At 41.9% G+C, this 576,716-nt stretch overlaps 3 protein-coding genes across 10 annotated transcripts; 1 reads left to right on the top strand and 2 right to left on the bottom strand.

Moving 5' to 3' along the window:
* Positions 1-2,133: 2,133 nt before the first annotated feature.
* LOC128841235 (pulmonary surfactant-associated protein D-like) lies at positions 2,134-20,782 on the bottom strand. Of its 2 annotated transcripts, none has more exons than XM_054036095.1 (8): positions 20,699-20,782; positions 19,305-19,521; positions 17,340-17,456; positions 16,147-16,254; positions 15,605-15,721; positions 14,081-14,197; positions 12,254-12,337; positions 2,134-5,749 (listed from the first exon to the last, which is right to left on the bottom strand). In XM_054036095.1, exons 2-8 carry the CDS (start codon positions 19,504-19,506, stop codon positions 5,373-5,375), a joined length of 1,122 nt encoding a protein of 373 aa, XP_053892070.1. In that variant the 5' UTR covers positions 19,507-19,521; positions 20,699-20,782; the 3' UTR covers positions 2,134-5,372. The 2 variants fall into 2 exon arrangements, with proteins under 2 accessions (XP_053892070.1, XP_053892071.1); XM_054036096.1 differs by having other exon boundaries at positions 19,305-19,517; positions 20,699-20,747.
* An 18,663-nt stretch (positions 20,783-39,445) lies between these two features.
* On the bottom strand, positions 39,446-136,508 carry LOC128841236 (pulmonary surfactant-associated protein D-like). 4 transcript variants are annotated; one of them, XM_054036097.1, is made up of 5 exons: positions 136,479-136,508; positions 43,443-43,650; positions 42,008-42,106; positions 41,066-41,149; positions 39,446-40,029 (listed from the first exon to the last, which is right to left on the bottom strand). In XM_054036097.1, the coding sequence occupies exons 1-5, from the start codon at positions 136,491-136,493 to the stop codon at positions 39,653-39,655; spliced, it is 783 nt and encodes a 260-aa protein (XP_053892072.1). In that variant the 5' UTR covers positions 136,494-136,508; the 3' UTR covers positions 39,446-39,652. The 4 variants fall into 4 exon arrangements, with proteins under 4 accessions (XP_053892072.1, XP_053892074.1, XP_053892075.1 ...); XM_054036099.1 differs by lacking the exon at positions 136,479-136,508 and adding an exon at positions 61,628-61,688; XM_054036100.1 differs by lacking the exon at positions 136,479-136,508 and adding an exon at positions 45,173-45,202.
* A 142,746-nt stretch (positions 136,509-279,254) lies between these two features.
* RASGEF1A (RasGEF domain family member 1A) lies at positions 279,255-558,688 on the top strand. Of its 4 annotated transcripts, XM_054036090.1 has the most exons (14): positions 279,255-279,371; positions 482,206-482,320; positions 524,402-524,581; positions 533,030-533,158; positions 541,626-541,763; positions 545,264-545,485; positions 546,144-546,218; positions 547,591-547,683; positions 549,672-549,774; positions 550,072-550,151; positions 550,889-551,080; positions 554,958-555,081; positions 555,413-555,485; positions 556,477-558,688. In XM_054036090.1, the coding sequence occupies exons 2-14, from the start codon at positions 482,279-482,281 to the stop codon at positions 556,499-556,501; spliced, it is 1,476 nt and encodes a 491-aa protein (XP_053892065.1). In that variant the 5' UTR covers positions 279,255-279,371; positions 482,206-482,278; the 3' UTR covers positions 556,502-558,688. The 4 variants fall into 4 exon arrangements, with proteins under 4 accessions (XP_053892065.1, XP_053892069.1, XP_053892068.1 ...); XM_054036094.1 differs by lacking the exon at positions 482,206-482,320; XM_054036093.1 differs by lacking the exons at positions 279,255-279,371; positions 482,206-482,320 and adding an exon at positions 483,897-483,986.
* The last annotated feature ends 18,028 nt before the right edge of the window (positions 558,689-576,716 follow it).

Genomic DNA, 576,716 nt, shown 5'->3' with positions numbered 1-576,716 from the left:
TTTAGCTTTTAATTGTGAAAACTTACAACTAGAACAAACCCCTCACTTCATCAGTTTTAATAATACATCAGTGTTCACCATCACGACAGCAGTGATGGGTGACCCAGCCCCATCTAGCAAAGACCCATTACTGTAGTGTCCATCCCATCTCATTGGATGCTCCCTCTCGGAAGTTCAAGTTAATCAAACGGAACCCCCAGGAGATCCCCGTACTTCATGCCAAGCCTTGCAAACCAAAATTTTGAGACTGCCCCATTCCCACACTTCTAAGTGTTTCCATTCTTTCATTCAGAAATGACAAAGCTCATCTAGCACATTTGTAAAGTGTGTGCACAAACCATTCATAATTTTCAGGCAGTAATTTAAATGTAATTTAATTTAATACTGGCGGATCTATCCTTCTTCCAATGCTCTCCCTTTCCTCCACACAAGACTGTACTGCTTACCCTCCACCACTAAATCCCTTTGGCCCACTTATGCCTCGTGAACTTTTATCCCATTTTGGCCCAGTGGGTTCCACTTTTTCCAGCGGGACCTTGTGTCCCCATCAACCCTTTCAATCTAAGGGGCTGAATGAAAAGAAAGACAAAAATAGAGCAAGTGAGTAACTTAATTTTCCAGTCGTGTCAGCGTTAGCAGTTGCTGTCATAACTGCAGATGGGCACAGACTATAACACTATATACTCAACTCTGGGGGAAGTTCAGACCCTGGTGCTAATCCAAAATTCATGGCTTGATCCAATTACCCTAATGGACTCAAATTGGAATACCAGCTCTGAATGCCTGCAAATGGCTTAGAAGTTTGATGTGGACTTGGCATGTTTCTTAATCAAACTATTAACAAATGCATTTCACTAAAATTCCAGAATTGCTTCCAAATGTGTATACGTGTGGGTCAACTACCTAGCAGCATACCTCCATTGATTTTTTAGTTCATCAGTCATTGAGTTCAATGCCATTATCCTTATTTATAGCAGCTGGGGATCTGACACAAAACATTTTTGTAAAGTCCATTCATGGGCAATATATACATGCATGTGTGACTAATTTGGCAAATCCATATTCATGCACATCACTCTAATTGTGTAAGTAATCCCAATTGACTTCAAACTCCTTCCTTTTGACCTCAGTGGGACTACGCACATGACAAAGGAGCACTCCCTTAAGTAAGTGTTTGCAAGATCAAGCTCTGCCTTTCTGGAGCCTGATAATTCCACATGGCTGTCAGGAAAGAAGTGCCTTATTGAAAGGACTTTGGAGTTATTCAGTGGAATTCACCTCACAGAGCAGATGGAATTATAAGGTTCTTTTAACTTCTATATGTGCAACACAACAGTTGTGCTTGCACGAATAGGTTGGAAACACAGGGAAAGGTTTATAGGGGAAAGTAACAATTGCTGCCCGTGTGCGGAAAATCATGTAACCTTTGAACCCTATTGCTAAGGGTAAAAGAGATTGGTTTCTCACTAAACAATGAGTCCTAGGTATTGCGATCCTTTACTATCACAATTTTAACTATTTTATGTGATTTCAGTGTGCCCTGGTCTAACTGATAGTCATATTTGGGGATGGAAAGGAATTTCCCGCCGGGTCAGATTGGCACAGACCCTGGGGTTTTTCTCCCTTCCTCTGCAGCCTAGGGCATGGGTCACTTACAGGCTTAAACTAGAGTAAGTGGCGGATTCACTGTAACTTGAAGTCTTTAAATCATGATTTGACGACTTCAGTAACTCAGCCAGATGTTAGGGGTCTATTTCAGAAATGGGTGAGTTTCCGTGGCCTGCAATGTGCCTTCAGCCATAATCTACAGCCTTACTGCATACAGTACAGGACAGCACATTACCATCAGTGTGAAATTTGTCCTTGCCAAACTCAGTGACATGGTTTCTAGGGGCGATTTTTAAAGTTTTCAGCATCTGTTTATAACTTTAATTACTCATGTCAGGAGGCTGAAGTGAAATTTGAGATGCATTAATACATGAACCCCTATATGCCACTGAATAACCTCTATATGCTGGAAGCAGTTTATTGGAGTATATTTAGCTATGTAAATTTAAAGTGCATTCAAAAATCAACCACAAGAAGGGGAGGTTCCACACATTGAATAAGCGACACCGGTACTTTCAGTAAAAATATAGTTAATGTATGTTTTTATTTTTTCACAAAATATAAAAACTAAAGATTCTCTGTAAAAACATAAATTCCATGTTTTTCCTCAGCAAACAGCTTTCTAGGAACCCTGAATATTACTGCTTTCTCAAGGGCAGCAGCCCTGTATGTCTGACATGGTGAAGCGTCACTGACAGTGGAGGCAGAAGGTGCCAACAAAAAAAATCCAGAACCTGACCTGCATGATGAGATGGGAGAAGTTGCTACAAATATTAGTGATACCAAGCCCCAGGGAGAGAAAAGGGAGTAGGTTTAAGCCACACCTCGGAGAGTGGTTATGGATGGAGGCAATCAAACACAATCAGTTCACAACTTCTTACTCAGCCTGTTAGCAATGAGTTCAGTGCCACCTAGGGGGCGAAGCTGAAATGCAAGATGAGAAGCACTTGGCTTTCTGACTGGAGCAAAGGAAGCTGCTTACAGCCAGTCCTTTATAGTAACAAGAATCCCCAGTAACCCTACAGGTGGACAGCCTAAGTGTTCTCATGCTGAGAAGGCTTGCGGGAGACTCATAGATAACGGATTATTCACCAGAGCTGAAAGCAAGGAGCAGCATTGCCCTGATACAGCACTCAAAGTGCTGGATGCCACCAGAATACCCAGGGAGGTAATAGCACCAGAAGGATCACCATCCCGGAGACAGCGATTTAGGAGGTGGTGAGTGTTGCGCCTATGAGCATTGCACCTACAGATTTTAGTGCCAAAGCTACAGTCTTTCCCAGCACAGAAAGATTTGAAGCCAGGGAGTGTTCCTCTTTCACCCATGACTGACAGCTGGGGCCAGCTCGTGGGATATCTTGTGGAGAAGCGTGGCTCACCCTCCTGGATGGCAGCCACTGTAAGAGACTGAAGATATTTTCAGAGAAGTTGCTCATACTTTTGGACGAAGAGGATTTTGAAAGTTGGATTGACCAGGCCACCGAAGTGGTCCCAGAGTGGCAATGCAGAAAAGATGGGGAGAGAGGATAGCAGAAAGCCATAGGGTCCTCAGAACCAGCAACTCTGGTGCCATGTACATTCCTAGTTGCCTTAGAGAGCACATATGGAACCACAGAGTAGTGAAGACCTGTACTTCTGGTTCAGGGATCTTAAATGACATCAGGAAGAAAAAATGCCTGAGTTCCTGATGAGATTCCAGCAGTTACTCGCGAGAGTAACTCTGAAGAAGGGTATCCAGCTGAAGAGGGTGAACCAAGCCCAAATTACCCAGGTGTCCAGGGGCACTCTCTTTGCTGACATCATATTCCTCAACCTACACGTGAAGAGGTTGTAGGACCCACCCACCTTCATGGCCCTATTTAAGGAAGTCAGAGAAGAAGAGAATAGGGAGGCAGTGAAGAAGGACCCTGTATTGCAGGCCAAAGCAGTAGCTCCCAAAACTCCAGGAGAAGGAGTTAATCCTAGAGAAAAGGAAGGTAGCCATCCCTCATAGCTACTCCAACACTTGCAAATCATGTAGCTATGCCCCCAGAAAAGCAGAGATCACCACCTCCTACTGGGGGCAACAATCCTGTGATGTATTTGAAATGTGGGGAAATTGGGCATAAAGTTAGAAGACATCCTCAACTCAGGAACACAAGAGACTTCATTTGAAAGCTCCTACAACGTTGAGTGAATCAAGGAAACACCAGAGGGGACCAGTGAAGGAGTGTACTGCATACCGACTGAAGAACAACTCCTGCAAGGTTAATCTATCTGAGGCAATGACTACCCCAGAAAAGTAGCTGCCTAAAGACCTGGTAGGACCTGCCTCAGAAATTACAGTGAAGGTGGAAGGATACATCTTGGACAGGGTACTCTAAGTAATCAGTATTTTCAGCTCCCTATCCGACAAGCTACTGATGTGGCACAGGTACATGCTTAGCCTAAGAGCTCAAGATAGAGTATATGCTCTATACAACTTTTCATCTCTTTCTTTTAATTAGACATTTTTAGATTTTTTAAAAAGATTCTATTAAGTATAATTGTGACAAATGCAGCTTCATCTGTCAAGAATTTCTATTTTATATAGAGGGAACTATCGGGAAACAGATATTATCTCTAAGTTTGGGACTCAGTGAGATACTGACTGACTTCAGACTAACCACATTATCCAGAAAAGACAGTCATGGAGTCTTAGTTTGGCCTGAGACGTCATGAGCTATTTATACCTATTAAGTCAGCTGAATACAGCATCTTTTTGTATTGCAACATAAATTTGAGAAACACAGTCCTCTTCAAATGTGCAAAAGCAGAATTTGATGCACAGTTGGATGTTGGGACAGCAGAAGGCAATCCAGTCTGTCTGTACTGGGAAAAGGAAGAGTCTTATGAAGATATCAAAGGGAGTTTCTCAGACAGGACAGAGGTTATTAGGGCTCAAATATTACAGTAATGGGTCATTTAAGCACCTTCCTCCTTTCATATCATTCATTTTGTTTTGAGAAGATTTTCTTTGTTTCTAATTAATCTGATTTTACTGAAGTTCCTTGTCATCTGAGACTGTTTGGGGAAATCCATGCAGTCTGTCATCTAATTCCATGTAAACCCTTCACACCTGAAAATACAATGCGTACAATAGTTCACCGGCAAAAAATCAAGCAACGAACAGTACAAAAATGTGGTGGCCTATATTCCTCCAGGTCATTATACATTTCAAAAAACAGATCCAAGTTTTAACACAAATATATATCCTGAAATAATTCCAAGTAGAAGAAGCACAGAATACTTCTTAAAGTCAAATATAAGCTCTTTGGGGCTAGGTTTTCCTAGTGTTTGTACAGCTCCTTGCACAATTGAACTCTGACCTAGAATGGAGTGGCTCTGGAGTACACCCACAGAAAAAATAAATAATAAATGTTAACCAAGCAAGAGAATGCACTGCCAAGCATATTCATTAGGCATACAGGTGACCTCTTAGGGGCCAATCAGAACAATGTCAAGTCTGTCTTGTATTTCCTAGGAGACTAATCCATTAATGTATGTTTCTGCATAGGGTTGCATCTACTTATTTGGATTTTATCAGACTCAGTACATGAAGAAAAACTGCTTTCTACTTGAACTAACATTGTTTAGCACAGAAAGCAGAATCTGATGATTTTGTTTTAAACTTTGATATCCTATATCCCTGCAAAGCCCTTTTAAAAATGACAGATATTTGATTCCAACATACTACAGCACATGTCACTTCCATCAAGTGAAGCAAAGGCAATATGACAGGTGGTTTAAAATTCACACACAATTAGCCGTTTCTCTCCACAGGATTTGTCATTCCACTTTCCGCTTGAATAGACTTCTACACAGTCCTCAATGCCTTTGTCATTATTTGGTTCTCCTGTTTGCCAGTTGGAATACACAATGTTTTCTCCATTTAGATACTTGAAACGACCCTCTGTCTGAATATCATTTATCCCAAGAAACACTGGTTTGTTGTACAAAACAACTATCTGCTGGATGGCAGCATTTTCGGCGGCATTCCGAGGAGAAGCAAGCTGGCCTCCAGCTTGGGAACACCTTTGTTTCAGACTGTCAAAGTTGCCTTCATAGCCACTGGTCATGAATATCTTTTCACCAACAATCCTGCCATTCGGGAACATTATAACTAGAAAACAAAGAGATATCTCCACATTAGGCCTCTAGTGAAGTATGATTTGGTGAAGTCAACAGATTTATGGGGCCAGGTGGCAGAAATCAGTTAAAGTCCATTGATTTCAATGGAGTTATATCACTTTCACCAGCTGATGATCTGAACCATGGAGTCCATCACTGAAGGATAGTGATCCTTATTGCTACATGCTAAATTACAGACTAAACCCCCTTTCATCCAAAGCCCACAGATTCTATCCCTAAGGCCCCAATCCTAGAACCACTGAAATATTCAAAGAGAGGCATTTTCTGTGAGAGTGCCAAGATTTTGGAATTCACTCCTCACCTCTTGGCCTGAATTAGCTTCTATCTGTTCTGATCTTTAGGGCTTGCTGCAAATCCCAATCTCTTTTTCCAGCACAGCTCACTGTGTGTTATAACCAGAAGACCTCCACCCACCCATCTCCCCCTGACATTCTCCCCCTTAGTATCCCATTAACATCTGGATATTTCAGCATCTCACCCTGATGTCCTTATGTTTCCTTTTAGATCTTCATGTTTCTATCAGAACTGGAACTTTGCCACAATATGGTGACAAAGGCTATTCCTTCTGGATTTCTGGCAGAACCAACATTGGAAATACTAAAATGTGACAATGAAAAATTATTCTCACAGTATTTCCAGACAGGACCAAAATTTGACCCGGTTTGCCAGCACCAGGATTTCTCGAAGCCTGCTCTGGTGATATTTCCAATCCAGCTTTTGCAGACTTGAGATGTTTGGCTACACATTCAGGTTTTAGGTGTTTATCCAAACTGAACTCTGAACCTTTGGAGGTTTCCCTATCACTATCCTGGGATGTGTTCATTACAAGATATATTAAGAGCACCTGTTAAATACGCTGGCTATATTTTTAACTAGTTACATCTAGCTAGGAGAGCAACCTACATTAAAAGACTATACAAAAATGTAAGTCAGCATGATAAGGGCAGTACTTAGCAGCGAATGCATACAAATCTTGGAGCATATTGCTGTCTCAGGAGCTCTTCAGAAGATAGGAAGAAAGCATTGAAAAGTTTTACAGCCTGTAATTTAGCATCTTCTTTGCAGAGCTGAAAGTACATAGACATTCATCTGGGCCAGTGGTGCTCTGTGAGGGTTTGTATGCATTTGATGATACACAGTCTTAGGCATCAGTCTAAATCAAGCCTACGACACATATTAGAACATCAGACTGTTATAATTTGTCTTAGACGGTGTTCCGACATTCAGCTTTTATTTACTAAATGTAACATCTTGATTGCTCTTGCTGGTAGAATGGCATTATCACAAATTAATATCACTTCAGGACAGTACCACATGATGCCAAACTCCTGCTTCCACCATGACAACCTTTGCATTCATTGGTGAAAGGACTGAAAATGCACAGGTAATGAAGAAGTCCTAATGCCACAATGCATCAATTTAATTTCCCAGATAAATGTTATCTTACAGCTCTTTTAATAATCTCCTCACATCCTTGTCAGCCCAGAGGACAGTTTTTCTCTTTATTTTTGCTAAGTTTCTCAAATATTTTTTGCTGGGTTGGCCAGATGTTAGTACAGAAGTTATCTTGTGGACACCGATTCTCCCATTTGTAATGGCTCACACTGCCTCCCTGCCATTATTAGTCACATGGGCCTCCTCCAATCCTATGTGACAGCATAAAATCTCTGCACCAGCTACAGCAATTGCTAACATTAGGCAAGTGTTTTATGCCTATTTTGCTGTTCTGAATGTGATTTAGCAGCTGGAAATAAAAGAGAGGAGCCAGCACGATGTGACGACTCAACTATCTACAAACCAGCAGCAGCAGCTGCATGGACTTCTGTTTCAGAAATGGAGATTACCTACCTGTAACTGGAGATTATTCAAGAGGTGTGGTCCCTATCTGTATTCCATATGAGGGTATGCATGTGCACAATGAATCTGAGACCGGAAAAATCTTGCAAGTGTCCTTTGGTACCATTGTGCCCTGGAGTTCCTTGTACACAGTAGCAAGGGTTTAAGGGGAGGTGTGGACTGATTGCTTCTCTGCTTTCTCCTCTACTGAGAATCCAGTCATGATCCAAAGGAGAGGGGAAAGAGGGCAGGTAGTGGAACACACTGATCATTTGGTCAGTCATTCAAGGGTGGCCTGGTAAGTACTGAGATTGAAGTCCCATAGTGGTGTCAGATTCACTACCTCGGAGGGTCCTAGTAAGACTCTTCAGGAATCTAATTGTTATTGGGTGGGTAAAAACAGAGTAACTCTCTCCCCAAGGTGGAAGATATTGACTGCTGCTAGGTGGGCTCCCAGATAGCTAATGGAAAAGACCCGATGTCTTGAGAGTGAGGAGGTAGTTAAAAAAGCAGGAAAAACTACTGTCTCTGGCCACAACTAGTTTTGTTCTGCCAAGGTAGAGAAATCCCTCTATTTAACTAGAGAACATTTCTGATAGAGTCTTTTCAATTGTGATTAAGAACAGTTTGAAAAGCCTCCGAAGAACAATGCTCTAGGTCCGGCACCCATACAAATACCAGGCCATGAGGTGAAGAGAGACCAAGCTGGGATGTCCGAGCCCATCACTCTCCTGAGTTATCAGATCTGGGAAGGGATAAATGCTAATGAAAGGATGGACTGACATTTGCTGAAGGTCCAGACCCCAGAATTGCCTAGGTCAGCTGGGTGCCAGCAGGTGCCGACCTTGCAGCTTGTTAGTCAGAGCTCAATTTGGATTCCTTCCTGTGGGACAAGATCTGGAAGGGGATCTGGTCCAGTGTTAGTGAGAGTGCCCCTTATTCTCATGAAAGGCCCTAGATAATGGGTCCTTGGACTTAACAGTTTTGGCCTCTGTTCTGGAGCTCATGATTAGAGAGGAACTGCTCGTGGACTGAGGCCAACCTACTCGGAGTAAGGGTGGGGGCGTGTCTCTGCCTGGTTCTGACTAGGGCCTCATGGCTTTCTCCATGAGGTACTTCCTCAGTCAAAACTCTCATCTATCTCAGGATCAGGGAGGAAAGGAGCTGCGGATACGGTGCTTGGTGGAGATGAGTCTCCCTAAGGCAGTATGAGCCGCCAATGTGATGCAGCCTTGAAAAAGGCTAATGCAGTTCCAGGATGCATCAGGCAAGGTATTTCCAGTAAGGACAGGCAAGTGTTAGTACCGTTATACAAGGCATTGGTTAGACCTCATCTGGAATACTGTGTGCAATTCTGGTCTCCCATGGTTAAGAAAGATGAATTCATACTGGAAAAGGTGCAAAGACGGGTTAGCTGGATGATCAGATGAATGGAAAACCTTCCTTAGGGGAGGAGAATCAAAGAGTTTGGCTTGTTTAGCCAAACCAAACAATGGCTGAGGGGAGATATGATAGCGCTCTATAAATACATCAGAGGGATAAATACCAGGGAATGAGAGGAGTTATTTAAGATAAGCACCAATGTGGACACAAGAACAAATGGATATAAACTAGCCATCAACAAGGTAAGGCTTGAAATTAGATGAAGGTTTCTAAGCATCAGAGAAGTGAAGTTCTGGAACAGCCTTCCAAGGGGAGCAGTGGAGCCGAAAAAACTAACTGATTCAAAACTGAGCTTGATAAGTTTATGGAGGGGATGGTATGCTGAGACTGCCTATAATGGCATATAGACGATCTGCAACTGCTAGCAGAAAATATCTCCAATGGCTGGTGATGGGACACTAGAAGGAGAGGGTTCTGAGTAACTACAGAGAATTCTTTCCAAGGTGTCTGGCTCAGTGGGTCTAACTGATCGTCATATTTGGGGTTGGAAAGGAATTTCTCCCCGGGTCAGATTGGCACAGACCCTGGGGTTTTTCTCCCTTCCTCTGCAGCCTAGGGGGGTCACTTACAGGTTTAAACTAGAGTAAGCGGCGGATTCTTTGTAACTTGAAATCTTTAAATCATGATTTGACGACTTCAGTAACTCAGCCAGATGTTAGGGGTCTATTTCAGAAATGGGTGAGTTTCCGTGGCCTGCAATGAGCAGGAGGTCAGACTAGATGATCCTGTTGATCCCTTCTGGCCTTAAAGGCTATGAATAGGGTCCTACCAAATTCACAGTCATGAAAAATGCAGCACACTGTGAAATCCTCCCCGTGAAATCTGGTGTTTTGTGTGCTTTTACTGTATTCTATACTTTTACCGTATACTATACAGATTTCACAGGGGAGACTAGCATTTCTCAAATTGGGGGTCCTAACCCAAAACGGAGTTGCAGGGGGGAGGTGACAAGGTTAATTTAGGAGGGGTTGTAGCATTGCCACCCTTACTTCTGCACTGTCTTCAGAGCTGGGTGGCTAGAGAGTGGCGGCTGGTGGCCAGGCGCTCTGCTGTGAAGGCAGCACCCTGCCAGCAGCAGCATAGAAGCAAGGATGGCAATACCATACCATGTCATCCTTACTTCTGCGCTGCTGCCTTCAGAGCTGGGTGGTCGGAGAGTGACAGCTGCTGACTGGGTGCCCAGCTCTGCAGGCAGCGCCGCCGCCTGCAGAAGCGCAGAAGTAAGGGTAGCAGTACCGCAACCCTGCCCCCCCCATGGCTGCCCAGAGGATTCAGTGGGCCTGGGACAAAGCGATTTTGGGAGCCCCTTCCTTAAAAAAAAGCTGCAATACTATAGAATACTATATTCTCGGGGCCCCTGCAGGGCCCGGGGCAAATTGGGCCACTTGCCCCCACCTCTGGCCCTGCCCTTCCCCACAATAACCTTGTGACCCCTCCAACAACTCCTTTTTGGGTCAGGACCCCTACAACACCTTGAACTTTCAGATTTAAATACCTGAAATCATGAAATTTATGATTTTTTAAATGCTATGACCGTGAAATTGACCAAAATGGACTGTGAATTTGGTAGAGCCCTATCTATGAGTCAAGGCAGCACCGGTGCTCATCACTGACCAAGAAGGAGAACACGCAGGATAGACACTTGTTAAACTCCAGAACTCTAGGCATGGCCCTTCTCCCAAGGGGGAGAAACAGGAAGGGTCCCAAAGGCAGGGAAAACTAATCTACACGAACTATAAATAAAACGCCAGACTAACAACTATCTACAATTATATTTACAGACTGTGCAAAGATATCATCATCAGACACAGAGGACTCCAACTCTGGCCATGCAGTGGTAAGAAGGAACTGGAGAGGCAGGTCAGTCTGAATTGCCCCTTATAATCTTGGTATGGAGCACAAGGAGCTCCAGAGCACAGACACAGCTCAACAGGCATTACTGACAAGATTTTCAGGTCTCAGGCGCATGATGCACATCTGAGGTGTGGACTACACATAGGGCTCAGCACTCAAAGAAAAACTCCTAGTATAAATGGTCTCAGGCTAGCCAAACACACACTGGTGGATACAATTAGCAAACACATGATTTGCAGAGGATTCTAGTTTTTGGAGTTAATTACTAGAGCTGGACAGAGAAAGGTTTCCCCAGAGGATTTCATTAATTTAAATGTTGGCTTCACTCTGATTTAGAACAAAACCTCAAAATTTCCAAATTCTCCCCAAAGGGGAATGGAGGCCAGGCTCAGGAGGTAGTCAGCCTGGCGGGCTGCCCCTGAGCTGTGGATGCAAGAAGCCCTACGCAGCACAGCTCCAGGGCAGCCCACCATGGGAATCCAGGCGGCCGAGGAGCCAGGAGCTTGGCACTCAGGACCCCAAGTGCTTCCAAGCTCCCGACTCCCTGTGACTCCACCACGGGGCTTGCTGAGGAGCTAGGTAGGTGAGCTGGCAGGAAACTAGGCAGGTTTGGTTCTATCAGAACTTCATTGAAAAGTAACAAGTTTTTGATTTCAATGAATGAACAAAGTCCAATGAAAGAAGGTTTCAATGGAATATTTCAGACCAACTCTATTGATTACCTTGGCAGTAGCCCTGGCCTATATACAAAGATCCACCAGTTTAACCAAATGTGTATTTTTAAACCAGTTTAGTTAAATGAGCACAAAGTCCCGTGTAGACACTCTTCATTTGATTTAAAGCTGGCTTAGTCAGCTCTATTTGATTCCTTGATGATTTAAACTTAAATTGATATAATCCAGTGTATAATCAATTTGAGAGTGTTCACACAGGAGTTTTCACCAGTTTAACTAAGTCGAATCCAGTTTAATTAAAGTGGCACAACTTTTATGCGAAGAACAGCCCTTTTCCACATAGGGCCTGATCTTGTGAGGAGACCAGTGCTTACGGAGAGATGCTCAGTGTCTGTAACTGGATTCAGTGAGATCTGAGGGTACTTGGGATCACCCCAGAGAATTCATCTCTCATTGGATTGGGCCTTCGTACTGTCTTTGGGGCAGAGAATGTGCTCTGCTCTATATTTTATAAAGCATCACATAAGTCTGAGGCATTGTATAATTCATTAATAATGAAAATGAACAAAACCACTGTTTAATGCATCAGACTACAAATCAGAAGGCTTAAAAGAGATCAGAGGTAAAATTGTGTTGAAAGGCAGCATTCTACTACAGCATCATCTTACCTTGTTTGTACTTGGAGAAGCTGCTTTGCAGAGCTCTCAGCTGCCCTTCCAAAGTACTTACTTGTCTTTTAAGGAGATTGATCTCTGAATGAAGAAAGTTGCATTAATCTTAATGTTAAAAGAAATAAGTAATACAGACAAATAACAGCAGACCTGTAGTTTCTACTCTACAGATGTCTTGGTTATGATCTAAATCGCTATATGTCCAGGTTATAGATCTAAACCTGGATTGCCTAGCTTTTTTATGGGATAAGAATTACACAGGATGTGTGGATGTGTCTATCCATTACCTGAAGGAAAGATTGCATCATTTCTACCTACTCCTTCTCTTTAAGGACAGGCCTGGACTAAACATCGTTACACTATCCACCCGTATAGTGCTTGGGGACCAAAGTCTGTAGGTATATCACTTTCTGAGATCTGGTCTACAATACCAGAGTAAATGGATCTAACTCGTGCAACTTCAGTTATGTGAATAACGTAACTGAAGTCGACATAGTTAGATTCACTTACCGCGGTGGCTACACAGCATTGTGTCGATGGGAGAGCATCTCCTGTCAACTTTCCTCACGCTTCTCAGGGAGGTGGAGTACACAAATTGATGGGAGAGTACTCTCCCATTGATTTAGCATGAGACCCGCTGAATTGACACTCACTGCATCGATTCTTGCAGCATTACCGATCTACCGGTAAGTGTAGACATGGCCTGAGTGCCCAGACTGGTCATCCTGGGCTACATAATGCTAAAAATGCTTTCTCCCACTGCTATTATATCACTGAGATGTGTCATTTTACACTCAGTAAACAATTAGGTGGAGTTGGAGGAGGTTGTTTTGAAGTTGTAGATGGGCAGGGTGGGAGGGCACTTCTAAATGGTACCATAGGGACGGTTCACAACATTGTTATGTGCTTGGACATGCTGGTTTTACTTTATCTACATATGAGGTATTATCTAGATCTCAATCTATTTATCTAGATAATATACATACACACATACAAACACTCTGTAACAGACAATCTGCATCCTGGGATAGTACAATATTTTGATTCTCTCATTACTCTCAGCATGCTCTCTTTTTAGCAGGCTACCAAAAGTGATATCCAACATCCACCCTTGGGTTAATGTCTGTGTTAGAGGGGTAGAAAATAATGGATAGTTAAGCTCTAGTGAAGCGTTTTATCATTTGGTCTAAAGTAAGAAGCTCCTTGCCCCTCCCCCTTCAATCTAGGGATTAAAATAATCTACAGTGAGCTATATCCACAAATATACTGGAGTCCTCATGAAAATTTCAAGGTATTTTTGCTCGATCAGAAAAGAGCCAGAAAAGAAGCAGTACAATTTTTAAAATTATTTTTGAAAATATAAATTCATCATACATAGGAAGATTTTGTGATTACTAGAATGGGTTTACTATTCTGTGATTTTTATGATTTGAAATCTTCGCTCCATTATGTAAACAGGAGTTTTGTCATGGACTTCAGTGGGACCAGGATTCTATCCATGAAACAGATGGCTGCTAAAAAATTTATAAAATACCACTGATTAATCTTATATTTCATAGCGATATTTTGATCTTTATATTTAGATAATGTCTTGCATTTTGCAGGTGAACCAGTTTTACATAATGTAAATTATGCACATGTAAATTGAATATACATTGGTAGAGAGAGAATCTCTCCTCATACATTTTTCCCCAGATGGGGCTTACTTGAGCCCACTTGTGGATGAGGGGCAGAAAGTGGTCCAAAATTCATTAGCACACACCAACAGAGAAAACCCTTAAGTCCCTTCCCCAGCAAACAAACAAACCCCATTGCTTTACGTACCTGATAGTCCACTGTCTCCCTTTGTTCCTTTTTCACCTACTGAACCTTTATTGCCTTTTAGCCCAGGAGAACCAATTTGCCCTTTGGGGCCCTGTAAACCTGAGCTTCCTTGTAACCCTATTGTTAGAGCAAGTCAAACAGATACAAAAAGAACAAGTTAATCTGCAGATAGTTTTCTAATTTCATATATAAAATAATGGGCATTTACATAACATCTTTCCTCTAAAAATCTCATAATATTTTACCAACAATCAATCAATTTAGCCTTGATGCTGTCTTTGAACTAAGCAAATAAAGTAATTGAGATCCAGAGAGGCAACCCTATTGGCTGAGGTCACATAGTGAAACAGTCGCAGGGCAAGGTATAGAACCCAGGTGTCCTGACACGCAATACACTGCTCAAATAAATGGATAACCGTGCTCTCACATATTTTTATTTATTTGAACACGGACTGAGATCCAGGGATCCCTGAGTTCTAATAAAAGCTCTAATGCTAATCTTGGACAAATTACAACTTCCACAGGTTGTGCCCCAGTTTCTTCATTTGTAAAATATGGATAATCACACACCTTCAGAAGTGATTAATATTTGTAAAGCACTTTGAAAACGCAAAGCACTATATCACTATTAAGAATTATAATTACAGTAGTGACATATATGCTCTTTGCCGTTTGCTTGATGACACACTGCCTGAGCAACAATTGCACAGAGAAATGTGAAGAGTGCATCTAATAATGGTAGACGTAACTCCACCATCTAATACCCATTAAATCTAAATGATGAATATCAGATTACTTAGGAATACTAAAGCAATTTTATTAAGACTTACATAATTCTGACATCATGTAGCGATTGCAGGTAAATACAAATAGAAGTTCTGTTAAGATTTAGCAATTCATGTACTGTGGGGTGATGAAACTAGTTTAGATAAGATATGTCCTTATTTGAACTTAAATTAAGGATTGGCTTACTGTCAGGAAAAATAGTTTAACTTTCTGAGGATGCTTATTTTTGTACTCCTAACTACACTAAGGGCTTGTCTACACGGGGAAATTGACCAATAAAGCTACAGTGCAATATATCTATTCCACTATTATTATGCTGGCCAATTTCCCTGTGTAGTTAAGCCCTAATTGGCATGGGTTAAACATGGAAACATTGAAATACTGAAATTCTGGAAAAAAAGCAAGCTATTTACTCTGTAGTTTTCAATCGGTTAGAACTAAGAATTCCATGAATTTCATTAGAGAGGCTGTATTTCCAAGAGCTGAGTCCTGATTTCTAGGGCAAAGGAGATTTGGTTATGCTTCAGATAAGTGTACAGCCTTTGGCTTTGTATTTAACTAAATGGAATCTTGAACCCTTTCAACTTGTGTCCGTCACTATCTCCTAAGTCTACAGGACAAGTTCTCGGCCAGTGTAAACGGAGGCAATGGAGCTGTGGAAATTTGCAGCAGAAGAGAAATTGTTAAATTGGAAGCAATCTTTGCAATGCAGAATTCAAGCCTGTCTACATCACTTACCTCTGTCTCCTTTGTCTCCTTTTGCTCCCTTTTCACCTACTGAACCTTTGTCCCCTTTTGGCCCAGGGGAGCCTGCGATTCCTTTCTGGCCCTGCGAACCTGTAGTTCCTGGCAGGCCTAGGGAGTGATGAAGGGAATGAGATGTACAAACCCAGCAATTTTATTCTCAGTGAGTCTCCTGATGGGAATAATTCTGGGCTTTGCCGGTTACTTGATAATAGACTCTGAGTGAATGCACAGGGAGACTTGAGGAGTGTGTGGATTTTGAAATCTAGCACCATCATGTAACAGATTATAAATATCAGAGGGAAAATTCCTACTGCTTTTTGGTGCACAGCCATCAAACTATCCCATCCCAGCTAGATGATTCAATTGCGACTTGTATAATTCCCACATCATATAGAAATCAGAGAAAGTTAAAGAAAATTGCACATGTCCAAGTGCACAATAACCCACAACTATCTATTTTTGAATACTGTACAGCACCGTTAGATTGGAAAGAATCACTGAAGTGCACAGTACAGTCTAATGACACCACTTACCTCTCTCCCCTTTTACTCCTTTTTCACCTGGTGAACCTTTATCCCCTTTTGGCCCAGAAGGGCCTGCACTGCCTGGGTTACCCTTCAGACCTGGGACACCTTGTAATCCTGATGAAACAGGGTGAAAGGGAAATGCATGAAATGTTCATTTATATCATAACCCTATTAAAACTACTGTCCCTGCTTGGAAAGATCCATTCTTTTTTTTAATAATGCATGACTGGTTGCAACTTTGTGTATGGGCAACAAATTGAGATGAACAAGTTGAGAGTGATGACCGGAATGTGATAACATACAATCAGTAGCCAATTCAATAATCAAAATTAGATTGCTCTTTTTGGTGCAAAATCCTTGACCCACTCATTTTTTCCAAGGAAAGGGAGTTCTGTTTGAAACTGGAGAATTATGACAAAGTTAAAATCTGTTTTAAAGAGTTCTGTTCATCTGAATTCTGAGTATGCAAAGTCATTTTTATTCATTTTTTAAAATGCTATAAACTAAAAATATGAAAGCCCTGTTTGGTAGGACCCATATGAAATGTTTGCAGTGAAACAATACAAAACTCATTTGATATCCTCTCTGAAGATGAACACAAAACTAAGACCACTGAAAAGTTCAATAAATTTCACATGTACCTAGATTAATACAGAATGAACATGCCATAGCCTCATTTATAATTTTGTATGAAAATCATGTGAAATTTGCAATTTTGTTACAAAACTGGTTGAAATTGAAAGTAAAATATTTTTGAATGAGAAGGTACAAGGATCAAGGCTAGATAAATGCTTTGTTCAAATTCCTGTAAAGCTAAGCCACTGGTCTTTACACAGTTTTACTATAAGGCCCAAACTAAGCCCTACATTCAAACTTTATGGCATAGGCTCATCTCTACTATCAGGAGATTTTCTCTATCTCCTGGGGCAGTATAGGATTGTTCCAATACTGTATACATACATATATTTGGATATTTAACCTAAATTTACTTTTGTTCAGTTTTTATCCCAATAGTAGTAATTATAAACCCATAGATCATGTATTTTAGTACTCGAAGGTCCAGCATTAAGATTAATTTAGTTGGAGTAAACATGTTTACTTTCAGTTCTGCTTAATTTCAGTTCTTTTAAGCTTTTTTCAGATGGTTAATGGCTAGTGATCACATTAACCTTCCCAATCAAAATCATCATAGCTCTTACCTCTAGCTCCAATATCTCCTTTTGTTCCTTTTTCTCCTGGTGAGCCCTTTCCTCCTACTTGTCCAGCAGGACCCATCTTTCCTGGGGGACCTTGTGACCCTTTTAATCCCTGTAATCCTAGTGTTGGGTCAAAAGAAAAATAATAGATTTAAAAAAAGAAAAAACTGAGTGAGCTGCAAGAGATTTGCAGATAAATAGAATAAGGTCAAGATGGTTTAATGATTTATTTAAGATTAAAATAACTGTGGTAGCAAATGGAAGACATGTTGAAAAGGGTGCTCACCCCGGGGCAAGAGTGAACATATGTAACGGAAATCAATATTGTGTGAATCAAAGAAGAGAATATTCTCCTGTGGGTTTAATTAATCACTGCTCTAGACCTGAGGAAATATCGCTAGGAAGTATTGGTTTAGTATTCTTGCACATAACACTCACCAATCCGTGCCCACTTTTATTTATGAATTAATGAAATTTGTGTTTTTATTCACAAAAAGTGGTGGTAGAGGAGAGCAAAACCATTCCAAATACCACCATGAATATAGATTTGCAAGAGCATTCACAATGCAAAGGCTCCTGTGACTATTCTGAACAGCTCTTTTAATTATTCACACAATAGATTCGATAAACAATTCAGAATGTTCAAGGATAATTTGTGGACAAAAAGAGGGGAGGAAGGGTAATTTTTGTTTACAAAACTGAAGCCATTCATGCAGGGATGGAAAAGAAAACCAGGGGACTTACAGGAATAAACAAGCCATGCAAAATAATACCAAATACTCAGAGATGAGTCTGCAAATAAAACTTCACAAAACTGGTCAGCGAGCAATTGCAAAAAAATGAGCCAATGTACGAAAACGATTAACAGCTTGTAGACAATGTACAAAAAGGAATGCGGACTAAATTGTTCAGATACATTATTCACAATGAATAATATGACAGGTTCTTTTAGGTACCTATTGTAAATTAATTAATTCCCTTTTTATAATTTGTAACCAAATGCAATATTATTGAATGAGAAAGTAATCCTTCAATGTAAACCTCGATATGGGAAACCTTTGTTAGTCCTGTAAGCCAGTTTTTTCTTCAAACGTCTATTCTGGGATTTATATTAGGAATTAAGTAATCGTGCAAACCTCAGAGTAATACCCTACAACATATCTTGATGGAGCTCTTGCTAAACAAAATTGATCTGAGGTAAGAGGCAGGTAAAAAGGAAAGTGTTTTTATTGTAGCGAAGTTATTTTAAATATTCAGTGTAAATAAGACTTCTCTGAAAAGAAATACCAAAGTCAAATTCCCTGCTTTATTTTACTGTGGGAACACTCACTCACCCAAAAGAGTATTTACCCATGTGAGTGGTCCCACTGAAGTCCAAGGGTTCACTGAAGTGAATCTAGCCCCAATTGAGTGTTTACATTCAGCATACATATTTTGCCTTGTTTGACCCTCTGTCCTCCTCAAACTTCTGGATATTTTTGGGAAAGAAAATTTAGACAATTGTCACAGGTTTTTTTTTTTTTAAACCAACATAGAGCTAGTCTACATAGTTTGGTTTTTTAAAAATCTGGGGAAAATTGCATTTTAAAAATCTGTTTCTGAGCCATGTCTAGCAGTAACAACTTTCAATCACTACCAACCCAAGCCAGATATCAAATTGGTGATCCAGAGATTAAAGGTTCTACAGCACTTCATCTACCCCAGAGGCATCCAGTCCTATATAGTAAGAGGTTTCATTCTGAATATGAACAATACTGTCAGCTCTATCCCAGCCTTCAGTAATTACCAGTAGGAACATAAGGACCTTCAGGTTTTACATACCGTATGATTAGCTGCATCTTTTTGTACAAGTTTTGCAGAGCTAAATGGTTTCTAGGAAGCATCTTTTAAATGAGTAATGGTTGAAAAATAATACCAGACAGACGTGTGAATAGTAAGCATAACATTAGGAAGTAAATACTTCTATACCTTGACTTCCCTTTTCTCCTTTAGGGCCTTCTTTCCCATCTCTTCCATCTCTGCCTGGTAATCCGTTCTGAGCAGGTCCACATACAACTACTGCACATGCATTTGGATCCCATTTTTGAACACTCTGGCTTGGATTTGCAGTGGATGTTTTCAACAGGGATATTCCCAGAGCAAAAGTGATCAGTGTTGGAAGCAGCAGCATTGTTCAGGTGTCTGACTTATTGAAAAAAATCACAGAGTTACCCTAAGAGCATTTTCACTCCATGTAATCAGTTTATATTTCGTAGTGAAAACTGATTAAACAAAGAAATGCTCAATGCCTACATTCTAGTTCATTTATCCTGGTTCTTTATCCTGATCCTGTTCCTTATCCCATGTGGACGGGCACCTATGTGGTTCCCCACTGCAGCCAATGGGGCTGCAGGTAGGTGCAGAGGTCCTCCTGTGCAGAATACATCTGCTAGAGCAGGCCATAATTCTTAAGATTTAAGTGAGCTGAGCAACTGTTTTTCTAGAGAGTGAACTGGGTAGAGCCCTGCTCAGGTGCACTGTGCATGCTGGGGAAGTGGGCACACGGGCTGGACAGGATTGCTGTCCTTGTAATTCAGGACACAACTGCAGTCCTGGTCACACAAACGTTGATGTGGGCAGAGGCTGCTTTGGAGGATTTAGGAAAGGGTCAGAGTCATGACTCTTTCCCCCACGTCAGCCAGCAGAAAGGGTTCTAAGGAGCACAAGCTGCACCCTGTTCAAAGGTAGCTCAGTGACTATAGTTCTCCTGTGGTCCTGCATCAGTTGTGCCTGCTGGAACATAATGGCCCCAAGAATCTTCTGCTGAGCCACTACCCTTTAAACAGGCTGGGCCAAAAAGTGACAATTGGGCCCTTAAGATCCGGGGATTGATGGTTAACGTAGTGGATTTCTCCCTTTTTGCTAAATACACAGTTACAGAAAAATATCAGAAGAGATCAAAGGTTTGATTTGTTCAGAAAGGCACTGCACTAAAAGCCAGCTGATAAACTCGGTGTATTTTAGTAATTGGCAGCCAAGACATTAACATACCAGAATTTGCTTCTACTGTACATACATTTCACCCAAGCATGAAAAGGGTTAACTAAGCACTGACAAGTTTCTCTGAAACGATTAAAATCAAACCTAGAAGTACACCATCTGTTAATAAGCAAGAGATGCATTACTCAAATTCATTTAATACAATGCCACCTGCTATATTAAATTTCAATCTCATATATTGTAGAAGTATTCAGTCACATAATATTCCATAAATAATATTTTAAAATAAACTCAAAATATAAAGTTTGCTACATGCTGAATGCAACTTAATCATTAAAGGACAGAATTAAAAGTAACAGCATTGATGATATCCAGTCACTTACTCTGTAATTTCTGGTGCTCTACCGAAGCATTACAGGAATGCTTTAATAAGAGTTCAACCCTCCATTTATATGGTATGCATTGAGTAACATGACATCCGGTTTCTCAGCCATATCACATTCCAGTAAACAGGAGTTTTAGTTTTGCTAAAGAACATTTCAACATTCTAGTTTATCTTGAAACGATAGTGAAGGCCAGGTACAAGAAAGGGATTTCCCACAAATGCAAACCAAAGGGAAGTTGGAACAGATCTGGCCTAAGAGACTGCAGGACATGATCCAAGCCCATACACTAATCTGACCTCTCTTATATTTGGCAATCTTGGAAAAAGTGTGTGCAGTTTATAGCTCACAGTTTAAGCCTGTGCAAACTGCACATGCTGGGCATGATCAAAAGGCCAAGGAAATTGACAGGCTGTGGATCAGGGTCATACAGGGGATAACCTGGATCTCACTAAATTTAGCAGTGTGACGGGGGCCTCTACTCACTGTGGGATGGCACCACCTCCTGACTGTTCTGAGGATTAGCTCTGTGCAGCCAATGCCCCTTCCATCTCTTTCTGCTCTGTGGCCCCCCTCTTGCTCCAGGAACTGCAGCATCCTCTTCATGACTTGGCCCTCTGTCCAGGTCACTCTGTGCTTTCCCCTTCTGGGGCAGATGTGCATCAAATTTCCTGTTCATTAGCAGTCTCAGGAACTCCCCCCATTCACTGACCCAGGTGCCACTCCTTCAGTGGCTGGCAGGGGAGCCTGGGCAGTAGCACAGCTGAGGGGGAGCGGCCACTCCCACTGAGTGGAAAAGTGGAGTCTTTTTAATTTTTACTGACCCGGGTCTTCAGTAGCACTTTTACTCACCTGGCGGCGCTCCGGGTCTTTGGCAGCACTTCGGTGGCGGGTCCTTCAGCCGCTCCGGGACAATCAGGGTTTTTCATTTTTTTCTTTTCGGAAGGTGGCACCTTTTTTTATGTGTTCACTCCCCCTGCTGCTAAAACCTGGCTTCGCCACTGAACCTGGGCCCACCCTCTACTCTGGGTTCTGGCTCAGGGACCTGCTACACAGCAGCCAAGGCCTATTCCTTCCTGTGCCTTGCTGCCTTTCCCTAAGCCCCTTTTTGCTCTGAGTTCTGGGGTTTTATACAGGCCCCTCCTCTTCCTTCACAGGTCAGCTTTCTCCCAGTTAGCTCCTTCATTGGCTGCTTAACTGGCTGATTGGGCCCACCTGACCTAATTCACCCTTGTCAGGGTCAGTGCAGGGAGTACACCTGTCACAAGCAGTAAAGGCAACATCTAAAATTTACACAGAAAGGAAAGGATCTTAATATTCTCTGCAATATACTGAGCTCAAATAGCCTTCTTTTCAATAAATGGTATATATCAGAGCTCTTCTCGAACCATGCATTTTTGTCTCTAGCAAATGGACACTATGCAAGCAAATTTCCACTGCATATTTTCAAGAAGTAATGCCCTCCTTATTTCTGGTGAGTTGCGGCGGTGGGGGAGGGGGGAGGTGCGGGGAGAGCCGCAGGAAGTAACCCTAGGGGGGCGGGTGCAGAGGGCCCGCCGCAGCTCATCTCAGCTCTGCCTGCTCCCCTGAGCACAACGCCGCCGCTCCACTTCTCCCCGCTCCCTCCCAGGCTTACCGGGCGAATCAGCTGTTTTGCAGGCCGCAGGAAGTAACCCTGGGGGGGGGCAGAGGAACTGCTCCCCCCCAGCTCACCTCCGCCTCCTCCCCCGAGCTCGCCACCACTCCGCTTCTCCCCCCTCCCTCCCAGGCAAACCAGGGAGGGAGAGGTAGGAGGGGAAATGCGGTATGCCCGGGGGAGGAGGCAGGGCCGGGGATTTGGGGAAGGGGTTGGAATGGGGTGGGGAAGGGGCGGAGTTGGGGCAGGGCCGGGGGGGAGCACGGGAAATTTTTTTTGCTTGGGGCGGCAAAAAACTTGGAGCTGTCCCTGCCGGCAATGTGCGCATCATGGTGTTAATGGGGCAGGTTCATGCCATGGAACGCCGATTCTGGGCTTGGGAAACAAGCACAGACTGGTGGGACCACATAGGGTTGCAGGTCTGGGATGATCCCCAGTGGCTGCGAAACTTTCACATGCATAAGGACACTTTCATGGAACTTTGTGACTTGCTTTCCACTGCCCTGAAGCGCCAGAATACCAAGATGAGAGCAGCCCTCACAGTTGAGAAGCGAGTGGCGATAGCCCTGTGGAAGCTTGCAACGCCATACAGCTACCGGTCAGTCGGGCATCAATTTGGAGTGGGCAAATCTACTGTGGGGGCTGCTGTGATTCAAGTAGCCAACACAATCAAAGAGCTGCTGATATCAAGGGTAGTGACTCTGGGAAATTTGCAGGTCGTAGTGGATGGCTTTGCTGCAATGGGATTCTCTAAGTGTGGTGGGGCGATAGATGGAACCCATATCCCTATCTTGGCACCAGAGCACCAAGCCAGCAAGTACATAAACAGAAAGGGGTACTTTTCAATGCTGCTGCAAGCCCTGGTGGATCACAAGGGACGTTTCACCAGCATCAATGTGGGATGGCCGGGAAAGATACATGATGCTCACGTCTTCAGGAACTCTGGTCTGTTTCAAAAGCTGCAGGAAGGGACTTTCTTCCCAGACCAGAAAATAACCGTTGGGGATGTTGAAATACCTATAGTTATCCTTGGGGACCCAGCCTAACCCTTAATGCCATGGCTCATGAAGCCATATACAGGCAGCCTGGACAGTAGTCAGGACCTGTTCAACTACAGGCTGAGCAAGGGCTGAATGGTGGTAGAATGTGCATTTGGACGTTTAAAAGCGCGCTAGTGCAGTTTACTGACTTGGATAGACCTCAGCAAAACCAATATTACCATTGTTATTACGGCTTGCTGTGCACTCCAAAATATCTGTGAGAGTAAGGGGGAGACATTTATGGCAGGGTGGGAGGTTGAGGCAAATCGCCTGGCCGCTGATTACGCACAGCCAGACACCAGGGCAGTTAGAAGAGCACAGCAGGGTGCAGTGCGCATCAGAGAAGCTTTGAAAACCAGTTTCATGACTGGCCAGGCTACGGTGTGAAAGTTCTGTTTCTCCTTGATGAACCCCCCATTCCGCCCCAGTTCACTCTACTTCCCTGTAAGCTATCCACCCTCCCCTCCCACCTTCGATCACCACTTGCAGAGGCAATAAAGTCATTGTCACTTCACATTCATGCATTCTTTATTAATTCATCACACAAATAGGGGGATAACTGCCAAGGTAGCCCAGGATGGGTAGAGGAGGAGGGCAGCACCGGGTGGGATGGCGGGGGAGGGAAGGACAAGGCCACACTGCACTTTAAAACTTTAAAACTTATTGAAGGCCAGCCTTCTGTTGCTTGGGCAATCCTCTGGGGTGGAGTGGCTGGGTGGCCGGAGGCCCCTCCACCGCATTCTTGGGAGTCTGGGTGAGGAGGCTATGGAACTTGGGGAGGAGGGCTGTTGGTTACACAGGGGCTGTAGTGGCGGTCTGTGCTCCTGCTGCCTTTCCTGCAGCTCAACCATACGCTGTAGCATATCAGTTTGATGCTCCAGCACTCGGAGCACCGACTCTTGCCTTCTGTCAGCAAGCTGACGCCACATATCCTCTTCAGCCCGCCACTTACTCTCTTCAGCCCGCCACCTCTCCTTGTGTTCATATTGTGCTTTCCTGCACTCTGACATTGTCTGCCTCCACGCATTCTGCTGTGCTCTGTCAGCGTGGGAGGACAGTTGGAGCTCTGAGAACATCTCATCCCTAGTGCGTTTTTTTCACCTTCTAATCTTCATTAGCCTCTGCGAAGGAGAAACATTTGCAGCTGGTGGGGGAAAAGGGAGATGGTAGTTAAAAAGACACATTTTAGAGACCAATAGGATCACTCTTTCCCGTTAAACCTTGCTGTTCACATTACACAGCACATGTGCTTTTGTTACAAGGTCGCATTTTGCCTCTAATATTGAGAGCCTGCCGGTTTGGTGTGAGCGAGCACTCACGCAGTGCCAGGCAACAGAATTTGGCTTGCAGGCAGCCATGGTAAGCCACAGTCTTTTGGCTTCTTTAACCTTCAAAACATGTGGGAATGGTTTCAAACAGCAATGCCCTCATTTCCCATAGCAAGCGACCATTGGGTTGGCCATGTAAAATGGGTTGGCAATTTAAAAGGAGGGGCTGCGGTTTGCGGGTTAGCGTGCAGAACAAACCAAAATAACCCTCCCCTCCCCGCCACACACACACACAATTCTCTGGTATGATCACTTCACCCTCCCCCCAACGCGTGGCTAACAGTGGGGAACATATCTGTTCAACCACACAGTCCAACAGTTGAGCAGGAACGGGCACCTCTGAATGTCCCCTTAATAAAAGCACCCTATTTCAACAGGTGACCATGAATGATATCACTCTCCCGAGGATAACACAGAGAGATAAGGAACAGATCTTGTCTGAATGCCAGCAAACACTGGGACCATACACTGCTATGCTTTGTTATGCAATGATTCCAGACTATGTGCTACTGGCCTGGTGTGGTAAAGTGTCCTACCATGGCAAACGGAATAAGACTGCCCTCCCCAGAAACCTTTTGCAAAGGCTTTGGGAGTACATCCAGGAGAGCTTTATGGAGATGTCCCTGGAGGATTTCTGCTCCATCCCCATACACGTTAACAGACTTTTCCAGTAGCTGTACTGGCCGCGAATGCCAGGGCAAATTAATCATTAAACACGTTTGCTTTTAAACCATGTGTAATATTTACAAAGGTACACTCACTGGAGGTCCCTTGTCCACCCTCAGGGTCTGGGAGCACGCCTTGGGTGGGTTTGGGGGTTAATGGCTCCAGGGCCAAGGTGAAAAACGTATCCTGGCTGTTGAGGAAACCGGTTTCTCCGCTTTCTTGCCGTGAGCTATCTTCAATCTCTTCATCATCATCTTCCTCGTCCCCAAAACTCGCTTCTGTGTTGCGTGATTCTCCATTGACAGAGTCAAAGCACAGGGTTGGGGTAGTGGTGGCTGCACCTCCTAGCATGGCATACAGCTCAGCGCAGAAGTGGCATGTCTGCGGCTCTGCCCGGACCTTCCATTTGCCTCTCTGGCTTTGTGGTAGGCTTGCCTTAACTCCTTAATTTTCACGCAGCACTGCTGTGCGTCTAGGGTGACCAGACGTCCCAATATTATCGGGACAGTCCCGATTTTAGGGGACTTGTCCCGCGTCCCGACCTTACATTGGTCGGGATGTCTGGTCACCCTATATGAGGGGGACCGCGGCAAGCCGGCGCCACTCACCTTTCCTCCCCCTGGGCCCTGGGGCAGCGCACAGCTGAGCTCTTGGCGCGGCGGCGCCAGCCCACGGGACCCGCTGCCCGGCCGGCAGGAGCCTGCAGAGCGCAGCCCCGCCCCTGCCCCGGCACACAGAGAGGCAGCGAGGAGGTCTAGCTCTGCTGTGTGCTGCAGCGGGGTGGGGCTTGTAGACTCCAGCAGAGAGCCCCCGCCGCCCCTGCTCCCTTCCCCCCTCCCCTCGACCCGACCCTAGGAAGGAGCCAGAGGGACTGGGAGGGACCTGCCTGCTGGATGCTTCCTGGGAGCCGCTCCAGGTATGCACTGCTGGGCTCACCCGGACCCCTGGCAGGTCCCTCTGGGGGGGCTCACCTGAGCCCCACTGCCCTCAGCCCCCACCCTGACCCTGTTCCCTCAGTCTCCCCCGCAGTCCCCCCTGTACCCCCACCCTCAATCCACTGCCCTCAGCCCCTCTGACCCTGTTCCCTCTGCCTCCCTCACAGTCCCTCCCCTCCCCCCAATCATCTCACCCGACCCACTGCCCTAGCCCCCACCCTGACCCTGTTCCCTCAGCCTCCCCCACAGTGTCCCCCCCATACCCCCCACCCTCAATCCACTGCCCTCAGCCCCTCTGACCCTGTTCCCTCTGCCTCCTCCCCAGCCCCCTTTCTTAACCTGAGAACTGAAAAAGAGCCAGATACCCTGCATGGGTTTGAAAGTGACAAGAGCCTAGCAACTGACCAGAGTAGGGCCAGGTTTGAAGTGAGGAGGAGGGTCTGTGTCATGAAATCTGCATTTCCACTGAGGACTCTTCCATTGCCAGGGTAGCGCTGGCACAGATCTGCCACCTGGCACAGCAATGCTGAGAGGTGCCAGTGTAACCCGACCCACTGCCGTCAGCCCCCACCCTGACCCTGTTCCCTCAGCCTCCCCCGCAGTCCCCCCTGAACCTCCCACCCCGAACCCACTGCCCTCAGTCCCGGCCCCCGTTCCAACAGCCTCCCCCACAGTCCCCCTTCTCCCCCCAACCCACTGCCCCCAGCCTTGCCCTACCCCAAATCTCTTCTTCAGCCTCTCCCGTCATCCAACCCCCATCGATTTCCCTGCTGTCCCACCCCCTCAACTTCCCCCCATTCCAGTCCTGCTCCCCTCTGTCTCATCCCCTCCAGACCCTGTCCCTCTCCCCAACCCCCCGATCCTCCCCCACCCAGCCCCATTGTCTCCCCTGCCCCGTCCCACTCTACACAGCTCTCTCTACCCTGTCCCATTCATGCTCCCCTCAGCCCCTACCCTACTCCCCCCATCCCAGTCCTGTCCCATCCCCCTCAGCCCCCCCCCGACTTCCCCACTCCCAGTCCTGTCCCCCTCAGTTCCTCCACCCTGCTTCCCCTGGTCCATCCCCCCACACCCACTGACTTCCTCAAACTTCCTTCCCCCCAATCCCACTGCCTGGACCCACCCCCGTCCCACTCAGGACATGCAGGAAAAAGAAGCAATGGGCTTAAATTGTAGCAAGGGAGATTTAGGTTAGACATTAGGGAAAACTTCCTAACTGTAAAGGTAGTTAAGCACTGGACAAATTACCTAGAGAGGTTATGGAATAGCAGTCATTGGAGTTTTTTAAGAGGATGGACAAACACCTGTAAAGGATGGTCTAGTGTTGTCATTACTCAGTCCTGCCTCAGTGCAGGGGTTTGACTAGATGACCTGTGGATGTCCTTTCCAGTCCTACATTTCTGTGATTCACACTGAGTTGCCTTGTGCCACTGTCTAGTAGTAGTGGCACACAGTTCTTGGACATGCAGGTTTATAAAATTGTAGTTAATATACAGTTTAGAGCATAGCAGTTTTAAAGCTCTGCATGTTCAGACCAACTGAGCTGAAAATTGTGATCTATAGTATTCAAAACTATTAAGATGTGGGCTGAAATAAAATCAGCATGAATTGCTCAACAATATCAATGGAATCAGCATTGCACTGCTATATATTGTAAAACATTACAGTGAAATCTTGCAAGTATTACATAGCACGCTGCCTTGCCCAAGTGGTAACTAAGCATAACATCTTCGTGTTTCAACATTCTTAACTTGTATCCCATAGCTCCTAGAAGTTTTTTTTTTTTTCAAACACTGAATACTGCTAAGTTATGAGTTTTAACAGGTTTTTTTTCTTTTAAACCACAGCACTGAATGTTATTCTAAAATTGTTTTCCAAATATTCTTAAACTCCCAGTTTATCCCCCGCTGATGTTCATTGTGAAAAGTGTTGCAGGTCTAATAATAATATTTGGCACTTTTGTAATTCATTGTCCCACATGTGTTTTGTGCCCTCCTCTGGTGGATTTTTAGAGGATAACTGTGTAGCTACCAGCTAAGGGAGTTATATCTTGAACTCAGGTAGTAGAACCTCATGCTTTTAAATCTGGATGGCTTGGGTTCAATCTTTGGTGACTAGCTATGATGGAGGTTGCTACACTTATAATCCCTTTAATCAGAGGTTCTGAATATGCTTTGTTGTAGGCAGAGCTAGCCTATAGTTAAGCAACTGAACATTTAGACTGGGAAGTGTTGAAATATTGGGAAGCCTTATAATTTTGCCAGTCTGGAATGAACATCCCATCTGAGGGATGGGGGTGGGGAGAGAAGAGAGTGAGACAGGACCAGGAAACTGGGACAAGGAATCCAGAGCGGTAGTGGGGGGCAGTTGAAATCAAATGAGGAGCTGGGGCTGGTTAGACAGCAATAGGATAGACATAGATTGGAGGGGATGGGGAAGAAGGGTTTTTGACTACTAGAGACCACTCCATTCAGGAGCCTGGAATAGACCCAGGATTCCTGAGTTTCTCAGTTCCTCTTCTGTCAGCAGATATCTCTGAAACCCAGTGACAAAAAAAGTGGCTCATCCCCCTATAGAGCTGATCTATCACATATAGGATGACAACCTACTGTCTCTGCCATCACTTACTCCATTAACTCAAGTGGCAGAAGTCTGTGCAGTGGATCTAAAGGTTCATCAGTAGGGTTGGAGCCATGCGAGTTTCATGATGATTCCACATGACAGAATTTCTGGGGCAGTTCAGTTTTGATTTTTACAAAAAAACCTGGGGAAATGCATATAGAAATAGGGTGACCAGATGCCTAAATAGGGGAATCTCAAGCAGGAGTAGACAGGTTATTTTATCTCTGTATTTGGTACTGGTGCAACCACTGCTGGAATACTGTGTCCAGTTCTGGTGTGCACAATTTAAGAAGGATATTGATAAATTGGAGAGTGTTCAGAGAAGAGTCACAAGACTGATTAAAGGATTATAAAACATGCCTTATAGTGATCGACTCAAGGCCCACAATCTATTTAGCTTAACAAAAAGAAGGTTAAGAAGTGACTTGGTTATAGACTGTAAGTATCTACATGGGGAACAAATAATTAATAATGGGCTCTTCAGTCTAGCAGAGAAAGGTAGAGCATGAGTCAACGGTTGCAGCTAGACAAATTCAGACTGGATATAAGGCATACCTTTTCAATGGTGAGAGTAATTAACGATTAACAATATACTAGGGTCATGGTGTTTTTCTAAAAGCTTTTTCTAAAAGCTATCCTGTAGGAATTATTTTGGGAAAGTTCTATGTCTGTGCGGTGAGACCAGGTGATCACCGGATGCCTTCTGGCTTTATAATCTCAGAACTCGGTACATCAATTCACATGCAAAATTCTCATTGAATTCAATAGGTGTCCTTGCCCTGTGGCTTGTGGTGCGGGCTGCAGCAGGGGCTGTACAACAAGCTTCCTAGGGCCCCCTCTCATGGCTCTGTGCACCTGTGTCTGTCATTGTCGTCCTCTCCCCTCCCCCCGCCCTGCTCGCCCAATGTGTCCTGATATTTCACTCCTGCGATCTGGTCACCCTATGTGCGTCCCTGTTATGGCCTCTGTCTTTCATACCCTTTGAGACTTTTTCTAATGTTTTGGCATTTTGTTTACTGCAACGGAGTTCAGCTAGTATGGATTCGTCTCCCCATATGGTGAGCAGATCCGGTACCTCCTGATCGGTCCATGCTGGAGCTCTTTTGCGATCCTGGGACTCCATCATGGTTACCTGTGCTCTCCACGCTGGGCAAACAGGAAATGAAATACAAAAGTTCGCGGGCCTTTTCCTGTCTACCTGGCCAGTGCATCTGAGTTGAGAGCGCTGTCCAGAGCGGTCATAATGGAGCACTCTGGGATAGCTCCCGGAGTCCAATACTGTCAAATTGGGTCCATACTACCCCAAATTTGACCTGGGAAGGCCGATTTCAGTGCTAAGCCCCTCGTTGGAGGTGGAGTAAGGAAATTGATTTAAAGAGCCCTTTAAGTAGAAAAAAGGGCTTCGTTGTGTGGACGGGTCCAGGCTTAAATTGAGATAACGCTGCTAAATTCGACCTAAAATTGTAGTGTAGACCAGGTCCAAGATACTTCCCCCGGAAGTCTCTTGTAGAAGTCACTCTGTACTGTCTAGCAGAACAAGGAGAGCACTGGTGAGGCTTGGCTTTTTGTAAATTTCACACACAATTTCCTCAGGTCCCTCACAGAAACCAAAATTAACATTTTTTAATTGTCTGATTTATAGCCCTGCTTGTCAAAATTTGTCAGAGAGGAACCATTTAGTTATTGTAAATACATCGTGTTATCACCCGATAGTCATAGACTGTATATACTTCTACAATGCCTTCCAACCAAGCATCTTCTAGGTGCTTTACAAACAATAAAGAATTAATCCTCAAAACACCTCTGAGTATTTTCTCTGTTTCATCAAAGGCTCAAGTCAAGATTTTCAACCAAAGTAACCTGCTAAATCAGTAGGCTGCTAAATGAGTGACATGATTTTCAGAAGTGCTGGGTATCCAAGATTTTCAAAACTGATGTGTGATTTTGGGTACCCAACTTGACACACCTTAAAGTGGCCTGCTTTTCAGGCACTGGGATGCTCAGCAGTAGCTGAAAAACAAGGCCCTTTAAGGTGTCTCACGTTGGGTACCTAAAACTCAAAGCATACAAAAATCACTCATGACTTTGAGAAGTTTGGCCACAGTTGTTCTCATTGAGAGCGCTGTCGAATGTTCAGCACTTTTGAAAAATCAGGATGCCTAAATGTGGATTTAGAAGCATCACTTTAGATTCCTGCTTTTAAAAATGGTGGTTTTAAAACATCATACCCACATTAACACATAACATCTATGGCGGCTCTAGGAATACATCCCTAGGTCTCAAATCCCCCATGGTTATTTAAACACAAAACCTTTCCTCACTAATCTTTTCAACTGAATTGCTTTGACTTTCTAATCCTATATCCAATAATCACAGAATACTTCAAAGCTTTGTGATAATCTTGAGTAAACTAAAGCACCCATAGAAAATAAGGTGCATGCATGAATTTGTTAACAATGCTATCCAGAGGACAAATAAGAGAATTTGCCCCAATAACAAAACAAATGGAAAGAGGAACTGACCTGGCCTAAAAATAATTACGGTACAGAACCCAAGCACATGTGCTAGTCTGACCCCTTGAATATTTGGCAAGCTTTGAAAAAGAGGGTTGTGTAATTTGTAGCTAATGGTACAAAGTGCACATATATTGAGTCTGTTTTTTTGTTTGCTTGTTTATTTGTTTCCTCTAAATAATTCCATTCTCTTTTCTTCAGAGAGTCTGAGGTTGAGATGCCAGTTGAAAACAGATCCTAGTTTTGCCAATTATAAGAAAACAAGCTGCAAAAAAATTATACCATTAGCTAAGACCATATGGGCAGAAGTAAACAGGATAAATACAAACTCACTATATGTTAGATTCAAATAATGCTACTCTCACACGACTAATTTCTACAATATTTACATTTAGTCTAGCAGCAGGCTGGCATTAAATTGATGCAGTGCAAGGTTGAATGAGACTTTGCCCCATTTTGAAATGTCTATTAAATATAAATCTGCTAAAGCTCTTCCAGACACAGAAAACCAGTTCTTTTGAGGTGGCAAAAATGGAATTGGGATATTATAGGTTGAGAAGATTAAATTCATTCCCAGAAGTCAGGAATGGGGCTGCTGCCAAGACTACCTGCTGCTCTAGCTTGTGGGTGCTGGGGCCACTGGATCCATGGGGACATGGCTCTGCAGCCCCTCCCTTGGCCTGGCCCCAAACTTGTCTTGTGCGCTGGCTCTGCATAGGCTACTATGAAGATCTATTCCACAACACAGGGGGGGGTGTTTGTTCCACTGGCTGATCCACTGCACAGCGACTATACAGGGCTCATGTGGAGGGACTTACTCATGTGGAGGGATCTCTGCAAGAGGGATGAGTTTCACCCTAAGACAAAAGACAGTTTCTGCCAGTAAAAATACCCTCAATATAATAATAGTAATAACAACAATAAAAGCTACAAGCTATAGTAACACATGAAAACAGCCAGAACCATTTTTTTCTGCCAACAATGGTTTGTTTTTCTTCTCACCGCATTTACTGCCAGGTTCTTGCCAGTTATTATCAGCATCAAGTTAATTATTAATAGAGTGTTAGGGGCTTTACAGAAATAGTAAAAGGTAGTCACTGACTCAAGAAATATGCAAATCTAAGGGCCAGTTCCTGCAGCTAGACTTGTAGAAGGGCTTCAGGCCAGTGCAAAGGTTTGCCAGTGCAGATGAAATTGCAGGATTGGACTCTAATTTTAGATATGATACAATGGGTAAGAGCTACAAACAACGGGGGGCAAAAACAAGGGAAGGTGAGAGTTACAATGACATGATTACACGGTTCCTGCATTTCATTTTGCATATATCTATGTGATCCCTTTTACAAAATAAATTCAATGGTTAAATGGGTTTATTTGCCATCGAACAACTGTTATGCAGCCTTTGCCAGAAGCTGGGAATGAGCGACCAGGGATGGATCACTTGATGATTACCTGTTGATTCCCTCTGGGGCACTTTGAGTTGGCCACCGTCAGAAGACATAATACTGGGGAAGATGGACCTTTGGTCTGACCAATGTATGGCTGTTCTTATGTTCTAAATTTCCCCTGTTATTTAACTATGAATTTTGGACTCTTTCCTTCTCCCGTTGATTGCCAATTGTTAAAAATTTTGGCCCCTTGATTTTAACTTGAAATTAACAAAATATCTGCCAGATCATTAGGTCCCTGAGACCCTATTTGCAGCTTCACAGGGGGCTCCTTTGTTATTCATATTACATCAGCTCCTGGGATTGGACAGTCATCGTATTTTTATTCTTTGGCCTGGATGCAGAGCAAGCTTGAAAACCCACAATTCTCATTCTCCTGCAATCAGATGTCCTGGAGCTACTATGGCAGCAGCCCTGCACACTTTATCACAGCATGGACCACATTCCAATGGAGAGATTGCATGCAGGACACTTCCCCTCTGATTGGTGTTTAAACCCACTATCTCCTCCTACTGAGCTTGACATAACATTCCTGTGGCAAACAAAGCAATTGCTCACACAGAAAATTAATATTAAGAAAGTTCTTTTAGCTCCCTTTAACATGATTGAGGTGAAGGAGGAGAGTCAACACTATATAACAAGCCATCTTTCCTCAGATCATCAGCAAGCACCCACAGCCCAGCTTCAAGGGATGGGCTTGCAAAGCACTGACCAGCTCTATATTCCTGTCTTTTGCTGCATCCAAAGCTACAGTGTTTCTTCCCTGCAGAATTTGCCTCTAAACTCTGACAACTGTTGAATTCATCGGGAATTATTAGCAAAGATTTTGCTCTTAAAAGCTGTATGGTACATTCTGTACATCGTAACCTTCAACATGACATTTCAAACTATGTAGCAATGATGGCGTGAGTCAAGGACTAAGTAGCAGCTTAACTCTAATTAATATGGCTTTTTGAAGGGGAAGAGCTTTGCCAGGTTCTTCATATTAATTTACTAATAATATTTTGTACTTTCATTCAAAGCTAGTTACATTATTTACAAAGGAGGTAAAGTATTGTCTCAATTGTACAGATGGAGAAATTTAGACAAAGTGAGGTTAAGTTATTTGTTCACGAGTCACTGGCAGAGTCAAGATTAGAATCTAGGTCCCCCAACTCCCAGTCCCATGGGCTAAATGATATACAACACTAACTTTTTTCTTATATTAAATTACCCATTTATGCTCATAAAAAAACCTACACAAATTCTTGGTTGACTTGCAATCCAATCACAATGTTTCATATTTTATACTATTACTTGTTCATATTTATTTTTTATAATAAAAACAAAACTCCTGCCTTCTTTCCACTAGATTTGAAACTTTTAAGACAGCGAAGCTGTCAAGTAAGTGGCCTTCTAGCAATCCCAGGCAACATAAAGATAGCTCTAATTAGACAGTACACTATATGAAACCCAATATGTACAAATTCCCTAAAGACAATTTTTAGAGTAATCTGTCTCTGTCTCTTATTGAAAGTTCTCTACTAGACATAGAGGGGCCTTTCTGGGATCTCCTCCTCAGATAAATTTTGATGAAATTGGCCTACGGCACAGTATTTTATGACTAGGAGAGACTATGTGAATACAATAATTGGATATGCTAAAATGGGCTATTACAGAAAAAAAGAGGATTTATTGGAATAGTTATTGGAAAATTGCCATCTATTTTATCAGGAATCCAATAGTAAAGTATAACATAGTTAATAAACTGGTGATTTCCTCCCCTATCCTCCATCAACAGGGGAAGTAACAAGAATGTCACAGGCTTTGACAACCGCCTATCATACCTCCCCAGTTAGCACCCAGATTTGCAGCTTAGGGTTTGCAAGTCATCATGGGATGCCTTACTTTCCTCTCCATTGCATATTGTTGCACTATTTCTTAATACTTTGGTTGTTAAGATTAAAAGCTGCAGCTAACTGAAACTAAATAAGTCTAAATTGCTTTGGTTTGCAAGTGAACACCCCATTATTCCTTCTGCTAGACAGGGCCAGTAAGGCAGTGAGAGACAAACAAAGGGGAAAATACCCTCAGGCTTGAAGAGGTAGGGTTATGGTTAGAAAGGAGGAGGTGGGTCTAGCGGGGGAAAGGGAGGAGATGGCATGACAAAGTCTCCCTATAAAGGAAACTGGAAAGGGCTGAGAAATAACATTAAAAAGATCAATTTACTAAAAGGTGGGAAGGGGTTTGCAAAACTTAATATGAACAAGATAGTTTTGAAGAATTCTATTTTTAATTTAATTGGAAACAGGATTTTAAATTTAATTGAACATGGTTATTTGGGGTTGGAATCCCAAACACAACCAACACAAACTCCCTTGATTTTTGGTTGTCACCTTGATAACTGGAATGACTGAAATTAACCCAAAACACTGCAAAACCTTTCATCACAAGGGTTTAAAATCCATTTTAGAGAGAGTCCTAGACCAGGAAGTCTTTCTCCAAATGAATGAGACTTGGCAAGTTTGGATGACAAAGTGCCAATGGTAGTTTTGAAGAAAAGAAGAGTAAACAAAATCTCTCTGTTTGAACTCCTTCTGCCTACAAGGAAAATGCTGGTGGCATTGCATATCTAAATTAAATAGGTTAGGTCAACAAAAATCTTATGGTTGAAAAAAGTTATCATCTCTATAAATAACCAAATTAAAAACTAAAATCTAATTTCTTTTTTTTCTGTTTTGCACTTCACTCAGTTTAGACAATGAAAATAGGTTGGTCATTTTCACTTTATTTAGTGCTAAAGTCTTCCATGCCCACTCGCTCTGAATATATCAAGTAAGTAAGGGTTGCAGTATCTGTCTTTTGCTTGTCAGTTTCCTTTTGGCTGTGTTTGGGAAACTGACTTACTTAGGGTTACCATATCTCATAAATTAAAAAAAGAGGACCCTCCACGGGCCATGGCCCCGCCAATTTCCCCACCCCTAGCCCCGCCCCAACCCTGCCCCTTCCCCACCCTAACTCCGCCCCCTCCTCCCTTCCACTCCCAGCCAGGGGGAAAGGGCTGCCCCAGTGCTACCGGCTTCAGGGTTTGCCAGGCAGCCCCCAGACCCTGCGCCCCCAGCCGGCGCTTCCCCAGCGCAGCTGGAGCCCGGGAGGGGAAGCGCCCAGCTGGGGGCGCAGGGTCTGGAGGCTGCCCGGCAAACCGTGAAGCCGGTAGCGCTCGGCTTTGGGCAGCCCCTATGCCTCCAGACCCTGCGCCCCCAGCCGGGCACTTCCCCTCCCGTGCTCCGGCGGCGCAGGGTCTGGAGGCACGGGGCTGCCCGAAGCCGGTAGCGCTCAGGCAGCCCGGCTCTTAAACAGAGCCGAAGAGTCGGGAAGGAGCAGAGCCGCCATTTTCCCGGACATGTTCGGCTTTTTGGCAATTCCCCCCGGACGGGGGTTTGACTGCCGAAAAGCCAGACATGTCCAGGAAAAAGAGGATGTATGGTAACCCTAGTACTACTGACAACTATTTTTAGCAATGGGTGCCCTGAACTGGTGCTAAAAACAGTTGTAATGAGAGTGTGGATAGGAGAAAGCTATTTTGGCAGTGTTAAAATCAGGGCCGGCTCCAGGCACCAGCAGAGCAAGCTCATGCTTGGGGCGGCAGATTCTACGGGGCAGCATTCCACCCAATCCTAGGGCAGCATGGCTGCTTTTCTTTTTTTTTTTTGTTCGCCGATCCGGCCGCCCTGTAGGGGGCGGCGGTGTGGAGGAAGGGAGCACCCTGCTGGGAGTGGGCTGCGCACTCCATCTGCCCCAGCCGGTGTCAGGTCTGTAGCAAGCCCGGCAGGGCAGCCTGCATCCTTCACTCCCTACCGACCAGGGCGGCGCGGAGTCCTCCTGACAGGCAGCGCGGCGAGCAGCCTGCTGAAGCCCTAGCCACCCCCTTTCTCTCTCCCCCTCCCCCTGCTCCCTCACCCCCACCCCCCACTAGCCAGGGTATGTCTGCAGCGCAGGGAGTACCCCTGCACTCTGGCTCCGGCCGCGCTGCAGGTTTTTTTCTTTGTTTCCCCCACTCCAGCCGCCCCGATTTTTTTTGTTTTGTTTGCTTGGGGCGGCAAAAAAGCCAGAGCGGGCCCTGGTTAAAATGATCTTGAATGGGACTTCAGAATTCGTTTCTAGTGGGAAGCCATCATACAATGTTATCTAAATTTGCAAAGATTAAATTCTCGCTTAGATTTCTGAGTAATGTGGGAATATTAGAGGCACAAGGTGGGTGAGGAAATATCTTTTATTGGACCAACTTCTGTTGGTGAGAGAGCTAAGCTGTCTCTCTAATATCCCAGGACTGACACAGCTACAACTATGCTGCAAACAGGGCCGGCTCCAGGCACCAGCTTGGCAAGCAGGTGCTTGGGGTGGCCACTCCGGAGAGGGGTGGCAGGTCCAGCTATTCAGCGGCAATTTGGCGGACGGTCCCTCACTCCGGCTTGGAGCGAAGGACCTCCCGCCGAATTGCCACCGCAGATCGCGATCGCAGCTTTTTTTTTTTTTGGCTGCTTGAGGCAGCCAAAACCCTGGAGCCGGCCCTGGCTGCATACAATAATGTGGGGATAACAGTCATATGTCTCCAAGTAGATATTAGAGTCTCTCTCTATAATCCAGTCCTAAAGTCAAGTTAAATTTCTTGGCTCCAGATCTTTGCAGAAAAAAATGCACTCTCTGATATTATCAACAAGGAAAACAACTTTTGATTTCTCTTTCTCATATTATGGCTGATAGTGTGTTTCTGGAAGGTACAGCTTATTTTGCATTCATTTATTAATATTTCTATATGGTATTAATTCTGAAAAACACAGCAAACAGACCAGTGATGGTCATTCAGATCAATGAGCTTAGTCTCTGTGATTTTCTGGCTCATCCCATTGCCGTCTGTTACCTCTTTGAGTCTGCTAACAACAGTGGGATAGGACACATGCTGCTGGTTCGATTTAAGGCTGGCTAAATTAATTGACTTAGCTGTGTGCGAGCATGACTGTATTGCTAGGGTAAGTAATTTTTAGGGTGTGTAGCGCTTATGTAGGTGTGCTTGGTTTTTAAATGGAAAATGCCTAGTATTTTTTATTACTAGTGTACATGACTTGGTTTCCCTGTTCAATTTTGTATTGATTCTTGACGGAATGCATAGGTAAATCAAAGGGACTGTAAAGGGATTGTTAAAGAACCAAGCAGGAAAGGCAAGATACACACCTTCAAAGGAATTAAGATAACAATGCCTGGGCCATCAACTGGGGGCAGAAGCGATCTATCTGGCATGAGCCAGGCTATGATGTTTTACCCTTTTTAAGGCTCTGTCTAATGTCTTAATCCTTATAAAGGCTAGCCGGCAGAAAAAGGAAGGAGTTCAGTGAGTGGCCAGCGATGCTATTCAGTGTGGCAATGAAAAGAGCCATGCAGGCTGTTTCTCCCAACTCAGAGACGGGGAATCAGATGGACCTGCCTGAGCTATGGATAGATAGGTTAAGCTAGGTAAGGGAATGTGCATCTAGGACTGTTTTTTGTTTAATAAAGTTGCTACTGAATAAATGAGATGATATAACTTAAACGAGGATGCAAAGATCCTCACTTCATGGGCCCATAGTAGTGACATATCCACAGTTACATAGTTGAGTCCATGAAGATCTTGAAACAAGTTCATCACATCTCAGAGCAGGACAAACACAGAGATAAGGTGCTTTACCAAACACCAGAAAGTAAGTCTTCAAGGAATCTTTGAAAGCTGCTTTAGATAAAATAGATTTCGTTCTGGAAATTCTGAGTAAATGGCCTGGAGTCTCTTTATTTCAAGTACTATTCATGTTAAGGCAACTAAGCATATTTCTAGAAATTCTTTCTGACCTCTCTATTATCAATGATATTTTCATACCAGGGTCCCTATGAACAGTGCAACTTTCCCTTGACACTAAGCAAAAGTGAATTAATACATGAAACAAAAAGCATTAATCCACCAAAAGTGTGTCAAACCACCAAGCAGTGTGTTATCTGGTATTATTGGCCTTTCTCCCCTCTCCCATTTCCCTTATCTCCTCCTCCAATTTTGTCTTTTGTCTTGTCTCTATTTAGATTGTAGAATCTTTGGGGCAGGGATTTTGTTTGTCTGTAAAGTGCCTTGGCATTTGTGAGTGCTGAATTATGGGACTTAAATCCACAATGTGCCCAAACTCCAGTGGGCTATCAAGGGACACATGACCCACAAGCTTCTAGAATTCACCCCATTTTAATAACCTGAGAACACAGCTGTAAATAAGCAGACTGTAGACCTGTAAATGGCTTTAAACAGAAATCAATGGAAATCCAGCATTTCCATTCTTACACTTCACTTTAAGACAAGTATATATTCATAAAGCTAATGCATTCTCTGCTGGAACTATGTGGAGCAGAATGGTCATCTTTTGGCCTTTTACATAAGAGACAACCCTGATCTGTATTCTCTGTCAGTTCCTCATGATAGTCGCCTTTGTTCAAGTCTGAAACTGTGTAGGTATCAATTTCTCCTAGCACTTGTAGTATCTCCTGTTTTAACCAGCTCCGAACACAGTTGAAAGTTGAATGATGACTTTAATGCAATTCAATTTATCATAATAGAAATCTCAACAAGAGTCAGTATATCTATACGTTTACATCACTGATGCCGCATGGTATGCAAAATGTGAGGCTATTGTAAATCAATAAGGTTATATAATTATTAAAGCTGCAAGCCAACTTGCACTAACTGATTTTAATGAAAATCACAAGGTCAGGGAAATTAAAATTCACAGATTATTAACCGTTTTTCATTACAGGATTTGTCATTCCATCTGCCATCTGGATATACTTCTACACAGTCTTCAATTCCGCCAACATTATTTGGCTCTCCTGGAGCCCAGTTTGAGTATCCTATTGCTTCACCATTGAGATACTTAAATGAACCTTCTGTTTGTATATCATTTATTCCAATATATGCTGCTTTGTTATGACGAACTACTATTTGTTGTATGGCACTGTTCTCTGCAGAATTCCTTGGAGAAGCAATCAGGCCACCAGCTTGGGAACATGTGGCTTTTGAGGTCTCAAAGTCACCTTCAGAGCCATTGGCTTGAAATGTTTTTTCACTGCCACTATTGCCATTTATGAAAATCCAAGCTAGAAAAAACACAGAAGTACAGTACATCTAAATTACATTTTTTCCCACACACTATTCTTTAGATTAGAGTAACAAGTTCTTGGACGCTGGAGCAAGAGGCAGTTGTTTTTTTTTTGATTCATTCTGTCAGACCAACTGAGACTTATGCACACCAACCCAGAAGTTTAAAAGGGGAAGAATATTTTACTGGTGTAGAGAAAACAGAGGAGAAAGGTCTCAGGAAGACCCTATAACAACCAGGAAAAATCTTAGGTTGAGGTTTATACTTTATTATTGTTATTTTAGTTAGCAATGAAGTCATAGCTGAGGAAGTTTTTATTGGCCTAGAGAGCAGAGTTGGAATTGTACACAATACCAGAGTTTAATACTATTTTGTTAGCCTAAAATATTGCCATGTCACTATTGTACGGCATAGCGTTTGGGAACATTACTGCAATACTTTTTATGAGGCCAGGCCCATTGTCCTTGATATGACACAGTGAGAAGTCCTGTCATCATTCCATTAGCACAGATAAGAATCAAGGTCCTGTTCCTGTTCCAGAGGAAGTAAATGGGAAATCAAGGGGTAGAATGAGGCCACATGTGCTGTTGATGTCAGAGAGTGGTTGTCTCCCACTATTCTTTTTGGTCACAGGACAAATCAAATAACATTTCAGACACAAAGTAGACCCTACCCAAGCCACACTATTTCATCTTAAGTATACTTCGGATAGGATTTTTTTTAGCACTTGATCCCACAGCTATTCTCAGATGGACTTTCCTATTTACATCAAAGTGGAGATCTGCCAAGGCTACCAATACATGTGAGAGATTTAGACCTATACTTCCCATATTGTAGAACTGAGTTACTTTACTAAAACATCCAACAAGTACATAGAAGTTTGGAGTATGAACAAATAGCAAGAAGCCCAGATCAGACACCACATATGAATCATTTTTAACTCTGAAGAAGTGGGGATCTAGATCTGCATCCAAATTACTCCGTTTGGGCCCATCTCTCAGTGACTGGAATGAACAGCACTTCATTTGTCTTACCTTTTTGGATTTTGCTGACAGTAGCTTTCAGGGTCTTCAGTTGTTCTTGCAAATCCCTTATTTCAGTTTTTAAAAGCTCACATTCTGAAGAATAAAATAATAGTATTGTTCTTATTGTGTCACATTAAAATATGGAAGGTTTTCTAAAAGCTTAAAGCTAGAAAAATCGCCTCCAGAACTAGTAATGAATCACAAGTGTAACACCAAAGATACTGTTTTTGATTTCTTGGTTCCTCAAGAAGATACAACAAGTTTAAAACTGAGGTGTTGAGGCCACAACTCCACTGAAAGTAAAAGGAAACTACCCACTGAGTGCAATTCTTAATAGCATCTGCAGCAATGCTAGCTTTTCAATTCAATTGTAAATGCTAAATATTAGAAGCAGAAGACAACATAATTATGAAAATAAAACATGGAAATTAGAATAAAGTCAATTAGCAATGTTCTGAGGAGAATTGTGAAGAATATGTGCATTCACTAGAAGTCCACTTGACCTTTGCAGTAGGTACAACTACCATGATGTTTGCCAATCTCAGCCTATGCGTGAAAATTTCATGAACAAGAACCGAGATCATTTTTACAGCTGCTCCTGGTGAACCCTTGTAGGACCTTCTTCCTTGTCTTCCAGCAGCACATCCTTCATCCCACGAACCCAGGATCAGGTACCCATCACTGTGGTGTCTGTCTCCTGTAGGATGCTACTCATAGACGTTTGAGTTCATCAGCCTAACCCTTCAAGCCTCGCTCACTTCTTTCCATTGCAAACAAGACTGTCTGGTTTCCTCAGTGCCCACCTCTGTGTATTTCTTCCCTACTTTGACAGAAGCAGCAAAGCCCAACTGGAACATTTATGAAATGAAAACCATTAAAAAGTCCATAATAGTTTCTGTGTATGTGCTGTTAGGCTTCTTCTTTGCCCTCCCTCAAAAGTGCACTGCTTACCTCTGCCTCCACAGTCTCCCTTTGGTCCTTCTGCACCTATGTCTCCTTTTGGTCCAGGGGATCCATCCTTTCCTGGAAGACCTGGTATCCCTCTTAATCCTTGCAATCCAATGTGTTTATTCAGGGAAAAGGAAGAGTCAAAAAATAAAGCAAGTAAACAATTGAATCTGTAGGTGTTATAAGAGTTTGTGATTATTGTCATAATTACAGATGGATGACGATGAGATCAACAAAAAGACCATAATGAATTTTGGGAAAAGTTCAGATCCTGATCCAGGTCCAAACTTTATAGCTTGACTCCACTGCTATTATTAGAATATCAAATTCAAACATCTGAAATGTGTTCAGAAGTTTGGTTTGGATTCACTTCTTAATGGAAATATTAGTATGTGAGTGGAGCTGGAATTCTTAAAATGTTTCTGAGCATGTACAGATAAAGCCATATTTTCAACAGATTTTGCACCCAGATTTTCAGGTGCTCAGAATCCACAGTTGGGATCAGATTTTCAAAAGAATATAAACGCTCTCATTGAGACACTTGCAACTGGATAGTCAAAATAACTCAGCACTCAGTGCCCTGTTTTGAAAATATAGTGCTTAATAGGAGCTATGCTCTTTTGACAACCTAGCCCATAATCCCTTATGCCTCTATTGCCCATCTGCAAAATGGACATACTACTCCCATCTTTCTTTCTGTCTCGTCTATTGAGTTTGCAAGATCTTCAGAGCAGAGATTTTCTCTTACCATGTTTTATGTAGATTGCCCAACAAGATTGTTTTCAGATCTCTGTTAGGGACTCTAAGTGATATTGTAATACAAATAAATAACTTCTTATAGTAACTTCTAGAGAGTAGGCTGAATGCCCCTTCATCCTTTGCAGCAGTGAGACCTAAACAGCTCTTCCAGGGTCTGTCTCTTCAGTGCCAATTCAACTTATTTTGAGGTTTGACAATACCAGAATGTATATTACCCCGGTGTTGGCCATCTGCTGACACTGCCAAAAGTGCTATTAGTCCTATTTATGACGTGTGTGTGTGTGTGTGTGTGTCTTAATCATCAAGAAATGTACTGAAACATCCAAGTCATTTCACATAGACCCACAGGACAGTCATTGGCTGGTAACAAGTTTCAGACACTGCCAATCTGGATCAGATTCAAAACTGGTGGCCTGGAGGTAAAAGACTCTAGAGAATATTACCTATCTCAGAAGCATCCCGTTTTAATTTCTAACCTAGCTTTTATTTGACTGTTAGTTTCATCCTAGTATTTTAGTAATTAGCAATATATTAAGGATCTCCAGATTTTTCATGCTTGACAAATGTTTTTGCTCAAGTTCCATCTAGCTACATGATTTGAATTATGCTTCCTTTTTTATCTTTTTTTTTTAAATACCAATCTGACCAACAGGTGAACAGTAAGTCAATATTTCTATACCTTGATCTCCCTTTTCCCCTTTAGGGCCATCTTTCCCATCGCTTCCTGGTAGTCCGTTCTGAGCAGGTCCGCACACAACAAGTGTACATGCATTCTGATCCCATTTTTGGACAACCTGAGCAGGATTTGAGTTGGAAGTTGTCACCAGAGTTAACACCAAGACAAAAGTGTTGAATATTGGAAGCAGCAGCATTGTTTGATTCCTAGCCTGTGAAAAATCATTAAAAGAATTAACCTAAAGCAGTGGTGGGCAACCTGCAACCTGTGCCACTTCCCACAGCTCCCATTGACTGGGAACGGTGAACCACAGCCACTGGGAACTGTGGGTAGCCATGCAAATGTAAACAAACGGTCTGGAGGCTCGCCAGCGGATTACCCTGATGGGCTGCATGTGGCCTGTGGGCCGCAGGTTGCCCACCACTGCCCTAAAGGTATTTTGAGTGCAAATAAGCTCTTAATGTTGCAATATTACACATTGGCTATATAAAGGAATGCTAAATGTCTACTTCCTAAAACATTTGTAGTAGTTATTTTTTTTTAAAATCAGAGCTTCAGTGCTCATGAAAACACTTCTTAACTATTCTTTTCTCAGATCTTAATGAAGTATCCCTAATTATTGGAATTTGTCCTGCTCTAAAAACCCTACAACTCTGATAAAAAAAGGAGAGAATTTCAGATAAGTCCCATCAGGTTGGCTGCAAACATAATCCTTAATGTTTTAGTAAACAACTGCTTTTAAGAAAGTGAACTTTTTTCAGCCCTGCACAAGTGCACTGGGGATGGTGTAGAAGTGAATACCAGGACTTGCACTTGGTAATACGGCTGCATGCTTTCAATTCGAAGATAATGTAGGGACTAAACTCCCAAACTTACCTGTAAAATTGCATATACTTCCTAAATAAATAGCATAAAAAAGTTAAACAAAACATATTTTGTTGTACTCTGAACAAAGTAGGAACATTAAATCATGACTGAATTTTTTTCAAATTAAAATACATAAACTATAACACAATGTAACATTAAACCTTGTCTGATGAAGAAATAAACAGAGTTCTACCTTTTAATACACATAAATCAAAGATTTTAAGGAAATTTCTATTGTAAGTTTACCAACTATGCACAACTTTATAATTAAAAAACAGAATTAAAAGAGAGAGCAATCACTTACTCTGCAGTTCCTGCTTTGCTAGAAAAAGCATTCACCGGAATAATTTACTGAATTTTACTGTCTATTTATATACTACAGAGTAAGTAACATGAACTCTGGTTTCTCAGCCTTGCTCATTTACAGTAAATAGGAGTTATAGTTTATGTAAGCATAATTTCACTGGAGAGTAAATGGTCTTATTGGTCTTGAAACCATGATCATAAGGATAGATACAAAGAATAAATATTTTCCCATTGGCAAAATACAAAGGAGGAACTGAACCAGAACATTTGTGAAACTTGAAAAAAAATGTATGTATTGGTTGAAATGATGCCAGGTGACCCCACTAGGGCTTACCTGTACCAGCTAACACATATTAACTGCCTTGTTTACAGTAGGATTTTAACAAGCATTAAATTACACATTTTTTCCTGGGTGAAGATAAGGAAAGGTTTGCCTATACTATCTAATACATTAATAACAGACAGTAAAAGAGAGGGGGGAAAAGAGTCATGCAAACTACATCATCAGTTTTTCTATGAGTCCTAACTCCATTGCAAGAGACCAAAAGAGTCTTACTCACTCAAAAGGCCCATCCACCATGAGAAATGATTGACGCGCTAGTGTGCTGAAGTGGGATTTGTCCAGTTCCCTTTATGAGAAGTGTTCTTGAAACTTGATAGAATGCTTTCTGCAATAATGCTGAAGAAAACATGTTTATGCTTTCAGCCTGGTTCACGTGGACTCATTGCTGACAACAATTGTCAGCATGTGGTCAATTTCCTAGTGTAGACAGGCCTAAAGATTAGGCCAGAGTTCTAAGAAATAAGAGCTCCATGCCATTCTTTCTGTTATTTTTGTCCATGTGCTGTTCCAGCTGAAGATTAAGGATAATTACAGAACTCCAGATTATTTTAAAACATAAATAAAAGTAATATGCAAGAGGATGATTTATAAGGCTGAATAAGAATAGAAAAGTTTTCAAGAACTTAATTTCCATATAAAGTAAATACAGTGTTGTATCACAAAGACCATCACTGTACCTGGGATGTGACAATCAGAAAGTGAAGCTCCTGAGAAAATAATTAAATGAAAATACAACTAATAAATCCATTGTCATTGTCTAAATGGAGAGAGTTATAAATTAGAAAAAGGTAAATTAGATGTTAATTAGTAATTCAGTTTATTTAATCTAAAATATTATTAACAGAGGGAATGGGCCAGATCCTCACCTGTGGGAAATGAATGGAGTTATGCCGATGTATGGCAGGCGAAGATCTGGCCCATGACATTAATCAACTATATACTTCTAAAGAAATAAAATCATGCCAACTTCCTGCCCACAAGCACTTTTCTCTGTGGGAAGATGCCAGTTCAAGCAAGTTTTCTGTTTACTTTACTTTTTGTTTAAACTACCATTAGCTCTCTGCTCAATTAGTCAAAACTGCCAAGTCTCTCAGATCTGAGGGAGACTTCTCATCTGGGATTAATTGTATGAAAGCTCTCCTCTTCTGAAGAAGGACTTTACAGTATGTTTCAATGAGCCAGTCATGATCTGAATTCTTTTAAAATGTCCATTATTTCAGTTGTCAAGATGACAGCCCAGTGTAACTGAGCGGATCACCACCCAAGTACCCCCTCCTGGCCAGAGGTCACTCTACAGGAGTCTGCCTCACTTTCCCCTTCAAGGGACTTCTTAAATAGGCCCTGCACACATAGTCCAAAGGCAATTAAAACATTCCCTTTCTGGGGTCCAATTTATTTAGTCCTGACATAATGCGCCCTTCAGGCCCCAACCCCAGTTCAGTGTCTTTCTCCTCTGAGGTGGGGAGTCCCCAGCCCTCCTTCCTGGAGTTTTGTCCCAATTCAATGGCTCTTTCTCTTTCTTCAACTAGGAGCAGGGCCGGCTCCAGGCACCAGCCGACCAAGCAGGTGCTTGGGGCGGCACCAGGATCGGGAGGGCACTCTGGCCGGTCGGGGAGAGCGGGGCCCTGGCCGGGCTCACCGCTGGCGCTCCGGCTAGCCGGGGAGAGCGGGGCCCCGGCCGGGCTCGCCGCCCTCTCCCCGGCGCTCTGGCCGGTTGGGAGAGCAGGTCCGCCCTCCCCCCAGCACTCCAGCCGGCTGGGGAGAATGGAGCCATGGCCGGGCTCGGCACCCTCCCCTGCTGCGCTCCCCGCGGGGGGCCGGGGGCGGTGGGAGGCTTTTTTGCCTGGGGCGGCAAAAAAGCCAGAGCTGGCCCTGACTAGGAGTTTGGCCCGCCGGGCCTCAACTCTTGTTCAATGTCCCTCTTCTATTAGGTAGGAAGTCCCCAACCGTCCTTCCTAAAGCTGGGTCACAGTTCAATATTTCCCTGCAAGAGACAGTCTTGCTCCCTACAGCAGCTTCCTCACACCAGCTACAGTTTCTCAGGCTTCTGCTTTCTGAGCCTTCTTCCCCCCATCTCTGCAGCTTCCTGCTCTCTTCTCGGGGAGTAGTTTGATCTTTGTTCAGGTGTGTCTGTTTAGTAACTAGCTGGCCCTGGACCACAATGGGCTACATCATCCTATTACACCCAGTCTCAAAATACTTTAAGGCCCTCTGTACACTGGGAAATCAATCCTTTGCTGATGACTTTTGTCAGCAATGGTTATCCCTGAACTGGTGCTGAAAACATCATTTCCAGCAGTGTTACAAAACCATTCTTGAACGGGACTTCAGGTCAGTTTCTACTGGGAACCCACTTACAATTTTATCTAAATTTGCAGAGATTAAATTATTTCTTTGATTTCTTGATTAATATAGGGACAGTCTAGGTGATATGGGCCCCCCATCCGTAATGCAGACATCCATCTCCTGGCACTTATTAGATGCTTTTCTCTACAATCCAGCCCTAAAGTCAAGTTAAAAATCTTGACTGCAGATCTTTAGAAAACATTTCACACAGTAATATCATTGTGACAGACTGGTGATAATCTGTGATAAGATGAACAAACCTTATGGAATTAAGATAAACTTTACTGAATTAAGTTGAATCTTATTTAATTAGGGTTGACACCTGTGGGATTCATTGTATTAAACATGTAACTGTGTATATGTTATTGTGGCATTTTATGTATCTCCTCAACTGGGGGTGGGGGGAGGCTAATACACTTCATCCATTATCAACCCTTTAATGACAATCTTCTGGGAAGAAATGGATATACTAGTTCAAACTCAATTTTCCAGGGGCCAACAGACAAATAAAGGATTTTTGGATGAATTCCCTGGGGTTTAGTTCCTCCTTCATGATCCTGCAAATGAACAGGACCCTAGTCCACAGAGAGCCCCAGTCCTTAGGGGAGGATTGGAAGACTCATAACAGTAGGTGCGTGTTCTAAGATGAAGCTCTGATGAACTTATAACCACAAGGAAGCCCCTAAGGTGGGGTGTTGAAAGACTGCCCTTGCCTGAGCCCATGTGAGAGTTGGAATGAATTCTGGAAAGCTTATCAGCATGTGTGTACATTCTTTCATTGTATTTAATATGTTTCAGCTGTAAACCTTTCCTGGCATTAGGTGCCTATGCCGTTTTAGCAAGAAACTGGTGGCGGCAGACTTCCCAGCTTTCAGCCCAGCGTTTAGGGTACTCATTGGGGATGTGGGAAAAGGGATTAGAACTAGGAACTGCCACCTTTCAGGACAGCGCTCTAACCAGTGAGTTATGGGATATTCCAATGTGGCCCTCTCACAGTCTCTCCTGTTGAAGCTGTTCCACTGTGGATAAAGAATTTTAAAAAGTCACTGGAGCAGGAGGACTGGACGCTGGATCTCCCACTCCAAAGTGAGAGCTCTGTCCACCAGGCTATAGTGTCATTCATACTTTCTCTTTCTGGCCCAGTGATTCTTTATCCACAGTGGAACAGCCTTAACAGGAGAAAGCCCCTGCCCCATCAGAATATCCTCTGGCTCAGTGGCAAAGACACTCACTGGAAGGTGGCAGATGTCATTTCATATCCCTTTTCCTTTTCCAGTGGAGGGAAGACATGAACTGGTGATCTCTGACAGCACAGGTGAATACACTAACCACTGGGCTAAAAGTTATGAGCATGGCCCTACTAAATTCACAGACCATTTTAGTAAATTTCATGATCGTAGCATTTAAAAAATCTTGAATTTCATGGTTTCAAATATTTAAATCTTACATTTCACAGCGTTGTAACAAAGCATGAATATGCATTTAAAATGGAAAAATATAAACATGTAAAGCCCTTAAGTTAACAAAAGTGGTGAAAAAAAAGTTCTGGTTTTAAATGTCACTAATTGAATGGGAGTATGGAACATCCTGAAACTGTGTCTTTCTTCATTCCCTGTCTCTGAGCTGAGAACACCTATCCGTGTTTAGACGCAGCTCTTTCTGCAACCATGGAGTTCACTGGAATTGTCAGACAGTGCCGAACTAGCCTTGCAAGGTGAGGGATTCTGGCTTCCACTGAAGATCAAGTTCACCATCAGCATGTGCATTTGTGCAGGGTCAAAAATATGCACAGCCTTTAGGAACCCCACTCCAGGTTGTTGAAACTTTCGAGCCATTTTTTCTGTATTGCTTGACTCTTCCCTGTAGCAGTAATATTGTTTAAGCTTCTTTGCAATGCAAGAAAATACCCACTGAGCACTGGCATTTAACTCAGCATTGTTAGAGGGATTTTCGTTTGCCTGTCAGTCCAGAACAGTACACCCATTACTTTGTTGTATGCTTGGTGGATTGTGACATGTCGAGATTCAAACCAAGTGATTAAGTCCATCAGACCTGTGGCATTCTTGGCAACGAACTGAACTTCCTCATTCAGCTGAGCATCATTGAAGGGTTGAAAGGTCTGTTAAAATCTGCATGTTCAGTGTCAGTGTGAGCTCTTCTGAGATGAACTCAGAGTAGTACTTCCAGTGAGTTGCACGGTATTGTACAGCCCCAAACCAGGAATTCCAAAGAGTAGTGACTCTGGGAGAAGTGCAATTTTTTGTTCCCCTATTTCAGACATTTCAGTCACATTTGCAATATTCTGCCTGTATTGAAGTTTGAGGCTAGGGCAGTGTTTAAAGATCATTTTAATGTAACCGACCAGTTTATCAACTTTATCAAGCTCGCATCTCCACAGCTCACTGACAAGAGAAATTATATATACATTACATCTAATATGGACAGCATTTGGCATTAGACCTTAGAGAACAGATTTGAAAGATTTTTGTCATGTAAGGCCTGGTCTACACTAGGCGTTTATGTCGAAGTTAGCGCCGTTACATCGAATTAACCCTGCACCCGTCCACACCGCGAAGGTATTTAGTTCGACATAGAGGTCTCTTTAATTCGACTTCTGTACTCCTCCCCGATGAGGGGAGTAGCGCTAAATTCGACATGGCCATGTCGAATTAGGCTAGGTGTGGATGGAAATCGACGCTAATAGCTCCGGGAGCTATCCCACAGTGCACCACTCTGTTGACGCTCTGGACAGCAGTACGAGCTCGGATGCTCTGAACTGCCACACAGGAAAAGCCCCGGGAAAATTTGAATTTGAATTCCTTTTCCTGTCTGGCCAGTTTGAATCTCATTTCCTGTCTGGACATCGTGGCGAGCTCAGCAGCACTGGCAACGATGCAGAGCTCTCCAGCAGTGATGGCCGTGCAATCTCAGAATAGAAAGAGGGCCCCAGCATGGACTGATCGGGAAGTCTTGGATCTCATCGCTGTGTGGGGCGATGAGTCCGTGCTTTCCGAGCTGCGATCCAAAAGACGGAATGCAAAGATCTACGAGAAGATCTCTAAAGACATGGCAGAGAGAGGATACAGCCGGGATGTAACGCAGTGCCGCGTGAAAATCAAGGAGCTGAGACAAGGCTACCAGAAGACCAAAGAGGCAAACGGACGCTCCGGATCCCATCCCCAGACATCCCGTTTCTACGAGGCACTGCATTCCATCCTCGGTGCGGCCGCCACCACTACCCCACCAGTGACCGTGGACTCTGAGGATGGGATAGTGTCCACGGCTGGATCCTCGGACATGTTAGCGGACGGGGAAGATGAGGAAGGAGATGAGGAGGACGAGGCAGTCGACAGCGCTCACAACGCTGATTTCCCCGACAGCCAGGATCTCTTCATCACCCTTACAGAGATCCCCTACCAACCCTCCCCAGCCGTTACCCCGGACACAGAATCTGGGGAAGGATCAGCCAGTAAGTGTTGTAAAAATCTAAACATTTATTTGTAACAGAACAGGAATATTAACAATTTAAAAAATGGGTTTCTCATGATTAGTTTGATTAGCTTAACGGTTCAGTCATGGGCAGTGCAACTATTGAAAAAAAATCTAGCAATGTCCGGTTTTGCATGATTGTCCTGCCCAAGCCGCTCTACTGGTTAGTCATTGCTACAGCAGCTACAGTAAAATGCGGTCTATATGTCCGGGGATGGAGCAGAAATCCTCCTGTGACATCTCGAGGAAGCTCTCCTGGAGGTGTTTGGAAATCCGCTGCATTAGGTTCTTGGGGAGAGTGGCCTTATTGGGTCCTCCGTAGTAGGACACGTTGCCACGCCACGAGACTATCAAGTACTCTGGAATCATTGCTCTGCACAGCATGGCGGCATACGGCCCTGGTCTTTGGAGGCTTTCCCGGAGCATTCTCTCTTTCTCGCTGTCAGAGATCCTCATGAGGGTGATGTCGCTCATGATGACCTGCTTTGAATGAGGTAGGGGAATGTTAGTGTTGGGACTGCTTTGCCGTTCCTTTACAGAACTGTAACCGCTGGTTTGCAGCCACGCGGTGGAGGCGGGAGAGGGGCAGCCGAAAGGGATCGTTCCCGGGGACAGCCACGAGGGTGTGGGACAGGAGCAGACTTCCTGCTTGCCGAATTGCTGGCAGCAGGGACCGACATTGATTTCAATGTGAAATGAGGCCATTGCTAATATTAAAGTTTTAAGCTGCCACAAGTCTACGGCTTACCATGTCTGCCTGCAACAGAAATTCTGTTCTCCTGAGAGGCTTCTCAAATGTGCTGTAGAAGACCCCAGGCACTGAATGCGAAGGCCGAGAATTCGACCTTGTGCTGAGTGCGCATGTGATAGGTGCTGTGCATGGTCTTGTTCACAGAGAAAGACTATGTTCTTTGTTCACAACTACATTTATCTTTCTGAGGAATTCACTCCCTTTTTCCCATTCCCACAGCCCCATCTGCGACTGTCTCACAACCTAGCCTGTCATCACACTCCCAGAGGCTAGCGCGGATTAGGCATAAGAAGAAGAGGACACGGGAGGACATGTTCTCGGAGCTTATAGCCTGCTCCAGAGCCCAGGCAGCACAGCAGACCCAGTGGCGGGAGAACTTGACCCGAATGCACCAAGCCAACATGGATCGGGAGGAGAGGTGGCGTCAGGAAGACCAGCAGGCGACTCAAACCCTGCTTGGACTAATGAGGGAGCAAACGGACACGCTCCGGCGCCTTGTGGATGTTCTGCAGGAACGGAGGCAGGAGGACAGAGCCCCGCTGCAGTCCATCTCTAACCGCCCTCCCCCGCCACCAAGTCCCATACTCCCCTCACCCAAAGTGCACAGAAGGAGAGGCGGCAGAGTCCCTGCTAACTCTCACTCCACCCCTGCAGAGAGCTCGAGCAGCAGAAGGCTCTCATTCCCCAAAATTTGACAAGTTCTTTCCTTCCCGCCTGACACAAGCCCCCGTCCAAGTTTCACTTTCCCAGTTCCATGTTTGGTTGATAATAAAAAATACGTTTCTGTTAACTACTGTTTCCATCATGTTCTTTTGGAGGAGGGGGGGATAGGGGGTTGGTAATTCGACAGGACAGTCACCTTTGGCAGGGTATATAGTCGGGGGCAGGCACAGCAGCAGGGCACATACATAGTGCAGTGATGCAGTGACTAGTTACCCTGGTTAGTCTGGGAGGTTGTTTTCATGTTATGTGGTGGGGGGTGGGTTGCTCTGTGACTTTGTGGCAGGGGAGGGCAGTTACAGATCTTAAGCGGCGGTCCTTAGGCAGGATCACAGAGCCACACAGCAGGGGATCTGTAACCGTCCTCCCCCTGCCACAAAGTCACAGACCCCCCCATACACACAGTCCCTATCAGGAGGGGTGACAGGCTCCGTTGAAACAACCATCCCACCGCAGCAGAGCCTGTCAATCCTTGAGTTTAGAAGCTGCATTCGCGCCACTACAGTACACCCGCTCCGCACCACAGTCTGCATCCCAGTTTTAAAAAATTCCCGCGAATACAGTATTAAAGAAAACGGTGTGCTTTAACAAAGTAGAACTATTTTTATTTTGAAACGTGTGTTGGAAGTGGGGTGAAGGGGGTATGTAACTGGATAGGATAGTCAACATTAACTGGGCAAAGAAACGGGGGCAGGTTTAGCTTCTCAATACACAAACTTTAAAGTCACAGGTTACCCTGCTCACTCAGGAACTTTGCTTTCAAAGCCTTCCGGATGCACAGCGCTTCCCGCTGGTCTCTTCTAATCGCCCGGCTGTCTGGCTGTGAGTAATCAGCAGCCAGGCTATTTTCCTCAACCTCCCACCCCGCCATAAAGGTCTCCCCCTTGCTCTCACAGAGATTGTGGAGCACACAGCAAGCTGCAATAACAATGGGGATATTGGTTTCGCTGAGATCACAGCGAGTCAGTAAGCTTCTCCATCTCCCCTTGAGACGGCCAAAAGCACACTCCACCACCATTCTGCACTTGCTCAGCCGGTAGTTGAAGAGTTCTTTTTCAGTGTCCAGGGCGCCAGTATAGGGCTTCATGAGCCAGGGCATTAGCGGGTAGGCTGGGTCCCCGAGGATGACTATAGGCATCTCCACATCCCCAAGAGTTATTTTGTGGTCCGGGAAGTAAATACCTTGCTGCAGCCGTCTAAACAGACCAGAGTTCCTGAAAACACGAGCGTCATGAACCTTGCCCGGCCATCCCACGTAGATGTTGGTAAAACGTCCCCTGTGGTCCACCAGTGCTTGCAGCACCATGGAAAAGTAGCCCTTTCTGTTAATGTACTGGCTGGCCTGGTGTTCCGGTGCCAGGATAGGGATGTGAGTTCCATCTATGGCCCCACCGCAGTTTGGGAATCCCATCGCTGCGAAGCCATCTATGATCGCCTCCACGTTTCCCAGGGTGACTACCTTTGGCAGCAGTACATCAACGATTGCCTTGGCTACTTGCATCACAACAACCCCCACGGTAGATTTGCCCACCCCAAACTGGTTCGCGACTGACCGGTAGCTGTCTGGCGTTGCAAGCTTCCACAGGGCTATGGCCACTCGCTTCTGGACAGTCAGGGCTGCTCGCATCCGGGTGTCATTGCGCTTCAGGGCAGGGGACAGCAACTCACAAAGTTCCAGGAAAGTTCCCTTCCGCATGCGAAAGTTTCGCAGCCACTGGGATTCATCCCAGACCTGCAGCACTATGCGGTCCCACCACCGCTTGTTTCCCGTGCCCAGAATCTCCTTTCGACGGTATCAACATGACCCATTGCCACCGTGATGTTCTCGGCGCTGGGTCCCCTGCTTTCTGAGAGGTCTGTGCTACTCTCAGACTTCAGGCCATCACCGCGTTGACGTAGCCTCCTCGCCTGACTTTTCTGCATCTGCCTCAGGGAAAGGTGTATGATAAGTTGCGAGGCGTTGAGAGCGGCCACAACTGCAGTGATGGTTGCAGCAGGCTCCATGCTCGCAGTGCTGTGGCGTCCGCGCTGTCACTGACTAGAAAAGTGCGCGAACTGATTTCCCGCCGGCGCTTTCAGGGAGGGAGGGCGGGAGTGATGGACGGATGACGACAGTTACCCAAAAGCACCCTGGACACCTTTTTTTTACCCAGAAGGCATTTGCGGCTCCACCCAGAATTCCAATGGGCAGCGGGGACTCCGGGAACTGTGGGATAGCTGACCACAGTGCACCACTTCCAATGTCGACGCTTTCCCCGTTAGTGTGGACTCACAAAGTCGAATTACTGTCCTTAGTGTGGACACACACGTTCGACTTTGCAATATCGATTCCAAAAATTCGATTTAAGTAAAATCGAACTACTCTCGTAGTGTAGACAAGGCCTAAGTTTCATTGTTGCTTACGAAAATAGATACTTTATCAAAGTCTGCACCATATTTTGAAACGGTCTCAATTATCACTCAAGAAATTATAGTGTAGTTAACAGCATCCAAGTAAATGCAGTCTGCAAACACTGTTGTTAGCTTTCCTGTCTATACATCTCCAGCCTTGTCAGAAATAAAATCAAACAGAACATGCAGTATATAGTTGTCTTGCTCATCAGTGAACTCATCAGAAATAATTGCAAGAGACTCAATTGAAGGCTTCATCACCTCAAAATGTGCAGCAAAAACTTTTGGAAGGTACCCTTGTCATAGCTTATTTTTACTTGGGAAACAATTGACATTTTGTACATTCCATTGAATGAATTCAGGCAGCTTTGGGTGATCAAGTGGTATATTAGCCCTTGCAAATGTATCCACAAGTTCTATTGTAGCTAAATGATGGGTCTTAGAGCTCTCTGTCATCTTCTTAAAAAGAGATGAAATCATTTCCCAGCAATGCTCTATCCTCTGCCCTTTTTCTTGTTCTATGGCTTTCCAAGTCTAAGTGGCACTGAACTGTTCCCCACTGTGGGTGATCCAACAAGACATTGCAGCTTGTACAAAGCAGTTTGCCACCATTGGCATGTAGAACTTGGCTTTCAAATTCTTTCACATGACCCGCTGCAGTTATGATTGTAGAGGTTTTTGATTTACTTTGGACATTCATTTTAAAATAATTCCACTTGTTTTATGGTAGGCTACCAATTGAGATCGCTACAATACAAAACTGCCCTGGATGCCCATTTCTACCAACCAGGGAGTTGAGCCCTGAGTGTTATTTGCTGCTGTAAAGTGTTAATCAGTAAATCCTGTCAAGTTCCTGACCTTTCTTTGTTATATTGAAACAAGCTAATAATCACATCTGGGACCTGTAACGGCACATATAACTGCATTGGATTTTACTATACGGTTAAAGTACACAAAACATCAGATTTCATGGTCCATGACGCATTTTTCATGGCTGTGAATTGGGTAGTGCCCTAGTTATGAGGGACATCCTCCTCTCCCCAACTCCTTTCTACGTAAGCTTGCCTACAGTGGGCTGATCCTGTTGGAGAGGTCAGAGCACACCTACTGGATTGGGTTCCACAGGGGAGTGGGCAGAGGGATGCCTATGTTTCCCTGGTTCATATAGAGGTGTCCAGATGCCTGGCATGGGCTGCACTGTGCGTGCTCAGAGGCAGAAACATAGATGGTAGGGAACTTCTATTGCAAAAATTTAGGTGCCAAGTGAGTTTAGATGCCTATAGGGTTTGGAGGCAGCTGAGAAGGGGTTTTGTGAATCCCACTACATCCTGATTCTGAGATTTAAGTGCCTAAAGCCTTTTGGGAATCTAACCCTTAGTATTTAAATTTATTTAGAGATTTTAAAATGGTGTACATGGCACGTGATAAACTGACACAAATGTACTAAATATAGGCCTTCATATGTACAAGACAATAGTACACGCCTACAATTGTTCAAATGGACAACTAAAGACCTCAGCAAAGAGGTAAGTTTTGCACCTGAATCCCTGGTGGGATTCAAGAAGTAGCAAGTAGCATTTACAATAAGTACTTAGGTAATGCTATCACTTTCTTACTTCTTTTAATTTAGGCATACTTAATGCATCACAAAATTCAGATCTAGATCTGGATTTCAAACAACAAATAATTTGAAAGTGTTGGGTTCTGATTCAGCCCTTTATACAGATAGGAGCCATATGCAACATTCAGTTATGGATTCCAGTTCAGATTTCAAAGTTCAGGGTAAACAAAATTTGGGATTGAATTCTAAAGAACCCCAAAGTTCAGGTGTATTTGGATCAAGGACACTGGCTCAAGTCCATCACTGCACAATAATTTCATACAAAAATTCAACTCCTGGCACATGGTACTCTTAGGCAGTCAGCAAAACACAAGCATATATTGTGCAAACACAATTAGATAAATACCAGAGCTCTGCATATCATTTAAGTTCATTTCCTGTTATGTGCAATAACAGATATGCATTTGTTGGACTATGTCAGGGTATGCTGAAATGGTATTAGGGAGTAATGAGTTTGGTCTCTATTAACTTCTGGCTTAGCGCATTGCCTTTCAGAGTCTCTTGTAGCAACAAAGGATGGGGTTCATTGTGTTCCTTTTAAATATATCTGGTTAATATACAACACTGTATGCAAACATTACTAAACAACTAAGTGGTTAGTCAGTCTGCACTGTAAGTCTAACTATTTGTCAGGACTTAAGTATAGGTTTGGGGGGGGTTATTTTATTGTGTTTGTTTTTATTTTAAGAGATACACAGTTTTATCACGTATGCAATAGGTCCAAAAGGAATTCAGTTGTCTTGTTAAACTGTTTTGGCTGACCAGTGCTTACAGACCTTGTTCTGTACAAAGTATCCTAAAGCACTTCACAAAATACCAGAAGTGCAGTGACTGTGCAGGAAACTGTGACAGCTTTTGCGTACTGAACAAGAATGTTCTTGTGTAACCTATCTGAGCATGAGTGATTGACGAGGAAATGTCAGCCAGGACACTAGGACAGAGTTCTATAGCACACAGGAAGGGCACACCAATTGCTTCTGCCCTTCAGAAAGTGCAGCATTCTACTGCCTGTCAGTCCCATCTCACCCCCGTCTAGTCTAGTCTCTCACTGCTGCTTAGACACAGGGCCAATCCTGTCCCCACAAGTCACTGGAGATTTGCCTTTGGACCAGTATCTGGCTACAATTATGGTATAATTAGATATGTTATGAATCTGAATTTCTGTTCCATGGGAAATTCCAAAATTCTACAAAAAAAGTGTTCTGTTTCAGAATGAAATGCAGAATATTCTAAATTTCCCACCGCAGGGAAAAAATAATTTGTCAAATTTGTTTTGGAAATTATCGAAACCCTTCATTAGAAAAAAATCTGAAATGAAATTGAGTCTGGGAGCCCAAGCTCCAGAGCAGAGAAACTCTGGGGGTCACAGCTGAGCTGGGAGCCTTGGGGCCTGGAAGCCTGATAGCCTCCATATTTCCAGCTTGTCAGAAGGGAGCCTGGAAGCCTTGAGAGCTCCTTCTCAAGCATTTTCTGATGGAAACCTGTTGCGTCACAACGTTCCCACCAGCTCTACTCAACTCCTGTATTCTTTTGCCTTCTAATGATGTTAATTAAGCTGGACTTGGAAGTTGCTGGGATCCTCATTACATTTGTTTTTTCCTAAGTGTTTTTCCATAAGCAAAACAATACACTTTTTAAAATCTCTTGCAGAGGTACAACCAGCAGTCCAGTTCATAAGGCACAGTATATGCAGGGTATAATTTCTGCCTCATTGTAAGAAAATGCCTCCAATGTATTTTGAAGTAGAAACCATAAGCTACAGCCAACAGTTACACAACTATTTCATGTAAAACGAAGGAGTAGTTTCCATTCCAAGCATATTGATTAAATCTTTCAAGTAAGCTTGCCAAGAACATGAAAACTTTCCCAGAACTGTCAGTAACCAAAGGCTAAATCTATGCAAAAAGCAAAGCAAACTGTATAAAGGAAGGAATTCTGCCCCTGAGAGAGTTGAAAATCTCATTTTAAATGCTTAAAGATAACGTTCTTTTGGTATGAAAATGGAATTGGAAAATACCCCCTTTGCTGGGAATAACACTATTACTGCATGTCAGAGGAAAGTACAATATAAAGCAATCAAATTTCCCTGGCAAGGTTTGTCTGTCAGGAGTTGTTTTTTCCAGATACAGAGTCGTCCAAAACAATGTTTTCACACTACGGACCTATCAGTCAGAAGAGAAAGTGAGTTCATGAAGGTTTAAAAAAATAAAACTCAAGGCATATAAATCGATCTTTAATTGAGTCATCATAAGACTAGGTTTTGACAGAGATTCATTATCTAGGCATATGATAAGATGTTCCCCTTATAAACAAATGTTCACACTCAAAATCTAGGGACCAGTTCTCCTCTCATCAAAACAATGAAGTTTTGTCATTGATTTAAATGAGAGGTGATAACTTAGCCACATTATAAAGTGTGAACACTTGTGATAAATTTTATTTGTCATACACCTGTGACTACCTCACCTGTAGTCTACCAAACTCTAATAGTTGTCTATCTCTAATAGGGCAATTAGTGAGGTAAGAAAGAGATCTTGGAGTCATCGTGGATAATTCTCTGAAAACATCTGCTCAATGCACTGAAAAATCAAGAATGGTGTGGAGAAAGTGAATAGGGAATTGTTATTTACCTCTTCACATAACACAAGAACCAGGGGCCACCCAATGAAATTAATAGGCAGCAGGTTTAAAACAAATATAACAAATTAAAACAAATGTATTTCTTCACATGACACACAGCCAACCTGTAGAACTTATTCCCAGGGGATATTGTGAAGGCCAGAAGCATAACTGGGTTCAAAAAAGAATTAGGTAAGTTCATGGAGGATAGGTCCATCAGTGGCTATTAGCTTAACTGGGCAGGGATGCAACCCCATGCTCTGGGTGTACCTAAACCTCTGACTGCCAGAGGCTGGGACTGTATGACAAGGGATGGCTCACTAGATAATTGCCCTGTTCGGTTTATTCCCTCTGAAGCATCTGGCACCAGCCATTGTTGGAAGACAGGATACTGGGCTGCATAGACCACTTGTTCTGACCGAGTATGGCCATTCTTATGACTATTTCTATAGATTCCAATCCCCTGTCTTTAAACAGCTTAATTGCATCTGTCTCCCAAAAAATAAGCCACAAAAAAACCCTTGCCAGATAAAAATCCCCCACCCACCACAAAGCAAACAACAAAACATAGAAAAGAGCCAATCCCTGCCATGGCAGATGAACAATCTAAAGAAATGTAGAGTTAAATTGAGAACTCAGCCTTAACTCTGACCATTTTTGCTTATCTCTTAGAAAAGTGGTTTCCCTTAATATTGTTAGAGTGCCAGTCACCTAAGCCCTGGTCTACACTACGAGTTTAGGTCAAATTTAGCAGCATTAGATCAATTTAACCTTGCACCCGTCCACACGACAAAGCCATTTTTGTCGACTTAAAGGGCTCTTAAAATCGATTTCTGTACTCCTCCCCGATGAGGGGATTAGTGCTGAAATCGACCCTGCTGGGTCGAATTTGGGGCTGCGTGGACGCAATTCGATGGTATTGGCCTCCGGGAGCTATCCCAGAGTGCTCCATTGTGACTGCTCTGGACAGCACTCTCAGCTCAGATGCACTGGCCAGGTAGACAGGAAAAGCCCCATGAACTTTTGAATTTCATTTCCTGTTTGGCCAGCATAGCGAGCTGATCAGCACAGGTGACCATGGAGTCCCAGAATCTCAAAAGAGCTCCAGCATGGACCGAACGGGAGGTACTGCATCTGATCGCTGTATGGGGAGACGAATCTGTGCTATCCGAACTCCGTTCCAAAAGATGAAATGCCTGAATATTTGAAAATATCTCCAAGGGCATGAAGGACAGAGGTTATAACAGGGACCCACAGCAGTGCCGCGTGAAGCCTACCAAAGAACCAGAGAGGCAAACAGCCACTCCGGGTCAGAGCCCCAGACATGCTGCTTCTATGATGAGCTGCATGCCATTCTAGGGGGTGCCCCGACAACTACCCCACCCCTGAGCTTCCCTCCTCCCCCACCCCTCCCGGGCTACCTTGGCAGTTATCCCCCCTTTTGTGTGATGAATTAATAATAGTGCATGAATATGAAACAACAATGACTTTATTGCCTCTGCAATAAAGAGGGGAGGGCAGTTGGCTTACAGGGAAGTAGAGTGAACCAAGGGGGCAGGTTTTCATCAAGGAGAAACAAACAGAACTTACACACTGTAGCCTGGCCAGTCATGAAACTGGTTTTCAAAGCTTCTCTGATGCACAGCGCACCCTGCTGTGCTCTTCTAACCACCCTCGTGTCTGGCTGCGCGTAATCAGCGGCCAGGCGATTTGCCTCAACCTCCCACTCCGCCATAAACCCATAAACATCTCCCCCCTTACTCTCACAGATATTGTGGAGCACACAGAAAGCAGCTGGGAATACTGATTTCGCTGAGGTCTAACCGCGTCAGTAAACTGCGCCAGTGAGCTTTTAAACATCCAAAGGCATATTCTACTACCATTATGCACTCGCTCAGCCTATAGTTGAACTGCTCCTTACTACTGTCCAGGCTTCATGAACCATGGGAGCAAGGGGTAGGCTGGGGTAGGTGTAACCCGCGGTGCTGCCAACGGGGAGAGCAGCCTGAGGTAGAAGCCTCCAGCTGGGATGATATTCCAGGCAGGACTGAATCTCCATTAGACGAAACTTAAAGAAGAGAATGAGCTGGAGTCATTCCCATTTTTGTCCAGGCACCCCCGACTGATCTCACCGAGGCCGGCCAGGAGCACGCATGTCTGCCCATGTGCCCCCGACCAACCTAACTGAGGTCGGCCAGGAGCACCCACGGGACGACAATGATGGCTAGCAGTCGTATTGTACCGTCTGCCGTCCGCAAGGCCAGGGCCGGCTCTAGGCACCAGCCCACCAAGCATGTGCTTGGGGCGGCGCCTGGAGGGGGAGCGGTGGGTGGCTTTTTTGCCTAGGGCAGCAAAAAAGCTAGAGCCGGCCCTGCGCAAGGCAAGGCAAGGCAAGGCAATGCTGCTGTGTAGTTGGTGATTTATTCTATAATTAGATTTAGCAAACCACACTGGTTAACCAGAAGTCAAACACAGTCCACCTTAGGCAATCCAGTCTTTGGCTCCCACCCAGACAGCCAAGTCTACTATAGTGAGGGGTTATTGAAAACCTTATTCACCACACTTGAAGTTCTACCAATACGAGAAGACTAGACATATTGCCCACCAGGTCAATGAATATTTCAGTTCTCACCCAAATACACGTTTGCAGCCAATCCTTAGTTACTAAATCTAAGATTTATTAATAAAAGAAAAAAAAAGAGTAGCATATATAGTTAAGAGTTCAATATACATACAAATCTGTGTAAAGTCCTTAGGTCAGTTTCATAGCAGAGACGGTGAGGCTACTGATTTGTAAAAGTCTTTCTGGAATCAATTTAAAAGGTTATAGTCCAATAGAATTTGTTCAAATTCTTCCATGAGAACTTCTAGGTAAATCCAGAGTAAACCTGGAGACCTCAGTCTTGTGACTTAGACATTCCCTGTCAAAGTTTAAGCAGACCTGAGAGAAAAAGGATCAGGCCTGAAGTTTCTTTTATAGTTGAAGCAAATGGGGCGCTGACAGATAATTCCACCATATGGGCTTTGATGAAAGTGAGCTGACAGTTTGATCTCTATTTAATGGATCCTTTCTCAGACAAAACATTAAGCAATAGCCATTCTGACTAGTAAAACAGTTCATTATATCAAATAATTAAGCTGAAGACAATGTAAGTAATATTATTTCTTGTAGTATCTTACATCTTTGATCTTTAAGTCAATAAAATACAGTAATGAAGAATTAAAAGACAGGAACAGCATTTTAGAATATATATGCTAATTAGATCACATTATTAAACTTCTAACAAGATATAAGTAAACACAGACAAAATACACTTTGCATCTACTCTTAATTCTCTAACACTACAGGCAAACATATTAATGATTCAAGTCTAGTTAAGATGGCTTTGATAACTATGTACAAGGAATGGCCCTGTTTATCATTTCAGTGCCTCCTGTTAAGTTGTTATGGGTCACTCACCAGTTTCTCAGTCTGTCAGTGTCCCAACTGGGGTCACCTGCAAACAATAACCAAGATTGGTGGGAAAGGGTTGCCAGGCATCCCGGCTTTTGACCAGAATGTCCAGTCGAAAAGGGACCCTGGCGGTTCCAGTCGGCACCACTGACCGGGCTGCTAAAAGTCCAGTCGGCAGCGCAGCAGGAGGCCCAGGGCTAAAGCAGCCTCCATGCCTGCCCTAACTCCGTGAAGCTCCCGGAAGTGGGCGCCAGGTCCTTGCAGCCGTAGGTGCATGGGTGTCCAGGGAAGCTCTGCACGCTGTCCCCACCCTGAGTGCCGGCTCCGCAACTCCCATTGGCCAGGAACCACGACCAATGGTGGCTGCGGAGGTGGTGCCTGCGGGCACGAAGGCTGTGTGCATAGCCTCCCTGGCTGCCCATTTGCCTAGGGGCTGCAGGGACCTGGTAGCCGCTTCCAGGGAGCTGTGGTAAGTGCCACTGGGACCCTGCACCCCAACCCACACCCCAACCCATTCTGCCCCAGTCTGGAGTCCCCTCCCATACCCAAATTGCCTCCTGGAGCTCACCCCCCCCACCCCAACCCCTCTGCCCTAGCCCTCCTGCACGCCAAACCCCTCATCCCTGGCCCACCCCAGAGGCTGCACCCCCAGATGAAGTCCTCACCCCCTCCCCTCCGCTGCAACCCGGAGCCCTCTCCCGCACCCTGAACCCCTCATTTCTGGCCCCACCTGGACCCTGCATCCCCAGCCCAGAGCCCATACCCACCTCCAGTACTCCAACCCTCTGCCCCAGCCCCCTCCTGTACCCAAAACCCCTCAACCCTGACCCCACCCCAGAGCACACATCCCCAGCCACAGCCCTCACCCCCTCCCGCACCCCAACTTCCTGCCCCAGCCCGGTGAAAGTGAGTGAGGATGGGAGGGGGGGATGGAGTGAGCAGGGGCAGGGCCTCAGAGACTGGGCAAGGCAGAGGTGTTTGGTTTTCTGCCATTAGAAAGTTGGTAACCCTATGGTGGAAGCCAGGGTGGGACTGTTGTTCTGTAGGCAGGCTGCTGGAGTCAGAGATGCTGATCCAGCGCTGCACAGCGCAGACACTTGGTGTGACGTGCATGCTTATCTACTGCTGTCGAGGTTGTGAGCCACAGCAGCAGGACATTTGAGGCACCAAGGGTATAGGGTGGTGACAAAACCCTCATTGGTCTGGATTGCACCCCCGAACATGAGCTAATCATATGGATTTCTCTTCTAAGCACTCACTACCCAGTCAGAGTCAAAACACACACACCATCAATCACTCCTCCCTCCCCCACATGCTTTGTTCAAAACGAGGAAGTGGAATCTCCTTTAAACTACACAGCAGCTGCTGCTGATGAATTCCAGTACAATATAATACTTGGGTCATCCTCAGACATATATATTTAAAGTATAGTGCCTAACTTTATTGCCTGATTTTTAAAGCCCTGGCTTTATTGGATAAATAATGTGTGAGGTTATCTACACAGGTGGTGATGCCTACAGATATTTTGGTGGTTACTTGACTATCTGCTATATTTCAGTGCAGGTCTAGCCTCAGGTTCCACACCCGGGACAGAATGTACCTTGCTTAGTATTTCCATGCCTTTTTATTTTATGTGGCCTTTTATTATACAGAAGAGAGTTAAAGCAGAGTAAAACTCATCCTTTGATCTAAATAGGTCATGCTTTTCCACTGTTGCAAGTTAAGGGAAGTCCTAGTGATACCTAGCAGACCATTAGCTATAAAAAGTAGGCATCAGGATTCCATTTCAAGCCAAAACAGAAGAGATTAAATGAGATGCTTATCCCCCAGGTGAAATATTTTAGTACAAACTACTAGAAGCAGTGTAAGCTGCTGTTCACACATCTGATGAATACAACTTCCATCTGTGCCTCATTGAATTCTGGCAACATGCAGTATTGTTTAGCCTATTATTGCTCACTCTGCAGGGAAACTTTGTTATACCAGGAGATGGAGACAGCTCTCCCATACATACATTATATATATATATAATGTAACAAATCTGTGCCTCTGATGAAGTAAGTCAGAACTCCACATTTCAGGGGTCTGCTGATGTACTGAGCTGGTAGTAAGCAGGATCTTGTGACACCTCCAGTTTGGGATATTGAGAACTAGATTCAACACAGTGGTATTCTAGTTTCAGGCCAGTGCATTGCCACTGATTTCAGAGATGCACTGGTGTAATACAGTGATGAATCAGCTCCTTTCTGCATAAGTGCAGCTTAAACTTTCCTCTTGTGCTGACAGCATTAGAGAGGAGTTTAGTTTGGGATCCTAAGTTAAATATGTTCCAAGAGCTATGTAGTATGAAACAGATTATAGATATGATAAGGAGATAATGAATAATCAATCAGTAGTTGTAAGTCTGCCTTTTGAAAATATTAGCTTTACACTGTTTGCTTTCTTAATTCAAGGGGAATATGCTATTAAATTTGATTTAATTATTGTATGTACCACTCAAACTTTCCAGAAGAAAGCCAAGATTTCCCATTATTTAGTCAGACCCTTTTATTATGAGAGTAATCTTCAAAGCAGTATGCGGTGCATTCGCTTAGTTACACAAGGAGTAATAGGCATATAGTACATAGAGTTCAACCACGTACTAGTGGCACAACTAAAGGTTGCTTCCTTGCTCATTCATTCTCTTTAATGAGCTCTCCCAGCTGCTTGAATACATAGGTATATGTGTTTCAACTTTAAAGTAGCTAAACGTGATTAAGATTCAATTTTCATTCCTCCTCATCATGGCCTTTGAGAAATGCCAGATATACTCAAGAATCATTTATTTAAATGTATGGAATACATAAGGAATCACTAAACTTGTGAATTTATTTGATGAATGCATTTTATTAACAAATGAAAGATGTAAAACAAATTGAGCTTTTCTAGGTTCTCATTTCCTCTGTCATTTTTAGCCACCTTTTAAAGCTACTAGGGCTGAGCTAATAACTGAATATTTGGTTTGGCTACAAATCTGAAAAAGAAAATGTTTCAGGTCAACCAAATATTAAAATGTTTCTAAATTTTCAGCAAAGTGAAATGTCAAAAAACCTTTCATTTCAATTTTAAGGTTTGTAAAAAAAATATTTTCAATAAAATTGAATGAAGTTCAGAAACAAAACATCTTTCTGAAATGAAAGATCAAAATGTTTCATTTAGAAAATGCCAGAATGAACTGATTTGACATTTGAGGGTTTTTTCCCTAGCTGAAACAATCAGCAAAAATGTAACTGAATCTATATTTTTTCACAAAAGAGGAGGGCAAGATAACTCAAAAAATTTGCACAACTCTACCAGAAAGTATTTCTCTTCCCAAATGCTTAAGATTAAAAATAGTACATTAGATTTGTCATGCATCTGCATATTGTCTGTTGTATCCTGTGAGAAAAATAATACACAATGAACATAAAAAAACCCAACAAAAGTATAATTTGGATAAAGAAATGATTGTGTATAAAATCAACTGGATGCATGATATTTTCTCCTTTGATTATTTTGGGGCTGATTCCCTATGTATCTAGAGGTTATGAGGGAAACATTTTAAATCAATTTGGTCTCTCTTTATAGCTACTTGTCTGAATTAGGTCAATGCCCAATTGTTGATGATGATTTTACTGTATTATTTGTACTTGCCCACCTCTCTTTTCAGAAACAAATAAAATGGTGGAGAGATCATGTCTAAAATCTATCTACGTAGATTTCTGCATTACATATATGCAAGTTTGTAGATATACTGCCTTAGGGATCATTTGTGGCTTTGTCACAACCCTTGCAGACGCAGCTGTATTGACCCAGGAATAGACCCAGAGGGGACTAGACTGTGACTTTCAATCTGGTTCCCAGTTCTCTTCTGGGACCAGGGGAAGTAATCTGCAGCCACCCTCTGCCTGACAGATACTGAGACCCTCCTGGTGCCTTATCAAGTGCACCAACTGGCACATTGAGGCCATGGGGGAGGCCAAGTTTCCACCCAGTCCCTATCCACCTATGCAGGAGGGGAAATAGTTGCTTCACCAAGGCTACTCTCCCCCATTTCCCAGCACCGCTATGCACCAGCAAAGGGCAGTAAGAGGGCACCTTAAACCTCCTTACATCCCTGCGTGAGCGTAGAGGACAAGTTAGCATCTCACCTTTAAAAACTGGTGTAAAAGGAGGTTCTTGACCATCATACAGTAAGGCAAAGCATTTTAATATTCTTTGCATTATCTGCAGTGATATTTTAATTAATATGATCCTTTGTCATTTTTTATTATCAGATATTTTCTTAAAATATCTGAAGTCAAATGGGTAGTTGGTAGGCAGGGAGGGAAACTTGATCTCTACCATGCTCCATTAACTATGTATCCACAATATAAACAAATATCCATCTGCTTATGGATAGGCAGGGTAGGTAACATCAACTGTTTTATTATCAGCACCTTTCTCTTGTTTTGTCATATTGCTTTGAGGTGTTTTGACTCAACTGCCAGAGCTCTGGTTTATGTCAGGTCTTTTTGTATGGTATCTTTCAGCATGAAAAATCACAGTAATTGACATAGCAACTTACCCTTTGGATATGAACAATCCATGCAACAGCATGAGAAACACTGAAAATGTGTTTGAAGTGATTCGAAGTGATGGGATAATACATTTAGGGTGAAATTCACCTCTATGGAGAGGCCTAACACCAGACCTACATACAGGAGCGGCATCAGGGTTTTTGGCGCCCTCGGCGGGGGTCCTTCCGCGCTCCCGGTCTTCGGGGCACTTCGGTGGTGGGTCCCAGAGCAAGTGAAGGACCTGCCGCAGAATTGCCACTGAAGACCCAGAGTGCGGAAGGACCCCCCGCCGCTGAATTGCCGCCAAGGGCCGCAAAATGCCACACCCCCAAATCCTGGCACCCTAGGCGACTGCCTATGTCGCCTAAATGGAAGCGCCGGCCCTACCTACATACCACTTGTATCTCACATTCGTCTGTCCAGGAATGTCACCACAAGATACTTTGCAAATACAAACCACTCCACAGTTTTACCAACCTCAAACATTCAAAAAACATGAGTCAGCCCCCCCCCCCCCCCAACATTATGAGGTTGGCTCAAAAATCATTAGAATTGTTTTAAATAAAAAGGTTGGGTTCTTTGTATTTGTCTCCTGGTTTTTGCAACTCTATGGTACACTCATGTAATCGCCTGTCTCCAGGAGCTGGGACTTTAAGTCAAACAGCAAATATAATGAAAAACTTGATAAAACTGTGAGTGTTGGTAATACTACATTCACTGGCCCAGGGTTTACACTGTCTCTCTAAAACAGAGAAGATAAATAAAATAAAATAAAAACAGCCCCCTTCCCACAAATACTTTTTCTTTCTTTCTCTTTCTTTCTATGCCTATTTGGTGCAGCAAAGAAGAGATAAGATCATGAGGTCTCAAACATGCAACAGCTGTTTATCATACCCTTAAGGGTATGAAAGCCAAAACGATTAAGGCCAGAATCTGACAATTAAACTATTGTAAATCTGGAGTAACACTGATGTAACAGAGCCAAAGATATACTTTAAAACATTGGTTTTGATGTACTTCTTAATTTAAACCATTATATTTAGAGGTAAAAAGACATTAAAGTTCAGGCTTCAAACGGTCCTCAGAATTTTTGGGCTACAGCAGAGTAAACATACTAACTTTAATGGAATTAATGAAGATTTAAACTGCTGTGACAAAGCAGAATCTGGCTCAAATTTGAGGAGGTTGATGGGGGAGGGGAGGAGGTAAAGTAACATTAACAGCATTGTAGACAGTAGAGTGACATTATACCTCTTAGCACACATTCCATTACATCCTTCCCAAGCCAGAGGTGGAACATGGGTTGAAAACTAATTTTCCATTCCTCTCTGTCATTTGTTGCTGTTTCCATCTGCTCTCTCAGATCAACTGTTCTGCCCATCCTGCTAAGGGCTCTTATTAAGCTTTCTCTTGGACACCCTCTTTTCCTCAAACCAGTTGGTTTCCACTTGAGAGCTTCATGTGACAGTGTGTGTGTTGGCAGCTGGAGTACATGCCCCAAATATGTCCAGTGCTTCTGTACGATTCTGGTGGAGACTAGCTGCTAGTTGGTGATTTCTCGGATCTCTTTGTGAGTGAAGAAATCTTTCCATCGAATGCCCAGAATCTTTCATAGGCATTTATTTTCAAAGGCATCTAGTTTTCTCTCTAAGGGTACGTCTTCACTTACCGGAGGGTCCGGCGGCAGGCAATCGATGTTCTGGGATCGATTTATCGCGTCTGGTTAAGACGCGATAAATCGATCCCGGAAGTGCTCGCCGTCGACGCCGGTACTCCAGCTCGCCGAGAGGAGTACGCGGCATCGACGGGGGAGCCTTCCTGCCGCGTCTGGACCCGCGGTAAGTTCGGACTAAGGTACTTCGAATTCAGCTACGTTATTAACTTAGCTGAATTTGCGTACCTTAGTCTGAAGTGGGGGTGTCATAACTATAAAGGGAAGGGTAACAGCTGTCCTGTGTACAGTACTATAAAATCCCTCCTGGCCAGAGACTCCAAAATCCTTTTCCCTGTAAAGGGTTAAGAAGCTCAGGTAACCTGGCTGGCATCTGACCTAAAGGATCAATAAGGGGACAAGATACTTTCAAATCTTGGGGGGGGAAAGGTTTTTGTTTGTGTTCTTTGTTTGGGAGTGGGTTCGCTCTCGGGACTGAGAGGGACCAGACATCAATCCAGGTTCTCCACATCTTTCTAAACCAGTCTCTCCTATTTCAAACTTGTAAGTAAATAGCCAGGCAAGGCGTGTTAGTTTTCCTTTGTTTTCTCAACTTATAAATGTACCTTTTACTAGAGTGTTTATCTTTGTTTGCTGTACTTTGAACCTAAGACTAGAGGGGAGTCCTCTAAGCTCTTTAAGTTTGATTACCCTGTAAGGTTAATTTCCATACTGATTTTACAGAGATGATTTTTACCTTCTTCTTTAATTAAAAGCCTTCTTTTTAAGAACCTGATTGATTTTTCCTTGTTTTAAGATCCAAGGGGTTTGGATCTTGATTCACCAGGAGTTGGTGGGAGGAAGGAGGGGAATGGTTAATTTCTCCTTGTTTTAGATCCAAGGGGTTTGGATCTGTATTCACCAGGGAATTGGTGAAGGTTTTTCAAGGCTTCCCAGGGAGGGAATCCATTAAAATGGTGGCAGCGAAACCAGAGCTAAGCTGGTAGTTAAACTTAGAAGTTTTCATGCAGGCCCCTACATTTGTACCCTAAAGTTCAAAGTGGGGATACAGCCTTGACATGGTGGCAGTGGTGGGATCATTTTAAACCCAAAAGCCAGTAAGATTTTTTTTCCTTCTAGCTGCTTGGAAAGCCGAGCTGGAAGTAGATGCATATCTTATCTCTCCTTGCCTGAAGGCAGAGGTGTTAAGTTTTTTTAACAAGGTCCTTTGTTAAGAGAAGTGTTCAAATGAGCAAACAAAAGACAAGGTAAAGGGAATTTACAAGCTGAATTGTTTTTTTGGTTTTTTTTTTCTTTTTACATCCTCGGGAGTAGCTAGTTAGAAAGTCTCTGTTAACTCAGCAGCAGCCAGAGCTGAGAGCTTCCCAGTTTCAGTCAACTGCAGAGGGGGTGACCCAGCACAAGAAAACAGGAAAATAACTACAAAAGAAGAAAAAGCCAAAGAGGAGGCCCACAAGAAAGCTATGGAGCTGAAAAAAAAAAGAGATAGAGCTAAAAAACAGAAAAAAGAAAGCCAAAGAGGGGGCCCACAAAAGAGAAATGGAGCTAAAAAAAAAAAAAATGGAGATTTAAAAAAAAAAGAGATGGAGGAGAGAGAAAAAGAAAGGAAGCATGAACTGAAAGTAGCAAAGGCTAAGCAGGATGCACCAGCCAATCCTAACAACCCCCCTGCAGGTACCACTTCCCATCCCAGAAAATTCCCCACCTACAAGGCAGGCGATGATACTGAGGCCTTCTTAGAAAATTTTAAAAGGGCCTGCCTTGGATACAGCATCGCTGCAGACCAGTACATGGTAGAGCTAAGGCCGCAGCTCAGTGAACCCTTAGCAGAGGTGGCGGCTAAAATGCCTAAGAAACACATAAACAGTTATAAACTTTTTAAAAACAAGGCCAGACTCAGAATGGGGCTAATACCTGAGCATGCCCGTCGGTGGTTCAAAGCCCTAAAGTGGAAACCCGATGTGTCATTTACCCGGCATGCCTACCACATTGACAAAAATTGTGATGCCTGGGTATCAGGAGCAAATGTTAAATCTCTGGAAGATCTGGTTTCCCTAGTAAAAATGAAGCAGTTTTTAGAGGGTGTTCCTGAGGAAATAGAAAGGTACATCCTAGATAGGAAGCCCAAAACTGTAACTAAGGCGGGGGAGATTGGAGCCAAATGGGTGGAGGTGGCAGGAAAAAAAAAAAACCTAGTAGCAGTTGGAGCGAATATCAGAAGGGGCAAGCCGAAACAAAACCTTACCACCGGGGACAACCTAAAGGCCCCACCCACATCTGAAGGGAAACCCCAAACGCCTCCTCACCCCACCACACCAGTCTCCACCAACCAACATCGCCTCGGTGATACCTTATCAGGGCGATGTTTTAAATGTATTGAACTGGGACATATAAAGGCTCACTGCCCCAAGAATCCCAACCGATTACAGTTCATTACACCCCAATCACACCAAAGATCCCCAAACCCAGATGCCTCTGTCATACCCTCGGAGCGAAGGAAAACCTTGAGAGTGGGCGGAAAAAAGGTTATCGCTTGGAGGGACACTGGGGCACAAGTGTCAACTATCCACCAATCCCTAGTGGACCACAAACTCATCAACCCGGAGGCTACAGTAACAATTCAACCCTTCATGTCACAGTCTGTAACCTTGCCTACAGCCACGTTGCATGTCCAGTACAAGGGCTGGTCAAAAATGTGGACTTTTGCAGTCTATGACAATTATCCCATTCCCATGCTGCTGGGGGAAGATTTGGCCAACCATGTGAAGCTAGCCAAAAGGGTGGGAATAGTCACCCGCAGCCAGGCTAAGCAAGCTTTCACCCCCAACCCTGTTCCTAAGCCGTCCACCAGGGCCCCGTCTGTGTTACCAGAGACCCAGACAAAGGTGGTGGAACAGGATCCCCTGCCAACGACTGCAACAGCCGTAGTGGATCCAATCCCAAAAACCCAGCCAAAGCCAGTCCCAAAACCGGAACTGGCAACGCAACCAGCACCAGAACCATTGCCAGCACTGAGTCCAGCGCTTGCAAACCCGTCTACAACTCCAATGCCAGAGGGCACCAGCGAGCCTGACCTGGCAGAAGCCGCAAATAACCCTACCAAGAGGCTCAGCCAGAGCCTGAGATACCACATAGTGCACCAGCGAACAGCGGTTCACAGTCAATGGAAACAGCCCCAGCACCTGCATCGCTTCCAGAGGGACCAAGCCCCAGTCCACAGTCCAAGGAGGAACTGGTGTCTCCAGCATCAAGGGAACAGTTCCAGGCCGAGCAGGAAGCAGATGACAGCCTTCAGAAAGCTTGGGCGGCGGCGCGGAGCACCCCACCGCCTCTCAGCTCTTCTAACCGATCCCGGTTTGTTATAGAACAAGGACTTTTATACAAGAAAACTCTTTTTGGTGGGCACCAGGAAGACTGGCATCCTCAAAGACAGTTGGTAGTTCCCACTAAGTATCGGGTAAAGCTCTTGAGCTTAGCCCATGATCATCCCAGTGGCCATTCTGGGGTGAACAAAACCAAAGACCAGTTGGGGAAGTACTTCCACTGGGAGGGAATGGGCAAGAACGTGGCTAAATATGTCCGGTCTTGTGAGGTGTGCCAACAAGTGGGAAAGCCCCAAGACCAGGTTAAAGCCCCTCTCCAGCCACTACCCATAATTGAGGTCCCATTTCAGCGTGTAGCTGTGGATATTCTGGGTCCTTTCCCAAAAAAAGACACCCAGAGGAAAGCAGTACATACTGACTTTCATGGATTTTGCTACCCGATGGCCGGAAGCAGTACCCTTAAGCAACACCAGGGCTAAAAGTGTGTGCCAGGCATTAACAGACATTTTTGCCAGGGTAGGTTGGCCCTCCGACATCCTTACAGATTCAGGAACTAATTTCCTGGCAGAAACCATGAAAAACCTGTGGGAAGCTCATGGGGTGAATCACTTGGTTGCCACCCCTTACCACCATGAAACCAATGGCCTGGTGGAGAGGTTTAATGGAACTTTGGGGGCCATAATACATAAATTCGTAAATAAACACTCCAATGATTGGGACCTAGTGTTGCAGCAGTTGCTTTTCGCCTACAGGGCTGTACCACATCCCAGTTTAGGGTTTTCACCATTTGAACTTGTGTATGGCCGCGAGGTTAAGGGGCCATTACAGTTGGTGAAGCAGCAATGGGAGGGGTTTACGCCTTCTCCAGGAACTAACATTCTAGACTTTGTAAGCAACCTACAAAACACCCTCCGACACTCTTTAGCCCTTGCTAAAAAAAAACCTAAAGGATGCTCAGAAAGAGCAAAAGGCCTGGTATGATAAACATTCCAGAGAACGGTCCTTCAAAGTAGGAGACCAAGTCATGGTCTTAAAGGCGCTCCAGGCCCATAAAATGGAAGCGTCGTGAAAAGGACCATTCACGGTCCAGGAGTGCCTAGGAGCTGTTAACTATCTCATAGCCTCCCCCACCTCCAACATAAAGCCTAAGGTATACCATGTTAATTCTCTTAAGCCCTTTTATTCCAGAGAATTAAATGTTTGCCAGTTTACAGCCCAGGAAACAGATGACGCGGAGTGGCCTAAAGGTGTATACTACAAAGAAAAAAAGAATGGTGGCGTAGAAGAGGTAAACCTCTCCACAACCCTTGGACGTCTGCAGCGACAGCAAATCAAAAAGCTGTGCACAAGCTTTGCGCCAATTTTCTCAGCCACTCCAGGATGAACCGAACGGGCATACCACTCCATTGACACAGGTAATGCTCACCCAATTAGAACCCCACCCTACCGGGAGTCACCGCATGCCAAAACTGCTATACAAAGGGAGATCCAGGACATGCTACAGATGGGTATAATCTGCCCCTCTAATAGTGCATGGGCATCTCCAGTGGTTCTAGTTCCCAAACCAAATGGGGAAAAACGCTTTTGCGTGGACTACCGTAAGCTAAATGCTGTAACTCGTCCTAACAACTATCCAATGCCACGCACAGATGAGCTATTGGAGAAATTGGGACATGCCCAATTCATCTCTACTTTAAACTTAACCAAGGGGTACTGGCAAGTACCACTAGATGAACCCGCTAAGGAAAGGTCAGCCTTCGTCACCCAGGCAGGGGTGTATGAATTCAATGTACTCCCTTTCGGGTTGCAAAATGCACCCGCCACCTTCCAAAAACTTGTAGATGGTCTCCTAGCAGGATTGGGAGAATCTGCAGTTGCCTACCTCGATAATGTGGCCATTTTTTCTGATTCATGGGCAGAGCACCTGAAGCACCTGGAAAAAGTTTTCGAGCGCATCCAGCAGGCAGGACTAACCGTTAAGGCTAAAAAGTGTCAAATAGGCCAAAACAAAGTAACTTACCTGGGGCACCAGGTGGGTCAAGGAACTATAAATCCCCTACAGGCCAAAGTGGATGCTATCCAAAAGTGGCCGGTTCCAAAATCTAAAAAACAGGTCCAATCCTTCTTAGGCTTGGCTGAATATTATAGGTGATTTGTACCCCACTACAGCCAAATCGCCGCCCCGCTAACAGACCTAACCAGAAAAAAACAGCCAAATGCAGTTCAGTGAACTGATAAGTGTCAAAAGGCCTTTAACCAGCTTAAGGCAATACTCATGTCTGACCCTGTGCTAAGGGCCCCAGACTTTGACAAACCGTTCCAAGTAACCACAAATGCGTCCAAGCAAGGCGTGGGAGCAGTTTTAATGCAGGAAGAACCGGATCAAGAATTCCACCCTGTCGTGTTTCTCAGCAAGAAACTGTCTGAAAGGGAAAGCCACTGGTCAATCAGCGAAAAGAAATGCTACGCCATTGTGTACGCGGTGAAAAAGCTACGCCCATATGTTTGGGGACGGCGTTTCCAACTACAAACAAACCATGCTGCGCTACATGGCTTCATACCACCAAGGGAAATAACAAAAAACTTCTTTGGTGAAGTTTAGCTCTCCAAAATTTTGATTTTAAAATACAACACATTTCAGGAGCTTCTAACAAAGTGGCTGATGCACTCTCCCGGAAAAGTTTCCCAGAGTTAACTGGTTAAAAATTGTTCTTGAAATGAAACATATTGTTAGTTTTTACATAATCAGTAGTATGTCTAAAGGTACATGTGTCTTATTAACTCTGTTTTCTCCTAAAACTCAAGGAAGAAATCACAGCCAGTGTGGAACCAAACGTCCAACACTATCTGTGATTTGGGGGGCCGTGTCATAACTATAAAGGGAAGGGTAACAGCTGTCCTGTGTACAGTACTATAAAATCCCTCCTGGCCAGAGACTCCAAAATCCTTTTCCCTGTAAAGGGTTAAGAAGCTCAGGTAACCTGGCTGGCATCTGACCTAAAGGATCAATAAGGGGACAAGATGCTTTCAAATCTTGGGGGGGGGGGAAAGGTTTTTGTTTGTGTTCTTTGTTTGGGAGTGGGTTCGCTCTCGGGACTGAGAGGGACCAGACATCAATCCAGGTTCTCCACATCTTTCTAAACAAGTCTCTCCTATTTCAAACTTGTAAGTAAATAGCCAGGCAAGGCGTGTTAGTTTTCCTTTGTTTTCTCAACTTGTAAATGTACCTTTTACTAGAGTGTTTATCTTTGTTTGCTGTACTTTGAACCTAAGACTAGAGGGGAGTCCTCTAAGCTCTTTAAGTTTGATTACCCTGTAAGGTTAATTTCCATACTGATTTTACAGAGATGATTTTTACCTTTTTCTTTAATTAAAAGCCTTCTTTTTAAGAACCTGATTGATTTTTCCTTGTTTTAAGATCCAAGGGGTTTGGATCTTGATTCACCAGGAGTTGGTGGGAGGAAGGAGGGGAATGGTTAATTTCTCCTTGTTTTAGATCCAAGGGGGTTGGATCTGTATTCACCAGGGAATTGGTGAAGGTTTTTCAAGGCTTCCCAGGGAGGGAATCCATTAAAATGGTGGCAGCGAAACCAGAGCTAAGCTGGTAGTTAAGCTTAGAAGTTTTCATGCAGGCCCCTACATTTGTACCCTAAAGTTCAAAGTGGGGATACAGCCTTGACAGGGGGCTTAGTGGGGACCAGGCCTAAGGTTTTGGTAGATCTCCAACTCTCACACCCGTATGTTAATGAAGATTTCATTTCAGCTGAAATTCTGAAAATTCTCAGTTTTGTTCTGGGGCTGTATAACTGATTTCCAGATGCTGTTGAGTTTAATTAATGCTGTGGATGCCTTTCCTATCCTTGATGTCACTTCCTTCTCAAGGTCTCTATTGTATAGAATGGTGCTGCCCAAGCAGATGAACTGTTGTACTTTCTTGATGTTTTCGCCTTCTAATGTGATGTTACTGCTTAATGGCTGGGTTTCAAGAATGGTTGTTTTGGCATAACAGATCTTGACCCCTGCTTGGCCTGCTCTTTTTGCCAGGTTGTCCATCTGTCTTTGTAGCTTTTTGGGGGTGTTGCTCCGTAGTGCAACATCAGCAACAAAATGTAGATCTTCTAGGCATTTGCCATCTACCCATGCTATACCAGTGTTTTTGTTGCTAATAGACTTCTTCACTATCCAGTTTATGGCAATGTGAAACAGAAGCAGAGATAGAATGCAGCCCTGTTTCACGCCAGTGTCCACTTTGAACCACTCTGTTGTCTGGTTTTGAAGTGCTCTATAAAGGTTACTCCTGGGGCAATACTGCACCACTGTGCATGTGCAGAATTCATGTCCCCTGCAGATTTCTTTGCTTCCCTGCAGAAAATGATGGGGAAGCAAAGGGAAGCCACAAGAGCAGTCCCACAATCTTTCCCAGCAGTGCGGGCATGTTGTTTTGGGCAACCAGAGGAGCCAGTGGAGAGATAAATCACTACGGGGGTCAGGGACTTCCCAGCCGGTGGCTCCCACCCTGCGCCAGGTTCAGCTGCTAGTCCTGTCTGGCACTCTTCCCCTTCAAAGAGAGGCCGGGGTTGGGTTAGACCCATCCCCAGAAATCTCCCCCAGCTGCAGGAAGCTCTGCCCCCAACTTGCTGCCCCCATCACTCCTCAGCCACAGGGGGAGAGGTCACTGTACCAGGAGCTGCTCCTGCATGCATCTTGACCCTCCCCATACCCTGCCCCCCACACCCTGAACCCCCTGCCAAGCCCCACCCCCACAGACTCAGACCCCTGCGCACCCTGACCCCTCCGCTGACCCCCTTCCTGCATCCAGACCTCCACCCCTGCACCTAGACCCCCCCAATACATTCAAACCCCACCCCGACGAGCCCCACCCCCTGCACCTGGACCCACCCACTGAGCCCAAACCACCTTCACGTGGACCCCCTGCAGAGTCTTATTCCTCCTGCACCCAACAAGCCACTGTGCATCCAGATCCGCCATGCACCCAGACCACCCACTGAGCACCCGCATCCAGATTGCCTCATACAGAACCCTCTCACGCCACACCCTCCACACTAAGCCCCTCTGCACTTAGATCCTACAAGGCTGAGCCTGCCTGCTCTCACCTGGATCGGGGGCCAGGGCTGGGCATGCATGTGAGACTCTGTCCCTCTCACTTTTGGTGTACCTGACATGGAGGGGCAGAGCCCTGCGGTGTTTCTGGATCAGGCCCCTCCCTTGGGGAGCGTGGGCTACTGGGTGATCTCCAACCTCCGTGCAGCGGGTGGCCTGTGCTCCCCACTGCCATGTTGGAGTCTCCACATTTATTTATTGACAAATAAAATCTGCAGAATTTTGCTAAATGTTTAACTTTTTGGTGCAGAATACTCTCTGGAGTAAAACGTGAACATCTCTGTATGTGATCTTAATAATGGTGACAGCTTAAGCTTGGATTCCATAAGACAGAAGAATATTCCACAATATATGTCTGTGCAGGTTGACAAATGACTTTTTCTTAGCACGCAGCACTTACTCAGTTAAACAAAAAGAGTGTTAAGAAGTCTGTTATGTTAAGTAGCTTTGATGGAAAACATATGGAAGTATCTTCACTTACTGAATTATATATATCTCAAATCCTATCAAAGAACTATGGGAAACTTCATTCTGGAGAGAAGACACTTTCCCTGATGTATCCTTTTAAATGTCCTTGATTTTTCATCAAGAATTCTCTTTGTACTTTCTCAAAGGACAACTAAGGAATAAAAATACTTTCAAAATAATGGTTGAGTTTTCCTTTAAAATATTTTCCCTGTTCTAAACCATTTCACTTTCTTGCTTCTAGAGACTGTCACTTCTTCCACAGACTATATTTTTATGCATAATTCCTAGTTTCTGTTGCAGTTTGTATAAGCTATGTGTAAATATGTGGGCACTGACAAACACACAAAAGCATGCACACAGGGCAGACACCTTGAAAAATACCACAATATGGTAATTGTTTATTTTTAACAGCAAATACTGTCCACATTCTATGTATATACATGATAACCTATAGTGCCAGGTTCTGATACCCTTACTCACCTTGAATACTACCTTAGGGCTTGTCTACATTACCCACTGGATCAACGGGGAGTGATTGATTCAGCAGGGGTTGATTTATTGTGTCTAGTCTAGACATGATAAATCGACTGCCGAGCGCTCTCCCAACAACTCCGGTACTCCCCCGGAGCGAGAAGTGGAAGCGGAGTCAACAGGGGAGCATCAGCCATCGACTTACCAGAGTGAAGACACCGCGCTAAGTGGATCTAAGTAGGTTGACTTCAGCTACGTTATTCATGTAGCTGAAGTTGCGTAACTTAGATCGATTCCCACTCCCAGTGTAGACCAGGCCTTACTGTATTAAGTCAACTTTGTGGAGTAAGGTTCTACTAAACCAAAGTAAGTGTATTAAGACCTGGCTGTATTTTTGTGGTATTCTCTTTAGATGAAACTTCATTTTCTAAAATTTGCCTTCTTATTGCTGCCACCTCCCCCCCCACAACACACATTCATATCCTATCATTGAGAATGGACATCAGAAAGGGATCAGGAAATTGGCACTAACTGAAAGGGGCATAGGCCTATATTCCATATCCAAGAATTTGCCTGACTTAGCAGCCAAATTTATTGCCTTGTATTTTGGAGCTAAGGACATTTAAAGGACCAGCTTGGTCCAGGCTATTGAGGAAAGAGAAAATTTAAGCTGGAAAGCAAAAGATCAGCAATTATATTCAAAAAAATTTTGTCTACCAATGAACTAGTGGTGCCTAGGTAAAGTAGGTTGGAACATACAGTGCCTGTGTGATTTGTTAAGGGTAAGAGAATAGCCAACCTCTACGCATATTTTAAAATTACTACTACTACTAATTTCAGGCTGGAAGGAGGTGGTTATGGGAGGATGTGAGCGGGGTGGGGGTGGGGGGGTTGGATAACAAATAGAAGACCCAGATTATGTCCCGTCTTCAGGACTCTCAGTTCTCACAGGGCTAAGTGAGAGCAGAGTGTTACTGTACAGAGAGAGGCCATGTCCTGTTTCTCCAATTTACATATGTTGACTCAATACCGAAGACAAATATTCTGACACTTGATTCAAACTAGGACATGCATATTCTTTTGATTTGGTTTCAGTCAATACTGGAGAAATTTAAACCTGTGCCAATGTAATCTGAAAAAAAACAGAAGAAAATTAAACCTCTTTCTCTGCAAAGGCTAAAGGAGAAACCAAATCCCTCCTTTGGCTTGGTATATATCTCCTTCATGCTCTCTCCACATTTTTTCTGGTCCTGAAATTCTTCTTTTTTGTCTTTCTTTCTCTAGGCCTTCCTCATGCTGCCTGCTCCTTAGACTTAGGCCTTGTCTACACTACGAGAGTAGTTCGATTTTACTTAAATCGAATTTTTGGAATCGATATTGCAAAGTCGAACGTGTGTGTCCACACTAAGGACAGTAATTCGACTTTGTGAGTCCACACTAACGGGGAAAGCGTCGACATTGGAAGTGGTGCACTGTGGTCAGCTATCCCACAGTTCCCGGAGTCCCCGCTGCCCATTGGAATTCTGGGTGGAGCCGCAAATGCCTTCTGGGTAAAAAAAAGGTGTCCAGGGTGCTTTTGGGTAACTGTCGTCATCCGTCCATCACTCCCGCCCTCCCTCCCTGAAAGCGCCGGCGGGAAATCAGTTCGCGCACTTTTCTAGTCAGTGACAGCGCGGACGCCACAGCACTGCGAGCATGGAGCCTGCTGCAACCATCACTGCAGTTGTGGCCGCTCTCAACGCCTCGCAACTTATCATACACCTTTCCCTGAGGCAGATGCAGAAAAGTCAGGCGAGGAGGCTACGTCAACGCGGTGATGGCCTGAAGTCTGAGAGTAGCACAGACCTCTCAGAAAGCAGGGGACCCAGCGCCGAGAACATCACGGTGGCAATGGGTCATGTTGATGCCGTGGAAAGGAGATTCTGGGCACGGGAAACAAGCACTGAGTGGTGGGACCGCATAGTGCTGCAGGTCTGGGATGAATCCCAGTGGCTGCGAAACTTTCGCATGCGGAAGGGAACTTTCCTGGAACTTTGTGAGTTGCTGTCCCCTACCCTGAAGCGCAATGACACCCGGATGCGAGCAGCCCTGACTGTCCAGAAGCGAGTGGCCATAGCCCTGTGGAAGCTTGCAACGCCAGACAGCTACCGGTCAGTCGCGAACCAGTTTGGGGTGGGCAAATCTACCGTGGGGGTTGTTGTGATGCAAGTAGCCAAGGCAATCGTTGATGTACTGCTGCCAAAGGTAGTGACCCTGGGAAACGTGGAGGCCATCATAGATGGCTTCGCAGCGATGGGATTCCCAAACTGCGGTGGGGCCATAGATGGAACTCACATCCCTATCCTGGCACCGGAACACCAGGCCAGCCAGTACATTAACAGAAAGGGATACTTTTCCATGGTGCTGCAAGCACTGGTGGACCACAGGGGACGTTTTACCAACATCTACGTGGGATGGCCGGGCAAGGTTCATGACGCTCGTGTTTTCAGGAACTCTGGTCTGTTTAGACGGCTGCAGCAAGGTATTTACTTCCCGGACCACAAAATAACTCTTGGGGATGTGGAGATGCCTATAGTCATCCTCGGGGACCCAGCCTACCCGCTAATGCCCTGGCTCATGAAGCCCTATACTGGCGCCCTGGACACTGAAAAAGAACTCTTCAACTACCGGCTGAGCAAGTGCAGAATGGTGGTGGAGTGTGCTTTTGGCCGTCTCAAGGGGAGATGGAGAAGCTTGCTGACTCGCTGTGATCTCAGCGAAACCAATATCCCCATTGTTATTGCAGCTTGCTGTGTGCTCCACAATCTCTGTGAGAGCAAGGGGGAGACCTTTATGGCGGGGTGGGAGGTTGAGGAAAATAGCCTGGCTGCTGATTACTCACAGCCAGACAGCCGGGCGATTAGAAGAGACCAGCGGGAAGCGCTGTGCATCCGGAAGGCTTTGAAAGCAAAGTTCCTGAGTGAGCAGGGTAACCTGTGACTTTAAAGTTTGTGTATTGAGAAGCTAAACCTGCCCCCGTTTCTTTACCCAGTTAATGTTGACTATCCTATCCAGTTACATACCCCCTTCACCCCACTTCCAACACACGTTTCAAAATAAAAATAGTTCTACTTTGTTAAAGCACACCGTTTTCTTTAATACTGTATTCACGGGAATTTTTTAAAACTGGGACGCAGACTGTGGTGCGGAGCGGGTGTACTGTAGTGGCGCGAATGCAGCTTCTAAACTCAAGGATTGACAGGCTCCGCTGCGGTGGGATGGTTGTTTCAACGGAGTCTGTCACCCCTCCTGATAGGGACTGTGTGTATGGGGGGGTCTGTGACTTTGTGGCAGGGGGAGGACGGTTACAGATCCCCTGCTGTGTGGCTCTGTGATCCTGCCTAAGGACCGCCGCTTAAGATCTGTAACTGCCCTCCCCTGCCACAAAGTCACAGAGCAACCCACCCCCCACCACATAACATGAAAACAACCTCCCAGACTAACCAGGGTAACTAGTCACTGCATCACTGCACTATGTATGTGCCCTGCTGCTGTGCCTGCCCCCGACTATATACCCTGCCAAAGGTGACTGTCCTGTCGAATTACCAACCCCCTATCCCCCCCTCCTGCAAAAGAACATGATGGAAACAGTAGTTAACAGAAACGTATTTTTTATTATCAACCAAACATGGAACTGGGAAAGTGAAACTTGGACGGGGGCTTGTGTCAGGCGGGAAGGAAAGAACTTGTCAAATTTTGGGGAATGAGAGCCTTCTGCTGCTCGAGCTCTCTGCAGGGGTGGAGTGAGAGTTAGCAGGGACTCTGCCGCCTCTCCTTCTGTGCACTTTGGGTGAGGGGAGTATGGGACTTGGTGGCGGGGGAGGGCGGTTAGAGATGGACTGCAGCGGGGCTCTGTCCTCCTGCCTCCGTTCCTGCAGAACATCCACAAGGCGCCGGAGCGTGTCCGTTTGCTCCCTCATTAGTCCAAGCAGGGTTTGAGTCGCCTGCTGGTCTTCCTGACGCCACCTCTCCTCCCGATCCATGTTGGCTTGGTGCATTCGGGTCAAGTTCTCCCGCCACTGGGTCTGCTGTGCTGCCTGGGCTCTGGAGCAGGCTATAAGCTCCGAGAACATGTCCTCCCGTGTCCTCTTCTTCTTATGCCTAATCCGCGCTAGCCTCTGGGAGTGTGATGACAGGCTAGGTTGTGAGACAGTCGCAGATGGGGCTGTGGGAATGGGAAAAAGGGAGTGAATTCCTCAGAAAGATAAATGTAGTTGTGAACAAAGAACATAGTCTTTCTCTGTGAACAAGACCATGCACAGCACCTATCACATGCGCACTCAGCACAAGGTCGAATTCTCGGCCTTCGCATTCAGTGCCTGGGGTCTTCTACAGCACATTTGAGAAGCCTCTCAGGAGAACGGAATTTCTGTTGCAGGCAGACATGGTAAGCCGTAGACTTGTGGCAGCTTAAAACTTTAATATTAGCAATGGCCTCATTTCACATTGAAATCAATGTCGGTCCCTGCTGCCAGCAATTCGGCAAGCAGGAAGTCTGCTCCTGTCCCACACCCTCGTGGCTGTCCCCGGGAACGATCCCTTTCGGCTGCCCCTCTCCCGCCTCCACCGCGTGGCTGCAAACCAGCGGTTACAGTTCTGTAAAGGAACGGCAAAGCAGTCCCAACACTAACATTCCCCTACCTCATTCAAAGCAGGTCATCATGAGCGACATCACCCTCATGAGGATCTCTGACAGCGAGAAAGAGCGAATGCTCCGGGAAAGCCTCCAAAGACCAGGGCCGTATGCCGCCATGCTGTGCAGAGCAAGGATTCCAGAGTACTTGCTTGTCTCGTGGCGTGGCAATGTGTCCTACTACGGAGGACCCAATAAGGCCGCTCTCCCCAAGAACCTAATGCAGCGGATTTCCAAACACCTCCAGGAGAGCTTCCTCGAGATGTCACAGGAGGATTTCTGCTCCATCCCCGGACATATAGACCGCATTTTACTGTAGCTGCTGTAGCAGTGACTAACCAGTAGAGCGGCTTGGGCAGGACAATCATGCAAAACCGGACATTGCTAGATTTTTTTTCAATAGTTGCACTGCCCATGACTGAACCGTTAAGCTAATCAAACTAATCATGAGAAACCCATTTTTTAAATTGTTAATATTCCTGTTCTGTTACAAATAAATGTTTAGATTTTTACAACACTTACTGGCTGATCCTTCCCCAGATTCTGTGTCCGGGGTAACGGCTGGGGAGGGTTGGTAGGGGATCTCTGTAAGGGTGATGAAGAGATCCTGGCTGTCGGGGAAATCAGCGTTGTGAGCGCTGTCGACTGCCTCATCCTCCTCATCTCCTTCCTCATCTTCCCCGTCCGCTAACATGTCCGAGGATCCAGCCGTGGACACTATCCCATCCTCAGAGTCCACGGTCACTGGTGGGGTAGTGGTGGCGGCCGCACCGAGGATGGAATGCAGTGCCTCGTAGAAACGGGATGTCTGGGGATGGGATCCGGAGCGTCCGTTTGCCTCTTTGGTCTTCTGGTAGCCTTGTCTCAGCTCCTTGATTTTCACGCGGCACTGCGTTACATCCCGGCTGTATCCTCTCTCTGCCATGTCTTTAGAGATCTTCTCGTAGATCTTTGCATTCCGTCTTTTGGATCGCAGCTCGGAAAGCACGGACTCATCGCCCCACACAGCGATGAGATCCAAGACTTCCCGATCAGTCCATGCTGGGGCCCTCTTTCTATTCTGAGATTGCACGGCCATCACTGCTGGAGAGCTCTGCATCGTTGCCAGTGCTGCTGAGCTCGCCACGATGTCCAGACAGGAAATGAGATTCAAACTGGCCAGACAGGAAAAGGAATTCAAATTCAAATTTTCCCGGGGCTTTTCCTGTGTGGCAGTTCAGAGCATCCGAGCTCGTACTGCTGTCCAGAGCGTCAACAGAGTGGTGCACTGTGGGATAGCTCCCGGAGCTATTAGCATCGATTTCCATCCACACCTAGCCTAATTCGACATGGCCATGTCGAATTTAGCGCTACTCCCCTCGTCGGGGAGGAGTACAGAAGTCGAATTAAAGAGACCTCTATGTCGAACTAAATACCTTCGCGGTGTGGACGGGTGCAGGGTTAATTCGATGTAACGGCGCTAACTTCGACATAAACGCCTAGTGTAGACCAGGCCTTAGACTCTTTCATGCACTCTTCTTCATGCTGGTCATGCTTTTTATGTTTTATATTTGTAACTTTTTTGCTCCTTCCCTGAATCCCCCCCCCCCCTTTCTCCACGGACCACCACTTTGAGTAGCACTGGTCTAGGGTCTATTCCTGCTGCTAGTTCCAGCCTCAGTATTTGTGCTCCAGGAAATGCAAGGACCAGCAGGGGGAGAAGAGGTTTCATATAATTTAGGTATTTTAAAATCAATTTGTCTCTCGTTTTCTCTTTATGATAAAACAAACATACCACATGATGCATATTCAATTATGAATGAATATTTAGAAAATTCATAAATAAGTGTACTGGGCAAAAGTTTCAAAAGTGCCTAACTAGCATAGGAGCCTAAATCCAATTAAAAAAAAAGTAAATTAGGAGCCTAAATGCCATTGGAAATTTATGGGACTTAGGTGCATTTTACATTTTTAACCCTGTATCATTTTTACTCACTTGCCTTCCTTCTTGCCACATATATAGCATCTTACTGTAGTTAGTGATAAAAGAACCAAGACAGGGCCAAATTCCTATCCCTGGGGTAACGCCACAGAGGTTGGGACTGGATTACCAAACACAAATACATAAGAGGTATTGGAGGTTCCACAGGCATTCATAATTTTAAGTCCAGGCACCACCCCCAGAATCCAAAAAACACCAAGTCAAGATTTACTGGCCTCCAAAGCCTTCCAGGAGGGAAAATAGGCAGCTTTTTCCTAGGCTTCCTTTCTCTGGTTCTATAGTTTATATCTCCTTTTTCCGTGTCTTCTTCCTTCTGCAGTCCTGGCCTCTGCCCACGTCAGAGTTAGGATCAGGCTGCTAGACTTGGGAGTGGGTAGGGAAGGGCGTGCTTCCCACGAAAACCTAATTTAGCACAACTTATGTCCACTAATGATAATGTGCAAGCTTAACTTTCCCCACAACACTCCGTGCTCATTTCCCCCCACAGTAACCACCTCTTTCCTCTCTCATGTTGCCCTTATTTTTCCTATTTCTGCTCTTCATTTACTCTATTCACTTGTTCTCTTTGTGTCTTTGGAGTTGTGCAGTTTTAATGTGGTTGCTAAGAACCTGCTCAGTTCCACCCAGAAGTAGCTCTCTTTCAATGATCCGTATGTATGTCAGAATTTAATACTATGAGATCCTTTGTTATCATTATTTATATTGCAGTAGTGTCCATAGAACCTAATCAGGATGGGCTCCCTGTAGTGCTAGGGGTTGTACAGAGAGACATGGCTTACCGTCTAATGGATGAAAGACACTAGAGCAATCGAACTCTGCTTTTCTTTTTTTGCACCTCCCTTCTGTTGTTGCTTTCTCCTTACTTTATTTTCCTTTGCCACTGGAAACATTAAGTGAATGAGCTTTTCTTGTGATATTTCATTTAGAGTACAGTAAGAACAACTGAAAGTTTTGCCAACAGATGTCTCTATAGCTTTGTGCCAGTATATTTGGAGCTTATTCATTATCAGCTGACCTGAAGGGTTTTCTGCAAGGACCCTAATTTTAAAGTGGACAGCTTCCCTGCCTCTAAAGATATTATCTCTGGTAAGACACAGAAGGGGGTGGAGGAACCAAGCAGTGGCTAAAACTAAGGCTTAGCATTGTCATGAACATAGGAGTGATGCAAATAGATCAATGCTACCAAAACACCTTGCAAACAACATTCATAGTATTAGGAATGTTCAGTGGTAAAACATCATGTGGACGAGGACAGCATGCTGCACAAACTAATGATCTGCAAAGCTGTAACTGCGGCATCCCCTTGTGGACGTGACTGGGCATTAATTAAGCTATTCATGGTGTTTCTCAGTACTGTCAATGGCATTTAAGGAAACCCACTGTTTTCATTTTCTTTATACTTTCTGCTGTTAATGTTGATCACAACCAATGAAGAGTTGGCCAGGAAGGGGTGGAAATAAACATGCTCATAATTAATGCAACCCTTGCATTAGGAATATTGAAAACAAATGTTAAGAAACCTCTTTTACATTTTGAATATGGGCACAAATATTCCTATTCTTACTATTAGATTTAGGGGGAGATGTGTGTACATCTGCCACTGGGGGGAGCTTTAGACTAAATAGTTTCTTATACTTGAAGAGTGAATTGTTTATCCATTTCTGTCAACTGGCTGAATCAGAATCTAGCCTTTATTGATAAGTTTATTGTAATTTCTTTGTTGTTCGTGCAGAGTTTTCTAGGGCTGGCTGCAGACTTACTCCCTATCTCTCTCAGTTAGGCACATAGCCAAGAGTAATCATTTATTGGAGTTGAAACAGCCACCTCATTTGTTTTTTGAAGGACATAAGTGAGAGGGCGGCGGGGGGGGAAGAAGTGGATGTTATTTCTGTATTCAAGCAGAGATGCTGCTTTAAGAATCAAATTCTGAGGAGCTGGTTAGCTCAGGTGTAAGTAATGGAATAAGCTGACATGTTCACTCCAGCCTAAGCTCGTAGTGATTGAAAGCCATTACCATATGACAGCTGTTTTATAGCTTACGTGCAGTGAGTTGGTGGTCTCTGTCTGCTTCCCAGTGAGCAGGTGTACACTCATGCTACAAGAAAGCACCACCCACATAAGCAGTCTTGGTAAACGGGCCAGTTAGTGAGAGACAGACTGAATTCACCGTGGCTGTACTTAACACTGATTTTTCATACCCGTAACCCTCTGAGTCCAGTTTCACTGGTATGGACTCCAAAAACACCTGACCACTGGCTATGCTTCCATTAATGGGGTTATCCCCACCAATATCACATGTCTGGAAAAACCTGGTGAACCGCCTTTGGCCCTTCTGAATCCATGTTAAGGCTTATGACAGGGGACAGAGCCAAGGATGCTCTCTCTTCCCATTGTATATCTGTTCTGTGGATAAAGAACATGTCAGTCTCCAGTACTGCTATTCTGACACCTTTCCCCAGCTCTAGTACATTTCAATTAGGTCCTCTCTCAGAACGTCAGGGTCTCTCCAAAGGACTATCCTGCACTCTGACTCATTAATCCAAACATAGCACACAAGCAGCTGTCACCTTTGTCTGCCCCATTCCACACAAGCCTGTTGCTCTTACATATTGTAAATTGACATCAGAAATACAGAGTCATGAAACTATGGTTACAGAAAACGTTACCTATGGCAACAAACTAAATCCCAGACATTTCAAGGTTTGTGCACTAGTTTTTTCCTCTTGCATCTTATTTTGATTGTCACATTTAGGCTACGATAAATTGGTAGATATTAATCTAAATCACCCTCTTCTTTAAAGACTACCCCCCAAGACATCCAACAGTACTGCAGTAGACTCCCTTGAATGTCACCTGACTGACAGGTATGCAAAGCAATATTATGCCTTGTCATATAGGATTTGAAACTATGTCAGAACTGTCCAATAAGGACTGAGCTGAGAACAGCCAACTCCTCTCATTTTACCCCCAACTCTTCCTCCCTTGTGTATTGGTACTAATAATACCACCACCTTATCTATCACCTACACTTGCAGCCTTGGGGTCAGTGAATGTTCTCCCCTGCTCAATACACATATCGGCTACTCCAAAAGCCTGCCATTTCACTATAAGATATCAACCATTACTCTGCCTTCAGCTAAAACAATTGTCCATGCCTTGTTCATCTCCCTTCCCAACAATTACAACCACTTTCTTTGCTTTCAATTTTCTTTCCATCCAGTCTATCCAGAGCACAGACACCAACACCATCTCCAGCTGCTATGAGCAGGTCACTCCCTGAGATACCTCTAACTGCTTACTCACCCTGACCCACCAAATCAAGTGGAAGACTCTTGTCCTCACCTTCAGGGCAGACAGTTATCAGGAATAGCTGTGGTGAGGTCATCAAAAGGGAAAGGTTGCAGCTTTCTGACAAATCATCATAACACTCTCAGCCCCTGTGCACACTATAAATACCAATATGTTTATATAACCAGTCTGACACTCTCAACTGACCATGTTGCAACAAAGTTTGAGTCACGTCCATGCTGCAGTTCGCTTCCTGAAACTTGGTTGTGCGTCCATAGCATAGTGATTAGCCATGTTTGCATCAGTGATTTCTGGGAAAATCAGTGCTGCTATTCCACTGTTCCTCATCTGGGAACAGAGCACATATGCAGACACTGGTACAATCAGCATATGAGGCAATGCACTCCCAAGATGTCCTATTGCACAAAAAGCTGGGAAAGAGAAGGATCAGCTTAAATAGTTACATATGGACGAAAAGGGTCCTGTCCACATTGTAAAAACAGTGTGTGAAGAGGTACAGGAAGCAGTAACATGCTAGCCTATGCCTCTGACCATGAAAAACTCTGCTAACTTCCACAGTTACTAACCAAATATTAACCTTGTTGTGTGTGGACACAAACCATGTTTGAAGCCAATAATGATACTAGCAGATGAAGAGCTGTAATGTGACTAGAGTCTTAGCCACTTCCTGCTGCTACCTGTATATCCAAAAGGAGATGAGGATCCAACAAAATCCTAGGTTGCAAACTGAGAAACAATGAACAGGCTAACTCCTTCATTTGCCACCTATTAGGGTCGTTTCTACCAGTCTACCCCCATCACCTCCATCTTATCTGGCTTGAATCACTCCAGCCTGCCTGCATCCGAGACCTAGTCCTAGCAAGGCACTAGATAAGCTGATCAAATTCCACAAGCTGAATCTCATGAAGAAGTGACAGAGTCCTATGCCATCTGGATTCTAGGACCCCCACAACACATGCTACATTCATCTCCCCAAAGAGACTTGCATACATATTGAACAGAAGATGTGATGTGACAGAAAAAAAAACTCTGCAATAGCTCCCGAGAGATCCCTAGAACCAGATGAGCAATCACCTAATACTAGCCTCGGATCCTAGTCAGAAAAGAGTGATCACACTTTGCTTCTGAAACTGCATCCAGACAAAGCATCCACTCTGACATTGCTCAAGAATGGACCTTATAAAACTACTGGTTGTCAATAATATTAATTGCAAATATAGCCCTTTTTGCAAATTGCTCACTATTACCCAGTGGGCTAGTTTGCCTTTGTTATATTCACTGCTTTGCATTAGATTGAGGAGTAATGCAAGAAACCTACAGGCCTGTATCATGTGAGACATTAGCTTCAGCAAGTTAACCTAAGGCTTGAGGCTTATGAACTTTGAACAGGTAAACTTTGCACAGATAAACGGCCCAACGGAAAACTCCAAGTATTTGGGGAGCTGAAAGTTTAAGAGGAAGTTCTGACCACAGGTATATAATTCAACCACAGACGTGTTCTGGCAATGAACTGACATACATAACAGTTACATGAGATGCATTTAAGGCTAGCCTGCTTGCTTGCCTATATATATATATATATATATATATATATAAAATCTTTTCTTACAAGTTTTTTATAGGTTTGATTACACTGCTCTACAGCCAAAATGCTTCTGAAATAAATGTAGTCAAACTTTACTAATTCTGGGTCACTGAGAACGAAAGTGATGCTTAAAATTGTTGATTGGCTCTAGTTTTCAAGATATACTATTGGGTCAGTATATATGACCCTTGACTTGGGAATGGTGGAGGATAAGTGAGTTATAAAGGGAAGGGATTTCAATTTAAACCAGAAATGACTAAAATACATCTTTGACTGGATCTATGAATAAATCTATGACTGGGTTTGGACAGTACTTGCTTTTTAGGCAAAAACAATGAATGATGCAATCTGAAGCTGGTATTGCGTCATACATGATATGAATTGCATCGTGTTATTCCTAGAAGTCATGGATGATGCAATCATAACGAAGCTTACATCACTCTGCTGAACAAATTGCCCTATATCAGCTCTAGAAATCATCCAGTGTCGTGCTCTCTTATTTGTCAGTGTTTGATTTTGCAAAGGGACACATTTCTGTTTAGCCAAAGTGAGCAGAGATGCCTCGTACTTGTGTGAACAGTGCAGATAACTTCTGCTATGTTTGTGGTGAAGTGACTTTTGCATCACAAAAGCACAGTATAACCACTATGGTTAAGAAAGCCTATCACCTTTATTTTGGCTGCAAAATTGGAGATCAGGACAAGAGGTGGGTCCCACACATGCTGCAACACTTGTGCAAAAAATCTTCGCCAGTGGTTGAAGAGGAAAAGGAAATCTATGCCTTTTGCAGTGCCAATGATTTGGAGAAAGCCAACAGATCATACCAGCGATTGTTACTTCTGCATGGTGCCTCCAGTTGGGAAAGGTGTGTCAAAGAAGAAAAAGTGGACTGTGCATTATTCAGACATTCCATCAGCTATACACCTAGTACGCCACGGAGAAGGACTGCCGGTTCCTGATGCACCAGATTCATTCTCACTTGAGGCAGACGAGGAAGAGGATGAAACTTCTGGTCCTGAACCATCAATGTCACAGGACCCACATTTTCTCCCATCCTCCTCCTCTGAACTACACCTCATAACACAAGGTGAACTGAATGACCTTGTCAGGGATTTGGAACTACCCAAGAGTAAGGCAGAGCTGTTGTGCTCCAGACTACAGCAGTGGAATCTCCTGGCAGGTGATGTTAGGGTTTCCATGTTCCGTGACCATCAAAAGGATCTTGTCCCATTCTTCTTCACGTAAGGTGATCTTGTAGCCTGCAACAACATCGATGATGTGATGGCAGCCCTCAACATCGTTCACGATCCAGATTAGTGGAGACTGTTCATTGATTCATCGAAGATGAGTCTTAAAGCTGTTTTACTGCATAATGGCAATGTTTTGCCATCAATTCCAGTTGGTCATTCAGTCCATATGAAGGAAACCTATGACAACATGAAACAACTTTTGAGGTGCATAAACTATGACCAACGTCAATGGCAGCTTTGTGGTGATTTGAAGGTTGTTGCTCTCTTTCTTGGTCTGCAGACTGGAAACACAAAGTACTGCTGTTTTCTCTGCAAATGGGATAGTCGTGCAAGAGATTCCCACTACATCAAGCAAGATTGGCCACTCCGACAGTCATTGGAGCCTGGGAGGAAAAGTGTTCAGCATCCACCACTTGTTGAATCAAGGAAGATTTTGTTACCACCCTTACACATCAAGCTGGGTTTGATGCAGAACTTTGTCAAAGCCATTGACAAAACATAAGCAGCTTTCAAGTACCTCCGTGGAAAATTTCCAAGGTTAAGTGAAGCTAAGATAAAGGAAGGTGTCTTTGTTGGTCCTCAGATTGGTGAACTTCTTCGAGATGATGCATTTGACCATGCACTGCGTGGCAAGGAAAAGACGGCATGGAAAGCCTTCCAGTTAGTGGCAATAAATTTTCTCGGAAACAAGAAGGCAGACAACTACAGGTTGTTAGTGGAAAACCTCCTCAAGGCATACAAAAGCCTTGGTTGCAACATGTCACTAAAGATACATTTTTTGCACTCTTATCTAGATTTTTTTTTCCACCGAACTGCGGAGCAGTGAGCGACGAGCACGGTGAGCGATTTCACCAGGACATTGCAACAATGGAGAAACGCTATCAGGGCAAATGGAGCCCATCCATGCTTGCAGGCTATTGCTGGACAGTGACAAGAGATGCTCCATTTAATGAATACAAGAGACAAGCCAAGAAGCACCGAGTAGACACTGAATAGGACTAAACTATGTACATAATAGTTTTTTGCCTTTTGTTTCATAATAAATTTTATTTATATAACCCTTTTGCTGATTTTTAAAGTGTTACATAACAGGACAGGTGAAATATTATCATGTAAAGCAACCATAAACACATGAAAAGACCTAGGTTTACAATTTATGATTAAAATTCTACTATCTACACAATATACAGAGACATAAAATGTAAAAACTTAAATATCTTAGAAACAGTAGCCAGTTGTTTTAATTGTCATATTTGAATTCAGCACATCAAAATACATAATAAATAGCACATTTTATCTCTGAAGCAGACGACTTCTCAAAAATTTTAGACCAGTGTTATTTGTTTTATTATAATAGGTTTATAGTTAGAGTATATTTTGGCTGTAACACAAGGGACCTGCAGGCCACATCTTGTATGGTGAGCTAAGGCAAAGTTAGCATACATATGTTTGGGACCTTTCACCTAGATAGATGGTGATGCGCTAAAGCATAAGGTCCATGTTTGGCTGTGACCTTTAACATAGAGGATGCGAACCACAGCCATTGGGAGCTGTGGGTGGCCATACCTGCCGACGGTGAATGTAAACACTGTCTCGCGGCCCGCCAGAGGATTACCATGACAGGCTGCATGTGGCCTGAGGGCCGCAGGTTGCCCACCTCTGGCATAGGGGTTTCCCTAAGTTCATACCCTTTTAAACTTAACAGGTACACAACAACTTGGAAAGAACTGAAATAATCAGTGAAGACAGAAATAACAAATGTGATACCTAACAACAAAAGGGCCTTGGTAACAAATGGACATTTACGATAATAAGATGAGATAATTGATATACTAACATACAGGAAACAGACACTCCAATGTTAGTAAGATGAGGAAATACAAATAAAGAAAAGGGGAAAAATCCCCTACTGAATATGCATCAAACATAGTGGCATCAGGGTAACATATAAAAGTGGCATCCCAGTCTAAGATCAGTAGGAAAGAGACAGATGTAGTCCTTGAGAGGTGCCAGAATGATGGCCACTGGTGATGATGGGGAAGATGACGGTGATGAGGAAGATGGTGGCTAACACTTCAGGTTGTACAAGAGATGGTGTGAGTATATGGGGGTGCAGATGTACATTCTGTAGTATCTATCTATAGTGTACCTAGATTTCCAGAAAGCCTTTGACAAGGTCCCTCACCAAAGGCTCTTACATAAATTAAGCTGTCATGGGATAAAAGGGAAGGTCCTTTCATGGATTGAGAACTGGTTAAAAGACCGGGAACAAAGGGTAGGAATTAATGGTAAATTCTCAGAATGGAGAGGGGTAACTAGTGGTGTTCCCCAAGGGTCAGTCCTCGGACCAATCCTATTCAACTTATTTATAAATGATCTGGAGAAAGGGGGTAAACAGTGAGGTAGCAAAGTTTGCAGATGATACTAAACTGCTCAAGGTAGTTAAGACCAAAGCAGCCTGTGACGAACACAAAACTAAGTGATTGGGCAACAAAATGGCAAATGAAATTGAATGTGGATAAATGTAAAGTAATGCACATTGGAAAAAATAACCCCAACTGTACATACAATATGATGGGGGCTAATTTGGCTACAACAAGTCAGGAAAGATCTTGGAGTCATCGTGGATAGTTCTCTGAAGATGTCTATGCAGTGTGCAGAGGCGGTCAAAAAAGCAAACAGGATGTTAGGGATCATTAAAAAGGGGATAGAGAATAAGACTGAGAATATATTATTGCCCTTATATAAATCGATGGTACGCCCACATCTCGAATACTACGTACAGATGTGGTCTCCTCATCTCAAAAAAGATATACTGGCACTAGAAAAGGTTCAGAAAAGGGCAACTAAAATGATTAGGGGTTTGGAACGGGTCCCATATGAGGAGAGATTAAAGAGGCTAGGACTCTTCAGCTTGGAAAAGAGGAGACTAAGGGGGGATATGATAAAGGTATATAAAATCATGAGTGATGTGGAGAAAGTGAATAAGGAAAAGTTATTTGTATTATGGTAATAAATAAATAACAAGAACTAGGGATCACCAAATGAAATTAATAGGCAGCAGGTTTAAAACAAATACAAGGAAGTTCTTCTTCATGCAGCGCACAGTCAACTTGTGGGACTCCTTATCTGAGGAGATTGTGAAGGCTAGGACTATAACAGCATTTAAAAGAGAACTGGATAAATTCATGGTGGTTAAGTCCATTAATGGCTATTAGCCAGGATGGGTAAAGAATGGTGTCCCTAGCCTCTGTTTGTCAGAGGATGGAGATGGATGGCAGGAGAGAGATCACTTGATCATTGCCTGTTAGGTCCACTCCCTCTGAGGCACCTGGCATTGGCCACTGTTGGTAGACAGGATACTGTGCTAGATGGACCTTTAGTCTGACCCGGTATGGCCATTCTTATATCTATCTTACTAAATTGGGGTGTTGTGACTGTGCTAAATGTATTAATAAACTGTATTTGCAAATATTAAAGAATTCCTATAGTGTGAGTGTTGTAACTGTGCACATCAGGGTTCCCAACTATATAATAATTTAAATAATACTGGGCCTGATCTTGGGACAAGAACATGTCAACCCTCAAAGTGATAATTATATTGATTACTTAAGAATCCCCAGTTAATACATACTCTAAAGATCAGGCAACATCACAAAATGATCTTGATTACTACCAACGAATTAACTATTTGTAATTATTCACCTAATAATTTCTTCTACAAATTTCAGTCTATGGCCTGTTCAATAACAGTTCACTTTGGATATATGAAGCACGTGAATAGACGCATGAGTCACATGGTATTGTTTCTGCTCCTTGATTAGGTGGCAAACATTTGAGAGAATAATGAATGAAATGTCAAAACATCAGACAATGAACACCACACGTCAAGTGTGAAGTTTTGGATGATTACTCATTTGTGCTATAATTTGTGAAGCTTTTGGGATTCGGATATATTCACAAATACCTGGTGGATGTCCAAATTCGCTCATGCTTGTTGGGTCACAATATTGTAAACGTGACCTCAACTCACTACTCTTTTTGCAAAAATATTCATGCATCGCTTTCTGTATTACTCAGGCAGCTCTGTCTCATGAAAATGTTCCTGCAGGGAGAAATCTAGGAGTTCATACAAGTTACTGAGAAAGACAGACAGGTTACTACAGAGTACTTAGGATAAGTTCAGGCCTTCAAAATAACTAAAATACGTAGCTACCAGCTGCACAGTCACATCCCAAAACCCATATTCCTCTCCCCATTTGCCAGAAATCGGTCACATACAAATAAATAAATAAATAGAGAAGCCACCATTTCCCAGTTCTTTGGCTGTTGCACTTTTGTGCTGGTTTCAATAAGTCAATACGCTGCCTTGGCTCCCAAGCAGCCAAATGATAGTTCCCAGGTTGAGCAGCTGCAGTATAATCATTCTGCTGGATATAAGCCTGACAGACCAATGGTAGTGAAAGCTTTTCTCGGGAGTTCCAACTCTGCCGTTTTTTATCTACCCTGCTATAGATTAAAAAAAAAGTTCCATGTAAACCATAAACCCATGCAAATTTCCCCTGGTGCTGATTTGGTTATAAGCTGAAAGTTTCATAAGGTGAAGCTGGGCCTAGTGTTGAGCTAACTTTGGCTGAGGCAAGACTGTGCGGAAGCCACATGAAATTTGCAGTTTTGGACAGCCAGTGTGAAATTGGGTTAAAATCAGCTCTATGATTGAACTTTACTATTACTCAACATGTAGAGGAAAGTTGTTGGGAAAAAAAAAATCAAACAAACCTCAGAAAGAGGTTGGAGAGGAAACAAACAACAGCAAAAGGAAAGAAAGGGGGAGGGAAAAGGGAACAGACAGAGGAAATGCACAAGAGTCATGCCCCATTGAGGACTATGGCAAAGAGGAGTCAGAGTCTTCTAGTCCATTAGCTATGGCCAGGGCTGGCTCCAAGTTTTCTGCCGTCCCAAGTGGCGAAAAAAAAAAAAAAAGCGCCGATTGGCGGCACTTTGGCGACAGCTCAATTGTGCCGCTCTATTCTTCGGTGGCAGTTCAGCAGCGGGTCCTTCACTCCCTCTCTGAGGGACCCGCCACCGAAGACCCAGACGTGCCGCCCCGATACCAGATGGAGTGCCACCCCTTTGTATTGGCCGCCCCAAGCACCTGCTTCCTTAGCCGCTGCCTGTAGCCGGCCTCGGCTATGGCACTTGCTGTAAAAAGGTCCCTCTGCCTTGCCCAGAGGGAGAGGGTGGACTCCAAGACTGACTGGAGCAGAGGCGGTTTTGAGGGACAGTGAGGGTAGATCACCACTGTGGCACAATGAGCACATGAAGGTATTTGGGCACTTTCATGGTAACACCTGTGGCACTTTTTTGCCCCATCCCTGTAGTTGTGCTGTTCCAGAGAGAACTGACGCCATCTGCCTAAAGTGGTGACAAAAGAAGCTGAAGAAAGCATGCAAGCCAGCAAAAGAAGTGCAGCTTGGAAGCAGGCTAGTGATCAATCTACCTAGCAAGAGATAAACAGCAGAGGGAAATTCCATTGGTCCAGACCAATTGGGCAGGAACAGATACCTGCTATTGTGTGCAGTATCTTCATACAATACAAAGGCTTTATTTTCTTCCCCAAGCTCAGCCCTGCAAATTAATTAATGTACAGGGTCCCTGAAAGATATTACACTCACTGTTTCCATTTGCTTATCAGCAGTTCATTTTCAGATCAGCCATTGGCCTCCCCCCACTAATAAGCATTTTATTTTTCCTTATGTCACCTATACAAGTGTGTGAAGTCTTACTCACTCTCAGCTGCTGTCATCTTTTCTTGGCTTCTGGAATTCTTGCATCCTGTCAAAGCTAAGTTAAACATCTCTGTTGAGCGCCACACAAATTTTGTAGTGATGGACAGACTGATAAGACTTTAGGGCTGACCCAAGGCAGCAGTTTCTGTTTGAGAGAGGAATCAAAACCAGACTGAGGCTGGAGCTGCCCCCTTGCAAGTTAATTGTTCACAGTCGCAACTGATGACGAGCCAATCTTTTTTGGATGAGTTACACTGGACTAACTGTCTGGGTCAGTTGTTCTCTAATATCTTTCAGTAATTGCAACTTTTCACCTAATCATTTTTCAACCAGCTTCAGCTCGACTAGCTGTCTGTGTCACTCATGGTTTCGTCTCCTTGAAGTAATTATGACCATTAGGCCTTTAATATCATACCTGCCAACACGGGAAAATGACAAACTACAGAGAGAGGGAGTGGAATATGGAATTATCCATACATCAGCTTTGCAGGATCTCCCCTATTGTTCATGCTTGTCTCACTTGGAAGAATTATACAGCTACAGAGCATTCCAAACAACCTAATTAATCACATTGTACAAGTATTTATTTGCATTTAAGATATGTATAAAATACATCTGTTCATTTTTGTACAGTTCTGGCCATTATTCTTGCTGTTACTGACTTTAGCATTTTCTTCCATCCCTTTCAGCTTTTCCTGTTTGTGGCATTTTGTTTTCAAAAGGAAACTCCCAGCACATTTTTATAATTTAAAAATGGTTGTGAGAGAAATTGTAAGTTTCAAATAAAGTCGGTTTTCTTTCCATGATATGTGTACACTTATTAGTATAGGGCTTCAGGATTGATCAGTAAATAGTACTTCCCTTTCACACATGCTTGCTGGGCACAAATCTGATCTCACTTGATGGATGTCAGTCTGAAGTAATGCCACTGACTTCAGTGGTGTTATTCCACATTTAAAGTAACTGAGTTCAGAATCTGGTCCATAGGTTTGCTTGACAAATTCATAAAATAGTTTCATGTATAGCACTTTGTTTTAACTTGCTCTGAACTTTCCAAGAAATTATCTTTTGGAGCTGAAATTGCTTATATGTAAGCACTGCTAAAGGATGTTTGTTTTTTTGAGGAGCGAAAAATCTGTAAAGACATTTGAGTTATATACAAGTAAAAAAAAAAATACTGCTAAGCTTTATTTCCATACATATTAACTCAAAAATGGCTTTGACACTTGAAAGTCAGCATATAAATAGTATTAATTTAGGTTAATAATTGTGATCAAGTTTGAAAAAAAACCCAGAAATGAGGGGAAAATAAAGTTCTAAGCACAGTTGATAATGTTTCCAATTCTGACAAAAAAAATTAAATTGAATTTTTAAAATGTCAACAGAAAAAAGTTGATAAAATGTTCACATTTAATATTTCCTCATTTCTGATAAAGACATATGGAAACCATGAGTACTGTTGTATTCTTATTTTCAGATGTCCGAAAAACACAAATAGAGGGGCTCAATCCTGCAAATATTTCACTTGTGAGATTTCTCATTGACTTCATTGGGATCAAGCCTAAGTTATATTATGCCTCTCTAATGAACGAGATGTATGAATATTAACATGCCAATATTGGCGTTGGCTATTTTCTAAAACCCATGCAATTGTTATTTCAGTAGTAGCCACAGACTGTAGAAGGCATTAGCAATTCATGAGCACTGATACAAACTTTAAATATACATGAAGTAATATTAGAATCTATTGAACTAAAGGAAACCCATATGTTATTTACAACCTGGTAAAATCTTCACACCATGTCAGAGAGACAGCATGATTAGGGCAATACATAGGTGGAGATGAAGGTGGAGGATGGGTGTTGGTTAACATTTTAATATTTTTCTTTTGGTCATAGGCTATATAATCTCGATTGTTCAAGAATGCCCTCTTCCCACAACTTTTTAATGCGTCTTTGTATTCTTATGCTAACTTTAAATTAAGCCCTCTGAAAGTACGGTAGACTCTCTTACTGTTCAGAATTTTTCTTAAAAGAGGAGACCCCTTTATTTTCCTTAGCAATATTCTCTTAGATGTAGCTTTGCTCTTACGTGATATTTCTGAACGTGGCTGCTCCTCTCCCCCTCTTCTATTCACTGTTAGCAGGAATTTATTAGAAAAGCTAAGTCTCAGTGAGTTCAGCTTTGTGCTGATGTGGGTGGAAAGACTGACACAGTTACAGCACTGAAAAGATATAACAAGGTATGATGGAAGAGTATGTGTTGATTCATTCTCCCATAACTCTCAGAAATGGCCAAAGGAATTTTCCTTAACCTTTCCAATAAGTGTTACCTATGGGTGAGAATTAAAAAAAAACAAAAACAAAAACCCAAAAAACAAAAATGTTTCAGCTCTCAAGGGGATTTTATCAGAGAGTTGTGAGCATGTGAAACAAAGGTTTATAATGAGAGTCCCAACAGAACCAGAACCAGGTAACCAATATGATATCCACTTTTAAAATATATTTCTCAAAATACCCCTTGAAATTAGCTTTGCGGTGGTTGGCAAGTAAAGTCTAAGTGGGCAAAATTCCATTGACTTCAGTGGTGCCAGGATTTCACCCTATAGGCCTGGAATGATGGGTCTGGTTATGGTCACTAATAACAGATGCACACACTCATTGCAGTATACAGAAAAAGGTACAGCTACCCTCAAAAGAATCCTGTATGGGGTCAGGGAAAATACTTGGAACAGGGAGGAGACTACATGTCTAATTTACCAAGAAAAACAACAGGTTTTTCTAAACATCTTGTAAAAACTGAATAGCAACTAAAGAAATGAAGCATGGCACCTTGGCTGTCCACGTGGTGAGGCAAGTCCCAAATGGGAAGCATTGGACCTTAATATTTTTGAACACAAATGGACGGATATTAAAAATGTTAGGAAAAAGCCTACTCCCTTGTCTTCGTGGTTCACCCTGTATCTGAGGTGAGAGTTTGACTCGGGACATTTTTCTACTGGGGATCCAACAAGTGCCTTTACATATCTGTAGTTTCAAAACAGAATCAGTGATCACATTCCTTCCCCCCACAACCCCACAAAGGGCAAGTGAACCATGAGGAGAGCACTCAATCGAATGACCCACACCACTACTTTCCTCTGCCCACCAGCATTGCCATGCAATGAGAGCTCAAACAAACTCAGGACAGATCTGGACTCTTGTGTGCTAATAAAGATTTTTGGATCAGTTACAATTCTCTTGGTCATCATTCTTAAACAGGTTCAGTCATTTCAGCTTTAAGTCAAGTATTTCTGGAACATCTGCTGGAACAGGACTAGCTGTCTGGAACATGGATAATTTGGGCTAGCTGTAATAATTCTGACCTTGCTGAGCTTGTAACATTGAAGGTTCACATAGGGGAAGCACTGGTATAATGCATATATGTATTTAAGATAATGGTTAGTTGTACTATCTTAGTGTTTCCTGCTTTGAACAGGGAGAAAACACATGCTTTGAGTTACTTCACATGTGAGATATTTATGGCTGCCAGAGTTCTAACCAGAGCTTTTCTGAGGTTTGAAAATTTTGGGTTATTTTTTTCTCTCATTATTTTTGCACTTGTACTTACCTCCAGGCTGTAGGTGAAAATAGAGGTACTTCGAATATGACAAAAATAGTTGCTTGCTGATTATTTTCACAAGGAATGGAAGCAAAAAGTATTTGAAATCCTGTGAGAAAGATTGTTTTGCAGGAATTCCTGCTCAACTTTGCACAATCAAGAGCTTAAGAGAGTTCATAAAAGCATCCAAACTTTTGGGAGGTTATCAAACCCAAACTTGTGAACATTTTGAGCTACATCTTTCACTATCACCAACTGGATATAAATTAAGAACAAAAAACTACCTAACAAGGAATGGTTAGCATGCAAAAGTAGATCGAAAGGGCAACACTACAGCAATGGTACAGAATCCCATCATTTCTACAAATCAAGATCTAGGGTAACGTTTTCAGAAGTGACTAAGCAACTTAGACTTTGATTTACAATGTGACTTAGGACTCCAAGTGCCTATTTCACTTTTGAAAATAGGACTTAGGCTCCTTAGTCACTCAGACCCTTTTGAAAAATTTGATTCCTAGGCAAAGAGATGTTTCTACAGAACAAGTCTTCCAATTTCACTCTCAAGTACTGTTCAAGTTCTACATTAGAAGGCCCAGTTGTTGGTGTAATGTGAAAAGTCATTGTACAACTTTGAAAGATTCTATACAGACTTTCAGTAGTGATTATGCAGACTTCACAAAAGCAGGGGTTTTTTTTGTTTCACTAATGATAAGAACGGCCGTACTGGGTCAGACCAAAGGTCCATCTAGCCCAGTATCCTGTCTACCGCCAGTGGCCAATGCCAGGTGCCCCAGAGGGAGTGGACCTAACAGACAATGATCAAGTGATCTCTCTCCTGCCATCCATCTCCATCCTCTGACAAACAGAGGCTAGGGACACCATTCCTTACCCATCCTGGCTAATAGCCATTAATGTGACAAATCATTATAGCTCCATGACTTCTTTGATTGTATATATATTCTTAGTTAAAATTACTCCAATGAGGTCTAAATAGCTTTCAGGCAAACAGAAGGTGGCTACACAGAAAGCCATTAGCCAAATGAACCCTTGGGTCTTATCATATAACTTCAGCAGTGAGCATACCTGCAAGATTTAAATTCTGGCTTGAATTTATGACAGTTTTGTCCAATGAACATTGGACTGAATGGCACCAAGGGACCAACCTAAATAGTTCACAGAGCAAACCAGCATATAAAGAGAAAATTCCACAAACTCAAAATCCCTCTTAAAGCTCCTGCCAGCTACCCCAGAAAGAAAGTGCTCTTTTTGTATAGCAAATGGACCTTGACTAAATATATGTGGGTTCACTCATGAGCACATGTTCTCTTGAGTTTTACCAGAACATGAAAACATACAGTGCTGAAATCTGACCATCACCTCAGACATTCTCCCTGTCTCTCAAAGTAATCGGGGGGAAATGTGGATGGAGGAGGAGGAAGAGGGGAAGATGCTCAAGTTAAAGAGGAAAACAGATGGGGAAAGCAGTAATATGATAAAGAGGTGCATGGAGAGGTTGAGATTAAGAAATGAAAATAGAAACAGAGAAAAATAACTTTGGAGTAGACTGGCAGGAGGAGATTGGTGAGGTGGAAACAAGTTATTGTCTAGAAAATAAAGGAATTTTGCTCTTTAAAGTACAGTTTAAAAGTTGAATCTTCCTTTTCTCCAATATGTATCAGATCCTTTACAGGAGACATTTATAAAGCGTCAATATGAGCACCTTGTGAGTGCCTCCACCATGTACAGTAATTACACAACTTCTGTCTCAGTAGGACTGAAAATCTGTGTGATTAAACAGAGGATTCCCCCTGACAGGTCTGTAGTTTAATGCACCAGTGGTTCCCCACACACAGACTTCTACAACTGTCTGTCACTCCTGCGGCTGAAAGGAATGCTCTGCAGGAGCTGGTAAGAGGAGGAAGCCGCTCTGTTAGGGGTTATTCCAGCTTATATTACTAGCACAAACAAGCAGTTCCAGACCAGTTTATAGAATCTTAAAGTATTTTTAAAATGACACAATAGACAGTGTATACGGATAGAAATGATGTTGACTGTGATACTGTAGGGAAAAACACAGCCATCATGTGCTTACCCATAGCTCAAACACACATTGCTGCGGGGAACAGAACCTGCATTATTGAGAAAGGGAGTATTGGTTGGACACGGATTATCCCCTGCTTGGTAGGAAGAGTTCCTTAAAGTTTCATTTCCTCAGATGGGCACAATGGAGCTTAGTTGATCATAACATCCTCAGGATACACCTCTGACAATGCAGCTTTCCTCTATCACTGAAATACAGTGCCAGCATTGGGGATAAGCCCAATGCCTGATACAGACATGAAAACCATAACCTTCTGGACAAGAGAGGGCACTGCCAACAACTGAGTCATCCTTACTGAGACCTTATACAGTGTGTCTTACATTAGAAAAAATAAACAGAAATGATTGCTGTTGGGATCAGTTCATTTCAGTGGCAGGAAGGGAGATGACAGAGATGAGATAGGTGGCTAAGACAGAGTTTATACCTGCATGGACTGCTCTTTGCAAGTTCTGGTGAGCTTAGATGACTGTAGCTAACCTCAATCAAATCTGAAGACACAACTGTGACGGGTTGGATCACAGAAACCCCCTTGGGAGCTGCCACCCGATGTGCAAAGACTACCCCTGCTCCTGTTTTCCCTGCCAGCTCAGGACTCCAGCACCCTGTCTTGCTGAGCCAGACACTCCTGTTTGGCTCCAGACACAGATCCAGGGTCTGAATCACTTGTCCCAAAGCTTGTCTTTGGCACTCAGATGCCCAACTCCCAGTGGGGTCTAAACCCAGATAAATCCGTTTTACCCTGCATAAAGCTTATGCAGGGCAAATTCATAAATTGTTCGCCCTCTATAACACGGATAGAGAGATATGCACAGCTGTTTGCTCCCCCAGGTATCAATACATACTCTGAGTAAATTACTAAATAGAAAGTGATTTTATTAAATACAGACAGTAGGATTTAAGTGGTTCCAAGTAGTAACAGACAGAACAAAGTAAGTCACCAAGCAAAATAAAATAAAATGCGCAAATCTATGCCTAATCAAACTGAATACAGATAATCTCACCCTCAGAGATGCTTCAGTAAGTTTTTTCTCAGACTGGACTTCTTCCAGGCCTGGGCACAATTCTTTCCCCTGGTACAGCTCTTGTTGCAGCTCAGGTGGTAGCTAGGGGATTCTTCATGATGGCTCCTCCCTCTCTCTGTTCTCTTCCCCCCTTTATATATCTTTTGCATAAGGCGGGAACTCTTTGTCTCTCTGGGTTTCCACCCCCACTTCACTGGAAAAGCACCAGGTTAAAGATGGATTCCAGTTCAGGTGACTGCAAGACTTCATTACTCACTTGCCAGCACACACATATACAGGAAGACTCACAGGTAAATACAGCCATCTGCAGACAATGGGAGTCATCAAGATTCCAAACCATCACTAATGGTCCACACTTTGCACAATTACAATAGGCCCTCAGAGTTACATTTTATATTTCTAGTTTTAGATACAAGAGTGGTACATTTATACAAATCAGATGATCATACTCAGTAGATTATAAGCTTTGTAATGCTACCTTACAAGAGACCTTTTGCATGAAGCATATCCCAGTTACGTTACATTCACTTATTACCGTATTTTCTCTAAAACCATCTCAGTTACATTATATTGACTTATTATCAAGTTTTTATAAAACCATATAGACTGCACAACGTCACAACTTAATCCAAGATGAAAACAAACAACACTATCTGAAAGATGATCGCGAGCATTAGCAAACAGGAATAATGCCAGCACCAGCTGGGAAAGAGAAAGGGCTAATCAGCTAAGAACTGTACACACACAGCTAGTCATGATTTGTTAAAACATTTATTTTTGTTTATTTTATTTAATAAAACATATTATATTTTGTTTAACCCTGGCTTCCTCAACCCCAACAAGACCACAGGTCTGTTTCATGCTCCTGTTACATCTTGGTCTTTCAAACTGAACTCTATGGGGCAGTGACTGTCATTTACTATAAACCTAGCACAACAGGCTCCCAAACTGGTTTAGTCGTTTAAATGCTAATAACAATGTTAAGCAATAAATAACAACAAAAATAAAAAGAAGGCTGAAGCACCCAGGCAAATAATTTGATAGAAAATCTGTCACAGAACCATTGGTTGTATATAACATTTTCAACCATGTGTTCTCAGAGTGCTCGAGATGAAAAAAAAAAAAAAAAAAAAAAAAGAGTACCGCATTCTGAAAACCAGAAAAAAAATGTAACCTGTTGCAATTCACCAGTGAAAAATAGTCACGATTCACTCTTCGCTGCTTTAATCCACTGTGGTTCTAAATGCTCCATCAGGACTTTAGTAGCAACCTGACAACAAAAGTGGAGTAATTTCACCATGGTCTTTTAGAACATCATATAAAATCCCCTTAATTCAAAGTATTAGAAGAGCCTCAATTTGATACCTGTATATCCTTCTTCAGGACAGGGAGTGTGTCTGGGATATTTTATGCCTTTCTGACTCACCAGAAGCTATATTATGGCTAGAGGTAATCAAAGAGAAACTCTCATTGGAACAAACTTTGAAGAGAAGAGAGGACATTTATACAAAAAGAAATTAACTTGGACAATCAACTCTCTCTCTCTCCCTACCCCCCCCTTTTAGATATTTGTGCTTGGGTGAAAACACACAGTCCCCCAGTGTCTAGTTCTTCTACTGCTTAATCCAGGCATGAAATCATAATTCCATGTTTGCAATATCACTAGACTGGAAATGAATGTGATGTCATATAATCAACTGTGTATAATTCTTCTGCAGCATGAATTAAGAAGTTAAAGGGCTCATCCTGCATGGTGCTGTGTGTTTGGGAGAATGCTGAGTGCCCTCTACAATCATTGAGAAATACGTGTAAAGCCAATTGGTTTCAGCTAGTTTGGGATACGGCAGGAGAATTCCAAGATATACAAAACCATTAATGTATGGAACTTAAAAAAGTTTATTTTGAGTCTTGTGAAGTGGGAAAATCATTCTACCTAAACATATCCCTGAACAAAACAGGAGTTTGCAATAGTTTAAAGTACTTGTAAAGTACAGCACCGCTTCAATTTACATATCATCTTTCATAGAAACGGTATTTCAAATCACACTGCAGAGATACTCTAAGTTCAACTGCAGAGTTCAATAAAGATTAAACCATGGGTGAAGTGAGGGTGACAGGGAAAGGAAATAAGAGATATTGGCAAAGAACAGATTTGAGTAGAGCTTAGACACAAGTTGTTCCAGCAGCTGCAGAGGATAAGGCTCTTGCACCACAAATAATAAGAACAGAAGAAGTGGGCTGTAGTCCACGAAAGCTTATGCTCTAATAAATTTGTTAGTCTTTAAGGTGCCACAAGTACTCCTGTTCTTTTTGTGGATACAGACTAACACGGCTGCTACTTTGAAACCTGTCACAAATAATAAGTGTATGTGGGCAGACAAGGAGGAAACAAATGCAGAAATGAAGCAGTTTTCATGAGATTAAGAGAAAGCAAAGGGAAAGGTGTTAAAATGAGATTGACATTGATGGACTTTATCTAGAAATGAATGAGCAGTTGGTGGGTGGTCACACTTTGTGCACAGGGGTGGATGTGCCTTTTACTTTGGCTATATTCTGAAATCTGCATGGGATGACTACACCAAGTCCTGAATTAAATAAATAATATTAATAAAGGAAAGCAAATAAAATGGGCTTCTTAACCACATCTGAGAATTTCTTTGTTCATCCTTCTACAGGACCCACCTTTCAGCCTGTCTTAGGGCATGATTCACAGATACATTAGCATTAGATCCCAAACCAAGATGTGCATCTGATAGATAGGTATTGGAATTTAACTGTACTTGCTAACTACCTAGAAAAGGGCACAATTACAGCAGAGTCTTGCTGTCTGTGCTCCAACGGCCAGCAGTGCCAAACACTAGCTACCTGTTTGGAGGAATCTAGGCTGACCAGGCTTCCTCATGACGGAGGAAGATGAAGGATTTCAGAATGGAAGAAATAAAAGAATCCATCTGGAGGCTGGGTGTCGGAAAGGAGAGTCTGTCTGGGCAGGACTAATATGAGTAGCCAGAAGTGACTTGGTTGGGTTGCAAGCCACATTGGACAGACACCAGAATGGGGAAGTACGGTGTATGCTCTGGTTAACTGTCAACACCGGGCTTGTGTTTAATAATACCACCACCTAGCTCTTAGAGCTTTTTTTAAATCAGTAGGTCTGTCTTTAATGTATTTATCCTCACAATACCCCTGTGACATAGGAAAGTGCTATTATCTCCATTTTACAGATGAGGAACAGAGAGACTAGTTACTGGCCCAAAGTCACATAGGAAGTCTGTGGTAGAGCAGGGAATTGAACTTGCACCTCCCAAGTCCTAGGCTTACGCCCTATGGCCGTCCATCATCTTATTTTCTTTATGGTTTTCCAAAAGCCCACAAAGGAGTGTGTTAAAGTAATCACTGATGTCCAGTCACTAACTAGATGATCAAGCATATAAAAAGGAGCGCCAATGATTTGTCTAAGCTCAGGAGCTGTTTTATTCTTTGCAGCTGAGTCTGGAGTTATTGACACTATCAGAAAATAGGCATGTGCCCATGTATCTGGTTAAGATACACTACCCTAAAATCAATCTCTCTCTCCTTCCAAGACACTTAAGGTGCCTACAGCCATAGCATCTAAGCACTATATTACGAGACCACGGACTCTCAGCATTCTGATACTACCATGACGCATACACTGAATATGCCTAAAATATATGTAATATTTCTTGAAAGTGTTCCTGTTATAAATCACTTTTATGATTGTTATGTATAATTATGGTCTGTGTTATGCAGGAGCTCATAGTAGATCATAATGGTCCCTCCTTTGTCTTAAAAATGTATGAAAAATTACAAAATAACCCTTTCACATCAACATCCAATTTCACACATCAAACATAGAATAAATTAACAAGGAAGTCTCATTTAAGAGGATTTCCTCTTAGGAAGAACTTTCAGAATGTAGGAGGGGGAACTCCTGGTGCTTTATGACAAGCCGGTGGATTGTATTGTTTTAATAAGACACCTTTTCTCACCATAGCAGGTTGTTGAACCACTCGGCAGATTCCCTATCTTTTTTCAGGAAGGTCAATGGCACGCCTGTCCTAAAGTTACTTAGGGCTTTAAGACACCTTCAGATTAGGTTTTGCTGAATTCACAGCTCAGGCAGTATATGTATGTATGTATGTATGTATGTATGTATAAGGTTTCTAATTGGGCAATTCTAGTTTATAGCCAGGGATGAAAATTTTGGAGATGGAGCTAGTGCAAATGCCTGTTGTGTTAGAACAGCAAACACCTCTTTCAAAAATGATAAGATTGGATAATAAAATTAAGCACAGCAGGAAGAGAAGAAAATAACACAAATTTCAAAATAATATTGTGCGTCTGGGGGTTGAAGCATATTGTTAACCCTGCTTAAACTTGTAAATGTCTGACATAGAAGCCTGACATAAGGAAATGACAAGAGGATCTGATATGTATCTTGGGTCCATCTTAAAAATTCACTACAGCACAAAGCAATGAGGGACTATAACAAACGTCTTATCCACACAAAAGAAATCAATGAATCAAAAAGTATCCAACTCATTTGAAATCATAAACAGAATGTACTGCCCGTTGGGCCCTGAATTGTGTATTGGGGATTGTTACTGTTGTAACCACAAACAGAGCTATGTAGTAACAGGAGAAATATGGGGTCTTGAGCCATGGAGAGGTGAAGATTGAGCTTGTCAGAGAGGTGATGTGTTGAGCCCTTAGAGAAAAGGAGAATGAAAACTGCCACTCAAAAAAGAGCTCTGGTAACCTGCACCGCATCTGCTACCTTGACTTTCAGGAGACGTGCAGATGCAATTCTGGACAGCAACTTCAAGGGAAGAAAGGAAAGAAGTAGGGAAACAATAAAAAAAAGAAGAAGAAAGACTGCAGAAGATGAATATGGGTAAAGACCTGCCTCTACTGAAGTAAAGGTAAACCTCCCATTGATTTCTATGAGAGTGAGGCACCTAAGTACCTTTAAATATCTTGCCTCCAATGACTTTATAAAATATGCATAAAAATTAGGAGACGTTTTCTCTATTTAATTATTCTTAGTGCTAACCCAATATAATTTATTTGCCAAAAAGTAGCATTAATTCTGGCCCCTGAAGTTTTGGCATCTTCACTGAATTCATTGGGTCAATCTGAAGATTTATTTCCAACGATGAGGATCCAATTTAATTTTTTTTAATTAAAAAGCTGGTTACAAATTACTCATAGAATTGAATAGATGTGTCCCAGGCACTTACAGCCAGATGAAGAAAGAATGAAGAGTAGTGTCACTGTACTCAGAGCTCAATGCAAAACCCATCTCTCCACCTAGGCTTTACTGCAATAGCACCCCATGCTCACTGATTCATTAGTGCATCCCCTCCCCACTACTGAAATCACAAGCCCTGCCTGTTGGTGGCAGGGAAGGCAGAGATTTAATCTGTTGAAGGCACACGGATGATGATGAAAGCCATAAAAGGATGTAGATAAAGGCACCCTGTTTTCATGTATCTTCCAGTACATACATCTTCTAATAGTACAACTTTTTCTAACTATTTTCATACCCACTCTTCTAATTGCCCCTCATAAACACTGTGTTGGGGGCATCAGTTACAACGGAGTCAAAACAAAATCACCAGCAACACGTTCTGTAGCACCAAGGGAGGGAGAACCCCCAAGGAAAGTCCAAGTTCTGACTCAGCTAGGCTTGCAAAAGCTAACTGGATCACTATATAAGGTACCATGCAGTCCATTGCAAAAGGAACGATCACAGTACACTACAGCTGCAGGCATTGTATGGTTTAAAGTATGAAATTGCTTCAATTTCAATAACTAAACAATGTCTGAGTGGCTTTAATCCTTTTCCACTAAACAATATTAAAGTTACAATAGAGTATGTTGTCTTTTAAAAGAAATTAGCATGTTAAATTCAAGATGAGTGCACTTATTTTGCCTAATTCAATCCCCAATCAAAGATTCCGCATTCAAAAAAAAGTCAGCTTGAACTTTATTGGATTCACATTCCACGTAAGACTGAAAAAAAAGTGGGGCAGAATGGAGCTGACAATGTGCAGAGTGAAAAACAAATACAGAGAGACTGTGGACAAAGAAGCAGAGAGGGTGAGAAGCATTCTAATAAAAAGTACAATCCATAGACCTGATCCAAATTTCACAGAAGTCAATGGAAAGACTCCATGAAGCATGAAGGGACATATGAATCTTTAGCACATCTGGCATGTAAATATCTTGTGACGCCAGCTACAACAATACCATGCGTGCGCCTGATCTCACTTTCATGTGACATTGTAAATAAGAAGGGGGCAGCATTATCTCTTGCAAATGCAAACAAACTTATTTGTCTGAGCTATTGGCTGAACAAGAAATAGGACCGAGTGGACTTGTAGACTCTAGAGTTTTACATTGTTTTATTTTTAATGCAGTTTTTTGTACATAATTCTACATTTGTAAATTCAACTTTCACCATAAAGAGATTGCATGAAAGTACTTGTATTAGGTGAATTGAAAAATACTATTTCTTTTGTTGTTTTTTTTTACAGTGCAAATATTTGCAATAAAAAAATATAAAGTGAGCTACTTGCTACTGTACACTTTGTAGTCTGTGTTGTAACTGAAGTCAATATATTTGAAAATGTAGAAAATATCCAAAAATATTTAAATAAATGGTATACTATTATTAACAGTGTGATTAATCACAATTAATTTCTTTAATTGTGTGATTAATCTTGATTAATTTTTTTAATCGATTGACAGCTCTAATTTATAAGTCTCAGTACAACTATTTTTGACAGAAGAAAGTGAAACAGCAGCAGGAAAAAAGTGAGAGGGAACAGAAGAGACTAATTTGTTGTTCATTTAGTTTTATTTCTCATGTAATTTTTTGCCTCTTGTACAACTTGGTCTTTTGTCAATGTCTGAATCTTTGGACATGAACTCTTCCTATCCTATGGTATTATTTGTTGAAGTTGTGCTATATCTCATTGGAAAGTATAGTCACCTCTCTTGGGGCACCGTTCTCCCTCCTGAATGGGGTATTTCCAGGCTGCAGTTCCCTGCCTACACTATGAGTTTCCCAGAAAGGCAGATTGTCTAAGCAGGCCTGCTTTGCCTTCCCTTCTTCCTCAGAGGCGATCAACAGAGCAATTGCCCATAGTTAAGTTACCACACAGGTTTTTAGAGCAAGCACATTTCTTTAAAGGTAAAATCACTATGGAGGAAACATATTAAAAACAATAAAAGAATGTACACGCATGCGGATAATCTTACCAGCGCTCAGCTTTCCCCCCCCCCCCCATCTCCACAAGGGCTCTGGTTGGTATCAGTCCTGCCAACCCTAGCCTAAGGATTGGACCCTCCTCTTGGACAGAAGGTCCTGTCCATATGCTGGATCAGAAAACAGTCCCTGAGTCAGTTTAAACTCAGGCTATTCATCCAAAAGCCCTTTTTTCTGTTGGCCTCTATGGAGTCTAGTTTGAACTAATCTAGATGAGTCTTCCCAGCAGCTGGTACCTCTCTGGAGATGTTGCAACATGAGTGAATTTGCTTAATCACCCCTCACTGTTCTTAGTTCCTGTAGGGGCTGTGGTCACCCTTCCCCATGGAATTTCATATTGTCCCTGGCCCTACAATGATACATAAGTTAATACAGTAAGTTTTTCCAAAGATATTGTAGGAAATTGCCATAACTTCATAAAAATAGCTACCAAATACCATACTGTTTATTTATCATTGTAAAAGAAAAAGGTACACAAACAGATGTTATCCCTAGAGTATTAATAATAATAGTACCTAACTCGCATATAGGATGCAAAGCTGTTTACTAAGGATCTCTCATTACCTCCATTTTACAGATTGGGAAACTGAGGCATAGAGGGATGAAGTGACTTGCCCAGCAAACCAGTGCCGGAGGAATAAAACCCAGGTAAACCCAGTGCTCTATCCACTGGGCTGCACCACCTCCCTATACTATGTGCAAGACTATAGTTTTCGGGGGAGCCAGCATACAATAAAACATTGGTCAGAAAAGATTTTGTTCCTGTCTAATGATAAACATCAGTCTTGTGGTAGGCTGGCTGCAGCACAGAGTAGTTCTGGGAAGAAGGTTATTTTTCCAGATGAGGGGCATGCCATTGCATTGATCTAGGAATGGCACCTGATTTTCATTACATGCTAAGGCAATGCACAACAGCTCTTTATGAAAGGAGGGCCACGTTTTTGTCCTCCCAGCAAGAGGTTAGGGTCTTGCTGCTCTGCAGCTGATTGTGAAGGTGAAAGGAGAGATGGATGTGGGGAGAAAAAAGGTACAAAAGGAGTAAGAGACCCTTTCTTAGATCACATAATTAGTCAGCGTTGGAGAGACAGGGTCCTTGTTCAGTCTGTAGGTACAAAAGAGAAAGGAAAAGCAGCACTAGAGTAGATACTCTCACCCTTACTTGTAACATTTGGGGATATGAACCTCATGCTGTTTTTACAGTGCTGGGACAATCCTTGCCCCCACTGAAGTTAATGGGACTCTCTTCATTGACTTCTATTCAAGCAGGATCCAGGCCCCTGCTTTGTTCAGTTCATTCAGCTTCCAGCTTAGCCTAACATTAATCAAAAGGTCCAAGTTGCTGATTATCTCACACAGAATTGAGGAGGTTGCTGCAACTGAGATCATTATCAATATATTGCAGCACTATGAAGGCTTCCAAAGAGATTTATTTGCTGTATTATACTCTCTGAATACACTGTCCATGCATTTCACACTTGCTCACATCAATACCTTAATCTTTCTGTTGTTCAGATGATGGATATGACTTTAGGAAATGTGTTCATGGTTGAGGATGTTCCGTTTATTGCAACATCTGAAGCAATCCTCCCACACTCAGATTCCCCTGCTTTAACTCTGCTCGTCTGCTGGTTGCCCAGCAAATCAAAGTAATGCTTGGAAGAAAGGGAAGAATCCTCTTAATTCCAAGTGATGGACTTTGTGACATCAGACCAAATAGCCCATTTTTATTTTTGGAAGGGTGCTCTCTAGGGTTCTTGGAAAATAACTGGCTTGTGTCCACCCCCCCTGCCCTCCTCTCCTCCCCACAAAGTGGAGAAGTCAGATGCTTATAAAGCTCAGGATGCAGTGAGCTGTGAGAAAGGCCACGCCAGGGTCAGACGCAGTCATTGTCTCACTGTCAGGGCACTAATCACTCTCCCCACATCAATCTCCCAGTCCCTGATGGCAGCATAAATTACAGGCAGTGAATAGAAAGTTAATTTTTCACCTATCAGTAAATAAAGACACAACCTAACAGTCCCTGTGCAGTACTTAGAAGAGAGTGTGAAAATGAAAAATGGAACCATTTTCAGCAGATAAAATTCTATATATGCTTTTTATTATTTTTTTGCTGCAAAGTGAATTAGAGCAATAGGTATTTCAAAAGTGCATCCAATTGTAATATTTACTGTGCAAAGCACAGCTCTGGAGAGAGGGGATAAATTATAATAATACAAACAGTGGTTAAAAAGATGCACATTAGAGTTTTGTAGCTCTCTTGTGAGTTGAATGATTCCTGTCAGCTTTTGTTTAAAAGCAACTAGAGTGATTACAGTAAGCAAACTAAGCCATTGCTGGTTTAGCTACACTCTTGAAATATTTACGCCAACCCCAAACATTTTCTTTTCCCAGCCATCTTCAACCCACTGTGGAGTCACCTTTGAGAAAATCTGGATCTGGTAAGATTATTTGGTTAGCTGAGAATGTGATTCAAGTTATCAGCACGAAAAGTAGAAAAAATGCACAGGACAACATTATGACACAAAAGAAGTGCTGAGACTGCATTGCCCACTCAACCTAATGGCCTATTAGTGCCAAAACATTACCCACTTCTGACTGTAATCAGGATGTACCTGCTAATTACCCACACATATGGGTGTCATCTTGGCTTTTGCTACTTGAGTTAATTGGATACATATACTGCTTAGACTAGGAGTTGATAAACCTGAGACAGTTCATAAACATGTATATCTTCCCTATTATATTTAAATATGTCATTCAGCAAGAAAGTGGAAGGGAGAGAGATGGAAAAAGTGAAGGAGGGGTAAAAGACAGACAGAAGAGTGAGGGAAGATAAAAGAGAGAGGGGAAGTGGGGGATGGATGGTGGAGAGCAAAAGAATGAGAAGAGGAAAGAGGTGCAGAAAGAATTTTGACCGTGCTGTGCCAAGTATGTCAACAGCATCTGATTTGTCTGCAGACCTTTACATGGAACCCATGGGTGGTGGTAAAAGCATCTGTGAGTCACCACATCTTTTTGTTTAGACCACGGGGAATCAAAATGGCACAGCATCCCTGTCTGTTTCATACTCTCTCAGAAACATCACAAGATAGAATCCTTAAAAAGAAGTAGGTATAAAATCCTTTCATATCAAGCAAATAGCATCACTGGATATCTACACTGCCACGTGCGACAGTGGCAGCAACCACTGGCCACTTTAGTTTCCTGTAACAAAAGCTAAAGGTTTTATTTATGCTGTGTGTCTTAGAGGAATTTCCTACTTTAGATTCAGCCAAGTAGCCCTTGTCAGCATTATTTTACATGCTCAGAATGGTATACCCTAAATTTCAACATTTCTCTGTTTTATATAAATTAGCCTGATGCTATCTAGTTTTTCCAAATCTGCATGATCCCATGATGAAGGCAAGTAGCCCACAATGAAGCACAACCATTAAGTGAGACACCATGAAAGCATGGTAAATACCTCTGGGGAAAAAGGGAAAAAATACCCCCAAACACTTCTTCAATTTTAGTAGACTTGGGAGATGATTTTATGATTTATACCTTTGAGGGTTCATAATAGAAAATCTCTGCAAGGAAAAGACAAAACTGCTGATAGAACGTACCAAGCACCAGAGTAACGTTAGCTCTGAAATGTGTTTGGTAACCATGGGTACTAAACATTTTCATGAAGACTTTAGATAATCTAAAAACCATAAATGGATTTTGGAAACAAGGTGGAAGCTTAATTAAAGTATCCATGGATTACTGATATTAACAAAATACGTTTGTATATCTTCTGACAGGCATTTAAAGGTATTTTCAGGCAATCCAGTCATCTATTTATTATCTGTTTCTCTTTCCGTTCACCCCTGCCCCTCCACCTCTTGTGCCTGAAGCAAGCTGCAGTCAGGGAGATAATAAATACTCTCCTTATTATCAACTCTCACCTACCTACACTTTAATTTTAGAAAAGGGAACAATGGCAGAATTATGCATGCCACCCAAGCACCAAGGAAAATGAAAGGTAAGCAGTTGCTAAGCAATTCAGCATGTGAAGGATGGCAGGGGTATTAAGCTGGCTGTAGAAACACATCACTACAGAAGTTAAAGTGATTTGTAAGTCTTTTGCAATGTTATAACACGTTTATTCTCTCTTGTTCTTTATCACTCCCCTCTGTAAAAAGGACATTTTCCTTAGCAATGATTTAAGCAAGTCAATAGAGCTCCACATCTGTATAGGGAATGCTAATGTTAAGCTATATATAGCTAAAATTGACATGCAGCTACCTTAACAATCAAAGTATTTAAGCCAGGTTCTGAATGCTCCAACCCCAAAATGGCCATTTAAAATCAACACCAGTACTGCAGCTTCTGAGATGAAAACTCTGCTGGTCAGATTAATAGGCGGGGTTCTGTTATTTTACCTAGACAAGATCCTGATATGTTTATTCAACATCTTCAGTTCAGACTTTAACATATGACTCTCTGCCTTTTTAATCATCTACAACTGGCCTTCATATTTCTGTGCTTTAGAAGAAACATGAACTTGCGGCTCTCATTGGGAATTTCTCTATGAATACTACAAAAAGACACTATAATTCATGAAAACATGAGTATGTTAAGCCTTATGTCTCTTTACTGGTAACAAGGAGCAAATCATTGGTATTTAAGATTGGACATAAAAATCAGAAAGTCTCTAAATAGGGAGAGGGATAGAAACAAAAATATGATACCTTGAAAACTTTTAGAAGACTATAAAAATTCAAAATGTGGTCATCCTACATTGCAAACATTTCTGATATACTGTTTAAACTTGGGACCAAATCCTGAGATCTTTATTCAGTCCTTGCTGAGGTAGGGTTACCATATTTAAAAAATAAAACAAAGAGGACACTCCACGGGCCCTGTCCCCGCCCCTTTCCCACCCCAGCCCCGCCCCAACTCCACCCCTACTCCGCCCATTCCCCCAAAGTCCCCGCCCTAACTCCCCCTCCTCCCTCCCAGCCACGCGAAAAGGGTTGCCCAAGCGCTACCGGCTTCACGGTTTGCCGGGCAGCCGCCAGACCTTGCGCCCCCGGCCGGCGCTTCCCCAGCACAGCTGGAGCCCGGGAGGGGAAGAGCCCAGCCGGGGGCTCAGGGTCCGGAGGCATAGGGGCTGCCCAAAGCCCGAGCGCTACCGGCTTCACGGGTTTGCCGGGCAGCCGCCAGACCCTGCGCCCCCGGCTGGGCTCTTCCCCTCCCAGGCTCCAGCTGTGCTGGGGAAGCGCCAGCCGGGGGCGCAGGGTCTGGAGGCTGCCCGGCAAACCGTGAAGCCGGTAGCGCTCGGGCTTTGGGCAGCCCCTATGCCTCCGGACCCTGTGCCGCTGGAGCAGAGCAGCTGGAGCCTGGGAAGGGAAGTGGCCGGCGGCTTGGGGTCCGGAGGCACGGGGGCTGCCCGAAGCCGGTAGCGCTGGTTCGGGCAGCTTGGCTCTTAAACAGAGCCGAAGAGTCAGGGGAGGATCAGAGCAGCTGGAGCCCGGGAGGGGAAGTGCCCGGCGGGGGGCGCAGGGGCTGGAGGCTGCCCGGCAAACCATGAAGCCGATAGCGCTCAGGCTTCAGGCAGCCCCTATGCCTCCGGACCCTGCGCCCCCGGCCGGGCACTTCCCCTCCCAGGCTCCAGCTGCTGTGCTCCTCCCCTGACTCAGACTTAGACTCTGTTTAAGAGCCAAGCTGCCCGAGCGCTCTGGCTTTGGTAACTCCCTTGCCTCCGGACCCCAGCCGCCAGCTGGGCACTTCTCCTCCCCGGCTCCAGCTGCTCTGCTCCTCCCCTGACTCAGACTTTGACTCTGAGTAAGCGCCAAGCTGCCCGAGCCAGCGCTACCGGCTTCGGACAGCCTCTGTGCCTCCGGACCCCAGCCGCCGGAGCAGAGCAGCTGGAGCCCGGGAAGGGAAGTGCCCGGCTGGCGGCTTGGGGTCCGGAGGCACGGGGGGTGCCCGAAGCCGGTAGTGCTGGCTCAGGCAGCTTGGCTCTTAAACAGAGCCGAAGTCTGAGTCAGGGGAGGAGCAGAGCAGCCGCGGGAGAGGAAGTGCCCATCCGGTATTTTTCCCGGACATGTTCGGCTTTTTGGCAATTGCCCCCGGATGGGGGTTTGATTGCCGAAAAACCGGACGTATGGTAACCCTACGTGACTGGTGCCCGGGGGCGCAGCTCCAGCCCCTGGGGGACGCAAATCCGGACAGTGCCGGCTCCACGCAACGCGCTGGCGTCCACAACCCCCCCTGGTGCGCCCCCAAGCTCTGCGATGGCTGCCGAGCGGCGCCCAGAGACACCCCCCACCCAAAGGACAGGGGCCCGTGCCCTCCCTCCCCCGACGGCTTGCTGCCTCACAGGGGCAGGTTGGTCGTGTCGCAGGGGCCGCTGGGAGTTGTAGTTCTCGGCCGCTCCCCTCTCCTGGCTCTCCCTGGAGCATGAGGCCCGGCCGGACTACAGCCCCCAGCATGCCCTGGGCAGGAGCCGAGTGTCGTACCGAGGTGATGTCACAGCGGGCGACCCACACACACAAATTCAGAGATCTTAGCCTCCCTATTTCCCCGGACATGTCCAGCTTTTTGGCAATTCCCCCCGGACGGGGATTTGGGGACCAAAAAGCCGGACATGTCCGGGGAAATCCGGACGTATGGTAACCCTATGCTGAGGCAAACTACCACTGACTTAAGTAGGAGTTTGTCAGGCTTGTCTTCACTGCAGCTTTAGCTCACTGGAGTGTTGCCCCTAACCCAAATCCTGTCCACACACAAAAATCTTTAGCTTGAGGTCAGCTGTGTTTTAAACCCAAGCTAGCTGGCCTTTTGGGGGCATGGGGGGTTGACACTTGAGTTAGTAATACAGTAATGCAGCTATAAGATACAGTTTGAATTGCCCAAATCATCAACAAATCATCAGCTAATCCAGTCACTCTTTACTTCAGGGCTGTTGTACAGTCTGGCTACTTTGACTCACTCATTAGGCTAGCTTGGGTGGAGTTACTCAAACCCTGAGCAACCATCAAGCAAAAACTGAGTAAAAACCTCAGGGGTTGGTCCTTAGTGAATATAATTCATGGATGCTCAGTCCTTAAGGGAAGATCCTACAGAACATAAAAGAAAATGCCTCCTTTTCTATAAGTTAACTGGTATGTGGACTTTACACTTTAGCTGACACATAATGATCATTAAAGAATCTTCTCATTACTTTTTCACCACCTCTAGCTTTAAAATGAAAAAGTATGTAAAATATAAGATTCAGGCAGAGATGTATTTTGATTCATCCTTATGCCTAGCATGGGTTATTAGATTGTTCATTATGAAACAAAAGTTATTAATAATCTCTCTCAGAATGGACTGCATCTCCATCAACTGCTTACTATTATAATTTTAATTGCCCATTCATTAAGATTTTAATTGCTAAGCTATTAGCACTTAAAAGTTTGAAATGCTAAGAGGTTATCTGCATTCAAGAGATACCAGAAGTTGAGGAACAAAGTTGGGTCATTGGGAAGAGATGGGAACTGAACTCAAGGAGGCCTGGAAGAGACCAAAGAGTTGCTTTGAACGCCAAGACGCTGGCAGAGCTGCACAGCTCTCATGAAGGAAGTTTACATTTAACAGACCTAAAGAACAATGCTCCTTCCTGCAGACCTTAGCAGAGGGGACAATGGGAATCAAGGAAAGGGGTTAGAACCTGGAACTCTCTGAGGACAACACTCTCTGAGGTCTGATACCAGGGAGCAGAGCTGGTTTGAAAAGCCAGAATGACCACTGCCAATTTTTTCTGCAATCTAGTGATCTTACTACTCATCATTGTTATTTGACCCAAATTGTTTGGGCCACTATGGCATCATCACCTGGAAATGACTTTTTTCATCTATAGCGGCCCAAACAATTGGTTAATGTCGTATCCGCTGGTCACGAGTAAATGATGCTGAAATCAAGGGGTTAGGCATGGCTTGTCCCTATCTACAGTGACAGCAAAGTTGTTTAACATAATATTTATTAAAATGACTCCTCAAAGTCATGTGCTATCATAATTTAATCTAGTGAAGCCAAGCTCTAAGAGGGATGCTCACAGTATCTATTCTAGAGCATTCTCAGTGGAAACTCTAGAGTTTTTACCATGGGAAATACAGTTAAACATAAACTGGGCCACTTTAATGGATCAGGGCATAGGCAGTTTGGCCAGCAGTCACGACAAGGCTGAGGTCTGCCCAGCAAAAGATGGCACTCGTTGGCAGAAGCTGGTGATGCTGGCGGTTGTAGTCGCAGATCTGCATGTAGGGTGCTCACAACACCAATAATTACTTTGTGGAACGTTAGAACTTTATGTGACAATCCTACCACCATCCAGAGCTTGCTGCAAGAGAACTGGCCAGGTATAGGGTTGACATTGCCACACTCAGTGAAACCAAACTCACTAATGAAGGGGAACTCAGAGATGGGTGCAGGGTACACGTTTTTCTGCTGAGGTCATCCATTCTCAGACCTATGGAAATCGGGTGTTGGCTTTGCCATGCAACTCCGTTGCTTCCAAGATTGAAAGTCTACATAAAGGCATTAGTGATCATTTATGGTTTTACAGTTGCTATTGAAACAAGCATTTTGTTACCATCATTGGCGCTTATGCTCTTACCATGACAAATGCTGACAGTAAGAAAGGAAAGTTCTACAGTGACTTAGACAAACTCATTATGTGCACACCAGTGTCAGATAAAGTCCCCCATGATCATCAGTTTAACGCAAGAGTTGGAAGTAGTGTAGTACTCTGGCAGCATGCCATCAGACATCATGGAGGGGATGGCATGATGAGACTGCCTACAATGGCATGTCGCTGATCTGTGACTGCTAATAGCAAATATCCCCAATGGCAGATGATGGCACTCTAGATGGGGAGGGCTCTGAGTTACTATCGAGAATTCTTGACTGGCTGGTGGGTCTTGCCCACATGCTTAGGATCTAATGATAGCCATATTTGGAGTTAGGAAGGAATTTCCCCCTGGATCAGATTGGCTGAGACTTTTTTTTTTTTTTGGCCTTCCTCTGCAGCATGGACATGGTCACTTGCTGATTTAAACTAATTTAAAGGATGGATTCTCTGTAACTTGAAGTCTTTAAACATATGATCTGAAGACTTTAGTAACTCAGCCAGTGGTTGGGGTTGATTACAAGAGTGGGTGGGGTTCTGCAGCCTGCAATGTGCAGGAGGTCAGACTAGATGATCATGATGATTCCTTCTGACCTTTAAGTCTATGAGTCTATGCGGATGGGACTGGGAAAGAGAATAGTAATGGAACTTTTCTACTTAGTGAGTATGTTACATGGCAATTAGCAATCATGAATATCTTTTTCCACTTGCCAGAAAAGAGAACATCATGGGTGCACCAAAGATCCAAACAAAGGGATCTTATCGACTACACCATCGTCTTGCAGCAAGATGTACTGGATGTACAAATCACCCAGGCACAGGGCAGAATGCTGGGCAGACCACTGCATGATCCACTCCAAACTGTTGTGGTTAATTCAACCAGTGTGGTGCAAGTCCTTATGTAAATTTATCAGATGGCTCAAGGTAAAGTGATTACAAGATGAAGCTACAGAAGCACAGCTGTGTAATAACATTATGGCAGCTTTGTCAGACCCTGATGGCTTGACTACTAATGCTAATGTAAACAGTGAGTGAGCGAGTTTTTGCAACACTGTATATCAATTTGCTCTTGCCACCTTGAGTACAGCAAAATGTCATCAAGATTGGTTGGATGAGGGTGAAATTCACTCTCATCCAGAAATTCAACAGCTACTCACTAAAAAACATGAGATGCATCATCAAATTCTTGTATGCCATGTCCCTGTAGGCACAGTTATAATATTCAGGAATCTGTGTGATGACATCTAAACTAAGTCTAGAGATGCAGGATCAATGGTGCAATACCAAGGCAAATGAAACCAGGACTGTGATGACTATCATAGGGCCAAAGACTTCTTTGGAAGGCTACTTTGAAAGATACATATGGTCCTAAACATGCCACAACAGTGCTTTTGAAAAATGAGGATGACCTAATGCTGATCACTGACAAAGGAGAAATCCTTCACAGATGGCAACAGCCTTTCAATAATCTTTTGAATCCATCATCACAGATGAGGTACTAATAAGAGTAGTGCATTAGTCAACACATAATGACAACATGGATGCAGCCTGTCCCTTGACAAAGTCAACACTGCAGTCAGTGCCATGAGGAACTGCAGGGCTTCCAGATTGGATGGCATTCCTTCAGAAATTTTCAAGTAGGGAGATGGATTCCTGCTAAGATGACTGCACGGACTATTTCTCAAAGACACCACCATAGTCATCATACGCAAGAGGCAAGGTGAGAAGTCCGACTGTGGTAACTACCACAGTATCTTGTTACTCTCCATTGCTGGAAAGGTTCTGACTAGAGTTCTCTTTGATCATATGCTATGCAACATCACTAATCACATTCTACTGGAGTCACAATGAGGTTTTAGGCCAACACGAGGAATGGCAGACATGATATTTGTAGCCTGTCAGATACAGGAGAAATGTAGAGAACTGGACCGAGACCTTTACACTGTGTCTTTATTGACCTGACTAAAGCATTTGACATCATCAGTAGACCTGTGCTTTGGCAATTATTGCCTAAGTTTGGACATCCAGAAATATTCACCAACACTCAGAGGCTGTTTCACGATGGAATGATCAGACAAATCTGTATAGATGATGTTCTGTCTGATCCATTTCCTATCACTAATGGCTGCTTAAATGGTCCAGTCTTATTTACTCTCTCCTATGCAGCAATGCTTGATGATGCTACAAGAGACCTAAATGCTGGCATCAGGATACATTTCTGATCCGCTGGAAAATTATGTAATTTGAACAGGCTACCATCTTCCACAAAGATGTTGGAGGCAATTCTGCTGTATGCTGATGACTGTGCTCTAGAGGCCCATGCTCTAGAAGAGCTACCATTATGGACAGATTTGCAGACTCTGCAGAAAGGTACAGGCTGACAATCAATCTGAAAAAAGAGATCACATGTCAACCTGCACCAGAGAAACCCTGCATAAAACCAAATGTCACCATCAGCAACACACAGCTGAATGCTCTTACAGATTTCTGCTGTCTTGGTAGTATATTGTCAAATGATGTTACTACACCTCTACCTTGGTATAACACTGTCCTCGGGAGCCAAAAAATCTTACCGTGTTATAGGTGAAACCACGTTATATTGAACTTGCTTTGATCTGCCGGAGTGCGCAGCCCTGCCCCCCCCCCCCCCCGGATCACTGCTTTACTGCGTTATATCAGAACTTGTGTTATATCGGGTCGTGTTATATCGGGTAGAGGTGTATAGACAAGGAGCTGACAAGTTGTATCAACAAAGCCAATTCATCATTTGGCAGACTCTGGCAGCAACATGGTATTAATCTTCAAACTAAGTTAAAAGTCTAAAAAGTGGTTGTGCTGTCCAACTTGTTGTAAGGGAGTGAGACCTGCTACAGGCATCATATTAAGCTTCTAGATAAGTTCCATTTAAGATATCAGGGTGCCATACACTCCACCAAATGACAGGACAAAGTTACCAACAATGAGGTTCTGGAACATAGTCACTCCACAGTGATTGAAGCCATGTTTATCACATCACAGTTACGTTGGTCTGGTCATTTGCTGAAGATGGATGACACCTGAACACCAAACAGTTGCTGTACGACAAACTGAAAGTGAGCAACTGCATATGAGGCAGCCAGAAGAAACATTTCAAGGACACGCTGAAGCATAACTCAAAAGAGTTCAACATTGATGTTGACAACTGGGAGTCGTCAGCAACAGATAGATCACGCTGGCAAACAGTAGTCAGCGATGGGGTTCCCACTTCAAGATTTACTGCTGTATGCATCTTGAGGCACAGAGGCAGAGTTGTAAGCAATAGCAGGACTCAGCAGTCACAGATTGTAATCCCTTCCTTGGCATCGGGTTACCTATGCACTTCATACGGAAAGAACTGCCACTGGAGCATTGGCCTTTTTGGCCACAACCATACTCACAAGACGTAAAACTGTCATCAGCGTCATCGTTGGTCATGAAGGGCAACACCACAAAGTTCTGGAACAGCCTCCCAATAAGAGTTGTGGGGGCAAACAATTTAATTAGTTTTAAGAGCGAACTAGGCAAATTTATGTATGGCATTGTATGATAGGGTTGCTTATGCTAGTGGGAGTAAAGGCTTGGCAGCCCTTCTGGTTTATGTTGGACATTCCTAAAATCTCAGGCTTCAACTGGTCACCTGTAGGGTTCAGGAAGGGATTCCCTCCTCCAACCCCCAGTGTTTTCTGTGGTTCTTGTTGTTGTGTGGTGGGTTTTTCCTCCTTCCTTTGAAGACTCATAGATGGCCAGAGCTGGAGATGAGATTGTGACCCAAAGGCCTCTTAATGCCAACTTGCAAGGAGTTACAGAAATTTCATGAGTCTTGTATGTACATTCGAGTTCACTGCAGAATGTCATGGGAGGTTTGAAATAAAAGCTAGAGCTGTCACAGTGGTCCTTAATATCCTTGTGAAATATATGGTATCGTGTGTGTATCTATATAGAAAATATGTTTTCAAGTCTGTTTCAAGGTAGTAGTCACCAGCAAAAGATGACAAATGGGTTTCCTCCAGGCAGGAGGTAAGACATGTATCTCTCAACATGTAAATTAAAAATTGCAATGAACACAATGAACACAATGGATGCACACTTACACCCCCTATCATCCTGCACCTAGGAAGTAAACAGACTGTTTACATTCATGCAAATAGGATCTCAATCAATTTTGATTGGATGAAAAATATGGGGTCTTTGTTACCACTTAAACTAATGGAGCTTTCATTATGGGAACCTTTACATCATCATAATGAGAGAAGGACACTTTTAAAAAGTTTATTTCAAATAAATATACATTTAATTTCATCTGAGGTGGAGCACAAGTTCTCAAGGAGAAGAATCTTGTAAATTACATAAAAAGAAGAACAGGAGTACTTGTGGCACCTTAGAGACTAACAAATTTATTAGAGCATAAGCTTTCGTGGACTACAGCCCACTTCTTCGGATGCATATAGAAGAAGTGGGCTGTAGTCCACGAAAGCTTATGCTCTAATAAATTTGTTAGTCTCTAAGGTGCCACAAGTACTCCTGTTCTTCTTTTTGCAGATACAGACTAACATGGCTGTTACTCTGAAACCTGTAAATTACATAAGTGTAACACGTTGTTTGTATAACTATGATGCTATATAAATAATGATATTCAAACCTACCAATTATTTTTCCAGTGAGGGCCTACTCAACTCCTACAACATAGTAAGGGTGAGAGATACTAAATGCTCTCAGCTTCCAATCAGATCAGCATCTCAGAAGATTGGGTCTTTAAGAGAGATTCTGATAACACAGGGAAAAACGCATCAGAGAGAAAAAATTTCAAAGTGGCCTCACCAGGCAAAGGTCACAAGAAAGCTACGGCAGCAGCAAGCATTCAGTTGCAGAGCAGTGTATAGCTTGGTGGCGGCCAGTGTTTAAAACCATATACAGTATAATTCAGAGGTAATCAGTGCTATAGTCAGAGAAAATCAATGGTTTAAATGGTGTCCAAACAAGATAAATCAATCTATTTCCTTTTTTAAGATTACTATGTGATGAAAAGGACAGTAAGTCCAAACAGCGAAGATGATTTAGGAGCAAATCTTTTTCTGGTGTGACAAAGTTCCTCCTCTATCTTGGTGGGTCCTGCGCTTATTGGCGGATTTTCTTGCCTCAGAGATTCACCATATGGGTTGGGGAACAGCCCAGAGACCTTCCCCTCTGGAAGAACCCACAGTCCAGGTCAATTGGGAGGAACCCAGTCCCACCCTCTACTCCGGTTTCCAGCCCAGGGCTCTGTGGACTACAGCTGTCTATAATGCCTCCTGTAACAGCTGCATGACAGCTACAACTCCCTGGGCTACTTCCCCATGGCCTCCTCCAAACACCTTCCTTATTCTTACCACAGGACCTTCCTCCTGGTGTCTGATAACGCTTGTGCTCCTCAGTCCTCCAGCAGCACACCCTCTCAGCTCCTTTTGCTCCCAGCTCCTCACAGTCTCACACTACAAACTGAAGTGAGCTCCTTTTAAAACCCAGGTGCCCTGATTAGCCTGCCTTAATTGATTCTAGCAACTTCTTCTTAATTGGCTCCAGGTGTCCTAATTAGCCAGCCTGTCTTAACTGGTTCTAGCAGGTTCCTGATTACTCTAGTGCAGCACCTTCTCTGGTCACTCAGGGAACAGAAAACTACTCATCCAGTGACCAGTATATATTTGCCCTCTACCAGACTCCTGTACCCCACTGGTCTGGGTCTGTCACACTGGGCAAAATGTCTCTCAGCTACAGCTAAGATGGCAACATGTCAAATTAGCAAAGGAACATAATTAATCTTCCTATCAATCCCTGGCTTGAGTTCCCATGCTTGGGGCTAGCCATACATGCCTCTCTTCCTAACACCTCCCAAGGCTCAGACAGTCTGCTGTACTAATATACTCTTCTGCTGACTTTCAGTGTTGGAACACAGCTCCTTATCCCTTCCAGCTTGTACACTCACCTCCTCCCATATGGCTGTAGATACACTGTATTTTAAAGGGCTTATATTATTCTTGGTGCGATTCCAAAAGAGCACATGGGATGTTTGCTCAACAGACTGTCAGAAATGCTGGATTTTCTGTTGTTCCCATCAAAAATTCCCAATTTCCCACTTTACATAATTATAAGAAAACACCATTGCTCTGCAATGTTAAATTCTCTGGAAAATAGTGTTTAATTGTAAAGAGAAATCTGCCAGGCAATATTTTAAATAAAGGTTTATCCAAGATTTCCATGTTTTGTATTCATTATTCTGCATGTTGTGTAAAATGAGAAAAACGGTAATGGCTTTATTAGTTTCTTACATGTGATATTTTACTAGTTGCTGGCAGGAACTCTCAGAGTGTGCTCTAGCACTTAGAGCAAGAGAATGAAAAAGCAAGACTCTGTGCTTCTGCTTGGATAGTCTCTCAGGGTTTGGGTAACCTCCTGTGCCTCAAATTTCCATAATAATAATAATAATAATAATACTTAATACTTGTCAGGTACTTTGAGGTCCTCAGCTGAAGATTGCTATAGCACTGAAAAATACTAATATTAGTGAAACTTCAGTAGAAGGGATTTGGGCCAAATCTTCAGAGCTCAACTGATAATATTTTGAGGTGGTTGAAATGCATGTTATCAGGGACGCTACACAGACCAAAGAGTGTTCCATTGTACAGTAACATACAAAGGCAATAGTTACGTTTTAAATTCTGCCTGCGGATATAGGTGGCCAATTCCTAATAGGAGTTTTGTGCTCAGAACTGAGAATAGAATGTGGTTCTTACTCCATACGTTATCTCCACATCCCCTCAAACAGTGTACAAACCAAGAAGATACAGGGGAGGAGACACCCAAAGCCCACAACCTATATTGTTCAGGCAACATTACCATCTATTTCAGAGGTGGGCAAACTACGGCCCACATGACTGTCCTGTTCGGCTCTTGAGCTCCCGGCCAGGATGGCTAGCCCCCGGCACCTTCCCTGCTGTCTCCCACTCCCCACAGCCTCAGCTTGCTGTGCCACCAGCGTTCTGGGCAGCGGGGCTGTGAGCTCCTGCCGGACAGCGCGGTGGTGTGGCTGGCTCCGGCCGGGCGGCACAGCTGTCAGTCCTGCTGCTCTGAGCGGCCTGGTAAGGGGGCAGAGGGGTTGGATAAGGGGCAGGGAGTCCTGGGAGGCAGTCAGGGTACAGAGAGCAGGGGGCGGTTGGATGGAGCAGAGGTTATGGGGCGGGCAGGTAGGAGACAGGGATGGGGTGTGGATAGGGGTTGGGGCAGTCAGGGGTTGGGGTCCTGGGGGGGAGGGATTAGGGGACAAGGAGCAGGGGGGATTGGATGGGTGAGGGGTTCTGAGGGGCAGGAAGTTGGAGGGGATGGATAGGGGGCTGGGGCTAGGCTGTATGGGTAGGCACAATCTTCCCTACCCAGCCCTCCATACATTTTTGGAACCCTGATGTGGCCCTCAGGCCAAAAAGTTTGCCCACCCCGATCTAATTACAGCAGATTTTAATTTATCAAAATACAAATGTCATTGTGAAATGTTAACATTACTTCAAAAAGAAAAAGAGCGCATTTATACAGATCACCAAGCTTCATAGATTCATAGGCCAGAAAGTGTCATTGTGTTCATCTTATCTTATATAACACAGGCCATAGAACTGCACCAAAATAATTCCTAGATCATATATTTTAGATAAACATCCAGTCTTGATTGAAAAATTGTGAGTTATGGAGAATCCACCATGACTGTGGGTAAATTGTTCCAACAGTTAATTACTCTCACCATTTAAAATGTACACCTTCTTTCCAATCTGAATTTGTCCAGCTTTCACATCCAGCCATTGGATTATGTTATACCTTTCTCTGCCAGATTGAAGAACCCATTATTAAATATTTGTTCCCCACATAGGTACTGACAGTCTGTAATCAAGTCATCCCTACCAGCCACTGGCATAGGCTTGAATTAGAGGATGGCCAGGAAGGGCAACCAGGCAGTCGATCTGCGGAGACTTTGATACCCGTGGAAAGGAAACATATATAGTGACCTGTCCAGAAGGCCAACTCATGAAGAGGGAATGTGCTGAGTCCCAGCGAGCAAGAGGGGCTGTGGTGAGAACAAATGACAGATGGTGTCAAACTTGGATGGAGATAATCCCCTGAGCAGCTAGAGAAAGAGCCCTAGCAGTGAATAGAGCATCTTGTTACAAGCTGATTCTCTCTCTCTTGGGTTTGTTTTAAAAGAGACAGCCCAATGGAGGTATATTTCTCTCTCTTCCACCCCACCCCCTACTGTTTCTGCAGCAACCCAATTATTTCTTAGCTCATATGCTTATTATGTGACAACTACACACATGGCATAATTAATGTGGTGTTCAGTTTAATTGGTGCTCATTATTTCATATTATTTCATTTTATTTTGGTTTTAATTCCCCCCCCCCCCCCCCAAGATGTCCTCCAATAGATGCCAGAAAAATAAAGGAGGAAATATTTATCCAACATAGTAGTCTAGGGACCAATTAAGTTGAAAAAATTGGCATAGGGATTCCTGGTTTTCCTTTCCCCTTTGTACTCCAGAGTAGATGCTGTTAAATCAGTTGAAACATTGTCTTCTGCTGGTCCTTTAAAACTAGCATCAATGAGTGAACTTGTTTTATAAAGCAAAACAGGCCATTGAATCTTGACTGGGTCTATTCAAATCTAACTTAGATCTAGTTAATTTTAAAACAACTCTCTTGGGGGGGAGGAAAGGCAAGATCTGTTGAAGATTTAATGAATAATTTAAGACATAAATAATCTGATTTAAAACTCATACTCAGAGTTTAAAGACTCTCTCTTGAGTTACTAAGCATACTGATTTGCAAGCTTGAAGTTATGAAAAATAGTCTTTAAAGCATGCAACATTCATAGTCTCATGCCACCAGAAAAAAACAGAAGTTAATTCACTAGGTAAATTAATTTAAATTACTGGTGGTTGTGTTAAAATGAAATAAAATCTCCATGCAAACTATCAAACTTTGTAAGGATACTTCTGAAAACTATGTCATTTGCTCCAACTTTTCAGTACACTGCTGAACTTTAGTTTTAAGGTCTGTGTCTAATTCAGATAAGGAGAAAGTCATGGGAACAGTCTAGAAACAAAAAAGTTACTTGAACAACTGTACCAAGGGAATAAGGGCCCAGTTCAGCAGAACACTTAGGTAAATACCTAACATTAAGAATGCACATTATCACATTGACTTCAAAGATCTACTCATGTGTTTAAAGACAGGCATGCACTTAAATACTTTGCTAAAATTATACCCTAGTGCCCATATTTTCCCACAGAGCAAGAGGAATATAGGCAAGGAAGGAGAAACTAAAGCTGTTTATGTAAGACCTATGGCCATGGCAGTGGGTGACAATCTCCATCTTGGTCTCTGCTACATAGTAGATTATTTCTGAAGGATAAAAAATACAGTTACTTTAAAAGTGATGTTAAATTGATATTGTCTGAACATTTAGGACCATTAAAGTTGACTATTGGCTTCCATTAATTTCAGAGGGCTTATGATGCATCCTTAGAAAAAGAAAGGGAGATTTGACAAAAGATTCTCTCTCTGGTTTTGGTGAGGATTTAGGCCCAGATCTTCAAAAGTATTTGGGTGCTAACTCTCAAAGGGACTTAGGTGCCTGATTACCTTGGAGGAGCTGGGCCTCAGTGTCTGATTCTATAACTCCCAAAGGTGATATCATGTATAGTTTTTTACTTAACTGCTTTATGTATAAGCCATTTATATTTCAACAAGCTCATCTTTAATTGCAGGATTCCTGGGCTATTAAAGCTGTCTAGCTGTTCCTTAGCCTGTTCTCTTAATTTCCCAGGATATTTAAAAGTCTTTGACAAGCTCCTAAATTGCTTTTATCCCCCTCTTTACTCATTCCCGTCAATTTGAACAATCTGTTATTGACTTTTCATCATGAAAATATAATGGTTTTAAAAAGAAACATCATAGATCTAAACATGGTCCTGCTGCACCTTGTCTGCAATCATAGAAGTTAAGTAATGGGTGCATTTGGCTCATTGTGTATGCCAATGGGGAGTTTTCCGAACTAAATATCTCTTTGAATTTATTTCCAAACTAACAAGACGAAGAAATGCACAATATAAAATAATTGCTGGATGTTTTCAGTTATACCAGGAGGAACAAATGTAGCTTAATGTAACTTTCCATTTGTTATACTTTCATAACCAAAAAAAAATTGCATATGGAGAACAATATATATTTCTCTTAGCTAATGTACATACATATGATAATGCAACTTTAAGGTAGAAAAATCAAGTGCTACAAGATTCAGACAATGCAAAAAAAATATATATGGCTCGTGTTTATGCCTGAAAAATATGGTCTCTTTATGCCAATATATGTTGTTTGTCAATATATAATTAACCTAAAATAACTCTGCAGCTTCAGAAAAAGCAAATTTTCACCACTGAATTATAAACTATTAAGAACAATTTGGATTTTGGAGTTGCTGGAAGAGCCTTAATTGCTGACAAAGTGCATGGAGTGCTGCTAACAGATGAATCTAGGAGGTAAACCTAATAGGAAGCTTCAGTATTATAGGTTGATGGTAGGGCCAGAACTACATGAATTTCAATGGCTTGATATTTTGACTGGAATTACATGGGGCCCTATGGGATGATATGATCTGAACTGAGCTCTTTTTGGCTTTGCATGAAAGATTGTGCACAGAGCGTATACCAAGTCATCATTGGGCAGTGATTGAAAGGGGAGTGGACAATGGTATTTAGAAATACATCAGAGAAAGTCCAGGAGCTGAGGGATCCCTGTCTGATACCCGGAGCACCAAAGCAGGCAATTTTCAAAGAGGCAGCTACTAGAAGAGACCTCTGTAGCAGTGCTCCCGACCAATTAAAATCAGGACCCTTTTGAAGTATCTCAAGATGGGCACCCAAAATCACTAGTTGCTCTGAAAATCTTGGCCTGGGAACTTTTTCACAGTGACCTCCCTTTCAGAGGATGTGGTGTTATACTTTGTTATTATGTAACATGAAGTAACATTGCTAGATCTTTTGAATAATTGATATTTTAATTTCCAAAACCAAGATGATGGGAAACCTGAGGCAAGTCTAGGTCCAGTTAAAAGTCTGTTTGGTGAAGGTCTTGAACTGAAATAGACAGTTCTACAGAAAACTGCAAGATAACTGTTCCTGTGTCTATTCAAAGGGAAGTTTTATGATTTTTAATGTGGAAAGGCAACTAAGCAAGACATGGTGAGGTGATTTGGGAAGCTACACAGCAGCTCGTGTGCTAAAAATGTGGATGCTGGGAAGCAGCCTTCTTTAGATGTTATAAAACCCCCTTAAATAAAAGTTACAAAGCGAAGCAGCAGAGTCAGCAAGTTTGAATTCTAAGACCAAAAGGTGTGGGCAGATCTTACCTACTATTCCCTCACTTTCCTAGTGAAATACCATATTAGCCGTTCAATGGATATAAAAAAAGGAGACTTATAATGAAAACTAACACTTCGCAATATGACATCTGCCACTATATTTTTTCATTGTTATTAAAGAAAGTGTTTAAGATGACATTAATAGCAGACTGATTTAATTTTTATTTAAAGGGAGAATATGCAATTTTAACTCCATTTACTTATGTAGAGTCTTTTTTTTAACCCTAATCTGCCAGGAAGGAAGTCTGACATTTGGACAAATGAGATTGTTGACTGCATATTGATAATCCAATTTTTGATGTATCAAAGGTTGTACGGAGGCACCATACTTATGCTACATACTAATGAGAAACTCCAAGTGTTGAGAGATGATGATGTGTGCAGTAAAATATTGCTTGGGGGGCCAGAGCTCTGGATGGGCTGGTATTATTAGAATCAGAACCTCAGAATGGGAATACAAAGTGACTTCCTTAGGGGAAATTAAAACCAGGCGAGGATCGTGTCAGAAGGGCTGAGCTGAACAGGTGAAATATTTGTGTCTAGTCTGCACATAAAATCCACTTCAAATCTGTATGAAAGCATGAAGCTCTTTATGCAAAGAAGAGTTAACAGCACAAAAAATGTTAATGTTTCACTTCACCAAGTTTTCACAGCAAACCAAGTAATTGGTACAGAAGTTTCAGCATGCAACCCAGATTGTCATAATCTGCAAAGGCCTACAAAATTTAACATCCAAACAGAGCAGAGAGGGAGAAGATTATTATCATCATCTTTAGTATATTCAGAAAAAACTCAAAGGGCTACAACAATCACAAAGCCAGAGGTGGGGGTAAGATTTCAGGAGAGGGAACATAATTTCCCCTCCCCCCCCGCAAACCATGGGTAGATTTTAAAGAATAAAATGGTATTTTATAGTAGAAATGACCCAGTATTTGAAGGCTGAAAAATGTTCATTTCAGTTTGGATATGCAATTAAATACTCAGAAGCTCAGATGTTTGTAGCCTATATGAACTACATATAACTCTTGGATGTGCACAAAATTGGACCAGGATTCTCAAAATAACGGGCTTTCTTTTGGGATTTACGGTTAGTCTTTTTTTTCTATTCAAGCTGGAAATACCCTAAGAACCAGGCTTTCTGGCCTTTTTGCTTCCACTGAGGATGAGAAAACATTAATGTGTGGAAAAAGGGGGGGGGGAGGAAGAGGAGAGGGAGAGAGATTAATGGAATGTTTTAGAACTTTGTGAAAAATTGGAGTCAAAACTTGAGGAAGTTTCACTGGCACAAGCCACTTTGCCCAGCCACAGTGCAGTTACAATACATTTAATTTCTTCTTTTATTACAACCCTGGATCTTCACTTTCTACCTGCCTTGCAGGGAAGGAGGGAGGATCATTTTTTTGCAGAAACCCAGTGACATTGAAGTAATTCATGTTGCAAGGCAGGAAGTCTCTTATATGCTAGCTGAGCCTTTGGTCCAGCATTTTAGGAATAAACAGGCATTACATGCCTGCTTACTCCATCTCTGGAAGAGATAGGTGGATCCTCAACTTCATTACCCCTATCTTCCCAATCACTAGCCAATGCAGCGAGGCTGACATAAGAGAGGGTGTTGTAAAATTTACTGCAGTAAATTACTACCTTGCCAAACCCATTGAAGAAAGGAGGAAACGAGAGTTGTCTCTGAATTATAATGTCTAGCAGCGCTACTCTTGGGGTGCAGCTTAGACATCACCCTTTGCTGAGCTCTGTGCCCAAAGTCACAATCTAACCATTAGGTTACATTTTTATAGGCTTAGCTGTCGAGTTATTGGTGTGTGTGCAAAACAGAAGCAATATTCCCCCAATACAACTCCAATTTCAGAAAACTCAGTTTTGGGCTTATCCCAAAAACAGTGAAGGTTAAACCCACAAGGTAAATATTTAAAAAAAAATTATGAGCATCTGAAAACACATGCTATAATGGCAACCATTTTGCATTCTTAATTATGATTGTTACTTGCAAGTGGCATAGCATTAAATGTTTGCTATTGCTTCAAGAAAATCATCATTTACATACAGTAGTATAGATAGACACCAGATTTTTAATTTTCACATGCAAGCTTGTCCATTCTAGGGAAAAAAATAATACAAGCTGTCATATATGCCTAATTTAAAACATGAATTCATGATCAGATTCTAAGAGCACAAAATTTCAGAATGAGCAGATATTCCATTAAGAAAAAGAATCTGGCCCTAAATTATGAATTTGGACTCTGGTATACTTACTACTCACTTTCAATAGTATGTTACACCATGAGTAGAACTACTGAAGTCAATTGGATGGTTGTGGAGTAAGTTACTACTAAGCTTGTATAAGGGTATCAGAATTTGGCCCCTTGTTTTAAATTATTCATTCAACTCCCAAATACTCACTCACTCTCTCTCTCTGTCTCTGTCTCTGTCTCTGTGCATATTTAAAATATGAAACAAAGCATAAAGGTTTCATTAACATGTATCTGGGGTGGTTACATTACTTTTACTTGAGCCTCTGAAGATCATCCCAATAAAATGCATGGATATACAATGGGGCTGAAATTCAGTGGAGATCAACTCACTGAAAGAATTTGGCCTCATTTGTACAATTCATAATACTGTCTCAATTCAAATTTCTCCACCCTTGGATCCTACTAATTGGGAACAGGAACTTGAAATATTAAATTGATAATGAACAACATTTTAGACATTGTCTTCTAATAAGAGTGCATCAATTTGCATAGTTCTGTGAACCTGTCTGTGGGAATTAATGATGCTTCTCTATATCAGTATGATAGAGAGAGAGGGATATGACAACGTTTACTTCTGATACTATTAGGGTCCCTTCAATGACAATCATTAAGAAGTCCATTAATGAGAAAATATTGCCCTGAGGCACTACTGCAGTTAGACATCTTACTTTAAATCTATGCTCTCCAGAAACTGTATTAATAAAGCACTGAAGTCTCTGAACTATACAAAGGTTATTAGTCAAATTATCTCACTGAGCATATGAAGAAAAAGATAGACTTCTTCATATACTGTATGCAGATGACACTGAAGATTAGGGTGGACAGTATTATAAATGTTTCACCAAGAACTGTATTAGAAATACAATGGTTAAAAATTTCACCTCTAATGACTCTAGATATGAGCAGCATACACCCCCACACACACCTTTAAAAGATCAAACTTAAGTGGAGTAAGATCAGAAATTGATCACACTAATTAATATTATTATCTGATAATAGAATCATTGATTTGTTAAATCAAAAATCCTGCACCATATGTTCATGAGTGAGGATTTGACTGGAATAAGAGCTATTGTAACATGTAATTTTCTTTCTCCTTAGTAGATGATACAATAGCTTCAAAAAGAGACATTAATTTTAACCTAAAATGATTTTACTATCAGGAAATATAATCAGTGTATTGGCCCCTGTGAAACTGGTTTCAAGCTAGTGCCTAACAAATGATGGCCATGTAACCCTCCCCACACCACAACTGCATTCATGTTGGTGCTCTCAGACTACACTTACTGGGGTGTGCGGAGTACAGACTCTACATGGGTCGCTACACACCACAATGAAAGGCTCCAGCAGTGAGGAGAGATTCTAGCAGGGGGAGGTTTCAGCATGGGGGAACTGCCAGAGCCTTTCCCCACAATGTCCCCCTGCCAGAGCCTTTCACTGCTATTTATGCCCATGCTAGCTGAGCGTGCAGTGTCTGTATGTTACACGCTGCCATAAATATAGACCTACCTTCAGAATGACAACTACTGATGAACAAGAAGGTGGTGACAAATTCAAAACAGATAAAGGGGATTTTTTCATACAACGTGCAAATAGAGGGCAGGCTCACTGCCACAGGACGTCATGAAGGCCAAGAATTTAGCAAAATACAAAAAAAATTGGCATTTATATGAATAACAAGAATATCAAGTGTTAGAATAGTTAACACTAACAAACATTTTGGAAGAGATATTCAACTTCATGCCTTAGGAGACCTAAAAGTGTGGGGCAGATTCTCCAAATTCTGCCAACTGTAGGATTCTCACACCTTCCTCTGACATATCTGGTGTGTCCACTGTCAGAGGCCAGGTACTGCAGTAGATGAACCTGTCATCTGATCCTGTCTGAGAATTCCTCTGTGGACTAATGACACAGGTATTTTGGTTTAAAAAGCAATTATTTCCATTTAACTTAATCCTGTAAAAACAATGAATTAAATTAAATTGAAATAAGCCTTTCAAACCAAAAGAAGAGCATCTATATGCAAACCCGCATAAGTTAAGATCAGTTTAAAAAAACACATTAGGTCCAATGGTGCAAATTTGTGTGTAAGCAAGGCCTCTGACATTGACTCTCACAGTGGCTTTGGACAAGTCACTTGCAATAATTGTCTCTTCCTCAGTTTCCCCATGTGTGAAAATCCTTGCTCTAATTTACAGGTTAATTAAGTACCTTCCATGCACAACACAACACAACACAACACAATTATTACTGGTAGTTGGAAAAGAAAATAAGTTTCTCAGTAAGTAAGAGTATTGAACTTTGAAGCTGTAGGAATCTATTCTGAGTTTAACATTTTTAAAAGGAATTCTGCACGTTTACAAAATAGATTTTATTTAATGGACATTAAAATCTCTTTTGAGTAACTGTTTACAAAACATCACTCTCTTTAAAATGCAAAACCGGGGTTGGGGTATACAGGTAGAATGAAGCATTTTAAAATCTGAAACCCTGCCCCTCCCCCCCCATTAAAAAGATACAAACTCTTTCATTCTTGGAAATCTATCGTGATAATGTGTGCTGAACTCAGACTATGTTTGCCAAATCTTAGTCCAGAACGAATACGTTACAGATCAGTTAGAGTCCCCTAATAAGAGGAGGCACATTGTAATGAACCCTGATTAGAACAGCAGTACTTACAGGGCCTTGTTATGGGAATAAATACTGTGCCAAAATTAATCACTGCCAAAAATGTACAGCTTCTTCATTTTATTCTGCTTACTTCTACCAAGAATGCTGATTTATTTTAAAAGGGAACAATATAATAAGAGATGAAAGCATGGTAGGGGAAGTCTCATCTACAGCTGAAATGATAAATGGGGGTGAAAGTTTTGTTTGATTTTTAAAGATAACACTCTATGGACCAAAAATGCTTTGCATTCTGCAAACCAATATGATTGACATTTCTGGTATATTGAGCACTCAGATAAGGAATGATCAGGTCTTCAAATTTGCTAGGGAATTGTGCCCAGACCTATACATTTAGCTACTTAAAATGTTTTAATGATATATTTCTCCTATGCATTGTTTCATTGTCTTAGCATGAGGTCACTCAATGTCCTGGAATCACATCTCATGTAGTTGAATTAAAGCTCTTAATAAAAACCCTTTTTAAATGTCTCTCTTTACACATCACACATTTTGTGTTACATAAGGGGGGCTGGCTCCAAGGTATCTACTTCCCTTAGCAAATCAGCAAATGTCTATTCCTACCAGCCCCAGCCTCCTTTACAAATAGTCACTGCATTTATTGCCTCAAGTAACCAACTACTACTATGTAATAGCCACTGTTGTGTATATTAGTGTTTGGGATCTTCAAAACTACTCCTCATAGGAAAGTCAATTCAATGAAGCTTTAGGTTTTCCCCATAAGATAATTCACAAAGTATCTTATGTAGACTTTATAGAATAATTGTGTCAAGTGTCTCTATCTTAAGAGGGCAGTGAGTATTGTATATTTTGTGATGCCTTATCCTGTGCCAAACAGTCTACTAATGCATACCTTGTTGTACTTCATTATTCTGTCTCCTTGAGACTTGGCATCTCGTTAACAAGATGGTCCCTGTGGAAATAAGAGAAACATATTTAATTCTCTTGGGGCAATGCCTCTGCTTTTGCTCCATAGCTCTGCTGCTGACTCAGTGCCTCTGCAAATCACACACAGGATGCGCTGCCTCCAAAAATGCTGACTTTGCAAGACAGGAAGGCAGCCTGGGCTAACAGCTTTAAGAAAATGGTTGGAAAAAATCATTTGAAATTTACCAAGGGGGAAAAACGTGTGTGGGGGGAGAATAAAGTAGTACAATGAAAGGAAAGGGAGAGCTGGGAAAGAGGAGGAGAGGGGAAGGAGAAAAAAGGAAGATGAAATAGGATGACAAAGATGGGCAAGAGAAGGGAAGGAAAGAGAGGGGAGAGCATAGAGTCAAATACATGGATAATTACACTTTCCTCCATCTCCATAAATATATAGTATACATAGTGTAATCGCTCTCTCTCTCTCTCTCACACACATACACACACACACACACACACACACGCAGAGGAACCACTTCACCTACCAATGAAATACAGCCACTTCTAAAGGGAAACTTGTCAGCTGTCAAAAAGGGTATAATATTAATCAACAGATTGTTGAAGATTGGGCATTCCTATTAATTCTCTCAAGAGCAAGGAATTAGATACTAAAAGTAAAAAAAAAAGAAAAAAGAAAAAGAAAATAGTTTTTGGCCCAATGCATAATTAATCTGTGGAACTCAGGACCACAAAACATGACTGCAGATCAATAATCCCTTCTAGCAGCCTGGCTGGCTCCCTTGGGTTGAAAGCTGAAGTTCTAAGTGAATGCTGCAGGAGATAACATTTAGCTTCCACAGGAAACTGCAGCAGATGTGTAGTCGAGGGTAAACATGCATTGTTTACCCACTTCTCATTTGATGAATATGGAGTTGAGGTTAGTTTACCCACTTTTTTTTTTTAAACCACTACATCTCTGAATTGCAGCCCAAATTGTGTGGATTTACAGATGGCGTAAGCTGCACGTCTCTCTGGATGGTCAAACATCTCTTCCCAAATCACATGGCATTTCAGTGGAGGGGCTGCTGTCAGTTTACAGGCTGGAAGAGGGAGGAAGTATGTTTCATAACTTTCACTAACCTCTACACATGGCTGGTTTTGGCACATGTTTGCCCTCCTCTAATGCACCACTTGTTCCAACTTGATGCAAGTTACAAAGCCACTTATAACCAGTTACACCACCATTTATTTCCCCACAACTTCTGAGAACCTCAGGATCAAAACCAGAAGTAAGGTCTGATTGATGTATTTTTGCCACTTAAACATCACTCAATTGCTATTCAACATACAATGGAACTATCATCAGTAGACAAACCTACCAACTACCAAATATACCTTTAGTGAAGACTGATGAAAAATACAGCTAAGCAATATCTGTAATAAAGAATAATCTTATGATCTGCAGGGCTCCATACTAGAACATAGTTCAAAATTTCCAGAAGGGGAGCTCAGGGCATGACACTTTCAACTCAGATTCTGATGCACTGGGAAGGGAGGAGAAGAGAGGAATTGGGAGTCTGGTGGCATCAAGATCCTCCATCAAGATCCCATTTGTCAGTCTCTGAGTTGGAAGGCTTACGTTGCATATAAGCAGATGAAGTGTATTCTTGCTTTGCCTAAGTTTAAGGCCGGCGTTCACCTATAAACTTCACTTTTGTGAAATTTAGCAAAAATAAAATATCCTGTGATGCACAGTCCATCCTACTAGTTCACCGGGGATTCTGAAAACAGTAGAACAATAAAGGTTGCACTTGGGATGGGCAAACTGCTTTGGATGAGGATCATTCAAAATGTTTGCTCAAACTTAACCCAGAACTTGAAGTTTCGAGAAAGGTGAGCTATTTTCCCCTTCTTGTTGTTATTGGCATTTGCTCACCTAAAGCACATCCTGGCGCCAACCAGGACTAAAACTGGAAGTGTCAAAATACAATAAAAGCCGTTGTGGTATTATTTTCAGTCCTGCTGGAAGGAGGAAATTCCAGAGGTCTCATGAATCCATAACTATAATTCCAACTGATTTTTCTTAAGCTTCTTGTGTGGCACTATTTATAAAGTGACTTGAAAATTTTAGTCTCATCCCAATAACCAATTGAAAAATCAAAGTAAGTTTTTTAGATAGACCTCATGTATGAAGGCTTTATTCTTTTCAAATAAAATGTAAAATATAACATAACTGTGAAGGGTAGTTTGGCAGGAAAGTACATTAACTCACAACATATTTCACATCTGTTTAAGTTGACCTGGCTAAATTGCAAGGAGTAAAAATTAGTTGATCATGAATTTAAAATATTCAGGATGATATATTTAAACTGTCACTCTTTGTGTATGGGTTCACCAATCAGTTCTTTTTAAATTGCATAACGTTTGGTATTACTGCTAACATCTAAGTTAATTACAGATGCCAACATGCAATCAAATATGATTACGTTGCATTTTTGGAAACTGATCAAATGGTTCATACTGAAGCTTAAAATAGACCTTAAAAGGTGGTGTTAATTAAGCAAGCTACAAAGTTCTACTATTTTGTCAGCTTTAGAATTACAATGACAAATTGTCAGTATCCCATGCACTCAAAAGTTTTGCACTGGGAAAACTGAAAAAGAACTGTGGGGAATTCTGTAATGACATCTTTTATACTCCAGGAAAATGAGCCAAAGGAATGTTCTCAGGACAAGACTCAAGCTGGAGGAAGGGCTTTCCACTTTTTTCTTACTAAATCCCATAGCACCTTAGGACAAATAGCACACGTGCACTTGATAGTTTGGTTCATTGAAAAGGCAATGAAGAGGGTAGAGAAGTTGAGTAAACTACAGTATTCCAAAGAAAAGAGACTGAAGACAGCAGCTGAGGGAGCAGCACTCTCCCTGCAAAGAGAAGAGATAAGAAGAGGGGAAAACAAAAGGGAGATGGGGATAGAAGACATCTATGGAGTAAGTTGGAAACTGGAGTTCCATAATGCAATACGATAAGTGTTTAATATCACCAAGAATATACAATTCTCTCTCTTACTTTGGCTTTCCTTTCATTCAGCCACCTATTATCTCCCATCTTGTTTGAAGTAACCTCTTCTTCAATGGCCTCCCTAACATCCACATTGCCCCTATGCAGTCCATTCACAATGTTGGTGATAAGTTTTCACTTCCTTCTGACCACATCACCCCTCCTCTCCTTGAATCCCTACATTGGCTGCCCATTTTTTTAGCACATCAAAGTCAAGAATCCTGTCCTTGCCGTCAAGTCCCTTCATCACCATGACCCTCCTGTCTCTTTACTTTATCACTCTTCCCGCATCAGTGCTGCCACTTACACCAGGTTTCCCTAGGGGCGCTGGAACAATTTGAATATTGGGGGTGCTGAGAGCCATGGAACCAAACTGTAAACTCTGTATATGAGGAAAACCACTTCAAGTCAGGGGGCACAGCAGTACCCCTAGTTCCAGCACCTATGGGTCTCCCACAAAGATGAAGGACAGCAGCTCTTCTGCAGTGATACCTAAACACCTACTGTCATCACTATTGATGGTTAAATTAAAAAGGCAGTTGGGACAATGAACATTTATTTTTAAAAGCTTCAAATAATTGGGAACCTTCAATTTATGCACAGCCATCTAGCCTATGTAACTGTACTTTCATAACCATTACTCCTGTACTTCTTCCCCACTGTTTGTTACACTCATTCATTGCATCTTGTTTCAAAATAAACTGAAAATTCTTTGGGGGCAGGGATGTGCCTGTGTGATTGTACAATGACTAGCAATAATAGGTGTCTGAATCTGATTGAGGTTTCTATGCAGAATTGCTATGCAAATAATACATCTATTTGACATAGTAAGAAAGATGGCATATGGTTCTGAGCCCTGTATGCATGGCCAAAACTGAATACTTAAAGACAAAAAGTCAAATTAGTTTTATACTTGGTCAAAATTCAGGCAAAAGTCTTCCTTTTCCGCCTTCTATGAAATAAAAAATGCTGTTACCTCACTGAATTCATAAATGAAATGAGAGCAGATGCAGTTTAAAAGTAAGTGCTGAGAGATCTTAAAATAATAATGAAAAGCTCTGTTTTTATGAGTCATCTGAGCTAGGAGCCAGGCACTTAGGAAGCTGCAGCAACCAACTCTTGTTTTGCTCGGTAATATATTTTTCCACTTGTAGCACATTATTTGTTAATCAGTTTGCTATTAATGAGTCCCACAGCGGAACACTTCAGATGAAGAAAGTAGGGTGTGGGTGGATAGACAGATACAGCCTGTAGGTGCCTGATCAGAAAATGGAATTATTCGTAAATGGGGCTTTCATGTGCAATATTAGGTGGCAGAGCCATATCTATTTTCTTAAAAATAACTACAACCACAGCCCCCCAGGTACAACCAGCACAAGCCCTAGTAGCAAATCGAAATAGTTTTATATTTCATATTACTAATCCAGGGCCTGATCCTGGGTGGTGCTAAGCACCTTCCACTACCATTTACTTCAACGGGACAACTTACATGAATAAGCACCATTTCTGTGAGAAATGGTTTGCAGGATCAGATGCCTCATGTAATTGATGTGCTGGAGGGATGTTTTCGAAAGCTCCCAGGGGCCCCTTATTAAAATTTATCCATCAAATTGAAGGGAAGATTGGGATGATTTCTCTGCTTCTGATGGAGTCAAGCCCCTTTGGAAGCTGCTAAATCATCCAAGCTAGAAAGGATTATATCTCTGACACTTACAAAACTATTCATGAAGAGCATATTGTTGCCTTTGGAATGGACTGATTGCATCAAATGGCTGAAATTTAAAAAGGATTTCCCAGGGAAGGATAGTCTTGAATCATACTACAAGATCTTCAAACCCACACCCACTCAAATGGCAAAAGGTACTATTAATAGACTGCTTAGCATATGTTTTAATAAAAAATGCAGCGTGAAGTAGTTACATCCTTCCTTGATTATTGTTCTAAAAGGGTCTTCATCCCCAATGCAATAATTTTCCTGATCTCTGATTCCACGCCTCTTCTGCAAACCTCTATCCCTCCAATCTCTCTTGTCCTCACAGAACCTCATTCCCATCACACCTATTCTGCACATTTCCCCATCTTTGAACAGTTAAAAAAAAATCCATCACAACTATCAAGACCTCTGCATAAACAAACTCTGAAACTGCTAAATTTACTTCTGTAACCCTTTCCACCATTTCTTCTCCCACCATCTGTGGCTCACTCTTTTAGCACATTTGGCTACATGGTGATTGTGAATGCTTCAGGGCAGGAAATGTGTTCTTTAATAAGTCTTGGAATCAAAATTAATACATACACAATAGAATGGTACAGAAATAGCCCTGGAAATGCAGATGCACGAAAAATAACACCGAAGAAGTTAACCACTGCATTTCAGACTTTGCGTTTGGTTTGATTTGGGGGAGAAAAGTGAAGGTGGTTTGTTTTCCCTTCTTTAATTTTTTTTTTAATTGAAACTGTGTTCTCTATCCTTTCTCAGACAATCTCTATCCTTTCAGAATAGCTGTGGCTGTACTTGTTCTTTTATCATTTAGTTCTGCAAAGTTTTTTTTTTTCCCCAGGAGATAGAGTGAAAGACATGAGGTTTGAGGCCAGAATTTACAGATTTTGTTTTTTATTTGGGTGCATTGAGGTAGCACATAACTTTACTACACATGTAGGTTCCTTTTCAGAAATGGGATTCACTGTGAATGTCAGACACCTGAAGCACTGTAAATGGTGGAAAGAGACCAAAGTGAGAATGTTGCAGCTGCCCAATAAAGTAATCTACTTTATATGTGTGCTTTCTCTCACAACAAACAACTCATCAAGTGGAATGATGCCATGGAGCAAGGCATAAATAATAGGAAACTAAGGTCATCTCCAAAGTAGCCTCCTACTCCTAATGAAATTGATGCTACAACTACAAGATGCTTCTTACTTGCACAGAAGAAGTAAGACACCAACCCAATGAATCATAATTCAAGGACACAATGGACCATACCTGTTCTTCACGTAGGTTAATTCATTTAAGTGGAGTTACACAAGGAATACACTTGACCCAATGGGTTGTTGCTTTAAAACTATGTTTTCCTAGGAACTGTAGTTACAGCAGCAGCATTGCTGTCATTGATGCACTGGATGCAGGTTTAACAAAGACATATACAAGTTCAGGTTTGTTTGTTTTTCTCAATCCCTGTAACCTAGGCCTTCTCTAGCATTTGCTGTGCTGTGACAGCTTCTTTAGAACAGGGGTTCCCAAACTGTGGCACATGTACCCTTAGGGATATTTGAGATATCTCTGGAGGGTACAAGAAAGATTGTATAATGGGGGATTTTATTTATTCCATTTTCATAATAGACTACTCCAGATGAAGCTTTAAAACTGTGGGAATTTGTTATTTAACATACAGTAGTTAATTTACTTCAAGTTGTACCTATGAGAACACAGACACACAGAGACGCTCACCTCCAATCCCCGTACAGCATGGGTTCAGTTGCCCAGCAACTGTCCACTCTAACTGAGCTCATAACGTAGACCTGTTTCAGCGCTGTAAAGTGGCAGTGTAGACAGTGCACCAGCGCTGATAGCCATGCTCCCAGCGCTGGTAGCTATTCCCCTCATGGAGGTGGTTTTTTGTATAGCGCTGGGAGAGCTCTCTCCCAGCACTGGTGCCGCGACTACACAGCCACACTAAAGCACTGCCATGGCAGCGCTTTAACGTTGCTAGTGAAGACATGCCCTCTCAGGGTTTTTTTTTTTTTCTGGTTGTATACATCACACTATAACTATACCTGTACATAACAATGAAATATGGACAGGTGATGCTAAGAACACCACACAAAATATCAGTGATGAGAAGGGCAGGGACATGTGGGCAGCTGGTAGATTGGGAATAGGGTCCACAATAAAAAAAAGTTTGGGAACCTCTGCTCTGGAACACATACAGGCTGTCTCTGGGTGAGGTATCTCTACAGAACACACTTTGGGGCTAGAAGTACCTGATTTTGTTAAGGAACTTGTCTCTGTTTCATTTGCAACTGAAGAAATACTAGTGTCAGTGATCAAATGGCCTAGTGGAAATAAAAATGGAGAGAACCTTTTACATCTAGGTCACCATAACAAATCTAGACAGGACAGTACTGACTGAAGGATATTATCTGAAAATGGTTTGGGGATGACGACCTTTGTGAAGGGATGTGATGTCACAATCTATTCCTCATGAACAGGTGTGCACATCACAATTGGCAGTCTTGTTGACAGTCACGAGAAAGGTCAAGGATTGAATGGGAATGAAAAATGACAGTTCTCAACTAAGTGGCTGTGCTTCTTTCCGGTTCTTGAGGGACATTGGCAAGGCAGTGAGGGAAAACTTAAGTAGTTTCCTGTGTGAACCAGTTTTGCTAATAAATAAGGGAGACATAAGTCTTCAGAGCTGTCATCCCAGGACTTTTCACGAGCTTTGAATTCATGTTTTGAAAACTAAAGTAACAATCCATGACTTTAAATTACTTTCATCTGTCAATTACAGTAAAATATTCTGGTTTTACAGCTTGTTTAGAGCAAATGATTAATTTGTATTACAAGAGTTATTTGCTCATACATTTTTAATCATTGCACAGGGATTCACACTTTTTTTGCTATCATCTTCGGATACATTTTTTCTTTAGGTTTTGATATTATTTTTGGTGGGTAAGTGCCAAGTTACAATGTGCTTAAGTTTTACTATTTAACTGTGAACATGGATTTATGTAGTGACTCTATCACATATCATTATTAACAAGTAGAAACATAAAGCAACCAGAATGCTCCTCTTGCTGTTATGTGAGAGAATGGCTGATTTAAATTTTATTAGAGAATATTTAAAAAATAAAAACGGTACAAACGATTTGAGGAGTCAGTTGTCAATCATTGGGGGGAACATACAGAGTATGGGGGGGATGTTGTTATGTTGGGGTTGGCAGCACACATAATACATACAGACTGTAGTGTCCCCAATGGGGGGGGGGGTGGGCGGTGGGCGAGATCAAGACACAGTTGATAATCGGTGAGGGTCAATCATCCACACATGGGGTACAAATAGCCACGGGCACAAGTAGGTGGGTTGGGCGATGGTGATGGGGCGATCCTCACGAGGTGGGATTCAGTTACGTTGGGTAGGTTTGGGATTCAGGGGAAAGAAGCCTTGCGGGGCGGGGGGGGGGGGGGTTAATAGGTCCCTTCCCCCTTGCGGGTGGGTGAGGTCTCCCTGGCTCACTCCTTGGCATTGGTGGTGGCCGGTGAGGTTGGGTGGGTTCAGGGCTCAAGAGATAAGGCCCATCGGGGGGACGGGGAGGTATATAGGCCTCTTCCCCCTTGCGGGTGGGCAGGGTCCCCTTGGCTTACTCTCGTTATCGGTGGTGGCCAATGGGGTTGGGCGGGTTCAGGGCTGGGGCAGGGGGAAGATATGGGTCCCTTCCCCCTTCTACTAGGGCCAGACCACAGCGCCAGCCCCCCATCGCCAGACGGTCCACTACGGCCCCAGGCGCATGATCTTAGCCAAAAGGCCAATTCTTTACTGCTATGGTGCTAATTAAGGCATATATGTTCTAATTTTGCTTGGAACAACGTAAGGATCGCTCTCTCTCTCTGCTAGCTATGTCTTTGATTAAACATACATCTAGTTTAGATTTCGGAATAGCAAGGATTGTAAGTTAATCAAATGGCCATTAATTATTTAAAATGTGCCATTTGATGTTCAACACTATACAAATGAATGATACAAATTAAGTTATTCTAGTTAAGACTAAAAAAAAGGATGTTTTAGCAATCAGTTAATAGTCAGTGTTTAACAAATACATTTGGCAGCAAATTGGTGTTTAATTATACATGAAGTGTCTTATTAAAATCAAACTGTTTTAAAAAAAAAAGGCATGATCTCACTTACATTGGTTTTACTCCTTTAATTTCAGTGGGGTTATTCCAGTCTCACACTAGCATCATATCAGGATCAGGGCTAATGAATGTAAAGTGTGACCAACAATTTTAAACTTAAAACAGTATCATTAAAAACATTTTAAGCATAATATGCAGCAAAACATGATCTCCATAATGCACATTGTTTGCCCAGAGTAACTTAATATTCAAAGCCAGGCCAAAAAATAATTTATATTGGTTTCCTGTATTCTCCCCTTCTCATTTATATGGATATTTCACCATTTTAAACAAAAAGGTGCATGAACTGGCTTCAGAGACAATGTGATTTTATTATGAATAGCTGGAGCTCAGATAGATTAGATAAACTGAAGCTCAGCCTTTATAAGCAGATCTCCCCCTCCCCGCCTGCACTGGAGCACTGTGTCCATGTTACCCTCATCCTCCCAAGGAACCCAGGAGTGCCTCTATGAGTGCACAGTGAGGTTTTGTGGGTAGGAGCAGGAGGGGAGAAAGCAAGGGACTGGTTGATCTCTGTCATGCTATGTTCTGTTTAATGGAAATGAGAGGAAGGATGTTCTTGTGATCAAGTAACTGGACCGGGACTCAGGAGATCAGAGTTCAATTCCCAACTCTGTTTCACATTGAGCAAATCATATAATCCTTATTGTCCCCATTTTACAGATGGAAAAGTAATACTTCCTTTCTCCAATCCTTTGTCTGTCTTGTCTATTTAGACTGGGGCAAGGACTGTCTCTTATGATGCAAAATGGGGTCCTGATCTCAACTGGGGTCTCTAGGTGCTACAAATTAAAAAAAAAACACTAATGTGGAAGCCTGGGGGGTGGGGAATTACTACATCATGGAGATGCAGTTACTTCCTTTGAGCAGCCTTTGCTAATGAGTAGCCTAAGGAAGACCTAGTCAGTGGAATTATGCCTCCTAGTGGAGTCAAGCTAGCCAGGCAAAGAAGGGGACAGATCCACAGAGCAGCATGGAGGCAGGAAGCATCCTGCTTCCACCAACCTAGGATCGATCCATCCCCTCAAAATTCTACAGCAGCCAAAACTCCGCAAGAGCTTTCCTGCCTTCTGGACCCTCCTGTAGATTACCTTGCAGTAGGGAGTGATCGGTTCCCACGGGTTTTAAAAAAGCCCAACATTCTATGATAAATAGGAAATTGTAACTGTGTCACACCATGTTCCTATAAACCAAACCGACAGGTCAACAACATTTTTGGATAGTGAGGGTTGTTTTATTATTTAGTAACATGATCATGATTGAAATATAAATTAATGCAACCAGGGCTTTGGAGCGGAGCCCAGAGCTAGAGTGCGGAGCAGCTCTGGAGCAGTGGAGCTGCATGTTTTTGCCTGGACCTGGAGCGGAGCTGGAGCACATCTCCAAAGCCCTGTATGCAACTGTCCACCTCTCCATGGATAGTTAGGGAAATGCATTGTGAATTACTCAGTTGTGACAGAATATACCCCTCTATTCACTCCCTACACATTTTTGTACAAGGCATGTCTTGTGAGTTATTTAAAAACTCATAATTTGCGGATCGATAGTATCATGGCAAAATGCACGTAGTTGTGTTATATGTGAAGTTATAAACATATAAGCAGAGGTAATGACTAAAAGTATGTTTTCATAGAAGTGGCCAAACCAGTTCCTCAGAGACAAAGGGTAAGCTGACACTTCAGCCAGGCATAAACAAGGCTGATGGGCCATTACCTGCTAAGTAGAGTGACCAGATGTCCCGATTTTATAGGGACAGTCCCGATATTCTGAGCTTTTTCTTATATAGGCTCCTATTACCCCCCTCCCCGTCCTGATTTTTCACATTTGCTATCTGCAAAAAGAAGAACAGGAGTACTTGTGGCACCTTAGAGACTAACAAATTTATTAGAGCATAAGCTTTCGTGGACTACAGCCCACTTCTTCGGATGCATATAGAATGGAACATATAATGAGGAGATATATATACACACATACAGAGAGCATAAACAGGTGGGAGTTGTCTTACCAACTCTGAGAGGCCAATTAATTAAGAGAAAAAAAACTTTTGAAGTGATAATCAAGCTAGCCGAGTACAGACAGTGTGATAAGAAGTGTGAGAGTACTTACAAGGGGAGATAGAGTCAACGTTTGTAATGGCTCAGCCATTCCCAGTCCTTATTCAAACCGGAGTTGATTGTGTCTAGTTTGCATATCAATTCTAGCTCTGCAGTCTCTCTTTGGAGTCTGTTTTTGCTATCTGGTCACCCTACTGCTAAGTGACCATTCTTTGACTAGAAAGGGGACAGGGGTAAAAGAACCCTACATCTTAGCAAAGAAACAGCATGGATTTCCCTTCCACACAGACTGCCTGTTGAGTTCCCTTCCACACAGACAGCCTGTTGTGTTGCTCCCAGTTAGAGATGCTTCTCAAAGGGGGGACAGGACTATTAAAGAAGGGGAAGACACCCCAAGACACACCTCTCTTTCACCCTCCCCACCACATTCACTGCACCTGAAGCAATAAAAGAAGCATTCATTGGACTTTGGGAGAAGGCATCCTTTGGTCAGTAAGACTGCTGAAAGCATGTGGTGAGAAATTTTGGTTGGATCTGATATGACATTTACTAATACCTAACTTAAACTATATCTTTATTTTTATTGTAATAATTTCTGACTTTTATGCCTCATTACTTGTACTCATTCACAATCTCTCTTTTTGTAGTTAATAAACATGTTTTATCTAATCCAGTGTGTTTAAATTGAAGTGTCTGGGAAACTCCATTTGGGGTGGCAAGTTGTGTGCATATTATTCCTTTTAAAGAAATAACAGACTTAATATAACTTGTATTGTCCCAGGCGAGGGCTGGGCAGTACAGGACATACATTTCTGGAGGTAAATCTAAGAGTGGGTGATGGGGGGTGTTCAGGTCCCCTGCAGTGTAACCAAGGTTGGTGAGAACCAGACTGTAACCCAGGTGTGACTGACCAGCTGCAATTCCACACAAACACTGCAGGCATGACTTGCATGCTGGAAGGCTGTTTGTGAGCAGCCCAGGCGGGAGCTGCTTTAACCAAAGCATTGTAAGACACCAAGGCAGGGCCGGCTTTAGGCCAATTCCCCTGATTCCCCCAGCCGGAGCGCGGCAAGCCCCGCGGCGCCACTATCCCGGCCAGAGTGCGGCAATCCGAAGTGCCGCTGAAGACTCGGAGCGCCGCCTGGTGAGTACAAGCCCCACGAATCGGGCCCTGCACTTGCTAAAGCCAGCCCTGCACCCGGGGCAGGGTTGACACAGCTGCTCATTAATCTGGATTGTACCTGGGTATGTCACATCCATCCATGTATCATCCAGGACAAAACTGGCTCTCTCAATCAGTGCCACAGTCAGCAGTTTACAGACAAGACCCTTCTTGTTTTCAGTTTTTATTTTGTTTAAAATTTCCCAGGAATTTATCAGTGTTTATTACAAAAATTTAAAAAAGGGATAAAAATCAGTGCAAAAAATAGCCTCTCTGTTTTTCTGACAAATACTGGGGTTAATATTGGGGGATGGGAGGAAATTAAAAAAAAAAAAAACTATTAGAGACAAGAAAGAATATTGAAAGTAAAGGCAGTTTAATGCTGCAGTTTATTTAATAAATTGTATACTAACTTACCTTCACAGGTGCTTGTGTGTATCATCTACATTGCGTTACTTTAACAGACAGCCTCACATTTACACTTCCACTAACATTATTAATATAAACATTTCTACCTAATGTAATATATTGGATTTTCTTAATGTAATCAGTATATTCATGTACTTGAGTGGTCCAAAATTCAGATGAAAAATCAGTGAAAACTGAGTAATAGCTTTTGTAAAACCTGGGAAATTTTCAGTTAAAAAACAAAACAAAACAAAACAAAAAACAGTACAAACTGAAGGGCCCTATTTACAGATTATGCCCATGATTTCCTTTTAAAGTACTGTATTTTCTGGCGTATAAGACTACTTTTTAACCCAGGAAAATCTTCTCAAAAGTCGGGGGTCGTCTTATACGCCAGGTGTCATCTTATAGGGCGGGTGCTGAAACTTCCGAGCCGGACTGGAGAATCTGCGGTCGCCGCATATGGTGGGGGGAGCTCAAAAACGGCCGCGGCCGCATCCCTGCCCGATGACAAGGTGAGGGGGCGCCTCACCGGGAAGGTGTAAGTGAAGGGCGGAGCAAGCTGCAGGCGTCCGGGATGCCCGGGGTAGGGAAAAAAGAGATAGAGCGGCGCTGTGCCCAGAAAAACACTCCTCTTTCACCCGTCTGGCCCGCCCTTGTATCCTATTACCGTACCTCCTTCTCTGCCTCTCAGATCTCGCTCCTGAGGACTGCAGTGAAGCGGCGCAGGCGCGCATGTGCGAGATCTGAGAGGCAGAGAAGGAGGTAATAGGATACAAGGGCGGGCCAGACGGGTGAAAGAGGCGTGTTTGCGCTACCGCTCTGATAGTCTTGGAGACAGGGAGGGCTGGGCAGGCAGGGAGAGCTGACCAATCCAAGCAGGCTTTGTATACAACAACCAGCCAATCGCTGGTAAGGTACATCGCTTGCTGTGATTGGTTGGTTGTTGTATACTGGGTACCACATACAGTACAGCACCAGTATCTGTACCCGTTCATACAATATAGCACCAGTACATACAGTACAGTATACAAATGTCCAATAGTCAAAATCCCATCATGGCTCCACCAGCAAGAAGAAAGAAATATGAAGCCAGTTTCAAACTTAAAGTTGTAAACTTTGCCATGGAACATAATAACTGCGCTGCTGCAAGACAATATGGAGTAACAGAAAAGATGGTTCGGGACTGGAAAGCAAATGAAAAAGCATTAAAGAGTATGCCAAGGGGTAAGTGTGCATTAAGAAGAGGCACTCCACATTGGCCAGAACTCGAAAAACATGTAGCAGACATGGTGAATGAGCATCGCCAAAACGGTTATGTAGTGACACGAAATAAAATACATTTGTTTGCACTTCAGTGGGCCAAATCTAACCCAGATCACAGCAACAGATTTAAGGCCACTGTATCCTGGTGTACTAGATTCATGGGAAGGCATAATATGGTACTGAGGCAAAAGATGAAAATTGCCCCAAAATTACCTGCAGATCTTGATAGCAAAATAAATAGTTTCCATCGATACGTAATACAACAGCGCACTAAACATGGCTATGCGTTAAGTAGTATTGGAAATATGGATGAAATTCCAATGAATTTTGATATAGTTGGAAATAAAACTGTCCATCAAAAAGGTGAAAAAACAATTTTAATTAAAACAACAGGACATGAGAAGTCCAGTTTTACAGTGGTACTAGGATGCACAGCTGATGGCGCCAAACTGAGACCAATGATTATTTTTAAAAGAAAAACAATGCCGAAATTCAAGTTCCCTGTTGGTTGTTTTGTACATGTGAATGAAAAAGGCTGGATGGATGAAGAAGGGGTAAAGCTATGGCTTGATAATGTATGGAGCAGGCGACCAGGTGGACTTATTCAAAAATGTAGTCTACTGGTGTGGGATATGTTCAGGGCTCATTTAACTCCCAGCACCAAGCAAATGCTTGCAAGACTAAACACAGATGCGGCAGTTATTCCTGCAGGATTGACATCATTGGTACAGCCACTGGATGTGTGCCTAAACAAGCCATTTAAAGATCGCATTCAAGAACAGTGGAATGAATGGATGGTTAGCGGCGAAAAGTCATTCACAAAAGGAGGAAACATGCGTGCTCCACAGTTGGATGTTTTGTGCAAGTTTGTCATAAAAGCCTGGAATGATATTGATGCAGAAACAGTAATCAAGTCTTTCAAGAAGTGTGGCATATCAAATTCATTAGATGGTATGGAGGACGACTACTTGTGGCAAGATGAAGAGGAAGCCGAAGCTGAGACCACACCATCTGAGACGGAATTCGATCCATACGATGACTGCCTTACAAATGTATCACAAGATGTCATTGATGTACTTATGATATCAGATGACGAACAGGAGGATTTTGAAGGCTTTTAAAGGGAAACTGTCACGCCAGCAAAACCTGTAAAAATACTATAGCTTGCAGTTATGATGGGCGTTGCTAACTCGCCAGGGACTTGCCCGGCACTTGCTCTCTCTCTCTTGTTTGTTATCTTCCTCCTATCATCATCAGTTCCAGTTTGGTTGACAGCTTAGAAAACAAACAGCATGGCAGCTCCCATGGGTTTATTGTCTTATCCTTCCTTTCAGCTTTAGAGTGAATTAGGAAAAGTTTAATCCACTTGCACTGTTTTATGTTTACATGTTTGATGACAAACAGCCTTATGTTTATAAGTGACAGTTTTCCTGCTAAGTACCTGCATGTCATAAGCATTTGAATTAAAATTACCATATTGAAATCAAATCTGATGTTTTTTTAATTTTTTTTGGTGTGCGTTGGAAGAGGGGTAGTCTTATACGGCGAGTATATCCCAAACTCTATATTTTAACTGGAAAAGTTGGGGGTCGTCTTATATGCCCAGTCGTCTTATACGCCAGAAAATACGGTACCTATGCAATCCTCCTGATATTCCATGTCACATAACTTTCTTCTATAGGTGACCAATTTGCCAAATAGGAACATAAGAAAGATTTAGAATATAAAATAAATCCTGGCAATTCTTGTTTTCTTAATATTATTGTTATTATTTATGTACTTCTCTAAAGGTATTCATTTTTGTGGAGCTTTTGTTTGTTTGTTTAGGAATTACAAATGAACCTAAAAATAATATTAATGAGGTTTAAATTTCACAGAATATCAGGGTTGGAAAGAACCTCAAGAGGTCATCTAGTCCAACCCCCTACTCAAAGCAGGACCAATCCTCACACAGATTTTTACCCCAGTTCCCTAAATGGCCCCCTCAAGGATTGAACTCACAACCCTGGCTTTAGCAGGCCAATGCTCAAACCACCGAACTATCCCTCCCCCAGGAATATAGGAATAAAGCACCCAATTCCCATAGGGCCTTGAAAAATCTCAGCCTGCACATATATACTGCTTTGCTCAGCATCCCTTGATTTCTTGATGAGCATCAAGGTCTAGGCAAAAGCATGAGTCTCAGTTTAGCAAAGCAAACCCAGTATTTGGACTAACTTCTCTGCTACACCAATTCACTATTGAAATCACTAAAATTGCACCAATGTAAAAGAGGGGGAGAATAAATTTGTTTGTGAGAGGTAGCTGGATGAAAATAGGGGGGCTGAAAATAAATTTATAGAAGATGGAAAGAAACTAATGAAGAAATGGTTTGAAACATCACCCTACAAATTCCTGGGCTTCACCAGTGAGTGGAAGCCCCAGTGGGGTCAAGGAGACATTCCCACATGGAAGTCTGTGTGATCCAGTTTCCTTTCTACTTTTTACTTACAGTGACAATGATCAGTCTATTTTGCATTTGATTTCTTCTATGTGGAGAGCTGAGAAGGTGGTACCAACTTATAAGGAGTTATACCATAATTTATGCTCAAACCTTCATTCCTTAGGCAGATGAAACTCCCGTTGAGTTCAATGGGACTTCAGTGGTACATGTCCAAGAACAAAGTTTGGTTCAGATTTTAATTTATTGTTGTCACTTACATTTTCTAATTTTGCATTTATTTGTGTAATGAGCTGGGAACTAACACTAAGCCACAGGGCTGACCAAAACTACTGGTAAGTGTTATAGGTGTGTGTACAGCTCTGGACTTTCAATTATTATAAGCCATGGATGGTGTTGCTGCCTGCCAGCACAACAACTAAAGGGTTTGCTTTAAAAGTATCAGTACACCTTCACCATTCACAAATTTGGGACTTAAAGGAATTATTTTGCCTTTTAATCTGTCCAAGTAACAGCATATTTGTCGCTGAAACAGCAAAATTACATAACCACACATTCCCGCCAAAACTGTGGGTGTTTACAAGTTTGAAAATGTATTATTTTCACATCCAAAATGATTTCTCATGGTGAAATGACAGTTTTTAGCATATAGAAACACTACTTTTTTGTTTCCAAGAACAAAATATGTTTCTTTTCACAAAACTGGGGCAGTGCTGGTGGTGGTGGGGAATGATTCTTTGCACCAGACCATCAGTGAGAATTTGCTTCCCTCATATGCTTATGCCAACAATCCTAACCTTAAAACAAGAAGTCAGACATAAATGGTGAGATCAGATTCAATGATGCACCTATTAAATATATATAAAAAGTGTATATTCTAAAGGCTTGACTGAAAGAGGGAATGGATCACTTTGACATAGAAAGGATCTGATGTCACCACAGAAAGTTCCATTCACAAATGAGAAGCCTGATCTTAACTATTCGCCATCTCTGGATTACATTAGGCATAGATGCCTAATGTGAATGGCATATATGCTGACACACCATAGTGGTTTGTGTTTTTATCTGCCTATCTAGCTAGTCTAAAGCAGTTCCTTTACACTTTCCATCTCTGGCTGGCTCAGCTGCTGCTGTCTATGAATATTTTAATTCTCATCAAAAATACATCACCACTACATTGCACTTATAGCTTTGCCAGGCTGCTGGAGGCATACATATAATCTTCCCATGCCTGTCCAAGACTGACAAATTTCAAAAAACTATTCTAAGGCCAAGCTGGACTCGTTTTCTGTGTGGAGATGGTCATTTATAGTTTAAGCCATATAGGATAATTATTCTTTTAAATTTTGTGTAATGACACTTGTCAAGGCTGCTTCCCCACTTTGAACTTTAGGGTACAAATGTGGGGGCCTGCATGAAAACTTCTAAGCTTAACTACCAGCTTAGATCTGGTCCGCTGCCACCATCCCAAAGCTAGTTCCCTTCCCTGGGTAGCCTTGAGAGACCTTCACCAATTCCCTGGTGAATACAGATCCAAACCCCTTGGATCTTAAAACAAGGAGAAATTAACCATCCCCTCTCCTCTCTCCCACCAACTCCTGGTGGATCAAGATCCAACCCCCTTGGATCTTAAAACAAGCAGAAATTAACCATCCCCCCTTCTTCCTCCCACCAACTCCTGGTGGATCAAGATCCAATCCCCTTGGATCTAAAAACAAGGAAAAATCAATCAGGTTCTTAAAAAGAAGGCTTTTAGTTAAAGAAAAAGGTAACAATCCTCTGTGTAAAATCAGGATGGGAAAATAACTTTACAGGGTAATCAAACTTAAAGAGCTCAGAGGACCCCCCTCTAGCCTTAGGTTCAAAGTACAGCAAACAGAGATAAACACTCTAGTAAAAGGTACATTTACAAGTTGAGAAAACAAAGATAAACTAACACGCCTTGCCTGGCTGTTTACTTACACGTTTGAAATATGAGAGACTTGTTCAGAAAGATTTGGAGAACCGGGATTGATGTCTGGTCCCTCTCAGTCCCAAGAGCGAACAACTTCCCAAACAAAGAGCACAAACAAAAGCCTTTCCCCCACCAAGATTTGAAAGTATCTTGTCCCCTTATTGGTCCTTTGGGTCAGATGCCAGCCAGGTTACCTGAGCTTCTTAACCCTTTACAGGGAAAAGGATTTTGGAGTCTCTGGCCAGGAGGGATTTTATAGTACTGTACACAGGACAGCTGTTACCCTTCCCTTTATAGTTATGACAACACTACTTTGGTGAATTCATAACACCTTTTCACCCCTCAACAACTCACAGCTCGATAGTAATGTGTCCATTTTTGACTAAGATAAAATTGAGATGTTAAGATTATAAACTCTTCAAGCAGGGACCAGATGTTCCCACATCTTTATACGGTATGTAACACAATGGGCTGTACCCTAATTCAGGCTTCTGGATGGTACTGAAATATTGCTACATTGTCAGTGGTAATAATGCACACTAAAAGTCAAATAACTACTATAGATATAGATACATACATACATATTGCACATAAAAACATTGACGTTATCAAGGTTGCAAAGTCAAGCCCCCCAAAATTAGGAAATGCCACAATTAAGAATGCCTGTGCAACCTTAATTTGTCCCCCTTGCATGTATGGATTGAGATTGAGACAGTTTTTAATTACATCATCACATACTATTTTTTTTCCCCTACAGGACCCTTACATCATTCAGCACACAGGACAGACCTGCTCTGGGGATGAATCTGGGTTGTGTAGTGAAGGAGAAACTTCTGCCCACTCCTCCCCCAAGCGTGACATCCTCTGCAACCTGGCCTTGTCCCAGTCCCTTTCCCCCTCCCCAGCTCCTCATCCCAGTCTCAATTTTCTCATTGAGACAGTTTCAAGTTACTCCTCAAGCTTCTCATTGTAGTCCCAACCTCCTTCCCCAACAAGTCCTTCACCACTGCAGCCTTCCTGTCCCATCCCACTCATTCCCACCACTCCCAGCCCCAATCCCCTTGCCCAGCCATTCCTAATTCCCCATCTCCAGGGCTCCTTGCCCAGCCTGTCACAGCCCTTTCCTGGCTACTCATCTGATCCCTCCCCCACTCACCCATGTTCTCCATCTCGACTGGTTCCCAGTCCCAGTCTCCCTTCGCAGGCTCCTTCTCCAATCTCAGTCTCATCGTGCTCCCCAGCTCCTTGACCACCCAGCCATTCCCAGCTCTTTCCCTACATCCAGACTCCTCCCCAGAGCTGTTCCTCCCACCCCGTTTTTCCTCATATACCACCTCATATTCCCAGTCCCATGCTCCTTGCTCAGCCAGTTTTAGTCTCTGCCCTGAACTACTCACTCAATACCAGCCTTCCCCAACCACTCGCTCCCAATCCCAGCTTCACTCCCCTCAACATTACCATCAGTCTCCAGTCCCAGTCTCCCTATCACACAGGCTCCTTCCCTTGATCCACTTCAACTGACCATACAGAAGATACAGCTTTTGTCCCATGTGCATTCAAATAAGGCCATTTCCTTCTTCCTGTTGGTTGGGCCTAACAGGGGGTGGTGCTGAATGCTCAACAGAGAGAGGTTCTCTGCTCAGTTCTGGTGCCCAGCCTGGCCTGCAGCAGCCCTGAACTGCAATCAGAGGGAAAGTCAGACTCAGCTCCTGAGTAATCTTTGGGGAATGTAGCAGAGAAGCTCTACTAAATCTCTACTGAAGATGTGCAAACTGTGATTTTGAAAGGCTTGTAACTTAGCCAAGTTTGGGCATATTTTCCTGGGGATGGCAAAAGGCACATGCAAAGGCACTCCCCTGCCAAATTTCAAGTCCCTCGGGAAATTTCATCAGATGTTTTTAAACAGGGACAGAACATATTTCTCCCTAGCCTCATTTGTAGAAATATCTAAACTGTTTAGCCTGAGGCAGACACCCAGCATGGAAAATTTCAGCCCAAATGGCTAAGTTTGGCAATTTTACAAGCAACAAAACTGGGTCTTATGATGGGACGTGTCTGGTAACCTTAATAACAAGTGTCATTACACACACACGCAGACACACACACCCTCTTCATATCACTTCAATATCACTTCAACATTATTTTCTAAATAAACAATACCAAAAATATTATTTCTTTATCTGTAGTGTTATTGATCACTAAAGAATCATTACAAATGAACTCAAAGATATGAATGATATGAATGATAGCAAGGGCTCTACACTATGGGGTTAGGTCAAATTTAGCCATGTTAGGTCAATTTTATAATGAATGTGTCTACACAACCAACCCAGTTCTGTCGACCTAAAGGGCTCTTAAAATCAACTTCTGTACTCCTCCCTGGTGAGGGGAGTAGTGCTAAAATCAACCTTGCTGGATCAAATTTGAGGTAGTGCAGATGCAATTCAACATTATTAGCCTCTGGGAGCCAATGTGACTGCTCTGGACAATGTTTTCAACTTCGATGCACTAGCCAGGTACACAGGAAAAGCCCCAGGAACTTTTGAATTTCATTTCCTGTTTGGTCAGTGTGGCGAGCTCAGCAGCACAGGTGACCAGGTGACAGTCCCCCAGAATCACAAACGAGCTCCAGCATGGACTGAACGGGAGACACTGGATCTGATTGCTGTATGGGGAGAAGAATCTGTGCAGGCAGAACTCCGATCAAAAAGAAGAAATGCTAATATATATGCCAAAATCGCACAGGGCTTGATGGACAGAGGCTACAACAGGGACACACTGCAGTGCCGTGTGAAAGTTAAGGAGCTCAGGCAAGCCTACCAAAAGACAAAGGAGGCAAATGGTCACTCCGGGTCAGAACCCCATACTTGCCGCTTCTATGATCAGCTGCATGACATTCTAGGTGGGACCCTACCACTACCCCACCACTGTCTGTAGACACCTGCAAGGGGGGAGTCTCACACAACAGGGAGGAGGCTTTTGTTGATGAAGAAGAGGAGGGGGAGGAGAATGTGCAGCAGACAAGTGGTTAATCTGTTCTTCCCAGCAGCCAGGACCTTTTCATCACTCTGGAGCCAATACCCTTCCAAGGTGGGATCCCCAACCCTGAAGGTGGAGAAGGCACCTCTGGTGAGTGCACATTTGTCACAACAGTACAGGGTTTAAAAGTAATAGTGTTTAATGTTTGATTTGCCCTGAAGACTTGGGATGCATTTGTGGCTAGTACAGCTACAGGAAAAGTCTGTTAATGTGTCTGGGGAGGAGCGGGAATCCTCCAGGGACATCTCCATGAAGTTCTCCTGGGGGTACTCTGAAAGCCTTTGCAGAAGGTTTCTGGGGAGGACTGCCTTATTTCATCCTCTACAGTAGAACACTTTACCATGCCAAGCCAGTAGCAAGTAGTCTGGAATCACCGCAGCATGAAGCATGGCAGCAAATGTTGCTTGAATGCGACCAAAATCCAGGACCATTAGGTCTATATCTTTCTGTGTTAGCCTCAGGAGAGTGATATCATTCATGGTCACCTGGTTGAAGTAGGGGAATTTTTGTAAGGGAACAGTAAAAGGACCCCGATCATGCTGAGCTGTTTGCGCTTGGCTAAAAGGGATCATCCCTGAGAATAGACACACAATGGGATAGGGGGAGATGTGTGCTGCACATCCACCTGAAAACCGCAGTCTCTCCTTTAAAATGGCAAGCCCAACCGGCATTGCTTGCTATGGGAAAGGTGGGTGCTACCGTTTGAAACCATTCCCACATGTTATGAAGGCGTTAAAAGCCAATCCCGTGTACCCTTTGGCTTATCATGGCTGCCTGGAAACCGAATTATGTTGCCCAGCTGTGTGTGATGTGTCACCATACCGGCAGGCGCTCAATATAAAAGGCAAAATGCAACTTTGTACCTAAAGCACATGTGTTGTCTGCTGTGAATTGCTTGATTCACTGTATCAGGGGATAGCCGTGTTAGTCTGTATCTACAAAAACAACAAGGAGTCTGGTGGCACCTTAAAGACTAACAGATTTATTTGGGCATAAGCTTTCGTGAGTAAAAACCTCACTTCTTCGGAGGCATAGAGTGAAAGTTACAGATGCAGGCATTATATACTGACACATGGAGAGCAGGGAGTTACTTCACAAGTGGAAAACCAGTGTTGACAGGGCCAATTCAATCAGGGTGGATGTAGTCCACTCCCAATAATAGATGAGGAGGTGTCAATTCCAGGAGAGGAAAAGCTGCTTCTGTAGTGAGCCAGCCACTCCCAGTCCCCTATCAATAGGGACTGGGAGTGGCTGGCTCACTACAGAAGCAGCTTTTCCTCTCCTGGAATTGACACCTCCTCATAGATTCATAGATTCATAGATTATAGGACTGGAAGGGACCTCGAGAGGTCATCGAGTCCAAGTCCCCTGCCCGCATGGCAGGACCAAATACTGTCTAGACCATCCCTGATAGACATTTATCTAAACTACTCTTAAATGTCTCCAGAGACGGAGATTCCACAACCTCCCTAGGCAATTTGTTCCAGTGTTTAACCACCCTGACAGTTAGGAACTTTTTCCTAATGTCCAACCTAGACCTCCCTTGCTGCAGTTTAAACTCATCTATTATTGGGAGTGGACTACATCCACCCTGATTGAATTGGCCCTGTCAACACTGGTTCTCCACTTGTGAAGTAACTCCCTGCTCTCCATGTGTCAGTATATAATGCCTGCATCTGTAACTTTCACTCTATACATCCGAAGAAGTGAGGTTTTTACTCACGAAAGCTTATGCCCAAATAAATCTGTTAGTCTTTAAGGTGCCACCAGACTCCTTGTTGTTTTTGATTCACTGTGAAAGAGTCTCCCTTTTGTTCTCAGAAATGGATCATCTTAAATTGTATTCTCCCTTTTTATCCCCACACAGGTGTAAATGTTTCTATGCTCCCCCACCATCTCCATCCCTGAGATTATCGCAGATTAGAAGGCGAAAAAAACGCACTCACGATGACATGTTTTCCGAGCTCATGTTTTCCCACACTGATAGGGCACAGCTGAATGCGTGGAGGCATTCAGTGGCAGAGTCTAGGAAAGCATTAAGTGAGCGTGATGAGAAGAGGCAGGATGTGATCTGAGGCTAATGGGGGGAGCAAATGGATATGCTCAGGTGTCTGGTGGAGCTGCAGGAAAGCCAACAAGAGAACAGACCACTGCTGCATCCACTGTACAAGAGCCTGCCTTCCTCCCCAAGTTCCATATCCTCCTCACCCAACAACGCGGGGTGAGGCTCTGGGCACCCAGCCACTCCACTCCAGAGGATGGCCCAAGCAACATAAGGCTGTCATTCAAACAGTTTTGATTTGTAGTGTGGCTACAATAAGCAATGTAGCCTTGTCCTTCCCTCCTACCCTTCTCCACCACCCCACCCAGGCTACCTTGTCAGTTATCTCACTTTTTTTTTAATTAATAAAGAAAGAATTCATGGTTTCAAAACAATAGTGACTTTATTTCCTTTGCCAGCTGTGGTCAAAGGGGGGAGGAGGTTGGCTTACGGGGAATTAAAATCAACAAGGGGGGGGTGGATTTGCATCAAGGAGAAACACACTCTCACACAGTAGCCTGGCCAGTCATGAAACTGGTTTTCAAAGCATTTCTTATGTACACTGTGCCTAGCTGTGCTCTTCTAATCGCTCTGGTGTCTGGCTGCTCAAAATCAGGTGCCAGGCGATTTGCCTCAACCTCCCACCCCGTCATAAACGTCTCCCCCTTACTCTCACAGATATTATGGAGCACACAGCAAGCAGCAATAACAATGGGAATATTGGTTGCACTGAGGTCTAACCTAGTCAGCAAACAGCACCAGCGAGCTTTTAAACGTCCAAAGGCACATTCTACCATCCTTCTGCACTTGCTCAGCCTACAGTTGAACTGCTCCTTACTACTGTCCAGGCTGCCTATGTATGGCTTCATGAGCCATGGGAGCAAGGCTGGATCTCCAAGGATAACTATTGGCATTTCAACATCCCCTACAGTTATTTTATGGTCTGGGAAGTAATCCCTTCTTGCAGCTGTTCAAACAGCCTACAGTTCCTAAAGATTCGAGCATCATGCACCTTTCTTGGCCATCCCATGTTGATGTCAGTGAAACGTCCCTTGTGATCCACCAGTGCTTGCAGCACCATTGAGAAGTACCCTTTGCAGTTTACATACTGGTTGGCAAGGTGGTCTGGTGCCAAGATAGGGATATGCATTCCATCTATCGCCCCAACTCAGTTAGGGAAACCCATTGCAGCAAAGCCATCCACTATGACCTGCACATTTCCCAGAGTCATTACCCTTGATAGCAGAAGGTCAGTGATTGCATTGGCTACTTGGATCACAGCAGTCCGCACAGTAGATTGATTCCCGACTGACCGGTAGCAATCAGGCGTTGCAAGGTTCCATAGGGCTATCGCCACTTGCTTCTCAACTGTCAGGGCAGTTCACATCTTGGTATTTCTGCACTTCAGGGTGGGGGAAAGCAACTCACAGAGTTCCAGGAAAGTGGCCTTATGCATGTGAAAGTTTCGCAGCCACTGTGAATCATCCCATACCTGCAACACTATGCGGTCCCACCAGTCTGTGCTTGTTTGCTGGGCCTAGAATCGGTGTTCCACTGTGTCAACCAGCCCCACTGTCACCAAGATGTCCCAATTGCCACATCCTGTGGCAATTCTTCAGGAATGTCTGTGTCCATGTCCTCCTCACAATCGTCCTTGTGCTGCTGTATCTTAGCCAGGTTCTTCACATACTGCAGTATAATGCACAAGGTGTTTACAATGCTCACATCAACAGCGGTGAGCTGAGTGGGCTCCATGCTTGCCATGCTATGGCGTCTGCACAGGTAAGCTAAGAAAAAAGGCACGAAATGATTGTCTGCAGTTGCTTTTACGGAGGGAGGGGAGACTGATGACATGTACCCAAAACCACCCACGACAATGTTTTTGCCCCATCAGGCATTGGGAGCTTAATCCAGAATTCCAATGGGCTGCAGAGACTACGGGAACTGTGGGATAGTTGCCCAAAGTGCACCACTTCGTGAGTCGATGCTAGCCATGGTACTGAGGACGCACTCCGCAGACTTAATGTGCTTAGTGGGGACATACACAGTCGACTGTATAAAATCAACCTAATTTTGTAGTGTAGACATACCCTTAGAAGCTGTGCTATAGGCTGTCTAGAGGTGCATTTATAATGGGGTTCAATAGAGCTGGAAGCTAGTCTAACAGCTTGATGAAAAAAACAAAGTTTGCTAGCTAATGATATTAAAATGAACATCATGTGTTATCCTAAAAGGATCATTGGCATCCTCTGTGTTTAATAAAAATAATTTTCAAGTGCTGGAATCCAGTTACCAGTGACATCATGAAATTAATGCACAACCTTGACTTCAATAGCTGAAGCAGGTTATTAACTGTCACATTCTGGGGTGCAATCCACACCAGTGAGGGGTTGTGTCATCACCTGCCCAGTAACCCTGGGTGCCTTAAAATGCTCTGCTGCTGTAGCTCCCTTGTCTGGATGGTCCCAGCCAGCATAACAGCATGCACTGAGTCTCTGTGTGATAAGCAACCCTGGGGATCAGCAGCTCTGTCCCTAGCAGCCAGTTTGCTACACCACAGCCACACTCTTGCCTCTACCAGCATTTTGGTTACACCTGACAAAATGACCCCAGCATCTCTCCCCCACTCCCAAATTTTCCCCAAACCATGTGTTCTGCAATGTCCAGCCCTTTGCTGGACCAGTCAGAGGAATGATAAGGTTTATTTACTCCTCTAAAGCGATTTCTTTAATCATTAATGCACAGCTTATCACTTTAACAGGATAACTGGATTTATCTGTCCCTTCAGTTCAAACACAGCACTGGGCTGGTTTAAATTACAAATAAAAACAATTTTAATAACAATTTTAAGTGAATCCAAGTATGAAGGATAGAGTTAGAAATAGTTACAAGCAAATAAAAGTGAAAAATGCTTTCCAGTTGCTAGGATTTAACAAAACTACAGTCATGGTTCAAGGTAAGATATTTACCACACTACTTTCCAGCAAGATGGCTAACCAACCGCTCTGTTCAGAATCTCCCACGAAGTGCAAAGTGCTCAGTTCCTGTCATGAGGTTCACTCACTGCTGGTGGTGCCTCCTTCTGGCTGTCCTGGGGATTAGCTCTGGCCAGAAGTCACGCCCTCCCCTGGTGGTTTCTCTCCCATTGTCCTCTCACACTAAAGACACCTCTTACTCCAGGAACCGCAGCCTCCTCTTCATGACTCAGCCCTCTGGCCAGGTAACCATACAAGTTCCCTGCTTTTGAGGTATCAAAGCCCCACTTGACAAATGGGCTCAGGCAGTCTTCCTGCTCACTGCCCGGGGCCACCCTCTACTCTGGTCCCAGCTTACAAGCCCTCATTAGCAGCCAAGGTTTGACCTATCCCATACTTGGCTGCTTTTCTCCTGAACCTGGCCCACCTCTCTGGGCTTGCCTAGCCACCCTCCCCCTCCTCCCAGGGAGCAACTGTAGACTACTTGCTCCTAGCCCCAGACACACCTCCCTTCTCCTGGGGAGTGACTGCAGACTTTCCCTGCAGCCACTTCTGTTACCAGCTTCCTGGCTTACATAAGCCCGTCCAGTTAAGCCTGTTTCCAATCAATTCCCTGATCCCTGGCTCCTCCTCCAGGTGCAGCCTGCAGAGTTAATTGGCCCATCTTAACCCCTTCCAATCCTGTGCGCAGTGGACACTCAATCACAGTTCCGTTGTATCATTAGGTGAAAAATAAATTGGGGTTTTTTGGTCCTCTCTTATACTCCAGTGAATTTTTCACATGGATTCTTTTGAAGTTTATCCCTCAAAGTAAAGTTTATTCAAGCTGTGAGAAAGTAGACAAAGGATCTCATGGTGAAGGAGATTTCAGGCTAATTTCTTTCCCCACTTGGTGTTTGATAAAATGCATGTTGATCTGGTCCTTCAATCTTCTCCCCCTGCTGTGATGCTGAGTGGTCATCTCCTCCCCTTGTTGGCTTGATGGTTTTGTTTACCTTTTATGTCAATTGCATTCCCATTGTCTCTTAAAGTACCACAGGATATCTTCAAGGTGGTAGAACCACCTTCCTTAGTCTGGGGTGGGGTAACTTCAGCACTGCCTGGCAGACACACTTTAAGAACACAGTTCCCAATATGTCTGTAATTTGAATTTATCCTCCATACATACACCACACAATTATATTAACGATCAGTATGTTATTAGCTTTCTCTTGTATCTAAAAGGCATCATGTAACAGGTAAGTCAGGCCAGCTGAAACTCTCTACCAGATTCCAATGAGCCCCTCTTGCATTGGGAAGCTATTAGGGTCACATTAGAAAATTCTGACTAGGAAGTGATTCACAATCTTTGTATATTTGAAAGATGTGTGCATGATGTTGATCTGTTGTATTTCCCTACCTTTGTATTAGCATGTCACCCAATTGCTTGTGCATATTACAGTCAGAATAGACTAGAGACCCTAGAGGTGAGAGCAATCACATTCAGAAATATCTAATCCCCTTACTTTTCAATTTTTTATTATTACTATTGTTCTAATGAGCAGAAAGAATTAAAACTGCCTCATTAAAAAAAGCTTGTACAGCCAAAACAAACTACCATGAATCTGAATCACCAACCTGCATCATGGCATATTGTAAAGCCAGGACATGTATGGAAATGTACAATAATGATGAAATAGAAGCAAATGGGTGACTCAGGTCTATCCCTCTGTTTAGTTAACAATTTCTTTCCTTCAAATATTTACTTAAATCCATGAAATCTCTTACATTAGTTATTCCTATTACTTTCTTCACTGAATCAATTCATTTTCTTAATACTGTCAGGCTGAAAGAGTTCCATCTGAATTCCATAGGACTTGATCTTTCATTACTTCTTTAGTATATCTTTAGTTCAGGACCCCTCATTCTTGGATTTGACATAGTTCAACTTGTCTTGTAGCATCTAGCTTGACCTTCAGAACAATTTTTGCCTCACTGAGGTCACCTTTCATCGCTTCATCCTTTTTTTCTTTTAATATTATACTTATTCAATGTCACGTTGAAACAAAGAGCACAAAGAAAATAAAAAACATAACCAGAAGTGATCTAGTACAGGACTGTGTTCCAATTACACAGCTTTTCAATAACTTGTTCCTACTGTATGTCAAAAAAGGGAAAACCCAACAATTATACTAGATCATAACAAATATATATATATATATAAAATTTTTCAATTGCTGAGGAGGGAGGAAGGAACTGGCAGAGACATTTTGTTACCCCTCATTTGATGGTGAGGGGGACTTGAGGTGGAATGGAGAAGGGGCCTCTCTCTTCAAAATAGTACCCATGGACTTCCACTGGTGGGAAGGAGGAGCTGATAGATCTTCATTTAGAAAGGAGCAGGTGGAGAAGCCCCTCTTTTTCTTCTACTTGGTGCTATTGTCAATGTAGCCCTGAAACTCCACAGCTAGACGCTACTTTCACTTCATATTTCCCTGAATGGTGAGGCCTCATTTCAACAGCCAACAATACAGTGGGAGGACCAGTCTTGTGGGAGTGTGGCCACCCAAGCCAAGGAAAAGGAGAGAAAAGGGAACACAATGTACTCAAAATTTAGCTAAGTATGGAGCACAATATTCCAAAGCTGGCCTCAGGTTACCAATCCCTTACTTACAATAGAGCCAGGTGAAATATTTTCTGCAAATAATTCCATTGTCTTCATCATGAATGACTATGAATTTCCACACTGGGCTAGGGAAAGAGAGTGGACAAATGACTCTATAGCCTGATGGTTAAGGCACTCACCTAGGATGTGGGAGACCCAAGCTTCAAGTCACTGCTGCAATAACTAATTATTTATACAAAGTGGAACAGCGTCAACATGAAAGACTGAGAAAACCCCACACTAGAATATCCCACAGCCACGTGCCTAGGACACTGTTCTGCAGTGAAAGACCCCCAAATTCATATCCTTTCTTCACAACAGTCAGAGGGGAAAACTGACCCCAGGGTCTCCCACATCCCCTGAGAGTGCCCTAAGCAGTAGGCTAAATTTCATAAGGGAATTGCTGCCATCATAACCATCTCTTCCGCCTCCTCCTCCAGCCGTTTTGAGAACCTACTTCTCCTTTCCTTTGATTTTGTCAAAAAAGCCTAAAATCAAAATAAAAGTGTTCAAGTCCAACAAAACGTTTTGTTTCAACCCAACTCAAATTTTTTTTTGGCTTTTCAATTTGCCAAAATGTTTCAACAACATCATTACTTTCAGTTTGACTCCACAATTATTTTTCACACTTGACAGTGAATGGGGAAGGAGGGGGGAATCCATTTTTTTGCCCAGCTCTCACACTACGATGTTTTCAAGCTGACTTGTCCTCATTCTGATTCATGAAAGATTCTCACCTATTGATGCCAGCTGCCTGGGACTAGCTTACTTTTCAACACAATGTAATACTAGTGAAAAAACAACCACTGACAATAATTGGAATGGAAGGATGGGAGGCATTATTTCTCTGTGCTGTTTAATAAACCTGAATCCTTGCAGCTGACCTCCTGCAAGGTCCCAGAGTACCCTAATGGTTAGACTAGGGCATGTAATGTGTGCGTACACCTGCTGCCAGTTTAAAGCTAATAGCAGTCTCCAACCATTTTAACAGCGGAATTGATTTCTTCCTCAGTAACAGCTGAAAACATCCAACACTTTGATCTCTGGAATATTTTCAGCAAAACAATTAAGAGTCTCATAACAAGTTGTAATTATGAGGCTAATAATGCTGCCACTTTCCTGACTCTGGTGGCAGCTTAGAGCTGACCATGCATTAACCAGTATGGCATGATACTACATGGCATTATAGGCCTACCTAAAAGAGAGCCGTGTCTGTTTGAGAAGAACTGCAATGATGTTTTTCTGTGACATCCGTTATCCACAAACTCATGTCACCCATCAGACACATGAGAAATGCCATATGTATGATGAATTAACTTGTCCGGATTAACACTGGTCTGATTGATCTCTCACCCTATCCCCGCTGTATCCTGAACTCTTTTTAAAATAATATATATATAAATTTTTTAGTGTCACTGACAGAGTGGAATCAATAGATAAATGGTGGTGGTGAACTTAATGGCATTTGAGTCCAGGCATTCCAGAGTGAATTCACTGGACTTATTTGGTGGCCATGTGAAATGAGTTTAGTTATCTCATTCCAGTTCCCACTGGGCAGGTGTTCGCAACACAGAAACCACTACCATAATTTCCTCCAATTGGTGCCCTTGTCGGCAGTGTCTGAAATAAGGTCAAGTACTGAATGAGCAGAGGCAATGAGTTACCTTTTCACTGCTGAAGGTGATTCATGAACATGAGAGTTTGGGAATTTAGGCAGGGTACATGGAGAAGCAATGTAGTGGTACCTGTTCTGTGGATGAACAGAGGACTTCTTCCTTCAGGGATGTCAATCTGTACTTATAATAAAAACTCTATTCTCATATATACAAAAATAAGAACAGGAGTACTTGTGGCACCTTAGAGACTAACAAATTTATTAGAGCATAAGCTTTCGTGGACTACAGCCCACTTCTTCGGATGCATATAGAGTGAAACATATATTGAGAAGATATATATACACACATACAGAGAGCATGAACAGGTGGGAGTTGTCTTACCAACTCTGAGAGGCCAATTAAGTAAGAGAAAAAAACTTTTGAAGTGATAATCAAAATAGCCCAGTACAGACAGTTTGATAAGAAGTGTGAAAAATACTTACAAGGGGAGATAAATTCAATGTTTGTAATGGTTCAGCCATTTTGTAATGGGCTATCTTGATTATCACTTCAAAAGTTTTTTTCTCTTACTTAATTGGCCTCTCAGAGTTGGTAAGACAACTCCCACCTGTTCATGCTCTCTGTACGTGTGTATATATATCTCCTCAATATATGTTTCACTCTATATGCATCCGAAGAAGTGGGCTGTAGTCCACGAAAGCTTATGCTCTAATAAATTTGTTAGTCTCTAAGGTGCCACAAGTACTCCTGTTTTTTTTTTTGCGGATACAGACTAACACGGCTGCTACTCTGAAACCTGTCATTATGCAAGGCACTGTATTTAGCCATATGGAGTGGAAATCCATCAACCTCATGAAAAAACTCGTACAGATATAGACAGACATCTTCCTTTCCAAATGCAAGCAGATGGACATCATACCAAAAGGATTAAAGGTAAAAAATCCATTACAATCTACATATCACACAGACTATGCTGAGAGACTGTGTCACACACTCTCAAAGAAACTGCGAAACCACCTGATCAGCATCCTATACAGCAAACAGGGAAAGATTAAGAATGAGCTCTCAAAACTGGATACTCTCATAAAAAACCAACCTTCCACACAAACTTCCTCATGGATAGACTTTACAAAAACTAGACAAGCCATTTACAAGACAAACTTTGCCTCTCTACAAAGGAAAAAGAACACTAAACTATCTAAACTGCTACATGCCACAAGCAGCCACAACAGTAGTTCCCTTAACCCACCCAGCAATATTGTTAATCTTTCCAGCTATACTCTTAGCCCAGCAGAAGAGTCTGTCCTATCTCGGGGCCTCTCCTTTTGTCCCTCCAGACCCACGAACATGATACAGTTCTGCGGTGACCTAGAATCCTACTTTCGATGTCTCCGACTCAAAGAATATTTCCAACATACCTCTGAACAGCATACTAACCCACAGAATCCCCCCTACCAGCACTACAAAAAAAAGGATTCTGCGTGGACTCCTCCGGACGGTCAAAACAACAGACTGGATTTCTACATAGATTGCTGCCGTCAACGTGCAAAGGCTGAAATTGTGGAAAAGCAACATCACTTGCCCCATAACCTCAGCCATGCTGAACACAACGCCATCTAGAGCCTCAGAAACAACCCTGACATCATAATCAAAAAGGCTGACAAAGGAGGTGCTGTCATCATCATGAATAAATTGGAATATGACCAAGAGGCTGCTAGACAGCTCTCTAACACCACATTCTACAGGCCATTATCCTCTGATCCCACTGAGGATTACCTAAAGAAACTACACCATCTCCTAAAAAAACTCCCTGACAAAGCACAGGAACAAATCTGTACAGACACATGCCTAGAACCCCGACCAGGGGTATTCTATTTGCTACCCAAGATCCATAAACCTGGAAATCTTGGACGCCCCATCATCTCAGGCATTGGCACCCTAACATCAGGCTTGTCTGGTTATGTGTAGTCTCTCCTCAGACCCTACGCTACCAGCACTCCCAGCTATCTTTGAGACACCACTGACTTCCTGAGGAAACTACAATCCATCGGTGATCTTCCAGAAAACACCATCCTGGCCACTATGGACGTAGAAGCCCTCTACACCAATATTCCACATAAAAATGGACTACAAGCTATCAGGAACAGTATCCCCGATAATGTCACAGCTAACCTGGTGGCTGAACTTTGTGACTTTGTCCTCACCCACAACTATTTCACATTTGGGGACAATATATACCTTCAAGTCAGCGGCACTGCTATGGGTACCCGCATGGCCCCACAGTATGCCAACATTTTTATGGCTGACTTAGAACAACGCTTCCTTAGCTCTCATCCCCTAACGCCCCATCTCTACTTGTGCTACATTGATGACATCTTCATCATCTGGACCCATGGAAAAGAAGCCCTTGAGGAATTCCATCATGATTTCAATAATTTCCATCCCACCATCAACCTCAGCCTAGATCAATCCACACAAGCGGTCCATTTCCTGGACACTACTGTGCTAATAAGCGATGGTCACATAAATACCACCCTATACCAGAAACCTACTGACCGCTACACTTACCTACATGCCTCCAGCTTCCATCCAGGACACACCACACGATCCATTGTCTACAGCCAAGCTCTAAGATATAACCGCATTTGCTCCAATCCCTCAGATAGAGACAAGCACCTACAAGATCTCTATCAAGCATTCTTAAATACAATACCCACCTGCTGAAGTGAAAAAACAGATTGACAGAGCCAGATGAGTACCCAGAAGTCACCTCCTACAAGACAGGCCCAACAAAGAAAATAACAGAACACCACTAGCTGTCACCTTCAGCCCCCAACTAAAACCTCTCCAGAGCATCATCAGAGATCTACAACCTATCCTGAAAGATGATCCTTTACTCTCACAGATCTTGGGAGACAGACCTGTCCTCGCTTACAGACAACCCCCCAACCTAAAGCAAATACTCACCAGCAACCACACATCACTGAACAAAAACACTGACCCAGGAACCTATCCTTGTAACAAAGCCCGATGCCAACTCTGTCCACATATCTATTCAAGTGACATCATCATAGGGCCTAATCACATCAGCCATACCATCAGGGACTCGTTCACCTGCACATCTACCAATGTGATATATGCCATCATGTGCCAGCAATGCACTTCTGCCATGTACATTGGCCAAACCGGACAGTCTCTACGCAAAAGAATTAATGTACACAAATCTGACATCGGGAATCATAATACTCAAAAACCAGTGGGAGAACACTTTAACCTGTCTGGCCATTCAATGACAGACCTGCAGGTGGCTATCTTACAACAGAAAAACTTCAAAAACAGACTCCAACGAGAGACTGCTGAGCTGGAATTGATATGTAAACTAGATACAATCAACTCAGGATTGAATAAGGACTGGGAATGGCTGAGCCATTAGATTCAATGTTTGTATCTCCCCTTGTAAGTATTCTCACACTTCTTATCAAACTGTCTGTACTGGGCTATCTTGATTATCACTTCAAAAGTTTTTTTTTCTTACTTAATTGGCCTCTCAGAGTTGGTAAGACAACTTCCACCTGTTCATGCTCTCTGTATGTGTGTATATATATCTCCTCAATATATGTTTCATTCTATATGCATCCGAAGAAGTGGGCTGTAGTCCATGAAAGCTTATGCTCTAATAAATTTGTTAGTCTCTAAGGTGCCACAAGTACTCCTGTTCTTTTTGCGGATACAGACTAACACAGCTGCTACTCTGAAACAAAAATAAGAGACTCACTGAGACACAGAACCACTCCAACATGCTGTAGCACTTTAGATGGATAACAATTTCCATTAATGATCATTAAGATTGCCCTTGGCTCACAACCTTAGTGAATTTGGCAGCTCTGGTTTCTAAGCCTGCTTCCTTTATATGAAGGTTTACCCAACCTCCTCTTGAGGAATAACAGATGGAGAAACATGAACATAAATAATGCCAAAAGATGTTTGCTTAATGATGTGTGGGGGTTTTTGGGGTGGGGTGGGGAGTGGAGAGTGGGAAAAGCCCATAAAGTTCCAAAGACATTTTTCTATTATAATGTTATCTTTCAGTAATTGTAATTGAGTTTTAAATAACCCATTATCAACAGAAGTATTTGTGAATTAATACAGAGCACTAAGAAGAAATTTAAAATGTGTTCGAAAAGATAAAAGAGGACAGCGTCATTGGCTGTCACTTGTTTCATTGAAGTAAAAGCTTGACTCCCCACTATTTTTTGGCATTTGGAAATCTGATATATATATAAATGCCATTTGTTTTGGTTCTCTATAATATATTAATATAAAGAATAAAATGTCATAACACTATGCACTCTGAATGGGGAACAGATAACAGGACAGGAGAATGCGGTTACACCTTTTAAAAGACAGCTCAGAAAAGGTCTCTCAAGGAGACAACTAAATGCAAAATCTACCAGACAAAAAATTGCAAAAAAGAACAGCAGCTTTCAAGTCTTCCTAGAAAATGTGTCCAGCTATGGGCCAGATTCTTATCTCATTCATACTGGTGTAAATCCAGAGCAACTCCATTTAAATTCCCATTATGCCATTGCAATCAGATTTTGGTTCACAGAGAGACAAGGTTCCCAATAACTATTTCTTCCAAATGAAATCTAGTATGTTTTCCCTATTTGAAATCTGGTATTAGTGAATGAATTTGTACAGTCCCAGAGATTAAACACTAGCAGCACGTCTACATAGTAGCTAGGAGCTTGGCTAGATGCACATGCACTAGCTCTGCTCAAGCATAGCATCTAAAAACAGCTGTGTGCCCATGGCCACATGAGCGGCATCTGTGGCTAGCTGTATGACCATGTACCCAGGGGGTCAGGCGGGATTGTACTCAGGCAGTTAGCCTGAGCTGTTGCCCATGCTACTGTAGCCATGGTGCTATTTTTAGGCTCTAACTGGAGCAGAGCGAGCACGTGTACGTCCATCCTATATGAGTAGGCACAAGACCGGCTCCCATTCCTGCTTCTGCCTCTGACCTGCTGTATGCCTCAATTTTAACAATCTGCAAAATGAAGAAATGATCAGTCCCTTTCCTTCTGAAGTATTTTGCGATACATAGATGAACAGCACTATACAACAGCTAAGTGTTTATCAACAGTGCACAGCAACATTACACAACACTTTAGAACAAGAAGCGAGGAAGAATGCCACATCCATTTGAAACCAGAGTGTAATAAACTGATCTGGGGTTTTCCTCGGCACTGGGATCACCAACCCTCTCATCCAAGTGGGAGCCACTGGAAGGCTTAGATTCAAACATTTCAGAAAGATGATGGCAATGCAGTTTACCACTTTACTCTATCACTGACTCCAGGGGAACAGTCAGGAAAATAATGATGGCAAATAACAAACACCTCCCTCATTAATTAACATGTGCCATAATACTTTGCTTTCATTACAGGTATGGACAGTGCTTTCTTCTATGCCCAAACTGTTTGAGATTGTTAGGAGACGGTTCCCTTTTTTAACCGATACAGCCACAAGAGCAGTTATACCCCATGCAATCTTTCTTAGGTATTTATATGGCCCTCACCACCTCAGTACCTAAGCGCCTCGCAGCCTCTTAACATATTGATCCTCACAACACCCCGATGAAGTAGGGCAATACTATTGTCCCCATTGTGCAGTTGGGGCACAGAGAGGCTAAGTGACCTGCCCAAGGTCACACAGGAAGTTGGTGCCAGAATAGGGAATTGAACCCAAGACTCTTGAGTCTTAGATTACTTCCTTAACCACTGGACCCTCTTTTCTCTATCCTAGTGGTGGGCAACCTGCGGCCTGGACGCGGCCCTTCCCACAACTCCCATTGGCCAGGAACAGTGAACTGCGGGGGGCCGTGCCTGCGGATGGTCAACATCAGCAAAATGTCTCGCAGCCCGCAATTAGCTTACCCTGATGGGCCACTGCTCTAACCTCATCACATACGGGCCTGTGCCCTACATTCAAATTGAGATCCAAAGGATTCTGGTTCGGAACTACTTCTAAAGCTTAATAAACCTCATATTTATACCACTTTTAATATAGAATAGAACATGGCCCACAGTATTTAATTCACAAATCTTAGTTCAGACCAGTATTTACAATGCTGCTATTCTTTGGTTTCCTTCTTGTTCTCAGTAGATATGCTGAGATAGTGAACTTGACTGATATCTGCTGCCTGTCCAAATTAAATCCATGCCTGTTCTCTATTTACACTGTTCTGTGTTGGTGGTTTCTATTTCATAGTCACTAACTGGTAACACAGTAATGGGAACGTAAGACTTGCCACAAGGGATCAGAACACTGATCCTGGTATCCTGTCTCTATATAGGCACACATTTTTCAGTATTTGAGTTTCATATTTCAAACAAGCTTTGTGTATGCGATGGGAAGAGTTTAACACAACTTCCTCATTTGTTTTGGGTTTCATTTTGTTAGTACCTGATTTGGCTGAATTTAAAACCACAAAAATCAAGGTTGCAAAAAGTTACAAAATAGTTATCCAAGGCATCAAGTGCCCCAAAATCAACTATGTGGGTGAAACCAGATAATCACTATGCTCTTGAATGAGCTCACACAGAGAAGAAATAAAAGACAAAAACACCCTAGCTAGCCTGTGAGTGATCACATTTTTCACAAAATGATCACGCCATATCTGACCACTCAGTACTTGTCCTCAAAGGAAACCTGAACACCACCTTCAAAAGAGGAGCCTGTGAACTTAATTCATAATTCTGCTGGACACTAAAAACCATGGTCTTATTAGACCAATAGTTTTACGGCCCATGACAGCAACTTGTAACACAGCCTGCTGTCTACTACTCCCCTTGTCCCACCACAGCAGGGGTTTTAATTGACCATTTCATTTTTAAGTGGTCTCCTACACTATGTGTGAACCCCTTATGCTTAACTATCTGTCCCATCTTGTACTTAGCTTGAACGCTCTGGTGTCCTTCCTCAGACCCGAAGAGCAGCTCTGTGAAGCTCAAAAGCTTGTCCCTTCCACCAAAAGAAATTGGTCCAATAAAAATTATCTCACCCAACTTGTGTCTCTCATATCCAGGGCTACAACACTGCAAACAAAAAAGTTAGTCAATCTAAAACCAAGTTAAATAAAACAAGCAGATCGCACACAGCTCTCTCTCTCTCTTCTTCTCTCATATACATAATATAAATAGTATATTATTTACAAGAGATAGAAAGAAAGACAGATTTTTCAGTCACCTAAGGGATTTAGGCATCCAATTCCCATGAAATTAATGGGCATTGAAGAGTAAATGCCATGGGCAGCTATGAGATTATCAGCAATAATAATATTCCTCACTCACAAACTTTCTGCAGTTTAAAAAAAAAAAAACATAGAGAAATAAAATCAAGTTAAGACTGCACACTCTGTATGCTTGACACACCATTTTTCCTTACCAAGTGAAATGGGTAACAGGCCTAAATATCCACAGGCATAAGTAAGTATCTATCTGGATATCTGCAGATTGAACTAAGCGAATCATTGCATGCGAGCATGTGTTCATGGAGAATCATCTCACACTCAGTGTACTCTCATTACATTTATTTTATTTAAAAATCAAACACAATTTAATACAAAGTCAATACACAGTTTAATACAAATACAATAATGAATGCAAGATTGCAGTGGAGAAGTTTAAATGAATTAAAGTGAGGAAAACCAAAACTATCTATCCCAGTCACATTGTGGTAAACCTACCTACACACACACACACACACAGAGAGTATACTACACATGCACAAGAGGGTCTTCAGTGAACCATTGCTTTAAATCTCTTGACTTCTGTGCATTTAAGATTCTCAACCTTCACATGATATACACAGAATTGTTTGGCATTAACGTAGCAGTGAATCGGCACTGTCCACCCACAGACAGCGGAAGTGCCACCAATAAACCAACAAAGCAGTAGCATCCAGATAGCATGTGAGGTTGGTAACTTGGGGCTTGACACTCAGTGCTCCAGTGCTAAGAAAAGAAGAGCTGGAAAACACTTCTAAGTACTTCTGGAAGGGGATACTCCTGGAAGTACCAAAAGGCTGGTACAAAGTGCAGGTACAGCGTTCTGAAGTCTTCCAGCACAAGCTCTGTCAATGCTGCATGGTCAATGGGAGTTCCAAACACGCAGAAAAATAGGGTGACCCAGAAAGTAGGAGAAAAAGTAAATACTCCTTCTCTGTTGTTTGCCATTGGTGCTGGACCACAACATAACCAAGATCATTTTGTGGTTTAGATACTATACACTTCTGTGATCATTATATGGAGAGAGCCAGGCTTGATCTTGCACCATTGAAGTTAACAGGAGTTGTGCCATTGATTTCAATGAGTGCAGGGTCAGGCCATCTATTTACTTATTATGGGTATGTAATTGCAAGTGTCAGGCAGCCTTAACCATGGACAATGCTACCAGCTCCATCTATCCCACCTCCTCTTAGGAACCCAGTATCTCTAATTCCTTGACCCGGATCTGGTGAATTTTGGGGACTGGAACACAACAGCTTGCACATATCAAATAATGGACTTTGGTTTTTGTTTTGTCCCCCACCCTCCCTTAATTCTCCAATAGTAATTCCCTGTAGGATTTCCCCACAACTACCCTCATGGCATTGAATGTCCTAGCTTCCAAGAGTCAAGCCTCAAATATTCTTAACACTTTCTGAGGAATAAATACTATTCTCCTAATTGTTGAGCCACAGATCCCTAGAGCTAATCTGCATACAGGAAGGATTTCACAGAGCCTGTTGTGTTTTTCCTCTTTTCTTATTCTTCCAGATGCAACAGCAGAGCTTGGCTGAACTGTCAGCTCCCATTGCCTCGTCAGACAGCGAGGAATGGCTATAGTTATTGAGAAACCAATTGCTTTGAACCATGTTTATAAAAGTCAGCATTCCTTGCTGACATCAGGCAGAGGAAGGTGGTCTCTGAAGACTTAAACACTCACAATATGCTGCATATCCAAGCCTGGCGCCTGGTCAGAATATTTTCTACTAAATGAAATTTGGTTGAAGCTAAATTTTTCATGGAGACGTATCCATCCTCTACAGATCTGTGTGATGTTGTGACTGCATATATCCTAGACTCTGGTCACCTTAGAGTTCAGGATTGTGTGTGCAGAGACAGCAATTGTCCTTGTTAAAATGAAAGCAATAAGTTTAATAAATAGAGAGTGTTGAAAGGACAGGGAGCTGCTCTTGATACACTGGGCTTACAATGGTACAAGTTTATTTCACCCTTTGCAACCAGATACTTTATAAAGCTCTCGAATGAAGTACATTGCTTTCTGATGTTTCTTTGAGCAGTAATGTAGGAAACAAGCACTGCACACTAGCTGACTTTTACCTTTAAGGAGTTTGTGGAAATTAAATCTGATAAATTATTTGCCCTAGTTTATTGCAAAGGGGAAAAAAGTGAGCAGGTATCTAGGGGATTAAGAGGTTGGGAATGTTTAGGGTTTTGTGCATGAAATCTCTCTGCCTCTTCAAACCGAACTAAATATCAGTAGAAACTTATTTTGGACCTGAGACTCTAGTGGGGCTGGACTATAGACCGTGGGCTGAGAGCAATGAGACTCTTCCTGCTACATCTGTTTTTTCAAGACTTGTAATCCCACTGGATAAACAAAATTTTGTTTGTAGATCAGATATATCTTGTGCCTGACTGCATCAGTGGTTCATACTAACATGAGGACCTTGTTTTCAGTGATAAGCAGAGGTGTTGAAAATGGTATAATGTGCACCTGAGGTGAAAAGCCAATAGAATTTCAATTATTTTTCATCTCTTTGGCCCCTAAAGTCTGTACATTCATATTTATTTACTGGCAGAAATCCCCAAGTATTTCATCCTGTTTTCCATATTAATATAAACTAAGAGCCTTTCTTTTTACATTTCTGTGTATGGAGCATTTTGCATGCATATTGCTTCCCAGTGTGATTTTTGCAATGTGGAACTTTACTTGGGGAGGTAGTACAAGGCTGCCCTGGAAAATTTTCAGAGCTAGGCACCACTCCTTAGTGGACAGTTTCACTGACAGCAGAATCTGAGCCAAAGTGTTATAGTAGGGCTTCAGTGAGGCAAGCCCAAAGAAACTCCACCAGCCAGGAGCAGCCAAGGCAGGGAAAGTCGGATTGACTGTTTGCTCCAATCCTTCCCTTTCCCCTCCCCCATGATATCTTCATCTCAGCTTCACTCCACCCTTCTGTCCTGCCCCCTGAAGTAAACACCACCCCACACACGCATACACCCCACCCCACACACGCAAGTACTCCCCTTCCCCCCAAATAATTATGACATTCATATGACATTTGCCACCATCACATTGTTCACTTGGCTTGTGTGATCCACCCCTTCCCCCATCCTGTATCTAGTATATTTAGACAATATGACCTCATTGTTTCTTTGTACTCCCCCATCTGTCTACGTTCATCTGCTGTCTCTTACACTTACATTGTGAGATCTTTGGGGTAGGGACTGTCTTTCTGTTCTGTGTTTGTACAGAGCCTAGGAAAATGGGGTCCTGGGCCATGACTGGGACGCCTAGGCACTACCACAATACAAATCATGTAAGATACAATAATAAAACTATATATATTCTACCCATTTACTTTGGGATTATTAATATACTTGGACTGTACTTTAAACATTTACTAGTTATAATCTATACAGTAATGATTGACTACTTCAAAGTCTGGAAATCAAGTTTTGATAAATGCATTAGATTTGCTTCAATTTGGCAATATGGCTTGGAAGTCTAGACACTCTCATAATATTACAGTGCTACTGCCCTCTGTACCACTTAAAATCATCATCACTGAGTACCAAGAAGGCCTAAAATGAACTGTCACAGGAGGATAAGAATTGCTCAGACTCTGAGTATTTATAATCATGTTATCATTGTATATATCGTACAGATTGTAAAGGATATGGCTTAATTTAGCTTCCAGTGTTAGTAAGTAGGTAGTTTTTAATCAGAGAATTGATTGCCAACATTCTTTTTCATTGTTGTACATGATTCCAAATAGATTTAAAATATTTAAAACATGTTTGCCAGAAGCTGGGAGTGGACAATAGGGAATGGATCACTTGATGATTACCTGGTCTGTTCATTCCCTCTGGGGCACCTGGCATTGGCCACTGTCGACAGACAGGATACTGGGCTAGATGGACCTTTGGTTTGACCCAGTATGGCCGTCCTTATTTATCTTTCCGTCTCTTATGCCATTAGTCTAGTGACATGCTATATAGTTACAAGGTCATATTTGCCTTTTTCTATTTAAATACATAACTGTACTTGACTGCAGCTCCTGACATGTCTCATTCTACAGTAAGGATATAGTGAGAGCACCCTGTACATTATTGGATGAGAAATTAACTACAGCAGAACATCTGAATTACAAACACCAGAGGTATGAACTGACCAGTCAATCAGACACCTCATTTGGAAACAGAAGTACGCAATCAAGCAGTAGTAGAGATGGGAAAAAATTAGCAATTATAGTACAGTGCTGTGTTAAACTACTTAAAAAAATAAACGGAAAGCAGCATTTTTCTTTTGCATTGTCAAATTTCAAATCTGTATTAAGTCAATGTTCCGTTGTAAACTTTTGACAGAACAAGAATAAAGTTTTGTTCAGAGTTACGAACAAAATCTCTTCCCAAGGTGTTCGTAACTCTGAGGTTCTACTGTAATATTTTTGTTTCATTACAGTAGCATGTATAAAAAAACACTGAGGCTAGACTACTCTAGCTGCAGAAAGAGCACACCGAACATAGCTCTAAAGAAAATAGCTATTACTATTCATAATATCAGTGCTGGTGTCTTGTCAGAGTCCTGTATGCAGGTGATAAATTACACCAGTACAGAGTTGAAAAATTGCCTTCTTAAAATACAGTAGTAACTAAAATAAGGGAGCTGATCTCAATCAGATTAGATCTAAACACCCTCCTAATATATTGCTCTTTTTTTAAATTAACAGTTATGGCACTACATAATGTCATGCTTCTCAAGTGTACCTGACCTGAACTCCAAATTTTCCATCCCTGTGTTGTCTGTGAGTAAACAACTGCCAGAAATGAACTTCAGCATAATATTTTGACATTGCTCCTCTGTTTCTAATGTTTGCTTAGGTGACATCATCAGGGAGCCAACAGGTTGCATTGCACTAGGGTCACATTAATCCCCAACCTTCCACTGTAATTCAATATGAACGGGCAAGATAACTTTACTTTGCTTCTTCCTTTCCCCCATACAGAACAGAGCCTATTACAGAATTATCCAATAACATACCCCCTTTCCTTAAACTCATGGATTCTTTAAAGCAACATAAGACGCATCTTCAGACCTTGCTTTGATAATTGGGTTTTAAGAGGGATGGGGGATTTCTCCTTTAAGGACCACCAGCAGTCCTTCCCCCTCTTGCCTCAGAGAGACATTCAGCCTTTTATGTTCCTGAGTTAAACCTCAAGATGTGCCTGGGCTAGTTGCCAGCGTAAATCAGAAGAAAACCTCTGTTTCAGCCCACAGGGTTCTGAAGCCTGATCTCCAGTGACAACTTCCAATATACATCTCCATATGACATCTCTTTATAGATCGCTTCCAAGATTGGAAAATGGCAGTCATCCAAAGTTATATAGTGTATTACAAATATAGATGGGTTCAAGTCAGAATCCTAAATAACCCCAAACTCTGAGGCTATATGTTTAAAAGCCAAACCTACATCAGGATCTAAATATTACAGCTTAGGGCCAGTTCTAATTAAAGTTAGCCTTTCACCAATATGTGATTTTTCTGAGCAATGAAACCTTAAACTGCTTCCAGACTGGCTGTTCTTGATCTTTCAGCTGTATGTAGTAAGCATTTTAGTCAAAGGAGTGGGAGTGAGAACTTGGGCCTGGTCTACATTAGGAGGTTATGTTGAATTTAGCAGCGTTAACTTGAATTAACCCTGCACCCATCCACACAACAAAGCTATTTAGTTCGACATAGAGGTCTCTTAAATTCGATTTATGTACTCCCCCCCCAATGAGAGGAGTAGCGCTAAATTCGACATGGCCATGTCGAATTAGGGTAGGTGTGGATGGAAATCGACGCTAATAGCTCCGGGAGCTATCCCACAGTGCACCACTCTGTTGATGCTCCGGACAGCAGTCCGAGCTCGGATGCTCTGACCAGCCACACAGGAAAAGCCCCGGGAAAATTTGAATTCCTTTTCCTGTCTGGGCAGTTTGAATCTCATTTCCTGTTTGGACATCGTGACGAGCTCAGCAGCACTGGCAACGATGCAGAGTTCTCCAGCAGAGGTGACCATGCAATCTCAGAATAGAAAGAGGGCCCCAGCATGGACTGATTGGGAAGTCTTGGATCTGATCGCTGTGTGGGGCGATGAGTCCATGCTTTTGGAGCTGCGATCGAAAAGATGGAATGCAAAGATCTACGAGAAGATCTCAAAAGCCATGACAGAGAGAGGATACAGCCGGGATGCAATGCAGTGCCACGTGAAAATCAAGGAGCTGAGACAAGCGTATCAGAAGACCAAAGAATCAAACGGATGCTCCAGATCCCAGCCCCAGACATGCCGTTTCTACGAGGCACTGTATTCCATTCTAGGTGCGGCCGCCACCACTACCCCACCACTGACCGTGGACTCTGAGGATGGGATATTGTCGACGGCCGCTTCCTTGGAGATGTTAGCGGATGGGGAAGATGAGGAAGGTGATGAGGAGGACGAGGCAGTCGACAGTGCTTACAACGCTGATTTCCCAGACAGCCAGGATCTCTTCATCACCCTCACAGAGATCCCCTACCAACCATCCCCAGGCGTTAACCCGGACCCTGAATCAGGGGAAGGATCAGTCGATAAGTGTTTTAAACATGTAAACATTTATTTTGAACAGAACAGGAATATTAACAATGGGTTTTTCATGATTTGTTTGCCCTAGGCACTCTACTTTTTAGTCCTTGCCAGTGCAGCTACTCAAAAGAAGGTCTATATGTCCGGGGATAGAGCTGAAATCCTCATGGGACATCTCCACGAAGCTCTCCTGGAGGTAATTCGAAAGCCTTTGCATGAGGTTCCTGGGGAGAGCGGCCTTATTGTGTCCTCCGTGGTAGGAAAATTTTCCTCGCCAGGCTATCATCAAATACTCTGGGATCATTGCCTTGCAGAGCATGGCGGCATATGGCCCTGGGTTTTGCTGGCTTTCATGCAGCATGCGTTCTTTCTCAGTCTCAGAAATCCTCAGCAGAGTGATGTTGCTCATGGTGACCTGCTTAGAATTAGGGGAATGTTACTATTGGGACTGCTTGCCTGTTCCTTTACAGAACTGTCACTGGCGGTTTACAGCCACGCGGTGGAGGCAAGAGAGGGGCACAGCCGTGAGGGGGTGGGACAGGGGCAGAGTTCATGCTTGCCGGATTGCCGGCAGCAGGAACTGGACAACGCTAGGAGCATTGCTTTGAACATGAAAGGAGGGCACTGCTATAATTTAAGTTTTAAGCAGCCAAAAGTCTATGGCTTACCATGTCAGCCTGCTACCCGAATTCCGCTGTCCTGCCCCGCTTGTCTGATCTCCACCGCAAGACCCCAGACACTGAATGTGAAGGCCGAAAATTTGACCTTGTCCTGAGCGCGCATGTGATAGGTGCTGTGCATGGTCTTGTTCACAGAGAAAGACTATGTTCATTGTTCACAAAAAATTATCTTTGTGAGGAATTCACTCCCTTTTTCTCATCCCACAGCTGCGACTGTCTCCCGACCTACCCTGGCATCCCCCTCCCAAAGGCTGGTGCAGATTAGGCGAAGAAAGAAAAGGACAAGGGACGACATGTTCTCAGAACTTATGGGCTGCTCCCGAGCCAAGGCGGCCCAGTAGACCCAGTGGAGGGAGAACATGTCGCAATACCAGCGAGCACACAGTGAACGGGAGCAGAGGTGGCGGCAGGAAGACCAGCAGGCAACTCAAATGCTACTTGGACTAATGAGGGAGCAAACGGACACGCTCCAGTGCCTTGTGGATGTTCTGCAGGACCGGAGGCAGGAGGACAGAGCCTCGCTGCAGTCTATCTCTAACCACCCTCCCCCGCCACAAAGTCCCATACCTCCCTCACCCAAAGTCCCAAGAAGGAGGGGCGGCAGGGGCTGTGAAAACTGTCACTCTACCCCTGCAGACTGCTGAAGTACCAGAAGGCTCTCATTCCCAAAAATTTGGTAAGTCCTTTCCTTCCCGCCTCACCCAAGCCCCCGTCCCAGTTTCATCCCCTAACTGTGTAGTTGCTAATAAAAGATATGTTTCTGTTAATTACTGTTTCCATCATATTCTTTTAGAGGCGAGTGTGTTTGAAGGGGGGGAATTGGAGAGGACAGTCACCTTTACCAGGGTACAGACACGGGGGCAGGTTCAGCAGAAGGTCACACACACAGTGCAGTCACTAGGCACCCCGGTCAGTCTGGGAGGTGGTTTCCATGTTCTGTGGGGCGGGGGCATGTGACTTTGTGGCGGGGGAGGGCGGTTAGAGATCTTATGCAGCAGTCCTTATCCTGGATCACAGAGCCACGCAGAAGGGGATCTGTAATCATCCTCCCCCGCCACAAAGTCACATAGCCCCCACACACAGAGTCCTGAAAAGGAGGGGTGGCAGGCTCCGTTGAAACAACTAGTCCACCACTGCGGACCGCTCTAGGAGCAGGAGCCTGTCATTCCTCGAGTTTAGAAGCATTCTTTCCATCACTACGCCCGCTCCCCACCACAGTCTGCGTCCCAGTTTCAACACTTTACCGCAAAATCCGTAATAAAGAAAACGGTGTTCATTAACAAGGTTCCATTTATTTTATTTTTAAACGTGTTTTGGAAGGGGGGGACGGGGTGAACGGGGTATGTAACTGGAGAGGATAGTCAACATTAAATGGATAAAGAAACGGGGGCAGGTTCAGCTTCTCTTTAAACAAACTTAATAGTCACAGGTTACCCTGCTCACTGAGGAACATATTTCAAAGCCTCCCGGATGCACAGCGCATCCCGCTGGGCTCTTCTAATCGCACGGCTGTCTGGCTGGGCGTAATCAGCAGCCAGGCTTTTCGCCTCAACCTCCCACCCCGCCATAAAGGTCTCCCCCTTGCTCTCACAGAGATTGTGGAGCACACAGCAAGCTGCAATAACAATGGGAATATTGGTTTTGCTGAGATCAGAGCAAGTCAGTAAGCTTCTCCATCTCCCCTTGAGACGTCCAAAAGCACACTCCACCACCTTCTGCACTTGCTCAGCCGGTAGTTGAAGAGTTCTTTTTCAGTGTCCAGGGTGCCTGTATAGGGCTTCATGAGCCAGGGCATTAGCGGGTAGGCTGGGTCCCCGAGGATCACTATAGGCATCTCCACATCCCCAACAGTTACTTTCTGGTCCGGCAAGGAAATACCTTCCTGCAGCCATCTAAACAGACCAGAGCTCCTGAAAACACTAGCGTCATGAACCTTGCCCGGCCATCCGACGTTGATGTTTGTAAAACGTCCCCTATGGTCCACCAGTGCTTGCAGCACCATTGAAAAGTAGCCCTTTCGGTTAATGTACTGACTGGCCTGGTGGTCCGGTCCCAGGATAGGGATGTGAGTTCCATCTATAGCCCCACCGCAGTTTGGGAATCCCATCATGGCGAAGCCATCTATGATGACCTGCACGTTTCCAAGGGTCACTACCTTTGACCGCAGTAGCTCAATGATTGCGCTGGCTACTTGCATCACAGCAACCCCCACGGTAGATTTGCCGACGCCAAAGTGGTTAACGACTGACCGGTAGCTGTCTGGCATTGCAAGCTTCCAGAGGGCTATGGACACTCGCTTCTGGACAGTCAGGGCTGCTCGCATCCGGGTGTCCTTGCACTTCAGGGCAGGGGACAGCAACTCACAAAGTTCCAGGAAAGTTCCCTTCCGCATCCGAAAGTTTCGCAGGCACTGTGATTCATCCCAGACCTGCAGCACTATGCGGTCCCACCAGTCTGTGCTTGTTTCCCGGGCCCAGAATCGCCATTCCACAGCATCAACATGACCCATTGCCACCATGATGTTCACAGCGCAGGGTCCTGTGCTTTGTGAGAGGTCTGTGCCACTGTCAGACTTCATGTCCTCACCGCGCTGCCGTAGCCTCCTCATCCGATTTCTCAGCATCTGCCTCTGGAAAAGGTGGATGATAAGGTGTGAGGTGTTGACAATGGCCATAACTGCAGTGATGGTCGCAGCGGGCTCCATGCTCACAGTGCTGTGGTGTCCGCGCTGCCACTCACCAGAAAAGTGCACGAACTGATTGCCCGCCAGCGCTTTCAGGGAGGGAGGGCGGGAGTGATGGTTGGATGACGACAGTTACCCAAAACCACCCTCGACATTTTTTTCCCCAGCAGGCATTGGGGGCTTGACCCAGAATTTCAATGGGCAACGGGGAGTGCAGGAACTGTGGGCTAGCTGCCCATAGTGCACCGCTTCCAATGTCGACGCTTGCCCCGTTAGTGTGGGCTCACAAAGTCGAATTACTGTCCTTAGTGTGGATACACACGTTCGACTTTGTAATATCGATTCCACATATTCGATTTAAGAAAAATCTAACTACTCTCGTAGTGTAGACATACCCTTAAATTCTCTTCTAATTTTTACTACTGAGATTCGCTGTGTGACCTTGAGCAAGTCACCGAACCTTTCAGTTTATCCATCCATAAAGCATACCATTAGCTCTGTGAGAAAAATAAATAAATACATAAAAATTGTAAAATAACAGTGAAAAAATATATCAGTTGCATTTTATGTCTCCAAAATTGCACCTATGAAATTCCAGGGCATGGATATGAAATTTGTTGATAAGAAGTGGAAGTGGGAAGGCAGCCAATATTGACATTTTTTCTAGAAAAGCCACATGGAGGGGCAGAGGAAATAAGAAAAGCAGAAATTTTCCATGGTGCATCATGTACTTTCTTCAAGATCTTCTATCCCAGTCCAGGCTCTTGGATTATAGGCCTATCAAACCAGCTAAATGAGACAGAACATAAAGGGATGGATTCTTTAATGTGCTACGGCTACTTTGTGTCTTATACATGACTCAGAATGGCATAAAACCTGGAGCTGGTTGGGAATTTTCCAACTAAACCGTTTTATCCAACAGAAAATATCAAATTTGTTGAAACCAAAACTGTTTGTGAGAAAAGGCTGGTTTTCATTGAATCTTCCTGTGGTGAGGTTCCGGGGGTGCAACCTGAACTGTGGGACCACTGAGCCCTCTGTCCCACAAACCTGGGGTATCCCTCTCACTCTGATGCTGTTGCCAAGCTACAAACTTCTGACAGGTGCTGCACTTACCACAGACATCCACAGATAGGGACACACCCAGCTGAGTTACATGAATGCTTCTCCCAGCCACTCATGTACCAACAATAGAGGCGCTCCAGCCAATCTCTCCCCCCCACAAGCTCCCCAGCCTTGCACCCTAGAACTGGAGCGTCTTGCTCTGGTCAGAAGCCTGACCAGTGTAAGTTCATTACCCAGTCTGCCCCTCCCTCGATGTGAAGAGGACACACACTAGCCTTAGTAAACTGAGTGGAGATTTCCCAAACACGTCAATCAAAATGCACTTCTTTAGGTAAAATATAAAACAGATTTATTAACTACAGAAAGATAGATTTTAAGTGACTATAAGTAGCAAGTATAGAGATCAAACTTAGTTATCTCAGAAACAAATATAAATTTGCAGTCTGAGTTCTATAGACTAAACAGGATTTGAATCAAGCAGTGCTCACCCTGATAAATGATACAAACGGGTCACAGATCTTTAATACACAGGCTGGAACTTCCTTTTAGTCCGGGACCACCCTCCCCCCCAGTTCAAAGTCTTCATCCTCCGGATGTGTTTCCAGGTGTTGAATTGTGGCGAGAGTGAGGCCATGTCATCTTGTCACTTCCCCTCTTTTATGGTTTCTTCTAGCTTACTGGAAAGATCCTTTGCTATGACTTGGATCAAGCAGTTTCCATTGTATACGTGCTCTCTGAGAAGTCTCCGTTGTATACAGTTCATGAGATAGTGGATTCCCTTTAATGGGCCATCAGCACGTCTGGCTACTTCATTGTTGTACCTGAAAGGCTGGTTGTGGGCGTTCCCAACCTCAAAGCATGGGATGGGAGAAATTTTTGAAGCCTCAAAAACCATTTCCCTCCCAGCCAGTGGAGAATTTCCCCTGTCTACAGGAATTCTCTACTAATAGAATCACTTCCTGAGCCAGCTGCTGCCCCTATCACCATCACACAAATCCCTGGCATAAGAGGAGGGATGGGGCTCCACTGGCAGGAACTTTACAGCAATGGCCAAAGTCAGAATGGGCTTCCTGTTGCTCTAACTTCTGCTGGGGCTGGTCAGCCTAAGATCAGGGAGCCACAACCAGCTCCCTGCAGCCACCGCTAACCATGTAGCCACCGCTATATCTGGACTACACTAAGTCTTTTAATTACATTGTACCCTCACAAATTAACATGGAAAAGTTACACTGGCCATTCTCCATTCTGACAAACAGCTTTAAAAACAATGATTTGGAAATTTCAGTGACTCTGTCACGCATCTCAAACAAATCAGACAAATGCAAGTTTTTCCAGGATAGGGTCAGGAAAAGAAGATCTTGCAGAAACAAGCAGGGATTTTAAATGAGACTTAGGCTCCTAAGGGCCTAAATCACTTTTGAAAGTGGAACTTGGGCTTTGAAACACTGAGCAAAGAAAAGCCTAAATGCCTTTAAAAATCTGGGCCCAGGAGCCCATTCTTTAAGCACTAGGGCAGGATGAATAGTTTCTGTGACTGACCAAATTTAGCTGTCCTTACAATTGTAAATCCAGAGTGCCCTATGGATGTCCAGATAATATAACCTTCCCTGGATGCCATCAAACATCTGAAAACCATCCCAAATTTCCAAGAATATGGTAGCTTCCATCAGCATACAATCCCCTTTCCGGGAACAGTTCTTGTGATAAAACCTTCCTCAATCAAATTCCAACATCCCTCTGTTTTCTTTCTGGGCAAAGAACCATTGGCCTGCTACCCCTACCAATGTTTGTGGTGGTTGGCAGGCCTGCTTCCCCCTTCAACCATAATTTGGAGGCAGCTCCTCACTCCTACGTAGGCCAAAGCAAACTAGTCAAAATGGATTTTAATATCTCACTGAGAATATGGGGAAGAGCCAGGCCATCAGGGAATGTGAAGAAATACAATAAGGCTTCAATGTCAATCCACTTCAAAAATGGAAAATGTACTGCAAGAAGTGACATGGACACACTGTGGACTTTCAGGTCATGAATGTAAAAGTTATTTCCATCATCAATTATTTGAATTCTATGGGATCGCTGAGATCTCCAAGAGCCTTCAATTTTGTCATGAATATTTCACACAGCCCTAGGAACAACAACACTTAAATACGTCACAGGGGTGTTGTGAGGCTTAATTAATATTTGTAAATCACTGAGTTCCTGGGATGAAAGGTGCTACAGAAGAGCCAAGGTGTTATTGTTAAAGCTAATAAGGCCAGATTCTCATCTGGTGTTAATTGGCATTGCTCCACTGAAGTCAAAGGAGCTATCCAATTTATATGAACGAAGAATCTGCTCCATAAAATCAAATGGGTGTTTACAAAAGCACAAATACTATTATTTTTACAAGGAGTTTTGCAAGAGAAAAGGCCAGTATATCAGCATACTTCATTTGCTAGTCATCATAAGAGTTTTAAAATCATCTGAAAGGAATTACTTTATTTCTGATATATGAATATACAAAAGAAAGACTGTTTGTGTTTTGTAATTTAAGAAAGTACCCAACAGCCCAGAACAGCAAAATGTTCCATTTGTATTGATAGAGATAGAGATCTTTCTTGGTTTCTTATATGGCAGCAATCAGATAACACAGTGACAGTTGTCATATAAAATATATTACATTGGAAATGAGGGGTCAGACCCTTGGCTAATGTAAATTGGCAGAGCTTTTTGGCTGAGATGACTGCATTAGATAGATCTAGGTACTCTATTGATGTCCACCAGACAGCTGGAATTTTAAAATAAAGATATTTTCATATCTATGTGGTTTTGTTTATGAACAATTTTCAGTGCTCCATAAAGAGTACAAAATTGCATTGCAATTCCTCAGCTCTATGACTCACACTTGCAGGTGCAAATGGTTACCAAGGTGACACAGATTTACTGTGTACACGTCTCAGAATCACATGCGATTTCTTGCCATATCCTGCAACAAGCTTCTGTACCACAAACCAAAATTCCTTCTACAGGGATTCAATGCAATTAACCCACAAGACATTAACTGGGGGGAGCTTGCACTGGGAATGAAGCATCAGCATCCTTTCAACTGCCTGACTGTGCTTCTAATGAGGGATGAGAGAAGAAGTCAGAGACAGTCAATGTTTGGTATTAAGGTTGTGTTCTGAGGTCAAACTTGCATTCAAAAAGAGTAAAGATTTATAAAGAATAGAACAGAGTCATTTCATGAGGATTTTTGCCATAACGAGTATTTTAGCATCTAACAAATAATCTCAAAGTATTCATAAGTGTGCACACATGCAATAGTCTGAAAAGCTATTTCCTTTAACATAATTAGCTTGGGAGGAGTAAAAAAAACAAAGAACAATCAACATCAAAATACCAACCCTGGTGTAACAAACAAAAGGAAAAAGGAGCCAAAGCCTCTTGTGCCTACATAACCCTCTACTAAGTCCCTTGAAGACATTGTCTATCTCACCAGGGACAATAGGTGGGAACCAAACTTTAATCAACCTTCATTCAACACTATTTGCTGTCACTAATTCACAACTGCTGCACTGGGGTCTGTCACTGCAGCTTTTGGAATGCACACTCTTAACAACACAATCAGTAAGTGCAATATCATACTAATAAACCAACCTAGAATGACAGGGTCTAAAACATCCCTACAGTTCAAAAATAATTATAACTAAACATGAAATAAAAATTTCTGCTTACTTAGGACCTTCCAACCAAGGACCCCAAAGTGCTTCCTAGAAACATGAATGAATTAAACCTCACAGCACCCCAAGAGGTGGTTAAATATCAATATCTTCATTTTGTAGATGGGGAAACCTGCAGTGCCCCACATATTTTCTTCTCTGTGCTATTTGGGAAGACATATGTAAGTCTCATTACAGTATCATTATTGCAGTCAAAGCATTTTGAATATAATTAACAAATGTTAATCTTGTCTTATAATGAAGATGATTATAAGAAGTTGTGATGTAGCTGGGAGCCACAGGATAGAACTCATCATTTAGAGAGAGGAAGAGACATACAGCCAAAACATAATCATAACGAAAATTAATTGGAAAGAGGAATACACTTGTTTTGTCATACAAGACAGTTATGCTAGAGGGACTCTCCTTTTATCCAAAGTCCTGTGGAGGCACTGCAAATTTCAAGGCAATCTGAGTCACCACATGGATTTTAGAGCACTTAGAATAGTCAACCTTTAAACAGCAAAGAGTCCTGTGGCACCTTATAGACTAACAGACGTCTTGGAGCATGAGCTTTCGTGGGTGAATACCCACTTCGAAGTTGGTATTCACCCACGAAAGCTCATGCTCCAAGACGTCTGTTAGTCTATAAGGTGCCACAGGACTCTTTGCTGCTTTTACAGATCCAGACTAACATGGCTACCCCTGTGATACTTAACCTTTAAACAGAAAGTGACACTCAACCTTAACTATAGCAGAGATTATTATTGTTAGAAAAATCTAGCATGGCGGGGGGGAGGGAATCTATGCAGCAAATGAGTAGTGCAAAACTGAAAACCTTGTGAAGTGAAATCCAGACCAGTATAGTCACCTGGTTTTAACTTTCATCACAAACCTGAAACTCAAGACACGGACACAATCACTGCTGCATTTTTTAGGGAATCTGGGCCAAATTCCTAGAAAGCTTTTGCTGAGTTTGGAACAAACCTCAGCTGAGTTTTGAGTGAATCCGGGCCAGTTTGCAGGGTGGAGTTAGAAATGTGCAGAACTTACAAAATGATGTGAGCTTTTACCATGTAATGCTCCTAGGGTGACCAGATGTCCCGATAGAACCGGGACTGTCTGATATTTAACCCTTTGTCCTGCATCCCGATCAATGTACGATCGGGACGCCATGTGTCCCAATATTCAGGTAAGGAGGTGAGCAGGAGGGAGGTGCTGACTCCATGGGTACTCCAGAGTTGGAGCACCCAAGGGGAAAAATTGCAGCCAAGCTCCCCTCTCCTTGCCTCCTTCCCTCCTGCCCCCCAGCGCGCCGCGTCCCTGCTCCTCCCCCCTCCCAGTGCTTCCCGCCACCTATCAGCTGTTTGGCGGTGCTTGGCACTTTCCAGAAGAGAGGGGGGAGGAGCGGGGATGCGGCACGCTAAGGGGAGGAGGTGGAGAAGAGGCAGGGCAGGGCGGGGACTTGGGGGAAGGGGGTGGAATGGGGGTGGAGCGAGGGCGGATGCTTGGGCAGGAAAAGGCGGGGGGTGGACGAGCACCCTCCCGGCAGGGGGGAAGTCGGCGCCATAGGGGTGAGTAGCAGGCGGGGAGGGTGAAGAGGCAAGTGAGTGGCTAGCCAGCTGGCGGGCGGGGAGAGTGAGGAGGCGAACGGTGGGTGGGGGACTGAGAAGGGACGCAGCAAGCCGGTCGGGGGATGAGGAAGGGCACGGTGGGGGGGCGAGTGGGGAGGGGGTGGGACCTGGGGCAGAGTGGGGGTGGAGCCTGGGAGGAGCGGGGGTGGACTGTGGGCAGGACTGACAGCACCCCAATGTGTCCTGATATTTTAGTGTTGTGATCTGGTCACCCTAAATGCTCCTGAAAGCAAGATAAATGCTGACCTCTGCAAGAATTTTCCATATAGCTCAGACAGGAATTCACAGACACATGAGAATCTATTTTCATGCAAAAACAAGGAGTAATTTCTTCCCAAAGCAGAAGGCCAAAGAATGCTACAAACTGACCAGCAACCTCATGTTGCCGTGAGACTGTCCAGTAAGTAAAGATGAGATGCAAAATCTGAGAAATCTAAATTGGTCCTGGAATAGAAAGACTGAGCTACTGTGAGTGAAATCCTGAAATCTTTCCCATGCATGGAGCAGTATTGGTGCAAAAATGAGCTTCCAGGCAGGATATCATTTTACTTAAGACAAATGGGGAAAGTACTTTCCAGTTCTCTTGAATCTATTTAGAATGCTGTTGGCACTCTATTGTGTATCAATGCGTCACTGCATCTCTTAGGAAAATAAAATATGTTGGGAGGGAGGACTAAAGAAATATTAAGTTAAAATGTATGTTAATCAAACATTGCTATTCTAAGACAACATTTTCAAGATTATGGCCCAGATCCTCTCCTCCTATAGCTCCACTGAATTCAAAGGAGACAATGTACATCAGTTGAGGATCTGGCTGCGAGAGTCCCCGTGCAACAAATGCCTATTTCTAGAATTACTGATGTTAGCATTCGGAAAAAAAAGTTGATAAAGAACACTGGTCTATTGAAGTCTTAGAAAATTCCACTCATCTGCTCACCTGGGAACAAGAACTTAATATTATATATGCCACAAAACTGGAAATGCAGAATATGTCAGAGTCAGATAACTTGGGCCGTATTCCTGGTTCGTCTAGTGACATGCTTTGTGGCTTTGGGCAAGTTGTTTAATCTCTGCATGCTTTGGTTCATCCATCTAGAAAAGAAGTATAATAATACATACGTAACAGGGATGATGTGAAGTTTAAGCCATTAAACGTTTGTTTTCCTGCTCCACATAGGAGGGGTTTATAAAAGTGCTAAGGCTGATTATTTCATGCACTGTGTGAAATGATCAATGTTTTTCCATACTTTTTTGCAATTTGTTTTGGACTGCTTTGCACTTACAAAATTTAAACGGAGGAGGACAAGTTCCCTTGTCATTTCTGTTATCCTCGTTTGGATTCTTTCCATCATACTTCTTTAGTGGTATACACATTAGAGCTTGATGCTTTTAAAAATAAACTGCAGACACTCCTCCAAGTGTAGCCTAACCAATGTTGTAAACAGAGAAATATTTACCTCTATCCTACACTTACCACTTTAAAAAAAAAATCATCACAGTATAGGTTTTTCATAGCAGCGGCAAACTGCATGTTCAAGTTAATTTTTTTCATCACTCTCAGTTATAGATATTTTTCTCCAGCACCATTTCTTAACTAGCATTCTCCTAAATTACGTTTACGAATCAGATTATTTCTCCTCAAAGGAACCACCTTGACATTTTATTCTAATTAATCCTCATTCTATTGATTTCTTCCCATTGTTGTAACTCCCCTAGATTCTGACTTCTTTAGATTTTAACATCTCTCCTGAGCATTGAATCATCAGCAATTTTGAACAATCTACTCTCCACTTTGTACAAAGTTATTAGTCTCCAAAGTTAGTTCATTAAGAGTGGCAATAAGCTAATCAAAATGAACCAAACACAAATAGTTTAAAGATGGAGACTACAGAATACATCCTACAACACGGGGGCTTTTTCTTTTGTGGCAATTTCACAGCAAATCGAAAATTCCACAGGTTTTGTATTATGAAAAACAATTCCATTTTATGTATGCAGTGCAGTTGTAACTGTACTGGTTCTGGATACTAGAGAGGTGGGTGATGTAATACATGCTGGCTCTTTGAGCTGTGGTCAAGTGAAAAATTCTCTAAGTTGTATCTTTTATTGGATCAACTTCTGCTGGTGAGAGACAAGCTTTCAAGCCACTCAGAGATCTTCTTGACCTGAAGAAGAGTTCTGTGTTAGCTCGAAAGCTTGTCTCTCTCCCCAAAAGAAGTTGATCCAATAAAAGGTATTACCTCACACATCTTGTCTCTCCAATTCAATTTCAGATAATTCTTTAAAATGGTTATTTTTAAATTTTATGGGCATTGACATCAGCAACAGGAAATTTACCTACTTCTTGCTACTAAGTATGAGGGGGAGGGGTTGCACTCTCAAAATTATATGAGGTGAGGTGAGCATTCAAGATCCACATTAGCATAGGGCTAGTGCTGTCAGGTTTCCACTCCAAATGATAGAAATCTTGTGTAATCAGCGGTTCTCAGAAGTTTTTCACTAACTTGAGGTGTTGGCTGCATCCCAACTAGATGTGGAAAACAGACCATTTCTGGTTTTGGATTCAATGTGCAAACAAAGCCTGACAGTTGGATTTTGATTTGCAGGGGATTTGAAGAGGTTCTGATTCAAAGGTCTAATTCCAACCCATTTCCAATACAATAGGATTCCTTTCAACTTGCTGCGAAGCTGTCCAGAAGCCAAGTTTTATCAATTTAACTTTCATGCAAACTATTTAGCACAACCCTCTCTCTACCCCAGATATAGGAGGAGGGGTGATGGGACCAATTTCTCTGTGTTTTTCATCCTGTAACTACTACCCTTTGAGAAAGTGATGATTCCCCATGAATAATGCAGATGTATTGAACACACAAATACTTGAGAGGCCAATATTCTTCCCAGAACTATTACCTTTTATAGGTAAAAGGGTCTGAAGTGGACAAAAATGTCTTAATTCTTTGCTATTGAAGCCACATGGTTTTTGTGTGGATAGTCTACGTTTACAAGGATGTTGGAATCCACTGTGAAAAGTAAAGTGTCTTGTCCTGATCTGGCAGTCAATTATTTGAGAGGTATTTATCACAGCTTGGCATTGTCTTTTATGTCTTTCAACAGCAAAGTTACCAGAATTTTCAATGAAAATCGATTTGTCTCTCTCTCTCTCCCCTGCCCCCACATATGCTACTATCTGGATGTTTTCTGCTTACAGGCATAAAACGGATACAGTAGCAGTTAACTGTAGAATTTAACTTTGACAGATTATTGAACACAGTAGTTTACCCAGTTTTAGTACTATCTCCTGGGTTACCTGGTTTTATCAGCTATTTATAGGTGAATTTTTCATGGTGGTGGTTTGAAATTTCAGTTGTAAGCCATACAAGAACAGAGCTGTCTTTGACAGAGTGCAGGACAAAGGTGTTTTGATATTTAAAACATGTGTCTTGGAATTTTATTAGCAAAATGAGATAACAAAGGGAACACGTCAGCATCATAAAACTGCGTTGTCTGGCTTTTCCCCTGAGATGGAATGGGGAATTTTCAGGTGATGTGTTAGTTTGATATAGAAGTCCTATATATAGAAGTTTGAAATAGGGTAGCAACAACAATGATGGAAAGTGAAGTACACCAGCTTCTGGTCAGTGCTTCCCTGTTCTCACCGAGCATCCAAGAGAGGACATGAACTTCCTCGTCAAACCTTAATGGTGCAGAAATTTCCCTGACTACAGCAGTCTGAGACACATGCTCTAATTTATTGCATTTAGGGCTATAAAGCCATGTTTTACTACTGAGACTAATTGTACTTGACACTTTCATCACATTAACACACATTAGGCACCATGACCTTTGGATGATCAAGGAAGCCCTAATTTAATAATTTAGAGAGCGTGTGAGGTCTCTGCAGACCCAAAGGGGAAGGTGATGTGGTGTGAAAAATTATCCTATTTTAGTAGGGGACAGATTTGCTTACTAAATCTGCCAGATGAACTTTGGGGGATGCTTCGCTGTAATATTTATGTGTCACATACGGTACTCCATGCTTTCACAGTACTGTTAGAAAACTGTGTAATGAATTGTTTTAGTCATATATATATATATATATTCAAGAAATTCTTTTGTCTATATTATGTTATAAAAAAAATGAAATGATGCAGCATTTCATAAGTGAGCTGAAATAACTTCAAGGTTGCGTAAACCCTGCTGGAGTATCTTATTTGTAAAAATCTTGGTCGGGGTAAATAGTGGGGTGAAGTTGAATGTCCCGAGGGAATTGTTAACTAGGTGCCCCCCCAAGACAAGCTAACAAGCAAAAATCCAAGGCCCAAAGAACAGACTAATAAATAGAATAACAATTGTAAGATAAGAATGGCATAGAGCCAGTGAAGTGGACAGCAAAGAATAGATGAGAAAAGTAGATAGATAAAAGTTTTTGCAGGATCAGCAAAATTGCATTAATTTAGGTTAGTTAAAACATTCCCATGCATAAATCTCAATAAAGTAGGGGTTTAGAACTACGGGTATATAGATGAGGTAACGAAGTCTCCGCAAAGTTTTGGAGCAAGGGATTAAAAAATGGGAGTTGCACAACAAGAGAGTGGAAAAGACACAGGAAAAGAACATAGCAGAGACCAGAGATTTGAAGAGTCATCCTGTTCCCAGGAAGCCTAACAATCAATTGTCTTTCTTGCCTTGTCTGGTTTTGCATGTAGATGTAATTTGTAGGAGATAACAACAGTGTCTTAAAGCATACAGAATAAAGGCTAAAAGAAACTGTTTAAGCAGATCTCATTTTTCACTCAGTAGTACCATCTAGCCCCCAGTGCTGGTCATGTAGTGTTCTATCACACAGTCTTCAAACTACAAACTCTCATCCTCCCTCTGGGAGGACTCTAACAACACTACCAAAAAAGAAACATTCCAAAAATGGCAACCAAAGTAGCATCAGAGTAGCACATATAGTTAAAATAAATTGCATTAAGAAAACACATCTGCAATTCAAGAGACACTCATGTAGTTCAGGGTTCAGATTTGACATTTGTTAAAGAGATAGTTACGCAAGAAATTACAGGGCCAGATTTGGCTCTTGGATGACAGCACACAACATTCAATAATTTAACTGCATGTTCGTGTGAAGGCAGACTGCGGTTCAACCCAAACAGAAATGTTTTAATAAACTGTTCTTTTAACACAAGCCAATGGAAACAGATTCTTGTTAAAAATTCATTATTTCCCCAAGCGGTGGCACTCAGAATTAGCAACACTCTGTGAGCGCATGAGAACTAAAAGCTGAACAAACAGGAAGAGTCTGGCCAGCCTCGTTTTATTTTACAGCACAAGCTGAGGTCCCAACACAGGAAGCACTTAAGCATGTGCTTAACCTTAAAGTAAATGCTTATGTCCCAATCCCACTGGGATTTAAGTATAGTATGTCCTTAAGTGTTATTTTGAACAAGGATGTGTTACTGAATCGGGGCCACAGTGAATTGCCCAATGTGCCTTGGGAAGATAGAGTTCTACATTTTTCATCTTTAATTCATGGCTTTATTATTCCAGTAATTACTTTTATCTGAACATATGCTCTAAATTTCTTACTTCAGATATTAATTTTAATTTAATAAAACAGTTATGATATGTTAAAACAGTAAATAGGCTTTTAACAGGAAACAAATGTTTAATAAATCCATAATAGTTACTGCATGGTTTTTAATCAGGAGAAAACTGCTACATGCATTCACACAGCATGATTATTTTTAAGCAAATTTAACACTCACCAAAAGGTGACAGATGAACAGCATTGGAGAATGCAGTCTTATTTATCCACAGACAAGGCATTATATGAGCCACAGTAACAAAATTTCACCACACCACCTTTCCAGTAAGCCTCAGACCTGCTTGGTAATACTCGGATGTAAAAATTTCTAGTGTTTCAAGAATTATCAGACACATAGAAGAACATGCTTTGTTGGGGAAGAGACAATATGGTTTTTGTAAAGGGAAGTCATGTCTCATCAATCTACTAGAATTCTTTGAGGGAGTCAACAAGCATGTGGACAAGCGTGAACCAATGGATATAGTGTACTTAGATTTTCAGAAAGCCTTTGACAAGGTCCCTCACCAAATGCTCTTAAGCAAAGTAAGCTGTCACGGGATAAGAGACAAGGTCCTCTGATGCATCAAGAACTGGTTAAAGAATAGGAAACAAAGGGTAGGAATATATGGTCAGTTTTCAGAATGGAGAGAGGTAAATAATGGTATCCCCCAGAGGTCTATACTGTTCATCATATTCATAAATGATCTGGAGAAAGGGCTAAACAGTGAGGTGGCAAAGTATACACATCATACAAAATTACTCAAGATAGTTAAGTCCAAAGCAGACTGTGAAGAGTTACAAAGGGACCTCACACAACTGGGTGACTGGGCAACAAAATGGCAGATGAAATTCAATGTTGATAAATGCAAAGTAATGCCCATTAGAAAATATAATCCCAACTAGACATATAAAATGTTGGGGTCTACATTAGCTGTTAATACTCAAGAAAGATCTTGGTGTTATTGTGGATAGTTCGCTGAAAACATCTGCTCAATATGCATCGTCAGTCAAAAAAGCTAACAGAATTTTGGGAATAATTAGGAAAGGAATAGATAATAAGACAGAAAATATCATATTGCCTCTATATAAATTCATGGTATGCCCACATCTTGAATACTATGCACAGTTCTGGTCACCCCATCTCAGAAAAGATATATTGAAATTGGAAAAGGTACAGAAAAGGGCAACAAAAATTATTAGGGATATGGAACAGCCAAGGCCGGCTCTAGGATTTTTGCCACTCCAAGCAGAAACAATTTTGGCCGGCCCCCCGCTTGTTTTTTTCTTACCCCACCCCCGGCCCCACCTCAGCTCCGCCCCTTCCCCAAATCCCCAGCCCTGCCTCCTCCCCCCAGGCTCTCAAGCCTAGGAGGGAGGGAGGGAGGGAAGTGGCGCGCGCCGCAGCCACTCGGGATCTCCCCTTCCCTCCCAGGTTTGAGAGCCTGGGAGGGAGAGGGAGCAGCGGCGCGCAAATCAGCTGTTTCGCGCGCCGTTACGCATGAGCAACAGCAGTGGAGGTGAGCTAGGGTGGCCGGGGCACATTTTTAGGGGCGGCATTCTGGTGCCGGCCATGCTGCCCCTAAAAATGTGCCGCCCCAAGCACCAGCTTGTTTTGCTGGTGCCTAGACCTGGCCCTGGGAACAGCTTCCGTATGAGGAAAGATTAATAAGACTGGGAATGTACATCCTGGAAAAGAGATTAAGGAGGGATATGATAGATGTCTATAAAATCATGACTGGTGTGGAGAAAGTAAATAAGGAAGTATTATTTACTCCTCATAACACAAGAACTAGGGGTTACCCAATGAAATTAATAGGCAGCAGGTTTAAAACAAAAGCAAGCATTTAGTTACTCAGTGGAACTCTTTGCCAGATGTTGTGAAGGCCAAGACTATAACAGTGTTTAAAAAAGAACTAGATATGTTCATGGAGGATAGCTCCATCAATAGTTATTAGCTAGGATGGGCAAGGGATGATGGCCCTAGCCTCTGTTTGCCAGAAGCTGGGAATGGGTGACAGGGGATATATCACTTGATGATTACCTGTTCTGTTCATTCCCTCTGAAGCACCTGGCATTATCCACTGTTAGAAGACAGGATACTGGGTTAGATGGACCTTTGGTCTGAACCAGTATGGCCATTCTTATGTTATTAAGTGTTGCCAACCCTCCTGCAAATTGCATGGTGCTATTTTCATGACTGTGTGTACTCAGCCAATCAGTGCCTGGGCCACTGCAGTTCTTACTTACGGTCACTAGAGGATGTAATTTCACCTGCTGAGCAGGCAGATTCTGCCCCCCACAGTTACTCCACTCCTTGATTTGCATTTTGAAACAGGATTTTCAAAAATAGGAATCTGTGACATAGGTCCTAAATAAACAGGGTGATTTTCAAAAGTGCTGGGTGTCCAGCAGCTCTCACTGAAGTCACCACAGCTTTAGATTCTACCAACTAAGTTAACTTTTCTTTCTTTTTTACAGTAGAGTTCCTAACCCACAAGGATATGAAGACATCATTCCAAATATGAACTAAGTGTAACCGAGAGCAGCATTAGTTCCCTGAGTCTACAGGCAGCCTGAAACAATAGCTTTAACAGATACTAACTCCATTCATCTCACTGGGGCAATAGCTCTAAAACCAGATGACACTAATGTAAGAACTAACTACTCAACTATTGATTATGTTAGTAGATTAAAGGTGAGGGAGTGAAGCCCAAGGGAGGTGGGACCAGGAAGGAAAGGTAGAAAGAAGAGTAAAGATGCACAGATAGGAAAGAAAGAAAGAAAGATGCAGTAGGAAAGGGGGTCAAATTGCATAAATAGTAATAATCCTAAAGGGGAACATATTTCCTCTCTGAGTGGTGCTGAAACCAACAATAAGGTACTGAATAAACTACTATTAAAAACTGAATAAACTACTATTAAAAGTTTACTTACTACCTAAGAGCCAGATTCTACCCCTTATCTTTATGCAAAACTCCCATTGACATCAGTGGGAGTTATGGTATTTAGTGAGGAGAGTGTGCAGTCCTAAATTTATACCCTGGATCATAATTAACAATGGAATCCAGCATTTCCCACAGAATTAATTGGACCCCTCTGTTCTAGAGAAAGAAAACCTTGGAGAATATCTCAAACGGAAAGTGCACACTTTTTCAGCCATGCAGCATTGTATGCTTCTTGTTATACCCATAAAAGTTATTTCATTAGAAATGGGGCAGCATGATGAAAATGCATAAGCTGTTAAATTACAGGGCAGCTCTGCGGCTGACTCAGCCTCCATGGAATTAATAAGCTCCAAACATCTTGATCTAAATACAGACTGAGAAAGGTAATCTGTTGATACATATTTCACTCTACAGAATGTAAGGAGACTACTTAGTTTTCTCTCTCATTAGAAGGGATGCTTCATTCTTGCCAAGAATAGCATATGTACTTTCTGTGGCAGCTGTGACTTCCAGTCTGCTCTAAAACAAAGAGCAAGGAGAAAAGAAACTAGTTACATTCACTTTATGAGGGTGGGCAATATTTATACTTAGGCTGTTTTCACACTTTGAGCAGAGTGGCCTAGATTTCTGATTTTCTTCACTCACTACATGATTAATAGTTGTGTCATGCTTCTCTCTCTGTAATGCAAGCAATTTTGTCTTGGACACGGAATTACAGTCTTCAGCATTTAGAACCCATTTCATGAACAATTTCTGCCCTAGTTATACTAGGATTTTGCAGTAACTTTATTGTAAAAGCAATTTAACACACCTCTACTCACAGTGCATTCTTCAACACAGCTTGTACATGGCAGCCTGGTTCCTTGGGGGAAGCAGTTTGCAGTGTCATCCAGGACAGCTAGGTTTCAGGAGGACATCTAGACTTTCATTCCCTGGGCCAGTGCAGCTCAGACATACAGCAGTGGTGATATGTTCACACCTACATGAGGATACCTATCATACCCTTCTGACCCCTAGGGTATGTTCACTGCAGAGTTTACCTGGGTCCAGGCAACTAGACTAAAGGAAAGTAATGTAATTAATGACAATCTACGTGGATTTATGGAAAACAAATCCTATCAACCTAACTAGAGATTTTTTTTTTAAATGAGATTACAAGTTTGGTCAATAAAGGTCATAGTGTTGATGTAACATACTTAGACTTCTGCAATGCAATTGACTTGGTACCACATGACAACTTGATTAAGAAACTAGAAGAATACAAAATTAACATGGCACACATTAAATGGATTAAATGCTGGCTAACTGAGAAGTCTCAACACATAGCTGTAAAAAGGGAATCATCATTGAGTGGGTGAAATGGCACCGCTTCCACATGCAAATGAACTAAAATCCATCCCATAGCATGTAATATCCTCCATAACAATAAATGCATTGACTATAAACTGGTGAAACCCTCACACTTATGATGCAATTCCCCCCAACAACAGTGGACTGGCAGTGGACTCTTAAACCCTGCAGTGGCTGTGCTTCTGATGCTGCTTCTTCTCCCATCTGTTCCCTAATCCCCAAATAGATTTCCATGGACTCTGGGCTGAAGACATCCTTTAGTCCCTCTGCCATGGTGGTCTGCTATGGCTTAAGAATCTGTTTCAGTTCCCCTGGTCCAAGAAAAGGACATTTAGTCGCAAAAGCCCATCAAGCTTGACAAGAGGCTCAGTGCTGAGCAACTGTTCAAACTCCTTGTAGTAGGTTGATGGAGTTTTCAGGTTTGCTGCTGGCAACTTCTGCTTTGCAGTTCGTGTCCTTCATATTTTTATTCTCTCCCTGCACTGATTTACTCTCTGCTGAATTCTCTCCTCTAAGAGGCTAGAGGAGATGTTCTTGTGGAGGGGCTGATTTCAGATACATTTCCCAAAAATCATCATCTCCAGTGCCATGAAGAAATGGAGCAGGTAGCATGGAATGAGGAGTTTGGATGCAAGTCAGGTGTGTATAAACTGGTAGGTGACTTCTGGCACAGAAGAAATGAGTAGGTAGAAGAGCAGGAAAATACAGCCCATGGGAATTTATAGGAAGGCACTGGAGAAATATCAACACCAGAAATGGAGCCTTCAGCCTGCAACCATATTGCAAAGTGGGCAAGTTAGAGCCTGTGTTGATGTGAAACATGGGCTCCAATCTATACCCCCAGCAAGGTAAGCAAACCCAGGTTCAAAGCATATATAAAGCCAGGTAAAAGGATTTTCTTTGTGGATGGCAGGAGGGTTTGGGCCAAAACCCAGGCATGAGCCCAAGTTAACTCTGCAGTGCAAATATACCCTTAGTGAGTTTTTGGCTTGATTGGTTTGTATTCCAGTGTAGTGGATATTGAGTCTCAGTCTCCAAGTAACAGAACATATTTAGAAATCTCAATTCCCCATAATAATTGTGAGAGACCTTGAATAGTGTGTGCACCAGCTAATAGTCTGTTCTACATTCTGGAAGGGTAAACGGGTATCCTGACCAGGGGGAGGAACCCATATTTCTTTGTTCTGTTCCTGCTACTGGGTATTGGTGTGTAAAGGGCTAAAGGACACAACAGGCATGTTCTCAACTTAGGGATCAGGACTAAAGCCACGTGTGTATCTGTGACCTGGGTCCTAGAAGAGCTAGCTGAAGTCACTCAATTAGGGTGAACTGCAAAGAATGGGGAAGATAATCCCCAAAGCTGGTAGATATTACAATACTTAGATTTACGAAGCCAGCAATAACAGTTTCTATTGTACCTTACTGATTACTCAGAAGTCCAAAACACAGTTCCCTTAAAGTAATCCAGCCTCAGGCCTCCACCTAATTACCCAAGTCAGATATGATGAGGATTAATGAAAATCCCAAAGGATTGGACACATTACCTCCCAGATGAATGAATATTCCAGATCTTACTCAAATACACGCTTACAGCCAATTCTTATTAACTAAATTAAAATGTATTAAAAAAAGAAAAGAGAGAGTATGGTTAAAAGATCAATATACATACAGACATGAGTTCAATTCTTGAGGTTCAGATTCATAGCAGAGATGGCAAGCTTTGTAATTGCAAAGAGTTCTTTTAGAATTGAGTCCATAGGTTATTGTCCAATGTCCAATATCATATTCAAGGTGTACCAGCTTAACTGGGACCTCAATCTGGCAACTCAAACTTCTCCCGATGAAGCTTAAGCACACCTGAGATGACAGGATCAGGACCCAAGGATCTTTTATACAATGTTCTAGCATCCACTTGACCATACAGTCCTGGGTAAACAATAGGCAATTAGGACGACTTTGAAGTAGGTCCATAACTGGTACTTAGCTACATGAATTAACATAAGGCAATTGCCTGTTTCTCCACCATTCATAGATGATTTGCTAAACATTTCAAAGGGCTGGTCTACACTACATCGTTAGATCGACGTTCCCTGAATTAGGTCAAATTTATAATGTGCTTGTCTACATTACAAAGCCCTTCCTGCCAACCTAAAGGGCTTTTAAAATCAATGCCTGTACTCCACCTCAATGAGAGAAGCAGTGCTAGATTCAACCTTCCTGGGTCAAATTAGGGGTAGTGTAGACACAGGGCAGTGTATTTTGACTTGTTTGGCCTCGGGAAGTGTCCCAGAGTGCTCCAATGTGCCTGCTCTGGAAAGCACTTTCAACTCCACTGCACTTCAGCCAGGTAAACAGGAAAAGCCCTGGGAACTTTTGAATTTCATTTCCTGTTTGATCAGCGTGGAGAGCTCACCACCACAACTGACCATGATTGCCCAGGTACGCAAACGCACTCCAGTGTGGAGCATACAGGAGACACTGGATCCGATTGCTGTGTTGGGAGAAGCATCTGTGCAGGCCGAGCTCATAACCAGCAGAAAAAAAGCTGACATCTATGCCAAAATCACACAGGACATGGGGGGAAAAGGCTACACCAGGGACACAAAGCAGTGCTGTGTGAAAATAAAGGAGCTCAGGCAAGTGTACCAGAAGACAAGAGAGGCGACTAGTCACTGTGGTGCTGTGCCACAGACATGCCGCTTCTATGAGCAGCTGCATGCAATTCTAGGCAGGGACCCCACCAGTTCCCCAATACTCATGTGGATACCTCCCAGGGGACCCAGGTAGCCAACAACAAGGAGGACATTGTTGATGAGGATGAGGAGGAGGAGGAGGAGGAGAATGTGCAGCAGGCAAGCAGAGGATCCATTCTCCCCGATAGCCAGGACCTTTTCCTAACTCTGGAGCCAATCCCCTTCCAGAACCCACTGGAGTGGGACTGTGATGGCAGGGATGGCACCTCTGGTGAGTGCACACTTGTACTAACACTATAGGGGTTAAATGCAATTGTGGTTAATGTTTAATTTGAGGTAAACAATTGGGATCCAGTGGTGGCCAGTGCAGCCACGCAAAGGGTGCTCCCCGGAAGAGCCCTTGTTTATGTGCCAAGAGTTTCCACACTAAAAATTTTTCCTGAGTGTGTGCTCACACCGCCTACCCTTGTGTGTGTGCTTACCATGCCTGCCTGCAAACCGAAATCTACTGCCCAGCGCTCTGCCATGTGTTGTACCTCACTGGCAGGCTCTTCTTTTAAACCACAAAATTTGGCCAGGTACTTAGGGAATGTATTTACTGTTGTGAATTATTTCATTCATTGCAACAGTTAACCTTTTGTTTTCAACAATGTATGCTTTTCCTTGCAGCTGCAACTTTTTCTCCACTCCAGCACAAAGGCTGTCCCAGATCTGAAGGTGAAAAAAGCGGACAAGGGAAGACATTCTGTGATTTGATTCGGTCCTCCGAGACTGACAGGGCCCAGCTGCATGCATGGAGGCTCACACTCTCAGAGAGCATGTGCATCGACTAAGAGAGCAGAAAAGCAAGTAGGGAACAAGAGCATAACACGTAAGAGGAGCTGTTGTGGTTTATGGGGGAGTAAACAGATATGTTGAGGGGTCTGGTTGAAATGCAGCTAGACCTTAGAGTCCCGCTGCACCCAATGATGAACCAGCTGCCCTCCTCATCAAGTTCCATATCCTCCTCTCCCAGACGTCCTAGAATGCAGGGAGTGGGGGGAGGGGGCAGGAAAGGGAAGCTCCTTTATCCCTTGAACTTAATTCCAGGGGATGGTTCATGGAGCAGAAAGCTCTCATTCCCACAGCTTTGATTGCTAGACAGTGCAATTGTTATAAGCTATGTGTCCTTGCCTCTCCCTCCCTGTGTTATCAGGTCCTTACCTGGTTATCATTGCTGTCTCTGTTCAGTGTTTGTTAGCATAATAAAAATGCATAAATTGAGGACAAGAGGCTTTTTATTCACTGTGCACACTGTGGTTGGTGGGGGTTTAGTTTACAGGGCAGTACATGTGAAAAAGAGGGCAGGTTGGTAAGGAACAACACACAGAACTGTCACATCAGTGTTGGATCATTCATGAAACTGGTTTTCAAAGCCTCTCGGAGATGCAGTGCACCTTGATATGCTCTTCTTATTGCCCTGGTGTCTGGCTGCTCATAATGGGCAGCCAGGCGATCTGCCTCAACCCCCCATCCCGCCAGAAACTTTTCCCCCTTACTTTCACAGATTATGTAGAACACAGCAAGCAGCAACAATAGGAATATTGCTTTCGCTGAGGTCTAACCTAGTGAGAAAACTGTGCCAGCGCCCCTTTAGACATCCAAAGGCACATTCTACCACCATTCTGCACTTACTCATCCTATGGTTGGACTGCTCCTTACTGCTGTCCAGGCTGCCTGTGTACAGATTCATGAACCATGGGAGCAAGGGGTAGGCTGGGTCTCCAAGGATAACTATTGGCATTTCAGCATCACCAACAGTAATTTTCTGGTCTGGGAAAAAAGTTCCTCCTTGAAGTTTTCTGAAGAGACCAGAGTTCTTAATGATGCGTGCGTCATGTACCTTTCCCGACCATCGTACGTTGATGTTGGTGAAACGGCCCCTGTGATTCACTAGCGCTTGCAACACCATTGAGAAGTAGCCCTTCCAGTTTATGTACTCTTTGGCAAAGTGGTCTGGTGCCAAGATAGGGAGGTGTCTTCCATCTATTGCCCCACCGCAGTTAGGGAACCCCATCAGGGCAAAGCCGCCCACTATGTCCTGCATGTTTCCCAGAGTCACTACTCTTCTTAGCAGAAGTGAATGGATTGCCTTCGCTACTTGGATCACAGCAGCCCCCATGGTATATTTACCCACTCCAAACTGATTCCCGACTGACCGGTAGCAATCTGGCGTTGGAAGCTTCCACAGGGTTATCGCCACTCACTTCTCAACTGTCAGAGCAGATCTCATTTTGGTATTTCTGCACTTAAGGGCTGGGGAAAGCAATTCACAAAGTTCCATGAAAGTGACCTTATGCATTCAAAAGTTATGCAGCCACTGCTCCTCATCTCATAACTGCATCACGATATGGTCCCACCAGTCTGTGCTTGTTTCCCTGGTTCAGAAGTGATGTTCCACTTTGTCAACAAGCCCCTGGCTGCCACTGCCAGTATGTGCAAATTTCTCTGTTCCATGGCTTCCAGCACAGCTATTTGCATGGCATCACATTCTTCTGCGCGGCTGTTCCTGGCTAGGCTCTGCAAATACCACAGGACAATGTGTGAGGTGTTTGTGACACTCACTTTGCGGGGTCCATGCTTGCTGTTCTATGGCATCTGCATGAGTAACTCAGGCTTAGGCGTGAAAATGATTCTTTGTCATTGCTTTCAAGGAGGGAGGAGCCAAGTGCATCATGGGAGGCTAATGATATGTACCCAAAACACCTCAAGAAAATGTTTTTGTCCCATCAGGCTTTGGGAGTAACCCAGAATTCCAATCAGCAGCAGGAAGTGTGGGATAGCTGCCCACAGTGCATTGCTCCATGAGTCGATGTTACCCATCGTAGTGGGGATGTGCTCCGCAGATGGAATGTGCATAGTGGGGACATACACCATCGATTTTGTAAAATCGGAGGCTACAGGTCAACTTTAATAAATTGGACCTTATTTTGTTGTGTAGACAAGCCCAAAGAGACATGAATACAGTGATATCCCCCATTTACAATTCATTTAAATGCTAGGATGTTCTTTTGATCTCTGAATTAACAGAATACAGCATTGACAGGGACTGTTGATTACATTGTTGACCACTACCAATATATATGTAAATACACAAAAACACAAACATTATCTCCATATATCTTTAAGGGTTGAATTTGAGTCATTTATCCTGCAAGATGTTTAACTCTTTCTGGCCATGTGTCACAGTATCGTTGATGCTTCTTTAGCAGAGTCCTTTAACTATTGCACTTATGACCGGTATCTCTCTCTTCTTATTCAATAATGGGCACCTTAAATCAGTCTTGACCTGCTTTAGGCTCCAAATTTAGCAAAGCACTTACGTACATGTTTAAGTCCCATTGAAGTCAATAGGACTACTCACATGCCAGAGAACTTTAATGCTAGATGCTTTGTTTTCAGTGTGGCTACATGATACGTGCATGCTTTAAAACAGATGCAGGCAAATTTCAGCAACAGTCACTGTTCCGTTATGTAGTGTTTGCTTGTAATGTATCAAATGTGATTATAATTCCTATTACTTGTGTAAGGAGTGCAGGATCTGCCTATACCATTAATTTAGATTGGTGATGCTTCCTTTCTTTCAGTGCTAGATCTTTCCCACACCTTTCATTCTCCTTCATTTCCCATGAGAGACAGTAATGCAGAATGTACAGTATATGTTAAGAGGCTGTTGTAGCCCTGGGTACACTGTATAAGGGTCCCTTAATGTGCAACCTGCTGTGTCCTTATGTAACCCTTCTGCCAGGCCGAGTTGATAGCAGCAAGGGCCGGTTCAGTACATAGGAGTCCGCTCCCAACAACCAGCTCGAGCCCCCACCCAGTGACCTCGGAAAATCTTACACACACCCCTGGGTACCTCAAAGAGGCAATACTTCCCCACTCACAAGCACAGAGTCTCAGTGTAGCAGAAAAATTTTAATAACATGAGGTAAATGACATCAGCATTAAATTGGGAAAACACCACAACTAGGATTCATAGTCCAAACCATGAGCAAAGACCCACCCCAGCAAATTGGGCCGTGTCCTTTCCCTTTGGTTCTTGAGTCCAGCAACCCAAAAATCACCCAAAGTCCCAAAAGTCCAACAATCCAAAAGTCTCTGTCCCTGGTCAGTGCAGCCCCAGAGTTCAAAAGTTTATCTGCAGAGCTTTACGCCCCCCCACCCAAGCCTGGGAGGAAATGGGGCAGGCACAGGGTGTTAAGGGGCACCTTACGTGGTCTGAGGCCGACTGCCTTGTCTCACCATGGGGTTCTGCTGCAGCCTTCACCATGAGCCGCTCCACTCCACCAGCCATCCTGTGTGCCACTCCAGCCGCCCCGCAAACTGCTCAGCTCCACTCCGCTTCACTCCACCAGCCATCCCGTGGGCCACGCCAACCATCCCACAAACTGCTCTGCTCTGCCAGCCGCTTAGCAATATATCTTCAGCAACCCCTCCACCACTAGTTAACACAGCACTCAGTGATCTCAGCTCTTAATAATTTTAGCTCTTTAGTGATTTCAGCTTGTAGTAGGGAGCCTCAGTGCTGGTACACCATTGGCCCAAAGTGAATTCAGCTCAGCAGCCTGTAACTAGACTCCTAATAGAATCAAAATTAGCTCTGATATTCCACAGTGGAGAGGAGGTGGTACAATTGGTGTTTCAGGCCCTCAAAAGGGGCCCACACCACCAGGTACAAATACCTGACCCCAGCCTCTCTCAATTCACTGGGTTTTGGAACCCATGTCCCTTGTCTAGCGAGTGCTACTTAGTTGATGGAGAGTCCCTCTGTCATAAAACAATTCCACTGGCCTTGATTCACATAATCAGGGTAACAACACTTTATTCTTCCTGCCCCAATAACAGAGAAACTGGGGATCCCACAGCAGCCAAAGTGACCATTTGGGCGGCTGTGGGCTCATGCTAGGCGGGGTGGGTGTGCATATGCAAACAAGATCAACCCCTGACGTTCTTTTGCACAACTCACCACAATTCACCACCAGATGTCAAGGTAGAGCTCATCCTGACTCTGCTTACATTTAGATACTTATAGGGTTAATAAAAATGTCAATTTCTTATCTGGGTAAAATTACAGGGTTCTCTAAGCAACCAAAGTACTTTTTCCTATATTTAAATATGTATTTACCCCAGACAGAAAATTATTAGTATAAAATTATTATTGTTGGAAGAAAACGAGGGAAAATTATAGCCTAAAATATTTGAAATATACCTCTGCCTCCCATCTGAAGGGAAAATTTCATCTATAATTTACACAAAACACTGAATAGAATGGCATCCTTCCTTGAAATGATTTTCACATGCTCTAGTGCCTTATTTGGTTTTGACATGATAACTAACCTTTAAAGTGCTGACTATCCATCTGAAGAACAATCAGAGAAACACTGGTGCCATGTGTGAGCATTGCATGGAATAGTTGCGGGAAGGGGAGAGGAAATAAAGGATGATGCATTTGGGACCACTTTACATATTGGCTAAGAAGAGCCTTACAAGAGATTAAAACATTTCAAAGAAATATAATTTCACTGTAAAGGTGCAAAGTGAATTCGGTCTTGCAATTTACAGTCTGCAGCCAGAGTCACTAAATGCTAATTAACCAGCCTCTAAAAGTGTTGAAATCAAGAATGTGAGGAAGAGAGAGAGACAGAGAGAAAGAGAAATTTTGGAGACAAGAAGAAATTTCCATAACTAACAAGAGTCTTATTGCTCTTATTTTAATATTAAGAACATGGAAAGGGGCAGGTTAGAGTGAAAATGAACCTCACTGAATAAGTGCGCTGCATTGCAATTCAACTCTCAGGGCAGAGAAGCATTCTGTTACCATACATCTCCAAAGGGCTGGGGCAGAGAGAAATGTGAATGGCACTACATGCCTCCTTCATATTCCTCATTGACACAACACATCTTCTGTGAGTTCTATGAAGACACCTTCCTCAGCAAGTTAGTATTTTCAGAGTTGTAGCCGTGTTAGTCTGTAACAGTAAAAACAACAAGTAGTACTTGTGGTCAGGACCGGCTCCAGGGTTTTTGCCGCCCCAAGCGGCGGAAAAAAAAAAAAAAAGCCGCGCAGGCAATTGCGATTGGCGGCACTCTGGCGGCAGCTCCACTGCACTGCTTTCTTCTTCGGCGGGAATTCGGCAGCAAGTGCTTCCCTCCGAGAGGAACCTGCCACCGAATTGCCGCTGAACAGCCCGACGTGCTGCCCCTTCCCCTTGGCCGCCGCAAGCACCTGCTTGCTGGGCTGGTGCCGGCCCTGCTTGTGGTACTCCTAGTTGTTTTTAGTATTTTCAGATGTTTTCCACTGTTGGTCTAGAATGGACGCACATGTCTTTTCACTTTTTTGCCCACCTATGAACTTGGGGCAGGAATTTCAAAAGCACTCAAGAGGCTAAGGAGCACAAGTTGAAAGTCAAAGTGACTTGTTCTTCCCAAGTCACTTGAGACCTATTGAAAACCACACTGTGACATTTTGGGGTTACCCAGACCGGTAAGTGGTTCTGTCACTGCCTGCCCTGTAACCTCAGGTGTCTTGGTGCCCTGTGGCTATGGTTCAGATTCCTGACATCAGTAGCCTGCCCACAAACACAAGGTATTATCACCCTAGCTTCCACCAGTCGACTCCCTCCTTGCAGGGTGACATCTACATCCCTTCCAATCCCAAGTCTCCCCAGATCCATCTTCCCTAAGTTCCAAAGTACCAGACACTTGGGATGTTCCCCTATGGTTCATCACCTGCAAATGCAGGAAATATGTACCCAGTTATCAATTCCTTTTTGGTGCACACACTCCATGGTTTGCATAACAGAGATCTTCCTGAGGTAAACATGAAAAGTATATTTAGTAAAAAAAAAATAGATTTCAAGATGAAATAGTACAGGGGAAGCAAACACATACAAGTTACCCAGTAAATAAACAAAATGAAATCTCAGGTTTTATACCTCCACATTAGATAAAATTTCTTTTCTAATAGAAGTTACCTATTGCCTTTGAACAGTATCCGCCATAGCCCCTAGCACAATAGGGAACCAGCATTGATGGACAGCTTCCCAGCTGGCCTGCCTACAGGCTGTCTCTCAGTTTCTAGATGAAAATGTCCGTTTCAAGCCTCCTTTTTTAAAGGCAAATTTTTCCCTCTCCCCGCCCCACCTTGGCATAGTGACTCATGATTATTCGGGAGGGGGAATTCCCAGTTGTCTCAGTGTCCTTCTATTAACTCTGATGATCCATCATTGTAGGTTGCACAAAGGATTATTACTTGATTCTGGTTTTCTGTAAATACCTGGTTTGTGAGGGGCCTTTCTCTGTCTGACCACCCCGCTGTGAGGGGGAGCCAAAATGTATGAGCCCAGTTCTCTATATACACAAATACATTCATAACCATAGCCTGTATACATATCTCATAATGATTAAGTTATGAAAGCTTGCAATGTTCTAAAAAGACCTTGCTACATATACTTCCATAGTACAACAATACAGTACACAGTTAGTTGGTTCAGTTGCTCATTTTTGGGGTCTAAAGATTCTGTTCTTCCCTTAGGGCATCGGAACCTTTGGTCCCAGTAAAAAGGTGGAAAGAAAGTCATATGTCATTACCTTTTCTTGCCATCTTTATAGGTATAGGAACATCATGTTGTGCCAGCTATTAATTTATGCTGAAACTCCCTGCCTAGAGTTGCTATGTAAAAATAATGTTAAAATAGAAGAGTGCTTGAATATGACATTTTCCCGACAGTGCTTCAAAATCAGAGCTGTGTTCTGCCTCTCAAGTCTGCACATTATTTATTATCCATTTAGCACATTAAAAATGATTCACCTTGTGGGGGCTGGATGGTTTCAGCACCACATCTGACTGCTGTGTATTTTCTTTTCTATTTTGATGACAGTCAAGGAAAGGGGGGGGGGGAGATCCTTTTGAATCAATCCCCTTCTAACGGTGAAATCTTTGTTATAATGCTCTGATGCCAGCTACGGTGATTTTTTTAATGTCCTCATTTATCTTTCTCATCCCTTATCCTTGTTGGCCACAGAATACATGGCCCTCAGACCCATGTTCAGGATGGCCATCTATTTTATTTTAGCAGTGTAGCCCCAGATGTCAGATTTTATTGAGTGTTTCATAATATTTGGTGTTTTCTTTAAAACTCAGCTACTGGAGTCATGTGTTTATATGAGAATTTCAGCTTTCATTAAAAATATTAGCTCTCCTGGTTGAGAAAAGTTCAAAAATGTGAACTTCTCCCTCGGTGGCTGCAGTCTATTGATGATATAAGCCCGAGTACACTGATCTACTACAGCTATTGGAGATTCTCCATCAAGCAGTAAAAGAGTTTGTTCAAATCAAAAGCTAAGTGAATCAATAGTGCCAAACCTGCAGAAAGACCTCACAGGGTTAGGTTGCATAAACTATCTGAATCCAACCCTGCAGATTTGATTCAGCTCTACTCACAACAGTGATAGAAAATGACAATCAGGAACCTTTTAAGTGGAAAACATGTAGCAAAATCCATTAGATGCTTGAGTGTTTTACTAGATTTACAAGATATTTCAGAAATGAACTAGAATAGCGTGAAGTCCAATAGCTCGAGGCGCTGCCAGGGCTTGTCATGCTTTGAGTGGACTGCCTGAGAAGCCAAGACTGATTGTATGGAGTGTCTAAAATAGCACTTGTTGGGCACATCTCTGTGTTGCAGGGACCTTTTATTTTGGCCCACACTTATCTCCTCATATCCCATTAATGTTTAATGGTCTTCTCTTTGTCATGCCTTGGAGCCACAAAAATTGCCATGGTTTCCTGTCAGCCGCCCTATAAAGAAATCAGCTGAAATTCAACTATCTGCTGACATTTTGTCCACAGACATTTTGTCTTATGTGGCAGCTAGAGCTGCAAAGCACTAACAGAGGATGTAATAGCTAAAAAAAAATTAAAAATTCTCTCAGTCATGCTCTAGAAATGCATTAAGTGGATGAATGTTCTCCCAAAGAAAGTGTTTGAAGCCCTGTCACTTGGCACCTTAGCCAAAGACTAGGAAAAACTGAAGATGATGATAGTCCTACCTCTGCAGGGAAGGTAGCTGTGATCTAGTAGCACAGGGTGGGAAAGCAGGTGCCAACTTGGGTTATGCTCCTGAGTCAGTTGCTGACTTGAAGTGTGTCCTTAGGCAAGTCACTTAACTTGCATTTCAATATACGATGGTAGCTCAGAGAAACCCATAAAATGTGTAAGTTTCGAGCCCAAATAAATCTTAACATGAATCTCCTTGTCATCTCTTTCCAGATCTGACCTATCTGATAAGTGACCCATGCCTCCATACTTGTTTCTTCTGTTGCATCTATCACCTTTAAAAAAAAAATTCCCATGAGTCCCTTTAGTTTAAGCACCCTACATGGCATCTCCTATAGATGTACTTCCACGAACTCATCTAAAACACATTATGTTCCATCTTACATTATCTCTAATTTTTAAGACTTCAAGACACTGATCTCAAATTCTCCAGACTTTCACCAACACTGCAAAAGGAGAGAGAAATTAAGAGGAATAGGACAAAGAGAAAGGATGTTTTCTTTCAACAGAGATTTCCAGTGACATGTATGGCCAAAGAGATGGGAAGATACAGGAAGACTATTCCAGATAACAGGCACTGCAGGGATGAATTCTCCCACCCTAAGAACTGTGGGATTACCAGAAGGGGCAGGGAGGAGGCTAGTGATAGGTGAGCAGAGAGAGGGGTGTGGGACACCTTTTCTTAGTATTACAAACCTTAAGAATACCACCAAAGTCTTCCTCTCCTTGTTAATCAGAAACATTTCTTTCCCAAGAGCAGGTACTTTGGCAAAATGAAGAACCTGGCGCTGGAATCATTTCCATATAAATAACTGTCTAGAAGTGCCACGATTTAAATGGAAAGCTGGGACTTTATCCAAATCAATAAACTGCATTGCCTTCCATTTTCCATAATCCAAAAACAAGCAAAGCAGCCAAAGAATGACATCTGTGTATCCCAGATGCAAGAAAAGCACATTTATATTTTATATAGATGCCTAAAGACAACCATAGCAATTATTAGCATTTTCTCAAAAAGCAAACATAAGAGAAGGTGTCCCCTCCAAGAAGGATAAAACTGGCGATCCAAAATGCTTGTGAAAAAGGGTATCTCCCTAGCTACAAAAAAGCAATTAGATGGAAAGTGATTGAAAGAAAATATATATATTAACTTAAGAAATGGTACCACATAGTGTAGCAACACAATCTTCCGAGCATATTAGAAGCTGTTGGGTGCTCATTTTTGTGAGCTTTTTGCATGGTTGGTCAGCATCACTCCTTTAACTACCTCTTTACAAGCTGTGTTTTCGGCGTAACCAAAGTTAGACTGGGGGAGGGGAGAGAGGAAACGTGAGTCTAAAATACTCAGCCCCTGAGGACACAGGGGGAAAAAAATCTCCAAATGATGTGGCTCTGCCATTTTATGCAATGTTTTATTACTTAATATCTCAGATGGTTCCTGTAACAAAAGTAAGGCAATAGTGTGCAAGACAATTAAAGCGGACAAGAGTCAAAGAGATTCCTAAAATGTATTCTTCATAAAAGCTCCCCTAATCCAAATCACCCCAACACAAAACAGAACAATTTTTAGTCTAAAGCAAGACTCAGTTCCCCCCAAAAAAAGGGGGGGGGCTGTAGGAGCATGATCTAAAGCCTGTCATATTTGGGCTGCAACAGATAGTTAGAAGGAGCAAAACTGTACAAGGCAAGTTTGGGGGGGCAGGAGAGAATAAAATGTTCTGAGATACACAATTACGGGGCCTTGCAAATGAAAGTGTTCTAATGTTAACCCCCAGATCGAGGCAGTAATGACAGCTTTCCCGGCAGACCTCAACGGTCACAAAGGGACTAAGGATGCTTCTACTACCTGGTGCATTCACCTAAACACGGAACTTGTAGTGTGGTTAGCTTAGCAGCTTCTGCATTCCTATTGCTTCCTTAGCTGGATCTATATGGGTAACTCAGAGGGAATCCACCAGGTATTTTACAACCTTCATCCCTGGACACCAGGATATTTGTATGATATACACAGACATTTAAGGATGAGAGTCTTCTTTGGACTCCGTACAATCATGCTCCTTGTGATAATGCAGGGCACTTTGAGGAAACACTTTCTTATGAGAGCAGTTATGCTATTTAAATAGTCTAACACTCTGGATGCTACTTCCAGAATAAGGCTGAGTTTGTACAAGGCCAAATGGTGTTATCTTTATAGGCCTGAAGGTCCTTCATATAATATGGTACTGAACTGAATGAACTGGGTAAGGATTTCTGGATTCGGCCTATGTAATACAAGTCATACAAATGGCATTGGAAGACACACCACTCAGACCAGATCTAAAGCTTTATTTCATGTGTCAGACATCACACCAAGAAATGAAGAATGTCGTTAAAAATCAATGCAGTTATGAAGAAAGCCTGACTGACTGAGGTATAAATTACTTCACCCAGAAACTCAATACCTACCAAAATAGATTGCTTAGGGTATGTCTATACTACCCGCAGCAATCGATCCTGCGGGGGGGGTGGCGGGGTTGATTTATCGCGTCTAGTCTAGATGTGATAAATCAACTCCCGAGCACTCTCCCATTGACTCCTGTACTCCACCGCCACAAGAGGCATAGGTAGAGTTGACGGGTGAGCAGCAGCAGTCGACTCACCACAGTGAAGACACCACGGTGAGTAGGTCTAAGTACATCGACTTCAACTATGTTATTCACGTAGCTGGAGTTGCGTAACTTAGATTGGCCTTAGTGGCTCTGTCCACGGGATGAAGAGACAGAGCAAACACAGTTCGGCCAATACAGATAATCTCATTCAGAATTAAAGACACAGAAAATCATGGCCTACTTTGCAAACTAAACTCCTGAGGCTTCCTACTGGGCTGGGGAAGGCAAGCATGTTTCATTTATAGAGAGTTCCATCTTTGTGAATTGGCAGAAGTCGTTTTTTGGAAAAGGAGACTTTTTTTAAGGGAATCTCAGCACAATTCACAAAGTGCAGCCGAAATGTATTACAATCTTTCCTGAGGATGGTTTTCTTGAGCTAAACTGCCAGGCAAGTGGTTGCCAGCAGGAACCTACACTCTCCAACTTCCTCCTCTTTTCACTCCACGGGTGGTTGTATTTGTTTTAGATTTGCATTTAATGAAAGTTTTCCATGATTTATTTCCTAAAGTAATCAAGACAATAGCAGCCAGAGTGACAGAAGTTGACTCTCAAGGAAAAAACAAAACTGCCTTGTATAACTTAGCTGAGCCAGTTGCCTGAACTATACTTGATACACAGCCTTTGCCCCTTTCTTCTCTGAAAATTTAGCGATCTTTCTACAAATCAACCATTAACATTTTACCTGCCATATAGCTGTGCTTTACTGCAACCAATCTACAAAATCATGAAATGTATAGCACATTCCAGTGAGAAAATAGTCCGCATGGTCTCCTCAGCACACACTGCCCCCTCTTGAGGGGTCGTCATTCAAACAAACAGCAATTTTCCCTGGATAAATTAGTTTTACCTATGACAATCCTTAATTCTCACCCAAAGTAAGTCCTATGTGCATTTGACCCTGGTTTACTAAGAAAGATGCACTAGAAGGGACTTGTAGTCATACTTATTTAATTTTACACTCTACCCCCACTCTCCTCCCCAGAGCACACAATCGTCTTACTTGGCAAATAAGTTCATTCCCCAGTTATCAGTATCAATAGACAGAGTGAAAAATATTTGTAAGGTTTTCTTATTTTGAATCAATTCGATGAATTGTGGGTTCCATTCTCTGAATGCTGCTGACTGCAACACCAAATCAAATTGTTAGCTTTCCAAATGCCACCCACCTGTATCAATGGGTGGGGGAAATAGATGGAGCTGGCAGTGAAAGGGGGACAGTGTCAGCCACAAGGGAGGGAGACATTCACCAAGCGACAATAGGTAGCTCAAAAGGGAGTCACTGGCACCCATTGGCCAGCTAGGGGAGACGGTGCTGATTGGACAGTATTCCCCAGCTCCCAGGATTTAGACGGGTGCAGGGGCCATGTGGAGCTTCTTCTGGCTCCTTTCCAGCAGCCCAGCCCATCAGTGGTGCAAGTAAGTGGGTACGGTCAGGTACGCCATACCATTAAGACATTTATGGCTGGTACGCTATACCGGAAAGACACATTCGGTGTCGGCTGAACACTGCAGAGCTCTCCCAGGAACTGCAGCAGTGAAAGGAGCAGAATGTGGGGCTGCCCCACACCTGCAGCTCCTCCAGTGTGACTGTAATGCCCCCAACCATACCCCCAGTCTGTGTTTCTGAAGAGTATAACCAAAGCCAGCACAAGGACATGAGAATGAGAAAGCATGGAATCAAAGGGAAGATGAGCTTTGCTCTCAAAGAAGCGAAGGACTTTGGAACGGTAGGCGCCGAACAACTAAAAGCAATATCTGGTGGCCCATATAGTGAACAATTCAGCAGTGTTTTGCTGTGCATTAGTATTACAATTAAATACACACTTTTTCCCTTTTTCCACATGTAATGTTGCTTTCATTTTGCTAATTTCTGCAGGATGGTGTCCTGGATAATTTCCAATAACTAAGTTAAATAAACCAAAATTGTTAAATACATAACCATTGTCCTCCTGCAACATGAATTTAATCCAGAATCTTCATTCTTCTGCCATTTGCTGTACAATTTCAACAGTTAGCCATTTACAATAAAATATTTTATAGTCAATAAAATGGCATTGTTTTATTCAGTCATGTTACTGTATTGCACTGGGCAATAATTTCCTATACCCTTTATCAACTAGTTATGCCTTGAAAAGAAATCACAGAATAAAGCTTAATCTGGCTGTGTATTCCAAAAAAGCCAGAAATGTTGTTAATATAATAGGAGAAACTGAAAAACATACTTACGGGGATGATCCCATTATATTCTCACTTGAGGAAAAAGTTCAATTATTCAAACAGTGTGGAAAGAAGCATTATAATCTTCAATGGACAAGATTTACATTTTTACCTAGTCAAGCAGATTGCAAAAAATTAGATTTTAACATTCCTAAAATTTTGAATGCTTACCAGATAAAGGCCTTTTCCTAATACTTATTCACATAAGACCAATCCAATTAAATTTTTAAATAAAATCCAATTTGCTGCAACTTGATTGATTGGAACTATAAAGAGCTTAAAAAACCCACACAGCTGGATGGCAGAAAAATGGCAGAAGACCGAGAACAAAAAAAAAAAAAAACCCAAACAAACCCCAAACCAAACCCCAAATGGGCACATGCTTTATTGCAACATTTGGCAGCATAAAAACAAGTGAACTTGCCTGAGTATTCTTGTAGAATCTATGTATACATGCACTGTACTAAAAATACCACCATCAACAACCAGGGTTCATCAGTATGCATCTGCTTATTGCCTTAGAAATCCACCAAGTAGAAAACATATCACCAGATTACAGTACACTGCAAGCCTAGTAATTGTTTATATACTTTGACAGCATTTGCTTTGTTCTCATATATCCAGATAATGGAACAAAACAAAGTCAAATAAAGGCAGCTTAGAGCAGAATGATTTGTGAATTTGGTAATAGTATACTTGGCATTTTACATGCACAATGTACAACTCCTTAGTTTCATTGTCAGATATCATTGCTGCAGTGCAGAGCTGGTCAAATTAATAGTTTGTGAAGAAAGTAACCCCTTTTCTGTTTGCAAATTGCCCATAAGTGGCTTGGGGTGTGTGTGTTTTGTTTTGTTTGTTTTATTAACTTATTTTAACGAATGTGTTTGTTATTTGAAACATTTGACAAGCACTTTGTGCAAACAGATTCTAGCCTACAGTTTGTGCAGGATGATGATGATCATCAAAAGGATCAGATTAGATTAGAATCATTTGGAATTTTTGATGTTTGTATCCTATGATACATCATATAAACCATATAGTATTATTTGTTTTTCCTTATTGGATGCCCTAAGCATAAGGTTCCCAAACTTTGCTTCATGCTGTGTTAAGCATTCATTGGTAGGCTGCAGAGATCTGGCTAACTACCAGGAGCAGCATTGTTAACTATCGTAAGCCTTACGATAGTTGGCATTTTACGTAAACACCCAGCTTCTGAAAACAAGTTACTCAAGAATCTCAGCTTTCATAACACCCCTCTACCCCTCATAAACACACACTCACACACACACCCACACTTTTAGTCCTCATGGTTGTGGAGAAAAGCTTGCAAATGTGACCCATGTGGATCCTAAAGGCTTAGAAACCAGAAGGAAATGAAAAGAAACCAAATGTTATGCATATATTTGAAATTTCATGATTTTGGGGAGGGGGGATCAATTTATTTATTTATTTTTGAACTATCTGGGGTTGACAATACTTTGAAGTTGGCTCTGCACCTCATTACCAGTTGAAGAAAACAAAACAGATGGAAGTGGGAGAGAAAAAATATCAAACGAAGAGCAAAAATCAGTGTGATTTTCTTTTTCCAAAACCGTCCAAAAGCTTGATGACCCCAAAAAGAGCTGAAAATATACAAATACTTTCCTAACATTTATTCCTCCATGGAAGCAATTGCCATAGTTGACACTGAAGTCATCTGGTGTTAAATGGGAGAAGAGATCGTCTGTGTGACTGCAAAGAGGAGGGGACAGCTCATGCATATGGGCAGTCACCTGCAGGAAGCCCCAAAGGAATCTCTGCCGATAGAGTGAGTGGTAAGAAAAGCAGTGATGAGACAGGGGACAATATGTTTTTGTAGCCGGGTGGAAGCCTAACAGAAGCAGTGTGTATTTTAATGTAGAACAGGGTTACAGTTTGTAGGTCTTCTTTAAAAACAGTGCAGTTTGAGAAAGGATTTTAAGAGCAGAGGGAAAACATGTGGTTGAAATTGGCAGGTAGTTCCAGGCATAGCAGGAAGTGGGAAAGAAGGCAAACATGGGCTTGGGAAGAAGACATAATGGAAGAGAGCATCTAAGTGAAGAAGACTTGGGAGAGGAGAGTAAATGGGGGCCTTGAAATGGAGCAAATATAAGTGTAACCCACACACCTCCTGGGTATGGTGTTTTGTCCCATCTGGTGGCACCAAGCCCACTTAGAGAGAGAGATTGAGTCTGCTCTACAGCCTCAGCTAACAGCTAGGTAGCTTTTAGCTCATGCGGAAGAGGCTCATGTACTAAACTCCAGAGATCCTAGGTTCAATCCCGCCCGCTGACAACTGGGGTCTGTCAGCATTACATAAGCAGATAGGAACATCCCAAATTAGGGCCTGACCCAAAGCCCACTACAACCAATGTAAGACTCTCATTTGACTTTGCTGGAGCTGAATCGAGCCCAAGTCAGTTCTGTAAAGGGTTTTATTATTGTCCCCGACGCCCAGAGGTGTGGGGGAATATGGGTAGAAAAGGCGCTGGAGTGAGGCTTCCCTTGGGGAAAACTATGGAGCACTGTTTCTAAGATGTAATCTGCAATCCAACTCTGCTGCATCTGTTTCCACTGTGTGGCTTGCTGGAGCGGCACTGAGTGATATGACATTGAGATGCTCTCTCTTCCTTTCTCAATGATCCTACAAGTAAAATAAAGGCACTAAAGGGAGAGCCACTGAATAGTTAGATGGGATAAAAAAAAACAAGATGTGGACTTGGACCAGCTCAAGATTTGGGCAAGTTGAAATAAATGGATTAGAAATGAATATATCTAGTTATATTTTCCCATCAAATCATAGCATGATGCAGATTGGTTATTTAGAGTTAAAATATTCAAATACCAGTTGGGGGCCATGGTAATATCTTGATTTCAATACTACTGGGTGATTGAATTTCAGAAATATCTCATTACTTTGAAAGACTGCCAGATGCAGCAGTCAGAACAGGAATCATATTAATACCTTTCACTCCACAGGTCCCATATCAATGGATTTCATGGTGGGTGGGGGAATCTAACTGACATGAGGGAGTTGGTCCAACATAGAACAGAATATTTCTTGCAGGATCATAATATTCCAGAGAGGAACAGACGATTGAATACAGCATATTTAGCCTAATCAGAGGGTTCTGAACCACTGAACAAAAATTACTGTCACTTTAAAGTGTAGTTCAAATCCTGAAAAAACAGCATTGTGCAATTCCACATTTGTTGTGCACCCGCGATCTCCATATTACATTTTCTCAGTTTCGTAGTAAAAAGATGGATTTTATTCCTTAACTACTAGTCCTGCATAGACAGTGTAGGACCTAAAAGTCAAGCTGGATTCTGTTGGGCTCATGCATCATCACCAGGAATAAAGATTCTGCAAGGAAGTGCTTACCTCAGTTATACCTCATTGTGCAACCCCATTGTCCTTAAGTTACATGCCCTGATACTCCTGTGAAATTCTCTTGCCTTCAGTGGTGAATTGCACAGGTGTAACCAAGTACATAGTTTGAAGACAATGGAGTTGCAGAGGTGGCCCTGCAACTGGAATGTAGTTAATAATTTTGCTGATAACATTTGAACCAGAAAAGAATCCAGTTCATTTCACTCAGAGCTGTGTTGGTTCTGCGGGACAGAAAATAGAAAAAAATCAATTTACTTTTACTGAAGCTAACAGATCTAAGTCTGCTGAATGTAATACCTAGTCCTTATATAGCACTTTTCATCCATATATCTCAAAACACTTTACAAAGCAGGGTGGGAGCATTATCATGGTTTTATAGATGGAGAAACTGAGGCACAGAGCAGGGAAATGACTTGCTCAAGGTCACCCAGCAGGCCAGCGGCAAAGCCAGGAATGGAACCCAAGTCTCCTGAGTCCCAATCTAGTGTTCTAAGAATAAGAGTAAGATGGTGCCTTTTGTACAGTCCTAGAGCCCTAAAATTTCACCTGTTCTGCAATAGACACACTCCATCTGCAGGCTACATGGAATGGTAAGGCCCCAACTGTACTTCATCTCTTTCTCACATTAAAAGGGTGGTTGAAACAAACCTCATTTATCATGCAGACAAGTCACACAGACTTGTGCTTCAGAATTACACACACACACTGCACAAAAGTGTAGTATAAAGATTTTATCAGCATGTGTTTAAGATGGCTGCATTACTCAAGTGTCCCAAATAAATGCCAGTCAAACCTTTATACCACTCCTATCGCCCACTATTCTATGCATGCCACATACGTTTCAGAAACACAATTTTACAAACATTTTAGAGGATTTTTTTTAATTGGAACTATTTTTTTAAAAATCCTATCCTATTGACGGAAGGAGGAGTAAATGTGTTTCTGGAAGGCTGTTTTTTGTTTGTTTGCTTGCTTGCTGTTTGGTTTTGTTTTTTAATGGCAGCTGTTTGTAGCTGCTTAAAGATTTGAAATGTTAGAATGATTCTTGGGAGATTGACTAGTGGGCAAAGGGAAGGTGAAGAGGACAGAGGTTTCATGATACATTTGTTTATCAAATGGCCCTGAAATTTATTAATGATTATAATTTCCACAGGCAGGGTACATGTGTGTATACAATGTGTGCACGTCATAGATTAGAAGGCCAGAAGGGCCATGATCATCTAGTTTGACCTCCAAACTCAACTCTGCACCGGCCAGGACCCAAACTCGGGCTTCCCACATGGGAGGCAAGATTTTTACCCCCTAAATTTTACCAAACCACTAATGTGTGTTTGATATAGAGCTGCAGTGATGCAAACTGTTAGGTTGATAAACCAGACAATTCTATATTAATCTAAAGGAATATTTTCTTGCAGACTTATGTGCCTGTTGTCATAATGTTCAATGGACTGACAAGGCCAAATCGAATTGGATTTTAACCATTTTCTATTGCGCACAAGACGACAGACAAAGCAATGAATATTTGTTGCCTGAGATGTTCAATTTGCAGTTGAAGGGATGTTATTTAATTATAGGGAATATGAATAAGGGCATGATAATTAAATTATGACCTTCTTCAGGGCAGGGAATTTCATATCACAAAGGAATTCATGTTGTTACATTGTAATAAATCAGATCTATTGTGCCATTTTGAATTCAATTTGATAGCCTTTTTATTAACTCTCATACATCTCAGACCCATGAAACACAGCCAGTGGATCAGGGTGGAAGTTTTAAGGATAAAAAAGTCTGAATGTTATAAAACTGATTTAGATTGCTCATAAATATAATTAACTGGTTTTCCTGCTAAAACATTTACCAGAGAACTCTGCCCTATAACATGTTATGCTGATAAGAAGCCCCATTTACTTCTTGACAGCATACGATAGCAATTCCAAATTTTACATATACTACACTGTTGAACAAAATGATTCTGTTTAAATGTTCCATTTTGGAAGACAGAGAAAGAGGAACAGAAAGATGTGCTGGTTGTTGATTCTGCAAACAGAACAGCTAGTGACATATCCATTATACCATGCCTGACTTCATTAGTACCATGACTTCATCTGCACCATTTCCCAGGTTTCAGCTACTGCAACCGTGGACTACTGACCAGAAAGTGCATTACTATATAATTATTTGTATGTCCTGGGCTCTGTATCTCCATCATTATCACATTAGTGCAGGTTAATGTTCATGCTACAGAGGGAATAATAGAAAGACTATAGAGAAATCAGAATGGTTAATGACTTCTTTCTTGGTATGCAGGCTACTCTTTACATTAATGGAACTCCTCAGTGACAAAACTGATACTCCATTTAGGCAAAGAGTACCAAGAAGGTAAGATGATATAACCCCAACTCGCTGACACAGATACTTCCTGCTGTTAATCACCCCATCTTTTAATGTATTAACTCATCCATCCTCACATTGGCAGGTCAGTGTGGAGCTGGCTCAGCTACAGACAACTAGCATTCGCAGTGACATCCATATGGCTCATGTGCTACAGCAAAAATGCCCAGAGCCCCTCAAAAAGGGGGCTGTGGGGTTTCCCCCAGGGCAATGTTACAATATTCCATCTAATGGGTCCAAACCAAGGTAGCAGCATGATAGCACAATACAATGTTTTAGACCAGTGTTTTCCCAAAGTTGGGATGCCACTTGTGTAGGGAACCTGGCGGGCCGGGCCGGTTTGTTTACCTGACATGTCCACAGGTTTGGCCGATTGCAGCTCCCACTCGCCGTGGTTCGCTGCTCCAGGCCAATAGGGGCTGCGGGAAGCAGCGACCAGTACGTCCCTCAGCCCGCGATGTTTCCAGTAGCCCCCATTGGCCTGGAGCAGTGAACTGCGGCCAATGGGAGCCGCGATCGGCCGAACCTGCGGACGCAGCAGGTAAACAAACCGGCCCGGCCCTCCAGGGGCTTTCCTTACACAAGCGGCATCCCAAGTTTGGGAAACACTGTTTTAGACCATTATGGCAGTATTGTCTGTAAAAGGATTTGTGTGCTCTAGTGGCTGGTGTTGGATGGGGAATCCTGATGGAAGACCATGAGTAACCACCCTCAGGGAAAGTGACCATACAGGAACTGTCAACTCAACTAAAGTTGTTTTTCATTTTAAACAACTCTGCTACAGATAGCACTAGCGATTAGTTTGAAATTAACACAGAGGTTAGCATTGCCATTTAAAGTGTCCCAAAAATAAAGCGTCCCTGGCTTCAGGCTTAAAATGCCAGCCACATGAGATGTTGAGCCTACATGCTTCTAGGTTACCAATTTGAATCCAGTTCAGGTTAGTGGGAACTGCAGACCAGACATTCTGCTCTTGCAAAGGGTGGCCAGAGGTGCAGAAAAACTCCACAGAGCTACCTTTTCAGAGTTTCCTTTGCATTGCTCTATTGGGGGGCAGGGGGGAGGGACAGAGTTTAAAGGGAAAGAGTCTTTGGTTGCCAAAGCTCTCAGGCCAAGATGTTCAAGATTTAAAGAGGCCGGATTTTAGAAGGTGGGAGCTCATCATTTTCTGAAAATCACACTCCTTTAAGATCTAAGATTGTGCACCCAGCTATAAATGCAGCCAAATTCACCGGTCACTTTTGAAAATCTTGGCCTGAGAGCTCTGGCAACCAAAATTTAGGGGATCCACAGGATGTGAAGGCAGTATATCTGGAGACCAGGTTTCACGCCTGTCTCCTCCTTCCCCTGGCAATGTGGTCACTGAAGATGCATTGCATAGGCTGCTGCAGATAGTGGGCTCCTCCAGACAACCCTGCAGGCAGGGATTCCAGAACGTGGAAGAAGCACACAGCAAAAAGTTAATAATATCTGTGTCATAATAATCTTTACTGCAGAGTCCTAAATGGGGGACGGCGGGATCTACTGGCCCTGACCTGAGCCCATGCATGGGCCCACTACTCTTCAAAAAGACATCTGCAAGAAAGGGAAATTGTTCCACAGGAGTCTGTGGAGATTTTCATCCCTCAGCACATGGAAGGCCAGGTTGGGGAAATAGGCCTGTGTTATTGCCCTTTGACAACTGTTCAGCCACCAGCTGGTGGATTCATTGCAATTCTTAGGCTATGTCTACACTACCACTTTTGTCGGTTTAATTTATGTCACTCGGGGTGTGAAACCCCCATGCCCCCACGAGCCGGTGTGGACAGTGCTATGTTGGCGGGAGAGTTTCTCCCACCGACATAGCTACCACCACTCGATGGAGGTGGTTTAATTATGTGAACAGGAGAGCTCTCTCCCATCGGCACAGAGCAGCTACACGAGAGATGTTACAGTGGCGCAGCTCCATCAGTACAGCTGTACCGCTGTAAGCTCTCTAGTGTAGACATGGGCCTAGTGAAGGCATTTCTCAGCTGGCAAGACATTACTATACCGCCGTAACTGACACCTTTTGTAGGCAGCCTCTGTAGAGAGGCCAACGAATGCACGGGAACAGAGAATCAAAAGCCCTCTCATTGCTAGAATGGATTCAGGCCAATTCAGGACTGAGGCAAGTTAAAAGGCTGATGTGGGAAACTGTCATTGTCACTATCTATGTTGTACCTTTTCTATGAATTAAAAGAGGTCTCTGGATTTCCAGCACTGTGAAGCTAATGCCTTTTATGAGTTCAAGGTATGTAAATGAACTATGCAGCTACCGTACCTATAAGCAAAGTACAGTATTTATGGCAAGCTCATCTTCTCCCAAGTTTATTTATCTCACTCATTTGGCCTACAGTCTGATGTTTTCTATGTTCTCTGTTTCTTTTTGGAACATTGCATATTAACATATACTTGTCATGTATCATGATGTGTGGCCAAAAATTTAAGTGGCTGAAAAAGCCAGTTCATAGATCATCTCCTTTTCAACCATTTTTCCTTGTTACGCTGCATAATACCTTGACTTACTGCAACGCATATACACAGGAGAACATGTTTTGTTCCTCCTTCTAAGACAACTGCATGGCTACAAAGCATCTGTCTAATTCTAGCTAGGAGAGCCCATTAATAGGATAATGGATTTTAAAAGTGTTATTAACAGTATTCAATGCCCCCAAAGCGCTATAAAACCCAAACAACGTGTCTTTTTGTCAAAGGGAGTGGATTAGGAATGAAAACATTCCTTTATTCAGTTCAGTTTCTACAGAGTGAGAAGTGGCTGTAGTGAAAGGAAATGTGTCCCTTCCATGCAGACTGTTCCAGCATGAAAACTTCCTATTCCATCACTCTGCTTCAAGACTGCACAGCAAGTTGGTTTCTTCAGACTGCACTACATGCAGTCAGGGAGAATCAAACATGTACTGAATGGAGGCAATTGTGACATCTGGCCGTCAGACACCTGAAAGGAAGAACTCACTTGATGCTAAGTGCTAGTGTAAATGCCATTGTTATTGACCGTCATGCAAATACTAGCTAATAGGAATCAGAGATGGGATTGATTTCAAGTACCAAACACCTCGATGCTGATGAAATTCCAGCATATATTCCTGGATATATTTCCTGCAGCTGGAAACACAAAGTGCAGAAATGGTGTTACAAAAGCAAAAACAACATAAAAAGAATAAAATTGACAACTGTTTTTTCCCCACACCATTAAAAAGGGGCTTAGCGTAGGGTTATCTCAAGTTTGGGTCATCTCTTTTCTTTATCTTATTTATTCACTTTGCCTAAGGTTGTTTTCTATAAGGCCCCATTTCAGCAAAACATTGAAGGCCACGCCTGACTTCAAGCATGTGAGTAATCCCATTCACTAACTACATACTTAAAGCTAGGCCTATGAGAGCGGGTGAGGATTTTTTTTTTCTTCAATGAAAAATTGAAACTTTTGTTTTTGACCAAACTTTTCCACAATTTTGGGGGGCTTTTCATTGAAAAAAATGATTTTTTAGATTTTTTTTGGTTTTTGTTTCATCCAAATATTGAAAAATTTCACCCAACTGACCAAAACCAACAAATTTTTGCTGAAAATGGACCTTTCTTGGGGAAATATCAAAGGTATTTTCATCAAAAAAATTTCAAATGAAAAAGGTTCACCAAGTGGTATGCCGTCTAAGTATGCAAGGCATGCATTTCATGCCCTACTAGCTATGCATTTTTCAACTGGCAGCCCATGGGACAGATCTGGCCTGTGGGACAATTCCATACATCCCCCATGAAGGATGCCATTTTGTACACAGCATGACTTTGCACACACCCTACCTGTGAGGTCAAGCTGCACAGAGGATGCCATTTTGGACCACCTAAGGCATGCAAGTGAGTTGTTGCATGTCTTAATAGAGCTATCACAGCATACCACTGAGTTCTAGTAAGTACCTTGCTGAATTGAGGCCTGAAGGTTTAAAGTTTAACCATTTATGAAAAAGTAACTCTTACTAATGCTTTAATTTTTGTGTCCTTCGCAGAAGTCAGAAGTCAGATCTTTTAGGTAGAGTAGGATGTGCTTTTGATGTCTCTGAATGTCATTGTTTTGCTCCCTTCTCCAAGATGGAAGAAATATACTAAGGTTATTTTTCTTTATCCTCTGTTTCATAGATGGATGGAAGGGATCTGAGGCCTCCACCATGCCAAATAGAGTGGGACCACTCCCTCCTATGTCTTACATATGGCATTCCTGTTAATATATCCCAGAATGATATTAGCCTTTCTTGCAATTGTATCACAAGGCTGAACTTCACTATGGGGAGATTGATGCTACTGCAATCAATGCAGCAGGGGTCGATTTATCTGGTCTAGTGAAGATCCATTAAATCGATGGCATACCTCCACCTCGCCAAGAAGAGTAAGGTTGACCAGAGAGCATCTCCTGTCGACTCAGTGCAGTGAAGACACTGGGGTAAATCAACCTAAGCTATGTGGACTCCAGAATAGTGTAACTTAGGTAGACATACCCCAGTAGTGAAGACAAGCCCACATTGACGACTCATTCAATTTGTGATCCACTAAATCCCCAGATCCTTTTCAGCACTTCTACCACGTAGACAGTTATTCCCCATTTTATAGTTGTGCATTTGATTTTTTTCCTTCCTAAGTGCAGTGCTGACAAAACTAACAAAAGCATGATGAACTCTACTGTGATTGTCCAATGGTTGTTTCAGTAGCCTTAGTGAAATGGTTTGGTAGCTTCTGTCTGTTTCCTAGTTGACTAGTGTCTATTCTATCACACAAACTACCACAACAATTGTAGTATGTGGCAGGGTCCCATGCCAGAGCACACACCCTCATATCACAGCATTGCTACAAGTACCAGGATATATCTTTGCACCTAATAATAATGTTTTTCTATGAGATGGCGGTGGGTCTTTATGGTGTTCAGAGATCTACGGCTTATTGAAAATTTCCTAGCTAATGAAATTATAGTTTCGCAAGCCATTATGTAAAGATGATATGCAAAATCATAACAAATTAATGACAAAGTGCAATGTAGCAATAAACATGTCAAATACGGAAATTCAAAGATGTGCTCTGAAAAGCAGATGAAAAGCCTTTTCACATAAAGAGGTCTTTGATAAACAATTAAAAGGTAATTTATATTAAAAAGGTAAGATTTCTTTACAATGAAAGACTAGCAGTTCAAGAAGCAACACCACACACTGGGCCATATCCTCAGTTGAAGTAAATTGACATAGCTGACATGACACTAACATGGAGCTAAGGCTATGTCTACACTAGCACTTTTGTCAGTAAAACTTTTGTCCATCATGGGTGTGAAAAAACATCCCCCTGAACAAATTTCACCGACAAAAGCGCCAGTGTGGACAGTGCTATGTCAGCGAGAGACACTCTCCTGCCAACATTGCTACTGCTGCTCATTAGGGGTGGTTTAATTATGCCAATGGGAGAGCTCTCTCCCACCAGCATAGAGCGGCTACATGGGAGACCTTACAGTGGCACAGCTGCAGTGGTACAACTGTGCCACTGTGAGAGCTGTACTGTAGACATAGCCAGAGCACCAAGTGACCTACAAATATACTGATCTACCCTATCTGAGGATCTGGCCCTTCTAAAGCCATGGATGCAGGGTTTCCTGTGGACAGCGAAAGAGGAGAAACTCATCTATAGCTTAAGCTTTCGTGGACTACAGCCCACTTCTTCGGATGCATATATCTCCCCTTGTAAGTACTCTCACACTTCTTATCACACTGTCTGTACTCGGCTAGCTTGATTATCACTTCAAAAGTTTTTTTTTTTCTCTTAATTAATTGGCCTCTCAGAGTTAGTAAGACAACTCCCACCTGTTTATGCTCTCTGTATGTGTGTATATATATCTCCTCATTATATGTTCCATTCTATATGCATCCGAAGAAGTGGGCTGTAGTCCACGAAAGCTTATGCTCTAATAAATTTGTTAGTCTCTAAGGTGCCACAAGTACTCCTGTTCTTCTTTTTGCGGATACAGACTAACACGGCTGTTACTCTGAAACTTGTCATTATGCAAGGCACTGCATTTAGCCGTATGGAATGGAAATCCATCAACCTCATGAAAAAACTCGTACAGATACAGACAGACATCATCTTCCTTTCCAAATGCAAGCAGATGGACATCATACCAAAAGGACTAAAGGTAAAAAATCCATTACAATCTACATATCACACAGACTATGCTGAGAGACTGTGTCACACACTCTCAAAGAAACTGCGAAACCACCTGATCAGCATCCTATACAGCAAACAGGGAAAGATTAAGAATGAGCTCTCAGAACTGGATACTCTCATAAGAAACCAACCTTCCACACAAACTTCCTCATGGATAGACTTTACAAAAACTAGACAAGCCATTTACAAGACAAACTTTGCCTCTCTACAAAGGAAAAAGGACACTAAACTATCTAAACTGCTACATGCCACAAGCAGCCACAACAGTAGCTCCCTTAACCCACCCAGCAATATTGTTAATCTTTCCAGCTATACTCTTAGCCCAGCAGAAGAGTCTGTCCTATCTCGGGGCCTCTCCTTTTGTCCCTCCAGACCCATGAATATGATACAGTTCTGCGGTGACCTAGAATCCTACTTTCGACGTCTCCGACTCAAAGAATATTTCCAACATACCTCTGAACAGCATACTAACCCACAGAATCCTCCCTACCAGCACTACAAAAAAAAAGGATTCTGCATGGACTCCTCCGGACGGTCGAAACAACAGACTGGATTTCTACATAGATTGCTTCCGTCGACGTGCAAAGGCTGAAATTGTGGAAAAGCAACATCACTTGCCACATAACCTCAGCCATGCTGAACACAACGCCATCTACAGCCTCAGAAACAACCCTGACATCATAATCAAAAAGGCTGACAAAGGAGGTGCTGTCGTCATCATGAATAAATTGGAATATGACCAGGAGGCTGCTAGACAGCTCTCTAACACCACATTCTACAGGCCATTATCCTCTGATCCCACTGAAGATTACCTAAAGAAACTACACCATCTGCTAAAAAAACTCCCTGACAAAGCACAGGAACAAATCCGTACAGACACATGCCTAGAACCCCGACCAGGGGTATTCTATTTGCTACCCAAGATCCATAAACCTGGATATCCTGGACGCCCCATCATCTCAGGCATTGGCACCCTAACATCAGGCTTGTCTGGTTATGTAGACTCTGTCCTAAGACCCTACGCTACCAGCACTCCCAGCTATCTTCGAGACACCACTGACTTCCTGAGGAAACTACAATCCATCGGTGATCTTCCAGAAAACACCATCCTGGCCACTATGGACGTAGAAGCCCTCTACACCAATATTCCACACAAAGATGGACTACAAGCTATCAGGAACAGTATCCCTGATAATGTCACAGCTAACCTGGTGGCTGAACTTTGTGATTTTGTCCTCACCCACAACTATTTCACATTTGGGGACAATATATACCTTCAAGTCAGCGGCACTGCTATGGGTACCCGCATGGCCCCACAATATGCCAACATTTTTATGGCTGACTTAGAACAACGCTTCCTTAGCTCTCGTCCCCTAACGCCCCTACTCTACTTGCGCTACATTGATGACATCTTCATCATCTGGACCCATGGAAAAGAAGCCCTTGAGGAATTTCACCATGATTTCAATAATTTCCATCCCACCATCAACCTCAGCCTAGATCAATCCACACAAGCGGTCCATTTCCTGGACACTACTGTGCTAATAAGCGATGGTCACATCAATACCACCCTATACCGGAAACCTACTGACCGCTACACTTACCTACATGCCTCCAGCTTCCATCCAGGACACACCACACGATCCATTGTCTACAGCCAAGCTCTAAGATATAACCGCATTTGCTCCAATCCCTCCGATAGAGACAAGCACCTACAAGATCTCTATCAAGCATTCTTAAAACTACAATACCCACCTGCTGAAGTGAAAAAACAGATTGACAGAGCCAGACGAGTACCCAGAAGTCACCTCTTACAAGACAGGCCCAACAAAGAAAATAACAGAACACCACTAGCTGTCACCTTCAGCCCCCAACTAAAGCCTCTCCAGCGCATCATCAGAGATCTACAACCTATCCTGAAAGATGATCCTTTACTCTCACAGATCTTGGGAGACAGACCTGTCCTCGCTTACAGACAACCCCCCAACCTAAAGCAAATACTCACCAGCAACCACACATCACTGAACAAAACCACTAACCCAGGAACCTATCCTTGTAACAAACCCCGATGCCAACTCTGTCCACATATCTATTCAAGTGACATCATCATAGGACCTAATCACATCAGCCATACCATCAGGGGCTCGTTCACCTGCACATCTACCAATGTGATCTATGCCATCATGTGCCAGCAATGCCCCTCTGCCATGTACATTGGCCAAACCGGACAGTCTCTACGCAAAAGAATTAATGGACACAAATCTGACATCAGGAATCAAAATACTCAAAAACCAGTGGGAGAACACTTTAACCTGTCTGGTCATTCAGTGACAGACCTGCGGGTGGCTATATTACAACAGAAAAACTTCAAAAACAGACTCCAAAGAGAGACTGCAGAGCTAGAATTGATATGCAAACTAGACACAATTAACTCCGGTTTGAATAAGGACTGGGAATGGCTGAGCCATTACAAACGTTGACTATCTCCCCTTGTAAGTACTCTCACACTTCTTATCACACTGTCTGTACTCGGCTAGCTTGATTATCACTTCAAAAGTTTTTTTTTTTTTTTCTCTTAATTAATTGGCCTCTCAGAGTTAGTAAGACAACTCCCACCTGTTTATGCTCTCTGTATGTGTGTATATATATCTCCTCATTATATGTTCCATTCTATATGCATCCGAAGAAGTGGGCTGTAGTCCACGAAAGCTTATGCTCTAATAAATTTGTTAGTCTCTAAGGTGCCACAAGTACTCCTGTTCTTCTTTTTGCGGATACAGACTAACACGGCTGTTACTCTGAAACTTGTCATCTATAGCTATCTAACATCTAAAAGAATTTCCAAGGATGGAGTCTAATTTTACTCCAGTGGGATTCTGGGGGATGACTTCAGAGAGAAATTGGGGTATACGTGGTGCCTCCGGAACTCTAAAGGGGGGGTGGTGTTCTCTGTAACTGTAAATCAGCCAGGGAGATGGAATAGGTCCACCTAGGTCTCAAGAGAACAACATTCATGTTCATATTTCAAAGCAGAGCTATCAGTGAATCGGGAGGACGTATACTCTCATCCTTCCCAATGACCTTTAAAATGACCCAAGATACTGAATATTTTTCTTATCTTTTCAAGAGTTCAGATCCCTTTCCCTCTTTCCATTCCTAGTCCTTGTGTGAAAGAGGAAAGCATTGAGATATGCATACGGCATATGTATGTGTGTTCATTCATTTACATTACATCCTTCAGCACCAGATTGGGTCCTGTCCCTGGAGTCCTCTGCTCTCCTTCTGCACTGAACCCATCATGCTTAGTCACCCTGTTGCAGAACCAGCCCATCCCTCCCTTTCATACTTAGACTGTAAGCTTCTTGGGACAGTCTTTTTTGTTCCGTGTTTGTACAGCAGCTAGCACAATGGGGGTTTGGTCCACGTCCAGGTGTCCTAGGGTAATACAAATTATATATATATATATATATATACACATACACACACACACACACACACACACAGTCACTGTTCTCTTGAAGTTTTAGTCAACATGTCTGTACTGAACACAAGGCTCCACACATACTGTCCTAACATTTATTGGGAACTCCAGAACTATAACTGAGCTACAATAGGTGAGGGAACTTTGTGGGGGAAGGGGGTGTGGAGTTCTCCTGGTTTTCTCACACATAATCAAAGACATCCTGCACCTTTAAGCAAAGAGTAAGACGGCTATTGAAAAAGGGGGAGAAAGGGTCTTGTAAACACTCTTTAAAATGTTAATTCCAATGTTTAATTGTAGCTCACTGTGAGCCTATTAAAGCCTGACTAAGTGCACCTGACAGACTGACAACAGCATAATGCTAATGCATGCCAGGGAAGAGCAGTAATTAGCTTTTTAAATGGGTTTGATTTGGGGGAACTGCTATCAGAACAAAAGGAAACACTTTTGAATGGGGGGGATGACTTTTTTGTGGTTATCATACCTTTTAAGCCTTTGTGCAGATCTCTCCCCAGAGCACAGAAGAATACATGGGGGAGGGGGAGGTGCAGAGGAGTTTTGAAAGGCAAATGAAGCCAATGACAGAAGGTTCCCCCCCCCCTTCTTGCGTGGTGTATGGATAAAGTAAGACAAAACTAAAATTAGTCTGGGGGAGGGGGCGGGGAAGTGTTGTACTAGTTCCTAGACTTCACTTGTCAGAGATATCTGCCATCTTACTGTGTGGAGCTGGGGGTTTATTCAGTGAATATAATCTTGTATAATTAATTCCAATCTTACCATAAATGTTAGAGGACAGAAGAGCTCCAAACAGAGCAAGGGAGAAGTGGAATGGGTGCATACGCACACAGAGCTCATAGTAGGTAATCTCCTCTTCTGCTAGCTGGTGACTTTACATTTAACTGCATATGAAAATTGAAAGCCAGCACTGGGCTTTACAGTGCAGCCCTGGTTTACTGAATTCCAATTAAACAAAGGTCAGTTGTGTCCTCTAAGGCCTGGTCTACACTTAAAAATTAGATTGACCTAGCTACATCACTCAGAGCTGTAAAAAATTTTGCACTCTGAGCACTGTAGTAGATAGACAACCTGCAATGTAGACATGGCTAAGGATGACAGAAGAATTTTTCCATCGAGCTAGCACTGCCTCTCCTCTCAGAGAGGTGGATTAACTACATAGACATAAAAAACCTTTTTGTTGATATAGAAAGTGTTTACATTGCTGTAGCATAGACTGGCCCTTTGGGCTTTGGTGCTGTGGAGCACTGAAGCTCCTTAAGGGTGGAGCTTCGCTTTAGCTCTCTAAATGTTTCAAATTTCCCCATAGCCATTAATAAAAGTACTTATTTACTTGAACATTAGAGCTGATCAGCTGTCATACTGAAAACACAGCAAGCTTGGAGGGGAAGTCTGGTTAGTAAATCATTGATGAACTAGTCCTGCTGGATGCTAATATATTTGGTATATTCATAGCTATTCACTGAATACTTCAGAGGAAAGATTTTCCAACAATTGATTGTTCAGGAGTTGTTCATTTTATCTGCTATTTATGGTGATTGGTCATGTGATACCGTTCCTGCTCCTAACTGGAGGACAGGCTATGTAACAAATAATGCATTTCCAGAACAAATGACTGAGACTTTTGAGACCTGTGAATGCAGCAGGGTGCCTAGTTCTAGAACCCTGTGGAAGGTTACAACTCTTCTGCTGAGGAAACATGGGCAGAGCCAGAGGGGATCTTTCGGGCAACAACCTTTGAAACCACCAAGCTCAGGAATGAGCTCAGGCAGAAGTCTGTTTGTTATTTAAGTCTACAAGCAAGGAAAACTCTAGGAATACTGCAAGTCTGGACCATGTTCAGGGACTATATACTGCTTGGAGCAAGGTGGGAATGCCACCTGCTTCAGTTATAACTAATATTTTATGAAGTCCCAGGGGTATGTGTGTGAATAATGGAATAGGATGATCCCTTGAATAGGAATGAACAGATGTCATGCTACTTATACACTAATATTTCTACGTACTTGTTTTATTACTAGTCGGCTAACTTCACCGTACACTTTAAAGAGTCCTACTCAAGATAAGCCAGATGGATCCAAAATTCTTTACTTCGCCTATTTCAATTTTGATTACTATACTTAAACCACTTAAAAACTAATTTGATTCTCACTTTTTGCATTTCACTCATCTGGGACAGAACTGAGACTATAATGGGTTTCACTTTCTGCTTCTAGTTTCATTTTTTGGTTCACATGCACTAGCACAAGTCTGCTGTGTTCAGCCTCCTAAAACTTCAGGGAATATTTACATTAAAAATAATCCTATTTTGTTTTGATAATATGTTTAATTTCGTTAGGTTTGTTAAAACAGTTCTTTTGCAAAGCAGAAATGTGAGTGCACTTGAGTACATCCCTTTAACTGCTATTTAGTTAAGGGGTGTAAATAGCAGAGCACTATACAATACGTCAGGCTACTTAAGAGTTACTGCTCTTATAGAGCACAATTCCCCCTCAGGCCCTCAGATTAAGAACCATAACCACAGTAATTAGCAGCCATTTTTGTTGTAGAGCTTTTTGTGCACCTGGCAAGAGTGCTGTTACTCTAAATGGCTGCCCTAGGGAAGGGGAAAATCTGAGAATTGACGTGATCCAGTACTAGCAGCACAAGCTGTTCAATCATTGGCCAAACACCTGCTCTTTGTTGTAGGTGACCTTGCAATGTTGCGGTGTGTGACCCTAAATGACAAATGCCATCTGGTGGTGTTGAGGGGAATGCAAAATATTGAAAATAGGAGGGGGGACAACAAAAGTGTCCGTGAGGGGAGAGAATAATCAGTCATCCTGCTGTTTGCTCATAAAAGGCTCTAGAGGGTTGCTTTTTCTGGATTTCCCATCACCCACAAATATCTTGTCATATTTATTTATTTATTTGTGGAGCAAAATTCAACACAAATTACCTACCAAAACAACAGGATGTTAGCTTGCAATCTATTATGTTTATCATCCACAGCTTTGGTTGCCAAGAGTAATGGTGGTGAGCTATTCAAAGCTATTTTATATCTGAGATATACCCCTATGTATTACACATTGGCTCATGAATTGTAACAGCTCCTAATGTTTCTGTGGGTCAGCACATCTCTCGGTACAATCAATTACTGTTAGTAAGAGTCTAAATCAATTAAGGTGACTGTTTTTGCTGTTGTAAAGAGATTTGTGATAAAAATGATCCTGTTGGTCTCAGTTTGTGTCTTTATAGTGACCCACCAACATTTGGAAGCACTTGTTCACAAGCTGCCTTTGTTCCTGGATCATTTCCATCATCTCTGTTTCCCCACCTGGGAACTGTGGTGATTCACATGATTATGCCAACTTCCTCACTGTGATACCATGTGTCTGTATGAGAGGCAGTCATTCTCTGTGTGGCTTGTCCTGTGGCTTTTCTCACACCTAATTCAGTTCATCATCTGAACCATATAGTAAATGGGGGAGGAGATTTGGAGTAGGGAGAACTATAGGTCACCAGCTGTTGTTGGAAGTCGCTTGCTGTCCTAAAAAAGGGCACCTCCAACTAGCTCTCAATTTCCCCCAAGGCAATGACTTGAAGTATGTCAGCTGGAGGATCCCTATAGGGAGAGGAGTCTGACACTTTCTCTTTATCCCTATCATTTCTCCTCACTATTCCAATAATCATCCCTGGAATACTTAGCATTTGACATATAGTTGGAAAATCAAGCTACCAGCCACTATCAATGCTTCTATTCGTCCCACCTCATAGACCAGCCAGCGGAGGGCACTTGAGACCACACCAAGTTAGTTACCACAACAGACATACAATCTCTTCTAGGGGAGTAAGCACAAGTCCCAGTCAACTCAGATGGTTTTCACCCACATCAATGTGTTGCACTCCCACTCAAGACACCAAACTGCACTGTATAATTTGTTATCCATTCATTTTGTCACAAGAAGAAAAATCAAGGGTCTGAACACTCTTAACAAAGATCCCCCTGAACTTTTCACAAAAGCAGTAAAGTTTTGTGCATTTGAAATTTCAGGCAAATGTGTCACAAGGATCATCTGTGAGAACGAGGAAATAGTAAAACACTATCACAGACATACCATACACAGACAATGAAAGAGGGCAGCAGCTAGTAGATCTCTACTCTGGATGGGAGCAGACCATAGTCCAAAAGAGACCAGCCCCTCTTTTTCATTTTTTATTTTATTTTCCTCTTTGCTATACCGACTGGTAGGGAAAACAGCCATTGAAATCTAGCCAAAATTATCAGGCCAATAAAAGAAAAGCACTGAGGAACCCTATAGCCATTCAAAATAACATTTGTAAAATCATGGAAGGACCACTTATTGCACATTTTCTCATTCACTGATACAGCTGCCGTAAGCACTTCAAGAAGCAATCCAAACCAAACTCATTTCTTAGGTTCAAGAAAGTTTGGGAGACGTCTTTAAAAACAAAAAACAATATTTGTGCATCTCTGCAATTAGTTAGTTTCATGCTGAAGTGAAAATACCACAAGAAAAGCTATTCTCACAACATGTCTGATTAGGCTGACAGAATCGGATTAAGAGTAAACAAATGGAAACCAGATCCACCAAAATAATCAGCACCCTATTTAGAAGCTTCCCTTCAGTCCCACTACACCATATGATTCTGTGTCTTCCTCCTACAGTCCCTTAAATAGACAATACCTTCTTTTTTCATCTCTCTGGATGGATCCTTCCTCTCAGTTACCCTCTATACTTCACCTAAACTCCATCTTCCTCTCCTCGCGGCAGACAGACCTTTGGTGCCAGACGTTCTACTCATTCACACCTGCACAACACAACTGGCTTTAATGGAGTTGCAAAGGAGTAACTGAGGACACACACTGGCCCTTGGATTCTCAGTGGCTCACTGCTCCGTCCAGGCCCCCTCTAACCAATAGGCCCCAATTCAAAGGATCCTTCATCCAATAGCGAGATGTAATTAATTTTTCCTGAGAGAGCTTGTTCTCTTGCTGTTTCTAGACAAAAGAGGCTCACAGTTAAGCATTTTAGAAGTCTATTCTACCCAAACTGACAAACATTCCTCCACCACTGTGAATGATAAAATGGGTTTGAGCCTTAGTTCAGAGATCCTCATGAAAGACAGGTAAGGTAAGGGCAGGGGGGGGAAAGAGAGAGAGGAAAGAAGAAAGAAAACAGAACACATTCTAAATGTTATATTTGATATAAAAATTTTAAAACCCTTAAGTCAACCATGAAATTAGTGGTTGAACAACAATCTGTGCTCTTCAAAAACTGAAATCGCTACTGCAAATCTCCCATTTACAAAAATCAATATCCCCACATAAAGATTACTCAAATTCCTCCAAGGATATGTTTTTTTTTAACTGCTACAGATAATATTCTCATTAAAATAAAATAAACAGAATGCATTCTACAGTGAAGGCTTAAAGCTTATTCAATCTCTTCTTGCTAGAGAATTCTGGCTCTTTGTGTCCAAATAAATAGCTCCTAAGGATGGCTTTCCAATTTTAATTCTGGAAAGTGTTATATCTCCTGCCATGTTTTCCTCAGAACACGTACAGAGCTCAGCATTTTAAAGAAGGGAACAGTGTGAAAGGGGCACACAGATGAAGTAGTGAGAATTTACTTTTATGTGCAAGAAAAAATTTTGAACAGCACATGGCCAAGTGTATTATTATCCTCTAGTAGCAACAGATTCAATAATTGACTACATCATATCCAGTTTTGGGGGAGGTGTCTCATGGGATACTATAATAAAGTCTAGGGTTTTTAAAAATATCTTGATAATGATCTAATGTGCTAATGAAATTTGAAGACAGCACTAAATTGGCAGGAGTTATGAACACCATTTACAACAGAGAATTATTATAAAGAAATCCAGAGAGATTAATGGGCAGAAAATGACCAATTTCAGTTTAGAAAAATACAAGTAAACACATTTAAGGAATACAAGAACATAAAAATGGACAACTGGATCAGAGAGTGGTCAATCCAGCTCAGTAACCTGTCTTTTGACAGTGGCCAATGTCAGATGCTTTAGAAGGCGTCACTGTGGGTCACAACTGAGAATACCAAATTTAGGACAAGCTGCTGGGAAAAAGGGCAGACACACCAAACCAGCAACAAAAGTAAACTTATATCTCACCCACTGGCTAACAAGAAGTCAGAAATGCAACCTCCTAAGGTATTGCAGTCCTGGACCCAACACCCAGACACTAGATTTAATGATGAGTGGTTATTTAAAACCAATTTCATCAAACAAAAGGATTTTTCTGCTCCCAAAGGACCAGCCACACACCCAACTCAAAATATAACTCAGATCTTATCCAATAATCACACTGTTGCCAATCCTTTAGTATCGAATATCTAAAAGTTTATTTATAAAAGAAAAAGGTGAGTTAAAATTGGCTAAAGGAATCAAATACATACAATAAATGCAAAGTTATTGGATCAAGCTTGTAGCAGTGATGTTAAGTCTCTGGTTGCTTCCAAATCATTGGGAGGTCCTCAGTCCCTTGGTTAGAATGCTCCCATTAGTTTAAGTTCATAGTCCAGAGGTTTGAGACGGAAAAAGGCAAAATGGAGGGGTTTCCAGGGCCTTTTATAGCCCCTGACAAGTGAGAACCCACCGTGGAAAATTGTTCTCACTGTGGAAAATTACAGGGAACAAGATGGTATTTGGGGTCACATGGGCAAGTCACATGGCCATGCATGCTTTGCTTAGTCATAGTAGAAGCCATCACCCATACTCTAATTAGAATGGTCACAGGAAAGTCCATCAAGTGTAGATAGGTGTCTCCATGGTCCATTGTGAGTTAAGTGTTCCTTGATGAGCCATTTAACTTTAGTAGTCCCTTTAAGATGTGCAGGCTAAATATCTTGTGGGTATTACCATGGAGCAAACATTTGAAATCCAGGTATAGAGCCAATACTCAACTTCAAATACAAAAGTGATACATGCATACAAATAGCATAATCATATTCAGCAAATCATAACCTTTCCATAGACACCTTACTTGACACTTTGTAAAGATGTGTTGCAATTATACAACACTGGTAGCAACAATGATCTACATGGTCATTTTAATCAGATAACATCACAGAAGGAATTAACAGAACAGGGCACTTATCAAGTGATCCATCCACTGTCATCCAGTCCCAGCATCTGGCAGGTAGAGGCTTAGGGACACCCAGATCATGGGGCTGCATCTCTGACCATCTTGGTTAATCTTGATCTATCCTCCATGAACTTATCTAGTTCTTTTTTTGAACCTTGCTATAGTCTTGATCTTCACAACATCCTCTGGCAAAGAGTTCCACAGGTTGACTGTGTGCTGTGTGAATACTTCCTTGTGTTTGTTTTAAACCTGCTGCCTATTAATTTCATTGGGTGACCCCTGGTTGTTATGTTATGTGAAGGGGTAAATAACACTTCCTTATTCACTTTCTACACACCAGTCATGATTTTATAGACCTCTATCATATCCCCGCTTAATCGTCTCTTTTCCAAGCTGAACAGTCTCAGTCTTTTTAATCTCTCCCCTCATATGGAAGCTGTTCCATACCCCTAATAATTTTTATTGCCTTGCTTTGTACCTTTCCCAATTCTAGTATATCTTTTTTAAGATGGAGCAACCAGAAGGGCACACAGTGTTCAAGGTGTGGGTGTGCCATGGTTTTATATAGTGGCATTATGATATTTAATATCTTATTATTACCTTTCCTAATGGTTCCTAAACATTCTGTTCATTTTTTTTTACTGCCACTGCACATTGAGCAAATGTTTTTAGAGAACTATCCACAATGACTCTAAGATCTCTTTCTTGAGTGGGAATAGCTAACGTAGACCCCATCATTTTGTATATATAGTTGGGATTAAGTTTTCCAATGTGCATTACTTTTCATTTATCACCACTGAATTTCATCTGCCATTTTATTGCTCAGTCACTCAGTTTTGGGAGATCACTTTTATAACTCTTCGCAGTCTGCTGCAGACTTAACTATCTTGAGTAATTTTGTATTATGTGCAAACTTTGGCATCTCACTGTTTACCTCTTTCTCCAGATCATTTATGAATATATTGAACAGCACAGATCAAAGTACAGATCCTTGGGGGGCACTGCTATTTACCTCTCTCCATTCTGAAAACTGATCTTTTATTCCTACCTTTTTGTTTCCTGTCTTAAATAGTTACTGATCCATGAGAGGGCCTTCCCTCTTATCTGATGACTGTTTACTTTGCTTAAGAGCCTTTGGCCAGGGACCTTATCAAAGGCTTTCTGGAAATCTAAGTACACCATATCTACTGAATCACCCTTGTTCACATGTTTGTTGACCCCTTTATAATTCAACACATGACTGGACAAAAAACCACGAGCAAATACACAATATGAACAATCCCATAGTGGCTTAGACATAATTAGTTGAGCTCTGTAATTCTCTAAGATACGTTATCTATACAATTGTAAATTACGATACACCAGTTCCACTGCCATCGTACTACATGTACGGACCAATTAGGATGAACTCCCACCCAACTTTTGATCTTTACAGGTGGATTCATATGATGATGATGGTTTCCCAAGTGAGCCAAATACACAGAAGCAAAATACAACAGATGTTTGCCAAGTCAGGACACTCAAGTTATTATTAGCTCTAATTAGCATTTCTGCAAACTATAATATTCTTAAAACTGCAGCTGACAGGCCCTGAAAAAGGCATGAGATTATTTCCTGACTTTGATAACATGAAAGAAAAATCAAAGAAACTTCCAATCTGTTCTGCACAAGGGAATGACCCAGTGATCTGTGCAAGTTGAGGGGCAAATGCATCAGCAGCAACTGAAAAGCAAGTTTTAATTTATAGATCCAAATGGTCATTACAGTGATGAACAAAATCCAGCTGTACTGTGCATGAACTTGATCAATTATGAGCAAGGAAAAAAAAAGAGTGACAATGATGTAAGGAAAGGGGTGGAAAAGAATCACTGATGTGAATGGCACAGAATATCTTCAAGGATTATATCATTACTGTGGATTCATTAAAATCAGAAAATCACTTGCATATTCTAATTAAGTCGATCCATGTTTTGCTTATCTGATGTTGCTCTTCCATATTTAAAATATGTATTTTTAATATATGCACTGATGTTAAGTGCCCCTTTGGAAGCAAGAAAGGGAAATATTTAGCAGCATTAGATTGATTTAACCCTGCACCTGTCCACACGACAAAGCCATTTTTGTCTACTTAAAGGGCTCTCAACTCCGATGCACTGGCCAGGTAGACAGGAAAAGTCCTGCGAACTTTTGAATTTCATTTCCTGTTTGGCCAGCGTGGTGAATTGATCAGCACAAGTGACCATGCAGAGCTCATCAGCACAGGTGACCATGCAGTCCCAGAATCGCAAAAGAGCTCCAGCATGGACTGAATGGGAGGTACTGGACCTGATCGCTGTTTGGGGAGACAAATCCGTGCTATCAGAACTCCATTCCAAAAGACAAAATGCCCAAATATTTGAAAAAATCTCCAAGGGCATGAAGGACAGAGGCTATACCAGGGACCCGCAGCAGTGCCACATGAAACTTAAGGAGCTCAGGCAAGCCTACCAAAGAACCAGAGAGGCAAACGGCCGCTCCGGGTCAGAGCCCCAGGCATGCCGCTTCTATGATGAGCTGCATGCCATTCTAGGGAGTGCTTCTACAACTACCCCACCCCTGTGCATGGACTCCGCCAATGGATTCTCACGCAACAGGGATGCGGATTTTGGGGACGAGGAAGATGATGATGATGAGGACGTTGAAGATAGCACACAGCATGCAAGTGGAGCAAAAGTTTTCCCCGATAGCCAGGAACTGTTTATCACCCTGGCCCCAGTACCCTCCCAACCCACCCCAAGGCGGGCTCACGGACCTTGAAGGCGGAGAAGGGACCTCTGGTGAGTGTACCCCTTTGTAAATATTGTACATGGTTTAAAAGCAAGCGTGTTTAATGATTAATTTGCCCTGAAGTCTTGGGATGCATTCACGGCCAGTACAGCTACTGGAAAAGTCTGTTAATGTGTATGGGGATGGAACGTAAATCCTCCAGGGACATCTCAATGACGCTCTCCTGGATGTACTCCCAAAGCCTTTGCAAAAGGTTTCTGGGGAGGGCAGCTTTATTCCATCCTCCATGGTAGGACACTTTACCACGCCAGACCAGTAGCACGTAGTCTGGAAACATTGCATAACAAAGCATGGCAGCGTCCCGGTGTTTGCTGGCATTCAAGCAACATCCGTTCTTTATCTCTCTGTATTATCCTCAGGAGAGTGATATCGTTCATGGTCACCTGGTTGAAATAGGGGAATTTTATTAAGGGGACATTCAGAGGTGGCTTTTCCTGCTGGGCTGTTTGCCTGTGGCTGAACAGAAATCATCCCCACTGTGTGTCATGCAGTGGGGGAAGGGGTGAAGCAATCATCCCAGAGAATAGGGTGTGCGTGTGTGTGTGGGGGGGGAGGGTTTAGTTGGGTTTGTGCTGCACATTAACCCCAAAACCACAGCCCCTCCTTTTAAATGGCCAACCCATTTTAAATGGCAAATCCAACGGGTGCTTGGTATGGGAAATGAGGGCACTGCTGTTTGAAACCATGTAATGTTAACAGTTTGGTTCACCGTGAAAGAGTCTACCCATTGTTCTCTAAAATGTGTCTTTTTAAATACTACTCTCCCTTTTTTTCCTCCTGCAGCTGCAAATGTTTCAACACTCCCTATATCATCTGTGTCTCAGAGGCTAGCGAAGATTAGAAGGCGAGAAAAAACACACTCGCGATGAAATGTTCTCTGAGCTCATGCTCAGGCTACTAGAAGATCAAACTGATATTCTCCAGCATATTGCTGAGGTGCAGGAATGGCAGCAGGAGCACAAACTGCCGCTGCAGCTCCTGTGTAATGAACCGCCCTCCTCCCCAAGTTCCATAGCCTCCTCACCCAGACGCCCAAGAATGCGGTGGGGGGTGGCCCCCCTCTGGACACCCAGCCACTCCACCCCAGAGGACTGCCCAAGCAACAAAAGGCTAGCATTCAATAAGTTTTGAAGTGCAATGTGGTCTTGTCCTTCCCTCCTCCACCACCCCACCCAGTGCTTCCCTCTTCCCCCACCCCTCCTGAGCTACCTTTGCAGTTATCCCTCCATTTGTGTGATGAAGTAATAAAGAATGCATGAATTTGAAACAACAATAACTTTATTGCCTCTGCAAGCAGAGATCAAAGGGGGTAGGGGAGGGCGGTTGGCTTACAGGGAAGTAGAAGGGGGCAGGCTTTCATCAAGGAGAAACAAACAGAACTTTCACACCGTAGCCTGGCCAGTTGTGAAACTGGTTTTCAAAGCTTCTCTGATGCACAGCGCACCCTGCTGTGCTCTTCTAACCACCCTGGTGTCTGGCTGCATGACCTCCCACCCTGCCATAAATGTCTCCCCCTTACTCTCACAGATATTGTGGAGCACACAGCAAGCAGTAATAATGATGGGAATATTGATTTGGCTGAGGTCTAACCGAGTCAGTAAACCACGCCAGCGTGCTTTTAAATGTCCAAATGCACATTCTACCACCATTCTGCACTTGCTCAGCCTATAGTTGAACAGCTCCTGACTACTGTCCAGGATGCCTGTGTATGGCTTCATGAGCCATGGCATTAAGGGGTAGGCTGGGTCCCCAAGGATAACTATAGGCATTTCAATATCCTCAACAGTTATTTTCTGGTCTGGAAAGTAAGTCCCTTGCTGCAGCCGTTCACACAGACCAGAGTTCCTAAAGATGTGAGTGTCATGTACCTTTCCCGGCCATCCCACGTTGATATTGGTGAAACGTCCCTTGTGATCCACCAGTGCTTGCAGCAACATTGAAAAGTACCCCTTTCGGTTTATGTACTGGCTGCCTTGGTGCTCCAATCCCAAGATAGGGATATGCGTTTCATCTATCGCCCCACCACAGTTGTCGAATCCCATTGCAGCAAAGCCATCCACTATGACCTGCACATTTCCCAGAGTCACTACCCTTGACAGCAGCAGCTCAGTGATCGCGTTGGCTACTTGGATCACAGCAGCCCCCACAGTAGAATTGTCCACTCCAAATTGATTCCCGACTGACTGGTAGCTGTCTGGCATCTCAAGCTTCCACAGGGCTATCACCACTCGCTTGTGAACTGTGAGGGCTGCTCTCATCTTGGTATTCTTGCGCTTCAGGGCAGGGGAAAGCAAGTCACAAAGTTCCATGAAAGTGGCCTTACGCATGCGAAAGTTTTGCAGCCACTGGGAATCATCCCAGACCTGCAACACTATGCGATCCCACCAGTCTGTGCTTGTTTCCCGGGCCCAGAATCTGCGTTCCATGGCATGAACCTGCCCCATTATCACCATGATGTCCAAATTGTCAGGGCCCGTGCTTTGAGAGAAGTCTGTGTCCATGTCCTCATCACTCTCGTCACCGCGCTGCCCTCGCCTGCTTTTGAAGGTTCTGGTGCTGCATATACTGCAGGATAATGCGTGTGGCGTTTACAGTGCTCATAACTACCGTGGAGATTTGAGTGGGCTCCATGCTTGCCGTGGTATGGCGTCTGTGCGGAAAAAAATGGCGCAAAACGATTCTCAACCGTTGCTCTCACCGAGGGAGGGGGGCCTGACGACATGTACCCAGAACCACCCATGAAAATGTTTTTGCCCCATCAGGCATTGGGAGCTCAATCCAGAATTCCAATGAGCAGCGGAAACTGCAGGAACTGTGGGATAGCTACCACAGTGCAATGCTCCGAAAGTCGACGCTAGCCTCCACATGTACTGATGGATTTACATACATAAAATTTCTTGTAGGAATTAGATTAAAAGTCACCCATAACTTAGCACGTTGGGTATTATAAAGTCCATGCTCAGTTTCCTGCCTTCCATTAAAAGTGCATTGGTTTCCATTTTAAAGCTAAATGTGGAGCCACAAGAGAGATTTCCATGCTCCATGTTTCCACCAGCTGCAGTCTATGGTAGGTTAGCAACATCAGAACAAGAAATAGAGATGTTGGCATTGCTAGACAACCACTTGTCTTTTTAGCCCTACCAGTTCCTGATCCAAGCGGTAAGAGTGAAGAGGAGAATTTATTGCCTGTCCTCAGAAACCTCTTCAGATGTATTTATTTTTGTTGCTTTTTGTTTTTAATAAAGAAATACACTCACGCTTGATTTACACTTCACATTTAGGGTTTACAAATAAAAAAGGGAGCAGAAGGAGAAGGTGGGTTTACGAGAACTATGACTAATTTGATATTTTATTTTAAATGACTTTATCCCCCTTAAATATTTTCCTGCAATAAGGTGAAGCTAAACGCAATAGCATTATACTAGTGCATGAGAATTGTAAGGCATGCAAACAAAATTAGGTTTAAACATTTCTTTAAACTTTAGTAGTTTTGGTGATGTTAACACACAGGTAGGACTTTTTTTTTAAAAATGATTTTTTTAATCTCAATAATGCCTCCTTGAAATCCACCTGCATTTTCGATAAGCCTACTAGCTGATGGTGAAATGTGATTAGTACAGTGCTGCTAGTAGCTTTTTTATTAGATAATCTACAAGAGATACATCCTCTGAAAGGGGGCAAAATCATAAATAATCAGCAATTTCCATGCTCTGTTATGCTACATCTCTCTGTAGTCCATGCAAAACAATAGTGTGTTAATATTACATTAAGGTTAAGAAATCAAGTACTCAAAAGGGGGGAAATGCATAATTGTACTTGAAAGTCCAACCATAAAACCTCACCCTTGATCCAATTCATTGTTGCCCTGTACCTGGTATAGTCATTGACACCCATATAAAGCGAGTGTAAATACTAGCAAACAAGAAAGAAGGTCTTATGCACACAGTTGGCATGGCCTAAATGATATAAGTGTGTGGCAATGATGAATCAGGTCCATTGTGTTTATAAAATGTGATCTTTTTATCTTATATATATTTATATTGACTGAACAGAAAACACTTGACATTAAAAGTTAGCTATGTATATGTCCTCATTGTTTTACACAGTAAGTCTAGAAAAGTAATCTAAAGGAAAACCCTGCTGTGTACTCAAGAGGAAAAAACAAATAATAACTTGCTGAAAGTTGTCCAGTATAGCATTCCGTTTCCATTTCCTCAGAAGCTCCATGATAAATAGATTTGCTTGAATTAAGGTGTCTTGTACCATTGCAATCAGACATGCCAAAGACATGGAGTTTGATCTCTGACTTCAAAAGAGTAAGCAACATGAAGGTGGGTTTTTTGAGGGGGAGGGGTTTTTAAACGCACAGAGAGAGAGAGAGAGAGAGAGAGAGAGAGAGAAAAGGATGAAAAGCAATGCCATGGGAGGCTAAAATGATTTTACAATAATATAGTCCAAACACATACTCTTTCACATACTCTTTATAAAAGGAAAATCAGGGCAGGAGGGATGGTTTTATTAGCTCAAATCTAATAAAAAAAGGAAAAGCATTTTTAGTGTTTTCACTGTACTGTGTTATGTTGATATCATCACAGACAGATCATTTTTGTATCTCATAAAGATCTGCTTTGAAACAAAGGCAATTAACAAGCTTTTTTTTAGAAAAAAATACCATTTGGCTTTCCATTTTATACGGTACATCCAATTCTAACATTGGCCTCCATATGAACAACAAGGATTTCCATACAGCATATGCATCTCACAGTATTTTCTACTCAATATTTTGTATTCAGTTGTAATACATAAAAGCATGCAGTACCATCCACAAGGATAAGAGATAGGATTTCCCTCCGCACCAGCTCTAAGTACTGTCACTGCACCAACTGACCAGAAGCTTCATTTCTGTGGGTTAGATTCATTTGCCTCTTTCAATCAGATCGAGACCAGAGTTTGGATAGCAGAGAAGATGAAACAATTGTCTAATCAGGTTTGGCAAATCCTATATTTTAGCCACAGCTGTAAGAAGGGCTGTGGTACAGCTGTAAGAAGGGCTGTGGTACATTTGAAGTCTCTGGCTAAATGAAGGAGTAGATCAAGTACTGCAAATAAACAATTCTTTTGGACAATATTCACTATCCCCTTCTTATTCATTCTTGTGAAAAGTTGTGAAAGCAAAATCTGGCTCACAAGAATGTTTGCAGAAAGGAAGTATTAGGAATTCTTTCCAAACACACATTCACAAAGAAAACGTACACACAGCAACATGCAATCTCTTAGTGGTGGTTTGGAATAATCCAGCCTTGGAGCAGAAACAAAACCATATGAAAACAATTATACAGCACAGAAAATAAATTATGAATTATGAATTTTAACTAAGCAATAGTTTGTGTGAAGTTAGGTAGCAATGCATAGGCTGAAATACATTCACATATACCAGTCATCTAATGATGTCAACTAAACAAGTTATTGCAAGTCCAAGTCAGGTTCACAGATAACAGAAAAGGTGGTTAAAATAATCAAATAAGGTGTTTGCTTCAAATACTTTGCCCATTTATTTGGCAAAGAAAAACACAGTGTGAACAGCTGTCAAGAGGACAATCAACCAGGAATTAGTTATACATAGTTTGCAACACAATTCTACCTGCACACAATGATGATACAGTACCTGCTAGTGTCACTACATTTAGGGTTTATTTCCATTTGCATTATTGGCCCCTAACTATAGTTTTATGACAGTAGCTAAAGGTCAGATTGAACAGCCAGTTAAGATCCTGTGTTCTGAAGGGACCACCCAGAAATGGAGTACAAATGCCAATCTCTTCTCATGGGCTTGGGGGGAGAGTTTGGGGTTCTGTATCTTTAGGGTTACCATTCGTCCGGATTCCCCCGGACATGTCCGGCTTTTTGAGCTAAAAATAGCGTCCGGGGGAATTTGTAACTGTCCGGACTTCCCCCCTGCCCATGCAGAGCGCGTGCGGCTAAAAGGGCAGCCGGCCGGATGGTGCCACTTGCATGGGGCTCTGACAGCCAGAGAGAGCCCCTCCTCCTCTCCCCTGCAGCTGAGATCACTCCCTCCCTCCCTGCATTCGCAGATCGCCTCCGGCAGTCTGGAGCTCCTCCCCCACTGCTGCCCAGCGTGCCGGGACGAACGGCTCAGGCCGTTCCTGAGCAAGCTCACAGAGACATTAGGCGAAGGCCAACAACAAGGGAGCCAGGGGGTCTGAGAAGGGGCAGGGAGGTTCTGGAGGGGGCAGTCAAGAGACAGGGGGGGTCGGGAGTTCGGGGGGGGCTTTCTGGGGGTGTGGATAAGGTTTTGGGCAGTCAGGGTACAGGTAGGGGGTAGGGTCTTGGGGGGCATTGGGGGGGGCCTTAGAGGGGGCAGTTAGGGGTCAAGGAACAGGGAGGCTTAGGTAGGGGGTGGGGTTCTGGAGGGCAGTTAGGAGCAGGGGTCCCAGGAGGGGGCAGTCAGGGGACAAGGAGTGTGTGGGGGGGGTGTTTGGGAGTTCTGGGGGGGGGGCTGTCAGGTGGCAGGGGCGGGGAGAGGGATCAGAGCAGTCAGGGGACAGGGAGCAGAACTCCTGCATAGCTGTACTGCCCCCAGCCCTTCCAGGCAAGGTCTCTTCCGTCTGTACAGCAGCCCTGCTGGACGACAAGGATGGAGGAGGTAGAGCCGCGGTGAAGGAGCTGCCAGTGTAGGGCTGCCCAGTGGCCCCATGTTCTGCTCCTTTCCCTGCTGCGGTTCCCTGGAGACCCGGTCTCCCGGGAACCGCAGCAGGGAAAGAAGCAGAACCCCCAGCCCTGCTCCCTGCCCTTCCATGGAGCTGCGTCTCCTTCGGCTCCATCTATGCAGCAGCTGCCCCGCTGGAGGACAAGGCTGGTGGGGTGGGGCTGGGAGTGGTACAGCCGCCGGAGGAGCTGTCAGCGTTCTGCTCCTTTCCCTGCTGAGGTTCCCGGGAGAGCCATGAACTGCAGGGCTCTCCCAGGAACCACAGCAGGGAAAGGAGCAGAACCGGGTACCGGGTAGCCCCATGCTGGCAGCTCCATGAACTGCAGGGCTCTCCCAGGAACCACAGCAGGGAAAGGAGCAGAACCGGCCACCGGGTAGCCCCATGCTGGCAGCTCCTCCAGTGCAGCTGTACCAACCCCAACCCTGTACTCCGGCGGGCCTGCTGTACAGACAGAGGAGACCCTGCATGGAAAGGCTAGGGCAGTACAGCCGCACCGGAGGAACTGAGGGCATGTTCTCCTTTTGCTGCTAGGGTTCTGAAGTCTCCAGCACAGTGGGAGGAGGACAGAGCCCCCCCCCCCAATAAGGGGGGTGGATCATGGGGAGGGGATGGGGAGACTGTGGGGGCCCCTGGCGGGGGGCGGAGCAGGGAGGAGTCACGTGGAGGGTCATTATCTGCTGCCCCCCACCCCGTACTGGTAAGAAATGGATTCTACTTGCACCACTGATGAGCAATACAACTTTGGGGTGGGTTCTCTGTCACCAAAACACGTGGTGAAGTGTAGCCTGAACTCAGAATCTCTGGGTCAGATTGTTTGACTAGGGCTTACATTCGTTTGTTGCATATTTGTAGTTCATGGAACCAGACTAAGGAAATGGAAGTTGCTGAGCCGCCTTATCTCTTTAGGCACCTAACCCTTCAGAAGAAGCGCTCAGTACTTTTCAGAATGCGGTCCTGGAGGAAAGATGAAAGTGAAATTTTTGTTTGTGCCCAATGCTTATAAAAATCAGCTGTGTACTCGTGACTTGTTTCCTCAGTCAGTCCCCCCTTGCACTTTGAGAGAAAACGCATCATATTGAGATAGGATTTATTTTGCTTGAGCCAACTCATTCTGGCAAGATTTTATCTTTCAGCCCCCATCATCCCATATAAATGCTGAATGCTCACATCTCCCACGGCAGAATACAACCCAGACCTCAAACAGACATCTTAGAATATTAGATAAAAACACATTTGCATCTGGAAACAGGGCAAGCAGAATCAATTCTGCATAGATCATGTTTATTAGACACAGGGAAACTAAAAGCCTGTGGGTTTAATCTGTGAAATTATGCACGCTTGAACATGCATCTCAGATAGTAAAATTACTGTGTTGGAGTGCATAGCAAGAGAATGTTGATGTGCAAACTTTCAATGATTGTGCTCAGCTCTTCTTCCCTGGTATCCATGCTAAATAGATGCTAAATCTTTCAGATTAGGGTGAAGAATCCATCATTTTTATGCATTAGATTAATTTGCAGCAAAGTATTTAGAGCACTGCAATATATCTCAGGACATCTACAGTAGGGTTCCAGATTTATTTTTGTAAAGGCACATATCCAAGATTGATAGGTGTGATGGGAAAGGAAGGGAAGGGAAGGGTTTCTAATAAAATTACTTCTCTACTGGATTTAAAGTTTCTCTTTCTGTAGAGAAGCAAGAGTGAAAATCTTCTCCCCCCAAATCAAGACTGTAATCACAAGGAGCCCTTCCTATCAAGGTGCTCAAAATGTGGGGTGAAATCCTGGCCCCACTGAAGCCATTGAGAGTTTTCCCATTAACTTTAAGAGGGCCAGGATTTCACCTTTGGTGTTTAAACTGATCTAGGCAAGGTCTACACTACACAGAACCTATGTTGGCCTCCTAATGTAGACCCACTATATTCTAATAAAAGGAGTTTGTCGGCAGATGTAGGAACTTCACCTTCCCAGACAATGTTACCTATGCCGACAGAAGCACTCTGCCGGTGTAGATGTGTAAACACTGGAGGTTTTGTTAGCATAGCTATGTCCCTGAGGGAGGTTGTTTTTTCATAACTTGGACCGATATAAGGTAAGTATAAGGTTTAAGTGTTAGACCAAGTGGTATTAGTGGTGACTGTTAAATGTCATTGTTAAATGTTAAATGTGGTTGGTCTGGTTAAATCTTGCAGTTTGTGGGAGAGAGTCTCCTAAACACCAAGAATAGTTTTCCTTAAAAATAAATTTCCCTTTTGATTTGAAGAGTTGATTTGGATGGTAATTACAAGCTGCCTTTTAAAAAAAATTCTCTTGCCAAGTAGTTGCTGCAGCTGCAGCAACACTTTGGAGAAAAAACAACCTCCTTCCTGGGAGGAATTTGGGCTACATTATGCCCCAGACTCACTGGTATATTTGTCCTAGGTTGCATGCTGAATGCGGGGACCTTTTCAAGCTATGGTACCTGGAAGCCCATACACGTGGATGCTGGATCAATAAAAAAAAAAAAAAAAAAAAAAAAAAGCTAATCTTCATCACAAGTGAAGATCCACTGCTGTGTATAACAAGGTGGAATGGGGACTTTCATGAAGTCCTACAGATAGAGTTGGTAAAGCATCAAAAACAGATCTCCACCTCCCCACCCCCCAATGGAAAGGATTTCTCTACAAAACAAATATTTTCAGGGAAAATGTCATTTTGTTACAAATTGTAAGTTTTCATCTAAACACTTTTTAATATAAATAATTGATAACTATCCTCATTAGCCTTTTAATCTAGCTCTCAAATTGATTGGCAGGTGGCATGATAAAAGAAAGTCTTGAGGAGAGGGTAATTACTCTTGCAGGTCAGTTGATGGAGGATCCTTCTTTACATAAGGCAAAGCAAATTGAAAGATTTGGATGTTTGTGCAAAAAGTTGACAAATGGACAGAAAAGGCATCTTTGTCTCAGGAGACGGAAGTGTTGATGAGGGGGGATGAGACATGATAAGATACAAGAGTGGAGAAGAAGGGAGGGCAAGATGTAAATAACCTTGCAACTCCACTTCGGTGACAGGGGAAAAGGAAGAAAGAGTGTTGAACCAAGGGGTGGCCAGAGAGAAGTCACAGGAGACCTGGCTGATCTGTTATTTGTGAAAAGCCCACACAGTGGGAGAGCATGCCGCAATTTAAGCCCCCTGAATATAAAAGGCAATACATCCTCGTTCTTAATGGGAGCCAAAGTCGTTCAACTGAAAGATGCCAAAAAATCAAGATCTACAGTGAACAAGTGAAGTTGCTGAATTCCAAATGGACTACAAAAATGAGAGTTAACAGGGCAGTAAATTCAAAGCAAGGGTCTGATAATTTCTTATAGATGGGCAGCCGCCTTGAGATACAGAGCAGAACTGACTCAGCAAATGAAGTGAAAGGTAAATACAGTGATGCATCAAACTAGTTTAAAAAGGAACCCCACAGACTGGCAGAATTAAAAACCTATGCAGTTTTAATTTTGTATTGATATTTTTTAAAAAGTTTTTTTAAAGGCAACATTGGCATTTTGAGACGTTTTTTAATGTTAAAATTCCACTTGATACTGAATGATCATGTTGTGAAAAGTGAAAATATTGGGACAATATTTTCCTATGCCCCCTGAAATTTCACTCAAAAAAAAAAAGTGATCAACATTATCACACTATCCTAGTAAGAATTCTTAACATGGGGCCTTTCCCATAAAAGCAAAGAATCAAAACTGAAATCGGTACAAATCCACCTTCATGGTTAGACCCTAGAAAAGACAGTAAGAAACTGAAGGAAAGAAGGAAGGCAAATTAATGGACCAATAATTATGGAGTAATGGAGAAACTAATTTAGCATGTTCTTTTAAGTAAGACAATGACAATCATTTTCAGTGCAAATGGAAAGATTCTGGAATCCAATGATGAAATAAAGGTATCAATTAGGAGAAAAGCAATGACAAGGAAAAGCAGTAAGACTCCTTTAAAAGGTGGAATTGAAAGGGATCACCCATGCAAGATGTTTAATTAACTTCTTTTATTAAGCAAATTGGTCACAGCAACTATAGGTCTTATCCCCACCGGCACTATAAGTTCTATGATATTAAGCAAGCCTGTGCTAGGAAAACAGGTTGCTACTCCCACTCCTGTGGCAACTGGTGCTAAGTGTCAATGGAAAGCAGTTCAACCGATACACTGTATGGTATCACTTGTATTTCAGCCTTAGAAACAGTAAAACTTGGGTACTTGTACAAGAGTGCTCTACAGAACAGATGTTCTGTATATATATAGATAGATAAGGTGCCAGGAGATGACACTTGAGTATGCAGTGCTGTTCATAGGACCAACAGAAGCGGTTACTGCTGTTGCAAATGGTTTCCAGTGTGCAGCTTTTTTAGAAGCATTAATGCTAGCAAGGACATTGCTGTCCATGCCCCTCCAACTACAGGACCTGTTGAAGACAACTGAGATCTCCCCAATATGTCAGGCCACTCAGCAGATGTGTGTGGGGAGGGACGGGGGGGAGAAGCGAGGGGGGGGTAAAGCAAGGAGTAGGTAGTATATCAGCATAGACAGAAGGGGGATCTAATTAAGAATGAAGCTAGCCATCTTGGAGGAGCTGCAGATTCCACTCTCCAGCAGGAGGAATTTATGAAGTGTGCTGCCTCTGCTGGAAGGGATGACAGAGGATCTCAATGGTAGGAGCCATTACTTCCTGGCCGCTTGTAACTTAAAATGGCAACCGTACTGTAGCACTGTGAGCCCTTTTACGTTAGGGCAGCGCATCACAAAGGAAGTTATGATTATTAGTACAGAGAACCATTTTAATTATGGCTAGGCTAGTGCTAGAAGGAGAATGTAGTAGTGTAGCAGAAGTAACAGAGCTGATTCAGGTTTGCTAAAGCTTCCAAAAAATCACCGAGGCTTAAGTACATTATCAGCATTTGATATTGGCTCTGTAAAACATGTCACATTTTTAAAAATGTGGAATGTTCAGTTCCTCTCTGGGGGACCAGCCACCTGAGCACTTCTACCTCTAATGACAAAGGGCTATAGATAAGCCCAGAAGATGGGTTTGGAAGGAGGCCAGATAGCCACCTCTCCCACATCCGGCAGCTTTTCTTCAGGGTAAGTCAGGGATGAGAAAGGAAGAAGGTGACAGTCATCTTCCTCCCCTCTCTGTGTGATGGCAACGGAGGCAGCAATAGGACCTTTGATACCTGTGATGGGACCTTCGTCAGACTCTTTGCTAGACACCCCCACTACTACTGAATTCAAGCCCCGTTCACTATCAGAAAGTGTAGGAAATTCGAGATAAAGAAACAGTTAGAGCTAAAAGACTGCCCGACACGTCACGTCTTGCCATGCAATGAATGAAAGGTAAAGGGAGGAGTCATAGGAAAGAGGATCTTTACAGGAGGAAACCACGGCCAGCAGGGCAGTACTGCTCTTAGGAAATGTGGAAGGCAGCGGGGCCCATGTTGACACTTCTTCTAGGTCTCCTCTGACACTGAGCGGAAGAAAGAAGATGGCCATTATGTTTGATTTCAGGTCCTTTCCATGGATGGGAAAAGTTAATAATTTTGCATGTTGGATTTGTTTTAGCTGAACCAAGTCTCCCAACCCTAGTGAGTAATGGTCGAAGAAGAGACGCACTTTTTTGCATTTTTATCAGCAGGTATATTATACATAAAGCAAAGAAACACAAATATACCTAACCTCTCTGGCCTCCTAGTGGATCAGTGGGTTTGTCTTCCCTTGTCTCACTGCAGGGAGTTTTGTACTGGCGATAAAATCTCCAGATCTACATGTTAGTGTGTATACACGGTTTCTTGAGTCTGAGCCAGTATCATGTTTGCAGGCTCAACAATCACTTAAAAATATTACTGCCAGGAAATGCACGATAAAAATATGACTAAACTTAAATCCCATCCTGAATTCCTGTGGAAGAGTAATTGAGAAAAAGAGAAACTGTTTTTTATAACACGAGTGGGAGTTTGAACTTTGTAAATATAACAGCTAATTGTAAAAATTAAAAATTGACATCCAAATATCTTAAGTTGGGCAGAGCTGAAATGTGAAACATTCAAAACTGTCATTAAACAAATAATCGCTGCCTGTATTCCTCTCCCCATTTATATTGTTATAGATTATATTCCCGATATTACAGACTAACTAGATACAGGAAATATTGCCATAAGATTTACCCCAAATATGGATAATAGCTCCATTATATTTTGTTTAGACAAACATAAAATACATATAAAATAATTTGCCTGTTATTCATATTTACGGTAAAGCCATTGGTTTTCATAGCACTATCCAGAGGTAAAATATACATTAATTGTAGTTAAGATTGCCCAACACATCCCATTATAAGACCCAGTTTTCAGTTGCTCGTAGTTTTGCCAAACTAACTGTTCGGGCTGAAAATGTCCATGCCCGGTGTCTGCCTCAGGCTAAATCTATATCGAAAGAGTCTTTCTTGTGTTCTCAATGCTCTCACTTCTGGTAACCTGGCTGCCTGAAGGAAGAAGAAACTGCCTGAATGGAACACAGAGGGATGAGGAACAGGGTGCGGATCTGGCAGAGGCTGTATAGGCAGAGCATGGGGGGAGGTGGATAGGAACAGAGAAGTGGAGGGAGGCCAGACTGGAGGAGAGGGGACCAGACACAGATGGGGGCACAATGGCTTATCACCACTAAAGCACACTCCCCTCCAGAACCTGGAATTGAAGCCAGGAGTGCAAAGTCTTTACATTCTTCAGCTGTAAGCAAAGAGCCATGAAACCCACTAGCAAGGTATGTGGGTCTCCCTCCCGCCAGCTCAAGCAGTAGATGTCTATGCTGTGGATCTAAAGGTCCAAACCCCACTGATGATCCAAACTGGGGGTCAAAGTGGTGTCACATGCATAGATGGATTAGAGGTTTGTGGAGCCCTGGGCCAGAGCAAGCAGGGACTCCTCCCCACCCCTTCTACCTGCAGTCCCTGCCTCCTGGCACGCCTGCCGGGGAGCTGGGTCAGGGCACAGGGGCTTGCCCCATTTGGCCTGCCCAGTGCTTCTGTGCAGGGCGGGCAGAATGGATCAGGACACGGGGGCACCCAATTTTCATGGGCTAATCCGCCACTGGCCACATGAGAGAATTTTAAAAAAAAATTTATAAGAGGAAATTTTATCCAAAATACTTACATTAAAAGAACATTAAGGTTGCAAAGCCAAGCACTCAAAGTTAAGAAATGCCAGAACTGAATAACTACCCATTTATCGAATGAGGCAGGGGTTTTGTGGAAAACATAGTAGGTGATCTTGTAATTAATTACTGTATACATAAGGGGTCCAAATGAAGGTTGCACAGGCATCCTTAATTCAGGCATTTGTGAACTAACATTCTTTTAAGGTAGTGGTTTTGGATGCAATATTATACACTTATAATAACTGGACAAGTAATTATGTATGCACTCCATATTTTCACAAGACGGGTCCAGCTCTTCCTGTGCACTCTGGGATCTCTACACAGTTCTGGCATGGCAGTGCAAAGCAACTCTAACACCAGTAGGTGGGCATCTTGAGGATTCTCCCTCACTAGGGGAATCTTTGGATGGCAAAGTGTTAGTGGTTCCTCTCAGCAACTGATGGAAGGAGAGTGGCTGGAGCATCTGAAGCACATTGAGTCTTGTCAAGGGAATGGCCCTTCAAGCCTAAAGACACCAATGCTGCTACAGGTAACACCAAATAAGACTGGCAGCACATTCTTACCCACAGCAGACACTAACTACAAGGCATGAATTGTCTTTACACTAGACTTCTGTGTTCCAGACACATTTTCTGCTTGATTATTTCTTGCTCCCATAGAGAGAAGGGTAGGGATAGCTCAGTGGTTTGAGCATTGGTCTGCTAAATCCAGAGTTGTGAGTTCAATCCTTGAGGGGGCCATTTAGGGATCTGGGGCAAAAATCTGTTTGGGGAATGGTCCTGCTTTGAGCAAGGGGTTAGACTAGATGACCTCCTGGGGTCCCTTCCAACCCTGATATTCTATGTTTTCAAGGCTATGTTTCCCACAGTAACGCAGCACCTGTCTAGTGCTGTAATATGAGGTTTTTCACTAGGCCAACCTTTCTGCATTCCCCCCAGGTCTCTCTATACCATTAACAAAAGACCATCAGGAAGACAGATATTAAACTGGGAAGCCACTGATGGATTTTACAGTGAGTAACAAATCTCAATAGTAAATACATTATTTGTAACATTTAGATTGTGGTGGAGCCTAGAGGCCAATACAGTCAAAGAGAGTCCAGGAGATGCCACAGAGGCCTGATCTGCAATGGAGGCTTGTGAGCAAAAGCATTTCATTTGATACTACTAATGCCAAAGCTACTGGATACTTAAAGCATAACAAAGTAAAGACCATTATAGAAAGACTCTCCTTTCCAACTACAAAGCACTCATACTGCACCCAGGTTAGGCTTTTGGTTTGTCTGGTGCTGACATTTAAAGCAAGATAAATCAAAAGTAGAAGAAAGTGAATTTGTTTAATTAGCTAATTAACTGCACCATTTAGTTTATTTTTAAAGGTAGTTTAACAGCACCCACCAAGGAGTAACCTCTTAAAGCACATATTTATCTAAACCTAGGAATCGACCGATTAATCTACAATAGATGGGGGAGATGAATTGCTTTTGACATGTAAAATGGCAAAAGAAAATAAAAAATGCAAAATGGCATAAGTATAGTTTAATTCATGCAATTAGCAGGAAAAAATAGATTCATTCAAATCTAGCATTTCAACTGAGAAAGAGATTAGAAGGCTACTGCTCTGAAATTAGGAATAATACACTAAGTGTTCCAACCGAGTAAATTCATTTTCTATGGGGATAAAGCCTATTTTAAGTAACAAGTGCAATGGGTTATTTGATGTCCACTCATCCCCACCAAGCAACAACTTTTTGAGTATTAGGTCTTTCTGGGGGATTTGCTGAGAAAAAAAATCAATGGCCTGAAATAAAATTATTTCCTTGGAAATGCCCTGGGTCTTTATTGCTATTGTAGCTTTAATATAAATATATAAATAAAAGAACTAATAATAATATATTTATTGTCTTGCTTTGAAAGAATGATGGTACCATGGGGAAAAACACCATGGGAAGGATGTGCTTGAGGTCTAATATTTATTATATGGAATTCTGTTTTAGAGCAGGTTTCCACAATTCAGTTTAAGTGCTTATTTTAAATATTGCACTCAAAGTTATAAGCAAAACTAAGTTTCAAGTAAAAAAAAAAAGTGAAACAAAGGCTGTAACACAAATGGCCAGATAAACAAATACAAAAATGTATTTCAGCAATAAATAAACTGAAGCCAAACACTGAGGGGTTTTTTTTATTTTTTTTTTAATATTGCTGCTTTTTCATTTATAATTCAGTAGCAAACTCTTGCTGTCTAATTTAAAAGGTGGCAATACATTTAAATTGAACATCTAGGGTTACATTCTAACCTCAGGCTCTCCAGATATACAAGAAAGACTTTTGTGTTATGTTGCTAGATTGTTGCTGTTCACCAGACAATTTCTAACTGTTGCAAGAAACAGAATGTTTTAAACAAGCTGGTGGATTTTTCCTGTGGTGCTTTCACAGATTTCACTTCCTGAAGGTGGACGTTCTGATGGAAATTACACAAAATGATGTGTAACAAAAGGTGTGAAACTAGCAGTTTAAGCAGTGTGGGAATACCACCCTGATTGTAGAGTGTTTTGTTTTATTTTTTAAAGAAGTTAATTTCAGCCTACCACTTTTCAGACTGCTGTTTTACTATTATGTTGGATAGGTAAAAGAGACTTAATACCTACGGCACTCCATTCTCATCTTAGTTTACTGAGACAGACCTAGTGCTGACAACTGCTGATTCATTATTGTTTCAGTGAGTGTAACTGGACTAATATTTAATGCAACTGCTAGGATTACAGATGTGAATATCTGTACAGTCCCTTCCCATATATCTTTATAAACCACAGGAAGATGGATGCTTACAAGTTTACCTTTGCTTTTATTTCAAAATAAATTCATTTAGAAAAACTATTCTGCCTAAAGTGGTGTGTGCTATGTTTTTAGTTTTTTTAAAATCATGAAATCCTAGCTACACCTCTACCTCAATATAACACTGTACTTGGGAGCCAAAAAATCTTACCGCATTATAGGTGAAACCACGTTATATTGAACTTGCTTTGATCCACAGGAGTGCGCAGCTCTGCCCCCCCCCAGAGCACTGCTTTACCATGTTATATCCAAATTCGTGTTATATTGGGTGGCGTTATATCGAGGTAACAGTGTATTTATGCTTAATAACAACTTGACTATAACATTTTAGTTTCCCAAGTTTTTCTTAATATTAAATAGGGTGACATCTTCCTGTTTATCATAAACAGGTTTCAGATGAAACCTCCAAGTGTCAACCCTGAGATTCCCATGATTTAGCAACCTCCACACAGTCACGTGCCATTGGGATTTGTGTATTTCTCCCACCTCATTCGCCAGTCTTGGTCACTGCTAGTTGTTCAGTACACAGGAGGCTACCTGAGTGTAGGAAACTTTCCTCAGAACACAGGGTAGCATACACATTTCACCTCAACAAGGCAACATTTCCCATGGCAACTGGTGGGATGTTGCTCTTCAGACATTATATTAACACATTACTAAACAGTGCTATTTAACACTACACCCATTCTATGAGTGATCATCTTGCAAATAAATTGGGCATTACGGTTGGACTGCCATATATGGAAAAATTGGCCAGAAGATGTATAATTTTCCAATAGTACACTGCTAGCAAGAAGGCCCTCTGAAGAGGCATTATCCCTTTAATTTTCAAACCCTTCTGTGGAGATTTAGCAAAGTGGGCTCCATTAGTTATGTGTTTATAAATATGTACCCCTAGTTTTTGGATGCAGTGACTGAAAATATTTTTAAAAATTACAACAAAACCACTGAAATCCACACTATAACAGCAATACTCACCAAGACGGATAGTAATCTGCAATTTGACGACAACATCAACAACCCAGCTCAGGAGAGCAAAAGAAATCTTTTAAACAGACGTATTTAAAAGTCAGTGAGAGTCAAGCAGATAAAAATCTAGTGCAACACTTTGAAACTGTAACCTTTCCATTGGAGTTGTGCACAAAAAAGTGACCCTGTAAATATAATGTCAAGTGGTTGCATAGTGATTCTCTGTGCTTCACATCAGGGCTTTGACGTGTGGCTATTGGTAGCGGGAATTCTCTCAGTGGGTAATTGTTGGGAATGGAGAGAGTCAGCATGAAGGAAATGAGGGGACGATGAGAAAGTGGGCTTTTGAGTTGGCCTTTCTTTAAAGCACAAAGAAACTAAGACCAAAACCTACTAGGTACGTGTCCCTCTGCTCCCACACTTTGGGGTTTATATAGGTCAAACACTTGGCTATGACCCACTTCTGGTTCTGCAAAACCAAAACCCAGTTGGCTAAGTTTTGCAAAACTAAAATTGATCTCTTCTCCAGTTTGGCTCATCTCTGGCTGGTTTAAAAATAAAACCTGTGAATTATTTTATTTTTGGGACTGCAGGGGATTCAGTCAAATCAGTCATTCTTGTCAGATCACTCTTATTTCTTCTCCGGTGTCTTGTGATTAAAAGCACTGATACTGACACACGTTAACAACACAATGACAAAAGTTAATGCAAAGGCTAACAGACAGTGTCTCTCACCATAGACCATTTCATAACATTAATAATACAGAAAACAGCCATTAATATGTAATTCAATATCCAGGATTCACAGGCTGTCAAAACTAGGTAGCCAAAATCATTTTTCACGTACTTTTAAGCCTCTCGCTATCCCTGGTGCCCCAAATAGAGACTGTATCAGGCAAGGCTGTGAAACTGCTTTCCCTACAAAAGAGGCCTGGCATGTCACCAGATACTGATTCTACCAGCAATCAGTGCCAGCTCAGTGAAGCAAGATGCCTTTTCTAAGCCACTTCTATCTGGGAGAGAAGCAAATATTTAGGTTGATAACCTGTATTCCTGGTATACATATACAAATATAACTACAAATATAGATTCAGCATTTGCATTACTTGAAATTTCAGGGTTATGAACAATGTAATTTTAAATATTATTTATACCCCTACTATTGCTAGATTGAATTCATTAACAAAACCAAATCCTGCCATTTTTATTGCTTTGGAAACCATGCCTGCACTACACCAATATAAAAGATTTAGAGAAAAATACACCTTGTTAACCTGGGGTTTGAGATAGAGACATGCCTGTGAAGTGTCCAGCATCCTATTAGTATTATATAAATAAAAACAAGACCCAAGTTTTCCCAGCATGAGATTTTGGCTGGCAACTTGAGGCACCTAAAAAGGGGCCTGATATTCAGAAGGAGAATACTGAATACTATCTGAAGATTAGGCCCAAAGTGCCGCAAAATGGGAGTTCAAACACGGAGCCTCCTAAAGTAATGAGTCACTTAATAAAGTAGGCCTAAACAAATCACAAAAAACCTGTGTCAAGGCTGGATCCCCACTTTGAACTTTAGGGTACAAATGTAGGGGCCTGCATGAAAACTTCTAAGCTTAACTACCAGCTTAGCTCTGGTTCTGCTGCCACCATTTCAATGGATTCCATTCCTGGGAAACCTTGAAAAACCTTCACCAATTCCCTGGTGAATACAGATCCAAACCCCTTGGATTTTAAAACAAGGAGAAATTAACCATTCCCCCTCCTTCCTCCCACCAACTCCTGGTGAATACAGTTCCAACCCCCCTGGGATCTACAACAGGGAGAAATTAACCATCCCCCCTCCTTCCTCCCACCAACTCCTGGTGAATCAAGATCCAAACCCCTTGGATCTTAAAACAAGGAAAAATCAATCAGGTTCTAAAAAGAAAGCTTTTAATTAAAGAAAAAAGGTAAAAATCATCTCTGTAAAATCAGTATGGAAATTAACCTTATAGGGTAATCAAACTTAAAGAGCTCAGAGGACTCCCCTCTAGTCTCAGGTTCAAAGTACAGCAAACAAAGATAAACACTCTAGTAAAAGGTACATTTACAAGTTGAGAAAACAAAGGAAAACTAACACGCCTTGCCTGGCTATTTACTTACAAGTTTGAAATAGGAGAGACTTGTTTAGAAAGATGTGGAGAACCTGGATTGATGTCTGGTCCCTCTCAGTCCCGAGAACGAACACACTCCCAAACAAAGAACACAAACAAAAGCCTTCCCCCCCCCCAAGATTTGAAAGTATCTTGTCCTCTTATTGGTCCTTTGGGTCAGATGCCAGCCAGGTTACCTGAGCTTCTTAACCCTTTACAGGGAAAAGGATTTTGGAGTCTCTGGCCAGGAGGGATTTTATAGTACTGTACACAGGACAGCTATTACCCTTTCCTTTATAGTTATGACAACCTGTGTCAAAAAAACAGTAAGTCTCAACCCTTTAATATTCCTGGAGAACAAAACAGAAGTGGGGTAACTCTTTGAGGCTACGTCTACACTGCAATCAGGGAGTGTAATTGCAGTGAGTGGAAACATAGCCAAATTAGCTTCAATCTAGCTAGCTCAGATATTGGAGCAAAAAAGCTGCGGCATCATGCGACTTCAGTGCAGGTTATTGAAGTCCATCCAGATAATTATCCTGGGTCCTGAGAGGGCTTGTACAACCTGCGCTGAAGCCTGTGCTGCCATGGCTTCTTGGTACCTGAGCTAGCTTGATTAAAGCTATCTCAGGTATGTCTACACCTGCTATAGTCACTCCTAGATTGCATACCTTTAAATATCACCCAGCTTCAAGCATCCCACAAACAACATCCACCAAAACACTCCCCACAATTCCTCCTCACCCAGTCAACTAACCAGAGAGTCACCAGTTTCTCCTAACCACTGCTTGTAAATTTATAAATATGCAAATTAACTGAACTAATCTGCATAAAGTGTCACATGGAGCTGCACAAAACTTGGCAGTTATTGTACCATTGTAAAACAATATAACTTTTGCACTTCTACATCTTTCAACCAAGGCCCAAGCACTTTGCAAACACTAATTAAGCCTCATAGATTTACTACATCCTGTCAGTAGATTCATTCTTGATCAGTTCTTGTAGATAGCCTGACCATCTGTCTAAGTCTTCAATTTGCCTGTGGACAAGAGTCATAAATTTTACCCTGCTGTTCCTCAGTAAAGCTTATTTTCTGCTTATCAGCATCATCATGAAAATGTATGAAAGCCTATCATCAAAACTAGTAATTTTACCTTGGCAAAAGAAGCCATTTCCAAAAGCCAGAAAATTTAGATTTTTTAAAAGCCAGTTTAAATCTTGGACTTGCTAGTTTCATAATGTGTAGATTTTAAAAATATATGTAAGTGTACTGTTGTAATAATGTTTAGGTTCTGACTCAAGCAAAAAAGTCTTAGAAATTTTTCAGTTGAGAATGTTTCTGGGTTAACTCATCTCATTGTGTCTAGAGAGAGCAACTCCTTGAGGCCCCATTCCTGCAATCAGATCTTGCAGCAGATCCTTGCACCCATGCAGAAACCCATTATCTTTCCATGCAGATACAAGGGTTCAAATATCCATGTGGACAGCTGCTAGTGCCTATGCAGAGGGCCAATATATATATATATATATATATATATATATATAGAGAGAGAGAGAGAGAGAGAGAGAGAGAGAGAGAGACCACCCTTGGAAGCCATTGGCCCTCTCCATAGGCACTAACAGCTGTCCACATGGATCTAAAGCAAGATCAGGGCTGTAGTCCTCAGTGGGCCCCTGAACATGGGATGATTATCCTCAACTGTAATATACAATTCCTGAATCATTGGATTGGATTGGATAAGATAGATACTTTATGGATCACCTGGTTGCAAACATCCCTGATTTGGGGGGGAATTTTACAGCTCTAAAAAAAGAGTCAACAGCCCTAGCTAATTCTTCATTCTGACAAGGGTCAAGGTTCAAAATCCAGAGCTGACTTTGGGGCTCAGGTACATCTATCAGATGTTGCCATTGGTCTTCTCAAAGCAATATAATGACCTCTGTGATAATTTAGCAACAGTGAAGGGGGAAAGTTATTCTTGGTCTGAAGCCTTGAACCAACTGCCACATTTTATAGACACCAAAAGCAAGCATTTTCAGTGGAAATGGCAGCTGACCCTAAATCACAGTATTACACACATTATGGAAAATTGTTTTCAAGGTTTTAGCTTTTAGGTGGGATCATGTAGTGCTTCTCATCTATCAAGGCTATTGTTTAAAAGTGAGATAAGAAAGTGTCATCTTGCTGCTCAGGGAGTATTGATTTTCCAGTACACCCCGACACAAGTCAGTTCAAATGAATATACTGCAGTTAGCCCATCCTCATATTTTTCAATGGAATCCTCTCAGATAAATATATAATCAGAGGAAATGATTTTCAGAAATGGATGCCCAATGTGAGACTTAAAGCCATAGTTAGCTGTATTTAGATTTTCAATGGTGCTGAATACTGAGCTAATTCTACTGAAGTCAGTGATAGCGATGGGTGCTCAGCACCTTTGAAACTTATTTAGATAGCTAAATAAGGATTTTGAAGCCTCACTTTAGGCATCTTTTTCTCCCCAAGCCTTAGCCAGACCTTACAATTATATATGTTTATATTATTATAAGCTGAGCTTTATATCTGTGCTTAATATTAACACTTCCCATTGTAAAACTCTGTTTTCAGTTGCGTATAACTTGACCAAACGTTCACCATTTAGGCTGTCTCAGGCTGAATTTTTTTCTTGCTAGTTTTCAGCCAAAATGGTTCAGCCATTTTGAGAATGAGACCAGGGAAATGTACATTGTTTTGCTCATGTTAAAAAATTCTTGAGACCTTCTTTGAATAGCTCCAGCACCTGCAAGTTTTGGACCCAAAGGTTTTTGTTTGTTTGTTTGTTTGCTTTTTTTAATTTGGAGGTGCAGGGGGTGGGGGGGGGGTAGGAGAACCTTTGTATCAGGGATGTACCTACGGCTGTCCCAAGAAAATCTGCCTGAATTTGGCCAAGTTATAAGCCTTTGACTAAACTGCATGCTCAGTAGAGATTTCAATTTTAGCAGCTAAAATCTCTGAAGACTCCATACTCACTAAATATTCTTGAGCCTCTCAACTCCTATTGTTGAGCATCCCCTCATAGCTTCTAGTGCTCCATACCAGGGTGGGGCTGGGTGACACCTAAGGACTGTGGAGAAATAAGCTGTCTGATTCAATTGCAGAGGGGACAAAAGATGGATGGGGGTGGGGAGGGAAAAGGAGTGTATTGGAACAAGGAGTCTGGTGAGACAGACTGGGGAAAGAAAAATGTAACTAGGAGTTGAAGGAAGTGGGGTGACTAGGACTGGTTGGGCAAGGAACTGGGATGGGGGACAAAGGCAGGAGAGACAGGTCTGACAAGGAACTGGGGGAGAACTGGGTCTGACTGGGCAAAATACACTGGAATAAGGAGCCAAGAAGGTGAAGGGCAGAGACAGATTCAATGAGGGTCTCAGGAAAGGAAGTGGGAAAAGACAGAGGGAATGGGGTGGGAAAAGACAGAGACAGATAGGGTGAGGAGTTAGAAGGAAGAACTGACTGGGAAAGGAGAGATTGGGACTCAGACAGTGAGCATAGAGGGTGAGACTATGCCTGGCTGGACAAGTAGACCGAGGTTATAATGAGAAACCTGAGGAGACTGGGACTTGGTAGGCTAGATCAATGGGACTGGGACAGGTTGGAGGGAGGTGTGCCTGACTTTGCAATCTTAATGCTCTTTTAACAGTGTGTGTGTGTGTGTGTGTGTGTGAGTGAGTGAAAATGCATACATATTGGCCCATTTTGAAAGGTTCAGCGCACCTGCTGCTCCCATTGACTGGAGCTGGACATGTGGGTTCTCAGTACTTCTGATAATTAGGCTAATAATGTACATAATATATGGGATACAATGTACATATATAGTACACATGTAATATCATGTACATATAGGTGCATGCACAGGAACGTCTGTTCATGTGGTGTAGGATGTTTGTTGGCATTTATTTGGGGTGACTTCTATAACAATTTGCAAGCACTATTAGATCCTTCTTACTGAAGGGCCCTATCATGTGTTTTGTAGGTTGATCTTTTCCAGCATGAGCAACTAATATGGACTGGCCTCAATCTCTCAAACATTTATGCACGTGCTTGACATTAGTAGTTCCACTGATTTTGATGGGACTATAGATGAGATTAAAGTTATCTGCAGGATTGGGGCTTTTACTGTTAAAGGTAATTAAGCAAATATCCTTGGGTTTTTTTATTATCTATATGAATGACTTAATGTGTTCAATGTAAGTGCATACAGAAACATCAGGCCATATTTAAATCAATGGATTTGCAGGAGATTATGTCAGGTCAGAATTGGGCATATTGCGACAAGTATCGTTTTTTGAAATTATAACACTAATATAGCGTACAGATCCACTAGTTATCTCCTATCAGTCTGTTATTTATATTTAAAGTGCTTGAGTTTTTCCATGGATTTTACATTTATATATATAAAAAAGACCCAGGGAGCTAATTATGGATCAAAAATAATGTGGTCGTGTAGTTCAATTCCTGTATGCTGGAAATAGATCTGTTATTTGAGACACTGAATTGCCTTCCCCAAAGAAAATCCTGTGAAGAAAAAACCCTCCGATAGGCATTCTGACCGTAGTTGGAATGCAAAGCTTCACTGCTAAGGCATCCTGTGATCAGATGCTTGAACACTGAATGAAGGTGCAGTGGGATTACTGTCAAGTTATACTAGCAGGTGAATTCAGTTAGCTCCAATCTGAATTGAAAGGGGTCAGATTCTCTCTGTCTCAGAGTCTGAAGAAATTAGGATCAGAAGAGGAGAATATGGAATAAAAACCCTAAGAATAACCAGCCTTGGGATGATTGTAGTTTGGGAATTTGTCTTAACAAATAAGTAAAGCCAAACCCCAAGAAGTAAGTGGTTTGGACTATACACTTAAATATACGAGGGTGGGAACTCCAGCTGTTTACACAAAGATATACTGGTATCTCTGGAACCTGAATACACAGTCTGGGATATATATGCTCAGAGGAAACCCTTCATCTATTGAGCTGCAGGAACATGAAAATAGTTTAATAGTCCACAAGACTTCAGCACAGAAAATGAAGATAAGTATAGTTTGCAAATCAAGTTCCTAGAGGAATTTAGGTAGGAATGTAGGCAAGACTTTCAGCTCTAGCCTTGCAGAAGATGCATGTAAGCTACTGGGTAATCCAACAACCCGGGAAGATAAAATCCTACTCCAAATAACTGTACTGTTCCAGTTGCTTCTCTTGAGGTTTTTCTTTATTAACTTAGAAACAAAGATTAAAAAAAAATCACACAACGTGAACAGTCTCTCAGCCACTCGGGATCTTGTCTACAGGGCGTCATAACGCAGACCTTGTCTACAGACACCTTCTCTCAACAGGCACAACAAGCCCCATTCTTGGTCCTTCCATAGTTCTGGGTCTCTCCTGCATAAAAGTCTGGAAAGCTTTCCATTAAATGGCCTGGAAGGCATGTGATTAGGGGCAAGCATGTGACCTTTTAATCATAATAGTCATATGAAAAGTTCCAGCTCTCACTCACAGAGATCCCCAATACCACATAGGAGTAGTCACCTGACCTGACTACGAGGGAAGAGTTTTCACTGAATCAGCACAACAACTTCCTGGAAAACACCTGATGTTCTCCCACTCAGATCCTGAAAAGAGCTGCTTAAGAATTGTGTCATCTTTTTTGGGGGGTGGGGGGGAGGAGGAGAAAAGTAGGGAGAAGTGGGGTAGAAAATGTCTGCAAAATTGAACTTTTCCCACATGAAAATAGAAACTATTTCATGTTGAATCGATTCAACATTAATCTTCATCCACCTGTGCATCCACACTGCCTCCTGAGAGTTGTACTTTGGGTGCCTAAGGGCTGGACTCCCCAGTCAGACTACATCTGCCATGATGCACTACAGTGCATCATGCAGACATGGACTCCTGTTAAGCTGATCCAAAACAAAATGTTCCGTTTCTGACTCAGTATTTCTCAACTTTCATTCAGCAAAAAAGGTCTGATATTTTGTCTTTTCATGCTGACCCAAGATGAAAATAAAATGTAGAAATATCAGAATTTCCCAAGAGAAGGTGTCAAGGCTGTATCCCCACTTTGAACTTTAGGGTACAAATGTAGGGGCCTGCATGAAAACTTCTAAGCTTAACTACCAGCTTAGCTCTGGTCTGCTGCCAACATCCCAAGGCTAATTTCCTTCCCTGGGTAGCCTTGAGAGACCTTCACCAATTCCCTGGTGAATACAGATCCAAACCCCTTGGATCTTAAAACAAGGAGAAATTAACCATTCCCCTCCTTCCTCTCACCAACTCCTGGTGAATCAAGATCCAAACCCCTTGGATCTTAAAACAAGGAAAAATCAATCAGGTTCTTAAAAAGAAGGCTTTTAATGAAAGAAAAAGGTAAAAATCATCTCTGTAAAATCAGTATGGAAATTAACCTTACAGGGTAATCAAACTTAAAGAGCTCAGAGGACTCCCCTCTAGTCTCAGGTTCAAAGTACAGCAAACAAAGATAAACACTCTAGTAAAAGGTACATTTACAAGTTGAGAAAACAAAGGAAAACTAACACGCCTTGCCTGGCTATTTACTTACAAGTTTGAAATAGGAGAGACTTGTTTAGAAAGATGTGGAGAACCTGGATTGATGTCTGGTCCCTCTCAGTCCCGAGAACGAACACACTCCCAAACAAAGAACACAAACAAAAGCCTTCCCCCCCCCCAAGATTTGAAAGTATCTTGTCCTCTTATTGGTCCTTTGGGTCAGATGCCAGCCAGGTTACCTGAGCTTCTTAACCCTTTACAGGGAAAAGGATTTTGGAGTCTCTGGCCAGGAGGGATTTTATAGTACTGTACACAGGACAGCTGTTACCCTTCCCTTTATAGTTATGACAGAAGGAAATTCCATTTTTCAATTTGGTATAGCACTCATAAGCCATTCTTAGTTTATCAGATTACAGCCTGTAATAAGATGGTCGCAGAGGAAAAAAAATCCCTCTGTTTGTGAGGTCTCCCTCATAACCTAACCTCATATGGTAAGGCTTGATTTAAATACACACACACACACACACACACACACACACACACACACGGGTGTGAGTGCATGCAGAAACTGAAGTGTGGTTTGAATCAACAGGTGAAGTCTGTAGCCATCTTCCTGTCTAAAGCCAAGCAGGGGGAGATCAGAGTTTATTATTTCATTGATATAATATTATGCAGTATTTCATATGAATAGCTTTATTAAGAAGGACAACAGACCACAAGAGTAGATATTGACTTAGGTATATATTTACTTTTCTTACAACATTCTTTAAAACCTCGTATTAACCATTCTGACAGCAACATAAGTGATTCTGTAAACTTCATGTTCAGTATTGTGAAAGATCAAGGAGAACAATACAGCTATTTTTGTAATAGTTTTGCACTGCTGAATTGTATTTTACAAAGAAATAGCTTCTATATACTCCAGATCATGTTATTAAGTTTTAACAAGGCTTTGGAACTCATTACTGGTGGTAAGAACCACCACATATTCCACAGCCTTCCGAATGAAGTGTAAAATCTTACTTCTTTGACTTAGCTTTCTCATCACCTCAACTGAAATTGTAAAGAAGAAGAGAGGAATTTAAAAGAGAACCTTGTCTACAGGGCTTCATGACCCTCCCCAGCTGAGATTTCTTCCCTGCAGGGGAAAGTTGAAGGCAAGAAGGAAGCATGTAAAGGGAAAGAATAGGATGGGGTAGAATACAGAAAAATTGGGGGGGAAATTGCAATAGCCCCAATTGCCCCTAGGGACATAGGTAGAAAATCAGACCACTGGCCTATTGTGATTTTGGTTTATTCATTCTTTGGAAGGTGCTCAGATGCTACAGAAACCTGGATTAGATTGATTGTGGTACTGTACATCAATCTAAATTCTATTTTGTGCTCATGAAACTAAGAAACTGATAACATACCAACTACAGCCAGGCAGGGTGTCCTATAGGCATTCACACACAACCCCACCAAAAGTACTTTAAACCCTGACTGATAACACACTTTCCATTCCAGCCCATGTACCAGGCTGATATCACCAACTCCTCATTGCTTATGTCCAGTCATAGAAGACATCAACCCAGTTCTCTCCAGAAGTTTATGAATTTTATCACTGTGCCACCAGCCAACTCCTGGAGCCACAAGACAGAGTATGTCAAGTCAAATGTTGCTGTTATACCCAGGCAGTTCTTCTGATACCAGTGCAGCTAAATAAGTATAACTAAACAGAATTGAGCCAAGTATTTCAATTCTGATACAGGCATATTCTGCCAGAGCAGAAGAAGCCCTCCAACAGGCAAATTAAAACTAAAACGAGTCTGTGCAGGCTCTACTGTTCATTAACCTTTCACTTCAGATATTGGAAGCTAGAAGTCTGCAAATAACTAATAAATTATCCTGTCAGGGATTTAAAGAATAAGGCTGCACAGAGGAGGTTCTAAAGCTGCCCCTTTCTTAGTTATAAAGGCATTTTTCATTTTCATGTTGATATTAATATTAATGTATTGTTGATAACAACATGAGTCGGCAATACAGTGACAGTTCAATCAACATGAACAGTGGAATGAATTGGACTACAAAATAATCTACTGAGTGTTGTTTTCTGTGTACGCATGAATCTCAATTACAGCCCCTCCAATTGCTCTAAAAAGACGGCAATTGATTATCTCTCACCAGCTTCATTTCTTCTCCATCAGTAAAAGTTGGGGATCCAGCTTCCGACTACAGGGAAATCAATTATGTGAGCAGAAACATACAAGTATAACCCTTCTCTGCAAGGTGTTGTCTGCAACAACAATAAGGAGGGGGTCCCTGTTAAAACTAAAACACCATCAGCTCCAGCCCCCACCTAGAATTTCTGGGATCACTAAATAGCTTTCACTTGTAAGCACTGAATCTGTTTATGAAACAAGGAAAACTCTATAAGGGAAAAGGAAATCCAACATCAAACTTGGGAAAACATAGCGAACTATATCTATATGAATGCTTCATAAAACACTCCCGCTTATGGTAACTTTGGCAGTCATGCACCTGGTTCCCCACTTATCACGGAGAACAACCTATAAGCAAGTGTTGATGTCTGTGGGTAGCATAGTCAGAGTCCTGAGGTGCATTTGGTGAGTCCTTTGGGAAGTGCTGCCTGGTTTTGCCTAGAGGCTTCACCGACTACAGTGACATCAGCTTTATATAGTGTCTGGGTAGGAGGATCCCTACCAGAGTTCACTTACCTCTGCTGCTGTCCCCTGGGTCTATCAAAGAACTGCCTCTGCATAATCTCCCATCACAAAGTTCTCTGTAACTGCTCCCACAATTAAGTCCTCAGTCTGGGTGATTACTCACCACATAGTTCTCTCAATAGCACAGCATCCTTAGGGAAGGGGAACCAGTAGCATACAGGACTCTTGTCACTGGTGATGCACTCTTTGTTACAAGATAGGAATCCCTCCCCTTCAGTTCAGTTCCCTTATCAACCAATTCTGGCTTGTGTACAGTTCTGTTGACTCCTCAGGTGTCACTGGAGGAGTTCTGGGTAGAAAGATTATGTAAATATAGTTGTACTTTTATCTTACAGATGATGGGAGAGAACTCCTTCCCCTCTGGAGCTTCTGGGTAATATCTTATGCAGATGAAGCAGTTCTGTGGCCATTCCTCCCCTTGTTTGCCAACAGATAGGAGCAAAGCTCCTTACCCTCTAGAGCTCAAAGCCACAAGACTTGCATAAAGAATAGTAAACAATGCTCTGTGGATAAGGGTCAGGAGTTGCACCATTTATAAATCTGTGTACTGTGGTCCTGAAAGTGTTTGCTGGGAGTAGGGCAATTTAGTGGGGAGGAACGAAGTGGAAACAAACAAACAAATAAATGTTTATTTAAAAAATGTAAATAAACTTAGTTACCCTGAAAACAAACAGTATGAAGAAGATCTGGTAGCCTCTTAGAAATAGGGAAAGTGGTCCAAAAGCATCATGAATGTGGTCCCACCTCTGTGATCAAAGCAAAGCAGATACATAGTCCCTTCAAATCTGCAGAAATACAGAGGTCACTGCCAGGGAAAGGACACTTATAAATATGCAGATCTTGTTGCAGCTCAGAGTAAGCACAGCTTTGGTTCCCACTGTGGAAACCATGTGGAGCAGCCCTTCTGCAATGTTCTATGGAAGCCAGAAAAAGAGTAGATGCAACTTATACCCTATCTCCTATTGCTGGCCACAGGTTTTCCAACAGGCAATTCTGCAAAGTACAGGCCAGAAATTGGCCCGGGGCTTGTAAAAATGCAGTTAATTGATTGGGACAGGCAAGTCAGTGTGAAAATAAAAATCAATCTGTGAAATTGCCCCAAACTCTACATACTTTTTTGAGTTTCATAAAAGTTAGTGAAAACTTTTGTCTTTTTAGAGCTTCTTTTCCAATTTCATGCACCTCTGTAAGTCCTGCTCTCAAACCCGACTAGAAGCAGGATGTGTTGACTACCAAGAAAAGCCTGTCCCTGGAAGAGTTCCAGTTCAGTTTTACAGGCTCAAAGGTCTGGATGGCTATTGCCTCAAACAAAAATGCAAATTTTTGGCTGCTTACAGACAACTTCTGAACCGTTTGAGGTTCACACAAGCAGTATCAATTGGTTGAATCACACTGCACTAAGAGACACTTGGTTAGATCGTGTCCTTCTGATTTTTAAGATGAAGGTCTACTTGACCTCTCACAAAAATGTCACTGTGGGATTCTATGTTTGGTGCATCTCAGTAACACCAGGTCACATATGCTCAGTCTACACAATGTTTTTTCCTAATTGCCAGCTCTAGTAAACTACCTGTGGTCTGAGAGTCAGGTTCTTTTCCATTTCACACATCTTATCGCCACCAGAAATAAATATTCTGAAGGCCAAACTGGGCTTTCAGATATGATGCAACTGGGCCTTGTCTCAACTGACTGGAATTTAGTGCACAGTGCTACTGATGATGCACAAGGGGAAAGAGATTCTATCACACCTCATTTCCTCTAGCCATGTGTGATTCTGCAGAGCTAATGGAGTAAAGAGCAATAAAAACTTTCTTTTTTCATTAAAGGGAGCAGATATGACATTGAATAAACACAGGAAGCAGACATAATGGATATTTAGCTGGTGCAATTTTTAAATAGCCCAATTTCAGAGTAAATTTGGAGTCAGATTATTTGACTGATATTCGAACTTTAACCTGGGTGTTACACAGCATTAAACACTGTATCAGAGCACCAGAAGCCCACTACCCTGACATCCCAGCATTATATTACTTTGAATGGAAAATATATTGCAAAGATGATTCCAACAACTCTCAAGATTGGGGACTCCTATGCACTGGATATTGCTCTTCACAGAGAATTCATAACAATTTAGGTACTATTATTTCTGTTCTTAGCAAAGAGTCTAAAAGACTCTTTCATAAGACCTTTCGGGGTTATGGAGCACTGTCTTATTGCATTAGGAATGGTCAGCCTACTAAATCCTTATTACATTTAGTGAAGTCACAAATTATGTATGTAATAAAAGTAATCATTTTAAAAAAGATTTAGAGGCCTCACCTCTCATTCTCACAGGCTGACACTAGCAGATAACTTAGCCAATGCCCTTACAATACAAAAATCTCATTTTTCTAAATATGTATGGCTATGTATGTATGGGTTAACTTCAATTCTTCCACCTTTCCCCTTTCATTTTGTTTTTGATGCACATTTACACTGGCAGGTCTGGGCCAAGAATAGAAGTAAAAGTGCCAGTTAATCATGGTTAAGGCCAAATTTAGGCTGCTAGGTAAGAGATTGAAGTCCAGGACTGCTATAGTAGCATTCTCTGAAATGCTTCCAGTTCCATGTGCAGGGCCAGTTAGACCAGCAGAACTGCAGAGTCTCAATGGGTGGATGAGACGGTGGTGTAGGGAGGAGGGATTTAGATTTATTAGGAACTGAGGAAACTTTTGGCAAAGGGGGAACCTATACAGGAAGGATGGGCTCCACCTAAACCAAAATGGAACCAGATTGCTGGCACTTAAAATTAAAAAGGTCGTAGAGCAGTTTTTAAACTAAGTGCTGGGGGAGAGCCGACAGGTGTGGAGGAGCATGTGGTTTGGACAGAAACATCCCTTAGGGGAGGATCTATTAATGGAGACTATATGTCCTGGTAAGGAGGAGAGAATGGAAGATGATAAAATATGGGTAGGATCTGCTGAGAAACAGTCAAATGAAAAAAAAAAGGTCACATTCAATTACATCATGTAATGGCAGACAGCTAAAAAGTGACAAGTTTTAAAAGTGTCTATATACAAATGCTAGAAGTCTAAATAATAAGGTGGGTACACTAAAGTGCCTCATATTAAATGAGGATATTGATATAATAGGCATCACAGAAACATGGTGGAATGAGGATAATCAATGGGATACAGTAATACCAGGGTACAAAATATATTGGCAGGACAGAACAGATCGTGCTGGTGGGGGAGTGGCACTATATGTGAAAGAAAGTGTAGACTCAAATGAAGTAAAAAATCTTAAATGAACCAAACTGTACCATAGAATCTCTATGGTTAGTAATTCCATGCTATAATAAGAATACATCACTAGGGATATATTATCAACCACCTGACCAGGATGGTGATAGTGACCATGAAATGCTCAGGGAAATTAGAGAGGCTATTAAAATAAAAAATAATAATAATGGGGGATTTCAACTATCTCCATTTTGACTGGGTACATGTCACCTCAGGATGGGATGCAGAGATAAAGTTTCTTGACACCTTAAATGACTGCTTCTTGGAGCAGCTAGTCCTGGAACCCACAAGGGGAGAGGTAAATCTTGAATTAGTCCCAAGTGGAGCACAGGATCTGATCCAAGAGGTGAATATAGCTGGACCACTTGGTAATAGTGGCCATAATATAATTAAATTTAACATTCCTGTGGCAGGGAAAACACCATAGCAGCCCAACACTGTAGTATTTCAGAAAGGGGGACTACACAAAAATGAGGAAGTTAGTTAAACAGAAATTAAAAGATACAACACAAAAACTTAAATCCCTGCAAGCTTCAATGAAAATTTTTAAAGACACCATAATAGAGGCTCAACTGAAATGTATACCCAAAATTAAAAAAACATAGTAAGAGAACCAAAAAAGTGCCGCCGTGGCTAAACAACGAACTAAAAGAAGCAGTGAGAAGCAAAAAGGCATCCTTTAAAAAGTGGAAGTTAAATCCTAATGCGGGAAATAGAAAGGAGCATAAACTCTGGCAAATGAAGTGTAAAAATATCATTAGGAAGGCCAAAAAAAAATAATTTGAAGAACAAAGACTCAAAAAGTAATAGCAAAAAAATGTTTTAAGTACATCAGAAGCAGAAAGCCCAATAAACAACCAGTGGGGCTACTGGACAATCAAGATGCTAAAGGAGCACTCAAGGACGATAAGGCCATTGCGGAGAAACTAAATGAATTCTTTGCATCGGTCTTTATGGCTGAGGATGTGAGGGAGATTCCTAAACTTGAGCCATTCTTTTTAGGTGACAAATCTGAGGAACTGTCCCAGATTGAGGTGTCATTAGAGGAGGTTTTGGAACAAACTGATAAACTAAACAGTAATATGTCACCAGGAACAGATGGTATTCACCCAAGAGTTCTGAAGAAACTCAAATGTGAAATTGCAGAACTACATTTAAATCAGCTTCTGCCCCAAATGATTGGAGGATAGCTAATATGATGCCACTTTTTAAAAAGGGCTCCAGAGGTGATCCCAGCAATCACAGACTGGTAAACCTGACTTCAGTACCGGGCAAACTGGTTGAAACTATAGTAAAGAACAAAATTGTCAGACATATAGATGAACATAATTTGTTGGGGATGAGTCAACATGGTTTTTGTAAAGGGAAATCATGCCTCACCAATCTACTAGAATCCTTTGAGGGGGTCAACAAGCATGTGGACCAGGGGAATCCAGGGAATATAGTGTACTCAGATTTTCAGAAAGCCTTTGACAAAGTTCCTCACCAAAGGCACTTAAGCAAAGTAAGCGGTCATGGGATAACAGGGAAGGTCCTCTTATGGACTGGGAACTGGTTAAAGATAGGAAACAAAGGGTAGGAATAAATGATCAGTTTTCAGAATGGAGAGCGGTAAATAGTGGTGTCCCCCAGGGGTCTGTACTGGGACCAGTCCTATTTAACATATTCATAAATGATCTGGAAAAAGGGGTAAACAGTGAGGTGGCAAAATTTGCAGATGATCCAAAATTACTCAAGATAGTTAAGTCCCAGGCAGCCTGTGAAGAGCTACAAAAGGATCTCTCAAAACTGGGTGACTGGACAACAAAATGGCAGATGAAATTCAGTGTTGATAAATGCAAAGTAATGCACATTGGAAAACATAATCCCAACTATACATATAAAATGACGGGGTCTAAATTAGCTGTTACCAATCAAGAAAGATCTTGCAGTCATTGTGGATAGTTCTCTGAAAACATCTACTCAATATGCAGTGGCAGTCAAAAAAGCAAATGTTGGGAATCATTAAGAAAGGGATAGATAATAAGACAGAAAATATCTTATTGCCTCTATATAAATCCATGGTACACCCACATCTTGAAAACGTTGTGCAGATGTGGTCGCCCCGTCTCAAAAAAGATATATTGGAATTGGAAAAGGTTCAGAAAAGAGCAACAAAAATGATTAAGCGTCTGGAACAGCTTTCAGCTGAGGAGAGATTAATAAGACTGGGACTTTTCACCTTGGAAAAGAGATGACTAAGGGGGGTATGATAGAGATATATAAAATCTTGACTGCTGTGAAGAAAGTAAATAAGGAAGTGTTAATTACTCCTTCTCATAACACAAGAACTAGGGGTCACCAAATGACTAACAGGCAGCAGGTTTAAAACAAGTAAAGAAGAATTTTTGCACACAACGCAGTCAGTCAGTCAGTGGAACTCTTTGCCAGAGGATGTTGTGATGGACAAGACTATAATGGGGTTCAAAAAAAAAAACTAGATAAGTTCATGGAGGATAGATCCATCAATGGCTATTAGCCAGGAAAGGCAGGGATGGTGTCCCTAGCCTCTGTGTGCCAGAAGCAGGGAATGGGTGACAGGGGATGGATCTCTTGATGATTACCTGTTCTGTTCATTCCCTCTGGGGCACCTGGCACTGGCCACTGTCAGAAGACAGGATACTGGGCTAGATGGACCTTTGGTCTGACCCAGTATGGTCACACTTTTATTCTTATCTTTCCAGTGACCTGTCCCAAGTACCATCATATATGCAAAACCACGTGATTTTTCAGACCAGGAGGGTTGGATAATAGGGTGACCAGATGTCATGATTTTATAGGGACAGTCCCAGTATTTGGGTTTTTTCCTTATATAAGCACCTATTCCCCCCTCCCCACCCCCCGTCCCATTTTTCACACTTTCTATCTGGTCACCCTACTGGATAAGAATATGGTATTTCTAAACATAGTGAGGTTCGCTTAGCTCTAGCAGTGACACACAGTGAATGCAAAAAGAACAGGAGTACTTGTGGCACCTGAATGGTAACACTCCCAGGTCATCAGCAGGGATGTACTGCCAGTGTTTTCAACAAAAGCTCCCCGCCCCCAAAAAGATATCTTTACCATTTAGCTTGTGGCAGCAGCAGCAGCACATGCAGTGGGAACCTATTCATTTCTACCCCTCCATCACTCCCTAAGACACAAAACACTCTCTCAGTAACCACAAACTTCTATTAAGCTACACTGGAAATATTTATTTTTTCTGAAAAGAGAAAAAAAAACATACAGCATTTGACAGTAGAATACAATGTTCTTGTATTTTGTATTTTGAAAGGTAGGGGGGAGTAGTGTCTGGGCATATCCTTCCCTAGGAAACTACCTGCCATTTGGTGCAATCTGGTCTATCAAAACACAAAATATTTGCTCCTTGGAGGTATTTTTATGATCCCCAAGGATAAGTCACATCTCTGGAATTGAGGATTTAGCAATGTCCAGATGCACAAGCAGGAATGATCCAGCAGAGACTGGGAAATCATCCCAACCTTCACTTCCATTTGAAGGCAGAATTTTTACATGTTTGATCCTGGGAGCTCCCAAGAGCCCCCTCCAGAATGCCTTGTGATTATGTAACGATTTCTTTTTGCCCACTCTTCAGGTCCCAGAATCACCACTGCACCTCCACTAATCTGCCAGCCTACGATTTCAGGGACACCCTGCCAGTTACACGCTACCTTTCACACACACAAGTCAGAACTGCTGCTACTTGACATACTCTTTGTATAGCATTAAACCATTTCACTGATACACACAGAGAAACTGGAATCACTGAAACATCCAGAAGTTGCTCTGTGCATAGATTTTTTTTAAGGGCAAAATTGGGGAGGTTTTTAAATCAGAGGCTGCATTACATATTAAAAAGTAACTTTTAAACAGTGCATCACATGTCTGTGCACCAAGCAGAGAGGGGGAGAGAACATCTACATGGTATATTCCTGTCTTTTTCTCTCTTTTGCTTTCTCTCTCACCCTCCTGTTTCACTCTCTCTCTCTTCAAACTCCCCCTGCAGTAGGCTGCAGAATGGGACACTCTTGTTCCAAAGCCAGCCGGCAGCTGTCACACAGCAGAGGCAGCAAGCAGCCTGTGCAAAGAGTGAGCCTACTCTGTCATTTAGGATGACTCACTGGGATCTGGCATTAATTTCTCTTTTTCTGGTAGTGGACGGAGAACAACCAAAAAGCTACACTGGATCTGATCAAGGTAAGAGATTAACACATCTTTTATGCTATATCATTGAGTTTGAAGAGGTGCCAAGCTCTGTACAGAGACTGGCACTGGTGCTAATTCAGTGGGTGTTTTAACACCTGGCAGTACATGCCACCAGTGTACCTTCCTGGTGTTAACCCTGAGTATGCCGTTCTAAGCTGCATCCACTGAATAGAAAGCCGGTGAAAATACAGCATTTCAAGTGCATTTTCCTCCTTAATGCAACTTTTATGAGAACACCACCACCTGCCCCAGCGCATATGAGAAGCATCTCAATGTTTCTAAATGATCAGGCATGCTTTTGTACTCGACTTCTGGGAATACAGTGTGTCAGGATTCTGTCATGGACTACTTGCAGATTCATCCACACAGCATTTGTTTCATCACTTTAATTAGTTGAATTTCCATAGTCTAAACATCTCCCTGGCACGTTTTCCCCAGCAAGTGTTCTGAATGCAAATAGATTATATTCAATTTTTAGTCATTTTTAAAACTCCAGTATGTACTAAAACCATCAGAACAAGTCTGCTGAGTACTGTACTGTGTGTGTGTGTGCGTGCATACATACAAATTTTGTCAATACATTTCTTCGCTATTGAGACAAAAAATGCAGCATGCAGGAGAGTTTTACTTATTTGTTTTTGGCTAGGACAAAATCCCCCTCTACCCCTAGATTCTTAAATTCCTGGAGAAATTCCCTTCTTCCATTTTCTGAGGAGGCATGTAATTTTAAGCAGAGTGATCTAAGCAGTCATCTACTGCTGCTCATACTTTTTAATTTTTGCTCTCTATTTGAAGCTTTCATCTAGCCTGTGTAGCCTCATCCCCAGCAAGCCAAATGCCCCATTTACCAAGTGGGTTACTTCTAAAAGGTGGCACCATTAAATTAATCCTGCATTATGTTTCTTTCGTACCATAAACAGAACAGCAGACTAGCTGGTATCAACGCAGAATCCCATAAGCTTACCCTTGGATCCCTTATGGGTTAACTGTACTGAAGACAGTTCTTTTGCACTATTTCTCTTACCTGTTCTGTGGAATGTCTTCTTGCAATTGTGACTGGATGTACCCTTATTTATCACCCATTAAAAGGTGTTCTATACAGCATTGCCTCATATATTCTGTTTAGTCAGACCTGCTAGAATTTGACTTTTATCTGAGTTTTCTTTTTTTTAAAGCATTTAAGACAAGAGAACTTCCCTGCAATTGTTAATATGAAAGAGTCTATATACAGACATGACCATAGGTCCTATATTGGTCACGTCTAAGATGCTGACAAAACAGCAATTAATGCTGAATACCATACAGCATTTGGGTAGCCAGTAAGACCAATGGATTCTTGACAGTGTATATATTTTTGGAATCAACTCTTGCTTTCTCCACTAGGGAAAAGATGTTAATAGACCTTTCTGTACCTACTGTCATGCCACAAACATTTACACTAGTACAAAGCAATCTCAAAATTAATTGTGATTTAAATGTCCTTTTGTACCGATCTTCAAGAACAGGCAAAACAAAAAATGTTTGATATGTCAGCAGGGATTATACCATACCTTCTATTGGAGTCAGATTTTCTTGTAAAATGTGTATCAAAACTATATTTTAAGGTAATTCTTTATCACTTGGGGGGCTTACAGGCAGTTAAATTAATAAATGCCATGGATTTTCACAGCCATTTCACCTTTCTTAATTCAATGGGGCCACAGAAGAAAACAATCCAAGATACAGTTTGGTTGATAGATCACCATGATACTGCTTTTAAAGACTTAATACTCATTCTGTTTAATTATAAATTAGTAGTTATTTATTTCACACAAACTCAGTCACTTGCTACAGTGGTATATGCCAGGGTCTCTGGGGACTGAAGAGCTATATTTGACCATGTCTAGCCAATGTCTAGAATAAAAATTATCTTATTTGTAATTCCCCCCTCCCCCAAGAGACATCAGTATATGATCAATTTTTAATCAGCATGGCTCCTTTTGGCTGGGAATTTAGTCTATTTAAAGGTAGACAATCCAGTGAGATAACACTTTTTTGTAACTTGGCAACAAGAGGGGGGAAAAAATCAAGTTACATTAATCATGCATACAAACCTTGTATTGTGCTGTCCCATCCCTAGAGAATTAAACTCTTCACAGAGCTGATGTTCTAGACTTGTGAACCAGTAAGTTTAATATAATTAACTAATCCAACCAGTTGTTCTAATTACAAGAGTCAGACTGCAGGAAGCCAATGCAGACTCAGTACATGTGCAAGAAGCTGCCTCTAGAACAGAACAGAGTGCTTTTTTTGAAGCTTCATTCTTGCAACATGCATTATTCAAAAAAAAAAATATGCCATTGGTGTAACCCAAATTCTGAGACTTGTAAGCTAATGGGAGGTTGTCTGCTTTTGGTCTCGGAGACTTCATATCTCCTGGCATTGTTCCATTTTTAGGGAAGAATGAGTGTTCACTTTAAATCCCATTTTGCTCCATTCAGTTTATTGGTTATTTGGGTATATTATTTGCTGGTGGGAGCTAGAAGAAAGAAACAAAGAGAAAGAAAAGGTTAAAATAATTTGCATTGCTCTGTAAAGAAATGCTATCACCATGGCATCCTGTGCCTCTATGGTATTTCTGGAGTGCCCATCACCTTTGTATATAAGTATTAGGGATAGCCCAAAACTGCCATGTTTAGATTTCAGTGGAAACTTCCCTTAATTGAGAGTTTGTTCAGATCTGGAGTTCTGGTTCAGCCAGGTGCAAAAGACAGACCATAGAAAAGTAGGATTCTCAATCCGAAGTTTGGAGCGCTTGGAGCCAGAGTTTTGCTGTGGAACCATTTCTGATAAGAGCTTGGAGAACCAACCATTAACTCATATTTGATGTTACTTTTGGCTGTGCCACTTTTGGAAGGAAGGGTTTATATTGTTATTACAGACCGTGTCAGACTCTCAGCATTTCTGAAGTGGCTGCATCCTGTTCGGAGGTTGTGTTATCCAAGGGACAGTAACATATGGGAAGATGGCATAAAAATGACATCCCATAGAGGTAGCAAAATACTTTAACTGCCCAAGAGCCACAAAACTAAAGCAGAATGAAATTTTCATAATGAAACTCAAAACCAGATTAAATCTCACCTAGTTTATAATTTAGTTACCAATGTGAACCCAGGCCTAGTTTTCCAGAAGTTTTGCCATAGTTTATAACCTGTGGGGAGGTAGGTTTATAGTAGAGATCTATTTCAGAAATTGTGGACATTTCATAAAGTTGCAACCCAAACCCTAATAAAATCAACTACTTTGCTCAAATCTGCACTTAGAGTTTTGGGTTTATGTGAATCCAAAACATCAATATCAGGGGCTACAAATAAACAAAACCCCTACATTTTGCACATCTGTGTTCCAGTGCTCTGGACAGGGCCGGCTCCAGGGTTTTGGCCACCCCAAGCAGCCCAAAAAAAAAAAAAAAAAAAAAAGAGGTCTCGATCGGGATCTGCAGCGGCAATTCGGCGGAAGGTCCTTTGCTCCGAACGGGAGTGAGGGACCGTCCACTGAATTGCCCCCGAATAGCTGGACCTGCCGACCCTCTCCGGAGTGGCCACCCCAAGCACCTGCTTGCCAAGCCGGTGCCTGGAGCCGGCCCTGGCTCTGGAGAGATCAGGCCTAGGTGACATCTGTAAGGAAGATTTCTATTTCATTGCAGCCAGGGCCGGCTCCAGGCACCAGTTTTCGAAGCAGGTGCTTGGGGCGGCCACTTCGGAGAGGGGCGGCACGTCCAGCTGTTCGGCGGCAATTTGATGGACGGTCCCTCACTCCTGCTCGGAGCGAAGGATGTCCCGCTGAATTGCCGTCGCAGATCGTTTCTTTTTTTTTTTTTGGTTTGGCCGCTTGGGGCAGCCAAAACCCTGGAGCCGGCCCTGATTGCAGCTACTCTCCTGTACTTGGGCTTGCCTAGAATAAGGGCCAAATTCCATTCCTCCATTCTGCATCACATATTGTATTCCTCCTTTCACATTTTATTTAATCAAATTACGAACAAGTCACAGATTCAAGTGACTACTTATGGAAATGAAACTCAAGCTGCATTAGGAAGTGCGATGCATTGAACATGGTCAATATCATTGCCATTTTATTGTATGGTACTTCATACAAGAACTGAATGATACCAACAAGTAGAATTCAGTGCACTTGTGCCATCGTAAGGCATTTGTAACCCCAAGACAAGTTGTACATAGACATTACTTTTAGAAGAAGAAAAAGAAAAAGGACGTCACATCTTGCCTATTTTACCTTCCTGTGTGATTCTTCCAGGGCAGGACTTAGTTCCAGAATGTCCTTAAACAATATCTAGCCCCCACCAAAGAAAATCTAATCTCAGGCTAGGCCGTTTCATAGAAATGAAAGTCATGTATCATCATCATCATTATGCAAAACATCCATACAATACTTATGATTAAACGTTAAAAATAGGTTGCTTTGATGAGAACAATCTCTTTTCAGATGGGTACCGTTTGACTAAAACAATCTTTAGGTTCAAATGCATTTGAACTTAGGGATGAGCGATCCAGTTTGGATTAAGTAAGAGCTGACTTGCACCTTCATCCCAAACTGAACAGCTACATTTTATTAAAGCTGACAGGTTTTATAAAAAGTTGGTTTAAGCTTAGGTGCTCAGCATTTTCAAAATCATGCTCAAGAGATGTACACAATCTCGCTTAAGAAAACCCGCTCTCGCAAGTTCTTCAGTCCATTTCTTTAGAGTCAAGCACATTTGGGTAAGCGTCAAGTAAACTTTCATAATTTCAGGATTTATCTTAACCTCTGAACATTTAATTCATCCTTCACTACTTCATCCCATTTCTTCTGATAGCATTTTAATTCTCCATTAGGCAGCAGTATATAAAATGAAGTTACATACAATGGGGATTAGGGCTGTCAAGCAATAAAAAAAAATTAATCGCAATTAATCATGTGATTAAAAAAATAAATCTGGATTAATCGCGTTGTTAAACATTAATAGAATACCATTGATTTAAATATTTTTGGATGTTTTCTACATTATCAAATATATTGATTTCAATTACAACACAGAATACAACGTGTATAATGCTCACTTTATATTTATTTTTGATTACAAATATTTGAACTGTAAAAACAAAAGAAATAGCATTTTCAATTCACCTCATACAAGTACTGGAGTATCATCTCTTTATCATGAAAGTTGAATTTACAAATGTAGAATTATGTACAAAAAATAACTGCATTGAAAAATAAAACAATGTAAAACTTTAGAACCTACAAGTCCACTCAGTCTTACTTCAGCCAATCTCTCAGACAACCAAATTTGGTTACAATTTACAGGAGGTAATGCTGCCTGCTTCTTGTTTACAATGTCACCTGAAAGTAAGAACAGGCATTCACATGTAAATATCTTGCGATGCTGGGCACTTTTGTAGCTGGTGTCGCAAAATATTTACATGCCAGAAGCGCTAAATATTCATATATCCTTTCAACTTCAACCACCATTCCATAGGACATGCATCCATGCTTATGATGGGTTCTGCTCGATAAAAATCCAAAGCAGAGTGGACCAATGCATGTTCATTTTCATTATCTGAGTTAGGTGCCACCAGCAGAAGGTTGATTTTCTTTTTTAGTGATTCCGGTTCTATAGTTTCTGCATCTGAGTGTTGCTCTTTTAAGACTTCTGAAAGCATGCTCCACACTTCGTCCCTCTCAGATTTTGGAAGGCATTTCTGATTCATAAACCTTGGGTCGAGTGCTGTAGCTATTTTTAGATATCTCACTTGCGTTTTGTCAAATCTGCTGCGAACGTGTTCTTAAAACAAACATGTATCGGGTCATCATCTGAAACTGCTATAACATGAAATATATGGCAGAATGCGGGTAAAACAGAGCTGAAGACATATAGTTCTCCCCTACAGAGTTCAGTCACAAATTTAATTAACACATTCTTTTTAATGATCATCATCAGCATGGAAGCATTTCCTCTGGAATTGTGGCTGAAGCATGAAGAGACATACGAATGTTTAGCATATCTGGCACGTAAATACCTTGCAACGCCAGCTACAAAAGTGCCATGCGAACGCCTGTTCTCACTTCCAGGTGACATTGTAAATAAGCAGCAGGAAGCAGCATCTCCTGTAAATGTAAACAAACTTGTTTGTCTTAGTGATTGGCTGAATAAGAAGTAGGACTGAGTGGACTTGTAGGCTCTGCAGTTTTACATTGTTTTGTTTTTGAGAGCTGTTATGTAACAAAAAAACCTGCATTTATAAATTACACTTTAAGAGATTGCACTATAGTACTTGTATGAGGTTAATTGAAAAATACAATTTCTTTTGTTTATCATTTTTACAGTGCAAATATTTGTAATAAAAATCATATAAAGTGAGCACTGTACACTTCGTATTCTGTGCTGTAATAGAAACCAATATATTTGAAAATGTTGAAAAACACCCAAAATATTTAATAAATTTCAATTGGTATTCTATTGTTTAACAGGGCAATTAATAGCAATAAATTTTTTAAATTACGATAAAAATTTTTTGAGTTAATCGCATGAGTTAACTGCAATTAATTGACCACCCTAATGGCGATACTTACAAGGGGATTCACTCCTTTCTAGCTGCCATTTGTATTTAACTCTCTTACTATGAGGATCCTTGATGTATAAAAAGATGGCATATGTATGACCATTCCTGGTCCCCTACCGTGCATGGCTGTAAGCCAAACAGGTGTTAAACTAAATGCTGTATTTTAAATAAGAATACTACAGTATATCCCTCCTTATTTTTTCAACTGTGATATAACCTCGATAATTCTGCTTGACAGACTCCTTTAAGCAAATTATATATACATAACAAACATTGAGAGAGATGGTTAAGTTGCAAAGACAAAAACTCGAAAGTTAGGAAATGTCAGAATTAAGGTTACTTGTGCAATGAATGGTACATAAAGTATTTAAGCTCTTAAAATAATTAAAACAAAAAGCTTGTGTGCCTCTCAGTCTCACTTTCTTGACTTGCCATTTGAGCTATTAGAAAAATGCCAATTATTTTTCACGGGAAATTAAAAAAAAAAAAAGTTTTGTTTGTTTAGTTGAAATTTCCAAAGGAAACAAATTAAAAAAAAACCCTGAAACTTTCATTTTTTAAAGAACAAATTTGGTTAACACACAAAAAAGAAACAAAGTTGTTAGGGCTTGTTTAACTGAAAACCAAAACACTTCTTTTACTGCAAACTTTTCAGTTTTTCATTGAAAAATAAATAAATAAAAAAATGTTTTAGAATTGAACTTTTTTCTGCAAAATTTGTTTTTGATAAATAGCGACTTTTTGATTGACATTACTCTGCCAAAAATTAAATAAAACAATAAAATTAGAGTTGGTCAATTTTTATATCAGTTTATCATTTAAATACACTCTGCTTTTGTCTAGAGCTGTACAAATGGAATAATTCCATTCATGTCATTTTCAGAGTGGAAACACTAAAGAAAATGTAAAAAGCCATCCAAACCAACATGCTTGCTCATTTGAATCCATTTTATCCTTTGGGACTCCACGGATCCCTTCTTAGGAGAAAGGCAGCTCTACTAGCAGGGCTGGCTCCAGGCACCAGCTTGACAAGCAGGTGCTTGGGACGGCCACTCTGGAGACGGGCGGCACGTCCAGCTATTCGGCGGCAATTCGGCGGACAGTCCCTCACTCCCTCTTGGAGCGAAGGACCTCCCGCCGAATTGCCACCGCAGATCGCGATCACGACTTTTTGTTTTGGTGCTGCTTGGGGCGGCAAAAACCCTGGAGCCAGCCCTGTCTACTAGCCCTCCCAATTCAGATAACACTTCTTCTGACAATGAATAGGACTTCCAACTTACATAAGTTAACTTGTAGCCATGTCCCTTTTCATCCAGATTCCTATCTTGGGCAGACACAGGAAGGGTAATGAGACTGCAGAATTTGGGTTAAAGGGGAAAAAATCATTAGCACACTGATAATATTACAACCCTGAAGTTGCATAATGTTCCTTAGTGGCATCACTTAAATGAACAGGAGGAGGCAACAAGAACCCTTACATGTGGGATGCCAAGAAGGATAAGTAATAGCTCCCCACAGTACTACTCCGAGATTTGTGGGAGACTAAGGAGCAAACTAACCAAATTCTTGCCACATCCTACCTTCATTCTCTGCTATGGGTCAGGCACCCTGACCAGACTGCATTTCCCATGATGCAACACAACAAAGGACATCCATGATGCACCCCCTTCCCCCTGCAAAAGGGGAAATGAACTGTGGTGCATCATGGAAGATGTAATCCAACCATGGAGCCTGGCCTTCAGAGAAATATGGAAGCATGAAACACCATGGCAACATTTCCAAATCAAGGTGTTTTTTCCCCACCAAGAAGCTCTAATTGAAAGCTGGTCTAAAACAATCAGCAAGGACATTTTAATCCTTGCCAGTAGCAAAAATTCCTCAACGGCTGCAGATGGGACACTAGATAGGGCGGGCTCTGAGTTACTACAGAAAATTCTTTCCTACGTCTCTGCCTGGTGGGTCTTACCCACATATTCGGGGTCTAACTGATTGCCATGTTTGGGGTCGAGAAGGAATTTTCCCCTGGGGTCAGCTTGGCAGAGGCCCTGGGGGCACGGGTCACTTCCAGGTTTAAACTAGTGTAGATGGTGAATTCTCTGTAACTGGAAGTCTTTAAACCATGATTTGAGGACTTCCACAACTCAACCAGAGGTTAGGGGTCTATTTCAGGAGTGGGTGAGGTTCTGTGGCTTGCAATATGCAGGAGGTCAGACTAGATGATCATGATGGTGCCTTCTAACCTTAAAATCCAGGAGTCAACCAGCAATATCAGCTGTGTCTCTGTTCCCTATCGAGGCCTTAAACCAGACAAACAAGGATAGTGATCACTGCTACACACAGTACACCCCATGTAGTTTCCAATCTCCACGCTTTATGCATTGCTATTTTTGCTGTATTAATAGTCCAAGGTAGAATGTGCCTTCTAGAACCTCAACTGGATACAGGGCTGAGGGTGGTTTTTTTTTTTAAATTAAAGAAAGTCCTCACATCCATTTCATTAGCTCTGTGCTGGATACATGTATTATTTAATACAAATGGCCTGGTTTAGTTCCTTGTTTATATTTGTTGACACTGAAAGGCATTTGCCATCCACTGTCACAAATAACTAAATGAACCAAATCTGCTAATCTGATTTTGCTGTTCCTCATCATTTTCTTCTGCCTCTAATTTTAATATGCTCAGCAAATTTGGAAATCTTATTTTCAGCACTGTCATTCAAATGGGATTTGACCCCTTCACCATTCAGTCTAGAGGCAAGGGTGCCATCAGCTGTGCCATAATGACATCATGTGAGAATGTGCTACTTATCCAAGGATACATGTATTAAAGAAGTAGTGCAAGTACCCGATTGCCAAGATGGTATGCTACCTTATGCCTCAATCCATGTGAGACGGTCAGACTCAATAGACAGAATTTTGTTAAAAATAGGAATTTAAAACAACATTCACAGTTCCTGGTTTTATTATGATGTTAGGCCCTTCCCTTTGACCATCAACCCCGTATTTTAGTCAACAATACCTCATATTTGCCCTCAGCCAAGTGAATGGTGGTCGAATTTCTAACCTATCCCATTTTGTCCTTCCTTTTTAGTGCAGAGGGGAATTATTGAGTTCACTGGAACACCATTTATCCCCCTTCTTGCCAAGTTTGTCATAGACTCTTCAATTGAGACACTTGATATGTATGAACAATTCATGAACCAAAAAAACCTGCACGCTCTTTCCCCCTCCCCTTTTTCACCATCAACTGAAAAGTAATTTAATTCAATGGCATTTTGTTTGTTTGTTTTGCCAGAATTAGAGCTATAATTTACAAAAAAGACAAAAACTAAGCAAGCTGGCATGTGTCCCCTTCACTCAGTTAGAAATACTGTGGTAGAGACAATTTACAGAGACAAACTCAGAGCAGGTAGATGAAGAAGAAATGTATTAGATCACAGAATCCAGGTCACATAGCAGACCCCTGGCAGATGATGTATCTGCTTTTAGCTATGTTCTACATATACAAGTAGTGCATACCATTTTGTCCCTGCTCTCTGTCCTCCTCCCCCACCATACAGGGCTTTAACTACACAGTTATCTTTTAGGTAACAAATTCTTTGAAGCATGCATCATCCAAGAATTTTTTAAGTCACACACAGGACAATTTTATCATCCATAAAGACACTTCAACCAGAGGAGAAACCGTCCAGAACCAACTTCTTACTAATAGGGAGGAAATGATTGAGAATGTGAGAGTAGTATGGAAGCTTGGTATCTGTAGCAATAAGCTACTTGAAATCTCTAAGGGATGGGTTCACATATAATGCAGAGTTACAAGAAAGTATTAAAGGACACCACCAACTTGAACTCTAGTCAATCCGAAAGAGATGTGGAAGTGGTTTCATCTAATGCATCTGTCTGAGTCCTCTGGCCAATTTCTGTGGCTTTACAATAATATTTTTATTACTTTAAAATGTTTCTCTCTCCCTGATTGCTTCTGAAAAATGCATAGCAAAACCATATGAAATTGACTGCCCACACAGGAGAAACAATGAAATCATCCAGTCACAAAGTAGCCCTCAACAGCAATACTATATTCAATTCAGAAAAATTGGATGGAATTTAGAGAAGGGCAGCAAATGTTCTTCTGACTTAGGAGGCAGCATAAAAGGGATAAATATTCATGACTTGCTTGAGTGATGACTAAGCGATGGAAGTAAATATGGAAGTAAATATCCAGAATTAAAAGGATTTATTTGAAAGGTCACAATGAAGCAGGGGGTGAATAGGTGGACCGCAGGACAAATCCAGACCACCAATTTTGAATGGACCGTGAAATCTTTTCATTTACATTATTGCAGTTTGAAAAATGTTTCTCTGAAGACTGGACCTTGGTCAAAAAATTTGGACTTTCACAAAAAATAATTGACTACTCCTGCAGTGGAGTGTAACTATAAGTCATTGTAAGGAAAAAACAACAACAATTGTACCACTTAAATGGTACCTTCAATCCAATCTCAATGCAATAGTTAATTTAGCATCAGAACACCCATAGGAATTAGGTAAATATTTTTCCGTTGCACAGGTAGGGAAACAGGCACTGGGACTTACCAAGGTTGCACAGGGAGTATGTGGCAGAGGTATCGATAGAATCCTGATATCTTCTGTCTCGGTCTTATTCTTCTTCCCATCTTCCAAGATGGAAGGGATAAAGATCCTCCTTCATACAGTCCATCCACATGCTAGAATAAAATAAACAAACTTTTAAGGAGGGGGGAATCAGTTCCAGCAGCACAAGTGTTAAAGGAACAAAGAGAAACAAAGTGAATTACACTGAAAAGAGAACAATTTAAACAACTGAGATGCCTCAGATTATGAATTCTTCAGCGCAAGGAGAATGAGAGCATTTCCTATGCAATTGAAAAGGCATAGGCAACAGAGTTGGGGGCGTGGCTTGTATCCAGGCCATGGCCCAGATACTTTTTGGCAGGGTCAAACCTGAGTGGTGCTGCAACCCCACACACCAGGTAACAATACCACTCACTCAAACTTGGAGTGGGGGATGTAGGGTCTCGTGGGCCGAGGAGTCAAGCTGCAGGTGTTGGAGGGCACCTGAAAGAGGAAGAGGAGGATCAGGGGCAGGAATCTATATCCCCTCCATCTTTAAATGGTGCTCTACAGCTCCTGTGTACAGCATCTGCTAAGTGGAGCCCTGAATCTGATTGTGTTTGTGACAAGGCTGGAGCAGGAATGGGGTTCAGCTTTAAACAAACAACCTGTTCAGGAGCTTGGGGTTTGTTTCATGGGCTCTGGTTTAGCAAAAACAATACAAACTTGGCAGACGTTCTGCAGCTGATTTCCTTCCCTGTAGCTTCCCACCCTGGCTTCTGGTCACTCCAAACCACTTTCTCTCCTCTATCCGCTACTCTTTATAGTGCTAAACCTAAGTGAACGCAGCTGTACTAACTGACTCCCAACTGGGATTGCCTCCTTGAGCTGAATGAAATTAACCCATAAAACTCCCACTAGAGGGCACCAAAAAACCTGTATACCCCCATCACCAGGCTTTGGAGCACAACTGCAATACAAAACACTAGTAGTAACAGTCATAGCCAGTTGGGGAAAGAAAGGAAGAAAAAAGAAACAAAGGGAAAAAACTTAACAAAAGCCACACACGGTGTAAGAACTAAGAAGAGTACCCACTACATTACAGTATTATTTTAAAAAAACAAAAACAAAAACTGCTATTAGCATAAAACCAAGCAAACCTAAAGCTAGGGATTTGGCAAGAGAAACCAAAAGAGGGGAAGTAATTTACTTTCACAGAAAGAGTTAATTATACAATTAGCTCCAGTTTGCAATATTTGTCTAACAACCATTTACCTTTTGTGAAACAGCTTTAATAATGATAAGTGCTTACGCCCATGTTTTCTCATTGTTTTGCCTACCATCCTCTGCTCCAACTACTATTATTACAATTGCAGTATCAGTAATAAAACAATTACCCAGTCTCAGTGCTGTTGAATGGGTTTGAAACTCAGAGTTGAAAATAATTAAATTGGGCATTCACGCTCATGATGAAGTTTGATATTAGAGAAAGGAAAAAATAAATAGAAATACTAATACATTTTATGCCAAGAAAGGACCATTATATTATCTAGGTTGACCTCCTGTCTATCACAGGCCATAGAATTTCATCCTGTTACTCCTATATTGCGTCCAGTAACTTGTACAGAGAAAGGTTATTGTCTGTTTGGTTTGGTTTTACATAACCTACTTCAGGCTTGATTGCTGTACGGGGGAAATAATTTCCCTTTGCTCCATGCACATAAAAATGGCTCAACTAGTTTTGCTCACGCTTTCCAATAAATTCACTCGCACCAAACCTGGAAAACTTCATCCCAAAATGTATTTGTGACAGTTAAGAGCAACTGAAAGAAGTGGGTTATAATGGAAGTTAGAATCCAGCCTTATAATAAGGCCTTATACTCACTGGTTGTATATTAAAAAAAAAGAAAGAAACAGCAGCAGCCAAGAGTCTAATATGACAATGACATAAGGATTCTTGTAAATGATTTTACTGACAGTATCATTTATATTTCTTTGAACATATTGTTCATGGAGACCATAATTGGAGGAAAAAGACCCACAGCTTTAAGCTGTAACATTAATGAAAAGTTCACCAGTGCTGCACCTCAAAATGTAAATGAACAAATGCGCTTTGTGTGCCTTCCGACAAAGAGTATTTAAAGTTTCCTGCAGCCAAACACCGATGTACTGCAAAGAAGGAACTAAAAAATGAAAAGCTGCCTTTTGTGAAGTAGGAGAAAAAGTGAGACCAGGAAAGAGTAATATCCCTATGCATCTCTATAGGAGGATTAACAGTGCAGAGAAAAAAACAAACAAACAAACAGGCTGTGTTCCTAGCTTTCTCTGTGCTCCTTACTGCAAGATCAGTCTGCAGCATATCTTCTGCGAGTGATTAAAATGAGGACCAGTGAGGATGAGAGGGAAGAAAGGAAGGTGGGGAAAGGAAAATAGAACTGAGGCCTTCTCTGCACTGGCAATTTACAGCACTGCAACTTTCTCACTCAGGGCTGTGAGAAAACACCCCGCTCCCCCTCCCCCCCCAAGCGCAGCAAGTTGCAGTGCTGTAAAGTGCCAGTGTAGACAGTGCACCAGCGCCCTAAGAGGGGCAGGCAGAGGAGCTGGAAAGAATCAATAAGGAAATGAGGAGAAAATAATAAAGGAACACAAAAGAGAACAAAGAAAAGAAAAGGGGAACTAAAGGTAAGAGAAGAGGATGGAAGGAAAGAAAGCGGAGCAACTTGAGTGATGAGTTGTCTTCTGGGACCTGTAGGCTGCCCTATGCAGCATGTTTTGGAACTCAATAGAAGAAATGCCTCCAAGGTGCCACAACATTGAGTGAAGGCAGCTACAGGGCAGCATCTGACCCCACCATTAGCCTGTCTCTGGACTCAACATGTACACTGAACTCCACACAGGAAGGGGTCATGGCTTCCCAGAGGAGGTAATGAGTTAGGGAACAGGCATTGCATGCAGCAAGCTCTCCCCTTAGGATGGCATAACTTATATGAGTTCAAGTCAACACTGCTCTTGGCAACAGTAACTCCCTCTCCTCCCCATTTTTGAGACACTGAAGAAGAACGGGCCCTCCATTGTCAGTGTGATACTGTGCTGTGGAGCTTCTGATGGTGAGATAGACAGTTCTACGTCCACAAGTGATGCCCCAGGATAGACATTCCTAAGCGGTGTGGTGCATTCAGCAGTACGTTGGTTCCACAATGAGGAAAAATAGCCTTTACAACAGTAAAAAACATGGGAACTTTTAGAATATGAAGGTGGGCATAGTAAAATAGGCAACCAGTTCCCAGGAGAACTGTCCTGGAGGTTGGGGTAGGAAGTAACACAAGCAGAGCTTTCTAGCCCCACCACAGATAAAAGATAGAGGAATGGGACACCCCAGAAGATAGATCAAGCTGGAAGGTACTAGGGACACAACAAAAGTAATCAGAGGTTAAATGAAGACAGCAAAAAGGAGGAGGAAGTGGAGGTCTGTTGTGGAGAACAAATTGTATGGGAGAGGAATTGAGGTGCTGTAGTATCATTTGGTGTTAAGTTCATGAGTAATGGAAGACATTGGGACTTCAATTTTATTTTACAGGTCTAGGGTGACTTATGGCCATCTTAACCCATTGTGATTCTCTTCCCTGAACACTTTGGGTGCTCCAGAACCAAGCCTCCCACATCAATTAAATACTCATGCATAAGAGCCTAAGGAGCTGTCACTGCAATTGAGCAAACCTAAGCACTGCATGTAGGGAAAACGAAATTGAAGTCATTTAAAAATCCACCATTTAATCTATCACCCATCTACAGCTCTGACATCAAGGCATTGCTTTTTTCCCCTGAGTTTTATGGCATTAACTCATGGCAACTAATTGCTCATTAATACACCAGCTCTGGATGTGTTTTGACAGCCGGAAAATTGTCCCTCTTCTTGAATTTAGGAAACAATCTATTTTCTAACACTTAAGTGTAAATACAGTGAGACAGGGTGGAGATGCTTCAGCCTGTCCCTGGCAAACAAGGAACTAAAGGTAAATTAGGCCCCATCCTGAAAACTTATGAACATGTTTAAATTTATGCACTCAAGTAGTCCCACTGATTGCAAAGAGCCAAGCATGAGTAAAATTGATTGAAGGCTACAAATTTTAATTGTAGGATTGCATACTAATTCTCAGATATCACCCTGTTTCTTTCTACACTGAATCAACATGTGAAATGTTCTTCAACTATTTTCATTGTTGTATTGGTCAATTTGTTGTAAGTTCTCTGCCAGCAAACTTTCACTATTAACTGATTGTTGCACCAGATTACAATCAATAGCACTCTTTGTTAAGTATAGAGTTTTGCCCAGTGCTTAATTTGTGCCAGGGCTTGCCATGGCTGAGTCTCGGCACCTCTAAACATGGCAGTTCATAACCCTGGCACCTCTGGGCTCACCGTGTCAGCTATGAAAGTAAAAAAGTGCTTGAGTCCTGGTACCTTTTTCATTACAAATTAAGCACTGGGTTTGCCCTTGAATCCTTGACCAAACCATTTCCCCATTGTTAGGAAGAGTACGGTATGTCAGCTCACTGTCTGCCGCTATCCTACCTCAATAGCGACATGAATCCACCATTTCAGCAATGGTGAACATATAACAAGTTTTCCCAAGTCCAATAAGCTACATACACAAAGCAGAAGCAGAGGATCTCTTAGTTCTGGACCAACTGTAAGAGATTTCCCTAGAAGCACTGTGTATAATCACTAGTAAATAGATGTCCCATGATTGGTACTCCAGACTTGCATGATTGTTGCTCCCTAATAATACTTGATGCATCTGTTGTACTTTCCATCCTGCAGGATGCCAAAGCATTTTATAAACCACATTCCTCATCACTGAAATGCAGCCACCCTTGAGGCAGGAAGGTGACTGTCAACTGGCTGATGCATAATAGGGCAAGGAAAGAACATTTTGGCCAAGGACGCAAGGGAATACCCCACTCTTATAGAAAGTACTCGAGAATCTTTAATGTCTATATTGAAACACAGGACCCTCAGTTTTAAAAGCGAAGAGACAAACGTTACTCTGAACTCATTACCTGCCTTGTAAGGATGAAGGAAGAGTTGATTCAACCTTGCCTAATTAGGCTCCATGGTTCCAGGGAGTGTAGGTAGCCTAAATCAAACACACAGGCCGCTCTGCTTTATTGTCCAGCTCCTGACACTAAGCTTCCCCTCCCTACCTCAGGGCTTGACCTGCTGAAGCGCCTCTGCAGTGCTGAGTGTGCACAACTCAAAGTTGAATCAATGGGAGAGCCAAAGAGCTTTCAGGATTGGATGCTGCATGACGACCCATTTTCAGGGTCTCTGAGGGAAGCATTTCTAATGACTAATAAGAGTCACACCAAAGCGACCAGAATCACCAGCAGACTGAACAGCCACTACTCCTTGTACCCTTTCTCAGGGCTCCTCACTAAGGGTCCTGAGCATCTTCAGCTTGCAGTGTACTTCAGGGAATATATGAATATTTAAATGTGCCTGCAATAAAGTCATCTGGCTGACTCCTGATGTTCTAGAAGATAGAAGAGAGTTAGTTTTTAAAATATAAATTTGTTCACAGCCAGCCCGCTGTAAAAGCTTATGAAAAGGGACAGTGACATGGGTCCTTTATCAAATGTGAGTGAATCACACTAACTCCTATACAACCAATTGTCAGAAAGCTTTTTATTAGAGAATGTGGGGTGCAGGAAGGGTGGATTCTGATGACTAATTCTAATCTTTTCCAAGAAGTTACTACTTCACCCTTACTTATGCAGAGCATATCACATGCAATGAGTATTGTTCTGCAGTAATGACTTTACACAATCAAAGCATCTAAGCAACAGCTTGACAATTTCATTTGACTTAGTCACAGTGAAGGAGGTGTTGGTATTGTGCCGTCATCATTGAGGTTTCCCTGAATTGGGTGTTTAGCTCTCCATTTTGGAAACTCACTCTGTACGTGGTATTGTATAATTGTGGCTGCTAAATAATGCGAGTTTTGACAAAGAATGGAATTGAATGAGAACAGAAAGAAATGGATGTTGCGGCCGGCCTTGTGTTTGTGTAAACAGTTTACTGGACAAAGATCTGGATTAATGAGATCCCTACCATCTGAGAGAACAGTGAAACATTAAGCCGAGACTTATGTTTCTCTTAGATTTGTTTGGAAACATTCTTAAGACTCCCCATAGTATCCCATTCACAGATGTCTTCAATTTACTATATTTAGCTCTCTCCTATCACAATGGGAGATATTCACACTGGTTTCAAAATAAACAAACTAAAACCTTACTTTTGTGTCTAAAGAGTTGCATTAACTCTAATATTTCCCCATTAGTATTTTTCACTTTTGCACCTTGTCTCCCACTAGGATCAGAGCCAGAAATAAAAAAGCATGAGAACCACTGTTAGTGGAGTAGATGCAGAACCTTACAGGAAGGGTTGGGGTGTTTTAATATGCAAGCAAGAAGTAGTTAATTGAAAATTGCTGCAAGTAGCCTTGATCAAGAATGCTCCTGGCCCTTAACTCTAATTTTCAGACCCAGGGACACATTTCAGTTACAACTTTTTTTTTTTTTTTTTTTTTTTTTTTTAAAAGAGTGCGCAGAGTAGCTTACAGCAAATAGACTGGGGGGAGAATTCAGGCCCTCAAGGGTGTTAGCTCCCCAAAATTAGGTCACTGCTGATGCAGAACTAGATGCAATATTCTGCTGACCAAGCCAAAAAGGAGAGTGTCTTTTTAATCCAGAATTCTGCACTGTAACATTGTAGCCTGCTTGATGTTATCAAATGTGGGTCAGGTATCTTTCCATGACTGCCAGCTGTTTTCAATTGCCCTCATCTGTTGCAGTTTGATTGAAGTGTCCAAGCCTGAGCATAAATGAGAATTTGCAGGTTCACAAACAGGGGCAAAATATTTAAAGACAAGATATATTTTGCATGATTTATAATACTAATAAGGCCTTAAAGGGTTGTTCAGAACAACAATTACAGACTTTACCTTTGGGCATTCACAGTGGTCTGGAGACATTTATTATATTCAATTGCTTAAGTATTGCCTAATTTAATTGCTTTCTATGAGCTTGCAAATGGAAAGCTAAGATCCACAAGCTTCCACTTCAAGTCACTCAAAATTAACATTTAGAGTGAAGATATCAAAGAGCAGAACACGTGCATGCAGGAGAGGTGGTGATGTCACAAAGAACAGGGCAAGAGGGTCTTGGGCCATACAAACTAATCGTTTTGAACAATGCCTTCCGCAAATCAGTCTTCGCCATTTACTGCAGCATTGAAATTATACTGCATGCTTGAAAATCTAAAGACTGAGAGAAAGGGAAATGATATTTTCTAGGAATAAATGAACTGACCCTTACTTAAGAAGGACCAGTTGAACAATAAATCTGGCTTGTCATGATGAAACAGAAGCGTGCATGACAAATAATACTCATTTCTAGCTTCTTAGTACTTTAGGACAGTTACTCAATATTTTTTTACGGGCTTTGTTTAAACAACATCAAGTACCTATTGGATACAGGATACATCTTTTAGACTTCACTCAGCTGTCCAGTACCAGTTAGGCTGCATCTACCCTGGTAGAGTATCACATTTTTCACATTCAGATATGTATGTGCTACATCAGCTTTTTAAATCATGACAAATGTACTTTCATCATCTCAAAATAAAGACTTTTTAATTAGTCTTCTGATCTCAGCAGGGTTAAATTAGACACCTGAAGCAAAACCAAAAAAACCCCAACCAACCAACCAAACAAAAAAACCCACCACCACCATTTTCATGAGTGTATCCAGTGTGAATTGAAACAACTGCAGCTCAGCCTAGAAGCACTTTTCTCTTTCAATACAGGACCACTACTTAAACACTACGGCACAAGAGGATTTTTAATTTCTCATCAAAGCGGCTGTCCCTTCTCGCTTCTGAGCTCAGAGTTCAACCACATGTTCAACAAGATGTATATTTATTACAAGGGTTCCCTATAAAGGGACTATTTCTGTCTTCCCAGAAATGCACCTGTTTGTAACCATGACAATAAGCTGCACATTACTTTCCATCTGAAATGAGTTTTAGTGAATCCTAGTTGTTTCTACTCCTTTTCTCCCCAAGATACACATTTCAAGCAATATCCTCTAAGTACCACTTCCACTACTGCATATGTAACAACCATTTTTTTTGTTCATTAATGATTCTTATTCAATCTGACTAAATCTGATTTATGATCTTGTATTAATCTCCTGTATGAATAACTTGAACTAATATCTTTTGAGGCTAAGGTCTACCTAGTAGACTCTGATTTGATGTGCATCAACCAAAGAAATGATGGGTGTTACAGGGAGTGTTAAGGTGGGTGCTCACCCCTGGACCAATCCCTTGTATTAAGGTTGGCATTTTTCCCTGCATGGCCCCTGGCAGCCTGGTGTGGAACTGCAGTCACATGCCTTTCTTACTTTCCCCTAAAGGCTTTTCAGTTAGTTCAATGAGGCTTTCATGTAGTGAACAGTGCTCCTAATTTATTTAACCAAAGGCCAAGCAAATATGTAAAGAAGCCTTCAAACTCAGCCTCCTAGCTGTGAATAGGGGGAGGGGAGTTAATTAGTCCAGGTGCCCCACTTAAGTCCCTCCAGAATCCTTTCCACCAATAAGGTCCTCTCAACCCAACATCTTCCCCAGGTAATGAGAAGAAGCCTGCCTCCTGAGGGAGAGTTCCTTCTTTTGGCTCAGGGCCCCCACAAAGATCAAATCACTGAAACTTTTGTTTGGAGCAGCATGTATTTCCTCTGTGGCCTGGACTGCTTGCTGCTGTCTGGTGAAGGTCATTTCAGTGGAGCCAGGTCTCCCTAGGGGCTTGGCATGCATAGTTCTCCCTATTTCAGTACTTATTCACTCCAGGAGTGCCTTTCCTGGTGAGCTCCTTAACCGGTTCTCCTGAAAAGTCTTTCTCCACAGGAACATCCTCTATTTTGGGCTTCCTGACTGAGGTGTCATGGCCCTTCATTAGGCTCAAGTGCTCCTTAGATAATTAACTATCCACAAGTGAATCTGGGTTAGCTCATTCTCCTTAGCAGAGATGCCCAGCCCATCTGTAACCAGGTTGACCCCCTCAGACCACCAGCTACTCTGTGACAGGGACCAATAGTCAGATGGAAAAGGTGACTAGAGGATCATGAATACTAATGGCTATGTATGCACAACTGGAAGGGGGCAATTTAACAGGATACTGCATGTTATCCAAACCTGTTGGGGCTGGAAAGGTGAAGGAAGACTCCAAACAGATTATGAAGATATCCATATAATTCAATTATATATTGTCATTAAGGAATGGGAGGTGTTTGAGGAGAAAAAAAAGCAAAAAGATTCACCTGGAACACAGACTTCATAGGTCTTGAAATAAACACACACACACACACTCTCTCTCTCTCCCCTTTTCTGAGACACTGAAATAAAAACAGGCAGCAAGTAGCTGGATAATGTAAAGAACTTCCAGATAACTATTTTTTTCTTATTAATATCACTACTATTCTCTATAAGTCAGCACAGTCTCACTAGTTATAGGACTGTCAGCCACTTGTCTAGTTGTATTTATGTTCTGCCTCATGTTTCTTTGGAAGGCAAGTTCTCTTGCTTTTTCTCTAATAACTGCTTTTATTTAAGACAACCTGAACAGGAAGTGAAGGCTAGTGAACTGAGGTAGCCAAGGTTGGGACAATGGAAAGCAGGAAACTGACTTCTGACCTCAAGGGAAACAGAAGGAAGGAGGTAATACTTGGGCATGGTTAAAGGCTAGAAAGTTGCCACAGCCCTCTCCAAACGATGCTAAACAATACAGGGGTGCTAGGTATGGGTCCAGTGTCTGAGTCAAAGTCTTTGGCCAGTCTGGCCTGAAAAGTTACTTGGCAGTAAAAGCTCTTCTCTGAATATATGTTGTCAAACATAGTTTAAGTGCATATTGACTAATGGCAGCCACACCTGGGCAGGGAGTTTACCTTTTTATTTGTTGGTGGCCATCCCTAGAGCTCAGCCCTGCATAGCACAGCACCCTCAGGTCCTCTTGCTTTTCCCAATAACTTGTTGACAGCCCAATGTGCTTGGAGTCACATTCCTCTTCCCAGGCTTCCATTTAAGTGTTTATAAATATGCAGTTTTCTTTACCCCTCCCTTCTGGTTAAAGGATTCCACTGCCCTCCTTCTTGGGCTATGCAATGAGTCAAGGCAGCTAGCCCAGCCCAGCCATAGTCAGATTCTAGCCCTACCTGACAAAACTTCTCTTCTCTCCTCAGAGAGTCAACTGGGTTTTTATCTTTCAGGAGGTAGCTTCCTGATTAACACCTGGCCCTCATATACCAGCTCATCTGCTGCTCCCTTGAACACCTGTTTCCTCAAACAAGCATGTCATGAAACAGGGTTGATTGGCCCTGAGTCCCCATTCTCCTTAAAGGGCCCAGGCTACCCTGTTACACTGATACACAGTATGCTCCCAGTTATCCGAATAGCATAAGGGGGACAGATTTTATTTGGATAATCAGATATTCAGCTATTGGATAAGGCAGGAGCCATTCAGCAGCAGGGAGTCCTCCCATGCAGACAGGGGCCTATCTTCCTTCTCGCAGCATAAGATACATGAGGGAGAAGGAAGGGATTCGGATAATGCAAATGTTTGGATAATAGTGTTTCAGATAAACAGGAGCATACTGTATCAACTTTTGGGATGTGCCTATAGCATGGGATAGATGGGATTGTAAAAGGGGACAAAGTAAAATAAAATAAATGAACATCACAGTTAATGTGTCCAGATAGCCATTATGGCACAATTGTATCGCCATGTTTCCCTCCTCCCTCAGTGAACCACCCAAACTAAATTTGGCCAGCCCAGATCAACTGGTTCAGATGTGACTTTAACTATACTATATGAACAGGTGGCCCAACTTCCTGACCCTCCAAGCTGCATCAATAATCTTCAGAAGTTCAAGAGCTGGGCATGCCTGCTAGGGCTCATGGCTTCTGCCAGGCAAGGCGGGGGGTGGGGGTGTGTGTCTCAGGGATCAAGGCTTCAGCGAGAGCAGGTCTGAAGCCCCAAGCCCTGGTAGGCCTGTCTCGCTGGGCAGAAACCCCGAGAGCCACCACCGTGCTGCAGGGCAGAAACCCAGAGCTCCCCTCCCAAGTTTGATAGGAGGAGAAAGGGGCACTTTAACTGTAAAAGAGCTGCATGCAGCTCACAAGCTCTGGTTTGGCCACCCCTGCTATATGATCATGCAGTAGAGCTAGAAATCTTGGGGCAATGTAATCTTGCGAGTTTTCTTCTTCCACTCAGTCCACAATATACCATGAGAGCAGCTGCTTGTATGTGTCCTTTGAACTTTTGACTTCAGACCACCACTTCAGAACCTTCAAAATATTTTGTTCCAGATCAATTTTTGAAATGGGCAACCATTTTAGGAGGGGACAGATTGGTTCCTATTTTCTGAACTAGTTCTCCTATTTCTAGTGAAATGTATTGAGTAATCATAGAACATCAGGGTTGGAAGGAACCTCAGGAGGTCATCTAGTCCAACTCCCTACTCAAAGCAGGGCCAATCCCCAGACAGATTTTTGCCCCAAATCCCTAAGTGGCCCCCTCAAGGATTGAACTCACAACCTGGGGTTTAGCAAGCCAATGCTCAAATCACAGAGCTATCCCTTCCCCCTGCATGAATTGCCTTCTAATTTCTCCACCAAATTAATGGCGTTCTTACTGTCTGATGCAGGGCCGGCTCCAGCATTTCTGCCGCCCCAAGCAAAAAAAAAAAAAAAGCCGTGATTGCGATCGGCGGCAGCAATTGGAGAAAAAAAAAAAAAAAAAAAAAAAGCCACGATCAGCGGTGGCAGTTCAGTGGCAGGTCCTTTGCTCCCAGAAAGAGTGAGACACCTGCTGCCCCCGCATTGCCGCAGCTGACGCGCCTCTCTCTTGGCCGCCCCAAGCACCTGCTTGTTAAGCTTGTGCCTGGAGCCGGCCCTGGTCTGACGCTAACAGATTTTGCTAGCAGCTACTTTACACTGTAACCCTCCACATAGGAGGTTTCTTGTCTAGTTATTCCCTTGTGTGTAAGCTAATGAAAGGGCCAGACGAGTTCTATCTAAATTTTATATGTGCCACGATCTTGAACGGGTGCTTTTAAGACTCATACATGAAGGGAACAAGGAGTCTGGTGGCACCTTAAAGACTAACAGATTTATTTAGGCATATGCTTTCGTGGGTAAAAAACCTCACTTGAAGTGAAGTTTTTTACCCACAAAAGCTTATGCTCAAATAAATCGGTTAGTCTTTAAGGTGCCACCGGACTCCTTGTTTTCGTGGATATAGACTAACACGGCTACCCCCTGATACTTGACACATGAAAAGCACGTTCTTGTCAGCTGATCTTTTCAGAGGACCCCATGAAATCACCCAGGGGCGCCAGACAGTCAGCACAGCAACCAGTGAGCATTGTGCTGATGGCCAGAATAAGCCATGCAGCGGATGAAGGCAGTGGACATATTGCACCATTTTTAAGACTGACTATGGATTTCGTTGTGTCTCACATCAGGACTCCAGCAAAGCACATGGTTCTCACATTAGAGGGCTTTACTAAAGCTCTTTTAAACCAGGGCCACGCTATCTTGCCTCTATTTGCTTTAGGTGCACAGCAAGTGAGATCAAGTCACCAGGCTAATGTGTATTTGCTGGCTTTATCTCAGCTCTTGTAACACATGCATGGGCTACGATAAGCCAATTAGATTCTCTCAAGACCAGATACCATCTGGCTGAGAAATTGCTGGCAGTCCAGTAGGCAGCACTTCTGCAGTCCCAGAGGGGGTTTCACATTTTCCCACTCAGTCCTCACAATCATCCCTTCTCAGGGCCAGAATTAAAACAAAACAAAATCACAACCCTTTAGAGTTTATTTAATTATTCTGTATTGTAAGAAGTAGGAGAGCAATGTGCATTTGGAGGAAGACGTTGGCACTTGCGTATCCATCCTCGTCACACTTTTGACTGTACCTTGAAGAGATCTAGAGTTATAGTTGTCATAGCAACCCTATTAACAAATAGCAGCCTAGGCTTTACACAGGAGATGTGACTGCTGGGGTTTGTTGGGAATTTTATTAGCAATTTCTGCTAAAATGCACGGTTTCTGTAAGCCTCCCATCTATCACCTCTCATTCTTTTGGGTTTTTTTCCTTACAGTGACCCTCTCACTTTATGGCACCCAAATTTTTGATTGTTTAAAGTGCCTATCCCTATAGAAGGAGCCCCACAATTTGCTATATTCTTTCTCTCATGCTGGAAGAAGACATATGAATGTACCATTCTTTAAAAGAAATAAATTGATTTGCATTAACACTCTCTGTGAGCTGTGGGACTATAATAATCGTTTTAGTCTTCAGGGTTACTAAACAATTCCCCTCATTCCCTCCAACCCCCTTCCCCAATAAAAGGATGATCTAGTTAGAAAGATAAGGGGGGTGGGGTCCATTCTATACATCATCCAAAAATGGATTGATTTATTTGCTGCGGTTGTTTAAGACAAAGATTTTTAAAGACTGAATTACAGAGATTTCAGTACCTGAAGGTTTATTCTGCATGGTTTTCATGATTCATAACCATCTTTAGATGCATTACTGCTACTTTGCTGGACCAGGATTTAAATATTAACCCCTGGCAGATTTTATTTCTAGATAGATTAGAATTAGATTATCTGTCTGAGCTATATTTATTACAATAGCAATAATACTTTGCATTTCTATAGCACCTTTCATCTCATGATCTTAAAGCACTTTTCAAATGCTAATTAATTAAATCTCTAATTAAACATCCCTACGAAGAACATAATGAGTATCCCTATTTTAAGGATGTACTAACTGAGGCAGAAGTTACATATCTTTCTCAAGGTCTCTCAGGAAGTCAAGAGTGAGAGCAGGGACAAGACTCCTTGCTATTTAATTCCCAATGGGCACTCTGTCCTCAAGAGTGATTATTGATCTTTCCCCAGCACAAACACTTTGTCATGTCTTTTATTAGCAGAGTGAGGCACCTCAAAAAGTTTCCCAACAAACGAAAGAACACTTATAACCCAAATGTTTGTTTAAAGCAGACATCGCTGTTACCAGTGTAGCAGCAGACAGCAGCAACAGCCCAGCTTTCCCATTGTACTGAGTTTGCTTTCACCATCACAGAGATGAGGTAGAAAGAGACGCTTCTGGAGCCACTAACTTTTGACCACCATCCGAAGAACTGTCTACTAGAGAGCTACTATCATGAAATGCGTATAACCGACTCCCTCTAATCTCTCTGAGGATTTCCGGTAACCTCTCCATTCCTACCAACATGGTTCTGAGAGGAAGCTGTATTCAGGACTCCAACAACTGAAATTTAAACAAAGTGAATTCCCTTTCTCTACTAACTGTTCCTCCTACTTTATCAAGCTAATCCACTTATTTAAGGGGAACAGTTTCCACCTCAGCTCGAGTCCTAAACAATGCCTCTATGTCAGTGGCAGATTAATAATTTTACCGCCCCTAGGCCGGGAAATAATTGCTGCCCTGGCCCCTCCCGACTCCGCCCTTTCCCCGCCCCCATTCCAACCCCCTCCCCAAAATCCCCGCCCCAACTCCGCCCCCTCCCTTCCCCTATTGGATCCCTTCCCCAAATCCCGGCCCCCAGCCCCGCCTCTTCCCCCAGCGTGCGGTGTTCCCCCTTCTCCCCCCTCCCTCCCTGCCCCGCGAAACAGCTGTTTCGCAGCGCAAGTGCTGGGAGGAGAGAGAAACAGGACGCGGCGGCACGCTTGCAGAGGAGGCGGAGGTGAGCTGGAGCAGGGGGGTGGGGCGCAGAGGGGAGCTTCCACACCTGCAAATTTGTCGGCCTAGGCAATAATACAGCACTGCTCTAGGTGTTTCTTGTACTGGTTTACCTAAAAATACCTCCTCTGTCTGAGAAGGAAACAGGGCACTGTACAAGTGTTTGCCGGGGCTCAACCCTCTTCAGGGTGGTGGGGAGCCACACCGGCTCACTACACCCTGTTGAGCTTGGGGGGATTCGTCCGTCCATGGGGGTCTCCTTCGGCAGCTCTTGCTGTAACCGGAAGAAACACGGTAAACCCGGCCCTGGCTCAGGGTGGGGCAATAATGCTAAGTCAGGGCTTTGGCCCTCAGTCAGGGCTGAGCAACAAATAAGTACAAAGGACTAAGCCCAGGCTCTAAGTCAGGACGGGGCAACAAACGCTGGGTCAGGAGTTCAGGCCCTCAGTCAGGGCTGAGCAACAAATAGTTGGCTCCAAGCCTCCAAAGGCCTGGGAGAGGGGGAGACTGCCACCCACGGGTTGGGTGGCAGGGAGGGGCCGCAGGCCCTCCCACTCCACTGCATCCCAGCCCGGGGCCCTAGCAGCGGCAGAAGACCCGCTGCTTAGTCAGTGAGGATCCTGGCCACAACACACTGACATGGGCTCTGGCAGTGCTGCAGCCAGACCAGGGTCGGCTGCCCCCGGGCTACTTCCAGACTCCCCCTCGGGGCCTACCTGGATCTGGGTGTTGTCCTCCGGGGGGTCCAGTACTATGGGTTCCTCTGGGTAGTGGGCAGGTGGCAGGCCCGGCAGCTCCTCCGGGTAGCGGGCGCAGGGCAGGCCCAGCTAGTCCTGGCAGCCGCCTTGGGCCGCAGGGTCTTTCCAGTCATGAGTTAGGCTGGAGACATCTGGTCTCTCTGGTGGCTGGGGCTGGAGTGAGCACTTAGGGCGAGCCTTTATACTTCCGGGTCGCCTCCTGACCCTCTGAGGAGTGGGCTCAAGGGTTCCTAGTGCCACCCACTCGAGATTCCGGATGGGCTCTTCCCCTTCCAGGGCGGTGGGGAGCCACACCGCCTCACTATAGCACCATTCTTCTCAGCAGAAGTCCAGCCTTTCTTCTACAATGGCTATTCTTTCTCTCATCCTCCTTTCATGTCAGCTTGGCCTGGTAAGCTAACGAGACACAGCAGCACTGCCTTCCAGCTACTTAGCCCCCAGCCCCTTCTTCACAAACACTACAAACTTTATTTTCTGGTAAATTGATGACATGCAATACTTCAGACAGTCTGCATCAACCACCCAAACTCTCCTCACTGATTTCAACAGAGAATTCACTACCCATCTTCACTAATATAACCTAATTAAACTTCAAATATTTACAGAGCACCTTCCATCCCAAACTGATTTACAAACTTTATATACCTTAGAGAGAATTTACTTCACCCACTTCTAGGGTATAATACAGCAGCTGTTTGATAGCTCACAGCACCACCACACAACAGATTAGGGCAGGGAATGAAGGAGAAAAATGTTTCCAGTTCACATTTTAGGGAAAATGTTGGTAGGATGATTACAATTATACAGTTAGTACTGAGGCTTGGACACAGATTAACTATCCCGCTGTAGTAAAACCTTTCATGGGATGTTGAATTACTAATAGCATCTGGGGTGTTGGTTTCAAATCTCATTCAAAAGACAGTACTTCCTTTGCCCAGCCCCGTGCTGGGACATGAGGCTAGAATGCTGCCTAATCAACACCACTACCTACAACTCCCTGTCTGGGTTTTCTTAGAAGTTCTTCCATCCAAGTACTAACCAGGCTGACTCTGCTCAAGCTGGGAGTCCTAATGAGATCGTTCCTGGGGGTGTCATGGCTGTAGGCAGCCCCTGCCACTCTGATTATATAGATTCACAATGTTATGTTTAATGTCTAATACAATAGACAAGCCTATTGTGACAGGGTGAACGGACTTCAATCTGCGTCACACTAGCAAAGGATGTTATATAGCCAGACATCCCTGCAAATGTGGCTGGCCTTGTGGATACAGTGGCTGCAAGCAATCCCAGTAGAGATGCCTAAGAGGTCAGTAGTTGCTTAAAATGAGTACCAATAAGCTTAACAGGCAGCTTGTCTCCCGTGGCAATATAAACAGTCCAGTGGCAGGAGCTCAGGGATTCTGAAGTCCTGGAAACATCAGGATGTTCTCCTTATCATGCTTCTCACTTAGGGGCTGTAAAGAAGCCTAAGACTTTAACGTTTGGGATCTCAGAAGGCTTTTTTCTTTTTGTGACCTGTTACTAGATTACTTATAGGACGGAACTGCAACTCATTGGCCCAGGTTCTTTTTCTCCTGCTCCCCTGCTCTGGCTGACCTATTGCACAGAGACTGTACTGTATGTGAAAATGTATAAATATATTCAATGTCTTTTTAAAACTAGGAAATGCTGTTTTGGTTATTAAATTAATGGGCCCAGTGGCATATTTAGGGGGATTTTATTGTGCTTGAGAACAATGCCAGATTGGCACAGCCATGAAGACTGAACTACCCCATTAACTTGCAGACAAGTGAAGCATGGGTAGCAGCCATGCAAGCTGCCTCCACATTACTGCCATGGCCTTGAGAGGCCAAGTCTAACAATGTAGATAGTTCAGTCTCCACACCCATTCAATCCCTGGCCTCGCTGACTGACTGCCAACATGAATGCCAGTTGTGTGTATGGACAGCTGCCCACTAGTAACCAGCCAAAACTGTTAAATCTTTGCATAAAACATGTCAAATAACTGTCAGGGTGATAACAGATTTTGGTCTCTACTAACCAGAGATAAAAGGTTCCATACCCCATTACTAACCCCATGAACCATCCATCCCTTGTCATTATTTTGATAGAAGACTCTGGCATACTAAGCATATCTTGGCCTCATGTTTTATGGCTTCTGGATTTCAGGTCTGATTTGTGTGGTGAAAGCAGCATGTAGTTGAAGCATGCCTGACATTAGCTTTTATGGTATTGTTTGCTTCTGGGGATGCTCAGATATGCTTCCCAGAATCTGAATACTGCTACTGCTTTTTCTTTTTTTTTTTGGCTGTTCTTAACTAGTTTCCACAGTTCTTAACAATGAACATAGCCACTTATGTCACATGACTTGCAATTATCTTGAAATACCCAGAATACAACACAATACTTAGAACATCGTTTTGAATAGAACAGCAGTAACATGGAGGCAGGCAATAGCACTGGATAGTCCTTTTTCATATTAGCTCTTTTTTCCCCCATACACCAGGTATTCTTCTGACAGGACCATTCTGACATTTTTTGAACCGTTCTGACAATACCCCTACTGGAAATTGTGAAAGATGACAGTAATTTGGGAATATTCTAAATGGGAGACTGAAAAGAGAGAGAGTCAATATGTCTGAGACAACTATGTCATTTGTCATCCCAGTGATTTCTTTCACACACGGAAAGACTCTGCTGAGGACTACACAATACAATTTTACTATACCAGTGACAAGTACAGCTTCACCAGTATATTCCCAGCCGCTGACCCACTAGGTGACCCTGGGGAAGTCACTTCACCTCTCTGTACCACTGTTTCCCATCCCATCCTTTGGCTTATTTACATGATATGTGATCTATAGTACAGACTGTCTCTCACTAAATGTATAGACCATGCTTAGCACAGTGGGGCCCTCGTCTCAGCTGGGGCCTCTAGGTGTTACCATAATCTAAAATAAATAATATCAATACACAGGATGAGCTAGTAGCGAAGAAGAAACATAACTGCCCACTTACAAAATATCAGATAACTGTTCTTGCATAAAAAAAACCCCAATGCACTTGATGCTGCTTCTAGTTATGGTGAATCTGAACAGTAGAACACTGTTCACGTGAAGGAGGAAATTCCTGCAAGGAGACAGCTTAGAACCACATTGTGGGGCTGAATCTGCACAAAGGCAAATGGTAGCATTGCCAACCACTGGCCAGCAGTGGAAGTATGAGACTATTCTTATTCTGGCCCCTCTAAACCTTCCAGGATAGACCCTATGGAGGTAGGATAGTAATAGCCTTGGGTTGAACAGCATGGTTGACATTATGTACACACCTTGACTAGGCAGTTATTGGTACTGTATTTTATAGCACCCAAAAACATGCTAGGAACTTCACAGAAAACACAGAAATAAAGGCTCCTGTCCCAAAGACCTTCCAGTCTACTTATGAGACATGACAAAATGACCGAGGATGTCAAGCAATAGGAAAATCGATGTTGCAAAGAATAGGGTAATTATGGTAACAGCAATAAGATCGTGGGGTTACTCAATGTAGCCACCTGTGAATTTTGGGAGTTTTGTTAAATTTTCTGGTCTTGAAAAAATAAATTTAAAAAAAGCTAAGGAAGATTCAAATATAAGATGGTGAATATGATTGGATCATTTAATGTAGGCACTGCAAAAGAACTGAGTTTTTGGGATAAGGTAGTAGGGTTTGGTAAACCATAGAAGAGGGTGTCCCATGCATAGGAAGGACTGCTGAACAAGTGACAAAGATACTTGTTGGAGAAATAGATGAATGGGACACAAGGCTAGAGTCACTGATGGACCAGAGGGGTCAATATGATAAGAAGCTATGGTCCGAAAACAAGGGGTAAGAAGAACAACATAATGCCTCGAAGGTAAGAACTAAGAGGTAGCACCAGCTGAGACCTCTTCACACTCTTTAGTAGGAATAGAGTGCTCAAAGAGGGCTTTTCATGGTGCTAAGGGGGCTCTTCCAGTCATAATATGACAATATATTTTATCTGCTTTTGCACTGTATACAAGCTCCCGTTTGGAGGAAACCTACAGCTATTCCCATGTGCCTACATGAATACAGCCCAGAACAGATATCCTGCTGCAACAACCACCTCACTAGAAGATGGCATGTACAGCATGTATTTATTACAGGTTTCATTTTTACATTTTTGCTTTGCGTGAACAATATGTTTTTTAGGGAGACATATATTTTTCATGGGTCTTGAAGTCTCTTACTAAGATTGCAAATTGGTAATAAGAAAAATTTAAAATCCTCCTGCAGCCAGAGGCAAATCTAGGAAATATATTGTCTTATTCACTCCTCACAAGTTCAGGAGCTATTTTCTGCTCCTGCAATATTCACCCAGTGCTTTGTCTTCACTTTCTCTCATTCCCTCAGTCTCTCCCAGCCAGTGGGCAAAAAGCAAGTTGTACATTGCTGTCCTGTGACTCATCCTTAATGTAAAAATATCTCTCTGTGTGGCATGTGGTGTTAATCATTGTCTCTCTCTTGCTTAATGTCAGAGCTGGCAATTTTCTTCATCTTCTCTGGGTGGCCAATGTGTGCATCATTTCTGATTTTCTTCATTATACCAATGAGTGGGTGGCAACTGCAGCTAAACTAATCTCTCTTTTCAAGTGCAGTGGTACATGTGGTTACTTATGGTCTGTCTTTCAGACAGCATCAGAGATCAGAGATTAAACAATCCTCAGTTCCAACAGACCTAACATGATATAGATGGTATTTATACATTTTTCTTATATTGCTGTGTCTCCCACCGTTATTTATTTATAGGAGGGGGAAGCTAAGAACATTTTTCCATCCCCTGCTAATAAACTGATTGTTCCCTGGCTCAAGCTGTTCAAAACATTCAAAACTGTAGCTGGGAAGTTATTTGTCCTGAACTGTTTGGCAGTGCTGTGTTCTGTTAAATAGATGCTACGTTTCATTCCCCATCAATAGCTACATATCAGTAGTGGATGTAAAGATCCTCGTATGCTAGCTTTGTAAAGTACCTTATGTCCCTGTGGTGTACGAGGCACAATATAAATGTCTTTTTTTTCCCTCTGCAATTTGCACTGTTTGCTAAATATATTATGAAACATTGTTTAGATCAGGTCTTCTGTGCTACGTCCTTTCACAAACAAATCTCCGGTGTCCCTTTGGGGGCTGAGTTACAATATTTGCTGAAACGTAAATGCTAATGAGAGCTGTATAATTTGTGAACAAATAGGAGAAATGTATGGAGGGAAATTCTCATGTCACGCAGGAATGGTCTACTGTGGCTGCATTTCTTGGCCAACTGCCAGCTCATTTCTTGGCCAATTGTATATGGAACGGATTGTTCAAGAAACCAACAGTAAGTTAACACGCCCTCCCTCCCCACCCCAACTTCCCCCCACACACACACAGTTACTTAGCAAATAAATATCAGGCAGAATGAGAAACTCCAGAAAGCTTTGATCAATCCAATGTGGATTATTATTTTCTACAAGCACAAAGGATTTGACTTTGGGTAAATTTTCACAGGTACAGCAAAAGGCACATTCCTGACACCAGAGCAACCCACCTATCAAATACCAAGTCCCATTCCAAAGTTTGGTGGTGCTAAACTTTCCGTCTTGAAATGGTTGTCATGTTTTGACATGGGGAAAAACATATTTTCCCCTAATTTCCACTCTTGGAAATGGCTGAACCAATTTATCTGAAACTTAAAAAAAAAAAAAATAATTCAGCCTGAGACAGATATCCAGCATGGAAAATTTTAGCCCCAGTGGTTACAGTTTTGCATATCAAGCAGCTCACAATGCACACAAAGGCGGCTGGACATTTTGACCAACAACACTAGGTTATATCTCTACTCTGATAAAAAGTATTTCTGTAGTCATATAGGGTACGTCTACACTACCTGCCGGATCGTCGGGTAGCGATCGATCTGTCGGGGATCGATTTATCACGTGTAGTGTAGACGTGATAAATCGATCCCCGATCGCTCTCCTGTCGACTGCTGAATTCCAGCTCAGCGAGAGGCGGAAGCAAAGTTGATGGGGGAGCCATGGCGCACCGTGAGGACGCGAAGTAAAGTCATTTTAATTCGATCTAAGATACATCAACTTCAGCTATGCTATTCTCATAGCTGAAGTTGCGTATCTTACATCGATCCGCCCCTCCTCCCCCCTCGTGTAGACCAGGCCATAGTGTTGTGTCTGTTCCCTGATTTATCTTCTCTTTTTACACCCTTCTTCTCAAAGGTCCCTTTATTATGGTTATTCTGTCCCTCCTCAATGAGGGCAACCACAGGATGCAGTGTCATTTGGAAACTCCTAAGGACAAATCCTCTGATAACTAAAAGTGGCTACTGAAGAGCAGTACAAGACCTCTCTTCTTTCCCTCGGCCCCAGTACAGTTGGCTCCATAGCATTCCAGACCCCAAAGCAAGGGACTGAGTTTGGATCATCAAGTCGTGGACTAGGATCTTTATATGCAGCACATGCACTAGAGCAGCAGGCCAGCCTGCATATGTTTGGTGCGAGCCAATCATTCTCTTTTAAAAAATCCTGCTTCATAGCTGTTTTCCCTGTGCATAATCAATACCCACAGTAAGTACCTTGCTGTAGATGTATTTTTATAGTCAAAAACAGAGCTTCAACATTTACTGCTCTGGCAAAAAACAACAGAGGGTCCTGTGGCACCTTTAAGACTAACAGAAGTATTGGGAGCATAAGCTTTTGTGGGTAAGAACCTCAACTTCAGTGAGGTTCTTACCCACGAAAGCTTATGCTCCCAATACTTCTGTTAGTCTTAAAGGTGCCACAGGACCCTCTGTTGCTTTTTGCAGATTCAGACTAACATGGCTACTCCTCTGATACTTGCTCTGGCAAAGTGCCTCAACCTTAGAGATGGGCAAAAAATGGAAAACACGTGTCTACTGAAATTGTTAACTACTGCCAAATTATTGGTGTGGCTTTGTAACATGGCCATATGCCCAGTATGAACAGAAACCACCCGTGTATTTAATGTATGCTACTAAATAGCTTCAGGTGCTCCAATACTATATACTATATAAATGCCAAAATAGGATAATAGTACTCAATCATTACTGACCTGGTCTCGATTTGAACTGGTGATGTGGAGAGACTAAGGGCTATCTATTTTATTATCAATTCACTGGACCATTCAGTCTTCAGTCAGCATGGTTTTATGTGGAAAGGTCTTGCTAACGAAGATCAATGTTTAGAACCAGCACCAGACCCAGCACCACTAAAACACAGAGAAAGTGAAGAATTTAAGACTTTGGGAACTGTTCTGAAAGAAGAATCCTTTCTTGTGAAATGAGGAGACAACACAGGAAACAAGAATTTTTCAGGCCACAGATTGGCATCAAAGCTGCACCACATTAGTGGACAACAACAAACTCCACATAAGCACCTTTGCCTAATGATGAGGATAAAGATAAGACACTAAAAGGAATGTTGGAGGAATTGTTATAAAGAATGGAGTCACTTCTGAGTGTTTATACTATAATAAATGTGAGCGATAATAAAGTAACAAGACCAGAGGGTAAGATGGAGAAGACTGAAGAGACAACATTAGAACATAGAGCAAAAACTAAAGCACAGATAAAAAGTAATATAGCAAAAGGAAGAACAACAAAACTACTGGGGAATAAATCAGAATTATAATGAGACTCAAACATAACAATTCTTGTGATGCTAGCAGAAAAGGAAATCCCAGTTCACTGAAATATCATGAACAATTTCTGATGAAATTACTCAATTTAAATGCTACAGAAGACTCTGTGGAGAGAAAGAAATGCTTCAGAGTTCCTTCTGGATCTGTGGTAAGGCACGAGTTTCAATGCCTTTTGGTAGGACCAAAAGTGCCATAATTTCTGATCTTAGAGACAAAAGAACAAAAAAGAAAGAAAGGTCTTCAGAAAAATGTGGACTTCTCCCCTTTCAAATCAAATTTATACTCCATGAGTCAAGTCACAGGAGGACAATTTGCAGAGAAAGAAATAACTCAGGTCAGGAGGTTTATTTATTATATCCAACCAAATTCCAGGTCTCATACAACAGGAATATATTCTATTTTCTGGAATATAAATTCATATGATAGGTTTCAGATAAAATTCACAATGGGAACTTAAAATATCTGTCATGAATCTGAAGAATTAGTGACGAACCAAACTCACTGTCACAAACAAGTTTGGGATTGGATGATGTACATTTAACAACAACATCAAATAATTAGACACAATGTTTTGTCTTGATTTTTTTTAAAAAAGCCATGTTAAAGAAAACAAAAAACAAAAAACAACCTGATCCTAATTCCATACTTGGTGATATTTTTGGCAGGCAGGAGTGAATGAGCATATAGATTCAATTACATTCACTCCCTTATATGTGGCCCTCCTACAGATGAGATACACTGGAAGGGTAGCACGTGGGGACATTAGCAATGTTGCTACCTATGATGTACTACTCCATATACAAACACTGTTTGGATTCCACTGTTGTTGCTCCAACAACTTTAAATTAGAAAGAAAAAAATCCCCAACACCCATTATTTGAACTAAATTCTCTTCTTTAATTAGGAATGAATTTAAATCTGAATTATGTAAATCAGAGTACTCCGCTGAGTTTCTAAAAACATAAGTATCAGAAAATTAATCTTGAATTCCAAGCACTCTGAATCAGTGCAGCACAGTAGCTGCTGCCTGGCTGCTCTCTGAGAACTCCCTGTCAACACTTACCAATCTAGATCGACTTCATGATGCTAGGGGCAGCTTTCCAAGGAGGTATACCTGGCAAGCGATTCTCCCCTCAACACCATTCCCATGTGGCACAGGTACTCTATAACATCTCTGCAGTCAGTCAGGGGGAAATGGCCATGGCACAGACACAGTAGATGTCCACTGTAAGCATCCTATGCTCTCTCCACCCCTCTGACAAGCCCAGGCATCAGGAGCAAGCATGCTGAGGGATTCTTTATAGCGCTCAGCATTATGGGACTTCTGTGCTGATACACTGCACCCTATATGTAGCCTGAAGAGAGCAGGTCTTGATGTAAATTAGAGCAACTGGTGGCTGCTCTAATTTATAGTGAAATCCACACTGGCCTCTGGAACAGACCAGAAACAGACAGGTATAAAAATAGGCTTTAGATCACTCAGTCTGGGGGCAGAGGGGACAGTACTATGACTTCTGGAATCACAGCACAGGATCCCATCCCTGATATGGCAAACAGATTTCACAGGTTTGGTCTGGTAGGCAGGGAATAGGCTATTGATATGGGAGCAAATCTTCCTAGGATATGAGAGATCAAGGGTTAGACCCAGGGATTTCCTTACACCCCCCCTGAATACGCACCCACCCCCAGTTTTGTGAATTAGTTGCATGCAGTGTTGTCAATTTAGTGATTGTTTGGAAATTTGAACTGAAATTGAAACAATATATACTTTAAAAGCATATAAAATCTATGATAAAATACATGTATCTGAAAAAGTATCATGGATTTGAAAAGTATGAACATAGACTAGCTTCCTTATACAGTTTTGTTTTTATGACTATGTCAGTGCATTCATTTCGGTGATGTTGGCCAAATTATGATTTGTAAGCAAAGTCAAAATGAGCTCTCCCTGACAACTAGTGATGAGCTGGGGGGAAAGGCTTCAAGACCAGATTGTATTTACAGTCACACCTAATCTACCTAGGTATCCAGCAAACAGAGCTGTGTTGCCCAAGTGATAGATTTTGGCTGGGGTTGGGTTACAAATCACTTGAATGTGTGTATGTGGGGTGGAGGAGAAATGTTATTCTTATTGTATGAGTAAAGGGTAGTAGAACTGTACTTAGCCTGTGCTGATTGATGGCATCAAGAAAGAGGGTGAGGACAGGTGTTTTGCTTGATGGTCTGCCTGAGTCACAAGTACTATTTGACCTGCCCCTCTCCACTGTTTAAAGACAGAGCCGATTAGGCTCCATAGATTGTCTTTTGTTTTGTTAAATAACCATTACAGCTAAAATCACTGATAATCAGGTCTAAGTGGAAGAGAGGGCCCAGTCTGCACTAGCAGCAAGGCTCCCCCACTGAGAGCTCAGCTGAAATCACTGTGAGCTGGGTGGAACCTCAAGAGACATGTGAACAAACATGGGTGTAGCATCATACTTTCTATTTAAGCAAGAGATACCACACACTACAAACTGGAGGCCAATGTTAAGTGCATTGTCACTTGTTCATTCTGAAGTTGATCACTGGTTATGAACAAGACCAGCAAATGCTTACTATCTTTCCGCAAGAAACTCAATTGACTGGCTAGAAGCATATGGTGCAACAGTGAAAGACTCAACAGTTGAAAAAGTGAAGACCTCTCTCACCACATTCAAAAAATGTGCATGCATGGCTGATGAATGCACGGATGCAAATGGGCAAGTATTAAGTCATCGTGTACATTATCTTGATGTCAGTGGTAGGCCAGTATATGCATTTCCAGATGTTCAAGTTATAGAAGACACATCGGCTGCATCTGTGACAACCCACATCTTAGAAGCGTTAAATGCTTGTCAGTTGGACCCAAATCAGATGGCTGCTTGTGCATTTGATGGAGCTGCAAACTTCTCTGGAAGACATGGTAGAGTACAAGCTTTGCTCAGAGAAAAGTGTAACCCTAATCTCTCCTACACACACTGCAGAGGCCATCTACTCCAACTAGTGCTAGTACAAGCTGCAGAATCTTCAAAAGACATTTTAAAAGCCATAAATTTAATGTCTTCATCATATTCTTTTTTCAACGAGAGTCCAAAAAGACTGAATATCTTGGAAAATATAGAAGATACACTGGGACTGAAGTTCAAATTAGTCCAACCTGGGAAAACCCTCCGGCTTTCTCATGAGTGATCCTTGGCTGTTGTCTTAATTATTCCACCCTTTATTACTGACTTTGGAAAGTATCTACCAAGATGGGATGGATCTAAGTAGTGAGGCTGGTGGATTACTTTTGCTACTACATTCAGAGAAGCCTATTACCATTCTCTCTCTTGTAAGTCTACTGTTGAAACCACGTGGGTCATTAAACAATGCCATCCAGGCATCCAGGATCTTTGTCAAGCAATAGAAGCTACATTTGGATCAATCAGAGAGCTATCCATTGAAAACGTACTAGAAGAAGCCAAGACTTCAGTCCAGAAGTTGACTAATGAAGGCATTTATATTGAATCCTTAAGTGAAGAGGACAAGTAGTATTTAAGACAACTGAAAAAGTACACAGACTTTATTCTTAAAAATCTACAACAGCGACTTCCAGATTCTACTCAACCTCTACGTAGCTTTTACAGATCCCTGTCCTATAAAATACTGACAGTTGAGTGAAGGGAGGCACTACCAGCAATGGGGCTGCCATGTGTTGGGGACAGAATAGAAAATTTGAACACAGAATGGAGTATCATAAGATGAATGAATGACTTCAACTTTTTTTTTTTTTAAATCATCAGTAGTGGCTCCACCCAATCTTTATGCTATGTTTCCTGGGATGAAAGAAGTAGGAATTCATCTCTTGCTACTCCCAGTTACAACAGCTACAATTGAGTGTTTTTTCATCATTGAATAGAATTTTGTGTTCTGAAAGAAGTTGCCTTATGCCTGATCATGTGAATGAACTAATGAGCATTTCAATTGAAGGAATGGAAGTACTGGACACACGAGAAGCCACCAAAGATGAACGCATTGTATTCAAGAAGTTCATTAACAGAGATGTGCAAAATTATAACAAGAAACCAAGAAGGATGGAGAAGTCGTGCTTTATAGAATGCTTGAGTGGCCAACTTTAATTTGTGCGATGATTTCAAAACATGAGTTAAATCTAATAAAATGGTCATGAAACAGTTTTTACTATGGTGCCATACAGCCCACCCCCCATCAGCCCTGACCCTCCCCCCCTGTAAATGTGAACATCCCCCACCCCCTAATTTCAATTCCTGGGGAAAACACTGTCAGACCTTCTACACAGACTGATGAGCTCAGAGTCTGGCACCGTACCTAATAAATATGCATATTAGGGACAGTCACGTGGTGAATGCAAACTGTCTTGGCTGAAATTGACTTTCAAAGGAGGGGAAACCTGAGATTTTCAATTATATAGGGCTTGCTTTCTTCTCAAGTGTCAGGAATTAGGGTGGCTAGAAGGATCAAGCTGCTCCAGGAAGATCTCTAGCCTGAAAAGTTAGAAAGCTATGTATTTTGGTATTGACTCTACGTGTGCCTATGTACAATTATGAAAGTTACTAGTCTCTCCATTGTTAGGTTGCAATGAACTTCCTGTTATAAATCCAATTTTAAAATTCCCCTACCCCCACAAAAAAACAACCAATCAAAAACAAATATGAATTCCCCATTTCAGAGCAGAATTTTTCTGTAAAGATGGGGGCAGGAGGAAGTAATTCAATGATTTTTAAAGATACAGTGTTTCCAAATTTCCATGCAATTATGTTGCTCTTTAATACTGCTTTAATATAATAATTGTAGGAAAGTGTGTATATTTCTATAAGTAATACACAGAGATTTGAACATTGGTTGTATAAGTTGGTATTGTCTCTGAATAACTAAGTGTGATGGTACAAAAGAGATGCCTTTTTCACATAAAGGGACATTGTTTTGTGGTCTCCCATAAGACTTAGGATTAGGATAGGTTCAAGCTTTGCATCTAATGATATTCTCTGAGAAGTGACACATTGAATTATATTGCTGAACTGGAAAAAGATGGCTGTACGTATAATATTCATTTAGTCTTCATATTATATAATGTTTTTTAAAAGACCAGATTTAGTGCAATCTTTGTCTGAATAAAAATAAAGTATTCAAGTGCTAGGCACAACTATAAGACAGAAGAATAAGGTTTGTTTAAACTCAGTACTTGGAAATATTTTATCACTGAGGAAGAGGCAAGGTTGTTTGAGGGGTGACCAGTTAAAATATTTCAGTTGAATTTGTGTGTGCATGGACCAGATGTTGAAATTGATGTCAGAAGTGTTTATGCATCATTAGTTTATGACTTCTTAGATGTGATGTGCAATGGTATGTCTTGTTTTGTACTGCAGTTAGCAACTTTAATTTAAGTTTTCTGTTATATGAATTATAGGCCAACTTAATAGCACAGCTGATAGTTAAGGTTGCCTGACACTTCGCACTTTAAAGTACCCGTTAACCATTTTATATTATAGAATCCCAGGATTCCTAATGCCCACTATTACACTGTTGTCTAGCAAACAGTTGTGCAAGACAATGGCAAAGTGTCTGTTTGCTTATTTATTGTACAGCAGTCTAGCCTCATTCAGTGCACAATAAGGACTGTGAATAAGGCAGACATTTATAACAAGAATAAAGATATTATCTTGTGATTAATACACTGTACTGGATCCAAGGAGAGTTAGGTTCTGTTTTTATCTTTGACACAGATTTCCTAAATGATGTTGGACTGGACTATGACAATATATTAGTACAAGGGGTTTTATTTAAGAGTGCATGGACACCCTTAATTTTGGCATTTCTTAACTTAAGTGCTAAACTATGCAACCTTCATGTATTTTTAATATAGTTTTTTCTGTTTGCAATAGGTATTCTTATGCCATTCTGTTTAAAAAAACAAAAACATTAAAAACGTATATTGCTTTAACTGTTTTTTGTGATACGTCTGGTCTAGCTGAATCTGCATCTAGAGAACCTCATATGTAGCTAAATTAAACCAAAAAGACAAAAGAAATCATTTTTATGCTTCTATAAAAGTAGATCTCACCTTTCTAGTTCCAGCAATGCCAGCTGCTATTATCAGACTTCACCACATTCCATTACTCCATCCCAGCCCACCATATGCACATGCACATGGCTTTGATAGGACAGGGCTTTAAGTCTGAACCTAGGCTTGCGGGAGAGAGAAAATTACCATCCCCAGCTCTCTCCAGACCTTAAAAGCAGCACCTCTCTTTTAATATGTTCCTCCTCTCCCTTTAGAATCTTTGTAGGGAGGAGTCACTGCAGCATGGAAGACGAGACCTTCTCTTTAGCTTTGGGAGCATCATGAAAATGAATGCAGGCAAGTGAAAGAAAGGAAAATTAATCAAACTTTTTGAAATTAAAAAAAAAAAAAAAAAGTTGGTCCTGAGTTTTGGGAGGAAGGCCAGGTTTATTTTATCCCATGTGGTTTGCTCATCCCTACTCATTAAGACTGATTTACAGTGTAGTGATGAAGAGCTGCAGAGTAAACATAAAATAAAAGCCTATCCATGAAACATAAAGGGGGAAAAGAGCCTTATCATCCATAAAAATACCTAACCAATTCAGGTTTAAGAAAGTACTACACTAAAGCCTCTTTCAGGCATTTTTGCAAGAGACCGTTTCTATCAATATCTAAATAAAAAAATATAAAGAGGAAAATATTTCAACACAAACTTTCCTACCACAGCAGCAAAAATGTAAAAGTGACTATGGTAGGCAGAACTCCCACAGGATGAGTTAGCATTGATCTTGGTTTAAACCACAATTGATCATATATTAATAGTCTAGATATAAACTCTTCCATCCTGCTTCATCCTTTAATGAGATCTTACGTCTCTCTGGATGCAGCCAGCCTACTCTCTGAGACACAGTGGGGGAGACTGTCACTGGAGTGCTTATTCTTCAGTGTTTAAAATAAAGTAATAGTTTTACTTGGAAAGCTTACACAGTTTTAAGGTTTAACACATTTCTGTGGTCACTGTGTGGCTCTCAAAAATCTATAATGTAGATTCAGAAAAGCAGCCAACTTGTGTGATTTAAATAGCAATTGATCATTAAAAGCACTTATTGATATTTCACAAGTTCAGTTAGCTAACAGTTAACAGATACAGATGGTAGCTTATTACAAAGTTAGTAAACTTTAATAATTGGAAGCTAAGAAGCTTTTGGAACTGGATGTATTTCTTTAGATTTAGTAAAAGACATTTGATTTTTAACACCAACTCTCAATTACATGAGGTACTATGCACAAGTCTAAGTTATTATCACAGCTGCTGAATCTCTAAAAAATTGATGATCAGTTGATATTCAATTAATATACAACTACCACAACTGCTTGTTTGCCTTCCATCCCAGCACACATCCCATTTCTAACACTAGGAGACGCTGGGAAACTCCACTACTGTAAGTTGGCAAATCTCCACTGATGTCATCAATGGAGCTGTGGTAATTTGCAGCAGCTGAGATTGTGGCTCACTGTTCCAAGGGGGTTAAGTAAGGTATATTTTGTCAGCTAAATATAAATTAATGATTAAAACATATTGGTATTTAACAGATGCATCTAATCTCCCACATAATTGTTGATAAATCTCAGTAAAGATGTTCACTGACCCACTGAAGGTAATAGCAAAACTCACATTGACTTCAGTGGGGTCAGGATTTCACTTCATATTTTGATACCATACCCGAGATGGAATTAAAGGGAGTTTGAGAGCTGTGTGTCACTATCCATGGGAGGATATGGCTTCATGCCATTAACGAGTTAAATGGAACATTATTTATAAGTAATCTGTTTTTTTTTGGGGGGGGGGCGGAATTGGGGTTGCACTCTTTACTTTTGCATCTTTATGAAGAAAACCTAGAAGTTCTTTGTTTTAATTTCTCCCCCTCCCCCCCCGCCATTAAAAAAAAAACCCAAAACAAACAAACAAAACCATTAGACATTCAGGTCTGTTCTATCCTAGAAGACTTTCTGGTGATTGGGGAACTATAGTATTATGACACCAGTAGACAAAAGATTGCAATTAAGAAGGGAAGGGCTGATTAGTCAGTTTAACATACTTTGGTTTGTGTTTGCTTTGTTCACGCCTTTTTAATACCAGGGCCTAATGAACAGTTGGAAGAAAAGCTATGTTGGCAAAAGATGCAAAAAACCCATCATTGCAATCAAGTTCATAGAGTTCCCATTATACATCTCTGAGATCTTGCACCCCAAAGAGACCCCTCCAGTTATATTAGGAAAGACCAGACTCAACATGCTGATCCTTCAGAGGTAAAAGACAAAGAAGAAGAAGGAAAAAAAAAGAAAAATAACCTTTCGGGGGAGTGTGGGTTTTTTTTAAAAACACTTCATAAGATAGGGACACAAGTAGCAAACTCCCAATTATTCCCCTTTTAAAGGTCACATTAAACTCCAGAAGTATCTTGAATATTAAGGAGCTACAATATTTGAAGCCATGCAAAACTTCCATTGGACATTCAGCCATCAGGTACATATCTTCCCTAAGACAATAATGGTGTTACTATTCTGAATGTGAATTCCAAGGCCCATCAGACATGTTTGAGTGTATATATAGTATTTAGGATACTTGATTATCTAATAGCTGATGTTTACCTAGGGCTATATATAATGTTTAAAAAGCACTGGGTAAAAATATTAACTAATTAACCTTCAAAGCACTCCTTAGTTAGCCTTATTGTCAAGAAGCAAAGTCTGAGACAGAGGTTTAGTCTAGTTGGGATGAGAAACCAGTTCCTGGTTCCCAGCATTATGCTTAGACCATTATGCTATAGCCCTCTGGTATAAAATGCTACTTTATTTTTCTATAGTGCGATCACCTGGGTAGCTAAGCATCAATTATTTCAGATTACTGCTAGGAAACCTCACTCTTAAATATGGTTCTGTGCTCTGAGAAGCTTTCAGACAACTACTGTGCAGAATTTCTCTCTCAATAGTTAGTTTTTCACTGGGCATTTAGTGACAGCTAAATGCTATACTTTTGTTTCCTGAAAACTAAAAAAGTAGTAATGTGAAATGCATATAATTTGTTACCATTTTCATGTTGACTGTGCAATGTACATTCCAAAAGGAAGTCCCAGCTTGAGTTAATAGTTAAATTCAAGTCCAATGAAAAAGGTAGAAATGGAAATATACAAGAAAGTACTGCTAGAAAGTGGGAGCTGTACTTTTACAAACAACTTTTCACTCAATACCCTTCTGTAGGAAAGCTTGGCACAGCCACAAACACATCACTAATGATTCCCATCTGTGATCTAATCTGTAATAACAAGATGACTGATATCATTATGCAATGTAATTTTCTATCAAATGCTTTGATGGGGTTTGATTTCAAAGTCTAAGCAAGGCATATGGTTTCTCACAGCACTGGCCCACAAAAAAATGAATCTGTCAGATCTCACTGTGAAGCAAAACCAGGTTAAAACAAACTAACTCCCATATCCCCCATGGTTTGCCAGCAGAGCCTGTTGAATTAAGCATTGTGAATAATTTATCAAATGAACTTTTTCTTCAAAATAATCTGTTTCCAAATAATTTCATTATTCAACTGAGTTTGATTGACTAGTACTTGGCAACTAAATTATACAACCTCCCTCCTCCCCCCATCGATTCTTGAATAATGAATTTTTTTGTTGCAAACAAATTACTTAACAGGTTTATTTGCAAGTGACTGCTTTTGTTCAGCATTGTCTTGCTAATATAAAGATCCAAGTAATGCATTACACAGAAGTATAAATATGAGGAGGATACCTCATGGTTAAAGGTCCAGTTCAGCTTGCTTTGGCACTTAGACTTGATCTGAATCAGTTTGCATGATCAGTAGTACTTGATGTCTATGTTGGACAGGCAATAAGACAGATGCAGTGTCATCACGCAAATCTGAGCCAAAGACATTTAAAGGAAATACTCTGCATGCAGCACATGACTTAATGGTCCATCATCAGGGATCTTGGATGCAAGAGTGTCAAACATACTTGAAATGAATGGGTGTGATAAAGCATTCTCTGTTGGTACCCAAGAGTGGGAGCAACTGAGATTTTAGCAGCACAAAAGAGATGAAGCCAAAGGACAGGACTGACTCCAGAAGGCAGGAGGAAGCCCATGCAGCTAGAGGGAGACAGTGGAACTGACAAGGTTCCCGAGGATCCTAACACAGGGGCAAGTTGTTGCTAGGTGAACAGAAGCAGTTTGTTGGGCACAGGGCTGGAATGTCTCACTTGGGATTTTTGCAAATACTGATTTCCCATTCAAAATGGAACTACTCTATAAGAGCCTGAATGTCATCTTCCTATTTGAATGAAGGGGAAACAAACACACACACGAACTTACTTTCAAAGTGATTTTGTGTGTGCTTAAATTAACCCTATGCACCCGCACATTCAAATATCCTCACTTTACAGAAAAAGGGAAAAATGAGGTGACAGAGTGGATCAATGTTAGGGAAGATTTCAACCCAAGAATTCCTGTCTCTTCATCTTATGATCACTCTAACACACCAGAGTCCTCTTTAGTGGATAATTTGGTAGGATTTCAGATTAAACACAGTCACATGATTTCAGATTAAACACAGTCACATGAAAAACTGCACACAGATTCATACAATCTGAAGTGCCAGGAGAAAGAACGACGGACAAAATTATCTTCCCAGATATGTATAGTAGAACTCAAGCCAAACAGCACGCTTGTCCTATTTTGTATGGTTCTCTCCTGTCATTAGGAAGAGAGTAGAGTGGTATATTGGAGTTGAGACCTCCTACGTGGACTTGAACAAAATAATTTGTTTGCTGTTTAACAGCAAGATCTGTGATCCGGTTTGTGTGGTGAAAAAGAAGTGTGAGGCATAAAAATAGGGAAGCAGAGAAAAGAAAAATACAGATCCATCATTGAACAAGGCCATCAACTTAATGTATCAGTATGACAAGTAGCATGAGATATAGTGAGCCTTCATGTTAACCAGAAATAAGTGCAATTCCCATCCAGACTTTTGAACTTATCATTCAATTGGAAAGTTTAAAATGAACTTCCAATAGAGGCAGACTATTTTATGTATTTGCTTGCCATGCACCATGGATCTGAACAAACACATTGATTGTGTTTGCTATCCTGGGACATTCCCACTTCCTATATTAACATCCAATTCAGCCCTGCTAAACTGTGGTTCAAAATTCAATCTCTACCAGCTTCCCAGTCTCACCACCATTCCTGATTTTTTCCCCCCCTCTCTTGAAGAATCTTTGCTTGGATAAAGAACTGCAAGGAGCTGCAAAGGCCAAAAGGGGTGATAATATCCCTCAGGGTTTCACAGCCTGTCACAAAACCCTACTAAATGATTAGTTAGCACCCTTACATAGTACACCATCCGGTCCCATCTCTTCTGAAGCAATGGTCTTCCTGTCGAAGAAAAGACCTATCAAACCAAACTACATAAGATGAAGTAAAGGGGCTACTTAGTGATCTCTAGGAGACTTGAAAAAAATGTAGCAGTGTCTCAGTGAAGTATGAAATGTTGTCACAAGACAGATGAACAGCCCTTTATAATCCTTTCTGATCTCAGGCAGGAGCATTTTATTTTCTACTTTTACTAAAAACATACAAAGACCAATTCAGCAGTTGGGGTCCGTGCTCCGGGAGGGAGTTTGGGGGTAGGAGGGCGCTCAGGGCTGGGACAGGTGGTTGGAGGGGGATGTGGACTCCGGCCGGGTGGTGCTTACCTCAGGCGGCTGCCAGGAAACAGCCGGCATGTCCAGCTCCTAAGCCCGGGGCGGCCAGGTGGCTCTGCGTTCTGCCCCTGCCTGCAGACATTGCCCCCACAGCTCCCGTTGGTCACAGTTCCCAGGCAATGGGAGCTGCGGAGTCGGTGCTTGGGATGGAGGCAGTGCGAAGAGACACCCTGAGCCAGAGGGATGTACCGGCCCCTTCCGGGAGCTGCACGGAGCCAGGGCAGGTAGGGAGCCTGCTTTAGTTCCACTGTGCCACCCACCGGACTTTTAGAGGCCTAAAATCTCCCTGATTGGCTCAGTATCCACCGGGAGATTGAGGCCCATTCTGGGAGAGTTGGCAACCCTACCCTCACTTAAAAATTTGCATCCTACTTCCAGTTAATATTTTTTGTTTAGCTTCGACTTCCAACCATTGGATCTAGTTATACCTTTGTCTGCTGAAGGTTGTAGCTTTCTAAATTACTGTTCTTATAGGCTGATCAAGTCATCTCTCAACCTTCTCTTTGTTAAACTAAATTGATTACTAGAAGGCATGTTTTCCATTCCTTTAATCCTTCTTATGGCTCTTTTCTGAACCTCCAAACCATCTCCAATATATCAACATCCTTCTTGACTTGTAGACACCAGAACTGGACACAGCAGTCACCCCAGTGAGAAATACAGTGGTAATGCAACCTCATTATTCCTACTTGAGATTCTCTTGTTTACATATCTGAGGATTCCATTAGCCTTTTTAGCCACAGTATTGCACTGGGAGCTCATGTGCAGCAGGTGAAGCCTACATTCCTGGATATATGACTTTACATTTGGACATATTGAAACACACAAACTCACCTTGCCAACTGAAAATGGAGAAAAGGCATGCTCTTGGTTGTGGCTGTTCCCACAACATGCACCAACATGCCCAAGCAGAGCTGCAAGCTGTTGACTTGTGTTACCATGGCTGCCACACACTCTCGAAAAGGAGGAGCCTGAAAATTATTTTAATTGCTTCCCTCAACTTTCCAACTTCCATTTTATCAGTGTTGTGGTTTAGCCCGTCAGCTTTCATTCAGTCCCCATTCCACTATGCTGACAGGACTACACTAAATGGAGATATAGAGCTAGTTGGCTTTAGCACAATCTGAAGACAACACAGCCCTCTTTCCTCTCACTAATCCTCGCAGCAGCCACACACGTGCACACACACACACACACACGCACACATAGAACTGGAAATGAGGTAGGAGTAGAACCTTATGGTATCCCATATGAAAGGGAATCTTGGGCATAAGATACAACCCCTGGTTGACATTAGGATCTTTCTACCTAAAAGAGGAGTAATGTTGATCCATCCACTCAAAATATCTGTATTTTTACAATATGTGATGTGATTATGCAACAGTTTGGCTCCAGCAACAAAATTTGGAAATTTTCTAGAGTGTCTGTATCCAAGCTAGATTAATTCAGTCCCACCATTAACAACAATATGGTATATCACACAGATGTTAAAATTCCAATCTGAAGAGCAGAATCAATAGCAAATACTTCTTTGTGGACAGTAGATCTAGGTTTTCCCTAGTGTTTGACAATAGACTAATAAGGAGTAATTTATTACCAGGGCACTAGCAACATCTCAGCTCAGCTGTTTTAGTGTTTTTCCATGGAAGCAGTGGTATAATTTTCTTTTTTAAATGTCAACTTTAGGTTTAAATAAATAAATGAAAGTCCTGTGCAGCCATTTTTAGACCCGCTCATAGGGTTACTGTTAACAAGATAAACTAAATGAGGAAATATTTCTTTTTAGTCTTCAAGCTTTTGATTCACTTAACCCTTCATTAGGTATATTTGCATATTGGCAACTATAGATGGAGCCAAAATATGCATTTAAGATGTTAAATGGGGAGCAGAAGATTTTGTTTTTCAAATGTGAGCGCAAAAGGCCCGGAACAGTCTCAATATGCCTAGGGCTTGACACCTGCAAGTTTGCTGCTCGAAAGTGTTTCAGCAGATGTTATTTGAGAGGCCAGAACAGGGTTGCATCTGTGGAGCCTTAAAATCTTGCAGTGTTGCATGAATAGGCACATAATTCAATTCAATTCAACAAAACAAAACATGCACGAAGGTTCTAGGAACATGTCACTCTCAAAGCTCTGCTGCTGACCTATATAAGATTTATGATCCAGCTCAATTCTTTAATTTGTTTGCCTCGTTGCTTGCAGTCATACCCACTTGTACTTTCATCCCATTTCTCATGGTAAGTAGGGTAGGGTTTGGATGGAAATCTCAATTCAACTCCCAAGTGCTTTCAGAAAAATGGTGCTCCTTTTGTGGTGGCACTCTTCTCTTTGAAAAAACAGCGAATTAGTGCCCTATCATTCACTGTGCTGCTGGAAGTGCTCTTTAAGGTAAGATGTAAAATTAAGGCTTTGGCCTCTTATGGTTATCAAGGCTTTCATGACACTTTTGTAATAGTAGGGCAGAAGCAAATTAGTGCATACTGATGTCCTTGTCACATTGCACATTGGTTAAGTACATTCTGCCTACCTAGTTCCAGTGAAGAAGATATTTCCCACAAGTAGCTCCAAGTTATCTAGTTTTTTAAATTCTAGTTGATAGTTCTTATCTAACCAATCACTCTCCAACCCCTGACAAGCCTTATAATTTCTGACTGTTGCTAACATGATGTGCATCTCCACCAGTGGCAGCAAAACTGGGAGTGCGAGCATAGAAAGGGCTCCAGAGGGCTTCCTTAGCACCATGTTGTAGATGATATGGTGGTTAAAACCTGGCCACCATCCAGAGTCCCATGTACCCTACCTCTCCTAACATTCCAGTACCGGTGGAGCTGCTCCAGTGTCATCAACAGTAAAATAAAAATAATAATAAAAAAAATTCTGAGGACAGTGCTACTCTAGGCCAGGCCATAGACATAGCTATACACTGTGATATGTGACTGAGACACTGAGAGTTTGCAGGGAGCGACAGCTCTGGAACAAAACAAAGACTTTTCTGCCATAGCATTGATCCAGTTAATATTTTAATATTCTGTAATTAAGCTTAGTGCATCTTGGCAATCATCATAAAATTCACTCAGGTGTGTTTATTTCTATCCATCTTTTATTCATAGGAATTCTTCTTTAATTCTGTAACATGTCCAGAAAAAAAACTGGCTTTTTTTTTTTAAATAACACAAGCGTGAACATTTGTGCTGGCAAAACTTGATTGCACAAACATTTGGGCTAGGCAAACACTAAAGGGGCACGAACTCTGCCAAAGTGAATTCATTTAAACATTGAAATGAATATTCAAAGGAAATATTTGTCTGCTATTCATCCCCCAGCTCTGTTTGATACACAGAAGATTCACTCTCCAGGACTGTCAATCAAGCACCTTTCACAACCACCAAATTAACTTGAAGTTATTGGGGGGGAAAAATTAGATGCAACAGCACAGAGACCCGTCACAATTGTAAAATGCCAGCCAAACCATTTTCTCTCTATTCTTATGACAGCTAGTGCATTTCTCCCCCCACCCTCCACCCGCCCCCCGCTCAAGGTACTGAAGGGAATGTCAGACCTATTGACTGTCAATACTTTCTTCCAAGAAGTTCAAGAAGGGTCTATTAATAATTGCCAAATGCAATATTTTATCAGTCTTTACAACAGTTTATGGCCATTTTTATCAACAGCAATCAAATACCCCCCAAATGTTCTGTGTTATTAAAAACACAACTTGTAATTAGAAAACGAAACCATATTCTCTTTCTCAAGGCACAGACCATGCAATCACTGTATGGATATAGACGCATATAGATATTTAACGCATAATTATTGTAGCTGCTTAACTAGCTGTGTGTGCCCTTCACATTGCATGGTTGATGGATGTGGATTTTCATGTAATTTCTGGCTTGCATGTTTGGACACAGTTAAGGGAAAAGGAAATAAGTGCAGAAAGCTACTTGTTATTGCTGCTTAATACACTTGCATATATTTTGGAATTATAGTAAACTGGTATGCAGAACATGCAAGAGAAATCTGCAGACAACAGAGTGATGGACAAAGCTCTAAAAACATAGAAGTTCAATTTGGATAAGCAACCAAATCCTTGTCTATACAGGGACAATGTCTTCTATGCCAAACAGGTATCTGCACTCCCTGCAGCACCTGTCTCTGGCTGATTCGTACTCAGAGTCTATCCAAATTCAGTGTCTTGTATCCATTTCAAAGTTCCTTTGTCTGGTCTGCGAATCCTGAGCCTGGAAAATCAGTTCATGCATCTCACCCAGGAGGTGCGGGAAGGTACACAGGTAAATTTCCAGCAGTGGAGGAAAGATGGTCCAGTGGCTAGGGCACTAATGGAGGATTTGGGAGACTGGGTTCCCTTAACTTCTCTCTGCCTCAATTCCCCCTCTGTAAAAGGGGGAAAAGAGTACAGCCCTATCTCACAGGGGTGTTGTGAGGATAAATACATTCAAAGATGTGAGGTGCTGGGGGCCATATTTGTACCTACAATAGGTACATTCAGGCCAATTTTTATTTTAGCCAAACTGGTTCATTCCTGTTATTATCTTAACTAAACACAGAAATCATTGATGGGGATTTATTTAATTCCCCTTTGCATTGTAAGGTGCATTTCACCAGTTCTGAAAGGACAGTAGTCAGAATAAAAGAACAAAATGATAGGTGCATCAACCTGCCAAATGTCAGTATTGACGGTCTCCCACCCGAAACTCACAGTACAAATCCATCTAAAACTTGAATATTGAAAATACTGTATATAGTTACAAAGTCCTGTGTATCACATTCCACGTATACAATTGAGCTCATTCTCCACCTGCACAGATAAGATCATATCAAATTCATACTTTGATGCAAAGCCATGAGTGTAACCAAGACTGCAGCACAAATAATTATTGTTAATGTGTCTTTATTAGGGGTACAGTACTTGGTGTCCATACTACTCTTTCCTCTGTAGTAATCCCCTTCCAATCCCTCATCAGAATATATGCATCTGCTTCATCATTAACATTTTATTAAGATACAAAACTTACTTCAGCTAAGTAATACTAACCCTATAACTTCTTGTGCCCATATTTTATTATATATATGCAGCTGGTGTATGCCACAGGATTCCAGTCAGGGAAAGATGAGGAAAGGATACACGATAGTTGACATTTTAGCACTCCTATTTAAATCATATAAAACAATACCTGGCACTTATATAGCACTTTTCAACCATAAATTAAAAATGAGGCAATTCCCTTGCTAAAACTCACTGGGAAATCCCCAATGAAAAATCTTCCAGAGTACAAATATTTCACACCTATATTAGACTAGGGATGAAACCTTTTCAATATGATGAAATACACTCTGCTCCTGCAATCCAGTCAGCAGAGCACTTAAGCATGTGCTTGAGTCCTATTGGCTTCAATTAGATTTATGCAGGTACTTAAGTACTTTGTTGAATCAGGGCCCTAGTTTTTACAGAGAGTGAGTGAGTGTATGTGCGTGCGCAGAGGGATCGCCACTGAGTCTGTCCACCCGCCGTCCGCTCAGAATGAGCTGCCTGCTTTAGACAAAAATCAAACCGGACCTGAATTTTCATCCAGAAACTGCAATAGAACCTAAACACATTTTTTGAACTCTGAAAGAAGTTCCAATACATTCCCACACACCTCTGCACTTATTGTTTTCACCCAGTGTTTTGAATAGTTACCTGTATAGAACCTTATGAGTTATACTCACTACTTTCAGGTTCACTGCTGTTCTAATGTCTTTGACAGGTTCAGCCCAACCTCATTCTTTACATCTGTCTGTTCTTCATCAAATATACCACAGATCACACGGGTTTATTTCCAGCTAGCACCTTCTTTTTTTAAGCACCATAATACTTCAGTCCTCAGCTGGGAATCAGTTATGGTCTTCAGTCACCTACGTTATCATGGACTGTCTGAAGGGAAATCAACGAGAGCCTTTCCACTGATTTCAGTTTTCTTTGGATCAGGCCAGATTTCCTCACCCGGGCTTACCCATCTCTTTACAATGAAAGGTCATATTCATAAAACACCTCTCTGTTTATCCTGGCTATCCTTTATAATGTAACTACCGCCTGGGGAAAAATCAGGGCTGTATCAAAATAAGTCTAATAAGCTTGAATTCTGAAGAAATAACTATTTTATCTTTTGAGTAGCACCCATACTTGAATCATACACCTTTTGATGAAGCCTGTATTTCATGAGAAAGGTTACATACATCTCCCATCTATATCTCATAAGTACGTGTACCAAATAAAACAAAAAACTTTACGTCAAAATCTTTGGGAATAGGATCAAACAATGGTGCTCCTAGAGTAAGTGAGCATTTTAATTTATAACTCGTTACCTCACTATCAGTCATTCCTTTGGTTTCACCAGCCTATTAAATGAGTCTCATAACTGTCAGGGTGTTGAACAAAATTTGTAAACTTATACTTTTAATATATTTTAAACTACTTTTTTTCATTAAAGAGATACTATAATACTAAATACTGTTAATTCAGAGATGTATCTCAAGGAGCTTTTCAGAAAATACACTTGCAGGGTTTAAATGTGATTTTATGTTTTGTTATAGGTGTTAACTCTAATATCTCATCTATCCAGAAAAGTCTATGGCTCCCATTACTGTAGTATCTGAGCCTCTCACAGTCATTACTGAATTTATGCACACAATCCCCAGTCCCCTACACATGAGGTAGGGAAGTGCTGTAATCTTTGTTTTACAAATGAACAATCAAGTCACAGAGGGATTAAGTGACTTGCTGAAGGTCACATAGGCAGCCTGTAGCAGAGTCAGGAAATGAACTCTGATCTCCAGAGTCCTGACTCAATTCCTTAACTGCAAAATAATTTCTCCTTTTATGTTGAAGTATGGAACTTTGAGAACTCTGCTGAATAAGGTTATTGAACCATTGAGGTTTCTACCCTTGCGTAGTAGCCTTAAAAAAAGAGAGACTTGTGAGTGTGAAGCTGGGATTGGTTGGAGACTTACGCCTAGGAATGGAATTGCTTTGATGTTATTTATTATCATTGTTCTAACTTGATTATTTTGTTGTTCTTTTATGTTTTTGCTAATGTTATCGTGCTCCAACCAAAGTAATTGTAATTAAATTGAAAGGTCTGATTGGATTTTTGGGAGACAAAGCATAACTGATTTATATTTTTCATATGATTGTTGCAAAGTGGCTGGCCTTTTAAAAGGAGATGGGACTTACCACCAGCTGTGACACAGCCAACTTTTCTCCCCAGGTGGGAAAAATGAAGGTCATGTGACTGGTGGGTAGGGTAACCACCTCTGAAATGCAAAAAAATGGCACCACATCACCCCTCCACTGTAACCTAGGATACCACCTTTGAAATGCAAAAAAGACACCCCCCACAAGGTAAGCTAGCTGCAACATTAACCCCCGACCATAAGGCAACTCTGCAACCCCCACACCTTTCAACAGCAACTTATAGTATCTAGAGAGATAACACATATAGATAAGATTGATAACATCATTTTCTTACTTAAACTGCAGAAGAGGGAACACTTCAGCATCTTTATCTGGGCACAGACACTTTTAACATTAGATATTCCCATGTATCGTGATAATAATGCAAATCTTTGGACCCATGTAAAAAAATCCAGCAGATTACATTATTTTCTGGCAACTGGCAAATCCTTAAAAAAAAACCAAACAAACAAAAAAACAGCCAAGTCAGTCAAATACCATCCAGGTGGTAACCCCACTGGTGGTCCATGTGACTCAATTAAGCCTCTGGGTACACAAGGAAGAGGCCTGGGGATAGACTCCAGGCAGGGAGGCCCAGGAGTGGGCTTCAGGGAACAAGGCAACTCCTCCAGGGGACCCTGAGACACCAAAGGAGAAAAGACCCCAGGCTAGGCAGGGCTGGGCCTGGCCTGTCAGGACAGGGAGGACTCCAGGCAGGCAGGCAGGCAGACCTAGTAGTGGCTTGATGAAGAGTGAGAAAGAACAGATATATAAACCCTAAAATATATGAATTTTCAATATGGACTTTGAAGACTTCACTTTGGAATGGTTTACAAATAATAAACCAGCCTGAGTATGAGTGATATTGACTATGAAAAAGCCCTAATGATATTATTAAGGCACCCTGAGGCAGTGGCCACCCCAAGTCATGAGGGAGTGCTTTGGAAAGTGATCCTGTTACAATGACCAGTTCTTAAACTGTTCATACATTACTTTCTCAGAGTATTAAACTGTATTTCCTGAACTATTTCTGTAATGAAAATTTGCAAAAAACAAAACAAAAACACACACACACACACTACTTTGGAACAATGTGAAAATATTTGGAGGAAGGCCAAAACCACCTCTATTTGTGTTACCATTAAGGAAAATGATCACAAAAATACTTTTATCAATGGTATCAGAAATCCATTTAAACTAAGGAAAATCTACAAAAAGATTGCCCTAAGATAATATTTTTGAGGAAAAATAAATAGTATTTTCAAGGACACTAAAAGAAGGCTTCTCACAAAACCCACAGAGATTCTGTTAGGCTAGAATCCAAAGGAGATTATGGAGTCTGGGCAGGAGCCATTGATAACACAATTATTACTAGCAGACAGATGTGTGATAGCTTGTTTTTGGAAAAGGACATTAACCAGCCTTATATTAGGGTAAAGTATATTTTATGTGTGGTTATTTTTGGAACCTGAAAGGGGGAAAAAAAAAAAGTAGACAGAGGACAAGAGATTGTCCAAACACAAATGGGCCTTTTAAAAAGGTAACAAGGAATGAGATTTGTAATGCTTATATGAAAAGTTCAAGTATGTTAATAATGACAAAACACAAAGTTGAAAAATAATACACACACACACACACACCTCAATTTTTATTTGGCTGTGTATTAACAAGTCTGAATTAAATATTTCATAACTTTTTAATATCCTGGTCACCACCAGTAAACCTCTTGGCATTAATAGTGTCTAAATTAAATAGTTGTCTTTGCTATTCACTACCATTAGGCTAAATGGTTCTCTCAACATAGCCTGACACTATAAAGTATATTTTACATTTATATATCCTTTTACTCCAAAGCATTGAGCACATTATATGCACACAGTTGTAAGAACTGTAGCAGCCACTGTGATGGAGGACAGCAGCAAGCAAATACCCAAGATGCAGCACAAGAATAAAGCCTTATTTTCCAAAGTACCCATACTCCCCCTCCCCCCCACACACACACAGAATGTCACTTTGTAACATATGGTGGGAATCCAGACAAAGTAACACACGGAACTTTGTTAATCTATTTGAGGATGAAGGTCTAAGCCAACCCTGCCTAGATTTGACACAGTGGATTCACACAGTCTAAACATCCCACACCTGAGGTTTACCCCACAGTCATTCCCCACAGCATATCATGCACAGCTCTGTTGCTACACAGAGTGCATTCTCTCCTTTCCTTTTCAAGGCAGCTGGTCTCGCCACAGAAAGTGTTTGTGATGAAAGCATTTCCACTCCCCCAGTGCCTTCTATTCCTTCTTCTTATTTCTCCCTAGAGAACCCACTGTCCACCCTACCTCTCCCCCCCAAAAAAGAAGAAGAAGAACAAAAAACAAAGTTCTGTGGGAGACAGTAAGCTTTGGACATAGGGAGAGATGTATATTTTCTCCTGTGAACAGTGAAGCACACTCTGTCCCTCCATCTGAGGGGTGGGGAGGAGAGGAAATACTTACTTAGGACATTCTTGTCAAGGAACCATAAGCACTTTCCTAATTAATCCTCACACTCTCCACAGTGAGGCAGGTAAATAGGTATTAGTTGAGTGAATAGATATTTTACAGAAACACAAGCAGGAGATTAAGTGACTATTCACAGGTGTAAACAAAGTAGCTTTCATGGAAATATAGGACATAACTCCTTCCCACTCCCTTCATAGGCTTAGAGTAAGAAGTGCACACCTTTATATCTTCAATGTAGGATGAACGAGCCAATAACTCAGACTGCTTGTGAGCCAGCAAGTGCAACACTTCAGCGGTCAGATTACTTTCAGAACCTCTACGCTCTTCGCTACTCCACTTCCCTTATCTTCCAGACAGCACAAAGAAGTCAAGTACATTGAAGTCTATGATAACTGCAGTGCAAACAGATGGGCACCCACCAGCACCATTGCACAGGTGTCTAATGGTTATGATACAGACCAGCAGATGGCAGCAATAATAACTAAAATGTTTAACAGCAAATTTACTTAGTGTATAATCTTATTTTTACAACATAGCGGAGAATTCTCCAAAGCTCACAAATTGCTTGATGCATTATATGATTGTGCATTCAACCCAGCAAGTGCCCACAGACTGTTTTGTACACCTCCTTTCCCATATATTAACCCTTTAGTACTAATATGTTACAGAGGTGCAGTGTCAAAAGCAGTCAGAGATCAAAGGCTTGCAACTCTCACAACATTATAACATCTTGGGGGGGGGGGGGGTTCGGTTGGAATCAGCTCTCTTTGGCCTGTTCTGCTCCTTCCCTTGTACTGCGACTTTTCATCACTTCCCAGCACACTGCTCCTTCAGGATACACAACAGGCACAAAACTTCAGCCAGCCAGTTTCAGCTCTTAAAACATGTGCTTGATAGTCACGTTCTCCTTAGGATTCCCTCCTCATTTGGCTCACTCTCCTCTACACCCCCTTTTCACTCTGTTTATATGCATTTAGCTAATTCTCCACACAGTATAGCAACAAAATGGCTATGACCAAGGCCCATTGGTCGCTATTGCCTTGGTTGATGGATCAGCTGTGAACTGACTCACAGGTTGGAATTCCAATAGAAGCTGGAGATTTAGCAAACAATGTATTTAAGGGGTGTAAAGATTTCTCTTTTACTCCTGAGAAATCTATCTGTTCAAGAAGCAGGGAAGAAAGGAGTGTCTTACAGACCCCTTAAAATATTCTATTGCCAGTCTTAATTCCAAAAGAATTCTTAGAACCACCAGCTTTAACTTCTTCTCTGAGCCCTTTTAAATGTCTAGTAGCTAGCACCAGAGAGGGCACCTTAGGGTGACCAGATGTCCTGGTTTTATAGGGACAGTCCTGATTTTTGGGTCTTTTTCTTATATAGGCTCCTATTACCCCCCACCCCCGTCCTGATTTTTCCACACTTGCTGTCTGGTCACCCTAGGGCACCTTGGCAACTCAATAAGCCATTACCAACTGTAGCCATCACGCAATACCCTAACAAATGCCCTCCTTGAAACACAAACCACTCTGTTCTGCTCTACTTCGACTACAGTACGAGAATGCTGCTTATTCTTCACTATTAATCTTATATCTCAGGAAGGCATTGAAGAGAACAAGAGTATGAACTGTTTCAAGATATAAATAAAAAAATGTGGAGGAGCATATTGCCATGGTAATAATTGTGAATGCCTAGATTTCTGAGTCACACTAGGCAAGGGAGTTTCCAAGCACTCTGAATATGACTCAAGTGTTTGTCTCTCATTTGCAAATTATATCCCAATTATGTCTGGATTTTTAGGTATCTTTCTGCAATGTCTTAGATTTGTCCATGGTGAGTCACCCTCATGTTATTTAATTAAACAAAGTATCATCAGAAACATAAAATACTTTCTCATTTCTATGCCAGATTTAAATCCTTTGTGTCAGACACTAGCTCAGCACAGAAGGCACTGGCAGTTAACCTGGGCACCATAATCACCTTTTAAATATTTACAGCCCTAAATTCATCAGCGATGTCTCTTTGAATCTAGAGAAAATTCCTCACTCAAGGTCGAATGCTTGCTCATGGAATTCAAGAAAGTGAATTTCACAGCTTTTCAGACCTGGCATGCACAGACAACAGCACAGTCTTTCAGCAGCTGTAAGCAAGACAGCCCCAAATTGTACTAGCTGCCCTGTGTTTCTTACTATGTGATGCAGACAAGAATGTCTCATTTTTCAGCTTATTTTATCTGTTGCTACTTTATCACAGGAGCGGGGATGGGGGACGTGGGGAGAAGAGGCAGATAAAACTTTTCTCTACCCATTTCTGGACAGTTTATTCCTCTGGGAGTTTCAGAACATGATCTTTTTCTCATTTGCACCATTCGCTCTATCTCCCGCTCTTACCTTGTCCTATTCAGGAGCACATTTAGAACTAAAGAAAGTTAAGTTGGTAGCACTAGAGATGGAAGTCCTATCCATTCTACATGCTTCTCAATGCTGTCAAGTTAACCTATCATACCTCAATACCTGATCTAGATTATACTTGGGGGAGTCAAAAGAGACTTAATTCTCCATGGCCCATTTAGTCTCTGCAGAAGCTGGGTTTGCCAACAAGAAAGATGAATTAGGGCTTGAGACAAAGGATGCTGAATTCAGTGGGTCTCTTTCCATCAAATGCAATGTGCTTTTTGTCAGGCTCTTAATTACCAGTTGTAATGGTAGCTTGTGTAATGAGAACATCTGCCCAGTTCCCATTACAAACAAATATGAAACCAAAAACTTTTTTCACATACTACAAGCCACCAAGCAGTTATGAAATATTTACCTATAAGAGCTGAATTCAAATCAACATTATAGTGGTGTAAAATTATGCACCACTTTTTATCAAGTTCTTGACACTTTCTAGTTTTCTAACAACCCTCTCATAACAAATATTGAGGTTTCAAGCAGTTAATTTCATTTTCTCTAAAATATAGAAGTGGAGACAATGTGGGATTCTGCTTAAATTATTAAACAGACATTAAATTCTTAAGTCCCCCTTACCCTCCCCAGCTCTCAATCTTCAACCCTTGCTTAGCACCACCTCATGTCCTTTGATCTGTGAATTCCTAATCCTGCCAAGGAACAGTAATATCATTTGAAGATGGTATTAAAAAAAGATAGGCTTTAGCAGAATGCACTTCTTACAAAGGAAACACCACACACACACACACACACACACACACAGCTTTGACTTTAGCAAAGCTTTTGATATGGTCTCCCACAGTATTCTTGCCAGCAAGTTAAAGAAATATGGGATGGATGAATGGACTACAAGGTGGACAGAAAGCTGGCTAGATCGTCGGGCTCAATGGGTACTGATCAATGGCTCCATGTCTAGCTGGCAGCCAGTGTCAAGTGGAGTGCCCCAAGGGTCGGTTCTGGGGCTGGTTTTGTTCAATATCTTCATTAATGAGCTGGAGGATGGCGTGGACTGCACCCTCAGCAAGTTTGCAGATGACACTAAACTGGGAGGAGTGGTAGATATGCTTGAGGGTAGGGATAGGATACAGAGGGACCTAGACAAATTAGAGGATTGGGCCAAAAAATATCTGATGAGGTTCAGCAAGGACAAGTGCAGAGCCCTGCACTTAGGACAGAAGAATCCCATGCACTGCTACAGATTAGGGACTGAGTGGCTAGGCAACAGTTCTGCAGAGAAGGACCTAGGGGTTACAGTGGATGAGAAGCTGGATATGAGTCGACAGTGTGCCCTTGTTGCCAAGAAGGCTAACGGCATTTTGGGCTGTATAAGTAGGGGCATTACCAGCAGATTGAGTGACATGATCATTCCCCTCTATTCGACATTGGTGAGGCCTCATCTGGAATATTGTGTCCAGTTTTGGGCCCCACACTACAAGAAGGATGTGGAAAAATTGGAAAGAGTCCAGCGGAGGGCAACAAAAATGATTAGGGGCCTGCAGCACATGACTTACGAGGAGAGGCTGAGGGAACTAGGATTGTTTAGTCTGAAGAAGAGAAGAATAAGGGGGGATTTGATTGCTGCTTTCAACTGTCTGAAAGGGGATTCCAAAGAGGACGGATCTAGACTGTTCTCAATGGTACCAGATGACAGAACAAGGAGTAATGGTCTTAAGTTGCAGTGGGGGAGGTTTAGGTTGGATATTAGGAAAAAAATTTTCACTAAGAGGGTAGTGAAGCACTGGAATGGGTTACCTAGGGAGGAGGTGGAATCTCCTTCCTTAGAGGTTTTTAAGGTCAGACTTGACAAAGCCCTGGCTGGGATGATTTAGTTGGGGATTGGTCCACCTTTGAGCAGGGGGTTGGACTAGATGACCTCCTGAGGTCCCTTCCAACCCTGATATTCTATGATTCTATGAAAGGCAGTTAAGAGGAAGAAAGGAAAAAAAAAAAAAAAAAAAAGCATTACCCAATCATTGTGTCACTAACTAGTCAATTTTATTATGCTGCAATATTCCACTGTTCGCTTTTTTGTAGCAAAGGTGCATAAAAGCAATTGTATGGATCCCAGAAAAGCAGTTGTAACAAGCCAAACATAGTAGATGAAACATACTGAGCAGTCATATTACTTCATTTCTCCTCTGTGATATGAATGGGCTTTGAATACAGTTTCTTTTTCCTTAGCCAAAAGTTTTCCCTCAAAAGTCATTGAGTAAATCTTTTACTGTTTTCTCCTCCTGGGGTTGAGCATGTGTGGCCCTGCTCTCTGAAACAATATATCTATTCTTTATTTGTTTTTTAAAAGGGTTGAAAGAAAGTTGAGCTGGGCAAAACCTGTGGATTTCTGTTTAAAGAAGGCTTTTGAGGCCACATCTGATTTTTTTAAGTCCTTTCATGTGGGTTGAAAGCTAATCTGAGTGTCTAAATAGCATGTGTAAATTCTCTCATGAATCAACATCTTTTGGGATCTCTATAGTAGCAAAAACAGCACCAAAGCTTTAGCAAGTATAAACAGGTGTTTTTGCAACCTGCTGCAAAACACAGTCCACACACACTAGGCCACATTGTTTCAAAGGACATCAGGGCCAGATTTTCAAGTGCTAAGCACACAAAATCGAGATCAGATTTTGAAGTGAGCCTCAGCTCCCATTTAGGTACCTACATAAGGACCAGATTTCAGAAGTGCTCAGCACCCTGCAGCCCCATGACGACACTTATGGTTGGACTTTCAAAAGAGCTCAGCACTCAACATGCTGAGATCTTATAATTGGTGACAGATATTTTTTTGAGAGGGCTGAGCATTTTTGAAAATCGGGTCTATTATGTTGTGTCAAAACTCATCCCTTCACTGGGGTTTGGTTTCATTAACACAGATATCAACACATAGGCTCCAACTCCGTGGGTGCTCCGGGGCTGGAGCACCTATAGGGGGAAAATGGTGGGCGCTGAGCACTCACCGGCAGACCCCCTATCAGGGCCTCCCCCTCCCTGCAGTGCCTCCTGCCCACCGGCGGGCCCTGCCGATCAGCGCCTCCCCCTCCCTCCTTGTGACTCCTGCCTGCCACAATCAGCTGTTTTGCAGCATGTAGGAGGCTCGGGGGGGGGGGGGGGGGGGAGGATGCAGTGCGCTCGGGGGAGGGACAGGAAGAGGCAGGGTGGGGCTTGGGGCAGAGCCAGGTGTCGAGCACATTGGAAAATTGGCACCTGTGCATCAACAATCAGGTAACAGAGGTCAGTTTGAGCCTGCTCCTTAGGCATGGCTGCTCATATGTTTCTATCTCAAGATTGCTTAGCCTGCACATTAGGCTGTTCTTTTTAACCTAAATATCTTTCTGTCAGGGCAGCAACTCTATAAAGCTGCTTCCACCCTTTTTATCCCCCTCCTCTCTCACTTAATAAAAACAACCAAAATACTGAACACGAAGAGCCCTGGCCAGAGGTTTCAGACTCCATGTGATTTTTTTTCTCCTTTTCCAGTTTCCTTCTGTGTGTGGTAGATGGAAGGAGATGTTCTTGTTCTCTTTTCCTTCCTGCTGTTAATTTTTCAGGTCTAATCATCTCTCTCCTCAGTCTTACAAGTCAGTTTAATAATAAAAAAAAGCAGCTAGTTTAAAACAGGTTAGGAAGTCATATGTAGAATCATGGTAATAGAGCTGTGTTCTGAGCCTACATGATTGCCTGTGCTGAGCACTATTATCACACTGCTGTTTGAGTGCATATACAGTACCCACCAGGGACTTCCCTGGACCCTCCAACATAAGCCCTGTTGGAAAGGGTAGCTTTAAAACAACAACAACTAGAATGTGGGGATAGGACAGTGTATTATAGATTAAGACATTGAGTTCAATCCCACCTCCTATGACTTTTTTCACCTATTAAGGGAACTGTAAGAAAATTAGAAAACAAATTCCCTAAACACTTAAAAAACAACCATTTGAAGTTGAGTACACTCTGTGCCTCATTCTGTAGGTATGTCAACACAGCAGCTGGGAGCCTGGGTAGACAGACACATGCTCATGGGGCTTGGGCTAGGGCTCTAAAAATACTAGCGTGGACATGGTTGCACTGGTAGTGGCTTGGGCTAGGCACCTGAGTGCAGGCCCGGGAGCCAGAGAGTTCTGAGCTCAGTTGTCTAGCGCAAGCTTCAGTGGAGCAGCAAGGTCCACACTGCTATTTTTAGTGCATTAGCCCAAGCCCTGTTTGGGTGTGTCTGTTTGCCTGGGCTGAGTGACTCGCTCCCAGCTGCTATGTGCACATACCTTTAAAGTGGCAACTGCACTAATATCTTCAATGGGTTTGTAGTATAGCAAAAACAATTGCTTTCTCTCATCAGCTGCTGTGTTCTGTTCTCCTCCAATCCCGTTTTCATGTTTTTCCTTCACTTGCTGAAACAGCATAGAGCTAGTGAAAGCAGTGGTAGCATCAGGAACTTTGCTTTACCCACACTGATGCAGCAAACAGTATGGAACCTAAGTTACTGGAACACATTGTCCTTCCCAAGCACTTCTTTTCTCTCTTTTCCACACTTTGGAACTGTTGTTCCACAGCCTGTAAGAAGAATGTATAAAAATATTGTGTAAATTCTTGAGACATAACAATATTTTTCAAATATCAGTTCTCTTTGGTGGATATTCCATTTCGGTGACTGTGTATTTACCCTCCCTTCAATTAAACTTAAAGGTGGCCCGCAAAAAAAAAAAAAAAAAAAAGAAATCTTAAAGTTTTTACTGTAAATAAAAAAGGTCTGAGTATTTAATTTTTGGCAGCTTTGAGTCATATTGGTGGAGGTTTTTGTTTTTTTTGGGGGGGGGGTGGCGATTCAGAAGTTCAATGGGCATTTTCCTCCTTGTCTCTTTACACTAGAACAGGGGTTCTCAAACTGGGGGTCAGGACCTCTCAGGGGGTTGTGAGATTACATAGGGGTCATGAGCTGTCACCCTCCACTCGAAACCCCACTTTGCCTCCAGCATTTATAGTAGTGTTAAATATGAAAAAAATGAGTTTTAGGGGGGGTTGCACTCAGAGGCTTGCTATGTAAAAGGGGTCACTAGTACAAAAGTTTGAGAACCACTGCACTTGAAGTATTAGATTTTTAGCAATCTTGGTTTCCCGAGAGAATTCTGTGGATGACTGGAGAGCTCATGGACTTTACATAAGACAATGAAAATACACTAATGGCAGGGGGAGAAGAGGGAAGTGATTTTTTAAGTCAGAGTATTTAGAAGTCTTTGTTTGTGCTTATTTACACCTGTTTAATTTTAACTTCTAAAACCGGAGAGAAAATCTGTTAAAGATTCAAACACCCATGTCACTTCAAGGGAGGGTTCAGAAAGCAGTTTTCTAGTGACTCAAGGAATCATCCAGCAAAAAACAGGTAAGGGCAGCCATGAAATTCACTTGGGAACATCAGGAAGTGTTATGGTATGCCAGCAAAAATAATTAACATCATCAAGGTTTTACATCAAAGTGCAGCTTGCACATGAGAAGTAAACGCAGACTTGAGCAAATGGTTTACAGACACTAGTATCAAACAAGGACACATTCTCTCTCTTCTCCTATTTTGCATTAACTTCATTATGAAAAAGAGTGCAGGCAGACATTGCATGGCTCAACAACAGCACACTAGAAGATTTAGATTGTGCTGACAACATAACTCTATCTAATCTCAACCAACAAGCAGTAAAAGATGAAAAGACTGCCCAGTATTACAAACAAGATAGGGTTAATAATCAGTTATGGAAAAGTGAAAACCTCAGCAACTCTAATTCAAGGATTACATTAAAAACAAAAGAATAAAAGAAGTGAGTCAATCTACATACCTTGACAGTAGCATGCAAGCCCTGGTGATATCCAGAAGGAAATCATGTCAAATTGGCAAGGTGGCAGCTGTGCTCATCAGCTCAAACAATATTTGGTGATCCAAAAATCTATAACTTAAAGATCAAACTACAAATCTTCAGCTCAAATGTTGTTTTCATCTTAACACATGGATGCAAAATCTGGAAATCCACCCAAGGTACAGACAGACATCTGAATGTCTTTGAAAGAAAGTGCCAAAGGCAAGTACTAAGTATTAAAAAGAACGAATTTATAACAAATGCTGAGACTTGTCAGAGTTAAACAACCCCTTATCTTCAAAGTCATCCAGGAAAGAAGATAATAAATTTCCCAACTATTTCAAAGAATGAATACAAAATGCCTGCTATGGCAGGCATGCCATTGGGCATCTGGAGGAACACGCAAAAGGCCTACTAAAAGAATCACTCAATCGAACATTCTCAGAAAGAGAAAATGTATGGGACTGAACACCACAGAAGACATACAAAGAATGGTCTAAGATAGAGACAGCGGAGTCTTGTTTGTGCCCTAAGCAATGGAATGGATTCAGATTCAGAGATATTTCTAATGTGCAGAAAAACTAGGAAAAAAAATTGTTTCAGGCCACCTTCTACATAATAAAAAATGGCAAAACCATTTTTCTTCCCTTCACTAGAGACATTTATGCTGATCATGCACTGCTCCATTCTTCAAAATTATACAGTTGTGGCCATATGTATGAAAACAAAAATCATGATGCTTATGCTGTTTCCCAAACAGAGACTTACCAAAGCTTTCTAAGCCTCCCTAAATATTTCCCAAAACTAAGGGTATGTCTACACTATGGGATTAATCCGAATTTATATAATTTGAATTTGGGAAACAGATTGTATAAAGTCAAATGTATGCGGCCACAATAAGCACATTAATTCGGCGGTGTGCGTCCATGTTCCGGGGCTAGCGTCGATTTCTGGAGCGTTGCACAGTGGGTAGCTTTCCCATAGCTATCCCATAGTTCCCGCAGTCTCCCCCGCCCATTGGAATTCTGGGTTGAGCTCCCAGTGCCTGATGGGACAAAAAACATTGTTGCAGGTGGTTCTGGGTACAGCCTCACCCCTCCCTCGCTCCCATGAAAGCATGAAAGCAACGGACGGCAGACAACCATTTCGCACCTTTTTTCCTGGGTGAACACTGCAGACTCCATACCACGGCAAGCATGGAGCCCGCTCAGCTCAAGACAGCAGTCATGAACATTGTAAACACCTCGCGCGTTCTCGTGGAGTTTATGCTGAGACAGGACCAGAAAAATGAGGCAAGGAGGCAGCGGCGGCAGCAGCGCAGCGACAAGCGTGATAAGGACATGGACATGGACATGGATACAGAATTCTGTCAAACCGCTTGCCCCGGTGCTTTGGAGATCATGTTGTTAATGGGGCAGGTTCTATCCATGGAACGCCGATTCTGGGCAAGGGAAACAAGCACAGCCTAGTGGGACCGCATAGTGTTGCAGGTGTGGGATGATTCCCAGTGGCTGCGGAACTTTCGCATGCGTAAGGGCACTTTCATGGAACTTTGTGACTTGATGTCCCCTGCCCTGAAATGCCAGAATACCAAGATGAGAGCAGCCCTCACAGTTGAGAAGCGAGTGGCGATAGCCCTGTGGAAGCTTGAAACGCCAGACAGCTACCGGTCAGTCGGGAATCAATTTGGAGTGGGCAAATCGACTGTGGGGGCTGCTGTGATGCAAGTAGCCAAAACAATCACTCAGATACTGCTACGAAAGGTAGTGACTCTGGGAAATGTGCAGGTCATAGTGGATGGCTTTGCTGCAATGGGATTCCCTAACTGTGGTGGGGCGATAGATGGAACCCATATCCCTATCTTGGCACCAGAGCACCAGGGTACCCAATACATAAATCGGAAGGGGTACTTTTCAATGGTGCTGCAAGCACTTGTGGATCACAAGGGACGTTTCACCAACATCAACGTGGGCTGGCCGGGAAGGGTTCATGACGCTAGCGTCTTCAGGAACACTACTCTGTTTAAAGGGCTGCAGCAAGGGACTTACTTTCCGGACCAGAAAATAACTGTTGGGGATGTTGAAATGCCAATAGTTATTCTTGGGGACCCAGCCTACCCCTTAATGCCATGGCTCATGAAGCCATACACAGGCAGCCTGGACAGGGGTCAGGAGCTGTTCAACTACAGGCTGAGCAAGTGCAGAATGGTGGTAGAATGTGCATTTGGCCGTTTAAAAGGTCGCTGGCGATCGTTACTGACTCGCTCAGACCTCAGCCAAACCAATCTCCTCATTGTTATTTCTGCTTGCTGTGTGCTCCACAATCTCTGTGAAAGTAAGGGCAAGACCTTTATGGCGGGGTGGGAGGCTGAGGCAAATCGCCTGGCTGCTGATTACGCGCAGCCAGACATAAGGGCAATTAGAAGAGCACACCAGGAAGCGCTGTGCATCAGAGAAGCTTTGAAAACCAGTTTCATGACTGGCCAGGCTACAGTGTGAAATATCTGTTTGTTTCTCCTTCATGAAAACCCGCCCCCTTTATTGACTCATTCTCTGTAAGGAACCCACCCTCCCCCTTCCCCCAGCTTGCTTTCAAACCAAATAAAGTCACTATCATTTAAAAATCATTTATTCTTTATTAATAGATTATAAAAAGAGGGAGGGAACCTGGGTGGGGTTTGGGAGGAGGATCGGTGGGAAGGAAAAGGCCACTAAAAAAAGGTTAACAAAATGACAGCCTTTTGCTTGGGCTGTCCACTGGGGTGGAATGGGAAGGTGTACAGAGCCTCCCCCCCCCCACGTTCTTACATGTCTGGGTGAGGAGGCTATGGAACATGGTGGGTGGGGAGGAGGGTTATACAGGGGCTGTAGCGGCACTCTGTTATCCTGCTGCCGTTCCTGAAGCTCCACCAGATGCCAGAGCATGTCTGTTTGCACACGCAGCAGCCCCAGCGTTGCATCCTGCCTCCTCTGATCTTCCTGCCGCCACCTCTTATCTCTAGCATCTCTCCTCTCCTCACGTTGGTCCCTCCTGTCCTCACGTTCACTGGCTTCTTTCCTATACTTTGAAACCGTGTCCTTCCACTCATTCAGATGAGCTCTGTCACTGCGGGTGGATTCCGTGATTTCTGCGAACATCTCGTCTCACGTCTTCTTTTTCCGACGCCTTATCTGTGATAGCCTTTGTGATGGAGGAGGGAGGCTTGAAGAATTTGCAGCTGCTGGAGGGAGGGAAAAAAGGAGAGAATTTTTTAAAAAGATACATTTTGCAGAACAATGCTTATACTCTTTCACAGTGACCAACACTATTCACATTACATAGCACATGTGATTTCTGTGCAAGGTCGCATTTTGCCTCTTAAAATTGAGTGCCTGTGGCTTTGCTGCTAGAGATCACAGATGCAGGTCCAGGCAACAGAATTCGGCTTGCATGCGGCCATAGTAAGCCATTGTCTTTCGGCTTCTGCGCCCTCCTTTCCCACATACCAAGCAAAGCCCGTTGAGGGTGTGGTTTTCCTGTTAACATTCAGCAGCATAAAACAAACTAACCACCCCCCCCATCCAATTCTCTGGATGATCGCTTTACCCCTCCCCCAACCGCGTGGCTGGTATCAGGGAAGATCCCTGCTAGCCAAACGCAAAAAGCTCTGGGCCAATTCCCCCCTCCCCCTCCCCCATGCTTGGCTAACTGCAGGGAAGGATTTCTTTTCAGCCACAGGCAAACAGCCCAGTAGGAACTGCCACCTCTGTCCCCTTAATTAAATTCCCGTATTTCAACCAGGTTACCATGAGCGATATCACTCTCCTGAGGATTACACAGCGAGATAAAGAACGGATGTTGCTTGAATGCCAGCAAACACCGGGACCATATGCTGCCAGGCTTTGTCATGCAATGATACCAGATTACTTGCTGCAAGCATGGCGTGGTCAAGTGTCCTACCATGAAGGACGGAATAAGGCTGCACTGCCCAGAAACCTTGTGGCAAGGCTTTTGGAGTACCTCCAGGAGAGCTTCATGGAGATGTCCCTGGAGGATTTCTGCTCCATCCCCAGGCACGTTAACAGACTTTTCCAGTAGCTGTACTGGCTGCAAATGCATCCCAAGTCCTCAGGGCAAAGTAATCATTAAAAACCCTTGCTTTTAAAACAAGTTTTATATTTTAAAAGGTAAACTCACCTGAGGTCCCTTCCATGGGGTCGTGGTCTTGGATACTGGGTTGGGAGGGTACTTCAGTCAGGCTGAGAAAAAGATCCTGGCTGTTGGGGAGAACAGAGTGCTGGGTGCTCTCTGCAAGCTCGTCCTCATCCTCCTCCTCCTCCTCTTCCCCGTCCGCAGAATCCTCAGGTGTAGCTGATGAGATTATCCCCACCTCGGAATCCACGGTCAGAGGTGGGGTAGTGGTGGCGGCCCCCCCTAGAACTGCATGCAGCTCGTCGTAGAAGCGGCATGTCCGTGGCTCTGACCCGGAGTGACCGTTTGCCTCCTTTGTTTTTTGATAGGCTTGTCTGAGCTCCTTGACTTTCACGTGGCACTGATCTGAGTCCCTATTGTGGCCTCTCTCCATCATGCCCTTGGAGATTTTTTCAAAAGTTTTTGCATTTCGTCTTTTTGAACGAAGTTCTGCTAGCACTGAATCCTCTCCCCATATAGCGATCAGATCCAGTACCTCCCGTACGGTCCATGCTGGAGCTCTTTTTCGATTATCGGCCTGCATGGTTACCTGTGCTGATGAGCTGAGCGATCTGTGGTCACCTGTGCTCTCCACGTTGGGTAAACAGGAAATGAAATTCAAATGTTCGTGGGACTTTTCCTGTCTACCTGGCCAGTGCATCCGAGTTCAGATTGCTGTCCAGAGCAGTCACAATGGTGCACTATGGGATAGCTTCCGGAGGCCAATACCATCGAATTGCAGCCACACTAACCCTAATTCGAAATGATAAAATCGATTTTGGCACTACTCCGCTCATCGGGGTGAAGTACAGAAATCGATTTAAAGAGCCCTTTATTTCGAATTAAATGGCTTCGTTGTGTGGACGGGTGCAGGGTTAATTCGATTTAACGCTGCTAAATCCGAATTAAAGTCGTAGTGTAGACCAGACCTAAGAGACACAGCAAGATTCTCCTCTCAGATATAGTGTTCCTTACCTCGGATATCCTGCTCTCCCAAAACTCAATGAAAGTGGAATATCAAAGCTTAGATCTGCCATCTCTGAGGGGACATTTCCCTCAGTTTGTAGCCTGTGAAATCCTCACATTCCAGCTGCAGTTCATATTCTGAAAATGTAACGTATTAAAATATACCAACTTGAATTAATCCAACCCAACACAAGCATTTTGAACAGTAAAAACAATGACGCTTCATACCATATCATAGCATTTGCTCTTGGAAAATGCTTTATACTTTGCAACATTTCCCTAGATATCATTTTCTTAGAGGATGCATAGAGTATCTTCATTTTGCAACAGTGGCAATTGACAAATGACCTTTAATATGGCAAAAGTAGGAATGACAAAGGCTAATTCTTCAGAGGCAAAAATATGTGGAAGTGGAAAGGTTAAGGTTACCTTGGTAACTGAAGTGGTCATAAAAAGCAGAAGTCATTGTATTCCAACTGCAATATGTAATTATTGCTATGTAGAACCTATTCAATTTGTCTTCTTGATAAATGCTAACAAGAAAGGATACAGCCCCTGAATAACTCCTGCAAGTAGAGCAAGTAACAAATAAGGAGGCAAATCATGTTATACTGATCACCTGTCCAGGATCCCTGATGAAAACCCAGGTTTCAGAATTTCTCCATATACCTTAATTTAGATTCCCAGGATACCAGCAAAGCTATTGTAATTGGAAACACAAATAATCATCATTAGCAAAGGCAGACTTCTTGCATGCTATTGATCCATCTATATCTTCACCCCATCCCTTCATTGCCTAGCTGTCCTCCTAACTTGGAATTACTTTCATTCATGATGAATTTCAGGTACCCAAACATGCAACAAAAGGAGACAAGAGAGATTAATTAGGTATTGAGCAGTCTGTGTCAGATTAAATTCACGGTTAACTCCAAATTGGTCCCATTCAATTATTCCAGACAGTACATCTCTAATAGTTAGAGAGAGTTGTCCACAAAGAAATTCAACACTCATTGGACATCAATAACATATAGTAGATCACTCTACACTAATGTGTATAGTAGATCCAACAGCTTTTTGGTGAAACTGAAGAATGGAAACTGACGAAGCTATGATCTTCAATATTCAAATTACATGGATGGGTTCCTGGGGAGGGATCAGGAGCATCTTCAAGCAACTTGCACTTCCACCCCAAGAAAATGCAAGAGAGGGAGAGAGAAGATTTAAGTTACATGTGCTGTCAAAACAACTGTTGATGTATGACTGCTGGCACGTTCAGCAGAACTGTGCTCTAGGGGAAAAAAAATCTAAAATACCAGAGTAAAACAGACACTGCATATGGAACAATAAAAAAATATATAGCACCAAGTGATTGTTCTCATAAAGCAAAAGTTTGGCACTTGTAGTTTGTCTGCAGAAGCAAAATTCCCCACACTGGAATATTTTCCAGTTTTAGTGACCTTATTCTTCAAAATGTAATTTCATTCTGAAGTTCTGAATTACAAAATCAAAAAAGTAAACTACAGAATCAAAAAAGTAAAGTTTTTAGTAAAGACAGGAGGACTGAAATTACAGCATGAGATGTATATGATGAAAGCCATTTTATATACAGTATGTTTATATACAGACAGTATGCGGGGCTCTGTTTCAGAGAGAGCATGGTCTAATGGACAGGGCACCGGATTGAAAGTCAAGAGACATTGTGGCCCTGCCACTAACTTGCTGTTTGACCTGGGGCAACTCACTTTGCCTCTTTCTCCTTCCTACTGTCTATTTGGATTGTAAGCTCTTCAAGTGCAGTGTGTCTCTTAGTACGTGTTTCTACAGTTCCTAGCACCATGGAACCCCTCTCTTGTTTGGGGCCTTTAGGTGCTACTGTATTACAAATAATAAACAGTAATATCCATATTAGATATTTTGGGCCAATATTTGGATATGGAATTGGTTATAAATTTGGTATCAGCTGCTTGATGAGCTCCCCAGCGCTTCCTATCTTGACCAAAAAAAGCTATGCCAAATCAAGGCCAAGCCAGGAAAACCTGGCATTCCCAAGGCCCCAAATATTTTCTTTTTAAGATCTCATAGTAGCCTTGTGTCATTACATTTTACCCATCCCAGATTCATCTGGAGTTTAGAGATTCTCCTCTATTCTTCCACCCCAAACCCTCAGGGGTCACTTGGCCACCCAGCTGCTGCTCCCATTCAGTCCTGCACTTTGCAGTCTTTTTTCAGAGTGGATGGGGGAATTTTTAGTCCCCAGACAGCAGAACTCCAGCTAACTCGGGACATTTGCTTCAACAAAATGGTGTGCTGCTCTAGCATACACAAGCCGAGTCTGAAGAAGAAAGTTGAAACATTCTGCTATGTAGCTATTATGCAAACAAGTTAGGAACCAGGAAGAGTAGCATGAAGTTCCTCATGGATATTTTTCCCTTTAACATTTTTGGATCTAAAGATGTGCCTGGAAGAGACCTGAAGATGGCAGACCAATTAAAATGGACTAAAAAGGCCTGTTATTTTTATTATATAGTTGTATTGGGGGAGTGCCTAGAAGCCCTATTCATGGACCATGACCCCACCGTGCTAGGTGCTGTGCAAACACAGAATAATAAGATGGTCACCCCTGCCCCAAAGAGATTTACAATCTAATTAAAGTTTTACAGTCTAATTACAGTTTAAGCTTACCCTCTCTGGAAGTAGGGTATGCATATTCACTCCAAATCACTCAACCTAACAGCCACCTCTCAGGTGCATGATTCTCACACCCATATCTCAAATTCATGCTGCCCACAGCTAAACAGGCACTCAGCAAACTGTTCATCTTCCACATCCTTGTAGCCAAAGAGACCTCATGCAGACTGCATTACTGAAACATGGTTAGATGCCACCACATAACCACCATGTCAGCCAACGATGTGTAAGTCCCCTCACCTGCGGATTTGTTTTCTAAGAATATTCTCCAATATTTGCTTAAAGTTCAGTATTTCTGAAAGCATTCTTGCTGAATCTCACTGCACTAGAATATTCGTGGAAAGAAAACATGAAAGGGGCACAAAGAGTGGAAGAGATTTTGTTTAAAAATGGACAGAAATTTTCATGGATCCCCCCCTCCATTCGCCCTCCTTTAATCTAAACCTCCCTTTTAATCAGCTGCCACATGTCTCCCTATCAATTAGCTCCCATGTAATAGGCCAAGCTGTTCAGATAATCAGGATCCTGCAACATTTGGCTTTGACTGAACATGAGTTGAGCCAGCTGACTTGAAGATTTCAATGAGACGCATGAGGGAATATGGGGGTTTGTCTGCATTTAATCGTTAACTTTTTAAATTAAGGATCAGTGCTTAAATTTATTCCATTAAAAACAAGAGTGTGATGGGCCCTGCTGCCAAGTACTCATTCTGTCCTGTATGGCCTCAGTTTTCAGTCATACCTTTTAGAAGCGGCGTCTGCAGTACCACTCCACCTACACAACTAGTAACTCAGACATCACCCCCCCTTATCAGTGAAGAAGGGTCTAGACATTGCCCTCTCTGATGCACTAGGCCACACTATAAACTACTGCACCCAACTTTTAATTTTTAAAAAATAGACAATATAAGATAAGCTACAATGGCATATATGTTAACAAAGGCTTGAAAAATGGCCATAACACCTTCTCATTGGTAATTGTAACAGTCTCGGCCGGGGTATCCCACCGCCTCGCTACACAGAGGCTGAGTCAATGTATATAGCAGTCCCGGCCCTACGGCAGGACGGGGCAGCAAGCAAATAGGCAGTCAGTAACCCAGACCTTAAGCAGGGGCTGGGTTAGAGTTAGAGTTTGTAGCAGCCCCCAGCCTCTCTAGGCCAGGGAAAAAAGGGGAGTCTGCCACCCAAAGAGTGGGTGGCAGGGTAGACGCAGGCCCTCCCACTCCACTGCGTCTCAGCCCGGGGCCCTAGCAGCGACGGAAACTCGCTGCTGTCAGTGGGGATCCTGGCCGCAACACATTGACATCAGCTCTGGCAGTGCAGCAGCCAGACTGGGGTCGGCTGCCCCCGGGCTACTTCCACACGCCCCCTCGTATGGTACCTGGACCGTCTTAGTGTCGTTGGTGCTCTCCACCAGCATTGGCTCCTCTGGGTAGGTAGCGAAGGGCAGGCTCGGCTCCTCCTCGGGGCACCTGGCACGGGGCAGGCTTGGCCAGTTCTCCTCAGGGTACCGGGCGAGAGGTAGGCTCAACCGGCCCGGTGAGTCAGCAGGCCGGTTGCAGCCTGCGGCTGTTTCCCAAGCGGGAGCTCGGCCACGGACGTCTGCTCTCTCCGCCGGCCTGGGCTCCACTGAGCTCTGCAGGAGGGCTTTTATACTTCCCGGTGGCTCCGCCCATGTTGGTATTAGGGGAGGTTCGGCCATCAGCGGGGCTGTGGGGTATCCCACCGCCTCGCTACAGTAATTAAGTTTACTAGTTTGACCAGCCAACCCTAGAACATCCTTTCCATCTTCAAGAATAGCTAGCAGTTCCTGGGATTCTCATATAACACACAGAGAGGATCTCCTTATTTTGGGTTCCAGGTAGGTGCTTCTCTCAGTCATTAAACTGAATGAAAAGAACAAAAGAGAATAAATAGCTTACACTGGTAATAAAGCCTCCTTAGCTGGATGGGTTAGAATCCCGAAGGCTCACATGGTTGTGCCTGATCTCTCAGGGGGATTTACTAAGGAGTGTATGACCTCCTGACCTTCCCTAATAGGTAATTAGCAGGACCACTTGCCAAAGGAAGGGAGGGGATGGTGAGTTTAACATCCAAGCTCTGAAATCTAATGGCCCACAGGTTGGAGTTTTTTTTGTTTTTTTAAATCCACTGTTTTCCCCCCAACATCATCATCATGTAGGCTTCTACCATCTTCCTTTATGATGCTGTTTACATTTGACATGGCCGAAGAAGATTCTTGAAGGGAATTAGCATTCAAGTAGCCTGGTAACATTTTTTTATATCTGTGTATAATAGCATTTCCCCAATTTCACGTGTTAAGGCCTTAACTCTGGACAAGCCAGAATAACATTTTTCCTAACATGTTCCACATTAAAAATTAAAATTCATAGGTACAGTCTCTGAATGCTTAATGATCATTTCAAAAATTGCTGAATTAGGTGAAGCCAAACCCTAGGCTTTTGATTCAGTAGGTGGCATCCTTCCCAACTCTTATCCAATGTCTCAGCATGCTGTTAGGAGGCCCTGTGATGCTGGAGCACATCCTAAAGCCAATGTTCTAACAATTTGTGGCCATTAAAGAGCCCATGGCACTTTCAGTAAGAGGAGGAATATTAGCCCCCCATGTCCTGTCAAATTCCCATTTTGGTAAGTATTTTGCATTCTGGCTACCTACATTCCACCTCAAGTTTTCCATAGGTATAGTATACACTTCTTCACTTCCTGTTCTAAAGTTTATAATTCATATATGTTTATAAAGCATTTTGGGATCTTCAAAAGATTTATTGCTATCATGAGATATTTTACAGTAACTTTTTGAGAAAACAAACATGAAACCTTCCAAACTCTATATGGTTTGTCCATTAAGTCTGCTTTTCTTTCTGAGTCATATACAAGTTTCTGTCTCAAATAAAAGTGAACCAGTTTGTCCAAAGAGTTCAATTGGGTCCTTTCCTAGTAACAATAAATACCCACTGACTCAAACTCAAACAAAGAATTGACAAATACTATGAAAGGGAAATTAAAAATTTCCTCAACAGAAAACAATGATTTCTTCCATCTATCTTAGGCCTGATCTTCACTACAAAGTTATTCCAGCATAGCTGTGCTGGTCACAGAAGTGAAAAAAACAAAAACAAAAACATGGAAACATGGCTATGCCAGCAAAGAGACTCGTGTAGATCCAACTATTCTGAAAGAGGAGGGCAAGTGTCAGCATAGCGAATACCATTCAGGGAGGTGGTATTATTGGGCTAGCAGAACTCTTCTGTCAGCGTACACTTTGTCTATACTAGGGAGCTATGGCATACCAGCATAGTCTGCAGTGTAGAAGTGGTTTTAGGTATTTATATAGCCCCAGTACCACAGCATCTAGTCCCTCACAATCATTAATGTTTTTATCTTCAAAAACACTCCTGTGAGGTAAGGAACTACTAATCCCCATTTTACTGATGATGAACTGAGGCACAGAGAGACTAAGGAATGTCAACACTGAAAATGTTGCAGCACCACTGCTGCAGCTTTGTAGCACTTCAGTGTAAACGCTACTTACACTGATGGGAGGCTTCTCCCATCAGCATTGGTAATCCATCTCCCTGAGAGGCAGTAGCTAGGTCAATGCAAGAATTCTTCTGTCAACCTAATGCTGTCTACACTGCAGGTTAGGTTGGCATAGCTACATCTCTCAGGAGTGCGAATTTTTCACACCCCTGAAACGTAACTATGCCAAGAAAATTAGGTCAATTTAACTATGTCCATCCGGGATGTGAAAAATCCACACCCCTCAGTGGTATACTTAAGATGACCTAAGTACCCATGTAGACAGCATTAGGTTGATGGACAAAGTCATCCACCAACCTCGCCACTGCCTCTCGGGAAGGTGGATTACCTATGCCAGTGGAAGAATCCCTCCAGTCAGCATAGGTAGTATCTACATGGAAACGCTACAGTAGAGTAGCTGCAGCCATGCTGCTGTAGCATTTTAAGTGTAGATAGGCTCTTCTTCTCTTCATCTAGGTATAGTCATGCTGCCTGTTACACTGCTTCAACCTAAAGAAGAGGGGAAGACACTAGCCCATGTGTATGAATGAGACTTTACCAACTATGGTCCCAGTCCTTCAATCAGTTCTTTGTGGATGGACCTTTGCATCTGTGCAGAGTCCCAGTAAATCAGAGGTCTGCTTGAGTGGATCACATTGCAAGAGTAGTGTTAAATTTATTGTCCTCACTTCACATGCCACTGTAATGCATCTACCCCCGTTGCACAGCGTGGCGAGTGCTCAACAGAACACAGCAACACTACCCAATACCTGAGTACAAGAAGAATACAACATCCAAATGAGAACACAGGCAATATTTATGCAGGGTGTTGTAGTGAAGTAGTGGTCATCAAGGGATCAACAGGGTTAATCACTCAGAGTATTGTGGTTTGGAGCCATGGTCCACTCCTCCCTTACTTCCTCTTTCAGTTACTGTATGTTTACTTTCCATTCTGTTGTTGCCAGGCTGCACTGCTGGGAAAGTGTTTCTTGTGCAGAGTGGTCTCTTTACAAAAAACCCCAATTAGGAAAATGGAATTTGGCCAGGGCAGGCTAGTCATTAGGTGTATTTTTCACAAGACTAGTGGTCAAGATCTTGGGTTTATGTCTCATCATTTAATTCATGCTTTGGGTTCAAATTCAGAAATAAAGGCATTCAGATTTCTTAGAACAACAAGTTTAAGTGTAAATGCCAATTCTACTCTGTGTAACATTTCTTTTACATGGGACTATGGCCTATATAGTACAGCGCACCACCGTCCTCACCCTGCCATCATGCTGAAGAGTATTATAGTTCACAACAATTTCATTCTACTCTCAAGGCCCTCAGAGACTACACTGCTCTTAGTGGAGCTTCCTATTCACATGGTAGGAGGTCAATGCATTAGTAAGACCTCTGTTCATTGAGTAACAGGATAGATGTGTGGAGAGCGCAACCTAACATTATGAAGCAAAGACAGATTACATTAATGGCTATTCACCAAATATACATTTAAAGGTGAAGTAGTGAGACTGTCATAACTCTGATTTAATCAATCACCAATTAAAATGCATCAGGAAGACAGAATAGCAGGAAGCGGGAGCACTTCATAAATTGAAATAGCAGCATTTCTGTAAACACTTCAGCACCATATTGTGTGCTGCTTCACCAACACCTTTCACACAAAGTTGTTACTGGTTAGATGCAAATGCATCAGCTCTATTTATAGCACCCGCTTGCTAGCAGCCCACATTACTTGTGGCTTACAACAAAGAAGCCACTTGCTTGTACAATGTTGTTCCTTTGTACTTTTATTACCTTAGAGGAGAAAATACAAATCAAATCTCTTGACTGGGACATTAAACTAGCATCACAATGTCTAGAATTCAGTAACAGGATTCCCATAGGCTCTTCTTTTTGGAGGAGATATTCCTCCATATCTACATTAACAAATGATAAATGGATCAAAACTGTTGATCCTTAGCCAGAAAAAAAAATCTTACTCTTCACATCAGAAGATTTTTACTTTAAAAAAAATAAATAAATAAGCTATGCAATAGTAGTACATAGGAAACAATTTGATTCTAGTCCCAGAATTCTGTCAGACAAAAAGTTAAGATACATATAATCTGCTTAGGTATTTCTCTCAAATTGAGTTGACTGAGATAGTATGTGTGGGGGACTATGATCTATACTCCTCAACATTATCTCCAAGCCATTTGTAATAGGATTAATGTATGGTTTAGAACCTCTAAGGCCAGAATATAACACTGGAAAAAAACTACATATGTATACATATATGATATATTTTCTCTCTCTCTCTCACACACACACACACACACACTCACACACACACACCAAAAGAATTGGATATGATTAGTTTCAGCATGCCTGACAGAATTGCTTCTTCTTGGGTTAAAGAATAGTTTCACAGTTAAATGAAAGAACACAGAGATTAGAGTGGCCCTGAGCAAAGCATGATATTGTTAATAAAAACAGCCACAGCCACTATGTAGACAGTGAAGATACATATGTCACGTCCCCTCCCCTCCCTGCATCCTAATCCTCTTTATTTACTTTGTGCATTATGATGAATCTGATATTTTGATATATTTGTTGTATTTGAAAAAAAGAAAACATTATAAATAAAAAAGGACAGAGGTACTAAATAGTAAATGGAAAACTTTCTTTAAATGAATTCTTTCAGAAAAGATTTAAGATGCATCATATATCAGGCAATTCTGTATGTAGATGAAACAGATTATGAAGCGCTCAGGGTAAAGCCTATCCACACCAGAAACTACTGAATAATCAAAAACTCATTCTTTTTCACTTCTCTAGACAGAAAACAGAACGTACAGCTAACTGAAAATAACTCAATGAAGTACAGAGATATGAAAGAGACTGCACATGTGTGAACCTAAGACGTTATTTCACATAGAGAGTTACTTAATAGCAGGCACAACATTATTCCCACCAGTACATGAACTGAAGTGTGACAAAGGAAGGAAGCAGATAAAATGAATGACCCCCAGAATACTCATGTCCCCTAATATTAGAAGTACTTTAAATTAACCTTTCATGGAAGTAGTACCTTCCAAGGGTGGCTGCCCTGCTTCTCTAACATAGTACACATATTGGATCTGCTCAAACTCACTCTTCCTAGATTACCTTTATTATTCATTTAAAAAACAACAAAGCAAACCTTAGCATTAGATTTCTCTTGAGCTTGGCTCTTCATAGGGCTAATAAGACGTCACCTGGTCTGGTTGCCAGGTGAGCCAGCAGAAGAGCTGTAAAATTCTGTGCACTGTCCTGTCATGGCCATCACACACTCACAGTAAGATTAATTTCTTGATCATTCAAAAGTGTCTTAAAAACCTCTGTATGTTTTAGCTTAGTGGGAAATCACTGATCGTTTGGAACCCTCTACTAAATCCACTGAAAATTTGATGATCATTAAGAACGTTAGGGAGACCGAGCTATGGCCTTTCAGTAACAAGTAGGTGTGTTATTTATTACAGAGTATTTAGAGGGAGTGCCTTAAAAAGACCATTCAAAACGCTGCTAGTAACTGCTGGAAGAACTTTTTTGAAAACCTGCAGACTCTATTCATGGTAAATTTGGGCAGTAAATCAAAAACTGAACATGGGATCCAAATGAATTCTGCATCGTATAGCTGGAGCTGCAGGGAATATTTTGCCAGAAATTCAAAGTCTGCTAAATAAGCCCCTAAAGACTCCCTTGGAAAAGCTTGAAAACTGGCATTTTCCCATTAAGCATGGGATGAAAAGCAAACCTGAGAGCTGCCAATATTTATCTCCCTATGTTTGGAGACAGTGTGGTTTTTATCTGTGGAGGCAACTGGCTAGGGAAAGGGGGCAGAAAGACTTTGTGAGATGAGAACAAACATTTAACAGCTCAGTTTTTTTCCACAGAGATTTCTCTGCTGACATTAATTAAGATTTCTTGTAGGTTATGCACTTGAAGAGGTTTGTTTTCTTTTAGTTCTTAAAGAGCTTACTCACTAGGAGACAGATTCTGCTCTGTGCAGCTTAATGCATTAGAGAGTATGGGATGGGTAGAAGAGGGTGTAGCAAGCCTCTTACCCCAGTGATCTCAACCTAGCACTCAGGACAGGCTTAGGAGAGGAGCCTGGCTCTTTTGAACATGGTTTTAGGCCCAAAAGCAGCATGGCCAGTCAATTGGGCTTCTGTCCAACTTGGAATTTATGCAGCATGTCAGAATAAGCTGTGAACGGTACCCACTGCAAAGCCCCTTTTGCCTGCCGTGAGCCATCATCCCCAGGGGACGGATACACACTGTGATGGCTCCTGGACACAACAAGCAGTCAGCACTGGACCATGACCCTCAAAACAGCCGCAGTAAGTAAGGGTAGGATTTAGCACTCAGGTACAAACATGGTGAACGCCGTATCAATACCTAGACAGATTTGATAAATAAACCCTATTTTAGCTAGCTAGAGGGATGGCCATTTACAGGTGCCTCAGCCAGCCAGCCAAAGCTTTGTGATCAGTATCTCTGTTATATTTTGAGGATGTGGCATATCTTTAGGGAGCTTGTATTAGTGTTCTAGTATTTGACACTACGTAAAAACTAGCTTATGTTAGAAAAACTGAAAATTCTCTTCTTCCCTTCTCTATCTCCCCTCCCCCCCTCCCGCCCAATCTATTTAACTAGCAGGACATCTAGCTAGAACAGGAAGAAGATTGTATGTGTGTGTAAAAGCACAAACCAGCAGAAATTAATACTAGTGATGAGAGAACCTTGAAAGGGTCAGAAGTTTTGGTTTGGTTGGGTTGGAATAAGTATAAAAAAATGCAGATGTTCCTCTGAGCCTCCCAAGTCTGCAAAATTTGGCAGAAAATCTCATGAGAACAGAGTTTCTCTAATGCTGCCAGTACTTTGTTTCCCATTAGGCTGAGTTAATAGCCCCACATAGTATTACAGCATGTCCAGCGCTATTGGGAACATGGAAATACACAGACTGTGAAAGTTCATGGAATATCACAAAGGTTCAGGAAGGAAGTGTCTTATTTTTTTCTGAACTGGTTTGGCTATTCTCATCTTAGAGCCTAAAGACAGGCCTAAAATATTGCAAGAGTGCAGTGTGTGGTATCCAGAGCATGGGAACTGGACATTCAGAGGAAAACAGTCACAGTGGCAGATTCTCCATTACTCCTGAACTTAAAAGCTACTGTGGTACTCCCCATGTTCTTGGCATATTTCAGAGCAAAAGGGAGAGCAGTGTAAAATTAGTTCAGCTTCTCCATGCTGCTCAATAACCCCCTGTCCCTCAGATGGCAGAAGTACTGCTAGTTCTGACAGCTATACAGCATAAAGGGCTTAGAGTAGAACACGGAAACTAGACTAGTGTGTTGACTTGGGAAAGACTAGACTGGTGGCTTTGTAACAGTCTTTTGAGTGACTCAGATTTGTTATTCCAGGTTTTTTTCTTCTTCCGAAGTTTACAGATAGTGATTTAGGAGTCTTAGGACACACTTTTTCAGACTGCTCTTATCAGCTCTCCCCTTTCGAAAGAATGTGGATTGTTAAGGGAGTGTAACTGGGATTAAATAAACTGAAAATTTAGGCTGGCTACTAGGAAATATTTCCTACAGTGAGATCTATTACACCGTGGAATAATCTACCAATGGGAATGGTGGAAGTTTCATCATGAGTCATTTAAAACTGGACAGGGTCCAGTCTTGCAAGACGCTTAGCACCTCTCATTCAACTTATGTTACTCTGAGAAACTCTCTGAACTTTGTGAGATTAGGGCCTTGTTATTTCAGTTTTAAGTGACTAGGAAATATTCCCCAATACTAACTCTCTATACATTTTTTACTACCTAAACTACCCTCAACTACCATTAGCTGTATTGGGAGTTGAAGGCAGGGCCGGCTCCAGGGTTTTTGCCGCCCCAAGCGGCCACTCCCCCCCCCCCCCAAAAAAACCCAAAAACAAACAAACAAAAAAGCCGCGATCGCGATCTGCGGCACTTCGGCAGTGGGTCCCTCACTCCAGCTTGGAGCGAAGGACCTCCTGCCGAATTGCTGCCAAAGAGCCGGATGTGAGGGACCCACTGCCAAATTGCCCCTCTCTGGTGTGGCTGCCCCAAGCACCTGCTTGGTAAGCTGGTGCCTAGAGCCGGCCCTGGTTGAGGGTACTAAACACCCACCCACATTGGGCCCATAATCATTAAAAAATGTTATGTAGGGAACAATGCAGCACTGGCAAGAGGATGAATGAGATGTTCTTACAGATTTAGTCTACATACACACAATATTATATATATAAACAAACATGGGTTGCTTTATGAACCTGCGTAGCACCGTCTGTCTACACAGTACGCTGTTGTTAGCTCAGAAATAATCCCTATTTTCAGAACACAGACCTAGTTGTCACTTAACATGACAGCATCTATTTCCTAATAAATGTAGTCCTTAAGGTCTACATTTATGTGAGTCAGCTTCAATAGATGAGAACAGATTGCATAAGGGTCAGATAAGGAAGTTAAACCTATAACTTAGGTTCACCTCATTATTCTACTTGTTTTTTTTAACCACTTCACATCCCTCTTTGTCAGAGTTGCCATTGCTTTCTGGAATGCTTCTCCCATAACCACCTTCATGCCTTCTTCCACACCACTCCAACACCTGGCATAACTGAACCAACCCAATGCACAGCCCGAATACCCTCACCTCTTCACATTATTTCTCAAGCCTCACCTCTACTGTCATACATACACTAAACTACCTAATAATAATGGTGACATGTTAAACTTTTAATTTTCACTTATTAAAAAACCCTGTATGTCTAACCTATGTAACCATTTGTTCTTAAAGCTGGAAACCTAGCCTCCCATCTCCCCCACCCTCCGTATTATATATTACATCCACCAGTTGCATCTTTTTTATGTATATATTTTATAAACATTATGTACTTGAGTTAGAGACCATCTTATACTGTATGTTTACACAGCATCTAGAATAATGGGGCATGAGCCGGATAAGGCACTTTTTATTTTATTATCATATTTAAATAGCAGCAGCAATCAAAATACTCAGTAGCAAGGCAAACAGTTAAAGATTTATTATCTCTGTCAATCTGATTTAATCCTCATTAATTCAGGACCTTCCCACACACCCAGTTCCTCCACAAATAGTATTGAGCACAATTCAGTTAATATGTCATGATACACAAAATCACCTCCACCACAATAATGAGCAAGCAGCGGAGTGATTACAGAACCTTGTTCTGCTTTCTAAAATTTATTTTTGACAACCTACCACCGATGAAAGAGGATAATTGCTTAACCCTAGTTTACAATACAGCGACTGGAAAAACAATGGGCTGGTGACTGTAAAACACATCTAAAACAAAACCCTTCAGAAATTGGTTTGAGGAACAAGGGCTCTTATGGAAGAGATGTTTCTAATTACTGTTTATGTTGTGTTCCTCAGACCTGTGCTTACTAATGATAAACATGAATTACATTTAAAGTTTATTCAAATACACTTTTACTTCAAACCATTGGCCAATATAATGATTAAATATACTGATATGACCATGGGTATGTATACCCATATGATCATGGTATTTAGTAGCAAATGCTTGCCTAAATAGTCCTGGCTCTTTAATTGTGTACAATAGTATTTTTATATATGGTCCTTAAATTCTCATGAACAGTTATAATAGCTGTCCATCCATACCCCACACTGCCCAGAGATGGCTGTGTTTGAGTAGTAGGTGGAGTAAGCAATGTATATTCTCAATCAAGAGACTGCTAATCAGCAATTAAAGCAGGATGCTGGCAATCCCCTAGGCTCTGTTCTAGGATCTATCACTGATCTCTCTCACCCATTTTTTAACAAGAGAAAGTCAAAGCAGTACTTTAAATGTTATCCAGACCATCAAGTATCAGCAGACTTTTTCCACCACGATAAGTATCATATGATCACTCAGAAACTGTTCAGCTCCCAGCAGGCACTCATCTTATCAGATTCAGGTTCTTCGGCCAAGATATGAAATGGTCATTTCCCCAGCATAACAAGAGTATTACCTGTTGATAATTGATTTTCTTCTAGTGCCATTTCTACAAATAGAATCATAGAATCATGGAAGAATAGGGTTGGAAGAGACCTCAGGAGGTCATCTAGTCTAACCCCCTGCTCAAAGCAGGACCAACCCCAACTAAATCATCTCAGCCAGGGCTTTGTCAAGCCCAGGATGGAGATTCCACCACCTCCCTAGGTAACCCATTCCAGTGCTTCACCTCCTAGTGAAATAGTTTTCCCTAATATCCAACCTAGACCGCCCCCACTGTAACATTGCTCCTTGTTTTGTCATCTGCCACCACTGAGAACAGCCGAGCTCCATCCTCTTTGGAACACCCCCTTCAGGTAGTGGAAGGCTGCTATCAAAACCCCCTCACTCTTTTCTTCTGCAGAATAAATAAACCCAGTTCCCTCAGCCTCTCCTCATAAGTCATGTGCCCCATTCCCCTAATCATTTCCGTTGCCCTTCACTGGACTCTCTCCAATTTGTCCACATCTTTTCTATAGTGGGGGGGGGGCGGCCAAAACTGGATGCAATACTCCAGATGTGGCCTCACCAGTGCCAAATAGAGGGAAGAAATCACTTCCCTCGATCTGCTGGCAATGCTTCTACTAATGCAGCCCAATATGCTGTTAGCTTTCTTGGCAACAAGGACACACTGTTGACTCATATCCAGCTTCTCATCCACTGTAATCTCCAGGTCCTTTTCTGAAGAACTGCTGCTTAGCCAGTTGGTGCCCAGACTGTAGCAGTGCATGGGATTCTTCCATCCTAAGTACAGGATGCACTTGTCTCCTCAGATTTCTTTTGGCCCAATCCTCCAATTTGTCTAGGTCACTATGGACCCTATCCCTACCCTCCAGCATATCTATCTCTCCCCCCAGCTTAGTGTCATCTACGAACTTGCTGAGGTTGCAATCCATTAATGAAGACGTTGAACAAAAAACAGCCCCAGGACCGACCCCTGGGGCACTCTGCTTGATACCGGCTGCCAACTAGACATCGAGCCATTGATCACTACCCATTGAGCCTGAAGTTCTAGCCAGCTTTCTTTCCACCTTATAGTCCATTCATCCAATCCATACTTGCTGGCAAGACTACCTCAAAGGCTAAAGGATTCATGCATATCATTCCCTCAATGGCCATGAAATTCCCATTAGCTGCCAAGTGGAAGGCTTAGAGAAAGAGTTTAAAATATCCTTCTGTTTAGGGGAAGGTGATGGATATCAAATATACTACTCTATTATAGTTTGCAATTCATTAGGCAAATGCTGACTTAACTCGCTGCCCAAGGAGAAATCCTATTTTTCTAGCTGCTGGCTACTGATTTTCATTAAAACTTCTCAGGAACACTTCATAAACTCCTACTTTGGCTGTTCTCTCTTTTGAACTCTAATTTCATTCCACATGGCTTTCCTCTAGTGTACCCAAAGGATAATTGGCCATTACTTATCAAACTGGAAGCAGCTTTGCTTCACCATCCCCGTTTCTGTTTATTTCTTCGGAAGATTTTGTCAATGTTAGAGCTTTCAAACATGGTAGACTGATACCGGTGTTAAGTATGTAGGCATAGTGTGGGCCATTTAGCCTCACTGGAGAAACCCTTACAGCATGAATGTGCTGGCAGTTTGGCGGAAGTTGTCACCGAGCACTAACCACTTCCGGTGCAAAACCAAAGAATTAAAAGGTGAAAAGATAAGGCAACTACTGCCAGGTTTAGTCCATTTGTTTAAAGCAAATGGCTTGTTGATAATTTGCCTCCATTCTGTGGCTACAACATGCAGCACTTTAAAAAACAAGTTGCTAATGTAAATGGGTTTGCTGACAGTCACAAATGGTAGCAGAGCTGGAGACAGCATGGGAAAACCTGTATTGTGAGGGTTGAGGTTGCTAACTTGAATGTGTTTAATGGAGAAACATGCTCCACTAGTCTGAAGAGCCTGCCCCTAGGGAAAACAAGCAAGTGTGGTTATTAACCTACAAAGTTAGAAAAAAGAAAAACGAAAAACGAGTCCCATTTTAAAAAAACCTAGACAAAGCAAAACATTTGCAGAATTTCTAGATGAAGAGTAAGAAAAAATATTCAAATATTTCAGTGATTCTGAATAGAGTTCTGCTTTGACTGACTGCTTTTATTTACAGTTAGTGATTCAAGTTTGTTTGGACAGATGTTTATGAAAAGTGATGTTTGGTCAAGATTCACGTAACAGAACAAAATTCATGTTGGGTGGAAGCAATGCATAAAAGTTGTATGAGCCAGTGAGGAAACAGAAAAAATACCATATAAGTTAGATAGTTAACACTGGTCTACAATTTTTGAGAAGTCGTCTGCTTCAGAGATAAAATGTGCTATTTATTATGTATTTTGATGTGTTGAATTCAAATATGACAATTAAAACAACTGATTGGCTACTGTTTCTAAGATATTTAAGTTTTTACATTTTATGTCTATGTATATTGTGTAGATAGTAGAGCTTTAGTCATAAATTGTAAACCTAGGTCTTTTCATGTGTTTATGGTTGCTTTACATGATAATATTTCACCTGTCCTGTTTATGTAACACTTTAAAAATCAACAAAAGGGTTATATAAATAAAATTTATTATGAAACAAAAGGCAAAAAACTATTATGTACATAGTTTAGTCCTATTCAGTATCTACTCAGCGCTTCTTAGCTTGTCTCTTGTATTCATTAAATGGAGCATCTCTTGTCACTGTCCAGCAATAGTCTGCAAGCATTGATGGGCTCCATTTGCCCTGATAGCGTTTCTCCATTGTTGCAATGTCCTGGTGAAATCGCTCGCCGTGCTCGTCGCTCACTGCTCTGCAGTTCAGTGAGAGTGTAAAAAATGTATCTTTAGTGAGATGTTGCAACCAAGGCTTTTGTATGCCTTGAGGAGGTTTTCCATCAACAACCTGTAGTTGTCTGCCTTGTTGTTTCCAAGAAAATTTATTGCCACTGACTGGAGGGCTTTCCATGCAATCTTTTCCTTGCCATGCAGTGCATGGTCAAATGCATCATCTCGAAGAAGTTCACGAATCTGAGGACCAACAAAGACACCTTCCTTTATCTTAGCTGCACTTAACCTTGGAAATTTTCCACAGAGGTACTTGAAAGCTGCTTGTGTTTTGTCAATGGCCTTGACAAAGTTCTTCATCAGACCCAGCTTGATGTGTAAGGGTGGTAACAAAATCTTCCTTGATTCAACAAGTGGTGGATGCTGAATACTTTTCCTCCCAGGCTCCAATTACTGTCGGAGTGGCCAATCTTTCTTGATGTAGTGGGAATCTCTTGCACGACTATCCCATTCGCAGAGAAAACAGCAGTACTTTGTGTATCCAGTCTGCAGACCAAGAAAGAGAGCAACAACCTTCAAATCTCCACAAAGCTGCTACTGATGTTGGTCATAGTTTATACACCTCAAAAGTTGTTTCATGTTGTCATAGGTTTCCTTCATATGGACTGCATGACCAACTGGAATTGATGGCAAAACATTGCCATTATGCAGTAAAACAGCTTTAAGACTCGTGTTCGATGAATCAATGAACAGTCTCCACTCATCTGGATCGTGAACGATGTTGAGGGCTGCCATCACACCATCGATGTTGTTGCAGGCTACAAGAGCACCTTCCATGAAGAAGAATGGGACAAGATCCTTTTGACGATCACGGAACATGGAAACCCTAACATCACCTGCCAGGAGATTCCATTGCTGTAGTCTGGAGCCCAACAGCTCTGCCTTATTCTTGGGTAGTTCCAAATTCCTGACAAGGTCATTCAGTTCACCTTTTGTTATTAGGTGTGGTTCAGAGGAGGAGGATGGGAGAAAATGTGACATTGATGGTTCAGGACCAGAAGTTTCATCCTCTTCCTCTTCCTCGTCTGACTCAAGTGAGAATGATTCTGGTGCATCAGGAATCGGCAGTCCTTCTCCGTGGGGTACTGGGCATATAGCTGATGGAATGTTTGGATAATGCACAGTCCACTTTTTCTTCTTTGACACACCTTTCCCAACTGGAGGCACCATGCAGAAGTAATAATTGCTGGTATGATCTGTTGGCTCTCTCCAAATCATTGGCACTGCAAAAGGCATAGATTTCCTTTTCCTGTTCAACCACTGGCAAAGATTTGTTGCACAAGTGTTGCAGCATATGTGTGGGGCCCACTTCTTATCCTGGTCTCCAATTTTGCAGCCAAAATAAAGATGATAGGCTTTCTTAATCATAGTGGTTATACTGTGCTTTTGTGATGCAAAAGTCACTTCACCACAAACATAGCAGAAGTTATCTGCACTGTTCACACAAGTACGAGGCATCTCTGCTCACTTTGGCTAAACAGAAGTGTGTCCCTTTGCAAAATCAAACACTGACAAATAAGAGAGCACGAAACTGTATGATTTCTAGAGCTGATATAGGGCAATTTGTTCAGCAGAGTGATGTAAGTTTCGTTATGATTGCATCATCTATGACTTCTAGGAATAACATGATGCAATTCATATCATGTATGACGCAATACCAGCTTCAGATTGCATCATTCATTGTTTTGCCTAAAAAGCAAGTACTGTCCAAACCCAGTCATAGATTTATTCATAGATCCAGTCAAAGATGTATTTTAGTCATTTCTGGTTTAAATTGAAATCCCTTCCCTTTATAACTCACTTATCCTCCGCCATTCCCAAGTCAAGGGTCGTATATAGTGACCCAATAGCATATCTTGAAAACTATAGCCAATCAACAATTTTAAGCATCATTTTCGTTCTCAGTGACCCAGAATTAGTAAAGTTTGACTACATTTATTTCAGAAGCATTTTGGCTGTAGAGCAGTGTAATCACATAGCTTGAATACTGAACCATCAGTATAGAATACATAAAAGAATGCTCACAGTGAAGAGTTCAGTGAGAGATCCATCAGCTGAAATTTGCACAAAACATTCCCAATTAAGTCAATTGGAGTTTTGTACACTCAGCAGCTCAAAGGGATGGGCCCAGAATGAAGTACATGAAGACTAGCTTCTCCGACACAACATTAACGGAACAAACAGCACTGTAATCAATAGTGTTGCAAACAGTCAAGAGGACAAGAGAGAGGCTTAAGAATGAGAAAAATATCAATAAATTATATTCACATGTCATTTTCCTCCGACAGTCAGAGGCTGTTTGTTTAGCACAGATCACAAACAAATCCGATTCCAAATGCCAGATACTTACATCCAGGACAGAGCTGTGCAAGAGGCTAAAAGCACCTGTTTTCCTGCATTAAATATGCACCCTCATATTATGGCACCAAGTTTTTGTTTGTTGTTTTGTTGTTTTGGTTGCAATTATCCCAAGAGCAGAGTACACCATTCTGAATTTGTACTAATAAACAATTTTCTGGCAATATGAGCACGAGTCATCCAATGATGTATTGTGCTTTCCTTGTATTGCACATACTCTAGATCATTATAAGTGAAAAATCTATAATATGATAGTCTAACAAAATTGCAACCATCCTCCCAAGCCTCAGTCAAAATCTCTGATCAACTCACTCCATTACCCTAGATACAACCGCTGATTAACTCCCCATCTCTCCAAACCCTTAATTCTTATAAGAAATTGTCACTCCTGCCGCCTCACTGGATTAAGTTTAAAGCATGGATTACAGCAGTATCTCTGTTTTATCTTCCCATGTTGGGGTCATCAAGCACGTGGCCCAGGTAAATCAGATTTCACAAACCTATAGTTTTAAACATAACAATATATTTATCCATAGGTCTGATTTGTAATAATAAGCACGTCTTTTTTTCAGAGAGCAAGATTGAAATATGAGACTAAGTCCCTGACCAGGCAATGACTTCTTAGGGGCAGAATGTGGTTGAGCACTTGGTTCCATAGAGCTCATTCCACAATTGGAATTTGATTGTGAGCAAGTGGGTAGAGAATCCAAGCAGGTATGAACAAACGAAGTTACATTTGCTTACCCCAGTGTTGGCTTGGCACAAGATAGTCTAAATAAAAGAATTAGTGTCAGGTGGAGGAGAAGGAGGAGGAGGAAAAACTCTGCACAATTTATGTAACTAGCAGAGATACCTACCGATCTGATTTTTTTAAAAAGCTGATTGGAAACAGAAAGACCAATCTGTCATTAATAAGATAGAAAGTGTTAATCCAGTAACCCCCTTGATTTGAAACATTAATTCCCCACCCCCCAAAAAAATCCTGTAGTGAGCACCACAATCCACCTGTACCTCTCTTACAAAAAGCCATACTGCCACCAATCCTCTTCCAGGTTCTCCAGACACAAACTGTTCAGTAAAATGAAGTTGCTTAATAATATAAGGAGATTGCTTCTAGACTTTACCCAACAGGATCTGTTCTGTAGAGGTTTAGGAGATGCCACTGCATTTTACCAGCTTTACTACTGAAGTCCTGACCCCCTCGCTGCACAGAGCCTTACAAAAACATTGGCAATTTATGTGCAGTGTGGCGTCTAGGAAATGCACCTAGTGGAATGGGCTGTGTAACAGTGTCTCACCGGACCAGCTGCTGCCTTAGTTGTCTTTTCTTGGGCTTTCCAATAACTGCACCCAGGCTTTTATATGGGTCAAATATTATCCCTTTTGGGGACTGGTTTATTAAACCAGTGTCAGAGTTCAAATGTTGAATGACTTAATACAGAAGTCTTTCCCCAGCTTCACGGTATCTTTAGCACTTTAATGGACTCAACCTAGTCTTACTGCCTGGCATTTGCTCAAGCCTCTCTCAAAGTTTCTTCTCCTTCCCCTCACTCTAGGTAGCTCCCGCCAGCTACTGTGCAGAACCCTTACCCCAGTCCTCTCTGACCCCGAGTCTGCCTCAGTTCACCCCAACACACTGTCCTTCACAGAAGCATCTTAAAGCCCATGATTCTAGCCAATAATAGAGGCAGAAATAGCACAAGACAATAGATACATGATATTTCAGCTTTCTGTCCTCAACAATGCCAGGCACTATAGAGTGCAACTAAAACGTTTAATAAACTTGATTTTAAAGCACTGTAATCTTTGAATGAGGTGCTCCAAAGCTTCCAAAACAAATAAAGAACCTGTATGAAGTTCCAGTTCAGATTGCTCTGTGCAGTTCAAGAGAAGATGTACCAATAAACGCCACTTTTAAAAATGAACATTAACACAGTATGTAAATCACAAGCTGAGGTTACATAAACATTTCTGACACGGGTCTGAAGAGAGATAATTAAGTAAGGACATTCTCAAAGACCAGGACCCACCTTAACTCTGCACCTGAATTTATGTTACTATTTTTAGGGCCCAATCCAACTTCCAATTAAGTCAATGGCAGTCTTTCCTTTTACCTTAATGGGAGTTGGACCTGAAAAGGCACCATTGCCTAGTGGACTGGGCCCTGGAGTGGTTCAGTTCCTGGCTCTGCCACTGCCCTTGGGCAAATCACATCCATCCCTGTCCCTCAATTTCCCCATCTGTATAAGGATACTGATCAGCACTTTTGAGATCTATGAATGAAAAGTTCAGAGACAGTGAACAATAATGCCTATTATAAATACAGACAATTGAATGTGTGAATTACATATATTTGTCAATCAAATATGATGGTGCTTTACAATATTTATATTGTCTGTTATTATATTAATGCAGTGGGCATATTTTTACAATCTGATCAAATAGTTATGTTTAGTCTATATTCATTCAGTAGCTTTCTGTCTGAAGATTCTTCTCATAGGAGTGAATGTAATTTTCCTCAGTAGGAAACTATTGCTATTCAGATGCGCTCAGAAACTATATGGATGAGTGCTGCAAAGAACTTGAGAGAGTGTGTGTGTAATTCAGATAGCCTTGAATTAATGAAATATTTTTGATTTTATGTATGAAAGGAAAAACATTTTTGCAACCTATGAATGTATAGGAGTAAAATATCAAATTATTTGATGCAGGGCTGCCCCGGGGGGGGGCAAGTGGGGCAATTTGCCCCAGGTCCCGGGCTCCACAGGGGCCCCCACGAGAGTTTTTTCGGGGCCCCTGGAGAGGGGTCCTTCACTTGCTCCAGGGGCCCCGGAAAACTCTCACAAGCCCCGGGCCCCCGGAACTTCTTCCACTCCGGGTCTTCGACGGCAGTTCGGCAGCGGGGGTCCTTCCGCTCCGGGACTCGCAGCCGAAGTGCCCTGAAGACCCGCGGTGGAGGGTCCTTCCGCCCTGGGACCCGCCTCCGAAGTGCCGGGCCCCCGCCACCAAAAACCAAAGGCCCCTGAATCCTCTGGGCGGCCCTGATTTGATGTACATTACTGGGAGTCAGAGTAACAGCCGTGTTAGTCTGTATCCGCAAAAAGAAGAACAGGAGTACTTGTGGCACCTTAGAGACTAACAAATTTATTAATAAATTTGTTAGTCTCTAAGGTGCCACAAGTACTCCTGTTCTTCTTATTACTGGAAGTGTGACATGTAATGAACAGATAAAGCCCATTTTGTGTGTTACCTAGGCTGGCTCCCTAGCCTCTCAGGCAGTTTCCAGTCTTAACCCTCTAGCTTTACTGTCTATTTCCAGCCCTCATGGTAGTCCTCATCCAGTGGTAACAGCCTCACTTCCAGGGTCCAATCTCTAGCCAGTTTGTATCCAGGCATCCCTGGCTCCAACTTCCAGACAGCCCTTCCCAGCTTCTTCTTTGTCCTACCTCCAGCCACTCAGCTAAGGTCTGTTGGAGAAGAAGCTCTACTCCACTGGACTTTAGCTGATCTGCCAGCTGCTAGAGATGTCCATTACAGCTGAACAAAACCAGATTCTCTACTTTGTGGGAAATTCCATGGCTTAAATTTTTTTTTTCCATTCCATATTGAAAAAAAAAAAGTTAAAATTTTGCATGGATTAAATTCTGAAAAGAATTCAGTTTGTGTCAATCAAAACATTTAAATAAAATCTAAATATTTCAATCCCATATACACTTTTATATTATATAATATAGTCAAAAACAAATTGAAACAAAAAGTTGTTTTGGAAAATCTAAACATTCTATTCCCAAAAGGCCAAAACATTATCAAAATGTGCTAATTTTCTTTTTTTTTTTTAAAGAATGTCAAAAGAAAACTTGTGGAAATTGACACATTCTTGCAAAATATTTCACTTTAGAAGAATCAGCATTTACTAATGAAAAAACATTCCATCAGAAAATGTACAGCAACCTCAGGGACCCATACCTCAAAACTTGGAGCCTCTCCTTTTCCCTGGTTGTCTTCAGTTGTCACACACAAGTCAATTTTCCACTCAGCTCTGTTACCCCCAACTCCCAGCATAGCACTTAAAACCTTAAATGCTATTTTGGACCAAGCACTGGAATTTATCTTCTAGCTTCCAGATTCTCAGGAAAAAGTGTCCTCCTGAATTATTTTAGCCACGTACATTTTCAGAAGAACTATTTCCTCCAATCAAAAACTACAGGGGGAAAGTCTGGGCTCAGCTTTAAATAGGCAGGTGCAACTGTGTCTCCATAACATGAACAGGTTTCAGAGTAGCAGCCGTGTTAGTCTGTATCCGCAAAAAGAACAGGAGTACTTGTTGCACCTTAGAGACTAACAAATTTATTAGAGCATATATGTTTCACTCTATATGCATCCGAAGAAGTGGGCTGTAGTCCACGAAAGCTTATGCTCTAATAAATTTGTTAGTCTCTAAGGTGCCACAAGTACTCCTGTTCTTATAACATGAACAGTTTGCCCAACATAGCATAGAGCTATTTTAAAACCTTATGTTTAGGCAACATATCATTTAGATATTCATTAATTATTTCTTTGCAAACAAGTTGGGGTTGGAGGGTCGCGTGTAGCACGTGGCCTTGTGTCTGAAAGATCTAATCACAGGGAAGGATTTAACAGAGTATATAAAAATGAGAGCAAAGTGACAGTAAGAGAACCTACATTATAGATAATTTCCTATGAGTTTCTGTTCTGTCTGGCAAGAACTTAGAAGTGCATTTATCATATGAATAGTTAACAGATTATATATTAAACATAAGAAAGGCCGTACTGGGTCAGACCAAAGATCCATCTAGCCCAGTATCCTGTCTACCGACAGTGGCCAATGCCAGGTGCCCCAGAGGGAGTGAACCTAACAGGCAATGATCAAGTGATCTCTCTCCTGCCATCCATCTCCACCCTCTGACAGACAGAGGCTAGGGACACCATTTCTTACCCATCCTGGCTAATAGCCATTAATGGACTTAACCTCCATGAATTTATCTAGTTCTCTTTTAAATGCTGTTGTAGTCCTAGCCTTCACAACCTCCTCAGGTAAGGAGTTCCACAAGTTGACTGTGCGCTGCGTGAAGAAGAACTTCCTTTTATTTGTTTTAAACCTGCTGCCTATTAATTTCATTTGATGACCCCTAGTTCTTGTATTATGGGAATAAGTAAATAACTTTTCCTTATCCACTTTCTCCACATCACTCATGATTTTATATACCTCTATCATATCCCCCTTTAGTCTCCTCTTTTCCAAGCTGAAGAGTCCTAGCCTCTTTAATCTCTCCTCATATGGGACCCGTTCCAAACCCTTAATCATTTTAGTTGCCCTTTTCTGAACCTTTTCTAGTGCCAGTATATCTTTTTTGAGATGAGGAGACCACATCTGTACGCAGTATTCGAGATGAGGGTGTACCATCGATTTATATAAGGGCAATAATATATTCTCAGTCTTATTCTCTATCCCCTTTTTAATGATTCCTAACATCCTGTTTGCTTTTTTGACCACCTCTGCACGTGCATGGACATTTTCAGAGAACTATCCACGATGACTCCAAAATCTTTTTCCTGACTTGTTGTAGCTAAATTAGCCCCCATCATATTGTATGTATAGTTGGGGTTATTTTTTCCAATGTGCATTACTTTACATTTATCCACGTTAAATTTCATTTGGCATTTTGTTGCCCAATCACTTAGTTTTGTGAGATCTTTTTGAAGTTCTTCACAGTTTGCTTTGGTCTTAACTATCTTTAGCAGTTTAGTATCATCAGCAAACTTTGCCACCTCACTATTTACCCCTTTCTCCAGATCATTTATGAATAAGTTGAATAGGATCGGTCCGAGGACTGACCCTTGGGGAACACCACTAGTTACCCCTCTCCATTCTGAGAATTTACCATTAATTCCTACTCTTTGTTCCCTGTCTTTTAACCAGTTCTCAATCCATGAAAGGACCTTCCCTTTTATCCCATGGCAGCTTAATTTACATAAGAGCCTTTGGTGAGGAACCTTGTCAAAGGCTTTCTGGAAATCTAAGTACACTATGTCCACTGGATCCCCCTTGTCCACATGTTTGTTGACCCCTTCAAAGAATTCTAATAGATTAGTAAGACACGATTTCCCTTTACAGAAACCATGTTGACTATTGCTCAACAGTTTATGTTTTTCTATTTGTCGGACAATTTTATTCTTAACTATTGTTTCGACTAATTTGCCTGGTACAGACGTTAGACTTACCGGTCTGTAATTGCCGGGATCACCTCTAGAGCCCTTTTTAAATATTGGCGTTACATTAGCTAACTTCCAGTCATTGGGTACAGAAGCCGATTTAAAGGACAGGTTACAAACCTTAGTTAACAGTTCCGCAATTTAAATTTTAAGAAATTTAAAGAAATTTCAAAACGTAGATGCCAGTTTTACTTAAAAGTTTTACTGCTTCGTTCTATGTGCTCACTTTTGTAACCAATATCAGAAAGCAGAAGACATAAAATCAGTTAATGGAAATCAAAATTACAATCAGTTACGAGCCAGCCCTGGATTTTTTCCCCTGGATTTTTTCTAGAAATCTGTGTACACAGTTTGTGCTAAAAGAATAAAGTCAGGTAATGTGAGTTATTCATCGATATTTCAAGCCTATGGGTAATCATTTCACGAGCCTCTCTAGTGGGAACAAACCGCATTGCTGCTGGTATGAACTGTCAGTTTTGCTTTGGAAATGCTTTTATTTACAGGTTATTGCAAAATGAATTTGTTTGTTCTTTACATTCCCCGGGCACATTTGAAAGCTAATTATAAGAAAAAGAACCTAAAGCTAGTGAAACAATAATTCACTCTTGTTGAACAAGGGCAGACCATTTGAGAAATGCCAGTTTTTCTGCAAACTATGATACATTAGCATAACAAGCACTGCAAAACCAAGGCAGCATCTGCCATCGCTGATAAATCATGTTTATATTGGGAGATAATGCAGGGATGATGAGGAGAAACCACCTTAAATTCTTCAACTAAATTTAGAAAAGTTATGAGAGGTGCATAGTAGTGTTTAACCTCGTCATTTAAGATCTTAACATAATTCACACTCATTCCATCCACATAATCAGCCCCTTTTTGTCCCCAAATTACTGGTAATGGCACAGGTGCTGCTTCGGGTTTACTGAATAAATGAAAAGGCGCTTTAAAAATATACAGTTCTGAAGGGAAGGATGGCCTTGTGCTTAGCACTAGATTGGGATTTCATGAGAGTTGGGTTCAGTTCTAGGCTCTGCCACAGTCTTCTTGCACAACCTAGGATAAACCAATTATGTCTTAGCTCTGGTATACACTACCAATTTATGTTGGTATAAGTACATTACTCACGGTTGTGGAAAATCCACACCCCTGAGCGATGCATTTACACAAAGCTAACCCCTGGTGTAGACAGTGCTATGTAAGGGTGGGGGGGGGGCTTCTCCCTTCAACATAGGTACCTTCCTGAGAGGCAGGAGCTATGCCAACAAGAGCTCTCCTGTCAGCAAAGGTAGAGTTTTCACTAAGCACCACAGTGGCATGGCTGCACCAGTGCAGTGCTGCAAGCCCTTAGTTTCCCACCTCTTAGAGAGACAAGGTGGGTGAGGTAATATCTTTTATTGGACCAACTTCTGTTGGGGAGAGAGACAAACTTTCAAGCAACACTGAAAAGATTAAAAGATATTACCTCATCCGTTTTGTCTCTCTGATAACCTGGGACCAACAGAGCTACAACCACACTTTCCCACCCTTTGTTTGTCCTGTCTACTTAAACTATAAGCTTTTCAGGGCAGGTCTGTCTCTTCCTAATGTACATTGCCTAACTGATTTTGGTTGGGGCCCTCTATGTGCTACCATAATAATAAGTCTGCTACATCCAGAAGGTAAATATGGTAAGCAAGACAGAACTAGTTATGCGATATGAACTAGGCGGAAGGTATCAGTTACTCAGCACTGAACTTTTCTAATGGAATATTCATATAAGATTCAACACCAAAATAACTCAGTATTGGAAAAATTCATATTGAGCTGGCCCCACAAGTCAAAGGGCATAGATTGGTTATATCTGGGCCATGTCACATAACACACTTCGTTTTCACACAACTCTTTCTTTGCTATTGGAGCCCAAAATTCCAACATTCCTAGTGATTTCCTCATTGTACTCTTTCCTGGCAAAGTTGAGGGATTATTCCCCCATTTTGTTTTACCTTTTTCTTTGAACATAGTGCTCAGGAATCATGCCAGTTAACAGCCACGGAGACTAACACACTATCACCAAAACAGGTACATCAAGGTACATCATGGGCAGTGGTATCACAAGTTTTCCCTAACTGCCTTGCCAACCATGTTCTGGAGAAACATCCTCTAGTGTTGCCAGAGTAGTTCAAATCTCCATGCTTATTTCTTGGGCACCACCAACAAGGGCCCCAATGAATCCTAATACCAATTGTGATGGTATTATTTTGCTTGTGTTTTTGCACATTTTGGTCCACTGGAAACTGGCCAAGACAACCAAAGTTCATGTCACACATACCACTAGAACAGCTCCAACTGCCTTTTGCCCTAACTGGAAGACACTAAGTATCTCCTCTGAGAGGTACTGTTTATGTGGACTTTGGCGAACTTGTACCTGGGATTCGATACTTCGTATATTTAGAAAAACGAAACTCTAAAAGGCAGAGAAATGGGTGTAGGCCCTATAGCTTCTATCTTGGCTCAGGTTTTAAAGTTTGAAGAGACTTGGAAACGGGTCCAGTTTGGGCCTCTCTCTTCTAACAGACTGATGTGTAATGACCAAAGAAAATCCCTGGCAGCTGATTTTTGGTTGATTCTTCAATAAGATATTTGAGGTCTCTCCTAGATCTGAATAAGGGGGAAGGGGGCAGAAGAGTAAACAATTTATTTACTAGCTTCTGAAAAACAAGTCTCCAATTTAAGAGACTTACGAGTAGCTCAGGCTTATCACCATATGTGCTTGCTTTTTATCAAATGTGTGGTAGCTTTTAGGCTGTTAGGGGATTAATAGGCTGTAACTGTGGTAATTGTTTGACATGATTCCATTAGATACTTTCTTATCAGCCCTATACACAGGTAAATTCTTCAAGATTGGGGGAAGTATCACTCATGACACCATGGAGGGGGTTATGTCCATCATGTCACTTGTAAGTTTTGCATATACCATAGACAATGAAAGACTAAATTAAACAGTGTAAGATTGATATATTTTCTTCCGCTGCTACCTCTCCCCCAAGAACCAGAAGGAAAAAATGAGGGAGAAAGTTTGTTGGTTTTTTTTCCCCCGAATATGCATATAAATAAATACTGACAGACTTTTTTCATGCTTCTAGCAGCACAGCACAACTACAGTGATTTTCAATCAGACCTCCCAATCCAGTTCTCAAGGGTTTAAAATTTAGTTATTAAAAATAAATTAATCTGGTGCACACAGCCTCATTCTTACAAAACTACAGATAGAACGTCCACTCTCTCCCCTGAAAATTATAAAAAAGTATTACATTTTGCAGGCAGTTTAATTCATAATGTGAACTATTTCCCTTTGATATTTCAAAGTAATATCTACCTAGATGGGAGGTAATATGGCCCAGATTCTGCATAGACTTACATGTTTAACTATAAGCACTCGAGGAGTGGTCTCAATGAGCTCAATGAGACGTCTCCAGCGTGAAGTTACCTTGTGTGTAGTCTTTGCAGGATGGGGGAGCGAATTCATGTTCTTCATGAGGATTTTTACTTAATGTATAGTATTAGAGCTTATACTAAATGAACATGGGTACCACGAATGGAAATTAAGTAAAATATGAAATCCAAATACTGTTCCACCAGTTCCTTAACTCTACTCAATCCTGCTGTGCTTGGGTACTTACAGTTGTCTCAGACATGCTATGCCTCTCCCACACAAACCCCATGTGGTCTAAAACAGTGGTTCTCAGACAGCGGTACGTGGGTAATTTCTGAGCTATACAGATCCTTCCAGGTGGTTCACAGAACCACAGGATGAAATTCTTTGAGAACTAAGCAGCAGAGGCCTGATTCAAAGCCCAATATAGACAGTGAGTCTCATTCCACTAACTTCAAAGGGTTTTGGGATCAGGCCCTGAAGATAGGATGTTCGGCGGGGAAGATGATGAAAGGATCATTTACTTATTGTATGGAATTAAAAGGAACCTAGTCCCACCCAGGTAGATAAAAAAAAAATATGATTTTCTACACACAGGGGAGTCAGTTTGTCAGACTCATGTTACTTGAGCACACTGTTTTGCATATTAATATTTAATCACATAAAACATTCAGGATCTACACACTTTATCATTACGTTTAAAACCAGAATCAGCTGGCATAAAAAAAATAATCAAAATGCTTAGTTGGATCCAGGTTATAGTCGCCCCTTAGGAAAGTTGCAGGGGAAAGCTAGCAAGAACATATTTAACCCTTTGCTATTTATGTATGACATTTCCCAATTTCATTTGGGACAACAGAAGAAAGCTTGTGCATAAAGCAATCAAAATGCCATTGCAGCTGCCTCCTGTCACTGCTGTATTCCACAGCCCCAAACTGTGAATTTGGCACATTGTGTACCATATACAGGATAATAAGTACAGTTGAGATATTAACAGCTCAGAATCAGGACAGAATACTTTGGGAAAAAAATGCTTATAGTGCAGAGCGGCAAGTAGCCATGATTCCATGCCAGATGTGATCTTGCTCACTGCAACACATTCCCCAAATCAGCACTTGTTATTAATCAAATGTTATAACAAGCTGCCTGCAACAGCACTCTGCAACCATGATTAATGAGCCAGCGGATTTTAAAGGGAACAGAGTCACTTTTTTCAGACACTGAAGTCTCTAGGCTAGAAAAGTACAGATACAAATGTAGGACTGTCATGCATCTGTAACTCTCCAGATTGTGTCTGTCCTGAATAGAGTAGATGTGTGTCAGGCAAATAAAATGTTTCCATACCACACATCTAGAAGTACTTATAAGGAAATGACATCACATTAGACAATCTAAGTTAGCGAGCCAGAATACCACTTGGTTTCTGTACAGAGTGGAATCTTCATTTCGGCTGTGGCTAGCAGCAGAACTTGTGTCAAACACGTGGCAAATAAAAGGCCAAATCCTTAACTAAGGGTACGTCTATACTTACCTCCGGGTTCGGCGGTAAGCAATCGATCTTCTGGGATCGGCTTATTGCATCTTATCTAGATGCGATAAATCGATTCCGGAAGTGCTCGCCATCGACACCAGTACTCCTGCTCCGCGAGAGGAGTACGCGGAGTCGACGGGGGAGCCTGCCTGCCGCGTGTGGACCCGCAGTAAGTACCTTGTAGTTCGAACTAAGATACTTCAACTTCAGCTACGTTATTCAAGTAGCTGAAGTTGCACATCTTAGTTTGAACTGGGGGGTTAGTGTGGACAAGCCCACTGTCACTATCACTACTCAGGCAAAAAAATGTATTGAAGTTAATAGGAATTTTACTCAAGTAAAGAATGAATGAGAACCGAATGATCATCTAGTGCTGAGAAGCTACACAATACAAGACCTACTGAAGATACTTATAATTCAGAAAGAGCCTTGGGTGAGGGAAGGAATTGTTTATTTGTTTTAAACACAGCTATTATTGGATAAGGAAAGGATTTCTTGTTGTATCCAGTTAGACATGGATCAGACTGGTTCCAAGAATGTTGGCCACCTACCTGACAAGACTACATAAATAATTTTGAATTGCCGTAAAGGAACATACACATTCACCATTATGTGTGGGATCATATTATTAATTACTCATGGCTATTAGGGTAAGCATGAGGTATTGTTAAGTTGTTCAGAAATCCCCAGAGTTTCTTTAATTAAATCATTATTTGTCCAAAATTTCATACCACAAAGGGCATTATTTCACCATTCTCAAGTTTGAAACATTTCAGTCATCCAATCAGGCAGCAGAAACAATACCACATGATTTACATGACCAGATACCACCAAGAGTCAAAAAAGCCATGAAAAGGCACAAGGAGAGGAGACAGAGAACAAGTAAAATCAAACGTAAATTATAATTATATATAAAAAATAAATTCAGAGAAGAAAAAAATAAAGGGAAGGAAGAAAAATGGGGATCTGAAGGATGTAAGCTATTTTTGTCTTAGAGACCTTGAAACTACTGCTGTAGTGCAAAGATTCCAGCCTGCTTTTAGGAGCATTGAAGCATAATTTGTTCATAGTTCCATTATTATTATTTACATTAATATAAATAAAAGGGATGCAGGGGGTTCTAATTAAGGCAGTGGACCGAGACTCAGGAGATGTAGGTTCAGTTCCTGGTTCTGTCACAGAATGACCTTGGGCATTTAATCGCGTTGTGCCTCAGTTCTCCATCTGTAACTAGAAGATGACAATACCTCCTTTATTTCCCACTTTGACAGTCTTGTCTGTTTAGGCTGTAGCTTTTTCTTTTCTTCTTCTTTTGTTAACTAAGTGTATACAGAGCACCTGGCAAACACGGCCCTTGTCTTGGTCTGGGGTCCTTGAAATGTCTGTGATATAAATTGTCAAATGGCCCCAATAAGGGATCACAACATTATTGTTCTAGGAACTGTACAAATACGTAATAAAGGGACTCTCTTCCCTAAATAGCTTGCAATCTAGGTTAGTAACATGAAACATCAAGTGGATGAAAGAAATAAATGGACAAGGGAGAGGGAAAAGGAGGATGAGGTAACAATGACACAAAACATAAAATAGCCTGGCTGAAGTCCCTTAATACCAAGTGGGCATGGGATAAAGTGAGAAGAGTACAGACTAACAAAACCCTCCGACTATCACATCCTTGTATTCATTTAAGTAGACCTGGCATAAAACACATGGTCCTATTGTGCTAAAGGCATAGCAATTAAGGGTTTCACATGTATTTTCTAAAGAAACTGACTAGAGTTCTCTTCGCTGCAAATGTCAGACCCAGTGTGCTAAAAGCTGTCAAAGACAGACATCCAGCAGGTAACAGACCAATTTCGGCAAGTACTGTTTAAATAACCATTAATCTTTCTTCAGTGATCACGTTGTAATCTCTGTAAGTTCTTGATACGAGCTGCTTGAAAATTACCTGTCATCAATTATGACTCATGAATGTAACTTGAAGTAATGCACTTACTGTCATTGAATACAGCAACTTCCAAAATGTCATATACAAATACAGAGCGCGAGCTATAATAATGCTGATCTCATACTGACCAACATGGGAATAACCCAACGGCAGCCAACACAATAGAAGAACTACAAGTGATCCATTTATGAGCCTTTTCTAATTTAAGGATCACATGCCATTATTGACAGAAAACATGGCCATGTAGGAACTTTAACTCATGCTCTGAGGACACACTTGGTGATGTCCAGGATCTTCCTCAAATACAAATTAAGTCTCAAAAGCCACTAAAAATTGTGGTATAATACTATAGAAATCTTCCAGCTAAGAGGGCATTGCAACTCGCACCACCGTAATAGTCACTCACAAGAAAAAAAAAAAAAGATTGATTCAGACTCAGATCCTGATGCTACTGTTCTAAATTCTGTTTTGTTTCTGCACTTCTACTTAATCCTCCACTTCCTAAAGTTGGACTTCCCCTCATTTCTGTGGTCACATTTTACTGTGCTCCTTACACAATTCAAATTGAAACATGAAAGCATGTTTTTACCAATCAGAAACTGTTAGAAGCTGGGAAGGGAAATACATTAGGCTTTCCCCTCAGGAGAGCTGCACTCAAATACTGGCTTAGGTCTGAAGAGGAGAAAAAAAAAAAAAAAACAACCTTTGATCTCATCCTAATACCCACGTGTACAAATCACAAAGCTGCCATTTGTTATGACAGGCAGTCGCTGTTCAAGGGAAGTCTAAGACTGTAATAGCAGAGGAATTGCTGGGCAGCAGTGGGTAAAAGCTAGGCAATTGGTTAAGTACCTACACCTGGACCAATACTGCCAGGTACTGAGCAATGTCAATGCCCATTGACCTCAGTGGGAATTGTGGGGACTCAATGCCATACAGGCGGTATTCAGCACCTGGTAGAATCAATGCCATTGTGATGCCTGGTTGAATTCAGTGCTATAAATTATTCACTTTCATGAAGAGCAGAAAATTCAGTAGCAAAACTTGATGTTGTAGTGGGTCCCTTTTTATGTGTGTGTTTTCAATAAGCTTAGTGTTTTTATTTTAGTTCTAAACTCAACACATAATGTGGGATTAGTAGTAGTGTCTGCTTAGGAGGGGAACAGCAGAGATTCAGCAAATCAGGACAGACATGCACTGCCAGAGCTGTTTGTATGGGAAGTTTTCACTGAGCTTGCCCGCCTTCACTATGCCTGTCTCTAGCAAGTGTGTCAAGTTCTCATTTGAATTACCACAGCAGATATTATGTTTCCTCCCCCCTCCCCATATTAAAACAAATAACAATACAATTATATGGATATAAATTAAATACCAATTAACCTGAATCTAGTATGCATAATTTTGTTAGTCACCTGAAAAGGCAACCAAAGCTTATGGGGAATTCCACTACCCACCCTGTAAGCCTCCAGTTTTTTGCCAGGCGATCAAATAAGCATTACTGTGCATATGAATTAGGAACGAACTATTTTTTCTTTAAAAAAATAATAATAGTTTGCAAATGGTGAAAATGGCTGTCTTCCAAATGAGTGCTTTCCACAGCATTCCTGGGGCTCGGGAAGGCTAGGTTAATCATGAAGTTGGATGACAGGCAGAAATGCTTTCTATGAGGTACAGTACATCACAGAAGTTAGCTTCTTCTAAGTTGGCCCCTTGGTGCCTTAGGAGTAGCTCATTAAAAAAAGATGGGGACAGGGCAGCTTGATTAAGTATGAGCTGACAGTTTTGAAAGATGGTTATCAGAGTGCAGTTGCATTTTCTACAAAGTGATTACAGAGAGTCAGCTACCATTTGGTTCTGTTCCTCCCATGCAGCCGGCACTTGCCGGTGCACTGTAAAAACACCTTCTAAAAGGTAAAGACCTGTTTAACAGATTAGTACTGACAAACTGGGTCAAAAGTTAAGATAGGATATTGTGCGAACCCTTAGTTGCTAAAGAATCTCCACAGTATTGTCCCCTCTCCACATCAGCACAGGGGCAGTCTTGCTCAGAAAACAATTCTGGCTGGCCATCTCTGTTGTGTGGCAACTCCCTAGAATTGCACTCCATCAAGGGCTTGGGGTGGGGGGGGGAAAAGGCACCCACGGGTGGCAACTACAGGAGAATACAATTCCTAAGGGTGTCATTCTGCTGCAGGGGAGCAAGTGACCTCAGGAGCTGGAGATTTGGCCTCACAATATCCATCGTAGACATGGATAAACCTGCTGCCCATTCCAGCAGGGTGGGGGGTGTGGTGGAGAGGAGCAAGACTTGGCTCTCAATGGAATTAGTTGACGTAAGCTCTGTTTGGTAAATCTGGAAGGCTTCTGCTGACTTCTTGGTGAATGGGGACAAGATGGACCCTGGACTGGATTCATACCTGAGATATAGAGACGAAAGGCTGTGTATCCTATTTCTAGTCCCCTAAGACATTCTTCTCCCCTATCTAATATCATCATCATTATGTAATTATTTTCAGTTGATGAACAGGAAGAAAAAAGGTTGAAAAATCTTTCCTGAACTTTAGCATTTCAGTTATACTTTCTGAGGGTGGGGGCCTTTTGCGGTGTTTGAGCTTCTAATAAACAGGGAAACAGTATTGACAGTGGGTTCGTTTCACTTCGACTGACTTAATCCGATCAGTTTTGATCTTTTCACCACTTCGTCCCACGCAAATACTAAACCTGAAGATAATTTTTATGATAGAGACCTCAAAGGAAGTCTTAGTAAGCAAGATGAAAATGCATTTGCATCTTGAAACAGGCCAAGCAAAATCAATTCTTCATAGATGATGTTTATTAGACACAGGGAAGCTAAAAGCCTGTGGGTGTAATCTGTGAAATTATGCACGCTTTAACATGCGCCTCAGATAGTAAAAATAACTGCAGAGTCGTGCATTATCAGTAGTGCTGATTTGCAAATTTTCACCAATTGTTTTTAATTCTTCTTCCCTCCTATTAGATCTAATCAGCTACTAAATACTCTTCTTCAGGTGCAGAATTCATCATTTTTATGCCCATAAAGGAGGCACTTTAATTTGCAATGAAGACTGAAACATAATAGAGTACTGTGTAGCATTCCTTACATAGGCTTTTAATGAGGGACCTCTCTCTCTATGGTACTTGTATGATCCCCATTACAAAGCACTCACAATATTGTAATGCATTTATCCTTAGTTCCTCTGTGAGGTAGTGAAGTACAATTACCCCATTTTACAATTGGGAAATTGAGGCACAGGGAGACCAGGTGACTTACCTAGGGTCACACAGGTAGTCTGTGTCAGAGCAGGGAACTGAACCCAAGTCTCAGGCTAGCTCCCTAACCAGCTGAACACTCTTCCTCTCTAGGTGCCACTTTAAAACAAAGAGCTAAATATTCACAGATCTGACCACCAATCACAATTATGAAATTGCTTTGCAAACACTCAACCCAAGAGAAGTTCTGGTGATCTTCTGGCAGTGGCATTATTTATTCTCACTGTATATAAAGAATACATAGATCTCACTTTATCCGTACTTTTCCCACTTCTCATGTGATTAAAGTTCTCTAGAGAGTTAGGGCCAGATTTTCCAAGGCATTTAGGCTTCTAACAATGCACATACATGCCTACTGGGACTTTCAAAGGTGCCCAAATGAAGGAGGTGCCTAATTCCCATTGAAATCAGGGCCCTGGTTCTGGACTCTGATAAGAGACTTACACAAGAAAGGGGCAGGGGACACTGTATCTATGAGCTGTATGGACTTCTCACTTCTTCCCTTCATGGGCGATTCTCAGCTGGTACAAAGTCCTATGGGGATAAACTCCCTCCTAAACATGAGTGCCTCCCTTGGTCTACCTCTCCCACACTATTAAGGTTGCCAAGCAATCTGCACCAACAGCCCAGTCTGTTTTTCCTGGCTCTCCTGAACAAGTCTGAGGTGGTTCCCTTCTTTCCTCCATTACTATGGAGTCCTCACATCATGACTGCTATCAATGGTGTCAATTTACCATTCAGACAGTGCTCAAGAACAGCCAGACCTTCAAAACAATCCAAACAAAAGCAAAATTCTCTGCCATTTACACTGACTGTAACCCTCACCTGACTCATCCTAATGGGCAAGGTGATCACCCAGTAGAAGAACTACAGTGTGGTGAAGACAGAATATAACTGAGAGAAACATCCCCAGGTTTCTCAAATATACAGAATTGCCCAGCTTTAAAAATCAAGGTAAATCCATCTGTATTCCTCAAAGTGGGCCACCCTGAACACAATGGAGTAGAAATGACCTAACAGACCTCAATACCTCCAAAGGGCTATTGAACAATACACCTTTAAACTCTATAATCTGGTGTTTATTCTATAGACAGTTTTATATAGATATGGTGCTACTGTTCATGCACTTGCATGATGGATTATAATCACATTTTTTCTATTCCACATTATTTTTTAAAGATTACTGTAAAGGGGAAAAGGTCCAGGAAAAATTCAACAGCTAATTGTTTGTGTAACCGAAAAGGCCTATAACAACAAAAGAAAGGAAATCCCCAAGATAAGAATAAAACTGTAAAATGGGACTTAGGCCATAATTCACTCTGCAATGCCTAAACCTTGCATAGGTCTGAAAACTGCAGCACTAACACTTGCAGAATACCTACAATAAACAGAGCCGCCACAGTAATTGTTACATTATTCAAACTTCTCCAGTGTATAGGTACTGCACAGTCAGTTATGGTCTAAGACTCCATTTCAGCTAATCACTTAAGCACAGAATTAACTTTAAATGAGTGCATAAATTGCATTGATTTCAATAGGATTTAGCACCTGCTTAAGTTCTTTGCTGAACTGGGGCATCAGGACCAGATCTTCAGCTGACGTTGCTGTCATAACGCCATCAATTTCAGTTAAACCACAACAATTTAGTCTTCAGTTTGGGTCTGTTATGTCAAGGGAGGTCTTCATTAACCCTTCCCTTGCATTGTGGATGAACAACATACCAAAGCAATCCATGCTCTCAAAGAGTGCATCACAGACCGTGTGCAGTTTAGCTGACAACCTACATTAAACCCAGGGATTAGCATTTGAAACCTTCTGTACCAAAAATAGGTTTATTCTACTTGAGACAAAGTTGCAGTAGAAATTACATTTTATTCTCAGATTTAGAAAAGATGTTACATGGTAAGTGTGTTGTGTTCCCCCTCTAATGTTTAGTCCACAGAGGGCAAGAGCTAACTATTGACTGAAGAATTACTCCTTTAGCTCCAGTGGCAAAGCTCTGTGCCTTTGGTGAAGTTACCAGGTTCTAACCTTTCTGACATGCAGGATGGGGCTATTACAGGGACAAGACTAACAAAATACTAAACATTTACTTAGGTTTGAGTGTATCAAAGCACAGTGAGAAACATACTTGGCAGTCAATCTGATAAAAAGGGACACTGTTCTAAGTTTTTTCTATGAAAAAAATGTATCCTTTTTTGTTGAAAAAAATGTTAGTGTTTCATCCAGCTCATTCTAACAACTAGATAGAGCTCAACATAAAAAGGCTTAAAGTATTTACAAAGGTGGGAAGTATTATCCCCATTATACAGAAAAGGAAACTGATGGACAGAGGTCACACAGCAAGTCTGTGGCAGAGTCAGGAATAGAACTGAGATGTCCTAATTCAGTCTGGTGCTCTCACCACTGGATAATGCTGACTCCTAGTGCATTACGATCTGGTCCACCAGGGGATACCAAAAAAATACTTATAAATGGGCATTGTACTTTACCTTATAAAGCTGAAACAAAGGCCACAATTTGAAACCAATATGGCTCCTTTTCAAAATCCAGATTTCATCTTGCAACAAGTTAAGACAAGAATGGGTGCTCAAAGCTTGAGTTCTACCTTTGATTTTCCTTTTACCGCCCTAGACTTGAACTCCCTGAATTTCTGACATTAAATATCTGCCATTACATTTTTTCCTATGTCATTTCCCCATCAGGGTCTGCTCTCACCTCAGAGTAACATCTGGATGAAGCATGGCAGAGGACTTCACCTCCCACCCCACTGGCTGCTTCCTTGGCCCAGTCCCACCTGGCATCTTCTGCTGACACTCTCTCTGGGTCTTCTGTGGCATGGCCCTTCAACCAAGCCACATAACTGTTCTCCCTAAACATCCAACTTACAGCTGACAAAATATAACCAAACTTTTAGTTGCCTGCCCCTCTTGGGCTCAGCTACAATCCATTGCTTCATGGCTCCTCCTCCTGGACCCTGCAGAGAGTCTCTTGAACCAGTTCTTCCCCAGCAGGATTCCTCCACTACTTCCCTTCACCAGGGATTCCAACAGTTTACCTCTGAGGATCAGCCTGCTCCATGTAGACCCTAGATCAGGGCTCCCCTACAGGAGCTTACTCTGTTCTCTTTCTCCTGTTTCAGGCCCTAGTTCAGGGATCCCCAAACAGGAGCCTACCCAGGGTGACTCAGCCTGACTTTTCTCATGCTTTTCCCAGAGGAGGACCCCCCGGCTCCTTTCTCCAGGGTCTTCCTTCCTCTACTGAGTTCCCAGCTCTATCTAGAGAAGTCGTGCTTGCGATGTTTCACTACCACAGTTGGGGTCAGTCTTTCAAAGCCCCATTACATGCAGCTGGGGTTGCTAATTAGCCCTTATGTTGCTAGCTCATTAGGTCGGCTGAGGGATGACTGCTAAGTCATGGGCAACGCTAAGTCCACCTTGCCTCAAAGGGCCAGCCAGCCTGTGACACCCCCTCACCCCGATAATATGACAGTAAAAGCAATAAACATTATGGGCCAGGTTGTAAACCCCTTACTCACACTGGTGAGGAGTTACCCACTTGAGTAGTCAACGGGATTACTCTTGTGAGTAACTGCTTGTCATTGTAAGCAATTCACAATCTGGCCTTATACATATGTGTGTGTGTATAAACAAATATTTATATAGAGCTAGGTTATGGATACATACATCACACATACATGCATATGTCTAAGTAAGTATGTAGCAGAATACACAGTATGTGATTACAACATTTCCTTTGCATGCCCAATAGCCTTTAAGAAATTTGTCTTCATGTGCCAGTCTCTCTCAGAAAAGAGTCTTATAAAAGTGTTAGCTTGATCAGCAAGCTCATGTCTCCTATAGCTTAGAATAGAACATGCCCCATATCTCCAGTTTCATCATTCATTTTGTCTGCTATAATGGGGCGTTGTATTAGAAAGCTATTTTATTGAGACTTATGTACAGTACAAAGATCTGTGAATCAAATGACAAAACAATGTCTCTCTCTCTCTCAATAGTGTGACAGAGGGGAATACACTGACACAGAGGCATATTTTTCTTTAGTAACTGAAGCTGAAAGCTGCTGGAAGCTGAAATTAGTGTCACTGGGAAATAGATGACAAGCTCATGGAAGATGGAAGACAGAAACTTAGTCCAGCTCCCTATCAAAGGCAGAAAATTGTTACAGGTGAACGGCAAACTTTACAAGGCCTGGTTCAATTTGGATGGGTCACCATAAATCTGGATATATCAGCAAATCTCATGGGTTTAGATAACCCACTAAATCAGATTTCCTGTATTACTTGGCTTCAGTCTGGCCACAAGTAACATGAAAACAATTTCTCTTGATGTGTTTTGGAATGCTTGACGAAGCAGGATATGTGGAGAGCAGTCTGGTTTTAAAAAGAAATTATGCTAATCATTTCTAGTTTCAAAGATGTTTTGGGTTCAACGCAAAGTCCAGCTGAATGTTTGGGTCAGTTTTTATTTTGCCTAAACCAGTCTTCCTACCTCTGCTTTTAAGATAACTGTCTACGAGCATTGTGGCAAACTTAGAACTTCTTTGATCTTTCCCTGTTTTAGCTGGTATGTTTCTCTGAAAATTTATTTTTTAAGCCCTAAGCAATATCTTATTGTTGAGGCTTATTTATATACAAGACTTGAAATGCATTTTTGCAACCAAGTATATGGTCTCATGCATTCCTCTTTCATCCCCAGATTGTGCATGAATAGCAAAATGCATATCCAAGCATAACTAAGGCTTAAAGAACTGATTAAAATAAAAAGGGATGCAATGCTTTGTTCCAACACTAACCAAATTAAATCCATCCCTGAGGCTGAAAAATGTGTGGCTAAACTTTCAATGGTTTGTTTTTGAAAACATTTGGTCATCTCTGCAGTCCTTAGTTTTATCAGAAAACATTATTATGTATTTAGTGCTGACAATGTACACACTGTTGTTTATACAGTAAAATACAGTCCCTGGCCTAAATCTTAGAAGACAAATACACTGGGAAAGCCTTGAAGTGAGAATAACAGAGTGTGGGTGTGTGTTGATTTATGTTATTTGTTTAGATCAGCTGGTTTCCTGTGGGTATTGCAGCAGAAGTGAGTTTTTACAGGATTTGAATGAGGAGCAGTCAATAGCTTTAGAAAATGGGTAAGGAAGGTTATTCCCCCCATGGGATGTATGGGAAAGAAATGGGATACACTGCAAACAGAAATTCTTCCAGTCTTTTATACTCTGACAAATCATATCTGAAATAAATCCCCAAATTGGTTTGCTCTCACCCAGTGTCTATTCCCGATCAACTTATTGATTTCCACAGTGTGCTATCAACACTGAGATTGCTGTGAAGAACTAGCAGTGAAAGATTTCATACTGAGCTGAGGGTCTGTTTTTCCAATGGCTTTTTTGGTAGAAGAGAATAATTTAGTATCTGTTTTGTACACTATGACTGCTGTATTGATTACATGTCTTACAAGTCGCTATAGACTGGATCTAACATATAAAATCAGAATCTTGGCCAGCAAGACCACAATCTTCCCTTACTTAATATTTCAGATAACGGCTGAGACAACCCAAGTGCTCCTAGTCAACTGCCGAATGAAATTCACTGTAGTAATTAACTTATTCCCTGAAGCAGGAAATGTATTACCTTTAGCAAATTAACTGATGTAGTTATGCATAGGCTGTAAAGTTATCCAGCCCTTTGTTACACATTAATACCTAGAATGCTCTTCCAGGTTACACATACTTTGTAGCAGTACTGTTGTAAAGAACTGTGAAGATGAAAACTAAGGGAGGGAGTAAGCCCTCCATCATGGCCTCTGGGTGTTGCTGCAGGAGCAAACGAGGGACATAAAACCCTTAGGGAAGGAAAATTCTGTAGGCAGATGCTGTATAGGACAGCCATACGTTGCTCTTTGCAGGCTCCCTTGCAAGCCTCAGCGTAGGTGTTGGGAGGGAGCGGAGCACATGCTGCTACTAAGATTCTGGACAGTTTTGGTTTGCTGAGTTGCAAAATAGCTGGCTGCTACACAGTGAGGGCCATGGCAGCCCTTGCAGCACTCCAGAGAAGAGAAGGTGGAAAGACATCTTGCCAGGCAACCCATAGGTTGACTTCAATGGAACAATTCCAATTTACACCTGAGGACCTGACCCTAATGGATTCATCTCATTGAAGCATCCCTATATGAATACTCCACAGACATATTACTTAGCTCTGTTCTAGACAACTGTTGACACCTGATCTTTCCCCCCTATTTATTTTTTTCCTGCCTTGTCACTGTGCACAATGCCACTGAAACTGCTGGTCAGATCTGCACGTTCCTTTTATGCATCAATAAAGGAAACAATGAGTAACTGAAGCAAGTCATAAAAAGTTTCCTTTTTTTTTTCCTGGCACACCCTGATGAGTTAATATCTGGAGTTTTTGATATGCCCCTGCACTGTACAATTGATGAGCTCGAAAGCTTCATATCCCTGCAGGTCTCTAGGGACGTTGTTTGATCAAAGTCTTAATAAAAGAGATGTAGTAATGCAACAAAGTCTCCTGCTTAATACAAGGTATTTCTTCTTGAAGCCACTCTTGAGGGAGAGTCAATGTAAGAGATGATAGAAGAGAAGTTGCACAGTAGATTGGTGTGATTAGAAAGTATCTGGGAGAACACACATGCACAGTCCTTATATTTAACTGCAAGAGGGACAATGGACTTTTAAATTATGCTGTATCACAGTATACCACATAAAGACGATTTAGATATTTTCATGCCAGCACTGCATGGTGTCTGTTTTTACCTATTTATCTCTAGAAACATCCAATATCATCTTCTGATTCTAGGATCAATGGTGAATTTACTATTAATGTTATACAACTCTGTCCCTTGCCTAGCTTTCTCAGAGTCTATAGAAAGAAACAGAAAAAGCCAAAGCATTCAGAGAGTCAATCTTGCTCCACACAACACAACTAGGACTGAAATCAGGAAGACAGCAGGATAGTCAAGAACTCTTGCACACGCTAACTTTTTAAACCGCTCTATAAAATCATAATCATATAAATATTTTTGCTTACATTTTCAAAATTCTCAGTGTTTTTGGGTGCCCGCCTTAAAATATTCACCTCTCTAGCTGAGGTGCCACTTTGATGGGGTCAGAGAGTACTGGAGATACTGTCTAGGGGTGGGGGAAAGATCATATCTTTCTGTGTTCTACATGCCTCCTCTTCTTTCCTTTCTCCTCAACTCACCTGTTTTCAGCATTTGGGGGCTGCTGCTTCTCTCTTCCCTCTCCCCATCCTTCTTTCCTTTTGGTCCAGGCTTGGGGGTAAGGAGGCACATACTTGGGGCAAGAGGACACATATGCCATCTAGGCCCAGACTCTGGGATCTGTTCCAGCCTCTGCTGCCATCATTCAGTAGCAAGGCCTGGGGATTGCTCCAATGTAGTGTTGGTGAAGTGTGAGTGGAGTTGATACAGTTTGTTTCCTAAGCGGGACAGCCATTGTGGGCTCCCTGTTTCAGCCCCAGCTTTAATCGACTTGCTGGATTTCTGGTGCCGCTAAGGGGTAGACCGATTGCCAGTTCACGTTATGCCTACACCTATGTAGTGACAGAGCAAAAACTAAATTTGCTGAGTTGTTTAAAACCACCACCACCATGCTCTGAGTTACTAGTGGTAAACATGTTTTTGTAGACAGCAAGTACAGAGATAATGACCCAGATTTCTGACAATTCTGATGGGAATAACCTTTTCCAGCTACTGAATGAAGTTTCACAGTCCATGCCAGTTTCACAGAATTAACATGAGTGTAATATTCCCTTCCCTCCTCCAACAACATTTGGAAATGAAATGTAATATGTATAATTTAAGTGACAACTAAATTTTCACAGTTGTTTAGATCGAAAGTCCTATGTTCTAGTGCTGAAAAGACACATTACATGACATTTTTCCATATGCATATTTCACAAAAGCATGTGTGTTAAAATGGCTGTTCATTTTTTCCATGACTGACAGCCAGAAGGCTGCTAGGAAGACAATCTACTCATCCAATGGTCATAGTAAAACAGTTGTTACCATGGCCAGGTAAAAACATTTTTTCATTGGCATCATGAGAGAATAGATTTTGTGCCTGCACAGGTAAATTTCCATGATAGTTTTCCAAGGCTGGAACAGGGAATATCAAATATTTGGATTAGACAGGGGGGAGGATCTTCAATTTACTGAACTTCTGGACATATTTGGATTTGGATATGGCAGGAATGTCTCATAAAAAGGAGGGTAAAATATGCAGGGCCATATGTTGGATTAGGGAGTGAGGGCAAATTATTTTTCTGATTTTACTATTATGCTTCCCAGTGATGACTGTGCTGAATGGCTGAACCACATAGGTCACGTGAGTTAAAATGCAGCCACCAACAGTTTAGAATGCTCAAGAGATTTGGTGACTTCCCTCAACTCCCTTTTGATGGTAAACTTATTATTTCCTGACTAAGAGCCAAAAAGAATAATCTTGCTCTTCAAGAAAAGTATTTTTGGGTTTGCCTATCCCTAGTATGTCTTCAGAGGGTTACGTTGGAAATTTTCACACATGAAACCCAAGTATGCCTGTGCATCAAAACGTTAATTATGATATCTCAAATGCATGCATAAAAAGTGACATCTTTTAAGAACCATATGTTTCTGCTTTTAAAATAAAAACAAATTAAAATAATCCACAGAAGCTCTTACAGTGATTAAAAACTTCCAACCAATTGATCTAAATAACTCAATTAGCACCAAAGAAGCCCCAAGGGATCAGTCTTAGCATGCTCCCTTTATCTTAATTTTAGAGAAATACTGCTTTAACTGAGACGGTGCTTATTTGGCATACTGCAGTGGACACACAGGAATTTTGGAATTCATTTCACCTAGTCTCACTATACCACATGCAGATATAAACCCTCTGATGTAAGGAATGTAAAAACCTGCAATGAATTAATGGCATGCAGAATTATCTAGATAGATGTATAGCTACACAAAGCTGCAAATCTATAACATTGAGAACTCCTGCCTACAACTAATATCTAACCAAACTTAAACCCAGCAGCGAAGATGTCTATTTGTGTTCTGAGGGCCTGATCTAAAGTCCATTGAAGTCAATGGGAATCTTAATATTAATTTCACTGAGCCCTGGATCAGGCCCATAATAACTACTAAACTGTTTTCTATTGGATCAACAGTTATATGAAGATACAAAAATGTACCTATTACTAGCAGTGATGGGCACAGAAAGCTTAGTACCAAATACTGCATTCCTTAATTGGGCAGAACTCCAGGCTTGGTACTCAGTTGTTATGAACTACCTGCAAATACCTACTTCTGAGGAACTGCATGCATTAAAAACCACCCGCTAAACTTCTTGGGCATTTCCCTTCTTACAGCCAATAAAACTAGCAACACGGAATTCGCCATGCTGGAAGAGACTAATGGTCCATTTGGTTCATTAGTCAATCTCCAGCTAAAGGCAGGGGCAAACTCTTCAGTAGATGGCACAAACCCTTTATCATGCACTTAATCATGCAATTTTATGCCACAAGGAGACATTTCAAGGCAGCAATATTTATTTAGAGCTGGACAAATACTAAACAATTTCCCCACTAATGCCAGTAGGATTTTAAAATTAATTATTATTATGTTCACAAGCTCGTGTATTTATTTTCCCTGAACAGTCTATTTACTGGCAGCAGTATGGAATGAATAAAGTTGCTGTCAGCAGAATTCATATAAACAGTGAATTTTAAGTGACTATATCAGAATAATAATGGAACGTGACTTTTGAACTCACTTCCCACAAGCATTCACACCAGAAACTTGAGGCTGAAAGCATGTTCAGCCAATCGAGGAAGAGAGATTATAATAGGGTGAAACCTGGACAAGTGTAAATTGGTAAAATGCCAGTGAAGTCAATGGATCTCTATCCGTTTATGCAGAATTTAGCCCCGTGAGATTTGAAAAACGAGCATACAGCTCAGACTCCCAATAACCAATAAAATTAAGTGCCTGCAAATGAGCTGGTGAAATTATCTAGCAAATAACTGATGAAATCTGAGAAAATGGTCATCCGCATGTGACAATTTGTGGACAAGGAAAAAAAGGCAAAATTTGTCAAATTATTTGTTTCTAATTATAAATAATGAACTAATTTAGACAGGGAGAGCAATAGACCATTGTGCACAAATGAAGATCATTTATAATAATTGTAACTAAGCAATCACACTCATTATTAGGTACAGTGAGCCAAATGGCTTATCTGAACAGATCTTTCAAGCTCGCTCTCTCTCACACACACACCCTGACTGCACCTTTTCCCCCCAAAAAGGGCACACAGGAGAATGTCATTCAAATCCATTATTCTCCATCATTTCTTTGCATAGTGCTGTTAATCTATGCAGTGTAGATAGTGATTTTCATGTTGGGTGCTGAGAGCTCTATCAGCCTGGGGAAAGTCACTCCTCCTGAACTGTGATGTTTCTAACTATATGGCAAATGCCCCTCCCCCCTTTTGTTATGGCAACAGCTGGTCAATCAGAGTTTATCTGTTTTTTAGGTCTCTGTCCTCTGGGTTAGTTTTTTAAGTTTTCTGCCAAGGCCTGATCTAAACATAGGTTATGCACCATGTATAGTACTGGTTTGTCCCCAGCCCTACCGAGAATACACTGTAACACACATCAAAGAGAAAGAAAATCTCTTTCCAGGCAGTTTTATTTTTCCAACATAAGCAAAAAGAAAACCCCACAAAAATAATTCATTCAGTCCACTCTGGTCTACGTCTCAGAGGGAATTTTCCACTTTGTCTTTCCCAGTTCTTTCTGCTGCAGGGCCTACTGCAGGATTCTTCCTTGCTCTTTTAGCTAAGTACTGCCTTCCATGGCTCCCTCCCTGGAGCCACGTTTTTCTACTCCCAGGGGACTCTTGCAGCTTTTCCTAGGGAATGGCCTGCTGCTCCTACTCCCCTTTCCCTACTGATAGCCCCGCTCTTTAGAGGCAACACCTGGCCACGAATAAGGTGTAGTTTATTAGTGGCCTTCAAGGTCAGATCACTGTTACTGGTATGCTTGTTTTGGTTAGGAGTGTGATTTTTTCCCCAGTGAGATCACTGTATCGGTACAACCCCTAGTGCGGATGTAATTATACCAATACAAAGATGTCTTATACTGGTTCAGCTTGTTCCCCTTTCCATATGGGAATAAATTACACTGATCAAAACACATTTATACCCGTATAAATGTGTCCAAATGAAGGGAAGCTGTGCCACTTGTACCATTCCAGTATAAAGCAAGTGGTACCACTGGTGTACACACAAAGCCCAACTTTACCTCAATTTGAATACCATGGAACCTACTCATTGTATTTAATGTATTTCAAATATCTATCACATTCTAAGTGTTCTTTACTTCTCTGAGCAGCAGGGGTGTTCAAAGACTAAAAGGAAGTCAGTCTTTTGGTTGCAGTTATACACACAGATTCTGTAGAAATTTGCTAGTTTAAAGCCAGTTTTGTATTAGACACTTACATTCATGGACCAGAGGGATAAGAATGTATTATACCTTACCAGCATAACAAGACACCTGAACTTTCAACCATGTCTCTCCATTCCTGACTGAGATCCTGGCATCAATCTTTTGGAAAGGTTCCCCTGCGTGCATTTGTTTCAGTATTAGTCAATTAGAAAACTACTTCTGCTCTCAGTAAAGAACAGATTACCTTTGATTCAGTGGAAATTTCCACTCTTCAGAAGCCAATTATCCAGCAGCTGTTTACTTTGCTACACATAAAGACTGATCCCAGCATACAGAAAAAACGAACTAGGGTCATACATTTGTATATTTCTCATTGAAGATCTACAGCAGGGAATCCCTGCACCTCCCATTTTATATTCTGATTGTAAACTAGGAGATACTTGCCTACCTCTCAAGGGTGTTGTTATTATTATTAATATTTGGAAGAGCTTTGAGATGCACAAGTGCTATAGAAGTACAAAACAATATTGACTACTAATGAAAAGATTTTCAGAAGAGACTAATGATTTTGGATGCTTCTCTTCTAGGGTACCCAACTTGATGCCTTAATGGTGCTCAGTTTTCAAAAAGTGCCAAGTACCCAGATTAAAAATCAGGCTCCTTTAAGGTATCTCAAGTCAAGAAAAAAGGACTCAAAGTGACTAGGCACTTCTGAAAATTCATGGTTTCCCCATCTCAGGAGGATTAGCATAAATGAAATGGCATGCGAATATACCTGAAGTCATAAACATGCAATAAGATCCTAGAGGATTTTACTAGTTGTAATAGTATTTTTGCTCTAACTGAGCAATGTTAACGTATTTGCATTCTTTTAAATTTTACACTGTTTTGATAATGTATTATTGTAAGACACAGTGGAGTAAATGATCCTTAATAACCACCAGTAATCACAAATATTTAGACCAGCCTTACATAAATAAGGCATCTGATATATTTTTGTTTTAGAGCCACTATCTTTTACTCAGTTTTATGGCTCCTACAGATTCATCATCTGTTAATCAATGCCAGTGTTGCTTTACCTTGTGGCTATCAGTGTGAGTTAACTGGCAAGAGATTTCTGTTCCAGATAAACTTTAAGATCACAAATCAACTGATATTCTTTGGGTCTTTCTGCTAACACTGGAGGGTTCTTTTGACATTTGATAAAATAGAGGGAGAAAAGGGGCCATGATGCAGCACACTGCACTCATATTTTCTTCGTGTAATAACTTCATTCTTAAATCATTTGTTTGCATCTAGCTCATACATCACTTTTTAAGCACACGTAAAATAAAATAAAGTAAAATGTCCTTTTGCTCTTTGAAATCACCATGCTACAGAGGTTTTGAGATCAGATAAACCAAACCTTGCATGATGAATTTCATACTTGATAAGAATACACCTATATGCAGCTAACAGTGTTAAATTGATACCTACTTGGGGACGTACAGTAAAGAGCATTCAGAAAAAAATAGAGTTATTGTTGGGTTGGTGATACCAGTAAAATCTAACAGCAATGCATGCCATTTTTCTTCTTGATTGTCACTGTAAATTATCCCAAACTTTCGCTTAGCTACTGGTTTTTATAGATGACTAGACACAAACATTCGGTGCCTCCTGAAAGTGGAGAGTTTGGAGGTCAGGCCCGTAATCATTTTGGGCCTAAGGGGCTTGGAAGAGATCCTCTTTATTCATTGACAGCTCACAAATGCCTCCGCATAACACAACATTTGCAGTGCCTATCCCTCTGATTTCCTGTCTGGGAAGCTAAACCACTAAAAGGTACAGTTCCCGATACCACAGAGAGCAGGTAAAGCATTTACATATTTCTCCACCTGCCAAGACCTAAAATGAAGGATGCAAAATAAATTTTAAAATGCTGTGGGTTTTATTCCTTTAGTTCATTCCTTTCTATAACCTCCCTTTCATACGTCCTTATTTCTGATGTAAACCAATCTTCCACAATAAAATAAAGGAGGCATCAAATTTGTATGGAACAGAGAAGTTTGGTACTGAAATGAGAGACATCTAAGAAGTATAGGTATTTGCCTTCTGAGCAGAATGCTGACACAACATAAGCTTTTCAGCACCATCAGGTGCTAACTGAATATTATCCTTCCTCTAGCATGTCCCTCTTCTTCCCAGGTCTGAGAGTTTCAATTGATGCCATTCAGAGCCTTGTGAGCAGCTGTGAAACTGACAAGCATCATGTCAACTTCATTCTGCTGCTGTTTGAGAAGCAGAGGCAAACATTGAAATCATTCAGTGAAGAGGAAAGGGATTAAAAACAGAGATTGTAGGAGGGTTACAACAGCACATGCTCATACACAAGCCAGGAAGCTTTGTAAAGCACTGAGCACATTGTGGGTACCACCATTGACTATGATACTTTATAGAAAAGGGGAAAAAAAACTGAGTGATATCAGGAAGGGAAAGAAGGTACAACAAAAATCAAGAGAATAGAAAGGAAAAGGATTGTATTAAATAATAAATATTCCACAACTGCTGGATTCCTTTAAAGGCAGAAGAGTTGGCCCACAAGTATTTCTCCTTGCCTGCTAGTATTATTCCCCAGCTTTGGGTACATTTTACATTTTTCAACCTTGACTACTAAAACTCTGAAGATACCAGCTACTGGAAAAACATCGGAGACAAAATTTGCCTTGATTAGCATAGCAATTTGAACATATTTCTCAAAAGATTATAATGCATTTTAGGTGAAAACATGCTGAAAACAAATCACACATAGTCAGCAAATGCAGATCAGCTTAATCTACATCCAAAAATCAGCCTCTGGACTGATAATTTGAGACTATCAAATTGCACACTGGTTACAGGTCTAATCAGCCTGAATGGGTCAAAAATGTCAAGCTCACTTAATTTAATTCAGGTATTTCATTGCAGTTTGCTTTCCAAGTTGTTCAGGTGACAAGTAAGAACCAAGCCATTTGTCTTTTTCTCTCAAGGCAGACTTTGCTATGCAGGGACAATGATTACATAGGAGTTACAAAATTTAAACCATCTTGCAGGATAGGCACAAACGTGTACAGTCAGCTATTACTTTCTTCATTAACTGTCAGTCAATGTGCTCAACTGTCTTTTGCTAAATTATTTCAAGTTACAAATCCTAAAAATAGGAAAATCATGTAGTGTGGTAAAAGATTCCACAATGGAATAGTGTGGTCAAGCTATGAAAAACGTTATAAAGATTAACATATAGTTGGATTTGATTTTTAAAATAGCCAGACATCTCAGCAAGACAGGACATTTTCCAACAGCACTTGCACTAGAGAATTAAATGTTTGTGGGCCAAATCTTCAGCTAGTGTTAGTCAGCATAACTCCTTTCATTCACACAAGGTGTGAATCTGGCCTTGGTACTATAAGATAGATAGGGTATAAAACAAAACTCTAGTTAAGCAACAGCTTAACTGATGACCAGTACCATCTTGTTTAGGGTTCTTTTAATTTTGACTGCTTAACTAAAGAAAAGGACTCAAGAGTTGAATTTAGTCTTATAGCATTTACCTTAACAGCAGCAACTAGTAGCATAGGATATAAGATAACAAAAATAGTATTGGACTATGAGATTTGGCTAACCTTAAATGGTTATATCAACCAATTTATCTTTTTCAGAAACAAATCACATAACCGCAATAGAAAACAACATTTCTGCTCAGTCATTATGTTGGTGTAAGCCATGCCTGCTTGGTGTGGCACTGTCTCCCCAAGACGAGTGGCAGCTAAACCAATTAGAGACTGATGAGCCTGCTACACCCTTGACAAACTTTAGACATGGGACTTTCAGCTCAGGCAGTAGAGGCTCATGCATTAAAATCCAGATGTTCTACCCTGCTACGTCTGCCCTGGCCACAGGCTCAGTGCTTGTGAGTGTGAAAGTATTGCCTCCAGAGGTTCTCTTGGGTGGTGTTTTGCTTTCCCAGATTACTGGGTGGGGGCTAGAGCCAGTTGTTTTGTAATGTTAAGAGGATCCCTAGATATTGAACCCAACACCAGCTACCAGAAGGGTTACATTGGGAAGGTGATTTTGTTTAGTCTTGACTAAGAGTCCCTCAGAATAGGGCCTCACCTGTACCAATTGGTTTTCAATTCTAATGATGTTAATGTAACAGAGTAAAACAATCCAAAGCTAAATCACAAAACAATTTGGTCAATTATTAGCATACCAATTCACTAAGGTCTCTTTCCTAATTAATCTACAGTAATTTTAACCAATTTCCCAATGAATGACATTGCCCCCGGGATTTGACTACCACTCTTAAATACCTAAAATAAATGCCTACGTGTGTGTCAGACTATATGTGCTGTTCAAAAAGTTTGCACACTTGGTCTCAGTTTATATCTGTCTGAATGTAAAACTTGAAAGAGTGTGAAAACAACTTACGGTAGATATGTACGGTGTTCTACAATCTTAGTTAACAACAGTAACAAGTTCAGTTATAAAACTACTTTACAACAATTTTGATTGGACACTGGTACAAAACAAAGACATGCCCAGTAACTCTGACAACCTTTAGAGCACACACATAAGTGTGTATACTTCCCTACTACTTACATACTCAGTTTCATAAAGTGATCAATTGTCTGATTTGTGTCATAACCCAAAAAAACGTTTGTGTGTTATTTGTCATCAGATCTTTGCTCAGCCATCAGCTTTCAGCTCAGTTATCATTCACAGCTGGTGTGGACACCACCAACACAGGTGGAGCAAAGAACAGACATGACTAGTCTTTTCCCAGTGTGCTAGCATGCAATCTGAATGGCTGGAAAATAGAAAGAGACAGTTAAAGTACTGAGATAGGTACTTCTTGTCACCATGATGACTCCTAGGTAACCAGGCCAGTCTAGGACCTCAGTCTTCTCCCTTCAAAGTGTCTTTGGCTTTCAGGAAGCAATGTGCTGAAGGAGACAGGCTGTTTTATCCTACTTCTGTTGGATGGTCCAACTTAGTTTCTCTTCTTGGAGGTGCTGATATAGCCAATCAGATGGTGACCCATACTTCTGAAGATTCAAAATGTCCAACCAAAATGAGAGCTGTCCTCTTTCACAATCGAGTCAGTGAATGAGACATCAACTTTTGAGTTCTTACAAAGAGAGTGGAAAATTTCACTCCCAGTTGCGCAACACATCTTGTCACACCAGTTTCTATAAGACAGGTTAGGCTATAGCTGTTGCTACAACTATCTTGGGATGTACCTTGAAATTTGCTCCAGTCAGCAACTTTCCTCTGTGGGCCCCTTTGTGGTGGATCTCAATTTTGCAGTTATGTTTGCTCAAGTTGGAGTTTCTGTATCAACATTTTGCTAGCTGCTGAAATGTTCAATTTAAACTTCATATAATTTATACAATTTTCCTCCATATCCTTTGATGCTCTTTAAACTTGTTTTAACGGTCCATTATACAAAGCAGTCACTTCAAGAACCTTTGTCCTCCAGTAGGCCACAACAGCTCCATACGTTTGCCATTTCTGTTCTCCTTATTTTAACAATGGTTGGACCTTAGTAGGTATGGCTGAGCTGAGTCTGTGCATTATTAATCAAGCAGTTACATTTCTGATTATTACACTCTGGTCAAGTGTCCTTATAAATACACTATTTGGTTTTAGGTTCCTTTTATTTACCACCTCTTTCAGCACAAGTGTATTTCACTATCTTGACAACAGAAACATGCTGATTGCAGACATTAGTTTTACTTTTCCCTTTATCACTTAAACAAAAATCAATCAATATAAATGCAACCTTTTGGTTCCCTAACATGAGGTACACCTAGTAATTAAAATGTATCATATTTCACCCAAGACTGTATCACTTATAGTTGACTTCCCTTTTACACACATTTAAATTATATTAGATTCCATCAAGTTCCCTAAATTACTACTGTATGTGGCACATCATATCATATCTTAATGTTTAATATCAATTTATTTTTATTATTTGAATTCATTCATTCACAGCCTGGAAAAAGGATAAGTTTCTTTACCTGCACCAATGATACACCCTTGCAAAAGGCTGAGTTTTTCAAACTATTGAAGAAATCTAGCCATTAGACTTTGGGTTTTTGTTCTCTTAGCCCTCTATTCTACCTTTTCTAAAAGGCCTTGATGCCTAGGCAATTCTTAAACAGTAATAACTCGTAGCTTTGGCCTGGGTTACTACTGCATGCTTTTCCTTTATTGTTTATATATTTATATAGCTTGATCACATCTAGCGTACATGCTTACATTTTAAATGTGATGGGTAGTGAATCATGCAAAATGAGTCTACTGTCTGGGACAGAGCCTCAGCTCCATTAGTTTATGCCACTGTCCCTTAAATATCCAAGGCTCTAGAATGTCCTTTCCTCAACTTTGTCTTCGAGGGATATTATTAGCAGCATGAGGTGGCAGTTGATCTGGAGCATTCTATAGTTATGAGTTTCTTCAGCATTCATTTCTACCGTAGCATTTTCAGGTATCCATGTGAAGTCAAAGACACAATGTTTGGATCCTGATCTGAGTTTCCACAAAGTTCAGGAGAGTTTGGATCAAGTGTTTGGGTTTGGGCATCTCCAGTTTGTGCCTTTCACCTCTAGGGAGCAAAGCTCAAATTTTTATATAAGCCATAATTAAACATGTGTTTGATTTTCTCATCTTAGTCTCTCTTTAGTCCTTAATATATGTATTCCCAAGGATTCTTCACTGTAGTGTCCTGTTGTTTTCAGGGATACATCTTTATTTATAAGATTATCTTTTCTTATAAACCAACTCCTAGATGAGACTTTAAAAAGCAATTTCAGTTTTTCCTTTAGGAGGCGAGGAATGTGTTTAATGTTTAATCAAGAAACTTATTTCTACAGTCAGAGGCCACATAAAATCAGTACATACAGTCACACTTTGCCTTTGAAAGGCAGGGCAGTATTGAAGTGCATTGGCAGAGCTATGTGTTCAGTAAAGCTGGTTGAATTTTTGCTTCAAATAAACAATGTGAGAAAGGCAGCCATTTCCCCCCTTGTTTGCTCCTCGGCCAAAGTTTCACAAATGCTACATAACAGCTTTGGGAGTGTGTGGGACAGAAGTGAACGTTCACTGCTGGGAACAGTTATCACCTACACATTGACCAAAAGACCTGTATGCTGCAGATAGCTAATCATCCATAAACAAAAACAACACTTTGGAGCTATGTGAGGGACAAGTTCAAAGAAATACATAGGATAGTAACTCTCATATTATCTCCATGCCAACTTCACAAGCAAGTTTATGAAAGCTAAATAATGGATTATACTTAGGTCTTCAATCCAATGATTCTCAAAGCACTTTGCAGGCACCACCACTCTAAGGTATTGTAGGTATTACCCCCATTGCAAGTGGAGAAATTGAAGCACAGAGAGGTTATTGACTTACCCAAGATCACACAGGGAATCTGTGACAGAGCCAAGAATAGGGTCCAGGTCTCATGACTCCCAAACCTGTGCTTTAAACACAAGTCTATTTGTCCCTATTAATGAGGGGGAATTAAGGAGCTATTTCCCAGGTATATTCACTACATACCTGATCTGATGACCATGAAGTCAATGGGTGTCTCTCCATTGATGCTATTGGACTATGGTCCAGGCCTTATGAGTCACTGGAACAGGAATTAAGATTCTAAGTCAGAGGCCATGGCTTAACCAGTTTCATCAACCCCATTAAACTGTAGTTTGGGTCAGGCAGGATTTCTAGGCTACTGTAGTGGCAGTCATCTGTAACATTTGCGATTTGCCAAAGCTGGGTGCTCAGGTGTGGTTAAATAACTTGGCAAATCTCATAAAATGCCTTCGTATAGATAAGCACCCAAGAAAAGTAGTTGAACCCTCAATGGAGGAAATGCCATCCAAAGGCATAAGAGTTAAATTAAAATTTAACCAATGGGAACCACAAAGGAGAGGAGAGGCAATGTGAAATCATACTACTTTCTCCGCTGAGAAGCTATTAAAACAAAGGCAAAGTGATCCACATGTGGTGCTGGACAAGGAGACCCCCCTCCCAGGCCAGAAAGCATGACAAATTATAGTGGGGAGGAGGCTCCACCCATTAAGAGTATAGGTTGTGGCTATGATGATGCTGTACCAAATTCAATGGGCAAGGACCAAGGGAAAAAATGACAAACAAATGATAGTAGGAACATGGAATGTGATGAGTATGTATGAAGGGAAGCTCGCCATTGTGACCAAAGTATTGGAAACATGCAAGATAGAAATATGTGGAATTTCAGAGCTGTATTGGAAGTGTCGAAGTCACTTCATGGTGATGGATCGATACTCAGCGTGCTATTCAGAATCCAAGAAAATGGGGTTACATTTATCTTATCCAAGGAGACAAAGTGTATGGTTGGATATTATCCAGTCAGCAATCGAATCACTACAGTTTGCCTTTCAGTGAAGCCAGTCAATGTCAATAATACAGGTTGATGACCCTTAAATAGCGGATGATGATGATGACTTGATTGATAAGATCTATGAACAACTTGAAGAGACAGTCACTAAAAACAATAAAGATTTCACCCTTGAAACTGGTGACTTAGATGTGGAAATTGGAGCTGTAAGCGCTCATAAAAAAGTAATGGGAAACAATGGTCTGGGCTTACAAAAAGAGAGGGGCATGGCATTGAATTCTGCTTCTCTGATCACCTGGTCATTAGAAGTACCATCTTCACCCAACATCCTAGATGTTTATATGCATGGAGGTCACCTGGCAGTATGACAAAGAACCAAATCAACTATGTAAAGATTCAGTCTCTAGCATTGCTGTGTGTCCAATGTGTAAAGATCGTGGGTCAGACCATTAGCTGTTAGCCTCAAACTTAAGACGAAAACTTACAAATATACAATGTTCAACAGTTCCACTGCATTTGGACTTGTCCAGAATCAACAAAAAACTTTAACTTCTGTCCAGAATGGGTTTGAGGCACTGGCAAAAAGTGAAAGAGGAAAACAACCCGAACACACTTTGGTGTAAAATGCAAACTACCAAAGCACACTTTCTGAAAAGTCAATGTTGGACCGTGCCATGGATAACTGAGAAGGTATCTAAGCTGGTTTTCCCTCCGATCAAACATAATAAAAGTTCATGATGGCAGAGTCTTCATGGAGGGTGATGAAATTAAACACAGGTGGAGAGTATCTGATTTGACTGTCCTTGGAGGATACTAGCTGACATGGGGATTCCAAAACATCTCGTTGAGTTCACCATCAACTACAGACCTGGGTGTGAACAGCAGTAGGCAACAGCGAGTGGTTTTCCACTAGGCAGGGTGTGAGACAAGTGTGCATTTTGTTCCCAACCTTCTTTAACATCTAAGCAGAATTTATTATGAGACAAGCCTGGGATGGTTTTGACAAAGTGGAAGGAGCTAGGATCTCCATTGATAGACACCTCTAATCGACCTTGGATATTCTTTGCTACACCACTGATACACTGGAATCTGTAAAAACAGTAAGTGAGGAATGTAGACTATTCCTGAATGTGACAAAAACAAAATTCATGTGTATTGTCATGACTAACAAATGCAGGTTGCAAACAGGCATCACAATTAATAGTAAAGTTGTAGAGGCAGTAGATGAATTTAATTTGCAGTCATATATATCCATCCAAGGAAGTTGTTCCAAAGAAAATTGGAAGGCTAGGAATGGTTCACTCAGCTATTGCAAACTTATGTATTTTGGTAACATGAGGCAGAGAGATAGATATAACCTTGAGAAAGTTTATGGAAGGAATGGCAGAGGGTCATTCTAGTAGGACAACCAGAGAGGAGATGGATGGATGGTGTGCAGCAGACCACTGAGAGGTCAGCTCCTGGGAACTCACATTTAGCAGTGGATCATGAAGGCTTTAGAAAAGTCTATTCTGATGTCACCAATATTCAGACATGAATAAATGGATTTACTTACTTTGTCCATAGGCTTTCCTTCTGACTCCACTTCCCACTGAATAGGAAGTTTGGGAGGACAAAGGGCAGGCTCTTCATCTCCTGCTTCAGCGCAGGGGGAAGGTATTTTTGTTTTGTTGCTTTTGTACAAATGATTTTGTTCCTCCTGCTCTGACCTTATGATTCTGGGTCCCTGCTCTTGGAGATACAGGAGAATAATGCTTTCTTTGAGCCATCTGACTGCCTCCAAGGAGGAGGAACTCCATATGCATTTTCCACATAAATTGGATTTGCCTCCCAATGTCCAGTTTCAGTGATCTGTTTCTCTAAGAATCCCACAGCACTACCCACTTTCCAGTCACTGAAGTATGTCCACAGTTCTGATGTTCATGGTGAATTCCATTTGCTTGTTTTCGAGTCTGTACTTTAGTGCTATATTTTCATTAGTTCCTTAATGGAGCTATTTTATGCGAAGAAGAGCCCTTAAGCCAGCCTGCATAAGATCAGTTTATTTTTCAATTATATCATTTGCAGACTGTAGGTCAGTCACTTGTGACCTTTATCTCCACTTTCATGTCCAAATATGTAACCATCTCCCTGTGTAATATCCATTTTATGCTCCATGAATTCCAGTTGAGTTAGCATTGTAAGTAAGGAAAAGATCTCCTCGCTAGACTACTCTTAATATCTCAGTGAGTTGCCTGATACAGAGGTCTAGTAGCCAAGGCAGATATTGATGATGTTTTTTGTCTTGTCACCTTTTGATATTTCAGTGGCTTTTCCCATTCAAAAATCTTTTTAGTACAATTGTGTTGTCTAGGGAGCAAAATAAGCAAAGGCCACTATATTTTAGCAGACTCATTTATAACTGAAACTGCCTTTCACATCCTTTTCTTGGGCAAACTATTAGTTCCACCACCTTACCTGTTATAGCATTTAATAACCATACCAATACTTATATAGCACTTTTCATCCATAAATCTCAACATGCTTTAAAAAGATGGGCAAGTATGATTATGCCCATTTCACAGATGGGGAAATGAAAGCATAAAGGGGTTAGCTGCCTTGCCCAGTGCCTTATAACATGTCTGTGACAGAGCCAGGAAAGAACTCAGGTGCCCTAACCACTGGATCATTCCTCACTGCTGGATTATGAGGCTATTACTCTTGTACACAGAAGCATTCTCTTCTCTAAATACCCGTAAAATGTGGAAAAGAAAAAACACCACAAGAAGGTGGCTTTTCTGTTTAATCTACATGAAGATGCAGCATTTAATTACCAGGACTGAAGATTGCATATAATGGGGGGAGGAAGGGGAAGAGAAAGAGAGAAAATGACATTAAAGAACAACAGAGGAAGCAAATGTTGAAAGAGGGGGAAAAATAGAGAGCAGCAGCCACCAATTCCCTTATGCAAATATGTGGGAAAATGTGAGTATGCAAATTAAAGCTGCCCCAAGGCAAACTAGCTATGCCACCGGCAATAGCACAACAGGTAACTTGCTAACTTTGGAAAATGTAAAGAATAATCCTCCAAAATTTGTCCACACACACTCAAGGATATTTCCATCCAAATGACACTTGTGTGCCTGCATGTTCTCAAAGAATGCAGACTCTTTCTCCTGTCTTCAAAACACACTCAGACCTAGAGGACAGAAAGCCTGCATGAAATGATGGGAGTGAAAGCACAAAAAAAATAAATAAAGCAGGCTGGAACTGATAAAGCCTTTGATGATAAATAAATATATGGGCATCCAGGCTGGAAGGTCTGCTCGCTCTTAAACAAAATAGATTAAACATTACTGAACTAAGGAACTATTGCCCAAGTAAATCCCACAGCAAAAGCAAAATATGATGTGATCTCTGTCCCTACCCCACTCCTCCTATATTAGCACAGTAAATAGAAGCACTAACCTCTCATGTTTTCTATTTAACTTTAGAATATACATGTATGTGTACACACACACACACACACACACACACACACAGGAGAACTACTTTATGAACTAATAGAGCTTGAAGAGTTCATAAAATTGGACATCTCTAAATTACTGTAGATACGGTGCATAAATTGCACTATGGTGCACAATATCCATTTCTTCTTGTCCTTCAAATTGCTACAAAGTGATTTCCAATCCACTAAAGACATCAGATGTGAATCAACTTGCTGTACCTTGACACCATTTTCATTGTGATTTCTTTTTCCCCCGCAATCAGAAAAAATGATTTATATAACTGGCTGTTCATAAGATTGGTGTTCGTAAAACTGAGGTCCTCCTGTATGAGTGTCTGTGTGTATATATATGCACGCACACATGCACGCGTGCGCGCGCACACACACACTTCCAATGGGAACTAAACTGAAATGCATTTGGGTCTGGGACTTGAAATAGTGATCCCACAATGGAAAATGCAGTTTCAGCCCACAAAGTTATGCACCAAAGAATTGTATTACAGATTGGTGTACTGGACCTAAAAAGCTCTCAAATTCTATATTTATATGTGCTCTTTACTCATCCAAACTTTTACAATATTTCTCATTTTGAAGAAAGGTTCACTAATGATAAGTAGACAAATACTGCATTTCCCGTACCACAGGTGACAGGTAGACTCCACAGGTTGAACGACTGTGGTCTTCCACTAAAGGTCGTTAATCTGACCTGTAGGTGACCATCAATGACAATGATTTCTCACTCAGAGAAGGCTCTTTGGAAGAATATCAAATGTAATTCTTAGAATAACCCAATTTCACTCCCAACCAAAAAAACTACAAAATTCAACAAAAAACAGGAATTGAGAAGTCAAATAAATTGGATATGTGAAATATTTCAATGAACTTAGTAGATATAGAGTGGAAACAAAAGATGATATTCAAACACTTTCAGTGTTGGATGTCAGTCCAAACAGGACAGCTGACTCCTATCTCTGTACCGGGCCAAAGCAAAATTCTAGCTCCAAACACCTTCTGGAATGTAGAGTGCTTGGCTCTACTTGTGAAATCTGCAGTTTGGGATTTGCTTCGCCCTATAGGTCATTTCCACATCAGTACTCACCTTGTCCAGATACACAGAGTTGTTTAGTGATTAAAGGAAAGTTGTCTGCTTTCTTCTATTGAGTTAAATATAGCCCTAAAATGTGTTAGCTAAACTTTTTAGTTCATTCTCAAATTGCATCTCAACTTTTGACATTAAGCATCTTGATGAAAAAATCTTTTATACACAGAACCTTTGTAATGTATACATTTTTACTTTAAGTCTAATACTTAACTTATGCCTTACAAAAGGTTCAGTGTTCGATTGAGATCTCTAGGATGTAAAGGCGTGAAATCCTGGCCCCATGGAAGTCAAACTCCCAGTGACTTCGGTAGGTTTCAGGATTTCAGCCAACCTCTCTAAGTACCCACAGGGGACATGAGCAGATATAGCGTAAGCCTCCTATGTGTGCTTCAGCTGTAACTTGGAAGATCAACCTGTAAAGAGATCTCATTCTCTGTGCCCGTTTATTTTTTGTCCTCAATATTAAGTCCAAGAAGAGGAGGAGTAATTGTGATGAGCTGGGGAAAGTTTGGCTTGTAATTCTTATGGGAAATACTTCTTATGGTGACTGAAAGGCTATTTTGTTCTTCATCATTGTATTAAACTCATTGCTACACCACTAAGTCTAACAGCTCAGATTGTGGGTCATGGCAGCTCTACCTTGAGAGATTACAGGTATACAGAGGCTAGGGGGCAAATATCAGAGAATGCATCTATATGGTTCTAATCACTAGCTACACTCCAGTTGGGATGCTCCAAGATCTAACATATGGCATGAAGCATTTGTGGTGAGAATGAGAGACAAACTTAAGATTCATAAGTCACCAAACAATAGCTTCTGGCTCATACAATTTGTCCATGACATGGGTGTAGTCTGCATGGCAATACAAACCAAGCTATATTTTAGCAAAAGATTCTGATTCATTTAAGAAAGAAAAAGGAAAAGACATTTTTGTGAGGCTGCTTGGATGACAGTGCTATAAGCGGTCTAAGTTTTGTCCCAGAGACAGACCTTCCCAGTCTCTCAAGTGGCCTTACTTACAGATAAACACAGAGCTAGAAATGAACTGACGTCTTCTTGGTGAGTTCATACTAAATACTATAAGCTCTATGTTATGAGTGGCTGAGCTGACTGTAGAACAAAGGATTCTGTAAGGCCAAAAAGGAACTGAAATAATCGTCTTATTATGTGGCTGTTGTGCTCCTAAAGTGGATTTATTCTCCAAATGATATGTTGGAAATTAATATTCAGTGTGGCAAGTGATGAAACATGCTAGTGCTTCCCTTTTTGTGCACTGGAGGGAGGTAGGAAATCTTGGGCTCTGTGTAACGAATGGAATACTCTACAGATTCTCTCTCTAACCAATCACCCCCCTTCAGCTCTTTTATACAGGGAACTCTCTTCCTTTAGGCTGGGATTTTCAAAGGAATTAGGGGTCCAAATTGACAGAGAGTTGGAGATCTAACTCCCTTAGGATCTTTTGAAAAGCTCAGCCTTACTCTTTATCAGCTTGTAATATATTAGTATCTTATTTGAAAATGTTCAGCGACAAGGCCAAAATCATCCATTGAGATGTAATGGATGGGATTCAGCACTAACCCTGCATTGCTGGGACATTCAAATCAGGTGGGAGGCAGAATCAAAGCTCTACCAATATTGGCATGGTCCATATTTGTAAGACTCACTTTATTTTCCCTACTTCTAAGAATATTGTGTGTTTGAAGATAACTGGTTAATCCTGATCTCTATGTCGCTGCCTCAATTGCATTTGTAGATAAGGCATCATTTTTACCCTAAAGAAATGACAACATGCTACTTCATCCAAGAGTATTTGAAAGACAGTTGGGATACTTTTCTGCCTTTTTTAAATCTTGTAAAAATAGCTGTATGTGTGCATACCTTCAAAAACAGGAGTGCATTTAATACACACACTATATTGATCCCCGGGGCTATAAAAAGGCTAAAACACAAACATACACAACTTCCATTTTAATTGGAGACTCCTAGACGTTTTCCCTTGTGTAGATGATCTGTGAGTGCTCTAACTCTCAATTCGGCTATGCAGTTTAAATGGCTGCAGCACTGGGCTACACACTGGTCTAGCTCCTTAATTGTAGGAAGCCTGGGATTTCTGAAAAGGTCACTGATGGTTTAGCCTACAAATAGAGCTACTGAAGCTGGGCAATTTGACAATGTAGGGCACAGCTGGCAAACACACATGTGTTGCGAATGTCAAGGTCCACCTGTAGCAGCATGCTGAAAAGCAGTAGTATATTTTGCTAAGCAATGCCAAATATAGCATCTCTCTGTGGCTTACAATTTGGACAGCTTACCCTGATGGCTGAAGGCTTAAAAAGCTCTTACCAAAAATATGCAGAGAGATTAGAAGGTTACTGGAGTGTTATTGTTGGTCTCTCAAGTCTCAACTGTCAATTAACAGGTAGCTTGCTCTTCACACTGGATAAAAGTGGATAATTAAGTTAACTAGGGGACTTGATTTTGTTTGCCAATACTTTTAGCAGATATTACTAGGCTATCACAATAGAGTCAAAGTTGTTTCTGTGTATGTGAAATAGGCAAATGCTAATTAAGGAACTGATTACTAAGTTTCTTCATTTGCATGTAAACTGAATCCTTCACACATGCAATGAAAGCATCAGACAGAGATGGATAAGCAGGCAAACCCAGTACTCACAGCCAGGTGGCTGTCTTCCCCAAACTATCACTTAGCATTAAAAATCCACTCAAGTTTTTGGATAGTGCCTGGTAGTAAATTATCTTATCTGCAAACTTGTGGGAGGAAAGTCAAAAGCCTTTCTCTAATTTGTAGAAATGCTGCTACAGACACAGCACTTGGAGTTGCAGAAGAAAAAGAACAGTGGTAGCAACTGCTGAGAGGAGCATAACCATCCACAGTTTGCAACCATGGACAGGAACATAAACATGCAGTTTTCCATACAAGGCTACTTATATCCAGCTAAGCCTGTTTGATTTATCTGTCTAAGCACCAGATATATGGTATCATGTACAAACACAGATAATTTGTGAAGGAGAGGGACAGAAATGAGATGCCCATAGAGGAGCACTGGACTATCCTCCCCCATGGACTAATTTTTAGTACTTGCCATTTGATTAAATAAAACCTAATATGTTCAAAAAGCAAAACTATTGTTCTTCAGCGGTGTCTTTATGAGGCAGCGTCACAGAGTACACTCACCGCAGTGGCGCATCCTTGTGGCTGGGTCTGGGAAGTCAGCTCTCATCTGGTCTGGCGCCCCCTTCCATTGTTCACTCGCCATGCAGCCTCTCTCTCTGCGACTCCAGGTTCTCCCTCTCTCTGTGATTCAGCCCTCTGTCGGCTACATCACTATATACGCCCCCTTCCAGAGTATCAAAGTGCCTCTGGACTAGCTATCCAGTTGGCATCTCCCACAATCCTTTGCCACTTTCCAGAGGCTGGTAGGAGAACTTGGTCCTATCCACTACGCCCAGTTCCAGCCTAGGGACCCAACAATCAGAAGCCAAGACCTGCACAGTCTCTATCTTCTAGACTTGCTGCTCTTTCCCTAGGCCTTCCTACTCTGCCTCCTACACGCTTCATTCTCCCCTCTTCTGGATAAACCCTTCCCTTAGGGCCAGGACTCCAGGGCTTTTCTCTTTCCCTGGGTTTCCTCCTTTCTAACCTTAGAGAATGACTGCAAACTTCCTGTCTGTATTCTTTAGCCAGCTTCTCCTCCAGCTCAGCTTTATCAGCCATTTTCATTCAAGCCAGATTCCCCACCAAGTATGGCCTATAAGGTTAATCGGCCATATCTGTGCCGCCCTAATCCCTTTAGGGTTGGTGTGGGTTGAACAGCTCATCACAGCCAGAGATAGAAGTCATCCTGAGTAGAGATGGAGTGTAAGTATGCAGGAAAGGGAATGAAGTGCATGAGACTGCAAAATCTGCATGGTCCCTTTTACTTCAAATGTTGAAACACAGCATCTTACATATTGGATATTTCATTGACTGACATCAAAAGGACCGCCTGCCCCTCGCCTCCACCCCATATTCTCTCTCCCCCTCTCTCTGTCTCTCTCTCACACACACACCCTCTTGAATAGGGTTATTATTCATGTCAGTATAACTATAAAACCACAGAACTTCAAAATACCAATTTTCTGGTTTGGGATCCTACCAAGAAACAAAACCACTGAGTCAGGTTCATGTCTGGGGATTTGAACCCATCGCTCTTCCCACCAACCAGATCCCATATAAGTGGGGCAGATTTAAGGTTCCAGTTCTGACTCATTCCTCAGCTGGAATTGGCCCATCCTGTGCTTGATTACAAACAAACAACTGGAAAGACATGACTTATTTTAAGCTACTGATTGGTGTCTTTTTTCTCCCTTAAAGAGAACATAGTACCGGTGAAAGATGCCAGAGTAACATCCTTGCAAACTAAACTCCTTTACTAACCATAGAACAATAGCAATGCAGCACAAATTTCTGCAATGTAGGTTTCTCCTCACACTGCTAAGCAAACGAGCCTGGACACTGATACCTTTCTAGTCACAGCTGGTCGCTTTCCATGCCTTGTCTTCTCAGCTGACTCTGCAAAGAAAAGCAGCAACCTATGTCCTTTGTGATGATGGAGAGAGGTTTTGGGGTGATAAGGACAGTTGGCAACAAGCCTAAGGCCACCATCCTATTTCACATGGCTATCAGACAACTGCAACTTTTAATCACTGTGGTTTCAATTAATATCTAAATTGCACCCCCCCTAAAACTGGCTCTAACTGATGTGTCCATGCAGCCTTTCTAGGACGGTGAATCAAACCATTTGGTAACCATTCTCGGATGCAGCACCTGAACTTTAAATATTCCCTTGTGGCCAAAATGGATTGGGGGAGGGTTCACTGAGCCATCCCAGATTTCCTGGATTTCTCTATGAAAGACACAATGTTAAAGTGTCAGCATGCTGTCTCACATATAAGATGACAGAGGACTGGTGAGAGTTACTAAGAGCTTGAAAAAGACGACAGCTTGTAGTCTGATAATGGACAGTGAACCTGCAGCTATTTGGAGCACAAAATAACATCAAACTGCATCATCCTCTGAAGAAAATATATAAAGCAAATGGTTGAAAACACAGTCCATGACAAATGTGTCTAGCTGATGAATACTTCCAGACCGATAGCCTTAAGCTGCCAGATTCTTCCTGATCACAGAATAAAATGAGACAATGGAAACAGAAAGCAACAAAAGCTGTGAACATCAAAAACAAACAAATAATTAAAGGCATCTTTGAGATTTCATGTTCTTTACTGCCTTCTAAGAACAGCCTGTCTGAAAAAAATTGGATGGTGATCTTAATGGGAAGTTATAATTTAATAGCTGAAAAAGGTACAACCCTGGAAAGCAAATGTCACTGACTAGAGGCCAGAACTTGGCCAACAAAAGTTCATAATTCCATACCATACTTGGGAATAACCCTTCTACCAGGTATTTCAAACAACAAGGAGCAGATTCAGATGATATTACCTTAGTCACACTCTAGAGGTATTTACAAGATTTTCAGTGGCTCAAACCCTTTCCGCTTCCCCTCCCACACTCGCCAGATATGTGGTCTGGACTTTCAAGAAGGGTGGCTGCTTTGAGGTTAGACAAAAGACCGTCACTGCTCAGAGATGCCAAGTTAGATAGCCCAGCCAGGAAATGATCTGGGTATTTACTACAACAGAAGACCATTTGCTTTGGCTATCCTGACAGTGGCTCCACCTTCTGTTAGACTTGGAGTTTGCCTTGTTGTAGTTGGCCAAGATTTTTATTTCCCCCAGGCTGTGTAGCTTGTGTAGTTGTGTGCTTGCCCACTCCTCTTCCCCCAATCCCTTCCTCCCCCAGAAAGTAGTGGCTGTGTTTCAGAGGTGCTTTATAACTATACTTAGATTGGTAAAGCCCTTTGGGATGAAAGGATCTATACACATGTAAAACATTACCATCATGACTGATGTGAAGGAAACACTAGCTAACAAGTGAATTGCAGCAGTTGCTTAGAAACACTACAACAATGTTAAAGAGTGAGAGGGATGGATCAGTGGCTTGTTTACTGACAGGCTATTTAAAGAGAGTCGCGCAGAAGCACTACCATTTTGGTATTTGGACCACCAGCCATAGTTAGATGTTTCTTTTAAGTAATAAGACTTAATTTGTTTTGCTTATTAAAATCTACAATTTTTAAATAATTAATTCCATTTTTCCTAAGCTGTAGGAGCATGAGCAAATAAGGACATTAGGGAGTCCAAATATTTCCCTAACCAGCGGAAACCGCCCCCCACCCCGACCCCAACAACATTCTCTAAACCCAAACATCAGGCAATTTACCAAATGCTATTGTCCACAGTAGTGACTGAAACTGGTTAATAATCTGGTAGCTGCTTTGTTGACTGTTCAAAACAAATAAGTGGTTTGGTCTAGCTTCTAGTGAACAGATATTGGCCTCACAAAAACATCATCATCACAAACGGCTGCCTGGCTGGTAGAATTGTACACTCCTTTCAGCTAACGATTAAGGGCCTGCCTGTCAACGGGAATCATTCCACGGACTTTAGTGGGCTTTGGATCAAGTCCTTTTTGATGCAAAGGTGGAAAGCTGTGTTAATCCCAGAAGGGGGCAAGATACTTTTACAGAGTGAGGTGAGGATGTTTGCAATGCTGTTTAAACAAAGGACTTTGGGACAGTCAGTCCTGCACCTTTCTGAGCCATAAGTAAGATAACAATAACATACACAGTATTACATGAGCTCTGAAGTAACAGTCTGGTCAATAAAATAATGCTGCTTTGTCATATGTTTTCACCTTCTGTCTTTATTGCAAAATGAAAAGAATTTCCTCTATGGAACTGAAACAACCGATTGACTCAAGTTCAACTGAAAAAAAACAAACAAAAATAATAGTTGACAAAAAACAACTTTAACAAGCACCATTTCTCCATCTTTCCTACTCTGCACCTCCTCATGACAAGATGCAGCCCAGCAGGTCTCTGCCTCAGTTTATCCAACCATGCTTCTAGCACAAGCTAGTGGATTATGCGGCTCAGTGCTCAAGCCCGATTCAATTCCCTTCCAGCATAGCAGAGATCAAACTCACAGTACATAATAAACACTAAATCAGGGGTCGGCAATGTTCGGCACGCGGCTTGCCAGGGTAAGCACCCTGGCGGGCCGGGCCAGTTTTATTTACCTGCTGACGCGGCAGGTTCAGCTGATCGCGGCCCCCACTGGCCACATTTCGCCGTCCCGGACCAATGGGGGTGGCGAGAAGCCACGGCCAGCACATCACTCGCCCATGCCGCTTCTCACCGCCCCCATTGGCCCGGGACGGTGAACCGCGGCCAGCGGGGGCCGCAATCGGCCGAACCTGCTGCGTCAGCAGGTAAATAAAACTGGCCCGGCCCGCCAGGGTGCTTATCCTGGCGAGCCGCGTGCCAAACGTTGCCGACCCCTGCACTAAATAAAGGAGTCTTTGCTGCATCTGGGCTACATTTTTACCTCTCTGGGGTTACTTGTTCATCTGCCCTCTTATTTTATCTCTCCACCCCATACCCCACCTTGCCTCTTTAGGCAGAATAAGGCATGGGAAGCTTCGTGAAGCAGAAAATGTCTGCCCAAATGGTTAAAGTTTGGCCAAATTATAAGCAATTGAAAACAGAGTCTTATAATGGGAAGTATTGGGCAGCCTTAATGAAAGGCGGTGCTGCCAGCCCTATATGTAACACATGATGGAAATTGGCCATTAGTAACTATACAAAACCCCATACAATTATAGGAAACTCCGATTATATTGTTTTCTTTTTTCATTTAATCCCATGGCAAACTATATTAAGGAGAAAATAGAGACAATTATAAGCAAATTAAATATAAAACCCTATACATTCTTCTATTATTTATTTTCATGTGTCTGACATCTCATCATTTAAGAGGAGTGAAAAGTTTGCTGTTTAACATTACCAGTAATAATACATTCATTATGAATTCACTACTCCAGATAGCAGGTGGAGAATTCATTAAGTCTATGAAGGACTGTATATGCCTTTATTAGTTGGTCCATGAAGTGCAGACAAGTTTCAGGAGACCATGAGCTGTCAATCACTTTCGGGAACACTGGGAAACAAGTCTACTAAGTGCCAATGTGATCTCCCAAGTAATCAGTTAAAGAATTTCTAGGGCTCTGATCTCTGAAAGGGTCAGATTAAGAGAGACAAGGTGGGTGAGATAATATCTTTTATAGGACCAAGTTCTGTTGGTGAAAGAGACAAGTTTTCAAGCTTATGCAGAGTTCTCCTTTTGGAGACTGAGAGACAGAATCAAGCTGACAAGGATGATAAGGATTCTTGACAAGGAGGCAGAATTATTTATGCTGGATCTTTGAAAGGTATATAAAAGGGCAACCATTGTGACAATATAATACAGTGTGTAAAAATTAATTCTCACAGTTGGCCATGAAATGAACTACTAGTATTTACTACAGATGAGTGAATTCACCCTTATGTGAACCAGAACTAACTTGAACTTTCACCCAAAGTTCAAACTGAACTTGGAATCTTTTCCCTTACCCTTCATCTCTACTTTCCTTCATTCCAACCAGAAGCAGAAGGAGCAGAAATCTTGGGAAACTTTCAGGCAAAATATTACAGATGAAAGCTTTGGAGAAGGCTCAGAGAATTCTCTGAACTTTCCCCCCAAACAAAAATCCACATTTGCTATATTGTTCCTACCACATTCTATTTTTTAAATGGGTTTAGAGCTCATGACCCTGGAGTTTTAATAGCACTGGGGGAGTTCAAAGAGCACAGGTTATTTCCCCCCTCATTCTGGCAATACACTTCAACACTGACCTGCAACAAGACTACCAGCCTTCTCCTAAAGCTCTCTTCATCCTAGAATGAATCATGAGAAACTGTGCATGGTGTGATAGATAGCCATTAGAGATTAGGATTAGAAACTAAACTCACATACAGATACCCCGGTGACAGATAAGGATATAAAAATAAACCTTGACAGATATAAACAGATAAGAAATAGTATTAATAAATACAAAATAACCTACAAAGAATTAAAAACAGCAGTAATTAATGCAGAAGTTACACATTACACAGAAACAAATATGACATTATACAGCAACTAATTAAGGAGGCTGCCCTTGTATTCAGATATCATTTGCTGAAGTCTAGCCAAATACACAAATAAATTCTCTTTCTAGCTGACTTATCTTTAGTATCACCAAACTAGAGAGAATCTAAAGGTGGACTTGTCCATTGGTTTCCTGAAAACTCCTTCAAAATTGGGAATCCTTTGGTCTCCAATGTTATCTCTCCAACACCATTCTTACATCTGTAATTGACTGGTATGAGCTGCATGGCACTAACACATTATCTAGTTGTCAATGCTGCGGCTTTAAAAATATTGGCTATGTGAAGTCATTTAAGAAGCTTCAGCTTCCAAAAAATATTTCTGCAATGGAAGCTGCAAATTATACACTGTACAATACAACATAATTTAATTGTCCATATTGTACAGTGTCAATAGCTCAACTCCAGCACTTGGAGTTGCTATGTTGTCCACTATCCATTTCATGACTGCCAAAGGCAGCCGTGGTTAATGGAGATCCCATGAGGCAACATCACAGAGTATGTTCTAGCCAGTCTGGGAGTTGGGAAAACTAATAGAAACCACTGAATCCTATGGCTGTTCAGTTACCGCATCTCTGATACTCAATATAACATTGAGGGAATTCAATGTTTATCCAAACAAATTTAGAGCATCAATATATTTTACTGTACTTAACAGATTTTTTTTTTTAATGTGAATACGAAGCTAGGAAGAACAGGTCAGTAGTACAAAAGCCTGAGAGCGGCAAAGAAAACAGATTGTCTATAATGAAATCTGGGGACTTGCCCTAGCTATTTCAGTTCTTTACCTCCAAAAAATGTAGAAGTTGTCATATCAAAATTACTAATGATCCATTCTAGTTGGGTGCCCTGCTTCTGGCTGTAACCAATGCCTAGAGCTAAATGGGGTCATGAAAACCCTTTCTAATTTAACAGGCCAAGCAGGATTGATAATAGCAGAGCTCAGCACTGCCCAAGCATTGTTCATCTACAGATCCCACAACATTTTACAACCTTGTGTGTTATCCCCCTTACAGCGAAGGAAACAGACAAGGGAAAGGTTTAAATCATTTGCTTTAAACTACGTAAGAAGTCACTGAAAGATTTAGGAATATAGTGTAAATGGAGGATTCTCTGTAACTTGAAGTCTTTAAATCATGATTTGAGGACTTCAGTAACTCATCCAGAGGTCAGGAGTCTAGTACAGGAGTAGGCGAGTGAGGTTCTGGGGCCTGCAATGTGTGGAGGTCAGACTAGATGATCAAGATGGTCCCTTCTGACCTTAAAGCCTATGAGTCTATAATGCAGGTCTCCTAGCTTCCAGCCCTGTCCTCTAGCCACTGGGCAGCACTCATAATCCCTTACAGTTTTTATCCTAGATGACCACATTGCTTCTGGGCTCAGGACAAACCATCACTGGGTCCCCAGTCAGCTGTAAGTGAAAGCCTTTATTTAGCCAGGGCACCATCCTCAGTAGATGTACTTAGCACCAGCAGGTCAATCACCAGCAACAAACCACACAGTAGTCCCATACCAGACCTACCCTCTCACAGGAAGGCTCTGATAGGAAGTAGTTATTTAGTCCAAACAATAGCCCTGCGACAGGCCTACCCTTCCCTGGGGGGAAGTTGACAGGCAGCAGTCTCTCAAGTAGTTCCTGGAGGTCTGATCTTTCCTTGTCAGCCCCTCAACTGAGCTGTGCTCTCTCCACATTTAATCCCTTCCCCCACATCTGACTTCAGCTGCAGGTGTAGTGGGGTGTGGTTGACTGATTCCATACGTACTTGTTAATCCTTTCCTGGACAGCGTGCTTTTGTATACTGCATCACACCTATACTGCTTAACCACAGGTGTTTCTCTAATTCAATCAACAAATCAGATAGTGAATCTTATTTATCGTCAGTGATATCCTGCATCAACGAAATCCTCATGGAAAATACTGGCCAATACTGAAATCCTCACTCTGTTCTTTCTGCCCCTGAAATCAACAACCGATGAAGACTTGGCCCATCTGCATAAAAAATCATTATCTCCTTCACATTTGTTGTTTTTAAACTTCATTGTGTGTCCTTTTGTTCTTGGGTACACAGAAATGTCTGTTCTTTATTATTGCTCTTTGTATTAGACACCTAGCACTTAGGCGCCTCAGCCAAGATTGTTTCCCCATTTTGATGGGCACTTGTACATACACATAGTAAGAGACAGTCCCTGCCCTGAAGAGTTTACAACTTAAATAGATAGGCTCGATAACAGGTGGGAGAAAAGGGGTATTGTTACTTCCATTTTAGAAATGTGGAGTTGAGAATCAGATGTTAGGTGATGTGCCCAAAATCACATAGCTCTGCCACAGACTTTCTGACAATTTAACCCTCCAATCTGAACCCAGCTCCTTAGCCACAATACCATCCTCTCTCTCAGCACTATACCACTGATTATTTGATGCTACATAGCTTTATTATAATTCTCATTCTTCTCCATTCCAAGCAAAATTATCCTAACCTTTTTAATCTCTCATAGATTAGGGCCTATCAACATATCCATTACTAACCTTGTATTTCAGGCTTTACTACTCAGTCATTAAACCTGGCATCCAGGAATCTAGACAAGGATTTATTTATTTTATTTTATAACTGTTAAGGTGTCAGAAAAGATATTTAACAATGAAGAGCGGCCGCTGTATCCACTTTTTACACGGATGCTTAACTAATACGCATACAAATGTACAGTTTAATAAGTGAATGCTGTACATATTTACATGATGGACTGACTAACAGCTCAGAAGGGGCCATTATGGTCTGCTGAGTAAATAAATATGCATTTGAAAGGATCTATTTACCTATTTACATTATTGCTGCTTTCAGGTCAATGTGCCATAAATATAACATGCATATTTACATGGTAAACCCTCCCGCAGTTCAACAATGAAATGTTTAGCAGGATCATAGCTGGTGTTTCAAAAAAGGGAAAAAGGAACAAAAACCACAACCGTTAATTGTGTCAGCATATCATGCATATTTAAAATTCTATCAACAGTGTTTTTATTTACTCAACGACTGATTCCTCTTAGTTTTCCTAAAATGCTGCTCAAGGATAGCAAAGGAAGGAAAAGTCTGTGTTCATAACAGTGATGGAACAATCCAATGATGAAATGACCAAGGGTGTTAGGCCGACAAGATATTCCAGTGGTATCAGATCTTCCTTGTGGTCTAAGAGACCCTAGAAGCAAAACCACTCTCAAAACGTCACACCATCTTCATTTATAACTTACATGGACACACACAAAAAACTGTCTATCGTGGCAACCAGCTTCCCCCAAAGAGTCCTTCAAACAAAGGTCTAGAATCAGCCCTGACATATCCTGCTCTTAGAGCTGTTCTTACATACTGAAATCCTCATCTACATAAAGACTCCAGCCTGTGAATGGCCAAACTAGACAATAAAGCAAATAGTGATGACCTCCAGGAGTGAGAGCAATAACAACAATAAAAAAAATAAAAGATTATGCCCTTGGGTAAAATTAGTTGGCTTGATGGTTCATATTGTCTTAAACCTTTGACTTATGATATTATACCACCAACACAGGAATGAGTTTTCCTTCCAGCAATATTTTACTGCTCTTGCTGTCTGAGTATGGGCCCATTTCTGTGTTCGATAGACAGACAGAGACAGAGACACAGACAGACAGACAAAGAATGCTACACAGGTAACTGCAAGCTATGGAGTTTTGCAAGCATACACATAAACAGGCTCTGGTGTACACAGTAACCACAGAAGCTAAGTAGTTTGTGCAGTAAAATATTCCAGGTCAGAACAAAAGTGATGTTTGCTTTTTCATAAACTTGAGAAAAATTGTGGATTTTCATTGATTTTGCTGCCTGGTTAGAATTGTATCACATGGTTTTAGCGGAGCGATTGAGACATCCCAAGTACTGTGTCAGCACACAGTCCTTTAGTTCGTTTACACACTCCAGTCCTAATAAGAAAAAGGATACCACTGTTTCATAGAATGTCAGGGTTGGAAAGGACCTCAGGAGGTCATGCAGTCCAACCCCCTACTCAAAGCAGGACCAATCCCCAGACAGATTTTTACCCCAGTTCCCTAAATGGCCTTCTCAAGGATTGAACTCACAACCCTGGGTTTAGCAGGCCACTGCTCAAACCACTGAGCTATCCCTCCCCCCAAATTTTGTGGAGCTATTCCATCTCCTAGTTTAAAGCTGCAGATTTCAATGTATTTTATAAAGATAGGGAAATATAATTATCCTTAGTTTATAGATGAAGAAACTGAGGCTTGGAGAAGTTTACATAACTTTGGAACTTTTTTTTTTTATTATTTTAAACATTACAGTCATTAGACCTAACTGTGAGAGGAAGCATGGTTTTTTGATACATCCACCGAACAGAAATAAGGGTTGAGCTCAAGCAAAACAAAGCAAGCAGATATTTGAGGTGGCCCCCACAACCCATTCAAGCACCACAATTTTTGAGTCAGACAGACCTCACTCACTCTCTAGGCAGCCGAATCCAAGGGGGAAGCACCTCATAATCTGATCCCAGCAGCTTCAAATCCTAAAGGCATTCTTGACAGACATACAGAGAGTATAGTAACACATACAGGAGACAGCATAGGAGACATTTAGATGCAAAACACATGCATCTACAGACAGCTTTAAAGACTAAAAACTGATTCTATTTGTTCAATGAAAATATAAACACCTAGGAAAGATTAGACTGTTTTTGTCATCCCATTAGGAAGCAAAGCCACAGTTTGCAGCTCTGCAAAGGCACTCAGACAGTCATACGAAGAGCTGGTTCTGACAGAGACATGCTGCCAAAGGAAAATATTTTTCTATGTTTAAAAATTGCAGCAGATGGTGCTAGCAGTAGGAAGCTGCATTAACTTGTTATGACAATGGGCATCCTCATCCATCACTGAAGATACGGAAATGCTGTCACCATACTGCAGGTATTAACCTGTATTCTGTGAAATGCTGCAGGTATATGGATGATTTATTGAGTAGTGGATGCCTCTTGGGCCAGGCTCTTCTGCAAGAGCTTTATAAAATCTATCATTCTGGGGCTTAGCAGGATGGGGGCCCTTTTCTAGTAGCCAGAAATCTGAAAATCCACACCTTGGACTTCCTGGGTGAGATTTCCCACCTTCCTGCACAGAGCCCAATGCTGTATGTACACACAGGCATGGGAGGGGAGGGGGAGAAGGGTGTATGTGTATGCATGCATGGGCTTGTGTACTTGTGCATGTGTATATGGTGGGGTAGGGCATGTGTATGATGATCCATAACATAAGAACATAAGAACGGCCGTACTGGGTCAGACCAAAGATCCATCTAGCCCAGTATCTTGTCTACCGACAGTGGCCAATGCCAGATGCCCCAGAGGGAGTGAACCTAACAGGTAATGATCAAGTGATCTCTCTCCTGCCATCCATCTCCACCCTCTAACAAACAGAGGCTAGGGTCAGTATTCTTACCCATCGTGCTAATAGCCATTAATGGACTTAACCTCCATGAATTTATCCAGTTCTCTTTTAAACGCTGTTATAGTCCTAGCCATCACAACCTCCTCAGGTAAGGAGTTCCACAAGTTGACTGTGCGCTGTGTGAAGAATAACTTCCTTTTATTTGTTTTAAACCTGCTGCCTATTAATTTCATTTGGTGACCCCTAGTTCTTATATTATGGGAATAAGTAAATAACTTTTCCTTATCCACTTTCTCCACATCACTCATGATTTTATATACCTCTCGCATATCCCCCCTTAGTCTCCTCTTTTGCAAGCTGAAAAGTCCTAGCCTCTTTAATCTCTCCTCATATGGGATCCATTCCAAATCCCTAATCATTTTAGTTGCCCTCTCTGAACCTTTTCTAGTGCCAGTATATCTTTTTTGAAATTAGGAGACCACATCTGTACGCAGTATTCAAGATGTGGGCGTACCATCAATTTATATAAGAGCAATAATATATTCTCCGTCTTATTCTCTATCCCCTTTTTAATGATTCCTAACATCCTGTTTGCTTTTTTGACTGCCTCTGCACACTGCGTGGACATCTTCAGAGAACTATCCACGATGACTCCAAGATCTTTTTCCTGATTTGTTGTAGCTAAATTAGCCCTCATCATATTGTATGTATAGTTGGGGTTATTTTTTCCAATGTGCATTATTTTACATTTATCCACATTAAATTTCATTTGCCATTTTGTTGCCCAATCACTTAGTTTTGTGAGATCTTTTTGAAGTTCTTCACAGTCTGCTTTGGTCTTAACTATCTTTAGCAGTTTAGTATCATCAGCAAACTTTGCCACCTCACTATTTACCCCTTTCTCCAGATCATTTATGAATAAGTTGAATAGGATTGATCCTAGGACTGACCCTTGGGGAACACCACTAGTTAGCCCTCTCCATTCTGAGAATTTACCATTAATTCCTACTCTTTGTTCCCTGTCTTTTAACCAGTTCTCAATCCATGAAAGGACCTTCCCTTTTATCCCATGGACAACTTAATTTACGTAAGAGCCTTTAGTGAGGTACCTTGTCAAAGGCTTTCTGGAAATCTAAGTGCACTATGTCCACTGGATCCCCCTTGTCCACATGTTTGTTGACCCCTTCAAAGAATTCTAATAGATTAGTAAGACATGATTTCCCTTTACAGAAACCATGTTGACTTTTGCCCAACAATTTATGTTCTTCTATATGTCTGACAATTTTATTCTTTACTATTGTTTCGACTAATTTGCCCGGTACCAACGTTAGACTTACCGGTCTGTAATTGCCGGGATCACCTCTAGAGCCCTTTTTAAATATTGGCGTTACATTGGCTAACTTCCAGTCATTGAGTACCTATCCACCCTCAAAGCTGCAGATAGGCCATGGAGCAGCAGCTGCAGAGGGTTTTTACTGCAACCCCTTAACACCCTGATATATGGCTCCAAGCAGCTGGATCTGCCTAACTGTGGATCCAGTGGCCCTTTCCTGCTGCCAATACTTCCTGCCTATTCAGAACTTGTGTGAAGACCCTTTCTCTCCATGCAGGATGTGTAGACCCCATCCCCACATGGCCACTCTTTCCACTACCAGGACTGGACTGGGGGCCTTAATAGCACATGTGTCTTTCTCATTTGGATGAATGGGCTTTATACCACCTTAGCAGCCAGCTCGGAGTCTGGACATGCAGCCCCAGGCAAGAGGAGCCATAGCAGCTTCTCTAACTCAGGCCCAAAGCTGCTTCAGTCCCCAAGCAGTTGCCTCACTGCTCAGAAGGTCTGAGGTGAAGAGTGCTCCTGTGGACCCCTTGACATGGCCCCACACCGGAGGAATTCCCAGGTGGGCAGCTTTAGCTGTTTTCTGATCCCTTCATGCCACAGAAGTGGCTGAGAATTGAAGCTGAGAATTAAAGCCACTGAGAAGGAGGGCTACTGCGCATGCTGCAAATCAATAGGGCGCACAGCCTCCCCAGGAGGTGCTCCGCACCTTGCCGGTTTAGGCCTTCAATGAATTTGAGGTTCTAAACCAAAGCCCCGTAGTCAAAATCTCTCAACTGACGCAGTCATTCCCAAGCCAGACCCCTTGCCTGGAGAATGTTTTTCCTAATAATTGTAATTGCACAAAGATGCCAGAATGCGTATCCTGCTAGAAACTCCCAGCCCCCAAACACACACCTTCTCTATTGCCATTGACTCTATCACAATCTGACAGTTTTCCTGGATACCTTGCAAGACCAGCAAACCAGGCTGCTTTCTTTGCCTGAGGGCCTAATATACACACGTGAGGGCTAAACACACAGTATCATGTAGCTACATCTCCTGATCACCTCTGCACTTTAGCAGCCTGGGCAATCTCTCAAATAGAATAAAACAAACCAGTGAGGAAACACCATCCCAGCCTTCTAAAATACCTTTACTATTTTTATTAGTTATTAAGCATACAACCCTGTTGAGTGATAATTTTTGAGTAATAATGGTGTTCTCCACAGGAATTTCTTCTCCTTTCTCTCTTTTGCCATGGCAACCAGCGTATCCACATATTTCAGAGCAAGACAATGCCTTACAGTTTATAAAATAATGTTTAGAGCACGCTTGATTTGTTTCTTTTTTCCTGCTGTAAATTGAGTGCAGCATTTATAGAGCTCTTTAGTAAAGTGAGGTGACAAAAACAAAATCCATACAGCAATAGCTTATGCAATCTGCTTTAACAGAAGGCTGTGGGAAGAGAATAGTTCACTTTTAATAGCCTTACGGGTCCAGAATTCTAATGTTGGGTGAGAACAGGACCTAGTTAGTGCTCTCTCTACTACAGAACAAATCCATCCAAAAGTCACAGCATTAATGGAACCACAGCTGAAAATGGATATAGGTGGTACAACGGTCAGGGCCACTACATGTGGTGTATTGAAAATTGTAAGCTGTCATTTTAAATGCTATAGGGGTTTTTTGTGGTTGTGCTTGCAGGCCAGGGGGTCTGGAGGCAAATGCATGATCTGGGCCTAGCAGAGTCAGTTTGCAGACAACCAGACTAGAATAAGGTGGGGTGAGTTATGCATTTCTGTTTTAGGGAGCAGCCTGCTTTGTCTCTCTGTTTTGGGGTTCTTGTGTGTTGTCATTCTGAGTTATAAGAAATAAAGTAGTGTTACATTGCAACCTTCCAGCAAGAATACTTATTGTTTTTATATCACTTTTCTGTGCGTATGCCATGAACATAACAGAGGAAACAGACACATTTGTGGACCTTTTTGAATCCATTGCATTCAAGTCCCCTTTCCCCATAGCCCAAGATTCAGTGTTTGACCTTGTCTTCCCCCACCCCATCACAGCCCCAAACTCCTATGCCATACCCACATGGGGTTAAGGTATGGTTCAAGCCTACAAGGACAGCAGCAGAGAGGAATGTGTGATGTGTCAAGAATTGGTGTGGGTGTTTGAGGAGGGAGTTAGGAACTGCTGGTCGGAGGGTTCCTTTTAAACAGCAGGAGGAGGAAATCTGCAGTATTCATCCTGGCCATGGCTGCTATAAGATAGGAGATATCCCAATTCCCAAAATGACTCAGATTATCAGCACTACAGCGTAGAATGTTTTCCACACCAGATGGGACTGGGTGTGACCAGTAACCACCACACTATCAATCATGGATTCCTATGATTCAGCGGCTCTTGTGGCTTTAGGTAGGAACCTGTTTATAGAAACGAGAAAGGGCTCCTCAGAAACAACTGAAGTCCCTTTCAATTGTTATTCCAAGTTCTTATTTGAATCTTGCTGAACTATTTTGCATCAGGAATATATCCTGTGACAATGAGTCCCACAAGTTAATCAGAGTAGTACTTTCCTTTTAGTCATTCTAAATGGGTTTCCTTATAAATGTTATTGTGTGTCCTTCATTTTTGTATAGTGGATCACAGGAAACTTAAAAACTCATTATAGTCAATGGAAAGACTCTCATTGATTTTGATGAGGCCCTAAATTAACAGAACCCACCTCTCCCCACTTCCTCGTTTTCTCAGTGTATAGAATGAAAGAAGATCAGTGGAGAGAGAAATCCTTTTAAGCTCACAGACCCTTTAAAACTGGATAGTGGAGTGATAGCTTAGAGGTGTTCTTGTCAGCTGGGACAGGAATTCAGGTATATCATAAGAGGCAGCTTTATGGATTCCAGCAAAGCCAGGGGAAAAAAACCCAAGAAAATAGAAGGACAAACTTTAAAATTATTAAAGGGACAGGAAGTGGGATGGAATCCAGGAGACCCCTTGACATATCAAGGAGAAAAGTGGAGTGGTTGAAATTGTGTAGCTAGCCCAGAAATGTAACTACTTCTTAAACTATATAATGTTTGCTTTAAATCTACTTAAAGTGCATTATTTAGTGAGAAAGAAAGTATGTAAATACAGTTTTAAACCTACTGTTATCTCAAAATCCAGACAGGGTTTCTCAGAGAGAGAGAGAGAGAGAGAGAGAGAGAGGAAAAGTTTGATGGCTTCTCCTCCCACATAAATCAGTGAATGAACCAGTTCTTAGAGAAAGAGTGTGTGAGGAAACCACAGCATCTGTTGACACTCACTATTTTATGGATCTCAGCCTATCCCCTTTTATCACAAACCCTAGAAAAATAATCCTAATCACTTTAATCTCTTCTCGTAAAGAGACTCCTCAGCTTCCTTTCCGCTGATTATCTGTCTTGCCCATCACCAAGCCTTAACTACTATGGAAACTACTATGGTGTTGTCTGACGGTTTATTGGCTACATGCAAAGATAGGCAAAGGGCAAATTTAAATAGGTTAAACCAACATTTTTATGACTTTAAAGCTAACAGAGGAGGGCAAAGAGGAGTATTGTGGCCTATGTAGATACCTATATTATATTCATCCTTTACCATCCAAGGCTAGGTCTATACTACCCGCCTGAATCGGCGGGTAGAAATCGACCTCTCGGGGATCGATTTATCGCGTCCCGTCGGGAGGCGACAATCGATCCCCGAATCGGCGCTCTTACTCCACCAGCGGAGGTGGTAGTAAGCGCCGCCGACAGAAAGCCGCAGAAGTCGATTTTGCCGCCGTCCTCACAACGGGGTAAGTCGGCTGCGATACATCGAATTCAGCTACGCTATTCACGTAGCTGAATTTGCGTATCTTAAATCGACTCCCCCCTGTAGTGTAGATGTACCCTAAGTGAAAGATCTAGGTTGAATTTACAATGGCTATTCTATCTTTTAACTTGGGACTTGATTGGGAGAAAAGTAGTCAAGTTTTGAATGCTCCAAGCTCTTTGGAGACTTAAATCAGGTAGATGAATTTGTGCAAGTACTAATTTAAAGTGGCAGACTAGATTTAAGCAAAACTTTCCTTTATTATAAACCAAGGCATCGAAGCAGAAGAGACAGCTTATCTTTAGGGTTACCTAATGTTGAGTGCTGTATATAATGAAAAAGATTTGCTTTGTGGCAATATTATACTTATTGGACCAAGTCAAGCGACAATACTGACTCTGGCAAAAAACTCATCACAGTGAAGCAGGATTAAAGAAGATCACCACATCCTATTCTATAATATGGAGACCATCAAGCCTTGGAAAAGGTATCCTGAAGTCTCTCCAGAGGTTTTTTTAGACAATCTGATTTCATCTAAAGCTTTAATGGCCAGAGGCAGATTTCCCTTCCTCACTAGACTTACGCATTATCACAATAAGTGAAATTTCCAGAGATTAAAAATCCTGGGCTGTCTCAGACTAAACTCAACTCTAGTTCAGATAGTAGGATACTTGCAATACAATCCTCTGTCCTCATTCACAAGCTTAAAAACACTTCAGCTGGGTGAAATTACCATCTTCACAACTGAGCAGTTCAAACACCTGATAAATGCAAAACTTTGAGCAGAACAAATGGGTCCATTTCCATGCAAATCTTGTCAGATTTTCAGTTAACAAACATCATCATTTTATCTTATATGATCACAGAGTTTATATGTATATAGAGAGAGTAGGAACGATAAAAACTGAAAGAAAGAGTACTTGCAGAGCATTGAAAACAGGCCTCTGGCAAATTTGCTTTCCTGAAATGTATCACCATGTGCCAAAAACAAAAGCAAATTGGATCCTTCTGTGCAAGCCTAATTTCAGAGATTGTAATTCACAATGCCCAGATAGTATTAAGAACAACTTTCAATAATTTTAGTACTGCACATTGCAATATAAAAAAGACAGTTTCATCATCTGACCTCAATATTGTCTTTTGGTGTTATCCTATAGCCAGCCAATATTTTCTACTGTGAGATTATTTCTCCATTAAAGTCTCTTTTTACATGTTATGTTAGCAGTCTACATTGCACAATAGAAAGGAAACACAGTATTTCCATGGCAATATAACTTATCTATAGCAACAATATGGCATCACCTAGGGCAAGGTTTACACAAAATTAATATACAATACTGAAGAACAGAGTCATAATAGAGGATGAATACATTACTACACTACTTGGCTTCTCCCAAGGTATCTTGGAGTTTTATAAGAGCAACTAGTTCATAAAATTTCTTAAGCAGTTAGCAGCTTTTCAATTTATAGACTCAGTCCTGAGTTAGGTGAACTACTGCAAATCCTCCAGTCCTTCTGAAGCCAATGGAGTAGAGGGCAGTCAGTTATAAAATTGGGGTTAAGGTTTTCTCTACATTAGAGATTTTTGCATCTGTCTAACTGCAAATGCCTAATGCAGATGGGCAGCAGCAGCATAAAATAGAGCTGACACTTGTGCAGTTCACCCTGGTTTTTACACTAATACACCAGTGCAGTTACATCAGTTCAGCTAATGTAGGCAAGCCCTAATTCTTTTACTTGACATACTAAGCACATTTAATGGGCCCTCATAGAAAATTTTAATTGCCAAAGTCCTCTACAGCTTCTGCACTGGAGCATTAAAAGTGAACACTGACAAAACTGCAGTTGCTTAACCAGTCATGCTGTAAGATTGACATCTGAGGTCTAAATTCTGGAAGTAGAGGGGAAAAATGACAAGGAATTGGCTAGTATTTACATTTGAATTGTGCTCTCATTTTTGAGAGTACACATTTGCAGTAAAACCCTGGCAGCTCTAAACAACAGATAATATAGAAATAATTAAAACCTAGTACCCTATTTTCCTGTCCACATACATAATCAACAGGTGAGTGCCTCAGCAAAGGTGAGCTGGGGACTGGTACAATTACTGTGCTGGTACTAATAAGTCTCAAGTAACTTTTCACTACAGCTAGGAAATAGTGTTACAGACACAACAATCAAGAGGCTTTATCTTGGCAAACTAACTATTTTATTACTTGTGTAACCCCAATGATACTTATCTCATTCACAATCTGGGTTAGTGAAGAGGGAGCATTTTCAAAGAAGATTTGCAGTTTTAAACACAGGCGCAAGCATGAAACTGGAATAAAGTACAATATATGTGCTTCTTTGAAGCAGTGAGCTACTCTGTTTCATAAGGATGGGATGCCTCAAACAAAGTTCATATTAGGCATTGCTGAAACCAAACTTCTTAAAGTGAAATTTAAACTCTGGATCACTCTCTTGCATACTTCAACAGAAGCAAGCTGCTTAATAGCAAAAGTACAATAACATTACTTTTCAGTGGTGCATTAAGTGTTCCTTCTGATATTAGAGTAATCAACTGCCTAATGGAAGCCCCGGGAATGCCCATTGACTTGCCAAGCTCCAGTGACATTCTTAGAAGTATGACATCTAAAACTGGAGCTACCTTGCTGGTGAATTAGCATGTCCAGCTGTGCAAAGTCAGTCTTGAGAAGTGATGTCTCTGAGAAGCAGCAGCACAGAGTGAAAACTTGCTGAAAAGATATGGCAGCAGCTCAGTGAATGAGAAGGGGTCGCAGGGTATCAAATCCACCACTTTACCAATGAATTGGTGGCCCTTTTGGTTTTTGAAAGGCATACGTACCTCCCAATAAGTCCTCTGATTTTGGAGGTACTTAATTTCAAAAGGCAAAAGTGGTTAAAGCTAGGTTCATGCATTGCTTAATTTGTGCCGGGCTGACCCCAGCACCTTTAGTTTTGGAAGTTCATAGCTCAGGCACTTCTAGGCTTGCCATGTGAGTTATAAAAGTAAAAAAATTGCTTGAGCCCCAGCACCTCTTTCATTCCAAATTAAGTACTGGGCCTATGCCCCACTGAGTAGGATTCTTCAAGGTTCCTATGGCATTTCCCTACAACACTACATCATTTCCTTCCTTCTCTCATCAGGCCAGTAATCCTTACTGTTCCTGAGCTGACCAACAGGGGTAGTAAATGACAGAGGAAAATCTCCACTAGCTTTTTCCCATCATTATGCTTTCACCAGGGACCATATACTTTTGGTCTCTCTAGGAAAGCAGATAAAGAGGGATTGAATGCTTAAATGGTATCCCATTCTCTCACAGCAAAGTCTGGGGGGTGGTGAGGAGGCAGGAATGTGGTGTTTACATTAACACATTTTCCACAGGCAGCAGTTATGAAATCTAAGACAATTTAGGATGGTTCTCATAATATGGTGCTATAACATGATATTGCAGAATTTCCTGACACTTCTAGTACATGGTGCAGTTCAAATACTGAACAGGTCCAAAATAGTAGAAAGTGATGATACAAAAATATAGTAGTTATTTTTAAATAACAGTAAATCATGGTCCAGTGGATAGGGTACTGGACTGGGAATCAGGAGACGCAAGTTTCTTTCACTCAGACACTGAGTGACCTTGGCAAATCATTTCACCTATATATGTGATTCTGTTTCTCCTCCCAACCTTTTCTGCCTTGTCTATTTAGCTTGTAAGCTCTTCAGAACAGAGACTGTCTCTCGACATGCATATGTAGAACTCCTAGCACAATGCAGCCCAATCTTTTGGAGGCCTCTAGGCATTACTCTAATAAATCCTGGAATTACACTGATTGCTTTTCATGGACATGTGATTCTACTTTGAAAAGCGACTATGTAAAAAATGGCCCCATCTCAATGCGACTGATTTGCTCCCTGCGTGAATAAGATCTGTTTGGTTTTGGTACGTGTGTTAGCTCTGCAGAGACAATGCAGCTATAGAAGCGTGAGCTGGAGTCTATTCCTTCATGTGCAATATCAACAAGATTGTTTGCTAAGTTCCAGTGAGCAACTCCTGGGCAAACCCGTGTGAGGCACAAGGAGGAGATAATTTGAAACCAGTGGGAGTTCACAGGTATAAACAAGGGCATAATTTGGCTTGCAGATTCCTGCTATAGGTGGTGAGGTGTGAAAAAAAAAGAAACTACCTTGACTCTCAGATCCGGGGTTGAGTTTGGAGGACTGACAGTTAAACTTGTAAAACAAGGCCTGATAGTGGAATCACTAAGCTACAGACAGGAGATCCCATTGTTACGAGAGTTTTCTATGGTGATATATATGTAAATAGTTAATAAATAAGGGACCAGGAGATGAGGGTCAAGAATATGTATAAGCACCTTTGTTTTCAGTTTAAACAGATTTTTACCGAAAAATTCCCAGGTTTTACAAAAAGTATTATTCATTTTTTTCAGATTTTTCACCCTACTTTTGTATCTTCAAATATATAAAAATAATTTGTTTTATTAGGAAAATACAATACATTTCATTATATATATATATATAACGATAATACATTAATTTGTGAGTATATGCAAAGCTGCCTGTTAAAGACTATGTATTAGTCTAGAAGATACATGCAATAAACAAACAGATGTGCACACAAGCTTTGAAGTGCATGCACATCTGAATGTACTGATGAATCTAACGCCTACCACATACACATTTCAAGCTGTTAGCAGATAACAGTTTGAAGATTTGACACAATAAAATGGGAAAAAAATGAAAATCTGTATCAGAATACATTTCAGAACACAAGGAAGTGTTCAAAAGTTTACAAAAAAAATACAAGAGAAAAAGATAAAGTTGAGTGTATGCGCTGCAAATGGTGTGGCCCAGTTATTAAATGTAAATATTTATAGGCTAATAGTTCTAAGTCTACAACAGTAAACTGTTTCTTCAAATGAAAAGTTTTGTTTGGGAATTAGAGATACATTATTTTCTTAAACTCAGAGGTGGCATTATGTTTTGAGTTCTATTTTAGTTCTGCAGCAAACCACATTGATTAATGGAATTCAAAACATTAATCTACTGAATACTTTTTCCCCATCTTTCCGTCCACCAAAATAACCCCCGATATTTACACAGAAAAAAGTTGTCTTCTTCAGCTATCCCTTGATGTGAGAATTATGTCTTTCAAGGCGGTTTATTGGTGGGTTTTTAATTGGCTGAATAGCCCAATTTATGCCCTGCAGATTTTCCCACAGAAGTGACAGATGTAATCTCGGAGGAGACAGTTGTTGGCTGGAGTGTTGTCCCCTTTCTTTCCTCCTTTGTCACTTCTCTGTCTCATGAGCACATCTGTTCTCCTCAAAGCGATCTGTGGCTTGGTGTATGGTGTGGCGCCGCTTTGTTCTGTTCCATGCCGAGTCCCAGTTTGTTGTGTTGATGCCTCTCCTTTTAAGGTGTACTTTCAGTATACCTTTAAGCACTTCCACTACCCTCCACGAGCCCTTCTTCCCTGAATTAACAGAGAGAAGAGTATTTGCTTTGGGAGGCAAGTGTCAGGCATACGTACACAGTGGCCAGCCCAGAGGAGTTGGTGTTTCATGACCTGCACTTCTATACTGCGGATGTTGGCTGCAGAGAGGATGCTGATGTTAGTGTGTCAGTCTTCCCAGCTAATTCTGAGAATGCTCCTGAGGCAGCGCTGCTGGAACCACTCCCGCCACTAGAGATGTCATCTGTAAGATACCCAAGTCTCAGACCCATAGAGAGGATGGGGATGACAATGCCTTGTAAACCAAAATCTTGGTGCCTGTTTGCAGATCCCTATCATTGAAGACTTGTTTGAGTAGTCTTCCAAAGGATGTGCTGGCACAGCAGATCCTGTATTCAATTTCTGTATTCAATTTCAATTTCAATCTCATGACTCTTCGACTCACCCAGAAAAAGTATGAATAGGTTTTTGCACCTGTTTTTGTTGTGGTGGTAATAAACACGGATAAATTAAATAAAATAAAAACTGAAAATGAAGGGCCCTAAACATGTAGCATAGTTCCTGGGATTCATAGAACTAACAAAACTTATTGCAAATGGCTTCTTCTGTGCAGCTGTTTATACTGGCTCATAAAATCCCCATCATTTTTACTCAATCAGTTTTCAGAACATGACAGTCTAATGCCATTATGAGCCCCTTGTAGTAAAAGGACCTAGTCTGAGTGCTATGTAGGTAACAGCCTGGTTCAGTTTGGCTTATTTAATATGGTTAATGTGAGAGGAAATCTGCTAGCTTTCCCCCTTCTTCACATATGAATGAGAAATGTGTGGTCCTTTCCCAATGATTCCCTGGGCCACTAAGTTTCAGCCATGTCCTGTGTGACACCCATGTATTTGGCAGCCCCATCACACCTGCCTGCAGCCTAAATGGAATCTCACACATTCACCTGGGCAGGAGGATGGCTGCAAAGAATCACTGGCAGATCTTTCCCCCACCCACGTGCCAGGGGCTGCCATGGCATCAGCAATACAGGAGTTTCTCTCCTTACGTTTTCAGTGCTTCCTCTCCTTGGTCTTAGGTAGCATGAAACTCCAAGAAGCATGGAAAAGAGGCAACATAAGCAACTGGCTCCCCTGTGCACTGCCTGTGGAGAGGTGAGAAACTCAGGTGGAAGGGCAGACTGAAGGGGCAGGGACAAAATCATAATGGGTGCCCCTGGCTCCCTCCTCACCACTAAACCACCAAAGTTTCAGGCATCTGATTCTTCCTAAGAACCTTAGGATCTCCCTTCTTCCCCACCAAAGCTGCCGTAGGTTCCCACCAAAACCTGGTTCTCATTGGCTCGCCTCAGGCTCGACATCACCCTGGCTTCATGAGATACAAGGAATTGGGCTCCTGCCCTTCCAGCACACCTGTCCCATTGCTCAGGGAATCCAGAAGGGGGGAAATCAGTCACTTCTGCCCACTGATGGGTTCTCACCCACACAGAGCTGCATACAATTTGACAGCAATGGCTTTACTTGATCTTACATGACGATTGTAGACGTGATTGTATATCAAATCATTTTGCTGTTTTCTAATAGAGCAGTACCATTAGAAAGATGCACAAAAGCAACAGAGAGCCAAGGCAATAGTTGTTCTTACAGCTGTGCATTCACTTTACACTGTTTTAGCTTGAAAGCCACAGAAGCTCAATCTCAAGCTGCCCAGCTGTGTAGTCCATAACAGGCTACTGTCTAGTGAGTGACTTGGTTATATTAGAGGTCTTCATGTTAAATTGGTATCACATCTATGAGAGCTGTTACTGTATATCACAAGGCCACAAATATAAGCCATTAAACAAACTGCAGTATTGTGGGAAATAAAAATACTGCATAAACTGATTGTATATGGAAAAAGCCCTCTTTCCATCCAAATAATGTGATGATCTTGCATTGACATGCTGCACAAGTTACAATATGGCTCAGTAATATTCTTTGGTCCTTAGCAGGACAAAGTTTGGGTTTTTTTAATGTGATTAAATAAAATGTAAAATAAAATGGCTTTTAAGCAGGTTTGACTCTATCATATTCACACAAACTCACTGTGTATATACTCTCACACACACACACTTTCTCTCTACCATAGCAGCTGTTGAATGTGTCTACAATATTGCAAGTCACTGTTCTCTGACCACTTACAGTTTCCATACTAATTAAATGGGAAACTCCTGGTAAATTGCTGTTGTGCAATATCAGATAAACTGAGCAGCTGCCACTGTATACTAGGCATATAGAAGATATTTATATATAAAAACACACGTATATGTTACACATACACAATCATGTTAGAAGAACATTATTAAGATTGCAAGGTCAAGCAATGAACATTTTTTATGCCAGAATTAAGGTTGCCAGTGCAACCTTAATTTGTACCTACCCCTGTTCTTCATATGTCTCATGATACAGTCTTTAACTACATGATTATCTATTTTTTCCCTGGGATCCCTGCCTAATTCAGTGCACAGGGATAGATGGTGGTTAACTAATGAGCAGCTATTTAATACTTTGTTTTTTTCCATATATATATATATATATATATATATATACACACACACACACACACACACAGATATACCTATCTCATAGAACTGGAAAAGACCTTGAAAGGTCATTGAGGCCAGTCCCCTGCCTTCACTAGCAGGACCAAGTACTGATTTTGCCCCAGATCCCTACATGGCCCCCTCAAGGATTGAACTCACAACCTTGTGTTTAGCAAGGCAATGCTCAAACCACTGAGCTATCCCTCCCCCATTGTTTTTTTCATAGATTCTAGGTCTGGAAGGGACCTCGAGAGGTCATCGAGTCCAGTCCCCTGCCCTCATGGCAGGACCAAATACTGTCTAGACCATCATGCGAGACCGTATCAAATGCCTTACTAAAGTCTAGGTATACCACATCCACAGCTTCTCCCTTATCCACAAGACTCGTTATCCTATCAAAGAAAGCTATCAGATTGGTTTGAAACAATTTGTTCTTTACAAATCCATGCTGGCTATTCCCTATCACCTTACCACCTTCCAAGTGTTTGCAGATGATTTCCTTAATTACTTGCTCCATTATCTTCCCTGGCACAGAAGTTAAACTAACTGGTCTGTAGTTTCCTGGATTGCTTTTATTTCCCTTTTTATAGATGGGCACTATATTTGCCCTTTTCCAGTCTTCTGGACTCTCTCCCATCTCCCATGATTTTCCAAAGATAATAACAAGAGGCTCAGATACCTCCTCTATTAGCTCCTTGAGTATTCTAGGATGCTTTTCATCAGGCCCTGGTGACTTGCAGGCATCTAACTTTTCTAAGTGATTTTTAACTTGTTCTTTTTTAATTTTATCTGCTAAACCTACCCCCTTCCCATTAGCATTCACTATGTTAGGCATTCCTTCAGACTTCTTGGTGACGACCGAAACAAAGAAGTCATTAAGCATCTCTGCCATTTCCAAGTTTCCTGTTACTGTTTCTCCCTCTTCACTGAGCAGTGGGCCTACCCTGTCTTTGGTCTTTCTCTTGCTTCTAATGTATTGATAAAAAGCCTTCTTGTTTCCCTTTATTCCTGTAGCTAGTTTGAGCTCATTTTGTGCCTTTGCCTTTCTAATCTTGCCCCTGCATTCCTGTGTTGTTTGCCTATATTCATCCTATGTAATCTGTCCTAGTTTCCATTTTTTATGAGAGTCCTTTTTATTTTTTAGATCATGCAAGATCTCGTGGTTAAGCCAAGGTGGTCTTTTGCTACATTTTCTATTTTTCCTAACCAGTGGAATAGCTTGCTTTTGGGCCCTTAATAGTGGCCCTTTGAAAAACTGCCAACTCTCCTCAGTTGTTTTTCCCCTCAGTCTTGATTCCCACGGGACCTTACCTATCAGCTCTCTGAGCTTACCAAAATCTGCCTTCTTGAAATCCATTGTCTCTATTTTGCTGTACTCCCTTCTACCCTTCCTTAGAATTGCAAACTCTATGATTTCATGATCACTTTCACCCAAGCTGCCTTCTACTTTCAAATTCTCAATGAGTTCCTCCCTATTTGTTAAAATCAAGTCTAGAACAGCTTCCCCCCAGTAGCTTTTTCAACCTTCTGAAATAAAAAGTTGTCTGCAATGCAGTCCAAGAATTTGTTGGATAGTCTGTGCTCCGCTGTGTTATTTTCCCAACATATATTTGGATACTGGAAGTCCCCCATCACTACCAAATCTTGGGCTTTGGATGATTTTGTTAGTTGTTTAAAAAAAAACTCATCCACCTCTTCCACCTGGTTGGGTGGCCTGTAGTAGACTCCTAGCATGACATCTCCCTTGTTTTTTTACCCCTTTTAGACTAACCCAGAGACTCTCAACACTTCTGTCTCCTATGTCCATCTCTATCTCAGTCCAAGTATGTACATTTTTAATATACAAGGCAACACTTCCTCCCTTTTCCCCCTATATATCCTTCCTGAGCAAGCTGTACCCATCCACACCAACATTCCAATCATGTGTATTATCCCACCAAGTTTCAGTGATGCCAACAATGTCATAGTTGTATTTATTTATTAGCACTTCCAGTTCTTCCTGCTTATTACCCATACTTCTCGCATTTGTATATAGGCATCTAAGATACTGGTTTGATCTTGCCTCCCAGTTTTGCCCTGACCCTCCTTTCTCTCCGCCATTATAGCCCACGCTCCCTCTTGTTTCCGACCCATATCCCTGGTCTCCATGTTCCCCACTTACCTGTGGGCTTTGCTCACCTGTCCCCGTCGTACCTAGTTTAAAGCCTTCCTCACTAGGTTAGCCAGTCTGGGTCCAAATAGGGTCTTTCCCCTCCTCGAAAGATGAACACCATCTCTGCCCTGCAGTCCTTCCTCGAATAGCATCCCATGGTCGAGGAAGCCAAAGCCCTCCTGGCGACACCATCTTAGCAGCCAGGCACTCACCTCCATGATGCATCTGTCTCTGTCCGGGCCCCTACCTTTGACAGGATGAATCAAAGAGAATACCACCTGCACTCCAAACTCCTTCACCCATACTCCCAGAACTCTGTTGTCACTCTTGATCTGCTCAGTGTCACACCTTGCAGTATCATTTGTGCCCACATGAATGAGAAGCATGGGGTAGGTAGTAGTCAGCGGGCTGGATAATCCTCGACAATGCCTCCGTAACATTTTGGATAAGGGCCCCCGGCAGGCAGCATACCTCCCAAGATGAAATGTCAGGGCGACAGATGGGCGCCTCTGTCCCCCTCAGCAGAGAGTCTCCGACCACCACTACCCTACGTTTCCTATTCGCAGTGGTGGCAGCAGACCTCCCAGTCTTAGTGGTACGAGGCTTCTCCTTCTTTACTGTAGGGGGTGATTTCTTCTCTCCTCTATCAAGAAGAGCATAACGGTTACTTATTACCATGGCGGGAGGGTTTGGAGCAGGGGTGGAGCACTGCCTGCTGCCAGAAGTAACCAGCTGCCAGTGTCCACCCTAAGCCATCTCCTCCTCCACCAGTTGTGTATCAGCAGTCCTGTGTACTGGGACAGCTACCTCAGCCGTCTCCACATGGACACTGTCCAGGAATTGCTCGTGGATTCGGATGCTCCTCAACCTAGCCACCTCCTCCTGTAGCTCTCCCACCTGCTGCCTGAGAGATTTCACCAGTTGTTGAATGTGTGGCTCCAGGCCTTATGTACTGCACACTATTCAAATTCTACTCTCAAGACAGAATTAACAACTTCCTCATGGGTTTGTCTATGGTACTCATCTGAGTGCTTCAAAAACATTAATCAAACAGTCTTTGCAACATCCCTGTGAGAGGGGTGTGTGTGAGGTATTTTACAGATGGGGAGTTGATCTTGGAGTTGATGATTGAAAGTTTCCACTAATAGGTGGATCCAGGGTATCATATAGCACTTTATAAATTCAAAGCACAGCTTCACTCTCAGCACTTTTTCAAATCAGACTCAGGAGCTCAAGCCGTGCACCCAACAAATGAGGAACACACAATTACTGACAACCTGTGAAAAGTCTAGTTTAAGTGACTTGCCCAGCATCACATAGGAACACTATGGCAGAGGCAGGGATAGAATCCCATTCTCCACCGCTGCATTCAACTGCCTTAACCATGGGACCATCCTTTCTTTTCCCACAATCCCCTGCCTTATTTACTACTCATCTTCCAACTTCTGTAACAAATGAAACAGGGGTCCTTCAGACTGCAGCCTCCTTCAGAATACAACCTTGATTCATCCCCACAGCAGGTGCAATCTGAATGAGACCGGGGTGCTTTCCCTCTACCCTTCTCTGCCTTTTAGGTCTGCATTTGAGTCAGGTAGCTTCTTCCACACTGGTAGGGGGCATCATTGAGAGCACAGGAGAGACAGCGTCTCAGTTCCAGGGCCCAGCCCTACCCTAGCCTGAAGCAGCAGAGAGCAGCAACTACAAGCAGGGCTGGCTCCGAGCACCAGCTAAGGAAGAAGATGCTTGGGGCGGCCAATACAAAGGGGCGGCACGTCTGGGTCTTCAGTGGGAATTCGGCAGCGGGTCCCTCAGTTCCTCTCTTCCTCTTTGAGCTGCCACCGAAGTGCCGCCGAAGAGGAAGAGAGGGAGTGAAGGACCCGCTGCCGAACTGCCGCCAAAGAATGGAGCAGAACAATTGAGTTCCCGCTGAAGTGCTGCTGATCGGCTTTTTTTTTTATGGCCTCTTGGGGCAGCGGAAAACCTGGAGCCGGCCCTGACTACAAGGAAAGTGCAGCTTCACTCCATAGCCCTGGGCTGAAGCATGCTCAGATCCTCTGTGGGGATAGTGCATGACATTCTTGTTAGCACTAGGAGCTATGAGCTCTTCTTCTTAACGTATGTGCAATGTGCCTCAGGTGGCTTGTGACCAGGATTCATCACTGAATTTGATGATGGTCTGCTGGTTGGATCATTAGCTTCCCCGGCCCAGACCAGGCACTGACAGGGAGTGTGACATGAATGGTGATCCATGCCCCCCAGCTATGAAATGATGGAGCATGTTCGGTCACTCTGTGCGCATGACACATACGTGGCCTGGTCAGCACTAGAAGTCATGAGAGACTCAAGCACGCTCAGTAAGGATGGCATCCTTAGAGATTTCAGCTTCTAAAAATTGAAGAAGTTGTTAATAAGCATGGGCAATCTGTGATTTTTCAAAGGCTTATAACTTGGCCAAATTTCAGCAGATATTCCTGGTGATAGCAAAAGCCACATCCCTGACACAACTGCTATTCCCCAGCCAAATTTCATGTCCCTGCTCCAAAACCTGGGGGCACTTGAACTGTTCAACGAAAAGATAAGCAGAATTTTTTAAACCTGAGTAAAACTATATTTTTTCCTTAGCCTCATTCTTGAAAACAGTTGAACTGTTTTGACAGAAATCTTCCACCAAATTCAGCCTGAGGCAGATCCCTGGCATGGAAAATACCAGCCAAACTGTTAAAGTCTGGCAAAGCTATAAGCAACTGAAATGAGGGTCTTATAAAGTGAACCATCGGGCAACCTTAATAATAAGTGGTGCTACCAACCTTGCCTATAATAATATATGCACACACATAAGAGAGGGCAAGGAGGAAAGGCACAGGAGTACATTTAAAAGAGAAAAGTACCAATAAGAGAGGCATAAAAAATTGCACCTGAACGTAGATAATCATTTGATTTTTTAAAGAGAATGGTCAAAGCTCATACTAAACGCAAAGTATTCAATTCAATATTATTGCCAAAAGAATTCAGAAGCGTAGGTGCCAAAATTCACACTGTAATGGTGTCTGTGCAAAATACGTATTCAAGTTCATTTTTAGAATACTTCCAATAAAGTTTTTGTAGATTTAAATACTACACTTAAAGACCTCTGCAGTTAACTCCCATGGAATACCCTGGCTCATTTTAATAGGTACATTGCAGACTTTTCTTTTTCATTTTTACTTATTGTGCAACCAAAATGTCCCTGTGAAAGGGCAAGGTCTCCTCCGAGCTAACACCACAGCATAAACACATGGGGGGAGGGAAGTGGGAGGGAAGTGTCTGAGTGTTGGACACTAATACCTTCCTAAGATTTTTCTTTATTCTTTTCATAAAAGGGACATCATCAACTTGAAATCCAGTCTACAAAAAAAAAGCGGGGGGGGGGGGGGGGGGGGGTGAGAAGGGAAAAGTAGTTTCAGTTACTATACCTGCCCCTAAGTTTCCCCTGCTAATTTTTGTGGTTCTCTAATCACGCTTTCTATTTCTAAAATCACCACACCCTCCCCTTGTCTGCTGCTATTCTTGTGTGAAAGATCTATCTAAACAAGAGAGTAAATGGACTAACTATGCAGGAGAAACAGTGAAACTAAATATAGACAAAGTGCTGTCCAATGCACAATACAAAAACAACGATGAGTTATTCTTCACTCTAACCACTTTTTCTTATATCCATCTTGAGTATGACTTGTAACAAAAACAAGTAAAACATTTTTCAAACAAGCATTTAAAAAAAAAAATCTATAGTGTCCTTTTAAACAACAACAGACTTTAGCCTCAACCCCGTGCTTGCAGGATCGGAGTCATTAACTTCAGCCTTAACTTCTACACCTGAGCTCAACTTCTATCTGAGCTGGTTATTTCTAGGATTTTTCCCTGAAAATCCTCCCATCTCAACTACTAACCCCTCCTCTTTCAAATAGACTCGCCTTTTACCCTGTTGAGTTGGAGCTAAAGACACCAGCTCGGTCTGGTTGTGAGGAGGATTCAGCAGAATAGCTCTGCATCTCCATGTAGACTCCTAGAACTTTTCATATTGTCTAAATATTATGGCTATGTCAGCTGTGCCAGTGATCTTCCATTTGCACTAAACAGAAGGAATTAAGAGTAAAGAGAGAACCTCAGTCTACCACAAAGTATCTTGAAGCTACTCATTTTTGTGTTCCTTTTTATTCTTCCTTTACTCGTTCCCGCATCTTTCCATTCTTTGGAGGATGCTCTGAATAGAAATCAACAAACCAGTTCAGAGAAAAATCAGAACTGACCAGTCATCCACATCTTCATCGAAGTTAAAGAAGGCAGAGATCCCGCAAGTTGTTCCATGCTTATGCAATAACAACCTTATTTCAACCTATCAACCCTTCCAAAGTGGGAAGAGTGTGTCAACTTGCTGCAATAACAAATTAACATTAGTTCTGTGAGCAAAGTTTCCTCTTCAGTGTTTTCTTCCTGATGTTTTAGATTGCTTTGGTTATAATAAAAACAAACAAAAATATTTCTATATAACCCAGAGACAAAACAAACAAACAAAACGAACAAAAGCCAAACCCACAGCCCTGTGTGACTGAACGGATATGTCTACACTGAAGCTGGGAGGAGTGATTCATGCTAGCTTCGCTCAAGATAGCAGTGTGGATGTTGTGGCACTGGCAGCTCAGGCTAGTTCCGGAGTCCAAGTCAGCTAAACCATGTGGGTCCGAGCTCAGGCAGCTAGTCCAAGCTGCCACCAGTGCTGTAATGCTGTCTACCCATGCTGGGAATGACACCTCCCTGCTACAGTGCCAACGTACCCTAATAGGTGTGGAGCTCCCCCTTCTCCATTGCTTCCCTGACACTTAAGGACGTAGCTAGTGTTGTGCAGTTTCCTGCATTTCCTCTAAGAGATTCATTAACTCCCTGCTTATTTGAAACTAAGTAGGACTTCTGCTCCTGTCACAAGAAGATTCAACAGGTATCTCGGGTATTGTGGTGGTACATTTGCAGTGTTGACACTTCAGCACCAATTCAGCTAGCATCTACATCAGACTGCTTATTTATTTTCCAGTCCTGGAAAACATTCTCACCAATCACCTCAGTGGAGCTCCTCATGGGTATAGGGTCTGCCTACGGGGATGGCATTACAGAATCAGGACCTAAGTTTCTGTTGGCATTCAATATACATTGAGAGCAGTCAACCCTGTGCACATAGTACAAAAGGTAAGGCACTAGGACTTGGGAGAGCTGGATTCAAGTATCTGCTTTGCCACTGACATTCTATGTGACCTTGGGCAAGTCACTTAGCCTCTCTGTGCCTCAGTTCCCAATCTGTAAAATGGGAATAATAGCACTTCTCTACCTCACAGGGGAGCTGTGATAATAAACACATTGAAGATGGTGAAGCGCTCAGATACTATGTTAATGGGGGTACTTGAGTTAAAATAGGCAGAGAAGATAGAACTCAATCACTCCTTATAAATCAGTACATCTAGCACAAATGTTTTAGAGCCTCAATCGTTTCCTGGAGTTCTGCGCAGGGCCGCCCCAAGCAAAAATAAATAAATAAAAAAATAAAGAGGGGGGCGGAATGCCACCTCTGAAGCAAAAAAAAAAAAAAAAAAAGAGTGCCACGTCGAAGTGCCAGAGTGCCTCCCCTTAAAAAGTGCCACCCCCAAGCACATGCTTGGAACACTGGTGCCTAGGACTGGCCCTGGTTCTGCGAGTTGTCTTTAAGGCAGCACAATTTACACATTCCTTTTTCTTTGTTTATTGCCATCTGAGAAACATTTTTAAAATATTTACATATTAAAAGCTCCCAAAAGATACGTTTACATATATGAAATTATCATGAGAGGAAAGGAATGTGTTTAGATTACAACAATCCAAGAGGTTGTTATCCCTAGGCCAGGAAGCACTAGGATTCCATTCAGGACAGATCCTGTCTCACTAGTAAAGAATCTATGTAGACATTTCTCAGCGAAGAGTATAGAGTGCAGCCCAGTAAGCCACTTGCTGCTACGGTATGTATTAGAACCTTTTGGACAGTGCAGTGATCTAGAGAAAGGAAACAAGAGTGTTAATCACATTAGGACCTATTTTCATAGCTGTTTAAACCAAAGCAAAATTAGCCAAGTGAAAAACTGCTAGCATATGTCCATATTTTTAATAGTTAACAAATCTCCAAGCAGAAAGATTGAAGTCACTTTAGCCAAGGCTGTACAAAGGCAGAAGAACTAATGTTCTATTGCCTGGCAACCGAGTAACCAAGCAATTCTAAGGAAAATTGTGGCACTTTTTTGTTATTCTGTTCTAATGATAATGTGTGCTCATGAAAGGTACAGGACTGATAGCCACAGAGCCTGAAGCCCTCTAGCTTTTGAAGTGATATTCTTTAGCTTTTTCAGAAATGCTGTTTAGAAGGACACCTTCACCAAACTTCATTTTTAAAATAGAAAGTGCCAACATGTACTCTTCAAAGAACATTTAACTAGAAGAGATTTCTAGGAGATGAGACCAAATGCACGCCTGAAGCAGATGTGAGAGATTTCTACGAAAAGGCAAATAAAAATATTCTCTAAGTGTTCCTGTTACAAACCACAAGTATGTAACAAGTTGGTAGATTGAAGACTTACAAGAGAATCGAGCAAGCTTTAAAAAACTCTGCCAGAATACCATTAGAAAATCGCTTGCAGGATTGTTATAGCCTTGTTTTTCCCAGCCCCGAAGAAGAGCTCTATGTAAGCTCTGTATAATCTTGAAAGCTTGTCTCTTTCAAAAATAGAAGTTGGTCCAATAGAGATATTACCTCGCCCACTCTTTATTAAAAGAAGTATCTGTTCCTTTCTGCAGTACTAAGAATTGTGCCTAGTAATGCTACAGATCTTTAAAAGCTACTGTCCAACAATAACTTGGCAAAGAGCAGGTTTAGTTATGGAGAGTTATATGTAGCCTGCCTAAAAGAGACTGTTCTTACAGAGGTTATTTATTGATAGGCAGCTACATCAGCTGTAATGTAGACAGAATCTAGAATAAACTGAAACAATAATTAGATGCAGGAAGAAAATGCATGAGGAAAAAATAAACACAGCCTTTAACAAAGATTATTAGGGAGAGAGAAAGGCGATTTAAGTTCTGTTGAGACCTTGATGTACCATGTGTTCACCCCCTACACATACCCAGAGCTAAATAATCAAGATAACTCTGTCTTTGACGTAAGATATAAATGTATCATGGCTTCAGGAGGCAACTATTTTTTTATTCCTTTTATATGGTTGTAGATTTATTCCTTGCCAGAACCAACTCTAATTAGACAAAGATTCTAAACATGGTTCTAATAAGAAAAAGAGGTGGTTTATTAAATATCCGGTTTGCAAGGAACCTTTGAGACATTCCTAATTGACGATAGCTTGCAAGATTCCAAGCAGCTTGCATTTAAAATCTATCAGTATTATGAGGCTTCAAGGCTTTTTAGTGTTTCCGAGCTAAAAAGCCTATAACAGTCAAATCTGTTTACAATTAAAGTAATACATTACGTTCAGCCACCTTGTGCTGTGATCTCATCACTTGTCACAAGCAATGCAGAGCAAGTGTTGGCCAGTATTTGGCTGCTTCTTAGTGGTCTCCCATCCAACACAGTCAGGGTGTGGAGCCGCTGTCTCGATCAAGAGATCGAAACAGAGATTCTGAACATATAATCATTAAATATTCCATGTCCCTTTTCACAAGTGCATGTGGGTACAGCTACACTGCAATCGAAGGTGTGACTAGTCTAGCTAGTTTGAACAACAACAGCAGTGAACCGGTAGCAGAAGAGACAGAAGCATGGACTAACCACTTGAGTCTGTATCCGGGGTCCTGGGCAGGCGTCTACAGTCTGGGCTGCTATGGCTTCACTACTATTGTTATTCAATCTAGCTAGATCAAAGCTAGCTTGGGTATGTCTAGAGTAGCTACAATCACACCTCTGATTGCAGTGTAGACATACCCTGTGCACTAATCTTGTATCCCGAATAAATGCCAAAGTCGGTAGTTACATTCTGCTTTGTTAAATTCACCCTGCAATTTCAATTTGGATACGGCTCTCTCCTTCAATTCCTGCCCTAAAACATTGGGTGGTACTGCTATGCACTGTTAATTCATCGGTGCTATTTCCCCCCCACCCACCCACCCAGAAATGGTTACATTTCAGTGGTGGGTGGAACAATTGTATTATTATATTATTATTTAGTTGTATTATAACTCTGTGGAGCCCCAGTTCTGGACCACAGCGCCACACTGGGATAGGCTGGATAAACAGAATGGAAAGATAGTTCCTGTCCCAAATTACTTACGAGCTAAGTAGCTCTATTGGGATAGGTGCAGTAGGTCAATACTACCCCCACTTTAAAATTAAATAACTTGCTGAAGGTCAGAAGGATTGAAACGTTAGATGTCCAAATGCTCAGCCCTTCACTCAAACTACTGACTACACCTTTCTCTAGAACTACTAACCACAATAATCAGCTAGCCACATGCTGTTTCCATTGTCTGAACTATGTTTCTAATGAACTGTAATGTTGTTTAGACCTGGAACAATTTGCAGGTACCCCTGAGGGTTCTTTCATGAGGATCTCCTGCAGTATAAACAGAGTATCATGCATTGTAAACGATTCCATATCACTTACTGTACAGCAGCTTTGTTTTTTAAATGATCACACTCTCTGCAGAGTAAATCAGATTCTAAGAACATCTGTTTTTATTCCAATTTTGCATATTTCCCTGCACAAACAGCAATGTGTTTAACATATATAAAATGCCGTTCCATTTTATTTCTCCTTTGAAAAGAATAAATTATGCAAAAAAGCAGCAGAATCCTGAAAGGCAGACGTAAGTCAATAATTTGCTGTGGTGGTTTTGTTGATATTTATGGTGTTGAGATTTATGACTTCTGCATTATCTCTTGTTTGAATTACTGCTCTGTGTGTGACTTGTGGGGTGTTTGTTATGCTTTATTACCCCCATATGGCTCTGGAGTTTAATGACTTAGTCTGTAAGATTTCCAATCAAAGAATTTGATAATGGGAATAACAAGAAAGATTCAGTTTCGGGTGCTTAAATATCTCCTTTCCACACTAATTCATGCAACCTTTACTTACTTTAGGGTATGTATCCAGAGTGCCCTCAGTTTGTATCTGATGTGCTGGGAGAGGGGAGGGGAAGCAATTTATAGACGACAGCAAAGCGTGTGTCATTAGGGATGTGTTCATAATGGAATTTGACTTAATGGAGATGGGGGCCTACAGATGCTATAATAATGTTTTCCAGCGGGAGGCTTGTTGCTAGCTCTTAGCAAAATACAATGATTCGCCAGCCTAAAATGACACACTGAACAAAACTTGGTTGAACCAACAAATTATGTTGTAGGTGCACGTGCACACAATTGTCAACGTCATTTAGAATCATTGGCATCAACTTAGAACTACTCAGGCTCCAGAAGTGCCAGACAACAAAAAGGGTGAAATTATTAACATGTCACGCTGGTGTGACCGGTTTTATTAAGATGTGAGGGCTCCCTTTGTGGTGCTTATTATTACAGATCACAGGATATTATTCCCCATAGAGACTTCATAAATAATAAAACTAAGGATAATGCTTGTAGATGCAAGATGGTGTTTACAAACCATTCATGCCTGAAATAAAAATATTACTTTGATTCTCTATATCACCATTTTAGAGAAGTGTGCAGAATGGCTTTGTTTAAAACACTCAGCGTTATTTTGAGGATTCTTGTTATAATCTAATTTGCATTTGCTAGAATTATTCAGAAATCATTAGAATGTAGTACATATCTATCAGACACGGTTTTGTTACAGGCTTTAATAACAGAATATGTCTAGTTAATCTTATACCTTTGTCTCTTTTATGACTCCTGGCTTTTCCAGATCTAATAAGAATAATGATTTGTTTCATTTTAAAGTGAATTTTAATAGCGATCTAAAACACCTGATTGACAGCTATATCAGTGAAGTCATTTATTTATCTAAAGGACAGGCACAGCACAGGCAGTCTGAGGGCAAGTTTCCCCACACACACACTGCCCTCATACTGACCTGGAAGGATCACGTCTAAGCATGAAAGGGTATTATCCATATCTATGCTCAGCCAGTCTTAGGCCCCTCTGCTGAAACTATGACAAGGGTCTTAATTTGTCAATTATACGATATAGACACCTTTCCACTAGCAAGTAAACTGAGACCTGACCGTCCCCAACCAACTCTTTTCTTAAACTGTTCCCAGAGAGTAGTTATCAGTGGTTCACAGTCATGCTGGAAGTTCATAATGAGTGGGGTCCCGCAGGGATCAGTTCTAGGTTCAGTTCTGTTCAATATCTTCATCAATGATTTAGATAATGGCATAGAGAGTACACTTATAAAGTTTGCGATACCAAGCTGGGAGGGGTTGCAAGTGCTTTGGAAGATAATATTCAAATTCAAAATTCAAAATCTGGACAAACTGGAGAAATGGTCTGAAGTAAATAGGATGAAATTCAATAAGGACAAATGCAAAGTACTCCACTTAGGAAGGAACAATCAGCTGCACGCATACAAAATGGGAAATGACTGCCTAGGAAGGAGTACTGCAGAAAGAGGTCTGGGAGTCAGAGTAGACCACAAGCTATATATGAGTCAACAGTGTTACCCTGTTGCAAGAAAAGTGAACATCATTCTGGAATGTATTAGCAGGAGTGTTATAAGCAACACACAAAAAGTAATTCTTCTGCTCTACTCTGTGCTGATTAGGCCACATCTGGAGTATTGTGTCCAGTTCTGGGCACCACATTTCAGGAAGGATGTGGACAAATTGGAGAGAATCCAGAGAAGAGCAACAAAAATGATTAAAGGTCTAGAAAACATGACCTATGAGGGAAAATTGAAAAAATTGGGTTTGTTTAGTCTTGAAAAGAGAAGACTGAGAAGGGACATAACAGTTTTCAAGTATGTAAAAGATTGTTACAAGGAGGAGGAAGAAAAATGTCTTTTCTTAACCTCTGAGGATAGGACAAGAAGCAATGGGCTTAAATTGCAGCAAGGGAGGTTGAGGTTGGGCATTAGGAAAAACTTCCTAGCTGTCAGGGTGGTTAAGCACTGGAATAAATTGCCTAGGGAAGTTGTGGAGTCTCCATCACTGGAGATTTTTAAGAGTGGGTTAGACAAACACCTGACAGGAATAGTCTAGTTAGTACTTAATCCTGCCACGAGTGCAGGGGACTGGACTAGATGACCTCTTGAGGTCCCTTCCAGTCCTACGATTCTTTGATTCTACAGAAAAGGCAAACAAAAGCACACACTAGAGAGGGCAAATGGGCTCTTTTGGATGAGGAGGAAAACCTTCTCAATAGGAACTGATACAGTGTTTTCTTGTGTCTGCAGACTGACAAACAAAGTCTGACCCAGATCCCCAATTAACAGCGGTGTAGCTCCATTGATGTCAGTGGCAGACTTGTGCCAGCTGAGGATCTGGCCAGGAGATATTTAATTGTCCCCCCACTCATCTTGAAGCTAGGTTTCTTTAGGTAACCTGTGCTGGCCCATGTGAATGGGGGCCTGCATAGCTCTTACCTAAAGCTATTTTAAAGAATGCTTATGACAATTGTTTCAAGTCATTCTCGGTATTTCCAACTCTTTCATTGCTGATCACTTTAATAGGGGAAAAACCAATCCAGCAAACCTGGTTTGCTTTAATGCGTGTAGTTGAATTGATTTGAAAGGACAATCCACAGGGGAAAGATGCAGATTTTAAAGATACAAATAAAATGAATGTCCCATCAGATTTATTATTTTCCTACACTACAGCCGTCTAACATGGAGGGAAAGAATAATCTGCAGAATGTTTGGGGAGAGGAGAAATGGGAGATCTGGCAGATCAATTTCAGAAAAGATTAAAAAAAAACCCAACCAGAAAGTGAAATAAAATCTCTACATAAAATTACTCAAAAATACAAATCATTTACTATTCAATTTATTTTCACTCTTTTTTAATAGTCATGAGAACTCCTTCAAGATTTTGGAGAATCTTAGGGAATTCTGCACCATTTGGAAAACATTTCCCCGTTGCTCTAATTAAATGAATGAATTTGTATTAAAGTAATGCCTAGCTCTCCCAAATGAGTCATAGCCCCATTGTACTAGGTGCTGAACCTTCACATTTTAACAAAGAGTTCCTGCCCCAAAGGGTTTATAATCTGTAATGACAAGACAGACCCAGAGTAGGAAGAAGGAAGTATTATTTCTATATTACAGGGACTCTACAGAAAGATAACTAAACATATGACATAATGACAATTACAGTTCTCCTAAACTTGTTTGTTTCATTTAGAAGGGTTTCCTGGAAACATCTTCAATTTCAGTTTGTTCAGCTTCAGACCCTGCGTTTCATATGAAGGTTCAGATTTGAATATTTCAAAAATTCATCACTGAAAAAGTTACATTTCAACTGGTTTTGACATAAATCCAAAATCCATCCAATGTTCTTTAAAAAAAAATAAAAAATAAAAAAAGCCCTGAACCTTTGCAGATCTGTTGCCAAACCTGATCTGAGTTTTGAGTTTCTCATCAAACAGGAAATCGAGAAAGCTTTACCTGACTTTTCATTTTATTATTTACATTGTTCTGGTCATGATAAGTCTGGGGTAGGGTTTCCAACTTTCTAATTGCACAAAACCGAAGACCCTAGCCCCACCTAGGGTTGGGCCAGAGATGAGGGATTATGGGTGAGGGAGGGGGGGTGAGGGCTCCATCTGGGAGTGCAGACTCTGGGGTGGGGCCATGGATGAGGGGTTTGGGGTGCTGGAGGAGACCCCTGGTTTGGGGAGCTCAGGGTTGGGGCGCGGGATTACCTCCATGACCCCCAGTCAGTGGCGCAGCGGGTGGGCTAAGGCAGGCTTCCTATCTGTCCTGACTCTGCACTATGCCCCGGAAGCAGCCAGCAGGCCCAGCTCCTAGGCGGAGGTGCGCAGGCGGGTCTGCACGCTGCTCTTGCCCGCAGGCACTGTCCCTGCAGCTCCCACTGGCTGTGGTTTCCCATCAATGGGAGTGTGGAGCCAGTGCTCGGGGTAGAGGCAGTGCACGAAGCCCCGTGATCCCCTGTGTAGGAGCCGGACCTGCTGGCTGCTTCTGGAACTCAGTGCAGAGACAGGACAGGTAGGAACTAGCCTGCCTTAACTCCCTAGCACGCCGACTGGACTTTTAACGGCTCAGTCAGTAGTGCTGACCAGAGCCGCCAGGGTCCCTTTTCGACTGGGTGTTACAGTCGAAAACAGGACACCTGGTCATTTTAGTCTGGGGAGAATCTGAGTCAGTGAACTGTTGGCAAAAAGCTCCACACAAGGAACTAGGGGTGCTGGGGGGGGCTGCCACACCCCCTGGCGTGAAGTAGTTTCCATCATATACAGGGTTTACAGCTTGGATCAAAGGCTCTCAGCACTGCCACTATACAAATTATTCCAGCACCCTGTCTTCATGCCATTTATAGTAGATGCACCTTGATCCTCTACTGTTCCTTTTCTGCCCTTTTGTAAATATTTCTGATCCTTTTCTATTCTTTTTTATCAGAGTCACGCCACTTAATGACCATCAATGTGTTGGAATTGGTTTTAACTGTCAATTGCTTATCTCCATAACATCATTGATTTAAATTTCCCACTTCCAATAAACCCATCCTGCCAGACTCTATCACCCACTTTTTAAATTTTCAAACAGGCACTTTGGTGCTTTCTCCCCTGCTGCCCCTCATGCTCGGAAGGAACTCCCCATAAACATCTACAAAGCCCCTTCATTGCTCTCCTTCAAATCCCTCCTTAAAACTCCCCTTTGCCATGACACCTATAAAAAACTTCGACAATGGTTAGGCCACTGGTGTGCTGAGACCACTGCCCATTAAGCTGACCAATATTGTCTCATTGTTTCCTTGTACTCCACCATCTGTCTATATCCACCTGTTGTGGCTTGTCTTATATTAGACTATAAGGTCTATGGGGAAGTGATTGTCTTTTTATTCTGTGTTTATACAGTGCTGAGCCTATTCCAAGACTAGGGCTCCTAGGGTCTACAATAAATAATAAAGTATGAAGTCATAAATTCATCAGTCTGGGATAAGGGAAGGTTGATGCTCTATACCTGGGATGGCCAAACTTACTGACCCTCCTAGCCACATATGATAATCTTCAGAAGTTCAAGAGCTGGGTGCACCTGCTGGGGCTTGGGCTTCAGCCCCACGGGGAGGGGAGACTTGGGGTTCAAGCCCCAGTACCCCACTGCAGGGCAGAAGCCCCACACTCCCCCCAACACACTCTGTAAGTGGAGAATGGGGGGAGGAGAGTGGGGGCTCCGCAAGCCTCACTTTAACTGTAAAAGAGCCACATGCAGCTCGTGAGCTGTGGATTTGGCCACCCCTGCGCTATACTAGAGCCATTTCTACCAGATAGACAAGAAAGCAATTAGCAATACTAGCAAAGTCAACCACTGTACCTTTTCCTATTCCCAAGCAAAAAATATCTGTAGTGACAGCGAGGGAAGGCGAGAGAGAGAGAATTGCAAAAGTGAATCAATAAGCCTTCCACATACTCATGAATTACATTGGTGCAACTGGGTGCATCCAGGGAAAAATGTTGGGGATTTAACAGATGAATGATACATTAAGGAAGGAATTTGAAAGATCAGTATTCATTATCTACATTCCCGTGTAACAATCTGATTGCACCAGATGCTGAAACATGGTAACCCAAGGCTGAAATGAGCCTGGAAAAATAGCTAAATGCTCAGAAGAGTTTAAGGATTTTGGCTGCATCATCAGATCTAGACATTATTTGATCCAAAGAACTGGGATGTTATCAACAGGAAAACTCCTGAAGAAAGGGAACTGAAAGGTGGTTGGTAATCAAGAACATACATGTTAATCTGGCATATTCCAAAGCGCCTACAGATTTAATGGAAGATTCAGCATACAGAGCTCATCAAAATTAATTTTTAACAAAGTAAGGCATTTATGTGATTATAAAAATGACAGATTATGTTATGGCTGGCCTAAGATAACAACACATCCTCTGAATGTTTATGGCAGATAGACAGGTCTGAGAAGTTGTGTCTGGCCTTGTGCAGCTATGTAAGTAGTGGCGTGTAGGTGGGTGGGATGGGAAAAGGCACACGCAAGACAGGAGAATCATCTTGCTTTTAAAGCAATGGACAGGACTGTACTCATGGTTGTGCCACAGCCTTCCTGTGTGACTTGGACAAGTCACCTAGGCCAAATCATTCAAAAAGACCCCAGATTACTAGAGTCCCAAATCGGGAGTGGTGGATTTAAAACATGTAGGGCCTGAATTTCAAAGGTTCTAATCTCCAGCTACTCCTAGTGACTTCTGCTGGAGTTGTGGGTGTTCGGTAGCTCTAATAGCAGGCTCACAATGCCCCTAAGTCACCCCTTTTGAACATTTTAGGCCATTATTTGCCATGTGTCACAGTTCCCTAACTATAAAGTGAGTGTGATAATGCTCCCCTTGGCACGGGAGGAATCCCCACCCATTGTGAGGGAGAAGCATAGTGTCTGGTATATGGATAGTACCAGTGGTGGCATTAGCAACCTCAAAAGACATGTGAAGATGTGATGCTCTGACTCTCCCCCAGAAGCACTGACTGGGGATGGAGGAGCCAGGAAGTGTGCACTTCGTTCTTGCCAGGCGGTGGATTTGTTACTGTAGTGCGTAGTTCCGCAGAACAATTCCTGCTGCATTAGCAAACATTCTTCCTGGAGGCTCCTGTTGCAGCACAGCACCCATGTCCACCTTCCAGCACTGCCTTTGGCTGCAGGTTACGGTATAGGCTGTAACAGAACAGATAGACAAGAACACGTCTATAGTGTACTTGCCACATTAAAATATAGGATGTTTAATTTATGTTGATAAACAGAAATGCTCTCATAAGAAAGCAGAGAAACTTTTAGGGCAAATCGTGAGCAAAGATGTATTTTTAACATCACTGATGAACCATCACACACACAAGGGCTCACCAGACTGACCAGACTGTTTATTTTCAAGTTTATGTGGTTGTAGCATGTAACCACCCTAAGCTTCCTCTTTTCCTAGGAAGGACTAGAGTCTGAATAACCCTTATGAGCCGTTGAGCATTTGTATAAACAAGAACTCGCAGAGTATAGACTTATACATGGTTGCTAGAAAATCAGTATTCTTTCCATTTAGTAAATTCCACATGAAGCACGGCTGATGTTGACAGCACTTAATTACAACAGAGCCCAGTTCAGATTCTGGATACACTTTTTTTAGTGCACTAATCAGGAAGAATTCACCACTTCATCTTTTGTTCCCCCAGATTTAACATAGAACAAATTGTCAACTCTCCAGCCTTATGCCTACGGGGTCCAAATCTCACAACAAGAGACCACAATGGGACCACAACAGTACCACAATGGGAGAGTTTTCATTAGAAGAAGATCAGATTTAAAGCAAAAGACATATTTCTTATCTTTCTTGGCTCTCTGGTTTAATACGCTCCCTAGCCTACTGTGTTGCCCTATTTATCCCAATAGGCTACTCATGAAAAGTGGACAGATTTACATTCTCAGCTCTCAACTCTTCTTATAAACAATCAAAAAGGTGGGGAAAGGCAGGGTATGCTCAGAAGGAGAGGGTGAATCTTTAAGTGAATAAACTGTTTTGAGTCCTACAGGATTTGCTCATATGTAGATATTTGCCCAAGCACCATTGGATTGCCCTCACAACCAGTGGTAGCTCTGAGTATGCAGCGCAGCCAATGGAATGTGATTCATTTTTGGTACCCTTTCTGGTGCTCTTAAACTATGTTTCTTCCTTTTCTCCATTATGACATATTTTATTTTTATATGTATCTGTTAAGGGTGGGGTAGAACTCCCACTGATTTCAATGAGAACTAACCTAACTTAGGCCAGTATTGAACAGGTACCTTTAATTTTTTCAGATAAATGTGTATATGAACAGTTATGCCTACAAGACAGTTAAAGTCTAATATTTCAGCATTAGCTAGGCTGCTCATCTAAATCCATGACTATATGACATATATTGCTTTTTTCGTGTCCTCGCTGACTTTTTGCTGGATGGAGCAGCGAGAAGCAGAATGCTATTGAAAACCAAGTGATGATTGGTACAGCATTCTGTGCGGACAGAGCCACAGCTTCGTCGCCGATTCTCCTCTCTGTTTTATTATATATGCAGCTGCATTTGGAATGGGCAACAGGGGATGGATCACTTGATGGTTACCTGTTCTGTTCATTCCCTCTGGGGCACCTGGCACTGCCTACTGTCAGAAGACAGGATACTGGGCTAGATGGATCTTTGGTCTGACCCAGTATGGCCATTTTTATGTTCTTATGTTTAGTCCTGTGAACTGTTAATATAACAATGAAACGGTGATGGAATATCGAGGACATACATGGGGAAGTAATGGAAGTTGGTTTTGTCCAGTATACCAAACACAATGTGGTAGAGAAATGTTTAGTGCTACAGCACTTTTCTTTTGAAATAACTGACCTCTTGGCAGTAGTGCTTCCTGACTGAAACATGGCGTGAGAGTCTAAGAAGTTTGATGTGATATTTCACTTATCAAGGTGTAAGATTCAATGGCCATCCTGCATCAACTCCTGTGGTATTTTAGATGACCTTTTGTCCCAATTCAGCAAAGCACTTAAGAACATGCTCAAACCAAATTAATTCAAGTGCTTCAGTACTTTGGTGAATCAAGAAATAAATTAAAGAATGAATATATTCAAATAACCTTCTAGTGTCTAAAGTATGTGGTTTTCCCTTTAGATTTCTTCAGCATGTTTAGTTATGACCAACACGATAGCGACAAAATGACTATGAATGGCTGAAAAAGGTAGACTTATGATCTAATATAGAAAACACAGTCTTGATGTGCTAAATCAGAAGTAGGGTAGCTAATCTAAAAAGAGATTAAAAACCAATTTATGAGGTAATCACTTTTACCTTTAGAGGCAATCATTACTACATTAACAGACAGATGCACAGTTGATTTTGGAAAAGTGTGAATTCATAATCTACAGCTGAAGTTATCTGAAAGAAGACATGTCAATATCTAGCAGGAATACATTTAAACAGGTGAATAAACACAACATAAATTTAAGGTATGTCTAGTTGGAGGACTGCCCCATGTCTAGGCTTATAGAGAAACAGAGGCGTGTAACTGCATAATTGCAAAACATTTATTAAACTAAGCAATAGATCTAATTCTGCCCATCTGGTGAGATATATTTAGAATAGACTAAGTGTAAATTAATACAGTGCTCCAAAGGGACAGAGAAAAGTGGCAGAAAATGTGAATTTAGCACTCATGAAAGGTGCCAAGTTTATTTTTAACTCTAGACACTGCAATCTTCTGTTTATCCAAAGATACAATAAGCTATAGGAGGCAGCAATGCAAGCTTCCTCATACTACCCTACCAATTTCCCTCAACTTCTGGTAAAGGGTACACAGTAGGGTGGTGTATGTGGGTAGTTTAGTCCCCGTAACTCATTCAGTGGCTATTTGCACAGTACTGTATTAGGTTTAATTATTAATAATCTTTAGATTTCTGTTAACATTGCCAACAAATTAGTACCCATTGTGTCGGTAGGTTTCCTTAATTATAGGCATCTGATCTCTAGGAACTGTACTAATGCCACCAATGTATTCCACATAAGCCACCATATGCAGCTATTGGACAGTAATGACTTCCGTTACTTCCAAACCCAGCAGAATTTGAGACAATAACATAGAGGTGGTTTGTGATAAAGGCTGACCAGTGGGTCAACCCAGTTTTCAAACACAATAGTGACTCCTTCACTAGTAAGCATGATGCAATTGTGGTAAGCTGATGGTACTGTATGATCTATGACCAACCACGAGCCTGTTATGCTTGTGATCTTTAATATGGTTTGTTCACCAGAAGCCTGATCCAGTTCCCTTTGAAATCAAAAGAATTCTCTCTAGTGACTTTAAAAATTTAGAGTCCAAGAAATCAAAACTCAGAAGAACCGTTCACTAATGCTTCCAAGTTCAGATTTGCCACAGTTATAGTTTGATATTCAGCACACATGGTTTCCTATTTTGAAACAGTAACCAGGTCTCCTTCACTAATAGAAAGGGACTACTTACAAATGCAAATTCCAAAATGTAAAAGAAACTCTTCTTTGTCCAACACAAATGCAGATATTTTCATGGTTGAATTATAAAGTGCTGAGAAGGAAGTTAATCATTACTGTTTATCTGCTAAAGTCAAAAGTGGATTTGACATTGAATGACACAGCTAACTTCCTTCTGCAAACATAAGGCAACAGAAGTTTACAATGAAGGGAATATTTTATCTTAATTCTTTTACTACAACTAATGCAGTCAGGGGAGTCATTTATAATAAGCTATTCTCATGAAGTAAACAAATGCCTGATGACTGTCTGGGGAGGGTGAGGGCAGGAAGAGATCTATTGACTTATGAAACAATACAATGAATGAGCAGACAGAGTTATAGGTTTCTGTCCTGTTTCAAGTGACATTCATTTGATTTCTTAAGTATGTAATGCATGCATATGCACACACACAGAGAAACGTCATCGGAATCGGTTATAATAAGGTTTGTAAAAGTTTGTGCTTACAAATCTTAAATTTTGGGCCAAAATAGACATAGCCATGTATGAAAGATGTAAAGTAAAACATGATGGTGGCTTTAAAGTTGAGTTTAAAATATTGATTCAAACTACCTAAACCTCTAGTAGCTGCAATACGCAGCTGAAATTATAATTGTCAGAGTTCCCCAGGCACAGCAAACCTGTCCCTGTTTAAATGAATGGCAAAATTCCCATTCACTTAAATGGTAGCAGGATGAGACCCCATTTAGAATAACAGATTGGCTGCAGCCATTGATGATCCATCGTGGGTTGCTGGTGACATCATAAACCACAACAGGGAAGTCTGATCAGTTAACTATTTCACTAGAAACATCATATGGAATATTTTTCCTGTTTCTTTGAAGCCTGACATTTTATAATAAACGTTTCAAAGAGAAAACAAACCAAAAACAACACACGTAGCCCTAAGACACAAATATATAACAGTACTTTAATAGTATGGTGGCTGTTATTCATGCAATTACAGAACCGTTATCATTCGGTGTTAGGGTAACTACAAGGGGCAGATGCTGGTACAAACTTTTGCTCATGTTGAGTAACACTTGGCTTCTTGAATAGCCCTTTAATTTCCATTGGAATAATTCTGGAGTAAGGAACTTCTTGCTGTGAGACTCTAGCTCATTATAAGGCCCAACTCCACCCCAGTACATAGGGTGCCCTCCTAAGATGGTCTTCCAAGTCAGAACCCTTTCCTCTTTAAAATCCTTCCACAAAACTCACTGCTTAATTGATGCAAGTAAGTTAATAATACTCACTAGCTTCCTTTTTTATTATTTTATTAAAATACAACATACACATCAAGAAGTGCTCATAGCTAAAACAAGTACTTGGCCATAATTAGATTGCTGTCATCATCATACTTCTTCAGTCTAGCTCCACCTTGCTATGTCACTTTCACGCATTGTGTCACACTTACAATGTAGATTGCAAACTTTTTGGAGCAAGGACTATCTATTTTCTGTGTCTTTCGGATTTCCTGAATGTGGAAACACAGTCATGCACAGAATCCTGTGAATAGTCTATTATTACAGGGTAGCAACTAAAAATCCTTCCTGATCACCCCAGTTACACCGTTTCTCCTGAGCACCTCTCGATTTAAACCTTGTCCACTCCCTGCCCTTCAAATTGTATTTCTTAAAACAGAGATGCAATTAAAGATCCAATTAATATGCTGAACATTTGCAAAAAAGTCACAATATTGATTACTCTGCTAAAATACCAGGGATGGGAGTAACACTGTTTTTATACCAAGAACATTTCAAATATGATTAAACATCATCACCGCTCTCTAAAGCGAAGAGAGTGCCTTAATTTTTATGGTAACAATCCACTTGCATCTCTAAAAAAGGAACCTCAATCTAGGATTGAGAGTCTTTACAGTGCATAGAATTTAAATTAATTTAGTTTTACTTCTGATGAGTCACAGGAAAGACAGGGTTTAACTTTCACGAGTGTTTCTAAGGGGACAGAGTTGGATTTAGGAGGTATCATTTGGTTAGCTACCAGAGCTGATCAGAAATTCTCTGTTGGAATGGTTCTTCATCAGAGAACACAAATTCATCAAAATTGAAGTGTTTTGGCGGAGGCAATTTGATTTTGATGAAGTTCCAAAGGAACCCAGTCAGGGCTCCAACAGGGAGCTGAGATCCTGGAAGCCCTGAGAGTTCCCAACGCAGGTGACATTCCCAGAGCCTCTGGGCTGACAGGGAGTCAGGAGCCTGGAAGCTCCGGCTAAGTCAGCACTCCCACAGCTTCCTGGCTCCTAGCACGGCTCTGATGGTGAGCCATGAGCTGGCTTTCAAGCTCTGAGGCTCCTGGTTCTCCCAGGGCTTTCAGACTCCCCATCAGCCCTCCAAGTGGAATTTCATTGTATAATTATTAAAATTAACCATTTTTGTTTTTCAACATGAATTTTTTTCAAATTGTTCCATGGAGTTTGGTGTTTTAATTCCAAACTGGAACAAAATAAAAAAAAAACCTAAATCCTTGCTGAAATGCCATTTCCATTCTCAGCACAGTTCTATTAGCAACCTGTTCTGTAGAAGTGTTAACTATAGCCTATGAACAGTAACGTCCACATCTGAATGCAGTATTACAAAGAATAACCTAACCTGATTCTCTTTTGTGGGAGAGCCAAGACAGAGTCCAGAAAGATGCATTTAAATAATTGGGCCAGATTTATCCCTGGCATAATTCCAATGAAGTCAATGAATCTATGCCATGAATGAATATGGTCCATTAACACAAAATTCAAAGTTCAGAAGAGTTCATTTTAATTAACTAAATTATAGCTATAAATAAAGTGGATGCTCTAGTTTTTAGTGGGTCTAGCTATATCCCCTATCCATAAGATGGAAACATCTTCTGAAACAGTAAAAACCATTGCACTCAATGGTTGAGTGCACCTGTAACGCTGGCAGACCCCGGTCATCTCTCTCTCTCACTCTCTCTCATATATATATATATATATCAGTGTCACTAGATGGGACAGAACACCACTCCTAGGAGGTGTGTGGGATACACACCCGTAACATAAAAGAAATAGAAATGCAAATGGATTTGTGGGGAAAAGTTGGAAATAATGATACTTTCTAAAAGAGAATCCAAGAAACTTAGAAATCAAAAGAGTAATAGCTTTGAACAATAAGTAACCTAAATTTGAAACCAGACTGAATTTCAGCTTCTAGGAAGTTACCAATGAGTGCAGATATATTTCCAATGTAGGTCAATAGGAGAGTCAAAACTGATCAAAATGAAAATGGAACCTAAATATCTTCAAAAATGTAAACTATGATTTAGCCTAAAGTTGAAGCTTTGATCTAAAGTGCTGATAAAGAATATAGGGTTGAGTTATAAGACTTAAGAGTAGAGAATAGGAAACACCACCACTGTGAGAAAGCCTCAAGTTAATTGTTTAGTAAGGTATTTTGCTTGTGTTTCTATAAACAAATCTGAAACAGAGAAAGAGAGATGGTTGGATATACTGAATGAATCAAGAACTAGAAGGATATCAAACACTCTTCTCAAAGGCACAGTAAGCTACAAAAAGACAGCAATACAATTGTGTAGGAAGAACTCCCCCCTTTCCCCCCCAAAAAATTCCTCCTTGATATTAAAGGAACAGTCATTATGATTTTATTACAGTAATTATGGAGAGGAAATATTTTCTTTGAGGGGGAAGAGGATTTCTACTATTAACTCCAGACTTACATCCGGCAATCCAAGAACACCACCACCATCTTTAGAGGCACCAAAAAAGAAAGGACAATACCAAGCCCCTTCCTCAAAGAAGCAAAGAAAGCTGTGGAGTAGTATTTGGTACTATAATGACATCATAAAAGATGGATGGAAGAAGAAGATCTAGAAGCAGAAGAATCAGGAAAAGTGTTATCAACTTACTTTAGACTGAATTTATATATATATTAGGTTCCTGTGACAAAAAGTGACAATCAATGATACCATAGAGATTTCACTCCACCCCACTTTTATAGTGTTCCATGCTTTTTTCCTCCCTACCATAGCATTCGACCATCAGTGAACTGAATTGTTTCAATATTGTAAGAATATAGACTAGGCAGACTCCCACAACTGATCAAGAAAATACAACCTACTCCAATAGGGCTTAGATTAATTATGAGTAAGCTATATAGAAGTCCTATTAGAAAGTTCTTTTCCATTCAGTGAATGGTAAGAGGCACTTGAAATGACTGCAATTATACAAAGTAACATTAAGCTCTACAGAAAAGCTACATGCAAATGAGATCTTTGCCATGTACCTACACAAAAGACTTGTGAAAGGTCAAACAAAAGAAACAACACAAGGGAAAAATATTGCTCTACAACTCCTTGTGGGTTTTGTACTAATACATTGACTGAGTAGGTCACAGAATTGGTGGTCAGGAGACCTGGATTCTCTACCAGGCTCTTCCATTAACTCTGGACAAGATACTAAACTCTGTGCCTCTGGTTTCTTATTTGTCAAAGTGATTTGCTTACCTTTAAGATTTATGAGTGAGATGTGCTAGATAGCTCTTGCTATTATAAGAGGCAAAGAAGGAATAGAACAAACACAGAAAGTTGCTAAACCATTTTGCACAGTATTTACTCTGTAAAGTAATTTACACAATGCACTTCATCTGCCAAATCTAGCTGCTTAAACATAACCAGATAAAGTTCAACTTCTCACAGAAGCATTGAAAAGGTGTAATTGGTTGATTACTGTAAAACGTTTTGGAAAGAGGTCGTATAAATTGTTAGTGATGCTATTAGAAAGTGGGAATGAAAAGGATTTTAAGCAAAAATGATGTTTTTACTTTAGCACATAAACATAGGACAGTCTATGACCTAGGATGGGTTAATGGAACTATATCCATGTCACAAATGTGGCACTGAGACAGAGAGCGATTAGGTCATTTTCCCAGGGTCACAGATGAAGTCTGTGACAAAGCAGACAAAACAGAAATTACAACAAACTAAACACATACCTCCTGAAACCTAGGCCAGTATCTAAACTGCAAGACCATCCTTCCTCTAATTGAGGAACACTCTTTCCAGCCCAATAAAGAACAGTGCTTGTTAGATCGTAAGGTGTTGCATTATTGTCATTAATATATATATGGGGGGGCGGGAAGAGAGAGAGACTTTAATGGAGCTATGCCAATCTATACCAACTGAGAATCTGCCCCATTGTTCTACTAAGTCTTATACTAATGGTCATATGCTGGGACCTGAAAATAAAGATTTAATATCACTTCTACTGGGTGCTTTGAACACTAATCTTATCATATTTTGCATCCATAGATGCTGTAGCCTCTGAAATTATCTGTTGGCCTTGCAAGTACAGATTGCTATAAACTACATATGGAGGAATCTGACTCCCCCTGCCACCCCCCCCCCCAATCATACAAGTTGCTGTACAAGTGTGTATTCATCTGTCTGTTAGCTGATCATAGACTGTGGAGCTCAAATGGCAGTTGGTCACTGATGCAGACTTTCACACTAGAATAGTCAAAGCACACTGATTTATAAATGCCATATGCCTCCTACCAAAAGGGGGCCTATTTCCAAACCAGTTTCAGAGTGGCTAACCCAGTTTGGTTGGTCTCTGCTCAAAGTGCCATTTTTGCAGTCGCTGCTGCCTCACATACCTTCTTGGTTCCTCAAAAAAAAAAAAAAAAAAAAAATCCAAATAAATAAAACTCCAAAAAATATCTTCCAGAGAGTATGTAGGTAAATGCAAGTGTTGTTCAGGGTGCCCAAACCACATTTCTTCACCCCTCCTGCCTGTCTAGCTCTGTCTATGGGAGCTCAAATCACACTTAAAACTATACCATTCCCCCTCAGAAATACATGACAAAGAGAGGACCTTATTTTATGTTGAAAGAGCTTAGTAACAGACATTATTAGGCTATTGCCTTTTCAGCACCAAGCTTTTTCTTGACACATTTAGTGTCTGGAAAGAGACTGGGTCTGTTGGGCAAATTGTAAAGGAAAGGAAAGGAAAGGAAAGGAAAGGAAGATGACAAGCTTGGAGGGGCTTATTTAACAGTTTGCAACTCTGGCAAACAAGTTCACTGCAGCTCTGCAGCAAAGTCACATGAGAGAGTTGGCATGAACAGAAAGAGAGGAAGTTCTGAGAGCATTTCACATTGTTACAGTTGCTAGGGAAACCACTCCCTTGGTATCCAAGTGTTCACTATATCTGACTCACTGATGTGCTGAGAGGCACAGAACAAGTATCATGGAAAAAACAGTGAAGGGGGAGGAGGAGCAACAAAAAGATATTACTCTATAATATTGTGGAACGACTAAAAAAAAAAGGATCCTTTATCAGGTGGCTAAGGTTTCTAGAGTCATATAACCAGTGAACCAGGCAGTGGAGATAGATGAAATTGTAAGTCTTTTCCTCTAGGGTCAGATGTGCGTTAAACACTGGAATATTAATAATCTCTTCTCCCTCCCCTTGGTGTTTTTCTTTTGGTGCTGTGTCTTAGTAATGGTGACTGTGTCTCATCTCTGTGATTATCTAGAGTATCTTTTTTGCTCACATTTTCCTTTTCAGACTAAACATTAGCAAGTGCATAGTAATTGAGCAGATACTGTGTTATGAAGGCAATTTTTCAGTATGTAAAAAGTGAAATGGCAGAAAGAAAGGTACTGAAATTATGCATTTGAAGGCTCAATGGTTAGCAATTACAAAACAAAACAAAGAGATGCACCTTTTTCCACAGGCTATTAACACAAAAAAATTAAAGTCACTTTAGTCTCTTTAAAGTGACTTGACTTTTTTCTATAAAATTCTTCAAATTAACTGTTGTAGCCTCTGAACTTGGATGGTGTCAAAGGTAGATTTTACCTTTGCACATTTAAAAAGCCTTTTTATTAAACAAATTAAGGGCTATATTGTGACTTAAGGTACAACTCTGAACGCTGGGGAATATGTAAGCTGAGTAGGGGAAGCCAATGTAAGTCATTGACTAATGGCCTATCTCAACAGAAAATTACAACACCCCCACACTGTCACAGTTGGGCTGGCCAGCACATTGCAGCCAAGGCACCGCCAATTATTACTCACCCCTTGCTCCTGCAAGTGTAAACCCAATGCCCAGGTGGCCCATGCAGAGGTGTAAGGGGTGGAGTTTCTCACTTCCCTGTACAGGCATGTAGTTCAAGACGCAACTTCAGTGTTCATGAAAAGTGCCACATTCACAGCTTTGGATACCAAAGTCCTTCTATCCAAAAATACATACACTCTGGATGGCAGCAGTACAAACTTCCCCAACATCAGGTCACCAGCCTATGTGCCTCAGTCCTGCCTGAGAGGGTTCATCTCTGGGGATCAACAGGGCTTTCACCCTTCCAGCTGACTCATATCCTTGGGTGCTCTGAAGACAAAGGTGATCTCGTTTTGGTTTGTGTTGATGTAGATACCAGTCCACGAGGAACTGGAATGAACGGAATAAACTCATTACAAATAATGTCACCAAACAGCCGTCAGGTAATAATTACCTTCCATCACTATCAAGAATTTCACTTCCTATTAAAAAGCAACAAAGAGTCCTGTGGCACCTGACAGACTAACAGATGTATTGGAGCATAAGCTTTCGTGGGTGAATACCCACTTCATCAGACGCATGTAATGGAAATTTCCAGAGGCAGGTATAAATATGCAGGCAAGAATCAGTCTAGAGATAACAAGGTTAGTTCAATCGGGGAGGATGAGGCCCTCTTCTAGCAGTTGAGGTGTGAACACCAAGGGAGGAGAAACAGCTTTTGTAGTTGGCTAGCCATTCACAGTCTTAGACTACAAAAAGCAGTTTCTTTGGCATTCCCAACAAACAGACATCCTCAATCTATTGGGGATAGCCCCTGGTTGTAGATCTGTCTCAACACACCCTTGTCCTGATACTTTACAATCACATTCCTATATACGTTGTTCACAGCCATGAGGCAATATCAGAAATCTGGTGGGCTTTTCTAGCTCTGTTTTTCCTTCTATATATTTTTCCCCTGGGTGTTGTGGGGCTGATTCCTCTGAGGCCTATGTTCTCTTAGATCTCCTGTTGGCAGGCCCTACCTCTCAGTGACTCTCACTCCACTAGAGGATGGGTATAGCTCCCTCCAGTGTCCCTCAGAGTCTCTTTCTGCATCCACTAAGGAAGCTGTGTCACTAACATTAGTGACTCATTCCAGAAGCAGAGTTCACATCGCTGTTGGCGCTGAACTCGAACAAAGATTTGCCTCACTGCTTTCCCACGACTACATCAGAATGGCAATAATATTCTATTGACTAATCAGTAGGAGGGAATGTCAAATTCATACATCTTAGCCTTGCTTTCAACACTGCACAACACACAGCTCTTGCCTGCATCTCCACACTAGCCTCCTTTGGCATTTTGCCCCCACTTCCACTCGGCAGTGATGCCAGCCTAATCACCCCTTTTCTCAGAAGCATCTCGGTCCCCTCTTCTGTGCTTTCACCATAGGTACTGGAACAATGGTGCTGTCCCACCCTGTGGCTTGAAGGGGTTTCTGACATATACAGGGTTTATAGTTTGGTTCAATGGCTCTCAGCACCCCCACTATAAAAATTGTTCCAGCATCCCTGGCTACCCCTTATGCCAGGAACATCCTTCCCCAACTGTTCACCATCCCACTACCCTGATCAACCATTTATACCAACTCCTATATGCTCTGGGCCCAACAGTAATTGGATGGGAGGAAAGACTATATTTAAAATAAAAGGTAACAGACCATCAAGACATGTTCTTTCCTCACTGAGTAACCACACATAGTCCTATCATTGTCACCCTGCTCTGCTTCCTTTTTTTTAATCTGTTCAGAACTCTCTCTAGTTGGGTCATGTTGGATTGAGAAAGTACTCCCAAGAACAAGCAGCAACATGTCTTCAACATGTTCCAAGACACACACAGGACATTACTGGACACTCGAAAAAACCTAGCAATCACCCAGGCATAAACATAACTATTATTCCTGGATGCCTAGCACACGCTTCTTCCTAGAAAGGGAGCTAAGGAGGGCATTGCTGATTTGAGGCAGCTGGTCTCACAAAATATTTCACACTTCTAAAACTTTTCCACTTGGGACGCAGGTCATGAGTGGGTAAGAACCCCTCTATGGATTGCCTTGTGAGCAAATAATTAGGAGTAGTTTGTGCTGTCAGCAGGTTCAGAGCCAGTGAGTAAGTTACTGAAGGTTTCTGTGATAAGTTGTTTACTGCTTTCAAGGTTACCCAGGCTGATGCTTGTAATCAAAGTGCTGCTTTTCCTCCTGATTCAGTGATAGAATTAAGGATGATTGGAATTTCACAGTTCAAGGACTTTCATAGATTCATAGATTCATAGATTATAGGACTGGAAGGGACCTCGAGAGGTCATCGAGTCCAGTCCCCTGCCCGCATGGCAGGACCAAATACTGTCTAGACCATCCCTGATAGACATTTATCTAACCTACTCTTAAATATCTCCAGAGACGGAGATTCCACAACCTCCCTAGGCAATTTGTTCCAAAACCACCCTGACCGTTACGAACTTTTTCCTAATGTCCAACCTAGACCTCCCTTGCTGCAGTTTAAACCCATTGTTTCTGGTTCTATCCTTAGAGGCTAAGGTGAACAAGTTCTCTCCCTCCTCCTTATGACACCCTGTTAGATACCTGAAAACTGCTATCATGTCCCCTCTCAGTCTTCTCTTTTCCAAACTAAATAAACCCAATTCTTTCAGCCTTCCTTCATAGGTCATGTTCTCAAGACCTTTAATCATTCTTGTTGCTCTTCTTTGGACCCTTTCCAATTTCTCCACATCTTTTTTAAAATGTGGCGCCCAGAACTGGACACAATACTCCAGCTGAGGACTAACCAGAGCAGAGTAGAGCGGAAGAATGACTTCTTGTGTCTTGCTCACAACACACCTGTTAATACATCCCAGAATCAAGTTTGCTTTTTTTGCAACAGCATCACACTGTTGACTCATATTTAGCTTGTGGTCCACTATAACCCCTAGATCCCTTTCTGCCGTACTCCTTCCTAGACAGTCTTTTCCCATTCTGTATGTGTGAAATTGATTTTTCCTTCCTAAGTGGAGCACTTTGCATTTGTCTTTGTTAAACTTCATCCTGTTTAACTCAGACCATTTCTCCAATTTGTCCAGATCATTTTGAATTATGACCCTGTCCTCCAAAGTAGTTGCAATCCCTCCCAGTTTGGTATCATCCGCAAACTTAATAAGCGTACTTTCTATGCCAATATCTAAGTCGTTGATGAAGATATTGAACAGAGCCGGTCCCAAAACAGACCCCTGCGGTACCCCACTCGTTACGCCTTTCCAGCAGGATTGGGAACCATTAATAACAACTCTCTGAGTACGGTTATCCGGCCAGTTATGCACCCACCTTATAGTAGCCCCATCTAAATTGTATTTGCCTAGTTTATCGATGAGAATATCATGCGAGACCGTATCAAATGCCTTACTAAAGTCTAGGTATACCACATCCACCGCTTCACCCTTATCCACAAGGCTTGTTATCCTATCAAAGAAAGCTATCAGATTGGTTTGACATGATTTGTTCTTCACAAATCCATGCTGGCTGTTCCCTATCACCTTACCACCTTCCAAGTGTTTGCAGATGATTTCCTTAATTACTTGCTCCATTATCTTCCCTGGCACAGAAGTTAAACTAACTGGTCTGTAGTTTCCTGGCTTGTTTTTATTTCCCTTTTTATAGATGGGCACTATATTTGCCCTTTTCCAGTCTTCTGGAATCTCTCCCATCTCCCATGACTTTCCAAAGATAATAGCTAGAGGCTCAGATACCTCCTCTATTAGCTCCTTGAGTATTCTAGGATGCATTTCATCAGGCCCGGGTGACTTGCAGGCATCTAACTTTTCTAAGTGATTTTTAACTTGTTCTTTTTTTATTTTATCCGCTAAACCTACCCCCTTCCCATTAGTATTCACTATGTTAGGCATTCCTTCAGACTTCTTGGTGAAAACCGAAACAAAGAAGTCATTAAGCATCTCTGCCATTTCCAAGTTTCCTGTTACTGTTTCTCCCTCTTCACTAAGCAGTGGGCCTACCCTGTCTTTGGTCTTCCTCTTGCTTCTAATGTATTGATAAAAAGTCTTCTTGTTTCCTTTTATTCCCGTAGCTAGTTTGAGCTCATTTTGTGCTTTTGCCTTTCTAATCCTGCCCCTGCATTCCTGTGTTGTTTGCCTATATTCATCCTTTGTAATCTGTCCTAGTTTCCATTTTTTATATGACTCCTTTTTATTTTTTAGATCGTGCAAGATCTCGTGGTTAAGCCAAGGTGGTCTTTTGCCACATTTTCTATCTTTCCTAACCAGCGGAATAGCTTGCTTTTGGGCCCTTAATAGTGGCCCTTTGAAAAACTGCCAACTCTCCTCAGTTGTTTTTCCCCTCAGTCTTGATTCCCATGGGACCTTACCTATCAGCTCTCTGAGCTTCCCAAAATCTGCCTTCCTGAAATCCATTGTCTCTATTTTGCTGTTCTCCCTTCTACCCTTCCTTAGAATTGCAAACTCTATGATTTCATGATCACTTTCACCCAGGCTGCCTTCTACTCTCACATTCTCAACGAGTTCCTCCCTATTTGTTAAAATCAAGTCTAGAACAGCTTCCCCCCTAGTAGCTTTTTCAACCTTCTGAAATAAAAAGTTGTCTGCAATGCAGTCCAAGAATTTGTTGGATAGTCTGTGCCCCACTGTGTTATTTTCCCAACATATATCCGGATAGTTGAAGTCCCCCATCACCACCAAATCTTGGGCTTTAGATGATTTTGTTATTTGCTTGAAAAAAGCCTCATCCACCTCTTCCACCTGGTTAGGTGGCCTGTAGTAGACTCCTAGCATGACATCTCCCTTGTTTTTTGCCCCTTTTAGCCTAACCCAGAGACTCTCAACACTTCCGTTTCCTATGTCCATCTCTACCTCAGTCCAAGTGTGTACATTTTTAATATATAAGGCAACACCTCCTCCCCTTTTCCCCTGTCTATCTTTCCTGAGCAAGCTGTACCCATCCACACCAACATTCCAATCATGTGTATTATCCCACCAAGTTTCAGTGATGCCAACAATGTCATAGTTGTATTTATTTATTAGCACTTCCAGTTCTTCCTGCTTATTCCCCATACTTCTCGCATTTGTATATAGGCATCTAAGATACTGGTTTGATCTTTCCTCCCAGTTTTGTCCTGACTCTCCTTTCTCTCTGCCAATATAGCCCACACTCCCTCTCGTTTCCGACCCATCTCCCCGGTCTCCATGTTCCCCACTTACCTGTGGGCTTTTCCCCCACAGTTTCTCCTTTGGTCGCATGGTGTCAATGGCTGAGGCCTCACGCATGTATTGCCTTTTGGTCATCACATTCCATTCCTCGGGCATGTCTACACTGCATACTAAATGTGGGCTCTGACTCAGGTTTGAGCCCAACTCCTTCCATCCACATAAAGATCAATCTGACTCTGCACGCCCTCTGCACCCGGATGCTAGGACACTATGAGGAGGGTGGATCAGAGCCCAGATCCTGCTGAGTCTGAGGTCCAAGCCCTGTCATTTTGCAAGGTGGACATAAGCCAAGCTGCAGGCCCAAGTCAGAAGGTCTGTGCAGTGCAGTGTGGATGCATTAGCATGGCTGAGAGACCTCGGACCAGCAATTTTAAACCCAGATTTCCAATGCAGTGTGGATGCTCAAGCACAGGCCTGGAACACCGAGTCCACAAGTCTGAGCCCTACAGACCTGGGCTTAATGTGCAGAGTAGGCATACCCTGGGACAGCTGAAAAAAAGTAAGGCATCATGTCACACACACTGACTAGCCCTATTGCATGGACAAGCCCCCCAAATCACCCCTTTTAATAAGCAAATAATGTTTCTTTTAAAAACCATCTGTACTACCAGCTGTTTGGTGGCAGACAAAGCCAGCTTACATGCAAATATCAAATGATCTCCTGGTGATTACATGTATTTTAAAGAGACTTACTCTGCCCATATTACCTGGAGCAGTAAATACCCAAGATTAGGGAGCTAATCCAAAACTGAGAACACCCTCTTTAAATTCATCTCAAAGTCCAAACGTGTCAAGACAGGCAAGGTCATTTTCTCCTCCACCAAGGAAATCCCCAATTAACAGTCTATTTCCCGAAAAGTCTGCAGCCATTCTCCGCAGCCAGGAATTCCCCTCTTGACCCACAGAAATAAGCACATCAAAACAAATTAGATGCAGATCCAGCCTAAGAGCCCAAACCAATGTGCCCAGTGTAACAAGGAGCTCTCAAAGAATTTTAAAAAACAGCAAGCAGTGGAACAACCCAGACTATGTAACTGTTCAGCTCCAAACAGAGTAGGAGCATCTGTGCCATACTCTAGGCCACCCCTTCATTATGCACCTATGCCACAAGAATAAGCCAGCATAATGAGCTGATCAAGTCCACTGTCAACCATCCGTACAATCACCATTCATTCCCACCCCACAACTCCGTTACACTGCAATTAACATGTAAACAATCCCCAGCCCATCCTCATCCCCTCCCCAAATGCTTACAAAACCAGAGAAATATTTGCATGTCTAGAAAATTAACAATTGGTGGTGGACAAGTGCATTCTGGTATAGAGGGACCCCCATGGAACAACACTATTAACAAGGACTCTGTTCTGTGTCAAAGGGGATCCAGCACCTCTGATGTCTGAGACTGTGACAGTTTGGGATAAAGACAGAGATGGTAACACAGACCCAAAGCACTCAGGACTTTAAGGTCAAACCAACACCTTGAATCCCAACCAGAAGCTGTTGAGCTAAATGATCAGTATTGATAGCACCAAAAGGCCCCAAATCAGATCAAGGCTGCATTGTGCTAGTTACTACAGAAGACACAGCAAGGCACAAATTGTAAACTCTCTATGGCAGGAACTAAGTTGACAAGACAAATATTACAGAGGGGGCACAGAGAGACTAAGGCCCGTATTTTAAAGGTATTTAGGCATTTCTGCACGCTGTGTTGCAACACCTAACTGATTTAGGAGCCTAAAGCCTATCAACTGTCCAAAATCATTTTGGCTCCCCTGTGCCTAATCCCCTTTGAAAATGAGATTTAGGGTCCTAAATCAGTTAGATGTTGTAACACAGAGCACAGCAGTACTCAAATACCTTTAAAAAATATGGGCCTAAGTGACTAACCCAAGGTCACACACAGAGTGTGTAGTACAGGGAGGAACTGAACCTAGGTCTCCTGAGTCCCATTCCAGTGCCTTAACCACAAAACTGTCTAAGACTGAATTGGTTTGATCATTCTCAAGACAGTTGTGTTTTAACTGGGTTTCTAGCACCATCAATTTAGTGCACATATCTGCAATGTTATTGTACACCGATGCACCACTGCAAGTTTTATAGGCCCTGCTGCAGTAGGTCCTCCTGTGGCCAGTGGAACGTTAAGTAAATTTCTTTTAATGGACTCACTTCATGCACATTAACTCTTACAGCTCTTATGTGGAGAGGGATCATGCTCTGTCAACACTGTCAGCAAGAGCAACATTCTGCTCTCTGTTCTGCATTCAGAGGAGCAACATTTTTATTGCTGTTAATGAGAGTTCCACATGCGTCGTCTCCGTCAAATCATTTCTAAAATAAAAGAAACTATGGCTCAAACCCCTCACTCAGAGCCACATTCCTATGTCTAGCTCTGGGAAATTATAACATAGCCTTCCTGGTCACCTTTGCAGGTGGTCGTACTTCCTCCTCCCCCCTTCTCCTCCCCCTCCCCCCCAAACTCACAAGCACTCAGAATCCTTGGGTACATGAAACAAGTATCTTTTTATTGGGCAGGGGAGGAAGGCAGAAAATCCATTAAAAGGAACTTGATAACACTCTATATTTACATACAAGAAATGAGCAAACCCAAATCAGTGCATCAAGAGTTTGCTCTACCCCACAGTTCCAAATAACGGTCTGATTTACGGAGGTCTAGAACTCTTAGTCCCACCATGAATCCCACCCATGGGTCAATAAGGCTCAGTAGTAGTAAAGAGTTTTTAAGGGATGCTTCTCCTCTGTCTGTCTGCTCCAACCCAGCTCTGGTGCAGTTCTGTGATATGAGCTCAGCTTCCACTGGCTTGGTGGGTCATGGTGCTGTGAAGTCAGCTCATGCAACCCTGCTGCGGCCATCTGTTGCATGAATGGGAAGTCAGCTCTGTGTCACCAGTGGTCCAGTCAATCCACTCGACACAGGGCACAATCTCCAGATAAGGAGCCCAGAGCAAAGCAGGACACTTGGACAGAATCCCTACTCCTCTGGATAGAGCTCCTGGACTCCAGGACAGAACCCCTTCCCCCTCTCTCTGTTGAGCATGAATTTCATTACCAACCAAAGTCCACCACCTTTAAACTCAGAGTGACCCACTCCCTCAAGGGCATATATTGCATAATTTCTGTGCCCTTTCATGAGCACAGTAATAATATTTTTTGGTGTTTACACAATCCAAACAGATTCCAACTACAGCAAAAATCTCGGTGGACAGATTTATGGGTAAGCAACATTATAATTCATTAAAATGAAGCTGGCTAGAGCTAGCCCTTTTATAGAGAAAGCAGAGAGCATCCCTCTAAGCCTTCAGGCCCTGGGGCTCACAATTGCTGTGTACGTCTATAGCACTTTTTGTCTCATGATTTCAAAAGCACCTTAAGAACAGAGATATGAGGTTGTTATGTATGCTCTCCATTTTACACATGGCAAAACTGAGGTGAAGAGAGAGGGGAAGACTAGAGGCTGATTTTCAGAACTGTTGAGCATCACCAAATCTACATTCAGAGAGAGTAGCCAATGTTGAAAACTAAGTCTGATCTAAAATCCAGAGAGCTCTTCCCATGCACGCGCAAAACCTCTGAAAAGCAGACCATCAGGCCATATGGGCACTAGAAAATTAGGTAATTAAGAAACAGGATGTTAAACATGACTTTGTAGTCAGTATAGACAGGGACTAGAGGTGTTTAACTTTCTCAGCTGGTCATGGGTTAATCACACTGGAACCATAAGATTAACCATGATGAGCTGACTAAACCTGCCCCTCTCTACAATGAGTGCAAAGTCACTTTTAACATCCCATTACTTAAAATGATTCATTCAGGCCACATTCTAACAGGCCCTAATCTTCTAGCAAAGACAAGACAAGTCTGTGGCACAGCCAGTAAGAGAAACTTGTTTCTATGTTTCCCATTCGTAAGCACAGATTTTAAGTTCATACTGTCTTCATTTGTCTTGTCCCTCTAGCACAACTGTTTTTGAATGCCATGTACATGGCTGGGACAACTGTAAAAGCAATGTTCAAAAGAGAAAAACTATTCTTTACCAATTATAGCTGGAATAAGATATACATTTTCTAGAGGAGAATCAAATCTACATTCAGAGAGAGTAGCCAATGTTGAAAACTAAGTCTGATCTAAAATCCAGAGAGCTCTTTCCATGCAACTGAAGTTGAATTATTTCTAGACCTACTGGGAGTGATTGTCAAAAGTGATTAAGCATCTTAAACTGCAAATCCCATTGACTTTCAGTGGGATTAATGCTTCTAAATCACTTAGGCTCTTAAAAATCTACTATTGCTTTCAAGAGTTTCCACTTTCCTTTTCAGGCCAGACTTCTCTGTAAGTAATGCACCAGTTACAACTTTAAGCAATTTTAACTTCATTTTAGGAAGACACACTGTCTTTATGTTTTCCTGACATATAGTGAATGTACAGTATTTTCAGCTGCATCTAACCCACAAAACTAGATCAAATTTAGTTTCCATTTTAGCATCCCTGGTTTTATGTACAAAAATAAGTGGTTTTCCTTTCATGTACAAAAAAAATCTATATCTGAAAACAAAATTCCCCCTTCCTGGTGACAACCTTTCTGGGTGAGATTATTCAGTACGAAACAAGCTGTGGTAGGCGAGCATGGGCTAACCTTGGGAAGCCCCAAATCAAATGTAGCAGTGTTGTGGTGCCTTCTTTAGCTATTTCCTATTTCTTAGTATCACGCTTCAATTAATAGTAAAAGTAAGCACATCTGATTCATGGACCAGATGAGGAGGTCACAGCTCAGAGAGAACAACAGAAATATAAACTTTCTCCAAGAAATGTAAATAGTAATGTAACTAAATAAATGTAAATAACTGATTGGTTTAAAACAATTCCCTGTGCATTCACAAAAGCACCACTATTTTGTTGCAGTAATCTAACTATTCTAAATTTAAGCCAATAAAAGTAACTATGTTTGAACACCAAATTTCATGTAAGCGCAGTTTCTGAAAACCTCCTTACAAGCCACTTTCTAAAGCAGAGGTTCTCAACTTTTTCCTTACCAGGAATGCCCTGCCTAGAATTTCCTCTCCCCTCTAGCTGGCATCTAGGCCAGGGACTCCTTTCCCATTTAGTAATATGGGAAGAGTATGGTGCTCATGACCCTCGACTCCTCCTTTTGACGTCCAGGTTAACAACCCATCTTCTAAGAACACTATACAGCAGGGCTACGGACACTCAGATTGCCACAGACAGTCACTAGTTTCAAGTATCAGAGGGGTAGCCCTGTTAGTCTGAATCTGTAAAAAGCAACAGAGGGTCCTGTGGCAGGTATTATACCTGCTTCTGGAAATTTCCATTACTTGCATCTGATGAAGTGGGCATTCACCCACAAAAGCTTATGCTCCAATATTTCTGTTGGTCTTGAAGGTGCCACAGGACTCTCTGTTGCTTTTCACTAGTTTCAGCAACCACAGCGTTTTTAATGGTGTCCAAATTTTCACTGGTTCTGTAATCACCACATTGTTCTCACATCTCTATATATAAAGTATACAGTATGCAAAAGGAGCTTCCTGACTGAAAAATAGCAGATGGTTCTAACATCTAAACAGATCGTTGGCACTAGACCCTCTGAATGTGGCCCTGTAACAGGACCCCGGGGCACAGGTGTGCATCCCAAGGCACTTATTGCAGGCCCGTAACCAAAGCACCACCACAGCACAGGGAAACAGTACCTTGTAAAGGCCAAAGCAAGGCCCACTCACGGGAGACCTTGTATTTCAGATTGGCAAGTTATTTTAACTACATCTACAACAGTTGTCACAGGCATTGTTCTGGTCCCTCAGCAACCAGCAATCTGCCATCTTTATCACTGTTTATACAGTATTACAGCCAAACTCCCAACACACCAGTGTCTTTAATATTGCGGCCAGTCCCAGTCCACCGGCTTCTCCAGTGGCAGCCAGCCAGCACTGGAAAGCACCTCAAAATACCCTCAACTTTTTGGGACCTCAACACTCCAGTCTCCTGGCTGCCAGTCAGCTTCCTCAGCTTTTGATAGTCCATACCATGCTGACCTTCTAGCTGCCTACCAGTAAGTCAGTGCTTTAACAGCAGATTGCTCATTGGTCCTCAGCTAGCACGGAAAGTTTTGTGTGGACTTCCCTTCCTGCCCCCCCACCACCCCCAGCCCTTTCCCCTAAAATGTATTGCTTTTCTGTTTCATTAACAACAACAGAATCAATGGCAGCAGCCCAGCACCTATGAGCAAACCCACGATAACAATCCAATGCCTAACAGAGGGAAATGCTGGCCTTGAAGCAACAAATTTTTGTGTCAAGCTTCTGAGTGATTATAAACTTCAAGAAGAAAATATGGTTTAAACATTTGTATAAATCCAAATAAATAAAATGCTAAAAAAGAGGGTGCTCGTCTATCTTCTGTAGGAGCCCTTGACATAGCTTAATGATAACACTCCACCAAAAGTAAAGTGCGGCAATGCCATCAGTAAAATAATGCACTAGCCTCCCTTTGCCAATAATTCACCACTCTCACAAAGTGTCCAAAAAACAAAGAAAGACAAAGGAAAAAGCAGCCTTTACAGTGTTCCTTTCAAAAGCAGAGAAATCCAACCAAATGGGGAAAAATAAGACTAGTCTATTTCACCGTTAACAACTGGCAATATTAATCATGGCTCTACTTGAGTCGGATTTTGGTTTATAGTCCTGCAGTTTTACTGCGCTCAGGGGAAGTGTACTTTATTTTAAAACTTTGGCATTTACGGTTCCTGGATATTAAAAAAAAAAAAAAAAAAAAATCTGTCTGCTCTCAACAATAAACACCACTTGTGTATTTACAAGGCTATATTATGTGACATTAATTTTATGTTAGCCTAGCATCTCGACAAGAAAAAGTGCGGCAGAAGAGGTATCACTGCTGTAATTACTCTTTGGTACCAATTACGCTTGTCAATTCGTAGTACCAAAAAAATCGCCCCCAAATCCAGCAGTTTATTTTGGGTCTCAGTAGATTTTTTTGAAATTTCTTTCTTAAACACACACACACACACACACACACACACACACACACACACACACCACCCTGGATAAAAGGTGTAAAAACTATGAGAAATTTTACTTCTACTGTAATTTCCCACTTCTTCAAAGCAGAAGTACCATTTTATTTTTATCTGTTCCACTACATAAAATTTAGGGTACTTTTTTCCCCCGTCGTAAATACTCAGTGGTCTATTTCATCATCACTACTATCAGGAAACAGTTCTATGAACAAAAGGAGAAACTGTCTGCCTGTATGTTTTTAAGTTACCCTGTGGCTTGGCCCTATATGGCCAGTGCCTGCTTCCTGACAACTTGAGCTCAGTTAGCTTAAGCAGTGGTTTGAAGCATGATATGTGGTTGAAAGAGGTGAAGTACAAAGTGGCAGAAGAACTGTTGAATTCACTCCATTTATTTGTGTAATCCACAACACAGCAATTGCTATGGGCCAAATCGTGGTTTCACTGAAGTCAGTAGAAACTTTCCCTTTGATTTCATTGGGATTAGAATTTGTCCCTAATTCCTAGTTCTTTGGTTCTCAAGCAAATACAATATTGTTCCACTCTATAAACTATTCCTCTTATAAACTCTCCATGGATAAACTGAAGGAGGAAAAAAATGATATTCTGCAATGGAGGGAGCCAATAGCGGCTGTGCCATTGGAGTTCCCGGGTCACAGTCTTAAATTCTTTCCTAGATTGGGACCTAAATCCACCCCAATTCAGGAAAATGCATAAGTACGATTCCTACAATGGGTCTTAAATAGAGCTGAGTGGAAACAGGTTTACTACCCTATGAAAATGTTTGCTGTTTGAAATCTTTTCCTATCTTGAATTGAGGTGAAAGGTCAACATTTTTTCCTTTAACATTTTTATCTTTTACTGATATTTTATCATTCGCTAACATTTTAAAATGCAATGAATTTTAATAGCGATCTAAAACAGCAATATCAGTAATCAGGAGAAATGTTTGGACTTAACTTTTCGAAACTTTCCAATTCAACATCAAAACTTTTTTAACCAAAAATGTTTAGAGTCAGGAGTTCCCTCAAACACAGCACTGTCTCGTGAACAGTTTCAGTTTCAATGAATCTGCATTAATCTGATGAACAACAGTTTCAGCTGAAAATTTTGAACCAGCTCTAGTCTTAAATATGTGCCTAAATGTTTTCCTAAAGAGAGATAATGTTCTTATCTTTGCTCTCTACACAACATTAAGAATATGAGGAAGCCACAGGAACATAACTTGGTTCCAAATCACAGTATATGCTAATATACAAATCTTAGCTACATGTATAAACTGCCCTTCTGTTAGGTTCTGGTGCCTTCTGCAACAGAAGATGGAGGACCACTAGACAATTTCCAGACTATTTAAAGAAATACTACCCAATTCCTGTGGACTACAGATATTCTTCTCAATCAGGACTATACTCACAATTTTCTAATTTTTCTATTAGGGAATCCATCTTCACCCCAGCTATGCATAGTCTACAGCTGTTCAAGTGACATTATCAGTTTAAAAATCCTGAGCTGTAAAGTATGTCTTTACCTATGTTACTGATACCATCTTACATAATTAAAAGTGACAGAGCTATATATATATATATATCCAATTTACACTTGCCTCTCTTAAGATTTTTGCTTACTCATTGCATTTCTTTCAGCATGGACAGTGAAAATCAAGAAAGTCAGTTTCAGTTGTGTATATAGTCAGTTTGGGTACAGCTACACTGCAGCAGGGCGCATGTTTCCCTGCCTAGGTAGACAGGCATATGCTTGCTCTGCTGGAGCTAGCACATTAAAAATAGCCGTGTAACCGGTGGTAGCATGGGTGGTGACTCGGGCTAGCCACTTGAGTATATACCCAGGGAGTCTGGGCAGATTTGTACTGAGGGGCTAACCTGAGCTGCTGGGTAACTGCCTATGCTACCCCCAGCTACACTGCTATTTTTAGAGCATTAGATAGAGCAAAGCTAATGAGTCTTTCCATCTGGGCTGGAAAGCACACGCACAGCTGCAGTTCAGACCTACCCTGGGTTATACTTTCAGGTTTTTCCATAGGGTGACTAATGATTTTGAATACACATCTGGAGAGGAGACACCTTCAAAAAGCTTTTCCAGAAAATGCTGAGCAACTGCCCTTTGAAAATGAAGCCCAAGGGAAGCAATTGCAGGTCAACTTTGTTAATGTAGGCCTCACTGGATCTATGAATTTTTTGGCCTTAGTGTTCCGGCCTGTAAGTTTACTCAACGGCTTGGTATCTGAGCACTGCCCTATTTGGCTTATAACACTTCAAGATATTTATTTGTTTAGGAACTGCTTTTTTAAAAAAATGAAGTAATATGTCTAATTGCTTAGATTATGTGAAAACAAATTTCTATAGGTTAAAATCTGAGCCAAATTCATTTAGCATTTCCATCTCCCAAACAACTGCAGCCAGGCAGAACAGTTGAGCCAATGCTCCAGAGCACTGCTTCTCAACCTTTCCAGACCACTGTACCCCTTTCAGGAGTCTGATTTGCCTTGCATACCCCAAGTTTCACCTCACTTAAAAACTACTTGTTTACAAAATCAGACATAAAAATACAAAAGCGTCCCAGCACACTGTTGCTGAAACATTGCTTACAGTCTCATTTTTACCATATAATTATAAAATAAATCAATTGGAATATAAATATTGTACTTATATTTCAGTGTGATACGTGAGCCTGTTTTTCACTTGTAGGCCTTCTCTGAAGCCTGAGCCCCAAGTGAAGGGGCTGAAGCATGTAATTTAGCCCCTGTGGCATGGGGCCTTGGGCAATTGTCCTGCTTGCCACCCCCTAATGCCAGCCCTGCGCTTGCGATTCCCCTAACCCATCCCGTGACTCTGATGGGGGCTGCAGCCCCTAGGTTGAGAAATACTGATCTAGATGAGTTGACGTACCCCCAAGGGTACATGTACCCTTGGTTGGGAACCACAGCTCCAGGTTATACAACACGCACTTCAGTAAGGAGTGTGGCAGGCAGAAGGAGGTAAAGTAACAGAAGCAGGACTTTAGGGAGCACATCCACTTTTCAGTGGCACAGCAGGGATTGAGGAGTACTTCCAAAAGATCTCTTACTCAATGAATCCATGTGCAGCCGAGGAAGTCAGAATGCTTCATTTTAGTTTCTGACCCTGAGCTAAAGAGTCACAAATAAAATTTCCTTACTATGCCTCATTGTAGTGGGAATCTCACTAAAATATTTACTCCAATTTACTGGAGTTGTGAACCAAGACGAGAAGGTGTTGTTATTCCCTTCAAAAGTGGGTTAACTAAAAAACTGTTGCCTTTTATCCTGGGCTAGATTTGGAGGATACTGTGACATTGTAGCAAATGAGATTCTTCTGTTATCTCTGATGGGCAAGCAAGTGAAAGTTAAAGGAAAACTACAGTGATTTGTCTGTAATACCTTGGAGAACAAAGGAAATATTTACTAAAAAAAGTCACAATCCTGAAAATACCTAGGTAGGTGAACACAACGTGACTGCTCATACACATAAAAATCAGCATTTGTATAAGTATCTGTTCAATCAGCCTGTAAGACTAAATATGCACAATACATGTTTTAAAAATAATTAAGAAATACCTACTACTTTTTCCATTGAGAAAATTCATCCTCTCCGTTCTGGAGGCTGCCATCTTAGAGAGGAAGCATATAATGCAAGTCCAATTAGAAACCAGAGAAAACTAAACAGCTTCTAATGTGTTTTTTGTTTGTTTGTTTGTTTGTTTTTGTTTCCCTGTCTCTCTCTACAATGTACCTTAAAACAATTTTAAAACCATCTATTTTTCATTGGTTTCTAGTGGGACTTGCATTTTCTCAGTCAGAATCTACCTTGGGAAGGTGTCAAAGTAGTGGGTTTTGGTTTGCCTCATTCCTTTGTGTCACATCTTTACATTCAAAAATAAAATCCAGTGACTTACTCATCTTTCTCATGAGATGTGATTCTGCTGCCAGAGTCCCTTAAAGAGCCAGGGCAATTTTCAAGGAGAAGTAGAATGTATCCTACCCTTGCCCTTGTCAACATACTTCCTCTCATGAAGGGAGTTTCCAGAGTCCAAGGCTTTGTGTGAGATGGGGTTCAGCAAGCTCTATAACAGCTTGGCTATGTAGCCACTGTCAGCATCAAATTAGATTCCACTTTTGTTCCAATATCATCAGCCATAGGATCCCCTCTAAATCCACCTTCATTCTTGGTTCCTTTTCCCCCTGCCGAGCCCACACCTTCCACATTGCCCTTCTCTCCACACCTATCTTCAACACCCAGCCTTTCTGCCCTCATTATTCCAGAGTTTGTGCTTCTCTACTCCATTTTTCTTGTGACCCTCAGCTCCCGAGAACTGTGCATGTCAAAGTAATTCTGACACCACCATTACAGGGAAGTGGGTGGAAAATAATAGTATGTCCTGAATAGTAATCCATTGCACCCCTCATTTTAAGGGGAAGAAGGCAAGACTCATGACAAAAATCATAGAGTGAAATAGCTGGAAGTCCACCCGCTGAGAAAGGCTGGATGGCAGAGCCACTGTGCAATGCTGCTGTAAAGAAATGCAAAGTAAGTATTATTTTACATTATAATTTTTATGTTAAAGTTTCTTTCTAACCTGAAACTACTGATATGGGGTAGATTGCTACAAGAAACTGATTGGGAAGGAATCACACCAAGAGAGCATGTACTTGGCTGAAAATGAATTCAGACATTAAGATACCATTTAGGATGGTACAGAAAGAATATTGAGCTATTTTGGGGGCCCTGATTGCTGTGTGGAATAGACAGAAAATGGATGTTGCAGAATGGCAATAGCTCACTATGAAATTTCATATTTCTGAATCTTGCTTCTTACCATCTGTCCTTCTCTTTCCATCACCACAGCCAAATCTCTTGTTCAGTCTCTCACTATATCCTGACCTGGCTACCTCAATGTCCACATTTCTGGCCTCTCAAACACATACATTGCCACTAAAAGTAAATATTCCTTGTCCATTATTTTGATCACATCTTTCCCACTGACTCCTCATCCACTATCTACTGGTCACTTCCTTTAAGACATGATTGTAAGTACATCCCTCCCTTCTTCTGCTCTCTTATCAAGCTTCAGGTTGACTGCTACCCCTCTCTGAAATCATCTGCAAACACTCCTCCCTATTCACTTTTAAATCTTTTTTGAAAGCCTACTTCTGCAGTGCTGCCCATAGTACGTCTTACTGATTTTTTATTCTGATTTCCTGACTTGTCCACTTGTCTGTCCATCCATCTTTAGACTGTGAGCTCCTCCAGGCAGAGACCATCCATTCTTTATTAGCAGTAGTAGTTGTTATTCATATTACCATGGTGCCCAGGAGACCTAGTCATGGATCATGTTCCTGTTCTGCTAGACACTGTACAAACACAGAACGAACCAATGGTCCCTGCCCCAAAGAGCTTACAATCTATGTGTTTTTATTCAGATTCTGCTCTATTCTTGAATCTCTGTAAAGGGCTTAGCACATTAAGGACGCTACCATGAGAAAAATAACAATAATGGTCAATTGATAATAATACCAGTGGGGTTCACAGTTACTGAATCTGGGTCCCTTGCACCCATAATTCCATGAGAAGTATTAAGCTTATTTCTGGGCACTTGTTTTTTCCTCAGTTAACAAGCAGAACCAAACTTTTGGGAAATCTACTGCTAAAAAGAGAAACGAGAATGATGGGAAAGATACAAACAGCCATGCTTCAGGGCATAAGCCAACTTCTCAGTACTCTGGGGTAGGAGGAAACCTTCTCCGGGGGCAGGTTATCCCATAACTGCCTATAGCTCTGAGCTACTGGTTGCTGTCTGAGACAGGTTACTGGATTAGATGGACCACTGATCCAATCCAGTATGGCAATTCTCATGTTCCCACAATGGTTAAGCACGCGTGGTTTCATTTTGTTTTACAATACAAGCACATTGCGACAGAATTGGAAGTTCCCAGTTACTACCCACAAAGTGCAGCATGTGATCTCTACGTGGTGGAAGCTTGTGGCTGTCACGGTTTCCTCCCACGCAATACTTTCAGTTTTTCTGGGCTATAATTATAGCGAAACAAACAAGGGCTCAAGTCAATCCCAAATATGCTTTGGGTATTTGAGAGATGAAATAAAACAAAAATCTATTTTGTGGCAGTAGATAGAAGGGACAGACACAACCAGTTGGGTTTCCTGATTACAAGAAGAAATGTTTCTTGAGACTCTGGTAAGTTTTACACAATGCTGTGCCTTTGTATTTTCTGTTGTCATATACTGCTATGGTTCTATGAGACAAATACAAAAAGAGTATACCAATGTGTTGCCATAGGTATACTCCCAACAGCGATGGCACAACAGCCATCATTTATCCAGTGAAGGAGATAGTACAACATTCATATCGGATACCTTAATAGTGTATCATATCAAGTGCAATTAAAATCAGCGATGCAACTTTTTAATTCACCAGTTGTACTGGAGAGTCATCACACTGATGAAATGATGTGAAAGGCTGAATGGCAGAAGCTCTATGCAAAATTGCTGTAAAGAAATGGAAACCAAGTTTATTTTATGTTATGATTCTTATATAAGTCTCTTTCTTGCTTGAAGTCAATATATTGTCTGGGTTACTATAAAAGATAGAAATACTGATCTGCAAGCTTACAGTCACTGAGTGAGCTAGTACTTGGTTGTCCAATTAGGTGTGAAATTGTACATGATATACAGAGATGCCCTAGCTTCAAAATTCAGATTCAACTTTTGAACACCAGTGTGCCAGCAGTATTTGGATCCAGGTTTTGGAGTCTGTTCATTACAAAAATGGGAGCTATTTCCAAAATTTGTATCTTGATCTAGCTTCAGATTGCAAATCCTCCTCCTGGCCAAAGTTAGGGGTTCTTTTAGATCCAGGATTTTGGTCTGAACCTCTCTCTAGCATGGTGCATCTGTGAGGTGGACAAATAAAGAGCAAAATTTCTAACTGGTAAGAAGCTGCAGGTTTAGCGCTGAATGTGGTCTCTTTCCCACAGCTCAGTGGGAGGTGGGGAGTTTTGCAATCATCTGGCTATTTAACCCAAGTAATAGGAAGAGTGATGTTTAATAAAACTGGGTTTGAGGAAGAACTGGCTGTTTAGCATTGCTGTACCTCAGTTTAAGTCTAAGTCACTCCATTGTGGTCTATACACACCTAGGGAATGAGAGAAAGAGGAAAGTGGATTTCTAAAGTACTGGAGGCTTTACAGTCATTAGTAATATGGCATTGAATTGCAATGAAATACCTTTTTTTGATAGACCATACAGCAAAATAATTGTTATTATTGTTTTCTGTACGATCAAATCATGGTAGTGATTGTTAGACTAAAAGTTAAGCCAGCCGGAATGTGAGAGTTGTAATTTTTCAGGCCTGTCAGGTTTAGCATCTGTGGAAGATGGCTGAGGAATATTATCAGTATAAAACTGTTATAACCAAGATGGTAGATCCAAGATGTCACATCCATCAACAAACAAAGCCTGCATTTCTGTTCTCAGCAATGAAGTCCACATCAGGAATACAAATACCAAGCCACTGGAGTGAGACAGAGTAGCAGTTTTTTCAGCCCGGTTTAGTTATGCTTTAAACTGATGGATGTGGACATGATTCATGTGAGTTATGTGATCCCTCAAGAAACCATTTGCAAATTAACTAATGAAATATTGTTTTGCTTGAAGCTTATTAAAGAGAGGCAGTGAAAAGTAGTTGCACATAACTACAAAGTCTGGAATGTAGATTTCAAAGACCTGGACTTTACTGGCATGTCCATAATCCTCAGTGCACGGGTTATGTGGAGGAGTGGCAGAAAAGGGGGCTTAAGTGTCACATTAAGAAAGGTAAAAAGACTCTACAGCCATGTAATTGCAGGATTAATAGGCAGAATAAGATGCTTTGCTCTGCTATTTACATTTCCAGAGCGATTTATGAAAATCCTCACACAGAAAACCTCAGTAATTGAAAATGAAATTCAACGGCATGCTTCTAAGTTAAAGGACTTAGATGTAATTGCTCAAGAGTGAAGAGAAGGAACTGGTTAAACTTCTCAAGATAGTTGAAAGGTTATTCCCAGTCAAAGCAAAGGGAATAGAGGGTTTTCAGTAGGATGTGGTAGCTTCTTGAACTATATTTTTGCCATGGCAGTAATTCTTCCTCAAAAAAGGCTCACAATTTCTGGGTATCCAGGAAACAATTTAAAAGTCCTTAAGATGTCTACATCACACATTGTTTTTGTTTTTTGGTTTGACACCAACATAGCTCCCACTCATCCTGAAGCGTGTATTGAAGGGGAAGGAGATGGGGAGATCATGAGAAGAAATTGGGTTACAGTTGGAGCATCATATTGCAGGAGCAATATTGGAGGCTGGGACAAGCTATTGGAAGAGGACAGCTCAAACAAAGGGTTTCTAAAATTGCAATAGTATGGAGAAGTTAGGATGATTAGAATTTTTCTCATTAGAAAAGACACAGACCTGCTGGTGATGTAAGTAAGTCTGAGCATAGTGAAAGTGGTCATCATATAAAAACTTCAGGAAGGCAACTGCCTCAAAAAGAGAAGGGCACAAAAACTAAGGAGAGACCACACACTACAAGAGCTTTGTCCTTATGTGTTGTATGGAACAGATTACTGAGGCAGCTACAGAGGCAACCACTCAGCAAATTCAGCCAGACACAAACTTAGAAGAAGAAAAAAAAAAACATTACAGGGCACAAGAACTATCTAGGTAAGTAGATAAATCCTACAAGGCCACCCTTTCCACCTCCAGAAGTGTCACTAACTGGTAAAGCAGGTGATCTACTTGTATATGTTTCTAGAAAGGGGTAATTCAGAATAAAATATAAAGCCATTACAGGGAATCAAAGTGGAAGTGCTTTGGCTTGGAACACATATCTCATGTGCTAAAGCCCCACTACAAATGACCTGCTTTGGGGCAACAGTTTTATTTTCTGGATATACGATATGTATCAAGTCTTGGTCTGCGTTCTAATCCATTGAACCAATTTCAAAACGATCTTAGTGCAATAGGAATTTTACTTTACTATCCGCTATAATGTACTGTAGCTGGCAGGCTGGGAGGTCTGAACACATAGAGGCATTTCTCCTGGAAATGCTTCAATTTTATATGCAGAGGGAGGGCTATTAAAGAATTCACTTGATGTTTGAAATGTAAGAAAAGGACCATTGGCTTTGACCTCTCATCTTAATGGAGCTGAGATTATCCTTTGCCTCTTACCCACATCTACAAACCACCGCACCATTTCCTAAGGACACCAAATCAACATCCTTGTCATAGCCTTCAGGAGTGTACCTACCAAAATGTACTGAGGTTTTGAGGTGACATGGCCTATTTTATTAAGTTTGCCACTATATTGATTAAATTAGGGCTGAGGACCATTTTCAGCTTGCTAACTGACCCATTGTGTCCCCTAGGAAATTCTGGAGAGTGGAAAGCATAACTGAAAATGAGTATAACAACAACAGATGTTCCAAAGATTTATGACTCAGGGGAATGATACAGATCATGTGACATGTACAGGGACTCATTTTACTAACTATGCCTCCTAACACTTCAGTTTAGAAATTGACTAAGTTATTACATTCTCTTCTTGGTAGTAAGGGTTTTAGTATCTCAATAATATGAACATAAAAAGTCAAGCATTTTCTTCTTTGTCAAACACTTGAACATTTATTCCAACCCTGTTAATTTTGTTTAAAAAAATGCAGCTGCCCATCCCTTCCCCCAAGTTTAAAAAGAGGGTGAACCAAAGCCAGACACATTGCCCAGTGAGTTTTGTAGCATATCAAGTGTCCTCCACATTATATTTGGTTTTAGCTGATACACTGCATTGATAGAGGTGTGCAAATGAGCTGTGAGGTCTGTAGTTTGTTCTAGAGATTACTAGCAAAAGGCCAATGCACCGGCTCAGCAGCTCACATTTTCAATAAACTTTGCTTCTAGCTGAAACTGAACACATTTCAGTGAAGCGGTACTCTGTGCTTTCAGAGCTATCAAATCCGTTACATAAAGGACCACTGTGAAGTGCTGAATATGTTCTTGCTTTAATCAGTTCAGAGAATAGAGATTTGTTTAAAATGTTTTTTTTCCCCAATCACACAGGGGCTGCCCCTGTAAATACCATGAGTGGGCACACGTGAAATACCGGGAACACAAGCAACACATTCTGAAAATGTCAGCCCCCATCCATACACCTCTGCCTCCCACATGGCACTCCTACTCATTTGACATCACAAGAACTCAGTGCTAGGGCTTGGGGTGTTTTTTTCCCTTCCAAATGTCTCCCCCTCCTCCTTTTCTTCACACTACTGTACAAAGATGACAGCTGAGCAGTTAGTAATAAACCCTCATGTTTGTGTTAGGCAAACAATGGTACATCAGTCACACTCAGGAACATGGCCATGACTGGATAGTGTGCTGTGCGACAGACTGGGAACCACGACGTCCAATGATGTGCCAGCCCTTTATGCATCAAAAGCTAAAGCAACATGAAGCAGAACAACAATTTTGCACGTTCCCTTTTAGTTTCACCAAACTGAATATTATACATAATCCTTGTTCTCCTGCTCCCTATACCTCATGGCAGAAAACCATGAGCATAATTTTTTAAAAGAAAAAATAGTGGGATTTCATTTTTATCTGCAATTTTATTATCCCCCATAAAAATACTCCCCCTTACTTTGGGTAGTGCCACTTTGATATTTCAGTTTATTTTCCTTTAGCAACTGTTTTACCCACTGTAGAAGCAGCTTGGAGGATATCTTTCCTTCACTTTGTTCTTACACAGGTCACATTCCTTGCATGTACAGGAAGGAGTGATCTCATTTCTTTATGCAATGCTAGCTTTAGTTTACTAATGAGAAATAGATAGCTGATAACTGTACTTAAGACTCTACAGGAAAAAGGCTTAAAAAAGGAAATACAGTAATTGATTGATGGATTCATTTCAATTAAACTTGCCTTAATTTTACGGCTATTTGGCAGAGATGCGTCTGTAGCCTTAGAGATTATTGTAGGCTCTGAAAAACTCAAATACTGTATCTTCTTTCTCAGTACAAATCCTGAGATATAGATGTATATTCTTGTCTCTCCAAGTTATTACCGTTCAGACAATTTCAATTCAGAGCCAATAAGAGTAGCATATTTTCTATCCAAAAGCTAAAGGTCATACCTTGAGAAAATTGACCTTTCGAGAAATGCCTGGAAATAAGTGAGGGAGTGGGGGACTGACTATTATGGTTTGTTTACCGGCTGTAAAAAATAGCTTTCCTTGTCAGCCACAAATATTAGGTTTTTCATTGGTATAAAGGCTCCAGGTGAGCTCGCCCGTGCAAGGCACTCAGCAGACCCTCTCTTGGATTTTGCACACTGTACTCTTCTATTGTGGAAATTATGCTCTATTTTGGTCACTTACCTGCTTCCCCATAAAGTTCTAACTAAACAGTTCTGCAGCTGTGGTTCTTATAACTATTTTATAAACCATGAAGTATGAAGGAAACCCCAGCCACAGGCCAACAAATGCAGAACACCACTTTCTCCGGAACAGCATGCACATGATTTTTAGTGTATTTATTTATACATACTTAAAATTGCCTAGGACAGAGGATTTCTAAAAATTTGGTCACATTAATGGAGAGCTTTTCATGGGGGAACTCATCCCTTCACAAGCATGGAACCTTTTTCTCCTCCCTTTGAGATGACAGAACTTCCTTGTGGCAAACATACATGGAGAAGTGTAGGGTGTTTTATTGTTGCAGTACATGGTTGAGAGCTGCTTCACAGGGAGCCAGCCTTGTCTTTTCATCACTCTTTTGTCCAAAAAGCTGCTTCCTGACACCTTGAGGAACCAAGCGACACCACACACTGCCTAAAAAAAACAGATGGGATGTGGTAGTCAGTGGACCAAATCTCAAGTTCACAACCAAAGGTTTGGGGGTGACAGAGGTAAGAGGAGGCGCAGTAGAGCTCCCCTTACAGATCTGCCCAACAGGTTCTAAAGAGAGAAAATATATGGGATGGTCATCAAATGACTGTACAGATGGTAGTTATGATGTGTATCATCTTGTTAGCAGAATGTTTATTATGTCAATTGCCATACTTTTAAATTATAAAAGGTATTGACTGTCACACTACCCAGGAGATAAACCTATAGGTTCCCCTAGGATTCCAGCCAGGCACTCTAGTTATACCCACTTATTTAGAGGGAGATGTGGCAGATATTGCAACCCCATTGAATCACTTAGGTGGTAAACACTTCCAAAGAGGTACCACATTTTGGGGAGGCTTACATACGCTGGTTCAAACTGGGATTTCCAGAGGCCAATAGACAAATAAAGGGTTTTAGGCATAAAAAGGCTATGTTTAAACTGATCAGGGCCTTGATTTCGGATCCAGCAAACGTACAGGACCTTATGTTCAAAGGGGGGCCTAACCCTTGCAGAAGGGTTGGAAAGTCTTTTGTCTGCTAAAACAACGAAGAGTCTGGTGGCACCTTAAAGACTAACAGATTTATCTGGACATAAGCTTTTGTGGGTAAAAAGAAAACACTTCTTCAGATGCATGGAGTGAAAATTACAGAAACCGGCATAAATATATATTGGCATATGAAGAGAAGGGAGTAACCTTAAAAATGGAGAACCAGTGTTGAAGGCCAATTTAGTTAGGGTGAATGTGGTCCACTCCCAATAACTAATGAGGGAGGTGTCAATACCAAGAGAGGGAAAATTGCTTTTGTAGTGAGCCCTATTCAAGTCCCTATTCAAGCCCAAATTGCTGGTGTTAAGTTTGCAAATGAATTGTAGTCCTGCAGTTTCTCTTTTAAGTCTGTTTTTGAAGTTTTTTGGTTGAAGAATGGCTACTTTTAAATCTGCTATTGAGTGTCCGGGGAGATTGAAGTGTTTTCCTACTAGCTTTTGTATGTTACCATTCCTGATGTCTGATTTGTATCCATTTATCCTTTTACATAGAGACCGTCCGCTTTGGCCAATGTACATGGCAGAGGGGCATTACTGGCAAATGATGGCATATATCACATTAGTAGATGTGCAGGTGAATGAGCCTCTGGTGGTGTGCCTGGGTCCTATGATGGTGTCGCTAGAGTAGATATGGGACAGAGAAGGCAACGGGGTTTGTTACAGGGATTGGTTCCTGGGTTAGTGTTCTGTGGTGTGTAGTTGCTGGTGAGTATTTGCTTCAGGTTGGGGGGCTGTCTGTAAGCAAGGATTGGCCTGCCTCCCAGGGCCTGTGAGACTGGGGATCGTTTTCCAGGATAGGTTGTAGATTGTTGATGATGCACTGGAGAGGTTTTATCTGGGGGCTGTACGTGATGACCAGTAGTGTTCTGTTATTTTCCTTGTTGGGCCTGTCCTGTAGTAGGTGACAAACATGGCTATTCCTCTGATATTTTGTCTTCTAGGGGCTCATCAGAATAGTGGGTTACTCTGGTAGGCTTTTAGCAAATGTATAAAAACTTTTATGGGTTTTTATGAGCTTTCTCTGTAATGCTTTTACCTTAAGAATAAATGTGCTTGCTTAGAAAGAGCTGTGCGGTAACTTGTAATTGCTGGCAATACATTCTTCATAGCTCTTGGAGAGAGAGCAACACACAGGCTCTGGATATGAGACAGATTGGCTTGTGAGGATATCGCAGCATAAGGGAGGGAGCTGTGCAGCGTTAAAACCCTGGTCAAGAGGGAGAGAGACAGGTCTCCACCCAAAAGTAGGAACTTCTGGTAGCCAGAAACCTTAAATGGGTGGCCTCAAAGGACCATGAAGTGGGAACAGAGCAGTTACTCTAAAACTAAGAGTTTATCACACTTTCTAGATTTTCTCTGGTTTCATTTTCTCACTCCCATCTCTTCTGTTCCTCTTTTCCGCAACCCCATGCTCTTCTGTCATGTGGTCCACTACTACTTCTCTCCCCCTGCACATACTTTCCCTTCTGCTTTGTTCCCTTTTCCTCTAATAACCTAGACAAGCTCCCCAGCCAGCAGCAGTCCTAGAGGCCTATAGAAACAAGGACCCAACCCAACAAGTCTCCAGGCTCTTTGTCAAGGGAACTTGTAACCAGGGACAAGCCCAATCTCTGGAGGCTACCTGGGAGTCTGTGTAGTCTTATGACTACAGTTTTGGGACCACTATTTTAGAAGAAAACATCTTAATTATGATGTTTTAATTACTGGAATGATTGTTTTCACTTGATGAATTTAAGGTCTTATGCAGCAAAGATTAAGGAGACAAGAAGTTCTCCTAACACATTGCATTCCTTCTTGCAAACTTCAGAACAAGACCAGAGAGAGAGCACACATGCATATGCATCATACGACTTTGGTGTAAGAGTGGATTCCTTGTTTCCACTCACCTCCATGCTGACAGTCTGAGCCAGAGAGGTCAGGGTGTAAATGGACATGAAGACTGAATTACCCTTTCACCCGCAGAGGAGGTGTCTCCAGGTCAGGGTTGAGGAACACTGGTGGGGCAGGTGAGAAGACATTTGCAACTGTCAGTGTCTGCAGTACTGGTATTTCTATTAATGAACAGAGGTTTTAAGTCTCTAGGGCTCTCAATCTGGCACCTTTCATAGCATTAAAAAAGGAAAGAACAGATGAGGGGGGAAGTGTTTACCTTTGACTGAAATGCATTTAAAAGTTGAGATAACAATCTCCAGAAGAAGAAAGTAGGTTAGGAAACTTGGTCAATGAAAAGCATGGGGCTTGGTGAAGAATTCTACTATATTATGCTTTACCAGCCCTTTAATATCATACGGTACATTTCCTACAAAGCCAAAATATGTGGGTTGATGGCTAGTAACCAAAGGTTGCACTCTCATGATGCACTTATGGGATACCATGCCATTAGCAGAAAATTCACACGCAATATATCATTATTTATATTCTGAATCAGATTACCGCAATATAGTCTTTTTCAAAGATTTGATTAAAAAAAACCCAGCTAAATATGTCAAAATTGAATCAGATTTTCTAATATGTATTTTATTTTTTAAGAGAAACAGAACCTTAAAAAAAATACAATTTAACTAGCTATCCAAAGGGAAAGGACCTAGGAGTATTCAGGCTATGCTTAGTCTATCTAAAACCTAATTTGCTTTCTGTGATTGTATTCCTTTAATATCAGCATGGGTATTAGCCCTCCCACACTGACCAGAATAGGAAATGAGAAATACTCATTCTTTATGTGACTAATTGACTGTCTTCCAAATTGCAGAATGCATTGTTTTACTACAAAGCAAAGTAGCTTAACCCTAAAATGACCAGTATAAAGTTCTCAATTACACAAAACAGTTTTATTTTAACTACTCCATAGCTTGCTCCAGTCCAACCAGAATTATTGTATGGCTTCTTTTTGTTGTTCTATATTCAAATGTTGTTCTGTATTCAAATGTTCGGCAGCAGGCTGGTGTTTAGAGTAGTGTCATTTATCACAAACTGTGGATGTCCCACAAATGGAGCAGTTAATTACTGTACGCTGGCCCTACAGCAGAGGAATGAGGAGGGTAAAGGAGGTTAACCAGACAGACTGACCCACCCTGCCAACTGGTATTCATCTCTGAGGGATCCACACTCATCCTTGTCAGCACACAGACACTGCAGCAGAGGTTGTGGAATGAGCACTCTGTTAGACAAAACAAGGTCCCTCCCTCCCTTATGGAACAGTCCTATAGAATTTAATAGGAATTAAACCCTTAGGACTCTGTATTCTAAGAAGCTACAGAATTGAATAAAGAGGCTATAGTCTCTCTATAGGATATTTGAGCCATCTAATAGAATTCTGCACCCAATAATATTTTATTTTTAGTTCTGTAGGATAGTTCAAAGAAAAAAAGAAAAGGCATATAGGGTGGGGAGAGGGGAGAACCACAATCTAGAGGACAGATCCTGTCCTCATTGAGTAACTGTGCCATTCCAACAGTGCAAAGCTCCCTAAAATTAGCTCATCCAGCCACACAAAGTAGGATTTCCCCATCCATGGGGGATCTTCAGGTGATGTAGACACACTATAGGAGTTCCTCCTGGGGAGGGGGTATAGTGGGTGGAAGTGAGCATGGCAGGGCATCCTTATCCATGGCTGCTACAATGCCCTTTTGGAGACATGGAAATCATGCACAGATTAGAGCAGCCTTCAGGTTTCTCTAACTTATTCTAAGGGGCTGGACCATGTAGAGCAGCTCCAGGACTTGGAGAACATACCCACCTTTGTACTACCCCACCTTCAGATGTGTAGAATGCTTTTTGGCTCCAGCTAAAAATCTGACCCTGAAGAGTTATTTTACTTTACATTCTATAGGCCTTTTCCCTAGGATGGAGTAGTTCTGACTCCTACATTCATATTCACTGAGAGAAGAAAATGCCACCCCTTTCCATTTTTCATTCTTTCCAGGGTGAAGAGGATGAATGAGGGAGCACAAAAATAATACTAATAAATTGCTTGAATTTAAAGATTGGACTATAAGCATTGAAAGCCTTGCCTCTTACAAACAATAGTCAATGTGACTGATAGTCCAGGAAGCACATTAAGGAAGTATAATAGGTTTCCCTGTGGACAGAGGAAAGCTGCTAGTTTGCAGGGAAGAATCTGCTCTTTGAATGAGACAAATGAAACTCCTCCTGTGTTTTAAAGAAAAACAAATATCCCTCACTGGAGCTAGATCTCTCTATAAAAAATGTTTTTTTTTTCCCATTCCAATCACAAACTAAACAGAAGCATTTAACAAATAAATAAACAAACATTGTATATTCCTTCAAGAGGATATGAAAAAGGGATGCATGGATTTTAAAGAGTTATAACTATATGGACACAGGAATCATAGTGATTTAGCTCTGTAAAAGTGACAGAGATGTTTATACAGGCCCAATCCTCTTCCGCGAAACATCTCTGCATGTCAATGGGGCTGATCAGCACTTTGCAGTGTCAAGCCTTATGTCGAAAGATGATTCACTTTTCAAAAGTTACGCACTGCAGAATGACTCCTCCTTGTTAGCTGGTTTTGTGGAGGGATAGACAGAGGGAGCTCAAAGGAACTGACCATCACAAACTTTGCCATCTTGCCTTCTCCAATGCATAGCAATGTACACATATACACACATACATTCCATGCGTTGTACCAAATGAAGACACTTCACTGCAGACACTTCCCCTTGGGGAGAAGATGAGAGAACAAACCACATGTTACAGATGTGTAGCCATATTGCTTAATCCACTGCTTCAAGGTGCTCAGATATTATAATATAACAACCTGTATATAATAGACTAGAATTGGAAAAAGAAGGATGAATAGCTTCCTTAACCACAAAGATAAAGTCTCAGAGATTCTTTGAAGTGTGATAGATTATCCTACCTACTTGTTGCTTTCCCACCACACTTCAGATCAAGTAACAATCATCTGGCATTTGATAGTCAGCCTGATATTGTCCTTCAATTTTTAGGTTAGAAAAAAAAAAACAGAAAAGATTGTTGTTGTTGGTTTTTAAAGGATAAGGAAAAGCCACACAGGTCCATAGTGAATTTAGACACTATCTCATTTTAATAGTAAAACAGCACAAAAATAAATAACCCTTTTTGAGCAATGCTTTAATTATCAGGCTTTCCCCTTTGCTGGTGGCTTTTCATAGGATGGCTCCTTTAAAAACCTTTGCTTTCCTTTCTGTTCCCATGACATCTTTCCTTTCACCTCAAGTTTAGCATTTCTTTTCTGACTGTGGTCACCGATTAATGCCCTGACCTTTGACCTAGTAACCCTACAATAACAAAACAGAAGACTGATGTTGTCAGTGCCCAAACTGTAAATAAGATCTGTCCTGTGTGGTGCTATTAGGTCTTCAGGATTTATGTGAAAAAAATATGGTCCCTTCCCTCCCCCAGCCATTTCCTTAGGTTTCAACCTGTAAACAAGTGACTAGATACCTGATTGAACACAACTTTAAATAATCCAGAGTAACATTATTTACTTGGTTCTGATCAAGACCCAAAGCAGCCAGCTGAACAGTAAGCAGGCTGCTGGTCAACTCTAAATGAATGAGAATATAGGAAAGCCAGATATAAAGTAGTTTAGCCTCTGTAATAGACTTCAATAGCAGGCCTTCTCCCTCTCCATTACAAAATCGAAATAGAAAAGCATCTCTTAAATAACCTTCCCTTCTGTGGACGGCTTCAGGGAACCATTCACAGTCAATCAAGCCTTGCAATGCTCCAGAGCCGTCTGCCGTGTACCCAGAGCAGCTTTGCTCATCCTCAGGAGCCCCGGTTACGCCTGTTAGTTTTGCTCTTCACGTCAAACCTAACGAGAAAATGCTGAAAACAAATCACTTTGCTTCACCATGGTAGCTTGAAGAACTCAAAGCTTCCAAGAGCGAGAAGCCAAGAGAGATGATAAAAATGGGAGGTGACTACGGGGAAAGGAAAGAGTATCTAGTGATTAGGGAGCCCGGACACCTGGGTTCTAATCCCAGCTCTGCCACTCACATTATGTGACCCAAGGCAATCCTTTCACCTCTCTGTGCCACAACATAAAGAGAGGAAATTGTAAACTCTCTAGGGCAGGGGCTAGTTTTTGTTATACTCTTGTACAGTGTCTAGCACAATGGGGCCATTAGGCGGTACTGCAGTACAAACAATAATGAGTAATACCACCACCTCACAGGCGGGTTGTGAGAATCAGCTTTGAGCTCAAGCCGCACCTTAAAAGTTCACAAGAACATTAGTTAGATTCCAAAGGGATGGTTGTGTCAAAATAGGAATTACCATCTTGTTTGATCCCCCAAAAACCTACACCTTAAAGACTCTGATTTCTTGTTTTTCTAAGAGTATTTGAAGGGCAGAGACCATGGAGGTAGCACCTGAAAATTACATATGTTGTATTCCCAATCAGATGAGAAGAAAACATTTCTATTTCTAGAATAAGGCTTGGTAGCGGAAGCTGAAGCTGACTGGGGAGGGCAAACGGACATGCGTACTCAGAGCCAATTTTCAGCAGATGGTAAAGATAATAAGCTGATTCCAAGGAGGGCAGGAAGTGACTACCTTGGCTGCTCTGTGGAGCTCCCATTGAAAATAATCAAATGAGGACAATCATAGAAGCAGCTACACAGGTTCTCTGACTGCTAAACGAGTCTAAAGTTGAGGTTCATGCTATCACCTCTGCTGCTTGTCCAGCCAGTGTGCCACACGGAACCTCTCAGCTGGGGAACACCTTTGGATGAAAAACTGCTAAGCTGTTACTTGGTGTCAAGGCTGCTTCCCCTCTCTGAACTTTAGGGTACAGATGTTGGGGCCTGCCTGAAAACTTCTAAGCTTAATTACCAGCTTAGATCTGGTCTGCTGCCACCACTCCCAATGTGCTAATTCCCTTCCCTGGGTAGCCTTGAGACACTCTTCACCAATTCCCTGGTGAATACAGATCCAAACCCCTTGGATCTTAAAACAAGAAGAAATTAACCATCCCCCTCCTTTCTCCCACCAACTCCTGGTGGATCAAGATCCAAACCCCTTGGATCTTAAAACAAGGAAAAAATCAATCAGGTTCTTAAAAAGAGGCTTTTAATTAAAGAAAAAGGTGAAAATCATCTCTGTAAAATCAGGATGGAAAATAATTTTACAGGGTAATCAAACTTAAAGAGCCCAGAGGACCCCCCTCTAGCCTTAGGTTCAAAGTTACAGCAAACAGAGATAAACACTCTAGCAAAAAGGTACATTTACAAGTTGAGAAAACAAAGATAAAACTAACATGCCTTGCCTGGCTGTTTACTTACAAGTTTGAAATATGAGAGACTTGTTCAGAAAGATTTGGAGAGCCTGGATTGATGTCTGGTCCCTCTTAGTCCAAAGAGCGAACAACCACCAAAACAAAGAGCACAACCAAAAGCCTTCCCCCCACCAAGATTTGAAAGAATCTTGTCCCCTTATTGGTCCTTTGGGTCAGGTGTCAGCCAGCTTACCTGAGCTTCTTAACCCTTTACAGGAAAAAGGATTTTGGAGTCTCTGGCCAGGAGGGATTTTATAGTATTGTACACAGGAGAGCTGTTACCCTTCCCTTTATAGTTATGACACTTGGCCACACAGCACACACAAACACTATCAGTGCCTCCTCTACCGAACTTGTTCTACAGCATCACCGCAGAATGCAGAAACAGCTCAAAGCAGAGACCGAGCCAGGGCAAGCCCGATACCCATTTAATCACAGCTAAGCTATCTAGAAGCAGTGTAACCACTGCAATGGGTCAATCTGAGATAAATAAGGGCAATGCTCTTGAACCCCACTAAAGATCCAATTTTCCATCCATCCTCCTCCAGAGACCCAGCTGTTTTCAAGCCCATGTCAAATTGTTTTAGAGACAAGAAAATAACTTGTAGCCAACAGCACGCACCGAGCTTGCACTTCTAACCCTAACTTCAATAAAATTAGTATCCCACCTCCCCAACCCTTACGTAGGGAAGGATACTGATTCAGGCCCTGATCCTGAGAAGTTGGAGTGCTCAGTTTCAGGGGCGTCAATGATCAGAGGCTTAGGGAATTGGAGCATTTGTGACTAAAATGGCAAAACTTTTATGGAGAAGGTGTAATTCTGCCCAAACTGCAATCACTTGTTATTCAAGAATTCTGGGTGATTCCCAAATCTGGTTCTTTGTTTATTTCAGTTAAGCACAATGACCCCTGGGCATATGTGCAATTGACATAAAACAACAATAAATAAAGCCCAGTGGCCAAAAGTTGAGATGCCTTCCACATCAACATATTGCAGTGCCTCTGTCCCCAGTGATCTGCTGAACATTCACCACCACCAAATGCTCTTCAGTGGAAGAAGAGAGCCCTTGAATTGGGACTCAAAGACCAGGCTCTAACAAGCCAATAGAAAAGCTAATTCCATTGGTTGAGACTTCTTCAAAAAAATGTCCTATCTTTAAGCACCTATCAAAATTAACCTGATGGGCAGCTAGCTTGAGTACTAGAAGCAAAGTCCATCATCAATGTAAACCACACTCATGACATAGCAGCATCTCACAGGTTTTAAAAAAAACCCACACACCTAAAAAATAGCCACTCTCAGTTTCTCTCTGTACTTTGCCCAGGCAGAGATTTGTGTGTTTCCCTCAGTATGTGGTTGTGGCAGGAAAGCATGTATTTTGCTCTAAAGATTGTGAAGTTTGCTGGTGGCACTGCTACTAGTAATCCACCCACAGAACTGCCACCAGCCAATTGTGTTCCTTGGGCAGAAGCCCCACTAGAAGTTAGTTATATACTGCACAATTAAAGAGAAAATAGGCTGTTGCTGTCCTTCCTGTAATTGTTTCCATTGACTCTGACCCCCTTCAAGACCCCGTGGCATAGAGTATCCAATTTATTTTTGAAATCACTCACTGTACACTTTGCCACTCTCTTCATTTAAGTAGCAACTCCTTTAAAAACATGTGGCCTGAAGGTGCACTTATTTCTGTGGTGTTAAGTGCATTGCTTGCATATGGCACAGAGCTGTGAGATAATTTTATAGTGAAATCCAAAACAGGCATTATGTTTTATTACAAACCTGAAACTTGTGCTAGGTTCATAAGATTTTCATAATACTGGGGCTAATTTTCAGGTGTCAGGGAAGATTTGATTATTGGAAGTGGCAAGTGTGTAAAACTCAGTGGTTTGGGTCAAGCCAGGTAAGAGCACCTGTGTTGGTGCAGTTCCGTATTCAGCTTTTGGAGTTCATTCCAACCCCTGCAAACTCAAAGCAAAACTCTGTGGGTGTGAACCAAGAGGAGCGGTTTGAGTGAAAAGCCTAAGAATGGAAACTACTGAGTTGTTTGAGAACCAAAACCAGAGTCTGAGTCCCCAAAGCACATACACCTGACAAACATGATGCAAATTTTTTCTTTTTTATATATATCTTATTTTAAACCTACCTAGTTTGTTCAAAGAGGCTCCCCTTCCATTTCCACACAGCCCTGTCCATCCAAAACAAAATCCCCACTAACAAGTCTAGATGCCACAAGGCATCTTCTAATGAGCAAATAAAGATCAGAAACTCATGGTTCTACACCCTCAATGGCAGGGAAATTACTTGTTTTATATTTGATTTTTGAAGAGATGAAAGGAAGAAAGAGAAAAAGCAATAGGATGATGGCCACAGGGGGAAAACTTGAGATGATGGCCACAGGGGGGAAAACTCTGTAAGTTGTATGGCTCAGGCAAGCTTCAGGAAGTGCTGAAAGATTTCAGAAGGTGGACAGATTCCATTCTCATTAATGAAGGGGCCCCTGACTCCAGAGCCACCGAACACACACCAAGAGCAAAGGCATTATTCAGCTCTCTGGCTTGATTGAAAGCATGAGCCTGTTATTTACAAGCTGCTGATAGCTTTCCTTTAATAAGAAGTTACTGGGGACCGTGCAGGGAAGGGGGAGCTAAGGATGGGTAGCAAAAACTCCAGCCCCTGAATATAGAGGCTTCTTCAACAGGATTTGCAGGACATATCCTTGGGATGCATTAAACAGCCTGGAAGGTAAGTGGTGATTTTTTAAAAATGATTGTTTCATAGACACATGATTTAGGAGGAAATCTTGTATGTCTCTCCTATTCCCCTCCTCCTCCTCATTTTCAAGCAGGGGTCAGGTGCTAGCAGAATAAATGCTTTTAACACTGGTTTGCAAACTGGCCGTGACTGGATGCCATCTATTTTTAGGAAATGGAGGGGGAAAATACTTACTTAAATAAATAAAACCTGACTGTCTGGGCTGCAATATGCAGAAACTGCTGCTACATGCTGCTTGGCTGTTCTGACTACACACAGCCCTGAGTACTGTCGAGACTGTGTGTGGGCTGCAAATGTTATTCCCTTAGCCATTTGCAATTGAAAATTGACGGGGGATGATGATTAAAGGTATATAAAGCAAATAAGGTATGGGCATTTGCCATAGCAATGCAGGGATCCTCTGACAAGTGACTAGGAATTGGAATACTTGACTATGTCTCTCTCAGCTTTGAGCACTGCAACCCTTGCTAAGTCTGTAGGTTAAGAAGCCCAAATAGGCTTTTTTTGTTTGTTTGAGCTTTCACTAGAAAGATAGTCCAGACAATATTATACATACAGACATTCTTTGGATATATATTACACACACCTTTCGTGTGTACTCAGTTGTGGAACAGCTGAAACATAGCAACAGTCCCTTGGTGTGCATGATGCATTAAAGGGAAAGCACCTTTGACAGAACTCAAGTTCAAACGGACTCCTTTCCGCTTTGTAGTCCACTGCAATTAGACTTCACATATTATTATCCAAATTGGAGGGGAGGGGGCATGGATCCCTATATTGTATTTAAGACTTTTTAAGCGTCAGAAAATAATAATAGCAGTGCAAATTCACTTCCTTTAGAAAGATATTTACACTCTTGATCCTAGTTGGTTTGAAATGGATGAATTGTTTATTCTTAAAGCCTTACCATGATTAAGTGGTGCAGTTAAAGCTAGTGTCCTCATCACATTTGTAGCCAGACCTTTTGAAACCAGCTCCTTTAGTCTATGGTCCACTTTACAGGGGGAGAATTGCAGGAAAGACCATCCTCCCATCCCAATGTCCTTCAATAGTTGGTTATCAAACTATTGCATTCTACCAAGCACCAGCCAAAGGAGCTCAGACCACAGTTTGAGGACCTGAAAGCAGCCACTAGCTCATATCTTCTTTAATTACAATACAACTGTATGTATTGACAATGGCAATGGTGTGAGATTCATAGGCCATACAATTTGCTTTACCTGTAATGTGACTATATTATTTATCACAGTTAGGTTACCATTACCCCTCCCCCCCACACACACACACCCCTTTTGGTGGTGGTCCTGATCTCATTCTAAAGGCTCTGTGAATGTACATGTGAAAAAAATGCAGTTATATTCACATACCCTCCAAACAGTTCCTCCACTACTCTTTAGGGCTCCCTATGAGTACCAATGTGCATCCAGGTGGAGCCACATGCAGGATCTAGACCTAACCCTGATAAAAGCCCATGAAGCACATAAATATCCATTTTACAGCTGGACAACTGCTGGCACGGATCAGCCTGAGCCAAAGTTTTCAAGAGCGGCCAGTAATTTTGAAGGACCAACATGAGACACACAGGGCTGGATTTTCAGAGCCATTGGGCATCTGCAAATCCCATTGTCCTCAGCACTTCTGAAAAATCCAGCCAAATTGCTCTCAAGTTGGCCATCAAAAAAACCAAGGTATGCAAAAAAATGATAAATGACCTCTTTTGAAAACATGGGGCTAAGTAACTTGTCTAGTGGCACAGTGAAGCTGATTGCAGAGCCAGCGTACAACCCAGAAGCCCAGTTTCTCAGTGCTTACTGCACCGGGACCACATTTCCTGTCCCAGGTATTATGTTTGAATCTTAAAAGCCTGGCCAGGAATGGAGATGACAAGAAGCTCTTCCCCTTGTGAAATTATGAAAACTTAACTTTTCTTTCCATGTTTTAGTTTTTCTAGTGCCAGGCAATACAGAAATATTTAATCCAAGCAGCAATAGGTTTTGTTCTATTCTAGCTAGTCACATTTCATGGGACTCAAGAGAGTTGATAACCTTGGCTGCTTATCTAAGAAAGACAAGTTGAGTGGGTGGTACTGAGGCAAGCTGCCTGTCTATCCAAGAATGGGTTAAGTAGTTGGGGGGGGGGAGGAAGACTCAGCACTATCTCAAAATTCTTCATTGGAAACATACAAATGAAAAGAGACAAAAAGGGGGGCTGGTAATGCTATGCTACACTCTTATAGGCAAGCGAGTAGATTTATAGTTGGCTGGCTGTTAGCACTTAGATCTTATTGAAGTCAATCAATTTGTGATTCTGGTTGCAGCTGTATTTTGCTAGTGCTTCATCTGCAGAGTGGGAGATATTAACAGCCTGCACTTCTAACAGCTTTGTCTATTAACTCATAAGTTAAGCAGAGACAGCCTGATCATCATCTGAATGGGAGACCACCAAGGTGAAGCTAAATTCTTCATGTGCTAGTGATTTAAGGCTCAGTCTTGGAATGTGCTGAGCACGCTGTGGCCCCAATCCATTAATGTACTTAAGTACATACTTAATTTAAGCAAGTGGATAGTCCCATTGTCAGGATTTACATGCACTAATTTAATAAAAAAAAAATACAAGATTTTAAATTTCCCATTGCTCAGCACTTCAGTAGCTCTGCTCATCTATCCTAAAAGTTAAGCATATACAGGATCAGACCATAAAGGTCAAATGTTGTTATCTCACCACCCAGGGATAGAGTTGACATGAAGATGAAGTTGTTGTATTGGAGCTGCATAAACAGTGAAAATCATCAACTTTGAACTTGAAAAGGTTGTTGATATGGCTTATTAAAAATATCTATTCGATCATTTTAGTTCTTAATGTGTGACAGTATTTAATATACACTTATTTTCTCTATAATTTTCATACCGGTTTATTTAATACTGGTTTATTATTGTAGGTTTGCTAATAAGTTGTTGGTTTTTTGTTTGTTTATTTTTATTTTCAGAAGAGGATTAAAGTATTTGTTGAGTTGGTTTCACCCACATAGAATTGCAATCTTGGTTCCAAATTCCATTTGATTTACAAGAAGATGTGCGCCTTTATAAAAAATAATAATAATTAACAAAAAAAAAAAAAAAAAAAAAAACACAGCTCCCTCCCAGGAACTCAGTGTCTTTCAATGAAAATCAGCCTGAAGAACAAGATGAACTTTAGGGCCCTAGGCATGTCCATGAACTGTGCAAATACCTATAGCCAGTGAGTGAGATTTTTCAAAGCCCCAAATAGCATTTAGGTACCTAATTCCCATTGAAAACCAGTTTGTCAGTTTCACTGGGAGTTAGGCACTTAGCTGCTATTTTGGACTACCAATCTGGTAAGTGACCTCTTAAGACATTCATTCTTAAAATTGAAATCAAACAGCTTTCCACCCATCAACTCTGGATACTAATTTGATAGCTTCCTCACTATGCGGAGTCTCATCAATGTGACATGGAGTGTGGGGAGGAGGGAAAGGAAAATAAGGAAACACAGCGTTGATGACTGGGAGTGTTGAAAACATCTGGAAAACCACTCTGCGACCCCTGCCTCCCTCAGCTTCAGAGCCCAAACTGTAACTTCAAAGCATTGTATATACAGCTACATTTATAGCACTAGCACAAGCCCCGCTAGCCCAAGTCTATTGACCCTGGCTGGGAAGCTCGCTCCAAAATGCTGTGTAGACATATCCCAAGAGGAAAAACATCCAAGAAGTGATTAGATAACATTTAGGATTGTCCTCCACTAGGGTCCTGATGCAAAGCCCATTCTTAACCGGGCTTTGGATCAGGCTCTGGTTGCACGGGATTTAATATGATGACTTACAAGGTCCCTTCTAGTTCTAACTTCTATTATGAAAATAAATCATGTTCTTTCATTTAATTTTTGGGAGACTGCCTGGGAGGTGTCCCAATGCCACTAAATAAAAATGTAATACTTTAAAATGCACGTGCGCACACACACCCCATCACCACAACGCTGATTGCTGGTGAGATGCTCTTTGATGTGTGAACGTATACAACAATTGAAGACATTCCAATTATCTCCAGTTCAAAGTTAGGCCAAAATTAGAAGCACTTATGAATAATGCATTAGGTTTGAACAGAAGCAGCAGTGCTGAGCAGAATAAAGATGAAAGAAAGTTTAGGGTAGTTGTGAACGTGCGAAATAGGTAAGCGATGCTACTTGCTCAGACAGACACTGGCTTTCACGTGCCTTGCTATATCATCAGTAGTTCAATTAACTAAACACATGTCAAATCTAGCTTTGAGACAGATTATAAATGACTTTCAAATGCATTTGTGATATTTTCAGGATAGTGTCTGAAGCAGTGTTTGTCTGGAAAGCTTCCTCTGACTTCACTGTGTGACACATTAGAAGAAACAAGCGTGTGCGTCTTGAGTGAAAGTTCTGATAGTTCATCTGTCAAAGATGTATGTCTTGAGAAGTCCACTAGGCAGTAGCTAAACTGATGGGCCAGATCCTCAGCTGGTGTTAAACCGTGCAGCTCCATTGACTTCAGAGGAGCTTTGCCAATTTGTAACAACTGAAAATCTAACCCATTCGCTTTAGTCTAAGGAAAGGAGTGTGGTTATTTCACCTGAAGATAGTCATGCTTCTGAAGAGAAATGCTTAGGTTGCTGACCGTATAATTTTTCCAGTGGTAGACACAAGGTAAACAAATGCTAGAATACTTATTTCATTGTAATTTTTACTTCACATGGTGTATTTTGTATATTTTGTGACACAGACTGGACCACAGAACAGGAAGATGGTTGGATAGACTGTGACAGAGAGGATGCATCTGGTTAAGATTTCCTTAAACTATTTATTGTGCCCTTTTCTGAGACCTGCTTTCAATTATCCTTCTTGTAGCTCCACAGCTCCTTATCACTGTGGGCAATATGAAGTAAGGCTTCCTGGTGTGAGGCCAAGACTGGCTATTAGGCAAAGCTCATCATTACCTTATTGATGAGGGCCATAGATATTTATTGAATTCACTCCCCTCTCTTGGGTTGACATCTGCACTGCTATCTACCATCTTGCTGAATTCCTGTATAGCCTGTCCATCACTTTGACGTCAATTTAATTTGCTAGCATTTGCAAACCAGGAAGATAAAGGGATTAAATAAAGGAGTCTCATATGCTCAGTGTTTTCAGTAGATCCCCATAGCCTTCAGTAACTAACAGGACTTAATCAAGAAACAGATTCACTAAGAGCTACAAAACAATTACACACCGTTCAGGCACAAATTCATGGAACAAATGTTTATTATAAAGATAATATATTTACTATTACTGTCCATGATATTTTTTTAATGCTAGGATAAAAGCAGTGGCTTTTCATTGATCTTAGTAGTTGGCTACCAATGCAAATACAAATGTAGCCCATTGGGCTGTGCAACCCTATATACATATTGTTTTTAAATTACCCTTTTTGGGGAGAAGGGAGGCACCCGGGTCCAGTCACTCCATTGATAACAGATCATTATCTAAATCCACATGAAAACCTAAGATAAGAGCTGAACTGACATAGGGTTCATGTATCACTCCTCTTCAGTATTTATAGAAAACATGAATCATAACCAGCTATGTGCTCTGGCAAAATACTATCTGAAAAGCATAGACCTTGTTTTCATGGGCAACTTCAGTTCTTATTGCTTCAACCTGTCTGTCGCTAACCAACATGAACAGAAAATATTAATAATAGCTAAATAGTCTTTGATAGTTACACAATGCTTTTCATCTCCAAAGATCTTCACCAGCATAGGCCCTGATCCCGTAATGAACTCTGCATATGCCAACCCCTACTGAAATCAGCAGAGCCTTACATAGGCCTCGGGGGTTCCCTAAACAGGGCTGTTTATTGCAGGATTAAGGCCTTAAAGTTAGGTCATAAACGTCTTTTGTTCTTATACTACCCAACTGCACTGGTGGAGCACAGAAATAAAGCTGAATTAAAAAGATTATTTATTCAATCCTTCGTATGCAGCCACTTCTGGGGTGAAATGTAGCAGCTTTAGCAGTCAGTCACACCACTACATAGTAAGGCTTCACTCTTCAAGGCAGAGCCCTACACCGATCCTAACTGACTTCAGTAGAAAGGGTAGGCATAGGGATTTCATGTAGGCACAGGGGTTCATCCACACAGAGCTATTTGCAAGATTGTGGCCTAGGTTAGGACAGAAAGGGGAAAAAAGATTAACATGAAAAATTTACCCTTACAGTTCAGGTTAATAGATTATGGTCCTGATTCTCTACTGCCGGACTCCAGTTTCATGCCAGTGCAATTCCATTGAAATCGGGCCATATAAATATAAGAGAACTATAACGAATGTTCGGTTTTTTCCTTAAGTGAAGATGACCTTGTCTTGCACAGCATGGAATCTTACAAAAATGCCTTAAAATTCCACAGACGACCCTGGCTGCCACATTGATGGGCTTACTGGTTATCACAAGGTGTTGCTGAGAAACATTTGTTATAGACAGAGTTCTCCCTTTAAGAAAGTATTATGGCCTGTTTGCTATAAGAATGTACCTAGAACAGTAAGCTATAGCCTCTCCTATTAGCCCTGAACTCTGCAAATCATTTAATGTCTGTCTACAGAGTGCTTTTCTTGAATTCATCCAATTACGCAGTTACGCTCTCCCCATGGTTAAAAAAGGATAGGCTTCATGAATGAATTTGAAAAGATGGCTGTATAATGAATTGAATGAATTTAAGAAGTTATCCATGAATAGAGCCATATATTTTTGCTTCTTTCCCAGGGTCAAGGTTTTAGCTGCTCAGCTCCCACTGATTTTTAATTGGATAGCACAGCTAAAACCCTGTACAACGTTTTGAAAGCATAGGAGCTCCTGACTCATCTTTGTTGCACCAAGCATTCTTTGGAACTAGTGATGGAAAGAGGTTTGGGGTGAAAACCTGAATTATCCTGTGAAGAGTTCACCTTCAAAAGACCGCATTCAGATTTTCAGCAAAAGTTCTCAAGTGGTCGATTAGCACTGCATAGTGCTCAAGTTATTACTATTAAAAGGGGATGACAGGATTGTTATAATATAGCTGCTTTTTAGAAGCATCTCTTCCACAAACAGAGAGGCAAAAAGATTCATTTCTAAATTACTTCCCTGCAGATAGGTCTTATAAGAAGTGAATGTGCGGTAGAGCCATACCTCCACCATAAATGGTAAATCAAAGAGGTGCTGAATGGAATACTTGAGAGATTTGCAATGGGATATAAAGCCTCTTACCTCTAAGCCGCTAGCTCAAAACTAGCCCAGAATGGTAGTAACTGAAAGTCATTACCATTAAGTGTCTATCTAGTTTTATTTTAGTTTATAAAACAACTATCACCGTGGTATCCAAGCGACTTCCCTGAGAAGTAAATACAAAAATCTCTTGCAGTCTGCCAGCAGGAACAAGCTTATAGTTATTGATTTGGGTTTTAACAACAGATGGGGGGGGCGGGGGCAGGAAGGAAGGAAGTTGGTGTGTTTAAGGGGCTAATTTAGGGAAAATTATGTCAAACAGATGGGTTCTGAATAATACAGAGGTTTCATTCTGAATGAGTTGAGGGTGGCAGCCATTCTCCTGAGGGCCGTTTAGTGGTTAAGTGAAATATATTTAATGCTGTCTGTTCCTAATGGACAGATATCCATATTGCGACCCCCAGCACCCCTGCAGCTGTCTTCCTACTGGCAGTCTCAGAGAGACAAGGGGACTGGCAAGCTATTAAATATGAACTGCCTTCTCATTCATAGGGATGAGGCTCCTAAGTGGGGAGTGTAGGGAAGCCAACACTGTTCCTCGGACTATAGATAGAGAACTATAGCTTCCAGCACTGCTTATCTGGCATCTTTCACCAGCATGAAATCTGCCTTTCAGTTTGTTTTCAGATAAAAATAAGTTACCAAAGTGCACACAGGAAAAAAAAAGTCACCTTTACAGCTCCCTAGCCCTGACGCTAGCTATGGATCAGGGGAAAGTAGAACAGCTCTGAGACTGCTCTAGCCTGTGCCCAGCTGTCTAGGGCCACAAGAGTTATTCTAGTGCAGCTCATCAGGGACACAGGGAACCCCGGCAACACACTGCTTACTCCTACTCTGCAAAGCCTCCTACTCTGCTGGCTGAGATGGGAGTTCAAAGCATGAATTAGCACATCAGCTCTACACCCATTCAGTGCCCTCCTGTACTGGGGAATCCTCCCCCAGATGCCTAAGGTGGCATTACAGTAGCTTTGCACCACTAGAGCCTAACAAAGCAGCCCTAACAGGGCTGAGAATCTGGCACCATGGTGTTTATTGGGCTGGTGCTGTACTCTGGAACTTAACTCTAAGTCCTTTTTTTACTGACCAGCAGCTGAACAAATGTCCTGTAGTTCTAAAGTTTAAATAAGAAAACTGGGACTACATCTTTAATATAATATCAGAACAAGTCACCTTGACTTGCAAAGACAGAGTGAAGTAAGAACTAGTTCAGTAAGAACTGTATCCTATGGACACTTAGAGCGTTCCACCTCACTCAATAATAATCAATAGGCACTGCTACAGCTAAGTGTCCCAGAAGACAATACTAGCAATCAGAGACGGGTGCAATCCCCAGATTTTCAAATGTGGCAGCGGCAAGGGCAAGAAAGTTCCAAACGCAAGTTGGTTTTCGTCAGTTATATAAGTTGTGACTTAATCCGCAAAGAACACGAGGCAAGAAAATACAAAAATAGCTGCAGGGCAATACTGAACTTTGCTTGTTTGTAGTGCAAGTCTGTTTATTTCCTGAAACAGACACGGCTATTCAGGGACTGGCCCAATGCAGCTCAACTATGTCAATTCACTTATGGAATTATATCAAAGCTGCTTCAATTTCCCTACAGAAAACACTGTAAACAGCCGTTTACTTGGCTTCACCCAACTGGAGCTATCTCGCTAGAAAAGATTCAGTATGGTTTTACTTTTAACAATATTCCATCTAGCAGATGTGTAGGTATACGGCTGGCCTTCAAGAAGGGCCTGATTCTACAATGAGCTCTCTGACGGTGGTCTTCTGCATACAGTCCCTTTGTAATCAGTGGGGCTCCATGCAGATGGACCTCTGCATTCATTGCAGGCTCAGGACAGGAGCTTAGACAGTACTTGTGGTTGGTAGTCCCAGAGACGAGATGAAGTGACGTTCCCCCCTTTAAGAACAGGATATGGTCTCCCAAATCAAATGCAGAGGTGGCATACAGTATGTATCTCAATTCAACTGTGTTGTTGTAATACCAAACTGGCAGGGGTCAGGTTTACTGGAGGCATGGTGATCAATGTGAATTCATGTTACCTTTTTGAAAGGTTAGTTCCTTGGATGGGTGACACAAGGCTTCCGAGTGAGACCCTGAAAGACTAATTAGATACTGGTTTGACCAACAAAACCAAGATGACACAGAGGTGAGTACAGTCATTTGCTACGTACAGCAGAAACAGCTGAAAATGTGGTGTTAGGGTAACGGTATCATCCTTAAGTAGTGGAAAATGCAAAAATAAATCTTTGTCCCCACTCTCAAATAATCCTCGTTGATCAATTTAAATCTGGCCTATTTCTAATCAGCTCATCCTACCCAATTTGTGGGTTAGTCCACTAGCTGAGACTCGGATGATCTCTCCTAAAATTATAAGTGGAATGAATTTGTCAGTTACATCAACCTCCAGTAGAGATTTGTCCTGATTTAGAAAAACACGTACCCAGAAAATTTGGGCTGACCAGCAGTTACTGCTCAAGAAAAGCTAGACTGTACAACAAGACAAGCACAGCTAATGCTCCAGAGCATGCTTTTAGTTCTTCCTTTCATGAACACTGAAGTATTCACCCATTTTGGTTTTTTAGCTGCCTACAATAAAAAAATGTAAGCTAATAAGGAATAACTCCTATTCCATGCATTTGAAGTGAAAAGTGTTGGCCTTACTCTTTCCCTTTGTTTTTTGTATTGTTTATTTCCCTGTTGCTGAAGGCCATAAAACAGTAGAACCTATGCACATTGTCCACTGTTAATTCTGACTATATATGGGGATTCCTTGTGAAAACAGATCATTGAAAGAGTGGGGCTGTTCTACTAGATGTCTATATTCATTTGTAGAAAGTGCCATATATTTTTCTGTGTGTCTATGTTTGTGTGAGAAAAATTGGGTAAGACTGGCCTTGCCTATGGAAAGGTGCCCACATCATGAACATTGCCATAACCACACTAATGAGCACCTCTTTTGACAGTCTAACCAGTGAACCACGTATTGAGTGGACATGGACGGTGAACTACCCACTCATTAAGGCTGGTTTTCTGTCAAAACTGTTTTGACAGAAAATTGAGATTTGACTAAAGGAAAATGTTCATGAAAAATTTCTGCTTTCTCTGGAAAATTCTAGTTTTCTTCTGCCAAAACCAAAAACTTGGTTTCCCCAAAACTTTGGGTTTCCTGGTGAAAAAAAGTCAAAGTCAAAATTTTCAACCAGTTCTACTGCTTACCCTTAGAGTCTCGTACATCCTGGTGATTGGTCAGTGGCACCACCCAACAGCTGTTAATTGGCCTGTAAGCAAGGTCATTCAAAAACTACCATCACAATTGGCATTGGCCTCATTGGTGGTGCGAGTAAAGTCCAAATAGTAAAAGTGCATTGGGAGTGGGTTATTTCTTCATCCCTACAGGTAGTCACTTGAAGTCAAGACTGAGGCAGATTGGTGGGATAAAAAGTGGAAACTCGCATCACTACTGCTTGCATTACACTTGTTCTATGGATAAGTAGGGCACTACAGTCTCCATGTGTATCAGTGGCATCTCTCATAATCACTCTCACAAAGGAAATTGCTAACTCAAATGCAATTGACCAAAAGAAAATAAAGAATTGACCACTTAGTTGAACATAATGAATAATCTCAAAAACCTGTAGGAATGTATCAGATTTTCTACTACGCAGAGTTTGACTAGCAAGATTTGTAATCTTCATCTGCTAATTGTGATTACCTGCAGCTTGTAAAACTAAAAATAAACTTTTTTGTTGTTGAGTAGGTTAAAAAATAGCAACCCATGTGCATTTACAAAAACACCATTATCAAGATGATTGACTTCTCTCTCTGCTGCCCCCCTTCCCCCACTAAAGTGCTGAAGCATTTATGTGCTCACTTCTTGGCATAATTGATTTGCACATTCTGCAGGGTGGCTCATTTTGGGGAGGATGCATGAATGTGGTAGTGAAGGGCAAACCGGTTTGGAAAAAGTCAGACCCCATGACACTGCAGCCCAAACTAGAACCAATTTTCAATTTGGGGCCCAATCTTTTCAGTGTCAGTTTTGAAAAATCTTAGTTAAAGTTAACATATCCTTGTGCTTCTATGTTCCAGTCAAAGCCAGAAACAGAAGTCCCCAGAAAGCACCAGGGCAGCTTTCTGTGTTATTTCTCCCCTTTCTTGGGAGAAAGAGTGTGCTTTTGAAATTCTCAGCTCAGTTTTACAGGCTCAGCTGAGAATTGTTGGATGATTCTGATAGGGTTCACACATGATCTTCTGGGTATTATTGAACCAGACCTTTAGAGAGGCTCACTTATCTCCAAAATAGATACCATATGAGTAATGATGGAACAAAAGTTATGTCTTTAGTAGGAGCGGCAGCTTAGCTTTACCCCAAGAATCCACATTGGTGCTATTGTAGATGATGTGCCTTAGCAACTCCTTTCAGTAAAACAAGGACAAGCCATAAAACGGTCATGGATAACTTTCCCTTTCATCTACCTTCTTTCACACTAGATGCCTGATCTTGCCTGCACTTAATTAACCCTTCTGAATGCACCAGTCCTGGAAACCTCATTTGTGTTAGTTTTTCTCTACCACGTAATTTTTTAAAAAGAGGAACTTCATCCTTTGTTTGTCCTTTGCTGAGCCTGTGCAATTTTTTTTTCTATTTCTTAAGGCTACTTAGGGCCGGTTCTGGGGGCAGATGAGTAGAGCAGTGTCTGGGCCGAACTGCAATGCCCCCTTGGCTTCTCTCTCTCTCTTCTCCCAATTAGCTGACTTCCCTCCTGCTCGGCCGCTCATGGGGAGAAGAGTTGTGGGCCAGAAACATTTTCCAGGCTGGACGGCAAAATGGCGAGAGCTGCTCCTGAGGCTACTGCCATTTGCAAAGTTTAGTAACCTAATTAGAATTGGTGGTTCGTTTCTTAAAGCGACTCTGGTAGAATGAGAGTTAATAGTGAGGCAGGGGAACTGGTTTAGATGAAGAATGAACTGACCCAACCCTTCGCCCAAACTCCAATGGAACTGAATCCAGATCCTTTAAAAAGGTTCAGGGGGAAAATGAACTGTGGTTTTATCTCTGTTCAGTTCCTAAAAAGCACATGTCCAGATCACAAACATCCACCAATTAGCATTAGCAGGCACCTGTCTTGGAATGAGCCAAAACACTGAAAGAGTATTCACCTCTGACCCCTAGAGAAAATCCTTTCCTTCCAATTCAGGGGTGAGGCACAGTGGTGGCTAATCAGGGGCAGATAGCGCTGAGGCTGCCTATCATTTAGCTGATCTGTGACTAGAGAACTTCAGGCTCCAGGACTGAACTTCCACCAGCAGAAATTCTGTTCACCCTCCAAAAAGGTAACAAATCTGTGCCTTAATGATCACATGGCCATGTTTCCAGTAGTCTGAGATGGAGAAACAGAAATAGCCAAGAACCACGGCAAAACTTGTTTTGTATTTTCAGACTGGTTTGCACCAGGGATTGCTAGAATCTCATGAAACAAAAAGCCTGATGATGCCCCCAAAGATTTGTATAAGCCTCTTAACTTCAGAGTCCTGTTTACATTGTGTTTCCCAAACAGTGGGTCATAGGAAGTCATAGGTGGGTCATAGGAAGGTTCAAGGTGGGTTGCAGGCCCCATGTAGAGGGGAGCCCCAGGAGAAGGGGGGTTGGAGAGTGGCTGGGAGAAACCTTAGTGGCACTGTGACCCCATGAGTGAGGTTGCAACGTCCAGAGAGGGACTCATGCACCAGGATGCAATGCACAGCTCCACAGAATAGGAACTGCTGGGTGGACTTATTCTCCAACCCCTCCTATCCTGCCTGCCTTGCCCCTGCAGGGCCTCCTTCCACACTGGTCCAGGATTAGGGAAGCAGCGTTGGGGTGGAAAATGCTGCTGTGGCTGGTTGGTATCCCTTTGGCAGAGCAAAGGAGGAGGGGGCAGCAGGAGAGGAGAAGGATGCTGGCCTATGATTTTGGGTGCCCCAACATGGACCTCTGGGTGGGTCACAAAGAGACAAAATGCAATTGGTGGGTTACCTTAGTGAAACATTTGGGAATCATTGCTTTAGGCAAAACATCCCCAAGAACTTGCACCCACACATAACAGCCATCCCAGGCATGTTGCAAGTGTTGATTGTAGCGGTTGATTGCATTTCTCGGGAAAAGACCCTGTGCACTGTTTCAGCTCAACCAATGTAGTTTACAACCATTTTCCACCATGTGGATGGAAAGCCTTAAGCAGTGCAGGCCCTAACATCCCTCAATGCAATGCCATGTTTTCAAGTTAAACAAAAGCCCATGCTTCAAGCAGCAGTATTAGACCAAAGGCATAAGGTGCTCCTGGAATGCTAGACCCAACAGGTACAACAATGGTTGTCAGAGTTATGTGTGTGTACCAAAATGGGTCTTTCAAAAATAAACTTTGCTAAGTGGACATGCTCTAGCATTGCAAGGGCATGCAAGACAGCTAACAGTTCCATACATTGTCCCTGGGTCACATTCCACTCTGACCTGTCCAGCAATAAGTCTGGCTGAACACCAAAGCAGAGCATAGAAACAAGACTAATCACTGAACTATTTTCCTGGCTGGAAAGAATGGGGACAAGAGGAGAGTGCTGCATACATTTTACTGCTTACTAAAGAATAGCAGGAAAACAACAAAAGGGTCAGTTTGGGTAAGCATTGAAGGGTGTGAGTAGACCATGGGCCCGATTGTGATTTCTTAGCTGAGCTGAGCCTTTTGTGGTTGGCCCATTACAAGTCAATTTGCAGAAAAAGGAAAACTGGGCACAATCAAGCTCACTTTCCACCTGCCCTCTCTCCCCCTTTGGCCCCTTTCTCTTCCATCAAGGCAAATGATGTAACCCTACAGCATGTGTATGTGTGCTGTTGTATGAACTCAGACTTATTTACTGAACAAGTGTGTGTGTGGAATGTGACCAACAAATGACTTGAACAGTTTAACCAAGAAAGGCTCTAAATGTCATATTTCAGAGACTTGCCTTGTAATTAAGGTTGTAGCCTAAGATCATTGTTAATGGATCTCTTGGTAATTACTTGCTTTTCTGAAGTAGGAACAATTTATGTACTTTTGCTCAAGTGCATTTAAGTAAATTGTTTTCATCATACTGTAATTCAGCTCTTAATCTTTTATGAGACTATTAAAAAACACAAGCTTTTCCTTCATTGACTTCTAATTATATTAGGGATGGGTTATTTTTCCCTTCTAAAAGAGGACAGAAAGGGAAATATTCACACTGATACAAGAAGAAAAACTTTGCTTTGGAATCAACTTCTAGCTTTCTCTTTTACCAAAAGTTTTCTTTTGAAGGTTATTATTTCTTATTTCCATGTCAGTTGGCACATCTGAGATTGAGACCCTATTGTGTTAGGTGCTGTACATACACACAGTCAGAGACAGCCCCTGTCCTGAAGAGTTTATAATCTAAACAGATAAGGCAGACAAAAAATGGGAGAAAGAAAGCATTATCACCATTATCATTTCACAAGTGGGAAACTGAGGCATGGAGAAATTAAGCGTCTTTCACAGGAAGTATGTGGCAGTGTAAGGAAATGAACCCAGGCCCCATGAGTCTCAATGCAGTGCATCCGTGACAAGGTCAGCCTTCCTCTTAACACTTGTGTTCTTGTACACTTTGAAATTAGCCAGCATAAAATAGTCTGAAAGTATCTTCTGACTGAGAGAGTCACTCCTACTGACTCACCCAGAGGCAGGAGACTTCTCTTTTACTTGCTTGGTAGAAAATGAAGGGTCTGTTTCAAGTCCCCTTTTTGGTAACATGCAGGACATGTGCAGAACAAATCTAGTTCTTGGTCAACCTTGCTCTCATGTCTGGCCACCAGTATCAAGATGCAATCACTAGGAAACACATATTTAAAGAAGTTTATAGGTTGTTCAGGAACAAGATGGCTGTAATAACAACAATTATACTTAGGCATTAGCTAGCCTTTTACATCTGCAGGTCGCAAATGCTGTATACAGGCTGGTAAGTGTCCTCACCCACATTTTACAAAGAGGGATGAAGCAACTTACTCAAGAGGACAAAGTAGGTCAGTGGCTGGGCTGCTAATAGAACACAGGTCTCCTATCTCCCAATACAATTGTTGCCTGGAAACAGAGATTCCTCGCTTGCCACCCCAAGACTGTGAAATGAGGTTCTAAGAACCATCACAAATCTCACCACTTTCCACTTTAAATGCAAAGTGCATTTCTTCTACCTTTGGCTTCTCTACCACATACATAGCAATGTGTTTGCACACATGTATATTAAAACAAGATTCCAAGTCAAACATTCCACTCCACACATGTCCCCCCTGGGGAGAGGACAAGAGCACCAACATGTGACAGATGTTAATCACCTCGCTTAATGCATAGAATCATCCAAGAGTAGGACTGGAAAGGATTTCAAAGCCAGTTTTTTCAATCTTTCCTCATAAGTCATGTTTTCTAGGCCTTTAATCGTTTTTGTTGTTCTCCTCTGGACTTTCTCCAAATTTGTCCACATCTTTCGTGAAATGTGGTGCCCAGAACTGGACACAATACTCCAGTTGAGGCCTTATCAGCGCAGAGTAGCATGGAAGAATTTCTAGTGTCTTGCTTACAACACTCCTGCTAATACATTCCAGAACAATGTTTGGTGTTTTTGCAGGAGTGTTATACTATTGACTCATATTTAGCTTGTGAGAAGGTGCTCAGATACTATGGGGATGAGCACAGAGTAAGACCCAATACAGTACAGACCACCATGCCTCAGCTACTGTCCCTTGTAGGAAGCCAGCCCTCATTTTGCCTTGAATGTTTTATGCATCTAGGGCCAGATGTCACCTGGCTCCTGAAAGGGTATGCATGTAGGTGGGGTGCCAGGGGGAGAGGAAGCCAGAGCAGCTGCCTCCCCTACCATACCCATGCAGGGGCCAAGCACAGCATCCTTGCACTCAGAGAGCAAAGGTGAAGCTAGTATCATTAGGCATCCCAAATGAGGGGAGATCTTCCCCATCCTCTCAGTGCTCATGTAGTACTGGGGCAGTGACTTTCCTCCCCCTGCACAATGGAAAGCTCCAAAAGGCGCAATGCCTGGGACACGTACCTTTGGGGCTGTATAGCTGTGCACTGCCCTCAATGAGGCACAATGCCCCTTATTGATGAGAGACCTACCCACCTTCCATCCCGGATCTGATCACATCTCTCGTGTTATTAGCAAGCCTGAGTCGCTTTTAACATTAATTGAAGCTGAATCTTTTGTTGGAGCTTAATTAACTTGGTGCATTTTGCTAATTCTAACTGGCAAGCACTGTACTTGGTCTCAACATCCTTTTGCACAGGAAGGGAGAATGGATTAACATAGGATAAAAGCGTGGTTTGAAAAAAAAAACATCTTGTGCATTCACTTTTTGATTTTGTTAGTACTACTAGGTGTAGCTCTGACTATTGAACTGATTCTTCAATGAGGGTTCATACTTAGAAATTGTTTCCCTTGGAAAACATTCGATTGCTCTCTGTTGGTCCATGTACTTCTTATATCCTGCTCTTGACAGCAATTTATGCCCGATGCTCAACAGGAGGATAAAAGTGCATGTCCAAAACAGTCACACAGCAAAAATATTTGGAATGGGAAGCATAAAACCTGACAAATAGAGAGGATGTTGCAGACCAGCCAGCAAAGCCAACTACCTTTCTGTATCCCTGTTCGCAGTCCAACTCAGCTATCCCTCTTTCTTTTAACTGGGGGAGCGGGGGGGGGACACAATTATTTTGGTCACTATGACACACTCAAACAACTTAGGGTCTCCTCTTGATTCTGATGCACTGTTACTTTCTTTCCTCACATTACCAGAAGACAATGCTGAATGCTCACAAGTAGGTTGGAGCTGTACTTTCTAATTGCATCACATTATAACAATTGATCACCGTACTTTTAACACAGGCCTTAACCTGATAACATAAGAATGGCTATATTGGATCAAACCAATGGTTTATAGAGTCCGATATCCTGTGCTCCAACAGTGGCCAATGCCACATGTGTCAAAGGGAATGAAAAGAACAAGGCAATCATCAATGGATACATCCCCTATTGTACAGCCCCAGCTTCTGCCAGTCAGAGGCTTAGGGACACCCAGAGCATGGGATTGCATTTCTGACCATTTTTACCATTGATGGACCTATCCTCCAAGAACTTATCTAGTTCTTTTTTGAACCCTGTTATAGTTTTGGCTTTCACCACAGCCCCTGGCAACGAGTTCCATAGCTTGACTGTGTGTTGTGTGAAGAAGTATTTTATTTTGTTTGTTTTAAACTTGCTGCCTATTTAATTGTGTCCTTGTGTTATGTGAAGGGGTAAACAACACTTCCTTATACACTTTCTCCTCACCATTCATGATTTTATATACCTCTATCGTATCCCCATTTAGCTGTCTCTTTTCCAAGATGAACAGTCCCAAATAGTTTTAATCTCTCCTCATACAGATGCACACTCTGTTTCATATCCTTTATTTATTTATTTATTTATTGGGCCTTCTCTGTACCTTTTCCATTTCTAATATACCCTTTTTGAGATGGGGAAACCAGAACTGCATGTCATATTCAAGGCTTGGGCATATTGTGGATTTATATAGTGACATTATGATATTTTCTGCATTATCTATCGCTTTCCTAATGGTTCCTAACATTCTATTAGCTTTTTTGAATAACACTGCACATAGAGAGGATTTTTTTAGAGAACTATCCACAGTGACTCCAAGATCTCTTTCTTGAGTGGTAACAGCTAATTGAGATCCCATCATTTTGTATGTATAATTGGGATTATGCTTTCCAGTGTGCATTACGTTGCATTTATCAACATTGAATTTGATCTGCCCTTTGATCTCGCCCAGTTTTGTGAGATCCCTTTGTAACTCTCAGTCTGTTTTGGACTTAACTAGCTTGAGTAATTTTATATCTTCTGCAAATTTTGCCACCTCACTGTTTACCCCCTTATCCAGATCATTTATGAATATGTGGAACAGCACTGGTCTGAGTACAGATCCCCGGGGGACACCGCTATTTACCACTCTCCATTCTGAAAACCGACCATTTATTCCTATCCCTTTTTCCCTGCCTTTTAACCAGTTTAACAGTCTCCCAGCATGTTATAAAGAGGACAGCGATCAAATGTTCTCCATGTCCACTGAACCTAGGACAAGAGGTAATGGGCTTAATCTGTAGCAAGGGAGATTTGGTTAGCTATTAAGAAAAACTTTCTAACTCTAAGGATAGGTAAGCTGTGGACTAGGCTTCCAAGGAAGGTTGTGCAATCCCAGTCATTGGAGGTTTCTAAAAACAGGTTGGAGAAACACCTGTCAGGGATGGTCTAGGTTTACTCGGTGCTGCCTCGGCACAGCAGGCTGGCCTAGATGATTTCTCCATTTCAGCCCTACATTTTTTATGATTCTAGGTTTCCCTAAACGTGGAGCTGGAGCTGGCACAGGCAGACTCAAGCTGCCATTTACAGTTTTGAAGTTTGGGACAGCAGTGCCAATATTCCAATTAGTATTGGAAAGAGACCATAAGTGAGTGGTTTTCAGAGAGAGAGATTGCAGTGGTTATACAGAAGATTGGCCACTGCCTCCCTGCCCACCCCCTATGGGCATTTTCCCAAAACACCATCCCATCAGAGGTGACAAATTTCAGATCTGCATTGAAATAGTTGGCAGGGGGAGGGAAAATGATAATCTGAACCTTGAAATCTCAAGAGATGGATTTTTTAAACAGCTGTCAGGTCTGGTCCGACTCTGCTTCCATTGAAGTTGATGGTAAAACCTCCATTGACGGCACTGGGAAGAGAATTAGGCCAAGGCTGGGTGCTGCTGAATATCCCATGCCATGGGTCTGCCTGTTGCTAGGGCTTGCTTTTGAATATCATCCAGATGTTGATTGTGGGCACCGCTTCCTGCCCCAAAAAAGCCACATCTTTTTATATCGAGAGCAAAGAAATGAATCAGCAGTTTTGTTTGGCTAGCACAATGCCACAAGTCAGAAATGCACTAACTCCATCTGCCACACTTGTGCTTTGCTCAGTTATCTGGTCTTCCCCGTGGCAGCCCCAAACTAGAGAGCATCACCACACAGAGCATATGGTGGTTGTTTTCAGCCAGTATAAAAGAGGCTGACGTATTGTTGTTCTTCCAGGCCTCTTAAGTTTCTAAAGGAGAAAAGAGGTGGGAGGGAAAAGGTACTAAGCGGTCTAACCTGTTGGATGTGTTAAAGCTTCTATAGAGGAAAGCGGAGGGTGGGCTTTTCTTTCAACGCTTGTACAGTGAACACACAAAAGCCAGCCCTAGTAAACTCAGCTTCTTTTGAATTGGACAAGCTCTCTCTCAGCCAACAGAAAGCTGAGCCAGGGGCTGACGTCAGAGCCAGCCTGGAAAGCTGTGAGCTTTCTGGTTTTGCTCAGATGAACCTGAGGCTGTTTAGATCTAAGCTGGCGGGAAGGAAAGCTGAAGCCAGAGAGATTTTTTTCTGGCAGGTTGGAGCTGCAATGGCTGGCTGAGACTTTTATACTCTGGGAAAGCCATCGGGATCTTACAGACCGCCACAGCTTATGTACATATTACAGAAAAAAATGAGGGTAAGAGTTCAAGATTTTCAGTTATGGGTACACTGATTTTTGTTAATGTATATATGGTAGTGGTATGTGTATTTATACATGCACATACGTTAATGGCAAAGCTAAATTTTGATCGGATTTATACTCGAAGATGACTACAGCTTCTCCTCTGATTTTAAGGGAATCATTCCTGCTGTGCATCAACATCACTGAGATCAGAATCTGCCCCATAATCTTTTAAATTGTCTTTGTTCTGTTAGCAAAAAATATGGTTTTAATTTGAATGGGATTCATTTGCTCACTCTGGAATGGTTAAGTTTTATAAGTTCAGAAATATTGAATGGTTTGGTTTACTGTCTGCTGTTGAAAAAGAAATGTATACCCCAGCTGTAGTGAGCGAAGCTCCTTTGAGCATGTTCTGCTTGTGAAAACGTTTGCTTGGATTGATATAGATGGATGTCAACAGTTATATTCCTTTGGCTGTGTGTCTGCATTAGTCACAGATAAACCTTCCAGGGCTGTTTTATTTGTTGGGAGACTGGTGATTGCAGGTAAGTTTTGGACTTGGCATGAAAGATGAATACTGCCACTTCAGGATTTAAATGTCCACTTTCTTGGCAAACCAGAAAGGCACTCAGGTTGTATTTGTGGCACTTCCTTCTGCATCCATGGGAGATACCCTGGAAGCACTGAATTACTGATACATTTAATAATTTATGTAATAATAGATTCAGTGAACTTTTAAAGCTGATGGGCTTCTTTTCAACCCTGCCTGCCTCCAGTGCAGCCAAGTGGTCTTATTTTAGTACCAGCAGGTAGTTCTTATACACAATATTTAGGTTCTATATTGAATTTTGTGAGGATATTTTGCTTACGGTGAACTTTCACAGAGTTCTGGTTCATTCAAGCCTGGGGAAAAACAAATGCTTTGCCCGTGTCTTCAAACAAAGTACGTTTAACTACCATGTAATACTAAGTAATGTGCAGCAACACGTCCCACAGAGAGATTTGTTTTTCCAGAGTGCAGTCGCAAGAGCAGTGTTAGAGAAGTGGCAATGCAGCTTGATTCATTTGCTTAAATTTATTTATTGTTTCTGGGAAGTTTCAACAAGCATGAGAGCTGCTAGCTACAAACTACTCTTTTACCTACTGGGAAGGCAGAGCTTAAAATTTATCTGCAGTTCCATTCCCATAAAGAAAAAAATCTTAGTCCTCCTTCCAAAAAGATCTTCACACACACAATTTTGAACAGGTTCTAGAAACGATTCATAAGAATGCTTCCCCTCCCCCCAGCTGCTTTATTGCTGATTGCTTCATTAGCAGTTAGCATCCCTTTGCAAAGCTGGACATGCACCTCCATGCCATTATTAGCCCGATAGAACATACCGTACATTAGTGCACTCTGAGTGAGTCGATCAAAGCTATTGCTGTGGGCCTTAAAAGGAAAAAACAAATTACTGACAACTTACATAATATGCATAGCTAAGTTGGCTTCTTCGTCACACACTCCCAAGGAAATAGTCATTTGTCAAGCTCTCGCGTGCTCCAGAGCACATGCCTTGTGACTAAATTGCTGAAATACTTTAACACGTTAGTGAGAAGTGTATGCCACGAGATCCTGTACATTTTGTTTTTAAATCAGGCGCTTATTTGCAATTTCAAGCAACCAAACACTGGAAGTGTCCTGAACTGTAGGGTAGTGCTGATGTTCATAGTTGAATAGCTGCCATGTTTTCAGCCACAGGTAGTTTCAGATCAGTTAATATATTTATTGTGTGTTGGCACAGATAGAAAGGCGTCCTGGTTAAAGCGGCCAAGCACAATTCTATTCACCAGCTCGCTTATAATGAGTAACTCTTGTTTTCATGGATAAGTACTAGTAACATTGGGATTTAACCCCTTCTTTTCGTTCCCCACTCCCCACCCAAAATCACCATCTTAGTAAAACTAGGGATAAGTATTTTCTGCCTGGGCTAGTAAATATTGACAATTTTACAAGACCTGTTAAAAGGAAACTAACATGTATAGGGCTTAAATGCTGACTTGACCTGCCTGAGCAGTTATGCCATGTTGTTGCAAGAGCTCATTAAAAATTCTTAAGATAAATATGGCTTTCAGTTTTTGAACCAGCCCTTGCAACATGGGTAAAAAGAGGCAGAGGGGGAAGACATTCAACTGGTGTCTAAGAGAAAATCTGGAACATGGAACAACTGTCATTTTCAGATCAGTTTTAACAATATTCCTATCACCTTTCATCCATAAAAGTTCTTCACAAAGGTGGGACAGTCTCTCCAATTCACAAATGGGGAAACTGAGGCAAGGACTAGCCCAAGGTTACATGAGTTAATGGCAGAGTAGGAACAGAACTCTACCTCCCCTAAGGCCTTATCAACCTTGACAGTGGCCCTTTAAGGCTCAACATAGTAAACAATAGCTATTGAGAAAGATCCTGACAGGAAAAGTATTATTCTTCCACACAGGTATTTGCTGTGGCATTGTAGGTAAGGCTAATATTTTGTCATGGATATTTTTCGTAAAAGTCAGGGACTGGTCACGGGCTTCCATTAATTTTTCTTTATTGCCCATGACCTGTCCGTGACTTTTACGAAAAATATCCATGACAAAATGGGAAGGGGCTGTGCAGCTGCGGATGGCTGGGAGGTCTGGGACCCCCACCACCCAGAGCTCCAGTGTCCCCCTGCCCTCCCATTTCAGAGGGGAGCTGTGGAGTCCCTCTAACCCCCTCCTCAGCAGTGGGGAGCTGTGTGAATCCCTCTGCTGCCGCAGTGGGGAGCTGCAGGAGTTGCCCCGCTGCCCCCATGGCAGCCGGGAGCTCCAGAGGATCCCCTGCCCCCCCACAATGGAGGGGAGCTGCGTGAATCCCTCTGCCACCACAGTGGGGTGCTGTGGGGGTCCCCCTGGCCTGCTGTGGCAGCCAGGGAGCTACGGGGGGTCCCCTTGCAGCAGCCGCCACACCGGGGAGCTGACAGGGTCTCTCCGCCACACAGATGCAGCTGGGGAACTATGGGGGTCCCCCTACCCCACCCCACCCTGTGGTGGCCGGGGAGCTGCCAGGATCCTCCCTCCCCTCTGGTGTCCAGGAGCTGCTGGGTACCCCTTTTGCCCGTGGTAGCTGGAAGCTGCAAGGTACCCCCCGCTGCCCATGGCAGTTCAGAGCTTAGGGGCCCGCTGCCTCAGACGGTGGGGGTACCTCACAGCTCCCTGCCACAGGGGCTGATGTCACAGAGGTCTTTGGAAGTCACAGATTCCTTGACTTCTGCGTCCTCTGTGACAAAATCATAGCCTTAACTATAGGGAATGGGAAACTTTGCATATTTCAGTAACATGCTTTGTTTTTCCTTCAATGTACATTTAAGTTGTAGTCAGGTTTGTTTGGGTTTTTTTGCACGTCAAGACTTATTTGCACATGGTAACTACAACATACTGTAGTTTCTGGTCGAGAGAAAAGAGCTTATTTGGTTTGTATGTCACTACAGCAGCTTTGCTTTATGTTTCCAAGGTAAAACAGTCTCCTAAGAGGTCAGGCACAAATATTGGAGTGTTTGTTCAAGCTCACCCAACTCATACGGTCAAATGCTACACAACAGGACATTCTTGTTCAGGTGGTACATCCCTAATCATTAGCAGTGCAGTCCATGTGTCCAAGTATGTGCAAGACAAAATGCACTTCTGTCACTATCTGGGCTAGACCTAGCAAGAGAGATTATTACTGGAGGGTTTATCGCCACATATCCAGCAGGGTTTAGTATTTTCTCTAAAAGACCTCCCCCCAGAACATTAAACAAGGACACTGTGCCCATGTAATGTAGTTGTTTGTAGAATAGGTCACGATTTGTTATCTATGTGCGAGATTGCTCCTTCAATTTACATGGTATTTTGTGCTGATATCTCTATAGTCTTATTTGTAATGGGGGCGGGGGAGGGGGAACATCCTGAGAGCAACTACACAGTGAAGAAATTAGGAACATAGGTTGCATGTAATTTCAAAACTAAATGCCATCTGCAGGTCTGTGGGAGTTTGGGCTCACATCTCCCTCCCCCAATGCCCATGCTGTGTTCACTCCAATATGTAATCTGTGTCTAATTTATGCCTTTGCAAAAGCCATGAAGACTCACAGTAGAGATCTGCAAAGAAACCTGAACCCTCCTTCTTTCTTCCTTCAATCCTGCAGGAAACTATGCCCCAGACACCAATATTTTCCAGCATGCTCGGTTCCAGTTGTAGTGGGCAGGTGCAGCCAGACATGGGCGAGAGGTGTGGAGATCCTGTTTACCAGGATGGGAATCTCGTCTCTGGATCACTGGAGGCCCTGATAGAGCGCCTGGTGCCCACCATGGACTATTATCCAGATGTAAGTAGACATTTCAGAACTTGTATTCCTCTGGCATCTAAACAGAGTCATGATCCCAACACAGGTGGTATTATTAATTAATTTTCTTAAAAATTGCTTCATCTTAACCAAGATGATCAAACAGGCCTAATGATCTAATTGCTTTGTTGCAAGTAATGGGCCTTCCCTTCATAGGAGATGATGCCCACCTGGGAGGGACCCTCTATCTTTTTGAACAGCAATATTTGCTAGTGAAATCAAGCCCTCCTGAACCCCTGTCAGGCACACTAAAAACCAATTAACAGCAGCATTAGCAGAAGAAATTTCGATCCCGCTAAGCTGCCTTTGCTCTAGTGCAACCAAGATTAGCTACTAACTGGATTCTGCTGGGGGGAAAGATATCAGCGGTGTGCTGAGCACAGCTCAATTTTTTCCCCTTATTTTGTGTCTCTTTTAGTTAGGTACACTGAAAAGCAAAAAAACAGACTTTAATTAAATGTTCTTTCTCAGCACATCTGAACTGGCCAGTTCTGCTAGAATTTAAGTTTCTGAACCTAGGAATGGTTTTGCAGCTGTTTCGACATTCTCGCCACAATCCACTGAAATAAACACCACGTGTAACTGCCGGGTATGCAATAGGCATCCCAACCTAGGATATTATTCAGAGATTATTACATTACTTAAAATAACCCCCTCAGCCCCATTAAGTGGAAGGTTTTAGTTAAGGAGGTTGCAGAAAAGCATAAAGATTGTATAGCACAAGCTGTGTTTAAGCCCTGGGAAAAAGCACAGCAGTGGTAGAGGAATCCAAACCCTTTAGCTATATTAAAATCAAACATTACTGTGGGCCATACCAGGAATGTCTTGTAGCAGGAGCCTTCCTGAGCTGGATCTGTGCTTTATTTATTATTTTGAGGTCACAATTTAAAAACGCACCATCCCTCACTACAAAAAGATTTTCATCCCCACATGTAGTTTCCCTTGAACACAACACCAGTAGCCTTGTCCGAAACGTTAGGTTTGTTTTTACAAAAAAGGAATGTAGCAACTTTCCAATTCAAAAGCAGTCCTAAAGCTTCTATTTACCACGCATAGCGATAATTGCATTGCATTTGACAGACAGACACACAGAGTATGTAATTCTTCCTAAAGCCCAGCGGGTTAACCACCATTTGGTCTTAATGCCTCCATTTGTTCCATTCTTTTATGAGTTTTTAGTACACCATGTACAGCAGGCACAGGTTTGTTCCTTCCTTCAAGACACTCAGTGTGATGAAGAAAGCAGCAGATAGAGCTAGAAAAGAGCATGAGGTTTTGTACACCAGGCAAGTAGCATTACACTGCTGCAGTTAAGCCTTGTAAGAATCCATTCTCCACCTGTTACATAGTACTATGGCACAGCTCGTAGCTGCTTGAGTTCCTTCCTGCAGCTCATTAAGTAGCTGCTAATGCAAGTCCCTTAGTGTAAGGGGCTGTCTATTTATAACACAGCTATTTTGAATCTTGCTCCCTATTGTTGATATTATCTTCAGGGTTCTAGCAATGATTTGTGGATCTTAGGAGTTACAGATATTCTGTAATACACCAAGCATGCTAAGTGCATTACACCAAATACATAAATCCAGGTGCCCACCATGAGGACCTTATGATCCAAATAAACAAGCAAACAAGTCACAGGGGATGCAAAACCTGTCAAGCAGCCAAGTAAGTTCCTGGAAGAGAGATGGGAAAACCCTGCCACAGCAGGAGGGTACATTCCCTTAGAGAAGTCAGATCACTGACAGCAAATTGATCTTAGCATGAAGGGTTACATAATAAAACAAAAGAGGGTCCTGTGGCACACCTTTAAGACTAACAGAAGTATTGGGAGCATAAGCTTTCGTGGGTAAGAACCTCACTTCTTCAGATGTGAGTTCTTAGCCACGAAAGCTTATGCTCCCAATACTTCTGTTAGTCTTAAAGGTGCCACAGGACCCTCTGTTGCTTTTTACAGATTCAGACTAACACGGCTACCCCTCTGATACATAATAAAACAAAACAGCTTGAACAGTGTAAAGAGTGGGCTGGATACAAGTCATCCCAAATCCAAGCCTCCCCAAAAGCCTGGATTTGGATCTGGTTACAGGTTTAGACTTCAACCCACACCTATTTTTACTTTTAAAAGGAGTGGCCACAAAGGAACAGAGTGACAGCCCACTTACTCTGTCATCTTGGCTGTGATGCTTGAAAGGAAAGAGCAAAGCCCATTAGTCCCATTTCACTGGTAGCATATGCCAGGAGCGGTGATAGCAGGTTTTGTATTGCCAGTTTGGCCTTGCTTAGAGCAGTGGCTCTCAACCTTTCCAGACTACTGTACCCCTTTCAGGACTCTGATTTGTCTTGCATACCCTCAAGTTACACCTCACTTAAAAACTAGTTGCTTACAAAGTCAGACATAAAAATACAGTGTTCCAGCACTCTATTACTGAAATATTGCTTTCACATTTTTACCATATAATTATAAAATAAATTATAATATAATATAATGTACTTATACTTCAGTGTATAACATATACAGCAGTATAAACAAGTCATTGTCTGTATGAAATTTTAGTTTACACTGACTTCGCAACTGCTTTTTATGTATCCTGTTGTAAAACTAGGCAAATATTTAGATGAGTTGAGGTATCCCCTGGAAGACCTCTGCGTACCCCTGATTGAGAACTACTGACTTAAAGCAACAATCAGTGATGTCAGTATAGATTTCCTGAGTTCAGCAGTGACACATTTGTAAATCACTAAAGAAGCTGGTTCTCACCAAACCCTCTGAACTAACTTAGGGTTACCATTCGTCCGGATTTACCCGGACATGTCCTCCTTTTGTGTGCTAAAAATAGCGTCCGGGGGGAATTTGTAAAGCACTCACAATGTCCGGGATTTCCCCCTCCCCCGGCTGGGAGGGCTGCAGGAAAGTCCCGGGCTGGACTCCGGAGCAGCTTCCTCCTCCCACCCCCCCCCCTCCCTGCATTCTGAGCCGGCCGGCAGCTCCTCCTCCTGCAGCCCGCTCCGGCAGCCCTGTGCAGGGCCAGGGACCGGGTTTTGTGTTGTGCAGGGGAGCTCAGCCTTGTGTCCGGCTGGCACAAAGCCCAACACCCTGTTCTGAGCAGCAGGGTAAGGGGGGGCAGGAGAAGGGACAGGGAGGTTCTGGAGGGGGCAGTCAAGAAACGGGGGGGGGGGCTTTTGGAGGGGAGTGGAGAAAGTTTTGGGCAGTCAGGGTACAGGTAGGGGGTAGGGTCCTGGGGGGCAGTTGGGGGGGGGTCTTAGGAGGGGGCAGTTAGGGGACAAGGAACAGGGAGTCTTAGGTAGGGGGTGGGGTTCTGGAGGGCAGTTAGGAGCAGGGGTCCCAGGAGGGGGCAGTCAGGGGACAAGGAGCGGGGGGTAGGGGGCTGGGAGTTCTGGGGGGGAGCTGTCAGGGGGCAGGAGTGGGGAGAGGGATCGGAGCAGTCAGGGGACAGGGAGCAGAGGGGTTTAGATGGGTTGGGAGTTCTGGGAGGGCTGTCAGGGAGCAGGAGTGTGGAGAGGGATCGGAGCAGTCAGGGGACAGGGAGCAGAGGGGTTTAGATGGGTTGGGAGTTCTGGGGGGGGGCTGTCAGGGGGTGGGGAGTGGTTGGATGGGGCGTGGGAGTCCCAGGGGTCTGTCTGGGGGTGGGGGTGTGGATAAGGGTTGGGGCAGTCAGGGGACAAGAGGCAAGGAGGCTTAGATAGGGAGTGGAGTCCCGGGGGGCAGTTAGGGGCAGGGGTCCCAGGAGGGGGCAGTCAGGGGACAAGGAACGGGGGGAGGGTTGGGGGTTCTGGGGGGGCGGGAAGTGGGAGGGGCTAGGGCGGGGCTCCTCCCGTCCTCTTTTTTGCTTGTTGAAATATGGTAACCCTAACTAACTTCCCCAAGCACATTGCTTGGAAAATACTCCACTTTGTGTCTATGTGACGCTTAAGATCCCAGTATCCTTCCCTAAACCGGATGGGGAAAAAATACTGTATTTTTCCATTCTGGTTTCAAGCAACACAAGACTTCTCTGTCATTTTGGCAGAGCTGTAGATGGAGGTCAGCAGGAGGGAGAGGAGAGGCGAGATAAGGGCCTATGTTTGTGTGCTGCTCCTGGGAGGCTTGTTTGTGTACAGAGGCTTCTCTGGTGCATAGAAAAATGTGTGCTCATGAGACAGCAGCGTTCTGGAAGTTAGGAATGGAATGTACTGGTCTGTAATCCTCATGCCCAAGCAAGAGAAAGTTTCAAGCAACTATTTCACAAATAAGAAGTTCCAGATCAAGCAGCAAGAGCACAAGGAAAATATTTTTCTTTTTCCTCAAGAAGACATCAGTACATTCTTGGGCCATAAAGTAACAGTTGCCTCTTTAGTCTTGCTCTCTCTCTCTTTGTCCTTTTTATAGTTTAGGATGTCTCTTAGCAACAACTTTAGGAACTAAAGAAATCTGCTTCCTTTTTTTCTTATAAAGCACAGACCCCTTTTGTGTCAGCGTAAGTTGTTCTAAAGTGCCGAGAGGAATTTTCCTCATCTTCTCCCAAATACCTGCCAGCATTGGGGCATAATTTTCAACCTCACCATTTAAGGAAGCATTTTTTAAAATCATTCTTTGTCAAACCAGTGAGCTACATAGCTGAATTTCCTGGTCCAAGCCATCTTAATCAAAAAAAGAGGGAGCACCTATGAGACAGCGTGTGTGTCTATGTGTTAAATAAAGCTGGTTCAAAGCAACAGCTTTTTCCCTCAAGAGGCCTCCAATTTAAATCCTGGTTTATGGCTCACACACAAACTAAAAAAGATTAGGTGATCTCATCTAAGCTCCCAGCACACTGGCTTCCACCTTTTAGGGCAATCGTGTCTGTTTAGCAGACTGAGGGGTCTGATCCAACTGCCATTCAAGTCAATGGGAGTGGGATCACCTAGTAAGGGCTTTAAAGTTGAGGTATGCTTCACTGGTCAGAGTCATGGTTTACACTGGTGTGGACCATCTCCACTGGATGTGTGAACTAGCACAGCTGTAACAATCACCAAAATCCCCCACGTAGACAGGGCCTAAGACATTTATACCAGATAGTGAGTATGTATGTACTGGGGGCCGGGGGGAGACTCGTTTCATTCGTTCAACCTAGACTCAACACACAATGGAATAGGATGAGATGGGCAGTGACCAGACCTTACCCTAGAGGCTCATTATTCAAATAGAGAGACATACACCAGGTTGCACTCTCATTATTCAATTGGATTTCCTCCTGATTTTACACTTGTGTAAATTACAGCAGAATCAGATCAAGAAGCCTGGACAAATGGGGCCAGATTCCTAGCTGGTGTACGCTGGCATCTCTCTACTGACAGCAATGTAACTATTCCATTTTACACCAGTTGTGAATCTGGTCCCAGTAAATTAAATACTGGGCAAAACCAATGCCATGGGGGATTTTGTTCATATCAAAAAACAGGCAGCCCAAACTCTGGAGAAGGCCTGGATTGGCACTGTGTGGCTATTGCTAGTTAGAAATGAGATATACATTGCCTGCGCTATTTCTGGCTGTATGAGTTCTGCACTTTTGTGAGCACTGTTTTAACACAAACCACCAAAAAAAAAAAAAAAAAAAAAAAAAAAAAAAAAAAAACCACAAGAGCCCTGATCATTTGGATTTAGTCCCAGCCTACAGCAGGACTTTAAAGAACTGGTATTCTGAGTATGGTTATCTCGGATTCACTCTGGATAAACAGTATCCCACAGAACACAAACTTTCAGGAAGAGACCTAGACTAGAATTAGTGTGCAAGGCTAAAATATATCTTGCCACAAAGAATGTGGCCTAGCTTATCAGAGCGAAGGTCACTGATAGGACAGTGCAGCTTATATTTCAGCTATCTTCTACTAACCTAGAAAGGCAGCTTTACTGACAGTCTCAACAGTATTCCTTCCTCCCCTCGCAGAAAAGTGCATTTGTGGAAAACCCAAGGGACTTGGAGAGACAAACCTTTCACACCTCTTCTCTAGTTATTCACAGAATGGGAGGTGAGGGAGTGTCAAAGCAAGAAGGACTTGACCCATTTCCAGAAGAAGAATTTATACACAGTCCAATTACAAGTATAAGAGCTGCACCCAAGTGCTAAAGTTTCTCCTCAATTACACCAGGGCGTGCCCATTGCTTTAAGTCAGAGGGATCATATATGTGAGTGCAGAATTTGGCTGTAAGGGGGAAAAACAACAGGAATAGAAGTGAACTATGCATGGCTTATAACACACCACAACAGTACTTTCACATGTTACTATTTTGAGTTGGCACTCTGAAGTTTATTTCTCACATTCAGCGCTGCTGCCTGTTGCATTTGCTAGGCCTATACTGTATGGAATGTGAGAAGACAGATCTGAGACATTGGCCTGTAACTCTGTTGAGTCTCCTTTCCAATTTGTGGGACAAGGTTGGGGTTCATTCCAACTTCAAATTATCTCAAAAATATAGAGCACCCACTGCCGAAGAATTATGCTTATAAACTTTCATCACAGATTGGCAGCAGAGTAATAACCATTTCCAGGCGCATGTGAAGGAATCATGTACAACTTCCATAATTCATTGCAAATAAGAAAAGTTCTTGAGCAAAATGCCAAACCAAGAATGGCCTGTAAACTATCCTGAACTGCAATATGTCAGAAATGTTATAGCCAGCCTACTCTCACACCAGGAAGAGTATCCAGTCGCCTGAGCTAACTTCCACCTGAGCCTGATCACAGGACAGAGCTGCCCAGAGGTATCAACAGAGCTTTTCTGTATTACAGCAGTTAAGCATTAGACCCCAAATTTAGCCAGCTGTGTCTCCCTTACTTCCTTAGTCCATCCATAGTGGATACAGACCTTTAAAAGTTCATTCTGGTCCTACAGATATTACTGATACTAGTGAAACTCTCAATTCTAAGCATAGGAGCATCACCAAAACCAGATCTCTAAACCCAAAATGAACTATTAAAACACACCCTTCGTAATTTAGCTCTGTTCCCCTTCCTCAACAGGGGATAGAAGTAGTTCTGTAACTGATGGTATTCAGTCTACAATTCTCTCATTCCCAAGAAACAGTCATTTTCTGTTCAATTTTTTCATAAAAGCTTCCTTTTCTCTTTTGCTGCAAAGGGATTTGCTCTGCTACAAATGTTATAACACTGCATAATGGACATCATGAAACTAAATGTCTGTATTAACAGCCTATTTGCCTGTAATTAGAGAGAAAAATCATCTTTTCTTTGGATTGATAAAGAGACCATCATGATTTAAAATGTGTGTGTTTTTGAAGAAAATAGACAAGGTCATCTGATTGTCTAGTGAACAGCTAATACAACAAAGGCCACATTTTTTACTAACTGCCTTAAATTTGCTGGGGCCTCAGTTCACTTGTGCAATCCCACAGACATGTGTGCGTGTGTAAATTAGGCAGTTATGTACCTGCCTGGTTTCAGCATGCCAGTTCCAGTTTCTGTAAACCTGATGCAAAATTAACACAAAACATTGCAAATTTGGTCATTTACATGCTCAAGTTTAAGCAGTTGAGAACAGTTTTCCAATTCCAAATTGCACAAAGTCAAGAATTCTAAAGAATAACAGTAAAGGCAACCTAGACTGCGCTGCTTAATAAACTGGGAGATGTTATCGGTCCTCATGAGGCTACATTTGAATGTGCCTGTAGAGAAGCCAAGTCACAAATGAAACTTTTGCATTAGGAGTTCAGAAAAACAAATGGGACAAAAGTTACCCTGTGTCACTTGAACATATATTCAACTTGAATCAATGGAGCTGCCTGGCTATAACTCAGAACAGAATCTGACCCAGCTTGTGTAAGTACACATTGAGGGCCTAATCCTAATGATAATAATAATGATTACCACTGATATAGTGCTATAAAAGTTCAAAGGGATCTGAATTGGGCCTCAAGGAAGCAAAGAGTTTTACTGGCTTAAAACTGAAATATTGTCGTATGAGTGCAAACTGAACCCAAGCCTGTAACATTGATTGTGGGAAAGAGCATGGAAAGGAAAAACACATATGAAACAAAAACACTGCTGTGGTTTGGAACTAACTTGCAATAGGTTTTGGGCAGTCAAATAAAAACAATTGCTCTTAAAGAAACAAAGCAGCATAAATAGTGTTCAAGATGGGGTGCTAGCATCCTTGGACAGATATCGTTTGTCTTTTTGGTGAAGGACAACTACTTAGGCATATTTAGTTTGTTATCTTGACGTGACAGATAGTTTGGGAATCTGAAAAAAATAGCTCTATTAACAGCTTCTGAAACATAGTGTATTTCTTCCTATTGTTACCAGTAAAGCTAGGAAGGGGCATTGATCCCTGGGGAAGGTGATATGCAGAAAGCTTAACCTAGGGAAAGTTCCATCTGTTGTTCTGCTCAAGTTTCTCACTTGTTTCCCCCTCCCCACCCATCTTTCTTGCAGAGGACTTACATCTTCACTTTCCTATTGAGCTCCCGAGTCTTCATCCACCCACACGAGCTCCTGGCAAAAGTGGGGCAGATCTGCATTAAGCAGAAGCAGCAGCTTGAGATTGGGTCTGAGGCAGACAAGGTAAATAAACAGTTTGTTTCCGTATTGAACTAAGCTATTGTGCATTTTATTTTCCTTTATTTTTTAAGCTAAAAGTGCATAGAACATACTCTGACAGATGTATTTCACTAAAGACTTTGATATTTAAGCCTCTTTCCCTGAAACACTGTTAATTCTTGGCTAATCATAGAACCTCAATATCCATTAGCTCATTGGGCTGAGGCCCTTCTATCACTTGGGGATACATTGTGGCTTCTTTTTCCAATGGGAGGTATTGAATATTAAAATGCAATAGGCTTTTAAAACCCTTTGAAAAACTGTATATAGCATAGAGGGTGCACTGTTCTGGGTCGTGGACTTCAGTTTACCGTTAGGCAAATTCTACAGTCCTTAACTCCTACTAGTCACCCACTGACTTCAGTTTCAATGAGCAGGTAACACTAGTGAATACTGGTGAGAGGTAGCAAGCAAGCAGGTTGAGGTTCCAATGCGGATCCAGAAGTTTGACATCTTTCAATTTATCCCAACTCTCTCTCTCTCCCCACCCCCCACCCCACCATGGCTATAACAGAAATCTCACAAGAACAAGCTTTTCTGGACCTCCATTCCATTTTTTCAAAAATTTCCTAACTTCCCACCATTGCCAAGCTGGTTCTGTTCCATTAGTGTTTCTTTAGCAGTAGGTGTTGGCACAGTCAGTCAAAACTGTAGGAAACAAAACTTGATTCACAGAAGAGAACAATGCCGAAGGGGCTTCTACTCTTTGTCTGGCAGCATTCCTGAGCCACCAAATTTCACCACCACTACTCCCAAAGCTGACCATTTTACTCCAGCTCCCCTAATCATACTGCGGTATACCAACGTTGGGAGGGCTAGCTTAACCATCAGAGGAGTGAAGTTCTGGAACAGTCTTCCAAGGGGAGTAGTAGGGGCAAAAAGATCTAACTGGCTTCAAAACTGAGCTTGATAAGTTAATGGAGGGGATGGTATTATGAGACGTAGCTGATCTGTGACTGCTAGTAGCAAATATCCTCAATGGCCGATGAGACACTAGAGTTTTGAATTACTTCAGATAATTCTTTCCCAAGTGTCTGGCAGTTGGGTCTTGCTGAAATGCTCAGAGTCTAACTGATCATCATATTTTGGGGGCAGGAAGGAATTTTCAGATTGGCAGAGACCCTGGGGGCGGGGGGTTCACCTTTCTTTGCAGCATGGGGCATGGGTCACTTGCAGGTTTAAACTAGTGTAAATGGTGAAGTCTCTGTAACTTTAAGTCTTGAAATCTTGGGCACTAGAACTGGGGAGGCCAGGGGATCATGGTCCCATCACTTTTCACCAGCTGTAAGGATGAGTGTTGGGGGGGTGGGGCATCGGGGGAAGGGGCAGCATGGGGGCAAGACCATGGTTTGGGCACCAGTGCTCCCCCAGCCCCCAGCATTTTTAGGGAGCTTCCATCGCACCTGCTTTAAATCGTGATTTGAGGACTTCTAACTGAGCCAGAGGTTAGGGGTGTATTACAGGTGTGGGTGAGTGAGGTTCTGTGGCCTGCAATGTGTAGTAGGTCAGACTAGATGATTATGATGGTCCCTTCTAGCCTTAAAGTCTATGAGAGAGGCTGCTGCTGGTGTTTTAAGCAGTAAGTCAATTAGACTCTCTGAGCAAGTATAGCAGATATGATGCTTAAAATGGTGTCCCATATATACTGGGGCTTCCAATTTGCTATCACTGGAGGAATGTCTTCTCTTGGTACTTCAGGTTGAAACTGGGATGTACTGAAGGGCACAGAAATGGGGCCATATTAATAGATATTTTCAAAGCTCTAAATGACTAGGTTCAGTTCAGGTTCTGGGCAATGGTCTGAGACAATTCTTTTATAACAGGTCCCAGTTCAGCAAGGAACTTGGGTACATATATAACTAAGCATTTGAATAGTCTCATTGCTTAAGCACTTTGCTGAATCAGACCCTCGACAATTTAAGCCGTCCCTATATACAAGAGTGAAATTCACTGCTATCAATAATTAAGCTTTCAAAATTCACATATGGACTATTTAAGGTTTATGGATAATAAGAGTACAAGATGATGCTCTTCTTTGCAGACATCTATGTAGTTCAGTGCATTCATATCAGAAGACACCAGCAAATAAGCACTAAGCCAAATGTATTGGTAACTTAAATGACAATGTATGTTATACATAAAGTGCAAGTTGTTAGGTAATATAACCCATGCAATTTAGGCATTCAATGGGTATGCAAAACAAGTGTAGCTTACATACTGAGATGATGTAGCAGGAAAATCAACTAGCAGGAAGGTGTAAAATAGAGCAGTTCACTTTCTGAACACCCACGCTCGCAGACCTTGTGTTGATAAGTTGGAAATAGGCATCAAGGAAAATCAGTTAACAGCAAGGTGTGAAAATGAAAGTTTTTGGAAAGCTACTTTGCACCCTCCTGTAAGTTGCTTTTTTTGCTATGGCTCCAACCCTTTCTTCCCCCTCAGTGTAAATTGCACTTGTTTTCCATGCCCAGTGAATACCAAATTAATGCAAGTTACACCACTGCACTTCTTCCAGCCCCAATGTAAATTTGGCCTACAGACTTCCACTGGTATTGCATCTGCATTCACCAGGGATGAATTTGGCCCATTAGTATTTGCAAATGATTTGCTCTGTTTGGCTGCAAAGTAGGAATGTAAAAACTCATTCCATGTGCATCATATAACTTCTAAACTGAAGTCACTGTATGCACACCCAATCATAACTCATTAGGGTATCATTGGCCAAAATCTGTTCCACCAGCATCTACTAATTAAGTTCTATAGCACCAGAAAATAGCTGGCACAAAAAGTTACAACAGATCTGATCACTTTCTGATTAGAGATTTGCATAAACAAATTATAAAATAAAGGGCTGGCTGACTTGTTGTCTGGGTGGCGTATGAGCTGAAACACTGGCAGGGGGCCAGGCTTTGAAGTTATGCACCACGGTGCTTATCATTCCTACATTTTTGACGTCTCTGCCTAGTAGCACAGAAAAAGGGGAAAGCCTGTCAAGATGTAAGTGGTAGATTGAAAGGAAAACACTCTGCGCTATCTTCAAGCCCGCTGGCTAATTTTCAAGAGTGACAGTCTGGTAGGTTTTAAGACATCAGGTGTAATATGTCAGTCACTTATTAACTCTGTCAATAAAGAACAAATAACTTTCCAATGAGATATAGACAAGACCAAGAGTGATTGACCCAGAGAAAGAGCAGCGGTACAATACTGCCTGCGGATAGAATCAGCTGGGGAAACATATTGGTAAAAATATTGCCTCAAAGGACAGCTTTGGTTTTTAACTACTAGTTAACTTGGAAAGTCACCAACTTCTATTATGGTCTGTGATTTTTTTTTAAATTAAATGCAGTAAGCTTTATATAGCCAGAGTGGCTAAAAGCCCCAAACAGGGACTAGAGGCCCATTGTAACAGGTGTTCTACAAGCATAGTAATGAAACAGTCTCCGGCCCTAAATAGCTTAACCAATCTAATTTGTACTGAAATGTTAAATAGTAGCTTGATTATGAAATAGATTTGATCCATCTAGCTGCATATTTCATTTTAAATACTGCTTTTTTAAAAGGAAATAAAGGGAGTAAATTCAGTGCTCAAGAAAGCAAGGGACGGATAATGGTGACACACTGAACATTCACATCACTTCAGATTTCAAACATTGTCCTCCTATGGGGCCTATCCAAAACCCATAGTAAGTAGAAATACCCCATTGACTTCAAAGGGCTTTGGATCAAACCCTTCATAGAGAAGACAAAAGTCAATAGCTAGACAGTACCAAGAAATTACTACTTGCTAGCTCCAAAAGGAGACCAAGATCTAGAGGTGGTATTTTGTTATGGGGAAACAACTCTACAGTAATGTTCTTATCATATGTATTACTACCTTGCTAGCATATTAACACAGCAGATCAATATTTAGAAAAACGTGTGTGTTTCTATCTACTGCATATACGTAAAATATTTCAGTGTTGTAGCCATGTTGATCCTAGGACATTGGAGAGACAAGGTGGGTGAGGTAATATCTTTTATTGGCCCAACTTCCGTTGGTGTGAGAGACAAGCTTTCGAGCTACACTGAGCTCTAAGCCTGTCTCTTTCATCAATGGAAGTTGATCCACTAAAATATATTCTCTCTCTAAAATATTTCACTCATTTGATTGATATTATGGCCCAATTCCTCATCTAGTGTAAATCTGTGCAGTTCTCCTGGAAGTTAGTTCACCAGCTGAGAAGGGGCCCTTAGCCCTGATCTAAACTGGGGGAATGGGGAAATCAATCTAAGTTACGCAACTTCAGCTACGTGAATAATGTAGCTGAAGTCCACTTACTTAGATCGACTTACCGTGGTGTCTTCACTGTGGTGAGTCGACTGCTGCTGCTCCCCTGTCGACTCCGCCTGCGCCTCTCGCTAAGCTGGAGTACAAGAGTCGATGGGAGAGCACTGGAGGGTCAATTTATCATGTCTAGACTAGACACGATAAATCGATACCCGCTGGATTGATCGCTGCCCATCGATCCGGCGGGTAGTGCAGACATACCCTTAGAGACATTTGCATTCTTCTTAAAGAAGATTGTGAATTTAATACTTAAACCCAGGATGGATAACAGTGCTGAACTGTGAGCCAGATATAGCTTAGAAGCAACATGAGCTCTGCCAGTTGAACTGTGCTGATCACTAGCACCCCTGCTACTCTAGCCGAGTGACAAGGAGAGGGAATGTCGCTCATCCCCTGTTGTGTGGTACAGGACACCGAGGGTCAGGAGTTGGGCTGTTGGCAGTGCTATGTTTGGAGTGTTATGTTTAACAACCATGAGCCATGCATTAGTTAACACTCAAAAGAGAGAAATGAGGACATCTGGAGAGAAAAAATGTTGCTACCATTTTATGCTCCAACAGAATGTGATGGAATAAGAACTTTTCAGAGACAGCCAGGAGAAATTATACATATTGCAGGGATCTCTCCCCAAAGGTACATGTGCAGGTCAGATTTTCAAAGATATTTAGGTGTCTAGCTCTCATTGATATCAGTTGGCATTAGGCATCTAAATACCTTTTTAAAATCTGTCCCACAATGCTTAGCACAATAGGGTCCCGGTCTCAATGGGGTGGCAGAGCATTACCATAATACGACTTCTACTATGGATATTAAAAATACTGCAAATCTTATTGTCTCTCTTGAACAGGGATGTAAAGGGACAGGAATAGGGAAGTAAAGCTATCAAAAGAGTAAGCAGGTACATTTCTTGTATGCATAACAAACATGCATGCCAGTTGCTGTCCCCCATGGAATTACTAGCCCAAATTTTCTGATTTTTATCTATCATCACAGATGTGTGCATCATCACAAACCCATCACACAGCACTGACTTTTATCAGCATGCACATGAAACAGGAATCTAGCATTTTTCTGGGCTGATGATTTTCAGTGTTGCATTCAGAAAGAACATCTTGTTTTCATCAGGCAGTGAAAGCAACTGATAAGCTTTGTCACACTTGTATTCTTGCTGGGTAATGTAGCTTGTCTTGCATTAGATTCCTAGCTTTGAACAGTGAGGAAAACAAATTCTGACAGCCTGCGTGTGAGGGTGCATGCATAGTGAACAAACATACACCCCAAAATAAATACATTATTCTAAATCTATGCTAATATGCAGCAGACCATTATAGCTGTGAGGATGAATTTGAATGTTCCCCAAATTCAAAATCAAAAAGGTACAGTCAAGATCATCATCATTAAAATAAGCCTGGTGGAAAAAACAGATAGTGGAGCTGTGCCTATTTACACCAGTTGAGGATCTGCCCCACCAGCTCGCTACACTGAGTTACACCACTCAACACTTTAACAGTGGACCGCATTAATTCATGCTGCACAGGGAGATATAAAATTGCATACCCCAGAGGCAAAAGGTGATTGAAATTGAAGGTTAGGCAGTAATCCTGCTGCTGCCCTGCCTCATTATTTTACTGAGTGGGTGTGGGAGGAGCTTGAATTTACAGCAGGGGATCCACAGGAACTACGCTGGCAGAGGTTGTAGTAAGGATGCGCTGAATCAGTGCCACCTCAAGTATTCAATTTTTTAGCTGCCCACCTCCAGCAAAGAGCACATCTGCCATTTTGCTAACTCTATCTCCTCTCCTAGTAGACTTTCCACTGCCAGGACTGTAAGCCACCGTTTGTACAAAAAAAAAAAAAAAAAAAAACATGGACAGGATTTAATCCAGTCATTTGTAAAGCACCTCCCCCTTCCCACACACCTAAACATTTGGGTTTATGTAGGGATAATACATGTGTCATTCAGTGACAGAGCTGGATGTCAATCATGCATTCTGGCAGCTGGAGTATTTAGGGAGAGAAGGTAAAGGTTTCAGTAAGGGCTGGACACCAAATTTGGTGGGGCAGGGAGGAAAACTGGAGTTGCTACCCATTTCTCAAAAAGAGGTTTGCATTCAGAGAACTTCCTCCAGGTGCTGTTTAGAGTACAAGGGTGAGTTTTAGATGGGATTCCATCCATCTCTCCCCAGCAAGACCAACAGAATTCCAATGGGATTAAAATGCAACTAGAAACAGCACACAGTTAACATTTCTGTATAAGCCAGTAGCACTTCCCCACCCTGTACAATCCTTTTAGTGGCTCACTTCTAAAGGGTCCAAACTCTGCTTGGTTTTATTTTAAATTCAGAGCAGCCATTGTTAATTCTCCCACTGGTTACACTTGAGTGAACTGTTAGAAGTCATAAAAACAAGAGGCTTATTTAACAAAAGTGTCTCAGAGAGGGGATTTTGCTCATCTCACTGAGCATGCTGTTGGGGGGGAGGGGAGAGCAGGAATTCCAGTCAGGTTCTCACAAAACATCCTGTTTTCAACCCATTTGTTTCTTCTACTGACACTTGAACCTGCTAGCTGACTTGCTGTAAATTCCAAGAGGTGGGAGGGGGAAATCACAGAGGGAAGTACCCTAACCAGTGCTGAGGAGGAACTGCACTTTGCATAGTGGAACTTTTTCAGTGACTCAGCTGGGATGGTAAACAAAAGAGAAAACTTCCTCTTTATTTTCTTAGAATTAAGCTTCTTTTAGAACCAAATGAGTCTCTTAACCAAAGTTAAATATAAACAAGACTAAAATTAGAAAGTCTTCCTTCTCACAGTCAAAAGTCAAATTCCACCCTGATTTACGCCATGTGCCCACACTGATTTATGCTGATTTGGGAGGGGGGGTGTACAGGATATATGCTGGCAGAATTTGACCCTCCTAGGAAATAGTGAACGAAATCATTTCCCAGTCTGATGACTACCAAGTGGACCCTCAGTAATTCACTCCATACTTGCTGTCTTCCTAGTTGTGTGCGTCTTGACCATGGCCCATAATGCTGCCTGGTTTGTTAAATGGGATTTGCCGTGTCCTGTGCAATGAGGCAGTTGCTTGCCAAGAGTGCTGTTCAAGATGCTGTATCCTGTGCAGAATCAGCAAGAACATGTGCACACTCTACTGAGGTTCTGCTGAAGCACGACCCTCAGTTTGTTCTGTTTGATGGATAGTACACAACTGCCCATAAAAAGTCATCTTCCCAATTAACTCAGCTTGGTCAAATTGCAGAGTGATCATTGACTGGGGCGGGGGTGGGGGGGAGTGTTTATTAAAACTCTCTCCAAACCCCTTATAACCACATCCCTTTGAATTTACCAGTACAATCGTCTTTCACCACCAAAGCTGGATTAATTAGAATCCAAATCAGAGCCACGTGATGGAACAGCCTCAGTGCACGACACTAGAGAATTCACTTGTCAGGTGACAGAGGTGAAGAGCTAACTCCTTTCTCTGAGCGCTTTTGGAGCAAGAGCCAACATTTTATTGTCAAAGTCCCTTTTAATTTAGATGTAATGCAAAGTACATACAACCTCTTTTGTAGCATTTATTTATTTGATTGCTTATTTCAAACAAAGCACAATCTGGGGGTCCTGATTAAAAAAATTCTACAGAAGGAAAACATTCTTTCTGAGCGCTTCACTGGAAAGATGCTTGGTTATGATACTGCAACTGTGTACATTTCAATTAAGAAATTAAGGTATTGCTCTAGTCCTCAGTTGGTGTAAGTCAGCCACATAACATTGACTTCAGTTGAACAAAACACTTGTACAATACCATCATCTCCCTAGCTATTTATGACTAGCCTTAAAATATCTTCAAAGCTTTTGGTTTAGAAATAAAAGCTAGCCAGTTTCAATGGCACTGGGCTAATTTACATCAGCTGAGGAGCTCTCTGTGTAATTTCATCAACACAACTAAATACATATTTTAGTAAATGCACACACCTGCTACTGATTGAATTATTTTTGATTCTGGCTCAGGGTGTGCACTTTCCTTCATCAAGCATTCACTCACCTTCACAGCAATAAGAGGTCCATGGGTCAGTAATCAACCCATCTCTACTCCTCTCTAGGCAAAGCTAAAATCCTTTGCTACCAAGATAATTCAGCTCCTGAAAGAATGGACAGAAACATTTCCCTATGACTTCCAGGATGAGAAATCCATGAAAGAGCTGAAGGAGATTGCTCACAGGATCACACAATGCGATGAGGTAAGGGGGGAAATAAACTGTATTCCTAGGTTTCTCTTCCACATACAGTCATCTTAGTATTTTCTCCCCACCATTGCTGTGCACCTCCTAACCAGGTTAGAATAACAACTGCTGAGCTGTCAGAGCAACCATTGGATATGGGTTAGGAGATGAACTTAGGAAAAACTGGGTGTGTATCACCGGGTCCCAGGGGGAGATGACACAGCACCTGCTGATGGTATAGGAGGTGAGAGGAGGAAGAAAGAAAGCGGATTGTAAGGTAGAATACAATTCCAACACACAGTATAGTGTACTTTATGCATCTGACTCAGTGCCTGATCCACGTGGACTGTAACTTTCAAAAGAATCTTTAATGCTAGCTATAAAAGCATTTGCTTTAGTCCTCGATGCCTCGGGACCAATCCCCAATGAGAACTATGATAACAGCTGTAACAAGAATATAATAATACTAACACAAAGAAAGACCTTTAAGCTGGCATCTACCTATTCAACGCTGGTCTAACTATAAATCTGAACTGTTGTGAGCTTTCATGTCTAGCAAGACGGAAGAAAACTTCCTCCAAAGTAACCTGCCAATTTGGTAGATCCAGAGTGGCTAAAACTAGCAATGGAGAATCCTATTGTGAAACAGTTAGTTAGGAAGCTCGCATGACAAAGGAAGTCACTACAAAACTGGAGTCAGAAAGAGGGACGGGGCAGGGGGGAGTATGAGGGGACAACTATATTGAAGAAATTGAAGGTTTTTTAAAAAAAAAGTAACATGAATAGATCATAAGAATTAAAGTGAAAAAATGTTTTTTCTAATGCTTTGGATCCATTTAAAGACTAGCCTCCCTAGCTTTTTATGACAACAGGATTAGGTATGTGCTTTGTTTCTCTTAAGAGAAGGATGAAGAGCAACAGGTTTAACAGCACTGTAGGAGGCCACAATAAATCATTATACAATTAGCTGCTACAGCTGTTGTCAAAAGGAAGTACGCTAGTTCATTGAGTCAGCAGTATTGTTTACCTGCATGCTACTAAGAAAATGTCAGTGTCCTAATAGGTGAAAAAGAGGTAGGATTACAATAGCCCTTCTGTTGTCTTTATAAACAGGAAAAAAAGTAGTTGGCAGGGATCCTGCTATAAAAAGGTGATTCATTTTTAAACGTTTTCCACTTTGATATAGCAAGTTCAGACTTTTAGCCATTGTGATAGGAGCATTTCAGATCTCTATTATTGGGAACAAGAGGAAATGCTCTAGCTTTATATACAAGAATAAATTGCCAGTTGGGAGAAAAATCACTGGCTTTATGGAATCGCTCAGTGCACTGGTTGCTGAGGTTTCATGTGATGTCGTTTATTATGGTATCGTAGCATTTATCCTTTTAACAAGCCTACATGTCAAGTTCTCTGTCTGTGAAGGGTTAGGCTGTGTCTGACCCCTAGAAATGTAATTTGACACTAACAAATAGCAAATGGCTCCCAGCCTCACTGTTTGTCTCCTGTTCTTTTATGTTTGAATAAATTACCTAGCAGTGTCTAAAACAAAGTTATTGGGGTTTGGTTTGGTTTTTAATTTTTCACCTTTTTCAGCTTCCCTGCTTTTCTGGATGTATAAGATATTAGGAGTGAATAGAAATAGATGTAAGGAAGTCATGCTGATGTTGATTTGGAGACTCAAGGACAGCATAACAGATTTTTGTGGCTGAATGAGCAAATATTTAGACTCAGTGTTCTTAGACTCAGATTTATAAATTCACAAGAGCCATGTGGACTGTAGGCAACTCATAAGTGTTATCTCATTCCAATTGCTTTCTCCATAGTCACACAAACCTCTAAACAACCCACCACCCTCACCTTCTCCTACATTTAAACTTTCTTCCCTTATCTTGCAAAATACATAATCCATTGCTAGGGGGCCATTCTCCCCTCATCTATGTAGGTGTAAATCAGCTGTCACTATTGAAATCAATGGATTTATGGTGTAAAACCCAGTGTAACTCTGAGTAGAATCGGAAATCTTAAAGAAACTCCTGCAAACTTGTGTTTTAGGCTTTCGTAGCATAATAGCAATAATAGCTCCAGCCAGCTGCTGCTGAGCAATAATCCTGTTGCCGCATCAAGATAAACGATGCTGCCTTCAGCTTCTTATTTGATTCCACTTTGGAGCCAGATTATTGCCTTGTAAAGCAACGTTATGACACTATTATTGCTTAATTATAGCATACTACAGACAACTTTTTGATAGCCAGCGTCTCTTGCATCTGCTACATAGTTTTCAGTCATCACTGCACATTGGTGGCTTCCTTGAATAGTCACAGACCCATTCCACCCCACTTCAGTGCATCCAGTTGACTCTGGATGCAGAGAACATGACAGCAACAACATTAATCCTTAAAACACCACCTTACTTCAAAGGAATTGGTCCATGGAAACCCAGGAGAGTGATATCATAGGGAAAGAGGAAGGCACAGGAAAGCTGAGTAATTGATTTGGCAACTGAAAGAGAGAGAGTCGGAGCACTTGTTAGGAAGACTGTGGTTTGGCAGTTAGGGTATTTAAAGGGGTACAGCGGGATCAAGCAGTTGGGAAGGAATCAAATTGTTTCTCAGGGAGATGTCATGAGGAAGTCTACATGAGAGCAAGTGGGGCACAGGCACTTTGTGAGGCAAGGTGCACAACTACTGGATTCATAAAGGACCATCATGGTCATGCATCCCCAGCTCCAAATGTTTACTAGAAGCTGGAGATGTGCAACCAAGCCACAGCAGAAATAATTCAACTTGCACAGATTGCCAATTAGTAATGAAATGCAATATGGAAAGTGAATGTATATTAATGGAGTAATCGGTAGAAATATAGTCAGTGCAATAGCTCGGGCCTATGCTCTTCCTTCAGGTCTTTTTTCTTACATCTATTCTGGAAAACCGAAGAGTAGGGCACCTTTGTTGGCCAAGTGCACTGTGGAGATTTTGGGCCTTCTCTGAATTGCAGGGTGCACAGCCAACCACTGCTGCAGGCAGGATGCTGAGCTAGAACAGTTCATTAGTGTGATCTAGGATGGGAATTCCCATGACTCTGTTCAGGCCAGCCAGACTATTGGTAGCACAATTAAGGATCAAGTATTTTGACATTTCCTACACAGAAAGAGACAAGAAGCCTTGCAAAGGCAGAAGACCCACAGCCTTTCAGTACACCTGCTTCCAAAGGACTGACCCAGTCGCTTTTGAAATGGGTTCTGAGCCAAGAAGAGAGACTGCAATTGCTGCTAAGCTATTGAAAGCAAAGTTGCGGAGGAGGGTGTGAGAATGTTAATTTGCAAAGCTACATAGATATTTAGAGTACCCTGAGATGGGCTCATTTGCCACATGAAAATCAGCTCTGATGATAGGATAGAAAATACCAGATGCTAAGCAGCCTTATTAACCTGTCAGAAATTCCTTCCTGATACAAATCCCATATTTGTACTCGCGGTACAAAGTAAAGGTTCTTACTTATCAATGTCATCTTGCGCTTAGGAAAATGGAACCGTGAAGAAGATCATCAGCCAGATGACACAGAATCTACTGATGACCCTCTCTGCAAGGAGTCAGTACCAGGAGATAAAAGAGAAATTCAGGCAACCTGTTACTGATAAAGGAACCATCCTTAAAAACAAGCCACAGTCGACCCAGAAGGACATACTGAGCATATGTTGTGACCCACTGATCTTGGCGCAGCAGCTAACTCATATTGAGCTGGTGAGATTTGGATTTCCACATTTTAGTCCTTTCATTTTCAATTTACTGCATGTTAACATATTCATGGACAGGAGTTTGCCATTGACTTCAGTGGATGTAAGATCAGGCTTTCAGTGTAATTAAAGTGCTCCAATCTAACAGATGGGAAGTGATGAATGCGTGAAAGCAACCGGGTAAATCTGTGAGGGAAGAAAGAGGGTACAGTGCTTTCAGGGGTGAGGAGAAAGACACTCCCAAACATTAGGTCTCTAAAAGCCAGGGCCAGCTTTATAGTCAAGCTACTATGAAGGCAACCATGTGGTACCTTAGAGTGTTTGGCCTCTCCTTTCAATCCACTGACAAAGAATGGAGGGAGAGCAAGAGCTGGTGCCAGGGTAGAGGCTTCTTTCCTAGTTCCCTACTGGAGAGAGAGAGAGAGAGAGAGAGAGAGAGAGAAGGTCACACTCGGAATATTGGGGTCTCAGAAGAACAGAACTAGAGCAAGTTAACTCATTGTTGGTGCCTAAGCTCAATCAGGATAATTAGAGCAAAGCTTGTAGGAGAGAGAGGTATGAAGGCCACTCTGATAATGTCTTAGGTCCCATTGGCATACCTTTCGGCTGGAATCCTGTTTATGTTGGTCTTTATATATTGACAATTCCTACTCCCCCCAATGCAGGAGAGGGTGAGCAACATTTACGCAGAGGATCTGATGCAGATTGTCAGTCACATGGATTCCCTGGATAATCACAAGGTGCGTGTGTGGGTAAGGAGTAAGGAGCTTCAGCAGTTCAAATGTCTGTATGCCAGATTCATGAAAGCCTAGGAGGTAGCAGAATTCTGTGGCAGTTCATCTACCACTGAATTAGTCAATCTGGTTTAGCAATATTGAAACTATCTGGGTTTCTGTTTCCACCATACTCAGGGACAATCATCATGATAGTCTTTTTCTTTGGTAAGACCAAAGAAAAGCTGAGTTACTCCTGCTGCTATAGCAGTTCAGAAAACTATTCAGACTCTCTGACCTGGCTGCTCCCTTATGCTTCTTGAAACTCTGGGCTAGTTAAATCCTGACGCTGTTGATTAAGCATTGCTAGTTCCCTGATGTAAATTAGTGTGCTCTCTAATGTTAACTTGAGTCGCCATCCAGACACATGCTAACACAAACAGACTTGTAGGGAAAGAAAGAATAACTATTTTTAAATATTAAACAGGGAATACAGACTTATTCACTCTTTTGAGAATGGCATCCACCCAGCAGAGATGAGAGCCTACCAGGTTTGTCCCATTGCACCTGAATTATAGTTCAGAGGGTGGAACACAAACAGATCTTCTCTTAACCAGTAAAATGTCACAGTCCAAAAGGACACCTCCTGCTAAGTGTCCAGCATTGGTTTTGCTGTTTCTAACTGTGGGTTTGTTACTTTTTGCCCTTTGCCGGAGGAGCTACAGCTAAAGAGTGAAAGAAAAACAAAGAAACCGCTCCGCCTCATATTTAATGGTGCTTTAACATTGGGATGTTCAGAAGTTTGGAAGGCAAGATGCTGGAGATGGCAATTGCCCCTTCATTTCCCCCTTGGCCCTCAATGGCAAATCTGTTGTAAGAATAGGAACTAGGGAAATCTGCTGAGATATTAATATTATAGATGCTCTCTACAGATTAAGTAGAAATAATCAAAAAAAGTAAATTTTAATTGAAGCATCATTTCTAATAATTTAGTAGGGCATCCTTAAAAAATTGACACTAATTTCCCAGGCAACTTTTTTTTTTCTTAACTTTCTTCAGATAATAAGGTAATATGTTAAATGAGAGAAAGAGAGAGAGAACAAACACACACACATACACATTTCTTTAGAGGAAGATGGGTAAAGGGCAGGAAAATTTGGACACATTTGAACAATCTATAAACCCTTGCCCTCTTCTCTCTCTCAACTCCCCAGAACAGAAAAAAAAAAACTGAGTAGGAATATCTGCATCCTTTTTTGTGCTCATAATCCAGAGCTGTTTAGTGAGGTTACCTCGTTACCGGATACCTGTTTATAGTTAACATGTGATGACCGGATACATTTACACTAATCTTTATCTGGGTTTAGTGGGGATTAATATATGGCCTCTTCTCTTTCAGTGCCGAGGCGATGTTACCAAAACCTACACCTTGGAGGCCTATGACAACTGGTTCAACTGCCTCAGCATGCTGGTGGCTACAGAGATTTGTAGGGTAAGTACTGGGGGGATCTTCTTTCTATCGAAGAACCCTGCCTTTAAAGACAAATCACACCATTGTGATGTTATGCATAGGGACCCTGATCCTGCAGGAATTTAAGTAAATTCACCTCCTTGTGCACCTGAGTAGTCCCACTTAAGTCAATAGAACAACTCATGCATGAAGTTATGTACCTGTATCAGTGTTTTATAGGTTCAAAGCCCTGTGGTTTATATTTCTACATAACTTCCATATTTATGCTAGTTACACCCACTGAAGGGGAACTTCCATAAAGTTTGATTTAACATAGCTTTTTGGTGTTTTCATAGCATGCTTGGCTATTACCAAAGCTACCAGTAGTAAAACAAATGTTTTGGTGCTTTGCAAATTCACTCTGTCCTTCCATAGCATTATGCAATTAAGTCATTCTGCTTATTTTGGGACATCATTGGATGCCATGGGAATACCTTCTGCTGTTGTACACACAGGATTAAGGAGAAGAAACTGAGTCAGGGGGTGGGAAGTGAAGAGACAGAGAGAATCCATATAAGCTAAAGGTATCTTCTATAATGGGAAAATGAACAAAAATTGTACTGCCCAAGTCAATCTCTTTTTGTATATATATTCCCGTTGTGTCATGTGCGAGAGCTCTCCTTTCACTTGATCACCACATCTGGTGCTCCGGGAGCACGTTGCCACTTTCAAATAAACATTTCAAGGAAGCAGAGCCGATAACCCTGCAAGTTAAGTGAGCATAGCTCCAGTGAAGTCTGTGGGACACTGCTGATTTACACCAGCTGAGGATCAGGCCCTAAGTCTGTACCAGCTCTTTGAAATGAAAAATCTGCTCTGTGGGCAGTTCAGTCTCCACACCCACTCAGTCTATAACCTTCTGCTGAGACTGGCTACAAAGATGCCAGTCGCGGCCTCTTGAAATCTCATTGGTTATTACTAATCTCTAGAAAGAGATTGCTCCCATAGATACTCAATTACAAAAAAACCTCCAGGATTGTCAGGCAGTGCCAACACATTTATTAAAGCAACCAAAACATTCTTAGTCTCCATGCTGAAGATTGTGCCAAACTTGTGACTATTGAACCATTTTCTTTTGTCATGAGACATCAGCAAAACAGCAGTGAGATAACAGAGCATATCCTGTTTAAAAATAGTTGCCGGCTGAAGATGAATGATGGAAGGGACACAGAGGACCACATGTGTATTAGTCAGGCCAACCCTGTGGGTCAGAGTGCAGGAGAGAGTTTTAATGAAGGAATTTAAGCCAATGGGATGAGAGTAATTTTAGTACTAATAGGCTTTGGATGCCAGCCATTGATAAAGCACAAGCAGCATGCAGCACTGCATCTGATGGGAAGGAAACCAAACATGCAACGCGGATAACTAGCCTCACCCATTAGCATCTTTGCAGTAAAGGAAAATTATTTATATTCTGTCATCATCCTCGAGTATCATTAAGAAGTTTGGGTAAAATCTCCTTAGTGAAAATTAAAAACACCTAAGGCTTGAGAAACACTCTCTCCCCTTCCCTTTTCATTTCCCCCTGGAATTAAGACCTACAGCTCCTCTGGGACACAAGTTTGGCATTCTTTTCTTTCAGGTTTGAATTGTTGGTTCATCTTTGGCATTTTGATGGCAGCTACATTCTCTCTCTCTCTCGCTCTCCCCTGGTACAAGGAAATTACTTAATAGAGGCTGTCTTGTTTATATGCTATTCCCTAAGCCTTTAGCTCACATGTGAACAAAGAACTGCACTTCCCTTCAACTGGGCAAGGACTTGATAGGAGCCCCAAATCCAGTGGTTTATTTTTTAATAAAAAAGAGGGAATTTGGACAGAATACCCTTAAGGCTGCCTCATAAGAGCCCTCATGTGGAGACAGCCCATAGAGACACCAATTCCAACAGCACATTCTGCAAGTCACCAGTCACCACTCCCCTTCACACACATACTTTCCTTTTCATCTCAAAGGCATGTTCTTTGTTTCAGGTTGTGAAGAAAAAGCAGCGGACGAGAATAGTGGAATTTTTTATTGATGTGGCAAGAGAGTGCTTTAACATCGGAAACTTCAACTCAATGATGGCCATTATCTGTGAGTATCCCCGGCATAGCTGCTGACTTGTAGTTAAGACCACCACACTTGAAAGCCTAAGCAACATGAGAATGGTCACATAGTCTCCAGCTTCACTGACTCCATCTGTAGGCATACCCCCTGCTGTGGTATCATGCACCCGTGACAGATTAATGCAATGGGTGTTAGCTGGAAGTCTCAGCTGTGAAGTGTCTTCCAGAGAATAAAATGCACAAGAGTGTAAAAATGCAACACTGACATTTAAAAGAAGTACACTCAAACTTTGTTTTAATCATCTTTCTCTCCCTTACATTTCAGCTGGCATGAACCTGAGTCCTGTCGCACGGCTAAAGAAAACCTGGTCCAAGGTCAAAACAGCTAAATTTGATGTTTTAGAGGTATATACAAGATTTACACCCTATTTAATAAAAATCATTAGGTACTAATGCCTTAGGCATAGGTGTGAATGCATATAAGTTGGGAATGGTTGGCACCATTTCTCTTGACTTGAAGTCCTCTCCCTGTCATGGGGAAAAAGATTGATATAGATTTTCTTCTTTTTAACTCCCTTCAGATGACACTTTTCTAACAGTGGAATGAATTCTCAAACCAAAGATATTCCTAGGCACTTCCTTTAACAGTGACCATTTCTCCCACCTCTAGATCTAAATGGATGTGTTTTTTTTTGTTTGTTTGTTTGTTTTTTACCCTGAACTCTAATTAAAGTACTCCATCTAGTGGAGATCTGGGATCAACATTTTTTCACTAAGAAACTTCTCAAAACACAATCCTCAACAGGCAGATAAAAACGTAGATTAAGTGTCTTTTAGGGAAGCACATTCCCGTTAAACATTCCCTAAGCCACCGAAAGGTGTTTATTAAATGTAATATCAATCCAGTACCTTGCATCCAAACACCTGCTAGGGAAAGCTTAGATCCAAACTACATACATTGACTGGCCTGTTTTGAATTATTGTGAATGGATCCTAAAAAGTAAAGAAAAGCAGATGTTACTCTGTTTTTTTTTTTTGTTTTTTTTTCAGCAGTTGATCTAATTATACAAAATAATTGGATTAAAACCTATATCTATGAGAAACATAATGTTTTTGTTTTGTGGGGGGGGTATTTAAAACAGCATCATATGGACCCATCTAGCAACTTTTGTAATTACCGGACAGCCCTGCAAGGAGCAGCACAGAGATCTCAGACTGCCAACAGCAATCGTGAAAAAATTGTCATCCCCGTTTTCAACCTGTTCATTAAAGATATCTACTTTCTACACAAGATGCACACAAACCGCTTACCCAATGGACAGATAAACTTCAAGGTAGGTCTCTCCAATTATAGAAGTAGCATAATCAAATGCTGTATATTAATTTTTAAATTCCCAAATATTTGTAAATAGAGAATTCTTATAGTCCAGTATAAGTATGTCTCCTAAATTATTCAGCCTGCCTGTAATCTATACACAGAGGCAAGTAGTTTTCCAGGGGGAGGACTGAGCGTTAGATATCCAATTCCCATAAGTATAATGCCCTGGAAAGCATGCACTGGATTTAGTACATCTAGATTACAGATAAATACCCCCCCCCCCACACACACACACAGAAATTTATCTAAACTGCAGAAATTTAATTCATCTGTGTTAACTGATCATTCCAATACAATTGAAAACACTAGTGATAACATATTTAAAAGCTGTATATAAAAGAATAGGCAAAATGCACAAGAAAATGTAGAAAGTATGCGAACAGGGGTGACTTTAATCAACTGGCTCTGTTAACCAAACTGACACATGAGACAGATCAAATTGAAAGAAGACAGGATTTCAGCAGAGAAGAAGAGGGAAATGCTGGGTAGAATATAGTGTGATGAAATACTAGTATGAAGGATGCTAAAAGAAAAAAGGGAAAATCCTTCAAAAACACTTAACAAGGGAGCTAGGATAATAAGAGGCTTGAAAAGTCATGAAAGAAAAATTACGAGATCACACGTGGAGGTGGATGGAGGAATTTATATAATAGTATTGAGTATACAAAAGATTTTAAAGAGCCAGTGTAGAAAAATTAAAAGATAGCAGAAGTTGTGAAAACCAAAAAAAAAAAATCTCCAAGCACAAAAGAAGCCATGCTGGATTATAAAAGTCTAGATGCAGCAGAATTTGTACAGCTAAACTTACAAGTGCTGCTTTCAAGACTTAGGAATTTGTGTTTCTTTAAATCTCTACAGTACCTTGTGACTCCAAGTTCAAGTCCCTCTCTCTGTCTAGTCATTTTTTTCCAGTGTTTGCTCCATTGCTGGAGCGAAGCTTGATAGACCTATGGTGCAACATCCTCAACCGCGCTTAGATTTGTTCTCAACTTTAGGTGTAACATCCACACTTCTAACCTATTGGTTACTTCCCCTATTTCTTAGGATACATCTACACTACGGGGGGGGGGAGGGATGTCGATTTAAGATATGCAAATTCAGCTACGCGAACTTACCCCGCTGTAGGGACGGCGGCAAAATCGACCTCTGCGACTTCCCATTGACGGCGCTTACTCCCACCTCCGCTGGTGGAGTAAGAGCGTCGATTCGGGGATCGATTGTCACGTCCTGACGGGACGCGATAAATCAATCCCCGAGAGGTCGATTTCTACCCGCCGATTCAGGCGGGTAGTGTAGACCCAGCCTAATACCCTCTAAAGATTGTTCTGTTAGAGGTTCAGTACTTCTCTTGATATTTGAGAGGAACCATGTCCGGTCTAGTGAATCACCCATCTTCAATAAGTCAAATTACTCAATAGGAGAAAAACTTCAGTAACCTAGTTCTTACTTATATGAAGCAGCAGTGTCCATTAGATGGGTGGGATTTCTAAAACGAACTAATGAGGTGCACACTAAACTAGCCGGCGTAGACCCTGTTTGAAACAGCACTACATTGATGAGCACTAGGGAACTTTTAGTTTGTGCTAGTAGGGTCTATGTGGGCCAATTAGTGCACATGTTGGTGTGCTTTAGAAATTACACCCTTCTAGTGATCAGTGCTGCTCCTTGTAGACAAGCCTTTAGTGTGAACTTGCTTGAATCAGGATCTCTAGATTTGGCCCAGTGTCAACTAATCAATTATCAGTCAAAATACTTTTCTTGTCCTACTCTAGAAAAAACACCTAATTTGTCACAAACTTCCATTTTTCCCTCCAGAAGAATGAAATAAAGTTAATTTGTTTTCTAATAGCAGCAGCCCTGGACTGAAGTACTAAGTAGGTTTTGAGGAGTCCAGTGCTGTTTCTGTTGAGGTCAATGGCAGTTTTCTCATTGACTTCAAATAGAAGCAGGATTGGGCCCCAGGTCTGTACTGTAAATAAATTCTGTATTTCCTTATTGGATGCATTGTGTATTGGACATTATTGATGTGAGATACTTGATATTTGAATACCAAGGGGGGAGAATGGTAACTGCTATTCCTAGGTATTAAGATGTATTCTTCATGTTTGCTGTGCAGATGAAATGAGGACTCAAGAGTTATCAGATTCCTTAAAAGGAGTGCATTGGGCTATAACAATGAATCAACTTGAGCTAGAAAACATGTTTTAGGTGTTTGTTTTTTAAATAGTCCAAAGTGGGAATTCTAGACATTAGAGTAGGAGTTCTAAAGACAACATTCCAGAGAGAACTCCATGCCCTACTCTGACTTTTCTCCCAATCTATCACTCCTTGTTAATCCTTTATTAGTGCAGGGCAAGACGGGAACTCCTGGTTCAAGCCCTTGTTTGCGTTAGTACACTGCTCTGAGAGAGTCAGAGTTCTCTCCTGGTGCCATTTACCAGAGCTGCCGCTTTTGGCCATTGTAATCTTTTCCATATATCTAGCAATTCTCTATAAAGAGCAAATTCCTATAGGCTCTGACCTTTACTTAGCTTCTGTTCTCTGGAATCTGGATCTGACATTTGACAGATGTTAAAATAGTGTTGTAACTACTAACCTTCACCACCCACCTTCAATCCTTTCAGGATTCTGAATGCCTTAATGTCACCTATTGCTGCAAGAATATAGACCTAGTGTTGTTAGCTTTTCTATTTAAGTTCTTTAAATAGTTCAGGCTGTCTCACACAATTCTTCCTCTGTAGCAATCTGGTTCCTGAGCAGTCAGCCAGAAATGTACTTAGAATTCCAAATGTGTCGTCACTAGTCCTCCACATGTACCTGGGAAAGAGTATCTCATGGAAAAGAAAATAGGGTGCCCCACTTATGTCGTCATTGTTCACCTACTGGAAGAGTCTGTTGTGTGTTCCTTCAGTACATTTATTAGCTTTTTTTCTGTAGTAGTACTAAATACCATTTGGCCGCAGCATGTGGTTATTCAGCACAGCAGCTCCTACTGTACAGACCTGGGGCCTAATCCTGCTTCTATTTGAAGTCAATGAGAACTGCCATTGACCTCAACAGAAACTGCACTGGACTCCTCAAAAGCTACTTAGTACTTCAGTCCAGGGCTGCTGCTATTAGATTTTTTTTTTAATCTACATTTCATTTACATAGCAGAATTTGGACCAGACTTGGATTCTCTCCTTGAATAATAATTGCAGACACATTCTGATATTCTGTAGATACTCCTAAAAGCATGTTTGACTTAAAAAACACACACAACACCACATACACAACTACATTCATTCTAACAAATATGAGAAATGGTGCTCCTGGAAATATTTAGTGGAAAAAATAGCTGTTGATTACATAAATTATTAATTGTTTGCATAGTTTAAATTTAAGGGGTGCTTTACAAATGAACTAAGACCCTTTCTCTGAAGAGCTTATACTTAAGGCTGCTTTGAAAATTTTAGTACAAGGGAGAGATCACACACAAAACAAGAAATGGGTCAACAGCTTGTGATTCTAGAGGAGAAAGAGGAAGGCTTGCTGGTGGACTGTGGGATATAAAGGAGGAGAGAAATATTTGTTGTTTGGCAAATGGAGACAGTCTGTTCCAAGTCTAAGAGACCCCAGGAGAGCAGGTGTGAAGCTAGGAATGAAAGAAGGTTAAAAGGAGCAGTAAGGAGACAGGATAGGGAGTGAGAAGGTGGAGTAGAGGAAAATGATCAGAGACATCAGCCAAAGCAAGATTAAGGGGCCTTGAACCTGAGGCCAAGGAGCCTGAATTTGATAGGAAACCAAAAGAAAATTTTTATTTAATATTATGTTGTTTTTATTGCCTCATGCAGAAGTTTTGGGAAATTTCAAGACTAATTCATGATTTCATAACATGGAAACAAGTAGAGTGTCCTTTTGAGAAGGACAAGAAGATCCAGAGTTATCTACTCACGGCACCTATTTACAGTGAAGAAGGTAAAAGCTCTGTCTTTTATTTAAGTTTATAGTGGGTCTTTCCTTCAATTGTTGCATAGGCATGGGAAGAGCACCAGAGAAGGAAAAATAAAGGAATGTGTAACCAAAAAAAAAAAGTAGGAATGCCATTCTATCTTCCTGAAATTGCCCTCCAGGTCACATTAGAAAAATGACATGGCAGTTTAGATAAGTTTGTACTGCCACTGCCCACATTTTACTAATCTAGCACCTACCAACATCCATTATTTCACTGATTATTTTAATGATTCTTTAAGAAAAAGGAAACTGGACACATCCATTTTTGATCGCTCTTATTTGTTTTTTTATCTAGCTCTGTTTATAGCATCCTTCGAAAGTGAAGGTCCAGAAAATCACATGGAAAAAGACAGCTGGAAGACACTCAGGTATAAAAACTTTTCAAAATTCTAGCCCCTTTCTGTATCCATAAACAATCTCCTTTGTAATGCACTCACTTCGTGCACTCAGCATATACACAGCCAGAGTTGAATGTTCCATGTATGGTGTGGATGGACACACAGCTTTGAAATTTCCCCTTTCCATTTGCATACAAAGAGAAATAACTGATTTACTCAGCTGTGCACACCACACATTGAAATTAAAATGTAGGTCCCAAGACTATTTATAAGTGATTTTCAACCTCTTTGAACATTTAATTTTGACTCCACAATCCTAGCTAAAGAGACCCTGAAGAGGCTGAGAGATGGAATAATAGGGTGTTATTTCTCAGAGTTAAAGTATGGTTGCAATGATGGCTGGAGACATTATGCCAGGGTAATGCAGAGGAAGGCATAGTGCCACCAGGAATGCTTGGAGGAGCCTACTCAAGAGCAGTAGTTGCTACTTACGTACCGGAGGTGTAGCATGGACTAAACCCAGCACTACCCTCCAAGCACTAGCCAGTGTGTTGGGGAGGGCTTAGTATTTGCCTGAACCCACCCATCCTTTGGGAACTGCAGTACTGTTGACAGGGCAAGAAGCCAAACAATGGCTGCCCTTTCTATACAGATGCCCAGGGTCGGTCAGGGCAGGGAGAGGACTCCTGCAGAGATGTTAGGAGTGAGTGCTAGAAACAGCCACAATGGCAAGTTAATGTTAATGCAACTAGAGGGCATCATTCACACACTTGCCATTCCGATCAGATAGGAGGAAAGATTTAGAGCCAGATTCTCAGCTGGTGTAAATCAGCATCTCTATTGACTTCAGTTGAGCTATCCCAGGTAAAACCAGTTTAGGATCTGGCCCTTAAAGAAAGAATTCTGACAATAAAAGCAAGGAGTCTGACACAACTTCATTACCTTGAACAAGAATGCCTCTTTCATTGTGGTAGGGAGAAGAATTGCTCTAATACATGTGATTTATTTTTTTCATTTCTAGGACAACTCTGCTTAATAGGGCCTGAGATTTTTGGATCTGACCTGCAGAATCTAAAGCACACAGGAAGAACTTTGTTTTTAAATAGTGAATGTCTTGGGTTGAGATAAACAAGACCTCACTGGCTGAGGTCTGTTTTGTATATACAATACCTTTTATGAAATAAAAATGTGGTAAATATTTCACATGTCAACCTTAAGGCACTTAAAAGTGAAGGATTTTGGTTATTTTAAAAACACAAGGGCAGGGCCCTGTTCTCAGAGATGAAGTGTATCATGGGAGATGGTATCCATGGTGAGGTCTTAGTCTAATGACATCCAAATCTTTTTTTTAATTTTGATTACTTCCACCTTAAAAAAAACACACACACACCAAATACAACCAAAACACTGCACAGGTTCAACACCGTTAGATCCCAATCCTACAAACACTGACACATCTCCGTAACTTTAAGCAGGTGAGGAGTTAAAGGGAAGGAATGAAGAGTCCCATTCAAATCTCTGGGACAACTCACATGCTCAAGTCAAAGGGGTGCATCAGTGTCTGCAGGACCAGGGCCTTAGACATCCGCAGTGAGGCTGTTCCTCTCTTACATCGGAGAATAGTGCCTTACAAGGTACTGAAATTGTCCAGTGTACCTTCTGATTCTGGGCTGGAAGCAAGCAAAATAAAAATATGGATGTCTTAAAAACCAGCTATAATGTACTTTGTAAATAAACTGGAAGATATGGCACATGAACTAGAGTATGCCTGCCTACAACAATGAAGGTGCAGCAAAACATATTTTTGTTATATGCTTTGAAGAGAAGAAACGGGACAACTGCTAGATTTTTCTCTCTTTTTTTTTTTTTTTTTAAAGTATTAACACTTTGAGAACTATCTTTTGAGTTCTGAATGCAGAATATTTTTCATTTTCTTTATCAGGGATTTATTTTAAAAAGAAAAGGGTGTCTAATCTAGATAATCTCTACAAAATGGATGTCAGTCTCCAATTAAGATTTATTTTGTTTAATGAACGTACTATTACCCATGACTGTCGGTTCTCCTTCCCAACACTTGTTCTCTTAGGGCCTGAGGGTTGGATATTTATCTAGATAATGAGAACCTCCAGACAGTTACATTAGAAAGGATTGTTTCAATGCCATCAAGAGCTCGGAAGGGATACAAACCCTCATATGTCAGGTCATTAACCAATCTCTAACGGAGGGGGTTGGGAAGAAGGTTGGCCTATGAGCAAGTTAGTGCTGTATGCTCATGTAGGTGGGCAGGTACCTTCCTCTGATGTATCTTGTGCTGACCTCTGTTGGAGACAGAATGCTGGACTAGCTGGACCACCAGTCAGGTCTGTTAAAGCAATTTCTCTATTCCAATCCTGCAAACACTTCCTACTGAATGCTTACAACCTTAAGTAGTCCCGTTTGCATTTACCCACAGTAAGCGATTGCAGTGTTAAGCCCTTAGTGTTTCCAACGAGAGCTTTTTTTCCCCTAGATATTTATTCTTTTGAAAAGTAAATAGACCAGGTAGGGAGGGGAGGATGCGGGGGAAGGAATTGACTTTTTGCTGTTCCCATAGCACTGAGATCAAAGAGCAACAAACAAAAGTTAAATAGTTGCCATTAAACAAACAAACAATCTGATTAAAGTGGAAGGCGGAAGTACAAATGCTAGCTGTGAACACCAACAGCCCAGAGAGAGAGTGAGGATAGCTCTGTTTCTTGTGATCTGCTGCTATTTTTCCTGTGCTGAAGTACTGATTTTCAGCCCTGGGGTAGAGTAAGAATATTTATACTGTATTATTACAGTGTTTTGCACTTTCAGAGAAGTTCTAGCTAGTGATATAGTCAGACACTATAAAAAGGGATTGTATATCAGCTTTGTTTATGTAATTGAAATTTAAAAAGGGATGCTTAAAATTTAAGAAAATATATATTTGAAATGCAATTTTAGAACACTTTCTGTATGTGTATTAAAAGCTTTTACATGAATGTGCACTTCACTGGTCTATCAGTCCTAGTATATACTTGAAATCAGTGCAGTGTCTACATGGGTTTGTTTTTTTAATTTTTTTCCTCCTTCAATTTGATACATTCCTTAAATACTGTGTTCTGCTATTCTGAACTGCATTGCTACATATAAAGCTGTACCATAAAGCAGGATATTCTGTGTTTGACTGGATGTGCTTGCATTAATAAAAACCAAGTTGCTTCAACCAGGCTAAACTTTATCTGTTTTTCTTTTGCAATCTGATAAAGTTGCAACTGAGCACTGAATTAGGTGATCCAGCGTTGGCAGGTAATGTAGCTTTGTGACTAGGCTGACTGACTGAAATTTCAGCCTGGGCTTATAGATATGTGATCTTACCTTTATGCCTCACTGAAGAGTTCAGTATATTCAAGGAAAATCTACTGCAGCACTAAGCTCAGAGCATGTTTTTTCCACACATATTGAACTATATATTCAAATATACCTTTATATAATAACCTACTTCTGCTCCAACATAAGCAGGAAGATAGGCAGTTTAGCTGCTTAAAACATTTCACATAACCTGAATGTGAAGTTCCAGAGTTTCTCCTCTCACCCATCTCCTTTATCTTGTTCATATAGCAGTCATAAAAGATGTACACTAGCTTTAGCACACTAAAAAGTTTCTCTCAAGGAGGAATCCAGGCAGCTCAATAATTCCTAGATCTTGCTTTCCAGCAATAGAATAGAATCATAGAACTGGAAGGGACCTTTAAGGGGTCATCTAGTCCAGTCCCCTGCACTCATGGCAGGACTAAGTATTATCTAGACCATCCCTGACAGGTGTTTTACCTGCGCTGAGAAATCTCCAACAATGAAGATTCCACAACCTCCGTAGGCAATTTATTCCAGTACTTAACTACTCTGACTGCAGCACTAGAAGTTCTTCCTAATGTCCAACCAAAACTGCCCTTGCTGCAATTTAAGCCCATTGCTTCTTGTCCTATTCTCAGAGGTTAAGGAGAATAATTTTTCTCCCTCCTTGTAACAATCTTTTATGTACTTGAAAAGTTATGCTCCCCCCCCCCTTCCCCCAGTCTTCTTTCTTCAGACTAAACTAACCCAAATTTTGCAAATTCTCTCATAGGTCATGTTTTCTAGATGTTTAATCATTTTGTTGCTCTTTTCTGGACTTTCTCCAATTTGTCCACATCTTTCCTGAAATGTGGCACCCAGAACTGGACACAGTGCTCCAGTTCAGGCCTAATTAGCGTGGAGTAGAGCGGAAGAATTACTTCTCGTCTCTTGCTTACAGCACTCCTGCTAATACATCCCAGAATGATGTGGGTTTTTTTGTTTTTTTTTTTTTACGAGTCAACAGTGTAACACTGTTGAGCAATTTAGCTTGTGATCCCCAGATCCCTTTCCGTAGTACTCCTTCCTAGGCAGTCATTTCCCATTTTGTATGTGTGCAATTGATTGTTCCTTCCTAAGCAGAGTACTTTGCATTTCTCCTTATTGAATTTCATCCTATTTACTTCTCCAGTTTGTCCAAACCATTTTGAATTTTAATCCTATCCTCCAAAGAACTTGCAACCCCTCCCATCTTGATATCGTCCACAAACTTTATAAGTGTACTCTCTATGCCATTAGCTAAATAATTGATGAAGATATTGAACAGAACCAGACCCACAACTGATCCCTGCAGGACCCCACTCGATATGCCCTTCTAGCTTGACTGTGAACCACTGATAACTACTCTCTTGGGATGGTTTCCAACCAGTTATGCACCCACTTTATAGTAGTTCCATCTAGGTTGTATTTCTCTCATTTATTTATGAGAGGGTCATGCAAGACAGTATCAAAAGCCTTACCAAATTCAAGATATACCACATCTACCCTCTCCCCATCCACAAGGCTGGTTATCCTTTGTCCAAAAAAAAAAAAAAAAAAACTATTAGGTTGGTTTAACACTAGTTGTTCTTGGAAAATCCATACAGTTACTTATCTTATCTTCTCCTAGGTGTTTGTAAATTAATTGTTTAATTATATGCTCCATTATCTTTCCAGATACTGAAGTTAAGCTGACTGGTCTGTAATTCCCTGGCTTGTCCTTATTTCCCTTTTTTCTAGATTGGAAAAGGGGCAAATATAGCATCAGTCCTCATGAATTTCTCCTGTCTTACATGACTTTTCAAAGATAATTGATAATGGTTCAGCTATCTCCTCAGTTAGCTCCTTGACTATTTTACACTGTATTTCACCAGGCCCTGATGAGCTGAAGACCTCTAACTCATCTAAGGAATTTTTAACTTATTCTTTCACTATTTTAGCCTCTGGATCCTACCTCATTTTCACTGGTATTCATTTTTGGTGAAAACCAAAACAAAAAAGTCATTAAGCATTTCTGCCATTTCCACGTTTTCTGTTATTGTTTCCCCACACCCATATTGAGTAATGGGCCTACCTTATCCTTGGCCTTCCAATGTATTTGTTGAATGTTTTCTTGTTACCCAGAGACTATTGCCAAAGCACTCTATTTTACAGGTAGGGAAAATGAGAGAGAGAAGTGACCTGCCCACGGTCATACAACACGTCAAGCAAGTGAATCCAAGTCTCCTAGATTGCAGGCACATACCCTATCCATACTGCCTCATTATCAAAGCACACAAGCCAGTTACCAATGTCATAACCCCACAATTCCATACTTGAAAAGAAAGCTGGCTAATTGATGGGGTTGATTTGTGGCAGTCTCAAATACTCAGAGTGGATTGTATTAGCAACCAAACTTTCATAGTGGATTTACAGAGCAGAGCAATACAGCTTTCATCACAAACAGTTCCCATTATAGTGTGTTGAAGATGATGTTTACCAGAAATAAGAGGAACCAACTGGCAAGTGTTTTCCTGATGGTCAGTTCATCCTCACAATGAACATGCATATTACATACTGGGAGAGTCACTTCCAATCATGCTCCCAGCCAGTCATTAACAATTAAGTTTGCTATTTTGCTCGACACAGGCATGGGCATAAGCAATAGAATTGCCTTCCAGACACTTCCATTGAACGCAATGTGAATATGCCAAGCAATAATGCAATGCCAGTAAGAGGTTTTTGAACAATACAAGTAAGAACTTGATTTATCAAACTAATAATCTCTGAATAAAATTTTCGAGCAAACCACCCCCAAACAGCAAAATTCACTTTGCTAGTCAACTGACCCAACTGATATTCATGTCCTCCTCAGGAAGATTGATTATTGAACAGACTATGACACAGATGTTTCCTTTTAGCAATCCCAAATACAGCTGCACTACTCCATTTTTTCAGGATGGCCTGTTCTCGCACTGCCCAAATAATCAGAAAAGCCTGTGCACAGAGGTTAGAAACCTACTGTTGCTAGTGGCTGCAGAAAGCCATAAAACAGGACTGTGTGGACAGCAAGATAATCACTCCCATAAAATTAAATTGCAGAAATAGTTACTCTGAAACCATTAGTGCAGGCTATCTTGGAAGAATTTCTAGCTCAGTGAGCAGCCAGACTTTAACAATGGCTGTTTTCAAATTCTTCCTCCCACACGCATCACTGCAAAGGTAGAGATAACTGGCTATGCTTTGAGGTTTCTGCATATCTCACTAGACCTCCTATACTGCTGCCCTGACAATGCATCATATTTGGAAAAGCAATTCACAAAAATTTCCAAGTTGAAAGCCTCTTCTCAACACTTCATTCACACAACCATTCAGAGAGGGGCCTAGAGGCTAGAACAGTTAGAAATAAAATCTCTGGGTACCTTTCTGAAAAGGATTTGCAGTAATTTTGAGGGCACAGTTAGAAACCTAATTATCTCTGTGGGATGATTCAGCTCCTTTAAATGAAAGAAACCTGTCTAAATTCAGCAAAAAGAATGAGGAGTACTTGTGGCACCTTAGAGACTAAAATTTATTTGGGCATAAGCTTTCGTGGGCTAAAACCCACTTCATAGCCCACGAAAGCTTATGCCCAAATAAATTTTAGTCTCTAAGGTGCCACAAGTACTCCTCATTCTTTTTGCTGATACAGACTAACACGGCTACCACTCTCAAACCTGTCTAAATTCAGTGTAAGCATTTCTAATGGCAGTAGTACCTAGGCACCAGATTCGTTTTCTCAACATGGCTTACTGCAATGCAACATACGTGGAAACGTGAATTATATTTAATGTACAAATTGCAGTTAGTTCTTTTGTGCCCTATTCAAGAGATTGTGAATTTCTTCCTTATCCTAAGCTAGAGAAACACCCTATATTTGACATGCACTGCAGATTTCTAAACACTAAACTGATGGAAATATATTTGTGTCTAATTTACCAGGATGTTCTTAAGATGCATATCAGATATTTAATGAAAAATCGGTTCCTTACTTGTGTTACTAACATCAAAAATCAAAACCACAATTCTATACATCTTAAACTTTGTAAAAATCTTTCACAAGACAAATATATGGAGATCTGAAATTACTTAATGGGGTCCATTCAAAACCTGTTTTTTCCATCATTTATTGGCAAATTAAGAGAAATCCTGTCATGATTATACAACACTACTGAATTTGAAGGCAATAGTCCAACATTAAAAAATAAAATACATGAATTAATACATAGATCCAAATCCAAACCAAAACTCTGGATCCAAATGACTCCTACCTTTTTTTTGACAAGGAAGAGGTGAGATTTGAACTCAGATATAGTCTTTACAAGTAGGCCCCAATATTTCTAAATTGGTCTAGATCAAGATGTCCCTGGAACTTTGGGTTATTTGTTATTCAGATATTAATCTTTATTTTTATGTAGGGTTAAAATTTTTATTAAATGTGTCAGATTTATCAGTGGTCTTCCATTAGGATCCTGTTATGTATGATGAGCCTTTTTCGGGTAACCACTTAAGTGGGTGCTGGAAGTCAGTGAGATGTATGCTTGTTCTGAAGTGGTTTCCTGAATCTGTGCCTGGTACTGAAAAAAACTGGAAAGCAGCAGGAGTAAAGGTAAACTCAGATGAATCTTATTATCCATCCACAGCCAAAAGATGATCAGTGTGTGTTTATTTTTGTTAGTATTGCCTAAGTATTTAAGAAAGAGTAACTCATGAGGCGAATCCACTTATGTTTCCTTAATAATTGCTCAAGTATTCTCCCAGTAGTGTGTGGCCTCATCAGATTCCAGAAAAGCCACTTGCCATAAGCTGCTGTCCTGCACACTTGTGGCACAGTTGAAAACCAAAAAAGAATTTGCTACAATGTATCACCCATGAACTTGAATAGGAATATTGAAACTTACATGGAATGTAGTTTAGCACATATGAACATACTGAGGCAAAATTAACTCTTTTCTTATTAAATTCACACACTATAAAAAGCACACATCTAAGAACTACAATGAATATTGTTGAATTCCCCTCCCCTGGATGTTTCAAAAAAAGGACAGAGTCCCCTCACATGGGGCTTATACATAGAACAGGAGTTGTACAGGAAGGATCTACTCCCATTACATTGAATTTTTATACCACGTTTTTTAAATAAAGAAATATAAATGGTTAAGGAGAGGCACCACTTTCTCTGCTTGAAGAGCACTGTAGTCCCTAGGTCTTTCAATCTGCTGTCGGAATAAACCCATGACTTAGACTGGGGTAGTCAATCATTTTTTGTCAAGGTCCAAATGTCTTGATCAAGGTATAGTAAAGGTCCAGACTCCAGAGAACATAATAGTAATAAAAAAAATGATGATACTAAATAAATAAATAAAAAGATTTCTGGGTCCATTCAAAAGCATCTGATGGTCTGGGTTTGGTCCACGGTCTGCCTATTGACTACCCCTGACTTAGGCTGTGTAATATATTCATATCTGGCTAGGAAATCATAAACCAGGTTTGAGTTTGGGGTGAGGGGGCAAACTATGGCATTCCACAGGTTTTCCACTGGACAATAGATCATTTTTTGTAGTGGAAAATGGAAGGATTTTTCACTCAGACTGTCCTATTTCAGAAAATGTTCTGAAATATGCATTGTCTATAACTACTACAATTTAAGGCTTAGCCCTAAATTTCCTGACTTTTATCAAATTCTCCAGACGTTCTTTGCATGTGCATTTCCAGCAATTCTTCAATGCCCTGTTTTCATTTGCATACTTCTCTGTGCTAATAGAACAAGAATTCAGCCAAGCTTTAAACTGCATATTAGTTCTCCTTAAAATATGCATCATTCCCTCACAGTAGCCCATTAAGCACAGTAAAATCCATATTTGCTTGACAGATGGTAACATTCCTTTGGAATCGTTCTATTCTGTCCTGCCAATGCACTTACCAGGCTCAGGTTGATCCAAGTAATAAAAATCCTTATGAGGGAAATGTGTTGCTAGTCTCAGACCAGTGCCCAGTGGACACGTGCACATTACAAAAAACTATCCCCACAGTTAGTACCTTGTTAGCAGCAAAGGACTGAAGTGGGAGAGAGAGTGAGCTGCAATTCTTACTGCTCAAATGCCTGGTCCTAAGCCCAGTGAAGCTGATTTCAATGGGCTTTGGATTAGGTCCTAGAAGAGTTTCTTTCTTGCCGTACTAGCAGCATTAAGTTCCAACGTACCAGCTGGGCCACAGAGACTGAGACAAAAGTAAGCTCATTTCAACTTATTCAGAATTTCACAGCTAAGAGTTGGAAGCACGTGAAGGAAGTAGGGGAAGTCTACAGTGTCCCTGCTGCAACTGTTCTGCAATCAGAGCACCACAAGGGGGCAGGCCCCCACACCCAACACACTCAATAAAATGTTGGCCCCTGGCTGGTAGTGCTGCTGCTGTGATCTCAGAGGAAGCATGAGGCCAAGCCGGCAAGTCTCCTCCCCCTGCCCATAGACATTGGCAACCACTGGGGAGCATGCTGCTTCTGCTGCCAATTGGCAAGGGCAACACTGTCTCTTCGGAGCTCCCCACACACTGCTGAAGTCTCAGAGCTGGCTCTGGGGATGCTGTGCGGGAGGAAGGATGCTGAGGAGTTGGCCTTGAGATGCCATGGGGAAGGGAGATATTGAGGAGCTAGCTCTGGGAGTGCCGGTCCCAGGGAGAGGGCAGTGATGGCATGGAGAACAGCATTGCCACTGCCAGGCCTTATTCACTGTGCAGGTCCCACCCAGGAGCTCAAACTCCGCTGCTGAAGCCAATACTGTTTGGTACAATTTGGGGAAATATTTGGTCCATTTTTTAGACTTCACCCAATTCCTCCCTGCTAGAGATCCCCAAGTGGCGGCACTGTCTGTGATAGAAGACTCAAGTCCCAGGAGTTAAAGGGTTTTCATGAGCACCAAACCCAGTAAAGCTTTGGTGAAGGCAGTAGGTGCATCTATTCACCACACACGAGACCTTCAGCTTTGTACCTAAATCCAAGACAGTCCAGATGTATTTAGCTGTAAAACATCACGGAAAGAACTGAAGCCATTTTTGAGTTTCAAGCGCACAACGAAAACTTCACTGGTGGGTCTGTCTTTTTAAACCCTTTGTCACTGACACAGCCAGAGAGATATTGTGATTAAATCATAGGGAGGCAAAAGGAAGCCCCGTTTGGAAGAGGATCTTTACACCTTGAACATTGTGGTGCTATTTTGTTGGTCTATTTTTTAATAGCTAGGCTGCAAAACCACAGGAATGGAGAGAGGCTATTTTCCATTTTTAATGGAAGTGAATTTGGTGACAAACACCACTGCCTGGGGCAGGCTGCGCAGTCTTTCTAAACAGTGAGAAAATGCTTCATTTCTGCACTGTGAACATCTGCCATTAGCTTAGTCCAAGCAGGAGCTGCCAGCTGAGAAGTGCTTTTGTGATAAGAACAAATCACTATTCATTGGTCACCTACATGTTAGTAGCCAGGATTTAACCTTGAGACATCAGAATTCAGAGGCCATTGCATCAGTTCTTGCCCTAGCACAATAAAGGAAATGATAATGGAATTGGTGAAAGCCTTGAACATTTGTGGCTGTAGGCTTCCAGTATCCTCATTGTCACATTTACAGGCTTCCCGAATGAATTTCACAGGAATCCAGCATCCAATACACCAGCTCGGAATCATTAAATAAAATAACTCTCTGCCATGGACTATATACAACAATCAGAGAATTTGTACACCAAGCTGACAACTTTATCCCCCAAGGAATGTGTCCTTTCCCAATTTTGGGGGATTGCCTAACATGCCACATGAAACAGCGTAAGAAACTCTGCAATTTGCTGATGGTAGCTTAGGTTCCGATTTATCACCACAGTATCTGAGTGCCTCACATTCTTCAATGTATTTATCCTCACAACTTCCATGTGAGTTAAGGCAATGCTACCATCCCTATTGTACAGATGAGGAAACGGAGGCTTGGAGAGACTGAGTGACATGCCCAGGAGCACACAGGGAGTCTGTGGAAAGCAGGTGGTTGAACCCAACTCTACCTTGTCCCAGGCTAGTGCCTGAACCACTGCATCATGCTTGCACTACTCTGTGGACCCTTGTGTTATTGCAGAGCACTGATGACTTCAGCAAGGCTTCACGTGAGAGCAGGGGTCCCCCTACATGTTGCTGTTTGCAGGGTCTAGTCCCCAGTTTTTTCCTATGTTCTCTACATCCAAGCATAGAACAGCAACAAACAGAAGATCCTGCTTCCACTGAAGCCAGAGGGACCTTCATCACTGGTTTCAGTGGGAACAAGCAGGATTTCAGGAACCTAAAGATTATTGAACAGCAGTTATGCTAAGCCATTGGAGGTTTTCATTTATCTTCCTCTATATACATTTAACAAGAGGCATTTATACAAGCAAGAATACATGAAATAGGAAAGAACACATATGCCACCATGTGGACAAGTGAAGTAGCAAGACAACCACAACATAGATCAGAGGCTATAAAGAAATCTTAATATTAAAATAAATATTTGGTGTCTCTGCAAGCACAAGCAAGAGGAATCATTGTATCTAAAGACAGTTTGATGCACAGCTGGGCTCAATGGCAGCAGCAGTGGAGTAACAGCCCATTTTCCAGACAAAGCCTTTGGATATATTTTGCTGATGAGGATCCGACTGTGAAAAGTGACAGTTCGTATACCAGATCTGAAAATCTCTGCAAAATATTTTTTCGCAATTTTTAAACAAATTTTCTGCAATGAGATATTTTATAGGAACCAGAATAGAAGTTTAAAGGAAATATATGCCCCAAGGCATCGCTTATTTCCAAGAGCAGTGTAGATGTTGCTAGGGTTAAAAAATATTCATTTTGAAAGCAGCCCCATGTTATAGGTCTAGAGCTTTGTCTCCACACAAATTTGCAAACTGGTTTAACTTAAACTGCTAAGAAATCCTGTGTGGACCCTTTTTGATCTAAGAGTGGCTTATTTCTATTTAATCTAAGCCTGTTCCTAAATGATTAAATCTATTCTGGTTTATCTTTAAACAGGTATGGAAGTGTCCATACAGTCTTTTGTAGCTGTTGAACTAGTTCAGTTTAAAAAAACACACCTTAAGTTAAACAGGTGCAGCTTTCACAGACATACCATGGACAAGCCAAGACAAATGATTATGCTTTTAAGTGAATAAAAGGTGTCCCCTTACACTGCTTGGAAGCTCACAAAGAACTCTGAACGCCATCTCCTCGTTTTAATAATCCCTGCCACGTGAAATAAGAAAGACTTTGTTCAGGTACTTATCTTTACCCACAGGAAATGATTCTACTTTACCTGATGAAAAAGTCACTTCTTTTTGCCAATTTCATCCAGAGGAAAAGCTGGCTGTGGAAGCAATCAGTAACTACCTCACCACCACTGTGATCAGCCAGCCCAAGCCTCATTAATGCAAATAGCTACAGGTGTGGTAATAAGTAGTCAATGAGAGTGGGGGTCCAGGGAGTGCAGGCTGAATCGGGATTTCTTCTCACAGCTTTACACAGGCATCTCATTAGCAGGGCTCCTACTTCCCAAAAGGGAGGTCCTGATCTAAGGAAGCAACCCCACTTGACATGAGGCACCCATGTAACACTGGGAGAGGAAGACATAGATTCTGCCTGCATGCCAGGGATCAGATCCTCAGCTGGTATAAATTAGTGTAAAACCAATGAACTCAATGAAGTTGTGCTGCTTTATACTAGCTGATGATCTGCCCCAGGATTCTGGAAAGCTGAAATCCATGGTTATTTTCCTTTTACTAAGAAAGGTTTTATTTTGTGCTCCTCCAATCAATCTCTCTTCTCCATGTACCAAGCTCACTCCATTGGTGACAAGGGGCTTACTACCTTCATGCTACCAATACATTTCTTAAAACAAAATTCTATGTTATGGATCATACTCAGTGGAGGACTGTGCAGCTCACTGCAATACATACTGATTCATTCACAAGGGGAAGCACATTATCCTATTATCATTGGCGATAACATTTTAACAACTTAAAAAAAAAAAAAAAAACGCCCGGAATCCTTAAGTCAAGACCTATAATTTGAGAGTGGTCAGGCCTGGCTATCTTACAATTTAAACTATTCACATATGGTTTCATGATTAATGTTATCTTTGCTGTGTTTTATCACTGATTTTCTTCTCCCACAAGTAGAATTATACTACTGGCTAATCTCTATTTAAGATATTAGGATTGATAAGGGAACTCAATGTCCTTTTACCAAAAATACCTCAAACCAGCTGTCACTAAAATAGACTAGACAAGGGCATTTTCTCATTCACACAGTCTGTATCATTGGATGATAGATTGCATTTATGCTGAATTATTTTAAGTCTATTTGAAGCATCGTCTTTTGTTGCTAGAGATCTCACAAAACACAAAGTTGTTTGTACTGTTGCTGTAGCCATGTTGGTACCAGTATATTAGAGAGACAAGGTAGTCTAGGTAATCTCTTTTATTCGACCAACTTTGGTTGGTGACAGATAGCTTTTGAGCTACACAGAGCTCTTCTTCAGGTCTCAAGAAGAGTTGTGTAGCTCAAAAGCTTGTCTCATTCACCAACCAAAGCTGGACCAATAAAAGACATTACCTCTCCCACCTTGTCTCTTTAAAACAAGAAGTTTTTTTTTTTTTAATGTTACTCCAAAGTAAATTATACAGCATGGGGACCAAGGAACCAGAGTCTAGACTGGTGTCAATATAAGCAGTGTTTGGGGATTTTTTAAATATATATATTTTTCAAGGCCTCTTCTCTCCCACCGCCTTCTCCAAGTCTATGTTAATTTAAAAGTAGCAACTCAGATACTCCATTTGTTGAATACAGACAAATGGAAACATTGGAGAGGAATGTCCTTTAAAAGGGATAAAGCTCTCTTACGACAAACTGCAGATACACATATTATCAATATTTTTCAGTGCTAGGTTCTTTGGTTATGATTATAGTAGTCATAATATGCACAGAACTCTCATCAGAGCAATTTAACCTGTTTACTTTGTAGGAAAAAATAAAACTAGACAGATAATTATATTAAAATGCTTTAGCAGCAGTTGCATATGCAAATAACTACAAGATCAGGTGGTAATTATGGATAAGAAAAGATCAGTAGAAGTGAAGATTCTCTGTAAACTAGAGCTTGGCAAGCAATAAAAAAAACTTATGAAAATATGTTTGAATTTGTAAATTAGTGCTTTTGATATGTTTACACTACTTTCATGTTGGCTTTCCATACAGTTTTCAACTGAGTTTTATTAACATCAACACTCTCACAGATGAATTTTAAGTTTGCATATTAAAATACTCCCTGAAATCAATTTTGTAACTTGCTTCACATTTGAAACCGGATGAGTTACGCTCTTCCATTCAAAGAACAGAAACACTATCATGCCCTTCATTCATGTGACCAGTCTCAACTAAATAGAGCTTGTTGGAAAGCTCTAGAGTTGGAAAGTTGAAATTTACTTGTGGGCATACTCAAAATGGAAAAAGTATAACAAATTGAATTGTCACTTTATTCATTCAGCTTTAGTGTAATATAAATCTGAACATTCTGCATATTATAAATAGGAAGATGAAGCAATTATTTGTTGGCTTATTAAATGTTTGTGAATCTTTATTCAGTAGTGATGAGTTTTACTACATAACTAGTATTGGATTTTAATAGATTCAGAGATATTAATATGCACCACTCCATAGAATACATGCCATTCCTCTGCATGATACCTCAGTCTCTGCATTACTCAGCGAAGGAAAGAGCCCTGGTAAGTTAATTAGACTCAACACTTTAAGGTTAGTGGGACTCTTAATAGGCTTAACCCTTTACCTTCCTTCTATAATCTTCATTTAGATTTGTTTTGCACTACTGATCTGACTCAGGTTGTTTACAGTCAACTGAAGGACTGCCCAAGTCAGGGAGAAGAGAGAATAAACTAGGGTGAAAAGAAGACTTCAATACATAGCTGGAAAGCATTACTTCTATTTGTTCTCTGAAACCTCTAAATTTCCATATATAAGACAATGAGCCTTTCTAGTGCTAGATTAGAGGTGTACAGACATTGGATTTTTTAAATTCACTTAGAGAATGAAAAACATTCCAACTGCTATTTTTAAAATCTTTGCCACAGGTGAGAAAATTTGAAATAATTTGTATAGTTTGATGTATTAGTGATGAAGCATAAATTATATTGACAAAACTTAAAAAAGACTAAATAGAATAAAGGCTATAAAATAGAGATAGTAGAAATTGGTGATGGTGGAAATTGTGAAAAAAATTCAAAATAAAAAATGAATAGCTCTCTTTTCCTTCCAGATTTCACTTCAGTTTTACAATGAAAAATTTAAAATCATAATGAATGGTAGTTTTGTTTTTAAAAAAGTGCATTTTGGTTTACTTCCCTCTGACTTTTTCATTTATAGTGTTAAGAGTATGTTATTACTGCTGCAAGTAGTTGGTTAAACACCATGATTATCAAGTTCTGTTGATTTTTTGGACTCTAATGCAATTAACCATATATTAAAACATCTTTCATTTATTAATCCTTTATAAACGGAACCTTACTACAGTACAAAATGTGACCAAAAGAAAGTTGCTATGACCTTAAATAAAATCAATGTAAGAAATACATAGGTTCCCAAATGATCTTAGTTTCATGTTAGAGTAGATTATGCATGTATCCCACAATTCTACAAAGAAATGAAATTTAAAGAAACTGAAAACTAAGAATATTTAAGAATATTTACTCAGAGGCAGTCAATTCAAAACTATTTACATCCTTACCCTACACCTGATTCTATTACCTCTCGCTGATTTATCTTTAAATAGCTTTTGCATGTTTGTTTTAAAATGCACATTCTAAAAATACTCAGTTCCAAGCACTCTCATCCATTTCTATGAAGTACCTAATCTCAAAATGAGGAAACTAACTCAATCCAGTTCTACTATAAAGAACATTTTCATATTCCCTATGCACATAGATGGTCCTTAAAAGAAAGGTTGCAACTGACTTTTGTGCTGTTTCAAGCATTTAGTATTTCTAAAGCAGCATGTTAATATTTCAAGTCAAACATCAGCACACCTAGTACCCAAACACTAAAGTCCAAACATCTTGACACCTCAAGGAAAAGGGACAAACAGTGCATTTGACAAACCTGTGCATGTATCCTGAGCACTGAATTTGGGCAGATGTGTCTTATTAAGCCTGGATCCTAAAGCATAGTGTTTCCATTTTCTTATTAAAGATCCAACAAAAGTCAGGGGGCTACTTTAGTTACAGAATAATCATCAGAGAGGGCACTCACCTGAGAGATTATTCCTACACAGTGGTTCCCAAGGAAGGCAAATTCACCTTCCCCACAATCAACAATGGACTCTAGTTACTACAGGTTTCAGTGGTAGCTGAGTTACTCTGTATCAGCAAAAAAACTGAGGAGTCCTTGTGGCACCTTAGAGACTAACAAATTAATTTGGGCATAAGTTTTCATGGGCTAGAACCCATCTGATGAAGTGCATTCTAGCCCACGAAAACTTATGCCCAAATAAATTTGTTAGTCTCTAAGGTGCCACAAAGGACTCCTCGTTTTTTTTTTTTAGTTACTACAGCTATCAATCTGGTGTCTTCCATTGTCACTGCATTCACTTAAAACATTGTCCCTTTTTCTGAGCAGTATACAATGCAGGATCAGGGCCTTCCCTCTCTTAAATCCATGTTTCATTCCTTTTGTAAAGTCACATATTTGGCATACTACAGGGGTTTAGAGTGTGATCACTTTGTCTGCCTCTCTAGTTTAAACATCTTGTAACCATCCTTTAAAATGCAACTTTTGGAAGGCATGACGTTATGAGTGTGATATAATATCTCACTGAAAGATGACAGGGTCAGAAAGAGTTAATTAACTCATCGACTGACCTGACCCATGGGTGAACTTTGGAGACTGGCTAGGAAGATAGGTAAATGAATAGAGCTTTGAAATGCAAGTCTGCATTGTTAGAGATCTCAAGGGTAGATGTTTGCTCAGGTCTAGTGATGTAAGCAAACAAGTCTTGTCTATTGCTATAACTTTAATTCAAAGATCAAAAAAGAAATATTAACATTTATGATAATACTTGAGTGAAATAGTATTATTGTCTATATGTCTCTTTGAAGGTTGCGGTAACCTGTATCTGAACTGTTTAATGGATAAATTACCCTGTGCTACTTGCCAGGCTGTTTGGAAGGAGAATTAAGCCTATTGTTTTCTCAGACTGAAAGGCAGCTGGAAATGTATAAGAACCTTGGGACATGATCCTACTTCATCTCAGATCTGCTTTGGGTTTCAAGAGGGGGAAACTTTAAGCCATAAGGATTGAGATCCCCAGTCACTGACTGGAGCCACCCTGAATATGGATATTGGACTATAACCTATGGATTATTTCTAAAAGGACTTTTGACAAATACAAGATCACCTCTGCTATGTATCTGAACCTCAAGAATTGAATTCAAATCTGTATGTATATTGATCTTTTACCCAACACACTTTCTCTTTTCTTTTTAAATAAATTTTAGCTTAGTTAATAAGAATTGACTATAGTGTGTATTTTGGGTAAGATCTCAGTTATAATTGAACCTGGGTATGTGGCTGATCCTTTGGGATTGGAAGAACCTTTTATTTTATATGATGAGATAAGATTTTCAGTAATCATCATCACATCTGACAGGTGTGTTTGGATGGAGACCTGAGGCTGGGTACTTTAAGGGAACTGCATTGTTTGGATTTCTAAGTAACCAGTGAGGTACTATAGAAGCTGTTTGGTGCTGGCTTGGTAAATCTAAGTATTGGAATAACCACCAGCTTTTGGGGTTTGTCTGCCCTGTTTTGTTTGCAGTTCACCCTGACTGAGTGACCTCAGCTGTCTCCCTGGGCAGCACCGTCACAGAAGGGTCTTCTGAGTTTGCCACAATAGGCGAGAGAACATAGTAACAGCTATCTAATACTCCACTGAGAAGCTTAAAACATCAGAACCTGAACCCACATATCCTTTTCATAGGGAACTTTCATTGATTTCAGCTTTAAGACCCCCATCCTGCCAACTGAATCACTTATGCCTGCTCAGAACTAGATTGAAGTTAATTGAAACTGCATGTAGCTCATTGCAATATTGGAGCCTTAATAAATTTGTTAATCTCAACCTGTGGAGAGAAAGGGATATCTTAGATATGAACACTATCTCAAGTAATTTTTTTTTTTTTTTTTTTTTTACACTATTTTCACTCTAAAAACTCTCAAGGTCCCTGGCAGTGCCAGAGAAGAAAGTTGCTTTAAACTCTGGACTTCACAATGAGTTCTAGCCTTTGAGAGTTTTGTATTGAGTTAGGAGATTAAAAACCCTACTTTCCTATTTACCGAAGCTGGGCTGCCAAACTACTGTAAAATTAAACAGGCTCCTGAGCATAAATATAAATAAAACCCATGTCTTTTACTACAGACTATCATCAAGCCTAGAGTATTTGTGGTCAAGTGCTACATAGGGAGACAGGAAATCTTGATATCACATCAGAGTTTCTCTATTACCTCCGCTTAAGTCACTTAGGGCCCAAGGATCCATGTTTCAGAGGTTTAGAACACCACAAACTGCAACTGAAATAAATAGGAGCCACTCCCTTAAACATTCTCTGACCTCAGAGTCAAACTAGGCCCTCCCCTCCTAATTCACCTCTACAGTCACACCTGTGCAGCCCTATTGTCTGCGGCTTCTTGGCAGGGCCGGCTCCAGGCACCAGCCCTCCAAGCGTGTGCTTGGGGCAGCACCTGGAGGGAAGCGGCGCTCACCCGGGGAGAACGGGGCCCCGGACGGGCTCGCCGCCCTCCTCCCGGTGCTCCGGCCGGTCGGGGAGAGCGGGGCCGTGGCCGCGCTCCCCGCCGGGGGGCGGCAGAACCCTTTTTTGCCTGGGGCAGCAAAAAAACCAGAGCTGGACCTGCTTCTTGGCACAGATGTATGAGATTAGAAGAATTCCATGCATGATGCAAGAGAAGAACTAGAGTACAGCTCCCTCTCCCACTTTCTGTTGGCTGTTCAGGGCTAACAAATAAAAACAAAACATCTAATGTGAGCAGATGTCTCTCTGAAAAGTGAGCAAGTAAAAAATTGCCCCTTCTTACCTGACTAATCTTTTCTTTGTATGTTTTCAGAGTGGAACTGCACTTCAGGGGGTAGAAAAAGCTTAGCTGTTTTGAGATAACAAAATGCAGCAACTATCCACACATTCTAAATGTGCAAAATCCACTGCCAGGAGTCACAAGTATCAGGACAGACAATTTTGGTTAAAGTGGGCCAGCTACTCAGTCTCTGATTTACCCAGGTACATCCATAACAGGTTTAGAAATGCAATAGCAACAGTGGAATTTAATAGATATTTGAAAATTATGACTTTTTCCATTTTCTGGATAAGGTCAAATCAATCAAGAGTCATATTTCTCTGAAAGAGCAGCTAGCCTATCATGCAATATACTGTATCACTGCAATCAGAGCACAGGCATATGATTCTATCATCATTCTCAGAACATTTGCTTAATGTAAAAAACACTCAAGTTGTTCAATGAACTCAAGGAAATGGAGTATCTTGGGATCTCACGTTATAATGAAAATGAATGTCCCAGTATTGCTTTACTAGTTTAATCCACAGTAGAACGCCAATATGCAACTAGACAGAGATGTAATGCAATTTTGAGAGGGGTAAATCGATCTGGAACGTTACACTTCACTATGAATTATGCATGATCACTGCATTTTACTGTATTTCAACAAGAAAGATTGTTATGCAAAATACTAGGAAGTCATAAAGGAAAATTATTATACATAGCATGAAGTTCATAAGCTGAATCCCTGCTGTAGAACTCCATCAGGTTTTAGAGGCATTAAAATGCTGAAAGCAAAGCAATATGCTTCACTGCCACTCCCTGACCAGCAGGGCCGGCTCCAGCTTTTCTGCCGCCCCAAGAGGCAAAAAATAAAATAAAATAAAAAAAAAAGTGGCAGCATTTCGGCAGCAGCTCAACTGCGCCGCTGCTTCTGCGGCAGTTTGGGAGCTGGTCCTCCCTCTCTTCCTCTTCGGCGGCAGCTCAAAGAGGAAGAGAGGGAATGGGGGACCCGCTGCCAAATTTCTGCTGAAGACCCGGACGTCCCACCCCGATACCGGACGTATTGCCGCCCCTTTGAATTGGCCGCCCCAAGCACCTGCTTGCTACGCTGGTGCCTGGAGCCGTCCCTGCATACCAACAACTAGTAGACCCCAATCTTTCTGCTCCTCCTTGTCATGCTTCAGCAGTGCCCCTCCCTTGGGAAGCTGAAATGCCTTCTGCTCCTAGCTTGAGAGCCAAGAAGAGCACTTCATAGTGCCTAGAGCTTGACTGTGAGCCAAAGGCCAGTAGCAAACAGAAAGGTGCCACAGTCCATAAGAACGAGTGATTAAAGGGAGAGAAGGGGAAAACTGAGGAGTGAGAGAGAAGGGGGAGGTGGGAAAGCAGGTGAAGAAGGAGAGCATGATGGAGAAAGACACCCTACCTTGTGGTACAACTCTCTATAACCTCTTTTGTCTCTCAAACTGCTGTGCTTCTAGAATTCCCTGTATTTGCCCAGAGCCTGAGTTGAATTTAGCCCTGCCATTTTACTCCATCAGATACACCTGTGAGGTGGTCCAAGGGTACATCTACACAGCAAAAAAAGGACAGTGAGTCTTAGGGCAGGTCTTCACTATGGGGGGGGGGGGGGTCGATTTAAGATACGCAAATTCAGCTACGTGAATAGCGTAGCTGAATTCAACCTATCGGAGCCGACTTACCCTGCTGTGAGGACGGCGGCAAAATCGACC

The sequence above is a fragment of the Malaclemys terrapin genome, chromosome 7, assembly GCF_027887155.1.
Source record: "Malaclemys terrapin pileata isolate rMalTer1 chromosome 7, rMalTer1.hap1, whole genome shotgun sequence".
NCBI classification, from domain to species: domain Eukaryota; kingdom Metazoa; phylum Chordata; order Testudines; family Emydidae; genus Malaclemys; species Malaclemys terrapin.
Note: the sequence above shows the minus strand (reverse complement) of the source record. Positions and strands in the feature narration are given on the sequence as shown.

What these genes read in the sequence shown, in the direction of transcription:
- LOC128841235 (XM_054036095.1), bottom strand. Translation starts at nt 19,506, where the DNA reads ATGCTGCTGCTTCCAACACTGATCACTTTTGCTCTGGGAATATCCCTG. An exon ending in AGGAGATATTGGAGCTAGAG is followed by an intron (nt 16,255 to 17,339) that starts GTAAGAGCTATG and finishes CTGTTTCATCAG; the next exon opens with GATTACAAGGTGTCCCAGGT. An exon ending in CTTCTCCAAGTACAAACAAG is followed by an intron (nt 5,750 to 12,253) that starts GTAAGATGATGC and finishes TTTGTTTTCTAG; the next exon opens with TTATAATGTTCCCGAATGGC.
- LOC128841236 (XM_054036097.1), bottom strand. An exon ending in GGGAGACTGTGGAGGCAGAG is followed by an intron (nt 41,150 to 42,007) that starts GTAAGCAGTGCA and finishes TTTATTCTTCAG; the next exon opens with AATGTGAGCTTTTAAAAACT. An exon ending in TGTCAGCAAAATCCAAAAAG is followed by an intron (nt 40,030 to 41,065) that starts GTAAGACAAATG and finishes TGTTTTTTCTAG; the next exon opens with CTTGGATTTTCATAAATGGC.
- RASGEF1A (XM_054036090.1), top strand. Translation starts at nt 482,279, where the DNA reads ATGGCAGAGCCACTGTGCAATGCTGCTGTAAAGAAATGCAAA. An exon ending in CCATGGACTATTATCCAGAT is followed by an intron (nt 524,582 to 533,029) that starts GTAAGTAGACAT and finishes TCTTTCTTGCAG; the next exon opens with AGGACTTACATCTTCACTTT. An exon ending in TTGGGTCTGAGGCAGACAAG is followed by an intron (nt 533,159 to 541,625) that starts GTAAATAAACAG and finishes ACTCCTCTCTAG; the next exon opens with GCAAAGCTAAAATCCTTTGC.